At 47.4% G+C, this 555,278-nt stretch overlaps 27 protein-coding genes and 5 non-coding genes across 75 annotated transcripts in view; 14 read left to right on the top strand and 18 right to left on the bottom strand.

Annotated features, from left to right (window-relative positions):
• The window catches only part of SAP30BP (SAP30 binding protein), a 31,565-nt gene extending 5,596 nt beyond the window's left edge, over nt 1-25,969 (bottom strand). Inside the window, exons 1-5 of one of the 2 annotated variants that reach the window (XM_056328762.1) lie at nt 25,811-25,967; nt 25,566-25,675; nt 22,386-22,433; nt 8,368-8,410; nt 1,761-1,849 (exon numbers count right to left, since the gene is read on the bottom strand). In XM_056328762.1, the coding sequence (XP_056184737.1) occupies nt 1,761-1,849; nt 8,368-8,410; nt 22,386-22,433; nt 25,566-25,675; nt 25,811-25,925 (405 nt within the window). In that variant the 5' untranslated portion in view covers nt 25,926-25,967. Of the gene's footprint in view, nt 1-1,760; nt 1,850-8,367; nt 8,411-22,385; nt 22,434-25,565; nt 25,676-25,810 lie in introns of both variants that reach the window. The other variant, XM_056328772.1, reaches the window with a different exon arrangement.
• A 66-nt stretch (nt 25,970-26,035) lies between these two features.
• On the top strand, nt 26,036-65,779 carry RECQL5 (RecQ like helicase 5). 6 transcript variants are annotated; one of them, XM_056328728.1, is made up of 20 exons: nt 26,036-26,221; nt 26,594-26,724; nt 27,930-28,051; nt 29,889-30,407; nt 31,093-31,198; nt 31,672-31,783; nt 33,990-34,152; nt 34,507-34,589; nt 56,709-56,936; nt 58,410-58,509; nt 58,978-59,014; nt 59,803-59,861; nt 60,006-60,082; nt 60,567-60,660; nt 61,132-61,272; nt 61,737-62,413; nt 62,613-62,691; nt 63,571-63,822; nt 64,339-64,411; nt 64,536-65,779. In XM_056328728.1, exons 2-20 carry the CDS (start codon nt 26,604-26,606, stop codon nt 64,634-64,636), a joined length of 3,144 nt encoding a protein of 1,047 aa, XP_056184703.1. In that variant the 5' UTR covers nt 26,036-26,221; nt 26,594-26,603; the 3' UTR covers nt 64,637-65,779. The 6 variants fall into 6 exon arrangements, 5 of the variants coding, with proteins under 5 accessions (XP_056184703.1, XP_056184698.1, XP_056184712.1 ...); XM_056328723.1 differs by having other exon boundaries at nt 26,036-26,242; XM_056328737.1 differs by having other exon boundaries at nt 26,058-26,211; nt 64,541-65,779.
• Nucleotides 36,386-52,612, bottom strand: SMIM5 (small integral membrane protein 5). Of its 4 annotated transcripts, none has more exons than XM_056328795.1 (5): nt 52,312-52,612; nt 46,077-46,228; nt 43,798-43,951; nt 42,019-42,343; nt 36,386-37,095 (listed from the first exon to the last, which is right to left on the bottom strand). In XM_056328795.1, exons 3-4 carry the CDS (start codon nt 43,922-43,924, stop codon nt 42,222-42,224), a joined length of 249 nt encoding a protein of 82 aa, XP_056184770.1. In that variant the 5' UTR covers nt 43,925-43,951; nt 46,077-46,228; nt 52,312-52,612; the 3' UTR covers nt 36,386-37,095; nt 42,019-42,221. The 4 variants fall into 4 exon arrangements, with proteins under 4 accessions (XP_056184770.1, XP_056184757.1, XP_056184761.1 ...); XM_056328782.1 differs by having other exon boundaries at nt 46,077-46,225; XM_056328786.1 differs by having other exon boundaries at nt 36,386-37,092; nt 46,077-46,225.
• A 620-nt stretch (nt 65,780-66,399) lies between the features above and the next one.
• On the bottom strand, nt 66,400-95,097 carry LOC130141896 (unconventional myosin-XVB-like). The gene is made up of 44 exons (XM_056323192.1): nt 95,019-95,097; nt 93,266-93,343; nt 91,620-91,677; nt 89,966-90,096; nt 89,749-89,844; nt 87,729-87,964; nt 87,466-87,644; nt 86,681-86,753; nt 86,038-86,244; nt 85,851-85,930; nt 85,572-85,669; nt 85,299-85,386; nt 84,863-84,892; nt 83,775-83,885; nt 83,501-83,595; nt 82,694-82,918; nt 82,108-82,204; nt 81,620-81,766; nt 81,138-81,327; nt 80,926-81,016; nt 80,171-80,393; nt 78,536-78,648; nt 77,940-77,999; nt 77,620-77,695; nt 76,987-77,105; nt 76,626-76,744; nt 76,032-76,173; nt 75,784-75,895; nt 75,291-75,457; nt 74,920-75,032; nt 74,749-74,812; nt 74,431-74,503; nt 73,972-74,048; nt 73,524-73,600; nt 72,873-73,003; nt 72,156-72,250; nt 71,783-71,860; nt 71,324-71,432; nt 70,823-70,971; nt 70,278-70,405; nt 69,158-69,291; nt 68,551-68,684; nt 67,975-68,115; nt 66,400-67,722 (listed from the first exon to the last, which is right to left on the bottom strand). The coding sequence occupies exons 1-44, from the start codon at nt 95,064-95,066 to the stop codon at nt 67,663-67,665; spliced, it is 5,052 nt and encodes a 1,683-aa protein (XP_056179167.1). The 5' UTR covers nt 95,067-95,097; the 3' UTR covers nt 66,400-67,662.
• A 118-nt stretch (nt 95,098-95,215) lies between these two features.
• On the bottom strand, nt 95,216-104,312 carry LOC130141986 (unconventional myosin-XV-like). Its single transcript, XM_056323390.1, has 14 exons — nt 104,019-104,312; nt 102,301-102,462; nt 101,865-101,978; nt 101,368-101,426; nt 101,154-101,277; nt 99,257-99,352; nt 98,538-98,669; nt 98,229-98,354; nt 97,632-97,709; nt 97,142-97,290; nt 96,974-97,019; nt 96,478-96,602; nt 96,224-96,341; nt 95,216-95,714 (listed from the first exon to the last, which is right to left on the bottom strand). Exons 1-14 carry the CDS (start codon nt 104,151-104,153, stop codon nt 95,520-95,522), a joined length of 1,659 nt encoding a protein of 552 aa, XP_056179365.1. The 5' UTR covers nt 104,154-104,312; the 3' UTR covers nt 95,216-95,519.
• A 297-nt stretch (nt 104,313-104,609) lies between these two features.
• LOC130142006 (uncharacterized) lies at nt 104,610-111,620 on the bottom strand. Its single transcript, XM_056323400.1, has 3 exons — nt 109,127-111,620; nt 108,290-108,399; nt 104,610-107,688 (listed from the first exon to the last, which is right to left on the bottom strand). The coding sequence occupies exon 1, from the start codon at nt 111,594-111,596 to the stop codon at nt 110,229-110,231; it is 1,368 nt and encodes a 455-aa protein (XP_056179375.1). The 5' UTR covers nt 111,597-111,620; the 3' UTR covers nt 104,610-107,688; nt 108,290-108,399; nt 109,127-110,228.
• Nucleotides 111,621-111,630: 10 nt separating this feature from the next.
• LOC130154332 (uncharacterized) lies at nt 111,631-124,783 on the bottom strand. Its single transcript, XM_056350335.1, has 3 exons — nt 117,478-124,783; nt 111,749-113,689; nt 111,631-111,653 (listed from the first exon to the last, which is right to left on the bottom strand). Exons 2-3 carry the CDS (start codon nt 113,349-113,351, stop codon nt 111,631-111,633), a joined length of 1,626 nt encoding a protein of 541 aa, XP_056206310.1. The 5' UTR covers nt 113,352-113,689; nt 117,478-124,783.
• A 4,873-nt stretch (nt 124,784-129,656) lies between these two features.
• LLGL2 (LLGL scribble cell polarity complex component 2) lies at nt 129,657-167,238 on the bottom strand. 8 transcript variants are annotated; one of them, XM_056323286.1, is made up of 26 exons: nt 167,104-167,238; nt 155,801-155,909; nt 149,422-149,519; nt 148,338-148,419; nt 146,947-147,062; nt 146,173-146,331; nt 145,219-145,381; nt 144,910-145,042; nt 144,056-144,110; nt 143,709-143,863; nt 140,138-140,355; nt 139,582-139,649; nt 138,383-138,536; nt 138,173-138,277; nt 137,586-137,878; nt 137,172-137,325; nt 136,670-136,820; nt 135,877-135,993; nt 135,180-135,346; nt 134,190-134,454; nt 133,310-133,463; nt 132,672-132,709; nt 132,108-132,155; nt 131,524-131,566; nt 130,736-130,797; nt 129,657-130,338 (listed from the first exon to the last, which is right to left on the bottom strand). In XM_056323286.1, the coding sequence occupies exons 2-26, from the start codon at nt 155,873-155,875 to the stop codon at nt 130,331-130,333; spliced, it is 3,081 nt and encodes a 1,026-aa protein (XP_056179261.1). In that variant the 5' UTR covers nt 155,876-155,909; nt 167,104-167,238; the 3' UTR covers nt 129,657-130,330. The 8 variants fall into 8 exon arrangements, with proteins under 8 accessions (XP_056179261.1, XP_056179234.1, XP_056179244.1 ...); XM_056323259.1 differs by lacking the exon at nt 167,104-167,238 and adding an exon at nt 164,300-164,417; XM_056323269.1 differs by lacking the exon at nt 167,104-167,238 and adding an exon at nt 163,561-163,707.
• Nucleotides 165,958-176,269, bottom strand: TSEN54 (tRNA splicing endonuclease subunit 54). Of its 2 annotated transcripts, XM_056323396.1 has the most exons (11): nt 176,142-176,269; nt 175,869-176,021; nt 174,577-174,640; nt 174,349-174,432; nt 172,491-172,589; nt 172,130-172,182; nt 171,669-171,767; nt 169,827-170,464; nt 169,202-169,262; nt 168,347-168,463; nt 165,958-167,277 (listed from the first exon to the last, which is right to left on the bottom strand). In XM_056323396.1, exons 1-11 carry the CDS (start codon nt 176,168-176,170, stop codon nt 167,127-167,129), a joined length of 1,548 nt encoding a protein of 515 aa, XP_056179371.1. In that variant the 5' UTR covers nt 176,171-176,269; the 3' UTR covers nt 165,958-167,126. The 2 variants fall into 2 exon arrangements, with proteins under 2 accessions (XP_056179371.1, XP_056179373.1); XM_056323398.1 differs by lacking the exon at nt 172,491-172,589.
• Nucleotides 176,270-209,624: 33,355 nt separating this feature from the next.
• Nucleotides 209,625-214,180, bottom strand: LOC130142016 (melanin-concentrating hormone receptor 1-like). Its single transcript, XM_056323410.1, has 2 exons — nt 214,118-214,180; nt 209,625-210,674 (listed from the first exon to the last, which is right to left on the bottom strand). Exons 1-2 carry the CDS (start codon nt 214,173-214,175, stop codon nt 209,626-209,628), a joined length of 1,107 nt encoding a protein of 368 aa, XP_056179385.1. The 5' UTR covers nt 214,176-214,180; the 3' UTR covers nt 209,625.
• Nucleotides 214,181-228,328: 14,148 nt separating this feature from the next.
• On the top strand, nt 228,329-263,538 carry CASKIN2 (CASK interacting protein 2). Of its 5 annotated transcripts, none has more exons than XM_056323201.1 (21): nt 228,329-228,549; nt 230,800-231,512; nt 250,396-250,447; nt 252,350-252,447; nt 252,555-252,700; nt 252,844-252,939; nt 253,812-253,942; nt 254,163-254,271; nt 254,414-254,522; nt 254,833-254,927; nt 255,008-255,125; nt 255,361-255,537; nt 255,961-256,082; nt 256,579-256,660; nt 256,777-256,871; nt 257,086-257,196; nt 257,311-257,412; nt 257,644-257,782; nt 258,131-260,302; nt 260,426-260,747; nt 261,000-263,538. In XM_056323201.1, the coding sequence occupies exons 2-21, from the start codon at nt 231,419-231,421 to the stop codon at nt 261,094-261,096; spliced, it is 4,467 nt and encodes a 1,488-aa protein (XP_056179176.1). In that variant the 5' UTR covers nt 228,329-228,549; nt 230,800-231,418; the 3' UTR covers nt 261,097-263,538. The 5 variants fall into 5 exon arrangements, with proteins under 5 accessions (XP_056179176.1, XP_056179172.1, XP_056179171.1 ...); XM_056323197.1 differs by having other exon boundaries at nt 230,800-231,524; nt 254,842-254,927; XM_056323196.1 differs by having other exon boundaries at nt 230,800-231,524.
• Nucleotides 263,539-264,284: 746 nt separating this feature from the next.
• Nucleotides 264,285-316,666, bottom strand: TMEM94 (transmembrane protein 94). 8 transcript variants are annotated; one of them, XM_056323223.1, is made up of 33 exons: nt 316,503-316,666; nt 310,577-310,693; nt 308,226-308,356; nt 296,008-296,127; nt 295,188-295,315; nt 294,466-294,602; nt 293,618-293,814; nt 292,720-292,871; nt 292,207-292,309; nt 291,819-291,905; nt 291,173-291,289; nt 287,325-287,381; nt 285,370-285,474; nt 284,595-284,759; nt 284,136-284,345; nt 283,633-283,948; nt 282,709-282,882; nt 279,355-279,457; nt 277,927-278,144; nt 276,514-276,695; nt 276,175-276,313; nt 275,424-275,539; nt 274,440-274,539; nt 272,860-272,968; nt 272,127-272,316; nt 271,522-271,599; nt 271,030-271,115; nt 270,410-270,491; nt 269,933-270,087; nt 269,512-269,606; nt 268,243-268,336; nt 267,828-267,998; nt 264,285-266,982 (listed from the first exon to the last, which is right to left on the bottom strand). In XM_056323223.1, the coding sequence occupies exons 3-33, from the start codon at nt 308,247-308,249 to the stop codon at nt 266,910-266,912; spliced, it is 4,083 nt and encodes a 1,360-aa protein (XP_056179198.1). In that variant the 5' UTR covers nt 308,250-308,356; nt 310,577-310,693; nt 316,503-316,666; the 3' UTR covers nt 264,285-266,909. The 8 variants fall into 8 exon arrangements, 7 of the variants coding, with proteins under 7 accessions (XP_056179198.1, XP_056179195.1, XP_056179204.1 ...); XR_008819223.1 differs by lacking the exons at nt 308,226-308,356; nt 310,577-310,693; nt 316,503-316,666 and adding an exon at nt 303,077-303,190 and having other exon boundaries at nt 264,285-266,566; nt 266,724-266,982; XM_056323220.1 differs by lacking the exon at nt 310,577-310,693.
• Nucleotides 316,667-316,878: 212 nt separating this feature from the next.
• On the top strand, nt 316,879-378,749 carry GRB2 (growth factor receptor bound protein 2). Of its 3 annotated transcripts, XM_056323464.1 has the most exons (7): nt 316,879-317,018; nt 317,119-317,245; nt 331,107-331,345; nt 366,632-366,729; nt 372,243-372,365; nt 374,867-375,035; nt 376,393-378,749. In XM_056323464.1, exons 3-7 carry the CDS (start codon nt 331,268-331,270, stop codon nt 376,576-376,578), a joined length of 654 nt encoding a protein of 217 aa, XP_056179439.1. In that variant the 5' UTR covers nt 316,879-317,018; nt 317,119-317,245; nt 331,107-331,267; the 3' UTR covers nt 376,579-378,749. The 3 variants fall into 3 exon arrangements, with proteins under 3 accessions (XP_056179439.1, XP_056179450.1, XP_056179433.1); XM_056323475.1 differs by lacking the exon at nt 331,107-331,345; XM_056323458.1 differs by lacking the exons at nt 316,879-317,018; nt 317,119-317,245 and adding an exon at nt 326,032-326,191.
• Nucleotides 378,750-379,976: 1,227 nt separating this feature from the next.
• Nucleotides 379,977-386,065, top strand: SLC25A19 (solute carrier family 25 member 19). Its single transcript, XM_056323419.1, has 6 exons — nt 379,977-380,381; nt 380,838-380,993; nt 381,757-381,927; nt 382,912-383,095; nt 384,264-384,394; nt 384,955-386,065. Exons 1-6 carry the CDS (start codon nt 380,256-380,258, stop codon nt 385,153-385,155), a joined length of 969 nt encoding a protein of 322 aa, XP_056179394.1. The 5' UTR covers nt 379,977-380,255; the 3' UTR covers nt 385,156-386,065.
• A 164-nt stretch (nt 386,066-386,229) lies between these two features.
• On the top strand, nt 386,230-396,205 carry MIF4GD (MIF4G domain containing). Of its 2 annotated transcripts, none has more exons than XM_056323451.1 (6): nt 386,230-388,773; nt 391,808-391,944; nt 392,699-392,808; nt 393,107-393,262; nt 394,005-394,097; nt 395,241-396,205. In XM_056323451.1, the coding sequence occupies exons 2-6, from the start codon at nt 391,863-391,865 to the stop codon at nt 395,466-395,468; spliced, it is 669 nt and encodes a 222-aa protein (XP_056179426.1). In that variant the 5' UTR covers nt 386,230-388,773; nt 391,808-391,862; the 3' UTR covers nt 395,469-396,205. The 2 variants fall into 2 exon arrangements, with proteins under 2 accessions (XP_056179426.1, XP_056179415.1); XM_056323440.1 differs by lacking the exon at nt 386,230-388,773 and adding an exon at nt 389,709-389,832.
• Nucleotides 396,206-396,390: 185 nt separating this feature from the next.
• Nucleotides 396,391-400,486, bottom strand: MRPS7 (mitochondrial ribosomal protein S7). The gene is made up of 5 exons (XM_056323427.1): nt 400,368-400,486; nt 399,357-399,548; nt 398,965-399,028; nt 397,938-398,105; nt 396,391-397,139 (listed from the first exon to the last, which is right to left on the bottom strand). Exons 1-5 carry the CDS (start codon nt 400,421-400,423, stop codon nt 396,918-396,920), a joined length of 702 nt encoding a protein of 233 aa, XP_056179402.1. The 5' UTR covers nt 400,424-400,486; the 3' UTR covers nt 396,391-396,917.
• Nucleotides 400,487-400,495: 9 nt separating this feature from the next.
• Nucleotides 400,496-421,481, top strand: GGA3 (golgi associated, gamma adaptin ear containing, ARF binding protein 3). Of its 7 annotated transcripts, XM_056323340.1 has the most exons (19): nt 400,599-400,627; nt 401,569-401,617; nt 404,389-404,470; nt 406,017-406,101; nt 406,861-406,936; nt 407,433-407,531; nt 408,333-408,456; nt 409,408-409,511; nt 410,048-410,128; nt 411,364-411,501; nt 412,534-412,615; nt 413,116-413,232; nt 414,227-414,490; nt 415,116-415,183; nt 415,586-415,908; nt 416,438-416,703; nt 416,886-417,055; nt 417,779-417,889; nt 419,099-421,481. In XM_056323340.1, the coding sequence occupies exons 3-19, from the start codon at nt 404,431-404,433 to the stop codon at nt 419,207-419,209; spliced, it is 2,259 nt and encodes a 752-aa protein (XP_056179315.1). In that variant the 5' UTR covers nt 400,599-400,627; nt 401,569-401,617; nt 404,389-404,430; the 3' UTR covers nt 419,210-421,481. The 7 variants fall into 7 exon arrangements, with proteins under 7 accessions (XP_056179309.1, XP_056179322.1, XP_056179313.1 ...); XM_056323338.1 differs by lacking the exon at nt 401,569-401,617 and having other exon boundaries at nt 400,530-400,627; XM_056323334.1 differs by lacking the exons at nt 401,569-401,617; nt 404,389-404,470 and having other exon boundaries at nt 400,496-400,627.
• Nucleotides 421,482-421,859: 378 nt separating this feature from the next.
• Nucleotides 421,860-434,371, bottom strand: NUP85 (nucleoporin 85). 2 transcript variants are annotated; one of them, XM_056323321.1, is made up of 19 exons: nt 434,227-434,370; nt 434,062-434,155; nt 433,761-433,923; nt 433,284-433,354; nt 432,717-432,760; nt 431,843-431,912; nt 430,777-430,898; nt 430,287-430,421; nt 429,616-429,738; nt 429,110-429,241; nt 428,596-428,702; nt 428,224-428,307; nt 427,522-427,587; nt 426,906-427,057; nt 426,700-426,817; nt 425,244-425,344; nt 423,336-423,487; nt 422,638-422,724; nt 421,860-422,044 (listed from the first exon to the last, which is right to left on the bottom strand). In XM_056323321.1, the coding sequence occupies exons 1-19, from the start codon at nt 434,257-434,259 to the stop codon at nt 421,946-421,948; spliced, it is 1,953 nt and encodes a 650-aa protein (XP_056179296.1). In that variant the 5' UTR covers nt 434,260-434,370; the 3' UTR covers nt 421,860-421,945. The 2 variants fall into 2 exon arrangements, with proteins under 2 accessions (XP_056179296.1, XP_056179286.1); XM_056323311.1 differs by having other exon boundaries at nt 433,761-434,155; nt 434,227-434,371.
• Nucleotides 434,372-441,667: 7,296 nt separating this feature from the next.
• Nucleotides 441,668-449,504, top strand: SUMO2 (small ubiquitin like modifier 2). The gene is made up of 4 exons (XM_056347274.1): nt 441,668-441,864; nt 443,478-443,609; nt 446,725-446,796; nt 448,321-449,504. Exons 1-4 carry the CDS (start codon nt 441,844-441,846, stop codon nt 448,381-448,383), a joined length of 288 nt encoding a protein of 95 aa, XP_056203249.1. The 5' UTR covers nt 441,668-441,843; the 3' UTR covers nt 448,384-449,504.
• A 6,603-nt stretch (nt 449,505-456,107) lies between these two features.
• JPT1 (Jupiter microtubule associated homolog 1) lies at nt 456,108-467,197 on the top strand. The gene is made up of 5 exons (XM_056347414.1): nt 456,108-456,320; nt 459,131-459,273; nt 459,912-460,009; nt 461,934-461,961; nt 466,218-467,197. The coding sequence occupies exons 1-5, from the start codon at nt 456,265-456,267 to the stop codon at nt 466,364-466,366; spliced, it is 474 nt and encodes a 157-aa protein (XP_056203389.1). The 5' UTR covers nt 456,108-456,264; the 3' UTR covers nt 466,367-467,197.
• Nucleotides 467,198-468,046: 849 nt separating this feature from the next.
• On the top strand, nt 468,047-474,724 carry NT5C (5', 3'-nucleotidase, cytosolic). Of its 2 annotated transcripts, none has more exons than XM_056358971.1 (5): nt 468,047-468,519; nt 473,139-473,239; nt 473,324-473,384; nt 474,172-474,286; nt 474,372-474,724. In XM_056358971.1, exons 1-5 carry the CDS (start codon nt 468,337-468,339, stop codon nt 474,512-474,514), a joined length of 603 nt encoding a protein of 200 aa, XP_056214946.1. In that variant the 5' UTR covers nt 468,047-468,336; the 3' UTR covers nt 474,515-474,724. The 2 variants fall into 2 exon arrangements, with proteins under 2 accessions (XP_056214946.1, XP_056214954.1); XM_056358979.1 differs by lacking the exon at nt 468,047-468,519 and adding an exon at nt 470,449-472,354.
• A 345-nt stretch (nt 474,725-475,069) lies between these two features.
• ARMC7 (armadillo repeat containing 7) lies at nt 475,070-477,804 on the bottom strand. The gene is made up of 3 exons (XM_056358990.1): nt 477,551-477,804; nt 477,105-477,248; nt 475,070-476,087 (listed from the first exon to the last, which is right to left on the bottom strand). The coding sequence occupies exons 1-3, from the start codon at nt 477,615-477,617 to the stop codon at nt 475,750-475,752; spliced, it is 549 nt and encodes a 182-aa protein (XP_056214965.1). The 5' UTR covers nt 477,618-477,804; the 3' UTR covers nt 475,070-475,749.
• Nucleotides 477,805-481,938: 4,134 nt separating this feature from the next.
• SLC16A5 (solute carrier family 16 member 5) lies at nt 481,939-493,129 on the bottom strand. 4 transcript variants are annotated; one of them, XM_056323640.1, is made up of 5 exons: nt 492,969-493,129; nt 491,833-492,083; nt 487,618-487,761; nt 485,753-486,616; nt 481,939-484,100 (listed from the first exon to the last, which is right to left on the bottom strand). In XM_056323640.1, the coding sequence occupies exons 2-5, from the start codon at nt 492,050-492,052 to the stop codon at nt 483,859-483,861; spliced, it is 1,470 nt and encodes a 489-aa protein (XP_056179615.1). In that variant the 5' UTR covers nt 492,053-492,083; nt 492,969-493,129; the 3' UTR covers nt 481,939-483,858. The 4 variants fall into 4 exon arrangements, with proteins under 4 accessions (XP_056179615.1, XP_056179619.1, XP_056179623.1 ...); XM_056323644.1 differs by having other exon boundaries at nt 491,833-492,080; XM_056323648.1 differs by lacking the exon at nt 492,969-493,129 and adding an exon at nt 488,943-489,074 and having other exon boundaries at nt 491,833-491,916.
• An 8,012-nt stretch (nt 493,130-501,141) lies between these two features.
• KCTD2 (potassium channel tetramerization domain containing 2) lies at nt 501,142-511,451 on the bottom strand. The gene is made up of 6 exons (XM_056342500.1): nt 511,079-511,451; nt 509,598-509,706; nt 508,846-508,937; nt 508,054-508,149; nt 505,162-505,287; nt 501,142-504,575 (listed from the first exon to the last, which is right to left on the bottom strand). Exons 1-6 carry the CDS (start codon nt 511,367-511,369, stop codon nt 504,546-504,548), a joined length of 744 nt encoding a protein of 247 aa, XP_056198475.1. The 5' UTR covers nt 511,370-511,451; the 3' UTR covers nt 501,142-504,545.
• Nucleotides 511,452-511,486: 35 nt separating this feature from the next.
• Nucleotides 511,487-514,578, top strand: ATP5PD (ATP synthase peripheral stalk subunit d). 2 transcript variants are annotated; one of them, XM_056342513.1, is made up of 6 exons: nt 511,487-511,586; nt 512,012-512,142; nt 512,825-512,921; nt 513,781-513,852; nt 514,177-514,239; nt 514,375-514,578. In XM_056342513.1, exons 2-6 carry the CDS (start codon nt 512,021-512,023, stop codon nt 514,504-514,506), a joined length of 486 nt encoding a protein of 161 aa, XP_056198488.1. In that variant the 5' UTR covers nt 511,487-511,586; nt 512,012-512,020; the 3' UTR covers nt 514,507-514,578. The 2 variants fall into 2 exon arrangements, with proteins under 2 accessions (XP_056198488.1, XP_056198498.1); XM_056342523.1 differs by having other exon boundaries at nt 511,527-511,586; nt 512,006-512,142.
• Nucleotides 514,579-521,152: 6,574 nt separating this feature from the next.
• TRNAR-UCG (transfer RNA arginine (anticodon UCG)) lies at nt 521,153-521,225 on the top strand. The gene has a single exon. It is a non-coding gene; the product is annotated as a tRNA-Arg (tRNA).
• Nucleotides 521,226-521,411: 186 nt separating this feature from the next.
• On the top strand, nt 521,412-521,484 carry TRNAR-CCU (transfer RNA arginine (anticodon CCU)). Its single transcript has one exon. It is a non-coding gene; the product is annotated as a tRNA-Arg (tRNA).
• Nucleotides 521,485-525,220: 3,736 nt separating this feature from the next.
• On the top strand, nt 525,221-525,293 carry TRNAR-UCG (transfer RNA arginine (anticodon UCG)). Its single transcript has one exon. It is a non-coding gene; the product is annotated as a tRNA-Arg (tRNA).
• Nucleotides 525,294-526,154: 861 nt separating this feature from the next.
• TRNAR-CCU (transfer RNA arginine (anticodon CCU)) lies at nt 526,155-526,227 on the top strand. The gene has a single exon. It is a non-coding gene; the product is annotated as a tRNA-Arg (tRNA).
• Nucleotides 526,228-527,172: 945 nt separating this feature from the next.
• TRNAR-UCU (transfer RNA arginine (anticodon UCU)) lies at nt 527,173-527,245 on the bottom strand. The gene has a single exon. It is a non-coding gene; the product is annotated as a tRNA-Arg (tRNA).
• Nucleotides 527,246-527,831: 586 nt separating this feature from the next.
• On the bottom strand, nt 527,832-530,428 carry MRPL58 (mitochondrial ribosomal protein L58). The gene is made up of 6 exons (XM_056326696.1): nt 530,233-530,428; nt 529,707-529,740; nt 529,231-529,290; nt 528,491-528,573; nt 528,214-528,383; nt 527,832-528,028 (listed from the first exon to the last, which is right to left on the bottom strand). Exons 1-6 carry the CDS (start codon nt 530,389-530,391, stop codon nt 527,944-527,946), a joined length of 591 nt encoding a protein of 196 aa, XP_056182671.1. The 5' UTR covers nt 530,392-530,428; the 3' UTR covers nt 527,832-527,943.
• Nucleotides 530,429-531,323: 895 nt separating this feature from the next.
• CDR2L (cerebellar degeneration related protein 2 like) lies at nt 531,324-554,447 on the bottom strand. Its single transcript, XM_056322542.1, has 5 exons — nt 553,986-554,447; nt 541,381-541,493; nt 539,881-540,029; nt 538,788-538,952; nt 531,324-536,954 (listed from the first exon to the last, which is right to left on the bottom strand). The coding sequence occupies exons 1-5, from the start codon at nt 554,062-554,064 to the stop codon at nt 536,069-536,071; spliced, it is 1,392 nt and encodes a 463-aa protein (XP_056178517.1). The 5' UTR covers nt 554,065-554,447; the 3' UTR covers nt 531,324-536,068.
• Between the last annotated feature and the right edge of the window lie 831 nt (nt 554,448-555,278).

Below are 555,278 nucleotides of genomic sequence, written 5' to 3'. Positions count from 1 at the left end.
CCTCCAAAAAGACTGAAAGATTTTAAAATAAACATGATTTTTTTGCTTCCTCAGCAATGCAGCAAAAGATCTTAAAAGTATTTTTACTCTGGTGATACTGAAGGGACGACAAAAGCAGAAAATTTCAGATGGAATATAAACTTAAGTGGTACTACTAGGAGAACAGTCTCAGTAATTTTCTTCTTTTCTTTTTGACACAAATTTCTCACGCACAGGAGGTATATAAAATAAGACCAGAGGCTAGGCCTTCAGTCTTTCAGGATGGGAGAGTTGAGTCAGTCTTCTTTTGTTGCTTCTGGATAAGTCACGTCATGACTCCCTCTGTGTGGACTTTGAATACTGAACTGACTATTCTCTAGGCGTTTGCTGATGACTGAGTAAGACAGGATTGTTAAAAGCTGGTATGAAACTTCTATTTCATCAACCTTAAGAAAAACTTCATAAGATAAAATTTCATCAGGTCCTCACAAAATTAACAAGAAGAAATGACACAATCTCCATACCCAGCACAGCCATCGTGAGGTTTGAAGAAACAACGGCAAAAAAGTGAATTTGGGGGAGTAGAAATGATTGAGTAGATGTTCCCTTCTGTCCCCTCCCCGTGGAGGCAGCAATATGATTCACAAAGTCCACAGAAAGGGAACTACTCAGTCAACTTTCTAGTAAGAAATACTCCCTTTGGCGGAGTTCACGATGCAGTTTATTAGAGGAAGAATCTGACAGAAGGAAAGAGCAAATCAACAGTGAAAAGCCTAGAACATTTTGCATCTCTAAAGAACAATCCCACCTCCTTGCTCAAAGCGCTCTAAGATGTGGTTTGACCTGCTAACAGAGGACAAGCTCTCCTTTGATTTAACATAGTAAACTGCTGTCAAAGGGGAAGAAAATCTGCTTTATTCTGTCTACTCTCTCAAGCTCTGTGCATTCCTCAGATCTAACGCACTCTAACTCATTGATGTCAGAACAGTAAAATCCTCCTACAGCACAAGAGGAGTTACGGGTGTGCCCAGGTACACTGTGCAGAGAAAAAAGCGTGATCTGAATGGTGAGTCATTCCGAATCACCACTGCACATCGGTACCTTACTTTATAGAGGATTCCAGAAGTGATTCTTTACTTATATTTCTACCGGGCAGGTAACTGCAGTTAAAACTCAAATGGGCGGTAGGAAACAGCAGCCCCTGCTCTTTCATTTGCCCTCCATCGAGAGGAGGAAGACAGAGCAGAAGTTGGTTACTGCAATTATTTGGGTGTGCACCAGAGAAAACACGCATTTGTTTTCTTTTGCTGCCTCTAAGTTACTAGCCTTCCCTCTAAATGTTTATAATTTAGAGATATGTAGGTGGAAAAGGAATCCAGTCAATGCTGCCTCAACTATTCCAGTTAGGGGATTCTCAGACCCGTATAGAAAAACAATGACTTGTTCTTTCCTACAGAGCTGAATTTGCTGAGGTAAGAGGATAGCAGCCTTCACAGTAAACATTGCTTCTGTGTCACTAGTGGGATCAAGAGCCATTTTAAAGCTTAAGTGACCCACAGAGACTGGAAAACAGCTTTAAGCTACTTTGAAATTCCTAAACTAGAATCACTGTGAAGTCTAAAGCATTAACACAGTGCATTCATAAACTCAGTGTGGTAAAACCCCAGCTTCAATGCTGGATTTTTGACTTGTGGAAAAGACTGAGCAGAGCTCCCAAATATCCCCCCTCCCTACTGAATTGCAAGCTTTTTTTAAAAAAACTAAATAGGAATTATACCAACCTGCAAGTGGTTAGAACATCTGCCAGGAGGCTCAGGAGGGATTTTGATCTCATCTGGAGACATGTTCCGCACTCTCTCTGAAAAAGAAGCTATAGAGAGCAAACTGGGCATGAGTTCTAGCAATATTGAAGGGAATTTAAGCCATGCAAATCATTAAACTTGTTTTACGTCCTTGCTAGTGCTACTTTATCATGAGAACCGACGGGTAAAGGTAACAGGGGAATGCTGTCAACTGGTACTCGTGGCATTTTCAAAGTGCTGACCAAGAAGCAGCTAACCTGAAGAATAGGTCATTAGAAGAGGGATGTGGTGCTTGCTTTATTGTTATCTACCCTACACCACAGCTCTGTGCGACAGCCACGCTTAAAGCTTTATTTTCAGGGGTCTCTTCACCCCAGAATGGAAGTGTAAAAAGCTAAGCTACTTCCCACTCCAGCTGCAATTGTCGGTAAGATCCAAAGGCAAAGGATCTTCAGAGGAACAAAGGTTCGTTCAAGGAATGCCTCTCTAAAACCCTGCGCTGTGCACCACGTACCGAGCCCTCCACTACTCCGGGTTTTCTGTACGCACTTTGAAGTCCTGCTCTGAACAGCACAGATAACCTGGAGCCTCTGACAAAACTTGTGCCAGGATACTTAAACAGAAAAATCAGACTGTGTATGTGGAGGATCACGAGATCAATCCAAAGCAGCCTGACTCATTGCCATTTTGGGGGAGGGGGGTAATCACTTTGGGTCTTATTTATTTCAAGACCTACCTACATCAACCAAAATGGTTCAAGGAGGGAACAACCCTCCCCAAGGCTGTCAGGAGTCAGGAGTTAACCACAAGAAACTACATCTCATTCTTAAATTAATGTTTCCTTAACAGGCACTTTGATCTTTTCTTACAGAGTCAGACTATGGCCAGAAAGAACAGCTCGTTCTGCAGGACCAAGAACAGACCAGTTTTAGGGACTGCCAGATGTTTATAGCTGTTTGTGTTGGGATATGCTATTAGAGTACCTGATTGCCCTGTAAAGATTAGGTTACAGTTATCAGCAAAAGAAACTGCCATGTTTCCCCCTGTTGCTTGCTACTTTCTCACTATTATGAGAAAAACCCAGTCAGTTCTCTAGCCAACTCTTGGAGCAGAGATTTGTGCCACATTTAAGCAGCTGGGATTGTTTTCAACCATAATTTGTACAGGAACACATCTCAGAGCCATAGTCTGTAATGGATAAAAAACATAAAAGGAACCTGACACCAGCACACAAGTTGTATCAACCAAGCCATTCACATTTGCAGCTCCTTGATTATACTATACTATACCTTGATTACACATTCCTCGGTAAAAGCCGCCTGAACTGCAGTTCCAGCACGCCCAACTTGAGCTCCTTTGACTGAAGCCCAGAAGGGCCCAAAGGACAGACCCTGGCGTTTGAACATCGTGCTCTCCTGCCTTCCAGCACAGAGCGTTGGATAGCTGAGGTTACAGATAACCAACGCTACACACATTCAGTGCTACTACAGTTTCCATTTCTTTTGTCAAAATGTAAAGCGCTAAGGACAATATCCTTCGAAGACGCAAAGCTGGCAGGCGACCGCTCATTCTGTTTGATCAAGATGTTGCTGAGGGTTAAATTCTTCAGCAGTTGCTAGCAATGAACAAAAAGCGTGCTTTGGCAATTACTAAGAGGGTGCCTCTATGGAAGAAGGAAAGCTTGCCAGAGCCCCTACAGAAAGGCAGGCAAACTGGAGCTCCCTGACAACAAGGCAGACATTTGTTATAGGTTACAGCTTGCGGTGGGATGGGGAAGCCTCTAGTTTAATTAGAGTTTCAGGAACCCAGAAAGACGGTAGCAAATAGACAGAAGTGTGCATAATAGACAGCACACCAGGCTTTCCGGAAAAGGTGAAAGCTGATTAATGGCTTAAGAGGTTCACAGCATCAACACAAAAATTAAAAAGGTCACCAAATCCAGACTTCATAAGGCAAAGAAAGGACCTTGGGGGAAAAAAAAAAAAAAAAAGTCTATCTCCAGACTAGACATCACATAGGCTCCTTACCTTTGCAGATGACCGGAAGAGCCACAGAGAAACAAAACATTTATGAGAAGAGGACCTGTTAAGAACTCCTGTCTAGCCAGCAAAGAAGTCACAAAGTCCTAAGAATATGTTCAGCAATCAATTCCAAACTCCCTTGAAACAGAAATAATACTGGAGGCAGAACAAGAGCTCCCAATGAGACAGTATATTTTGATGCATCTGGTTTTGGTGCTCATTTGCTCTTTTGTTTGAGCTATGTGAAAACAACCATTTATAAATGTTATATTGATGGGGAAGGCACCTCTCAACGGCTTACAAAGAACTGGAACTAAGACATCTTTGTCTACTGCAATCCTGCCATAGCTGCGTGCAGCTGAAGACTGAGTCAGCAGCGAACCTACATGCACCTCGCAATCTGAGCACAAACATTCATCATTACTTAGTTCATCACACTGCAGCCAGACTGAGAAGCCACATCATTAAGAAGAAAAAAGGATGAGTTTAACCCCTTCAGGCTTATTTACAGTAAGGAAGTACAAATTATCCATGCCCTCGAGCAGTCCTCAAACTTCCTCCCCAAGCAGACAGCAGAATGGCCGATTCCACCAGCTTTTTCCCTAGAGGAAGAAGCAGCTGGGATTATCATTCAAAATAATGCTGGAACTCGCATACATGGCCACAGGCTCTTATATAAAAGATTTTGTGTTTTCAAAATCCCAGGAACAGCTTTCCACTGTCTATACAGCAGTGAATGCAGATGGACAGCTAACAACAAGGTGTGTCCTCACAGGATACATCCAACCGCTTTGTGCATCCTGTTATTTCTGCCAAGATCAAAGTTTTACTTTCATATGAGTCATAGGTAGTGACACTGGCTGCAGTCTCTAATTGTGCCTGTGATTTGCTGGCTCACAGTCTAGAGGATCTCCATGCAGGAACCTCAGGAAGTTGGCTACTGGCAGGGTTAATCACTACGGGCACACCCAGATTCTGGCTCAAAGTAAGTAAATATCTTCCCTTAATCAGATTCACAGCCCAGATAAAGAACTAAAGCCATAAAGCAGATCCCATGACTCAGATGGGGGTCCAAGAAAAAGTACAAGCCAGTCCACCGCCAGGTCTGCAACTCAACGCATCCTGCTGCTGGAGGACGCTGCCACTGGTGCTTAAGTCTGTGCATTCTCCTTCCACACGCTGACCTAAAAGTTAAAAATTTCATCAGCACAAGCAACAGGTGCTTGTAGGTTTTTATGCAGCCAGCATGCACGCAATGGCAAGGCAGGGATGTTCAGCTGTGCCTGGGCTCTGCACAGCAGGCCAAAGCACAGCCAACTATCAGGGTATACCTAGCAAAGATTCAGCATCTCAGTAGTCAAAGGAGAGTATTTGCTCACCAGATCTTGGCAAGGCAGACAGTTAAATGGAAATGCTGCATTTAATGGGCTCCAGTTTAAGACAGATGGGTTATTTTGACTAGTATACCCAACAGTACAAAGACAGGCTGCAGAGCAGCACGGAAAATGCCACAGCGCAAACCGTGCCCTCAGTTCCAGAAGGAAACAACTGCTCACAGTCCAAAGGCTACGCTGGAGACATGGATGGGGGCACACAGGAGCTTTGTTTCCTACAGATGGGTAGGCACTTTTTCTTAGTGCAGAGAAAACCAAAAGAATGGAGAGCTCAGGAATGGAGAGCTGGCTGTACACAAGCAGACCAGGGTGCTGATCATCTGAGGTCTGGTAAAGCATCTTGGGTCAGCGCCCTCGGTGAATAACCCTGCTCCCCAGGAAGGATTAAGAACTCCTGTCCCTTTCAAGGTTCACTTGTATGCAACATCTTAAGCGGCCACAAGGGATTACAGGCAGCATCAGGTGCCAGTTTGTCCATAAAGGTCACACAATGCAAAAACCCAAGCAAAGACCTGGAAGGGGTGATCAGAGGGGCATAGCTTTCCCCTGGAAACATGCAAACCAGTGGTGCCTGGTCTCTAAAACTGCATTCTTTGGCACTCTAATCAAGTCTGCTTGGCATAAACCAGGGTGTGTGGGTTTCTGATTTCCTGGCACCAGAACAACCAAATCAGAAGGAAGAACTGAAGGCAACAACATGCCAGTGACTCACCCAACCATGGAAGGACACTAGTTCCCTTTCTGCTCTGTGGGCTGAGAAATGCAGAAAGTGACCTGCAACTCAGCCATACTTTCTGCTCTTATGAACACTGACTTTGTGCTCAGATAGCCTAAGGGCTGCAGAAAACATTTCTTACAGTCCAAAAGGTAAACAACCATGCTGCAACAAACTTCAGGGCAAACCCCCACATCCTAGAGGTATTATTTTGCAAGGCCACAGGAAAAAGCAAATGCAATGTCCTGCCAGCACCACGTACTCTTCAGAGTGGTACAAAAACCCCCAAATGGACAACAGTGATGCAGAAATCTGTCAGAGTTAAGCTTCATATACACTTCTTCCTCAACCACAGGGAAGTCCCCTCCCATTCTTTTGGGCTTTGATTACGTGATCACTACTTCAGCCTAAGTCAGGACAACCATGCCTTTCCCAGCTGCTCATCCCTACTGCTTTCTTTGTGCCAACTCTAGTTCTCACCTACCATGCACTAAGCAGATCAAGGAATGGATCCAGCTGGAAGCCTCACAGGGTTGGGAAGGAAGAGAAAGGGAAGGAGCAGTGCAGGTGGATCTCAGCTGGCTCTAACTCCCAGACCAGCTCAAGGCACAGAAACCTTAGCATGCATCCGGGGGAGGTAAAACAGAAACATTACTTTTGGCAGGAGCCTACATTTGTGCTGTACTTGAGCAACTGCATAGCCACGGACTTTATTAAAGGTGACGCTGAATAACGTAAGGTTATCTTTTGAGAAGGGCAGGCCCACAAGCTTTTAATGCAAAAAGCAGTGGTGGAAAACTGTCTAAGGAAGATTTCAACTTCCACATACTGATATTACAAAACTCTAGATGTCCAGACTGGAGATGCTATTGCTTTGTGTCAGAAAAAATCCTGCACCTTTTTCCATTCAAGAATTATAACTAAAAGTCAAAGTTCCCAGGAAGGGAGTGGTTCTCACATCAAGTAACTTGCTCTTGCAACAGTTCCTTCTCAACTAGATAAGATATGGTCTAATGCAGATCTACAGAATTCAGCATGCTATGCCTGCCGACCTCTAATAACCTGGTTCTGCACAAAGCTAGCCTATACGCTGCTCTGTGTGTGCTGCTGGGAAAGGATTAAAGATATATTGCAAACCTTAATCCGGGTCTCGGACTCACCAACACTGTCCACTCACAAGCACGTGACACTGTAGTTAAGTGCTCTCTGTGCAGCTTTTAAGACTGCATGAAAGTCTGGGCTATCAGGAAACAAATGAGATTCAATCTTCTCATCTCCTGTGGATGGAACAGTCACTGGGGAAAAGGAGACTAACAAAATTGTAACTTGAGCCTTACACCTTAACTAAGTCTTCCCACGACGTTGTTTTATAAGTGTAGAGCTTCACCCGTATGTAGAGAGTAGAAGGGCAGTTGGCTTTCAGATTTCCTCTTTACTTTTTAGCTTAAATGCTGTTGTCTCATCTGTATTTCTAGTGTGCATTTTGAGGCAGAGCAGTAGTTTGGAGAAAGATTTCTGTTGCATTCTATGCTGGTTAAAGCAGTTTTACCCTCTAAAGGCTGAAAATTCAATACAACAGTTGGGTTGGTACAAAACCTGGGCAGGCCAATTGAAAAGGACTTAAGTCCAAAACGTAAGGAGGGATGGCTGTTTTAAGAGTCACAGCTTAGCATCCTAGTATTTATTGTATTATTTTACATTTATCACACATTATGGCTGAAATATCACACCTTGACAAGCTGACTTGAAAGATAACTAAGCAATTTCTAAACTCGTGGCTTTTAAAGTTATATTATTACATGCTACCACACAGCTGTACTGGTGACCTCAGAAACAAAGGGTTAGTTCAAGATACTCAAGAGCTTCAACATAAAATACACTTTCTGCACAGCTCCACAGAGACCGAGCAAAGGATACTATTTCAAGCTGGTGACCCTGGGCTTTCCAAATTTAAAAACAGTGCAATGAATAAGTGAGATGTCACAAAAATCAAGGAAGTTTTAGTAACCATTAGAAAACATATGATATGCTGTGTCAACACAGCGGCTATAAATCAATATGTGGATCACATTTAAATAGTCTATTTTAGGTAAGTTTTTGAAGGCACAGAACAAAGTATCTGTCATCATTCCCGGTTATACTGGCTCACATAGAGGTGTCTGGACAAAGCTACCGCTTTACTGGTATTAAGCTCATCTAGAAAAAAATACCAACACTGCCCTTTTCATATATTACATGTCTAAGATATATGTAAGTATTTTCATATTTTTAGTCATGGTACCTTTCTCCCAAAAGAAGACTTCACTGAAAATATTCCACTGACATAAAGCATTTCAGGTAATAATACAAACTACAGCATTGTCAGGACAGAGTAAAGATGCTTTTTACAAAAAGAGGGAGCCTAGGTGGTCTACTTTGAAAAAAACATGTGAATAAATACTTCTGAGCAAACTTACCAACTAACTCCTGAGGATCTCTTTTCTCCAGTTCTGAGAATTCCTGGGAGGAAGGGGGAAGAAACAGATATTAGTCAAGGTATGTTTCCAGCCTAAAAAGCTACCCTGTCCATTTGTTTAGAAATTTACACATTACTTCTGAGAAAAAAAGAATAAAAATTCAAAATGAAATACAAGTTATTAGATAGTTGGGCAATGTTTGTGCCATGGAAAGTCAAAGCCTAACAGCATGCTGTTTCTTTTCAAAGCCAGCGTCTAAATTTAATGAATGAATTAAGGCTTTGTTTCAATGAGTCCTGGACACTCTGCTCCTTTTGAATTCCACAAAAACTGCTGTACTTGAAGCCTTTCCTCAAAACAGCTCAAACCATAGATTCTTCATTTTTGGTGACTGACCCTTGGCACCAGCCAAGAGTCAATGTTTTAGAGCGTAGCTAACTAAATACAAACTGGATCAAGCCTACAGAAAACTACTTAAGCCCTGGGAATGCCTGCCACAGGCCTGTGCAGCTCACAGTCCCCTAAGCGTGGCCAGCAGGGTGCATTCCCCAGAGTAACATAAAAACCACTTAAATGGTCCCAGAGCCAGCAGCAGAGCACAAATTCAGAGCAGCATCTGATCAGCCTCTCTGCAGACACCCAGGGCTCCGCAGGGTCCCAGGCTGCAGAGGTTCACCAGTTGTGCTTGGTGCCAGAATTCACTTTTGTAATTGTGCCATTCAAGGCTTTGGCTGATAAATCCTCTACAAATCAAAATGCCAGGGAGCATGGTGGTGATGCAGATCCTGTATTCTGATTTTAGAAGAATGCTCCCACTGCCAATTCTCTCTTGGCTGCTACTTTCCAGGAGTGATACAGCCAATCTGCTCTACCAGACACTCTCAAGGGCAACTTCCACGGGCTTGTAATATGCTGTTTGGAGATCTTCTCAACACGGCTAATCCCTCCTTAGTTATATAAATTAAGGCTGCTTCAGATGCAAGAGCACAGCAGATGTTTCCACCACAGTCTGCTGAGCTCCAGGAGCTGTTATATAGGATAAGACACTCTTAAATATGCTTTCACCGTATTGAGACCATTGTTCAAATACTCTGGTGCTTCCGAGAGACCCCAGGAGAGTCACAAGTGAGAACAAGTTCAGCACAAAAAAGTTTCTGAAACAGTATCAGCTGTATCCCAACACTGCCCTCTCCCCCCTGCCTCCCTCCTAAAGACCTTTTGTGACTCACTGGACTGTGTGTCCAAAATTCCTCAGTGGCTCCACACACTGAAGCTATTCATTCAACCTGACGCAGACAGAATGCTGCCTCCTTGCTGCTTAGTAACCGCTCTCTAAACCCCCTCCTTCACCCATTTCCAACCAGGTGAGAGATGCATAAGGTGAGGAGAAAGCAACAAGGTCACCAAGTCAGACCTGGGAATAGCCTGTGCCAAATTCACTGTGAAACCCCACTCATTTCCAGAGAAAGCCCCCTGGAAGCAGAAAAACAAATTCTTTGTGTGGCACTAACTGCTACAGGGCACTTGTTATAGCTATTCATGGAGGGAAGGGGGGGGGGGGGGAAAGCACTGTTTCTCCGCAAGTACACTTGGATCACTAAAATATAAGACTAAAGCTATTCTAGAAAATAAAAGAAAAAACCCAGCAGTACACTGAGGAGCACACATCTTCTTGCTGGTCAGCTGGCAAGGCCCCAGGCCCTTTTCTGAGCTGGACTGTAGTGTAACAGCTCCAGCGCCTCTAAGCTAATGCACTTGGTGCAGCGTATTAACACCTCTTCTCCCAGAGTCTTCAGAAAGAACAGCACAGGCAGATAAAAATTTAAGCAGAAGCATGACATTTCAAAGCAGAAAACTTACGCCAAAAGAAGGAGCACTCTTTGGCTCCAGCCAGGAATCCAGGGAATCTAGGCTGTGTTCTCCACAAACCTACGCAGGCACGGCATTAACGTGGTGAGCTTCAACCACATCGACGCAGCGTTAACGCCGTGAGCCTTAGCTTGCCACCAGAGAAGTGGGGGCAATTCTGTGGTAACTAACAGGTTGTAAGGACAAATTCAGATTACCATGCAGGCTGGAGAAGTTTATAGAGCTACAGACAGAAGGCAAACATGTGTCCAGGCAGCACACAGTGACTCATTAGGCAGTAAAAAGATGCGGTCAGAAGGATGCTTTATGCCCTTCAGGGGGAAAACTTGCTAGATGCGTAATTATTTCAGTTTTTCTTGCTTTGGTTTGAGACAGCCATCAAATGTTTGTTGAGGTGAAAGGAGGGAACTGCTTTTGTTCCAACATTGGCTGAATTACATCCTGCACTCTTATCTCTTCAAAGTTTTAAGTGGACTGAGAGGGAAGAGGAAGAGATGGGCTACATCCCTGAGCACCTCTCGATCCTTCCTCTTACCCAGCTCTATATTTATTATTCCATTATCCTTCCCATCTTCATCTGCCCACTTGTCCTTTCACTATCCGAGAACACAAAGGCAAGAGAAAAAAAATCCCCCAAATGACCAATACTGCCAAGCAGACACTTAAAAACCCAGTGGCACAGTCACATGCAGGTGCTTCAGACATGTGCTAAACACCCTCAAGAAGGATGCCCTCATATTTGGCCAGTTATCGGGGTATTTGCTCTATTTCTGAAGTTGTCAGAAGCCCATTTTCAAGTCTCCTGTAGCTGCCTGGAACAAGCACCAAGCGTAAGCACACAGTTCTCAGGAAACATGAACTACTACTCTGAGATATATTTGAGGGTCAAAACCTCTCCTGTCTTACATCAGACAGATCTCTCTAAAATGTCAGGTGCGTTAAACAGTATGTTTTATGAATTTCCAAGATCATCAGTAAGTTTGCCTTCACCAGAATTAAGTTGGTCCATTAATTTGTACCCTTTCATCCTAGAGCTACAGCACAAGTCTGCCCCATTTGTAACAGGCTAAATAAAGCCAGTCCCAGCGGGCTGCCGCCGTGTATTTCCCTGGCCTCATCACCCACACCCATTTCACCACAGCTGCTCTAGCAAGCCTCATCTTCACATCCCCAGGCCACAGCCAAGACATCAAGAAACCCCAGAGCTACACCAAGCAAAAGAAAACAAGTTCACTAACATATTACAGCCACACCTCACTGCCCAGAGGATATAAATTTTGCTTACTGATGAATTACTGTGTACCTACACCCACTGCTCCATCATTAACAAGCTGAAGACATCAACACAGCTTTTCATTAAGTCAGACTACTTTCAAGTCTCTTAAATGCCTTCAGAAAACAAAGGGATGACCAACTCTTCCTACAGTGCTTGTTCGTATTTGCTCAGTTTACTGGCAAATGCTACGGTGAGGAAAGTATCAAAAACTTGACCAAAGACAGAGTTTGGCAGACGTGAGATTTAAGAAGTCTTATTCAAACCTCCAAGTATCTATTGAAGATCCAGAACTTAAGGACAGTCTAAAAACCTTCAGTGGAGTAATCACTCAACAAGAACTGTCCTACAGTCCCTTTTAGACTAATTTAAGTCTAGGACACATGGTGAATACGATGAACTGATCGGAAAAGACAGCATTTAAAACCAAAATTCTGCAGATCTAATCTAATATAAAGTTGAATGAAACAGAGTATCACCAGGTGGAGAAACAAGGTACAATAAACATTGCACAGCTGCTATCTTTTGGTTGGGAAAGGGAATAAATACTTACACACAGATGAGGGATTTCTAAAGGAACTTCGAGGCATTTAAACAATGGAAAGTAACTGGATTTTAAGTATGGAGGTTACCTAAATCCATTCAGGGAAAGGTGATCTTTTTGTAGATTACTACATCATCAATATCCAGTATGCTATGAATCACCTCACATGACTAGCACAACATCAAGCAGGGGAGTGGTTCCAAGTGGAGGGGATTTTATGTCAAATCTCTCTATCAGAGCAAACGTATGAAAGCTATTAAAGCCTTTAGAGTTTTCAAGTATCTCAGAGCCACAAGCATCATTTAATGGGTTCATTTCCATTTGGATCCCGATCACTTTCAAAAAAACTAACACAGTGAAGACTTCACTAGTGACACCTTCCAACACTGCACAATTCTCACAAGCCTCACCTCTGAAAGTCCATACAGGAACATCTCTGAATTTGCTTTTGCAGCCAGTCTCTCTCTACTTGCACAAAGTCAGCCTGGACACAGTAGTTATGCTGAAAATTCTCTCTACTATCACGGAAACACAAAACTCAGAGGAAAAAAAAATAGATGTTCCATGTTCATTCTTATCCTCTAGTTATTTTATCCCATCTAGTGTTACATGATGACGTCTAAGAATAGCTAGTTTGAGTTAAAAAAAAAGCGCAGCAGTACTGTACTTTATTTCTCTTATGCACTCAGCAAGCTGATTTTCTGGCTGTTACCTACTTTGCAGCCTAGATTTCACAAGATCAACTGTTTAAGGGCCTAAAGCCAGACAGCCTTGCTCTAGCAGACCTACTGAAAGGAGTCAAGGGATGCCGTGATGGTTCAGAGCCAAGCTGGAAGAAGACTGAAAGACAGCAAGACAAGCAGGAGTCAACCCCCTTTTCCCTGATCCTGAGACTAATGAAGGGCGCAAACTGCTACAGGCAAAGACAAAGTATTAAAAAAAACAACAAGAAAACACCCCTACTTTATAACATCTAACTGGGCTGCTAACGTAAAGTCACAATTTCTGTGCTTCCAAGAGCAATTCTGCACAGCAGCATACAGTAATTCCTGCGTGTGTTCAGGAAAAGGTTTTCCATTTTTTCTACTTCCAAGACAAATGCTTTCTCCAAGCCCTGGGCAAGGCAACGCTGCCTGCAAGAGCCCGACTGATATGAAGCCAGCTTGATGGTTCGGTTTTCACGTATCACAATCAGTTAAAAAAGAGCAGCAAGCTGAAGGGGCATGGGTGTGTGTGTACACGCGTTAAGAGAGCGCTGCATTTTGGCTTGAGATTTTGCCTTGCTGAGGTGAAATACCAACCATCTTTTCAGTTGTAGAGTGTTTCCACTCAGTTACATTAAAAAAAAAAACAACCAACAGTCTCTGCTCAGGTTCCATGGAAAATAAAAACAACCAAACAATGCTCACAGTGTGGAACAGAGATTAAAGGAAGGAAGCAAAATATGAATTTGAGACCAATGAATTCAAATTTGGAAAGGCTTGCCCAGAACAGCTTTATTTAATGGAAAGAATGGACTGACTGACAACAATGCTTGCTAAATCCTTCCTGAAACAAGATCCATAAAGCCAGTACAAAGCTCACATCGAAAATGTTAGCATTAACTGTCACTAAGAGGTACAAATTCAACCATCAATTTCTCATATAAGCAGTTGCATACGTTAGTACAGGTGCACTTCAAACTACAAGAAGAAATGATTGAACAGGGTGGCAGGAAAGATACAGACCCAGAAACTGATTGCTTTAAATAAAATGCAAATTGAAAGAGGTGGAGAAATTGATGCCAGACTTGCCACCACTCAGTAGTGTTCCTGGACTTGCAGACAGCTTAGCCCTGCAGCTTCATTTTTCTGGTGACTTCCAGTTATTGTTAAAAAGAAGTAGCTAGGAAGCTTCCACAGTACCCCTCAATAATTTTTTTTTTCTAGAAAGAATGTTCTTGCATGGCAGAATTTCTTCTCTTCCTCAACTATTCCACCTGATTGCTTGCACATAAATAAATTTAACACCAACTTAAACTGACAGCCACAAAACATATAGACCAGTCACACTGTTGTCATGCTAGTGGATTAGTTTGAAGATATTAATGCAGAGAATTTTTCAGTGCACTCCTTCCACTAGTAGCCAGTGGACAGACCTACTGCTGTAATAGTTGTTACAGTGGATTTCTCTCATCTGAGCACGCACCAGCAATGAGTTTTTGTAATTTCTCCTCCTCCCCACAGTTCAGACTATCTGCTGCAGTCCCAACATATTAACAGCCTCATTTGTTGAGTATGATGGAAAGACACTCTGTAACAGCATAAATTATTAGAAGAGTTATCTAAGCTGATAGTGGCTTTGCCAGAGCAAGCAGGTAAAAAGTTTATATGCAGCCAGCAAGAGAAAGACCTCTCCAAACCCTGGCTTACATCCTTTTTTTTTTTCCCCCTCTTTTTCTTCTTTTCCTTTTTAAAGGAACATGCTAGCAACTATGTTCTTCCTTTTCTACAAACATCAGATGTGCTTCCGGGAAGAGAACACTGGAAACTTCTCATTTAATATTAAAAGTGCATGACAAGAACCGTTTCATTTCTTGCTCGGCAGATCTACCTGCTGTCGGTGTGCTACCAGGTTGAGGGCAGCAAACAGAGTCCATGTCAAGTGTATTCACAGTCCGTGGAACAGAAAGCAAGGAAACAGAAGTACAGTGCTTTTATTCCTCCTGCCCCCCTTTTTCTTGTATTGTGAGAGAGGAGAATCCCAAGAGAAAGCTCAAAACAAGCACATTTCCTACAGCCATATCCTGTTTGCCAGCTCTGATACACGGTTCCAGGCAAAATGCCCAGTACAGGGTAAGAAATTTAACTAAGAAAAAAAAAAAACACTGTAGAAACTACGATCTACATACTAAGAGAAGCACAGCAGCTCAGAAATAAGCCACCTATAGGAAAAACAACCCCATATATCCAACCTTGAGTGACACATGTACAGTCTTTACAAACCCACCTATTTTGAGATACTATTGTCACAGACAAAAAGGGAAGGAAGACCAAACCAGGAAAGAGTCAACTCCTGAGACATTCCTTAAGCACCTCATCAAAACAAAGAATGTGTAGCTGAACATTGCCTTTTACTTTTCAAGCTACATTAAGTCTAAGGCTCCACCTTGATTTCATTTCAATTTCCTTGAAAAAACACCAAAAAACCCCAACCAAGACCTGGCAAAATATTTCAGTGAGAAAATGCTTTAGAAGGGAAGCATTCATAGCATAAAACACCTTCAAATAGCTTCTTTGAAACTCGATTCCATTCACCTGACATACGCTATCTCAATATTTGACAAAGATTATTTGTTAGAAGTAATTTCCAGTCAAGGAACTGCGTGCCAGAACTCTCACTTTCCAAATGGAGGTCCAGTTAATAACAGCTGCTTTTCGACAGCACCTTGGTCCCAAAGCTACTTGCATCTGTTGGGTGCTTCCTCTCTCTTCCTCTCTGATGCCAGGGGCCCTTCAAGTTTAACACTTGCAGATCACCCTGTGCACAAGCTTTACCAGACCACAGCATACAGCCTCTCCACAGCACGGACACCAGCCAGGCTGCAGTGGTGTAAGTGTGTACAACCGTCTGCACGGAAGATGGCACAGCCCCTGGGAGCACACCAGCAGTGAGCGCAGCCAGCAGCACAGCTCCCAGTGCTCGCCACCCAAAGCTACCATGGTCTGCAGAGACCTGCCTTGCTCTGCAGAGCCCCCAAATCCTGCTTTGAAGTCACTTTTGCTTCCTACACTCAAACAGGAATTCAGAGGTTAAATAGCAACACTGCATGACAGAGCTTGAGGTGTCAAGCTACACTGATTTTTAACGGACTGTTGCAGTGCAGAATCAAGTAGAAAGTGAATCTGGGCTGTGAGAAATCTTAAGCCTCACAGCAGCAAAAGAAAAGGCTCAGGAGAGCTGACAAAATTAACTTCTTGCATAAGCTTTCTTCCCTAATACTAAAAATTCTTCTTCCTGGTTTGGAGCAGAGGCAAGGTGTAAAAGCAAGTATCCTCACTGGGATATGCGCTCGTCCATGAATGGATCCCACAGTTTTTGCAGACTTTGGTCCTTCGGCACCCAGAATAGGGAAGCTGGAAGAAGCTATTTTCAGGTATTTTTTGGTATTTGAGGCAATCCTCCATCTGTGCTGACTGTTCAAACTCTCACTCTGACACGCACCAACATGAAATTCAGAACAGACTATTTCAGTACAGCAGACAGAAATAATTGCAACAACAGAACTGGACTTGAAGAACTTAGACCTTTATCAGGTGAAATATGCAAGGGGAAGCAGCTCCAGAAAGGACTTTTCTTCAAGTTTAAAGACAAACAGAAAAAGCCTGGCTCTTCCTTCGGAGAAAAGCAAGCCACACCTGTGTCAATAATCTGTGGTATTTAGTACTGGAGGGAGTGAAGAGTCTGCCGCAGCATGTATGCCTGGCGGGGAGGAAGGAACAAGCATGCCCATGGACATGTCTCATCTTCCAAACAGCTCAAGAGCTGGATTGAAGCCAGAAGCTCTAAAGTAGGTAAGCCAGCTTCAGAGACCAACAATACTGTGATTTATCTCCCTGGCAGACGGAGCTGGAGACACAGAAATATACTGGGTGATGCCACATGCGAAACTTTTTTTGTTTCCTGCATGCCAAATTGTTTCACCACTTTCTGTGACTTTCTGGCAATAACTAAGGTCAGCCACCTAGTTAAAAAAATGGGAAGCAGGTTATCAAGTATTTTAATGCTGAGCACTCACTGTAAGAGGGCAGCCTTAGAAGCAGAGTTAACCATTACTCCCTCTAAAGGCCCTCTGCATGTAACGCTGCTACACTGCCAGACTTTCCGGTTCCCTCAGTGCTGGCAAACAGTGTGCCAAACCTAAAACAAGGGGAAAATAACGTAGAGTTGGAAGTGCAAACAGCATTTTACACAATTATAAAGAAGCTGGAATACAGAAAAGATGAATCTAAGACTGCAGTGCTTATCACTGGCACCTTTAAGGCTATGCTCACGGGCAAAGGAAGGAGTGCGAAACAAGCTGGAGATCTATCTTAAACCTAGCTCTGGAAACACAGTTCACACTCTGAAAGTGTTTACAAAGAGGTGTGCAGCACAGCCACACATAACGCAAAGCCATTTTTAAAACACAGCTGCTCTTTTGCCAGTTATGCCCATCAGAGGCCAATATTCACCCAGACAGCATCAAAAAGCCAAGAGGGGCAGGTAAAAAATAAAGAACATACATTTTTTTTGTTTCTGATGAGACACTAGAAGTGCCTTTCTACAACACACATATAAATAAGTTATATCCTACCAGATCTGGCCACCGCAAGACTAGCAATATCCACAGAGCCACTCGAACCATCACAGAGTGCACGGCTTTCGCATGGCACAGCAGTTTTAAAACATGTTCTTCAGTTATATGACCTTTAACATATTCTAAGTAGAATTTTTAAAACTACCTCTCAATGCCTGATATTTCCTAAGCAACTTAGGAAATCAAGCTGGCATAATTTACCACCACTGAAGTATAAGATTTAAATTATTTTCTAAAGCTTACTAAGCCAGCTCCTTTTATACAGCTTGCCAAATGGAACAGCAGTGCTTTAACAATACAACTTTTCCCAAACACAATTTTTCCCTTTCTTTGGAGCAAAACAGTTATACTTGAGGTGAAAGTTGCTGCCTAGGTTCAGGCACCTTTTGAGAATCTGGCTTGATGAATGCATCTTGAATTCAGAAAAATTAATATGCCTTATCAAAATAAGCTAATTACAGGGATTACATTACTGCACACACCCCCATTTACTGGTTCTCAGCACTTACCATTTTTACTTTAAATCAAGATAATTTTGGTATTCAAACAAACAGGTTAATGGGCAGGCAAGATAAAAAAAGGCATTGCAATCAAAAGCCTCTATCTAAGTATTAGTACACACCTACGCATCATAATACAGTGAAATTACAGGTATGCCGGATCAGTAAAAGCTAAACGTAATAAAGAGTTGATGATTATCAAGAGGTGGAAACATAGTATTCCTCTGAAGATTTGAGACCCTTCTGCTAGATCCCAGTTTGGCTGCCTCACCATACAATGCCTCAATGATGCAGAGGGGACCCTTAAAACAAAACCAGAAAAGGAAAATGTCAAGGTAGCCACCTGTTTTGAAAAACTGTTACCATGTGTGAGGCATGCACTTGCCAAGGGAGTGGCAATATTTATTAGCTTTCCTGCACTAGCTAGTCCTGATACCACAATCAAGGCTCAAGAGTTAATGATTTCCCCCTGTGAAAACTCCAGTAAGCCAAGCTGCAGGGCTGGTCTCTGTCCTTGATCAACACTTGCAACCTGTTATGCATCCAGCCCTACAATATGACATGCAGAATCCCCCAGGTGAGACTTGGAGCACAAGGTCAGTATTTCATTTAAGTTTTGTTTTCCTTCTTGCTGCAGGGCTGGTCCCTTTAGCAAGCTCTGAAGGCTTGCATCGTATTACTTCCTCAAGGCTGTAACCATAACCAGCCGCTGGCAAGAGCCCAAGCAGCCTGCACTCACTGCACGGGCCACTAACCCTCAGCATCCCAAACCGCCACTGCCAGCATAACACCAACCTTCGGACCTATTTCCAGTGTCCTTTCTTTTGTAACCACAGCTCCATCACCTGAGGAAAGGACACAAAGAACCCATCCAAGCTGTGGGATTCCATCTTTTCAACGCCACGCCTTTGCCAAGAGCTTCTGTTGACCATTTATTTTCCCTTCTGAGCAGAAGGCTCTGTTTCTGAAGTGCTTTTAAGACAGATGCTTGTTTACGATTGGTGACCACTCACTTAAGAGCTGGGACCCCAAAGTGATTTTGGGCACCAATATGTCCTGTTCCAGAGACTGTGCACATCCATCCGTGAAATTTGGAAAAGCAATTAGTTTTATTTAGATTGAAACCTCCAGTTCCATGAGTGCCTGAAGCACTTCAAAATGCAGGTACAGGATGTGACATATCTAACCAGACTTGACTACTTAAAGACGAGGATTCTGCTTTTTGCTGTGAGCACACAGTGTTTGGGACTGACTCACAGGTGCTCAGTGACAGTGAATCCTACAGGCCAGAAATCTGCTCTGGAAAAACACTTTCAGACACTGATGAAGCTTAATTATTCTTCTACTCCCAAAGAGGTGTATAGAGAAGTCTCTGCCTATCTCTCTGAGAGTAGACCGAAGACAGCAGTTTGACACCACAGTGTTTGAACTTGAAAAGCTTATTGTGACTTGCTACTCAGCAAAATTAAAAAAAAAACACAACACAGGAAAGCTGCAGTCCCATCTAGCCCTTTGACTAGATGGGACTTCACCTCTTGTGAGGAACAAGGGCTGTACAGACAGACAGATGCACCTTCATCAAGATCAACAAGGGCATACTCTCTGGAATCAAGATGAAAACCTGAGATAAATACAAACACCGTAAGTGGGGTAGAAAAATATGTCCCCAGTGGGGCCATCTGAGGCAGGCTCCAAATTCCACTCTCCCATCATCACTTTACCAGACAGTTTTTACATCATCCCCCATTTTTGGTCTCCTCAGTCTATACCCACAACTCACACTAACCAAACCTTCTGGAGGTTTTACATCTGGTACTATCCAAGTGCAGAATGAGGCCAAATCACAGGATGTACTAGCAACAAGGGAACTCCTCCACACAATCTGGCTCAAGCGTCCTGGTCAATGATTCAAGACATAATTACAAAGTAGTTCATTCACCATATGTACAGAGAGGCAAAACAGGAGAGAAAATGCTGAATGTGTATTGAAGGCTTGAAATTACTATAATTAGCTGATAAATTGCAATGGTTTTATCTCATTCATGCATTTTAAAGGATTTACCATCTGTGTACAGTCAGATTCAGACCCTGGAAAAGCCCTTGCCATACGTAAAGGGTCTGTGGTATCTATTTAAACATGTTTCCAGGTTTGTGATGTCTTACAATGAAACTGATAGAGCAAAACCAACTACAGCAGTCAGCTGGGACAAAACCAAATAAAAGTTACCTGAAAGTGTTAGCAAGCTACAATCAAGTGTCTCACTGTAAACCCAAAGTGCGGTAAAAAGTAGCTACAACTCTTACTAGCTGTCGTACGAAGAACAAGGAGAACACTGCCACTTGGTGGAAAAGGAGGATAGGAAACATTTGTAACTGCTCCAGGTAAAACTACTTTTAAAACGATGTTCCATCTCCCCCCGTCCCGAGTGAATTTCTTAACAGCATGGCTAGTACAACTCCATCAGTGCCCCACAGAATGCCACATAGCAACCTGCCTGCTCCATTACCAGCCCAGCACTGGGCTGCCCAGCGGTACACTGCATAGCGAAGGTGTGCTTTTATCTCTACCCCAAATGCCAGCTGGCTATTTTAGCTAGAATGAAAAAAAACCCCAAGAGGCCAGAGGAGGCTATTCCCTTCTTTCACTAATGTATGAAGACATCTATTAAGGATGACATGAAAGTCTGAAACTGCTATAGTTCAGCTCTGCCTCCCTCCTGTTCTCAAATCCTCACCTTTCATGGCATGCTAGGATGGCAGGAATTGAATTTTACTTTTTTTTTTTAATTTATTTTTAACTCTAATTTACATTTTCAGTTCTTGCAGAGTATATGCAAGATACAAAATGCTTTTAATGCATTGCTTCCCCACTGAAGCTGAAACACTGCTCCGTGGCCATTTGCAGATCTTCTTCAAAAAGTCAAAATGCACCCAGACAGTGGCGCACAGAACTCGCTGAAATGAAGATGCATTTTAAACAAGCCAACACGAAACATCAGCAACATATTAAAGCAGTAGCCACAGAATTCAGTGGTAAGATTTCCGTAATGCATTACACAGACAAGAGCTACTATAGTCCGATTTCATTCTTTCTCTCTTTGCCAGATCTTTTCTCCATTGCCCTGCAGTCCCAGAGCCCTTTTAGAGGAGACAGAAATGCATACAACTGCAACAGGGCCCGACTACAGAGGCTGTGGTGATGTACGCCAAATTTCTCTTTCAAAGAAATCTCATCTATTCTTCTTTCACAGTACACATTTGAATCCAGCAGTTTTTACAGAAACATCTTGCTAGCATGCTTACCAGCCACAACAGCAAAAATGCAGAAGTAGAAAAATCATTAAAGTGAGAGATTACCTTTTTGTCTCTTCCAATTTATTTTTCTTGCAACAAGGAAAGGAGACAATACATTCCATTGCCAAAGTGCCTCCTACCTGTATGCCAAAGGCATTAATGTAAGACTTCACCAGCTGCAATACAGCTGCCAAGATTTTCGCCTGCGTATCACCACAAACCCATAAAAATATTGTGGAAACTGGAAGAAGGAGCTGCTATAAAACTAATTTAAGCAGAATAGCTAGACACATTAATTTCCCTTCATCCTGTCCTATCAAAGCCCTAAGCCAATTCAAATGCTCTACGTAATTTCAGTTTGCAGCACAGTCCTCTGATTTCCTTAGCTGAGCTTAGAGACTGTTGGCATCCTTGAGGAAGCTACTGGATAAAACAAAGGCTCTTGCAATTGCCATTCACTTGGTATCCCACAAGGCTGCTTATATTGCACGAGGAACTGAACCAGCATAAAAATTTGAGCCCAGTTCTCTACAAAGTTTCAAATGGATTTGGTCTTTTGTCTGTCTTCCAGCTTTTAGCCTGATGCATGTGTCTATGTGCTGTTAAACACCTGCTGTTCAACAGAAACAAGATGTAATCCCAATATAAACATCACTTCAACTATTTATAACAGCTGTCATCTGGGGGTGTTATTTCACTTTCTTAATTTTCAATCAACCTTTAAAGAACTGCTTCATTCAGAAGGACAGAAAGAGAGTTGGAGACAACTGAATTGATTTTGACACATTTCATAACACCCAGGAGCATATGAACATTTATTCATTAAGTTATTCTAAACAAAGAAAGTATTGCAACTAACACAGGTCCTAAGAGAATTCTGTACTGAATACTACATCTCCCAGATCACTGCAAAACAGGTGAGATGCTGTCAGAAAACCTCCCTCAGATCTAATGCACAAGATGACCGAGTTCATGAATGCAGATCTCGATCGTGACTCAGCCCATAGCCTAACTGGTTGACTACTTTTGGCAGAAGCCAGAACTAAAGTTAAAAAAAAAAACAAAACACGTTACAACTACAAAAAGGAAAGTATGAAACTAGCTACGGAAGATCACAAACGAACACCAAGCCATGCTGTTAAGACTTACTCCTCTTGTACTAAACTTCCCCCCCCACCACCATACCACACTTTCAAATACCTTTAGGTCACCAGCCTCAGGTTTTTCAGTCTCTGAATCGTCATCTTCCTACAAGACAAGAATTTACAGGATTAAGCTTAAAGAGCAGGCTTGGCAAGTAACTGCACTTACAGCAAAGGGCTCGCATTCAGCAGCCCAGCAGTAGTCCGAGACCCTTTCCACAGGAGGTAGTTTCACCCCACCCACTCATGACCAGAAACCAAGTCCTACATCAGGGAAAGGGGTTTGTTTGGTTTTGGTGTTTTTGGTGTTTTTTTTTCTTTAGGCAAAAGCATTACTCAGTAGCAGAAGTCCCCTGTAAAACTCATGCAGCTCCTGAATGCTCAGAACTAGACAACATGAAGCAACAGATCTGGGGTAAAAAAAGCATTTGTCGTTTGATAATTGTCTCTTCCAGCTGGCAACGGGCTTTTTGCACTTACTCCCATTTAGCAGTACTCACAGAAAAAGCAGCATTTGCAAGACCTATTACACTCCCAAGCATACATCAGCAGCACACACAGGACAGACAGCTGGCCTGCCATCCAACCAAACATGCAGGCTTGGTGAGGGTCTGGCCTAGCACCAAGTTCCAAGGATCCGGTGATGCCAGCAGACACCGCATCTTTCTTATTTGTGTAGCGCTCTCGTAGCCTCGTTGGTAGATGATGTGAACTTGCACAGAAGGGAACCACTGACAAACGTCACTGTTTTAAGTAATAGACTCCATTCATGTTTTACGCAGAAATGTGGTTTTGACCCAGAAAGAAACCAAAGCACTGGGCAAATTTTAAGCCCTGTGAGAGCTTAAAACACTCAACTCAGCCTTTGGCAAAATTTGTCATTACGTGAGAAGTAAGCCCCAGCTTTGGTCCCAACTGGTAGGTAAGCCTACTGTTCCACTGCCCTAAGAGCTACTTCACCGGGGGTCTCACAGTTACCTATGTTTCTAGACATAGACACATACTCTGGGTTCAAAACAAGTTTGAGGAGCAGAAAATGTTTTTCATGCTCACACAACTCAGCAGAATGTTTTTTTCCTCCAAACTTTGCCACAAATTTCAACTTTGGCCCCAAAACAAGAACTTGGTGTTTCAGCTTCAAAAGGGAAAACAAAAAAGTGAGATGATTACATGCAACTGAAAGGAAGAGTTTACAACAAAATGCCCACCTCAGAGTATTAGCACAGGAGCAAAATCTGGCAAGGCAAGCTAGAGATTGACCACACAATAATGTCAGTAAGTTTAAGTTGCCTGAATTAATATGCCTATCCTGCAGAAGTGAGACATCAGATTCCTTCACTTCAGCTACTCTCCAGCTTACCTTTCTGAAAGGTGTACATATGCCAATAATTCAGTCTTTACTGTCAAAGTTTAGTAACAGTAAGTTTTTAACTAGCAAAGAACCATAGTACCAAGTAACTTGGCATTTATCACAAATGAGGTTCCTCTCCCCTCCAAGTCCCACCTACATTATAAAGATAATTAATTTTCAACAAAGCAACAATGGGTCGAATCATCCATGTTATAGACAGGTAACTGAAACAGCTCCCCAGACCTTCTAAACTAGCAGGGGATATCATTGAAACATCATCAACAAACAAAGAAGCATTATTGAGAACCACCTTTGGAAAAAAACAAAACAAAACACCACAACCAGAGACTTTTCAGTCACTGTTAAGGTAGATAATATAAGCACAGAGTTGTTTAGATAAAAACCCAGCACAAGTCGAGTCCAACTCACACTGCATTCTAAAAACAACTCATAACCAGTATAAGCTACTAGCACAAGCAGTATCAAGGAAGCTCTCGATTCTGATCAAAGAATACTTAATGCAAAAAAACTCAAGCATTGCTCTCCTTCAACAAGACTGGAGAGAAGGTACCCTGTGTACATCCATTCTATAACCACAAATATATGCAGGATCTGCTGGCTGACATCAGAGTGACTCGATTGCCATTACTTGAACAGCAACCTGTACCTCCCAGATGACGAACAGCTGCAACCTGCACTGAAAATTGTGCACACAATAAAGATTACTCCATTTACTTGCCCATTTGCCAATGCTAACTAAACACAGCTGATCTTGACAAGCACCTGTATCACACCTACCACTTCCTTTGAACTAAAGAGATCTCACTGAAGGAGGGTCTAGAAGTTTTGGATATAAAAAGAAGAATCAGTAAAGCTGTAAAGAAGCTTCACTACTTTGCTAAGCAAGATGCCAGGGGCAGACCCTGAATGCTACTGCTTGCACCTTTTCCAGTATAGCAACGGGACAAAACCAAAAGCAAGAACAAGAGCGACCAATCTCTTGTCTGCTACTTGGGAAAACAGATGGCAGACACAGCGAGTGTCTCATAAGAGACTGATCTCACGCATACAAAGTAGATTTCAGTGAGGAAAGGTTATAGTAACACAGCCCTGTTTTTCTGGCTACGTGGTAGAGGAAAAGACTGGAACACGGACAAGGTAAGACATTCTTAATATGGTGGTAAGCAAAAAGTTGAGGAGGTAAAAAGGAGACACCCCACCCCACCCCAGATTATTGTTTGGCTCCTACAGACACATGACAGGATTATACGCCCTTTTGTGTGTTACAGCTGCACCCACAGGTAGTGAGCTACATGCCCTGTCTCACAAAGCATCAGTTATCTCAGTATCTAGGTGGTTATGCACAGGCCATGCACCTATGACAAGCAAAAGCCACTCACGTCTAGACAGGACACTGTTACATCAAGATAACCTGATGTTGCGGGTGGGTTGAGTTATACACAAAAGAATAATTTAAGACATCGCAGAACTTTATTCTTTTTAATCCTTCAGCTGACCATGCGACAGTGTGTTCCTCTTACAAGGTTCTCATATCTCATGTCAGCTATGCTTAAAGAATAATTTTCATTTGGTGTGGTGTTGACTTGCGATGGCCTTTTTCCCCGTAAAAAGTGTCAAATGGCATCAACACAGTTAGCAACAAGCAACACGAGCTGTGCCAGGCTGCTGACGGGTTTCAAGGCAAACGCTTTTGAATCAAAAACAAAGTGCACAGAAGCATTTAGAAAGTGCTGAAACCCACACCAGGAGTCAGATACTCTGGGTTCCACCATGGGTTGCCACTTGGGAGCATTCTTTGGAGGGAGAAAACCCTCTGCGACACGTGGAAGGGCTCAGGGCAAGCTCCTGGAGCAGAAAGGTACTTACTGACTGCCTGCTGTTCTCATCGTCCTCCTCTTCATAGCCCTCCTCGTCCCCATCCAGGCGGGTGAAGTCGTCATCTCCGTACCCAACCGAGACCAGGCCTCCTTTCTCTCCTAAGGAGGAAGGGAAAAGGAAAACCATGAGGAAAGGGGAGATGGCAATGAGCCGGGCCTACCCCTGGCGGAGGAGAGGGCGGCGGGCCGGGCCGGGGGCTCCCCTGCGCCGCCCGCTACCACCCCCGCCCTCACCCGCGGCCGCTCCCCCATCGCTTCCCGCCGTCCCAGCTTCGCTGTCCGACTCCGGGTCTGAATCCTCAGCGTAAACTGCCAGCGAGGAGAGAACGCTACGCTTCGCCGCCGCCATCTTCCGCCTCCGCCACAGCGGCTTCCGGCGCGCGGAGATGGCGCGCCCCGCGCAGTCGCCATGGCAACGGCGCCCCTCTTCCGCCTTGGGCGGCTCGCGCTGCGGCGGGAGGGCTCCGGCGGCCGCTCGCGGCGCGAAGGGAGAGACCGCTCAGCGAGGCGGAGCGGGATTCCTATGGAGGAGGGATAAAAGGCGCCCGGACCGCTGAGAGCGGCGGCTGCCCCTTTAAGATTGCTTTCGACGTCATCGCGCGGCGCCGCGACAGCACCTGCCGGGCCCTGACCAAGTGCGAGAGGGTGGGGGCCGCGGGCGGAGGGGTACGGCTGTGGCGCACGGCTGTGGCGCGACGGCGCTGAGGGGCGGAAGGATACAACTCCCCCAGCCGCGGCGGCTGGGCCGGTCGGGGCGCAGCGTGGCCCCAGCCCAGAGGCCGCGCCCGTGCCCCATGGGGACGCCTTAGGGCGGGGGGGTTGTCCCAGAATAAATAATATTGGCCCCCCTTCCCGTGAGGGGCCTGGGGGGCGCCCCTGGGGGAGGCCCCAAGGAAGGGGGCGCGTGGCAGGGCAGCCGTGGGCGAGGTTGCGAAGGCAGCGACCAGGCGGGGAGGCCGCGGCCGGAGGCGGGTGGCGGCGTTCGGGTTTAGCGGTGGTTCCTGTCACCTTCCGTAGCTTCTCTACGATGAGCGGCGAGGGTCCCCCGGGCCTGGAGGGCAGGGTCCGGAAAGCACTGCGAAAGGTCTTCGGGTTTGAGTCCTTCAAGACTTCCCTGCAGGAAAGCGCGACCATGACTGTGGCGAGAGGTGAGACTCAGCATCGGACAGATGGGAAGCGCATCTGGTTTTCCATCTTCCTGCAGGGGTGATGCTGCAGGAGTTGGTATCGCGCCTTTTTTGAGGAGTTGCATCACCTGGACTAGGCAGGACTGCGTGGCGCTGCTCTTGAGATCGGTTCAGTGGCACAGGAGCACGAGCACGTGCTGCACACAAGCTCTCTGAGCACGGCTTTGCCCTGCCTGTGCCTTGCACTGGTTCTGTAACGCTGCTATTGCATCGACCAGGAAATAAGAAATGCTAAAGTGCAGTGTTGCCGTTATCTCCTTTGGAGGTGTCTGCAGGCACGTTTATGGTCAGATGAGGGCAAAACTGGTTACATTTATATGTTTTCAGAGTAAACCTGTCCTTGTGTTAAAGATGATACTGGTAGAAGGCTTCATTTCCTAGGGTAGTTTGTGTCTGTTCTCCAAATCATGCGACCATTATCAGAAACAAGATTTTGCTGGTGTTATATCCACCACCATACCGCTGTTGGTCGCACAGGCAGCTCACACCTACAAGCTCCCAATTGTCACTGCCCTGGCAGGTCTCACAATGTGAATCAGAACAGTGTCAAACTCGGCACTTGCGATATAATTAATTTTCATATATCGCCAGCAGCTATTAACGATGGACCGGCCAAAAGCAGTGCTCTGTCAGCAGGGTGTCTCCACCTGTTAGCATTGCGTGCACTGGCATCTCCCTGACTTGAAGTGGATACCATCTAGTGCAGTGACAGTTACTAACTGCATGATAATATCTATGTGGTTTTGATTTCCAGCCCTTATTTCTTATGAGGTACCTTTCTGGGATAAGCTTTAAAAGGATGTGGTAAAGATCTGTCATGGGGCTGGTAATTTGGTAACTGGGTGTCTGTAAAATGAGTGGAAGCAGCTCATCTGGACAAAAATTAGTGTGAATAACTTTGCTTTATCTTGGTTTCTGTGTATCTTCTGGTACTTTTGTAAGGCTGTTTCTCAATGTTTACAAAGCAATCAGAGACACTTTGAAGGAATCCATTGCAGGTATGCTTTCAGAAGCTAAAAATGAAGTTTCTTTGGTATGCCACACAGTGCACACACATACACGCTGTTTCTCACAAATTACAAGCCTTTCTGCCCACCCCTCCAGTCAGAGCCCTGGGAACTCACCACCATTCAGTAGCTTTGAGCTTTCTTCTGTTGTCTTTGCAGGGGAGAAGGATGTCTTTGTATGCATGCCCACAGGGGCAGGGAAATCCCTGTGCTACCAGCTTCCTGCAGTTCTGGCAGTGGGCATCACCATTGTCATTTCACCTCTGATTGCACTGATTCAGGTAACTGTCTCCTGTTGGCTGTGGAAAAGCAGTCAGTGAAGGGGGTTGGGAGACTCTGGAGACACAGCTGCCTCTTGTTTTTCTGTCCACGAGTCTCTGCTGTTGGCCTGCCTCTGGATTCTCTTGATGTCTCCATGTGTTTTTCCTACCCTGGTGATAGGTGAAGAGACTGCAGTTAGCTGCAGAGCAGAGTAAGTCTGGTAGGATGCTATGCAGTTCTCTAAAAGGATGTTTTCCTTCTTTAACAATTAACCTTGCGGTTTTTATAACTGAGCCTTTCTCCAGGTACTGCAGTTGTCTCTTACCTCCAGCGTGCTATACAGAGGCAACAAAGCAGAGTACCTTAAACAGAACATACTGGATCTTTCCCCAGAATAAACCTGCCATTTTACCTATAGAGTAATAACTGCCGGAGTGATGAAGTTGCCTTCAAAGGCATAATTTGTGCTGCATCAGAATGTCTTTTTGTTGCAGTCAGTCTTTCTGTCATGGGAAGAAGCTGGTTTAGCAGACCTGCTCCCTGAGCTTTCATCTGTGAGACTTTTTTTTCTGTACTTTGCCTTTTCTAATGTTTCATCACCTGTTGGGAGAAACACTTCCCTGTAAGAGCAGCTGTAGCATTGCTTAGACTTCTGTAAAGCATTTGATTAGCACTGCATGGTATCTGGTGTTGTAGACTGCTGTTTCGGGTTTTGGGTTTTGTGGATTTTTAACTCCTTTACAGTCTCAATGTAATATGTGTTAACAGTTAAGAGCAGGCATGGTAATACATCTCAGGAAGGTGTTCTAAATAGTGATTATTTTCCAAGTGTGAGGATTTCTGATTAAGCTCCAGCACAGACAATGTTTTATCAGTGAAATGGAAGTTACAAAGAATTACCATCAGTAAGATTTGGAGGTGAAGCAGAATGTGTCAGAGTTACAAATAGGTTGAGAATGGGCTCAGTGAGTCCTAGGAAACAGAGCTGGAGTGAACCTTCAGAGGTCTTCTCATCAAGCCCTGAGACGGGGTGGCTATGCCTGGAATGATCGTGGTGTATTTCATTGTAGCTGAACTTGAAGAACTTGGTCTGTGTAGTTTATTGTAGGGAAGGTTGAGAGTTGACTTCGTGAATGAAAACAGTGGGTATTAAATCAATCATTGAAACCAGATATTGAGTGAAATAATTACATCTGTTTCTCAGAACTATTCATATCTTCCGAAAAGTTATATGCTAGTCAAGTGCAAGTGAACAGCTGTGTGTAGGCATAGGGAGGTGAATTGGTTCGTTCAGTGTTCATCTGGATATGATGCTGTGTTTTCTTCTTGGTTTTCATGGCATCATTCTCATCCAGACTTGGTTCTTTTGCGGTGGTGATTTGCATGACCCTTGTATTTCATCCTATCTCAGCTGTGTTTATAACATCCTTTAATTATTTTGGAATGAAATGCACTTTGCTGCTGTTGGGTGGTAGTATTCATTTTCCATCTGTGACAACTTGATAGCATAAATACTGAGATGCATTGGTGGGTTGTTTCAGCTCACTGTGGCTACAAAAAGTTATTTTGCACAGATCCCTGCTGGTGTTCCCTAGCAGCAAAAAGACTGTCCTAAAGTGAATGGATGCACAAAAATGCAGTTGGGTGCAAGAGCTGGACAGATATGCTCACAGTCGAAAATAACAACATCTAGAGTTGAAGATGTAAATACCCAGACTGTAGGTATATGTTGTGCTGAGACTCAGTCCTGGAGGTGCAAGTTGGGGCCTCACCTGGATCTCCCTAGTAGCCTTTCTTGGTGGTGGTGACTTTCTTTTATTTCCATTTCCTTTTCATTTAATTTTGTGTTTGCTCTAGGATCAAGTGGATCACTTGCTGGCTCTGAAAATCAAAGCCTGCTCTCTGAACTCCAAGCTTTCTGCCCAGGAAAAGAAGACCATCCTGGCTGACTTAGCAAGTGAGAAGCCCCAAGTAAAGCTCCTGTACATCACCCCAGAGATGGCAGCCGCCTCTTCCTTCCAACCTACGCTGAACTCTCTGCTGTCCCGAAACCTCTTGTCCTACCTGATAATCGATGAAGCGCACTGTGTTTCCCAGTGGGGACACGATTTCCGACCTGACTACCTACGGCTGGGCACCTTGCGCACTCGCATACCCAATACGCCCTGCGTTGCTTTGACTGCCACTGCCACCAAGGAGGTCCAGGAGGACATTGTGGCAGCGCTCAAGCTAAAGCAGCCGCTTTCTACATTTAAGACTCCTTGCTTCAGATCTAACTTGTTCTATGATGTGCAGTTCAAAGAGCTCTTGACTGATCCATACACCAACTTGAAGGATTTCTGTCTGAAGGCGCTTGAAGTGAAGGATACCACTGGGGTAGGTTTTACATTTAAGGAAGAAAGCTAAACGGAACAAAGGCTACCTTAATGGTCACTGACCTCCCAGTGGTTGGTATGGCCCTGACCAGTCTGTGGCAGGGAAGGAGGAAGTCTCTGGAAGGAAAGCTTGTATATTTTCTAGTTCCTCTAAAAGTGCTCACATATGTTTTTTAGTTCCTTTAAAACGGGTAGAATGTGAAGGCTGCATTCCTTTCAGAGGTGCCCTCAGGAAGGGGTTGGTCTAAAAGAAAATTGATTAGGAGGAACATGTGACTAGCACTTCTGTCTTGGTTTGTCATGTGCCAGGTTATCATTGGATGGATTGTGTTCTGTTCCTCTAGCATGGTGAGGATGAACAGAAGCATTTGGAAGTGTTGTGTTGACTTTCCTGCTCTAACACTAATTCCCAACATAACTCTCAGGAACTCAGTTACAGCCTGTGCACCTGAGTTTATTTGTATGGCAGAGGGAGACTGCGTCTTGCCTTGTGTTCACTGGGAGAGGACTGGGGGACTGTAGTTGGTGGATGTTGGGCCTTGTAGGACGTATCTTTCAATTGTCGGGGAACTGGCTTGTAGAAGACATGATCTTTAGGCATCCCTCCTGTCCCCACCATGCTAATGACTGCAGCTTTGTTGTCTGGCTTCAGACAGCATCATGGACTTTCTCTCCTGTCTGCCCAGGTGTACTCTGGCTGTGGCATTGTGTACTGCAGGATGAGGGATGTGTGTGACCAGCTGGCTATTGAATTGAGCTACCGAGGAGTGAAAGCCAAGGCATATCACGCAGGTACTGGAAGCTCCATCTGCATCTCTCAGTAGCTGGTAGAACTGAACTGTACCACCTTTAAGGCCTGGGTTGGGGCTACCTAGAAAACAGCTTTGTAGGCATGGTCTGCAGTGTCTCTGATGCTCACATGTCAGGTCTGTGAGGTAAGCGCAGAGCCTTCAATGGAATGGTATTCCCTTTGCTCCAGAACTGTTGGTTTTGTTGGATCTTGTACGGCCTAAATATAACTGCTTTTATCCCAGGAGGGAACTGAATTTTTCTCTTTGGAATAGAAACAGCAGCTGCTGACTTCTGCTTGATCGCAAGCCAGTTTAAACATGGGCAAAGAGGAGTGTGTACACCAGTCACTTTTAGTGAGGGGGTTGGCTCAAAGTGGGGGAATGGAGGAGGAAGAAAATCCTCTTGTTACTTTTTTTCTTTTCTTTTTCCTTTTTAATTTTTTTCTTGTTGTTTCCTTCTTTTTCCCTTCCCAGGACTCAAGGCAGCTGACAGGACTTCAGTCCAGAATGAATGGATGGAGGAGAAGATTCCTGTTATTGTTGCAACCATCAGTTTTGGAATGGGAGTAGACAAAGCAAATGTCAGGTGTGTGTGAGTGTTTTGCGCCACCGGAGACTGAAACCTGAGCAGTGGGAAGGGAAAGCCTCAGTCTCGCTGTCACCTGATACATCTGATTCAGATGCCTGATGAACACTTGGTAAAACCCACAGAAACAGAGCTGGAGGGTTTTTAGCTTAGAAGCAGCAAAAACAAACCTGGAAGGGTTTTGTAAAGAAATTAAAAATGAGGCACCAGAGCTCCTCTTTGCCAGTCATCTTCAAAACCAAGAAAATGGGAGGAATGCTTGGGTTTTGCCACACCCTCTAGGGTTTCAAAAAGAGCCATCTCAATGCAATCACAGCTGTCCCTTTCACTTCTCTTAGTGTAATAGTTGCTGTTAAAAAGCGGTGGGAAGAAAATCTGCACCTAAAATTATTCATATACCCTTGACTAAAATAGTCAGAGCCAGCTTTTTTTAGAGATCTCCTTTTGCAATGCAATGGGGGAAAAAAACAGCAGTTCACGAATGGCAATAACCGTATAAAAAAAATACAGCTATAGTCCAAGGACTGAAACTTTCCAGATGGTTTCAGTTGCTGTTCCTCTGGGACTTCTGTCACCGTAATTGCTCTGTGTTGTTAGAATTCTTGCATAGCAGTATAGCTGTGCTGAGTTAGTATTGTGAACTGTGATCACTTAGTAGAGGGGTAACTCGGGTACAGCTCACACAGCACCCCACACAGACCTGATCTTCACTCTAAAATCTGCATAAAGCAATTGCTGTGAACACTGTGGGAGGGGGGCAGGGCATCACTGAGACAACCATGAGTTCACAGCTGTGCCATGCTTCTGTCTGTGTCACTGTGCTGCCACATAACAGGACCTCATAGCAGAGACAGCCTATTTTACTGCTTGATGCATGCTACCCAACAGAGAACTGAGGAGTCTGCTAGGATAGTAGCATGCATTAATTAATTAAGCCACTCTGCCCTGTGCAGTACAGTGGTCATTCAAAAACGCAAAGATTAACTCAAATGCAATGGGCTGACTGAAAGTGAAATATAGCTGAAACATGCTTGTAATCTGGTTAGTTTCCAGTGGAGTTAAAATTCCTCTTTACAGTATGTTTTTAAATAGTTTAAAAGGACATTATATCCAAGCCAAGGCAACAAGGTACTGCTGCTTAGCCTTTGCTCTATGCAGCAGAATTCCAAGTATTTATGCATATGTTATCAAGTAAGATCAGGCATGACAACTTCTAGAGGTGACTTTTCTGGATAGGAGGAAAAACAGAGGCGTTGTCTCTCTTTCTGATGGAATCTGCTCCTCTCCACTGTTAATTCGGTTTTGCTTGAGAATATTTATCAATTCATTCAGTAGACTTCCTGGTGGTGATTAAATGTGTAGATGCTTCCTGCCTGGCCTGTTCTTGGAGTGTTTGTGTGTGAAGAAAAATGGTTGCCTGCTTTTGTTATTTAATCTTTTTCCACACCCATATGCATCATATGCCTCTCAGACATGCTGGTTTTGAGGCAGACTGGTATGTAAAATATTGGCAGTGTTACTGTACTGTAAAATCCTCTCAACACAGCTATCAGCTGAACTGCTGAATAGTCAGGTACAAGCAGGTTTAAAGTGGTCTGGCATTGGAGTGTTGAAAACCTTCCTTCAGAGATTACATAAAGCTTAATAATGATTCTATAGTCATATTTGCTGGCTCGGAAGGGTGTCCTCATCTACAAGCGAGCTTGGTGAGACAGAATTTCCCACGCAGACTTTGTTGGCAAAGAAGTGTCTTTTTAAAATAGTGTCTTTCATAATGTGTGCTGTAATGTTCAAATTGTGTTCCACAAAATAAATAGGACTTTTTTTATTAATGCTGTATTTTATAGTAAAATCTTCCAAACTCCTTGAATGAATGTCCTCATTCTCAGTCTTCATAGCTGCACAGCTGTATGCACATTTAGGATATTCATGTGCCCATTTTTTTCCATCCATTCAGAGTGATATACTCCTCACATGTTGTTCAGGTGCATTTATTTTCTTACCACTCTGCTGCTTTCCTTGCATCTCGTGTCTTAAAAGGACTTAAATCTCTGTGCAAAATTCTTTGCTCTGCTAAATCCTCTGTCTTTTATGCTTTTGCTGCCCTGTTTTTTACTGTTGTTGGTGTTCACAGACAACACAATTGTGTATGCAGCGATCTGAGAAACCTGGAGCTCTATGTTTCCTGTTGTCTTACCCCATGCAGATTTGTTGCCCATTGGAATATTGCTAAGTCAATGGCTGGGTATTACCAAGAGTCCGGCAGAGCTGGGAGAGATGGGAAGCCATCCCGCTGCCGCCTCTATTACTCCAGGAATGACCGGGATCAAGTCAGCTTCCTGATTAAGAAGGAGCTCTCTAACATCCAGGTAAGATCTGCAGAATTGTATCCACATACCTAGATGTGCTGCCTTTGCTCTGATCTGATTTACCTGCAGTAACCTCTGAATATGCGAAGATGACATGAGTTTTTCTGGGTCTAGAGCTGTCCATAGCCCTGTTTCAAGGCACAGCAGAAGAGGATGAAGCAGGAAGGGAAAGGGCTGCCAGCTCCAGCTCTGTTAGAGAGTCATGGGTGAGCTGAAGTCTGGAGCAGAGACAGGGTGCTGTCTGTGCCTGTTTGCCATATTGATCAGAAGGGTTGGATTTGGTCATTGCTAGAGTTACTCTATCTGCTTATATTTAAATTGAAGACTATAATTCTTGTCCCTGTCTACTTTCAGGAAAAAAAAGGCACCTTAAAAGAATCTGACAAATCTGTGATGACAGCTTTTGACGCCATTGTGAACTTCTGTGAGGAGCTGGGGTGAGTGCATTTCTTTCAAACACTGTTTAATGTTGGGGAAACCATGCCCTGTCCAAGACACTGTTATGGCTGAGATCTTGGATGTTCAGGAAAAAGAAAATACTGAATGAGTTGCATGATACTTTGATGTCTGGACTGAGGAAGGTGTCCCAAAGACATCTCTCACTCACTCCTACCTCTGAGTTAACTGAGATGTTGGTCTTGGAACCTGACCGGGTGACACAGTGATTTTAAACTACAACTCCTGTGGCTATGAGTTTTACTATGTTCTGTCTTTGATGATGGGTTGCTTTAGTTGCATTTGCTTTTGTTTTGCCTTCTGCCTCTTCACTACGTAATCCCTCTTCTAAGGAGACAGCCTAATCAGCATGGGATGGGAGCATTTAGTTTCAATGTTTCTCTAAATCTCAGGGGCTCCACTCTACAAAGTACTAGATATTGATGATTCTTGCTGACCTTAGAAGGACCTGATGGTGCTTAGAATGTTTCAGACACAGGCCCAAATTATGGATGTGTCCAATCTAAATGCAGACTAGCAACCACAATGTGCATTGTTCGGGTTTAGTTCATGACTTGTACAATTACAGCTTACTAATTGCTATTCTATGCTGGATAAGACATCAAAGCCATAATTTTGCGCCAGTAAGAGAGTAGTACATGTTCACTAACTGAAAATGGTCAACATGTGTCTTGCTTTCAAGTCTGCATCTTGTTTCATTTTTCACACCTGCGTCTAGGACAACCTTTTCAGTGCAAATGTAATGTGCTTCTTTTCTGAAGCCCTTGGTGAGCATGTTCTCTCTTGTAGTCATGTTTGGTAAACAAATCCTGGTTTTATGGGGTTGCTCTGGGAAAGTCTTGCTTGTACTGAAGTATGGCACAACACTGAGTGCTGGAGCACTTTTTTTGCCCAAAGTCAAGGTGATTCTGGGAAGTAGCTACTAGGAGGCTTCTTACTACAACAGTTTGATGCACTTGACTAAGGAGCTCTGCTTCTTCTGGTACATTACCAGCTTACAGCAAGAGTGGCCAGATGGCTGTTTGTGTCTGGGTTTTGTACAATCTGAGAGGCAGCTGTATCTATCTGGTTAGATGCTAACCTCAGAAAACCTTATCTTGGTATTTATTTCTTCTTGATTCTTAAGGTGATTATCAGTAGAGTTAGTCATGACAGTAATTTCTTGGAATTTTCACTAATGCCATACAAACTGGACTGGGATCACTGAACTAACCTTGCACAAGCCAGAAGCAGTCACAGGACATTCCAGGCTGGTGTCCCAGTGAGGGCATGAGTTAGGCTCCACGTTAGCCATCTTGCTGTAAAGAGCCTGACTGCTCTCTGAAGTGAGGACCTTCTCCAGACTTGCAGTGCAACACTGAGGCAATAACTAAGCAAAGACAGAGAGAAAAACATTCTCCTTTGCTCATATGAATACTAATAGAAATAAGATTTCACTGGATGTATAAAAGAGAGATTTCTGTAAAGGAATATCACTGACCTAATTAGTAATCACATATCCCATGCTTCTTTTTCCCTGCCCCAGCTTGGTTCATCCTTCCTACTGCATAACATGCCACATGCATCCCCAGAGTCACATATTGCAGCACTGCTGCCTGGCTTCCCTGCTCATAACTGCAGGGGACTAAGATGCTAGGTAAAGGAACACCATGTTCTGTTTTTTTTTTTTTTACATTTTGAATTAATACAGTTCTATTCACTATCCAAACAGTGAAAGCAAACCTGAAACTCTGACCTTGCAAGGTTCTAAATAAGAACAAATAAAGACAGACTTGTATACCGGCAGGCAAGTTTTTGCATAGTATATTTAGGCTATTGTCCAAGTATGACAGGAGAACAATGGTATAAACTGCTTTTAGAGAGTGGGCTTAGATAGAAGTTTAGCGGGTCAGAGTTTCCTGTTGCCCATTTGCAAGATGGAAAAAACCCATGTAACTGTAGCAGCAGAAGACATCTTTATCAGCTTTAGGTGGTGGTTGACCATTTGCCACCTCTAACTGGTGGTTTTGCTTGAAGGATGAAAATCAGGTGGAGGTGAGTTAACTGGTATTTGGCTAGTTACGCAGTTCCTGAATACAGATAGCCTTACGTATTGGGTTTGCTGTGGGCTTGCAGAACAACTTGCTGGCATTGGTGCTTTGCTCTTGATGCAGGGAAGTTGCATGGGGAGAAATAACCACTCGGGGAGAGAAGATGAGAAAGCTTTCTATGAACAACACAATCAGGTTGTAGCTGGGCTGATCCTTGCTTAGCTGTAAGGCTCCAATTACTGCATCTCATCTTTGCTGTTTATGCACTGCTCTGTGCCCTGGAGATGAGCAGCAACCAAAGATGGCAGCAAACAGGAGGAGAGCAACAAAAACGAGACAGAAAGTGGCAATCACCACTAGCCCTCCAAGAGCCCAGTCACTTATTACAATCAGTCTCTTTAGGTCTTCCATAACTGAGGATGCTTCTCGCACTGATGACATGCTGGCTTCCGCCCTGCTGGAGGCAGACAAGAACAATATTAGATGTTGGTGTATCCCCTCTGTGCTCTGAGCCACAATCCCAAAGCCAGCATAGGCACACAAGCTGTCTGTGCCTGCATGCATCCCCCTTCCAAAAGGGAGAGTCACCCTTCACAGAAATGGGAGCATAAATCAGAAGAAAAAAAGACAGCTGAGGCCAGTTTCACAATGAGATTTACAGAGATATAAAGAGGAAAGTTTCTGGCTTTACCAGATTTTGGCAGTTGAAATTTATTTTAATCATAGTTTATAAATATTTTTAATAATGTAATATAGCATCTCTCCCAGCATGTTCAGTATGAACCCTTCATCTGTCAACTGTACAGCCAGTACATGAAAGACAAGTGTTGATTGGGAGAATTTGCTTGATACCATTGGAAAGATCTCTAAAAGGGAGTTGGGGACTTCAACTCTGAGAACATGCTGGAGGTTAAATGAACACCTAAAACCAAACAACCCCACCAATAATAAGCAAAGATCTTCATGTACATCTTGTTGCTCCTGTAGGGCTTAGAATAGTCTAGTTATGTAAAAGAGGTTTGCCATTAATGGAGTTTGCTTTAGTAACGCTTTCTGTTACTCTGCAATAGAAGCATAAGTTTTTCTCCCATGAAGCATTTAAGTCCAGCAATAACTTAAACTGGGATTTCAGTGGGTTCTATGCACTTGCTTTTTTACTGATACTTTGCATAATGACTTGGCTATCAGCTTTCTAAAGAACATCCAGCATCTCTTGGCAAGCATCTTGTGGTTTTAGTAAAGCTTCCTTGCTTCTCAAGGGAAAGGATGGATTATTTCTCATACGCTCACAAATATGACTGTGTGGACATAATACAATAAAATATCTTTGTTATTTTTGAAAATTTGTTTGACTTGCTGCCCCTTATGTCCATGCCCTTAATACTGTAAGGAAGGGGATTAGTCATGTAAAATGCGTTTCATCCTCAGCAAGTCACATTTGCCTAGAAGCACAAGCTCACACTTAGTTTGCTGAAGTTTTTGGTTTTTTCTCAGCAGCCAAATATATTCACTTCATGCTTTGTTTTCTGGAATGATGGCAGACCACCATGCCCAGTTGCTAACCAGCAGGCGTACAATACATGAAAGCTGTTCTGGATAGCTGCCTTTGCCTTTAAAAAGGAGGCACCCTAGACAGTAATTCTGCAGACCCAAAGACTGTACACCCTAGAAAGTCCCTGTCTCTTCTGCTAAACACAGTTAATCTCCTGAATTAGGACCACTGTATGCAGTTTTATAAATACCTGAAGCTGTTGTGTTTGTAGTAGGTATTCCTTCTGGTGCCCCCTCTGCACCTTCTCCAAGAGATCTTGACCTGTGGTGAGGGACCCCCTTACTGCACCTGGAGACTTGTAAAGCTAGCATGGAGGTTGCCTATTTGTACTGCAGTAAATGATTAACAAATTACTTTACTGCAAAGGTGTGGCTAATCTAATCAAACACCTTGAGCTCAGTTAAAAAGACCTAGTTCAGCTGTCACTTGGACATTTTTTCTTTTCTATGGCTTTATGCACTCACACACCTGTTCCAGTGCTTGTAAAGGTCCAGTTTGTCCTCTGACTGGGGAAGGCTGCAGATTGTGATGGAGGGAAGAGGGCTTTGTTTCCTGGATTGTGACTGGATCTGTATTGTATGCTCCATTAGGTGACTGCCATATCTAAAATGAGACTGTGAACAAGACTGCCATCCAGTCCAAAATTTATCATGACAATTTAGTTGGATAAACTCATTACAGAGCCTTGCACTGCTGTTAGTTGCAATAAAACTGACTCCCTATTGCTTTTCTGACAGAAGACCGGAGGGATTGTGCTGGCGGGAGGGAAGGAAGAGAAGAGTGTGGTATATAAGACTGCATCTGTGTAAAAGGAAACTTGTTTTTCACAAGCCAAGCAAATCACTTTGAAACCAGAGGGATGATGTTACAGAATAGAAGCTATTCCATTAAGTCATCAGTAGAACTTCAACCACTTCTGCTGGAGAGGCTGGCCTCACTGTCTCTTTTAGGTTCCTCAGGGAAAGAAACTATTTTAACACTTGATCATCAGGACTGACGTAATTATTCCCTTGCAATTCTTTCTAGGCTCACTCAGGCTTTCACAACATGTACAGAAGTTGCTGTGTTTGAAGCAGTCTCGCCTTAGTCTGTGCTCTTCTGAATCTCCCTCTGCTTTTTGAAACAGGGAGGATCCATCCTCACTAGTGCTTAGGGCATTCCAGGTCCCTTTATGCAGGTAATGATTGAAGCCTAAAACACAAAAGGTTTTGTGTGAGTCGTGAGCAGGGACCCAGAGACTGGAATGTTTCTAGTCAACAGAAACTGAAGGGCTGCAGTAAGCTTGGGATTTGCTGGGCATCTTTCAGGTCAACCTGATCTCTTGCATGCAAGAAGGCAGCAGACCCCACCAGCCCAGGCAAGCAGTTGGCATATCTAAATACCACGTAGAGGAACAGTCCAGCTGAGTGCAATGGTACAAAACAGTACAAAGCAGAACATCAGGCCTGCGAGGCCCAGGCAAGTATGCAGAAATTGGTCCAGGGGCCTCTCCTCTACATGGTGGCTCCTCTGGAAAACCACCTGAATTCTCTAGAGAATTGCTTGGTTTTCTCTCCTTCTCTTTTTATTCTTTGTTTCTAATTCAGGAACTTAAAGTGACAGAGATAAGACGAGCCATTTCTCTTGTCCCCCTAGCTGGTATCTGTCAGTGGTTTAACTTCTAACACCACTGGGAAACGTGTATTTGTAGCGTTTTCTGTTGAGATAAGGGCTGGCAGCTTGTTCCTAGTGACATCAACCTGTCAGTCGTTGGTATGTTTCCAGCCTGCTGAGCTTCCTCCTGACCATTAGCGCAGACTGGTTCCATGCTGCTGAAGCATTTTTCAATGGGATTCTGTTAATTCCTGTAGCTGGCACTGTCTAGCACAAGCTAGGAAAAGAAAGTAAGCTCTGTTCTTCCACAGGTCTCGTGACTTAATTTAGATACAGAAACATTTGCTGAGTCTGTCTCCTGCAAAAGAGGTTCTGAGACTTCCTATGTGTCACCTTGATTGCCACTTGTTGATGTGTAACCGAAATGAGCAAAGACATATCTGACAGAAGGGTTAGCGTGCTGCATCTCTGAATGTTGGTTAGAGTAAATTGATGCCACGCTTGAACTTAACCTACACTAACATACCGGTCGGGAGTGAAAGCTTTGGGACCGTATCATGAAGGGCAGTGCTTTGTTAGTCTTAGCCTAACCGTGCATGCAGTAGCTTCTGTTGACAGTTCTCTCAAATATTTGAGGCAGGGGCTCAAATATTTGCTTTCTAAGGAGCATCCTCTTCTGCTGCTGGAAAGTTTTTCTTTTTATGATTTTATAAGTAACATTGGTAGTTTGAGGAACTTACTTTAAAATTATTTTTAGACTATTCTCTATGTCACTGGCTGCAGATACATTCCAAAGTACAGCAGTACAAAAATGCAAAAAACCTAGATCTAGTGTCTTTGAAAAATTGAAAGTGTATTAAATACTTGAGAAGCTACTGATGCAATGTGCTTTTTTAGGAATGTGGGTGCAGGCATCAGAGAAAAGAGGCTTCTTTAAAAAGTTTTCCTTTTTTTTTTTTGCCCCTTCTGAAGTGTGAAGAATATTTAAAAGCCCACTGTTAAGACTTGATGATTCTTTTCTCTCTAGCTAGATGTTGGCTCTGGTATATACGTGTGTAACCCCTTTGACTCTACACTTAGAAACTGGAATACAAAGGTAGAAGATGACTTAGCTATATGCATGTAATTCTTTATACATTCTCATAAAGGTGGCTGTTTTCACATTTGAGGCTTACAGAGTTAAGCGCAGTACGATGGTCTTCTATTTAGCTGTCCCAGTTATGAAAGTCATGGCCTGTGCCATAGCCTTTTACTTACATAAATCCCCTTCTGAAGTTCACTGAAGTGTAAACCAAACATACACAGCGACTGCAGCATGAAAAGGGGATTTATTTGCACTTGTTAACTTCAGCCATACAGCCCGTTCTTGGCTCTGCTTTGCCACAATGCCCGTTGTCAGCTGCTGCATGTATACCCTGAAGTGGCAGTTACCATACTCTGTGTCACTCCTCTGAAATGCCTTTGTGTATGCTATTAAACATACCTTAGGCATAATGTTTATGTCCACTAAAATAAACTGCACACAGTGCAGGGAGTCAGGCACACAGGTCCCTCAAGTAAGGACAGGGATTTGTCCATCTCCCATAACTTCCCATGCTCTGTAAGAACGATTCACCTACAACGAGCAGAACCATGCAGGAGGCGGGGAGGGAGCACGTTTAGCAGCACAATGATAAATCAAGCTGTAATATTAGTGAGTTTTTCCCTTTCGCCTTCATCTTTCTGTTTACAAAGGGTGGTATTGCACACGATGTGATTTTTCTCTTTGACAATTTCACGTCATTGTAACACTGCTGAAATAAAGCAGGGAGCATTTGTTGCAAGCTGTACTTGGAGCCTCAGCTGGCATGTCTGGATCAGAAGGTCCGTGACTTGTTGCTTTCAGCAGACATCTCAGCTAAACGTGTCTGTTGCAGGTGGCTTTTGAGAGAGCAGGTTTGGGCTTGAACCAAGGTGTACTGAGCATGTGGACCCCCTGGTGACGTCAGTGGCTTTTGCTAGCGCCCAGCACCATCCATCTGGATTAGCACTGGGAAGAGAGTGCCTAGCATGTGGCAGTGTATGCGTTCTCTGCTGTGGTGCATGGCTCCTGGCTCCGTGCTCACAAAGGGAGTCCTTGGCTGGCCCAGCTGCAGGGCTGTCATTGGGAAAGCGTGTCTGTTTTCTCAGCAGCACGTGTCTGTGCACCCCACCCCACCCCAGAAGAGGAAGACAGTGATGGTAAAGTAGCGTTACCTTTCTGGTCACACCATGGAGCCCAGTAGTGGCTGTCACAGAAATAAGGAATTCCATACTGTGATTTCTGGTCCTCTGAGTCATATTAATTAATATTGTTATTGCCATTTTCAGGGAGCTAGTGTAGAAAGTCATTCCCATAGGACTGAATCATGATGTCCATGCACATCCTTGATAGCAGGTTGTTCACCTCTTGTTGCATTTCATGAATGGGCAACTGGACGGACTTGGATCTTCCTTCGTCTGTGGTCAGGACGTCCGTCGCAGCTACAACAGCTGTAGCAGCAGCAGCTGCAAGCAATGATCATGAGCACCAGAACAGTAACTGGAAAGAGAAGCAAAGGGTATTGCTTCATGATATAGGAGCAATCACTGCAGAGTAACCCTTTGTCTCCTCCAAACTGTTTGGTGAGCAGCAGAATGAACAAAGCCTGGTTTCCTGCTAATTTTAATTCCCACCCACCCACCCACCCACCCATATCCCCACCTCCCTCCTCCTAAGTTCCTGCTCCCTTGTATTAGTTATCCATTTAATCTAGACAATCAGTACTGGATATTTAATGATCTTAAGAGCTATGTACCAAACCATGTGGGGGTATATCTTTACCTGTCTAATGAGCTGTTACTTGGAGATGACATGCAGTAACTAAGTAGAGCTATGTGCCTGGAAAAGATGAAGATCCAACTCTACCCATAGTTGTGTCAGAAGTAACTTGAGAGGATTTGCCAAGTCAAACTGGCAGTTATGTTTCTGAAGAGTGTGTGCAGTGTACTCTTTAATGAGGACAGATATTTGTGACTGGGTTGGCTTTACTCATTCTTCTGTATTTAGCTTGAAAAAATAGATACTTCAGATGGAGGGGTTTTGCACATAGATACCGCAAAGCAGTGGGCTGACTTACTGTTATTCTATGTTAGACATAATGGTTGGTGTTGGGAGGGATATTTTACTTTATCTGGAATAGAAACAGATGGCATGTTTAATCCTGCAAAACACCTAAGAGTGTGTGAACATGCATGTCTCTGTTCCTGTGTTCCTTAAAAGCCTGGAGCTGGGCTGCCCAATTACCCGACCTGTGGGGAAGCAGCTATGGGTATGAAAACTATAAAGCAGCAGGTGTGTCTTTCTGAATTCCAGCCCAGGGAGGAGTGTCCAGGCTGGATACACACCCTTCCGTTTTGCTGCCAGCAAAGTGTACCTCTTTGTGGGGGGGAGGGCTGGCCTGCCTTCCTGCTTGTTTTCCCATTTTCTAAACAAGCCTCATCCCCCTTGATCAAGCAGCTTTTTCTTATTCCTTCCATGTTATCCCCACACGGAGCAGCAGGAAGGATCTTGCTGTTAACAGAGGAGAGTAAATAGGCTCACCTGAAGCATACTGGCTTCCACTCAACTAAGCACAGGAATGACACTCAGTGTCTCAGACTCTTCGGTGTCTTCTGTGGCAGTGAGACACCCTAATACCATTTGTCATAAACCATCTCCTATGCATCAAAACATTGCAACACCTCTGGGTTGGTTAAAATACTGCTGTTTAAACTAAAGCTTACATATGAGAGCTCTGGGGAAAGCTATACTGTTGCCTATCATGCTCTGCATGCATTGGAGATCCACACCGTGTATTAAAAAATTATATAGGAATTAAAGCCTCAGACCACAGCCTTCCACAGTTTTCCACAACTGCCACCACCACCAACCCACCAACAAAGACTGTGGAACATGCTGCCCCGGTAGAAGAAAAGAGACATTCTGACACCCTTTGCCTCCACTGATAAACTCACCAATAAACAGAAGAACCACACAAAAGGACACAATCTCCACCGGGTCAGCCTTGGGCAGTCTCTGGAGCTTAAGGAGAAACTTCTCACCAATGGTTTGCATTTCCTTCAGAAAGCCTTCAGAAGACATTCTGGCTCAACCTCTCCAGGCTTTACGCTGTAGAACCAAACAGAGAATAAACGTTTTCACTGACTAATGCTAGGAAGCTGCCAGCCTTCTTATAGAGCTGGTGATCACAAGGAAAACAAGTTTATCTGGTCTCAGTCCTTGTTCCCAGTAGCTAAGGTGGAGGACTGTTAATTGTCTACGTGTTCTGTGTTTTAATTTCAAAATCTGGGTTTAAGGGTGCTTTTGTCAGCTGCGCTGTTGAGTAAAGGCAAAATGGTACTTCTAAAAGGACACTTACTACAGCAGGCACAGAGTTAGAACTGGACTGTGCCTGCCCTTGGCTTTCACCCAGTGAAAGCTGGTAGGTTTTTTTCCCAGTTGTGCTAACTTGTCCTTCCAGAAGGAAATGCAGTTCTGACTTGACTTGAATTCCAAATGCTAAACTCCAGTGGTACATAGTTTTCAGGTTTTTTTTACTAGGATAGAGTAGACACCCCTGAAGACTTCTTGCACTTTTAGCTACAGAAAGCCCCTTCAAAAACTGAAGGTGCTTACTTCAAAACCTCACTACAATACCATTAATAATGTTTTATCAACCAGTTTTATTGAATGGTGATATTAAGACCTAAAGTCTGTGTTCACTGGGGACAGCTGGATGCTTTTCAGGTTCTTGCAGATGAATGCAAAGTTTATAAGGTAAGCTAAATGTAGCTTTTTATTCTTTTAAGACACAGTCTGTTTGAATGGAGCAATACATGAATTGAACAGTGGATGTCCTCCTGTCACTGCTGGTGATGAGCAAAGCAAAAGCCCCTGGATCTGTCAGGGAGATAGATACATCGCTTGTGGAGCTGATCCCTCCTGCCCTGCTCGGTCATCTTACACCTCCTTTATTCTCTGAAAGTGATCACCAGGAACTGTTGTTACTGAAAATATTAGTCTAGTCAAAGTTAGGCGCTTCAGTTTTGCCACCAGTTTTTGCTGTTCTTTTGCCCCATGAGCAAGATTTTGGAAGGCACTACAATAATCAAGCTTGCATGAGAGCTCTGGAAGTTCAAATTTTGCTTCAGTAACTGGTATAGGATATTGTTGAGAAATACCCAGTTTCACCTAAAACAAGTGTTGGGACAGGTCAACACTTGGATGGATTATAACTCTTAGGTCTTTATTATATCAGAATGTATTAGCTTGTGTGTGTTGTCATAGTCAACACTTTTATGGGACTTGAGCACTGCAATTTAATATCCTAGTCTTGGTGATAACGCAAAGCCAAGTAACCAAGACACTACTTGCAGAATAAACCAGCTAGTTCATTACTGCACATCTGGTTTGGTTACTCAGACAAATGGATGCTTGGGGTTCCGTTTTTCTAAACACACAGGACAGAAAGACCTTGGCTGTTTCTTTGCATGCTGGGCTTAAATACTACAGTGCCAAGTTAAATTACATTTTCTATGTTTATGCAATTCAAAAAGGGTTTTCTTTGTTCTTTTAAATCCAAGCTAAGGAATAAAAATCGGAACCAGCTGGTTTCCTAGGGACGGGTGTAGATAGAAAATCTACATCTACAGAATGATCGCAGTGCAGTTTTGCAGGGAGGCATAGCTGTGGCCTTTTAGGCTGAAAAGGTCACTTTTGAGACTAAGGGTTAAATAGTTCTTTCCAGATGATTGCCCACACCCCAAGTGAGCTGCTCCAGAAATGCTTGCTTTATCCTTTGCACAGTGCTGTGGGATTCTGTGTCAGCAGGTTTCCAGTTTTGTTTCTATTCCAAAAGATGGCGGTGCAGGCAGAGGTGATTTGTGTTTTCTGTTCTTGGCTCTAGAAGAAAACCTTTTTTTAAAAAAAATAAATCTTTCTGGCTCTAACATTCTGAAAAAGTTTGTTCCCTTTGGAGGTGTTTCTGCCTGCCCAGCAGCTCTTCTAGTAAGGAATCTGCTGTAACCTGGGCTGCACCAGAAGCAGCAAGTATAAGAGCCAGGCTCCTGAAGTGTGGGGATACAGTGTAAATTACTGATCAGGATTGTAGAATTCCATGTAGATTAGCAAGTGCCTAATCTAAAATGATAAAAGCTTGTCTCGGTAACGGACATTCCTGTGCTCGTGGTACCTGATCTGCAGCTAAGTGAAGGAGTTTTTATTCTCAAGTTTGCAAGGAATGTTGCTTGTTTACCTTGGTTTGAACTTCTTCAGGGGCAAGGTTTGATGTTGGTGATGCAGTCTCCAACCTTCCCGTGAGGAAGCAAATGTTTTTGCGCTTGACTGCACTTCTGGCTGCACACTGGTTCCAAGGGCTCTCGCTGCTTTGGGATTCCTGCTTTCCTGCTTGTGGAGCACAGCAAAAGAGTGAAGAATAAATCACTTCTTGAAGAAAAAAAAAAAACAAAAACCAAGTAGAACTCTCCCAAGAAATCTAGTTATGTTCATGGACTTGTATCTTCCATTCTACTTGTGATGTAAAGTCTGGCCAGGACTAGTTTTGACTGTGGTCTTTTTCCAACTGATTTCAGCAGAACCAAGATCTTATCCTAGAGATAAGCATAAGGGTAAGGTTAGTGCTGTGTGACTTAAATAAGTTGTCCTATGCATCTGCCTTATCTTCCTTATGTTCAACACAACAGTGATGACATTACCTAGAAATTTCAGAGTGGAGCTCTAAGGATTAATTCCCTTTTTTTTTTTTAATTACACTGTGTTCAGGTAAGCTCCCAGTCACCAATAGTAGTAAAGGCCATGTGGTGCAGGATATCTGGTTGAGGCAGTAACTGTAATGATTATTATTAAAATGGGCAAGTCTTGAGAGATTTGAAACTTGAGGTTGTAGGTCTTAACTGGCAGCTTACCTTCTAAGAGCGGAGTGCTGTTCGAGAACCTAGAACAGCCACCCAGGTTAGTACCTCACAGATTCTGTGGGGTTTGGAGCAAATGTAATTGTCTACCAGTGTTTTTTTCAATTTGGCATTTCTCCTTGCTCGCTGTCCTTCCTCAAAACTGTATCCATTGAGAATGGGAACCCTTCAGAGCAAAGGAGACATGGCTGTTAGGGCAGCAAAGCTGATGGAACTTGTTACAGAAGAAATGCTGAATGACCACAGTGCAACATAGTCTTCATAACACATCAGACTGATGTCATGAACTTTTGTTCCATAGCTGTAGCTAGAGGTCATATGATGTGAAAATAGGGTGAAAAGAGGCAAGATGAGAAACCTGTGTAGAGAAGAAAATTAACACAATGCCAATGTCTTGTGACAGGCAGTTGGAAGTTCCTGCTGGGGTGGGGTGGCAGCCTGAGACTTGTGGTTTCAACTCTTTCCTCTTCTGGCTGTTCTTTAAAAAATAACTCATCTAGCCAGTGTTGCCAGTGGGGCTAGATCATCAAATCTTCCTGCCCTCCTCTACACTACAAGGCTTGACAGGGTAGGGAATAAAAAAAAAATATCTTAATTTGGCTTTATTTGTTTCTGAGAGAAGGAGACTGAATCTGCCATGTGCCATAAGTTGTTAGCCTTGGTTGAAAAGAGAGAGCACAGTAATAGTGCAGGGGAGCACTTAACATCTGCCGGGGTGCTGCTCTGCTGCAGGGATTAGATGATCCTTTAAAACCAAAGAAGCATGGCCTACATTTAGGGCTTCTGTAGATTTAGATTCCCAGAAAGTGCTAGTATTTGTTTTTAATGAAGATTCATCTTGCCGTGCCCACTGAAGTAAAACTGTGAGAATTGCTGTAATAGCACTGAAATTATCTCTCTGAACTGTTTTAATGGACTTATGTCATACTGAAGCACTCAAAGAAGTTGGCCGCTCAACTGTTTTGAGAACAAAGCCATTAAAAGGCCTCAATCTAGATATTCAAGAGAAAAGCCTTGGTCAGGGTTTCTTATGTGAACTGGCTGTGTGTCGTAGCTTCCAGGCTTCAAGCAAGAAAAAGCTTTGGGATGACGATGCAAGGTGGGGTCCCACATCCCTCTGTCTGCTGTAAGGTAGTCCAGTTGCTTTAATTTTGAAATCGATGTAAATTGATAGGGGTTTTTTGGCCTGTCTTTGGTTTGGAAAGCTGTATCCTATCTGTGTGTCTACGCAGGTGCATCGAAAGCTGAACTGTAGGGAGTGGGTGAGCTTGAACTTACTGCTGAGGAATGAGACACTTGTTTAGTCGTAGCCCTGGTGGCATTTGAGCAGCCTATTTTGGTGCAAAGAACATGAATTTGAGCTTGTGGTTTAGCCCCAGGACTGGAAGTTAGTAAATGCAGGCAGTCTTCCTGGCCTGCCCGTGATGCTTACTGGCTGTGTGACTTCGGATAAGTCATCCCATCCCTCTGTTGGGTGACTTCATCTCTGGAAAGCAGCAGAACATGTTACCATTGTCAGAGGTTTGCTTCCTAATTGTTGTGTGTCCAAGTCTCTAACATGCTCTGAAATCTTTAGATAGAAAGACAGTGAGTCCCTGGTTTTGTTGCAGTTACAAACTGAAATGGCCTTTGCTTGCTGTCTGCTTGTTCCACTTAGTCACTGAGCCCATTTAGGCTGAAAGTAGATGAAAGCATGAGTTCTGCTCTTGGTTGCTTCTTACCCAGCCATGCTCCACAGGGCTTTATTTCTCTTGACATCATCCCGATCCATTGGTTTTACAGTGCTTCCTCCATGAATTTTTGCTTGTGCAGGTTTGTTGCTATAGTAATCTAAAAATGGAGACGAAGCTTTGGAGGGAGGAATTTGTTGTTGGTGCCCTGAAGCTGCCAGTGCCTCTAGTCCTAATGCAGCAAGTCCCAGAAAAGAGAAGTTCAATATCCTCCACTGCGCCCATTACCCTTACAAAGTAGGACCTCCCTGACGTGCCCAAGCAAGACGAATGCCAGGGCAACGTTCTCATTGCAATGTTCATCTTTTTTCTCAAGACTGCGGCTGTGGAGAAGCAAATACTTTGTGTTGTTCTTAATCAGACAAGTCAAACAGGTTGATTGTAGCTGGAACTGTACAGGGATGGGAAGCCTGTAGGGATTATGGTAGCTTATTTGGTAGGAAATTTTAGCAGGCAATCCCAAGCCTTGTGGAAGGGGAGTGCTGAGCAGCTGAAGGGGAGAGGATGCTTTTCATTCTGGTCTAAAACTTTAAAATAGACTCTGACTGTATTTGGCCACTTTCTTAAGACACATGAAGGCTTGGCCAGTTTCTAAGCCTACCAGCTTTGTTCTTGGTTCCTGAAATGTGCTTCTGATTTTGTATGGATAAGGTCTAGCAACGTTTCCTGTCCTAAAACAGTGCTGGGCTGCTAGGTGTCATTACAGTTTCGATGCATTTTGGCAGAACATGTAATAATTCCTGTCCCATTGTTTATTGTTCAAAGGTTGCAATGTACTTCTGAGATGAAAAGGGCTATAGAAATATAGTTATATTATTAGTGCATGGGTTTCCCTCATCATTGTTAATGCAGTGTTTGCTGCCATGACTGTAGTTGATCAGCCACGTGAATTTTAACTGTAGTTCACAGACAAGCCCTTTTTTCCTAAAACAGGAGCAAACGGAGCCAGACAGACCTATAATTCATTCCCAAGCAGATGAAAATAGTTTCCAGTATCAAGAGAATTCAGCTTTTAACAGCACACACCCAAACTAGTAAATTGCAGCTCAATGTCATAGGAGAAAAGCTTTGACTTTGTCAGCTGGTCTGGAAAAGAAGGCCACACATTCTTTCAGATTATAAAGCTGCCCTGACTGGGTAGCCATTTGGCTGGAATACCCTGTCATCTCCACCACCCACTATTTGGAGACTGGTTTTGAGGCAGCAACGTAAACGTACCTTCCCTCCCCTACAACCTAATATTAGATTAATGTAAAAAGGCACTGAATTCCCTGCAATAGCAGGGGTACCTGTGGGGCACTGAGCTGAGAGTCTCCACACCTCTACAGAACACCCTGGTTCTCTCCAGTCCATCCCACAAATAAGTCCCCAAAACCCCATGAGGTAATTCCTCGCTACTCATCCCAATTTTAAGTGGGGAAACCAAAGCACAGGGCTATCCAGTGAAAAGAAAAGGTCAATTTTAAAAATAAACCTGTAGCTGTTCTACAAGAGGACTTTTTTTAGGGTTGCTGATGCTTGAAGCTAGCCTGAAAGTCTACTCTAATATTAGCAAAATAACTGTTTCCCAGGAGGCTGACAGGAGAGGTAGCTGTGTGCCTGTGAAATCCTTGTAAAGAGTTACTTCACAAACATGCTGGGATCTATCAGTACTTTGGTGTTTGAGGTAAGGCAGCCGGAGCGCCCTGAGAGTGCTGGAAACGCCTCCATCTTCTTTCAGCCAGCTCTGTGCCCTGTCCTTGACTCATCTCAGACCTACAGGTCTCAGAAACGGTATGCATTTTTGAGTTTTTTGAAATATGCTGGTCTAATCCTAGTAGAGATGCCACTTGGGTGTAGGAACTCAAAACTAAAGGCTACAACAGCTGCTTCCTCAGAAGAAGCTGTTTGGCACAGTATCAGCTGTGGTTGTGCAGGGCAGTGGTGAGAGCCTGCACGGAGGCGAGCGGTGGGTGCTGCTCTGCTCACCCAGCTCTGTACAGCCTCCTCCAGTCCCTGCCCCGCTGCAGGCTCCGCGGGTCAGGGCGTTGTGTTCCAGGAGGGATCTGCTCTATCAAACTTGGTTTATTTTGTACCTCCACTCCCATAACTGCTTTTGCATTGCAGCCAGGCTAAGAGGCTTGTCCACCGTGACAGCTGTAACGCAAGCCATGTTCTGTTTCTTTTATCCAGACATGTGTTTCATATTGCTTATTACCACCCCCCCACCCCCCGCATATGTACAACACTGCTGCGGCTGGACAAACCCCCAGCCAAACCCGTTAAGATTTTCTTTTGGCGAGGAAAACTTGGCATGTTTCTCTACTTCCCTCCCTCCCCTGCCCTTCTCCCCTCGCTCCTCCCTCCTTCCTTCCTTTCCCCCCGCCCCCTAAACTTTGTTTTTCCTATACTTTATTTGAGAAACCATCTTAAATGCAACAATCAACCTACAGAGACCCTCCATTAGCAGGGTGGAAACTTCCCTCCATCCCTTTTGAACCTAGAGCTAGTCTGGAGGCACCTGGGTCTTAACTACTACATCTCACACAGGCAGTTCCAATTTGGTGTTTGTGCAACAGGTAGGTCAGAAGGACCTGCCCTCCCTTCCGCATTAATGGGAATGGAGAGAAGTGGAAATACCTGATCCTTAACATTCCTCCCTACAGGCATGTGTAGGATCAGGAAGACATCTTTCTGTGAGAATTGGCTTTTTCCCTCTCTCCCTACCTGTTTGTAAACAGCTGAGTGCCCCCGCGCCTCCTGCAAGAGGCCCCAGCTCAGCAGTAGGAGCTGCAAGAGTTCCGGAGTAATTGGCTTTAGTTGGCAGAAAATGGGGGGTTATATGGTCAGTCTCCTTGCCAGCCCCCTTCCCCACACAGCAGCAAAACAGAGATGGGAGCACAGGCTGGGGGACACCTCTCCGTGTAAAACCAAGGCTTGGACTCAATGATCTTAAAGGTCTTTTCCAATCTAAATGATTCTCTGATTCTGTTAATTTCAAGTATTTGGGGGATCCTTTTCCTCTTCCTTCCCTTCTCACTGCATTCAGACCTGACAGCCTTGTTGCTGTAACCCATTGACCATGTATGTGTGTGTTCTCTCAGAGCTGTGGTTTCTCATGCTGTTTTCAATAGTAAACCAGCATCTGTGCCTGATACACTAGCTGATTTTTTTTTTTTTTTTCTGAATGCTCTTGTTAGAAGCTGTGTAAAATCTTTCCATTTATTTCTGTTGGACACAGATGGTTAACTTGCACGGTATGCTAGTTCCCCGACCAGAGTTTGTTTTCTAAACTCTGTTTGCTTCGGGATTTGGGGGCTAAAACTTAGCTCGGGCTGGGAGGAGCTCTGGAGAAACGCTGTGGCTGGCACCCTCTCGGTCTCACACGCGCTTGCCTGTGCTGGCAGCTACTCGCAAATGGCACACACAGAGGAGCAGCCCCGCTCTCTTGTCCGTGCCAAGTGTTAACGTATCGAGCCATGGCGGTGCAGAATGCCCTGTGCTAGACCTGCTTATCAGCTGCCGTCACATTCTGAAACGGCACCAGAAAACCGAGCAGCCAGCCTTTCTAATCGGCAAAGAAGTTGCTTACTCCTGCCCGAACTGTGAAGCAAGGCGAGATTTCAGGCTGGCTCCTTTTGTTAGCACGGCTGCGGCGCAGCTTCCCGCAGCCCTGTTAGAAGCTTTTCTTTTGCCACCTTCGCTCCTTAGTGTCCCTTGCAAACAAATTCAGGCTAGCAAAGCTCTGCTCAGTGGCTGACCCTGCCGTTCGCCCTACAGAGAGCTACAAAAGCCCCGGCTCCTTGCTGACTAGCGGAATGACCCAACAGCAGCAACAGCTCAGCCTTACCCCCGCCGCGCCACCAACTCCTCGGCTCCGCTGGGGCTTCTGAAACTTTCACGTCATCTCTCCCCTCATCCTGGCGTGCGGCTGGCTCCTCGCTCGGCTCCTCTCTGCTGGGCTGCTGACAGCCAGCTGTTGTCTCTGCCTTTTTATTTTTTTTTGTTATTGGTTGTCCTGGCGATGGGAAGTTTCGTGTTACACGTGTGCCAGAGCGGAGGCGGCGGCGAGAGGAGCCACCGCAGCCGCTGGGCGAACTCCCCGCAGCGCCCAACTTGTTACTCGCTTCCTCTGGGCATCTCCTCCTACCAAGGTCTTGGCTTTTTTTTTTTCCTTTTAATGACAGATTTTTTCTGGAGGGAGACTTGAATCAATTCCCTCTTTGCGATAGTTTAGGGGGTTGTTAAAACGATTCACTTTTCTTTATGCTGTCCAGTTTTCTTCCGACTCCCGGGGAAGGAGCTTTTCTCTTGTGTTCTTTGAAGGGGCAGAGCAAGAAATGGCAAGGACAGTGCAGCACGGTCTGCCACTGCCAGGGGAGCAGGGGGGATGCGGGGGCAGTGGATTTGCTCCATGCCCTTGGCCAAGGCATTTACTCTCTTGATGCCGTGCTTTTTGCTTCTCGTGTTCTGGGGACAACTGACACTCGGTGTCTTGTCTCAAAGTGTTGCTGAAGTTCAGATGATATTACAAAGGATACAGTCCTTCAGACAGGTGCAAAACGGTAATTTCTCATCAGCCTCATAATTTGCTGTTCTATTTGACAAAGCTCATTAAATGGCTTTTGTTCGGCAACTGGCATCTATGTGATTAATTTGTCCTCACATTATTTTTCCCTTTTTTTTTAATGCTTTCATTTCTTGGCTTTATTCCAAGACTTGCTTGGGGATTTTTTGTATCAGGGAGCTTTTCTGGTGAGGCTGTGTACCTGTTACGGATATTGGGAGTAAACTTTTTAACACCTATGTAGCATTAAGAAGCCGGCATTCTCTTTATTTACAGCGCTGGATGCACAGCAGATTGCTCTGCCCGGCGTGCACACCAAGTTACTCGAGGGTACATATTATACACAGCAGAGTGCTTGCACATTCGTAGTGCATTACATATTCATTCACGCGCAGGGTTGGTTCCAAGTTTCTTGCTTCTAATGCAAACTAGTACGCGTCCTCAGATAGCACTACTGAAGTGTTTTACTAACGCCGCATGCTCCCCAAGTGGGGCTTTGCCCTCTTTTGGGGGGGCTGTTTGAATCATAGGTCACAATCTCCCATTACCACAATTACTTTTGTCCTACTTCCAACTAATTTTCTGTGGATTGCCACACTTTATCAGCTTGTCTCCTGCGGCCAGGACTTCCTCACTTGGAGGCTTCTTTCTGCATAGCTTAGATAACGGTGTTCTTTTCACCATCCGTTCTGTTTCCCGTCCCTCACAAAGCAGACTCTCTTGATTAGGAGACCCTTCATTTGTCACTTCTAAAAAAATTTAGAGAGTCACTTGGCTTAAACTTTGTGCACAGATTTAACATCTAAGTAGACACTAAATCAGAGTTTGGTAATTTGGGAGTTCAGGCAGCATACCCTTCTTTGGCTCATATGAGGGAATGCTTTTTCCTGGTGTATTTTGGGAGAGAGAAAGTGTCTTTTAGGTTATGTGACTTTGCTTCTCTGACTGCATCTGTTTCTCCTAATTGCAGGAATAGGGCTCCTGTTTTAGCTGGTGTGCAAAAGCAAGGAGTACCAACAGGAGGCATGGTGCAGGCATGGTCAGTTTAGCACTTTTCTGAAATGCATTGCCACAGGCAAAAACAAGTTAATAAACTTGATTGTTATTTGCTCTTCGTCCTATCCCATGATGTCATATCAGGGCAGGATGTCTCAAATGAAATAATGATGTTGTTTAGACGTTTTAAAGACCAGTGGTCAGCTCATACCAACTCCTGTTGAAGGGTGGGGGAAGCAAATAATACAGGTGCATATTCAAAAGATGAAGTAATTTTAGGACATGTATAATAATACAGACTACCATTAATTTATGTAAATCCCCATCTGATGGGCTTTAGTCAGGTGCTCGTATGACTCGGGAAGTTTTCCCACCACATTTTAATGCATAACCAACTATGTTTCAGGATCTCTTGTGTTCATTATCATTAATCCAGTGGTTACCCCCAGCATCCCTACTGGTAACCTGGTTTTGACCTTCTGACTTTAATTACAGGACTGTAATCTTGGTTCTGCAACTGAATTTCCGTTATGACCCAACTCACGAGCGCCACTGGCTGAAGTGGGGCTGTGGCCCTGGTTTTGGGTAACTCTTCAGGGTATAGGCAGTTACAGGGGCTGGAAGGAGAGGGCTTGGCTTTGCAAGTCTGGTTGGTTAGAAACTAGAACGAAATTCCAGTGACTACAGAGGTGATCTCTGCTTCCATCAAAGCCCTCCCTTGGGGCATCTCTCTGGTTTGCATGAGGGGACAGAGGTGTGTGTGGATGTCCCTCCCCAGCACAAGCCTGGTGAGCAGGCTGTAGGAGTGAGGAGAGGGCTTGGCCATTACTGTACGCCTCGATGAACTCTAATACAAATCAGTGCGTGCGAGAGAAAGAGACGTGGACTAATGAGAATGCCTGCCTGTTTTCTTTTGGGGAAACAAAAAGCTGACTTGCAGCTTGCTGACATTTCTATAGTCACGTTGCATTGGCAGGACAGGCAGCACCAGTAGTTCTTTTGGAAAGGCAGGACAAGGGGATCGAATGTGTTGTCCCCATCCCGGTCCCCCCACCCTTCCCCACCATGTGAAAGGAGCTCTTTGAGTGCAAGATGAGAGCGAGTCAGTGTGGCTCTGCAGGGGGATATAAAGCCAGCTTTGTAGCAGCCCTCTCTAGGCTTTCAGTGCCCTAGACCGTGCAGCGCAACCTCCGGCTGCTGCAGCCCTCCTTACCTGAGCAGCGCCAGGTCCTTCGCGCTTCGGCACACACATTTCATTGCTGTAGCGACAGTAGTCTGTAACCTGCTGCTTTGCTGCTTCACTCGCTGTTCTGCTTTAGTAAATTACCCTCGCAGGCCGTGGGAATGAGTGAGCCCGCTGCTGCTGTAGACCCTTGCAGGGTTTGTTTGTGATGCTTTGGTAGACATACAGTTGTGTTCCCCCCAGACACACGCACACATGCGCAAGTTAAGAAGCAAACTGCATTTGTCAGATCTCTGGCAAGTTCAGACATGCCTTAAAGTGTGTATAATAAGAATAAATGAAGTGCTCACTCTCTTACTTTTCCCCTCTGTGACCCACTTTTTGCAGACAAAGTTGGTAAGCCAGCTAGGGCACTCCTTGGTAAAGGAGAAAAATCTCCACTTGTTCTTCCTTGCAGTAAAATATTCTCTTAAAATAACTCTTGCTGCTGCTCGGCTGCAGGATTTGATCTCTTAAATGCATGACGAAGTAAGTGTTTCTGTGTTATCTAGTATTTCAGTTAAAAAGACAACTTGCCACCTCTGCTGTGAAATCAGTTTTAAAAAGTGCCTCTAAATTCTGCCTGCTTTCTTAAAGAAAAAACAGTAACCACCTGGTTCTTCTTTATCTAGCAAAATCAGCATCTTCACTAGTTTGTCAGGGAGTATTCTAGAAGAGAAATTACTTCCTGCCTGTATTGCTAACAAGCATATCTCTGTCACCAAATTCTTTTACGTACCCAAAAGCACTGATGTCTGCCAGAAATCTTTTGAAGATTCCTGGAAGAATCTAATCATCTTCACATGGCTAGTTTGCTAGGACTGGTAGAACTGGTTGTACAGTGCTGTGGGAGCAAATGGACTGGTTCTCAGGGATGTAGGACTCTGCTGGAACTTTGGCTGCTGATCTGAAGCATGTGTTAGCAGATGGAGACCCAGGCTGTATTATCTGAAGAGTGCTCCCTTGTGACCTCGGTCTGTTTCTGTGACTTAATATACATTTCTGTTTCTTCAAATGTGGATTTCTTCACCTTCAAATACAATAAAATTAGAAGCTCTCCAGTATGAAATACACAGACATACTCTGAGGTGTAGCGATCAACAGGACCTCTTTATGTGTTTCTCCTAGAGCCATTCTGTTTGGACGTGGAATGTATTTGGCCAACAACGCATATTTCATCCGCTGTGCCTTTTGCAGAGCTCAAAGATCAGAAGGCATTTAGCAGAAGAGATTGACACCACTCTGTTTTACATGTGGGGAAGTGGAGGCAGAGAGACCTTGTGCAAGGTGCCAGGAACAGACCCCAGTTCTGCTCCAGGGCTTAATCCCTGTGAATCCTGCTGGAATAGGCATTCTCTGCAAAAAAAGACTCAAGTCTTTATCAAAGGACACCTTGTGTTTGGGGTGTGGAGTTCTTGTCTATAAACATATTTACCGGATCATTTCCCCTTTTGTTTCCTAGATGTCGCCATGCTGCCATAGCGAGGTACTTTGGTGATGGCACTCCACCTTGTAACAAATGCTGCGATTACTGCAAGAACCCGGGGGCAGTGAAGAGGCAACTGGAGTCACTGGAGCGCTGCAGCAACAGCTGGGGCAAAACCTGCATTGGGCCCACAGGTTCCTCCTGGGATAGCTATGACCCAGAGCTGTATGAAGGCGGGAGAAGAGGTTGCAGAGGTTTTAGCAGGTCTGTATTAGTAGCTTGAATTCAGCCCATAGAAGCTACCAGAGAGAAGAGAGTATCTCCCTGCTGCAGGCCCAGCCACTCTATCTTCAGCACGTGTGGTGGTATTTTCCTGTAACTTCTGGCAGCAGGAGCTGGAATTTCATTTTCCACACATTTTGGCAGCCTTGATCACATTCATGTCTCAAAGAGCCAAAAGCTGTTTCGACTGACCTAAGAATTGCCCTGCAGAATGTAGCTGGTTCAATAAACTAGCCTGAAGTTTTTTGGAAGCAGTAAGCGGGGCTCAGCCTGTTCACAGTCACAAGGGTCAAAAATGTTTAAATTGAGACCAAGTGACAGCACAGTATGACATTGTCCACAGATCATTCCTGCGTTAGCGTGGCTGTCTGTGGGCCAACAGGCTGGGGGGCCACTGACAGGACTTAGTCATCACAGAGGATGTAATGGAGTGCCAGTGTCAGCTGCTGCTGCAGATTGCTAAAGTTTAGTGTTTCCCTATCGGGCTGACAGCAAAAGGAAGATGTGCAGTGGGAAACATGATTAATTCTGTACGACGCCTAGCAGTGTGGAGATGGCAACTTCTCTTCTTCCTTGTCCTCTGGCTGAGCTGTAGCAACCGTGCAGCTCTGTCTGGGCGCAGGTTTCGCGCTCTGCCCTGCCCGTGAAGCTGTCAGGATGCACAGAGCTGTCGGCTGGCCTAGCCCTCTGCTTTACCTTAAACAGCTTGAGACTGGAAGCTTTGCTCTGCAGGCAAGTCCAGCCGAGTCAGGAAACTGGCGTCCTAGTGACCTCAGCCCGTGTTTGATCTCAGGACCTGAAAAGACGCGGCCAATGCTGATGTACAGCACACTGCCACTTGATTTATTGAACCTGACTGGATTGTAGCTTTGGCTTGGACATTGTCATGGTCAACAGCCTTAAAGCTCTGATTTGTAATACCTGTCAGTTTGGGCTGTGGCAGCTGTGGAAGGCACTAAGCTCTTGGGCTACATCTGGCAAGAATCAGCTGCTGCCTGTCAGCGTGTTAGTGATGAGGTTTTCATTTAATACAACAGTGTCTGAGGAACGGACGCTTTGTCCTTTCTGCCGTCTCTGCTCCAGTAGTACCCAGCAGCAGTGACTGACAGATGGGGTACCTGATGTAAGGCAGTGAGTCCTCAGTCTCATGGGAGAATCAGGCAGAGCTCCTGAAATGGAGCCCTCTGTTCTCTGAGCACTACTTATGTGCTACTAGTTCGTGCTGCTGTTTAGTAGTTCATGGGATTAACAAATCCCGTGAATTTTTGGACGACACCCACTACTGTTCCGGTTGAGGGATGGTAGTGAAACTAAAAGCTGAGAATTGTTCAGAAAGGATGTGAAATACATCATCTTTGTAAATACTGGGAGAACCTGGGCTCTCCAAAGCTTGTCCCCCAGTTAATGCTGCAGCTACAGAATTGTTTGTTCCTCTTGTTTTCCCGCCTTCTCCAGGTATGATGAAGAAAGCAGTGGGAATGGGGATGAAGCAGATGAAGAGAATCGGAAACGGGAATGGAACAACTTCTACAGAAAGCAGATGAGTCTGCGCAAGGTGAGTTGGTGTCCCTTTGCGAGACATTCACAGATTGCTGTGTGCTTGCCTTACAGACATAAAGGCTTCCTGGCATTAGTGGAAGTAAATTATTGCATCTTGCTGTTGCTCGTTCTGTTTCTTACTTCTTGCACCTCTGCTTTTGCTGTTTTCTCCATATTCTGGGCCAGTCCTATAATATGAAGAAACGCTAATCAAGAGGATCCTGTTGTCTTTAATACCTCTGATATTAATAAAACCAGATTTCCCCATTCAGCTTCTCTTGCATATCCCTATAGCAAAGTGAACTTTGGACTTTGATTCTCATTCTTTGTCTCGTTACCTGTATTTTGGTGCCTTTTCAGTACCTTTGTAACTTCAGCATTAATTTTCCTTGGAGCAGGGGTATAAAATGTGTCTTTTATGCTTCTAGACCAGCATGTGTGTTGCAGGAATGGAAATGTCTGACTGATCTTTGTTTTATTCCAGGGCAAAGAACCAGAAAAGGAAGATTTTGTTCCTCCAAGTAAATATCTCCTTTGATTTATAGTGGGTTTTCTTTGGGAGAAAAAAGTCTTGCATTTTGCAGCTGCATGTAATTTATGTAGCATCAACACTGGAGGTGTCAGTCCCTAGGCACAGAGGTTAGACTTTTGGCTGTGAAGGCTTCGCTGGAGGAGATGGATCAGAGCTTAGCTTTGGTTGGGGTGAAGATATGGAATGCACCTTTCTGAACAGCTTGTCCAAATAAGCAAAAGAGAAGGAAAACTCTGTCTAACCTGACTTTGTAAGCTGCTTCTGCGGTGCTTAGGCAGCAGTATTCAATTGGGCCGTAAGGAAACTGCTGAAAAACTTTGCCATTTGTAACTGTACTAACTGGGGCCCTGTCTAGCAACATAGTTCTTACGCTGTTGTAAAAGAACACCTGGTAGGTCACGTTACTCTGTTCAGCCTCTTCTCTTTTTTTGGTTGGTATTGTGGGGAGGGGAAAAGAGTTGAGTTTTCAAAGAGCCGGGATTCCTTGAAAAAGGGTTTCCTGAGGTGGGGAGGTTTTGGAAAGCTGTTAGCCATGAAGTGGCAAAGTAGATGTTCTCATCCAGAAAGAAAAATCTCACTGTGGCTTCTGCCTACTCTTTTGGAGTTTAATTTCTCCGGGTTAAAGGGTGACTGCAGTGGTGCTGGGGGTTGACTGTGCAGGGAGGAGCATGCCGAGCAGTACTGGACTGGCAACCCTGCCAGTGACAGTTGGGATGTTTCCAGGAGCCCCAGCCCTGCTATGACGCCTTTTCCAAATAAATGCCTCTTTTGTGGTAGGTGCAGACTGTCCCTTGAAGGATGCCTTCAGCAGGAGAATCTCTAAGCTCACCGTGAAGGTAGGAGAGGCTGGTTAACCATCAATCTTGTTGACTTGCAAAGAACAACAAAGATTCTGCCTGCCCTGTTCTTACTCCTTCAGGGATGGAAGTCCAAGGGGCACTGTGACCTCTGTAGAGCATTCTGTATCCCATGTTTCCTAGGGACGGGAACACTGCTTGAAGATGCTGGAAGAAGCTTTGAGCACCAATCAAAAGGTTCCAGCAGGAGGAGGAAAAGGGTATGAGATGAGAGAAAAGGGGTAACATACCGAGTCCCTTAACACAGGGCCTAAGCTTCCCTGAGCAGCGTTACCACTCTCATTACCTTTTTAAGTTATCTGGCCCGAGGATGTGGTTTTGCTTAACCGCATCCTTCTCGTAGTGATGTTCAGGATCAGATAATGAGGATTCCTGTCTCGATTCTGCTAAATCAGCTGGATGGTAGGAGTCGCAATTCTTCCCTGTCCCACGAGATGGGGATAGTGTACTTCTCAAGCTGGGCAAGCGGACACTGAGACTTCGTTTTAAAACTTTGTTTCCACCACCCTTTCCATTCTCCAGCAATTCCTTGCTGCATCCCTTGGGACTTCCTTGGAAGTTATCACTTCTTCTCGCACCGGAGGGAGGGAATTTTGTACTTTGTGAGAGATGCTTAAGCATTAGTGTTCCCTTTGCAGATCTAGAAGTGTGTCTTGCCAGAAATCACCCCAGCCTGTGTTACAGGTCAGACCCTCACGCCTGTGCTGTGGAACTGGAGTATGAAGCTTTCCGAACCAGTAAAATGGCCAACTCCTACAAGGCAACTGTGCTAAAGAAGGTAGGGCCATGCGTCTGCTGCTGTTCCCCTGAACGCGGTGTGGCCTCAGCTTAAGGGCAAACAGGGTAAAGTTTGTGTGGGAAAGATGAAGGAGAAGCTCTGCTTTGCCTTGGATGTCTTCCAAATCTTTCGTCTTGATTTTGTTTCCTGGAGGGCTCAGAATCACGTTGGTTTCACATCTTTGTTGGCTTTACAGGCTCCGGAAACCTACATAGCAGTGCAAGCTTATCCAGTTATCTTCTAGTCTAGCAATGAAGGGAATTGGGAGTTCCTCAGACTGTTGCTGACAATGGAGAAGCCTTGGTTTAGGTTAGCTGATTGCCATAAGTCTCTCTGAAGATGTTTCTGTTCTTGAGATAGGTGTCTCTCCAGGGGAGGCATTTATTTTGCCTCTATGGCTTTTAGTACGTACAAAGGCAGGAATGCATCAAGATCTCTGGCCACTAGAGACTCTTTCTGTTCTCTTTTCAGGTAGCAGAAATCAACAAAGCCTCAAAACAAGGAGAGTTGTTCTCATTCTTTGGGTCTGGAACTGGTGGCAATAGCAGCTTGGAAACAAAATCTGGGCCTCCAGCAGAAGAGGATTTCCTCCCTGCGTCCCAGGTTTACTCGGTGAGTAGGTACAGATGGGATAGACAAGGAGGGAATGGTGTGCTTTGTCTGTCTGCTTTTTTATAATTTTATTTTAGGTTCCTTCTGTGGCCATAGCTGTATATTTCTATTGTAGTCGCTTTTCCTGTCTGTTGTTTGTTTCTGGAGTGAGATCAACTAGTCATGCTGGTTCCTGTTAGTGATTATAATTTGTGTGCAGGCCATAAGTTAAGTAAGTTTTTCTCATTTTGCTCTAACCAGGGATGCTGTCTGTTTCCTTACTGCAGGCCTATGACTTTAACCTAATCCATTTCTCTGATGTCTCGGTTAATGATTATGATGATAAGTCACATTTAGAACCTTCCCCAGCTTATGTCTGTACACACTGGTGTATTGTGTACAGAAACTGAGCTCCTTTCAGGGTTCTGCACACAGGGTTTCCTTAATGCTTTTACATCCAAAGTTTCTTCTTCCTTTCTCCCTAGTTCAAACCAAAGCGTGTGGGAGCAGGATTTCCAAAGAAATCCAGCTTGTTCCAGACAGCTTCAGAACTGCTGAAGGTCCAGGAGGGGACTGATGCAAACCCTGTCAAAAAAGGAGATTGTGCAAGTCGGCAAGACAACAGCAACTGGAGTCTGGAACTGGACACCAGAAATGCTGTTCTCCAGAAGAAAGAAATAGCAACCAAAGCAATGTGTGAGAGTGCTGGGGCAGAAGTGCTCCTTCCTGAAAAGAAAGGACAGCAACCCAGTCCGGACACAGACACAAAAGCTGCCCTTGGGGAGGGCCCTGCAAAGAAGTCCAAACCTAGCAAGAAGCAGCAAATGCTCGCAGAAGCAGCTAAAAAAGAATCACAGGATATTTCCAAATTCTTCTCCCTCCCCAAAGGTGGGTCTAAAGCCAAAAGTTGCAGCTCAGCAAAGGAAGATGGTTGTTCTGCAAGCACACTACCTCAGGTTTCTTCTCAAAGCGTGTGTCAAGAGAAACCAACACCTCAGGAAAACAAAGATGTCTTTGGAGGAGATGTGATTGGACAGTCCCAGGGAGAGAATGAAGAACTGGGAGAGACAGAAGCAACACTGACTGAGAGAGAGGAGGATTTTGAGACCCAGCGGGCTGCTGAATCTGAACTCCTTCAAGAGGAAATTGATGTAAAATCCAGGTAAAATCTCTATCTCTCTGCTCCCTGTGTTACCCTGTTAATGAGCTGCAGAGTCGCACCAGCCTTGTCCGGGAATCCGTATTAGATTTCTAGGCTGGTGAGGCAGACTCGGGCTTTACCACATTGAGTCTCATGGCCACTGACAGTATCTTCGCTGTAGAACGATTAAGAGTGGCCTTCTCTCTGCTCTTCCCACTAGTTTTGCCGAAAATGTCACAGAAACTGAGCTAACTGTTGCTGGGGAAGGCGAGTGTGGGAAGCGACCAGGACCAGATGAGGTAAGACTTCAGTGGATGCTAATTTCCTCTATTCTGCTCGTCTTGTGCCGCGTTTCTCTCTGGTCTGAACTACACCCTGACGGTGTTATTTATCTGGGGAGGGCCCAGCTGCCGTTGCAGCAGAGAGGAGAACCGCAGCTGCATTGCACTGCTGGTGTCCGCCTGCCGCCCACTGGGCCAGCGCCAGCAGCTCCGGCTGCAGCGGAAAGCTTCCCCTCCGCGCTGCTTTGTTTCCTCTTCTCTGCAACACGTGTGACCGTACCCTTGCTGATGACCTGCCTGGAATGAGTCTCTCCACCCCCTGCAGATCTGTAACTACCTGTAATTAGCAAGTTGCTTTCTCAGGCCAAGGGAGCAACCCCAGCCCAGTGACACACAGGAGCGCTCAGAAAGAGCCGTGCTCACAGCCTTCCTTGCCATTCGGTCTCTGTTTCTGCATTTGGCATCTGAGACTGCTGGTAACTGCCTCTACTGAACAGTGTAGTCTCCTTGTTCTCTCAAATTGCACAGGAGTGTGGCACTCCTCAAGTGGTTGGCTCTTCCCAAGGGGCGTATTCTCAGCAGATATCCTGGGAAATCTTTTCCTGTCAGCTTTTCCTGTATAGGACGGGGTCTAGCAATTAGCTGCCCCAATAAGAGCACGGGGTAATTCTCAGTGGGGTAGTCTTAAAGGGTTTTCCTCAAAGTGCCTTTGTGTGAGAAATAGTGTATTATATCTGCACAGTAAAACGGGTTACGTGGATTCCTGCAAGGTATTCGCTCCAGGGAGAGCCTGCAGGATGCTGCGAAGATTCATGTTCTCAGAAGGGGGTGGCTGCTTGGAAGTGTCACGCTGCCACAGGAATTGGTGGGTTTGGTTTTCTTCTGTCCCATCTCCAGGATATGGAAAGTCCCGCAGCAAAGCGGCTACGGACAGTGGCAAAATCTTCCATTCTGTCTCAGCCAGACAGCAAAAGTGTTGGTCCAACAAAGAAGAAGGTGACTTTTGATCCGAACTTATCGGAGTGCAATAAGGAAGGAACCAGCAAGACTGTGCAGCCAGTGACCAAAGGCGTGTCCCTCAAAGAGACAGCAGACATCGTTGTCAAATATTTGACCCCATTCTACAAGGGTGGCAAATTTGCTTCCAAGGTAGGGCACAGCTCAAGACCCTCTTTAGCAGAAGGAGACTGCGTCTCCCTGGTGATCCGGGGATGGGAGAAGGGGAAGATCATCTGGATACATTTAATTTCCAAGTCACGGCTTGGTACGTGCTGTTTCAGTGACCCTCGGTGCAGGGACTCGCCTCTCCCCAGAAAGGGTTTGTGTGTGGTGGAGAGTGGTACCGTGTTGGTTCCTTGCTTGTTTGTGATTGTTCGTTTTTTCACCATAAACTCCAGCATGTTTTTAAGAACTCCCACCTGTGGAGTGGCAACAGATCAGGTTCAGTTCTGGTGTAGCCGATGTGTTCCGCAAGGCAGCGTGTGTGTGCGTGTGCTTCTCCAGCACTGCCGGGTCAGGTGTATTTGCAGGTTTGCAACACTCCTGTAGTCTAAATCTATGGTGTGTGGTACAGCCAGCCTGCGCTAGGGGCAAGACAAACGTGGAAACAGCCTGGTGAGGTAACCGATGTCTGCGTTCTGCTCTTTGTCTTCCCCAACCCTGCAGGATCTGTTTAAGGGCTTTGCTCGGCACCTGTCTCACTTACTGACCGAAGAGCAGAACCCTGCCCGCAAGACTGGTGAGTTGGCAGCTGGGGAGAGCGCCAGGGATCTTGGGTCCTGTCGCTGCTGAATGGATCGATGGCTTTAAAGGGGGCAGGTGTCTTAAGCGTCATCTCAAAGGTGGTGCTTCCTCTCTTGCAGTGAAGGAGGAAGCACAGAGACTCATCAAAGAGTTTTTCAAAACGAGGGTCAGGTGTGAGAGTGAGAGAGACTGGCAGGAGCGGCAGAGCTCAGAGAGCTGATCCCGGCGTCGTGTTGGCCGTCTTCCTTCCTCCAGCAGTGAGACCAAGGGATCCTGAAGAACTCAGCCAGGGAGAGGTTTGTGGAACTGCAGAAGCGAGCTCTCTTTTCCCACTGCAGTTTTGCTCACTTCTGTCATTAGTGGCGCATACTTCCAGGACACCAGTTTCTGTGAACTTACGGAGTTTCTCCCATAACTGGCGCACCGAAGCCCTCTGGTACCTCTTGCCAAGAGGTGTGACGGCTGCATCTGCTGCGTGGGTTAGGGGCTGCTGCTTCAGGCGATCTGCAGCACCTCCAGCCTCTGCTCCCGGCAGCAGTCGGGGAGGGGCTCAGACTTCCCCACTGGGACTCTGCTTTGGGACGGCACCTTGCTTCCTAGATGGCTCCTCCCCTTGCTCCCCCGTCTCTTAGTTTTTATTTCAGTGTTACCAATAGAAGCCTTATGCTACAAGTTCACATGCTTTGCTCAGGGCTGCCAATGACAAACTTGATGGTTGAGTTCCTGGATGGAATGTTTTCCCTTGAAGGGCAGGAGGGGAGCGTTTTGGTTTTACCATGCGGGCAGTGCCTACTTTCTGAAGGTGGAGAAACTCAGACGCTTTTTCTTTTAATGTGAACTTTTTTTTTTAACTTTGTCCAGTTCTGCCTGCCCTTTAACTTAGGCGGTGATGCTTTTTCAGTATTAATCTCTCCAATAGTGGCACCGAGGTTGCCAACACTTTTCCAGCATTTGCTTGTAACCCCTAAAGCCATATCTGCTTCCTGTGCCTCGCCCACAGTCTGCAATAGGAGGGCAACGCTGCTGTTACAGCTGGTTAAGGTACTGCTGTGGCCCTCAGATTGCCGCTGTGGTGCCTCTGCTGCTATATTTATGTAAGGACCTGAACCCTGGGGTATCAGCGGGCTTGAAATAACCCAGCTCCCTGGAAGGAGTCCTTTGTGGTGGGTTTCTGTTGGGTTCTGCCTTTGTTCCATGCCATGGAGGCTGGTGGCCTCAGGCACTGCCGCTGCTAGAGGAATCTGCAGCCTGAGAGGCCATCAAACAGGCTTTTGGATCACTGTACTCAACAGATGTATTTTTTTTTTTTTAAATGTACTGAAGAGTATGTGCGGAACTGACAATAAAACGATGTTGTAGCTGCTATGGCCTCTTCCTGGAAGCTTTTTCTTACCACTCAGTCATGCAAACTGGCCTTAGACACATTAAGACTCTGTCACTGGGAACACAGACATAAAAGCTCTTTTCTTATCTGAACAGACAGCTAAGAAATGGAACCCTGGGATGGGGTGGAGGGGAAGCATGGGCCAGCAGATGCCTCCGGCCCTTTAAGCTGCAGGCCTTCTCCAGGTGGAACCAGAAGGAGAACCTGGAAACACTTAACTGCAAAGTGACTTAGATCTTCAGCTTGCTCTGCTCACCGAAGGACAAAGGGCCCTACCAGAAGCCTTTTACGCAATAGAAGTCTTTTTCAGCTGTTGCTGGCTGGCTTCTGTTTTCCCTTCCCATTAAAACTCCTGTTCCATCAGCCTCTTCAGTGGGGTCACTGTCTGTCCAGAGCTCAGTGCTTCTGGAGTTCAGCTGCTGCCTGGGTGAACTCAGAAACACTTTGTTTACCTTGTAACTCAGGGGGCTCCCAAAAGGCTGGTGAGGGCACGGGGTTGTGTTTCCTCACACTGTGGGGCATGTCTAACCAGGTGAGTTCTGCATCTATGTAAGGCAGCAAAAGCTCAGCAAAAGAGAAGGGGAAGAAGGGTAAGTTAACCTCCAGCTATCATCATTATTCTTGTAAGAAAACTTCATGAAAGAAAGTCTGTCACGGTGCTGTGGTGCCTTACATAGCCTTGCAGTAGCACTGCTGAAGGGAGGAGGGGGTGGAACGTGTTTCTAGACTCCACAGGCTGCAGCAAACAGTACGTGAAGGGAAGTTCCTGACAGGGCAGATGCTGCAGTTACTGCTGGCATCAGCCGACCGGCAGGAAGCTGGCTGGGCATCACGGCTCGCACTGAGCACCCGCCGATCTGTCCCCTTCCCCGCCAGCAGTGACAACCTGTTCCGCAAGCTCTGCCAGCTGCCTGCGGGTCAGTCTTCTCGCGTTAGATGTAAACCAGTACCTGTCATGTCAGAGCTTCAAGCCATCTCTGCAGGATTATTTTATTGCAGTCTCCTAAAATGCAGATACTTTTCAGTTCGGTGGGTAGCTGTAGCACTAAAAATAAATTAGCATTTTTGTACAAGCCAGGATACTCTCCCCTGCTGTAATACAAGTTCCATTTAAATACGCTTCCTCCATGGGCATGGAGCCATCGTTTGTGTGACAGCTGCACGGACATGATTGACTTCTTTATAGTACAGGGAAACACATGCATATAATTATGTCAGTAAGAAATAAAAAATCAAGTTAACAGTGCACTTTCTTACCATTGCAGCTCAATCTGTACCCCAGCATGTGTTAACTATATTAACACTGATCTGCTTTGCAATTAAGATGCTTTCTACAAGCTCCTGCTTCATCGATCCTGCTATAGGGCCTCTTGCATAGCAATACAGAGAAGCAGCTCACCACGGAACACAGCAGCAGCCAGTGCAGTCATTTCGTAGCCTCAGCTGTGCACTGTCATACACGCATCCCCAGCAAGCATCAGTCTCCGCTTGTGTTAATCAAAAAAAGCAGAGAGGAGTCCCACACTGCATAGCCTAAAGCAGTCACTTGCACCTGTTCAGCTGCTCCGTGTTGGAACAGGCTGGGAAAAAGCCACGGTGTGGAAAGCGTGTCTGGTGGCGTTAGCCACAGCATGCGTTGGGTCATGGAATAGCACTGGGGGACTGAGGGGCAGGTCATGCAGGGGAGCGATCACGGGCCAGGCCAGCAGCACACACTGCGGTGGCAGTCTTACAGCAACTGCCTGACGTCAGGGGTGTCTTTCGGGAGAGTCCTCTCCAGAAGACGGGGCAGGGAGCACTGAACAAGCCCAAGGAAGGGAGGACAGCGCCATTTCGCTTGGTCTTTCTCCTCCTCCCAGGCTCTAGTGCTGCAACTCTCTTCTATCCAGGATGACAACAATCGTGTGGTACATTTCTTTAGCCTGTCAAAACACAAATCCACATCAGTCATTCTCTGCCCCAGAAATGGCTGCTTCTCATCATTAAATATTCCCATAAATCGCTTTCCATAATTATTGGGTGCATGCTGGGACGAATCTGCACTTTGGGGCCCAGGAAATGCAGTGCTCTGGGACGAGAGAGCAGTAGCACTGTCTGTTAGCAGAGGCTCAGCTGGGTGGTTGAGGGCAATTTCTGAACTGCTGGGGGAACCTGTGGGTCCACGCTGGTCTCACCTGTGACAGTTCAAGCCACATGGCCTTGGGGCTGGCAGCCGAGCCGTAGTTCAGTTCTATGCCGGGAAGCCCACCGTCAGAGACAGGCTGCAGCGTTCGCATCTTCTGCAGCTCCTTCAACGGAATGACGCAGGAGACTGCCTGTATAAGGAGAAAAGCCACAAAACGCTTTCTGGTGCGGTCCTTGCAGATAAAGCCATCTGATTCTCACCAAGGAGGATTCACCTCAAGAGCCTGTTGAAAGTCGAGACAAGGCCTGGGACGCACGGCCGTGTGTACAGAACACGGGGCAGGCTCCTGCTGACAGCATGTCCCTAGAACTCCAGCAAGACTGGGCAAACGGGAATGCGACCTGCACTTCGCTTTACTGCTCACCATGATCACTGGACTGAGAAAAGAGCACACAGCAGTACTAACTGTTGTACTGCTCGTGTCACTTGCTTTGGGCTAGGGCTGTTGTTTGAGTGGCTGTGACGCAGGTAAATGCAGTCTCTTCCTGCACAAGTTCTAAAAGTCAAAGTTAATATCTGACAGACATCAGGGCTCCAGACTCTAGGGAGGAATTGTCTGGCATACCTGGGTGGTGCCATCCACCACAATGATCTCTTCTTTATTCACGCCAAAGAAACAGGGCACAGGGATTGTGTCATCGCTGACTCTCTTTACAAAGTAGATGTTGTAGCCAAAGAAAGGCAATTTCATCACATGCTCTGTAAGGAAGCAAAAGGTGGCTTTTCAGGCAGCAGCTTCCAGCCAGCGATCCACTGCACCAACCTAAGGTGGTCAAAAGCTGCAAGAGTTCCCAAGCTTTTCTACACGAAACAGTAAGATTGACAAGTTCTCCCTCCCCCGCCCCCGGCTCAATTCTCAGCAGTCTGAGCAGCCTGAATAGACGCCCTGGTTTTTTTTCTGACCAGCAAACAGACATGCAGCCAGAATATCAACTAAAACACAACTCGCACAGAGCTCTGAAAATCTACTGCAGATTTCTACAAAAGAGGTGGAACTTCTCCCATGACCACCACGCTGGAGAACAAGCGCCAATCTAGGGAATGCTATGTCATGGCCTACTCCAGGCTCCAAGGATCCTTGCCAAAATCATGAAGTGTCCCAAAAGCACATTCAGAGCAGCTGCTGTCATGCTCAGGATAGATGAGGCAAGCAGATCTGGATGTCTCCTCACCTATGAACTGAATTTTTGCATCCAGTGGCTGGAGGGGCTGCTTGGTTCTCAGCAGCATGCCAACGTGGTCCTGCAGAGACTGGGGATTGATGGAGGACTGCAGGGTCTTTGGCGTGTACTCCTTCAGCTCCTCCCTGTGCCAACAAGCAGATACTAAGCCACCCCCTGCCCAGCTAAAATCAAAAAATCAGCCCAGGGGAATTAGGAGGAAGGAGAGGATGTGGCAACAGTTTTCAAGTACATGGCTGGGGGCAAGGGTGGAGGGAGAGAGGAAGGGCACAACAGGTCGTTTCTGAACTGGGTAATGTGGAAGGAAACACCAGACAGTGAGACCACCATTTTCCACAGAGAAGGTGGCTGTGCACCACTGACTAGTGCACTGGGAGAAATCCCACCTTTCTGGAGACAACTCTTCAAGCGAGGAGTGTAGCCTGGAAGTAAAGCCACAAGGCGTTTCTTTCGCAGGCAGCCTCAGCTGAACACCACCTTACTCTAACCCTGTCTTGCTCCTGTGTGACCGAAGCGCTACACAGAGCTCCCCATTCCCAGCAGGGTTGTGCCGTCACCCCCTGCTGCTGGTGCTGGAAGAGGAGCTGGTGGAGACATTACCTTGACTCTGAGTCAAAAGTCTGTAAGGCTACAGGAAGGAAGGAGCATGAAAATACAGCTCAGGGCTGCAGCACAGAACCTTTCCGGCACCAGGGACATTTTCATTCCCACTAGGCATCTCACTACAAATTTCAGGTGCTCAGGGTTGAAAACTCTGGGACTTGTGAGAAAGAACAAAGGAGCATTCGTCCCAGCTATAAACTCATGTGCTCCCTTGGGATTACAGACACATGGATGGCAGTCAAAAGAAATGCCCACGGCACCCTCATGACCCTCAGCTTAGGAGGAGTCAGAAAAGGAAATGTGGATCAGAGACAGTCAACATTAAGAATGTGAACAGGAGGTAAATTTTCTTGATTATGGGCAGAAGTCAGTCACTAAGTGATGTTAATTAGTAGCTTATGTTCTCTAGAACTGTCCATTCCTCAGTCATCCAGAGACGAATTCAGGCACCTACCCCTAACCCCTGTGGCACTGGCCATCAGAGATAGAGGCCCACCTGGAGACATACCTGGAGGGAACAGAGTTCTGCTGCTCTGTTTTGGCCCAGTGCTGGAGCACTGCCAAAACGCCCACCTCGATCTCCATTTCCTTACTGCGGCTCAGCAGTATCCTGCCGTTCAGGTAATCCCACTGCACCTGAGGGACAGCACAGCAAAGAGGCCTGTCTTACACCTGCCGGAGGGTGCAGGCAGGTCTGGGCAGTGCCAGGCTGCAGAGACCCACATCCCACCTTGCCGATAACACATCCGGCTCAGGCGGGTAACACAAAAGCAAAGGTTTTCTGGGCTTGGGAAGAGCATGCGGAACTGCAGAAACCACGTCTGGAACAGTACAGCTCATAGGCTAGGGCTCCAGGCACACTGCCTTCCTTGCATTCCATAAATTCAGTTATTAGTCATTCCCAGAAACGGCATACAAAGCTGATTAGCCAAAGCCCTCCTGCTTCTTCAGCTCCCTTGGGACATGCCCTTTGCCCTTACACTTAACTCCACCCCTGCTAGGGAGCCCTTGCTAGGGAGGTTCCTGGTGGCACACACTGGCCTTGTTGCTTACCTGTCCATAATGGACATCAGTATAAATTTTATTCTCAAAGTGCAGAGGTGTCCTCCAGATGAGCCTGCGTAAAGTCACAGTGACCAACTTGTCCTCCAGCAGGTAATCATGAAGATACTCCTCCGATCTTATCGGCCTCACAGTTTTATCTACATGTTTATGCAGAGAGAGGGTGGTCACTCGGTGCCAAGACAGTGGGCTGAGCTCCATGGCCTGGGACAGGAGCCTTCCTGCACACCTCTGTGCCACCCTGCCCTGCCAACTCCAGGCATAAGCCATTCTACAGGACACGGACCCACACAGACAGACACATCTCTTTCAGAAACAAGCAACACAGCCCCCGAGAAGGCACAGTCCTTAACCCTAGTACAGAGGGAAACTGCTGAAGAGGAACATTCCCAGAGCCAGCAAGGGTGCGGGAACTACTTGGAACAGTAGCTGTGGTACTCCCTGTTGGAAAAACCACTTTAAGAACAAAGCTAGATGCTAGTCTCTACTTGCCGAGATTATGGCTGTTGCTCCTGCTGGCAAAAAGAACAAATTCCCAGATCTCTTCCTGTTCACCTGCCCCCATCTGCTCACAGATCTCCTGCAAGAGCTCCTTGGCCACCTGAAGCAAGGAAAGAAGCAAATAAATACCATGGCCAGGCAAGCCCGAAAGCATCCCAGAGCAGTTAGACATGCTGGGCCTGCTGGAGGGCAGCAGTATGGCTCTGGCCATCGCACAAAGCAGCAACCAAAAAGGATTTTATGATTCCATGATTCTGAGCTGGTGAGGCATCCCAGCATTGTGCAAGCCCTGCAGAGACACGCTGCTACAGGGATTCCTGGGAAGCGAGTGGGAAACTGTCACAGCGCTGTGGGAAGCACTGGCCAAGCCCAAAGTTTTGGCAGATGAGAGAGTTCCCTGGTGAGGCTCAGAGTCCAGATCAACAACAAAATTCAAAGCAGAAAACTCACCGTGAATGTCTTGATTCTAGTGAGGTATTCCATGCCTCCAGGCATCAGTATCACTAGCCGGCGAGCACTGTGCCCTTTCTGCAAAACAGTCTTTAGGCAGCAAGACATGCGAGATCCCATCAGCCCCACAATTTTCACTCCCTCTTCATCCCCATTCTCTGCCTTCCACTGCTTGCCCATCGTACCTGCCTCCTCCCTGCCCGTATCCCTGCCTACTCCATGGCATGGCACCTCCCAATCCCCTTGCAGACACACGCTTCATTTCCTTTCTTGGAACACTAACCTCCCCTGTAAAACACTGCACGTAGCACCTCCCGGCAAGCCCCTGCCCTCCCTCTCTTCCCAGTATCCCCACTTCTCTGCCCCTCAATACCAGCAATGCCTCTATCTCCACCGGGAAAGGAAGGTGGCGACGGCCCCCATACATGAAATTTTTCCGCAGGTTGCTCTGACAGATCTTGGCTATATCTGCCGGAGAAAGAAAAAGCTTCGTGTGCCGAGCCAAACAGAGGAATAAGCATTGTGTCCTGTGGTGCTGGGTCATCCTGGCTGTGTTGAATTTAACCCAAGGCTGCTGCTAGGAGAGCAAAAAGACTTGACCTCATCTCCCACTCTGCCAGGACACATCCAGATCATGAGAGGCCAGCCCCAGACAGCAGGAGTACAGGGGCATGACAGGGTGGGAGAACTAGAACCCTCTTCGCTGACAGGATTCCAACCCAAATACCTCAGAGCTGATGACCCTGGAAGATCACAGACTGCCTTTCCCCCAGGGTCTAGCTGTCAAACTGGGCCCAAGCCACAGGGCTAAGCTAAGCTTCTGAGACACAATTCCACCTTGCCTGGGCAAAGATGCAATGGGAAATAACCTCTGCAAAGAGAAAGACTAGAGACACAAAGCTGACCGCTGACTCTTGCCTGCAGGCTCAGCTCCCTTGGTACCCCGCTCATTTCTCCTGCCTAACAGCATAAGAGAGATTTTCCCACTGGACCCATGTCCCCACCTGGATCCTGTCTTCTTTCCTTGACTACTGGGCCTTAGTAACAAGGGGGCAGACGTTTATTTTACAGGACACAGAAACAGTCATACCCTGGTGGGTGCTAGATGGATCGCTGCTGGCTAGCTGCAGAAATTTGGTGGCATAGGGCATCAGGATGTTAGAAGGGAGGAAGTACCCAGTTAGCAGGTTTAGGAGCAACCAACCACGCAGCACGCTGTCCCTGTAGAACAGAAAGAACTGTGGGCACTTGCAATAAGATAATTCCTACACCAGGCAGCTCAAAGCGAGCCTTTGTCCTTTTGAACATCTATGGCAGGTGGCAGAAAATGAGGTGGCAGCACTTGGTCATAGGTTTCTTATGCTGAGGAAGGGATTGATTCAGTTATTCTAACAGCAAACAAAGAAAGGGAACAGTCAAAGCTACTCTGATGCCACTGCTGCTGTATCGCAGGGCAGCGTGGGGTCAAGCCAGTCCCTAACTGTTGTGTCAGTTCCCTTGGGCTGTGATGAGGAAATTGGGGCTCTGACCAGCACCACTACCAGGAGCTACCAGGAATGTTTACCACGGCCCAGATGTATCAGCAGCCAGAAATACAAAGACAAACGTCCATTGAAGTGAAAATGCCAAACCCAGTGACTGGCTTGATTTCCTGAGTGCTCAGCAACTGGTGTCCATGCAGTGAGGCAGAGGGTTCCCCCCAGGCTGTGCACGCACAGGATCGGAAGGTGCTGGTACTCACTGGCTCGGGTTGTGGGTGACCTGTTTGATGACCTGGCAGTAGACCTCATCATGGAAGCTCTCCTTCTCCTTGCACAGCTGCATTTGGAGAGAAGACAGCATCAGAGATGGGAAGAGAGCATCAGAGAGGCCTGAGGTCATCTCTGTGCCCTCTCTCTCCCAGCTCCAGAGCTCTGTCAATTTGGCTTAAAGTTTGGGTGTTGCAGCCCCTGGTCTCCAGTGTTATCTAGCCCAAAGAAGGAGAGGCTGGTTGTGCTCTCATCCAGGCAGTGATCCATTTACATGCAACCCCTCCCTGCCATGTTTTTTAATCAGCCTTTCCATTTCTGCTCCCTTTCTCTCGTAGGAGGTTGCATTATGACTCTCCCTGCCCTCGCCCTTCCCAGCGAGGTCTTGGCCCTTCATTCCCATCAGTGCTTCAGCACCTTGCCCAGGGGAAGGTCACAAACCTGAAGGATTTCATAGATGCATTCAACCTCATTCTGGTTCTTGAGTTTCGGTTGATCTCCCATGAACCGCATCAGAGCTGCAAAGCAAAAGCTAGTGTTCGGGTCTAAGCAGAGGTGATCCTGCCACACGGCAGGCAGTAGACTAGAAAATGTCCTAAAAGCTTTTCTGCCTCTCACAGGCTATTACAAGACTTGCATTGGACACATGTGGTCAGTGGGACATCAGCCCAGGCAGGGTGTGTTCTTGGACACTTTTTACTCAAGGCAAAGTGCATTTTGTTGGACACTTTCAGTATGGACACAGGTGGTTATTAGCTGCAGAAATGCCTTAGAAGGAGCTCTCCTTTCACAGTCTTCATTCCCTGCCCTGGGGCCCGTGTGCCCATGTGTGGCCACCAAGGCCATCCCACTCACCCCCGCTCCAGCCTCTGTGGTATCGTGTCCTAGGGAGGTACTTACTCTTGAAGTTCTTTGTAGCAAGCTCGTTCAGCTCACTGTCAGAGTACCGGAGCAAAGATGCCTGGATTGGGACCTACAGGGCCAGAATACAAGGGTAAACTGGGGAGGCAGATTGCACAGAGCTGTGCTGCAGCCTTCACAAGAAGACACAAGCTCCCAGTATCTTGCAGGTAGCACTGAAGACTAAGGGGCACCTACACTTCTCCAGAGACTGCAGCCAAGGGTCTGCTCTCTGCATTGTCGCTATGTGGGGACAAAGCCAGAGACAATACTGGAGCTGGGATTCTGGCTGTAGCCATGGGGAGAGACTGGGCTCACCTTAGTGTGCTGGACCAGGTCAGCTACACTCTTCTTTTCAGCAGATGTCCCCTTCAATTCCTGCCTAGACAGAGGAGAGGGAACATACAATCCAAGAAATATCCCTAGATACGGCTTGGTGTGTGTCAGGCCATATGTATGCCTGTTCAGAAAGGACCACAGCCTACTCACGTGGACTGAGCATCTCGGAAGTAGGCTATAGCGAAGTCCATCATGGTATAATGATCACCAGCAGGGACTAGCATGATGCTGTTGGGTTCTGATGTCAGGCTGGGAACAGAGCTCTGCAGGGACAGCCCCCAAACCCACCCTAAAAAGTCAGCTGAGGAACTGCAGCGCATATTCTCACCTGCCAGACCTCATCTGTGTGTGGTGCCTCCCCTTCCCACTATGACAGTATTTGAGGTCTCCATCTGCAAGGCTTAAGCAGTCATCTTCCCTCTAGCCTAGGAGGTCAGATGCTACCCGGGCCATGGACCCACCCTGGCAGCTTCCAGAGAGCTCAGCCATATGCCCCTAGAACTTCCCCAAGGATAACTCACCGTCACCTCCCTGCTAGTGTTCCTGCTCTCTGGGGAAGCTTGCACGCTCTTCTGCCACCCTCCACATCTCCCCATGCTGGTGCTGAGGTAATCAGGGGCTGCGGCCAATTGCACCAAGCTGGTGGGGAAAATACCACAGCGGCCACCAGTGGAGCCGAACTGCCAGCCTACAGAAACAAGGGAGAAAAAGCCTGGAACCATGGCAGTTACCAAGAGAAACGAGCAGTCAAGCATTCTAGCAGCAAAGGAGAGCATCAGACTGACTAGGTTTTCCCGCCTCCTATGATAACATCCCCTATAACTGTGGCAGCTGGAACAAGGTGGGCTGCCGTCAGAGAGTGGCAGAGCTAAATGCTGGCTGTGCCAGCCCTTCACAGCCTGCTTTCCTCTGGTTTACTCAACAGCAGCATGTAGAGCATCTGGGCACCATGGGTCCAGCAGGCCCTTGGACGCAGTCCCCACCTTTCCTGCAAATCTCAACAAATTCCCTCACCTGGCTCCATGCCCTGCATGGGCAGTAACTCAATGAGGTCACCCTTCTTGAAGCTAAGAAGGCTCTTGTCATCCACGATGTAGCTGCGCAGAGCAACAACGTAGTTGGCATCCTGGGGAAAAAGCGACAGGGGGGGGGTCAAATCTCATCCCTAGGATGTGAAGGACTCAGACCATTTCATCCCATGGACACTCTCAGGTCCAGGTGGGAAACCACCATTCCCTACTGCACTGCAGCCACTCCCTCACCTGCCTCAGCTCCTGGAGGAAGAGTTCCACCATGGCCTTGATGCACAGAGCCTTTGGAGAACGCAGGAAGAGCTGCTCTGTCTTCAGGGAGAACTCCAGGGCATTGTTGCCCTTCAGTTCCACTGACAGCACATCTGCAAAGCTGAGAACACGGCCTTCATCCTCAGGCTCCTTCTGCCAGAGCTAAGGACGCAGCTCATGGGGGTGGGAGCTCATTCCAAGGACTGAAAACGGAGACAGGCCTCAGCATGCTCCAGAGGGTGGCCTTTCACCAGCACTGTGTTACAACAGTAACAGCACCATAGGCTGCTCATGGCTTTCACCACACCACTCTGAGGACCTGTCTTGTGATGACGTGTGTGGAGCTGACTCTCACCTAGCACTCACATAGCGTAAGCAAAGCACAAGATAGAAGGAAAGGGAATGGCCAAACTCATTAGAAGGAGGGTCCGTGAGTCACAACTAGCTTAGGACAATCCTAGATAGCACAGCACAACCAGGGAATATTCAGCTCACTCAGTTTGCCTCCTAACACTCTGAAAGCATCCTGCAAGTGACAAATTATCCTGCAGCAACTAGTGTCCTTTTGCTCACCTGTAGCTGTGAAGAATCTTCAGGTGTTCAGGATTATAGCCAGCTGCTTTCACCACCTTCAGCAGCCGCAAGCCCCGGTGAGAAACACCCAGGATCTGGACATCGCTTCCCCCTTCCCCCTGTAAGAGAAGTGCAGCAGAGAGCATCAAAGCATCTGGACAGGATGCAGCAGGGGAAGAAGATGCTACCACATGACCATGAAGGAGGACCTGGGCTGACAGAGGTGTCAAACCCAGAGAAGTACATAAGGCACAGAAGAATGACTGATGTGTGGCCAGGCAGGGAGACAGAAAGAGATCCCAGGTGAACTAAAGCCACACAGCTAAAGCAAGCCCAAGGTCTTGAGAAAATTAAGACTCACATGAACTGGGAAGAGGCGAGAGAAATAGTTAGCCCAGTTATCCCGAGCAGCCAGTACAATTCTCTTCTTTATCGCATCCTCCTGAATGGACTGGACATTGTTGCCAACCCGGAACTCCACTACCAGGGTTACAAAACAGATACTTTCTTAGTAAGACAGAGATGGCCAAGTCTCCCTCTGGCCAGGGACTCATTCACACCAGTCCCCCTCAGTGATTACAGTGCAGCAAACAACATGCAGAGGCGAAAGGATACCAAATTATTTTGCACACACCAGTCTACTACTATTTTCTCTCCCCCTCTCCATGGAGCTCTTGTCAAATACGACAGTTGGATTTTAAGGCAACTCAAAATTCCATCCTTGGGCTTCAGTTTCCTCTTCCCACAATAAACATACCAGAACTAAGTTTTTCTGGCCCAGAGAAATTTCAGGGCAATTTTCTGGCCATTTAGAGTAAACAAACATTCCTACACTGCACTATACAGCACACACAAATGTGCTTGCTTGCTGCAGTGACAAACATTCCTCCTCTGCCCTAAGTCCTGCCTGAAAGGGCTTGGAGGATGGTTTCTCATTTCAAATCAAAATCTGGGATGGGCACAGGGAGGAAGGGATGATGGGGCTGTTAATTACTTAGCAGGTCTTTCATCTTGCGCTTCTCTTCCCTGGAGATCCGAAAGCAGGAATCAGAGAAAGTGTCACGCATGATCTGCAAAGGAAGGAAACGGAGAGGCTTCCACTGAAAAGACCACATCTGATTATGCTGGAGTATCCAAAGCTATTAAACAGACTGAGTTTCAGAGAGGAGTGAACAGGGGCTTCACTGAACGGACCTGGAGGAGAGGCCATCACTGCTAGGGATATGCAGAAGCAAAGGCAATTTGTGCAATGTAATTACGGAGTGTTTTGTCCCCAGAGAGACGACAGGCCTTGAGTCATACACCAGTACATACCTGTTCACACAGCAAGTTCAGACAATAAGGGTGACTGAAATTTTCTTTGGGGTAAAACACCTGTGAGAGGAGGATAAAAACAACAATGATGTTACAGATGTTTCCAGATGTTTCAGAAATAGCTCCACTGCCAGAAAGAAGTTAATTCATCCCCAAGGACAGGCAAGGAAAAGACACCGTGAATGTGAACAGAAAGACCAGGAGTGAAGGACCAAAAGTAAAGTGGTGAGACCATGGGATGAACCCTGGTGAGTTCAGTGCACTCTCCAACACTTGATTTTAAACACATTTGTATTATTTTAATAGGAAAGCACCAGGTAACAACAAATTTACTTTATTTGTAGATTTCTCAGTGCTTTATAGAGAAAGGAAAGGACAAGCAAGGAAACTGAAACACAAGAGCCAGTAAGGCAGAGTAGGACCCGGATCCCCTTTGAGATGCTTCCCTGCCTCTGACTCCTGTCTCATGTGACCTCCTCCCACAACTATCTTTGTGCTTTTATATCAGACTGGCTGCCTATGACAAAAAATTATTTTAACCAAATGTGGGACCAGTTCCCTCCCACCATAGCCAGCCCTCAGCTAATGATCTGTACCTCTTTGCGCAGAAAGATTTTCCAGGCAGGGTTGACATAGGAAAAGCTGACACTGGTAGTGAGCTTGAACAGCTGGGTCTTGATACCATCATCTTCTACTGTTACAGCAGAGTCTGTGTGAGGAGAAAGAGCAGTTAAATTGGGTTTTGCTGAATCACCTTCCCACCTGCCAAAGACCTACCAAGAGGAAGGGGACAGTACCACATGCCTGACTGAAGATTACTGTCAGGAGCCCTCTTGAAGGTCAGTGATCAGCTAATGTGAATGCATGCACAGAACAGTCGGCGTCTAAGTACCAGCATTTCTGATAGCGTTTATACTTGCTGTAGTAGCCACAAAGTTCAACGCTCATAATAGAGACACTCCAGAGATAGGGACCACAGTGTCCCAGGCAAAATACTACCACTGTGCTTCAGGTTGAAGACACAAGTTTCACTTCATTATAAAAAGGCTGTTAAGGGTTTCATAAAGACATAAAAATTCTCCTGTGAGCTTGCAGGCTAAAAAGTTCTGGTACAAGGCAACCAGTACTTGCACTGGATTTTCTCTCTGCAGGAGCATGACAGGCTCAGTTTGAAGGCAGCCATTCAAAGGCATTGCTTTATGAGGTAGGAATGTCTTCATTTAAGCACTCCCAACTTTCAAATCTTCAGAATTCATAGACAAGAAACATGGTAGATCCCATGGTTCAGCTGTTTCTATATCCCTATTCAAAAGCACATAGGGATTTTTTAGGCTAATTCAGTTAGTTTGATTTACTTTCACAGGACTTTCACAGAGAGGGGGGGTGAAACAGGGAAATTCTTTTATACCAGGGAAGCTGCTGCATGATGGAGTCCTTCAGTAATGTGTTTGGCTGACTGTGCCTTGCACGTTAAAAAATGTGATGCTGATGAGAGTTTTAAACAGCTTGAAATACATTGGTAAATGTATCCAAAATAGCAGGGAAGTACAAAATGAATTATGGCTCCAAGCTCCCACTGAAATTCAGAGGCAAAACCTAAGACTGAGTAACACTTCTAAACTACTGCTGAGAAGCAATAGCTATGCCATTTTTTCAGGTGGGCAGCATCTTTATGTGACACTCTTTATGTGGCCAATGTACAAGGTGTCCCAGGCTCTCATTCTCCCTCTGGGACACATTCCCTCATTCCTCAGCCTGTCTCCAAGGTCCCTCCAGGCAATCTGGATAGTAAACTACCTGGCTTCCCATTCCTCCCTGGTCTAAAGTCCATCTGTTGAATCACACCTTTGACAAAGTAACTATGCTTCAGGTAGGCAATAAAATGTATTGTGAACTGGACCTTGATAAAGCTGTAGCCCAAAGGTCCTTTCTGCTTTTAGCTATGTTTTTCAGACAAACCCAGCCCCTCCATCATCTGTGCCTGACAGTCTGCACTGCACTGCACTGGGAGGAAAGGGAAGAGTTAGAGCTGGGAAATGCCATGCTGATTACTGGGCCAGACTAGAACTATGACAGTCTCTCTGATTTCACACAGCCCACGCAAGTCTTTGGCCAGGTGGCCGATGACAGAACATGTGCTGTGACTCTCCCAAGCCACTGGGCTGATCCCAACCACATCCCCTCCCTGCCCCCCACTCACCAAATCCCACTCGGGTAAAGTCAATACTCACCCTTCCCTGTGGATTCCTGCCAGCCTTGGTTCCCAGGCAGGAGAGTCAAAGGCAGTGGTGGGGGAGAAGGGGGAGAAGATGGTGCCTGGGAACCTGGTGGGGTGCTCTCCTGGCTGAAGACGGACAGGAGAGGCAACTGTTTCTCCTTGATAGATGTGGAAGCTGAGCCTGGCTTGGGCTTGAGTGGTGGAGGTGTTTTCTTCTCCTGTGGCAGGGAGGGTGGCTGCAAGATAACAAAATCATTTGACCCAGTCATCCTCTGCGTTACTGTGCTCTGTCCTGACACTGCTGTTATAAGCCATCCCTAGGGCAGCAGTCCAATCCTGGAAGCAAGCTCTAGGTGAACAGGGATACCAGGACCTTGAAATCAACACACTACAACCAAACTCAGGTGCAGAGAATCAAGTATTTGAGATTGAAGCCTCCAGTTGAGAAGGGGAAAAAGACATTAATGGGCCAAGACCTTGGTGCCAAAGGAGAGGAACATGAGCTGCTTGCTTCCAGATCAGCCCTAAACATACCACAAAAGGACTTGCTGCTCCAAAGCCTTTTCTTCAGGACCTCAAGTGACTTTGTAGATTGAAACCCAGTCTAGGATGGGCAGCACCATGGTGTGAGCTCATAGCTAGCTAGTAACCCAACAAGAAATCACCTGGCTGCTACTGCACTACCAGGTAGCTCCCAACCTGTTGGAGACTGGATATAGAGGCTCTTTCTGCTGAGCTCTTAAGGTGACCGGAGAGCACAGAACTCACAGATTTGGATGATGGGAGGTTCATCATTCCCAGCTTAGCCAGAGCTTCATTTTTAGGGTCATTCTTCTTTATAAATGGCTTGGACACTCTCCTGCAAGGAAATGGGGAACACAGTTACAGGGGGTGCAGAGGGGTTGTGGCCATGTGGCAGTGCTGGGATGCTGTCCCACTCATCTCATTCCTGCCCACCCAGGTGGATCCCGCTCTCTCACCTGACGGGCTCAATGGGCTGCGGCTCAGGAGCTGGCCTGCTCTGGTACATTTTGATGATGTTGCCGATCTCCCGGCTGGGTGCACGCCGTGACTCAGGGCCTGAAGGCTTCACTACCGGTGGCTCCTTCTTCACTTTTGGTGTCTGCTTTATTGTGTTTGGCTCAGAAGGTGGCAAAGGGGGAGCAGGAGCTATTGGGGATGACAGCTTTAACCAAGAGACCAGCAAAGACACAGGAAAAGTCCTTTATTTCATTTGAAGATCCCTCTCTTTCACACCTAGGCTGACTGGCCATAGCCTTCCACTGCCTTGCTTTGGGATCCCACTTCCCAAAGCTCAGGCCTTTCTCTGTCTCCTCTCCCATCAAGATGCAGATTCCCAGAAAAGCCAGATCCTTTCCTCCTCTGGCTGTATCCTGGCCTGATTGTCCTGGAAAGTTCCTGCTGATAAGCCTGCCTGGGTCACCACTGCACAGCATCTTACCTGCCTCTGTTTTAGGGCTAGGCTTCTCTTCTTTCCTCTTCTCCTGCTCCTCTTCCTTCTCCTCCTCCTGCTTTGGCTGGGGATTTGCTGGAGGGGTCCAGATTTTGGAAGGAGGCCTGACTTTCTTCACTCGGATATGTTGCTCTCCTGCATAGAAAGAGGGATCTGAGCTAGTTGAAACCACACCCAAAACCTAGCATTAACGGCATAGTTCCACCCTTTCATCAGTCAGCAGAAGCCAATGCTTTCTAGAGGCAAAAGAGTGTGTGACAGTCACAAGCCCAGAGATTTCTACAAAACTGGCAACATAACACTTCACAATCTGAACTGCAGTCAGGCACCAAAACCTCCTGCTGCACACAGCACTACCAGCTCCTGCAGGGATTAGTTGGGTTCCAGACAGGGAGACAAGAATGCCTTGTTATGCCAAGGAGGCTGCAGAACAAGGTATTATGATGAGTGAAATTCCCAAAGTGGTAAACACTCACCCATTTTCTGAAAATATGCTCTCTTCTGCTGGAAGGTTTCCCGAGGAGAATCATCATCTTCACTGCTGGAGAACTGGTCTACCGTGTAGTCGTAAACCTGTGAGAAATTCACAACACAGTTAGTTAGCACTAGCCAGCAGATACCTCCATAGTGCTCTTAAGTTCAGAGGTGATCTTCCCTCGCCAAGTTCTGATCTAGAACTTCTCCCCATCTGGCAGTGTCCTAAGAGATCAGTCTATCACCCAAGGAATCATCAACCAAGTGCAGAGAAGGAGCAGTATGTTAGAGGTCCAAGACAGCTTGCTGGAAAATAAAGAACTGAGAGATTAATTTTCCTGTGGAAAAATTTAGATCAGCTGGGAATTAATGGGCCAACACTGCAGCCAAACCTCCACAGAGCTAATGTCACTAAGGTTTGATCCTGTGTCTTAATTCAGCAAGCAGAGTTTGAAATGCCACAGTATCCTAGGTAAGCTTAGCTCTGTTCTCCACTCTGCCAAACCACTGCCACACTGGAAGGGAAGCAGAGCAAATACAAACCATGAAATTCAAACCAAATTCACCACCCCTTTTTGTTTCTCATACCGGTTCTTCTGCTGGCAATTCTGGAGCTTTTGGTGGTGGTGCAGCATTCTGGCTGCTCGGAGGCTTCTTGGGTTTTGGAGAAGTGGCTGGTGCTGGGGCTCGGGTTTGTGGTGGACTTGGGTCTCTTGGCCTTGAGTTCTCAAGAGGCTGTTTCCACCGCTGCTGTTGCTGCTGCTGCTGCTGTTGCTGGGAAATGCTTATAGCTTGGAGGGTCATCTGCTGGGCCTGAAGAAAGGAATTGCAATGTCCATGAGCTCTAGGCTACATAAAAACACCAGTCAGGCTGTCCCATTCTTTCACTGGTAATCACAGAACATCTACATAGTCCACTGCAGATTTTCCAGTGTTATGGACAAGGCATGCCCAGGGAGTCTGCTCCCACCTATCCAAGTAGGCAGAGCTCCTAACAACAGCCCAAATATTCAGCTACCAGTGAGATAGCCTAGGACCTCCATGCACTCAAAAGGCTTTGTACAGAAAGCAGAACACCACAAATCCGCACCTGTAGCAAATCCAATCTTAAAAACACATGGGAATTACAGCTGAGGCTTCTCAGGGCCTGCTCTCATCCCTGCTACTTGCTCACCTATTGTGCATCAGTGTCCCCAAGGGGGAAAAAGGGGGTTCACAGTTTTGCAGTCTTAAATAATCCCAACTTTATACAGCTAACCCCCAGCACAAGCACAGATTGTTACAGAGCAGGCCTAAGGCAGGAGGGGAGCATGGCTAACCTCTTCACAGCACATACACCAGTGTATTTTTCTTCCCCAGTTCCTGGTCCCCTCCCAGCCAATCCCTTTCACTCACCATGAGCATGGCTTGCTGGTTGATAAAGGTTTGCTGTTGTGCTGCTAATTGATTGGGATCTACAGCTGGAACCACAGGCTGTGGCATAATCATGGCTGTGAAAGACATACGCATCTGCAAAAGCCCACAGGCATTCCCCCCAGTGCCCGAGCATCAGCCCAGAGCTGAGTGTTCACTGTGCACCCCACCTGACATTCAAATGCACAGGCTCCATTGCAACACCCACCTTCCCATCCTATTCCCCTGTATGGTTACGGAAACGCTGTGTTAATACCTGGCATAGGTGTAATCCCACCAGCTGCTGGCATCATAGGCGTGGCTGCTGGCATCCCCATCATCGAAGGCATGGGCTGGTAGACTGGTGCTTGAGTCATTCCAGAAAAGCCTAGAGGTAAAAGACCATATGCACAGTGTTTCTGGGGGGACTGCAGATGAGAAAGTCCTGATCAACCCCACAGAACGCATTGCATAGGCTGGGTACCTCTGGTTGTCTCCACATGTACCAGCCACAGGGACATGTGAATGGTTTATCTGTTCACACACAGAAAGACACAGCAAACTCAAGTGGAAAAAGGAAACGAAAGAGAAATGCATGGCCTGCCAGACTTTACAATAGGAGTATCCAGACCCTGCTTCTGCAGCCTAGCTTAGGACACCGCCATCCTTCATGACTAAGCATATAAATAACTCCTGTCTGTGTATGATTACAGAGCAGGGTTTCTTCTGAGGGATGGGCAAAGATGTCTGGGAGTGTCACATCCCTATCTGTCTCTTTGCAGCAGGTATCAAGGGTGAGTGAACAATGAGACCTGGCCTGAGTGGCTTTGTGTATCATGTGAAGGAGCTATGGGGAGAAAGGAATTCCTCTGCTTTAAGCAGTCAAGTCACATTTGAGGCCACAAAACAGAAATCCCACTGAGGGCAAAGCCAGCAAAGCAAGGGGCATCGACATCAGTCTCAGCTAGGAGCGAGTCAGCACACAACACTGGTCTACTGAGTCATGATGTCAGTGAAAGTGGTCCAGGGGTGCCGTGGAGAGACGTTCACATTCCTCGCTGATCTAAGTTGCCACATAAGTGAGAAACTGGCCTCAGGCCAATGATCTGTAATAGGGCTTGCATGCCCCAGAGACTCTACAATAGCCAAAAATAGTCCCAGTCTCAGTAATGATCTGAACAGGACATTCCCCACATTTCTGAAGCCACTGGGTATGTTCCTACACATGCAGATTTCTCAGTGCCATTAATATATTGGTGTTTGACTCCACCCTACCGAAAATACCCGAGTCTTAGCTCCACAGAAATGAGGAAAAGTAAAGAAACCAAGCACACGAAAACCTCTTCAAGGTTCAGACTTACTAACCCAAGGAATAGCTAGAGATGATGGGAAAGTCTGTAAGGAAGCAATAAGAAATATTAAAACCCTCCCCTGAGAAAGACAGCAACTGTTTTATGAAAGCACAAGGTGAACAGAAGCTGAATACATGACTTAGGGGTAGTACTGGCCTAGGGAACAAGTGGCCTAGGTCAGAAGCAAGACACCTGTTGCCTTGACCCCAAGACTAACTCGAGAGAAATGAAAAGCAGTACAAAGGCAATACCCTTACCTAGCACCTTACCCAAAGCATCTGTCTCCCAGCACTTGGGAGTGAAAAGTGCAACTTCTGATGACCTACACTAAAGAGCAAAGTCAGCTGAACCCATGTAATAATTAGCTCTTAAGGGACTACCTGACTTGTACTCACTGAAGCTTATGTAGCCCCACAGGTGTTCTCAGCTGTCCCCATCCCCTTACAGACCTGTAGAAGGGAAGATTCCTCTCTGGGTGGGTCCAATCTTTCCACCTCCTTTCATGCGTCCAGTCAGAATCTCCTTGTTCTCCATATCCTGCATCAAGAAAAAAAAAAACAGTTATCTGAGCTCAGAGAGATGGACTTCACAGAGGGACAGCCACCCAGAGGCATTTTCTGAGCTGAGCAGGGGCAGACTGAACAGGCAGAGGCATGCTTGGGAGAGGCACAGGAACAGGATTGCTGCAGAGAGGAAGTAGGAGTGAACATCAGGGGACTTACTGGTACTCTGGAGCCTTGATGCAGCACAGTGCTGAAGAGATCATCCACATAGTGATCCAAGCCTACAGGGGTCCTCAGGTCATCTCTGAATCTTGGATCTAAGAGCAGAGAGAAGGCTGGTGACAAGGCAGACTAGGAACATTCCCCTGCCTCCAGTGCCTATTAGACAGTCATGTTTTGGAGTGGAGCCCTTCCTTGCTCTACATCACAAAGAATCACCCGTCTCCCCCTCTGCTCCGATTCCCTGGATAAGACCCATCTAGGTAAGGTCTACCTTACCTGGGTGGAGACTGTTGAATTCTGGGGGCAGGCTAGGTGGTGGGAAGGTAGGCGCCTGGATGCCCGGAGCAGGAGGGATCCTGTTGAAGAGGAAAATGAGGTGAGGACAGTGCAGAGTGCTGAGACAAAGACCAGCCACTGGGTGAAAGGGCCACAAGTGGTGGGGCAGGAGGATTAGGTGACTTACAAATCCAGGTCAGAGTGCTGGAGGAAGCTTCTCTCCCTTTCAGGAGTGATGGGGTACTCAGCCAAGGACTGAGAGGGGCTGCTGAGGTTGCTGGCATTCTCCATCTCTCCAATGAGGTCCAGCACAAAGTCACAGCCCAGCAGGTCCTGCCATGTGTTGCCAGTAAACATGGAGATAGACCACCCTCGAGACTTTTTATCACAGCCCCTGGTAATAGGAAAAGAAAGGAGAGAAAAGGTGTCCAGGTAGGCAGGGGGAAAGGAGAGAAAGGAAAACTGCATTTGGTTCCTTCTTGTCTTATCTATCCTGGCTTAAGTCCTTAAGGTTTAGGTTTAGGTTGTGAATTGACTAGTGCCCAGCGTCAGGAAAAAACTAGAATCACTCAAGATTTGTCTTTTTTTTTTTTTTTTTTCATCTTTTCTCTGAAGCTGCTCTGACAGATCACGCCAGTTCCTGAAGAGGCCTACAGTTTATGCATGCAGATGGAAGGGTGAAGGAGACAGCACAAGCCTAAGTGGGTAGGGTGTGGCTATTCCACATCTGACCATAAAAATTCTAGCCTGCTGTCCTGACCAGTCTTAACCTTAAAACTAGTGACAGATTATTTCACACACCCAGATCTTCCCCCATTCTCTGGCAGTACCTTGCACTCAGGATCCAGTCTGCATACTGCTCCCCAGTCATCCAGGACTCCACCTCAGCTGAGATGATCTCCTCTAGCACAGAAAAGAAATTCAGTACAGACAGCCACCCCAACAGGACCCAAAGCAACACCTAAGCTCCACAGGACACAGGCAGGGCCGGGCTGCAGAGTCTTACACACTCCAGGGCGGGGGCCACAGGAGGACTGAAAGCATGTAGAGGGCTCCACATGAACATATTCATAGCCAAAATAACTGTTTGATGGCACAGGTTGGCATTTCCAGCCTAACAGCTGGAAATCCTCACAGTGTCCTGGTTCGCTTGGGCCACCACTCCAGTCACCAAGAAGCCAAAGTAGGGATGTTCTGCATTCAATTCACCAAGCTTCTGATTGCTCAAGAGGCAGCATAAGCCAATATTTGAGCAGGATGAAAGGCAGGAAGTCCCTATAGCAAAGGCAGCAGCTGATGCCGCTTGGGCTATGCAGTAATGGACAACAGGACCCTAGACCCATATTGATACCCAACCAGAACAGCCCTATATTGAGATGGGCCCAAATCCAGAAGAATCTCATCCCTCAGCCTGAGTAGTAGATGTCATCAGGCCCAGATTTTGGGAGTTTTGGATCTAGATTCAGATGCTTGTATCCCCCATGGCTGTACCAGCCAGAAGCAATGGGTGTTCTGATCCCTCTTTACTAAGCTGAGTATTTTCTGAATGCTGATTTCTGCACTGGAAAAATCCTTAGGGACTAGAAGATAGCAGAAGGGCAGAAACACGAGTTACCATTGAAGGTATGAACATCCAGTACCATCTTCCCTCTTCTCTGGTTTGCAGTCCACTCCAGCTGAGTGGGAGGGTAGGCCCGAGACAATGCAGAGTCTATCTCTGTGTGCTGTGCTGCTGTCAAGATCTTGCGCTGGCAAACAGCGTTGTAGCCCTCCATGCCATGATCTGACACTAATCTAGAAAAAGGCAACTGCATTTAGCACATTGTTCATTTCTCTTAACCTTAATGAAAGTGTAGCTAGGTCTTTTCTCCTCCTTACTTCAGCAACGGCTTCTCCAGTGCTGGTGAAGGGGCAAAGCAGCTCAGCAAAGTCGCCATCAGGACCCAAGCTCGCTGGCTGTGCTCCATGTCTGGGTTTTTCCATGTCTGGACAACCACCTGACTGAAGATTTCATTGCGCAGAGCCACATTATTCAAACCTCTCCCAGCAATGTAGTTGCCCAGAAGTACCTCCTGCCAGCCATCGAGACTCTTGTCACCAATGAACCGCAAAATCTAGAAGCATCCGGGGGGGGGGAAGAAAAAAAGAGAACTCTCTAGCTGCAACCCTCTGTCCCAAACTGTTGTTGTAAGGTGACAACCTGGTTTGTAGACAACAGTGTATTTGTGAGCCTAAGAGTAGCCAATACTCCAAGTGGGATCTATTCTCAGGTTTTGTGCACCACCTAAATTCTGGAGAATTTGGGAGACAGTGTTTGGAGGGACTGGACCCTGCCTAAAAGTCAAGACTACTTCAGTCTCTTCTTAGTTATGCCTCTGACTCAGAATTTTTCATGGGCAAAATACTTCCCCTTCTTTGGGCAGAGGTCAGATACATGAGCCAGTTACTGTAGGCAATTTGTTACTGTGTCTGAGTCCACAGGTTGCCTAGGTATAAAAATATGTATAAGAAATTGATGCTTAGCTGATCTTTGTGAAAAGCTCAGAGTACCAGACATGAAGAAACACTGTCTAACAACTGAATGCTAAAAAGACTTTGGTGTAGTTAATATTATACCAAGTAGTATGAGATGTATCTCAACAAACTCATTAAGCAAGGATTCAGCTTCTTGGCTATGCATACCAACATCCTGATGCTTTTGTAATTTGTATTTCTCACCTTAGGTACAGAATAATTTCTTTCAGTCTCTACACTTTAATATGTCACTAGATCAAAATTTTTCTAAAATGCACCATGGACAGCTTTGGAAAGAACTTTTATCAGTGATGGCTCATTTTTTTCTCAGAGAACAACACTTTTTAAAATGGTTAATGGTAGTAAGTGTGTCGAAGACTCACTGAGAGAAAACAGGAGATGGTGGCTGGTTAGTTCTCATGGAATTCTCTGTTGTAAACGCTTACGTGTTACAGCCTTTGCCAAAGAAATAGCTGTATTTTTTTGATCAGCAATGGAGAAAAATCATCTTTGATCTTCAGGAAAATAATAGTAGCCTACTTAAATACAATCCTATTCACAAGATTTTTATTGAAGCTTATGGTCTTCTATAATTAGGATCATGAGGACAAAACAAGAGATTGGGTTTAGGTATTATCTTTCCTAATGGGCTTATTTTAATTACGCGTAATTCTCAAAAAGATTACCAGATTTACTTAGAAATTATCTGAAGTTTCATTCTCTTTTCAGGGAGTGAAAACTACCATTTTTAAAGAAGAAATGTATGCTTTGCATCCACAGAGATGAAATAATACCATCCCCCTCATGCAAATACTACAGAATTAGGGTGTGGTTCCAGGTGTAGTTTTCTTTATGATAAAGTCCCTGCCTTTTTCCAGCCTTTACACAACAGTTCACTGTCCCCTGTTGCGTACTGACGCAACTGTATGCCTGAGATACAATCCATACATTTACTATAAAACACATAATGGAAAAGGTCTGAGTTAAACTACATTTTTTTGACTGACAGATAAGAGTAAGTGCTTGAAAAGACAGATCTCCTTTATACTTGTCAGTGCTACTGAATCTGGAATATTGGAAAATGAAGGCTTAGCAGTCTGATTCCTGTACATCCTGTCAAATTCTGAGGCTACATCACCAGGAAATTCACTTCTATCCCATCGGTCTGTGGCTGCCGTATGCCTCACCAAGAACACAGCCACCCTGAGGGGTTGCATGTGATCTCTGCCAGACTGCTCCAGTGCCTAGAAGGAGCAATTTATTCTGCTTTCCTAACACACCATGTACTGTAAGAACAGTAGCCACCACCAGCATCTTGTTGTATAAAGGCATCAGAACATTTTTATGCCCACCTGTTCAACATGTCAAGAGAAACATCTCTTACCAATTTGTTGATCTCCAGTGCGCTCTCGTGGTATTCAGCATCCAGATGGGTTAAGGGGTGCTGCAGAGGGTGACCAGGGGCAGGAAAATCTGTCTTCTACAAAGAAACAAAAGGACAGAAACATGGAGCTTGTTCCTGGTGCTGCTAGAACTAGTGTGTCTCCCCAGTGGGGAAGCAATGAAGAGATTTTTTAATTTTTTTAAATCTGAGTTCCCACCTGGAAGTGTGACTTAACAAAGGAGGAGAAAGGATAGCTGTTGATCGTGTGTGGGAGGGAAAGGTCATCTTTGACCTTGACTTCTGGAGGCAATGCCTCTGTTATCTGGTTGGCCTGTGCTCGGTATTGGCCTGCAAGAGAAAGAGGTCTTGTGTTGTAGCAGTTGGAAAGGCAGTCAGAACACATCCCACTCGCAACGCAACACATGGGTAACACACATCTAACCTGGCCCGAACACCCGTACCAGCCTTCTGGCTCCAGAGACACCCAGTCCACCCCTGCTGCCTCAGACCCCCAAGCAGGCACATCCTCACTTCCTTGAGACCACGTCGGGAGACAGCTTCTACAGCTCTGATCTTTCAGCCTCTTATCCCTGGGTAACACCCAGAGGGCAGTCAGAACCTGGAATTTCAATTCTGTTATGGAGTTTTCAAGGCAGGGAAACACTGAGCCTATGCAGAGATACTGCTGGCGACTGTTCAGTCAATAACAGGTCATGATAAGGCACCGGATGAGGGATTTCTCATGAATAATAGAGCAGCAAACTTCTTCCTAAATGAAGAGATTTCTCAATGCAGCACAGCTTCTGTGCATTCCTCTATCTCCAAACTGTGTCCCCTAATGCTCTCCTCCTCCCCCTCACTGTTAACATCCCATCAGCTTTCATTTTCAGCAGTTCCAGTGTGGTCTGTCCCCTGAGCTCCTCCAGGTGACATTGCTCACTAGACCAGCTGGTAGTCCCTAAAGCGGTATGACTTGAAGTGTGAGTTATCTGGGAATCCAGCACAGTCTGCTGCAATTCACAAGATCCTTCTGCCTGATTGCATCTTTTACAGTACAATACAGAAGGCAAAAAATACAGCTCTCATTTTGTTACATGCTATACCAGCATGAAGAGGTAAATCCTGCCTCAACCTATTTGCAACTTAAATATATACATTGTCCAAAGAGCTACAGAGGAAACAAAACTACAAATAACACTCAAGATTAGGTCAGCAACTTGGGAAATTATTTCAGTTGGTGGTATTTTGGTGATTTCAAAACAAAACAAAACTTTCCCTCCCAAGCAAAACATTTCCTTTAATTGTTACATTGTTACATCCTTAAGTTGTTACATTGTTTCTAACTACTTCTATTTTAAAAGCAGTAACTACTTCGAAGAATTAATTTTTAACGAAAACCAAAAAATATTTCTTTGAACTGGCCAAAATTATAGTTTTGATTTCTTCACCTCGGATTTCCTTAAAGATTTTTAACAGAAAAAGATAGGTTTAAGTTTCTCACACCCCAGATATCCAGCTCTGCAAGAGACCTGCATTCATTAAACAGGTTAGTCACACAGCTTTGACCAAAAAGTTTTGCACCATTGCAGTCGTCAGTTCTATCAGCACAGTTCAGAAGAAGAGCTGAAAAGGTAACAAAGATACTGGATTTTAATCTGGTGTTCTGCCCACTGGCCCGAATTGCTTTTCCACCCTGTTGTGTTGAGAAATAACATACACAACACCATTGCCTTTATCATATTTACACTGCAATGATGATAAATCAAATCAACCCACGTGACGGCTGGTAGAGCAAGCATGAACTGAAACTGCTAGAAACCAAGGAAATAAACAGTAAAGAAAAGCAGCACGGGAAAGGGAGGATTTCTCACCTTCAGCTGACTGCAGGAGGGCAGCAAGCTCTGCAGGGATCTCCAGCAGTCCCACATCCTGTGACAAGAGCAAGAAAGTCAGTCATTGGGGTACCAGCAGTGACACAACATACAAACCCTGAGCTGTTCTGTTGAGCCTGGGTAAAGCTGCCTTTGAAAAGCTGACGAGAGCAAGGACTGAGCATCTGAGCAAACCCAGTAATAATGGAACACTCAGGAACATTACAAATAAGGAAGTATCACATTAACACAGGTATATGAGGCGTCAGCAAAGGAGGGACAGGTGAGTAATTTCTTAATTTCTGAAAAAGTCAACTGCCACAAGGGGAAGTGACAGGGAAGTTGACTTTCTTTGACTCATCTCTCATTACTAATAAATCTTGTGTATTGCACAGAAGAGATTGTAGTTGAAGGGTAAGGGCCATTTCCTCCTGCTTCTTTTTCTGCCATTTTTATTTTTCAATATCCAAGAGTGCTTGGATTTTATGTATATTTTATTTATGCTGATAAATAGAGACCTGATTCTGACCTTTGATGCACGCCACTTAATTATTTGCCTACATAATTAAGATGAGAATCTGGCCTATGAGCCTTGATTTTTCACTGTTTGGCACCTTCCATGATGCATGCATTTGTGCAAGACAGGAAGTAAATGGGCCAATGGAACACAGTATGTTGGCATCAGTGTCCGCATATAGTGTCAGTTCAGGGCATTTCAGACAGGACTACTCAGATTAAGACACTATGAGATGAAGCCAAAGACAAAAACCTGAGCTTTTGAGGTTTGTTTTTTTGGGGGTTGGATTTTTTAAGACTTGCCTAGTAAAGCCTCTACCCATCAGCATACTATTCTGACATCTCTCTCCACATAAACTCTCAGCAATGCTTAAAGATAAGATTTGCAGCTTTTTAAATCAGTTTGATTTTGCTTATAAGAAGATACTTTAAGTCTAGCTTTTCAGTGGTTGATTCAGGAAGTGGGCTGTGAGATTCTACAGTTTTGGATCCACACTTGAGAAAGCATGTGATACTGCAAGAGCACCCAGTGCTAAGTGTTCCCATTGTTGATACTGACAAATCTGTTCAAAACCGTGGATTTTGTCAATTCAGATTTCCTTAACTACACACATCATAGCAAATGTATGCCCAGTCTAAACATACAAATAATGACATTAGTTAGCACTGTTACTTACAGTAGTTGATGCAGGTTAAACTTGTTATGAAGCCTCCCTTCCTCTACAATATCTTCCATAACTATATTTGTGCAGAACTGTCTCATTGCCACCCTTCACAACAGAGCATAATTATCAAAAATAATCTTCCTCCCAGCTCGAAAGAACAGGTTGAGGTAGAGTGCTGTGAACAAATACAGTACTCTGCCTCTGGACCGCTTTATGATGCCCGACTACACTCAGAGACTGGGAAACATTGAATTAATGGAACAGTTATGTATTAGAAGGCTCTTTATACCAGGGTAAACTACCTTCTTGCTACTAGGTTTCCAGCACATATGTGGGCTCTGTGCATTCTCCAGACATTTTGCTGTTCCCCAGCAAATCTGGACTGAGGAGTCAGAAGGGAGAGAGAACTGCCTGAGAGCCTGGCATGTTTTATCTCAGACTTTCCCAGACTGTTTGGCAACTTACCATTCCTTGGTTGGGACTGTCCTCCGTGTCACCACTAGCCAGGGACCTCCTCCTTTGTTTCTTTTCCTCTAACTCCTGCTGTCAGGACATGAAAGGGGGATGAAGGGTGGGAAGAGATGCATGTAAGGTCATTTCCAGCTACTTCTGGGGACAGACTCTGCGGAGGGGCAAGAGCTGGTGTCCTGCTCCAGAAGGTAAAATGGCAGAACAGCTGCAGGGTCTTCCTGGGACTCAACACAGTGTATTGAAAAGGGGATGCCCAGGCAAAGCCCTTAGCCTTGCTGAACCACCACCTGCCCTGTGCCACACGATTCAACAGCAAGAGCCTTCACCACCTGCCCAGCATTCCTGCCACACTTTTCCTCCTTTGTCTAGCATTTGATGTATCTCAGGACAAAAGCACACAGGAGCTGTCAGAAACATTTACCTGCCTCCTCCGGCATCAAAAAATACAGTAACACAGCCTGAACATGGACAGATGAACTTGTCCATGGAGAGGGACCCCTTTAAAGGGGGTGGGAGGGATACCAGAAGCCAAACTCCCTTGCAGCTCTGCCCTTTCCCATCCATTCTATTGTTCCCCAGCCTTACCACTCACCTGATTCCTACTCCAAGATGGAAAAGGAGGGTGTCTGTCTCTCCCTTTCTTTCTCCTGCCTGCCTAAGTTGCAAAATGGTGTGACTAGATGGGAGGTTATGAGGGTTGGGCTGAGAAAGACAGCAGGCATGCTGAAGTCCAAAGGGCAGGGCTATGGTTGGGGGGAAAGGAGGAACTTTGCAACAGGTGAACTTTGAGACCTTTATTGTTGCTACTGCATGTACAGAGACCTCAGCAAGCAAACACTAGAGGAACAGAAACAGATTCAAAAGAGCTGTGCTGTTGTGGTTACCTGGGAGAAAGAAAAGCTGGATCCTGTCCAAGTAGGAAGGAGCAGGAAAAGGAACACACTGCTCTGGGCATGGCATGGCAGAAGGAACCTCTGCAGTCTTCCAGCAATAACACTGACCTTAATCCTCTTCCCCATCCTTTGTCATGCCAGCAGCTGTACTGGGTCCCTCCCTCGTGAAGCTGATAGCTATGGGGATATTATTTGCTGCTCTAAGGATGAGTAGTCTGATTTTCCTGTTTTCAATTTTCTTTTTAATAACTTGTGCAAAATATATTCAACCCATTTGACAGAACCATGGCTCTCTCCTGCAAATTATTTTCTATCTTTGCAAACCACTGCCATCTTGTTCTCACTCCAGCTATGGGCCCAGCTAATTTCTAAAAGGCCAAGGACTTCAGTAGACTGAGGTAGCTGTAAGGGGTCAGGGAAGGATCACTGTGGACTGAAAAAATCTTGCATTTCAGTCACCATCTGGGAAAACACCAGAAACTGAACTGGACAACTTAAAGCAGGATGAACAACCCATAGCTTGAGCAGAACAGCAGCCCTGGAGGCCACAAATGGAATAAGCTCATGTCTTGTGTGGGCAACCTAGAGAAGCTCACATACACAGACAAGAATCAGCTGCATTTGTACCACTTTTGCCAATTCTGAACTTCATCTAAGGAGAGGAGGCTCCAGTCTTTGTGGTTCCTTCATTTGACTACATTTATGTCAGCCAGAGTGAAGGACACCTCGCTGGATCATTTCCAAGAAACTTTCTAAAGCCATCTCTGCCTTGGCCTCACGCAGTCACCAGCTCGCTCTACTTAGAGCAGAAATAGCTCCTGCAGTACACCTGATCCTGAGAAGACTGTTGTTACCTGACAATGCTTCCTCCTTTGAGTCAAAGATCTGGAGATTAAAATCATGGTATTAAATTGTACCAAAGTCTTCTTCAGCTTCCTGTAACGCTTCCTAGAGGGATGTGAAAAGAGAACAACGCCAATGAGGGAAATATCAACAAAATTTAGGTAGACTGTGGACTCAATACAAGGGCATGGGCCAAACATAACGTTAATACAATCAGCCAGTCCACAGGCTTACTGTGTTAAGCCTGGTCCTCTCTTAGATGTTTTCCCTACATCCTTTACTCTAGCTATCACAGTATCAGCCTTAGCACAGGCAAGTTACTGTAACAGTTTTGACAGCAGCTGTATTTCCCCTGGAACCTCTGCTCAGTGTTGGGTACCAGGCTGGGAAGTCCCTCCTCCACCATTCCAGTAACAGGATATCCCCCCACAGAGCAGGCCAGGGAGCCAACATGAGGCCAGGCACATCCCCATCTTGCTGTCCTAGGCAAGGACAAAAGGCTGTACCTTGCCCTAGCCTTTGATTCCTGACCTTGCCTGATAACCTCGGAAGTGAGCCTGAATGATCGTGACTTTCTCCTGGAGGACACGGAGGCGTCTGCGGCGAAGGAGGCATCGGAATTTCCTTTGCAGAGTAACAATGGCCCAACTCTGCCTCTGGCTCCATCGTCTCTCCAGAAGCTGCCTGGCTTTCTCTTTCAGAAAGACCTGAGCAAAAGCAACAGCTGCTGACCCACAAGGAAAGCAGCCAGCTTCTCTAAGGAGTTGATCAATAATAAAAGCTGCTGGTTTATCTCTCTGTAGCCTTTAAGGCTTCCTGCTAATGAAACTGCACTACCTCAGCTGGGGAGGGCAGGAGGCACAGGTGCAGGTGACAGAGGTGGATGCATTTGGGGAGGACAGGGAATCAGGGAGCAATGAAGGTTCACAGGCAGGAAAGGCAGAAGCCCAGATTCCATCAAGGAAGGTTGGGTAGACAAAGGAGCTGGCCATGCTACAAGAACAGCCTGGAGCCGGTCTCCTGTTTCTTTATCTGAAATGCTAAAAATCCCTCCTTCATACTTGAGACAAGAGGCAAAGCAAAAGGGAGGTGAAGGCAGAGTGTTCTCCCTCTTTGGGCAGAGAGCTGAACTGCTCTCTGTCCATTTACAGCCAGTGAACAGATGGTTGGATGGTTGGGCCTGTGCGAGTAAAATGGGATTTTCTATAGGCATCACCTTTGTTAGTCCAATCTGATAGAGATCTGAAGGGTTCCCCACCACATGAGACAGCACTGCCACACAGCCTTCCCTCTCCTCCAGGCAGCTGTGCCTTTGTCCAGCCAGGAAGCCATACCTGGAAGATAAGATGTTGGTATGATGGAAGCCAGGGCTGTAACTGGAGACCTCAGAGAACAGCAGGTCACAGTGTGCCAGTCAGTACATTCAGGCTTTGAGTGTCTGGGGAATCCCAAGCCAGGACACCACTGTACCTGGCTAGGAAGTTCTGGAATGGAAGACGGACTGGGTATCCCTCCTTTCTAATGTGGATAGCCTCCAGTATCCCAGAATGTCGCAGCTGACAAGTGACATACTCCACATCAAAGATATTTGACAGCTGTGAATATAAGGCAGAAAAAAATTGTGAAACGAGAAATAAAGAAACAAAAAGGGAGACAGAAGGGAGAGTTTAGAAAAGGGTCTCCTTCTATCATCCTGTCCTTGGGTTAGATCTTGTGATGGTCTATGGGTGATGGAACACAAAACCCAACACATCCTTTGGTGTTCAGCTGGCACTGGCTTCTTATCCTCCAGCATGTGGTCAGCTCACATGGCCACAGGGAAGGGTGAGAGACAGAGAAAGGGGAAGAAAAGTTTCAAGCTGTCAAATAAGACAAAGAAGTCCAAACACCAACTGTGAAAGAAGAGCTGCTGGAGAAGACTTCAAGGAACTGGGGGACTCCATAAGGAGACAGGGTGCCGCCCTACCTTTTTGGGATTAGGGGTGATGCACCGAATGAAGAAGACATGGCTCCTGCAAAACAGAAGGAAGAACATTTGATCACGCTCCTCTCTGTGCTGACCTGGAAAGACTTCACGTACTTCTGGGTGCAGCAATCAGCCCAGTGCAGGGATGGCATCATAACAGTCTCTCACCTTTTCAGCTTGGCTGTGAGGTCCTGCAAAGACTGCTGGAATTTGGCCACCAGTGTGGAGGCCTGAGGCTTGGGCCCTTTGCTTCTGGCACCCAGCTCCCTTTGCTGACTATAGGAAGCTTTAGCCTTCTGGAAAATGTGAGACACCACCTAAAAAAAAAAAAAAAGAAAAAAAAAGTAGTGACCAAAGATCCCTGAACTAGGTGGAAAGAACAATCTCTTCTACCTGAAACTGGGGGACCATTCTCCCTTGCCCCTAGCAGTGCCAGGAACCCAGCTGCATCTTCAAGCAGTCTGTGCATTTTGTACATGAAATGCATCAATTGCTGGCAAAGATGACTTGCTCAACTCCCAGGTGTCCTTCAGTAGAACAAAACTTTCTCCGGATTCTTCTGACACCTGACCAGGATCTTTCTGCTTCTCACACAAAAGCAATGAGTGTCTCATCAGGTGTCTTTAATAGAGATCTTCATCCTGAACCACTACAGTACCTTGAGGTGGCTCTGAGAGAAGATATCCAGCACTTCTGGATGAAGCTGGTCACGGTTTTTATTAAGAAACTTGTGGACCTGCAGAAGCAAAGTCTGGTTTAATGCACCATTCAGACCACCAACCGGACAGACAAATACCCCTCTTAAGCACACCTTGACTTGGGGCAGACAGCTGGAGAGGTGGAACAAGGCGAAAGTCCTAGAGAGTGAAGTTTGTTGTTCCTGCTGCCACAAGGAGTGGAAGGAACAACGACTTCTGCTTTTAGGATTGCTCCTTTTCCCCTTCATTGCCCGGCCCACTTTGACCTCCACAGTTTTTACAGCAGCAACAGCTTTCCTGGTTCCAGGGCTCTGAGACAGGCAATGTAGGCTGTTGTGTAGCTGAGGCCATGATCTATTTTCCTTCTGCCCAGAAGCAGTTTAGTTGCCCCTCTTAATAAGAATCTCCTCATTTCTGATAAACTGATGCTAAAGGGATGTGCAGTTGCAGAGAGAGAGCTTTGTTCACATCACTCAGAGCTGGTCCCTCAGGACATCCACAGCATGCTTCCAAGCTGGCCTATTGCTTCAACTGCTTGGAGCGCCCTGCCAGCTCACCTGATAGGTGACAGGCCCTGCATAGTGCTTCACAGTGAAGACTGGCAAAGGCAACTTGGGCTTGGTGTACCAAGGGCTGTTTCCATGATGGTAATGACACTTCTGGAGGAAGGTGTGGTCAGTGGCCTGAAAAGATGACAAACATGTTTCCTACTGCTGCAACACATTCAGTTGGCTGAAAAGCCGCTGTTAAACTGAAGATAAAGACACCTAATACTTGTGCAAACACAGTCCCTGTTTAATCTGTGTAACTGCCTCACCATAACCACCCTGTGAAAGAGATCACATGAGAGGATAACAGCTTCTCACCTGAGTCAGTGAAGTCTGGTCGTCCAGGATACGGAAGATACCATGGGGTTTTGCAGCAATGAAATCTAGGCATGACTCACTATACATCTTGGAAATAGGAATCCAAGCTAACTGCTCTTGGCTATATTCCTCCTGCATGTTAAAGACCAACCAGTTAAATCCAGCCATGCAAACAAGAACAAATGAAGGGAGTTAACAGAAGGATTTGGTTTATTCATCAGGAAGTTAGTGTTTGACTGCTGTTAGGAACTTGGCTAGAATTATCATTTTTGTCTCATGAAGCTTCTTCTAAAGAGACTAATGATTTTCCTAATCTAAGAGAGGAAGGCTGCTAAGCAGAGTGTCAAAAGGCAACAAGTCTGATAAATTCATTTTCATCTCCAGAGCCTGAGTGATACGTAAAATACTACAATGAATCTACCAAACAGGCTTCAAAAGTACCAGCCGGGGTCTTGGGTCCTTGATTCTGCCCAACTCACTTATAAAATCTGTAAAAGGGAGCAAGGCACTACCAAACTCCCCCTTCCCTTAATTTACTACAGAATTAGTAAAAGACATTAAATAGCCAGCTCTTTGGACTAGGATTCTATAGCTACTGCTTAAGAGGGCCAGGCTTATTCAGCTTCCTGCTTCCCTGCTAAAGAATACTCTCCAGCTGACGCTGCCTCAGCTCATTCCATATATGCTGCCTTTCACCTGGTGGCATGGGTTCCATTTACCTCTTCTTGGGCAATGACAGTCTGGCTGAAAAAACGCTGGAGATGCTCATTGGCAAAGTTGATGCAGAGTTGCTCTAAGCTGTTCACACCTAGATCCTGCAAAGACAAAAAGACATCATCACTTCCAACGCGCAGCCCTCCCAGGAGATTGTGTCTTCCCACGAATAATGCACAGCACCAGATGGTGCTGATCTGAACTGCTGGTTCAGGCAGCTTGTTCTGATCAATAAGTGTGAATGAACCTGAGAAATTCAAATCATCTTATGTCTGGTTTGCAAGCTCTCAGCCTGGTTTATTGACTAGGCTGAACAGCAAGAGGCAAGACAAGCTGTGAAGGAGCACAGAGAAGAAATTTACTCTTGGATGCACACCCCCACCTTTATATGCTCCAGTTTTCAGCATTCGTCAGAATACAAAGAATTTAACGGGAATCCTAAGTACAAAACTCACAGGCCTTTATGAGCACATATCATACCAAGTCCCTGCTCTGCCTGGTTTTTATTTATTGCAAGTCTGGGAAGCCCCCAGAAGCTCACTGGGGCAGAGGCATGGGTGTACACCTGCCACAAGGGTAAAGATCCCCAACCCAGAAGTCTAGGTGCTACCCTAACCTCAGTTTCAAAAACCAACACCTTTCAGGGCCTTGGCTTACAAAATTTCTGCACTTCTCCTATCTCTGTCCTGATCCAAAGCCTAGTGGATCAGGGAGAATCTCTTCAGAAACTACAGTGGATTCTGGACTTATTCCTGTTCAGGCTGGGAATAACAGAAAAACAGGATATGCTGAAGCACATGAAAAGAAATAAATAATAAAAGATAGTGTTAACATATTTCCAGCTTTACCCAAGTCTTCAGGAACAAATGGGAACAGTTAGATTACAACTACATAATTTTTTTCTCTTACTTCTGTTAATAGCACCATGAATAATTAAAATGTGATTCATTAAGAATTAGCTCATTCACCTCACCTCAACAGCATGCAAATTTATACTAGATATTTTTCTGGGTTTGGTCCATCAAAACAGGCTGATGAGTGATCTGGCTCCCCAAGCCACTGCTGAGCAGCAGAGCACAGGGAAAGGACTCTGAGCTGCTTTTTACAGGAATTTGTGTAGAAGTGAAAGTTCTAAGAAACTTCTAGGGGTTTTGTCAAACCTGCTTTAGGTGAGAATCGAACTGTGGAGTTAAAATCCCCATGTTCCCTTTCAACATCACACATAACTTGGTTTCTAAACTCCAGTGGACTTGCTGAAAAGACAGTTTTGATCTGTGTTTAATACCGCCTATGAGCTAATTCAATGGACCAAGTTGGTGAAACTGCTGGGTTTGTTCTGATTTAAAAGCAAATAATTTTCATCTTCCTTAGAATGACAGAACCAAAGCTAGCTATGTGCACTATCTATGCAGCACCATACTGACCAGTTCACGCAAAGGTATCAAACATGCAAGGCTGACATGGTAGGAGCACCAGAAACCACTCCAGCTGAGACTAGGTTGTTAGGCGCTTACAATTGTTAGGACTCCACTTACACACCGATACTACTCCAATCCACCCAGTTCTATGTACCTTAAGATTCTACCTATGCCACGCAGTTATGGAAGACTATGGGCTCCTCCAGATAGCAATCATAACAAGAGTCCATAGTAAAAGTGCTAAATCATACCCTGAAGGAGCACTTCTCTACTGCCTCTGAAAAAAGGAAGTATCCCCTGAACACAGACATTTAGATTACATGGTGCAATTACTGTCTCCTTTCTGGAAAAAAGGAAAAACAAAAAACCAACACCAAACAGAAAACCCACCCATCAGATAGCCTCCCCATTTCTGGCAGTGACTGAGGAGAATCAGCACGTGCACTTCCAGCCCAGACAATATCAAAAGAACAGGAAAAGCAACCTCAAAACCATGTATGTCCACAATGCCCAGAGCACAGTCAGATTCCCAGGGAGCCAACCACTCATTGATTCTCAGCAGCAGCCACTCAAAAAGCAGGTAATACAGAGTCTTGGCAATGGAGTCCCTGAGTAGGAGAGGGGAGTAAAACCAGTTACTGCAAAGACAGCACCATTGGGTGCATCTGACCAACCCAGAGAGTAACAGCAGAAGTCACCTGGCATCAATGGCTCCTTCTACAGACAGAGGAGTGAAGATCCGATCATAAGATGTCACCTGGATACATAAAGAGCCAGAATTTACTGTTATTATCCCATAAATACATCAATTTTTTAAATCCACAAGGAAGTCAGCCCAGTTAATAAATGGATTTTTTTCTATTTGGCCTGGGAATTTACCCAGATATCAAAGGAAAAAGTAAAACCAGAATTTTGCTGCCACATTTCAGGCTGGGAGTCAGCTGGCCAACCTGTTAAGCCTGAAGCCACTCACGTCAGAAAAAAGCCCTCCTTGACGTGAGTTCTGCCAACTTTACAGAGCTGCCTTTAGGGGTTCAGCTCGCCCCCATTACTGATCCAGCACCACAACCATTTTACTCCTGCTGTTACCTCCCAGGTTTTAGACCTTCTAAGGTGGTGGCCCTTCTGCTGACAGCACTGGGCTAGGGCATTCCATGTGTCAGGATGAATGAGAAATCACCAAAAAGGTACTCACAGTGACACGGTGAGTGACAGCACTTTGCAAGAAATCTGCTGAGACACACAACAAATTGGCCACAATCTGAATCTCAGTGTCACCGGCAATGGCTGCATGTTCATAGGATTCTTTCTAAATAATGGAGAACAATAGTCAGCTATGGATGGGATACCAGGTTCCATTAGTATTAATATTCTCAACACCACCTCAGCTGCACAGAGCTGGTCACAGCCTGGGCAAAACACTAGCATCTAGGTTCATTTTGGCTCTAATAACCTTTGGTTGCCTTCCATCTTCTGTCCCTGCCTAGGTCAGTCTAGAGCCTAATATCAAAATAACATAATAGTCTTCAAAGAATATAATCTCCAGTCAAGAATAATGTCACTGGTCCCACCACATGGGATAACAGCACGATGTTCAGCACAAATAGCCAGGCTGCCAAGGGTTAGTGTACCTCGTAGGAGGTAAAGCAGATATTCCCCAGCTGCAGAATGGCAGCCAGGACAGCCCAGGTGGAGGTCAGCTGATCTTCCGAGAGGTTGATTCCCTTCAGAGCTTGCACCAAGACCAGAAAGTCCTGACCGTCCTCCTTCCCCAGGATGTCACATGCTCTGCCCTGAGAGAATAGGAACAGATAATCATGGTCAGCCCTTTTGCCCAGGTTGGAGCTGAGCTACCAGCAACGATCTTCAGAGAAGTACTTCAACGTTTTAAGGACTGGAGGAATCGGAAATAAAAAGGCCGAAGACACCACTAGTGGGAGCACAGCATTCATGACAGAACAGTCTTTTCTCTCTGGAGTTTTTGAAAGGAAGATCTCTCTTGCCCACACATGCTGTTTTTATTATGGTTCTAATATAGGCACCCCAGCTGCCCCTTGACCACTGCTGGAGTGCAGCTTGAGAGAAGGGATGCCAGAATCTACTCCCAAGTATGTCATGTCATACTATATATATATGTATGTATGTATGTATATATGTATGTATGTATGTCATGTTGCTACCCCAAATGGTACCAGAACCCAATGTATCAAAGCAAATGGGTTTCTTTGTACCTAGAGAGCCAGATTATAATCTCACTCATCTCTGCCACAGAGCTTCACTACAACATGGGCATACTGCTCTTACTCTTCTTGTGGTTTTCTTTACAAGGGGACACTCCTGACAGCTGCCTGTGACTCTAAAGGTCACAGAAATCCTGGGTCAAGGTGGGTGTCTGTAGAACCTGCTTGCCTACAAAGGCATTCTTTGACAAAAGCTTCCATCTGATTGTCAGATTCAAGCAAGATCCAAGAGAGATTTTATCAGTCTCTGTTAACTTCTTTACACATGATCTGATCTTTTTCTCTTCTCTGCAGCAGGCTGAGACACTCCTGTTAACTAGCACCTTGAGGAGTTTAGTTTACAATACAGATCCTTTGCCAACTAGGTACATCACTCTGTTAGGGAATGGGCCCTTAATTGCCCTCCATCCTTGAGTCATTAATGATACTCACCCATTCCTTGCCTGAAAGGAAGATGACAGTAATAGTTTGTCAAGTATTCCTCACATGACAACAGCAGCTGTAAATAGTTTGCCCACCTGGGAATGCTGACCCACACAGCTGAAAGAGGAGATATCTTGCTATTGCTGTGAACTCCTTGAGCATGGAAAATGTCATTAAACAAAAGAAACCATGCTCCAAGGTGATAGCTTGCCATAAATCTGGCAACCAATTTTCCAATTCAAATATATTGTAATCAGCAGTATAATTCAGTGGTTTCAAATTTCCACCCATTAAGTCAGTCAATGAAGCAAGTGTTTTGCTGAAGGTGGAAAGAAATCTCTCTTGCTCTTTTCATTTCCACAGCAAATTGCAAGTGCAAGGGAAGGCAAAGAGAAAAGGATTTCTTCACCACGGGGTGGAGCCATGGGCCTACATGATGACTCCTTTTTTAAAAGGTTTTTCTTTGGGAGCAGAAGGGACCTGAAAGGTAATAAAAAGATCACATAAGAGAAAAAGGTATTCCTTCTTAGGTCAGGTGTGAGATGGAGCAGAGCGGATTTTAGCATAGTCCTGTGAGGGACACATTAGAAGGGAAGCAAAGTTGTTAGGTGCCTAACCAAACAGAAGTGATGTCTTGGTCATTTCACTCTTTATCAGCTGCTGTAGAGCATGCTCACCTCACTCACCTGATTCAGGTAAAAGTAAGACTCTGCCTCTTGCAAGTACATCTCCTCTTTCTGCTGCATAGGCAGCCCAGCCAGCAGCTCATAAAACACATGGTAGTTCCTCTCACCATGGGCCTGATAGGGGACACAGTTCATAGAGTTGACATAGCCAGTTTCAAAACTCTACAGAATACACTCAAAGAGCAGGACACTGCAATGCTGAGGTCAGCAAGATGAGGCCAGAAGCCACCCAAGAATTATTTAATTTGAAAAGTTTCCAGGGTTTCTCAGTGACACTGTAAAAGCATTACATCTGAGAGCAGGCCTTTTCACACAGCTCCTTTCCACACTCCAGACATTAATAAAAAATAATTGAGGAAAGATTTAACTTCCAGTAATCCCTAATAAATGACTTGATTCAACCTGTTTGAGACAGAGAGGTCCCCTATTTTATTCAAACAAAATAAGCGCTCACCCTCTGCTACAGGAAGGGGACATATTTCTTGCCAACAGTTGAAATCCCTGTTGTTTAACAGTAAATTTAAAGTTAAATATGAGTAAGGGAGAGCAGGACCCCTCTAGGAGGGAGAGTCTCATTGGTCCTTACCTGAAATACCACACGAGACTTCTCCAGCAGGTACTGGGAGATGGATGTTCCCACCACAATGCCACTGAGCACAAGACAACAACAAATCCTGTCAGAAGCCAGTTACAGGTTTTTTGTAGAACCATTTCTCTGAGGGTTTAGGAGAGGGAGTTGTTGCCAAGAAACAAGGGTACGACCTGACCAACTTGCTTAGAATTTTGAAGCATTCCAGCACTGGTGTTTTGTATCAGATTATTACAAACTATTACAGAGAAACACAGATTCAAGTTTGAATTCTGAACAGCCTCCAGAGTACAAAGGAGCTTGGACTTGAATGATCCTTACAGGATGTGTCTTGAAAATAGTGGAGGGAACATGCCGCACCCTTCCCTTCAGCTGTATCTGATTGCTGTTGCATTTCCACTGACCCTACCCACCCATTTCATATGATAGCCTGTGGGGACAGAGACCACCTTTTTGTTTTATAATTTAATTGCATCTTGCACAAAGTGATCCTAGTCCAAAAGCAGAGTTTCCAGATACTACAGCAATAGTGGGCCACACAGGCAGCAGTCTGTAGTTAAGCTGCGTGCAAGGATCTATAGGCCTTTAAGCCTGTCATGTGTCCCATGCAGATCAGGCACATGTGTAACCAAGGGCTGAATTAGTGGGCACCTGAATATATACCATTGATTTCAGAAGAGTCACTATGGCTTCTGTAAAAGGAGATCCTACCTCACAGAGCTGCTGGAGTCATTTGAAGGGGGTGACAAATCTGTAGAGAAGAATGATCTAAGGGGTACACTCTACATGAATTTCCAAAAGGTTTTGACAAAGTTGTAGGGCTTCCAGGGAAACGAAGCAACCATGGCATAAGGGAAGGTCCCTGATGTGGGTAGGAGTCAATGGTGATCCTCTTAACAGTGGGAGGCAACCACTAGAGTTCCACAAAGTGTGTCTGTGCTCTGACCTGTAGATGTAACTCAAGGTTTGATAAGTGACCTAAAAAAGAAGCCAAACAGCAATGTGACAAAGCTTCCTGATTGTATGAAATTATTCAAGGCAGTGAGGATGAAGGCCAACTGTGAATAAATGCAGACAGACCTTACAGTACGGAGTGAGTGAGCAAGAAAATGGCACATGACATTCACTGCAGATGAATGTAAAGTGATACATACAGGCTAAAGTAGTCCCAGCTTCACGTGTAGACTGACAGGCTCCAACTTAACCATTGCTGCCTAGGCCTGAGACCTTGGGGCTGATAAGACAGTTCCATGAGAATATCAGCTCAGTGCCTGGCAACAATCAAACAAACCCCAAACCAAAACCCCCAAAAACAGAAGCTGGAAAGGAGGCAGGTTCAAAGCAAAAAAGGTGTTTTTCACAGAACTGGTTTGACCTGTAGAGCACTTGCCAAAGACTGTTGCAGAGGCATGACTTTATACGAGTCCAAGAGGAAACTGGAAAACCACAAGAGTCTCAGAAAAACTCCTGAGCTGCTGCAAATGGTTAAGAGCTAACAGAGTGTTAAAGAAAATCATTAGATGTATTTGGCCTGTTCTTACTGTTGCCTCAGTGAATGCTTGTGGCCAGGGTTGGAGACATAATTTTGTATTAGATGGCTCCTTGGTATAAACCAGTTCAGCCATTCTTACGTTCTTAATTTATCACCCATTTTGAGAGGTGAAGATCTGTTCTTTCGTGGAGGAAACCTAAAAGAATAGGCATATAAACTCACCCTCTTCCTATCCTGATGATAGCAAGAGTGTAGGGGAGGGAGAGCTATTTCACAAGCTCTAAGCACTGCTAGACCTTTTCTCACCCAAGCACCCCTTGACAGCTGGGAAGGACAGTATCCCAAGATGTTCCTTTAACTCACTGTCGCAGGTGGATATTCAGAAGCTTTCCAAACCGGCTTGAATTGTCATTGAGGATGGTTCTGGCATTCCCAAAACTCTCCAGGATGGGTAGGACATTGCAGGGCTTGAAGAAACGATGGAGAGAACATTTCAGTAGCAATCACAGGTTTTTAAACCCCAAAGAGACTTTAGTAACTGTTAGTTCAAAAATCCAAGAAAAATGGGATTTCACTGAAATAATTCTTGCCTGAATAAAGAGCCTCTTTTTAAATTTATCTTGGTATCATTATCTCTAGCCATTGGTGAGTTGCTCTGTGAGCTCTTCACCTTCACTGCTATGATCTTTCATTTTACTTTTGCTCTGTGTTTGTTCAGATTCACCTCCCAGACACAGCTACAAGGTCTCTAAGGCAAGGTATCATCTCTCTTTTCGAACAGATTTAGCACTTTATACAGCATCAGGGCTCCCAGATACTAAAATACAGAACAACAAATACATCAGCTGTCCTCATGCCTTTACGGGAGCTTCACCTTGAACCACAAACCATCCAAAATCCGCCTCAGTTAAACAGGAACAAAGAAATAACATAAGCAGTATGGCCTCTTTACCCTGTCTTGGGCTCCTACTCCTTGCCTAACCATCACAGCATAAAGCCAATCTCAGTCGCCCCTTACCTGTCTGATCCTGTGGCCATCTGTTCTCTGATACAGCATGGTCAGGTATTGCACAATTGCTTTGGCAGCTTCTGTTTTACCTGATCCACTGTGTCCACTGGAGGAACAAGAGGTAAGGAAGCTGGCATCAAAACAGAATTACCTAATTTAGACATGTCAGAGGACCTGTTACAGTGTATCAGTGGAGTCATACTGATTTACAACAAATTAAGATCCATCACATATTGTCTGAAACACTGAGACATATCTTGATATAATAGGCCCAAATAAGATTCCACTGCAGAATGCCAAACGTCTTCCACTCCTGCAAACTGATGTGAAGCTAAATTCAACCTGTATTTGTACAGAGTGGAATAAAAGTCCATCTTATTCCTGTTCTCTACTGACAGCCTTCACCAAGAGCCAGAATAACAAATTTATGGACAGTGAAATGCAAGGATGAAAGTCTTACATAAAGAAATTAACAAGCCTTTGAGAAAGTACCCTTATTTCTTACCTGATGATGACACACTGCTCTTGCTCTGATGACTGAGATAGCGTGTAGGCCATTTCTGCTATGGCAAAGATGTGTCTAGGTGTACACAAAGAAAAGCCCAGTTAACTGACCTCACATATCTACCTCACAAATACAGCACCAAAAGGTTACTTATCAGTGATCTATACTAGAGATGGGCCAGTATCTTGCTCGGAGAAGTGTGAGGAACCAGGGAAACCAAAGGTTTTTTCTTTGCTGACATCAGGTTAATACCACTGTTACAAGCTATTGCAAAGTTCAGGTTCCTCTAGGACCTCTTCACCCTAACTTGAGTAATGCTTTGTGCCATGGTGTTTAATATAAGGCACACCAGCAGTATTATCTGCACTAGAGGAACATGCATACGTTGCTAGCTCTGGCAGGGCTGTACCAGTATCAGCAGTGGGGAGTGCATACTGCCAGAATTCCTCCAGTACAGTCCCAGCAGGCATTGAATTCAGGACCTTTAACCAATGCTGAAGAAACTTGACCTAATGAGTTTAGCTCAGTAGCATTACAGGTCTGAGCAACTACAGCTTTGCCAAATGGATTGCTCACTTCCTGTGCATTCATCCTGCTCTATCAGACAACTGGAAGAAAATAAGCTACTTTCTGAAGCACAAATGTAACGGAGTTTATTTGAGAAAGAGAAACATACGGAGCATTTTTTGAGAGAGTCCCTTGGTGGTACTGGCTAGCCACATCTTCAGAGTAGATACCGAGGTCTTTGAAAGGATTCACAGAAACCAAGATTTGTCCAATGTAAGTCTAGGACAAAAATAAGAAAAGGGGAAAAAAAAGCTGGTGGCTTCTCAGAATTTTCTTACTGAGGAATGCAACTGAACACATCTATTAATACAATTATTCGAATGACCCTTAAAGGAATGCTGTCTATCCCAACTATACTGCCAGATTTTTCAGGGTATGACACAATTTTTCAGTGGTCATTTTCAAAGATCTGTCGTTAATATTTCAGGATAAGTGGCACTCATTGGTCCATGGTCATCTTCGCTGGTCACTGTCTATTCTCCAAGCTTCACACGAAATTACAATCACAGTAAATGAAAGAGAATGACTAGCCATCCACAACTAGCTCTGGACTGCAGCATTGTGTGTTTGCAGAAACTCTAAAGTTTCTTCTTGAGATCCACAACTCTTACTCAGAACTGCTTTGCTAAAACAGAAGAGTTCCACTAGGAGCAGCTGAGTTTAAAACACAACCCAAGTATAGTCATGGGTTGGCAATAAATACCAAAATTAAAGAGAAACTCTGGGACTTTCAGGTTTTACCACAAATATTTCATGCTACCCATTTACTGAGTAAAAGCAGTGTGAGTATCCTTCTTATCACTGTTCCCAGTGATGAGTGAGCTCTTGAGCTACTTGGTGCATTATTAAAGCTTGATGGAATGACAGAAATTATTTTCTCTTAAAGCTCATTGTTCAGAGTGAATAAGCACTGAAGAAAAACAAAACAAAACACCACTACCCATACATAAATAAGATTGCGATGGAACCTCCTCTTCAGACACAGCAGAACTGAGCTTTCACAGACTTCCCTAGAAACAGAGGAAAGGACTTGTCAGCCATAAGCTTCACTTGCATATGTCGGTATTGACCTTTCTGCCCTCCCACGGATGAGGCTGCGATCTGAAACTATTCACTGCCTTCATGGGATTCCAACATGTCCAGGATTAACACATCAGAGAACAGAGCAGCCAAAGCTCAGAACATCTAGCCTGTCCATCTCCATGTGACCACACCTCCTTGCACACAGCCTTTAGAGTTGTTTATCTCAGCTGGATGGCAAGGGTAGAGGGTGTGAGAATCAGTGTTAGGCCTTTCTCTTTCAACAACAGCAGTGAACACATGATTTAAAAGCCGTTGAAGATGTAAGGCCTGAGTTTGCCATAGCTGAAGGCAATGGGAGTCACTAAAGCCACAGATGCCCATGTCAGGAGGCAAACAGAAATATGCCTCTCATCCTGCAAGTCTCCTGACTTACCACCCACTTCATGCAACAAGAATGGTATGTCAAATTCCCAGTTTTGTCATTCTGCAATACTACAAAAGTCACATCAGCCTCTAAACCTCATTTCCCCTACCCATAAAGTCTATTTGGTATTTTAGAACCCATTTCAGGACTGGGAACCATTTAACAGGAGAAGTAGAGTTCCCTGGGTGCATCTGTAAGAAAAGTCTACTAGCTAGGATGAGCTGCTCTCTCTGGTGTGTGACTGCAGAGATTCAACGTGCCCTCTCTGTGCAACAGAGTTTAGGGCCACACTATACTCAACAGTCAGGAGTTCCCTCTGCAGCTGTGCTCCTTCCCATGTGGTTCAGCGCAGGTCCATAACTTCAGTAGGGCAGTTCTGTCTTTCACTTAGTTTTACTGTGGAGCATCAGTTACTCAGGTATGATATGTATCAAATTCTTTTTTCTCACATGGTAGCCAAGGATCTATAATGCGCTTTCTGTTGTTGAGCCAACAGTAGCTTTGAAGGATAACAAGCAAGCCCCTGTGACCTTGAATTAGCTGCAGAATACCACTGACAACACATACTGCAGTCTGGTTAGATCTTCAGTGTCCTCAGCTTCTACACAGTGGTCTTCACACATGTACACCTGAAACACACAGATACATTACTGAAAATCAGGAGAAGTTCAGTGCATTTTAATACCAGAGACAACACCTCTACCTGTTTGTGCATGAATTCCATCTCTAACATATTGTCAGCGATGTCTTCTGCCTCCCACTGATCCTTGCAGACCTTCATCACGTGGCTGTTGGCCAGATGTGGGTCCTTGTAGGTGGCCCATTTGCTTAGGTTCTCAATGGTTAGTCGTGGCAGCAGCAATTCAGAGCTCAGCCACGCTGCAGGATCACATCCCTGAGCCTGCTGCTGAGACCAGTGAACACCAGGTGTGACTATGTACCCTGCAGTCTGGAGGATACCTGAATCCTCTTTGACATCTATGTCACTGGAATAATCTGGTGTAGATACTAGATTCTCTTCCTGATGTGGAAGGAAGCCCTGTTCGCTGTTCCTCTGAGGGCTTTCATCCATCAAAGATCTAGGAGGGTCACATTTGAATCGGCAACCCCGTTGCACAGTCATCACAGTTTTACTGCCTGATAGAGATCTCAGTTTCTCTAGAGAACAACCACTCCCAGAGCCTCTGGATAAAGAGCTCTTTGTCTTTGTCTTAACCATGCTGTGGACTCTGGGGAATACTACAGCAAACTTGGCATCAGTAGCATTGTTGTTCTTCTCATCCAAGCTAAGTAAGTATGGAAAGGAACTGGTTCCATGAAGAAGGGAATCACCAGAAGGCAAATCAATATGTTCTACTTCCTTATCCATTTTAGGACCACTATTTCCCTCCGCTAATGGAGAAGATTCTTTGTCACTCAAGTCAGCCTTCCCCAGCTGTCTAGCTGCACCAGGGAAGGCTTTGCCAGACCGACCAACCCAGCCAGCGGTGCTTACAACCTGGATTGCCACTCTGGTTTTAAATCCAAAAGGTTTGTTACTCCTCTTCCTCTTCCCAGATTTCTTCAAGAGCCATTTTGAAATACCAATTGCATGTGCCACGCTCAGAAGACGAGCTTTCAGGCTTACTTTCTTGGCAGGTTTTTGTCCAAGCCAGCTGGTGACTTTTCTAAAAGCAGAACGGGTGTGCGAGTGCTTGGATCCTTTCCCATCATGCACATTTTCTTTTTCAGAAAGTGCCTCTGCAACCACTTCTGCTTTCTCTTTTTTTGCCTCTAAAGCCTGGCCTGAACTCAGTTTAACTTTTCCAATAACTTTTCCAACTTTCTTTTTCTTGCCAAGGAGCTGCTTATCAGATGATTTTTTGGTAATAGTGGAGCAGCTTGAAACATTTGAAAGGTTTAATCTTTTCTCTCTAAAACTCTGAGCTATGTTGGGTTCCTTCTGTGTAATGAGGGTTTCTAGAGTCATGGGTTTTGAACAGATGCTTTCAACATTTTTCAGGTCAGAGTTGGTTTCTAAAGCCATCTGGACAGGATTTGGTTTACAGCTTGTTAATAGTTTGGTCTCAGCATTTTTATGTTTGTTTTTCAGACTGAGGAGGATTTGGGATTGAGAAGAGCGTTTCTTTGTAAGTATCATCGCTGCTAACTTCTGCTTGCTGCAATGTGATGAACTGTCTCTCTGTGTATGTCCCACCACTTTACCTTGTTCTGCCATCTCACACCTCCCAGATTTCTCTTTCAATATCATCTGCTGCTTGGAGAGCAAAGGGCTACCTTCCAGTGCACTGCCTTCACTGTTCACCTTCTCTTCCTGTTCAGTTCCCTGAAGTACTTTGCTAAGGCGAACAAGGAGTTTTGCTTTCACAGCACTACGCAGTGGTTGGTTTGTTGCATTTTCTTTGCCTTTGTAAATGCTCTCTTCAGTGCTGTTCTCCCCATTGCTGTCAGAATTATCATGTGTATCTTTTGATGCATCTTGAACTTTGTAATTTTCTAATATATTTTCCTTGCCTACTTCATTATTGCCATCTTCTCTATTTTTAAGACTTTTGAGTTGGAATCCTGAAATGTTTATATCATCATCTTCCTCACTGCTCTCAGCTAGAATAGATTTCAGTTGTCTTGGCATGTCATCTTGCTTCTTCATTTTCTCCTCTGCCTCCAATCCTGCAAAGTTAGTGCCTTCATCCTCAGATTCATTCCTTCCATCTGTGGTCACCTGCTCCCTTTCAGTTTCCACAGATGCTTCATTGCTTCCATCAAGCAGTTCCTTGTAGCCTTTTCCTTCAGCCACAGAAGGATCTTCCAGCATGGCTTCTTCCTCACTGATGCCATCTTCCTCTGAAGAACTACTTGTTTCTTCACTACTTGCAGTGCTTTCAGCTACAGTCTCTTTTGTACTTTTTTTGTGGGTCCAATGGCCTTCACTGCTGGAGTTAGAGCAGGAGTCACCTGAGGTTTCCAGGATATTTTCTTCTGCACTTTCAGTGACAATAATCCTGGTATGTTTTCCAGCTTCCCTTTTCCCAGTTCTCACACCTTTCCCCTGTGCCACACTGCCTTGGGATTGAGAACCTGACTTCTGCTCAGAAGCTTCCTCAAAGCCATGATTCCCATTGTGCTTCTCCCTAGACCTGGCATTGTGTGCCTTCTGTGGTGAGTCATGTTTCTGAAAAGAGCCTTCAACACTTTGCACTGCGATTGACTTCACAGACCCTGACTCTGTGACTTTTTCACTAACAGCAAGACGCTTTCCACACTTCTTTTTAAAACTGTGTTTCTTGCTGTTTGTGGTGCCTTTTTCCTCCTTATCACTACTGTCCTCACTTCCTTGTCCTGGTGTCATTTCCTGCTGCTTGCAGGCCTTTCCTTTTTTCCCCTGCAGCTTGGACACTAACTGTTCTCCATGTTTTCTCCCCAAACCAGATTCTCTTTTATCATTTCTCTTGTAGGCTCTTTTTCCCTGAAATAAATTTTTGTGGCCATTTTCCTTGCTTCCCTGAAGCATCACCAGTCTCTGGCTTTTTAAGGGGTCTTTTTCAGGTGTGTCATCTTGTTCAGGCAATGACTCTTTACCCTTCTTCAGCTGGCCTCTCTTACCTTCCCGCCGTCTCCCACAGTAGATCTTTGAATCCCCTGGGGAGTTTTCCTTTTTGTCACAACACAGCACTTTCTCTTCTCCAGACTTTTTGTGCCGAGTCTTGGATCGGGAAGGAGGCATTTCTCCAGTGTTCAGGAGTATGTGAGGGTTTACCTCAAATCACCTATGAAAGGAAACATTGTGTATTTTGCTGTGAAATAAGCTACAAAGAGAGGCCAGATCCTCCTAAGTGGTAATATACCTCATTTCTATAAAGCCAAAGAAATGTTTGCAGAACCATACCTGCACAGCTGAGGGGTGCCAAACTGACTGTCCTGTTCCAGGTTAATCTCTGTTTTATTTTGCCATTATCCTTATTTTCTTCTTCTATTAGGACTCTTGCCAGAGGCCAGTCATGTACAGGCAACTGAATGAATGAATGTCTGTGATTTTCCGCAGTTGACAAAGGTTTGGCCACGCTGTAGTTTAAGAAAAAGTTAGTATTTCACTTTTTGCTTCTCCAATAGCCACCTTAGTGCTGAAGAGAGGAACATAACTAATGATCTATGTCAAATAAATAAACAGTAAATATTTAACTCCGTTTCCTAGGTATGCAGAATCACAGTTGGACCTATATGAACAACACTGGCTTGTAAGCTGAAAATACACAATACTGAGTAGATGCTGTATCACTGAGTAGAACGGAAAAGACCACAACTGATTGTTAAAAAAAAATTAACTCAGACTGTACAAGCTGAACTGATACTACAGCACTAGAATCTGTGCAAGCTGAGCTGATACGTAATTAGTAGAAAGGATGTAAAAATATAAGCCCTATTTTTTGTGTTTATTATTTTTCACTTGTCTCTTACCAAGTAAGTACTTGGTAAATTTAAATATAATTTTAATTACCACTAAGTAGTATCTAATTTTCCAGGGGATAATCTTCTAATTTTTCTGCAGTGCAAGAGAAGGACATTAATGAACAGATCATATTCAAGATTTGACCTGTCATTAAAACAATTTAGACCAAACAGCAAAACCTATGAGGAAGACAGCTCTCATAGCAGACAATGTCTGTCCCTGAACAGCTCTCCTGAAACCTTACCAGAGAGAAGGCTAAATAAATAGGAAATTAATGAGGAATGGGGAAAAGAGAGATGAAATAAAGTGGTAGAAAAAGAAATGCAATAGACAACAACACTAACAATCCAATCATGTAAACTGATAATCTCTGCAGGAAAATGCAGTTGAGACTAGGTTAACTTTATAGCATAAGTCTACATTTCAGAATTGCTTCTGAAGACATAAAATACTGACAGAATATTGGTTTGTTTGTTTGGGTTTTTTTTAAGACAGTGTATGTTGCCCACAGCAAAAGGATTTTCAAATCATTCTGATTCTACATCAGGATTTTTCTTGATATGTAACTGTACTGCAAAAACACACTGCATAAATCCTAGCAACTCCTTGTACCCCAAATACAGGCCTGGTGCCTGTCCGTGAAATTGCTTGACTCCATCTGTTCTTTTAGCATGTTGGGGCTAGTTTTGAATGGTCTGTTCCATGAACAAGTGTTCAATGCCTTCCAGGATCTGCCTAACTGAGCAAGAAGTAAAAAGCAAGTATTACTCCACTATGTAGCAACATCTTCACACAACTCCTCCCGAGTGCGCTGTTAGCTGACAGGCTAGAAAATGTTCAGTATTCTAAGTGGTAATCAGCATTGCTTATCTCTCTCTCTTTCCTCTAAAAATAGACAGGAAATAAAGGATGTAAAAGTGCCCAAAGGATTAGTCCTGACCTTTCAGCCTGTTGGAAAATATCACTTCTATCCTTTCCAGTTTTAAAGATCCTTTATTTTATGAGTCAACCTCTTGCTGCTTCAGACAGACTAAAATACCACTTGGGCTCCAGACTCCACTTCTAGCCATTTGTCTGAATGACGTGCTAATGGCTGAGCCTGGTTTTTATTCCCCAGTCACTAAACACTTCAAGGCAAAGGTCCAAACCAGAAAACAGTAAGGGCATAACTGAAAGGAAATGATGGACCAAAGAAAGGAAAACTTGGAGGTGAACGAAAGAGGAGAGTGGGACTAAGGAAAAATCTTATAGCAAGGAAACCCAACTGTCTGCAACATCTTTCCAAAGAAAAAAAGGGTTGAAAGCCTCCTGTTAGGGGCATTTGTAAACCTTAGAAATTACATTAGCCAATGATGGGCAAGGAACAAACCAGTACACAGTAATGGGGACTGCAAAGACACACATGGGCCAGTGAGGAATTCTTGAGAGGTGGGATTGGGGTGGGACAATTAGCTATACTATATGGTACAACTGTTTTCTTCCCCATAATGAAAAGTAAACCCTTGCTGGTTATTATAGACATGCTACAAGCCCAAAAGAGTTCTGGCCAAGGTTTCTTGAAATTTGCTTCCATCACAGGCCTCTCCTTGCCCTAGGGTAGAGGGTTGAGGGGAAGAGTACACAGTCAAGATTGCAGCTCAGCATAAAGCTTTAAACCCTTTGCAGCTAGTATAAAGTCAAGGAATGAGAATTTTTAGCATTTAGTACATCAAGAAGGCAGCCTACTCTGCTGTGTGGAAATCCATCCACTCTCCAGAATACCTTATGATTTGCTTGCAGACTAACACTTGTCGAAGTACTCTTACAAGTTATTTAAAAAAAAAAAAAAAAAAAAAAAAAAAAAGGGCATAGATAGCCATTGAAAAATTTTGTTCCAGTGTTCTTTACCAGTTTGTTCCCAGAACAACTCAGTGAATCAAAGTTTGCCTCACCTCAATCACTCCAAGGAGGGCAGCAAAGGCACATTTGAGATTTAAAGAGTCCAGGGAAGGCTGATGCTCTAAAAAAAGCACACTAGGAATATGTAAACCACATGGTTTTCTTTAAAAAAATGTATTTTTTTTTCATACTACCCATTTTGTACTCTTCTGCATAGCAGAACAATCTTCCAGAACTGCAAAAAACAGTTTCTCCCTTTTTCCCAGTTGCAACTCTGATGCTGAGCAAAAAGCTGCTGCACTGAAAGCACTGTTACGTACAGTTAAGGGCTCCTCAGCAATAAATGTCTTTTGTGTTCCCTCTAAACTTGCTTTTTTGCTCTGGTCTAGAGTTGACATTATTCAAAACACCTTAGACACATATGTTGCATAGTACAGAGTTCATCTCTTGACATCAAATCCTCTTCTTTTATCCCTCTCTTTAAACAGCACTCACTATAATATGTAGGTGTCTGGTCACCTTATTTCAGCCCCCCCTCCCTGCTTAATACACCAATACTAGTGGCCTAGATCTCTAAATCCTGCAACAAGACTTTTGTTACTGAGATTAATGGTAGCTGAATTAGACCCTAAATCCTCAGTACAGAATAGTTGTTAATATTCTATCCTCCTGGGGACTTAAAGTTGATACAGCCTCTCTGCAATGCCAAATGCAGTAGAAAATAGAAAAAAAAGTAAAAGTCTGCTTTTATGCACTACTGCTATATAGTCATGTGCCTAGAAAGCTAAAGCCATCTGTAAAGTAAAAATTCTGCAATACTTGGTTGATAAGGAAGATCAGGACAATGCACAAATTTGTAGGGAGCTTAGACACATAGGACTTCAGTTTGACTCATGGTAAACATAGGACCCCAGGGTCTGAATCTAGGTTAGAATGTGAAAACCAAGAGTTCACAGTTCTTCTGAGACAGGGTTTTAGAGCAGATTGTTTTGTAACACCACTGTTATTACCGGGAACAGTAAGATGAATCACTGGTTATATAAACAATTCCTTTGACATCAGACCTGCTTTGATTAACTGCTCTGGACCATCTGCCTGCTGGACACACTGAAGCAGGTGAAAGATCCTGCTCATCAGTTTTTTAACTCCTGTCACTAAACCAGCTTCATCTAAACCACTATAGGAAAAAGAACAATTCAATTTTGTTGTTCCTTTTCAGAAGAAATAAGAATACTTTACATCAGAGAAAGGAGAACCTCAATGTTATTAAGAAACACAGCATGAACCTAGAGACAAAAATAAGAGCAGATAGCTCATTCTGTTATTTTAAGACCAGTAGAGAAGTGAGGCTCAACTTCCCTGAACATAGTGGTTTCTCCCAGCTCATACAGAGGAAAAAGTACAATCATTAATCTTAAAGGGAAATGCTTGGAATTTATTCTTAACATTTTCTATTTTCAATCACCTGTACAAATTGCTCAAGCTTCTTCTTTATCACTCTGCACAGTAGCTTTTTTCAACATACCTACACTGGCCGTCCTGATTCCAGCGAGTTTCTCAGTACCGTGTATCATAGGTCATATTCATGTATACGGGAACATATTCACTCTCCTGTGCCTTGTCTCCATGCAGCCTAGAGTCTGTTCCAGCATCCTTACAAACCTGCCCAGCTGTGGGGTCTAACATCAATTCTGGCTGGGCTGTCCCCAAACAGCAGATGATGACAGGCATATGGAAGGAAAGTGGCATTAATAATTCAAGCTTTCTCATGGTACCTTTGAACTTTTCAACCAGCAATATCACCAGCTGGTTGGCAGAGTTTTGGATAAAAGAAGAGGTGGGATTTCACCTAGGCAAGAGTCAGGCTCAGACTTAGTATGACAAGGTACATATCCAAAGAAAGACTGAAAAGGAAAGGTCAATTCCAATACCAAAACATGTCTGCTATAATGCAAGAGGCTACCAGACAAGGCACAGTGAATATTATCTAAATAAGAGCTTAGGCTAGTGAAAAGAATTAAGTCATAGGCCTCTTTCTTCTGCATCCCTGGAGTTTTATTTCAGGGAGCTAAGCAGGGATAGCTTAGCCTCTATTTTCTCCTTGCCAATACGAAGCACTTTGCTGACAACAGGAAAGTAGTTTCCAGCTCAGCACTGAAAAGACTACAAAACTGGCACCATTTTTGTCCTGTTAACGCCTAAATCTCACCTCAAATCAAGCAGAATGACTAAACCTCCTTTCAACTTAAATTTCAAAATAAAGCCATACTCCCCTTCAAACAAAGCTTTTGCAGACAGGTTAAGGTGATTCTGCCCACGCAACATTGCTGTCTAATTCAATGATGGTTTTCCCCTTCCTAGGTTTTTCTCAAGAAAGCATGTAACAGGGCAAATACAAATGCACAGAGTCTAGTCTGTACACACAGCCTGCACATGCAGTCTCTCTCTGCACTCATGAGGTTGCAAAGTGGCGGTGTGGTTAGTGTACGATTTAACTACTCTGAGAATGATCCTGGTTCTTTTCTGGTGAAGTCCCCTTCTACCCACTCACCCCTCCCAGAAAGGCTTTCCCAGAGGAGCTGGAGACTAAGCAAATTAAACTCAGGTGTGGCCAACCAGAACAAGTGACCCTAACATAAAATGTGATGAGTGCTGTTAAGATATCAGATGCTTAGCAGCATTAGTTTGGGTGGGGTCTGTTTTCCTATCTCCTTCCAAGAACACCTTCACTGTTTTGTAGTGTACTTCGAGGGCTCCTCCACTAAGAAACAAAGATAAAAACTAGGTGCTGAGCTGAAGAACTTAAGAAATATGCTTTACCTAAGCTTTCTGTCATTGGATGGTCCTCTTCTCTTAGCTCATAAGAATGAGCCTGTAGAGCAACAGCTTAGTTAACTATTTTGTCACATTCTTTCATTCATTATTTATCAACAACTCTCTATCCCTCTCTGCAGAGAAGAAAGATCTCTTTTGTAAAGCCCAGAATGTCAGCTGAATCATTAACTCCTTATCCAAGCTGGAAAAAAAGCCCCGGAGCTCCTAGCTCTAAACTTCTAATATGTGCATGGCAGGGAAGAGAAACTGCTCTGGAAAGTCTAACTCTTCACAGCTCCTGAGGAGGAAGTAGCTCTAAGAAACTTTATACCATTATTAGCTGGAGCATCTTCAAGGCTTTGTATACCCCAGGCAGAACTGGAGCCCTCTGCTTCTTTGATTTCTCTAATTTGACATGAGTCTCAGACAGCATGATTGGGTCTTGCCTGAGGTTGATGGCCAAGATGAAGGTACTGAACTTGTTCACTTTCTTATGAGAGTACTGCCTGCTTTGAGCTACACTGAAGATGAGAAAGGTTAAATTGATTCTGTGAAAATATTCCCTCTCCACCTCAGACTCAATTCTGTCTGCCTCAGCACCTCTAACCTGAATTCTCTGCCCTGCCTAAACACTGCAGTTGTTTGTCTTTTAAAGTGCTTCTAGCAAGATGCTGGCGGTTTGTTCATATATTTTTAAGGGATGGGGAGGTAAGCACTAGGAAAGATGAAACATTTCCATGTTTCAGCTCCAGATCCCTAAGCAGACTGGACAGTGGAATTTGTGGCCCAGGACTGGGGTTCAATGCCTGCCTCAACCACTGATTTACCATGTAGTTTTGCCCAAGTCATCACTTCAGTAACAAGACAGATTCACTTCAGACAAGAGTATGAACACTGACACAACTTGCCCTCATGCACAGCACCCTCAATACTTGGTACACGTAATGACAATTAAGTCATCTTTGGAATTAAAATCTTGTTTACAGTTTCCCAGTTTTACTGCCCTTCTCTGCCCCTTTCTGTCTGGACACACAGGGTTGAGAAGGCAATACTGGGTGCCGTAAGGAGCTGGGAGTACACAGTCTTTGCCAGTTACGTGCTACCCAGGGATGCCAGTACCAAGGGGAATTTCCAGCTGGCCGGCTCCTCTGACTTAAAAGCCCTTTTACCTTCAAGTAACTGCTTTGACCAGGGAATCCAGCAGCAGATGGAAGGAACAGAAGGCTACATTCCTTGAGGAAGTATAAGGCTCCCCAGTTTCCTAAAAATTCCTTCATTTATGCAACATATCGGGTCCTTTCAGCCGCTATTATTTTAAAACGTTATTAAGAGTGATAATACATCAGATCCATCTTTTTACTGCAAATTCTTCTTAAGTCAACTACATAAAAAAAGGAATTGGTGCTATTGCAGAAAAGAGAGATAAGAAGTTAACTAAATTAAAAAAAAAAAAAGCCTAAATCACATGAATAAGAGAGTAGAAACTGGTCCTGATCTATCAGAGAAATGATACTGCATAAATTCACAACCACCTTGTTTGTTTGGTAGTAGTTCAGGTAAGGGAGCTGGTCAATGCTGTTCCTAACTACTTTTAAAATGAAACTTGATAAATTTATAAATAAGGTCTATTCTTGGTTTTATTCTACAGCAAGTAGAATTGACAATCCAGTCAAGACCCTGAAACTTATAAGGCTGTTATTAAAATATCTTTCTCTTTTTAGTGTTTTTTTCCCCCCACCTAGGTCTTATTGCATTAATATAAAATTCTGATCCTTCCATATCACATGCTGTGTCATATAGACAGAAAACATTCTCCCTTGAGCCCGTACCCCAGGCTATTGAGAGAGAATTCCTGGCCTTTCACTACTTCAGACTGGTAATGCCTCTGCTCTTTTCTTCCAGCTATTCTAAGATGAGATAAAAGGTTTCCAAGGTCCTCTTCCCTAAGCAATAACCTGAGGAAGCTAAATAAAGTATTCATGATTGCAAGAAGAAACCAAAACAATTAAGTTACATAGGTTTGAAAACAGCCTCCTTGAATATTTCAGGAGCACTTTGTTGCCCAGTTGTCTGCCTTTCAATGAGGCTGGAAGATCCTGTTACGCTGGAAGCCAGCATCCCATGGCCCCTAACCAGAGGTCAGCCAGAATGGCAGCCCAACACACTGTACAGATGGTATTACACCCTACTGGAGTGACAGACTTTATTTGCGTCTGAGCTGAAAGACTCAGCACTATGCTAAGATACAGATCAGGCTTCTTCCTTTTAATCCCCTGACCTACCTCTGTAGTTAGTGTCTAAAAAGAGCAAACAGAAAATGCAAGGCCAGGCAAGCCTGTACTAACTTTAATCTTGCTGGTTTGGTAATCATAGCAGGTAACAGTGAATAACTGGTAGAGTAATGACAACAGCAGGAACTGTGGCATGATTAGAAACCAGCAAACAGGCCTACATGTCATTCTACTTGCATTGTCACTGCTGCTGTGTCCTGTGGTAGCTAGAGTGTAACTAAAGAGGATGTGATCTTGTGCTTCCATCATACTTCCTTTTCACTGAGCACACTGAGGTGCCTCGGTGGCCTCAAATATGGAGCAGTCCTTGTTCCCATTCCCCTTTTCTGCATAGCTGGGAACCATGGGTTTGATACAGAACTCATTTGAGTCAGTGAAATCCCCTGGATCTGAACTGTTTTTCAAACCAATTATACGTGAATTCAAGAGACTTTCCAACTGTGTGGCCTACAGCCCTGGTGTGTGGCTGCCCATGGGGCCTGTTCTCCCATGAGAAATGACTTCTCTGCAGAAAGCATCATAGCCCCTGAAGTATAAATCAAGGGATCAAAGTTGAAAGTTAGATTGTCCATACTGAAATGATTACAACCAGGTATTTGAAAATTCCCAGCAGATGCTAATGAGCTTTTAGAGATAAAGGTAGAAGGAATCATGCAGCTAGGGTGAGGTTTCCTGTTACAGCTAAACTGACTTTATGACTGCCATGTGAAATGGGCCTTTTCTTCCTTCCAGTGTCTTCCATATTTCTCAGTCATTTCCTTTGCACCACTTCTGGTGGTCATCTCGGTGTCATTTGACCCTACAGGTCAGCTGACCTAATGGTAAGCTTCCTCTTAAATGAATGGGCCCACTTGTTTGCAGTTGCTCTTGCTGGTTATTCCTTTACTCCGGACCACAAGGTAAGATCATAAGGTATTGGTTCAGTTGACTGATTCAGCGAAATTTTAACATAGTTAAAAATAAAACTGAAAAGCACACATATTACTAGGAGAAAAAAGGGAGCAGGAACAAATGACACAGGAGGGCAGAACAGCTCTTAGCAGTGACATCACAGATGTGAAACTCTTTTAGGGCTCCTAAGATCCAAGAAGGAATCAAAACAAGAACACAAGGAGATTAGAGTACCTAGAAGAAGGTTTACATTTGAAACTTTGACAGATGCTCTGTCAAAAACAGATTACTCTATAGTGCAACAACAGAAACTGTAGTGTGATATTGGGCCACTCATCCTTTTTGTGCTCTGTTATATTGTCTTTACAGTTTTGCAAGCACAGGTACTCTTATTATGCTTTGCTACCAAAGATCTGGGACAAACTGGGAGCTGTTTGCCTAGCTAGGCATTAGAAGACACACTCAAAGACGCTTCTCAAGGGCATTGCCTCCAAAACTTTCCATTTATTTTATAGAATGATGAACATATTCTTCCATTTAATATTAACAAGCCTGTTGGTATCTTGTGCTCCGTTCCACTGCAGATATTTAATTTCCTTAATCTTCTGTAGCTAGATCCCTATTCATTTTACGAGAGGTTTCATGTCTCCCTATGCACAGGAGATATCCTCATAAGTAATAAATACCTCTCAACAGATATCACTTTAACAAGGAAATGGTTTATAGAATTTGAGTCACTTTCATGCAGTGTACATTCTAATGGAAAGTTCCCTTTCTGTGCATAAGCAGTCCTAAGACAAGCACATCAGTGAGCAAGTCAACCTGCTGAACCAAGTCTGTTCAGTCTTACAAAACAAAGATCACAGCTACTACCTGCTGCTTCCCATCAAAGAAAATCTATCAGTGTTAATGGTACCTGCCTCCCATCTTATTAACTAATCAGGCACATGGAGCTCTGATACATTCATTTATGGCTGGGATGAGAGCTTACTGAGAAATCAGCAATTTTTCTTGTGCACTGAAAAAAAAATTGCTAGATGAAGATCTTGCCCTCAAGGTTTTCTAATGGTTTAACAAACATCTAAGTAACAGTTGAATGGGCACAGAGAACAGCAGGGAGGAATCTCTCTGCCTATGTGATGACATTAAACAGACTAGGAGTGGCTTCCATCCAGCTCAAGGTTACAGTCTTTGAAATGGCAATGCACTTCAAAGAGGTGACATGATATCATTTCACTTTGAAGTTCTTGTGTCCCACTAATCATAGTCAAAACCAGACTTTTTAAGGATGGACCCTGAATGCTGCACAGCAAAAGTCACAGTGCCTGAACTCTCAGACTGCTTTTAGTAAAGCCTTCTTTCTGTGATTTTGGAGCCGTTAGGACTGAGGCATTGCTAACTGCTGTAGAATCTTCAGCAAGTTAACTAGGTATCAAATTAAACCAGTTTTTTTTAAGGGTTAATTCTATAGTAGAAAGTATGCCTCGTGGGCTTGACAGAACAGAATTTCCTTGACGTGGATTTTTTTTTAAACCTCATTACTGTTTATTGGCATTCAGAATTTCTTCCTATAATCAAAGTACAGGCAAATATCATCAGGTCAGAACTGTGAGCAAATTGTCACAGTGATGTCTAGCTATGCATTCAATTCCCATTATATTATTGTTGTCAACATGACACGGTTCATTTCTAGTGAAGTTAAGTAATCATATATCTGTAACTTTATATTAGTGACTGTGACCTTGAAGAAGAACTACCAGCTTGATAAGGGGAACATCCTACCCCAGAAGGTGCCAACAGCCAGTTAATTGCAAAAAAGACAAGAAGTCATCAGGATGAGACTGTAACTAAGGGAAAGGTAAATGCAGCAGGGGGAGATCACAACTCAATTCAGTACTAAAATACTCACTCCCCGCCTCCCTCACACATGCGTGGTAAATTAAAAATACACTGTAACTTGAAATTGACGCTGTATACAGATGTATAGACCAACAGAAACCCACTATGCAGAACTAAATACCTATAGTATCTTTTAGGGAGAGTTTGGAAAATACATAGGTATAACTAGACTGTATAAATATTATTCTTGTTCTTTGGAGTTTTGGATTTGCTTTGTGAAATACCACCTAACCCCCAGCTTTGTGTTGTAATTAAGAAACACCTCAATTCTGTGTCAATTGGCTCTTCCACACTGGGTGAACAAATCCAATTTTTTTTTTAGACAACCGCAGTGACAGCATCACAGGCCGTCAAACCAATTAAGAGCTACCATACCTCCTTTGGTCACAAGCCTACATTTCATCTCTGGTCTTATCTGTGTCAGAATAAAGATAGGAGGATGTATTTGTCTGTAGAATGATCACACCCTTTAAGAATACCTCTCCCAAATTCCAATCCTGTGGTTAGCATGACAGACATTCTTCCAAATCCAATAATCTTCAGACTTTGCCATTTGGAATAAAGATCCCTCAGCAACAGCTTAAACCACTTTCAAATCAATTATACTGCCTAAGCTAGTGGGTTCTCCTAAAATAACACCAAGTCTTTACTTGAACCTGCCATATTCTCTGCTTCCTTGGAATCTTACCTCCAGCAGGAATTGAGCTGTAACATCTGACTTTGGGGTTGTGTTCAGCAGCTCAGTGATGTCCTTGTGTAGCAGATTTCTTGTTTTGATTTTTTTTTGTTTGTTTGTTTGTTTTTAAGAGCTCAGCCTAGCAATCCGATAAAGCAAAGTTCCCTTTAAGGATGGAAAGCGTGAGCAGAATTCAAGCTTCATTTCTTGAAGTCCCTGCCCCAAGTAAAAGCAAAGAACAGAACATTGACTTTAAACAAATGAACAACATTCAGAGTCTCTTTAGGAATAAGCACATAATGTACAGACTCATTTGCCACAGGAGCATACAGGAAGACGAGATCCGTATCTTCTGAAGGGGAAGAGTCAGTGACAGGCTGGGCTCTGCCCATGGAGGTACAGGTCCTTCCTAGCCAGGGTGACTCCCTGACTGCTATCAGCAAGTGTTCAGGACCACACGTCTTAACGAGAGGCCCCTCACCAAAAGCCGTTTTAAAATATAACCTAGCTCTAGACAAAAAAGCCATGCCACAAAGAGGTAGAAAGCAGCAGTCTCTACATATTTAGCTGGGGAAGAGGTGTGCAGTGGTAACAGCCACGCATCCAAGTATCTTTTTAGCTACTTTCCCCTCTACTGAAACAGGCCACAAGCGCAAGGAGCCTTTTAGCTCACCTGTCCCTGCTGTGCTCCCAGCAACCCTCCTCCTGCCATCCCCGCAGTTCAGTCGACATTCATAAAAAGCGCATCTTCAGGAGATGTGAAAGGAAAACAAGGAGTTTGTTTACACAGTGACTGCCAACACCAGGGCAATCTCCTTTTCTGCTGGTGGTTTAAGACTTACTTGTCTTGCCCATCTCCCACCTTTATCGCTTTGGAGCTTTCACAGCCCTGTTCTAGGCAGCAAAAGCAGAAGCTACTGCAAAGGCAGTATAAGGAACAGCACTGCTGATCCTCTGCTGCCCAGCTTGAGGGTAAAGTATCAGGAAGGTGAAGTATTTTACACATCTATACCGTGCTCAGAAGGTATTCAAATGGTGGCAGCTGTGCTGGACTCACCCAGACGCTTCAGCATGTTTTTTGGGGAACAAAGGTGCCTCCTGGGACTGCCCTGGAGCCCTCGTTCCACCATTACCACAGGAGTTTTTAGTGGCGTACCCTCGAGAGAGGCGGCAGTGCCAGCCTGCACGCACGGGGAAGCTGCCCTGAGGGGACGGCCGGCCCGGCGCGCGCTCCCTGACAGGAGCGGCCACGGCGGGCGGCGCCCCCTGCCGCCTCCCCCCGGCGGGAAAAAGGGCGGGAAAAGCCGCCGCGCGCCGCACCCCGCTCTGAGGAGACGGCAGAGCCGCGGGGAGGGGGGGCAGCACTCGAGGCGTAGCGCGTTACCCGAGCGCCTCAGGGCTGTCAAGGCTCTGAGGCGAAGCAGCAGGAGAGGGCTGCGAACCTGCTGTGCGCAGGCAGGTTCAGCCCTCCCACTCTGGAAACACAGAGGCCATAGTTACAGGAAGGATAAAAAGCAGCAAAGACTCGCCTCTCGCAGGAGGCTGTGGAGCACCCAGAGAAGAAGGGAAGAAACTTGCACTTCTCTGCTGACACACAGCTGTGGCCTCAGCCCTCTTTCCCGACAGGTAAGCCTACGCAGTCTCACTGCTACAGACAGCCAGTCAGTGCAAAACGACCACTTGCACTGAGAAAAGCATTCACTTCACTTCCCATGTCATGGGGAAGACGAACTAAAGGGTAAACTAGTTAAGTGGAGAAAATAATCCCCTTTCCCAGCAATCATTTACTATTATCACTGTAGATCTTGCACCTGCCACCAGAGAAACCCAGGTCACCTCAGTCTACCCATCTCCACAGGCACAGTACGTATAAAAGGCCCTTCCTCAAACATAAACAATTACCCCAATGTGTTTGGTAAGGGGCTCTGCTCAAGAGGGACCATTTCTACCCAAGCAATAGATGGAACAAATTAATCAACAGTAGGATGAACTTGAGGGCTATCCCTGCTACTACAGCAGCCTTTTCACATAGGGTTTTGCTGGTCCTCTTAAGTTGTGCCTAATCTGGAAAAGTCATCAAACACCCCATCATCATAATGTTGGAGGAAGAGGTCGATGTGCTGCATGGAAATAGTCCAAGCACTTGGGGCTTGTGGCTGCTAGTAAAGGCAACAACTTTTCTGTGACCAAGGGCCTGTGGCAGGTATTGAAGGAATCTGTCCTCTCCCCCTGGCTTACCTCAGGGAATCAGCTAGGGTTGCAACACAGCCTTAGCCTTTGCTTGAGAGAGATCACCAAGTCAAATAATGTGACTTAGCAAGGACTGTTGGGTGTTAGAAGAAAACTTCTACTAAAGTCTGTCTCATTCTTCAGCTGTGCCAATTTAACACCAGATCCCAGTCCTGCTCTCATTAAAGACATCCCAGTTCATGAGGCTAGATAGGCAGCAACGTGCTTTGCAGGCTTAGGACTACAGTCCAGGCATGCATTTATTCTAGCTGCAATAGATACAAACCATATTCTAAGAACCAGACCAATTAAGCTGTAAAAAAATTTCATTCTCTCGCTTAACAGACATGCCTCAGGCCTTATGACTAAGATGAAAAATACTTTTCCTTCCAACTATGTTCTTCTAATAGAATTGTTAGACAAATTCAGCAAATAGTCAGTTGCTAAACATCTGAGGAAAGCTTGCATTACTCTTAAAAAGTTTTTTTTAAAAAAAAAAAAAGAGCCCCAGGCAGAGCTTTTCTAGGACTAGAGAATTTTGGCACCAAATATGCAACCCTATAAAAGAGCTCACATTACAAGAAAGCATTTGACCTAAAACTCGGGCCACTATAGAACAGTGTCCCCATATTAGGTGCCTAAAATGTGTATTTAGATGTGGAAAATTCAGGCTGTTCTTTAGTTGTGATCCAAGACTCTCCCCTCTGCAGAGAAACAGGTCTGCAAGGGTTAGGGCACATGCTGCCAGCATGGCTATAAGAAAGGATTTTTTCAAGCACTGGCAGCCAGCATTAACAGCAGCTCAGCTCCTGCAGCAAAGGGGCACTTTACAGTGCCAGATCCCAATGAGACTGCATAAAGAAGAAGAAGGGGAGAGCACTGCCAAAGCCTTACTAGCAAGAGTGTTAATAAGGGCCAATGAACCCTCACAGTGCTTGCAAGCATTAAGCATTAGCTCTTGGAGAGGAGACAGCAAGCTTCTATCGGATCCCAGACAAGTTCAAGTGAAAAGCAGAGGTAGGCACAAAACTCAAGGAGACTGGCAGCAGCTGAATCCTCTGATCAGAAACAGGCCATTATTATTACTGTCAGCTGATGGGCAGACTAAGGGTAATGGCAAGGCTCAGAATGCAATCCCTGAAAGGGAGAGATGCAGAGGGATTTTTTTCCTATTACACTCAAAAGCTGCTTACAGACATTCACTGAAGGCTCCATCCTTCATGAACATCTCATCACTGATTTTACTTGTTAGTGGTTTTCTGACAGCACAAAAAATACACCCTAGTTCTGAAAATCACAAGCCTTTCCACCCTCTCGTGCTCATCTCAATATAATTCCGGAGTTCCACAACACTCAAGTTCCAGTCTTGCCCTGCTTTTCCCCGTTGCTATATTTCCTGTATTTTAGGCACGGCAGCTCTAAAAGGATTCTTAATGCCTCTACTCACAACAATAAGCCAAGCAGCTTACTTCAGTGAATCCTTCATCTGTATATTTCAAAGCACTGCTAGGAAAAAAATTGCCACGTATCAGCAGCACACATCCTAAACTACTCAATCCCATTAACACTCTGGCTTGTGTTTCAGGAAAAATAACAAGAAGCCTGGATAAAGTTAGGGTTGTTTTTTTTAAATCTAAATTCACTTTAAGAATTATGATAGCATAACTCTCTCAGAGGACCGATTTGATTTTTCAAGTTGTGGGTAAAAATGGGGAGAAGTTACAAATTGCTTCTGCCCTTTCCGAGCATGACTGCCTTGTCACTTACCCCAAGCCTGCCAGCAAATGAAATGCTCAGGAAAGGCATTAGAATCAGTCCATCTGTGAGGAGCAGAAAGAAGCAGCTGGGTGCACCAGGATGATGCACATGCACATGATAACAACAGCTCAGAAGCTGCTGATTAAACCGTAACTTCCTGTAAATTTGCAGCATCAGTGTCTGGCACAAGTAGTGGAAAACAGCAGGCCACCTTTCTGTTAGCCTCAATCCTGCAGCAATGGAAACAAGGAAATAATGAAACTAGTAGAAATATGGAAATGGAAACTAATTTGTCAGACCACGCTGAGTAGGAGAAAAGGCTTCCTAAAACCACATTAGCAATAAATTGGGTCTCAAAGGAGATGCTAATTCTTCTAGAAGGAAGGGGCCCGAAACACCACCTGAGCAACAGCAACTCTGCAACCATATTCTCCTGCAGAATAGGAAGTGCCGCCCTAGTACCCCAGGAAAGAAAGGATCCCTCCACGTTGCTCAGGAAGATAAAGACAGAGCCTGAAACAAGAGATCTTTCAAGGGGAGGGTTCCAAAGCAGGCCAAGGATGACAGCTCAGCACCCAGTCTGGGAGGATTTAGCTCTTTTCTCACTGACTCTCATAGTGCAACAAGCAAGTTACAGGAAAGAAACTGGAGAATACCCTATTCTTTTTCTTCATTGGAAAAGAAGAAAGCAGTGTTATATCAGAGACAAATGAATCAACATTTTAAAGAGTAATGAACTGCTCCACACAGAGCTTCACCAGTTTCAATTCAACATCTGTTGGCTGACTAGTACAGCAGTATTGCCAGATCAACTGTTTCTCCCTTCAGTGTGTTATCACCCAAGTTATTTCAGGACAAGCCAGCAGATGACCTTCTGGGGACTATAATCTAAACCAGTGCCCTTTCCTGGCAACACAACATATGGATTGCAGGTGAGTGATATAATCAGTTTGCTTGCCACATGCATCTTTTCCAAACCACCACCTTGCTTGCTTAACAAGGCCACTAAATCTCCAGGAGTGCTCTTTGCCTCTACAGCTCAGAGAGGGACAGCTCCACCTTCATCAAGGGGTCAGTGGGCATGAGTCTGTTGCCAATGTGAAAGAAGCTGCTGATGGAAAGAATAGACAGAAGAGCAGACAAGGATCACAAAAGGGAAATCAGAGTTTTATTTGCAAAAAAGAACAATGCAGTGTTGAAACAAAAATCAAGTTCAATTAGTTTTCCTCTGATTTGAATGGCTACAAAAATAGATTCTACCCAAATCCATAGAGCCAGTTAACAGTACCATAAACAAACAAAACCCAAAATTATTCATTCAGATACCACATACAGCAGTCACAGGAATCTAGCATATATTATTTAATATTTTCTTTTAAAAAGTAAATTTCTAAAATGTTTCCGTTAAAACTGAAATACCCATAAGATTTTTAAAAAATTGTACAAAAAATAATTTTAAACCAGTTGGAGGTAACAGTGTGCGTTTATTAAAATCCTGCACCAAGGCAGCAACATTTATAATTTAAAACCCAGCCCAGTAGAAAAGAGAAATGTGCAAACATTTAAAAGTTAGATGTACTCAGAGGCTTGTGGTGCATCAGACCTGGCAATCCACTTCTGTCCTAATGCAAGGCGGGCTCCAAGAGGAGATGTCTCTAATGAGGCACTAAAAGGGGAGGCAGAGGCAGGCACACATATGCATGCAAGTTGCAGCTCACTAGCCTGCCGAAACAGCGGTGCCTTCTCCCCAGGGACGGTCTGCCCAATCAGTAGTGTTATGGCACTCAATCCAAAGCCAGAAACTCCTTGATGAATTCTGGTCAATCTGCTTTTGGATAAAAGAATGCAAAAGCCATTTTAGAAAACAGAAGTTGAAAGCTAATGAGAGTTAACGAGTCTATATACTCAACAGATTATTGCTATGAGCTCTGGCTACCTGTTCAGCCTGCTTTATGGTAAGATTGAGAGTTAGACAGAAGCCTGCAAAGGATTTTTAGCTCTTCCTTTAAAACTGATGCAGCATATTCACTCATGGGGCACATAAGGTGCTGCACAGTGCCAGTACACCACTCAGCCAACAGATTCCCATCCTGAATCCATTCAGATCAGAATTCTGCACTATCACAAGCCATTTAAATAAGCTGAATTTTATACAGAAACTTCACTCTACTTCCTGCTTCCTTTGGCTCCTTCACTAGGCCTGAAATATCTTTAGCCTTACCTACCTCCTCCATTACTTAGTCCGTGTCCTAATGGACTTCTTGCCAAATTTCTTTCTGCATAGCTCCTGCAATGACACAAGAAAAGATTCATTATTGCAATGCAGTATCTTCCCATCCACTCCCAGCTGCTGACAGAAGACCAGGATTAGGTAGTGTCCAGAAGAAGTGCGCAGAGCAGAGCATGTCAGACAGTCACTTATCCTTACACACCAGCAGTTACCAATCCCACCAAGCTTCCTGCATCCGTTGCAAACAGTAGTCCTTTGTCTACACTTCCGTAGCCCCTGTCACCTGAACATCAGTATTCTAGGGAGACAAGATAAAGCCCCGCACCCATGGTGGTAGCTTAGCTTTAATGTATAGCCAGAATGGGAGCAGAGATGCTGAACATGTCCAAGTGACGGTGTCAAGCCAGGATTACAACTCCAGAGTCCCATCCTCGACCAACTAAGCCCATGTGGCCTGCCCTTAGATCAGTATGGGTTGACACAAATAGAAACCTGTATGCGAATACTCAGAGTCTTGTTCCTTTGGGATGTGGGAATGTGATCTCTCCTGCTTTTCGGAGAGAAAAAGACAAAACATTATTCATAAAAAATGTCAAGGGACAACATGTGAAAGAGAACTTGCCTCTCTCTTACTATTGCCCTTTGGAAGTTTGTGGGGGACACACATGACCAGATTCCAGCACAAGGATCCCTGCCATCATGTTGGGCATCCCCCTGCTTTCAACTAGAAATGCCCTCCCTTGCCACCCCACCCATTAGGAACAGAAGTTGGTTGATACTCACCCTCTGCCTCCCTCCAGAGTACTCTGGATCTCCTTCAGGACTTCTGGAAAGCAGAGGGTTAAAGTAGTGAGCCAAACCAGTGGAGATCTGCTTGCAGGCAGCAGCCTAGCCACATTCCACCTCCCTGCTGAACAGCTTTTAAATTTGCCTCCCACAACACAGAGGTCAGACTTAAGAATATCATTGCCTCTTCAACAGTACCAGGCTTTTACTGAACAGGCTGGCATAAAGGACTGAAGCAGTCATTTGCCAGAGGAAATGTTGCCAGTCCCAGTGTACTAGAGCCCCAAAGGAACAGTCTGTTCCAGCTGTCATTTTACACAGGTCCCATTGGAAAGTAAAGATCCTTCTCTTATCACAGCAGTGAATGGAGCTATGTGGAACAACCCCTGCCTGAGGGCCTGACTATCTGTCCAACCCCTCACTTCTACCGATTCATGAAAGCCCAGTATTTCTACCAGTCTTGTGTAATTGCTGATCCCTTGGAACCGAGTACTGGAATCCACAAAATGCCCAGCAGCTTTCTTCTTTTCCCACCCAGAAAGGCACCTGCCCTGTCAGTAGGAAGACTTCATCTCACTCACTTTCGTCATTGAGTAAGGCATGTTCCATCAGCCTCCCAGACTTCCTTTCTAAAAAAAAAAAACAAAAAACAAAACAAAACAAAAAAACCACAGCAGGAAAAAAGCTTTTACCTAACAATATTTTCCCCTTTTCATGAAATATGCGCAGTTTTGGAAACTCACAGAAGGACTGGATTTATCCCCTCACCGCCACCCCCCATTAAGTACCTTTTGACTTTACCGAATGCTTCACAGCTAATCCTTAAAGCCTCTCATATACTGAACTGTATTTTCCAACAATATTAGTCTGGCTAACAGAAGATCTCATCTGTAATTTCAGACCTTCTCTTCCCACAGCCTCTTCCTTCCATCAGAAACTGTGTTGTATCCTTTCAAGGCAATCTTGCCACATGCAACTTACTTTAGAGCTAGCAACTACTGTGTCCAAGCAGGTCACAACATTTCCCTCACGTCCCTCCTTACTTTCCCCTTTCTTAGGCAGAAAATACCAACTGTAGCAATAGGAAAGATGGTTCAGGTTTCCACATCACCACGCTACATTTAGCACAATTACTTTTTGCTTACCATCTTCTCCATAGTCACCCAAACTCCTTTCTGGTCCCCTAAAAAAGGAAAGGGGGCAGAAAACAATCACTGACTCTGAGGTACAGGGGTGCAGAGAATTCACCTATACTCTTGACAGCTAAAAGAAGCTCCAGTGCACACTAGCTAAAAGCTTGAGCAAGAATGCAGGAAGGGCTTCATCACATGTTGGTGATGCAGAAGTCTACAGGCACCAGAGGACATTTCTAAACTTTTGGAATAAAATTCCTATAGGATGTCCATGAGAGTCAGATTTACTGTTATTTGGTGATGTTCTAAGAGGAGAGGAAGAACACTGGATTTCCCTTCACAGAGCAACAGTTCAGCCTCGTCAGTTAACACATGGCCCCTGAAGCATGCAAGAGTCAAGTGTCAGTCAGACACATCATTAAGGAACAAGTAAAGCAAGCTAGAGCTTACAGTTTATGACTCTAGCTTAGGGATACCAATTCCAATGCTTCACTATTTTGTCCCACCAGCTGTACTGCAAGTAGGAAAACCAGGGAGAAGGTTACATTTCCTGATGCCAGTCCATCTAGGAATGTCGGTAAGAGTTTGAAGTCTTTTCTTTTTTATCACTACTTAACACACAGTCAATGTGCAAGAGTTTTACACTTTACCTGGATTTTCTTGTTGCATTCTCCATGCCAGATTTCTTGTGCACATGGTTGTTGCTTGTAACTTCCGGCATGTCCACAATGCACCGGGGCTCCACTAACCATTTGGTAGAAAGCGAAAACCTCTCAAACTCCGATGGAGAGATCAGATAGAAACCTACAGATAATTGGGAATTTACAAGCAATTCCCTCAAGTCCAAGAATACAGTTCCAGAACTAGAGGTGATCCAAAAAAGAACAGATCTAAGCATCCTCTATGTTTAGCAGAAAGGGTTTGCATTTCCTCCTATCTAAATGAGGAGGAATCACTGAGGAAGATATTAGCCCAGTTTCCCAAGGATTGGTTAGCCTAGAGACTGGACAATTTAGGATTATGCTGAAAGATAATTGTATTGTCCTGCGCTGACACTTACGAAAAGCAACACAGAAAGACGTAAAAACTGAACTGCAAACCAGCCGTCCACCTTCAACAACCACAGGATGTTGAATCCCAGTTTTGCAGTTTGATTGTTGAGCACAGGCATGTATAGGAGGCACAATGCAGCCATTTTTCCTCAGTGCCTGCTGCTTAGAGAGCCATTCTGTTGACTCCAGACAAGAGGAGGGTGGCCAGATAGAAGCCACCTATGGGGCACATCCAACCTGTTAGCTGAAAACCACTGTATTCTATTAGTAACAATAGAATAAACTAGAATAAACTTACTTCTGCTAATTCACATGTCAGTACCTGTTGGCAACAGCTACTGGCCAGAAACCTATAATGGACATATTTACGTAATATTCACATGTATACACAGCCAGTTTTAACACTAAGCCCTATAATCCCTTTTCTATTGTCTTAAACACAGAGGTAGACGATTTGGGAGAAGCACACCTTACTTACCTTGGCCATATTTAGTGAAGACGCAGGATGCAATGCCGCTCACATCCTCTTTGCGGATGCAAGGGTAGCGGATCTGTAACTTGAGGAAGGGCAGTGAGATGATCTGAATGTCTCCTAGATTAGTTAGGACAGCCAGGTCATTTTCACTGTAATCGTCAGTCTTGCAGCTGCCAAAGTTTGCAACCGTCACCTTTCGTACCCTACAGCCTTCCAGGGCCGTCAGCTTGAGCTTCAGTTTGGAGCTAACTTTGGGTAATGTGAACACCTGTCAATAGAAACAAGACACTGACGTCTCTTTCCTGCACAATGGGAGCAGCTGCACCCCTGGACATCTGCTGCTCCCTCCTTTAACAATGTTTTCATTCACAGTGTGTACACACAGGTGTAATCTGAGTCAGCCTGGCTCCCTGCTCATGGACAAGTAATCAGCCACACAGTCAGTGTTAGAATCTGTTTCTGTTCTGACATCAAACAGTTTTACCCTTCAGGCTGCAAACTGCATTTCTCCCCTAGTTCTTTCAAAACCCCTCCACATTTGGCTACAAATTATTACAGAAAGAGAACAGGGTTTACACTAACTGTATGCTCTTCCACATTAAAAAGCCAGGGCCAACCTACAGCAAGCTACTTCAAGTCTTCTCTTTTATGCTGACTAGTTAGTGTGCAAAACATGAAGCTTCTTAGCTGCTTCATCGAAATGCCAACCAATTCCTGCTTCTGTACTAACCACAGCAAAAGCAGAAGCAATCTTGTCTAAAGAGTGTAATGTAATAGAGGAATAAAATTTCTATGTTCAGCATGTGCACTACTATGCTGAATACCCAATTTGTCAGCACACACCTCATTTATGGACTGTACCAGACAGAAATACCGTCCCATAGGTGTCATTCAGGTACAGGAGAATAAGCACTCCCAAGAGTTATCTTTCCACTGAGCACTTGCTTTAGCAGATTTTATGCAGTTCATATGCACCTCCTGGGTGATACTTACCTTAAATTGCTCTTCAGACACTACCAACAGTTGATGGCTGCCTTGCATATCAGGACTCTTAGAAAGGTCATGTGCTACTTCTAGAGGTTCTGGGAGGGGAATGCTGCGTCCGTCCAAGACAAGTATACCCACAACAGGAGCCCTGTGCATCAGCTGAATCTCTTTGGCTAGACAAGCAAGATAAGGAGGAAAATAAACAAAGAGAAAAACCAGACAGGAGTCTAGTCAGAGACACTGTGTTAGAACCTGACCCAAATCCTCCCAGAGCTGGAGACCTATACAATGCAGTTACAGAAACCCTGCCTAAAAAGATTTTTAATAGTTAAAGGGTATTTGGACTGAACTGGTTCCTGTTAAGCAGTAACTATTATTACATAAAGACAGCAGGTCCAGCTGTCAGAATAAAGTACATGTGCACTGAGGCTTGATGGTAAACTTCAATGACAGCTGATGCAAATTTATATTTCTGAAGTCAACAGGAAATGAGGCTAAAGCATGTCGAGCAGTCTGGAGCTCGCTCACTCTTCAGTTCAGTTGCTGCAGTAAGCATTGCTTAGCTCACACATGGCTGCATTTAGCTCCACTTTCACTGATAAACAGCAGCAGTTGAGCTACCTTGTTTTTATGTGTGTAACCCTTGGTTATATGAGTGATAGCTCAGATCCCTTAGGACCTTGCTTTCACAAGGCATACTTACCCTGCTCTGCCCTGACAGGTTCATCCATCCTCCTCTCTGCTGGAGGAACACGTAAACAGAAGGCGTAAACTGTACCTCCATTGGTGCCTGCCCACAAGGATGGGCAGTGGCGGGAGCCTGAAGCAACAAGAAGGCTCATGAGTGAGGCACCATCTGTGACATCCTTGGATAACTGCTTCCCACTAGCTGTACAAATCCTCCCTCTGTTTACACCCTAAATATATTAGGGCAGATTTGCCAGGGAAACTGCAGGTTCTTAGCACTTTTCCCAATGTGTCCATCAACAGCCCTAATAAAGGACAGAGCACGTAAAGGGAAGAGACGGCTGTTTCCATCAAACACCACAATTGCTGCATCCAGTTTTCACATACTTATATCGCATATGAGCAAAGCAAACTCCTTCATGATATCAGTATGGGCTCTGATGCACAGCCGCCACCATCCTCACCAAAATTAAAACGCCCTGCTGAGGGCAGGGGTAAATTTTAAAGTGATGAGATACAGAACAGCTTATACTAAAAAGTCAGATGTCATTCCAGCACATTGAAAAATGATACATAAAGGCTGCATCCAAAGATGAACTACTACTGGCCTTTGAATAGCCAGCAGCCAGAATGGCTAAATAACAATTCTGCATGGCAACATATGCTCTTGTTCTATATTAGTTTTTCAGCATAGCACAAAGTAGGACACAGGAGGTGCCGAATTTTCCTGGCAGTAAATCCTAATACATTCCTTGGCAGAAGGAGGAAGGACCCGTTCAGAAGAACAGAGAGATGCTTTTTCTACTCACTGTCTCTCAAGAAGGTATCAGCAAAATATAAGGTTCGCACAAAGCCAGTGAAGGAGTCTTCTGCAGACCGGGCTTCAATCTTCCGCTGGACTGGAGCCAGTTCCATTTCCTGCAATGTGTCTTGGTCAAATTTGGCGTTTGCTTCTTGCACCTTCAAAGATAAGAAGACATTTTGTCAGTCAGGCAAAAGCCTGGGGGAGAGAGAGAGACAGTAAGAATGGCAGCAATATAGACAGGGAAAGCACCATCATACCAGTGAACAGATACATTTTACGTTCAACTACAGACAGTAGATCTCTAAAAATGTGACTATTTTTATCTAACAGCAGCATCAGAAACTGCCATTTTTGCCCTTATTCCAGTAACTACTGATACCACAGCAGGACTGCAGACCACCTCCTGCTCTAGGCAGTCTAATCAGGACTCTGCTAATTACTAAGTAATGTTGGACTAATCCTCCAACCTGTAAACAGAAAGGACCCCAAAAAGGTGGATGACTCACGTCTGAGGCATTTCCACTCCCTCCTCGTCGCTTCCTACTAGATACCCGGCTTCTTCTAATCCGTCTGAACGATTGACGGAGGGACTTCTTCAAGGATTTCACCCGAGACAGTGGGCCTTCTAAGGCCAATTGATCACTAGGATGCAGCGTACACCTGGAAGAGGGAGACAGCAGGCACACGGTCACTTTCTAATGGGTAGCAATCACTCCCAAGAGTCCAACAGGACACACACCAATGTTGGAACATGCTTATATATACACTTGAAGATCTTCAAGGATCGAGTCCGATAAGGCAGAGCTTCTTGCCACACTGACTGCGTTTGAGAAATCATTTACTTCTACTTGCTTTGTTAGCAATCCTAGGCCACCTTTAACAGAGGATTACCACAGATCTCCTGGAAAGAAGATACCTACTTGACAAAGACCAGTCGTTTCTGCTGGTGGTCAAAAAGCCCAAAACCATGACTGGTACCAAAGGCCACAAGTTTCCATTCAGAGTGAAGGGCCAATGAGGTGACTACAGCTGGTGGTTGACATTGGACAAGGACAAATGGTTGAAAACCAGCTTCAAATCGAACAGGTCCATCTCGAGTTTTTAATTTCTCATGACCTTTCCATCGATAGCCCTCTTGGTCCTGCAGGAGATCTGCTTCAGCATGGTCCACAACATGTTCTGCATCTTCGTCATTCAGTTCCATCACTAGTATCTGAAAGGAAAAGGACAGACTTTGCTATAGCTTTTACCATGCAAGTGGTCCTTCAAGCTGCAGGCCTTCTCAGCAGCTACAAGAACTACGGCATCTCTCAGGGCATACAAATAGCATTAGATAAAGTCTAAAATACAGATTAGAGAAAGCTGAGAACCGTGAAATAACATTTCCAGTGACTAGACTGATTTACCACTAGAGAAATGAGTATTTCAAATTTTATTGCATCTTCAAGTTGCACTGTGACAACCTGCACTAAAGCAAGGTTTATGACAATTCTTTATATTTCAATACCTGTCCTGCTGTACCAGCTACAGCCAAGTATCCACTGTATTTACACAGGTAGATCTTCTGGATCCCAAGTCTAGGATCATCACTGTAAGGGTCGAAGGTACCAACCTAGGCAAGAGGATACACAGTGGCTAGTCTTTGCAGATACGTTAACTAGGACAAGAATCAGAACTCCTCAGGTTTTCAGAAAGCTACAAGCAATAGCCATCTTACTTTGCGAAGTGGAGGCCATTCATCCTCACCCAGGGTGTTCATATTGTCATTGGGATCGGCATCTGTGAGAAATACTCTCACTGTGCTTAGCTTATAGAGAAGATGTAAGCAGACACCAGATGCATCCCAAAACCGCACAGTACCATCTTCATGCCTGTATGGGGGAGAGTTACAGAAGCACACATCATACAGGAGAAAAGCACATGACCCAGATGAAGATGATAAAACAGAGGGGGAAAAAACACAACCAAAGATTAAACTACACTATTTACAAAGCCCTCAGCTGTGGCAACTTAGTGCTTCAAGAGAAGATGGGGGGTGGGGGGGTGCGGAGTGTTTGTGAGGGGTTTTTTGTGGCTTTTTTTGTTTTGGTTGGGGTTTTTAATCCATTTTTTAATCCATTTTTAATCGATCTGACAGCAACATACAGTTTAAGATTACTTCAAAAAGCACCGAAAAGGAAGAAAAGCTTAGCATATAGAAGGAACAACGCATCCTGACAAAAATACTATTACTGGGAGAAAAGGAAAGAAACCAAGTTTTAATCTTAGTGCTCCAGGTGAAAATTGGCAACATTTTCTTCCACGGAATATTGTTCCACGGAACAATACGGTCTTCCACCGTAAGGGTAAGGACTTCTAACAACCTGCTGCATCAAGAATGAAGACTGAAGAACAGCTCACTGAAATGCCTAAAAGTGCTTTGAAAAGAAAATGCTACATTGTCATGCAATGAGACAATCTCTTGCTAGCTACTTCCACCACTTAGCTAGATCTATTCATGCTGATCAAAGCAGGCAGGAGTCCAAGCTAACCTCTTCTTTGACACTGAGAACTTGGGGGTGTATGGATTTTCAAAACATCCAAGATTAAGCTCTGCTTTTACATTGCTCCCTTCAAACCAGTCTGGATTACTGCCTGCACTTCTACACTGATGTTTGTGGGGGAAAATGGATAACACATCATAACTCAAATAAGCCAAGTTTACAAGTCATCTGTGGACATCACGGCCTGTTCATTCAGAAGCAGTAGAATCAGTTAGCTTTACAAAGCTAGCAGCCCAGCTTTGAGAAGTTGTAACGTTGCAGCCTTCTCCCTACAAGATGAGCAGGCTTTAATCTCACAGGAAAGCCTCAGTTAGTTCAAAAAGAAGAACAGAACTGGAAAGGGCTCCTTAATTGTTATCAGTTAAGTACATACCCTGTTAGAAGCAAGTCCCTCTGTGGAGGATCTGGAGCTATGTTGGTGCCACCATCAATCGGCCATGGCTACAAATACATTAAAGGAAGACTGTGACTTCTTAGGCAGTAACAGTGTTAAGAGAATACGCAGTCAGCAAGACAGCATGAACTTCAGTGCAAGCAGCAGTGAAACAGTCCATGCAGTTAGCTTTTGTTTGGATTAGATGTTCCTGTTCTGACACCAGCTGTGCTTTTTAGAAGATACTCTACACATTTCCTCAAGAAGCTGTGCCGAAAGCTACATGCTTCTAATGAGAACTTTGTTACCACTGACAGCTGGGAACACTCAGACTTTCCTTCTGGCTTGTCAAAGCCTGAAAAATACCACATTTTAATCCCCCAGTGTGAGTAACTGTATTGGTGGTGCTCTGGGAAAAAGCCTTTCTTGACCCTATTAAGAAGCAGGACAACGTCTGTTGAGACTCATCCCTCCACATGCAGAGACCACCCACGTTCTGAGCAGTCATGCTGTTCTTAAATGCATGGGAACACATGTACATTTAAAGCTGCCATACCATATTTGAGTAGTGAATGTTCTGCTTGCTCCCAGCACTGATAATCCTCTCCCACAGTTTCAGAGGGATGTTGGAGACATGGTGTGAGCAGGTGATGGCTGAGCAATGGAGAGAAGCCAGGTATGGAGGATGGACTGCTGGCCAGCCTGCAGTTTTCAAATCTATAACTACCAGCTCTTCTTCTGCCAGCACCACCATAGCAGAAGGGTCATCAAACTCTGCAGAAACATGATTCATTGAGGCTGACAAAAATGACCATCCAAGGTAAACAGAAACAAGTTTCTTATAAGCCTTATTTGAAAACTGTTATCACGGATCTCTACACAAACATTTTTGTTGGCAAAACCTTTAAATGCTTCTGTGTTAACTGGGTCTATTGAGGCACTAATATTAATAGATTTCAAGATACTAACAGATTTACAGCAAATTCATCATTCTTTTTATAAAGTCACTCTGGTGGTCACAGGAGTGGTGTAGATTCCACTGCAGAATAAAAAATTTGTTAACAACATACATGGCTAAATAACACAAGTTCATATTTACCATTGTAACAGCTAGAACTCAAAGGACTTTACCTACAGCTAATTAACAGCATGGGGTGGACAGACATGCATACACCCCAGCAGTGACCCATTTAGTACCGTGTTAGGACCACAGTCCATCTAGGCTAAGCTGCTTAAACACAGCAATGCCTTGAGTTCTGCAGAATGCTTCTGTGCTTGGACTGACAAGTATTTGCAATTCAGCTCTCTTACTTTTCATTTTCCCTGCTTCTCATATGTTTTGACAGATCCTCTGGAGTTTCTTTTTTAAAGAGTGTGTACATCATCTAATATATATTCATACAAATATTAGACAAGATTACAAAAAATCTGTTAATGTAATTTTAGAGGTGATACCTGACACTCAAGAATTCCAGATTTTTCATTGTAACTAGAATTAAAGTGAAAAAATTTAATCTAATGAGGACATTATTGCAGTAAAGTTCGTAAGACAGACACAATAGCAACTGGTGGGAAAAACCAAAACCACAAATCAGTTCACACCAACAACTATTAACATAGCTACAGAAATCTAAGTGAACATACAGCTGTAGTACGTCACACTGGGGGCGGAGCAGGGGGTGATAAACAGTGAGCCACAAGCAAATTAGCAGCTTTTCACTGACCTTCCCTGTTAACCCATACTTTTACTTCCCTTTAGTTGTTTGATTACCTGGAATATACTTGCAGGAAAGCACATCTATAAGCAAGCACGTACCAATTCTGTTCACTCAGCAAAATTAACTTCAAGTAGTTAGTACCTGGCATCACTCTAGTTAGACATTCCAGGTTTCACCTCTGACTAGCCAGTCATAATATATCACTAATCAGTTCAGCTTCTTCATGGATAAAAGGTTTCATATCCAGTTTTGTTTTGCTTTCTTGCCCACTGTCACTTGCAGTGGTCTATAGGATTTCTGCATAGAACAATATCATACTTATATTACATTATGCATGATCAGCCCTGCACTCTGACTGCTGCCACCAACATCAACCAAATATACTCTGTGTTAACGGTATTTTTTTTCCTGCAAAGGCACACACATGAGCTCTTTGCTTATGGCAAGAATCTATTTTAAGTTGCTGAAGTAGCAAGCATACTAGAATTTGTCATGACTGCCATGCACTCATTCACCTGCTAAAAAAAAAAAAAAAAAAAAAAAAAGGAAAACAGGAAGGGCTAGCCTTTTAAAAATTGTTTCCACAGTGTATTCAGGGTAGTGGAAAGTCACCAGCTACTACCACGCTGTAGTGCATAAGCTTTGTGCTTATTAAATTAAGTGGCTTTGGTATACAATTAATACCTTCGTATTGCCATTGCAGGGAAGATTGCTTAAGGGCAAACAAGGCAAACTACGTGGATCCACTAAGCTTAGGTAATCAGCCACAATGAAGCTTGTCAACCACAGAAACCTCATTTTACGGTAAAAAAAACTTCCTCATCTAAGCGCAACAGTTTCAGCTTCCTGTAGCAGCTCCTGTCTGTACCCACCAGAGTTTATGTTAACTAGATAATTCAGTTCTTGGGAAGTATAAATATAAAGCTTGTTAAGTTCAGTTACTTCATCCTAAAGACTAATCATATCCAGGAACTGAACTTTAAGTAGTCAATCTTCTACCTAAAAAACTCAAGATTTCTTTCATCTTTAAGACTTGTTGCATCATCTAGAATCTCAGCTCTGACAACTTGATAGAAAGTAAAAGGGTCTAGTTTCTTTAATGATAAAAGCTAAACAGTACCTCAAGTTTAAAGGTATTGTTAAGCTTAAAGGTTTAGACCTACAGGCTCTGCACATTTGGAAGTTGCTTATTAAAAGGCAGTTGTGTAGGGAAAATTATAATAACAAACATATAAAGGCACTTCATCTCGGTTATGTTCCACCAGTTTCTTCACTGTTTTTTCAGTGACTTGAGAAGGGCCTGTTAAGGACTGGGGAGAGAGGTGGTGGGGAATCCAAAAGCTGTTTCTTCATGCCTACTTTCTCTGTGGTCCGCTTTGTACAACAGGCCAGGGGGAGCTAACCTGCATCTACATATTTGAAAGCCCACGCTTGCACAGTGTGTGGCCGGGAGCTGTCACCACCACCACTGGCAGTACACAAGACAAATACGTTTGGAAACTAGCCTACTAGGCAAACCAGAAACTAGAAAGCCTAAGAAGATTCAGTAATAGAAGATTTGCCCAGAAGATCCCAAAAAAGTATCTAGACTTCTGTGATTTGGTCTGACAACTTCCAGTACATTTCTGAAGCTTGAAATTTTATACTGTTACTCCAACTTAACCAGAAGCAAGAACTACACCAGCACTAAACAAACAGTTCTTGGGGAAAATCCTTTACAATTCCACCAAAAGAAAGAATATTAAGGTTACTGTGGAAGTAAGGGTAATAAAGCTCTTCAACAGAAGCAAGAATCTGACAAGCTCTAAGCAAGCTGTGGAATGAGTGCTATTCAGTTTTAGAACTGTTTACATTCATGTTCAACAGCAGTAAGTAAATTAAGTTCTCTATATACTGACCCTTGGTTCCATGTCACCTTTTGCTGATTTATTACCCAGGGCCCTAGACATAAACCCAGGTAGTAATTAAAAGAAACAATGTCTCGGTGGGAGTAAATTCTGGGTTTAATTACTGCCTCTTTTGAAGTACTATTTCAAAACAGCGATATTTAGATCCTCATTTCACAACCTGGTTATGTCCAGCGTCCAGCTTACACAGACATGAGCCTAGGAGATTTTCTCATTAATGGAGTAGCTTAATTTTCTGAGGAATGTAAGGCATTTGTAACCAGCCCACTCTTTATACCAGTATTTTACACTTCACTTTTAAACAGCAAATCACTTTTATGGTCAGAGTCAATCTTTAGGTTAGAAAAGACCCTTAATGATTCTATGATTCTTCGTTAAAGTCTCAGAAAAACCCCAGACAACTGACCTCCTTATCACATTTCGTATGCTATTTATACCAGGCAGATTTCCACAAGCGTACACAGCTATCCTAATTCCTCAATAATACCCTTTCATCACATACCTGCAGTAGGCTCTGAACTGAAGATTATAAAGAAGTCTATCACCCGTGATGTGAAATCAAAGGCTGTTTGCTGACTGCCATGGACAACAGAAATACTGTGCCGGTCACCATAGCTAGCTCGGGGCATCCCTCCTTGGAATATAATGTAAGGAATCCTTAAGAGAAAGACAGAGTTAGAGCAGTGTATGCTGAAGTGAGGAGCAAGTAAAATTTCAAAGATATGAGGCAAGTCAAACTGACAAAAAATTCGTAACATTGTTACTCTAAATGGCTCTTACCGTATCGCACACTGCACCCTTTAAATGCCTTTAAACAGGTGAGAGTGAAGGGACACACCACGAACTTACCCATTTTTTGTTGTCTGCCAGTAGATCTTGGAGATGGCCTTGCAAGGAAATGGACCTAAGAGAACAGAGTTATTTACCACAATTCAAGAACTGCATCTTTACATAGGAAGTTCCTTATTCTGCTTCACCGCTGTCACCTCAGCCTCCAAGCCAAAGAGAGCCACCTGAATTAGCAGGCACTACCACCACCTTGCCAGACCACGCCACATCAGACAAGTCTTATGGGACACACTAACCACAATACGCCTCAGCAAAACAACGCTTAGACTCAGGAGAAGTTTTGAACTATGTTCCTAATGGCTAACAGGGAGTGGAAGTGCTGTTATAGAAGCTGATTAACTAGAAAGGATTGTTAAAAACACAGGCATTCCTGAAACTAATGTAAAAGTGATAGAGCTTTAGAAGCTTCTATATGCTTGAGAGATGAGGTCATCCCAATTTGATGGGTTTCAGCAAATCAGAGGCTTCGTTTCATCACTGCTCAGGTCAACAAAAAGTATACTTAGCTCACTATTAATTACAGAAGATCCAAGCAACTCCTGCTCAACAGGACACGAACTAAAACAAAGAGCTGAATCACCAACAGCCTTCTTCATAAGGGGCACTAACTACTGCAACACATTTGCTCTTCATGTTCAGGACAGACCTCAACAATGTAAAGGAGTTTAAAATACAAGAAAAAAAAAAAAGCGGACTAAAATCCCTTAGTCTAGGCTCATGACCATTCAAAAGGCAGCTCTGCATTTTGTCATTAGGATTAAACACTAGGGAGAGTGTGACATGAATATCCTACTTAAGCTCAAAATGAGTTTGAGTTTAGACAAATATGCAACAATTAAACCTCACTTACTGACCATAAGGCACAATGTTTTCCAGAGGCTCATGCTGCCTGTTGTCACTGGATAGTGGCCACTGGGTGTAACTTCCATCATAGTGACAACTAATGAATTTACTGCCATCCCTTTGCCAGTAGAGGTTCTCCAGTTGCTGAATAGAAAGACATACAATGACTACTCTCCAGAAAGCTATTAATCCCCCCAAACCCAATGCATTCTTACTGAAAAAGCAGCTTTGTCAGGCTCTCCCTGCACCTACTCATCTCCAGAGTGCCCCCAGAGAAGAGAGCCCTTCTTCCCCTGCTGAACTGACTTTGGACTGAATACCTGGCTGCCCAGGAAATGGTGTGTCACTTTGTTACTCTGCAGGTCCCAGAGGACAATCAAGCCCCTGCTGTATCCAATCAGGATCTGGTCAGGGTTCTTGGGATGTTCCCGAAGGGCTTCCACCAATTCACATGATCGTCTGTTACAGTAATCTTCCGGTACTCTACAGAAGCAGAAGAAAAAACCCAAGAAAACCTTATTCCAGGTACAACCTAATATGACTAATAACAGCTAAGGTATAAGAATGAGAAATTAAGCAACAAAAAGTTCAAATAAATGAGAATAAGTATGATCTTTCCACAAATCCTTCAAGCAGCAAAAAAATTTTACATAAGACATCACATCAGGCCTGCCACACAAACATTCATCCAGACTCATTTTCTTCAGGGAAAACCCAAGGTTTACAATTCATTCCAGAACTGGATCCCAGGAGAGTAAAAATGATCTAAATCACCGGCCCTATTCTCTTGTGACCCTTATAGAATAAAAAGTAATATGGAAACGTCAGCAGGAAAAAACAGCGACATGAAGTAGGACAGTTTTCAGCAGCACTTGAATCTCCAGAGTGACAAAACTCATTTGGATAAAGCAGATTCAGAAGTTCTGCCAATGTTCAAAAAAAAAAAAAAAGGTAATTACAGCTAAGCATAACATTTTTTGCAAAAGTAAACATGAGGGACGGCACAAGAGTTGCAGATTTACTCCAAGTGTCTCCTGTACAGTTCTGCCTATATGCTGCACGTCCACAGTGACAGTACTGGGTTGACCAGGACAGAAACCGTTACTGAACACATACCAGGACCAAAAGTTACTTTCACAGGAGTCATGCAGATTTGGACAATGCTTAACATAACAGTGAGGCCCCAATACATAATCCAGCACGACATTTTAACAAAGGATATGTCTGCTAATGGGATTCCACCTCTACAGAGCAGTGCCTGTTTGCTCGCTCACCGCTGCAGCACAGCCTCAGAGGTTATGGTCCTGTCCTCTAGCACTCTGAAGGGTGGAAGCTCCACTACAAAGATGTTGCCACTCTCCGTGCCAAGATACAGGACTTCCCGTGAGGAATGGGGAAGGACAGCTGTTATCTGCGTGGCACTTGGTGGAGACCTGGGGATGCAAAGAGACTCTCATGAACTGCATACAAAAAGACTATTATTACTGAACTTGAGAGAACTAAGAACTCAACAGGGATATTTACAAGTGTCATTTGTTTTATAGGCAGAGATTTTAGCCAGGCATGATTCTTCTGAAGGATGAAAACACTAGCTTTAAGACAAATCATGTCAAAAGACTTGACAAGTGCATGGACGAAGTTCCAGACACCTTTTTACAGAAGCGTCTCTTATTAAGTGTCCCTAAAGGAGCTAAAAAACAGCTCACCCAAAACTAGTGAGATCAAGTGTAACTAAAACCATAGCAATATTTAAACTCTGACTTAAGGGATGCTTATATTTAAGTCTTAAGATTTATAGCTCCTGTACACACAGGAGTGGATGCATAATATTAAAAAAAGGTGTCACCCTTTACATTGGTATAACACAGTTAAAAAGCGGTCTCCCAGGCCCCAGCTAGCCCCTGTTTGGTTTCCATGGATGCCCCTTTAACGGATTCACAGCAGCGAGAGTCTGTAAGAACAGAACAAGTTCTAGCTAGAACAATATCAGAATTTTCTTACTTGCTTAGTTATCCCCAAACTAGCTCAAAAACACTCTTGCAGATTACCCAGGTGGCCCTTTCAACGTGAAGCGGTGCTCCTCCCGCAGCTCAGATACTCCACTGTGCTGCTTCAGGCTCCAAAGGTGCAAACTGTTATCATCTAGCAATGTCACCAGCTGGCACTAAAAAACCACACAATATGCTTTTTTCAGAATCACAACATTAAACATAACACAGTAACTCCAGCAAGAAAGTTGCTGCAGTTCAGAATTCTCTGCTAAAACAGGACTGGGGAGCCAGCCACTGCTCTTTCTAGCAGTGGATATATCCTGCAGCAATGCTGTTAGCTAATAGCAAGGGATTTGGGGGTTGGCAGGAGACAAAAAGTAGCCTAAAGGCTAAAAACCCTCTTATATAGGACAAAGGCACAGGTTATCACAGAGGGGAATGACAAGGACTTAGGCTCTTGAAAAAGATCAGCCTATGCTGTAAAGCTCAGCAAGGCAGCTGCAGGCTCTTAGCTCACCACCTTCTCCCTCAGCATGGTTTGCTGCAACACACCCCGGCTTTGGGTGGGGCTGATACAGTCTACTACACCACACTCCTTGCATTCTTCATGTCCAACCTCATTCTGGAGGGTTGTGTCAGAGTCCTTTTATGAGCCCAGCCCTGCTGGCTCTATGTTCAAACTGAAGCATTTTACCTGTTGAAGCCACACCTGGTGCAACACTCCCCATGGGAGTTTCAGCTTATACCATTTTAGTTAAGCAAACAGACACCCAAAACCACCTCAAGAATTAAATCCCTCTTGCAAAGAGGCCACTCGTGCTATACTGGGTGCATCAGGCAACAAAGTATGTGGCCAAGACACCAATCTGTCAGCCAAGGGAATGGAAAGTGGTTAGACAGCCACCAAACATTTGGAAAATTCTGCCTTCCTATTTTTAGTTTGTGGCAATAACTGTGCAGCAATCCCCAGGAGCAAGATTCAATATCCCAAAACACAAAGGCAACAAGCTTAGCAGCAGGCGAGGTTAGCAGTACCTTTTTGAACTCCTGAAAATAATTATATCAGTTCAGCAGCAGCTACTCTTCTATCTGTTGTTCTGCAGAAGAAAGACCACCCAGACCTACTGAAATAATAGGGTCTGGAAAAGGAAACTGAAGTTCTTGCTTCTGCAGCAGATTGCCTGAACTATTCTGGCCTTATTACCATTCCCAATACGTTGCTTGAGAGAAATGACTAACAGTTACGAACAACAAAGCTACTCTAAGTTTTACTGAGCATCTCCACAGCAACAAGTGCTGCCAAGAGCACAAAACACACTGGGATAAGCATTCCCAACCAAGCAGCATTTGAATATAATTGGTAATAGGAGTCCAGCTGCCTGGAACAAACCCAACACCTGCATAAGAAACATCTACGTAAGTTGCAGAGGTACTGAAAAGACACTTACCTGATCAGGTATAAAGTGAATCTGCATTACAGTATTGTTTTCTTCATGTAAACCCATGAACTCCACCCCAGGAGCACCATATCTGAAGAGTTTGTTGAGGATCTACAGTATTTAAGATGACCCACAGCTACAATTAATTGATAAGAAGCTTGCTAGCAAGCAAAATGAGATTAGCTTGAAACCATGTTTTACCGTTAGTGATCTGGACTGAAAAGAACCAATGCAAATCTACTTTGATTTTATATGCTTGTGGCAGGTTATGCACAGTACGGGAGAACATGGAAGTTTACTTGATCCTTTGAGCATATGCAGAAGAAGTGCCTGGACTCTGTTTCTTCTCAGAGATGTTTAGTGGTTTCCCAGACACTACAATCCTGCTTAACTAATTTGTAACCTAGAGACAGATGGCTACCTCCTGCATGTGGAGTCGAGCCTCTGAACACAAACAACACCAGGAATGAATGATTAAGCAGGCAGAGAGCGCACCAACTTCTCCTTTATGGGCTGAGCGACAGCCCTGTTTTACAGCTTGCCTAGCTGGTACTGTGCCATGGGAATCACCTCAGTGCCTCACATATACACAAAACTTGGACCAGACATCATTAAATGCAAAAATGTAAGAAAGTGTCACCACCTTCAGTGTTTGGGTCTTTAATGCCTGCATGGTCAAAAACTTGGGAAGCTGAAAGCATTTCTGACTTCAGTTTTAACCTCTGAAATAGAACTGCTTTAAAAAAAAAAAAAAAAGGAACCCTGTCCCACATATTTAAACAACCCTGGAATTTATAACATTAAGGATTGCTAAACTTCGGTGAGATCTAGTCTGATCATCTGCATAGCAAGAGCAAAGAGTCTTGTCTAATATCTGCATCAGCTCAGCTTCTGTTTGAGCTATCATTCAGCTCTTGGCAAAATAATCCCAAACTGATCAGACAGAGATCACTTCAAACCTAGGCAAACTGTTCCAATGTTCCAGTAACCCTTGCTTGCAAATTTATAGTTAGTCTAACTTTTTACAGTGTCTTCAAAGTTGCACATTCTGGTGTAGCCAGCGAAATCTTGCTGAAGTTGTTCAAAAGAATACAGTTTAATGGCTCCTGATCGCGTTCCAATGGCCATAAGGTGGAGAAATGGGCTATAGCCCAGTGCACTGGGTTGATGGGGAAATCCATGTTCAACAGTCTGGTAGAGAGAAAGAAAACTCATGATCAACAGCATATTTCATGGGCATTGCTGTATAAAGAACAGAAGTTTAATCTGGTACGGCAGTCTGAAATACAGTACTTAATGGCAGCTTCTGTTGAGAAGTGTTCAAACACAGGTTAGATTTGCTGAACAATAGCCTAAGGATGAATCTATTCCAAGAACCCCTGGCTCTACAGCCAGGATTTACAGAAGTGTAACAGAAAAGGAAGAGAAATATTCTGAAAACAGTAACCCAAGCAGATCTTTATGTTAAGATTATAAATAACTCTGCATAAGCACAGCTTACTCTCTCACTGCAATACGCTCCGTCGCTCCAAAACAACTTTACTTCCATAAACCAACTGCTCAGCACAATTTCAAAGTCTGACACAAATACTGTGTGTTGTAAGGTCAGCTTTATCTGCCAAATTCCACACAGGTCAGCCTTTCACGACCTCCTCTTGTTAACTGACATCAAGAAATGGTGCAAAGCTATTAAGAACTACTGAGTGAACATCAAGGCTCATCCAGAAAACTAAACAGATTTCCTACAGGGCAATGTAACTACTAATGTAACTGAATCCATTTTCCAGAAGGAGCACAAGGAGCACTGGAACTTAATGACAGCAGGAGCCTGCTAGGCCACCTCAGACTAATTCAAAGCCATTGGTAATAAAAAAATGTCAGTCACTATCGTGGGCAGCAGTATGTTTCTTGGCCTTAGTGGCTTCCCTGAAGTACAATTTACACTGCACCAAGAGGAAGATTTGGAGCATGTCATACACACCACACTTAGCATGCCTGATGCATTTATATACTACAGAGTAATATTCTGCCGTACTTACAGGATGCAACCAAGCTGCTTGTAAAATAGCTCAGTCAAGGTTTTAGAAGTGCTAATGTACAGATATTATCATCGATCAGACAAAACAAGTATGCATGAGTGTTTGACAACATATAGCTATGTAAAGAGGGATTTGTGTGCCTGAAGATTAATAGGGCTACTTCCTGGAAAACATTGTTGCCCTTACAGTTTCAGCATCTGGGAAATACGTTCTCCTAAGGCAAGCTGGTCAGCTACAGAATAGGAATTTGTTATAAAACAGCCGGAGGACCACTTGCACACACACACCAAAAAAAAAGTGCAGAACCCTCCATCTACAGAAGTAAGCACTTGCACCTCGTTCCCATCATGTCTTTGAGACAGAGCTACCACATCACTTGGCTTTATGGTTTAGGTTTATTCAACCTAAAAGTAACACCTGGTATTTCCTGTACAGTGATTTCCCAACTTAATCCCTTGCACCAGAATCAAATAAAGTCAGTTTCATTTCTGTGGTCATGCCATTAGCCTGAGGTGCTCCCAGCTGCTACAAAATAGTTTAATGCCCTTTTACTGTTTCTGCTCAAAGCCACAGGCATAGGAAGATAGTCTGCCAGATTGGTTCAGTTTTAGCCATTTGATCACAATTCATGAATTGTAAAAATAGACCTTTCTCTAAATATCAATTACCCCAACCTGAGGTCCTGTTAGGGGAAGATGAGACATTTTCAAAGATACAAAATTGAAAATATTGGAGCACTTCCTAATTTTCTGCTTGCCAACTCCTAAGACTGGGCAAAGAAGTCATTACTAATTTTTAACCTTTTATACATGGTAAATTAAGATTAGTACTACTGGCTCCAAGACCACCGAGTTTATTTCCCTTTATGATAACCTAATCTCCAGCCTTATTTATATTCCTAGAAGGTAATTTAATTTTGCATTATTAAAAACAAATTTTGAGAAGCCAGTCTTTTTAACATCACCCTTGATGTTGTTGTTAACCGACCTTTGCCTAGCCACACATATAAAACTTCCCAGAGAAGACTGTATGAAGTAGGAACTTATCTATGGACTCAGAATTGAAACAGGGCAGTTTTCTAATCCAGCACAGGCAAAGCAGAATTTCTCTGTACCATGATGCATGTCTCTGTACCGAGACAACACAGAGCAGCTTCCTAGTTGTCAAAATTGTAGGAGTGTGAAGCTATATTCTGAGAATAATTTTCAAGGTAATGTGTTATCTTAACAAATCATGAGACATTTAATTGAATCAGGTGTAGCATGAGCAACAGATGCCATTCCACTCTCCCCAAAAGAGAGCAAGGAACAGGAGACACCAGTGTAATTCCACTGTTAGTTTTAGTTTCAACTTGTCCACAGTCACTGCACTGTCATGTCATCTGCACAACCAGGTGCCCTTTTCAATGAAACATCAATTAGAAACTGTCTTTATACTGAGATTTCTTCCAGCCCAGAAGACAAGGCTTTAGCCATAATTCTCACAATAGAAAACCATGACTTACACAGTACTGTACTGCCTGTTAGGAAGCTGTCAATACTAGCCTTCATACTGGCTAATTATATCTTTGGTTTGACATGTTAATTTGTAAACACATTAGACAAGCCAATAAAAGCTTTAATTTTCAAGTACGAGACCTATGAACAGCATAACCGAGTGTGTACCATTCGGTAATAATAATAGGAGGGTAAATTTTTCTCCAGGTTGAAGTACCCCCCCATCCTATAGCCAAATTTGCAAAAGGTACATTAACAACTACATCCAGGAGTAATTACTGTTAGTAATAGAAGGCCACTGCAGAAAATAGTACCACATGCAGAAGCACGAGAAGAATCAGTAACAATCACTTATTGTTACACAACTGCTTATGCAGTAAACGTACTAATGGTTTCTGACAGCTTTGAAACTTCAGCCAAGATGCACATAAGACATAACGAAGATAACTCCCTCCCTATGTCATTCATTTGTTTCTGTAGCCAGGCAAGAAAGGCATCAGGGTGACTTTTTGGCTGTATTTGACACCACCAGGACCAGGCATTCACATTCACTGTACTGATTACCTAGATCTTTTTCTTGTACTTATTTACACTCAGTTGTTAAATCACATCATCAGCTTTTCCGCTGGCCTCCCTTTCCTCCCTTCTCTTCAGCAGCCAATCCTTTCACCTGCTCAGCAGGTAAACCCAGCAAGGGGGAGCGAGGGGGGCAGAAGGCAGGAAAGGTTACAATGGAGCCTTTCAGGACAGCTGAAATAAGAAACTGGAGTGCCCACAATGTGCCCTCCTTCTCTAAAGGGCCTTTGTCTCTTTGAGGAAAGGTGGAAGCTTTCGTTTTCATTTTCCTCAGACCACAGATCCGTCAGACTCAGTAAAAGCAAGCCTGATGTCAGCAGTATTAACCAACAGAACTGCTATATGTCAGTCATATTTACTGCAGGAAAAATGCGGCCAAACTTAACATTTGTTCCCAGCCCACACTAAAGCTGTGCAGCTGAAATTCAGTGCTGCCTTCCTTCTTTCATTTCGCTCCGCTTCTCCTCTCAGATTGTTTTATGACAAAGCACAGACAAACCCAACCACAGGCAATACAAACGCTGTACCTTTCCTAATATGTCTTTTGAAGGAACAATGAAGCCTGTATGTGTTAAATCTACTTTGCATAGACACTAATTCAGATTTAAGGCAAGCTATCCATCACACTCATCAGCAAAGGGTTAGGAAGACTGAAAAGAGGGGAAAAAACACAAAGCCATAAATTAAATGCAATGTTCCCAGTTTGGTAACATTCAGCTGTAAGACAGGCTGGTTCACCTGTGTGTTACCCATCATCTAGTCTGACAATGCCAGCCTGAACATGTCTGTTCTGCAGGGCTTGGACTGAGCCAAAGGCATCCAAATACTACTTCCAAAAGCAGGATAAACTTAAAGAAGTAGACTGCCAAGTCCACATACCTTATCCTTCATTCTATCCACTGAGCTAAAAACAGATTCTTGCAACAGGTACACACAAGTATGGGAAGTTCTTACTCATACAGAGAAACAGATATGCAAAGCTAAGTGACTAGCAGAATTTAGGAAGGTGTGTTCTGAATCAAACATGAGTTTGAGGACAGTTTGAAGAGTTAGTCCAGTGGTCAATCAGTCCTTTAAAATTATCTGTATCACCTCTTACCTGGAACAGAAATGCAAGAGGGAAACAGTAAAAAGATTACAATCTATTTATACTTGAGGGAGTAAACAAACAAACAAAATCTATCACCACCAAATAAAAAGACTTTTAATTGATGTCCACTACTAGGCCAGCATGGCCAAATACATTCCACTACATTAACACTAAACTTTGTGGCATCATGCATTCATATTCAACTTCAAGGTAAACAATAAAATGAGGGCAAGAATCCCTAGCACTTTCAAGGTACAGACTTTCCATTTAGTCACTACCAGCATCACACACTGAAGAGGTGCAAATACGCCATTCAATTTCTCTGATCAGCAACTTTACAGTCCCACAAATTATTTCCCAAACAGGTTCTTAACCAGAAGTGTTTCAAAGACCTCAAATAAGTGTTTAAAAACTTGCTTACCAGCACTAATATGCTTGCTTTACTTCACATATTAGACAAGGACAGTCTTGGCACAAAAAGTACTATGTTTCTTGGCTCCTTGAAGCCACAGCCTTCAACAGGTCAAAATTAAGGCCTGACTATTCCAGATCTCAGTCTACCTAGCTGCGAGTAGATGTTTATTCTATCTGTCAAAGGGCAGAAGCTTTCAAATGATCCACTCTGTCTGGAAATAAGACACACAAGTCTCAGGGGAAAAAAAACCCAAACTTTATGCAATAGAAAAGTATAATGTAAAGATTCTGGTATAATGTTCATCCCCTTTCTGATTCTTGTTAGAAAAGAACAAGTTACTGTAGCTTAAAAGTGCAAATGCATTTTGCAAGGCCTTTAATTACCAAGACGTTAATGAAAGTAAACCATTAGGAAGTGTCCAAAGTAGTCGCCTCCCTAGAAACAAGATGCAATTATTTACCTTCAGGACTGAATCAAATGGGAGTCACAAATCCTGATGCCAACTTCTAATACATTTGGAAGTTTCCCTCTGCTGCAAAAGCTAGTTCTTTCAACCCTGTTTTGCATCACCCAAATTAGTCTGTCTCTGGCAAGTAAAGTTCAGCCAAACATTCTTATGAGAGAAAGACATATTCAAGAAAGAGACACCCCTGAAATAGCAAAGGTTTTTCCAAGGTATATACAATTTTATACACTTACAAGTAATTCTGACCCATCCTTGGGATGTCTTTTCTGAGCTGACATTGCATTCAGCTAAATGCTAGCAACTCAATCCTGGTCTTCATTTACTGTACTTTTTACGGCATCTGCAGTAGCATTTTCTTATGGTAGCAAACAGAAAATAAGTCTGAAGCACTCGAGCTCCTTTTGTCTCCCCAGTGGGAGGGAGGTACGCATGGAAATGGTGTGGTTTAGTAGTAAATTACATTAAATCATTCATCTCAAATATCCAAAGTTCCACTTAAGTATACATCTACACCAGAATTTTCATGAATCAAGCAATTTATTTCTTAGGCTGACTTCATTTATCCATTATACATTTCAGCAAAATTCCATTTAAACCTTGGAAATACAAAACCTACAAATACATTTGTGATACCCAATGAAGGTGGAAGTAGCCATTAGCCTAGCAATGAATTACTACTAGGCATTTGCAAAGATGAAAGCACTACGATCCTGGCCACAGCTCAAAAGAAAAATGCCCAGAGTGTTGGATAGATAGCACAGCCATTGCCATTTCCTCCACAGAGGGAAGGAAAAAATAGATACAGACTAAGATAATAGCAAACTCATTATTAATGGCCATTGTGCTGCCTAGGTACTACCACATTTCTACCACAGACCTTTAAATCAACATTTAAAAACAGAGGTATACTTATAAACCCAAAGGATAATCACAAAGAACTCTGGCTTCAGCTGCATCACAAACTGTGGCTTACACGTATCTTTAGAAAAATGTTTACTTTTACAGTAGCACTGCAAAGACTACCTATAACATAAGTAGTCACAGCACATAGCAGGACAAGCTACAGAACACTCAGAGTATATAAAAGCTGCTGTGAAGATCTCTTCTTTCAGCAAGTGCCACTCAGCAGCATGACAATATCCTTTTTCTTAAAAATGAAAGCCAGAATTGAAAACATGCTCGTGAGCTTAAAGAAAACTAGTCAGGCACCATCAGGGAAAAAACGACAGAATTAAAAAAAAAAAAAGAAAAAAAGAACAAACCACATCTCCTAAATTTAACTTTTCCACCCACACTCATGTAGTTTTTCCATCCCTTTACACTGTGCAGTGGGTCAGGATAGATTTGCCTTGCACACATATGCCTTGGGAGTTTGAGGAAAGCACTGTACCTTGTTAAACTGGAAAAGGTCACGTTTAAGCCTCTCTCTCACTGGATCATGTCCGGGTCTTAAGAACCTTCTCATCTTCCTTGCCGTAGTTATCTTGGCAACAAAAATCCTAATAATAAAAAAGAAAAAGCCATATAAATGAAAGCAGCCTGAGAAGCAAGCATAGGTTATTTATTTTGGTTTAGCAGGTAACACAAAGCAGCCAGAGCAGAATGAGACAATGTCACTATCGAATAACCAAAACCTGATACCACCACAAAGCACCATCTCTGGTGCTGGACTTACACAATACCATTTTCACATTGCTAAAGCAAAGCAGTACAGATAAGCCAAGATGATTTTAGAAGAGTTTTTATACTTGGCCATTTTGTGATCACTGCAGTTGACCTTATCCAATGAAAAGGCAAGCAAAACAGCAGTGCTTGCACAAACATTTAGGCAAACCCAATCTAAAGGCTAACTCCCAGCCTCACAGACATTATTGACTAGTATCAGTTTTCACCCCAGGTAACCCTCCAGCTACTGAACTAAAAAAAGAGAAAAGAATCACATTTTCAGCTTGCTCCATGGGTACGACAGAAAGGGCGCTGTGCTGCCTGCAGGGTAGCTGCATTAATTATTAACTTGCCTTTGTAAAATATCAAGCTTAACTCCCCGCTCAAGGTGGGGGTAGGGGAAAGAAATCTTGCACCTGCAGTTCAACATGCAGCTAGAAGCGCAACACTTCCAGTATCTCTCACTGCCGTGTCTCTCACAGCACCAGGAAGATTCAAGCAGGACAAATTAGACCTGACTTGCAACCTAGAAATCACACTGGGGATACCAGGCTACAGCCTTGTATTCTGTACAGCTCAAGAGATTCTTTGTCACATCCCCCCTCTGCAGAGGTGCTAAGTGACTGCCAGCTCAAGACCATAGGTTTGAACTGCATCCTGACAACCTATCTTGGCATAAGTGCTCCTGCCTGCCCTGGCCATCTTTCACAAGTGGCAGTTTCCATGTACATACAGCTCAGCAGTTCATGAAGCAGCTACTGGACGCTGCAGTCAGTATTTAATTTTAATTCGTTGGACAGGAAATTATAGCAATTTACCAGCTCCTCTGTACACAACACACATGCACGGTGGGGGCCAGAACTTGAGGTGCAATGAGGAACCAGTATAGATATTTTATAGTAAGCCATCATCAGATGAGGTCCATACACACATACAACAAGGTGGGGAGCAGGGGGAGAGAAGGCTAGTGTTGCAAGGGGAACAGAGGGACCAGAAATGCCAAAGGGATTGTCAAGTGAATGGAGGGCTTTGGGCCTCTGTTCAAACTGTGGGGCTGGAGGGCAACAGAAGAGAGCTTTCACAACCTGTCTGTATAGATGGGAGTAGCAGAGCTGGCAAACAAGGTGGCTATCTGTGTGCTCCTGCCAATAACGATGGTCTTTGGTTAATGACTTAAATCAGCCAGCCGTTCCTGAAGAACTTGGATTGTTTTTCAAATGGTTTCCAGCAAGACCTTAGCAGCTGTGAAGGATCAAAAAAAAAGAAATGGTATCATAAACAGGATGCTCCGCAGTCATATTTTGAGAAGTCCCTTTAAAAACTCCCTAAGTTTGAACTTGTATGTCTTTGTTGCATTACTCCCCTTTTACCTTTTCTGCTCACATTCCGCAGCCACCTACGTATACAATACCGTCTGGAGCTCACTAAGAGGACTGCAATGCCGTCCTGGTTCAGGGGACCAGGAGATCACATCAGCACCAAGAGTCTGAGTCAATCTCCATCTAGAATCATCAGAACCTCCACTCACCATGGAGAAAACTGACTCTGAGCCGGCAGCTACCAGCACCTGTGTTCATCAACCATGCCATCAGCACATGCAGGCATGAAGAATAAGCACAGAAACACATACAGCAGGATACCCCCCCCCCAAAAAAAAAAAGAGAGGAAGAATGTTAAGTGTAGCTTACTTGGAAAATGTATCCTTCTACAATGATTTAGGTACCTCAGCTGAAATTTCAAAAATTTTATCATCATAAGTCTTTCACCAGACATTCCTGAGAGGAAGAGCAACATATTTACACACAACTATATTTACTCTATTAGAAAAAGTTACAGAACAGTGACAAGCTGCTGTGCTATGCAGGGAGAGCACATCACACCCATGTATAACACACATTTTGCCATTTTGCCCTTAGCCAGACAAGGAAAGGAAAGTGCCAAACAGACGCACCCTTTCCCACTGTCAATCAATATCCTAGACCTGTTAAACTAGGCAAACCCACAGAGAAACTCTACTCATTATCCTCCCCACTTTAGAAAAAGAGACATCCTCAGCTGTGACAGCAAACTCTCAAGCAAAGTAAGGAGAATAGTGGGCTTGATTTGAGAGAGACACAACTTTATATTTAACACCCTGTTTGAACATTTTATCCTGAAATATTAATTGCATCTAGAAACATGCTGTTTTAACCTGCTTATGCAAGAGATCTAGCATTCACACTCCAGCCCACAACAACTTGCTCAACTGGCTAAGGAGCATAGTAGTTCAGAATCAAGCAGTAACTCACTTGAAGAAACATCACCTTGGCAAGCTGATGTGTCCATTACAATCAGAGAAGACATTCTACATCATTGATGTGTACAAGGGTTTCATGCCTGACCAAAGAATTCCTGAGTGTCACAGTAGAATCATAGAATCTTTTAGGTTGGAAAAGACCTTTGAGATCATCAAGTCTCACCATTAACTCCGGCCTGCCAAGGCCGCCACTAAACCATGTCCCCATATCCATAAGCACCACATCTACACATTTTTTAAATACTTCCAGGGATGGTGATCCCACCACCTCCCTTGACAGCCTGTTCCAATGCTTGGCCACCCTTTCCATGAAGAAATTTTTGCTCATAACCAATCTCAACCTCCCCTGGCATAACTTGAGGTCATTTCCTCTTATCCTGTTATATGGGAGTAGACTGACCTCCACCTGCCTACAGCCTCTTTTCAGGTAGTTGTAAAGAGCAGTAAGATCCCCCTGAGTCTCCTCTTCTCCAGACCATACAATCTCAGTTCCCTCAGCCACTCCTCCTAAGACTTGCACTCCAGACCCTTCACCAGCTTTGCTGCTCGTCTCTGGACATGCCCCAGCCCCTCTCCATCCCTCTTGAAGTGAGCAGCCCAGAACTGAACACAGGATTTGAGGTGCAGCCTCACCATTGCCGAGTACAGGGGAACAATCACTTCCCTTGTCCTGCTGGCTGCACTGTCTCGGATACAAGCCAGGATGCTATTGGCCTTCTTGACCACCTGGGCACTGGCCACTGCTGGCTTATGTTCAGCTGGTTGTCAACCAGCACCTCCAAGTCCTTTTCCACCAGTCAGCTTTCCAGCCACTCTTCCCCAAGCCTACAACGTTGCACGGGGTTACTGTGAGCCAGATGCAGGACCCGGCACTTCTCCTTGTTGAACCTCATACAACTGGCCTTGGCCCATCAGTTCACCCTGTCCAGACCTCTCTGTAGAGCCTTCCTACCCTCAAGCAGATCAACACTCCCCTCCAACTTGGTGTCATCCGCAAACTTACTGAGGGTGCACTCAATCCCCTTGTCCAGATTGTCAATAAAGATACTAAACAGGGCTGGCCCCAATACCGAGCCCTGGAGAACACCACTTGTGACTGGCTGCCAGCTGGATTTAACTCCATTTACTACTACTCTTTAGGGTCGGCCATCCAGTCAGCAAAATTTTAACCCAGCATAGAAAACACTCATCCAAGCTGTGTGCAGCCATTTTCTCCAGAAGAATGCTGTGGGGAAAGGAAAATGCTGTATGGGAGGAGATGAGAGGAAACGCAGTTTTGAGCAAAGGCAAAGAAGAAACAGCAAAGAGAATGACATCCATTGTAGCACAGGTTGCCCAAGCGGTATTATTGTTACAAGTTTACCAAGCTCTTGTCAATAAGAAGAATTTTCTTTTTAGTACAATAAGCAAGTGCCTTTTCCAATTCTAGAAAAAACAAACATCCCACAATCTGTATAATCTTATCTTCCAGATGCACATTTACATACTAGCAGACCAGTTTCTCTCCCACACACCTTCAGTGTCTTACATAAAACTCCAGTCCTGTGTGCTCTGCAGTTATCTGCCAGTCAGCATTTACAACCATATGGTAACAGTTGTGGCTACCAGTAGCCAGTGAGGAATTCTTCAATAGCCTCTGAAGCCATGCCAGGTCTGCATGTATCTAATGTTCTTATTTTCCAGGGAAACAATTCTTCAGGGTTTCAAAGATGAGCCTTTTACCAGAAACTATGTGCAAATTTTCTTCTTCCAAGATGCACTGAGGTCAGCTGTTTATAGGCAACAGCAGCCCAAGGCAGTCAACCCCAATTTTGCTCATATTCAGTACACAGACACCTGACAGCAAAGCTCAGAGTGCTCTGTACATTGAGCTCCAGCCACTTCATTAGCTGAATGCTTAGCTAAATATGATGAGGTACCCTTTCCCACCTCATTTCATTAGATCCAGCCACAAAACAAAAGCTCTTCACTATTCATATAGGAAGGCAATGAAAGCATGAGTTGCAAGATGATCCTGTTTCCAGTCAGAGACTAAGGAGCAGTTAACATCGAAACCAGATTTCATTCCGGCTGCTCAGCTCCGTTCATTTTAGATGTTGAGATTTATGGCAAGTATACATGCCATGCTCATGACAGACCCATATTCAATAGAGGATCAAATGCGTCTTCCTAGGAGGAGCATTATTTGTTCTTCACTGCTGTGTGTTAGCAATCCCATCAGAGATCTGCGTTTTGCTTTGTCTTCATTGGTTTTGCATGCGGCACTGTGTCTTTGATGCCCATGCACAGCTTGCTGAGACACTGAATTTTCACTTATGCCCTCCCATGATAATGGAATTTCCAGCCAGAAGTATAAGAGAACCAATGTCGTGAGTCCCAATCACACAAGTTAATCCAGTCTTACAAGATGAGGAAGCCCAGGTCAGAATTTTTTTACTATGTAGACAGTATTAAGTGTGGATATGGTCCCAAGTTAACCCCACAACAAAAACATAGCCATAATGAGTTTATTTCACTCATATAGGAGAATTGCAAGTACGGTACCATCTGTGTGCTTCTTAGCCAAACTTTACTCAACTTGAACAGGTTTTCAATGGGGTAAGGTGCAACAGCTTTCTTTTCAAAATGCCATCAAGTATCTCAAGAATCTTAAATCTTACCTTGTTTTAGGTCTCCTTTTCATTCCTTCCTCATCACCTGTTCCTGCTTGCAGGTCCTTAAAGAGAGAACTTCTACCTATGCATCTGATAATACTTTATCAACTCTGCTAAAATAAAAGAGGCCTTATCAACAAGCTTTGTTTGAACTACAAGCTGTTAGTGCTCCTATAACAAACAGTTACCACCATGGCCTTCTCTGAACTAGGTTTCCTCCCGCACCCAGAAGTTTGCCTGGTTCCTGTTACCAACAAAGTCAGCAGCAACAGAACAGAGGCCAGACCAATTGCACAGGAAAAAGCCATTTCTTAGCACTAACAATCTCACAACAACAAACACATTCAAAGCATCACTTAAATACTAGCCTTACCAAGTTAATCGATTATAGGACCCATCAGACTCTGACACGACTCACTGTGAAATTACAAGTTTAAGAACCCCTTTATCTTGAAATCGATGAAACAACCCCTAGCTATTCTTCAACTGGGCTGTCACTGTAAAGTTCATCTCCACAATCATGCTTGGCTATAACACACTATCAAGACAGATACTCAAGAAAGTACAAGCCAAGCAGAAGAGCTAGAGTAAGGGAAGGAATAGTTGCAGTATGTGGAAAGCTTGGAAGTATAAGATACCATCTTTTCCTGGGATAAGGCTTCACTGGGAAGATGTTCTAACAACATTAATCTCATAGTTTAATGAGACCATGCAGACGCCTCCCTTAAACAACTGCTGTAACAGGAGAGTGTTCAGATGCACCTTGCATACAGTAGTCAGGTGCTAGCAGAGAGGTAAACCAAAAGATCCTCCTGTAAAAAAAATTCATTTTGGTGAACCTGGAGAGACAGACCGAAAAGACTGTGTCAATACTACGTGCAGGTGATCACCCTCCCAAAACACAGAAAATATTAAATAAAAGACCAGAGGTAGATTCCCCAAGAACTCATGGACACTAACTGAGAACCAATCATATAAATCAGACAAGTTCATGTACTTTCACAGCTTTGTACTTGGAGTTACCAGGAATCGCCCACTTGCAATGAATTTACTGCTTGTGCAAACCTTGTGTGTCATTATGACTCCTATTGTGTTCTCCTTGTCATGGGAGCATGACAACATGAAGTTTCAAAACGCTCCAGCAGAACAAAGTCTCTGCACTGAACAACATTATTGCACATGATGCAAAACTTTGTGTGCTTCTGCTAAGCAGTATGATTCAAGTGGAAGAGTGGCTCGTAACTTTGGAACAGCATTTTACACCAAACAGTGTGTGTCAATGGAGTAAACCATGAAAGCATTTGTTTCTTAAAGCAACAAAGCGGTCTAATTATAAGAAGTTTTTGGATGAGAATTGGAGTTTCCATCGAATTTCTGCACAGAAATCAAACTTTCAGCTACCACCGCTCCCCTCTGATAAACTATTTTAAAGAAAGATCAGGCTGCAAGCAGTTATTACATACTATTATTGCCATGGATTAACTGCATTACATTATATATGCTTAATACCTCTTAGTCTTTGACATCTCTCAACCCTGTATGGCAGCCAAGAAAAAAACCACACCTCTTATAAGCAATTCACAGTGATAATCACACCTTTGTACCAAAAAGCCACCAGAAGATACAGGACTCTCTACTAGTTTAACTCCTCTAATAATTTTCTTCAGTCAGTAGTTATAGCAGACGTAATTTGTTCAAAAGCAAAGTCAAGACATTCCTCAGCACCATCCTATGAAATGTTTGAGAATTCTTCTCCCTTTTCAATACCATAAACTAAATGGAGCCCCTCCAGTGGCTATAAGCAGCACTGAGCAGGCCTAGGGACAACCTGGTACTTGCACAGATCGTCCTTGTCCCCTCCGTGGGCCAGGTTGTCTTTACAAGAACGTGCCAGGATGCACGGAGCAGCCTTGGGATGTACCACCACTTTGCATTCCGCTTGCTAGAAGCACCAGCTTCCCTGAATCAAAGCTAAAATCACCTGGCAGCTGCTTTGGGCATACAGCTTCACCTGGGACTTGGCAAAGCAAGATATTCCAGTTGACTGAAGTGCTCTCAGCTGACTACAAAGAGCAGCGTTCCCCACCAAGTAACACATTACAACGGACAACTTTTATTACCTCAGCGAGGCTGTCCTCCTGTCTTGTCATTATCCACACATGACTGCAAAGCTTTGTGCCACCACACTGCTGAAATGCAGACCCAGAAGTCTACTTCAACCGCTCTACGCACAAAATTTTCCCCAACGCCAAGGTTAAGCATCACCTCCAGCAGAGAGGTCAGTAACTAGCTCGTTCCCCTGCCACTACTGCCGGCAACTCGAGACAAAGGCTAAACAACTTGTTTCACCTTCTCGTTTCACCTGCCCACTGTCTGTTAGAAATAACACATTCCCCCAACCACCAAGCTCTTACAACTCTCGTGAGGAAAAATCCGACAGTAACACGATATATTTGATATGGGCAGGGATTTGAAGGGGAAGAAGAAAAAAAAAATGCGAACAGAGCGTCCCAAAGGAGATATTGCAATACTTACTAATCGCATCTGCTTGGAGCCAGTCGCAGCAGATGGAGACCTGCAAGGCTCGGCGGCAGGCAGGCACATCTGCCCCGGCAGGACGAGCCAGCAGCAGGGCGAGGGGCCGCGACTGCGGACACGGGCCGCTCCTCGCAGCCCCCACGGGGCCCCGCGCCCCGGCCCCGCTCGCGCCCAGGGCTCAACCAGGAAGTTACGGAGCAAACGGCCACAGCCGCGACCTCTGCAAAATCCCAGGATGTAAAGCTGCCGTGCGCGACCCCTCAGCTACGCGCTCCGGCCACAGCAAACACAGCGCATCAAACTTGATAAGCAAAAAACCCCGAAGAAAAGCACCCACCCCAAAAATACCCCCGAACAAACGCCCCCCTCAACGCCACTGCCCAAAGTTTTGTGGACGAGCCACAGCCAGGGTGCGCGGGGGCACGGGGGCTCCAGGTGCCGGCAGCCGGGCTCGCCGGAGCAAGGCGGCGCGGAGGGCCCGGGCACCCGGCGAAGCGGACCCCCGGGGCAGGGGCAGCGCCGAGCACCTGCCAGCCCCGCCGGAGGGACCCCGGGAGCAAGCCCACGGGGCGCCGCGAAGCCCAGGAGGGGCGGGGGCCGCCCTAGCCCGCCGTGGCGAGCCCTACCGGGGCCGCGCTGGCCGGACCCCCTGCGAGGACCCCCCTCCGCGGAGCCCGTCCCGCCAGGCCGGCCCCGGTCCCGCACCCCGGGCCGATTCCCAGCGAGCCGCGCTCACCTGCGGGGCCTGGAGCCGGGCCGCCCCGGCCTCGCTCCGCTCCGCGCCCGCTCCCCTCTCGCCTGCGCGGCGGCGGCCTCCCTCCCTGGGCACCTCCGGGAGGGGTGCGGCGGGGCGGGGCCTCCGTACAACCCGCCCCCAGCGGGGCAGGGCCCAGCGGATGTAACCGCCCTCCTGAGGCGGGCCCTCGCGGGCAAGTGCAGGGGAACCGCGGCCGCCCCGCCCTTTCAGCCGCCGCCTCATAAATAATTCAGCAGCCCGCTCGCTCGCAGCCAATCAGAGAGCGGCCACCGCCATGCGGGCGGCCGTGCTCGGGGAGACCCGAGCACCGGCGGAGGGGGTCCGGGCAAGCAGGCTCCCAGCCCGTGCCAGGCCCCCGGCTCTGTTCCTCCGCCAGCCCCGGGGAACCAGCGCCAAGCCGAGGGAAGATGCCAACCTGTCGTCGCAACAAATAAAGAGACAGAAAGACTTCACAGAAAGTTGAAGCCTTAGTTAGAAAGTCACGCAACTGCTGCTCTCTCGCTACACAGCTTGGCTACAAGACAGCGGCAACAGCACCTGGGCAAGGAATCTGTAGTTACGTAGAGTGCAATGGCAGTCCAACATCTGCCAACCTCTCTGCATCCGTGCAAAAGCTTGAAATTAACTCTGACAAGGGGCCAGTAACAGCAAACATTTCAGCCAAGCTTCCAAAAGGTGATGTTTTTCAATTAAAACATTCATTTCTGTCATCTTCTTGCAACATCCAGCTGCTCCCCATTGTGCGCCAAGATGAAGCAGTGGTATCAGTCTGCATCACTATCCCATCCTGGTAAAGGCACCATCAAATGTTGTGGTGCTGAGCAAGGCAGCCACAGTTTCTCAATCCTCCCTGCAGTGGTTATTAAATTGTAATTGTTTTGTGCTGAATCAGGGAGTCTCTACCCCAGCGAAACTCACTGGGTGGCTCTTGTGGCTTACTGTTCATCGATACAATTCCACCTTGGCATAAGCAGATGAGACTGATTGAAATCAACAGGAGTTTGACCTAATTCCAGGACAAACATGAGCCCTGTGGGTCAGACTGGAGCTCTTCTGGCTGTGCCTGTTCTTAGAAACTCTTCCCGCTGCCTTTAATCTGTAGAAGTCTGGGAGAACATTGAGGTCACAGACTGGCACTGCCAACCCCAGCATTTGAAGAGGACTATCAGAGCAAAGGCACTACTTGAAGGAGGGAGGAAAGGGAGGCCACTGGGGAGGAACTGTCAGACCCTCACCTCAGGATAGCCCTGCTGGCTTCCAGCATTTGATAACAGGGGTGTGTGCAAGAAACAGGACCAGGCCCAGAGCTTGCAGCAGATCCCTGCTACCTTGGGCTATGGTACCTCTGATCACACAGGAGGAAGATGGCAAGGTGTCATGTGCCAACTGGAACTGCATGCAGACATAGGAACTTCCTCCAGGCTCCAAGTCACACTGCCCTCCCAGGGAATGTGGCAGTGTGGATCCCAACACAGACAGGCGTAGGAGCAGGGTTATGCAGCCACAGGTTGTATGGCCATGGGCAGACATTCCCCAGCTGGTGCTACTGGCGTCCTAGTAGGCTCCCCAGAGTGTCTCCCTCTGCATAACTTACTAACGTTTCTGGGGGAATTAAGAACCACGCTGAGGAGTTTGCATTGCCGGAAAAGACTTTTTTATTGCTTAGCCTTCTCCACACCTCCAAAAGGAATTAAAAAATTATCAAATAAACTGCACCTAAACAGTTGCTATTACAGTTCTGAAAACTTCAATAATGAACACTGCCATGCTCAGCACGCTTCTATCCACTGTGCAGACTTTCTGACACCTGGCACTTTTGCATAGAGGCTAAAGCAAATTTGGTACCTGGATATCCTGGTGGAAAGCTCCCACAGTAGGGCCTGGAAAGCAGTGATGTCCTCAGTTTGGAGCACAACAGCTACAAGACTGGAAGGCTCATGAGGAATTTGTAGGTTCTTTCTTTACTCAGGGATTTATCACTTGCAAAAGAAAATACAAGGATCCACTGCCAGGAAAAAGGATGTCAGGCTGAAACAGAAGGGGCTGCAGTACAGCCCAGGTGAGACTATCTGATACAGCCCGCTGATATTGGTGGCCAAACTTTAATATGTCATAATGCTGCGTGGCCAAAACACATCTCAGCAGAGCCGCTACAGCCTGAGGCTGGGGTGCCATCTGCAATGCTCTGGGGCTTTCTGTGACCTCTGGCTGATGAAATTATGTTCAAGGCACATTTCCTACTTTCAAGTTCCTGGAAACTTTATTCCTGGTGGCCAAGTTTTATCACTGTGACTTTTTCAGATCAGAATATGATCTGACAGTTGTTGGCACAGCTGAATGACAGAGACTCAGGACACCACTGCTGATCTGATCAGCTTATTCTGACTCTGGTTGACCTCAATGACTCTCCAACCCATTCGACTGCTGTAGCACTGTGGTTCTTACATGTGACAAGAGGATCACCAGCAAAGTGTTTTCTAATGGTCCACCGGTCAGCAAAAGATGACACAGAAAAGGTAAACTACTGGTCCGCGAGATGAGAAAGCTGAAGAACCAGTGGCTTCAAGAACAAAGCAGTGTATTCCGGTCCAGAAATGCCCCGCTAAGCCATACATACTTGTTTGCTGTAAATTTTGCTATTATGCCTGAGCCATCTGGGTAGGTGAAGTCTGTAACAGCAAATAAAGTGGTCACCTATCCAAGGTTCCAGTTATTGCAGGCTCTATTTCCTGTAATATTTCATTAATCAAGAAAACAAATCCTGAGTAAAGCTCTTCCCATACCATTTCTGCAAGGGACAGCAACTTCAGTGATTAACATCCACTGGCAGCTTGAACTCCTTTAGTGAATAAAAGGCAATTTCTCCATGATCCACCAGTGCAAAGACCACTGGGACGTCCCCACTCTGATACGTAACCTGCTTCAAAGCCCGAAGGGATGGAATCTGCTCATCGAAACTGCAGAGAAAAAAACATATTTCGTTTTCTTAAAGCAAGAGGAGTACAGAGACAAAGCTGTCCTGGCCAGCAAGCACAACAGTCCCTTTGGTCTTAGAAGTTGTTAGTGATCCTCCCCACTCTTTTCAGTCAAAGGAGGAGGCTGCCAGCCCTGAGAGAGTAAACCACATGCCGGGAACCGGGAGCTGTCAAATCCTTTGCCAAAAACAAGGGCAACTGCACAGTGCTCCACGCTGTGCCTTGTAGATGTGGCTCACAGAGCTACTGGCAAATTGCCAATCCAATGCAATCCTAATACCTTTGTGCTAGGAAGATCTTTAGGTTGCTGGGATCAACATCTGACCTGCTTTTCCCTCCTTTTAATTCTCCAGTCTGTTTGCTCATAAATGAAAATATCTACGCAGCAAGGATCATCCTACTCGCTCATGACAGACCTTTGTGAAACTGTATTACCACCTTCCTTGCTCTATTACGGCTGCAGAGTAGAGGAGAGAGTTTTAGTATATCAAAATGATTAAAGGCAGAGACTGGATTTTGCACCTGCCTTAAGTATCAGATTCTCAATCCAGCAAGAAAGGGGACACCTATCCTCTGTTCACGCTAATCTTAAAGTTACATTTGACAAAGATCAAAATACTAAACCCATGGCCCTGAGCCTGTAGCAAGCTCTAGGGAGGTACATCTGCAGAAATTCATACGGACCTGCACTGCCTGCAGATTCAGGTACCATACAGCTCCCTGAAAAACTTGAGCTCTACCCAAGTTTCACAAGCATTGCATAAATACAGCTGTGGCTTCTTATTCCTGACTCCAGTGATACTCAGACATGAGCAGCAACCAGATGACCAAATAGCGTGGGCTGAGTGCAAGGGCTGGGGGAATTGTCAGCCACAGCCTCCAACAAAGGAGGAATTGAAAGAAAATGAAATTCTGGGCAGGACCACCCTAAAGAGAGGCACTCTGATGATCTGTAAAGCTCACAAGATGCTGGGTCATTTACAGATCATTAGGACTTAATTTCCACAACAGCAACTGATGTTTCACAACACTGCATAAGACCCATGGATACCTCCGAACACACATCCTGACATATGGCTTTCCAGGGTTTGTCTTCTTAAACTTGGCCACAGCATCTGCTTGATACACGTTGAAGTCTATCTTCATGCCCTCTGGATCTTCCTGCAGCCTACAGAAGAGAGAACACATCTACATACATATGGTACTGAAACATCTTAGGGTATAGATCGAGCAGAAGAAGGAGGGAGCAAAAGCTCTTGAAGCCTGGCTAGTGTGGGCCCTTAGAAAGGCTTCACTCCTCAAAGGACTGACCCTGCAACTGTTCTAATTACTTTCCAGACCTTTCCTGTTGTCAGACCAGAAAAAGCTCCTGCTCCGTACCTGCCACACTCCATTCTCTGCGGAACCCCCTTGGCAAGGAACACCTCTAACAGTTACTGAAGCAGAGCAATGTTCTGCCCTACAGGGACTGCACACAAACACAACACAGACTCTTTGAGACAGGAGCAAACCAGAAGTCACAAAGCCAAGGTTTCATAATCACTGCAGCAGGAATGGCAGCACATTCCAGGGATGAAGCAAGGTGAAACCCAACCAAACTTCTGGGGGAGATCACCTGGCTGGGGTGCAGAGAGGGAACTGCAGGGAAAGAGAGCAACCCTGAAGTTTTAACTGGCCTGGAACGAGCTAGCTCTGTCGCTGCAGGACCTGGTACTTCATGGAAACGTCATCCCCTCACTACAGATGCAATGGGGCCATGGAACAGAGCGCTGGATTCTCTTGGCATTCTGGATGCCAGGCAGCTCCCAAACTGCTGCTGTGAGCATCTCACAGACCTCACAAGCAGGGACAGTCACAAGACAGCCCCACTCCCTAACAGTTACGAGCTGGCTGACTGGATACTAACCGGGAGGCTCCATCCAGGATGTGGGAGGGCTGCAGCACGCTGATCTGCTGGAGGAGCGCAGCTGGAGGGAGAAGGAACAGGAAAGGATCAGACCAGCTGTTTCTCTCTCAGGGCACTCCAAGCACTCCACCACCACCCAAAAGCCTTCCTCCTCCGACAATGGCTGGCAGCACCACAGTCACCACTGGCTACTTCAAAGACCTCAACTTCCTCATCTCCTAGCGCACAGCCCTCAACACCCTGCAATTGCACTGCATCTTGCTGGCCCTGGTTTCACATGCCTAACAGCCTAGCAGGAAGGACTGCAACACAGTAGGACATGGGGAATGGATCAGAAGACCTCCCAAGGCCCTGTTTATCCTGGCACATGAGTGGGCTATAGAAAGAGATAGAAAGGCAAAAGAAAAATTTTCTTCTCTCTCCCCATGCCCGTGGCTGGGCTCCTCTGTGCCTGCTTTGCCTAGACCTGCCTAGTCTTCTAATGAGACTCTCCTTCCCAAGGTATCATCCCCCAAAACTCATGTTCAGCTTCTCCATGTCATCTCTTTTGCTGTAGCATACCAGGCAATGTTTCACAGAGCTGGCGGGGAGAAGGGGATCCCTGTTAAGTTCCCAGAGCCACTACCTGATGAAGTAGTTTCATCAGGCCGCAGAAGCGGTGTGACAGCTTGGTCCCAGAGATGCGGCGGTCGTTTCCAAACCCTCTGCTGGCTCCTCTGCTCCCGAAGGGCTTTGTACTCTTGCCAGTTGGAGCAGCGCCTCACCTCCCGGTCAGCATTGACACTGCTCTTGTACCTGCTCTCCCCCTCTTGCTGCTCCCTTTCCTTCCGTGACAGCTTCTCCTGTTTCTGATTGATGCGTGCGCACCAGCAAGCTGCATCAACCTCCCTCCCCAACACGTTCTCCGGCAAGAGCCCGTTGTCAGGTGAGGGCAGATGTGTGCACGGCTGGTCTGGGGCCACGTTTGGCAAGATGATGGTGGTAAAATCCCAGCGGGGTGCATGGGTGCCAATGCTGCTTTCCTTGTGGTCTCCAACCCAGCTCCTGGAGGAGCTGCTCAGGGAGTCCTTTTGTCCTGTATCAAGAGGAACTGGGTTTGACTCCCCGTCTCCACAGCCAGCATCCGATTCCTTTGGCTGCTCTGACAAAGCCTTTTCATCCATGGGAAGGCAGCTAGAATCTCCACGGTCATCTCCATCTTTTTTGGAGGTCCCTTCAGCTTCTGGAAGGTCCTCGGATCCTTTATATTTCTTCTCATGTGACCTAAAGACAGAAGCAGCAGTATAAAAGACAGGGAGAGTGTGCGGCGGCACTTTATTCCCTTTAAATCCTGCCTCCTCCCTGCTAACAGGAAGGATGCAGTCTGCCAAACCTGGAAGAAGGACGGCAAAGGTGGCAGGAACCCCCAGACAGAGGGGGGTTGCAAACATCTTGGCTGGAAGGAGAGTGTTTGCTTGTGTGACAAAGCGAGAAGGGAAAAAAGCAGGCCAAAATCAAGCAGTGAATGCCAAAGGCAGAATAAACTCAGCAGCCCTGCATGAGGTTTACTTCAACGCCCAGGAGAATCCCAGCCTTGATTTGCACATACACATTCCCAATCAGCCTCCATACACCCCATATACTGACCCGACCACCTCCACACAAACGTAGAATCATAGAATCGTTTATGCTGGAAAAGATCGTTAAGATTGTTGAGTCCAAACGTTAACCTAGCACTGCCCTCCCTCACGATGGACTTCAGCCAAATTAGCAGAGGCCAGGCAGAAACCTTCTTACCAGCACCTTTAACTGGTATGAGATTCAGTCCCTGGTTCCAGAGAAGATAAGGCAATTCCTAAACCAGCAGTTTTATCTCCCAGTTCCTAAAATTCCGTAACTCCTTAAGCGCTGATGTACTTGTTAATAGGAAAGGACTTGCAGACCAGACTCATCCTCCCTGTTTCTTAAAGGATGACGCCACCTACTGGAAGCTGTCATAATTACTAGCAAAATTACCAATTGTGTCACCTGTTTGCACTTTGGCAACGCCTAGAGGCCGTGTGCAAGGACCAGGACCCAACTGCTCTCTGCTGTACGGTCCTAGCATAAGCTGCATTGAGGGGGTGGATAAGTGCAAGATGTGCACTGTGGTGTCTGCGCCCCCTCTGAAAAAAGAGGAGGAGGAGGAGATGTCTGCCACGTGCTTCTTCTGCACTGACTTTACCCTTCTATTTTTGGCACCTCACCACTGCAGCTGGGAGGCTCAAGGGCAGTTCACCCCTCTTGAACACACCCTGCACAAAGTACAGCTGTGACAAAAGGGAACACTGCACGAGTTCAGAAAAAGCTCTGCACTGCTTGAGGACAGCCAAGAATGGCTGTCAGACAGGTCACCCACAGCATAAGTGTCCTCAGACACTTAGTAGCTGTTCCTGAGCCAGTTGGGGCCTGGGAGAAGATGGAAGAAGGCTTTGGGCCACATCCTTACCGGGGACTGGAACTCCTCCTCCTTTTGCGATGGTGTTTTCCAAAGCTCTTGCAATGACTTTCCAAGTTCAGTTGCCTCTCATAGGGAGACAGGACAGTGCTGGAATGAGACACCAACACAGAGGCTGAGAGCAGGGTGATGCAGTATAACTACCCTTCTGCTCAGCCCCCAGAATACAGCTGCAGAAACCTTTTATTCCAGGCACAGAAAATCCACAAGCATGACCTGAATGGTCCTCAGTTCATGCCCCACTTCATATTCCCAACCACCTCCTCAAGAGGGAGGAGCAAGGAAGGGCAGAATGCCACTTTTAGCCTTTAATTCTCCCAAGAGATGGAATGCAGGTTCAAAGTCCTCTTCTCTGCCATCCCAATGGAGCCATACAATACTCAGAGGGGCATACAAAGCTGCTCAGAGTCTTCAGAAAAGAGAAAGCAGCGTGGAAAGGAAAAGTTGATTACCTGGCGTCGAATCTCAGTACAACATAACCGAGTTGCTTCAAGTGGCTGAACACCTTAGAGCAAAGGAAATCAAGAGGGTTAAATGACTACCCTACAACCAAACAATTTACTCCAGCTCCACTATGACTAAGTGAACACAGTGTGGCACTGGCAGAGGAGAAAACGCCAGGGCTAGGACCCAAAGCAAAGGCAGGGAAATGGGAACTGATCACCTGGAAGAAGGTGAAAGGGAGAAACTGAGAATTACTCCCCTTCCCTCCCTAACTGTGCTGTTCTGCTCTCAGCCACTGGAGAGGCTGTGTGGCAGAGGCTGGGCTGTCTGCCTTCATCCTCCCTGCAACAGCTGGAGGTCCCAACACACCTGGTAATGTGGCAAGCTCACTGCCTCCTGGGACAGCAGGATCTCATAGGCTTCCTGGATTGACAAGGGCAGATCCCTGTAAAAGAGCTGAACAGAGCCCTGCAGGGCAAAAGCTTGGTGTTGAAAGAATCACAGGGAAGACATCTATGCAAGCTCACACCAGTCTCTTCCCACGGGTCCTGACATGATCCCAGCACCCTCCTTGACATGATATCCATGTGCCACCTGGATTACTTACAGTCCCTCTCCCAAGCCCAGTTCCCCCATGCCCTGATCCTAGCAGCCAGGTAAGAAGTTCCCACTCACAGCTGTCAGCTCCTGATCCAGTGCTGCATCTGTTTAGAGGATGTAGCTGGGAGCACAACGCTTAACTGTTAAGATAATTGTTGCTTTGGGAGATGATTTTCTTTAACTTTGATGATCTCAGTGATTCAGGGCACAGCACAACTACAAAAACATTTAGGACCAATATAACAGAGAGCTGGAGCAGAGCAATCAACAGCATCCTCAGATGGCACTTACTCCAGCCTCAGTGATCCCATAGGTAGATTCCCCAGGACACAGCAACTAACCCCCAAGAAGCAGTTCTAGGCTATGCTTCTTTCTCCTCCTTTTTGGTTTTTTTTTGTTTTTTTTTTTTTTTTTACGGTGTGTTTACTCACAAACAAAGAAAACAAAACACAAGGAACCACACCTCTCCCATGGGATGGGCTGAAGGCATCTAACTGGTCTTTTCCGCTTTTGGGGAGATTTGGTACTCGGCAACTGACTAAATTTATTTTCATCAGTTTGTTCACAATCTATTTAATCAAAATGCCAGAGGTAAAAAAACCCTACCTTTAAGGGATGGCATCAGATGCCCATAATCAATTGATTAGGTTTTGCTTAGGGAAAAAAGCTCCCCTTTAGATCAGTGCACTTTTTCTACTGACAACAGGCTTTGGTGGAGAGACCAAAAAACCCCCTTTGTACAGCAAAGAAATCCAACTGAGCCCTAACCAGCATTTCTGCCAGCAGAGAAGCACTGAAAGCAACCTGGTCTCACACCTCTGTCTGCCACATTTAAATTTCTTTCTGCCATATATACTGGGAAGAGTTGCCAAGTACAACCCCACAGATCTCTGTGTAAGGGTAGAGCACATACAGCACTGGCTGCTCTATAAATGCTTCTCATGCCAACACTCTTCACACAGAAAGGTCTGATTTAGTGCCTAAATGTGGCCCTACCAAGCTGGATAGAGTTTCACTAACTCCCATCAGCCTCTTAGAGAAGCACAGAAAAACTGCTAATGCACTTATGAACCCTGCCATTGCAAAATATCCAAGATACACTGGGGATAAGGGGGGAAGTCAACTTATGACAGAAAGTTGATAGACACTGACCAGTCTCAGATGGCCTAATTAACTGTATACCAGTTCTGAGGAAAAGGATTTCTCAGTGTCAAACCTTTTGTTCCAACTAATTTCTGCAAGGAACAGGAGACAATGGCTTGATCTCATTTCCAGAAATTTCCAGAACAGTGAGTTTTCCTGGACTGTCGAAGTTCTCTTTATTATCATATTTGACATAAGAATGGGTTAAACACAATACCAGCTGAATAAGCTGGCCACTGACCCAACTAGCACACTGCTGATGACACAGTGGCTATGAACCCATGGCCTGGAGACAAACGATTCCATCAGCAACAGCCTAAAAGAGACAATTCCTCAAGAACCAGGTGTTCATCAGCTGCTCAAATTGCAGCAGTGACCAACAAGGACAAGTGATTTCTGACTTCAGTCTAAAGCTGCTGCAGCTCCTCCAACCATTCAGGCAGGACGCAATGCCCCCAGCCATGCACAGGTATCCCCTACTTACACACTCCAGCAGGTACAGAGCTTCCTCAGGTAGCAGGCACTGTTTGCCGCGCTCTGTGAACCCCATGGTGTGCCAGAACTTCCCCTGAAACAGAAGCACAAATCCCTGATGGGCTCTGGCTGTCCCCTGCTGACAACCAAGCTCTCTCCCATTTCAAGAAGCAAATTAAGGGATCTGCAAAGGCCAGCAGGAGATGATGACACTGAGTACACTCTGTAGCAGACTCACCGCAGGGGACTGCAGCTCCACGATGCCCTGTCCTGGCTTCCACTCAGCTTTCACCAGACTCCTCCTGAGAAGGTTAAAGATTAGTTTGTTATTACTAGCTGTGTGCCACGATCAACTCCTACTGTAGCAACACAATGAGCTTAGGAAGGTGTCAAAAGGCAGCAAAATTCCAGGTGGCATTTTTAGAGGATAAGGCCTTAGAAAGTCACCATTCTCTGGATCTAGCAGTACGAGCTGAAGTTTTTATCACCACTAGTTAAAAGTGTCTTCAGCCAGCACACCACAGTCATCTGTCTATAGGCTACTGGAGATGCATGGCCTAAGCCATATTGTACAACTGTTCAGATGCTGCCAAGAAACTCTCAAATCGCTGTACCCCACCCACAGGGACTCATAAGAAAAAAGTAATAGCTCAGAAGCAGAGGGTGACTTTGCAAAAATGCAAACATGCATTTTTAGCAGCTGGCTTAAGAAAATAGAAGGTAAGACCTGTAGAGTTCACCATGGACTTGCTCCACATCTGTAGTCAGTACCGCAGTTTCCCCATCTGGAAGGAAACCTAAACCTGCCCAGTCGCCCTCCCACCCTGAGAGACTCCATTGCTGCCCTAGACGTGCATTTACAGATGTACTTGAACAAAGCCCACCGTGACACCAGGAGAAGGCAACGGTCCACCCCACCTGACCTGCCCCTCTGCTGGAGGTCGCCATTCTCTCTCTAAAGTCCCCAGTGGTGTGATTTTATGCGAATAGTTTCTGCTGCTACTGATCAGTGCAGAGAAACAGCAGGCCAAACAGAGAAAGCATGTACTGAGAGGCAGTGTCTGAAGGTCCCCCGAGAAATTATAAGCTCCAGAGACTGACAGTGCTCTTGAAACCACCAAAACTGACAGAGAGGGACACCGAGCGCCAGCCAAATCCGCACAAGGCCACGGGAGTGTCAGCTCAGACAAGGCCCAAGGAGACAGTGGCTGCTGTCTGCAAAGGCTGCAGGATTACGGACGCACCTGAGAAAACGGGGGGCCCTTCGAGGGATCTGAACACCCACCCTGAAGCCACTGGTGTGCCAATACGACCCCCCTGCTCGAGGGGACAGCCGGGGTGCGCCCCCCGGCTGTTGCTCCAGCCAGGGAGGTGTAGAGGAACAAGGGGATGGGCGAGGGAATCCCCTGTGCCCGCACCGCCGGCTCGGTTCTGCCGGGCCAGCAGCCGCGCTCCGGCCGCCCCACGGGATCCCTCCCCGGGAACAAGCAGCTCGCAGCCCGGTGGCCCTACACGGCCCCGGGGACTTACCGCCGCCCCACGCGTTCCTCGGAGAGGAGCTGCCACTGCTCCTCCCGGCACCGGCGCAGCTTCTCCGCCTGCTCGGCCGAGCCGTCGGGGAGGAAATCCTTCGGGCCGGAAGCGCGCTGCGGGGCCCCGCGGCCCGCCAGCAGCTCCGCCGCGCTGCGGGGCGAGAGGTGGCACAGTGAGGGGAGAGAGCGCCCCCACACCCGCCCTGCAGCCGCCCGGCCCGGCCACCAACCCCGCCCCGGTGCCGCGGGCAGCCCCCCGCCCCGGCCCTACCTCGGGCGGCGGGAGCTGCCGGGCTCCATGGGCGCCGCGCACGAAGCCGCTTCCTTCCGCCGCTGGGCCCTAGCGCCGGCAGAGCGGCGAGCGCGCCCCCTAGGGGCTCGGAGGGCTGCGGGCACCGGGCAGGCCCTGCAGTGTGCTGCGGGGCTGGAGGCCGCGGCACCCGGCTGGCGCGCCCCGGGCTGTGCAGGGAGCCGCACGTTGGGCTGCGTGCCACGCCGTGCGCGGAAACCAGGCACCGATGCAGTGCGCTGAGCTGTGCACCCAGCTCTGCCCCACGGCAGCTAGCTCCTGTGAGCTAACCCGCAGCAACAGGAGACAGGCTTGAGGTGAAACTTGAACTTTTGGTGCATTTCCTTGTCAGGTTCCTTGACGCCTCCCCAAGCAGCAAATCCAGCCACATCAGCAGAGATGCAAAGCCACAGCGCAGGGTGGTTTCTCCTTTTCCAGCCTGGCCAGACCACTGCGTGCTCTGCACGGCCCAGCAGCACCACACTGGCCGCTGCTGAAGCCCCAGCCATCAGAAATAGTGGCAGCTGCTAAAGGGAGAAACCTCTGGGTTGTTGCCAGTTGCCCAGCCAGGTGCTGTCATCCCTTCATCAACAGGACTGGAAACTGAGATAGAGGGAGATCACTCACCAATTACCATCACGGTAAAGCAGACAGGTGTTGGGAAAAACTAATTTACTGCTAATTAATATTAGCGCCATGTATGGGTATCTGCTTTGGCAGAGACTCCTCTAGCATCTTGACCACTTCATCTTCTCCTCCTTCTTCCCCAACCACACTTCTCACAGGGCCATCTCTCACTTTTTTTCCCCCTCTCCCCTCACTGCCACAGTGCATTTTGCCCTTTCTTAAATACATTTCCCCAGAGGCATCACCAGCATGGGCTCAGCTACACCCTGTGATGGGGCCACTGAAGCTATATGGAACCAGCCAGAACCATCTGGAAGCAGCTGCATCCAGCATGGGGCAGCCCCATCCTGTCCTCACAGACTGCCCCCACAGCCGGTGCTGTAGCCCGTGATGCAGCGCCCAGAGCAGAAGCAGCAGTGCTGGGGAGGGAGGTTTCTCCCTTTAGCAGCTGCCACTATTTCTGATGGCTGGGGCTTCAGCAGCGGCCAGTGTGGTGCTGCTGGGCCGTGCAGAGCACGCAGTGGTCTGGCCAGGCTGGAAAAGGAGAAACCACCCTGCGCTGTGGCTTTGCATCTCTGCTGATGTGGCTGGATTTGCTGCTTGGGGAGGCGTCAAGGAACCTGACAAGGAAATGCACCAAAAGTTCAAGTTTCACCTCAAGCCCGTCTCCTGTTGCTGCAGGTTAGCTCACAGGAGTCACTGAGCCTCAAGCAGGAAAAACACAGCTTTCCCTCACCAGAGTCCCTGGTTCCCCCTGCGGTTTCCCAGTAATAGTCCTTTGACAAGAGGCCAGCATAGACAAATGAATGCAAAAACCATTCCCTTCCATTTTCCACTGAATGGTTTAATTTTTGCTTCCTGCCTGATTATTTCCTCCTCCTGAACTGAGCCTTCGTTCTGCAAGGGGGTCAAGTGATTTTGGTCCACGGTGAGTCTCCGCTGCATGCAGGGGGACGAGGACTTGTGGACAGCATGAGGGGCAGTCGGCTGTGCAGTGGCAGCACTTTTTCCCACCGATGTTCAAAGCAAATACAGTTTAGAGGCTACTCGGACTACCTGATTATAACATAGTCTCAGGACACTGTGCCCTGCAGCTTTCAACTTATAGACTGTCACCCTTCTGTTTAACTCAAGACTTACTTCAAAATAGACATGTTTAAGTCAGTCAGGGAAAGGCTCTGATGTAGAATTTGCTTTTGTCACCCACTGTCATTACAAGACCCAGAAACATGAAGTTTAATCTCAGTTCATGTTTCAGTACTGGGATTTTAACTGTCTTGGGGTGGGGGGACATCCTGTTCCTCACAGGAGCACCAGGAGACCTTGTCTATGATGGGACTCATGTTTTCTGCAGCTGAAACCTCTTATCAGCCCTAATTGACTGAGTGTCATCAGCTGGGTGTGTGTGGCCCTGAGGGGCTGCTCTTTCTTTTCCTCACTTACTACATAGAAGGTGAGGTGGGTTTGGTTTTGCTCTTTAGATATTTTTCTAGGTTTAAGTTAGGATTTTTAACATTGAATTTCAGTGCAGATGCCTTGAAACCACAACTGTGGTGCTCATGGTGGATTTTGGGTTGGTCTTTGGGTGTGGGTTTTTTTTTTTTTTAATTTAGGGTCTTTTCCCCTTTGTTCTTGATGGGACTCTGGTGCGTCTCCAGTGGAGCAGCTGTGTACGGCAGGAAACCTAAAAAGAAGCTGATGGGAGCCGGCTCTCTGCAGTGACTTTTCGTGAAAAGTGGACAACTGTTCTTGGAACAGTTCTTCTTGGAGCTAAAGTAATGGTCGTTGAGCTGAGAGGTGACAAAACTTGCCTTTGAGAGTGAATGAGCTGCTCAGGGGGTCCTGTGAACTGAAATGAGGGTGGAGGTGGGACTGTGAGCCTGGAGGCTGCCAGGGAGGAAAAGCATGATTGCATGGCACCACGCAGCAGAGCAGGATCCAGCCCTTGTCATCTGGATGGCATGTGCAGCTGTGGATGAAGTTGATGGTGGAGGCTAAGGCTGTTCCTCGCTTGCCTGTGGGATGCTGTCCTCACCCCAAAACAGAACAGGCTTGATTTGGCTGGAGAGACCCAACACTGAACGCACCAGCCCTGTGCACCAGGACCGTGGGCTCTCAGCAGGCAAGTGTGGTGTTTTGCCTACTTCGCTTTTTCCCTTTTTTTTCTCTTTTTTTTTTTTTTTTTTTTCTCTTGGGGGTGGAATAATGTTGATAAAGTGTAAAAAGACTCTCTGGATTGAAAATGTGGGCTGGCTGCCTCTTATGAATGGGGCAGCCTGCTCCTGGCTCTCCCTCCTGCTGCTAACCCTGGTGCTCTGGGGGGGGAGCAGAGCAGAGCTGCAATGCGAGGGATGGGTCTGAGCCCTTTCAGTCCTTTCTTGTTGTGTTCATGCAGTCCCTGTAATCGCAAGTTCCTTGTGGTTAACTCATGGATGAACTTGGTGTAAATAGACTCAGTATTTTTTGACAAAATAGGAGAAAGTGTGGCCTTGGGGTTGTTTTTCTAGTTTTGTGCAGCATATGAGGCACAGCCAGGTGGGAATCGTGTGCTCTTGTGCTAGAGCTAAGCAGCTTTGCCAGGTACAGCTACCTGCTTTAATCTATGTGTGAACAACTCCTGCAGTTCCTGGCATGGTGTTTGGAAATATTTTAGTAACTCTGCAGAAACCAGCTGTGCCTCAGCTGTTTGCGGCTCGGGCTTTATCTATTTGCCAGCAAATGGTAACACTTGGAAAACAGTGTCTGAGACAAATAACATGGGCCATCCACTTTGACTTCCTTCCAACCCATGGAGCATGTCCTGATGATACTAGGAGATTTTCTCCGTAGATCCCCTCCTTGACTTAGGACAGAAGAGGATGTTACAAACTCCCTAAAACTGGCAAATGTTTTGGTGCCTGTATGTGTTGCAATCCATGTGATGTTACCACAATTGCTTAGCTCTGAGCTACGCTCATATTGTTGCTGTTGAACAAACCTGTTATCACAAGTTAGCTGTAGTTCCGCATACATTTGTCTAGTATTATACTTAATTATGTTCTAGCAGAAAATATTTCAACTCTGAGCTTCTAGAGCATCACATAGACAACTTCTTGCAGTAGAACATAAGAAAGAAAGGTTTGGCAATTAATTTCAACAGGATTTGGCAGATCTTAAATATGTATGAAAGAACTTGGTTTTGGATGAAAAGCAGATAACAGTGTCAGGTGTTTCAGCTTGTCTGGGAGGTGTAGGATCAATCTGTTTTCTAGCCTCACCTAGGATTTTTTGGCAAATTCCTTGCTGCTTTAGGATGTTTGTGATGCCTGTGATCATTCCTACAGATGGGAGTTTGGGCAGGGCAATGAAGAGAGACTTTTGCCCAGAAAGATTACCGAGGAAGGTTTCTGGGCTAAACTTCTGTTGTTCCTGGTCAGGGCTGGATTTCAGAGGTGTAAGGAGAAGGGTTTTTTTAAGAAAAGAACCCCGTCTTTGAGTACGGGACTTTGGGGGTTAAGCGGTTAATACTTAACTACATAACTAGCTGTGTGCTGTGGTTCACTGGCATCTGCTGCTGGGTTCTGATGGCTGAGAAATGGAGGAGCTTAAATTTCACTTTCTCTTTTCTGATAAGTTTATGGTAGAAATTGCCTTCACGTAGCTGTCCATAGACTACAGCACAATTCTTGGGGCTCTGCTCTGCAGCAGGAAAACGGATCTAGTATTGTCATGCAGGCTTGTGGTATACAGTGAGCTAGCTAAGGCCCCAAGTAATTATCTGAATCTAGGTTTTCAAACACCACTATATGAATTTGTAGAGCTGCTGTCTGTTAGTTGTCTAACGATTTATTTGAAATCATTTACTGGAACCTGCACATTGTTAATTACGTGTGAAAAGCCACGTAACCACAGACCGAATCCAGCAAGACTGATTGAAATAGTCGTGAGTCTTTCTTACTTCAGTAGTGCTGACGTACGGAATTAGACTCTATAACTCGAAAGTTATAAAGTAGGTATGTTTATTATTACGCGCAGATGCATGGGGGATCGCTCCTCCACAAGCGTGCATGCCCGAAGTGATGAACCATCTCACATTTATACAATAAAACAAATGAATATTCAATTAACGCCTATACATATTCGTTACCTAAACCCCGCTTCGTATGTTAATTAGCTTATCAGTCCTTTGCCTGGAATGTGGTGGTCTTGCAGGTTTGTAGGTGATTCATGTTCTTGTGACCATCCGGATCTTCTCCAGAAAGGAGACTTAGCACTCCCTCCCTCTAGATAGCATTGGAATATCTCTCATCCTTTTCTCATTCTTTTTTAAATAGCCCCTTTGTTAGAGGAAGAAGGGCAGGCATCTCCTCAAAACTGTAGTTGTCTCCTCAAAGCTGTGTGCCTATGTGACCAGACACCGCACCCATGACCAGTCACCATACCCCCATTCCTTGAGCAGACATATACAATCACAATTGATGTCCATTGTCCCTATTTCACACTATTTCTCCATATCAGTGCACCAGACTAGGATAGATGCTAAGTTATTTCCATCTGGAGAGACCACCTGAAGCTTTTCTCATTTCCCCAATTTGCCTTGGCATCCTGCTCATGGTTCCCCCGAACAGATTGAAGATCTACACCAGAATGTCTGCCTTGGGGTGAAGAAGCCTCACTGTTTAGCACTCAAGGCTATAGATTATGCTCCTTGCTGAAGTTTCATAACTTCTCCTGCAATGTGTTTGCATTCACCAGGTACATTGAAATGTCTTCCTTGAGCTTTGGTCTGGGGAAGCACTCAAAACCATGCTTTTTGTTGCTGGGTTTTCTGTGGAAAGAGTTGCCTGGTAGGGACTTGCCTTTGGGTCAGAGGCAAGCAACTGAGTCAGGGCTCCCAGGGTGGGTGTCTTTGGCTTGTGCTGGGGTCTGAGAAGGAGGAAATACTGCTTAAGGCAAGGAACTGGGAGATCAAAGATCTACTCTGCAGTGTCTCATTTGGTTGTGAAACTCCAGAGTGTTCTTTAACTGTTCTGTGTGCCCCAGGCTTTAAACAAAATGGGATAAACAATTTGTGCTGTGCTGCTGGTAAGGCTGATCCCGTAACCATGGGCTGGAGGAGTGGGTGATTAACATGCTAAGGGTGAAGAGCTGCTCAGTGTCTCCATCAGCAGCTCCAGAGACCACTAAGCTTTCTTCTCTGTTGCTGCCTGTGTTTCAAAGGTCTTTGCATTGATTAGTTGGAGCACTGATGTGTGCTCCTCTGGGCTCTTAAGTTTAATTAAAATGTTACAGCAAGAGGTTAGAAGAATGAAGATATCTTAACAGCTCCAACAAACAAATCAGCCTTGTGAACACTAAGTCCCATCTACAGCACTGTGATGCTGACAGATCAAGACAACTTCAATTACTGCACCACAGTATGTTGATTTGTTCTCTGTATGCAAGGCTAAAAAGGATGTTCCTTGCTTTCTTCTTTGCTTGTGGGAAGCAAATTGCCGACATGGTTACTGGATGGGGTGGGAAAGGATGAGTCTCCAGCCAGCAGCTTGCACAAAGCAGACACTGAGGAGTGGGAAGTAAAGTTGGTTGTGATTATGTTTTGGGCTATTTGAAAATGGGCTGCTGCTTGAAAACTGCCCCATGGCAGCTAGCAAAAAGCTTGTCGGGTGGGTTGGAGAGGCTGGTGTGCTGTGCTCTGAGGAGGAAGGTGCTAGGAGGCTTCATGTTACCATCTTTAAGCAAATAGCATCTCCTTTGCATCACTGACTACTTTGTCTGGTGCTTCTCTTTCTGCCAGTCCCTGTGTTTCTGCATTGCTGTTTGCTGCTGGGTACCCAGCTCTCACTCCCAAGCATCTCTTGAATGCTGGGAGGAGGTCTGCAACAGTAGGACACTTGCAACCTCCTTTACTGTCCCGTTTGGGCTCCCTCCATCCTGGATGTGTGGCTTCAGGAACCAAGCTGAGAACCTGACAGGTTGGTGGGATGCCTGGAGAGTCTTTGATCCCAAATGTCCCACTATTTGTGGAATCCTGCAAGATGAGCCCTGTCCCTTGGGTACCTTAAATAGATGTTAACGGCTCTGACTGACTCCTTGCCACCATTGAACAGGACTGACCTTGACTTAAGGCCATTTCCCAACCAAGTGGTGGTTCTTGCATTCAAAGTTGTACACAACTTTTAGAGCCTACATCAAGATCGTTTTGTGGCTGTAACTTCCTTTTCTTTCAAAATTATAAGCTGAGAACTTTCTCTCAAATGTGTATGTGGTATTTTATATGATTGGATTCCATTTGGACTAAAAAGGCAGGTTTGTGCAAGTGGTATGTTTCTGCACTGAAAGGGCTGTGTAAGTGGGAAAACACTTGGTGCCTAAGGGCTGTTACTTTTCTGCCAGTCACAATGGGTCTGGGTCCAGCTTCTAAAGCCAGTGACCTGTGTTTTCCTCTTCAACAAGGCTTCATGATGAAGGATCGAGTAATATTCACCTTACCTAGCAAAGGTGAGTTTTAGTCGCCTAAAAACATGTTGGCAGCAGATGTTAGATGGATCACCCAAGGGGAGATGTGGAGTCCACCTATGCGTGTGCAGTAGCCTTGGGGCATCTAGATGAGTATTGGATGCCTCTGCTCCTGCCACACCACACGTGCAGGGATTGTCTCATAAATCTTTTCCAAATAACAAAGCTGCTTTCTTCCCATAATGTTGTTGCTAAAAATTGAAATAAATTGATAGACTGCTTCCTTGCTGGGCCCTGCTGGCTCTGCTTGCCTGGGAGCAGAGGGCAGCTGAGGAAGCTTCTGCCTGCTTTGCAGGAGTAGTTTATGTCCTGAGAGCTGCTGCTTTTAGTCATCATGGGGGCACTGAGCTTCACAATAGCAGCTGGCAGGTGCCTCTGATTTAGAGCTGCAAGAGCAGCACTTGTTTCCCCCGTGGTTATTTCAGCCCACCAAACCTCTTGTAAGAAAGAGGTGGCTCAGCTTCCCTCAAACACCAGAACTGACGCTTCAGCATGAAAGGTGTAACTGTAAGATGTCTTACAGGAGGAAAATTTACCTGTATATTTGTCTTTAATCAGAGCGAAGAGTTCAGCGTATATCTGCAATGGGGAATAGAGGACATGATGGAAATGAGCCCTCTGCAGTTTCGTTTGATCCTGGAGTGGCTTCTTGGCTCCTGTGCCAGTTGTTCCCCTTGCTTGTGTGCTACTGTGTGTCAAGAATCACAACCCAGTGCAAGGCCTGCACCCCTTGATGCAAGCCTCCAGACACCTGGGTTGCGATCTGCCTCAGATGTGGCTTCAGAGTAGTTAGTGTGCAGCTAAATTAATGCATTCCTTCATGGAATGCATTTAGAGTACTGAGGACTGGCATTATGAATCTTTCTCAGTCCATCTATGTAGTTTTAAAAGTTAAAAGGTTGGGCTGAACTTGGGTAACAAGCTGAGATGTAATCTTTGTACGTAACACTCTGAACAAGATACTTGGAAAAGTGAGGGTGGTGCCACCGAAGCGAACAGAAATGTTTCTTTCTCCCAAAAGCCTCATTTTCCTTCTTTCAGGAGTTTCAGCTGTTGCTGAGGGCTGTCGGTAGCTGTAGAGGTGGGTAGATTTGAGCAAGAAGCTCTTCCAGCGGAAATGGTTGTACAATGTCAACTTGAGCCAGGTGTAACTTTATCCTAATGCATCTAGAAAGACTACTTTTTTTTTTTCCTTGGGGTGCCTCTAAAATGAGGTTGAATTTATGCTTCTTCCTGGGCTGACTCTGAAATACCTGCTAGCAAGCTGCCCTGTGTACAGGGAACAGCATTAGGAAGGAGGGAGTTCAGTTTAAAACAATCTGCAATGTGGGTTAGTAATAATCCTGCCAGCCTAGCAGGATCTGGGGTGGGAACAGGTAAGGTTAAGCCTTTTGATTGTACTTACACATCCAAAGGTAACCCCGGATACAGAAACCCTTCTGTTATCAGTGTGCAATGCTGTAACAGGATACCTGCAGCAGGCTGATGTTACCAGTGTGCAGCACTGCTACTGAATGGGTGAAATATAGGAGCCTCTGAGGGGTTGGAGGATGGGGAAAGTTGTCTCCCTGCCTTTTGCTGCTGAGTGGGATGGAGGTATGGTCGCAGGATGGGGAGTGAGTCGAAGGAGGTGATCTCTTCCCACCTTGGTCAGTGGCAAGGCCAGAGATGCTAAAACAGTTCAACTTTGGTATCAGGTTTTTAAAAGCATATTGAAAGCCTGGAAGGCATGTAAAAGGAAATGCTGTACAGGGAGGGAATGCAAAATCTGCTTAGTCCTTATCAAATGAAGGACTGGGTGACTTAATTGCACTGTAAGTACTTTCCCGGATAACAAAGAGTACTTTAATCTAGCAAAAGAAGGCACAATGAAAGCTAGCTTCAATTGGTCTGATTTTATCCTTCAGACACAAGAAATACTGTGCTGTCTGCTAATGACTTCTACCCCGAGGGGGAAATGTAGTCTTCCGATGGGATGGCATGAATTGGCCAGACTTGCCTTGCCTCTTGACTAAACCAAACACCTCATTTGGCTGACAAGATGATAGAGCGGCCAGATGGGAAGTGGAGGTGTTTCCCACCCCAGGATGGAGGGGGTGGACTCCCTTGTCAGCACTATGAGGCTGCAGGGTCCAAGTTATGAAGCTCCCGGTCACCTGTGGACACTTGGTCAGCCTCTTCATACTAGCTGTGACAAGGCAGCCATGCAGTTAAGTGAGCTCATGGTCCTGCCTTGGCCTCAACGTCTACAAACCCTGGTGTCCAGGAGTGTGTTGATGAGCCAGCAGCAGATGTGGTCTTCCCTAGCGCTGAGCTCGCCAGAGGCAGCGCGTGGAAAGCAGGCTGTGCTCATACGTGAGCAGAAAAATTACTTCTTCTGGCTCCATTCTTGCACTTTTATCGCTGCTGTTGGCATTAAAAGGGCATTGTATCCAGATTATTCATGCTCTGCTAATAACTCTTGGAGTGCTGTATGCTAGATCTTGCTTTCAGTTGCACCCAGTGCTTCAGTTGTGCTGAAGCCAAGGGAACTGTACTGACAGATCTGAGGAAAGTCAGAATTTGATATTAAATAAGTTTGCATCCATTTCCAAAGTGTGGCTACAGAACAGGAACAGCATGATCCCTGCTACTGGCATAATTCCATTTAAATGACACATCTGCAGATGGAAAAGCCGTCAGTGGGTCTGTCTGGTGGTGTAAAGAGAAATGGAGCACTGGGCTTAGAACACCTGATAAAGTAAGCTTTTGTCTTATCTTTTATGACTTGGAGGTGAAAGGTGTGTGGGTCAAGCAGATCTCCTGTTGCAAGCTGCAAGGAGACAGTGGATCTTCAAAGGAGGCTACAGAAGCATGGACATGTCCACCTAAAATGCTCCTCCCTCTGTAGTTGCCCTAATGCTGCAGGGGGCACCAGGTTTGCGCTCTGTCCCTGTATACCTGGGTGCAAATGGGATGGTGCAGCGTTGGGCTATGGCAACACTCAGGGACAGAAACCTTCAGGGAAGCATTGCTCTTGATGAGCTCTATTTGCAAGAAAATGGAGTGGCTTTCTCTGGCATTGGAAATGTGACTTGCTAATACAGCCCTAGGGGCTGTAGGCAGCTCGGTCCTTCTCTCAGCTCTCCCATGGCTCCAGAAATCTGATGGTGCCTTTGAGGAAAAATACTTGTTTAATTAAGTTGTATATGTTGGGAGGTGACTTTGAGTGATTTCCTTTGTTAGGTGCTGTCTTGCTTGGGGAATGGCTTGCATTGTTCTTAATGAAACCTCTTTTCTGCTGTGGATGGAAAACTGTCTGGAGACTAATGAAGACCCAGACCCTTGCTTCTTAGGAACACTTGCATTTTCTTTTTGTGGGGAACTAGCTATCTAGCAGCAAGATAACCAGCTCCCAGGCAAGCATAATAAACTGGATGTGTCAGCCCAAAGGGTAAATGCTTCCTGGGGGTGAATGGAGACAGCCCCTAGAGGTCTTGGGGGCCTGGTGGGGGAGGGATTGCACGACTGGGACCTCATCATGTGTTCAGCATTGAACATTTCTGGGTACTAGTGTAGCAGAGCTGCACCTCTGCTGTTGCACAGAATGAGATGTGTGACCAATTGTTTCAATTCTACATGTCAAAACTTGGATACAACTGAGAACCAAAACATACTTATCCACTGCATGTCGTGTTAAACAACCAGGCAGCTCAGACAGTGTCACAGGTGGAAGAGGCAAAGGCTCCACTGTTGCAAGATGAGGCTGAAACTGCCCACAGCAGAATCGAGAGCTGGGCTTGAGCCCTGGCAGTCACTGTGATTCCCAGGGTGATGGGCCTGTAGCTCCAGCTGTACAACCAGATGTCAATAAGGACTAAGTGCTATGGACACTTGCATTGACATTGGGTGTAGAGCATGGAAAACTCCTTCTCTCTTTTATCGCTAATAATTCTCCAACCTAATTTCCTCCTTAATTCAAATCAACATGTTTCCCAGCAGCTGTCTACTAAATCCCAGGCAGGTTTTGTAATTGGCCCCATTTCCCTGGGAGCTCTGCAACAGCAAAGCAGCTTTTTGTCAACTTTTCATTCCACGTGAAAACTTCTTTCCTGGTGAAGAATGAATTTTTTTCCTGTGACCTTCAGTCCTTCCAGACATGGCTCATAGGCCTGTCCAGGGCCTGGAGGAACAATTTATCTTGGCTGCCCCCAAACAGCATTCCTAATTTCGGGATAATGCAGACAATCGGGAGTCATAAATATTAACTTGGGCTTTCTAGATTTCCCTTTTGGTTTGGGTTTTTGTGTATGTGTGTGTTGGGAAGCAGATAGGGCTGCAGCTGGGGCTCTTGCTGGTTTGCTGGGCAAGTGCCCTTTGGGTTAAGAAGCTGAGATCCCTGGATGCTATTGGATTCTGCCATGGGGCTTTGGAAAAATCCTGATGCTCTGGTGGAGGGGCCACACAGAGCAAAAACTGTTCCAGGAGCGTCTTGTGGATCAGGGTGCCCGCTGCTGGTAAAAAGCTGCATTTGGGAGTTAAAGGGAAGGAGCATGATGGAAATCCTGCAGTTGTGGGCTGTAACAGCTGCAGGACTTCAGTGATGACCTGTCTTAATCCTAGAGAAGGATCCTGCTGTGTTTCTGTGCCTCTGAACACGCTGCCGGAGGCAGGTGCAGGTCCATGCTTCCTCTGCTTGCCTGCAAGGTCTGCCTCGTGTCAGGAGCTTATTGGGAGACAGCAGAGGGCATCGGTGTCAGATGGATCTAACCCTATTGCAACCTTGTTTGGACAACTGGTGCTGGGATCCCATTTGCTGGAGTGAGATGTGTTAAGGCGGGGAGGGTGTGCGGGGCATGTAAGTAGCTGTGCCATGCAAATGTGCTGCTTTTTGCTTGGTGCATCCAACACAGGCAGGGTTATAGCCCTGCAAGCAATGTCCTCCCTACCCTGGGGTTGCTGGAGGCTCCTGGTTTTCCCTGGCAGTTCAACATGGCTGAGTGCAAATGCAATTTGCACACAGTGTCAGGTTAAAGCACCTCCTCTTGGGAGCCCAAGGGTTCACAATGTATAGATTGGCAGTATCAGCCCTTGTGTTGCTGAGCAACCCTGTGGGCAGCCTGTGGTGAAGGAGGCAGCTGTGAATTAGAGAAGGATCCACATCTTCTGCTGGCTTTAATCAAGGTCCTGGCCCTGGATGCATATTGCAGCCTGGTTCAGCTGCTTCTCTTAACCTGAGCCCTGGATGAGTGTTTATAATGTAACATTCACAGCTTCCATCCAGCAGTGTTTGCATTTGTTCCTAGTGCTTTGCTCATTGTTATAAATCCCAGCTTCTCTGGTAAATTGCTTCTCACCTAGGAGGCTATGAGTGGTGTCCGTGTTGATGGGCTGAGGTGCTCTGCTATCTCCTGGCTTCCTCCAGATCTGCAGGACAGTGCCATGTTTCCTCAGCAATGCCACTTGCCCATTTTGGGATCACCTCCTGCAAGGCGAGAAGTTTTTCCTCTGCCTTTTGGACTTTCTGGCCAGCAGCATTGGTGCAGCATGTTGTAGGGTGAGAGTGCTGGTGCTGTGGAGGGGGAAACATCACCCACATGTCCTGCAAGTTTGTCACCCTCAGGACCCACTGCTCTTTAAGGCTTAAGCTCTGCTACAGAGAAAAAATAAACTTGCCTTGTTTCCAGTTCATCCTGGCTTAGAAAAGATAACATGCTTAGGGCTGTTACTCTAAAGCTGTTTCTAGTCCTGGGTGCCCCATGGCCTTGGGCTAGCACTCTTTAAAAATGAAGCTGAAAATCTTGTTCCTCGAAAAGGGAGTTCCAAACGGAACCAGAGCCTGGCACCACTGAGCAGTGATGCTGCAGCCAGCCAAAAGCAGGCAAGGAAAAATTTCTGCATGGGTTTGTGTGAGTCACACTGTGGACAGTTACTGCTCTGGTTCTGCTATCAGAAAGGTGCCACCTGGGGAAGCCACCCTGGTGGAAATGGGATGGTTCAGACCTTCCCTGGTGAGGGTGGGAGGTGCATTGGGTGTTAGCATTCATGAGAAAAACCAGCTGTGCCCTGGCCAGGGGTGGGACTCAGCTGGGAAATCTCTTGTGTGTGCTCAGAGGTCCCAGGAGCATGTATTCTGCCCCAAGGCATAAGATGAACAGGTCAATGAGATCTCCTACATCCAAAGGATGTTGTAAGGGAATAGCTTCACAGGACTGGCCTATTAACGGTGAGATGTGATACTTCTGAAATCCAGGCTTGGGGCACCCAGAAAGCTGTCTTCTGTTGCAGCCTACTGACAGCTGAAGGTTAACCCCCTTGAGATCTGTCCATGTTGCTTCTTGCTAAGCTACTGAGGCTGGGGCTGTCCTGACCAGTGGCTCATCTCTCAAATGTGCTGTTCCAGTGCTGCCTGTGAGATATTCCAGCAGCTTCCATTGTAATTTGCTGGCCCCTGAAAATCCTGCATTGGTTTTTCATGTTGCTCCTGAAGGCTGATGTGAATGGTCCTAAACATTTTGATCTCTGATCCTGTTTGCCACCTACTCCCCTGACCTGCTTTGCACTGTGACTTTCTTCTGCTGGCTGTAGCCTGCAGTTCCTCAACATCAGTCTTCATTAGGTGACGCTTCTTTACCAACATTTACATGCTCAGTGTACTATCAGGTAATTGCTGTGCAATTTCACACCCAGGTGATTTATTGCAAGCTCATCCAGTCAGAGACTATAATAATTAATCTGCAAATTAAGCTTGCTTTTAAATTAAGCCATGCATTATAGTAGCATGATGGGTAACTGCTAACTCTTTAGATTTAGAAGACTCTGTCACTTGCTTCTCTCACCTAAACAAACCATGATGGCTTTAAATGCAGCTTTCGTGTGTCCTATCATTCCCAAGTACTGGGGAGCCAAAGCAAAGTTCAGTTTTGGGGCATCAAGAGCAAAGGGTGCATCACTGCAGTTTATTGGAAGCCATCAGTACCAGAAACTGACAGCCACGTGAATCAGACCAGCTCACTCACTAGGCTGAAAACCAATCCTAATACCCAATTTTGCCTCTAATCCCCTGATGTTGAACTTGACTTAAAATAGCTTGAGAATAAGGGAAAAAGATAATTTAATTTTTGCTTGTTTTGCAGCTTCCACAAAGCTACATCTCCTTGATCCAGCCAGGAGAGTCAATAGGTCTTAAATGAGCAATGCTTTGTATAAATACCTTGATAAATATGAAATACCTTTTTGGTTTTCTGCAGTTTTTAAGACTTTGGGAGGAAACCAGCATCACATGGATCTCTCAAGGAGGACAAAAGCTGCTGGGAGCTGGGTGGTGTCAGCAGTTAGAAGTTCAGCATTTCTGCAGAACCAGGCCTTTCTATACAATACGTGGTTGGCCTAAACTTTAAACCCTTCCTACCTTTCTCTTTGCTTGGTTTCCCCTTAAGTGAATCTTTTCAGATGATTGTTAATTCATGTCCATTTGAACCGGGGTCCCAGGGAGCCCTTGGTGTCTATGATGCTAAACACTAGCCATAGGTTCTCTCTCTCTGGCAGTCTCTCCCATTGTGGCTGGCTTCCCCCCCTTCCTCCTGCAGCTGGGAGCCCAGGTCCCACTCATTCATTCATTAATCCCTTTCATTCCATGCTCATTTGTTCATATCCTCTACAGCACGGGGAGAAAATTGCTATTCTGAGAATAAATAGGAATTCATCTTCTCTTTGGAAATAAAAGCCGGTCCATTTAAATCGTTTGCTCTCTTTGAGATTTGCCTGTGTGCAGACGAGACAGAGGTCTCCTGTAATGGAGTTGAAGCCTTGGTGTTGAGCAGGGACGACAGGAGGGAACTCATCCCCCTTCCTTTTGTATTGCACTCTCTCTCTGTGCCTTCCCGCTGAAGGGGATCAGATGAATTTTCCAGGGCAGATGGATCAGTTTTAATGGTATACCTCTATGTTCCTCTGGCCTCCAGTAAACATGATTAAAGCAAAGAGATTTGCTGATTTGTTTTGGGGCCTTTTTTTAAAGGCTGCAAGGTTACTGTGTGGCTCCTGCTGTGCAGCACAGCCAGTGCTGCACAGTTTCTTTCAGCCCATCCTCAGGGAGGGTGCTGGGCTGTGGGCCCAAATTTGCCTGCCAGGACATTGACCCTTTTCCTGGCTGTGTGTGCACAGAGAGCCCTGGAAGCTCAGCAGGGGACAGAACCCAAACCCAAGAGCCTGCTTTCCTCCCAGAGGCATGGGAAAGTGTGGGGCTGTAGGCATCTTGGAGCTCTGGGAGGAGATGGCAGTGGCACCTCTTCCAGTCTTCTGCCTTGTTCCACCTGATCCCTTCTCTTAAGCTTGTCTTATGTTTGGAGATCATAAGTTCTGCCTGTAATTTTGCTGGATGAGCAGTTTTAATTCCAGACAAAAAAAATGCAAAACCACTAAAGCTCACCCTGTCCAGCTTCCCACCACAGCTGGGTGGGCAGAAGGTGTGTCTGTGAGGAACAGGCTGTCCTCAGCCAGGCGAGCTGCTGTGACCAGTGCAGGGTGAATGCTCCTGGTCTGTGGCAGGGATACTGCTACCTGGGGGCAAGGGACCTCCTGCAGAGCCTGAGCCAGGATGCTGGCACGGGTCATGGAACAGGGTTTGGGGAACTTGCTTTGTTGTCTGTGGGTGAGCGGAGGCTGATCTTTTTTTCCCTGCAAAAGTGGAATGGAATAAGTCCTCCCAGGATAGATGTGAACAAACTATTTATCTACTGCAGCCTGCTAAGTGATCCTTAAAATGTGAGTTTCCCAATTTGCAGAGATGTTGAGCTGCTCAAGTGTTTGAGGTGCTCTGGAAGTGGCTGCTGCCTTCTGAAGTGTCCCTGTTTAAATCTGAGAAGATCCTTGCATGTCTTGTCCCTGTCTTACAAGGGACTTTTTTTTCAATCTTGAACAGTCACCAGCTACATTTATTGTCAGAAAAACTTGTAAGAGTAATGAACTCTGGCAACTGCTTATCTGTGTTTTGAAATAAAAATGTTTTTGTCCTCTAAACCAAATGGTATCTTGCACTTAGCATAAAGAACTAAAACATGCTCCATCTCAAATGTCGTCTGCTCACAAAACTGCTCTTGAACAACCTACAAAGCAGAATTGTTTTCTGTGTGACCGGCAGGGTTTAGTTAATATTACTTTCTGGAGGGCAATGTAGTGAATTAATTCTTGCAAAGTGAGTTTTTTTGCAAAGGAGTCTTTGCTTTGGTTTTGCTTTGGATGAGCCTTCTCCCCCCATCCCATCCAAGTGAAGTAGTGCTGTTTGCTTCTCCTGTTAGATGTAGGATTACCTAATAGGATAAAGGATGCTGTTACCCAGTGCTTGGCAGTCCTTCACTGCCTCTCTGCCATTGTCTTCATCCCCCAACATGCTTGGAAAATGGGTAATTTTGCCCACCGGTTTGAGAAAGATTTGTCTACCGTGGTGCTGGAGAGAGACCACCTCCAGAAACATGTCCTGCACCACTGTTGATGTGCTGATGCTGGAGACTCACCACTGCCACGGCAGAGCCACTGTGATCCCCGAAAAGAGGCATCTGCAGCATGTTCAGCTGTTGTCTGCCTGCACATCTGTTCAGAAAAGCACTGCTGATTTTTCCTTGTCTGAAACCTCTTGAGTTTGTTTTTTACCACTTTAATTCTCCATAGGCAAAAGTGAGACTCTCCAGCTTGATCCCAATGAGTGAACTGAGCTACAGTGAGCAGCTGTTGCTCACCTCACAGCCGAGCAGGGTCTTTTCTGGAGGAGACAGCACACCGGCATGGGCTGGTCTGAAGTTGTGCATCACTCCGACCACTTGAAGGCTAAAACTCCCCCAAGCCTCGATGCTCTGTGTGATTCATCTATTCGGGCTTTGTCTCTCAGTGCTCCTGCTCCTCGCTTCTGGTTAGAGGTGGCACTGCAACCACACAGCCCCATCCCTTGCAACCACTGCTGGTAAATCAGCCAGAAAAGCTCCATTTCCATTACTTGTTTAAAAATGCTGGCAGCACTAAAAATACTTCTGCCCCCGTAACCCAGACGGTGAACAGAGGAATAGTCGGGGGCACAGGGAGCCCAACAGGCTGCTTAGCATGACAATTCATCTCTCTAATTGTTCATATATGAGGGCTGGTGCCGGCTGGAGGAGATGAAGAGGCTGGCTGGTGATTCACAGCTGAGCTGAGTCATGGCTCCTTTGGCTGGAGGAAAGTGTTGCCCCCCAGCTGGAGCACAGCAGGAGGACTGAACTGAGCTCTGAACTTTAAACCGTGTGAGGTCAAGGGTGTCCTTCCACAAAGGTTTTAGCAGGTGCTTGCTGCTGAAAGATGTCCAGCTTCCTTCTCCTGTGGCTGCTCAGCAAACTAGGGACTGGCCTGGGTTGGGTTCAGTGTGTGCTAATTAATCCTTAGCTGTTAACTGCAGCATGAATGTGGCTCTGTTGCCCCATCTTTAGTGTAGGATGACCTGGCCCTGCTCAGATGTGAAGGATTTTCTGGTCTTGCAGTTCTTCAAGGATAAAGAACATGAAAGGTTGAACTTTAATTGTGGCTTTAAATGAATTTAAACCTCTTGAAAAAGCTGCAGGTTGAAGTAGAGATTTGAGAGGAGAAAAAGTGCCTTGCTGCAGGGGCAGCTGGTTTAGCAGGCTGGAGTCCAGGGTTTGGGGTGTCTGTGGAGAGGCTGGAGCTTGGCTGCCTTCTTGCAGGATTAAAATTGGGTGAGGAGCTGCAGCTGCTGCTGGGAAGGGTCTTTATTTCAGCTGGAAAACTGAAATGGCTGCTGAGGCCATCTTCCTCCTCTGCTGGTCTGCAACAGTGCTGCCTGGTTGCTTCTCCTCCACCACTTTAACTCATAAGAGAAATTAGTTTTTGGAGCTGTTGCTTGGTGTTTCTTTTGAGGAGAAGTAAGTGGGGAAAAGCTGCGGGAAAATACAACACTTTCCCCTCACTAGTCCTCTTAGTTTTGAGTTAAAATGCATTCACGGTCCTGGGATGAAGAGGAGTGCCTCCAATGTGGTAGTTTCAGTCTTGGTTTTTAATTTAATGTGATTTCATGGCCTGTCTTGAAAGGCATTATTAACAAGGTAGGGTGTGAATTCAATGTGAAGGCACTAGGAGCAACTCTGCCAACAGCAGCAATGTGCATTGTGATGATGTGGTCATAGTCCTGGCCTAGCTGTCTGGTTTGATTATTTTTTTTTTTAAACTGCTGCTGCTTTTTCCTTCAGAGGCAGCTTACCTCTTGAGGTGGAGGAAATTATATGTGGTCCCAGAGAGGGATTTGTCACACTCAGCATACGCTCCACTGACACTGCCTCTGTTATGGCAGAGTTGAAATGCCGGAAGGTGAAAGTCCTGTCACACCAAGCACCGATAGTCAAGAACAAGAACCTAAAATGACTCATGGTTATAGGGTGGTAAGTGAGTGGGAGAGACCTCACAAACACATCTCGAGCACCCTTCAGGTATTTGGAGAGCTGAGAACTTGCTGACGTCTACCCTTGTGGACCTTGAAAGGCTGGTTTCCTGTGCTGTGGGGGAGAGCTTTGGAGGAGAAAGGATGAGCTCCATGTTGTTGGGTTACAGATGGTCAAGTCTGTCTGATGTTCCTGAATTCTTGGGGACTGCAGCACTGCAAGCGTTAACTGGAGCAAGTCAGGTATTTATATTGCAATCATGCCCAAAAGGCCAGAACTGGCTATCCAGGATGGGAGTTGCTGTGTCAGACACATAGTAAGACATAATGACCCTCTGGGCTTCCAGCCTCTACTGCTTGGGGAAAGGGGGAGGAAAAAAGAAACCCCAGGTGTCCGTATTCAAACCAACAAATGTGCAGAAGCTGCTGTGTGCTGGTGGGCAAGGCAGGAGGCACTCGGCACCACGAGGTGAGCTTGTGCTGCTGAACCCTGCTGGCACAGCCCTCCTCTACCAGCTGAGCTACCTCCTGGAGCTGGTGAAGATGAGATGCATAGGGGGTGTCACTGGCAGGGGCTGCAAAGCCAGACTGGGGAGCACCTCAGCTGTGGGCTGGAGGCCCTGTGAGAAGCAGGGTGGCCAAACCTCAGCATCTCACAGCTGTATTTGTTAAACCTGATGGAAATGGCCTTTTTCTGCCCTGCCTTTGTGTGAAGCCCTAGTTTCTGGGGAGAGCTAAAACTTGGTTATGGCATCCAACAGGAGCTCTACTCTCTCCTCTAATGACTCACTGATATGGCTATCAGCTCATTACTGTGTGCTACTCTGCCTGAACAGAGAGTTAATTTGCTCATAGCAGGCACTACTAGTTTGCATCCCTTATCCACTTTGTTATCGATGTAACTGCACCCAGCTGCAAATTAATTGGCTGCTGCTTCATTGGCCCAGAGCAAATTGCTTGCAGATGCATCATAAATTCATAGATGGTAGACTAGATTGGTGGGGTGCTGGGTGTCCTCTACATCTCTCTGTATCAAACTGATTCACTTCTAGCACTCGGAGGGAGGGAGGTGTGCTCCAGAGCAAAGTCATCACAGCCCTGGGTGCCTACAGCCTTGGTCAGGGAGCTTGAGGAGAGGTGAAAATAGGAAGAGCATGGTTCTGGGTAGCCTTTGAAGTTAACAGCTCTTTGTGGAAGTAGGTTAGTGTCATTTGTCACCTCTTCCCTGCTGCAAGCAGTTGGGGTCTGTGACGCAGAGAGATGCTGTGGGTTGGAGTGAGCCCTGCAGGCAGGGCAGAGCTGGGAGCGAGCTGTGGTCAGTCAGTCTGTCGCAGCAAGGGTCTCGGTGTGGCTGGGCTTGAAGTACTTTAGCCTGCAGATGCAGGCTGGTTCTTCAACTGTTTTTTTTCACCCAGCACAAGCACAGCATAAGTATTCCTTCTTTTCAGGGCATTGATGAAAGTCTAACATCAATGATCTTAAATTTATGATACGTTGAAAGCTCAAGGCTAAGGGAGCAGGAATTAATATCCTTGAGACCTGTCTAGTTCTGCCTCTTCTGACACCTCCTAATTTTCCATGTAAATTGGCTTATGGATCTTTGGCTCAAAGGCTGTGTTGTGTGCTGCGGGAATCTGGCGTGTCTGCTAGGAAATTATCCAGCGTAATGGCAGGGTTGTAATTGTGCTGTAGCTATTCAGATCTGCCTCCCTTGTGTGGACGCCCTATCTGTGACTATGAATAATCACTGCATTTATAGCAGTTTAGCGTGCATTTCTGGTTTGTTAAATACCGTACACCAGTATGTGACAGGCCCGTGTGTGCACAGTTGTGCTCGTAATAAAACATTATGTTTAATTCTTGCATTATATTGATTCAACTGTGCATGAGCAGCAGGGATAGTTCTTATGCACACACCTAAAAGAATAAACTCAGGCTTCAGCTCATTCACGTAAATTCACCCAGAATTTTGCAGGAAGTAAATAAAGATGTGAGCACAGCTGCAAGGAAATCAGTTCAAAAGGTATTGATTAACTAGATTCGGGATCTGTTACTGTACAGCAGTACAGACTGAAGTCTGTTTCTGACTTCACAGAAAATCAAATGTGGGGGTTGCCTTTTAAAACTAATTGTATAATAGTGAAAAAAGCTGTGCAATTCATTCAATCAGCTGAAATTCATTCAGCTTTTAAATTAAAAAAGGTCTGTTGACTAACCGTGCTTTAAGTGCTGCCAATTTGAGGGCTGTGTAGCACAATGAGAACTTGTCTGTCCACACAAATACAATAAATAAAAACAAGGTACGAAAAGAGCCAGCATCCCTTTGCACTATGAGTTTGAAACTAGAAAATTCCCTCCATTTGCACACAGCAATGCTCCTTACCTTTAAGGCCTGAGCTGAAGGTAGGAACCATAGTAACATCAATAATAAAACCCCAGAAGAAAGAGAAGTTTTGCTGAAAAAGTGTTCCTGTTTTTACCTTCAAGGTGGTTATGGAAGCAAACTTATGTAAACCTGGAGGCAGAGCCAGGTCTGTGCCAGCCCTGGTGGCTGTGCCTCTGACAGATACTCGGGGGTCACTGCTGCCCCTTTCTCAGATGCCAGTCTGCTCAGCAGGCTGCTGGGGTGGGCTCAGGCTCAGCCCAACAAAGCCTAGCAGTTGCTTTCAGGTAGATGTGTATGAAGGCAGGGACCTTTCCTAAGTCCAGAACTGAAAATTAAGTCTTTACTCATTCCAATCACCCAATATCCCAGCAGAGATGCTCTGAGCTCCAGGTTCTTCCTGACCAGTTAAAATATTTTTGTCTGTCAGGGAGGAAGATGGAAACATGCAGACCAGAAGCTTTTGCAGGCTTAGGAAGGACCTTTCATTGTTGTGTTAGATAGTTATGCTGCCAGCGTCCCCTTGCTGATGCTGAATGCCGCTTTGCACTTTACTGTTTTATTTTGCTTCCTGTACAGGGTGTTTTGGCAACAGCGTGGCTGGGACATGGCCAGGGAGGGGAGCCTGAACAGGTGCTGAAGGGATATTTTTAACTCCCTATGCCAGCTAAACAGCAGTATGATAAGCAGTAGCCTTACAAGGACCCAAAATTAACTGTCCTGACAGAGTTACTAACAAGGCAAATAAGACTGCAATAGATTTTGGTAAAACTCACCTCTGGTTTTAATTAGCTCAACAATGTTATTTTCAAAGTCTGCTTGAAAGACTTGAAATTGACATTTTCCTCCATGGGAGAAAGTAGGAGGAACTAACTTTTGGATGTGGTCTATTTAAAAAGAGCAAACCCCAAAGAAATTCTTTCTTTCTTTCATAAAGATTGTTTCCCTTTGGCTACCCTTCCCTCAGTTCATGCTGGAATTGTCAGCCTGAGTGTCCAGTGCCCATTGCTCTTTCTGGAGCTTAAAACGAGTCCCTTGGGGTGCTGCTGGTTTCTTTTGAGTATTTCCTCTCCCAAAGTGGCACAGATGGTGCCAACTGGCCTCTTTGCCAATTCCTTAGAGCTTCTTGCATCTCTGTCCCTTCCCAGTACCTGTATCATCACCCTTGGTCATGGATCTTTTTGATTGAAGATATCTGGCTTCTAGTTATTTGTCCAGTTGACACACTCGTCGTTGTGGTGTCCTGACGTTGGAGGCTGGTGAAAACCTTTCCTGGGAGCCTAAAAGGAAACTTCTAAGTAGAAGCCCAGGGGGATAAAGTCAGGTCAGGAGTGAAAAGGAGGAAAGAAATTTATGCCAAACTACTGAGATGGTTTTATCTTTTGTTATCATCCAGGGCGAAGCCTCTGAAGTGCCATCAGATTAAAAAGCCAGAGTGTGTGTGTGCATCTGTAGTTTTCCTTTGTGGACAAACACTGCTAGACAGCCTGCTGGAGGGGTTGCTGCTTCATTTTGCAGTCTGTGGAGCAAATGTGTAAATACTCCAGGGTGAACAAATCACAGGGGAACAGTCAGGATCTGATGGGTCTTGCTGGAATATATCGCCACCATCATGAGCACCAGTTGCTTCAACTGTAGAAATGGGGATAAATTCATTTTTGTCCCCTCTGCAAGTTATGGGCATGGAGTTATTAATGTTCATAACATGGGCCAGTGTCACAGAAGCATCACTGAAGACAATTTTCCAAGATTCAATATAGTATAGCATCTCCTAATCAATACTCATTCCCACTCCCTCTTCTCCCAACCAGCTGCAACTCAAGTAAGGCTCTTTTTTTTTTTTTTTTTTTTTTTTCCCCCCCCCCCTCGAGGTGTCTGCTGTTCACACTAACGCATCCTGAAATACAGCCATTGACACAAAGTCAAATGTGATGTGAAGCAGCAGGATGGGGTAATGTAAGCTACTTGCAGAGCCACCACTGCCAGCTGTGTCCTTGTTATGTGTGACACTGTCCGAGTGCACACAGATGTCTTGCAGGTCACTGAGTGACTCCCACTTTCAGACAGCAGTTTTTCTTTTGGGAGTTAATAAAAGCATCAAGTTATAAAAGTTCCTATTTGGATTTTGTGAGGACCAAATCTGGTTTAGCCTTTCTTTTTTTCTGTTTCTTCATCCTTTCATTTGGTTAAAAGGAACATATATTTCAAAAATTTTTTTTAGTCTTCCTATTGTCCTTTTTGCTCCATATTTCTCAAAGCTTCATTTACCCTGAGATGTATCGGCTTTGCCCTTTCACGATTCAGGCTGGTTTGATTGAAAGGCTAACAGCAAGCTGAGTTTTATTTCCTGGTGCCCTGTTCTGCAGGAGCCAGGTCTTGGCCTCGCATCACCACCAGTGCCATCCCCAGATTCCTCCTCTGTGCAGTGCTTTCCAAGCCAAACCCAGTTTAGATAGTACTGCCCTTTTCCAGGTCATCATCAAGGTGAGGAAGCAGAGTAAAGGAACTGCAGAATTTGCTTAAAACTTGGTTGATGTCCTCCGCAGTTATCCCATTCTTGTTGATGGGGGGGTGAGATAGGGAAGTTTTCTCCAGCTGTGGTGTGTCTTTTCCAAAATGAGACACATCTTCGAAGCTTCCTTTGTAAATGAGTTGACAAGCACCACCCAAGAGCGTCTTGCAAGGGGAGAAATGGGATGTGGATTTTCTGTTTGTGACTCTGAACCCTGGTGGGGTATCCCAATACAATTGAACCCACTGCTCTTTCGAAGGGAGCTGCAAGAAGAGTGTCTATCGATAAATCCCATTTCTCCAGAGCCTGTAGTAGCTGGACTGTGCCCTGCTGCTTTCTGTCCTGAGATAGCTGTGTTCTGGGGAATGTGTGTGCAGATAAATTAGATTCTGTTGAGGTCTTTTTACAGAAAATATGTTCTAAACTGTGAACTGCTGCTTAAATAGGAACTTTGTGAACTGCCTGTGTTGTCTTTGAGGATTTCCACTGCACTTAGAATATCGTTGTGGTTTAACCCCAGCTGGCAACAAAGTACCACACAGCTGCTCCCTCCCTTGATGGGGTAGGGAGGAGAACTGGGGAAAAAGGTAAAACTTGTGGATTGAGATAAGAAACAATTTAATAATTGAAATAAAATGATGTATAATAATAATAACAACAATTACGATGAAAAGGAGAGAGAGAGAGGGAAAGAGAAATAAAATCCAAAAGGAAAAAAGAAAAACAAGTGATGTACAAGTTGCTAACTGCATGCTGATGGATGCCCAGCCAGTCCTCAAACAGCAACTAGCAGGTCCTGGCCAACTACCTCAGTTTATATATTCAGCATGACGTTCTGTGGTGTGGAATATCCCTTTGGTTGGTTCAGGTCAGCTGTCCTGGCTGTGTCCCCTCCCAATTCCTTGTGCCCCTCCAGCTTTCTTGTTGGCAAGGCCTAAGAAACTGAAGTCCTTTACTTCATACAAACACTACCTGGCAACAACTAAAACCATCTGTGTGTTATCAACATTATTCTCATACCAAATCCAAAGCACAGCATTGTACCAGCTAGTGAAAAGAAAACAGCTCTATCTCAGCCAAACACCTAACGCAGCAGCAAAAGGGGTGAAGAATTCCTACAAGGACCTGGTACTCCTGTGGCATTTTTTGAGTCCCTTCACTGCACAAACAGTCAGATACAGAATTTAAAATTTGGGCTTCTGCACTGAGCTGTCACAATCTCAATTTGTTAGTGTTGATGGTTCCTCTTTTAAAGAAGAGATTAAACACTCCTGACAGATCTAATGTATTGCAGCTTGTTACTGGTTGCAGAAGTTTGTTTTCTGCTAGTAATTCTGTAAGTCGGCTGCATGTCACTTAGCCAGTCTCGCACTTGCCTGAAGCAACAGTCTCACTGCTGGGCCATCTCTCCCAGCCCATGGGATGTATCTGATATCTTTGCAGCTATTGGAATAAGCACATTTTAAAGAATTAGTACAATGAGGTGATTTGGGGAGATTAAAGAAATAGAGGTTATGTCCTGTTTCTAATACATCAAGGCTCAGCTGATCTGCCTGGTCCCTGATGCTGGCAGGCTCATCAGGGCTGCGGCTTTTATTCGTCACTTGTAATGCTGCAGACAAATGTTTCTGGTAACTTTGTCTTTTGTTGAATCACCCACTCCTCTTTTCTGGTTCCCTTTCCTGTACTAAAGGACAGAGTCAAGATAAGCGGTTGCTTTTCCTAGCAGCCCTGTAGATCTTATCTGAGATGACAGCCAAAACTTTCCAAGAATAAAATGGTCATCATTATTCTCCTGTCTCTAGCCATCATCTGAGTTTTGGGTTGTTATACTTGTAAACTATTTGGAATAATTAGACTCAAGGAACTAGAGAACAGCAACATGTCAGCTTTCCTTCCTGGCAGCTCGTTTTGGTGGTGAAATTAGAGCCCTGACATGTCAAGCTCCACTCTTGGGCAGCCACAGAAGAAGCTTTTGGCATGACTCAGGCTTTGTTTTGCTTGGCTTTTCTCTAATCCCATGTCGCTAATTTCAGTGAGGCAGTGGTGTGAGCGAAAGCAGACTCTGGATTTCCTCCTGAGGCCAAGCAGTGAAGGGGGTCTGAGGCTGCATCTGCAACTGGCCTGCTTCCTTCTGTGATCATGGACTGTTCAGCACCTGCAGTTACCTGATGAGTATTAACCTCTTGGATGCATGTGTACAACATGTAGGGTGCTGTCCCATTTTGGAAGGGATTAAATACCTGTGTGAACGTGGGTGCTGAGGCTGGGTGGTACTCGCATCCTTTGGAGGGCCAGTTTCATCCCAGAGCATGTTTAGCTGTTCGAGGCAGTTTCCAGGTTAACAGTTGTTCTAGGAGTGAGTTAGACTATGGGTGTGCAGAGGGGAGAGATGACATGGACACACAGCAGAGCACTTAGTGTCTGGTCCGCAGCTGCCCCATGTCTGCTCCACAGTGATGTACATCACAGCTTCTGCATCTAGATCCTACTTTATTCTTTCAAGTCTTTGCTCTCCAAGCACAGATGGTAACTCATAAAGTTTCATGATTGTCTAAGTTGGGAATTATTGCTGCTAAAGAAACTTCTAGAGGCTTAAGGAAACTAAAGCAGCCAGAAGGAAAAGGGCAGACAGCCACGGAACAAGGGACTGAGTCTACCTGCCAGGCCTGTCTGGAAATTGTTGTAAAGAAATAAACAGATGGTGACGTAAACTGGGCCAAGTCTCAATGCAGCCAGCTCAGTGCAGCCTTGATTTGAGACTACAGTGGTGTTCTCCCGCATCTTGCATCTGCATACCAGCACTTCTGCTATGTGCTTTAGCCAAACCTGGAGATGACAAAATAGCAGGGTATCAACAGGGGAGCTCTGATCCATTCCTAGCAAGCCTGACCTTGGACATGATGCCACATGGACAGGAAAGATGATAAATTAGGCCACTGGTGTGGAGATATGGACTGTGAGTGGCTCGCATGTTAGCTAGTGGCTGGGATATGGATGCTCCCAGAGCACTTTTTTGGGTGATGGAATCCCCACTGGAGCTCTATAGACCTGACAGCAGAGGGGCTTGGTAGGGTCTGCTAGCCTGAATGTGAACGCACACCCTGAGGGAGTATGGCTGTACCCATGGGATCTAGTGTAGGAAGGCAAGGGAGGTGGAGAAATGCCCATCCAGCTTCCAGCAGCCTTGGGAAAGGCTCCCATTTGTGCTCCTCACCATGACAGCGTGTGATGCTTTCTGACCCCGAAGGACTGCCTGTTGTCCCTGCAAAGGGGGTCTTGGTTTTCTGTGTGCACATTTCTTTGCTTGAAATTTGGTTGGCACTGGGGTCACAGGGAAGAGGAGCTGCGCTTCGACTCCAAAGGAGTTTGAAGATAAATAAAGGTGCCTTCACGGGCACGTAGGTCCTTATGCTGCTTCTTCTAAGAACCAACTACCCAGACCAGTCTCTTCTCCCATCCTATAGCCTTCAGCATACCAGGAGATCTAGTAGGACCAGAGGTAGAGCCAAAACCTGACTGTACTCAGCATAGCCCTTTTCCTAACTGCATACAAAAGCTGGTCTGCTCCCCTTCCCTTGAAAACCAGGAGTAATTAGCTATGCTGCCACAATACGATGAACAGCAGGCTGGGTTTGCTGGGTAGAGCCTCCCTGAGCACACAGGAGACATCCTAATTACCCTGATTGGGCCATTATGATGCAGGGCTGGTGGGGAGATGCTGGAATGTCGTTTTGCTTTTTTTTTTTTTTTTTTTTACCCTGTGTCTGAGAGTGTCTGGAAAAGAGGGGGGAGATCTCATTAAAATCCCCCCAAGAAAGACACATAATTTATTTCACACTGAACAATTGATGTTTCCCATGCTGCAGAAGGACTGAATATTAATTCCAGTAAATGGGTCTCTTCTCATTGAGCTGCCAGTGTTTGTGTTCTTAAACCTAGAGATTGTGTCAGTACTGGCTGGGGGCTGCAGTTTGGCACAAGGTGTCTCAGCCCAGTAGCAAATGTTTATGTGCTTTCTTCAGTGGCAGCAGTTGGCTGGGGAAAAGTATCTGGACTTGAATAAAAGCAAAAGACAGGCAACTTATTCTTACTCTGAGAGGTGACATTTTCCTCTCTCTGGTTTTTTTTTTTTTTTCTTCTGAAGCAGTTTCCATGTTGATAACATGATGATTTTACCTTGCCAGAGCACTTGGAGGCCAAAGTTGGGGATTATGATCTAGAAGGTTGCAGTAGCTTGACCTTTAAAAAGAAAAAAGGAGGAGGGGGAATTAAATCCCCAAAATACTTTGGGCAAGTTGAAATCCAAAGTCTTCATTTAGAAGCAGACAGGAAGGAGGACAGAGGGAACCCTGATATGAACAGTCTGCTCCCTTCAAAACCTGTTTCCATTTCTCAGTGGGGGCTGCTGGAGAAGGTGCACCTCCAAGAACCATCCTCCTCATGAAATAAGTCAATAAAACCTTTAAGAAGTGATAAGTTCACCTGCCATTTCCATCACCACACTTGTCCCTATGGAGTGCTCTATGCCAAAATGTTAGTGTTTGGCTTGCTGTGGTCAAGCCCGTGGGAGAAAGAGGACCGTGTCCCCGAGCCTGCAGTGGGATGTGGGTGTGAGAAGCATTGCTCCTGGATGAGGCAGGAGTCATCTTGCTGTGGCTGCCTAAGGAGAACTCTGCTTTCTCCTGTGAAGTGTCTGGTGGAGCAGGGCATGGCAGCCTGGTATTGCCAAGCTGTTGTGCTTCCAGGAACATGTGTAGGAAGATAATCATAAGAGCTCCTTCAGACTTAGCAAAGGCTACTTAATAATAACCACACACTAGAATAATTAAAATTATTATAAAATGTCACTGACTTTCAGCCTCCCTACCCTGCAAGTGGAAACCTGCAGGGGACAGAAGAGCACGGGTTGGAGGGAAGGGCTGACTCATCTGCTGACTTAATTTTAAGTGGAAGAAATAAGGTTTAAGGCCTAAACTAAAACCTGTGTGTGTCATTGTTTGACTGACGCTCAGAAAAGTCACTGCCCCAGAGGTGTTTCTGTGGAGCCAGACCCTGCAGATCTCCTTTTCTCATGTGGTGCCAGACGATGACGCAGTCAGTACCTGGGGTAAAGCCTGCTCCCCGTTGTGCTAAAACCCCACTGACCGCTGTGGTAATAAACTCAAACTCACCCTGGTGTGATGGATGGAACTTGGCTCTCACTTGCAGGGGACTAACCCTGTGTGGACCTGCAGGATGGGGCCTTGAGCCTTCAGTGGTGCTTGAGCTGTTCAGCTGCTGTGCCTGGGGAGGGCAATGCTGGCATAGTCTGACCTGGCTTTGGAGGAGGAATCCTTCATACAGAGGCTTGACCCTAGGGAGCACAGAAATTACTCCAGCAGCATTTAGAGATGGTGAAAGGTACTGAGCTGACAACCCTGGAGGCTTTTCTAACATGCTTGCCCTCAGCACGCACAGAACTGCTTATGAAAGCACCGCTCTGTGCACCATCACGTCTCATACTGACGTATGCCACTTCTCAAGTGTGACTTTGCAGTTGTTGAAGCGCAGCTCTAGCCTTCAGAAGCCAGTGCCGCGGCTCTCCCATGAGTTAGACTGGGAGATCAGGAGGGATGATTTCCATAGCAAACACAACTGTACTGGTGGAAAGATGCTGTGAGGTGAACTACTGTTGGGTCCTGTGCAATCATAGCAGCTGTTTTCCAAATGGCGTGTGGGTAGGGCATGAAGGCTCTAAAAGCAGCTGTTCTCTCTCGTGCCCTCTCGCAATTGGGGTCTACATCTCTTAGCAAAGGTTTTCCCTCCAGTGGTGCAGTGAGTTCCCTGTTTGAATGCTGCTCTGTAAATACAGCTCCAAAATACATTTTCCGTTGCCTGGAGGCACTGAAGGGCCCTGGTCTGCCAGAGGAGCATTCCAGTGGGAGATGGGGCTGTAGATGAGGCATCCCTCCCCTTTTACTTCTCTACTGTTGATGAGACTTTCCTGTGTGCTGCCCCCTCCCCAGCCCCACAGCAGGGATGGAGCAAGTGGAAAGGCTTCAGGGGAGTATGAGAGTTTGGTGATGTTGCTTCACTAATGGGAGGTGAGCAAGAAAGGGCATTGCTGTGTGGTCCCTGCATCTGGCAGGAGTAATGCAAAGCGAGTGCGCTGGGAACATATCTGTACCTGCCACATGGCTCCTCTCCCACCAGTGAGTCTGTTGAATGAAATGTGTCCAATTAGCAGCCCAGGAGGACTGATGAAACACTATTAGTCAGGTTCTGGCTGTGTCCCAGGGGCCAGTGAGTCACCCTATTTCCCCCCACCCCACAGCCTGCTCTGCTCGCTCTCCATCACAGCTGCGGTTCGCTCCTGAGCAGGTTTACCTGTGCAGAGATTTCAGGTGGAGAAGGATGTCCCCAGCCCACTGCCTAGCAGGGCTTTGGGGACCTCAGCTCCAGCTTGTCATTAGGGCTGGCTTGGCAGAGCTGTGGCTGTGGGGAAGGCAGGGGTATATTTTACTGCCTAGTGTGGACACAGGGATGCGGATAGTGGAAAAGAGGTCACTGAGAAGGGTGAGCCAAGGACTGAATCCTGCAGCAACCAGTCAAGGAGGGCGCTCTCACTAGCTGGGAAAGTAGGAGTAAAAGTAACTGGACCATCTGCCCCTTGTGTGAGTTTATCAAGAGCAGAGCTGTGACATGTGGCTTCAGTCGCACCTCTAAGGACAAGAAGTGGAAGAGGAGGAGGGGGTGGAAAGTGAACCCATCTGTCTTCCTGCTGTCTGACAAGGCAGCTTGCGAATGCACAGAAAAAGTGTTGGCAAAAAGAGTCAAGGAAATTTGTCTCATCCAGGGTAGCAGGCTGTTGATTTGAACAACTAGATTTAATAAGTTTTTTCTATCACCCTTTGGTTTTGAGAGTATTTTTTTCCCCTGGTTATTTAGCTGGATTTCCCTTAGTTCCTCTCAAGCAAGAGAGACAATGGGCTGTGTATGGGGGGCAGGACTGCAGGGAAACACGCTGCATTATCTCCGTGCCCTTCTCACCACACCTTTCAGACAGACCTCGCAGCACTTCAGGCTGCCTGTCTCTGTGCAAGTAGCTGTGTCCTTTTCTACTTAGCAATGCCTTTTATTCAGGCTCTGCCATTAGTAATGGAGGCACTGAGATGCGGGGATCACATAATAAATGCAAAGAGCAGAAGAAACAAAGAGGTAGAGCTGAACACAGACCAGAATGTCAACAGACTCTCCGACTTAACAAAGTTGGCTCTGAAAAATAGGGAGAAGGGGTAGGGTGCTTGGAGTAGATCACATCAAGGTGCACAGAGACTGTTTAACTACTAGAAGGCCTTGCCTTACCCACTAGGTAAGGGGACACCTCTGAAGGCCTTTGAGCAAAAGGTTTGTCTTTAAAGGAGAGGCTTTTTTTCATCTTGCCTTGTGCTTTGGGCTGATTAGGAGAAGGTGGAAAAAAGCTGTGTGCTATCTGTGTTCTTTGCTAGTTTGCTTGCTGACTGTACCTCTCTTCTCAGCCTCCCAGCTTATCCACAAGTATCCACATCCTTGTCTTCCCAAGGTGTGTTTGCCACAACTTTTACGGATGTACATGGGAAGGGAGGGACCCTACAGCTGGTATTTCGACATCTGGACTAGGAAATCCTTTGAGGACAGGCAGGAGGAACATGAGAGAACCATGAGCCTTTGCAGGGTGGTGGGAAAGGACAGATGCTGCTGGGATACTGACTAAATGGGAAGCCTTGTCTTACATGACTTTCCACCTTACATAGATGCCATCTAAAAGGACTTTGGCTTGGGAAGGTGCCCATGTAAATACATGTGACTTCAGTGTGATGAGAACTGGAAAGGGTCTACCTATAAAGACCCTTTTGAGTGTTGCCTCAGCTGGTGTTGGCATCTCTTTTTGGTGAGACCATGGTTTTTAGCACATGGCTTGGCCACACTGGGTCAGGCAAACTCACTTCAGGTAGGAAGAGGCTAGTTCAGCCATAAACACCTTTACTGTGTAAGTAAGATAATCTCTTCAATGTGCTGCTCTCTGAGAGCCCTGACAATGTAATCTGTTTTAATTTCGCTTATGCTTTCCTCCTTGCTGGCATTAAAGGAGGGGGAAAAACCCCACCCAACCATTCCCACCGCTTTTCACCAAGAAGCATGCCAGTCCTCTCCTTAACTTCCTTATGGGAGAAAGGTAACACAATAGCTTCCCTTGTCCTGAGAGCAAATCTGCCTTGGCACAGCACACATCTTCCTCAACCTTTGCTCCTGAGCCCTTTGGGGAGAGTACTGACCAAAGAGCAAAGCAGCTCCATGAATAACAGCAGGTGAAAATTCCTGGCAGTTAAAATGGGGCTAAGATTTTAAAGTCATAAAGCTTGAAAGCTGCGTATGTGTCTGGCTTTATTGACCAGGGAAACAGGGACAAAAAACTGACAAGATATCCTACAGTCCCAGTGTGGATGTGCTACTGTGGTGGGTGTCGGTTGACAGAGCCTGGGATGAAATACAGAGAAACCCTGTTATGAAGTTTGTTCAATGACACGAAAAGCAACGAATGGCGTCTGATGGTGTCAGGACACCCGCCTGCTTTAGTTGCCAGAGGTGAGTGAATTGTGTGTTCTCTACAGGGTGTAGACTGAAGCATCGGTTGTACTTAAATACCTCTGAGTGTCGTGTTGTGTGCATTAGGTGCACCTGTAAGTGTGCATGTGGCTTAGAAAGTCCTGTGCAGGTGACACAGTTTTGCTGTGTAAGGGTGAATTTCTGTTCTGGGTATATTGTGGGTAGCTGGTGGCATGAAACCATAAGTACGGTAACAAATTCTTTTGTGCTGTTTGATGTTTTTAATTCTTTTTTATGTTAAATTCATCTACAGTAACCAGTTTCTCCATGTTTGACAAAGTGTTGAACAATGCCTGCGCGTTCCCCTGGGAGCCCTGCACAGGCTATCAGTATAATCCCCCGCGTTTAGCTGATCTGTGCTGTCTTTTCTCTAGTCTTCGTAATGAGCAAAGTTATTCCCTAGCCTCTGACTGTTAAAGCTGCATATACAAAACACAGACATTTAATTTTCCCTTTTAACTTTGAAAACATTTGTTATTTTTGAGGGAGCTGCATGAGCAACTCTGCTTCCTCTGAGCTGCCTTTTCACAGCTGCTCACTCCACAGACCTCTGCACATTGTGGTTTTTAGTCATGTTTTAAACCCTCCACCTGGGATTCCCCAATAGCCATGCAGAATGTGAGGCACAAGAGCAGCGTGAGGAACCAGCAGCATGAAAATCTGCTCATTGGCATGAAAAGCCACAAACCCGGTGTTAGCACTGGCAGTTCTGAGAATTGTTTGCAATCCCTTAAAGCAGTGCAATTGCTATCTGCCTGCTTTTGCTTGAAATATTTAGGATTAGCATCAAAATTAGCCAGTTCTTGAAAACTTCTTGGTTGCCAAACAATACAGCCCACTGAAGGAAGATGGGTCTGCACCAAAAGACCAAGCAACAGACCTAGGTGAGAATTCTGGCCCCAAGATCTCTGCTGTTTGCTTCTAGGATATAGGCCCAGCCGTCAAAGTTTGCAGGTCAGTTTTTTAATCAAAACTAAATATATGACATCGTGTTTCAAAAGTTCAAGTTTTGAATGAAGAAGGTCAATATTGATATGCTGCTTAAAAGCCGTGGTCAGACCAAGATGCCAGGAATCATTGGGCAGTGTTGCTGATAAAGGTTTTACTCTTTCAGGGTGAACATTCCCCCATGAAATCCTCTTTCTGTCCTTTCTCTCTTTTCCATTCATCTTCTTTGGGGGCCCAGTGTCTTATGTGATAGAGTCCTCCCATGCAGGAGTGGAAAGAAGCAGCAGCACGCAGCATGTCACAGGCCAAGGGTGGTGCAGGAGCAGAGCCCTACAATGAAAAAGGGAGGCACCTGGACTCTTGGAGGTGGAAACTTGTCGTTCATATGCTTCACCAAGAATTGCCTGAAGCTGCTGCTTTTCCATTGACTTACAGATCTGAAGGCTTTCTGCTATGGACACTTCAGAGTGCCCTAGTGAACAGCCACAGTTATGGGCAGTGAACGTGGGGAGAAGTCCTCCAGAAACTGAGTCTGATGGGTGGATTCTGGTGCCAGTTTCAGACACACGCTGGCTTCTGTCATGCTGTTGTTGTTGATGGAGCTGCTGTTGTGACATGGCTCTCTTGCAGGGCGGATGGCCACTAAGAACTGGCGCTTGAAGGTCTCGCTGAGGGCAATGTAGAGGAAGGGATTGAGGCAACTGTTGGCATAGCCCAAGCTAATGGCAAAATTGTAGGCATAAAAGAAGGCCATGGATGGTGTGTCGATGCCAAGGTGAACCAGCTGGAGGATGTAGAAGGGAGCCCAGCAAATGAAAAAGGCGGAGCAGATAGCAACGGCCATGCGGGTGACTTTCTTCGTACGTACCCGGAGGCTCCTTTGGGGCAACGGGACCACAGTGGTGGCCATGTGCTGGAGGATCTTAAAATAGACCACACAGATCACAATCAATGGCACAGCAAATGCCAGCATGAACTGATAGAGGGTGAACCAGTAGATATCAGTCTCTGGGTTGGGAAGCAAGAGAGCACAGCGGACAGTCCCATCCTCCAGAGGCATAAGACCTGCATACATCCACACAGGAATGATGGTCAGGAAGGAGAGGAGCCACACCAAGCAGATAACTAGAGCTGCAACACATGGGGTCCGGACATAGGTAGATTTTAGAGGGTAGACAGTTGCCAGGTAACGATCCAGTGTCATCACTGTAAGGATGTTGGTGCTGGTGATCTGGCTGTTTGTGTCCAGGGCGGTGATGATGGTGCATAGGGGAGCTCCAAAGTACCACGAGCCATTTCCTAGGAGCTGGTGGATAAGGAAGGGCATGCCCAAGAGGAAAAGGAGGTCCACAATGGAGAGGTTGAAGATGAAAATGTCAGGCACAGTCTGTTTGCATCTCAGCTTCTTCTTCTTGATGATAGTGTAGATGACAATGAGGTTCCCAACAATGCCCAGGAAACAGATGATGCTGAAGAGACTTGGCATGATCACGTTGGTGTATGGTGCTGGCTTCTCTGCTACTGCCAAAACAAACCAAAACAGTGAGCGCAACCTGGAGGCAACCTCTTTACACCTCTGTGTGTTTGTCCTGCCATGCAGCTGGATCCCCCTCAAAGATGTAGCTTGGAAGGATGTTTAAGATCCTCTGCAATACTTGCAGAAGCTTAGCTGGGGATTGACACTTCCTTCTCTGCCATTCAGTATCTGCAGCACACCACCCAAATCTGGCTGTGTTTAGGCATCTTTCCTCAGCTCTCCTGGTATACTTCTGTCCTGCTTTTAAACTCCCCAGCTCTTTTTTGGGGGACTAAAATCAGGCTGGTGTGCCTCTGCACTCACCTGTGCCTGACTGAGTTGATAGTAACTTTTCTTCCAGGGACTGCTGGGTGTCCAGCCATTTTTGAGGCAAGTCTGTGAGGTACCCAGTGCTTTGCACATCCAAGGAGTAAAGCCTCCACATGGGTGCCAAAATCTGGATGTAGTCAATGCCCAAGCTGTTGTCAAAAAGCTTCAGCCTGTTTGTTGGGTGGTTTATCTATTGTACCATATGAGACATAGAGTTCATTGACCATGCAGGCAGATAACTAATGCTTATCTATATTGTGAGATCTGGGACTGTACCCTGGCTGGGCCCCAGCTCTCTTGTCAGGGTTAAGCCAGAGCACGCACTCCTTTCCATCTTCCTTCTCTGCCCCACTCCCTTTCTCTAGGGTTTTGGGTTTTTTTTTCCTAGAAAGAAATCCAGGTGTATGGCCAGACAGGGATTTGGGAGTATGTTTCAGAGTGGCCCTTCAACAAGGAATGCCCTAGTTCTACAAGGAGAAAAACATGGCTTAAAGCTGCTGTGTCTGAGTTCTGGATGTAGGTGGATTTCCAAGGCAGAATTCTTGCCTGATAACGCTTAGTTTATCAGCACTGATGCTTGACTGCTGCTTTTCGGGGTGTGAGGCCCAAACATAACCAAATTCATGTTTGCCTTGTCCCTAACATGGGTTTAAAATCACATTTTGAAGCCACAAGCTCTCAGCACCAACCAACAGGGATTTCTGCTCTTGAACACAGAAGGTGGTGTCTAAGGCACTGATCGCAGTGCTCTCTGTTCTGCAAGACTGACACGTGCAGTGTGTGATGGAGTTTGAAATAGCCCTTCTCAGCTGAGGCAAATCTCATTTCATCTCATTACTTCTCTCCTATGGGACCTGGTGTTTTTGTTGGGTTTTGTTGGTTTTTGTTTTTTTTTTTCTAGGGGAAGGTTTTGTGCGAGTTATTTGTGTGGCTGTTACACATGAGCCAAGACTGCATGTGTCTTTCATTGAACTGCAGATGATTCAATGTGCTGTTAATTGGAAATGCTTTCAGTCACTGTACTGTTCCTTCTCCTTAGAAGCCTATACCTGTAGGAGAAGCCTCCTCCAACAGAACCTAGGGAAATCTTGAAAATGAAATGAAGTGAAATGACAGATACTTAAAGGTGTTGTTTCTGCCAAAGTGGTGCCTATATGCTGAGGTGGTATTTGCTGACTTTGACCCCTAAAATTCTTGAGTACAAACTTCTCAAAACCAAAGATTTACTCTGGTGTGAAAGAGAAGCTTGACTGAATTGGCAAGATAGCTGGGGCTACATTGCTGGCCTGGTCTGTGACTAGAAAAATGTGTGCCATATCAACTGTATGTAATATTTCAGTGCTCTTAGAAGTGGGACATGGTGAGCTGCCACTGCCTCAGTCCTTCTGGCACTAGGAAGCAGTCAGCTAGGGCATAAGCAAGGCCAAGGTCAGAATCTATGAAGTGGTTGCTGCGCCATTTTATTGGAAAGCCTCTGTGCAGATGACAGAAAGCAGCCCATGAGGCACAGGAGAACTGGCAGGAGCCTGAAGGCAAAAGCCAGGCTTGGTTGATAGGAAAAAAAAGCCTGATCCAGGCCATTCATGGGGGCTTAAATGGTCCCTATTCCTCCTGGCTGCTCACTAATCCAAGGAAATGCCCCATGTTACATAGCTTTGGTAAGTAAGATATTGTCATCAGCACCCTATTCTTCAGCATCCAACCTGTGCATCCTCTGAACATTGAAACAGATCTCACACCTCCTTAATGCTTGGAGATGGCAGACTTGAAATTGGAAGGGAACGACTGTGGTTCTGCTGTTCTGCATGTAGCTGTTATGATTTCTGCTCTCCTCTCTTTTAGCCCCAAATTTTGTTACGAATGTAGCGGGAATTGATTGTACAAGTGAAATGTAAATGCCACTTGGTTAGCTGGAAATTGGGACAAAATGTCCTTTTCCTGTACTATAATCAATGCAGTGTTCATGGTGATCCTGTAACATTTGGAATGAGCTGAGCTGGCCTTAAAGCAGAATGTGTGCAAGCCCAAAGGCTTTGTGTGAAATGTAATCTGTGTAGTGTTGTAGCATCTTTCCTGCTGTTGGTATTTGTACAAGTGGGACTTTCAAGCGTTATTAGCTGGAAGCTAGTGTGATGCTATAGTTTTTGTGTGTATTATAGGCTGGAGTCAGAAGTGCATGAGTGTCAAAGTTATCCAAAGTTCTCTTATCTCAAGCTGAAAGAGGCTTTAGAAATCATTGAATCTGAATTTTCAGTGCTGATTCTGTGCGCTTTCAAGTGGCTGTATTTTGTTTACTGAAACAGGTACTTCAGGCATTGATTTGTTCTTGCTTGTAGATCTGTGGCTGCCCTCTAACTCCTTTTGAAAGTCCCAAAGGGGACTGCACTATGTGAACTGAATGAGGTCTGGCCTAATTTATTCTTTTTTTTCCCCTCTAAGGTGAATGCTGTCCTCAGCCATGCCCAGATACAAAAGAAACTACATCTTTACTGCATTTCAGGAGGAAGCAGAGTTATAAAGGACATACTGGTGCAGAGGGGGACAAAGACCACATATAAAACACCTTCTGTTGAAGAGTTTCACCCACTTGTACCGTGGAGAGTTAGCCTGCCTGACCCCAAACTATTGCTTTGGGAACAGCGGCAGCATGGAGAAAACAGGAGGGTGACGAGGGTCACCGCTTCCCTCCCCAGCGATGTCTCCTGTTCCCTGCGCCTTGCTCCCCTCCCTGTCTAGCTGGGCTGGGTCATCTCTGCAGCTAAGACCAGCGGGCTGCTGGAGTTAGCGCTGTCTCACAGCCAGACGGCAGCGGGTCGCTCCGAGCTGCTGGTGGCGGCGGTGGCGCGGCGGTGGCGGGCGGGGCGCGGGGCCTGTCCCGCCGCCCGGGGCGCGGAGCTGTCCGCCCTCGGGTGCTGAATGCGGCCCGGTGCGGGAGGGGGTGCCGGGGGGGCGGCGTCCCCGCGCTCAGCCTCCACGGGGTACCCGCAACCCTGCTGTCAGCAGGAGGGCACAAGGGGCTTGTGCCGTCGGATCCCCCCCCGCAAAGCTCTCCGCGCCCCCCGCCCAGCCCCGCGGCCCCGCCGGGGAGGTGCGCCCCCGCCCCCGCAGCCCCCCTCACCTGAGCCGTTCCGAGCCTCCGGCGCGGAGAAGTTGCGGGAGGAATTGGCGACGGCCATGGCAGCGAGTCCCGGTGGCAGGGACGGAGAAAGTTGGGCAAGTTCCCTCGGTGGATCAGCGGCGGCGATCAAGCGGCCCCCCCTCTCCGCCTTTCCCCGGCGGGGCGGCCGGGCAGAGCGTGCGGGAGGCAGGAGCCCCTTTGCAGCGGCGAGCAGAGGCTGCGGCTAGGCTATGCTCCGCTCGCCCACCCCCGCCCCGCCGAGCCCCGAGCACCTGCTGACATCAAAGAGCAGCTGACTCCGCCAGCCTCGTCGGCTGAGAGCATCCCCCCACCGCCGTCGGGTGGGAGGGAATGCCGGTGCTGAGTGGGACCGGGGCGGCTGCCCTCCCTTAGCCGGGCAGGGAGGAGGGTGGGAGGGGGCCGGGGGCTGGGTAGGGCTGCGGCGAGCGCCCCTTCACATCACTTCCCCTTGCCGCCCCCGAAGGGATGGCTAGGATCTGCGCCCTCCTAATCACAGCTAGCCTGCTCTCGCTATCGTCACTAGGAGAGGAGTATCAGTAGCTCTGATTTGCCTTCAGTTTGCCTTTCAAGTAGCTCTGCTCTCCTGCCTTTAGTGTGTGGTCTCCTCCCTTGCAGAGTCACATGCACTTCTCATCTCCAGTCCCCCACTAGTAAGGCTGGGGAATGTCAAGGCACCAAATTACTCACTGAAAACTGTTGCTTTGACTCTCTGATCCCTCTAATTCCAACCTGAGACAGTTCACTTGTAATTAATTCTCTGCTGTTTTCTGCTGTTTCACATCTTGCCACAGCTCATTTGCTTCCTAGCTCCAGAAATTAACTCTATTGCTAACTTGAATTTATTTGTGGTTTTTCCCCCCCGCCCTTAAAATACTAGGCAAGAACCAACCCACCTAGGTTTTGAGAAGCTGCTTTGCTTTTTGTCTTGCCAAAGCAGTAGCCTGTTCTTTTCTGTGGCTTTGAGCTGCTGATGTTGTTCTTCCTGCTTATTGTTTACATGAGTTGGGTCCCTCCATTATGGTTTAATAAATCACATGTTACCAGGGCAAAAGGATCATTCTGTACCTCTGAGCATTTCCTGGGCTGAAAAAGCATGATATCGCGTCAGAAGTCTGTGAGAAAACCAGCAGCAACAGGCAGCTTTTTCTCTGTGGTACGGTGCAGCGTAGAGGATTGGGTTTGCTTTATAAAAATTATGTCTGGCTGTCTGCAAATCTCCCTTGCTTCTGTCTCTTTCTCTGTAGTAACAAAGGCTGGCATCCACTGTAGGTGCCATTTTTTGGAGCTTTATAGGTCTGTATCAATCAGGACTAGAAGTAATCTGTACCGTTAAAAATGAGGCCTAGCACATGTACCAGCAACAGTCCCAGCATGAGCTGTAAACCAGATTTGGCAGCAGCATTTTCGGTATGGGCCTTCTACTGTGTAAGCCAAAAGAGTTCATCATCATTAGGTTGTCCTCTAGTGGACCAGCAGCAGACAGAAATCTGGAGCGTGCTTTGCCCAGGTGTTGTAGCTCTTAGGAACAGGAGACAGGCTGGGACCAATTTGCCTGCTATACTATGAACTTTCCACTGAGTCTCTGGAGTTGCCTCAGTCAGTGATTTGCCCGAGAGGCTTTTCCCTGGCAGATACCCATCGTGTAAAGACAGTTTTGAACCTGAGCTGCTTGTGAAAAAGTGGTGTTTCTCAGTCACTTAATATTTTCTTAAAAGACCCTTTCCCCACCCAACCCCCTCCCATCTTGGGCAAATACTAGTGTTCTTCTCAAGGGTTACTACTGCAAAGCAAGTGTGCTGTTTGGGCAGGGATAGAGTTAGTTTTCTTCAGGATAGCTGGTATGGGGCTATGTTTTGGATTTCTGCTGAAAAGTGTTGGTAATACAGGGATGTTTTTGTTATTGTTAAGCAGCACTTACACAGTCAAGGCCCTTTCTGCTTCTCACACCACCCTGCTAATGCATAGGCTGGAGGTGCACAAGAAGCTGGGAGGGGACACAGCCAGGACAGCTGACCCCCAACGGACCAAAGGGATACCCCATACCATATGATGTCATGCTCAGCATGTAAAGCTGGGGGAAGAAGGCGGTGGTGAGGTAGCTTTCAGACTGATGGCATTTGTCTTCCCAAGTAACTGCTACACATGAGGGAGCCCTGCTTTCCTGGAGATGGCTGAACCCCTGCCTACCGATGGGAAGTGGTGAATGAATTCCTTGCTTTGCTTTGCTTGCCTGCACAGCTTTTGCTTTACCTATTAAACTGTCTTTACCTCAACCCACAAATTTTCCCACTTTTACTTTTCTGATTCTCTCCCCCATCCCACTGAGGGGAGAGTGAGTGACTGCGTGGGGCTGAGTTGCTGGCTGGGGTGAAACCATGACAACAATCTATGGTTTGTGTACTGGGATGGTGGAGCTAAGGCAGGAGAGCTATTGTGAACAGGGTGCTGTCCTCTGCAAAGAGTACCTTCAGGTAATTTTTTTTTTTTTAATGCAGCCTTAAGTACAGAGTATGAGTGATTGCATGGGAAACTGGTGGGCAGTTGGTATTCCAAACATTTTCCCTGCATAGACAGGCTCCTAATCTCTTTCCCTGCAGAGGAACAAGCTATCTTACAGCTTTCAAAGAAAGAAACTGGCATTTCAATTTAGCAGTTTCCAAAGCACGACATTATTTTTTTCATTTGCAATCTCAAATATTGCTCTTCACTGAAAAAAAGACCTAGCATTTGAGGAAGCTGTAATTCCTTCTTCTCAGCTGCAGGGGCATAATAAACCGCAGCCACTCTCTCGCTGCTGCACATGTGTCACAGCTGCGATACCAAAGCCGTGCTCAGTACTTGAGACTCTCTTCACCAGCATGGCTATGTGGCTGTTTTATTTTTGAACTTTTACATTCAGACTTTGACAAGGTCTGCTTCTCTCTTTATGCTACGTCAATAATCTATGGAAGTTCTTGCCCCAAAGAGGGGCTGGTCTCTGCAAAACCAGCCCCACCAGGCTGAAAGGATGGAGAAGAGGAGAGGAATATTAACTGCAGCAACTGGCGATGCACAGCCTGTCTGTGCATAGATCTTGCCATCGCCGGGAGGAGCAGGCACAGTAATCGGCTCATTATCTGGCTGAACACTTGAAGGCAGCAGCTCTCTGAAGGACTAGTTCTGTGAGTGCTCATCTACTGGAAGCTGCAGCAGGGATGAGCTCTCAACGAACCTTGGGATATAGCCAAGGAGTTGTACTAACCACTCCATTTAATTACAAGGAAGACTGAGGCACTAACCCCTTGAAAACACACCTTAAAAGAGATATATAGTAATTAACATTTAAGGAGGGAACTGTCATCTCAACAGCCTAATGATGTAGATAAAGGTGTGGAAATGGAATTCAGCCCTTGAACATAAAAGAAAAAAAAATTACTTTTTCCTACAAACTTGGCATAGTCACTACACTTAGACCATCCTGTCTGCAACACCGCTGTTGTGAAGAAAGATAGTAATCTTCTAAAGCTGCTGCTAGGCAAATTCTGTGACTAGGGAATGAATCTGGCTGGTCTAACAGTGGCTTAACCCTGAAAGTTCTTGCATTTCAGTAATTAGTTATATTCCCTGCATCTGTCCCAGCTGGGGATCCTGTCTTATACAATGCAAGTAGAACCACAGCATCCCATGAGGCAAAATGCAGCACTGGCTTCTGTTACCACACTACTGAAACCATTTCCCCAGCTCATTTCACCAAATATTTCCTCATTAAATGGGGACTTTCTCATTTGCTAAATATTTATTTAGCACCTAGCTACTACTCTGATTGGCACTCTGGAGAGAGGAACCTTCACTAAGAGCCAAGCTGCAAATCCTCCCTTCTAACTCACTGGTCTCCTTATTTACAATTCCAGACTTAACAGAATGGGCTTCTGGATTTTTATTGTTTAGCTCTTTGTTCATATTGATCAAGTGGCCTAACGGGTGAAGTTTTGCCCTTGCAGTATCCTTCGTGGTAGGGATGATTTCATTCAGGATGTGTTAGACATGGTACAGCAACCCTTCATACTGTCTGAGTACTTGAATGTTGTTGCCTCTGTCTGATAGCTGCACATCAGTCTCACCCATTTTCAGACAAGATTGGTGAGGTAGTTTCCAACTACTGATATGTTTTGCCTCCCTAGATTCTAGAAAGTGAGTCTTTGCTATCACTTCTCATCTACAGGGAAGGAAAATGTCATGTGGCGAAATGAAATAATTTTCCTAAAGCCACATACTGAGCTTGAGGTCAAAAACTGACAGTAATTCCCTTTACAACAGTGTTGGCTTAGGCAGCATCTTATCCACCCTCCTGCAATGATTATCCCAGCACAACTGTCTGTATCCCCACAGAGGGATGTGTGCTGAATGTAATATTTGGTTTTGAAAAAACAACAACCAAAAAACCACCACAGAGAACCCAAAGATTTGAAGGAGTAACTTCATCAAGGCAACTTGATGGTGACTCAGGCATTGCTGTCATCGATCCAGAGGTGCGCTGCATATATGGTCTGGCTGATTGGAAAGTTGCTGTCATGTCTTGATGCCTGACTCAGTTCAGATCAGTGTTACCGCATGACCTGGGACTGCTCTGAGCTGGTATTATCGAGTATGGAGCTGCAGCCTGAGACTGAGCCATGAGCAAACCCCTGATCTCCCACTCCCAGACTCTGCTTTCTCTTATATGTGTGTGTCTAATGAATGCAGCAGGGTGAATTCCCTTTCTCAGCCACTTGATAGTTACACAGGGCTTTACAGGAATACTTAGCTAAACAATCATCTAAACCTTCCTGTTATCCACGCTGGATTTCTAATTAATTAGCACAAAGCAGGCACCTATCTGAAAGCAGATGACCACCTCTTCTCTCCCTGCAGGCTTCCTGCCCTTGAAATGATGGGTCTGAGCTGCCTGGTCAGCGCTGGCTCACTCCAGTCCCACGCTGCTAATTTGAGGTTTTAGCCTTCAGCCTCTGTCCGTCCCAGTTACTTGCTGCGAGCCAAAGGCCAGGGCAGCAGCCTTCTGCGGTTTTGTTTTCATTGCTAAAGGTTAGAGGATCCCAGAGACAAAAGCACTGCCAAAAATAACAAGAAGGGGCCAAGCAGGGCTTGCCCTGTGACGGGGAAGCCGGGAGGCTGGCGGGCTCTGCGGCTGTCTGCAGCCGATGCGCTGAGGTCAGGGATGCGGATGCGTGCTTGGTGAAACGGGCAGATCCCACAGTCAGAGATAAGAAGCTGCCGGCAGCTCTTGGTGTTGGCCAGAAACAGCCAGGAGCCCCCAGGGAGCAGATCCTGCTGCATGGTATACGTGTTAGTCACTGTGCTTCCCTTCCACAAGAACAGGAGGCGTCAGCACATGGAGGAGGCAGCTGCAACCTGAAGTCTGAACGGGGAAAAACTTTTGGCTCAGATCTGTAGCTTGCAGGTAACTGCGCACGGGGGGTCAAGAGGAGGCAGGGCAGGAGGATTGATACAGCAGGGGTTGATGACCAAGAACGGATATCTGTCCAACCCAAGCTGAGTGCTGTGCCACCCTTTTCAATAAGAGTGATGATTTTGAACCGAAATGGAAATTGCAGATCTGAGATGAAGCAAAACTAAAAAATCCGGAGAGGTTCAAGTCAGGGAGACAAGATAAACTCTAGTCGGTGGCTGGAAAGAGCTGTCACATGAAATTGCAAATCCAAGTGTGAGGATTTATGACAGAGCTAATAAAAAAACAAAACCAAACCACGTTGTGTTTTATAACCAGAGACTGCAATCCTGCTGTGCCTGATTTTGAGCATGGGCAGGAGGGAGGGAAGCAGTAACAGCTAATTTTTGAGCTGCAGTGCACGGAGTCTACCTCAAGTCCAGTAAAGTATTTGACACAGTATTTCTCAGGAAATTCTTAGGTTGCAGAAGATGTGGAGAAGAACAAAAGCTGTAAAATGAATAAGGACTTAAATCACAAGGGAGACCAAAGTCTTGTATAGAGAAGGGGGGCTGTTAACGGTGGTAACATGGGATGGGGAACCCTCCTGACATGGACCTGCAGGCCCTAGGAAAAGCTCTGCTCACTTTGGCAGTCGGGTTGCTGGAGCAGCCAGATGTTTCTTTCCTTTCTGCTCCCCCCCGGCAAATCAGCCATATGTGCCCTGTGCTGCCGCTGGGCACAGAGACATCTGCTAGGGTTGGAGGCAGTCGCTGAGGGCACTGGAAGAGGTGGGAACCTGTTAAAATGGTAATGAAAAAGTAAAACGATGCTCACTTATGAAAACAATAATTGGTAAATGCTTAGCCCCTTGGGCTGTTAAATGCTAAGAGCAGACACAGACGTTTCAGCAACAGCAATCAGCATTCGTTATCGGCTGGGTGTTCATTAGTTGGAAAGATGGGAAAGCAGCAAGACGTGGGTTTGGTATGAGTTCCCTGTTTACCATGGCTCAAAAAAAGGCAAATGTGATTCTTGGAGGGACCAGGTGAGATTTTCCCTGGCAGGAGTTACTGTTGTTGTGTGAGGTGGGGGTGAGGCTTCCCCTGGAAATCTGCATGGATTTTTGGTCTTTCGTGTCCAGGTCTACATAGAAAGCTGAGCTGCAGAAAGATTAAGTGGGTCAGGGCAGAGTCGGGGTGCAGGGAGGTGACTGGGGTGGTGCTGCGGGCAGGCAGACCCAGTACCATGTCCAGTTTTGCAGGTCAGGCTCACAGAACAAGGTGTTTTCTGAGATGGTGCTTTCTTTCAGGCTTGATGCAGGTTTCAGGAGAAGGATTAAACAAACTAGAAGTTGGCCATTTTGCTTGTTGCCTTAAAATATTTGGAGGGAGTTCATCTGGGTGAAAATCGGCCCCAAATGTTATTTTTGATTGACTCAGTTCCTGGAGGGTTTTGTGGCAGTAGAGGATGCTGATACATTAGTGCGATGCTTTCTAAATTTTTGCCCAGTTTGCCACCAGGCCTTTTTCTCTCCTATCCCTCTGATTTTTTCCTGCTGTGTGAGAAGGGCTGTTGATTTAGAAGACAATGGAGATATTTCTACTGCCTCCTGCCCTGGGTTATTCCTCTATGCAAAAGCTCCTTCCCACATCTTGAGCTACCATAGCCCTGTGGTTCAGTGTGCTCAGATTCTCTTCCTGCTGGCGCCATCCACAGTAGCCTTGCTCGTGCCTGTTTTTTTAACTCTATGACTTATTTTCCAGGCTGGGGTCAGTCAGTGCCTTTGTAAAGCAAACTGAAATGTATTGTGGTAAGTTTTGTATAAAAGCGTGTGCGTGTGTATGAATCTGAGTTGCTGAGGTTGCAGCCAGGGTTGTCAGTGGACCCAAGAAACCAGTCCTATCTCTAGGTCCAGGTTTCTTTCCTGTCAGAAAAACATAGTTAATTAAAGCCTTCTCCTGAAAGGCATTTCTTAGCCACACCAGAGGGATAACAAAGCAAAAGCCATGTCCTTAATCCTGCCCTTTCATCTCCTGGAAATTCCTTCTTCTCCTGTCTCTTTCTCTGTGTCCTGATTGTTAAAAGAAATGAGAAATAATTTCCACTTGGAAAAAACCCAAGACAACAAAACTCCAGCCCAGCTGATCGCAGCAGAAGCCAAGGCGATGGGAGCTGAAAGGAGGGAGCTGTTAATGAAGCATCAGCAGCAAGCCAGGGGCAGGAGCTGGAGCCCGTCCAGATGGCACCACTAATTCCCTGCATCCACTTTACACGCATGTCCTCTCGGGGAAGAGCCGAGAAGAGCAGCTGCCCTCTACAGTGTTGGTCAGCTGCAGCCACACTGGCAGCCCCGTGAGGGGATTTTCCCAGGTTACTCTAAATTGGCTCATCCAAATCCCCTCTGTGAATGGGGAGTGACATCTTCCCCACTGACCACTGAGGGGAAACGGAGCCCAGACTTTGGTTTCTGGCATTGCATTCCTGCAGGGATGTATTGCTGCTCTCCCCCTGGCCATCTCCGCAAGTTTGGCAGGGAATGGCTGGGTGGAAGGAGCGGAGGATGCAGAAAGGCAGGGAGCAAGGGGAATGGAGGGAGCAATGGGAAGGGGGAGCAGAGCTGGCAGTGTGGCGAGCAGGGCTGTGTCGGCATGCCCCGATGGCAGCACATGCCAGGGCCAGCAGCGCCCGCCTGCAGCCCAAGAACCCGCAGGTCCCCTTCATCCCCAGTCGACCCGGATATTCGTGTTTCCTGGCCTGACAGATAAGGCGGCCTCACCATTAATCAGGAGGCCTGGAGAATGGGATCAACACAAGGCAGGCGTGCTGCGGAGTTAATCTCTTTTACTCCCTGATGATGGATGGAGCTCATGGCAGACATTAATCAAGTCTGTGTGCGTGTACCAGGCAAAATGGATTAGACACTGTGCTGTTGGCAGAGGCGCGTCCCAAGTCCCTGGGCAATCCTGGAGGATGCCTGACATGGTGGTGGTGCCTGTCGGGGCTGCGACACAGCGGTGTGCTGTGTGTGACAGAAGTATTATGGCTGCCAGATCCCAGGGAGAGCTTAGGTGTGTCCCCTCTTCTGCTCTGCAGGCACCGGCTGTGCCTTTCCCTAGGGACAGGTCCGGGAGGTGGGTCCTGGCCGTGGCTGGACTATTCTCGTCCTTGGAGCTGCTCTTCCAAATAACCTGCAGAATGTCCTGGGATGGTCCCAAGTGTATCTGAACTTCTCCAGTTCTGCAGCCCCCAGATCTGCCCGTTACCCAGAGTCTCAACTGCCTGTGCAGTGAAGCTCAGGTGGTAACAGAGCTGGAACAACAGACAGCAGAAAACACCAGGAACCACTCCAGGAAAGGGCTGTCCTGCATGAGCAGGAATAGGACCCACTGTCAGGTCCCAGCCCTGGTCATGGCTCTGCAGAACCCCTTAAAAGGCTCTTTTCTGGTGTGAGATCATGTCCCAGTTCCAAACCATGCTGCAGGCTGTTTTAGACATTGTCAACTCAAGGAGCAGTGTCTCTGAGGCAAAGCAAGACTTTTGCAGACAACATGAGAAAAATGCTTTTTGTCTGCTTTGGTCTGGGGTTGGAGGTACCAACCAGTGAAAACAACCCTGAGCCCTTGTTCTCCAAAGGGAGAAGCTGCGGCACAAGGAAGCAGAGGGAAATACCCGATTCATGGCCTGTGCTGTAGGACAAGCACCACACCGCAGAGGACAGGGTATGGATTTCCATTTTAGCCATCCTGCAGCACCTGCTTCTCCCTCAGAAATGAGCAGCTTGGGGTATTCCCGGCGGGGAGCCCTGAGCCCCAGTCTCTATTGAAGCGATGCTGGTGGCCTGCATGCTCCCTGCTGTGCAGCAGCTGGAGGTTGCAATATTCACTGACAGCCAACGAGTTGTGGTTTTCTGATGATTAATGATACCTCCCTCCTCATGGGAGCCATTCAGCCTCCACACTGCTGGATGATAATGGAGTCAGGGTTGAAAACTGGGCATTTCCAGAGAATAATGTCCAGCACAGGGACTGCAGTGCTGGGGTTGTGGGTCGGTCTATTCCCCCCAGGTTCATCCTGGAAAAGGACCCAGTTTCTGCCAGTAAATTGCCTGACCTTCATTTCCAGAATGGGTGCAAGTGGATGGGGCAGAACCCAGGAGGTTTGTTAACAGACATTTTCTTCCCCCTCCCCGCCTTAAGTGCAAAGCCCAACTGACATCAAAGCAACAGAAAGTCTAATCCCGTTTCGAATCAGTGCAAGCACACGCAGCGAATGTTAAACAGGGAATCCGGCAGCAAAAAAAGGGAGGATTATCTTTAATTTCCTGAGTGAGGAACTAAGCAAGGGAGACTGAGAGAAAAGAAAGGCACAGGACCAGAAAGAAGTGACTGTCAGCATGGGGAGGCTTGTGGAAGAGGAGGAAAGCAGGCGGACGGGAGGATAGCATGAGCAGCGGCACACGAGTGCCTGGAGAGGTGAGTCCGGTGGGAGCTGAGTGCTGGCACGTGGGAAGGCTGCTCCTGCCGGGAGCCCCGTGCCAGTGGCTGCCCAAGTTCCCACATGGATGCAGGGGAAGGGATTGTGTGTAGGGTTTGCTGTGCCAGAGCAGAGGCTGGTGCAGGCTTTAACTCCCAGTTCATACGTGTTTGACCTGAGGCTTTGGCATTGCTTTTCGAGGGAGCTTGAAGCTGGACTACAGTGGAATGATGGAACTGAAGGCTGGTTGCTTGAGGTCGCATGGGTGCAGGGGATTTATTTTTTGCTGTAAAAGGCTGTAGCTGAGAAGAGCTTCCTAAATCACCTCCAAAGACCTGTTACCTGCTGTGAAGTGCTGACTCTGGGTGCAGTTTATGTTGCTGTCTGCCACCAGCAGGTACCACCAGCTCTGCTAAGGGCAGTCACTGCTGCTTTTCATCCTACAGCTGATGTCCAGCTTCGCAGGCCACACATGCACAGAGCTGTGTCCAGGTTCTGGCCTGGGGCTGGGATGTGTCTTGGCACTGAAGCCCTCCTGGCAGCGAAGGCCAGCCAGAGGCTGCAGTGGCTCTGCTGTATGTGGTGTGGGAGCAGGAGGTTTCTGAGGCCAAAGTGGCCCAAACCCTTCCCTGCCAGAGCCTGGTCCCAGGGAATACAACAGCATCCTCTTCCTTGTGGGCAGTGCATCTCCCTCTTAATCAAACCCACCAGTTTTTCTCCTTGGACTGCCCCCAGCAGCAGTTATTACCAGGAGGATTTATAAAAGGTGATGGAGTAGAATACATACATAAGCACTTTGTGTGTCCAGATCTCCTGTCCATCCCTAGCTTTGCCCTTGACACTGTGGCCAGCAAGGTGGAGTGCTGAGCCAGGTGGGAAATGCCTGTCGGATGTAACATGGGAGGGAGCAGATGCCTGCACAGGAAAGGCTCCCTGGGGATGGGATGTGACTGCTGAGCACTGGGAATGACCGAGACTTGCCAGGCTGCTAACAGACAGGACGGAAGCCCAGCAGTGGGACACCCATTGCAAGCCAGGTGCTGTGGGAATGAATGTCAGGAGCTGCAGGAAGGGTTCCTGGGGGTGGCTTTCAATCTGAGCAATAACCTGCTTTCTGCTGTGGCCTGATTCCGTGCAGGAGAGTCTCTTTCTCACCCTGCTTTGTCTTCACCCTGCACCTTCCTTCCTGCAGGACAGATAGCATGGTACCAATGTTGGGGACCACAGCCTCTGCTGTGGTGTTGCCCTTTGGGGGTGTGCAGGTACCAGTTCCAGCCCCGCTCTGGGCAGCAGTCCAGGGAAAGCAACGTTGTCTGCTATGGGCATCCCTCTCTGCCGGCATGGGTGCCTTCACTCCTATTTTAGTCTGAGCCTCCCCCCGCCTGGGTGCGAGAGGTGGCCTTGGGGTTGCAGCAGCAAGTCTTTGCATTGAGCTGGGCATGTTCTCTGTGGTTTTAAACAGCAGCAAAAGGAGGAGCCTGAGCCATAGCTAAGAGAGGAGACATATATCTCCACCCAGCTGATTCATAACATACTTAAAAACGTTCTGGATGTCTGGTATGGGCCTTTGCAGACCTCCCACCCACTCGGTGGGGGTGAGATGGCCGTGACTTTCCAAGTTCGGCTTTCATGGGTGAGACCTGGGAGTGGGAGTCTTGCACGCTCAGCTGTGTCTGTTGGCCTCACCTGGAAGCGAGCTCTGGCAGCAGAGCTGCTGTGGATGCTGCTGTGTGCATTGCTCCTGCAGTGGGGCTGCTTCCCTCCCTGGCAGAAAATGCATCACTTTGCGTTTTTTACCCCACCCTCAGAATAATCTCAGAGTTTGCACAGCTGGGGCTGTGAGATGAGCCAGGGTGAGCTGGGGCTATCAATCAGCCATCCAAGACATGGGCTGGGGAGAGCTGGCAAAGCATTGCGTAGTGACATTTTGTGTCAAAACCACATCACCTGCAGGAGCAACTACTCTTCTCCTCCCCCTCAGCCCCTAACCCAAACCAGCTGCTTTGAAATATTGCACTGAATTAAAAAAAAACAAACCAAAACAAAACTCCTTCCCAACACTTTGCAAGGAGACGATCGTTGTAGCCGGGGCCTCTAGATGGCAACATCGACCTGAAGAGCTGGAAGCGGGAGCGAGGTGGGGGGCCGGACACGAGCAGCCCGGCCGGGTGGGAGCCCCCAGGCACCCAAAGAGGGGAACAGGAATGGGTGCTGCCTCAGGCACCTTTCTGCAGGGGCTGAGGACAGGGCCGGCCACCCAAGGGTGCCTGTACCCTGAACCCGCCCTAGTCTGCAAACATCTCACCGCGGTGCAGAAAGGCAGCAAAATGTGGAAGGGTTTTCTCTACAGTGGAAACTCAATCGATGCTCTCGGCACCTGCTCTGCGGACACAGGGGAATAATTGTCACAGTGGATCTGTTTGCTCCGCGAGGTGGCCACGGCTGGAGCCGCTGGCAGGTCTTTGTGCTGGGATCACCCAGCAGCCGTTCAGCCCCTGAGAGCTGATGGAAAGCGGTGAGATACGTGCTAGGAAATGGGGGCCGCTGCCTGCAAAGGCATCAGGCTTCAGTGTGGAGTCAGGAGCACCAATACATGGTTTAATGGTCAAAGGCTGTGCTAGAAATTGTGGATTTCTAGTAAATCAAGGTAAACTCTCCTTGGAGTCTGTGGCACCCTCTGTTCCAAAGGCTTGTAGGACACCAGCGATTAAAGCTTCAATTACTCAGCTTTAACCACACGAGTGTAACTGAAGTGGCATCACCTTTGAGTGGGAATATTGGTGTGGCATGCCCTCTCTGTGGGGTACAGTGTGCTGCCAGAGGTCACTGGGGTGGAAAAGTCCTACCCCTGCCTGAAATAGGACGCATATTTTGTACAAAGCAGGGCCTGGACTCCTCTTTTGCAAAGGAGGTTTGGTCTGTGCTCAGGGAGCTGCAAAGCTTAATTAAGATCCTTAAAAGGACAAAAGGTGCTACATAAATTCAGGGGATTATTATAAATGTCACTGCGATTTACAGGCTCTGGCAAAACTCACAGGAGGAATAACAAGACCTTTCACTTCACAGTGCTTCCTAGCAGGGCTACTTACAGCTTCATGCTTCAACGTAGCAGCCACAAAATGTTGACATTTCTAATTAGATGTGCATAATAATCTCTTTATTCCCGAACTGAAAAGGCAGGGTGTGTCTTGAAACGTCAGTTCCTCCTCCCTGATGAGGATCCTTCTTATTGGGATTGCTCACGAAACCATCATTTGGCGAAATGTCTCGGGACCTGGTTCGAAGAGGTACCAGATCTTTGCAACTCCCCCAGGCAGCTGTGGGCCGGGCACTTAGTGAATAAAATCAAAGCCTCCGTGTGTTTTTAATCTGATTAGTTGATGATAATCCAGTGGTATCATGCAGCAAAAGCTGTCCAGCTTTATTAGGCAGTCTCTTGTTTTAGGGGAACTGTGCTTGGGGGAGGGCTCAGCTCCTGCGTTTCTGTTGAGGACTGGCAGAAATAGGTGATTTTTGGTGGTTTTAGTGCTTTGTGAGAGTAGGATTAATCGGGGGCTTGGCAGCTGGGGATCGGTGGGGTTTTGTCCTGTGGGTGCTATTAGCAACTCTGTGCAGCCCCTCTGCCAGGGGGGGCTGGTGGTGGCAAAGGGCTGACTGGGTCACCCAGGGCTTGGAGGTGGCAGATCGCTGCACGGGGCTGGTCCCAGAGCACCGGGTCGATCCCGGGCCAAGGCTGGGGGATCGCCCACCGGGGCCGGTCCTGAAGCACCGGGTTGGTCCCGGGCCGAGGCTCGGGGATCGCCCACCGGGGCTGGTCCTGAAGCGCTGGGTCGGTCCCGGTCCCGGGGAGAGGCTGGAGGACCTCCCACCAGGACTGGTCCTGGAGCACTGGATCGGTTCCTGGGCCGAGGCCTGGGGGATCGCTCACCGGGTCGGTCCCGGAGCACCGGGGCCAGTGCCGGGCCGAGGCTTGGGGGACCTCCCACCGGTGCCGGTCCGAGGCTAGGGGGTCGCCCGTCGGGGCCGGTCCCGGAGCCCGTCGGTCCCGCCCCCTGGAGCCGGTACCGGACCGCGGTCCGAGCGAGCCGCTGGGCCGGGAGCCGCGGGGCACCCCCGGTGCGGGGCGGGGCGGAGCGGTGCCGGTACGGCGGGCTGCCGCGGCCCTGCCCCTGCCCAAATCTGCCGGCGCATCACGGTGAGTGACAGCAGCCCCGGCCCTGCCCAGCCCGCACAACCCGCCGGGCTTTTCCAATCAGGCCGGGCCGGGGAGGGATTTCCTGCCGGGACGGGGCCAGCCCGAGCGGGACTTTGCCGAGCGCCGCGCCGCCCTGCGAGCCGGGCAGCCGGGACCGCGCCGCTCGCTCGGGCCGGCACCGGGACCGGCACCGGGACCGCTCCGCACGGCTCGGCGGGTTGCGGCTTGGCTCGGCGCGGTACTTCGCGGCGCGGCTGGGTCCGGCGCGGTGCGGCTGGGCTCGCCCCGGTGCGGTGCGGCTGGGAGCGCCGCCAGGTGAGTGGGGCCGCCGGCTTGCGGAGCCCGCCCGCCCCGGCTGGAGCAGCCGAGCGAATCGTCTCCGTTGGGCTTCGCCCCCCCTCCCGCGAACCCTCCCCGAAGGAGGGAACGGCCCAGCCCGGTGCCGGGGGTCGCAGGGCAGGGGGGGGATGGAGGTGCGACCGGTGCCCCCACCGCCGGCTGCCCGGGGGCTCCCGGGGGGGGGGCGAGCGTCCCCCGCCCGCCCCTCGGGACCCAGCCGGGTGCCTGCTGCTCCCTCACATCTTTCCTTCTCAACTTACGTAATTGGTTTGTTTTTGTTTTTGTTTTGGTTTGGTTTGTTTTTTCCCTCCTCTCCCTCCTTTTTCCCGGCGCCGCTGTTGGCTGCGGGAATGTTTGGGATACTTTGGTTCTCCAGGTGGATTCCTGGGCTGGAGGCTCAGCTCTGCTCGGGTGGGAGGGATGTTTGCTGTTGCTTTTCCAGCTTTGTGCTTTCTTGAATTTTACCTTCGCTGCTGCTCCTCTCTCGAGGGGTAGAAGAGGTGGAGATCGGTATTTGGAGCTCTCCCTACTCCTGAGTTACTCGCTGAGCCTGGCGTGCTCCGGGAGAGGCAGCAGCACGGGGCTGTGTGCTGAGCGAGGCCGCGCAGATTTTTTTTTTACTACACGAGTAAATAGGCTCCGTGCCCACGCACTCGCTTTTTGCCAGCGCTTTTGAAGAGCAGCGCAAAGTTGGATGCAGTGCGCAGGGTTGAGCGAAATAGGTTGGAAGACGGTGCAACAGGAGGTTTCTGGAGGGGTTTTGTTTGTGGTGAGAGCTTAGGCTGAGTCAAGTGGCTGAAACTTGTTTGTAACGTAGATAAGCTGGTGCAGGTGCCCCAGGAGCAGGGAGGTGACAGCTGAGTTCGGTGGGTGTTGGTCTCAGTGCCTGGTACTGAGCCCCCCCCCCCCCCCCCCCCCCCGTCCCCAGTGGTGAGGAGCTCGTCTGCTGCAGGAATTGTGGGCTCCGGAGCAGTGATGGGGGGGAGGACTCCCCCGTCTGGGGTGGGAATCTCAGCATCCCCTTGTCCCAGAATCTGAGCCAGCGCTGCACCATTGCCTCTCCGGCTGCCCCGAATCCTGCAGTGCCCTGGCGAGGGCTGGAGCACAGGGAGCCCATGGGGGGTCCGTGCTGGTGGACAGCTGCAGTTTCCAGCTTTACTGTGGGTGGGCTGAGCGCTGCTGTGCCGTGGGCCGCCCCTTCTGGGTTTGTGTGTGTGTTTCCCCCCCGCCCCCAGCCGACAGGACCTCTTACTGCTGTTGCCTTCTCTCCCCTGTGGTTTTCATCCTCGAAACAGTGACCTCGATCACTCGGAGGAAGCGACACCCGCTATTATATAAACAGCTGAGGGAGAGCACTCTGGCAAGGGAGACAGCGTGGCTGGGGGAGATTCTGGTCTGGCCTGGATTGGCACAGGGGGAGAATTGTGGGGTGATGTGGTGACGGCCTTGCAGCTGGTATGGCGCGTGCTCCCTACCCTCCTGCACACGCTCCTCCCCAGGCGTTGGAGCAGCCTGCCAGATGCGTGGCCCTGAACCAGGAGGGATTTTCTCCACCACCCAGTTTGGGCCGCCCGGGTGCAGCAGGAGACCACAGGCTGGGATGTGTGAGCTGCTTGCCATGGGACCCTGTGCCCTCTCTGGGGTACCCTAGCTGGTCAGGTCATGGGCTTGATGCCGTTCTCCTGAGCATGGTTGTGCTGCTCAATTACACCCAGCTCCTCACTTAGGGCAGAGAGAGCTCATGTACTGGTTAAGGAGTGTCTTGGGCCCCACGGCACTGAGCTTCAACGGGTAATTCGGAGGGCAAGGGTTTATCTCTGTGTGGGAGGGTGCTGGGCAGGCTGACCCACTCCCACCAGCTGCAGAGGACTTTGGCTAAACCTCCCCAGCTCCATCCCTTCGGTTCCACTGGGAAAGGAGAGGGGGAGATGCCCTGGTGCCCCAAGCCCCATGTGCTGCCTATGCAAGGGGGTGGTGTGTGTATTAGCCCCAGGGGGATGGGAAAGGAGCTGTGCCCTCATGCCCCTCCTCATCCCCCCCCCCGACAGCACCCTCAGGAGGTCTCAACAGGTTCTTCCCTCTCAGTTTAACACAAGGATGAGCCAAGTCCCACCAGGACTAAATATAGGCAAAGTATTTGTTCTTCGGCACAGATACAAAAGCTGTCACGATGGAGCTGGGAGGTAAATGGCCTTTGAGGGCTGACTCTGCTCTTCTCCTCTGCAGGTCCTGGGCTGCCGTGCTGGGGCTTGGCCGTGCGGAGGGCTCCCCAGCGTGGCTGCTGCGCTGTCGCCAAGAGGACTGCTGAAACGAAGGGGCTAATGAGCACCAGAGAGGGAGGATCTATAACTTCCAGATGGCAACGAGCCTGTAATCCCTTTGGGAAGAATTAGGGACTCATCGGCGCAGCAGAGCCTGGCGAGGGGAGCGAAGCATAACACCTCCAGCTCCAGGAGAGCTGCAAGAGGCTGAGGGCATCCTCATGTTGACTGCAATGGCCACCCTGGCCTGAGCTGCCTGGATGTCTCTTGCGAAGCCCTGGGGCTGCTGGGAGCCTGTCCCTGAGCACTGAACTATTTCTCATTTTAACTGATCGCATGTTCTCCAACCAAACCCCATCCGGGTCCTGCTTCTTCCAACACAGAAAAAGACTTTTGCCCTTAACAGAAAGGCTTCTTCCTTCTGGTTTTTATGTCCCTGGGATTCTAAAGCATCGTTCTTGCTGGATTTCATCTCCCATCAAAGTGTGTTTTGAGGAATTACGGGCTTATTCCCATGGCTTTATAAACCGCTGGGATCTGAGGGTCTCTGCCTTCCACGCCACTGCTGCTCCTACCTGTCTGCGATGGGGCGAGAGCAGGAGCTGATCCAGGCCGTGAAGAACGGGGACGTACCTGGTGTGCAGAAACTGGTGGCCAAGATCAAGGCATCCAAGAGCAGTGAGTACCCAGGTGCAGAGCTGTGGGCTCCCTCTCCCCAGCAGGGCGCTACTGCTTGTCCCGGGGTGTGAGTCCTGGCAGCAGGCTCAGTGCTGTCCAAGCCGGGGTGCAAGTGCTGACTCTGAACCCTGGCGCGTGAGTTACGCCAGGGCTGGAGGTGGGAGCACAAGCACAGCCCGTGCAGATGAATGACCGGGCTGTAAGTGATCCTCCTGGCAGGGCTGGGGTTCCCCTTGGGCTCTGGGCCAGAGGCCCTGAAGTGTGGGCTACTGAGCGGGGATGGGCAGAGGGAAGCAAAGCCACTTAGTGGGGGATGCTGCTACAAAAGGTCTTTAGCAATTGCCGCTTACTCCCGGCCGTATTTATCTTGTGAAAAGTTATCATCCCAGCCAGTCGACTGGAACCAATCGTCAGACCCTGAATTTCAGTCTGGTAATGTTTAACCCTTCAGCAGGGCTGTTTTCTTGCATGTGCTCTTGGAAGGGTCAGCAGCAAGCATGGCTTAGAGCGAATGTCAGGCTTGTGGCAGTCCCCAAGGGCACCGGGGTCCCGCAGGTACTGCATGGCGTCTGGAGGAGATGGGGAGGGCATAAAGGTGGAGGAGAAGATCGTGACCAGTGCCACGTGCCCTTTTAGAGAGCTGAGCTCCTGGGTGCTTCTTGAGACCTGCGGAGGGAAGGAAACCGTGAAAAGTAAATAAAAGGGCTTTCAGTATGGTGCGTGACCAGGGGAAGGTGCCCCTGCCCAGGCTACAGGAGCTGCTCTGGGCTGGGGGTGTGGGACCGCCTGCCAGGGTGGCTCATCATGGGGGGGTCTCGTGGGTGTGTGCAGGAAAGCTGGAAGGGCAAAAAACTGTCCTGGAGAGAGGGAGGAGAAGCAGCTTTAAGGCTTCTTAGGAGTGGCTCAGGACAGAGAGGCTGGTGCTGAGAAACGTGAGTTAGGCTGAGGATTGCAAACGTGAGAAGGGGATCAGCTCCCCTGGGTCAGCTACTGGAAGGCTTTGATTAGGACCAAGACTTCACAAATCCCAACTGCTGGGCCTGTAGGAGTGCTGCCTCCTCCCCAGAACAGGGGGTCCCTGGTGCCCCCTCCTTGGGCGAAGGGACTGAGTGTCACTGCTTCTGGTTGCAGTTCAGGGACGGCGCCTGTATGGGGTCCCTGAGCTGGAGCGAGGGAGGTTTGCCTGCGCAGGTGGGTTGAAGGACACCTCCAAGGCAATAAGTAATGTCAGGATGTGAGCATCCTGCATCTCGCTGGTGACGCAGCCCTGTTCCCCCAAGCTGGTGCCCCATGGCTGTGCGGTGTGGGCAGGCTGGGGTGCCTGTGGCTCTATTCCTCCTGTGTACCCGGAGGGGGGGAAGTTACACTTGTTTCCTCCAGTAACTCTCTCCCAGTTAAACCCTGTCTGTGTTTTCTCTCTGGCGTCTTCCCCTCCCTCCAGCTGTGGGGCACCCACGTGAACGTGTGTGTTTAACTCCCCTGCTGCGGCGGAGTCAGCAGCTCCCTCTGCTTATTTTAATTTTATTTTTTCGTAAAGTCAGAGGGGAAAACGCCTGGACCCCTGCAAGCCACCACTGCAAGCCCTCGGTGGAGCTCCCGTGCTGGCCATGCTGTGGGGGCTTGCTTGGTCCCAGGGGCTCATTCCTGGCACGGAGGGCATTGCCGCTCCCTGTCCCTTATGATTCCCTCTCCCTCCTTTCACTGATGCCATATGAGCTAAGTATTTGCTGCATTTGCCGCTCATTAAAGCTCCTTTTCCATATGATAGGCTGAGATGCTGAATTTTTTCTTTTTTTTGTTTAAATCCCTCTAAGAGTCCTTCTGCTGTCTCAGTGGATTGGGAGCTCGGTTGTTGTGATCAGCCCTCTGGGGCTTCCTGTGCCTAAAAAAGTCACCACACGTAAGCAAAAATCAAGCGCCAGTCCCAGCAGCAGGAACTTCAGGGACATGTTGTTTAATATTCACCATGTGCAGCCCTCCTCCCTGCGCGAGCGCTGCCTTACAAGTGGGTCACAGCACCTATTATTATAAGGCGATGGGACGGGCAGAGAGAAAGTTTTGGGGCAGGAGCAGGAGGGGAAGGGCAGGTGAGGGCGGGTGTCCTGCCTGCAGGAAGGGGACATAGGGACAATGCTGTGGTCACTTCTGCAGCCAGGGAGGGGGTCTCCTCTGGGACAACCAGGCTGCTCCTGCTGAGGCGGCTGTGCTTTGCTGAGGTTCCCCGGCGCAGCAATAGAAACGTCCTGCTTTTTTAATTTCCTTCTCCCTCTCCCCTCCCCTCTGCGTCGGAGCGCTGCAGAGTTTAATTGAAATTGTTAAACGACCCGTCACGGCTTTGGCCTTTCTCCCTGGCGATCAATCACGTCTCCGGGCTGGCCGCGCTCACCAACAATGCGCCAGTTGGCCGGGCCAGGGCGGCTGCTGCAGCACCGAGGGGCTGGGGCTCCCAGGGGAGGTGAGAGGCAGAGCCCCCTCAGGGCTCTCTTCCCTGGGAAGTGGTGATGGCTCCTGGAACTGGCCAGTGCCTGGCAAGGTTTGGGTGTCCCCATCCCTGGACGTGCAGGGCTAAGGGGATGGGGGGATGCTGGGGTGTTGCTGGGGGTGTGTGGTGCCCTCGCGATAGTCAGGGACTGGAGGAGCAGTGGAAGGTGATGGGAGCTGGACTTACTGTTTGCCTTCCTCAAGGGAGTGGTGGAGGTTTTTGTTTAAACGTGCATGAAGTGCAAAGAAAGGGCAGCAGCTGAGCAAACTGGTGTTAAACTCTCAAGGACAGCAAGTAAAGCCCTACCAGGGTTCAGCCGCTGCCTCAGGGAGGTTCGGCCAGCTTCAGCCAGCCACTTGCCCCATTTCACCAGCGACTTACCTCATTTCACCAGCTATGCTGGGGCTTTCCAGACCTTGGATACATCAAGGACAGGAGCAGGCGCCTGAGACACGGCTGTGTCTGGGCTGTGACCTAGCAAGTTGTTAAACGCTAGTGAAGCTTGCAGGGGGTCTTGGCTTTACCCCCATGCCTGGGTTGGTGCCCTTCGTTGCTGTGTCCCAGCAGCACAAAGCACAGCAAGGTTTTCCCAAAAGTAGTGCCGGCCCTCAGATGCTGCTGTCACCCGTCCAGCTGGGCAGGAGAGGGACGATGCTGTTCCACGTGCTGCGAGACTGCAGCAGGCAGATGTGGGATAATTCGCTCCCTCCCTCTCGCTTAAATTTCCTCCTAATCCCTAGTAGCTATATCAGCTTAAGCCCCGAAGCGTGAGGTTTAATATCTCTCCTGCGATTTGATAGCCTTTGCCACTAGTGCTCTGTGTTGCTGTCCTCTGCAGAAACATTTGCCCTCCCTTCATGTCCTGCCATGCTTTTCTTTCTCTCAGCAGCAGTGGGTCTGTAGTTGTTTGAGGAAGAAGTTGCTCCTTTCTGCAGTTTGGTGGTTGTTTTGCAATGACGTTGTATGTGCCTTTGTGCCAGCTGGCAAGCTCAGCGTGCTGTCCCCTGTCACCGAGGAGGACCATCCTCCTCTTCACTGCTGCTCCTGAGGGAGATTTGTCCCAAGCCTTGTGTGCTCTGGCTGCTCTGTGCGGTCTGGCTGCAGGGAAAAGCAAGGACTACCCTCGAGCAGGTTCCCTATCATTTCAGGCTCTGTTACACCTGATGGCTTTCCCTGCTGGCAGTGGTGCAGAGATGTCTGGGCACCCTGCCCACTCCGGTCCTGCCCTGGGTGGTGCAGGCAGCTGGACCCGGCTCTGCCACCAAGCTCAAGTGTGGCCATGTCCCTTGAAGCCCAAGTTTCGAGGACAAGTTCCCAAGCATCCTCGGCCGTGTCCTTCCCTCCTCTCCCCGCGTGCTGTAGGTCTGACGGGCTGGACCGGCTCCGCAGGCGCATGCTGGCTTGGAAATGCTGTGGGCACGCCTGCGGAGAGACGCTGAGAAACTCTGCCGAAACGGGCAAAACTCCCTCTTCCGCCGAGGCTGAGCCAGGAGCAGGGCGAGGCGCTGTGCCCAGGGGAGCCCGGCTGGCGGCGGCTCTGTGCCGGGGACCCCACCACCCTGTAGCCTGCCAAAACCTGCTTTTGAACCAGGCCACGGTGGGTGGGTGGGTGGGTGGGAGGGGGGGGGGGGGGGGGGAGAAAAGAGGCTTCAAAGGCTCCAGCAAGTGTGGCGGCTGTGGGGATGGATGGTGGTGGGGCTGCAGCTGCACAGCATGAGTAGGGGGGTCTGTCCTTCCTTGCTTCCTTCCTTCTCCCGAGCCTCCCTAGGATGGGGGTCTCCTCCATTAGCCTTGTGTTTGCTTGGTGGGTTTTCCCAGCCACTTCCCGATTGTCCCAGCTGATGACGGGGTTTAGCCCCTCTTTTTCCACCTCTCTTCCTGGGAAGGAAAACCCCCACGTGGGCAGCGGTGGCGAAAGGAGTGAGTGGGCGGTTGCTTTTCAAAGCTGGCCTTGAACGGGTGTTGTGTTTGGAAAGGGGCCCGGCTGCTGCTGGTGCGCCTGGAGCTGGAGAGAGTGTCACCGCGCTGAGCGCAGGAGATAAGGCACAAGCAAACAGCATCATGCAGGGGGACAGAGGAGGCTGTGCTGTGTATTGCCTGGCACAGCAGGCACAGCCTCCTTGGGGCACCCAGCCCTGCAGCCCTCTGCACCCCAGCTCCTGTCCCCATCTCCCTTTGTCCCAGGTCTGTATTTCTGTCCCCAGCCTTTGAAAACCCATTGGCAGGGCAGCCTGTGGCAGCAGAAGCTGCCTTTTCCCTGCCTGGGTAAAAGAGAAGGGGGGGAAAAGGGCTAATTCTGGGAAAGGGGACAAGTGTGGGGTCTGTTGGGGTTTCTCTGGGCTGTGCTGACTTCCCCTGGGGACAGCCAGGCAGGGCTGGGGTCTCTCCGGGACTTTTTGCTCTCTCGGGGATGTACAGAAGTTCCTCATGGCTGGCAGCTGCCCCTGGTGTCGCAGGTGGGAGGCTGAGGTTTGGGGTAGGAGGCAGCTTTCCATCCTTCAGACACTTCCCGGGGACTCAGCTCCCCGTTCCCCAGGGCTGCAGAGGCCGTTTTGGCTGTCTGACCCAGAAACACAGGATGATTTGGATGACGACAGCTCTAAGGCAGACAGAGAGGGCAGCCCCGAGCCGTGGGACAGCGTGTGCCCGGCTGCCGGTGGCACACAGGTGCTGTAAGGGGGACGGTGCTCCCCAGGGCTGTGCCCAGGCACGGGAGGAGGGGATGCGGCAAGGACACCACTTGCACAGGCGTCCTCTCCTCGGGCTGGGGATGTGCTAGGGGCACGGGGCTGGTTGCAGGAGGGAGCTGGTGGATACCAGTGATGCCACCTTCTGGGTGGCAGCGACCTGTTGCAAAAGGGCAGTCGGCCCTGCAGGTTTGGGGATGCAGTGTGAATGCTGCTGGCACTCCCTGGCTTTGTCACGTGGGAGAGGAGCCGCTTTTAAGTGAAAACATAATTGTGCTCTTCCTCCTCCTCCTCCTCGTTCCCCCACAGGGCTGCTGGGTCTGAAGGTCTTGGCTGCAACCTAGAAAGAAATTGTAGCATTGTCCCTGTTTAGGACAAGCAGGTCCCCATGGACCACAACAGCGTCAGCAGCATCACTCCTGCCACCTCTCCATCACTATCCCAGTGGTGCAAGAAGGTTTCCCTGGAAAGGGGGGAGTGAATTATTGGATCCCAGTGGTGATCGACAGCATCCCCTGCAGAAGATGGTTTCCAGCAGTTGGGAGCACGCAGTAGCGCGCTCCCAGCTGGCTGGAAACCATCTTCTCCACAGCATCACCCCAGCAAGAGTTAAAAGAGGGGCTGGATGCTGTGCGTGTGTGTGTGCATGCACGCGCCTTGCTTTGTTTTTAAAAGCGCCTCGGCTGGCCTGGCCCCCCGCCAGACCCGGGGCCGCCGCTGGCAAAAACTCCGGCAAAGGAGTATGAAAGGGGCAGAAACTAAATAACAATAAACCACCTTTTTCTGGCTGCTCTAGCGAGTGAGGGAGTGGGGAGGAGCTGCAAGCACTCCAGCTCCCCCAAATCCCCCAGAGCACTCCAGCTTCCCCCAGAATTGTGCCTGGGATGGAGAGGGAGGGACCTGCTTGAATCTTGGAGCTGCAACATCACCTGGGCCTTGCCAAGGTGTCCTGCTGAGTCACAGACCTGTCTGGAGATGCCCGATCTGCTTGGAAATGGCTCTGCTGGGGTGATCTTCACACTCCTGGGGAAGGGCTGGACACCCTCGCCCATCCCTTGCTCCTGCGGGATGCCCAGGGCTGTGACATTCTGTGCCTGGGGTTAGGTGCGCAGGCACCTTGAGCAGTTTGCAGCCCCAGGGAGAAAGGCCAGAGCTGCAACTGAGCAGTTTTGATGGCGAGATAAGGGAGTAGGGAAAACCTTCGTGCACGGCAGGTATGCGGCTCCCGCAGCATCCTAGACCTGGTGCAACATGTCCAGCTGCTCTTCCGCCAAGCCCTGCCAGCGCTGGTGCCGCTCCCCCACCGGGACCCAGCCAAGGCTGCGCAGAGAGCACATGGCCCCAGCGCTGGTGCTATGCCTGACCCCCCACCCCCACCCTCCCCCAGGTGCCATCCTGGGAGCCAGCGCCCATATCATCTGAGCCCGGTGGGTGACTGTGCTGTGAGGGGTGAAAACTCCCGAGGTTTCATAACACCGCCCTTGGCCACGGGCACGGCCGGTTGTGTAAGGCACCCTGTCTGCCTGTGCAGGGAGTCGGCGAGCATGGCACAGGCGTTGGGTGCCCAGCACGGAGGTGCCCCCAGCAGCGGGGCTGGTTCAGATGCTCCCACTCGCTTTGCAGGTGCCTCTTGCCCCCTTGGAGCATTGGTCCCCAGGGTCTGGCTGGCTCTCAGCCCTCACTACCCCCCTCAAGCAGCCCATCTTGAGGCATCGTCTTGTTTCTTTGCCAGGATGGGTGTGGGTAAGCCTGAAGGGGGGGTTCCAGCTGGAGCCGACTTGGGTGCAAACAGCAATAGGGAGACTGTGGATTGGGAACCCTATGGACCTTCTCCTGTGGGTCACCCCTCTCCCTGGGCAGGACACCCAGCTCACAACCTCTGTGGCCCCTCAGGGACCTCCTCGAATGCGTCCGTGGCAAGGCTACGTGAGCACCACTTGTCTCAGTGGCCTCCAAAAGGGGCCAGAGTCCTCGCCGGTGGCTAATTGCTGCTGGCACAGGGGATGTGGGTACATGGTGAGCCTAGCCGGCGGTGTGGGGCCAGCACAGCCACGGCAGTGGGGATTGCTTTGGGCCGCAGCCTGGGTTGCTCTGGTTGGCCTGAAGCACTTCTGGTTAGGTTTTGCTGGGCTGACGCAGGTGGGAAGGGCTGCATGAGCCCTCCTGGCTTCCCTGAATAAGCACCCACTAATCCTGCTGGGTTAAAAAGAAGGGAGACACTCCTCCTTGCAGGGGAAGAGGCTGCTGCACAGGCGGAGGAGCTGGCTCTGACCGTGCTCTGTCTCCAAACCCCAAGGGCTGCTCGAGCCTTGGAGGAGTCCTCAGCTTCCTCAACAGTGCTGGGGCACAAGCAGCTCCCTGTCTCAGAGCATCTGTCCCACTGGTTATATTTAGCAGCACGTACTGGGCTGCACACGGATGTCCTGGAGCTGTTTCTCCATTCCCTCCACCCCAAAGCTGGTGAGGACATGGTGAGGGTCCTGCTCTGAGCCCCCAGACTCATGGCTCTGCTTTGCCCCACTGCAGCCTGCTCTGAATGCCTGTGGCTCCACGGGGCTGAATTCACACCAGGTACTGGTGTTACCCATGAGTGTGGTCCTGGATAAAGGTCTCCTCCCAGGAGCAGTGCAGGTGGGTTCCTCTGCTCAGCCCCAGGTGGGGACAACCGGGGCAGTAGGACAGGGATGTGGCCATCAGCTCCCTGAGCCCACACGTGTGGCTGGCCATGTGCTTGCAAAGCTGGTACCTCATCGGCCAGGAAGGGACATGCAACTTCCAGGGCTGGGTCCCTTTCCCAGCAGGGTTGGCACAGCTTGGAAAACCATTTGCTGGCAGGGCCTGGGGATGAGGCAACCCGCCGTGATTCCCTGGTCAGGGTGGGGGGCACAAGGTGCCACAGGAGCAGTGGCACAGTGCAAGAAGGGATGTCTTTTCTTACGAAAAGGAGCTGAGGGAGGTGGGGAGACTCTTTTTGCCCCTGTATATCACATCTTTCTCCCCACCACCCCCCTGAGATGCTGCGAGGCAGCAAGCAGGGGTTTCTGCGCTCAGCTCCCACGTCCTGCCTCCGCCGCCAACTCGGGCTTGCCGGGGCCGTTCCTGACACGCACCCGCCGTGCTGGAAAGGCATAAACAGATCGGGTTGCCGGCAGGGGTCCAGGGAGCGGGCAGGCCTTGGCTTGTGTCCCACCACCGCTCGCTCGGGCTGGGGTGTGGGGGAGCAGCAAGGCAGGGGGATGAGATGGAGGGGCTGACCTGGTGGCAGGGTCCCTGTGGGGACCTGGGCACGGCCTTGATTTAACAAGGGACTGGGGTCTTCACCTCAGTTTACCTCTGGTGCTAAGGTGGGCCTGTTATTTAGGGGTTCAGAGGTGTTGACGTGCTGCACCCCAACCTCTTTCCCCATCCCTGCGTGGGAAGTTGGTGGCTGGAGCTCAGCCTGTGGATCCTCAGATCGAGCCTCCCCTTATCCATCGCAGTTGTATTCTGATGCTTTTGACCTTGCTGTAAATCAGCCCTTGTCCCTCCGCAGTACGTGGGGGGACAGGGCTGTGCTGTGTCGCCCTTGTCCCCAGCTGGTCCCTGAGCAGCTGCTGGCTGGCTCTGGTATCTGGGCTGGGTGCTGGGAGGAACCCACTGCCCTCCTTGCCGGCCCCAGAGCAGCTGGGACAAGGGCAGGGGGGCAGGAACACAGTGCCTGGAATAACTCAGCAGCCACCGAGGCCCCACAGGGATGGCAAGATGGGTGTGGGGTCCTGGTGTGGTTCCTGCTTCCGCTACGGGGACAGGGAGATGCTTCTCCTGGGAGATACAGCGTCACTGGCTGCTAAGTGTATTTATTGGTGATCTCTGCTTCCACTTGGGGACGTGCAGGGTGATGCAGGGCATCGTGATGATAGAGCTGTTGCGTCCTTCTCCTGTCCCCTGCAGATGGGGTCCCACCACAGACCGGGGTCCTGGGGGAATTCTTTGCTGCTGCAGCTGGGTGAAAACATCCTGCTCCAGCCAAGGCCTAAGAAAAGTGCTGCTGGCCAGCTGCTCGGCAAGATTTTGGTGATGGCTTCTCCTGCTTTGCGCCATTGCCCAGCCAGGCGGAAACCTGGGCGAGCAGCTGGAGAGTCTGACCTGGCTGGCAAAGAGCCCTCGCACTGGGCACAGGCAAAGCCGTGCTGCCCTCCCCAGCCTTGGCAGGGAAAGGAGAGAACAGCGGCGGGTTCATTTCTCTCAGCCTGCTTGTCCCAGGCTGGAGGGAGCTTGGCCTGTGCCCGCTGGGGACAGACTCGTCCCTCTCTGCTTCCAGCGCGGAGCAGCCGGGCAGTTCCCACTTGCTTCGGGAAGTGACATTGCACAGGGGATGGGAACAGCGAGGAGAGACGGGTGCCTTCTGTGTCCTTGGGGAGGGGATTTGGAGAGGGATTCCTCCCATCGCTCATGGCTTGGGAGTGCCGAGCAGCCGCTACTGGGTGGATCCTCTTGCTCTTTCCCAATGCAGATGCCACAAATGGCTGCAGTGCCATGGCATCTGTGGGAGCAGTTGCCCATCCAGCAGCCCTTGGGACCAGCAGGAGCTGGAGGCCACGTTTTGGCTCTGTCCAGGAGGGAAGGAAACGATTTGCTCAAGCTGCTCGGATCTGGGCTGCAGTTCAGATGGAGCTGGATAGCCCGTGCATCGTTTGCTGGAAGGCAGCTGTAGGAAGCAGAGAGCCTCTCTTTTCAGTTTGGCAATAGGAGGTAAAGGCAGCAGGCCCCCAGGAGTGGAAATCTTTGATTCATAGTGAGAAAAATCCAGTCCCCAAGCAGCGTCTGCCCCATCCCTGCACAGGTTGGGCTGTGCATCCTGGGGGACCCCACCGGCACATCCCTGAGCAGGGCTGGCGGCAGCACCGGCTCGCAGGGTCAGAGTTGAGGAAAGGCATCCGCAAGGTATTTTTAACTGCATGTGACTCCAAACTCCGGCTGCACAGCCGCCAGCAGCAGTCTGAGGTTAGTCCTCGGCTGCTGACAGTTCATTGCCCATAGGCTGGGGGGGGCTTTGGGGAAAATTCAGTTCCCATCCACCAAGGCCTCGGGAAGGAGTGACGGCACTTGAACCATTGACCTTTTGGGTGACCTCGAGCAAACAGCTTCACCTCCCGGTGCCTCCCCTCCCATCCTGTGTGTGCCTTGCCTAAATTAGAGCAGCCAGGGTGGGGACAGCCACTCCGTCTGCCCCAGCATCGCCTTCTCTAGGTGCATGGCAGCTTCCCCAGGGCCAAAAGGGGAGGGAGGATGTTGCAGGATTTCCAGCTGCCGCACCACTGTGTGCTTTGAGTACTGGCTCTACCGGCTGGAGCGCCTCTCGGGTGCCGGGCGCTAGGCTGGCACTGATGGGGACCGAGTGCCGTGGCAGCCTGGTCCTCAAACCTCAGCCTTGCCCCACTGCCCCAGGAGCTGCATGATTTGCTGCAACCATCCAAGCGACAGCGGAGGGCTGGATCCTTGTTGCACTCGCTTGAGCTCACAGAGTTTTGCTGGCTGCTCTTGACTGCTCTAATTTTTATCTGTGGCTCATTGTTAGAACCATAAAATAAATAGCTACGTGCTCCTCTTGAGCGTCAAAACCCTCCAGGTGTAGGAGGGTTGCTGCGTCCCTGCTCGCCCTCTGTAATTAACTGTTGCTCAGCAAATCCACACTTACTGACCTGCCCTAATCTTACCATGCAAGGCAAGCCCTTTGGCTGCTGGCTCCTGCCACTTGCCTCTCGTGCTCCCCATGAGCCCATATCATGTTCACAGCCCTGGGCATGCAATGGGAGATGGTACCCTGGGAAGCAGCATCCCCCCACAGAGCTGCCGAGGTTGTTTTCCTCGCTGGCAGCTTCCTCTGTGCCCACGTTTCATGCTGCTCTCACCGTCCCCCCTCATCCTGCTTCCCCTCTTTCTTCCTCCCATTGACTGTCTGCCGGTTGGATTATTTTTCCCCAGATGCTGCAGTCTGCAATTTTCCCAGGTTGAATCTGCCTGGGTTTGTTCTTCTAATCTCTCTTAAGTCCCTTTTGTGTTATTTCTGCCCTCGTCGATCTGTTGCGCATCCTCCACAGATTACATTAATGCACTGTTTGCTTGGTATTGCATTAGTGAGAACACTGAGCATGCCTGTAGGTGCAGCCCCTTTGCCTGGGTGCCTGGGGTCACCAGAGCCCTGCAGTCCCTTCCCCAGCTCCCAGGGGAACCAGTTGGAACCAGTATGGAACTGGTTGAACGGGAGCTAAGGTGCGTTGTTAATGCTGGGCCAGATGCTCTGCTGGTCCTTGTGTCCTGCAGCCTTTGGGTGGCTCTTGGCCCTGTGGCGTGCCCAGGGATGCACCACGGGCACAGGCAGAGCTCGTGCTTGGCCGCCAGCCCCTGCTGCTATCGCCCCATCTCTTCCCGCTCGGGAGGCGTCCTGTCCTTTCGGAAGGATGGGGGAAATGGAAAAGGCTCCACCTCTTCCCTGGGCAAATACAGCTCCTCTGAGTTCATATCCTGGAGAATGGAATAGTCAGGTCCCAGCAGGGACGGTGACTTCACCTCCCGGTAACGCGTTTCCCTGGCCAGCTGGGAAAGGAGCCCTTGTATCTCTGAAGGAGCCGCCCGGCTTCCCCCACCCGAAGCCTTTCCCAGCTGTTTCCATCCTGGCTGGGGCTGGGGGATGCAATTTCAGCTCCATGAGGAAGGGTTGTTACTGCTCCCCCTTGCCAGGGGAGCCGGGCTGGGTCACGTCACTTTGGGGTAGGCAGCTGATGCGAACCCACAAATTATTGTGGGGAAGGGGAGCGAGTGCTGTTCATCCCCCCATACAGCTCAGATCTTTCTGGGGGCCTGAAACTCAAAGCAGGAGCATGTGTTTGGCTTTTGCAAGGGGTGAGTCCAGCCCCAAAGGACTCCTGTGATGCTGTTTCCCCGCCTTGGCATTTGCCCCTTCCATCCTTGCTGCAGCCATCAAACCTCAGGGGTGAGGGACAAGAGCAGCACCTTCTTCCCAGCTGCGTGGATGGGGATGGGATTTCCGACTCTGCTTTTCCTTTCATTGTTCTGGGAGCCTTCACTTTGAACAAGCTGCCTGTTTTTTCCTGCTTTGTTGCAGGGGGGAAGCAGTAGGGGGAAACTGGGGGTCTGGCCAGGGGTCCTGGGGCAGCTGGGCTGGGGCTGAGCGACTGATGTCTGTGCTGCGCAGGGATGCTGCCCCTGCACCCTCCCACTGCTAGCCTCTAAAAAACGTAATTGTTGGATTTCCCTGTGAAAAAGGTTCCCAGCCTTTCCAAAGAAGGAAAAAAGCTCCCAGTTGACTCCATGGTCCTGCTACTGTGTCCCCTAACCCTCCCCTTCACCTATTGTGGGTCCCCAGCCCAGCCCAGGGAGGAATGCTGCTTCCTTGGATCTCTCAAAGTCCTCTGCCTTCGCCATCACCTGCCTTTACCATCATCCACCATCATATCTAAGCACAGGACAGGACAAGAGAGCTTAGAGAAGGAGAAAGCAGAGATGAGGAGGGAGGCAGAACTGCCAGAGGACACTCAGACATGCCGCCAGCAGAGACAGCTTGGCGGCAGGAACAACTTGGGCTCTGTGTGGCTGTAAGATTTGGGGCTCAAGCCAGGGGTAAATGGTGGAGGCTGTCGAGATTGGAGACAAGCAGCCAAGTTGGTGTGGAGATGCTCCAAGTGCGGGGATGCTCCCAGCAGGTTGTTGCATCTGCTGGGGTTATTCCAGCTGGACCCAAGCTGCCCAAACCAGGATCAGGGCTTGGGTGCGACAGCCATTGCGCAGCCTGAGCAGCATCGAAGCGGGCAGGGCCCTGGCCAGGTCCAATGTGTCTCACGCCTGGCTTTGGTAGGTTTCTCAAGGGATGAAGACACCAGTTATTCTCAAGGAGTTGCCAGATGCTGTTGTAGGGAAAGATACGGGGCTCCCTGCCGTGTCATGCTCTCCCATCGCTGCTGTTTGCCTTGTGTTGATGGGAATCTGCCTCCCTGATTGCAGCCTACCCATCCCTGCCAGTTAACCCAGTGGCTGTGCCCCAGTTGGACCCACCCCACAGCGCCTGGCTTGGTGGAGGACCTGTTTGTCAGCCTTGGTGGGAAGCCCATTCACAGGGATGCTGCGAGGCCTCAAACCCTGGTGCGGGCCATTAGTGGGGAGGAAAGCACCCGTGGCGTCTGGGCCCCGGTGGCGTTTGGGCATAGGGACAAGTGCTCAGCCGGGTTTCCCAGATGGCAGCATCCTGGCAGCCAAATTCACCCACCATAACAACAAGGGAAAGAGGGAGGCCCTGCCTGCCCAGGGAGCTGGGCTCGGCATCTGGGGGGCGAGCTGGTGGCTATGGCAGGCAGCTGGGGTCAGGAGACCTTGGCTCTCGCCCAGCCTCTGTCCCAAGCTTGCTGGGCAACTTTGGTTGAGTTTCTTAACGTCTCGGTGGCCGAGCTCCTTCCCTATCAAAGTGGGAGAATCTCTTCTGAACCTATTGAGAACCTGAAGCAGCCGGTTTGCCGGGAGGAGCCGGGTGTGGGTGGCCGCAGCGGACGTGCCTGTGGATGGAGGGATGACAGGGAAGGAAGATTCCTGCAGAAGGCGGATGGACGTCACCTCTTTGGGTCTTGAGTTTGGGCGAGACATCAAGTCTCTCCTGAGCTCTGGCATAACCCCACTGTGTGCCAAGGCAGGGCCATCCCAGGCCGTCGGTGTGGGTCGAGGCCAGGCAGGGCAGGTCGGGTGAAGCTGCCACCTCCACCTGCAGCCCCAGGAGGCTGCCACTACCATTGGAGATGGCTGGTGCTTTGGGAGATCACAGCTGATTAGCTCCTCCAGCTGGTTTATTGGCTTAGTGATGACATTCCCCAGGTGGATTTTATTTTCCCAGGTGCATATGTACATATATTTGGTGTGTCCAGAGCACAAAGTCCTTCTCCCACCACCTGCAGCAGCAGGATGGTGTTCCTGCAGTGCCAGGCAGAGCATCCCTGCATGTGGGGTACTCGTGGCCGGCAGTGCAGGGACGCTTGTGGCTGGATGTTCAGGGATGTGTGTGGTGCAGGGATGCTCATGATAGAGCGATGCTGAGACGTGCAGTGCAGGGAGGCTCATGGCATGGGGATACTTGCAGCCAGCAGTGTGGGGATGTGATTTCCTAGGGCAAGGGGAAGGTATGAGGGTCTGTGACACCGGACCAGCAGAAAAATGTATTTTTTTAAGGTGTCTCTGGCAAGGATGTGGGTCTGCAGTTATAGATCTGTCTGTCCTGCACAGAGATGAAGGCTGGCGGTGGAGGAGCTTTAGTGTGGCTGTGCTGGGTGGACAAAACTGGGGGGTCACAGCAAAAGCACTGCTTTCTGGAGCCTGACTTCCCATGTGAGAGCCAGGGCAGGAGTCTCCAAGGGGCACTTTGGGGGGAACATGGGATATTTGGACATTTCCTTCCCCAGCAAACCCAGGCAAGCATGTGCCACTCCTTCCCAGCCAGCAGTGAGCGGTTCAGCACTTTGGAGGGATCGTGTCCATCTCCAAGACGTCAAGGCAAAGCCTCAGGGTGTCCCCTCAGGGACAAGGTCTCCGGTGAAGGGCACGCAGGGTGCCCGGGGTGCTGGCACAGGGGGTGCTGGCTGTGCCGGGCAAGGGCACGCCTGGCTCCACGTAGCCGGCACAGCCGGCGCCAGGCAAGCGCCCTGGGGGGGTAAATACAGATTTGTGCTGGGCTGGCTGCCAGTGGTGCGGGTGAGGCACCCGCCCTGGCCATCTGCTCCCCAGGTGCCCCCCACACCCCACGGGGAGCTCAGCCCAGCCTGGCATCCCTGCCATGGGGGTGCATCCCAGCCCTGCGGGGAAACTGAGGCACAGGGTGCAGCATGACAGAGGGGGCTGATGCATCGGGGGAGCTGGTTGGAAACACCACGCTGGGCTGTGCCATCCTGGCCCCCCGCCAGCAAGGATCCGAAAGGCTGAGGGCCCGTGCTTTCCCCTTGGCTGGGGCCGGAGCCAGAGCGTGCTGCGGACAAGGGTCTCAGCCCCATGTGACGAGCGAGCGGCCGAGCGGCCGAGCTGCCTTTGCCATGGCCGGTGTCCGGCGGAGCAAGCAGGCCCTACATTTGTAAGCAATTTGCCGGAGCGTTCCAGAGGTGCTTCCTGCCTGCCGCTTGGCAGCCAGGCGCTGCACAGAAGCTCTCTGGCTCCCTCGAGGCCTCACTCAGCCCCAGCCCCGCTGCCGAGCCTCATCCTGCCCGGGCAGGCGCAGGCAAATGCGCTGGAGAGGGGGGACAGGGCAAGGTTGGGTCCGGGTGGACCCCTTGGAGGGGTTGTGTTGGGGAGTGGGGCTGAGCAGGGGGAACCCGCAGCTGGAGTTAACCCTTGGAGTGCACCAAGCTGGGTTTTCCCCTGGAAATATCTCCTTCAGGGCTTATGTTTCGGTGCTGGGTCCATATTTTTCTGGGTTCATCTTCCCAGGATGTGAGTGTGCTCCTGGCAGGGAGCAGGGGGTGTGGATCAGGCCCACGGGTGGTCCCATGCAAACCCAAAGGAGGTGATGATGTGGCTGAGAAGGGTCTGGCCACCCCAGCCCAGTGTTGCGGCTGGATTAGCCCTGATCCCACAGCCCTCTCCCAGGCCAGCTCTGCAGTCTCCTGACCAGAGCCACATCTCCAAACCAGCCGGTCTGGGAGGGCTGTGGGATTGGAAATGGCTTGGCCTGGCCCCTGCAAAGCCCCAGAACATCTGGGTGGGAAAGACAGGGGAGCCTGAAGTTGCTAGGGCACTGACGGAGAGAAGGAGCTGAAGAAATGGGGAGGAAAGCAGGGGAATCAGTCAAAAGGAGCATATGGATGGAACGAGGAAGAGGGATGCAGGGAAGCATCCCATCATCTGCCTTCCTGTCACTGCATCCTCAGGACCATGACAGGGGTTGGTGGCACCCCCTTGGCAGCCCTTGTGCTGCTCCACTGTTTCACCCCATCCCAGTGCTGGCTCCCCACTGAGGCAGGGCTGCCTTTGGGGTTGCTTTTCTGGCCTCGAGTGCTGTACGGTGCAGGTGTGCAGCAGGATGGTGCTGGCAAAGGGGTCCCAGCTGCCTGGGTGTGCTCTGTTTTCCACTCCTCTTGGCTCATGCCTTTGTGCTCGCCACGCCAGGATGCCCGGCCCCTTTTCTAGCCACGCTTCACCTTCCAGCCTGGCTGCAAACTCTCCAGCTCTCTCGGCAGTGATTTACCCGGCTACAAACCAGGGATGAACTCTTTCCCTTCCTGCCTAAACTTTCGGGAAGATCCCCAAAGGGGATACTGCTCCTGGCTCCGCTTTTTGGGACCTGCTGTTTTCCCAGCCACCCACACCATGTCCGTGTGGTCCTGCCCCATCTCCTGACCTTGTTGGGCTGCCAGAGCAGGGAACTAATTTGAGGAATGTTGCTCAGGGAGAGGAGCAAAGGCATGGGCATTTTGCTGTGCAGATGCTGACAGCTGCCTCCTGGGGCCAGGGAGCGGGCAGGGACACCTGCTGTATCCCAGACCTGCTTACTGGATCCCACTGGCCAGCCCTGTCCCCTTGTAGGAGGGAGTCAGGGGTGGGATTCTGGGGTGAGCTCTCCCTGTCCAAATAGTGGGCATTGCTCAACTCCCAAGACCAGCCCCTGGGGACTGTGGGATGTATCTGCCTATTTTGGATGAGATGCTCAGTGGACATCTCCGTCCAGCCTGTCTCTTCCCAGCATCACCTTCCTGGCTGACACGGTTCAGGCTCTGGTCCTCCTACTGTGGTAAGGACCCTTCCTCCTCCTTCCTACCTTTTCTCAGCAGCAAACACCTGCGGCAATTTTCAGCTGCAGCCGATGGGAGCAAACCCACACTGGCCTTCGGTTCCCACCACAAAGAGCATCCTTTAAAAATACCTATTTATAAACCGTAATTAAAAGGCAGGGGGCTGGGGGATCAGGGAGCAAGAGGTGATGGCTTCATGGGCATTGCCTACGACTTAGTGGAACCCTTTGTTTACTTTTAATTTTATCTTGATTGTGTCTTTTGGAAATCCCCCAGCAGTGAACGCTTCCCAGCCCTTCCTGCTCCCTGCTTGCAGGACCCATCCCAAGACTTTTCGGGGGGCAGGATGAGGCCTTTGCCCACCATAGCTGACCCTGTTCCTGGCTCTGCCATACGCCCAAGTGCGATCCTGAGAGTGGCACCGCAGGGCTCAGTGGTTATGGTCACTCTGTGACTCGGATCAGAAGCGGCCAGTTTACAAGTGAAATGTTTGGGTTTTTTTTTCTGGCTGCTGTGGCAGAGTGAAGTGGTTTGTCCTTGATGGAGACTCTGGATCCTGGGTTCTCAGGCAATATGGGGCTGGGGGGGGGGGGAAAGTGGGAGCTCTGAGGGATGGCTTTGGGAGCCAGTTCCTTCAGGAAGGGCTTCTGGGTTGGCAGAGCTGCTTGGTACTGCTCTGAGGAGGAGCAGCTCCTGGAAGAGGTAATTAGGGCGATCCCCTCAGCTGCAGCAAGGAGTCACGAGTCCTTCACCAGCAGCCACTCCAAGCCCATTTTGTGTTAATTACGCTGTTTACAAAACACTGTAAATTGCAGTAGTGAACACACCATTCCTTGGTTTCCTTTAATTATCCATTTGCATGATGAATGAGCCGCCCCCCTCTTCAGCTCTCGGGCAGAGGGACCATGCAGCAGAGCATGGCTTTGGGTGGGATCTGCCGTGTGAGGTGGGCAGGGACCCTGAGAGAGGAGGAAGAGAGGGGTATGAAGGAGGAGAGGGAGCTGCGGCCCCGGAGATCTGCCTGGCTGTGAGGGTGGGGGCTTCTTCCCCAGGACCCCCCTGCCATGTTTCAGTGGGGTTTGAGCAGCTCTTTCACCCTGGACTGGAAGCCTGGCTCTTGGACTTTGATTTTTCCGTAGGAAACAGCACAGAAACCTTTCAAAGCATTTAATCCTCCCCGGCTCGATGATGGGACTGCCTGGAAAGGCAGAGGAGGAGTGGTGGCATTTCTTGCCCCCTACATACCTTCCCCTTTCTTTCTCTTTTGACTTGGCAGATGAATTCCAGAGATGTTAATCCGTTCTCAACCCCTCAGTGAAGAATAAAATGTCCTCTCTGTGTGGGAGGAAGGAATTCATTCGAATTAATTGCGGGAAGGAGTGGGGAGCTGGGGGCGTGCGTGAGGCTGTGCCGAGGGTGGGGTGAGCATCCTCCGCTGCTCAGTGGTCCCCGAAGGGGAGGGAGGGAGGGATGGGGATGTCTGAGGTGGCACAATCCTTGCATTCACAGCTCATTCAGCCTCTGCCCCAGCCGTACAAATGCCAACCATGTGGTCTGTGGGCCAGGCCTCAGCAGCAGCGATGGGCACAAGGAGCGAGTGGGGGGCAAAATGGCCCCACTCAGCAGTTTTGGGGTGTCACTGCCTATAAAGGGGAGGGAAGCGCTGCCCCACCAAGCCAGGGTGACAGGAGCTGCAGGATCCGACACATCCCAGGGGCATACAGAGATGGGGCAGGAGAGACGGAGGAAGGAAAGGGTCTGAGCTTGAGCTGGGTCAGCCTGTTGAGGGATTGTGGAGGTGAACGTGGAGTGAGGGAGAGGAGAGGACGCCGAGATGGGTCAGGCGCTGTTCTGTGCGCTGGGAGGTCTGTCTGGCTGCGGGACGGGGCTCCTGCAGGGTCCTGGGGGCCGTGCGGGGCTCTGCCTCCTGCTCTGACCGTCGCCTCTTCTCTCTGCAGAGCTCCTGGGATCTGCCAAGCGCCTGAATGTGAACTACCAAGATGCCGATGGGTGAGTGCTCCTCTGGCAGGGTGCTAGGTGCTGCTGCCGCCGGCATGGGTGGGCTTGCTCTCCCCGATAGCCAGTTGGTTCTGCAGTTTTGGGTATCGTAAAGCTTTTGAGGGTGGCTGCTGAGCCCCACAGAACACAACAGCATCCCGAAGCCAGGGCAAGCCCTGCAGAGGCAGACCCGGTGCCTGCCTGGATCTGAGCTGAGGGCTGTGCTCAGTCCGTCCTGCAAAACCCTTCGTAAAGCTCTTCTGCGTCCCGCTCTTCAGGGCTGGGCGTGAAAAGGGATCACGGTGTGTCCAGCCAATGTCCCGTGCCCTGAGTGCTGGTTGAAGCACGGAGAAGCACCCAGCCAGCCCTGGCGCCTGCACGTGCTTGTGCCTGTGTTTAATATCCCAAGAGCAAAATCCCATTGTTTGGGGGGGTTAGAGAAAGAAAAGATGAGGTTGCCAAGTGACCACAGCATATTTGTGTAGCTCATCTCTTCCAAAATTCAAGCATTTAATAAGCTGGGTACTGAGAGTTAAAGAAACCACAAAAGCCCATAAAATAAATAAGCATGTTATTCGTATTGAATTAGCTCTGACCTGTGAGTTATTAGCGTTGTTTTATGTACTGTTGTTGTACCTAATTTCTACATGTTTTCTTTTCGGGGACTCTGTAGGAGGAGGTGTCCATGATGAGTCTTAACAGGCCAGTGGGGGGTTGAAAATGAGCAGAATGGCTCTGTCTTAAAATAATACTGTGCAGATGGAGCTTAATAGAAAAAAAATGTAATAATAGAAGCAATGATCTGATTCTGATAAGGCACAGGGCTTGTGCTGGGGCAGCTCCAGGAGGGCTGCTGATGGGAACAAGGGTAAAGGGTCCGTTCCCCATCAGAGGGCTGCACACGGGGTATTGACAGCGCAGGCAGCGCGTTGGGTTTCACGGGGTGTGGGAAGGGGATGGCAGGAAGGTGAGACCCATGCATGGGGACGGCAGCTTGCGCCCTCCTGGGAGAGTGGTGCCGCTGGCAGTGACCTCGGCATCGCCTTGCTCGCAGCTTGGAGATGACGGGGTGGGTGTGGGTGGGTTTGTGCAGCTGCCTCCAGGCAGAGCCGGCCCTGCAGGAATCCCGGCAGAGTTGGCTTCGGGGGGATTTTGTACCTTCTGCAACACCCGGAGACTCTGCACAGGGATTTGGGGGTACTCTGGGACTGTGCGTCGGGAGGAGAGCCATGCTGGCTGAGCTGCGTCCCTGGCACAGAGCTGGGATGCTGCCAAGCCCATTGGAGCCCCGGCCTGCGCTGTCTGGAGCCCCCCACGCCCCCTGGAGCAGCACACGGGCTAATCCCCAGTGGCATGGGGACCCCTCGCTCGGCCATGGCCCTTCACGTGACAGCACCGGGCAGACAGGCCCCTTTCACAGCCCCGAGACACAGAGCTCTTTCATTACCGGCAGCCTCCCACGCTGTGCCGTGGGCTCCCGGCATCCCTGCTGGCATAGGGAGGGGGCAGCTGGTGGAGAGGCCAGGAGTAGCCACTGGGCCAGTGTGTTTGCTGGATGCTCTGAGCAGCGCAGCTTTGGGCTGCCTGGCTGCACCACAGAGAGGGGAGATGCATCCCTCCAACCCGCCTGCTTGCCCCCTGCACAGGGCAGGGGGATGAGGGACCTCACCTGGGGAGGGGGGGCACAGGGTCCCTGCATCCCTCACTGAGCTGTGGGGCACAGACAGCGGGGAGGGATTTATTTGTGCTTTGCTACGGGGAAACTGAGGCACTGGGAGCAGGGTATCAGGAGGGATGTAGCCACGAACAGCGGGGGATGATCCCAGCCCTTGGCTCGTGTCCCTGTGCAGGCGGGGGCTGTAGGGACAGCGTGGCAGGGACTGGGACTGCGCTGAGCCCTGCCTTGTGTCACAGGTTCTCAGCACTGCACCACGCAGCCCTGGGCGGCAGCCTGGACCTCATCTCGCTGCTGCTGGAGGCACAGGCCACCGTTGACATCAAGGACAGCAACGGTAAGGGGTGATCCCCCGGCACAGCCCCGTGCCTTCGGCAGTCAGCTCAGCCCTCTGAGAGAGGCTGGGGGCCGCATCCAGACCTGCTGAGCCCTGTTCCCCTGCAGGGATGCGGCCCCTGCACTATGCAGCCTGGCAGGGGCGTGTGGAGCCGGTGCGGGTGCTGCTGCGTGCTGCCGCCTCCGTCAACATGGCCTCGCTGGACGGGCAGATCCCGCTGCACCTCTCGGCACAGTATGGCCACTATGAGGTGGTAAGTGACAGCCCAGCCACACCCCCCCCCACCCTGGGTCTCTCTGGGGGTACACAGAGCGGGGCAACCCCATCGTGCTGGGCAGGAGGGAGGCAGGAGTACGAAATGATGCTGAGCCTCTGCACCACATTGTTCCTCCGCAGTCAGAGATGCTGCTCCAGCACCAGTCCAACCCCTGCCTCATCAACAAGGCAAAGAAAACCCCCCTGGACCTGGCCTGCGAGTTCGGGCGGCTGAAGGTGAGTGCTGCGGGGCTCTCCCCGGCACCGGGCACTTCACCGGGGGCGGCTCTGGAGCCAGCTGGCTCCTCCTGGAGCGCAGTGCTGGGTCTGGCCATGCCCAGTCTCCCTCTGCCATGAGCCTCGGAGCCCAGCAGGCAGCATCTGCCTCCTCCTGTGGCCGGGCAAGGCCAAATCCTGAACCTGGGAGCTGCAAGTTTTGCTCCTGACCTTGCGGCAGGGCAGTGTCGGGCTGGGAGAGAAGACGGGAGCCCTCACTCCCGGTTCCCTGCAGCCTCCCCCGGCCCACCCCAGCTTTGCTCCCGTTTAAGCGCAGATAGGCTGAGCTGGCTAATCCCTGCAAGCCCTGAGCACCCAGCCCGCTCAGCTGCTCGAGTCCCCGGCACGGCTTATGGGGACAGGGCTGCTCCACGCTCTGGGAGACCCCAGCCCAGCCAGCACCACGCCACCGAGCTGGGCTGGAGTGTGGCCAGCCAGACTGTCCCATGCCCCGCCGGGGAGGGGACCAGGGGGCTACTTCCATTTTTGGAGTATCTATAATGTCTGCAGCTATAAACAGGGCAGTAAAAATAACTCCTCTGTGCCTCTGGGCTGCCCTGAGACGCTGAGAGTCGCTTTGGGCTTGGAGAGACTGCAGCTTTTTAGGGCTTGGTCTGAAAAGCCTGATTATGGGAAGACTATTTCTGGCTGTTGTGACCTTTTATGGCCCCTTGTGACAGTGTGGCCCTGCCAAGCACCAGCCAGCTCCAGCTGAGCCCTGGGGCTGCGGATGGATGGGAGCAGCAGGATGGGGAGCAGAGGGCCAGCCCTATGCTGGGAGGGTGCAGACGAGGGTACCTGCACCCTGCTGCCCACCCCTGTGCCCCATGCAGGTGGCCCAGCTGCTGCTGAACAGCCATCTGTGCGTTGCCCTCCTGGAGGGACAGTCCAAGGATGCCACCGACCCCAATTACACCACCCCGCTGCACCTGGCAGCCAAGAACGGGCACAAGGAGATCATCAGGTAACCCCTGCCGGCCTGTGGCACTGCCCTATCCCAGAAAAACCCATCATGGCTTCAGTCCCCCTTCCCCCCAGAGCCACCTCCCTGCTGCAGGCTTCAGTCCCTCATCCCCAAAGCCTCAGCGGTGCAAGGGGTTGTCCCCTTCCCATTGCAAAGTAGCCGATCGCCCGGCCCGGACATCTGTGTCCTGCCATTCATGCCTCTCCTTCCTTCCTACCAGGCAGCTGCTGAAGGCCGGGATCGAGATCAACAAGCAGACAAAGACGGGCACGGCCCTGCACGAGGCTGCGCTCTATGGCAAAACGGAGGTGGTGCGGTTGCTGCTGGAGGTGGGTGCAGTGGGGACAGGGCTGCATGGGGGGACAAGCCCCCGGGGGTCAGCCACCGCCCCCTTCCCCTCGGTCCCTCTGTCTCCCATGGGTCCAGTGGCAGGTGTGGGGCCTGGCCCTGACCACGTCCCCTCCTGCGCAGGGCGGTGTCGACGTGAACATCAGGAACACCTACAACCAGACGGCACTGGATATCGTGAACCAGTTCACCACCTCACACGCCAGCAAGGATATCAAGCAGCTGCTGAGAGGTGAGGTGGGGTCGGCACATGGCCAGGCCCTGTGAGGGGCTTCTTCCCCCTGGGACCTGCCTGAGGCTCCCAATGCTCCTGCCGAGCAGCCTAAACCAGCCTGGCTGTGAGCATCAGCATCCCAGTCCTGTGTCATATGTGCCCCCATCCTCCATGTGGGCAATGCCCAGGGATTGCATCCTTCCTGCAGTATTAATGTCTTCTTTCCCCTCTCCTCACTCTTGTTTTCTCTCTCTACCTTCCCTGAACCACTCTTTTTTCCTCCCTGCACTCTGGTACCTTCTTTCTTCCCTCTGTCCCTTGTCTTCAGAGGCATCAGGAATCCTGAAGGTCCGAGCTTTGAAGGATTTTTGGAACCTCCACGACCCGACTGCTCTCAATGTCCGGGCAGGAGACGTCATCACGGTGAGGCTGCTCCCTGCTCCCTGTCCCCCTGCCCTGCCATGGCCCCAGGTACCAACCCTGTCCCTCTCGCCCCACGGCAGGTCCTGGAGCAGCATCCGGACGGGCGGTGGAAGGGGCACATCCATGATGCTCAGAAAGGCACCGATCGCGTTGGGTACTTTCCCCCCTCCATCGCCGAAGTCATCAGCAAGCGAACAGGTCAGTGGCTGCCCTGGGCAAGCTGGGGACTGTCCCCTGTGTGAAACCACCCTGACCTTCCCAGCACCTCCCGTAGGACAGGTCCCCGGAGCCCGGCTAGCTAGGGGGGAGAAGGACTCGGGTGGGCCCAGGGGTTGTGCCGTTGGTGGGGTGGTAACTTGGGGGTTGAGGCTCAGCTGTCCCCTCTGCCCTCCTACACAAGCTCTGACCACGCGTGTTTTGTCTTTGAATACAGGCACGGTTGTCCCCCGCCTGGCACCCACACACCAGCGCCAGGGTCCCCCCGGGGCCCTCCCGGCCCCCCCCGGCGGGCTGCAGCACCTCCCCGACGAGTGTCCTCACCAGGCAGCCCCAAGCGTCCCAGCGGCCTATGGCCACCTCACCCCAACCCGGACGGGCCCTGACAGCTCAGGTCAGGGGTGCAGCTGGGGAGGGAGAGGGGCTGGGGGCCTTCCCCTGTGCCCAGCCCTGCCCGCGCAGGGGGACGCAGGGGGAGACTCTCCCTCCACCTCCCACTGGGGAAACAGCCAGGCAAGAAGGAGCAGGCGCAGGAAAAGGGAGTTTAGGGGAGCCCGTAGAGCAGCCCCTTCCCTCCCTGTGTCCTCAGTCAGGCCGTGTCCCGTGTCCCCTTTGCGTGTCCCTTGCCAGCCCAGTGTGTGCGCCGGGAGGCGGGAGGGACCGGTGCGTCATCTGTGGCCAGAGGGATCTCGCGGGAGGCTGTTTGTCACTGGCATCACTGTGTTGGCACATGGGTCCCTGCCGGGGACCTTTGTGTCCTGTGTCAGCCCTGATCCTGGGGCGCTACTGACAGCCCTCCCCCACCTGCCCCAAGCAGCAGGAGACAGGAACAGCGTGGGCAGCGAGGGCAGCATCGGCAGCATCCGCAGTGCTGGCAGCGGCCAGAGCACCGAGGGCACCAACGGGCAGAGCACCAGCATCCTCATCGAGAACGCCAGGGTAGGCACCAGCCCCTGCTCCCCCCGGGATGCTCCCCCCGGGATGCTCCCCCTGGGATGCTGCCCCAGGCTGGCTCAGGCTGCAGATGGAGCGCCAGCATCTTCCCTGTCCCCCTCTGCACCTCCCAGCAAAGGAGGGGCTGCAGGAGCTGAGCATCCTCCACCAAGCACCTATTTGCTGCCAGGACTCAGCAGGAAAATGTTCCTGGGGGGTCCCCAGCTGCCCTGCAGCACAACTGGCCTTTTTGGGTAGAGCTGGAGCGGTGGTGGAGTTTGTGTGGTTTGGTACCGCACCAGCATCTCCACCACATCCTGTGTCATCTGAGAGGAGAAAAAGGGCCAAATCCTGCCCAGGTCTCTTGCCAGGGGCCAGCCCTTCACTGGGTGAAGCTGTGCCCGGCAGCCCAATGTGGGACCCCCCTGCTCTGCTCCTGGGGTGCAACAGGGCGTGTCTCCGGAGCGGGGTCCTTCCCCCACCCACTCCTCTTCTCCCCCAGCCGCTGGCCTCCACTGGTGACGACCTCCAGCAACACCTTCTGGGATCGGAGCCGCGCAATGGGCAGTTGACCTCCACAGCAGGTGAGGGATGTCCCAGCTCCATGGGGCCCTGGGGACAGCTGTCCCCCCAGCCACGGGGGCTGCTCACTGCTCAGTGACATCACCCCGTGACGGCTGTTGTCTCTCCTCTCTGCCAGGGCCACAGAGCCAGCAGACCCCAGGCAGCTGCCCCCCTGGAGACAGGGTCTTCTCCCACCAGTTCCTGCGGCCTGAGCAGCTCCTTGAGGGGAAGGTAACTGGGCCAACTGGGAACCGGGTGTGCCAGGTGAGAGGGCCACATCTGGGGCTCTCGGCCCAGCTCTCACTGCACTGGGGATACAGGGGACTGGGTCTTGAGGACACTGGGGACAGAGGGTTCTTGCCTAAGAAGATCCCGTCGCTTGCCTGGAGCAGCCAGGTCCTGCAGCCATCGTCACAGGCTGCTCTTTGCCCCGTCCTCTCCCCAGGACGCAGAAGCCATTTACAACTGGCTCAGTGAGTTCCAGCTGGAGTCGTACACGGCCAATTTCCTCAACGCTGGCTACGACGTCCCCACCATCAGCCGCATGACCCCAGAGGTAAGGCAGGTCCTCCCCCACCTCGGCCAGCACGCCCTGAGCTGCTGGCAGCCGGTTCCCCCTGCCCCACACTGCCCACCACTGCTGACCACAGCCCCGCTCTGCTCACGTTAGGATCTGACAGCCATCGGTGTGACCAAGCCGGGCCACAGGAAGAAGATCTCCACCGAGATCGGGCAGCTCAGCATCGCTGAGTGGCTGCCCAACTACATCCCGGTGAGTGTGGCTCTGGCCCGGCGCCCTCTTTTCCTCAGGTCTTTTCTCAGAGCTGTCTTAGCCCAGGAGAGGGCAGGAGTGGGGTCTGTAAATAAACACACACTGCAACAGCCTGCGTTAGTGCAGAGAGACCCTAAACATGGCAGTGTCCTGACGGGGGGCAGGGAGGGGATGGATGAAGGTGCTGCCCGTGCCTCGATGCTCATGACAGCATCTGCATGCTCTTTGCAGGCTGACCTGATGGACTGGCTCAGCGCCATCGGGTTGCCTCAGTACCACAAAAAACTGGTGAACAACGGCTATGACTCCATCACCATCGTGACAGACCTGACGTGGGAGGATCTGCAAGAGATCGGCATCAACAAGCTGGGTGAGTCCCTGCCGCCGTGCTGGGGTGGCCCAGGGCAGCCAAGTTTCCCACCCAGGTCCCCACGCTGGTTCTCCCTCAGGCGGGGAGGGGCAGGCATGTCCCGAGCACCTGGAAAGGGCAGTTCATGACTGTCCCTAAGGAATCCCCTTGGCAGGCTGGATCTAGGCCGAGCCAGGTGGACGCTGGCCGTAGTTTGTCTCCTCGCATAGGCAGGGTTTGGATAATCTGGAGGCCTTTGCCCCAGCGCCCCGGGTGGTGACGTAACTGTGACTCTTCTTGGCCAGGAAACAAAGGCCTTGGGGGCTGGAGCTGACCTAACGCCCCTTTCCTGTTGCAACCTTCCCGCAGGCCACCAGAAGAAGATCATGTTGGCTGTCAAGAAGCTCAGAGACCTCCGCAAAAGCCTCAACCAAGCAGAAGCAACTCTGGCAAGACGCAAAGTCCCAGGTGCCCTGGACATTGTCACCATCGAGTCACTGGAGAACGGGGAGTGCCAGTCCCCACACACCCCCAAAATGACGACCTTCCAGGACAGTGAGCTCAGCTATGAGCTGCAGACAGCCATGTCCAACAGCTGCCACGAGACGCTCGGCATCAAGAGCAGCCAGGGGATGTCACGGAGCCAGGAGAGCATCGGGGTGCGATCCCGGGGCTCAGGGCACTCGCAGGATAACGTGCTGTCCCGGCACCTCTCCAGCCCCTCGCAGGAGAGCCTGGGCAGCGGGGAGAGCAGCAGCAGCAGCGGGCAGTCCTGCGCACCGCCCCGCAGCAAGGAGAGCACGGCCGGCCTGCCGGGACGGCCCAGTCCCGAGCCCTACGGGAAGCTCGTCTCCCCCGAGGGGCTGAATGGCTATGCCAACGGCAGCGGGGGCAGCCCTCTCAAGGAGAGGAACCTGCCTGAAGGCACGGATCAGTACACCTGGCCGGTGGCTCAGAAAGGTGCTGGGACACCAGCAGTCACCCCCTGTACCCCTCCCCAGACCCCCAGCAAGGCGACGGCCCCATACGTCTTTATGTACCCACACGTCTCCTTGAAATCCCCGACGGTCCCTTCCCTCCTGGGAGCGGAGCAGCCCAAGACCCTGGCACACGCGTACCCCTCTGTCTCCTCCGGACAGAAGAGCAGCCTGCAGACATCGGCTCAAAAAGCCTTCTCCTACCTGCACAGCCAGTGCGGCCCCGCAGAGCCGCCTGCTGTGCCACCCGCGGCTGGGGCAGCCCCGGGCACCTGGCAGCCTGGGGAGCAGCATGGTGGGGGCGAAGGCTTCAAGTACAAGAAGCGTTCGCACAGCCTGAACCGCTACGCACTGTCAGATGGGGAGCACGAGGAGGAGGAGGGGGCGCCCACCAGCACCCTGGGCTCCTACGCCACCCTGACGCGGCGGCCGGGCCGGAGCCAGATGCCGCGAGCCGCTCTGCAGACGGACGCCAAGGTGACCCGCAGCCAGTCCTTCGCCATCCGGGCCAAGCGCAAGGGGCCTCCGCCGCCACCTCCCAAGCGCCTCAGCTCCGTCTCCAGCACCCTGGCTGCCGAGGCAGACAACGAGCAGCCCCCTGACCCCGAGCGGCAGCCTGCAGCCCCCCAGGATGTGACTGATGCGGCTGCCAGCCCGGGTGACGCTGGCCACAGCAGGACAGTGAAGGGCCTGGCAGCTGCGCTGGAGGGGACACCGGGGCCGAGTCCACCCAAGCCCCTTCTGGCCCCAAAACCGCTGCACGTGGCTCAGGACTGTCTCCCCAGGGCAGATGTGAACAATGAGTCCTACAATGGCAGTGACAGCAGCAGCGCCACACTTCCCGACACCGGCAGGGACCCCTTTGAGAGCAGCAAGCCACGGAGACGGACGTTGAGTGAGCCCAGCGCTCCCATGACAGAGGGGGCTGCGCAGGGTGGGCGGGAGGATGCCTGCTCGGACACAGAGGAGGAGGCTAAGCCAGGGGTCTCCTCCTCATCCTCCCAGAACAGCTCCAGCGAGTGCATCCCCTTTGCAGAAGAAGGCAACTTAACCATCAAACAGCGACCAAAGCCGACCGGGCACCCCAAGGCTGACGCAGCTGCGCCAGAAACAGAGCCCGGTTCCCAGGTGGTGGAATCCCCCTGTCCTGCCGGGAAGGAGCCGGTGCCGCCCGCTGCCACCAAGGAGCCGCCTGTGCTGGAGTTCAACCTCACCGAGTCGGACACGGTGAAGCGCCGGCCCCGCTTCAGGGAGCGGGAGCCGCTGCAGGCGGTGCTGAAGGCGTTCAGCATGGCGGGGCAGGCGGAGGCGGGGGCCAGCCCTGCGCCCCAGTATGCCCAGGCCCAAGCAGTGAGCATCGCGGGCCCCGCTGTGCCGGCACCGGCATCACAGGCTGGGCTGGCCGGCGATGCCTTCGACGACGACAGCGTAGAGTTCAGGATTGCCGAGATAGAGAAAAGCATCTTATCACTGGAGAAGGGGATCAAGAAGGCACCGAGCCCCACCAAGGCCCCCGGCCCCGTGGAGCTGCTCGGCACTGCCGTAGTGAGGACGCCCGCTCCAGGTAAGTGAGCTCGTGGGGGTGTCCCTGAGGCGGTGGTGGGGCCTGAGGCTCCCTCCCAGGTTAGCGTGGGAGGTGTGAGGACGATGTGTGCCACCGTGTGCCACAAGTCCCCCTCCTTTGCAGACGTCCCCACCAAGCACACTTCCGTGGCGTCCACCAAGCTAGTCTTCTCCGGGCCCAAGACCATCTACCAGCAGGTCCTGCAGCCCTCCCGCCACACTGTTGCTCCCTGGGCGGCCACCGAGGCAGTGCCAGATGTGGTGGGGTCCCTGGCCGCTCCTGGCTCGCTGGCGCTGGAGGCAGGCAGCAAGGTGTCCCCGAAGCCTTTGGCCGCTGCCCCGGGGGCCGCGCTGGCCCAGCAGCGGCTGGAGCAGACCAACTGCACCCTGGCTGCCGCGCTGCAGGCGGCCGAGAAGAAGATCATCACAGCGGAGGAGGCGGAGAGGTGAGGCAGCGCTGGGGGCGAGGGGAGCGCTGGGGCTGGGCCCCTCGGGTGGGATTGGGAAGCTCCCAGCGAGGGCGGGTGAAGGGCTGTGCACAGGCACACGCGGGTGCCGCACCAGGGCACACGTGCTCCAGCTCAGCTGCGTGCTGAGCTCCGGCTGCTGCCGGGAGGTCGGGTCCAGCCTGGCCAGCCCACCCCCCCCAGCGCCTGAAGCCCTCGGGTGGCGTTTTGACTCTTCCCTTTCCTCCCCAGCCACCCCGGGGCCGCGCACTCGGCCAAGAACATCCTGGAAGACATCAGCAACATGTTCGATGACCTGGCCGACCAGCTGGACGCGATGCTGGACTGAGGCTTGCTCCCTCCTTCCCCTCCCCGCCTCCGGCTGCTCCACCAGTGCCCCCCGTGACAGGGGGCGAGTGGGTCCAGCACCGCCCGGTGCCTCCGGGTCTCACCAGCCACCTCCATCCCCACACTTTGCACTGCGGCTGGGAACGCAGCCACCCCTCCTGGCTCGCCCCGGCTCCAGATCACACGTGCCAGCACGGCCACGGGCTGGTTTCCGAGGGGGTCAGGCGTTTCCCACCAGACTGGCAGCAGGAGAGCCCAGAGGGGCTGCACGGGCGGTCCTGGAGGCCAGGGAGAAGCCCTCGCTCCCTTGCACAGAGCTGAGGAGCCTCCACAAGGGACCTTTCTCTTTCCCCGCTGCATTGCTGAGTCCTGCCTCTATTATTTATCCCCTGCCAACAATGTGTCAAAGGAGAGACCTCCCCGGGCAGCCGCCACCGAGCTGGCTATTTACTGAGCCCCAGCAAGGCCTGACAGCAGCTAAAAGAAGACAGGGCTTGTCGCAATTTGGCAGCTTGCAGAGCGAGAAGGAACCTTTCTGCTTTATTGGTTGCTTTTCCAAATGCATCAGTGTCAGGCAGCGTGTAATCCGAGTGGATTGAAATCCCTGCGGTGGTACCCCCCGGACCCCTCGAGACGGGGCTGGCAGGATGCGAAGCAGCGGATGCTCTGCCATGGCACTGCCGGCCGTGGAGCTCTCCCTGCCCCTTCCAGAGCGAGGAGGAGGGTGATGGCAGCGCCAGGCTGGCTGCACCGTGCTGCTAAACACCGGCTGCCCTCTGCCGACACCGTGCCTCCGCAAACCGCCACCCTGGTGCCTCCAGGGTTGAAGGAGCAGCGTGGTTAGTGCATATTTTTTCTTTGATTTTCCTCCCCTCTCCCTCTTTGGGGGAGATGAGAGTCCCTTTTCCCCCTGCTGCTCCCTGCGGGGAGCTGCTGGCACAAACCCCGCTGCGAGCGTTGAACAGTGGCAGCCTGCGGGACTCTGCGAGATGCTTCTTGCAGCGCTGGGAGGCAGCGGGAGAGGTGACCCCGCGTGCACTGGGTGAATTCTGCGCCGCAGCAGCTCCCGTGCGTTGGGGCTGGATGCGGTCACAGCCCCGTGGCTGCAGTAGGGGAACAGCAGCGACAGCTCATCGCATCCAAGCGGTAGGAACGGCTGCATAGCTTGAAGACAGATTTCTCTAGCAGGATCTGTTTAGTAGTGCATGTCTAAATATGTCCAAGAGCCCCAAACTTGGCTTGCGCTCGGCATGCCAAGCAAATGAAAGCATCGGAGCACCAGAAGGGAACCGAAGATTGTACTTAAGTGCCATTTGCTACAAAAATTCCAGACAGAGGTAAAACAATCCACATATCTTCCCCCCCCCCCCCCCTTCAAAAAATTATCAATGCAAAACCAAACTGGCAAGGGAGAAGGTGGCTGAAGAGGCAGCTGCTTCCCAATCCTGGGGGCTTGCGACTGACTGGGACTGTTCGGAGCCCCTCGTCCCCTTGCACGCAGCGGGAGCAGCCCCTGTGAGCAGAGCCCGCCTGCGCGGTCCGGGGTCTCCGCTCACGAGCAGCAGTTGTGCCATGGGCCGGCCGGGCGGGAGGTGCCAGCCTGGCTCCTAGGCTGAAAAGCAAAGATAAAAAGCCCTAAAAAAAAAATAAAAAAAATTGTATCGTTGGCTGGGACTTGAGGCTAGTGTGAGGTGGTTGACACCTCTCTCCTGGCTTGTTGGTTGCTCTGATTTATCTATCACATCGCGTGTATTTAAATGACCATGTCTGACAGGCAAGTGCTACGTCATGGACCCGATTGTTTTTAAATAGCTACAACCAGTGGCACTTTATCAAAAGGTTTGCAGAAGCCTTTTAAAACCAATTTTTACTCTCACGAGTCAACCTGGGACAAGCCCAGTTGTGGGGTTTTTTCCTAATGTTGACAAACTGTAAATGTTTTTTTGGTTTTTGTTTTTTTTGTTTGTTTTTTTTTTTTTAAAGGCCAATGTATATATTTTAAATGTGATTTATTATATATATTTACTAACCAGAACTGCAAGTCTTGTACTCTAGGGTCAGGGATAAGAGGACACTGGGGTGGAGCTGTCGCTGTCTGAGCCACCTGAGGGCAGCACCATGCTGCTCTCGTTGTCAATAAGGGAATTAAACATTTGATTTTGCAGAAGAATGCCTATTTTTTAAGCTCTAGATCTCTATTTTGAAGCTACTGTATGGTGTGTAAGTTATGTACAATGCAACTGGGACTAACTGACCCCAGCTGCACCTGCTCCGTGCAGCAAGACAGTGAGGGGAAAAAATAGCCCATGTAATCACCAGACTGACAACAGATTTTAAACCATCTGCTCTGTTTGTGTTAATCATGTGTTTCGTTTTCCACTAACATCCATTAAGACTAAATTCTATTAAACAGTGGGGCATATTTTACCCTTTTGATAGTTTTGCCTGGTTGTGTCCTTCGTGTCAAACCGCACAAGCTTGTCTCCTACTCTGAAGTTCATCGAGGATCAGCTTTATCCTACCCCTCGAGTGCGTAACATCTGGGTTTCCTCAGATGATCTCCCCCGGTAAGAGTCCTGCTGCGGCCTCCAGCGAGGCTGCTGTTCAGTATGAGTCTCACCACCGTGGCAGTGATGTGGGGAGAGCCTTCCAGTGCCTTCCAGAGCCTTCCAGTGCCCCACTGCCCAGCTTTGGGCATGTCCGAAGCCTCAGCTACCCCTGCCCGCCAGGCAAAGCACCCCGTGGCCTCCCCGGTGACAGGTGCGGCCGCAGTGACGCCGGGTCCTGCTTTGCTCACAAGAAGCCAGGCCTCCTCGTCTCGCCACGCTGCTTTTTCCAGCACTTGCGGCGCCTGCTCCAGCTCGCCCCTGACCTTCCATCCAGAGGGCTTCAAACCAGCCACAGCCGCGGCCGAGGCGGCACCGGGAACACCCGTGCGTGCCGTGCCTGGCATCCGGGAGATTCCAAGGTAAGCGGACGGCTGCTCTGTGGGAAAAGGCATTCAGAGCTGGGCAGGTCTGCCCAAAGCTGAGCACAAAGTGGGAAAAAGTGCCAGGATCGGGTGCCAGGAGCAGCTGTGTCCCTACGAGAGGGGAGCCAGGGAGCTCTGACCCTGGGACCCGAGCAGCCACACACAGTTTTGCCTCCTTGCATTGCTGGGTGCAAACTCCCTCGCACTCTCACTGGGTGTGTCATCCAAGACAATCATTTATTGCCGTTCATACACTGGATGCATGTGGGTCTGGGTTGGTTTCTTTTTTTTTTTTTAATACAATTTACAACTTTTAATACAAATCAAATATTTTTTACATACATCCCAAAAAATTTAATATAAAATATACACCATTTAAAAACATCTCGATGTAGGAAATTTCTTTGTGAAGCTGTGCACCCTGACCCTCGGATACCTCGGTGGCTGAGGGGAGGGTGGCATTGGCAAGACCCTCCAAAAGGCTCCATTCATATGCCTTGGCTCCCTCCAAGTCTAGCAGGTGAAGGAGGGTGCAGGAAAATAAACACGGATGATCACCCAGAGGAGAAACCTTGGGAGGTGCCTCCTCTAGGGGAAGGTGTGGCCAGCAGGAAGCCCTGGTTATCTGCTGCCTTTTGTCACCTGCAACAGTTAGTGGCACAGGGCAAGAGCTAAGGGCTGGGGGGGAAGGTTGCTCTGCAGGAACAGCAGTGAGCAGCACGTGCAGCCTCCGACTCCAGCTCCGCTGGGCCGCGGAGCAGACCCTATCCCACCGGCTTGCTTACCCCTGGCACCAGGAAGAAAAGCCGATTCCTCAAGTGCCAGGGGTAAGAGAGCTGGAGCTGGCATTTTGCGAATTCAGTGAGACTGGGAAGGATGCAGCTCGTTCCCGCTGAGCCAGGCAGCCCTGCAGGCCCGAGAGGCGCGACGCAGAGGTCAGCCCAGCCGGCCAAGCGAGTGGACACGCTCTGCCAGCCGGAGTGGCCGGGTCCTGCCGCACCGCAGGAGCAGCCCTGCGCTCCCCCAGTGAGCTGCTGGCTCCCCGATCCCGTGCAACCCTAAACACCCGCTCTCCAGCTGTGGGAACAGGGTCCAGGCCTCTGAGCACCCCCAGCCGCCCCCTCCAGCAGCCTCCCTCTGTCCCCAGAGCTCGGACGCCGGCTGTACCCCCGCTTTGCTCTCCTACCAGCCCCGCAGCAGGGAGAAGTGTATTGCTTAGAGACACGCAGCACTGCGTGCGCTCTCCGGTTATGCTGAAATGTAAGGAAGACACGGTGGAGCAGCAGGGCAGAGCCTGGAGGTTCCCAGCCAGCTCCCTGCCTGCCAGGGAAGGACCAGCAGCCGTTCGTGAGTCTCGGGTACCAAAGTGGTACAGCCGTGTACTGAATTAGTGTTAATATTGGGAGCAAAACCAGTGCCAGAATTTACCAGCTTTAGCCAGTTTTCAGAACTAGGAAGGGAGTCAACATCTCCGTGAGCTGCAAATATTTCAGTAGCCAAGCCTCTGTGCTCCTGTGTGGCCCCTGACTGCCAGCCCACAACAGCACCAGTGTTCCCAGTACAGCTGGGGTCTGTTCAGAGCCCAAAAGCATGTGTGCCACATTGCAGCAAACCGTGGTTTGCAGCAGCCCTCGGGGGAAGGGCTCCCCCAGTCAAATGAAGAAGAGACCTCCAGAAAAAAAAAAAGGGAACAGACATGAGGGCAGCAGGACGGGGGAGAGACTTCCAAACACTGTCACAGAAAGACACGACGAAGGGAGATCTCCCTGTGCCTTGGAGAGCAAGTGCTTGTTGCAACACAGTCCTGGGACTGGGAAAGGAACCATCCACCAGCTCTCTGGCAGTCACAGCTGCAAGTGCAGATACCCTGCCTGGGACGACAGACAGGCTGGTCTCAGGTTTTATCGCTAGCTCTGGCCCTCTGAAGCAGGCATTTTACTGAAGCAGAACGGCAATTTTGAATCACAACGAGGAGGACAGTTGCAAACCTCTCTGGGGGTTGTTAAGAGCAGGTAGGAGCTGGTTCAACAGAGCTGGAGGAAGCTGAGCCATGCTGGCTCCCTGCAGACAGGCAGAGCTGCCCTCCTGACAACTTCTGCACCACAGCACTAGGGTCAAGTGCAGACAGCTTTTCTTAAAGCCCCGTCTCACCCCTCTTCTCTTGAAGCACTCAACAGCCGCCACAGGGCCACAGCAACAACGCTAGAGGGCAGGCCGGGCCGGCGCCCTGCCAGAGCCCTCCCGGTGTCCCCCCGGAGGGGGAGCTCCGCTCCTCACCTGGCACCCAGCACTCCAGGAGCTGCACGAGAGATGGCTCCTTTGCCCCAGGACACGGGGACAGGGAGGGAGGCGGGGGCATGCACAGGCACGCACACACATCATCCAGGAGAGCAGGCAGAGATGGAAAAACAAAACGGATTTCAACAGAGATCTCTTGCTTCAGCAGCCCTGCGTCTCCCTTGCTGGCCCCGGATACTCCTGCCAGGTCCAGGAAACCCATCTGCTCACACAGAGGGAAGGAGTCACTTAATTTCAGCATCACTATGATAATAACAAAAACCTCTAGTAATAAATAAATAAAAGAGCAGCCTGAACAGCCACGAGAGCTTGCAGGCCCCCTTGAGAGTACCCTGGCAGGCTGGGGAGGGGCTGCATACCTGCGGGGGCATCCTGCTAGCAGCGCCTTGCCTGGGGCCCCCTGGAAGGTGCTGATGTAGTTTTGCAAGGAGGCTGTTTGGTTTGCACGTGTGAGGGAAAACTCCCCGAGCCTTTGGTGCAGCCACTCTCCCAGTGCAGGATGTGACTGTGTGACCCTGGCTCCAGGGAACTTGAGCTGGGAGCGTTTAAAATGGCGAATTCATTCCCAGCTTCGTTTCAAACTGCAACTTCTGCCTCTTTTGGTAACGGACCCGGACCCTGCAGAAGGCAGAAGAAAGAAGAGAGTCAGCAGGGGGAGGGATGAAAGGCAAGCAAGGCTGCCCCACTGCAATTCCTGAGCTGCACAGCCCCAAGAAACAGGAAAGCCCCCGGCCTGGACCCTGTGGTACCCTGGGAGGGGAACTGAATCCAGAGAGCAGCCCACATCCCCAAGTCCTGCCCCATCCAGCCAACTCCCATCTCCAAGGCCACCAGACACAGCAGAGAAAGGTCCAGAAGTTCTTCCCAGGAACAGAGACAGCAGCTCTGTCCCCATCAGGGTTCCCTGTAATCCCTGCTGCTTTCCTCACCAACCCATTTCCTGAATCAATGCTCATTAGTGTTAACTCCCAGCTCCGGCTGCTCCCTGCGCTAGGAAGAACAGCCAGTCGCTTTGCGCTACTAATTCTTGGCTTCAGCCACTTCCCGTGAAAATGAGTCCCACAGTCCAGGCACTGTGTGAAGACATATTTCCTCTGCTGTGACTCAATGCCTCTCTGTCCTCATGGGATGAGATGGAGAGACCAGCCCTCTCCAATTCCATACTGGTATTTCATAGACTTTGGCTGTCTCCCTCTCATTGGTTTGAGATAAAGAAATATTGGTCTCCCTTCCTGCTCCCAATCACTGCCACTGCCCTTCCCTGACCCTCTTCCCTCCCCTGCACTTCCTCCCTGAGAGGTGGAACACGAGCTTGCACACAATAGCCAGGTGATTTACACAATGCAATCATCTTTTCCTTTTTATTCCCCACCCTGTTCCCTGTGCATCATTTTTCTGCCGCTCAAGCCAGGCTGGAGTGAGGCTCCCGCCCTTTCTCCCCACCTTCCCTATCACCCCCATACCTGATTTCATGCAGCTTGACAATCTCATTGATGATAACCACAAGGACCAAGGAGAGAAAACCCAGGAGCCACGAGACCGGGGAGATGGAAACGTCACTAAAGGTCAATGCAGAATTGAGGTTTTCCCAGAGCTTCAGGTCCAGCACAGTCTGTGCCACTTGCCCCAGCAATCTAAGATCATAAACAGACACAGCAAATCTCAGCGGAGCCAACAAGCTTCCCAGGCTCTGCAGAGCAGGGTTCGGGCCCAGATGTAACACTCCTGTGTTCACAACAGAGACCCTTCACCGATTCAGCAGCAGAGAACTTTTGCCACCCCCTATCGTTTTCCTCAGCACCAGAAAACTGGTGCTGGAGCAGGTCTAGAGCCTCTCCTCCAGCCTGGAGGGCCTCCTCGCAGCTCGGGGATACTCACACAACAGCCACAGTGAGCGTCCACCACCGGTTGGAGAGGGGGCTCTTCTTCCACAAGGGCTTGGTGCGATGGACATGGGTGATGGATATGAACACTACGGGGACAGATGGCAGAGGGGGTTATTTAGCGTCACACACATCCAGCACTTTACGATACACAACAACAGCTATCCGAAGGGATATGGGGTTTATGTCCCTGAAACCAGCCTCTCATTCAGGGTCCTTTCAGACCAGACTCCCCACAGCAATTATTCTGAGTCCCCAGATATGCAGGGTGGGTGAGAGCAGCAGTAGTACTGCACACGATTACTCACTGTGGGGATGCCAAAGGTTGTCTCACAGCTAAAACAGATCAGGCATTAGGACCAGAATCAGGAAGCGGGGTGGAGGGTGCCCCTGTCTCTGGGTCACTGCAGGCCTGCACCGGTGGAAAACTCCAGCCAGAGAAACATACGCAGCCAGAGACCCAGAGCTGCCTGCACAGGACAGAGCATTTGCCCGGCTTTTGCTTGGGCTCTTCAAAACAGCATTTCCCACCTGCCAGGCAAAAAGCATCCCTGCCTAGCTTCAGTGGTCTGAAGGACGTAAAACAGTACGGCACACTGCCTCTCTCTGAAGTAGGGCTGCCTCTCAGATCAGGAAGCATTTCTGTTGGCCTGGACACCCTGCACGTCTCAAAACACAATGCTCTGCCTGGCACCAGGAAATCAAACCAAAAAAGGCACAGCACCCCAAACACAGGGGAAAGGGAGCAGAGACCCTTTAAGGCTGTCAGAGAGCAGCTGGGCCTACTCTGCCAGGCAATCATGTGCAGGCGATGAAGGACGGCCAGGAGCGGGCTCCCCACCCCTCCAGAGGGTTTAAAATGACTTCCAGCTCCAGGGTAGTCACAGCTGCACCAGTGTTGTCTGGGGGAAGGAAATGGGGTGCTTTACAAAACGGTAGCAGGTATACAAGGACTTTGGAAGCAGGAAATATTTTTGGAGAGCTGCAAGATGCTGCTAGGTGATTTGCAAGAAGGCAAAGAGGGATGCTGCTCTTCAGGTAAGAATGGAAGGGAATCAGCCCTTCACCAGGCTGGTAGGAAACAGAATCAGCCCTGAAGGCAGCTGTCTGTAAGGGCAACGTTTACCAAGACAAGGGGCTCTGTGCCTGTGCTGAGAGGCTACTGCAGCATCTGCTTCTACCAGGGGGTTTGTGCCCTGGAACAGGGAGCAAAGAAAGGCAAAGAATGCAAGTTTTCCCCCCTGAGTGGGGAACAGGGGCTTACCTGTGTGTAAAACAATCAGGCCAGCTGTAAGCTTCTGAGCTACAAGAAGAGCGTTGGAAAATGTCCCAAACCAGTCAGGAGCACCATCAGCATTGCTAGTGAACGAGAGGACAGAGGAAAGAAGTCAGCAGTGGGGGCTGACTGCCTGACCTGTTCCCACCAGGGCCCTGTCCTCCCCTGATAGCTGACAGAGCTGAGTGTGAGCTTGGAGCTGGGCTGTCCTAGTGCCAGGAGGCAGCAGTGAGCAAAGATGCAATTGCTGAGGCTATAGGGAGAGCATCCAGCCCTCTGTCCAGCTGTTACAGCTGGATCGTGGCAAGACTCCGAAGCTTGTTAGAGGGGAATCACCCCTACCTGGGAAGGGCAAGAGCAACAGGCCCTGCAGGGTGAGGGGGAGCGTGTGCCAGGTTCGGTTCCTCACCTGTGCAGCATGATGGAGGAGCAGGCTGTGAGATTGAGCCTGGTGGCGTTCACCTCTTTGCAGGACTCGTGCAGTGTGAACCCGAAGCAGATGAGGCAGGAGCAGATGGTCAGGCTGAACTTCAGCAGGAAGCAGAACAGGAAGTAGTGCTGAGTCTGTGAGTAAGGGAGAGGCAGGAGGATGAAACGGGCATGTCACCGGCCCAACCTCCCCTGCATGAACCATCAGGGAACCAGTGGCTGCAAAAGACAAGCTTTTGTACAGATGAGATTCTGCACGGCAGATAAACCCTGTGGGCGTGCTGGCACTAAGGGATTCCCTTCCCGTCCGTGTCAGGATTTTGGATAGCATGGCTCATGCCATGGATCAGTTTACCAAGTGAGCTGGGAAGGCACAGGGCCTCAGCAATGCATCAATGCTGGGACAAAGTAGAAGAGAAAAATGTGTGAATCATTTTAATCTGATGGGGTCACCCACCTTCTTAGGAATGGAAGTCAAGTTTTTTCCTGTTGCCATGGTCATAATGGAGCTGTGGGGAGGCTTGCCCAGGAGTGAGATGCTGGAAAAGGTAAGTTTGTCTCTCAGTAACAAGTTCAGGTACTGTAACTATTGCTTTGTCATCTGTTTCTAACATATAAACCCAAATAACCTCCTCAGACTGCCTGGAGCATTGGCACTTAACATGGCCACTGCCTTAAGCATATGCTGTAAAAGGTGCAGACTGGGAGAGAGATGACCCCAAATGTGTGATGGGGGAAAAACCCACCCGTGGTGCCCTGGCCTCTGCCTCACACCCTAGGCTCTCCATCACACTCCAGCCAGTGCAACAGTATCAGAAGATGATTTTCAGCTGGAGGTTCAAGCCACAAGATAATAGCAGCTCTCAGACAGCAGGCAGGGCTACACAGCAGTACACAAATGCTCCTATCTGTGTTTCTAAGCTCCTCATCCAAGCAGGTGCTTGGAATAACTCTTGCAGCCTTTTTAGCATGCTGTGGGTGGTCAGCTTTCTTTTAATGTGGACACAGTGAGGCTGGGGGACCGGTCTGTGGATCCTGTGGGTGGGAGGCAGGAGATGCACCCTGTCACAGACTCACCTGAGCAGTGGGTAGCAGAAACAGGAGAGCCACACGATGTCTGTAGTACTGAGGATGGGGGGCAGCTGCACCAGGCAGGAGAGGAACTGGACAGGAACAATGCAAAGTGAAGAGCGTGAGCAGTGCTAGGACAGTCTTATTGCCAGCTCATCCCAGTGTTTTGGGGGAGGACAGTGGCATTTTGGGTAACCAGGCTGCCACTGCAGAGCCCCTCCACATGTTCCAGGTTTCTGGGGCAGGTGCTGCAGGGGATGCTTTTCTCCAGGGGAAAAAACGGTTTGAAAAGAAACCTCCATAGGAGGGTCTGGCTGAAGGGGCAATGCTGGCTGAGATCACGTAGTCTCTAGCTGTAACTTCCCCAAACATGCCGTGTAAACTTGGCTGAAGGTTATTTTCCCCTCTCGTGTGGCTGTCCCACTGCAGCCACCCATATCCCCACTAGTACTCCTGTTATCTGAGCTAAATGCTGTCCCCAGCCAGGCCAGGACTCACCTGAATGACAACCAAGGTCAACTGGCACTGCAGCAGGAAGAGGAAACACTTGCGGATCCCATACGTTGCATGCCTGGCCTGGAAGGAAGCGCAAGCCGTCAGAGCCTTTGCTGTGATGGGAGCAGTTGTCAGCCAAGAGCAATTATTGGCAGGCAGGGGCAGAAAATGTGGGCTGCAGGGGAAGTGGGAGGGGAGAGGATCTGGACACACTGTAAGCAAAAGGGGAAGGTCTCTTCTCTAGATGTAGAGGAAAGGCAGATTTTAGGCAAGGAGTAAGTTTGTTTAAAACTCCTAGCTTTTTTTGGGGGGGTAACACTGCATGGTTGTCTGGCTAGGGATCTCTGCAAGTTTATACTTTTAGTTGAACAATATTAATGTTCTGTTGCTGCAAGGCACAATTCCCAAACCGTACCCTACACCTTGGACCAGTAAGATCAGGCAGGAAGAGTATCTCTGTGCTTCCTGAATAAAGGACAGGAGACGCAAGCAAAACTGACGCTGACAGTTTACTGTGGGCAACACAACAAAAATGCTTACATGAGCTTTGCTCTCTGTGAGCTGCAGGCAGAGGGGTGAGTACTACAGAGGGGACGTGCCTGGCTTACCTGCTCTATAAGCCTTATGATGCTGGTACTCTCTTCTTGGCGGAAGGACATGGAGCAAGGCAGGCTGTTGAGTTGCCCTGAGAGCTGCAGTGGTGTGAGCTCATCAGAGATATGAGTCATGGTGGTGCTGGTGGCATAGCCAAAAGTCTCCCAGGAGCAGCGAGATGGGTAGAGAGGGTCCAGTGCTATACTACAAGGACAACACAGGAGCGTTAGTGAAAGTTCTCATCCCAGAGGAGAAACTATGTTTCACTGCAGAGCAGCTTGTAAAATTGGGCTGTGCTGTGCCATGCAACCTCGGTCTACCTCACTGGTAGAGAAGTCCTGAGCTGTGACATGAATTTAGGATCAGCCTCCCTAGGCTTTCAGTTATTATCAGAGAAATAATGAGCGTATTTGGGTTTGTAGCTTAAGGTCAACAAATTGGCTGATGCAGAGGGGCATTTCCACTCTTTCACCCAATGAGAAGCATCTGTAACACCAGTTGGTGCACAACACCTCAGCATGCAAGAGTAACATCTTCCTTTCAAAGACAGAGCTAAATATCTCTGTGTAGAGAGATCTAGGTCATCATCCCATCCAATACCTCCCTTACGGAGACAAATGCCGCTAATAATGGACAGAGCAATTGTGAGCGTCTCCCTGCACAAGCCACAGGTCTGGTCTGACTCATGGCTGGGCACTTGTTAAGCTCAAGGCAAAGGCAGCTGGAGGAGCCTGGATCCTGCCCCACCTGATGTCACTTTGCAGGAAGAGGCAGCTGTTCCGCAGGTTGGCAGAGCTTCCCAGACAGCAAGTCACCTCCCCGTACTCCTGCATGATCTTGATCATCTCGCACATGGCTGCAAAGGGACAGAAGGAGAGACATAGTGCGGTGTCTAATTATGCACACAACGATGCAGTGTTTCACACACCCTTTTCCAGTCTAGATAACAAGCAGCCAGATCTTTTAAAACTGCCCCAAATGATATTCAGCAGTCATGTACAGTGAGATCCAAAGTCAGAGTACACAATTAGATAGCTAATTAATTGCGGTCCAAGTGCCCTGTATACCTGCCCTTGGCAGGAACTCAGCTGTGATTCCCAGAACTGTGACCCAGAGATTTGCATCTCTAGCACATCTTTCAGACCAGAGCCGTAGGTATAGCCTGGGTATACAATATAGACTGCTTCAGCATCAAAACAGCAGAAGTTAAATAAACCTAAATAATTCAAACCTACGACAAGTACACAATTTTAAGTTCCATTCAGCAGCACATCACTACTGTTCCAAGTCTAAAGGAACAGAGCGAGTGTAACGAACCACTCTGAAAGCAGTGCCGTGTTTAGCCACACTCTGAGCCAGCCCCTGTTCCTGCGCTCCCACCAGCACCTCTAGCCTTCATCAATCTTTTTACCAACACCCTCCCAGGGCCTCTAAATCAAAGCTGCTGTTTGATCCAATTTTTCTTCTGTAGTTCTGTGCACAGTGCTCTGTGTAGATATGAATTTTCTAGAATGCTCCAGGCAAAAAAAAAAAAAAAACAAAACCCACCCCCCCCCTCTGCAGATTCCTGTGTAAACAACTTAGTCGCTAAATGACCGGTGCAGCCAAATCTGCAGCACAGGGGTTAGATGAAGTGGGGAACTGCCACTTTGTCAAAAAGAGAGAGGAAATCTATTGGACACTGACTGCTCAGGCAGACTGGGCTGCAACTGGTTCTCACTGGCATTCTGTAAACTGTGCCCAGAGGTACATCAAATGTCAAATTGTAATGATGCCTAGCATCTTACTGTGGACTGGACAGGTATTAGTCAGCTAAGCACTCAGCCCCTTTCTTAGAAAAAACAGTATCTCTCAGAGAGATAAAAAATTTTTGTCCTTTCTGATCTCTGCAATCAAAAACTCTGCAAAGCCGCAGAAGGTGTTAACAGCAACTGCCAGAGGAAAATTCTTCTGGGAAGCGATTTCCAAGTTATATAAGGCAGTGAGGGTTGTGAGCAGAGATCAAAGTCTACTAGCACACTGATAATGCTTATTTAATAAAAGGCAGTAGCATTTTGGATGTTTGCTTTTGTGTCTCTTATGCATGCAAATTGGAAGGAGTGGTTCTTAGTCCCATTCTGTAGCTAGGGAACAGCCGCATTGAAATGAAGTTAACACCTGGCTTCCCACAGATAGTGACAGAGGGTCATTAACATCAAGATCTCCTAGATTTCTGGACCGTAACCCCTTCCCTTCACCCATGCCCACACTCAGACGAGCCAGAGCAGATGGATGGGGAAGGTACTCATGGGCAGCAGTAGGACAGGCCCAGGCCCTGTGCCACTTACTCTCCGGGGTGCAGTCTGTGAAGAGGGGCACCAGCAAAGGCACGTTGTCTATGTTCTGCAGGTGAGGTCTCACCTGGTGGATCCCCCTTGGGAGTTTGGCCTGAAAAAGAGAAGAGACTAAGCAGGGGAGTATGGGTGCGAGGGACAGGCATTTCAGAGGGAACTGCTGAAATGAGAATGATGATTCCCAGAGTTCTGCAACTTCAAAATCGGATACAAACTGATGTTCCTGCAGACAGAAGCTGGTTTTCCCAAGCCACTGTGAAAAGTTTTCTGCTAAAGTTCTACACTGACATACTAAGTTATCTGTGCTTGCCCTCAGGGTTTGTAAGATCAGCATGATAAACCTGTGCTCAAGGATTTCCAAGGACTTTTTTACCTGTGTGGAGAATGCAGTCAGAGACTATGTGCTGTCTCCCAGCAGCTAGATCCATTTCAATTGCAGCCATACCAACACACAGCAAGGCTGTCTGCTTTCTAAAACCAGGCCTAATGGATTTTATTTTTTAAAAAATCTGCATCCCTGATACTTCTGTAGCTTCTGCTGAGCGTGTCTGAGTTCTTTATAAGGCAGGAGGAGCTTGTCCCACACTCTTGACTACTGGGCAGCACCAGACCCGGCTAACAGCTGGAGGACAGACAAAGTTTCTTCTGTCTGCACGGAATGTGGGGACGTTCCCACTCCCCACCCAGCACATGGGAAGGGGACCCAGGCGGACTGAGATGCAGCTCTCAAGGCCACCCCATGTGTGGTCATCTCCGTTCCTAAATTCCAAAGAAAAGACCTGTTCAGCAGAAGTGATTGAGAGAACACCAAACTTCCCGGGCTCTAGATACCAAGCTGGAAGAGGGCTGGGGAAATCAGGAGTACCAATGCAAACCAGTCAGTCAATCTGGTTTGAAGAGGCATTCCCTCTGGGAGTAATGAGGTGATGCTGCTAGCCATGACAACAGTACAAGATGTGTAGGGAAAGGGGGCCTCACCCTGTTACAGTCCTCCAGGAAGCTGGGGATATCGCTGTCTGTTGGCTGAAAGCTGATGAGATCCGAGTGCCCTTCCTCTTCCATCAGCAGAAGCCCCTCCACATCATCTCGAGAAACTGGAGCAGAGAGAAGCAGCATAAACAATAAGCACAAATGTGCCTCTGCCACCCCTGTGCCACCCACATGGTATATTCACATGGTGCTGCAGAAGCCAGGAAACGTGAGGCCTGATTTTCTAGGTTAGCAACACTTAGATCCTACTCAGTCATCTAAAATGCAGTACTTTTAGATGACTAATCTGTTCAGAGGTAGATATGCGAGCCTAGACTCTCCTCTTTTGAGACAAGATAGTTTATTCTGCTTGCTTTATTCTTCTAGGGGAAGAAGAAAGCAAAACCTCACCTGAAGTAAGAAAAAAAAAAAAGAGCAATGCACAGGCGAGAGACCCTCGGTGCCTTGACCAGGGCCCCAGCAGGAACCAAAACCAGTAATAAGCAGCTGTAAAATCACGGCAGCTGGTGCACAGAAGGATGTCTGTTTCCAACAACTGCGGTACTGACTGGGTAGAAAGACTATAAATACAAGGCGCTCTTGCTCACACGCACACACACACCTCAGGCCCATCCAGTTTTGTGCTCAAAGCTCTGAAGGATCAGGTACCTGGTGAGGACACAGGAACCTATGAATGGGTTTAAAAGAACCATCCAGGAAACACGTGGCATTCAAAGTGGCTTAGGCGCGGTTCTCTCACCCTGATGTAGGTCATCATGCAGAGAGCCAGCGTGGCTGGGGCTAGAGGGAGGGATCTCTGAGCCAGGCACATCACCGTTAGGCGTTAAAGATATGTGGCAATTCCAGCCAGTCTCAAGACCCATCTTCTCAGCAAACACCTGTAGGTGAGCAGACAAAAGATTTGAGCATTGCTATCCAGGCCAGAGTATTGCAGACCAATGCCATATTGGAGCGTAGGTGCCTTCTGGACCTATGACCTAGCTGAACCAGATTAACCTTAGATTGCACTGGAGCTAAACTCTCCAGTCAGACATCCAGGGGACATGCAAGTTCAGGGGGTTCAGCAAAGACAGCTTACCTTGCTTTTGAGCTCATCTTCCAGGGAGAAGTAGACAAAACGAATGCAGGCATTGACCAATCCATCAATGAGGCGGACAATGTCAAGACGGGCCTGATACTGAGATGAGACCATTCCCATGAAGATCTGTCCGCTCAGAGCCTGGATACAGTCTTCCTTCTCCATCACTTCCCCAATCCCTTCTTCAGGCATGCAAACAACACGCAATCACATTGAGACACAAGGGCATCACACAAAATACACGTGGTGGGAGAGGCCACCAAGGTAACACCCAAGGGGACAGTACCCAGACACACAGCAACATGCAGATACACACATACACACGTACAGGAGGAAAGAGGAAGAGAGATCCATTTGTCCCAGCATACCCAATCACAGATGTGGTTTCAGGACATCCCCACATACACGACCAAGAATACACAAGTGTGAAACAGCAAGCATGGAAAGGAAAAAGACAAACAGAACACGGGGATCAGTCACAGTCTTTCTAACTGGGGCAGAAAGGTAAAGGATGTGTGCTGCATAACGTTCACATGTGCATTTTTAAACACATCATACTGTGTTTAAATAACACGGCAAGTCTAGCTGGGGCAGAGTGGCATCAGAGTACGAGGGGCTGATGCAAAGGAACCGGACCGTGGTCCTTCCAGTGACATTGCAGACACTCCCAAAGAGCCTGCAAAGGTTCTTTGACAGGATTCCTTCACCATCACCAGATCAGCCTGGGGTGAATGGGAGCTGGATGCAGCATAAGGAACAAAATAATAAAATACTTCACGCTGTTGGAAAGTGTGCCACAGGTGGGACTGAAAAGTGTTTTGAAAACACTGTCACAACTGCCTCCCGGCTGTTGGAAACCCCATTATTCACATTTTACAGAGTAGGAGACCAAGGCAGAAAGAAAATTAAGACTGGTTTGCTGGAAGAGCCTCCAGGACTTATGTAATGGTTGGTATATGCTTATTTCTCACTTTTCATTGCTGTTCTGGAGAAGTACAATTAATCTAGTGGGAATCAGTTCTTTCAGCACGGCAACAAACTCTATCAAGGGAGAACAGCCATATACCACCCTACATTTAATTCCTTTGAAAAACCTAGTATATGTGATAAAATTAGAAAAAAGCAAACCAAGTATCGAAATACCCAGAAGCCTTGACTTTCAGTTGTCTGCTTTAAGCAACAGACTTCCCACAAGTAGAATTTCTCTGCAAGCTTCAATAACTTAACTAGAAACATACCTACCAGCTGCTACATCGTTACTTCCTCTGGAAGCGCATCTATTTCAGAAACCCTTAGTTCTCAATTTCCATCTGCTACTCAGAATAACAATGTTCTTACAGCTCTAGAACGATCAGAAAGCAAGCACCTGGCCCAGCAGCAGACCTTATTATAGACAGCACAGAAGACACATACCATCTGAGCTCCAGCTATTCCTCCGACTGCTCTGTTTGATGGGTGTCGTCCCCGGGAGATCGCAGCATGTGAAGATAGCACTCTGCCCAGGGACCTGCACCAGTTCTACGCACTTGCCATTGAGCTGAGAGGACAAGGCACAATGCATTGGCTTGTATGCAAAGGCAGAGCAGTATCCTGAGAGGCAGGCTCGCTGGTAGAAATCTAACACCTTCTTCCTACGTGGAAGAGAAAAAAAACGGACAAAGTTAGCAGAAATGTGCCACGTTTCTGACAACGTACACTGTAGTTCAATGTAGAAATCACTAGCTGGGTATTTGGAAAAATGTGTTCCATAAGGAGTGGTCAGAGACTCTGAAAAAGACTTTCCTTACTGTTTCTGCATTCTCTGAGCTTCGGGCACTACAGGGCAACAAAAATACATATTCCAACAGGGGCAGTGGTGAATGCTTCTGTTTGCTCGTCAGACAGACTGATAAGCATGAACACAGCACTCTTTGAATACACTTATTAATATAATATGCTCTATATGGCTGCCAGATGACACCGAGGAAGTTCACTGCATGACATGAGAAGCTTAATTCATCAGAGATAATTTTTCTTTAGGGAGATAAACACCAAGGAAGGATCTGCCAACCCTGACAACAGTATCTATGGCAGAGATGGTTACAGTAACAGACTTTTTCTTCTATCCCCTTTCCGAGTGTGGGTCCCAGGAGCTGTATGTGAAGTCTCCATTTAGTTACTATTCGGTCACCGGAACAGTGTAAAGTTCCTTCTCTTATGTTGAACCCACAAAGGTAACAAATTAGACCATACATGGGATTTTTAGTTTTCTTACACCTGAGGATGGGCAGACTTAGAAGAACAATCTGCTGCTAGTCAATGAAACTAAACGTTACCGGTCTGCCCTGCTAGCAGAAGCAGAAATTTAGCCTATAGATGAAAACGCAACAGACACTGTCAGATACTGCAGCAGGACTAAAAGGGTGTGATGTATTGTGGCAGACTGGTTTGAAGCTGTCAGCAGCAGGTAGAATTGATCGCCTTGCATTTCGTGTTAAGACAAAGCATTTGTCTTGAACAACAAAAAAGATTCTCTGCCACCAGCATATGACCTGATTATAATTCATGGTCCTACTACATGGTACAGTCAGAGCTCTCTTAGAGGCTAATATGTTACCAGATACAGTAAGAAGTGGCTTAGTCTTACAGTCCAACAGAGTGCTTGTTGCTATCTAATCTCTTACACTGCTGTAATTATAACTATTAATTATAAGCAGAGACAGCTCATGTTCATAACCTACTTGAAGCTTCTATTAAATAGCTTAACAGGCATCAGTAAAGGGAATTTTAATAAAGGGTGAGCAGGTTCCCTCTGCAATTTATTTGCAGCTCCTGAATGCACCAAATGACAAAGCCACCCACCTGTCAGAGCCAGAGAGGGGGTAGATATCGGTACCGTCCCAAAAGTCTGTGCAGGCCTCAAGGATGATGTCAGCTGTCCCATGAGAAAACATCTGCTCAGTGCCTGCAGTGTAGGAGAACAATGAGTCAGCATCACACATACAGGCTCCCAGGAAAGGGATATCATACCGACTGCTCCCTTATTTGTTAAAGGCCACTGTTCCCACAAACTACCTTGATGCACTCCAGATATCCCCTTTGTTGAAAGTTTTCAGTCTCCATTAAAAAATTATTCAAGACTGGATGATATGTATTCAGCTGCTATTTGTCTAACTGTGAGTTCAAACAAGGCTGTGATAAAATGTGAGCCACGTAGTCAGCTCCTATTCTCCCCTTACGCTGTGTAACAGTCCTGCTCCTACAAAAAGTGGGACAATATCTTGCTCCTGTATCCAACAGAGCAAAAGAAAAAATACTCCTGTGTGCCTCTTGTGTGAGTACAAGCACCAGTGATGAGCCTATGGGGATCAAAGTCTCTACACTGGAAAGTACATTCAATTTTAGGCCAGGTGTGGATCTAAAGGGTAAGAGCTATTCTTGAATACCTTCCATTCAAGCAGCAGAAGATAACAGCACGACCCATTAGATAGCAGCCTGCTTCACAATGGGTCCTGAAAATGTGTTAAATCAGGATGGGTCAAAAGTTCAACATAACAGACTCTAGAAAAGTAATTCATGTTGTGATCAGGGAAGAACTGAAGATCGATGGACGTCACAGCTTGTCCTGTTTTTTTCTTCTACTACTTTACTCTTCAATACAGACTTAAAATCTTTAGTTCCCTCTTGTAGACAGAGGTGTTAAAGTGTTTCTCAAAGGTGTGTGATACCACTTGTCTGAGGCAGGTCCCAGACACAGGACACAAGTTAAAGGATGCAGGGCTGCCTCCCCCTCCACGCTTCCTGCTCCCTTTCATTTGCACTGATACATTAACATTGCATGCACGTAGACTTCTCTGTCTAGGTTCCCTCCTCCAGCTGCTCTGTGACTTTGCCCCCAACAGCTTCAAAGCTGATCTAATGAAAAAAACATCACTGCCAAGAAAAATGAGCCCAAAGGCTTCTTGCAGGCATTAGTTGCTGACTGCAAATGCTCACACTAGCTGGTGAAATCAAGAGCCAAGAATATCCACTCGCACAAACCAGGCAGGGACCTTCAGGAACACTGGAGGATTTTCCAAAACATAGCAGCTCTCTGCTTTCTGCTATAAATAGTCATCACATGCCAAGTTTATCAGCATAACAAACCTCCAAGACGAATAGGAGCTGTGTGTGAAAGAAGGAGCCTGTCTCAGGGACATAAAGGAGTACTTGTGCAGAGCTCTGGTTAATTTTATTGTATAAACACCTAATCCTTCCCACCTTGCTCCTGCGGTCAGATAGTCCTTGCTTGGAAAGAGGGAACAAGAGATGTTTATTGATTCATGCAAAACCTATGCCCTGGACACAGAGCAAGGGCTTGCAGATGACCACACACACAGACATACCTACATTCGTGCCTGACAGCAACTGCAATCCATTTCCCATTGAGTACCACCAGCATCTCACACAACAATCCCTCTAACGGATAAATGACAGTGACAGTACGTGCTGTAAACTGGAAAGAGTTCATACAGCTGTCATTACCAGCAAAGTGAGCCCAGCCTCTTCCCTTCCTAAATCATGAACTTGAAGGCCAGTATTTCTCTGGCACAAGGGAGAAAACTAATGAATAGGACAGAGTATGACTAGCCATTCATGGCTGCTGGGACTCGTTAGGAAGCACCGAGCTGCTACAGTGAGCCAGTGAGACAGAGCAAAAGGAATCAAAGAGTGCAGCTATTGCAAAGGAAGACAGAGATGGTATCGAGCCATTTTAGTCCACTGAAGATGCCGGTGAGCCCCTTATTTCCATGTGGTTACTATGGATTTGAGATGAACACTGCCAGATAGCGAGACACATATTTCAATGGAATAGCAAGAGAATACAGAGATAAGCTACCTCCTATTCCTGCTACAGCTGCAGAATTTATTATGTATCTCCCTTTGACTTCAGCACATCATGGGAGTGGGTGGATTCAAAGATTTATTCACAAGTAGCGTATCAAGAGCGGTTAGTTACGATCACCTGGTCTGACTTTTCTGCATAAACAGAGCCATTTGATTTCATCCAGTATTATCTGCAAAATCCATTCTTTCCAGTTGTACACACTTTAGAAAGTTTCAAGGGACAAGACTATCACATGAGAGGTGTTCCAACGGTTAACTAACTCCCCTGGCAAAATTCCTCTTAGAATTTACTCTAGACAGCATAATCCAGGTCACACACGTATTCGTCTGAGCTCCAACTTCTAAACTAAACCGTTTAAAAATGAGGATAAGGAGTTGAAATGAGGCAACATTAAAGGTCTTTCCCTACAATAAGAATCTCTGCATCAGAAAAAATCTTTCTCACAAAGGGAAGACAGCAGCAATCAGGACAAATGAAAAAGCTCCTCCCCAGATTAAGATACAAATTAGAGAAGAACTGCACAAGAGAAGACAGTTTACCTGGTAAATCCTGGCCAGCATAATAATCATGTTTCAGATTCAATACTGAACATATGTCAACTCCAGAGAGCCAAGTCCAGGCAATTTAAGGTATTAAGAAGAGACTAAGAGCTCTGACAAGCAAGCTGTTAAATCTTGCTGAGGTGCTTTAAGACCTCACGGTGCCCAGCTGTACATCCTTTCCATCCTAGCCCATGCCTATTAGAATAGGAAGGAACAGAAGGAGTGGGGAATTCAGCATGAATTCAGCATGGCTCCAGGTGTTGTGTTCACGGTCACCATCAGTTTGCATGGGATTGCTGTGATTCCTTATTAGTATGTAATATAGAGTATGCAATATAACACACCACACAACTCACAAAGATAATGATTTATGATTTGGATTATCAGAAGAATGAGCATCGCTAGCCAAAACCCTGAGTAATATTCAGCCCTGTGCAGTAGCAGTTTCACTGCCATAACGAAGTCTATTCAAAACCCAATAAAAACCCCACCTTATACTGCAGTGCCATTTGGTCTTAGAAAATAGGTCTACTAGGTGCTATCTAAGATAATTTTTAAAAATTACCTATGATCCTGGAGTGAGCCAGAGCTGGGAAGAATTCTCCCCCTCTGTATGCCGTAGCACTGATCACTAACATTTGCTGAGTGTACCTGTACTGGCCATGGGCCGAGCAAAGCTATCAACCCACAGGGATTCCAGACTATTCCAGTCTGACGTTTTCTAGGCTGCCTGCAGAAAAGATCCTCCCGTACCAAGTGGGTGCCCAAAGAAAGGGGTGGCCTTACTGGTAGTGGTGTCCTTCACAAAAAGGTTAATCATGTGGCTCAGGGGTGGTCTCCTCTTGGTGATCGATGAAAGCTTCCCCAGGATTGTTTCCTTAACCATCTCATCACTTGGCAAGCGGTACAAGGCCAAATAGTTCTCCTGCTTGAAAAGATCTTTAGCACCTGGTGTGAAACCTCAAATGTGAACACAAGGAAGAGAAAAATTAGGCTCTAACCAAAGCAAAAGACAGGTCCTCTCTCCTGCTTCTATGCCACCCACTTTGCCTGAGTTCATTCTGACATCTCGCCAGCAATAGGTAGGTCAGCTGGGCTCACTGTGCATCTACACGAGGATGGCTCAAGGTCAGTGATGAATAACATTCAGAAGGACTAGATGTTATTAGTAATTACAGCTTTCATGCTCTGGTTCATTGAAGAGAGGAACTGTGACACTGAAGGACAGGCACAGAAGTGAGTTCAAGAGCTTCCAGATTTTAATCCTAGTGTTACCTCTAACCTCTTATTTCCCCTAGGCCTCGGTTTTCCCATCTATAAAACAAGCTGAAGTACCTCACATTGTTTATACCCAAACTCCTGGTAAAGCATTACTGTAAAGACAGGGCAGCTATCTGTCCATTAGCAGGTATTCTTTGTCTCCTGATGAGATTGGCAGACTCTAGCCAGAAGAATACCAAGCCTAGCCAGGGCTGGCTGGAAATATCCTTGATGACATTTGTTCCTTTGATAGTGTCTACAATGTCAGAACTTGCCAAAAGCAATCACTTTAATAGACTCTTTTTGGCAACGGAACAATAAGAGTCAGCTCAGTAATTCCACCTTCTCAGCAGCAAGGACCAGAGAAATATTCTTCTTGTGCTCTCTAAGGATTAAGTGTCTATTGACAGCTCTGATTTCTCTGTGTCTGCTCATCCAATTTCTCCTTACCTATTAGTCTGGCAAGCTCACAGAGGCCCCAGGGCACGTGGACAGGCAGCACGGCATTGTGTGTTTCCTGGAGGGCAATGTTGCAGAGGTGGTCAGAGAAGCGGCACAGACGCTCTGTCACACTGGCATTGCAGAGATTGAGTAGCACATTCAGGCCCAGAGGCTTGAGGGAATTCAAGTGCATATGCCAGTTGGAGTCATCAAACTGGATGCAGGAGGGGTTCTGCTGGTCTTGGGACAGGCTAAGCATCTCAAGGTGGTAGTCACACACAAAGTCTTCAGCCTCACAAGCCACCACCTCACTGTCACCCACAACCTGGTCCAGCAGACAGGAAAATTCTAGTTGGTTACAAGGAATACAGCTTCAGCCTAGAATCCCACAGGGAATTCCCAATTAAATTCCCCAGCAGGGAGACTCTATGGGTTTAAGTCTGTCCGCAAAGGACAGACAAAAAAAAAAGCTCCATAAAAGACTACTTGTGTGCCCCTTCAGTATGTCTTACCTGAGTATGTTCCTCCTCTCCACCCTCTGTGTCCTTGCTAAAACTCACGTTGGACCCAGAGGGATGCTTGCTTCTGCTGTTTGGCTTTCGGTGGGCATGGGCATCGGAAGCCTTTGGAGGGTCACTAGACCAGTTGTTCCTCTCTTGCTCACTGGTCATGTGGACTGTGTCTGCCAGGGGGCCAGAGAGCAAAGCATCTCTTTCATGGGGCTGCAAGATACCAACAAAATGAACAGTTGTGTTTCAGGGACTGAACATAAGGCACTACTGATCCACCTGCTGCTTTAGGACTTCTGCAGAAGAGGTTCTCATCCTCGCTGCTTCTTTATCTTTTAAGCACAAAATTGTGGCACAGACTTCTCTATAAGCAAAGGGCCCCCTCTATAAGACCACGTTGTGCATGTCAGTCAAACTATGATTATAGTCAACATACTACATTACGGAGTACATATCACTCACCTCATCTTCCATATCAGGATGGCAGAAAGACCGTGTAGAAAGCTCATCAGTCAGGTCTTCATGGCTATCATGAGGTGGTTCCACCCTTCCACTGAAGAACAGAACAGTCTCTGGGCTGGGGTTTGGCCAGGAAAGAATCCCCTGCTTGTCTACACAGCAGAGCACCTAGAACATCCCACAACACCCCCAAGAAAGTAAAATCTCAGTGAAAACATGTCTCAGTGTTCATGTGTAATTGTAAATGTTGCAACTTTAATAAGCACATGGGAAGATAGACAAGTCTCTCCTTTGCCAACCTTCTGTCTTAAAGAAACTGCACTTAACTCTCCAAGAAATCCATGAATTCTTTGCTCTATCGGGATTGATGGGTTGTTTAACACAAATTTTACCTCAGGATACTGCAAAACTAGGCATGAAGACCAAGTGAAGGAAGCAACTACTCAACCTGTTTCAGCTAGTACCTTATCAGGACCCAAACCAGCTGGTTCTTGAATAGGAGTCAAGAGGGTTACAGGACCAGAACCAGGGCTGGAAAATACAGACATTCTGTTAGATGCCACAGGGTATCTCTAACCATTGTTTTAGCCGTAAATGTGCTACCTGGACAAGACAAGGCAGTTACAAACTCTTCTACAAAGACAGGTGCCTGAAGGGTTTCTAATTCCAGCCCAATGAACTGATGGCTAACAGTCTACGCTCAGGGAAGGTTGATGTGAACAGTGCAAATGAAGCATCCACATAGGGCTCTTCCTTCTGACAACCCGGCAATACTCACAGTGACAGATCCCAGACTATGGAGCAAGCTGGAAGTGAAGCTCAGAGTTGGGGATTTGCCTTTTAAAACACAGAGGAAATGGCTCCAGATACAGCGTATCATTTCCTGCCAAGGGAAGCAGAGGACATCAGCCAATTAAAGAGTCATTCAGTGAAAGATAAGGGGAGAGAAGGAAAAAAGGGATTATGACATTACCTGCTTTCAGGTTCAACAGTGATACACTGTAAAATAAACATCAGTCTCCGTGGGAACCTGTTAACTGATACAGTGCTGATGTTCTCAAGGGAAAGGCATTTCTCCCCCCTTCCAGAGGACGCTAACACAGTCTGATTGTTGAACTGAGAATTCACTGAAACTACCTCTGTCCATCCAAAAACACAGGAAAGAATTCTGAAGTGATTACATTTGGGGTGAATCAGTTGTTACCTCTCAGTATTTTTTTCCCTAAAATAACTCTCATCCCATTGGATTACAGAATTTGAGGCCTTAAGCTTACAATCACCATGCTGCAAATTGGGTAAATGGAGTCACTGTGGTGAGGTGACTTACCCAAGGTTACTTACTGAAGCAGTGACAATGTTGGAAATAAAGCCAACGTGCCCTGACAACTCCATCATTAAAAATGAATTGTAATCAACATGGTAATAAACTGAAAGAAGGGGATATTTTGCAAAATTAAAATGTCAACTTGGCACCCTTCATCTTTCACACAGAAATGTTTCTGAGGGAGCCTGGATGACAGCAATCAATCCAAGCACCAGAGGGGTATGTTTTTCTCTGTGCACTCCTAAAGCCAGCAAAACCAGGTTTGCATTACAGTATTACTTTACTGCTTTTTAACTATTGTTCTAGAATGCTGTCACTGCAGAGCACTTCCCCCAAAGCTCCTTGGATCAAGTTCCTTAGATCCTAAGGGTTAGTACAGGCATGAGCTCAAATGCAAAACAATTATGAGCTATCACCAGGAAGAAAAAAAGGCTCTTACTTAAACCGATTTCTCATAAGCAAAAATGTTACAGAGGTACAAATGGAAAGGAGCAGATCTTTTCAAGGAGGAAGGTCAGCTCAAGTCATTCCCATTTAACACCTGAAAAACATCTCAGCTAAATGATGAACTGGCACAGAAGACAACAAAATATTCAGCAAAGGAAGCATGTGTGTGTGCATCCATGGGCATTCCTCTGTGTGGCTGGGAGCAAGGAGATATGAGTTGATTCTTATAATATCTAGGGATTTGTAATCAATCCTAGAGTCCATCTGCGTCCTGATGGAAAGGGGAATCTTAATGCCAGATTAGACGGAAAAGTGTCTTTCCTCTACCCACCTGTTTAATCTGGATGACGGAATTTATAGAGTGGCCAGATGCAGCTCCTCCCCCAGAAAACGGTCTTCTGAATGTTTATTTGCCCCAGCTTGGAAGCACTAGTAATGTGCTTAAGCTTATTAAGGAGCCTATGAAACAGGATCAGACTTTTAAAAAGTCTGAACACCCCATGATCCCCTCTTCACATTTGGTCTTGCTGCTGACCACCATCCCCTCTGTTCTTTAGTTTTGGCTTGAAGAAGGAGGCCTTTCTGGTACAAGCAAAGTATTTCCCTTCTTTCTGACACGCACCATTAAAAGTTTATTTTACTGCTGGAACAGGAGGACTTGAAAGAGGTACTTTCTCCAGGACAGAGAAAGTTGATTTCAAACCATATTCAGAAAAGCACAGCTGGACTCGGTATCGAAGTCATCTCAATCTCTGGTCAGCGGAGCAGCATTTACATGGGGAGGTGCAGGGAAAAGACATGCAACCTGCATGCATAGCAAATTAAAGCAGCAAATGGGTGACAATGGACAACTGGCACAAGTAAAAAGGGTCTAGGAACAAGCAGGAGATCAGAGAGGGAGGAAAAGGATATAATGAAGTTCTGCAGTGCAGATGGAAGAAAACAATTCATAATAATAGTACCTGAGAAGATACCATCTCTGTGTAGCTGCTGAGAGTGTCCTCTGAAAACTTAGCAAGCTGCAGCAAGAGAAGAGACCAGTTACTATAATTGTGCTCAGAAATGTGTCATGAGGAACATCCTTCCCTAAATACTGTGCCTTCAGGGAAAAGAAAGCAGGAGTCCTGCTCTGTGGGAATCGCTATACCAAGGCAGACCAATAATTCATCAAAGCAATTAAGTCTTTAATGGACTGTCTCCAGCTACAGTGAAGCACAGTCAAGGTGCTTGGTGCTATACATCACAAAAGAACACACAGTCATTATGTAAAAGTCTACAGAGAAAATAGCAGCAATTAGACCCAGAGAAGGCTCTTTCTGGATGGTTATTTTTAGACAGGAAGAGCCAGGGTTGACTGATCTGTTTTTAAGCTATACGGGTCAGTTCAAAGAAGGGAGCTAGAAGAGTGGTTGTAAAAGCAGGTGCCTGGAACACAATGGACACAAAGGAATGAGGTGATATGAAAGGGATGTTGACAGAAAATGAAAAGAAATTATACCAGGGCACCATCATGGGGCGCGTGGAATTACATCGAAAAATCTACTAACTCAAAATTTGTGCATCCAGCACAAAGGAATTCCACAGTAGATGTAATTTTGAAAAACAGTTTAAATTTAAGTATATTAATAAGCATAAGTGAATATGGCAATTACATTTGCAAGTAAATAAAATGACACCCCAAATAATCACACATATATCTGGCACTTCAAAAAGGATCAGTTTAACAAAGCTGAAAAAAGCCAAGACAAATTTGTCAGAAATAATTTAAACTGAGAACTATGAAGAATAATCAGGCAATGTTTAACAATATTTTATTAAGAATTTTAAAAACAACAATCCCATAGGAAGAATAAATAAGTCCAGTTTTGAGTGGAAGTGAAAATAGAAGTAAAAATCAACGAAAGAATAAGAAGAAGCATACCAGTAAGTAATTAAAACCAGTCCACTGCTTGTTGAAGACAGGGAAATTGCAAATGATATTGCAGGCAAGGCAGATGTGTTAAATAAATATTGCTATTCCTTATTCAGTGATATAATCATGCCATATGATAACTATGAAATATTTTCCATTCTAACACTAGCTACTGAAAGTAAATATGATTAAATTAGCAGGTCTGGACAACTTTCTAACTGTTACTGCTGATTTTGCACAAAGCTTGATGCATGGATTAAGTCCCAGTGCAACGGAAGAAAGCTTAATGTGGTGCCAATGCCTAAAAAGGGTAAGGAGAACAAGCCAAGTTACCACAGGACCCCAGACAGACTTTGATTTCAGACAAGAATAATAGAGCAGCTAATATGAGACTCAATTAAAAAAAGAGAAGTTGAATAATACAACCAGTGCCAAACACCACAAGTATATGAGTAATAAATCTCATCAAACTACTGTGATATATTTTTTGACAAAATTACAAATTTGACTGATAAAAGTAATGCTTTTGACACAGACCACTTGGTATTTTGACTTGATGCAAAAAGCTTTACTGGTTTTCTAACAAAAACTAGAGTAATACCAGAGAAATAGGGTCCATATTAAATATATTAGAAATAGACTATCTCCAAAAGGAGCAGAAACTGAGGAATTCTTTGCAATAGGACGTGTCACTAGCTCAATCAGGGACAAATCTGTTTATTTTGTTAATATCCTGAAAGAAGCTTAAAAGACCATTACAGAGACTGTAAACTATATGAAGTTTGGGGCAGGGTCCAATAATAAAAAGAACAGACCACTGTTACAATATAGGTTGCTCGGTAAATAAGCAAAAACATGCATAACAGAGCAATAATTTAAAAACAGGCACAAAAGTAAGGTGGCATACCTAGGAGGAAAAATGAAAGTTGGACTTAGAGGATGAGGACTCTATCTTAGAAAGAAGTAACTGTAGATTATCAGCTGAACAAAACCCAGCCATTTAAAGCAGTGGCTAAAAGACCTAATACAATCCTTTGTTGCACTAATAAGGGAACATAAGAGCAGAAAGTCCAAATTATTCTGAAATTTAGCACAAGCACAACTGTTGCTGGAATATTTATCAGGCTTCAAAGATTCATAATTGTACAGTGATCCTGAAGCACTGGAGAAAACGAAGAGGAAAGCCAAGAGAAAGATTAGAGGGTTGGAAAATATTCTTATAGTCATTCAAGGTGCTTAAACTGTTTACTTAACCAGAGACACAAAAAGGGAATGTGAGTAGCTACAAGAGACCAGAAATTTGATTGATGTGCTCTTAAATCTAGGAGGCAAAAGTTGTAAATGTTCCAAGGGCTGGAAATTGGATACTATAAAAATTACCACTAACATAGAATGCCCATTTTTAGCAGTGAAGGTAAATAATTACTGAAACAACCTATCAAAGGCAGAACAAATGTTTTCAAACCAACATCAAATTCCTTTCTAAGGTGATGCTGCTGTAGTCCAACTGTAGTAATGCAACTTGTGGCAGGGGCTTGTTTGTGTCCTGCAGGATGTCTAACCAGCCACATGGGTCACCTATGGCCTTGAAAAACTGGGAATCAAACAGCTTGAACATGATGGGAGGGGGCAGAAGGTGGACAAGAGTGTCACACAGGCCAAGTGATTGGAGAGGAACAGGGTCTTACCTGCTACATTTTGAACAGAGTAGAGAGAAGGAAGGAGTGAAATAGAGAGGCCATGAGAAGACTGCCCTACTCAAGGGGGAGAATGACCAAGGCACATCACAGGAGTTGTTCTGCAGCAGCAAGGATGGAGGGTCATGTTTGAGATGTCACAGAAAGAGCAGGCTGGACAGAGTGAGTTGCCTGGACAAGGAAAAGGAAAAGACAGGAAAGAACACAAGGAAGGTGCACATATGAGTGACACGGCAAATGGGTATGTTGAGAATGATGAAGCAGGGAAGCCAAGGGGCTCTGGCTTTTCACAACGAAACAACAAAGTGTGAAGGGAAAGAGGAAGTTCCAAAGACAGAAACCAAGTAATGCTGAGAATGGGCGGGAAAGGTAAAGTGGCGAAAACACTGAAAAGAGATGGTAAAGGTGCAAATGCCACTGAGGGAGGTAACCTGTCCTCCCTCCCAGAACACAGGCAGCTTTAGTCATGTACAACCTATAAGAAAAAGAACAGAAAATGCAGACCCAGGGACACAGAGGTTAAAGGGCAAAAAGGAGAGAGAGAAACTCTGTCCAAGTACAGGCACGACAGAAGTCAGCACAGAAGACAAACATAGCACAGCGCATCTCACCAACACTGCCACCAAGAGAGAACAAGAGACACCCATCAGCTCATCCACTTCAGGACCACACACCCATCAGACTACCAAACTCCACTCCCCAAATCAGCACAACCACCAGCAGTTCCTCTTACCCCCTGACCTACTGCAAAGGCCATGCCGGCACACAAAGCCCCAGAGCCTCAGGAAAGGGCTGTTCAGCCCACACATTAAAACGGGATTGCAGAGGATCTCATGTATCCCATTCCTTCTCAGTGGCTAAATGTTCCCTAGTTATAGCCACCACAGGGCATTTATCTCCATGTTGACCCCTCTGACATTGTATTTAGCTGACAGAAAGCACATGCCTGAAAGAGTTATGGAATCGCTGGAGCTTCCTATCACCTTGAGATAGCTGTAGACAGGTCCAAAAAACTGAAACATCTGTTCAAGAAGAAGTCACACTGTGTTCCAGGTAGAAGGCATAGCTGGGACAAGCAAAGATCCAGCAAACTTTTGCAATTATGTAGACACATCTGCTGTATTCACTGTGCTCAATTCACAGAGCCTTTCCCATCTCCTGCCCTTTTCTCTGTAATGGTTTGATGTGGAGAGATACCTACCAGTGAAGTGGATGAGGCCTTGCTCATCTGGGCCAAGACTCTGGCTTCTCCAAAGGCTGTAGCAAGAATCCACAGGACAGGAAAGAGCAATGGAAGGATGGGTAGGACACCATTCACCTGCAAAAAATTGTAATCATCAGCAAGCACAGAAACAAGAAGCCTGACCTCTCACATGACATCTTTTCACCACAGTGAGAGGATGGGTAAAAGGCAAGGCAGGCAGGGAGGAGACTGCTCCACTGGAAGCAGTGCAACATGGAGAGAAGCACAAGAGAGGAGACACACCCCCCCTTAGGGGTTTGTAACAAAGGAGGCCATGAATAAATTACACCAACTTGTAGCTGTTTTTTCTGCTGAATTTGGCATAAACTCTTACAAGTTTAAAGGCAAAAGATACCATATATATATATATATATACACACACACATACATGGCAAGTAAGAGAGAGCAAACAACATAAAGGGCAGTCTAGGAGGAAAGGCCAGGGTAGGGCTGTTGTCCTGCTCCACTGGGAGCTCCTGGATCCAGCATGCACAAGGGCATGCATAGGATGCTGTCACAGGATGAAGCAAGTTGCTGAAGGAGAGAGTCAGTCTCAGTGGTGGTCTGGGGAGGAGGTGTAGTGGAGTTCAAAGCTCTCCTTTACCTGTAGCTGAAGAAGAGTGTACTGCCAAGAAGCAATTCCAGGAGCTTTGAAAATGAAGCGCACAGCATTGGTGATCAGGAAGCCAGCCTGCAATTCAGAGATGACACTGTCAGCTAACTACTAGTACTTGCAGGGAAGGAGTTTTCACTGCCTGGTAACATTCTCAGTCCTGGGAAAGTCTGGAAGTTATACTTGGTCTGCTGCTGCACTTCCTTCTTCCACTCTCATGGCTCAGCATCTTTGCTTCGCTGAACTACCCAAGGTACACACAGAGCCAGCTGCATGAGTTAGAGCATAGCCACAGTTTCCTGTTGATGGCTGCAAATTCTCCACCTTTATTGACAAAACATGGCTATATTCAACAACAAAGCCTTGAAATGAGACCTACCAGTACTATAGGGACAGCGTATTTCAGCATCACAGACTGTACAGTGAATCTCTCATTATCCAGGGCTGTCACAGGACGTGACAAAGCCATTTCCAGACACCACCTAAAAAATGGAAAAGAGTTTGAGATTCAGCAACCAAGACCCAACCCTGCACTTTCCTCAGATATAAACCTCTCAGCAGACCTGACTGGAAACTCAGTATTGCTGGTTACATCAAATGCATGAAATCTGTGACCTCCCTGCATTGTTCAAATTTAGTTGGATAGTAATGAGCTGAACAGTAACACTTAGCATGTATGTAGTTTTATCCATTAGCCTAATCTACCAGTTAAGGAGGACAACTGAAGACAGACACTAACAGACTTACAGCATTCCCAGGTAATAAAGAAAACACAGTACAGCATATTTGAAAACTCCTGTCCTGGACTGGTAGGTCTCATTCTTTGCCTATACAAGGCAGCAACAAGGACATAGACAAGTCGTGCAGACATCGTGCACTGTATTTAACCCACCTGACATTATCTATTGTTGGTGTCTTCAAGACACGGAAGAGACGATACAGCTGAGGGTTCTGAGGTCCCTTTTTCACTTCTCCCCTTGGGGAGGGTGGAGGTGAGAAAGGTGGAAACAGATCTCCTGGCTCCAGAACTATGTGCTCATCATCCTAGAAAAAAGGTCAGAAAGCTCAAAGGCTGCAGTCAGGGCCTCGGTGGAATCCTGCTGCAAGGGACTGGAGGTTTAGTCCAGCAGGATCCCTCCCTGTGACATATTTGTCACAGTTCCCTCTCTCAGCTTTCAAAGCAAAATGAAATATTTGTGTTCAAGCACATCAGGCTATTTCATGAAAATTGGCATTTGGAATGAAAGTTACGATAAAAACCAACAAAGGTAAACTTCAAGCTTTAAACTTCTTCCAATCTTCTTCAAGCAACAAATTGTTTGCATAAATCTTGTAATTGATTTGTTAATTTAATTCTAACCCAGGTATTTTATATTATCTTCTTTTATAATGAATCAGTAGTAAGGAGAAGATCAAAGCAGGCAAACTATTTATCCACATAAAAAACCAGGATGAAGTAGGGGGGTTGTATGTCATATCCTCCTACTAGATAGATTCATTCCACTTATATTTAGTAGCACATTACAATTTCTCCTCGACCTGGAAGAGATTGAAATATGGTGCTTTGGTATCACATTAGTGTCTCATGTCCATTGGGTCTGAGAGTTCATAGAGAAGATGCAGTCTGTCTAACAAAGCACCGTCCTTGACTAAACTGGAATTTGAAGCTACTTTCAAGGTCAGAAGAAATCAAACACTCCAATACCCTGTACACTGGGAATTAGAGTATTAGCAAGAAAATCCTGGGAAATATATTGTTACAGGCCAGGGAAACAAGACAAACAAGTTACCTTAATCCCTCTCAGAGAAGCAAATGACTCCTGGCCTGGCCTCAAAGCAACGACATCTCCTTCTACTAACAGGCTCACAGGCAGGTTGACAAGATGACCATCCCTGTAGGCCCAATGAAGGGACCAGGATGGGGCGTAAGGCATGTGAAGGTCAGGGTACATGGAGTCTGGCCAGTTCACCTCTTTGCCAAGTGTATCTGAAAGCACAAAGTGTGAAAAAATTAAATGATAACAAATCATACATCAATTTACATCCTGTAACGGCTATAGGTCCTCCAGTCCATTTCCATGCTCTTTTACCATGCCTCTCGTTCTCCTTGATGCTTTTCCCCTCTCTCTCCACCCAGTATTAACAATAAAACATAGTAATTTTGTAACCTTAGATAGATACTTGTACAATGGAAAAGCTAAAGGCTGTCCTTAAAACTGCCACACTGAAATGAACTGCCTCCTCAGGTTCAAAAGCCCCCATTGAGACAATGTTCATGCACAGCATGATTTATTTCCTCCTGTTCCATGTTGTGGTACAACCCTATGTATTCCTCTCTCATCATCTGCTGCAAGGCAGATATTTTTGTAAGATACTGAGGATTCTAATTACTCCATAGCACAGACATAACAGACGCCTACCTGATAACACACAGCTTGGAAGCACATGGCCACAAGACAGCTCAAAATAACTGTTCTACAGGACAGGCATGAGTGGGACACAATTCTCACCACCTGTTTCTGTGCTACATAGGGGAAGGTAGCAAGCTCAATTAGTAGCATATGTGATCAGGTTTGGAGAAAAATCTAATGGGAGGAAAACACAAATGCAAGTGAGAGACAGATGAATGGGACCTCACCATTTATCTTATCAATGATTGTCTGAAGTCTCCTCTCCACCTCTCTGCACTTCAGCCTCTCCTGACGCCCAATCATGAAGAGATCCAAAAGGAGAAGGAGGAAGAGTGCCAGTGCATTAACTATCTCAGCACCTTGGCTTTGCATAGCAAAACAGAAGAAAAAGCAGATGAGGTTTGAGTAAATGAGTAGAATACACTGCCAGCCACCCACAGAGATAAATGCACACCTGCTCAGTTGTTTATTCCTACATCCCACAGACTTATGGCTAAATAAGAAAAGCATGCTTTAGAATAATGCCACCAGAGAGGTCTGAAGGACCCATCTCAACTGAAAAATACCCCTACAAACAGGGTCAAGACATGCTATGGCACATGTGACAGCACAGTAACTTCTCCTATGAGCCACTAACTTCTCCAGTTTCAACATCCTTCCTAATTATGATAATGCTTTAGTATTTGTCAAGATCTAGGAATGCTGTAGGAAAAAAATAATCTCAATCTGTCCATAGGATTGTCTCTATGGGTCTATCAGAAGTAGAATTATGTTGGCTGAAGTTTTGTGAAACAGGCTGATAGGGACAGAATTACCAGTGTGAGTACACTAGTGTCTAGATGTCTAGACAGAATGAGGGATAACACTGTTATGTCAGCCACTCACAGTGTCGCGATGATATAAAACTACCAACTCGCTTCAGTTAACCAGCATAGGATGTTTTGCTTACCTCCCCTGTGGCTGGCTCCCATAGCAGCACAGCAGCAACAGCACTGCCAGAAGCATCAGAGATGCACCAGGCCAGTGGAAACAGGAGCAACGGTTACCATGGTACAGAAAACTGCTCCTCCAAGCCTCCTACAAAAGGAGAGCAGCTGACAGTCAGCATTCATGAAATACAGAGCCAGATATTTGAAAAAGCAGAGTGAGAAAGGGAAGGCAGCAGGTGACACCCCAGGGTGAACACAACTTTGTAAAACCCCTGAACATGACACAGAGCCCCACAGGTCAGTTATGCGAATGCTGCAGCACTAGCAGTTGCTCAGCTGGTGAGTTTGGGTGAACACTCTCTGCTTTACTCTTGCTTGGAAGAATGAAAAGGCTTCTGTGCCAGGCTGCCCCATTGTCACTAACCAAGCGAGGAGCACTTTTAACATTTCAGTACTGTGCACAAACACTAGCGCTTTGTATTCAACACACATGCCAGACAAACATGGTGGACAAGGGGAGACTGTTGAGCTTCAGAGCTTTTTCTCTCCACTTGATATGGACCCCCTCGGCACACTGCCATCAGTGACTCTTGACATCCTTAGATCCTTCCCAGGTGAAGCTAAGCTCCTGTAGGGCTACAGTACCCAGGAAAGAAGTGCTGAGAGAAACATACCCTTAAATAGATTTCTTGCTTTGTTCCCAAGGACTTTAGCAGTTCTACACCGAGACACTCTGCAGCAGCAGTCTGGGAGGGAATGCAGCCAACTTTTGTTTAATCTTCAGCTTTACTTTGAGAAGGAGAGACTGAGTGCCCAACTTTGCGCTGTTTGGTGACTCACCTTCCACGAAGTCACTTTTTTCCGTTCCTTCTGATGCCCCTCCAACAGTGTGGACAACTGGTCTCTCAGGATCGTGAGGGCTTTCTTCGTGGTAAGGCCCAAACTTGAAGTCATGTCATCCTGCGATGCCAGAGAAACAAACTGTTTAGGGCTTGCCTATTTTCTTTTTAGGCTTTTTCATGGTGGCTGACTGAGCACCCTACTGAGAACGCCCTGCACTCATCATCACCAGTCTGATCCTGCCGCACTCATCATCACCAGTCTGATTCTCCATTTTTCTGAAATCATCTTCCCTTCTGTGAACTTTAGACTGCTGGCTGGAATTAGAGCACTTAGATAATATCAGGTAAACAAACCGGTCCTGACTGTGCTGGATAAATACTTTATCAAAGCACAATACAAAGTCAGTTCTGCAAAACAAGATTCTAATCAGCAGAGACTGAGGACAATACAATGGAAGGCTGCTCAGCTCCAAGGTTATGGAGGCTTGAACCGGTATCAGCTTGTAGAGACAAAACAACACAGCTGTTATGGTATATGGCAGAATTTTAATGATACAGGATAGATTTTGCTAACAGTAATAACATGCAAGTAGTAGAATATTTGCAATTCTAAATAAGAGTGGTTCAATTTCCACAACTACTGGTTACGAATGTTTGGTTAGGAATCCTGTCTCTGTGGCTACTTTGACGCAGAAGCCCCCAGATTTAAGTGCTAGGCCATGGATCAGTTCAGGAGGAGACACGACTCCAGCATCAACTCCTCCTTTTACAGGAGAAATCACTAGTTTTAAAGCGCTGAACTATACAAACATATGAGGGAGGCATTTAGACTTGAAGGAAGCCCACGCTGTCCAGAGCACTGATCCCTCACTAGTCAGCAAAGAGGTGGCAGCCTGAAAAGATGCAATCCAAGAGCATACCATGTGGAAAACACTGCTATAAGATGCTGATAACAAGGAAGGGGGGTAAGTGCTTGCATTTCTGGGGCAAGAACACAAGCACTTTCTTTCAAATCACAGAGGCTGCTGCGAGGTACTGTGGGTACCAGATCACCAAAAGCAAATCAACAAGGAAGAGCTGGCATGTGTCCGTGAGTGGGCTACTGCAGGTATCAGGGAGCTGGTCTATAAAAGTTCTCATTTGCACTTCATGTTTTAATACAAACACCTTGAGCGTGTACAGCATATAGGATATCCTGCACATCAGAAATGTTCAGGTGTATCATACTGTTTACAGAGTGCAGAACTACTGAACACAAAGCAGGCAGGAAGCTTCCCCCTCCCATCCCCACCAGCATGACACAGCCCAGCAAACACAGCTTAGGCAGGAGCTGCAGCTCTTCCTGCTATTGCGGTCACCAGCTCTTCCCAGCCTCGCCAAACCCACCGTGCTCTCACACTGCAGCAGCTCTGCTCTTCAGGAGCTGCGTGCATGCACCCAGCTCTGCAAGTGCAGCTCAGCTGGGATCTGCACTTTTCTTGTTCCTTAACTGAGTGGTTTCGTGATGAACATTTACTGGAAACCAATCTCAGACTTTAGACTCATTTGCATTGATGGTCCAATCCAAAAGTGTAACGTAAGCATCAAGGAACAGCAGATAGATGCTCTTTAAACTACCATCTACCACACACACATGCTCCCCACCTATCAGTGACAACCTGAAACAGCAAATTCTGGCCAGGCAGAGTCTAGCAATACTGCTTTAGCTGTACTTTTACGGAACTAAAAATAATCCTGCTGTAGTTTTCATTCTCTGTGTCAGTTTTAGGAATAGAGGAAGCAGTTCTGTGTTGTTCTTGGAAGCAGCCCAGGTAACATCAGCAGAGGACTAAACATAGGAGTCTCAAAGACTCCCAGAGGAGAAGATGGCAGGCAGCGTAGCTGGCAACAGACATGCTGCTGCACCACAGGAGTGCTGTAAACAGGAGTGCCTGAGAGCAGCACGGAACAAACGACAATAAGGTTCCTCTCCACTGACTACTGGCTGTTTGGGGCATAGCAAAGCACCCACAAAAACACTCATCCCTACCAACACAGGGAAAGCTGACAGATAAATAAAAGATGCAGAATGAAAGGCAGCAATAGTAATACTTTAACTGAAAAGCAAAGTCTGCTTAGACACCAAGCTGGTTCCAGCAGATACATCAAGAGCTACAGAAGAAATGAGAGGGAATTTGCACTTAATGCAGATACATAATACAACATCTAGTACAGTCACGCACTGCCTGAAAAAAGAAAGCGCCACATCACAGCAGGCAGCAAGCAGAAAAAGGCAGCAAATCCAGAGGTTAATCAAAAAGGTTCCTGAAATACCTGTACACCTGCTCCACTCTTTACACAGGAGTTACTGGTTTGCTGTAGTACCAACCAAGGTAAGGGCAGCCACAAAGAAAGGTGGCTGTAGCAGGTGAGACAGGACAAGTGCAGAGTGCGGCAGGGTTGGGGAAGAACAGCAGGAAGGGCAGGGATTGTTAGACACCCATTCTGACACTTAAAACACGGAGTAATCGGCAAAGCAGGCAGAGCCAGCCTGGTAAACAAACACTGTAATAATGTGAGAGGCTGCCTGTGGTGACTCAGATAACCTACTGCTGGTGAGCATCAAGGGAAAGCGCTTGGAACACAGGAACGAAAGGGACAGGCAAGAAGAGCCACTCTAAGCTCCTAGCAAGGGGCAGCTCTAGGTTTTCTCAACAAGAGCTGCCCTGCTAAGTCATCAACTGCTAATGAGGCATTTTTCAAATGCCTTAAAGTAAACCTTTGTATATGGCAAACCTAGGTGCTTTTAAGCTGTCCCAGAGGGATCTTTCCAGCCTTTCATCAGCTGCAAGTGCTCTTCCTGACAAAAAACAGGAGGTGAGCACCCCAGGGTGATGAAGCCATCCACAGGAGGTGTCAGTTCATTAATAAACCCCTCAACATTCACATCTCTGCTTCAAAAAGTTGCGTTCAAAGAGTAATCTGCTAATTTTCAGGTCAAAACTAAACCAGCACGCTGCCTTAGCATAGGGTTTCCTCTGAAGAAAAAAAATAAAAGAAAAAAGAAAAAACGGACAGTAAATTCCAGGTTACTGTAAAAGCAAACCCTCATGGTATCAGGAGGCATTTTAAAAGGCTATATTTTCCTTTTGCCCATGCCTAAAGGGAAGAAGTCCTGAGGAGAAAATGAACAGTTGCTTCCTCCTTCGCCCCGAGAGGCTGCAGAGCATGCGAACCTCTAAGTGCACTTACGGCTCCTCTGGAGTTGACCCCTGCCCTGGCTATCAGAGCCTTAGTCCGAGAGGCATGACTGAAGCCAGGTAAACATGGGATGATTGCAACCCTCTGCCTTGGATGATACCGCGGCTCTCCAGAGTTGTTACCTGCAGGATGGCTGTTAAGGAAAATCACCCAGCAAGGGAGACGTTTTTTGTGAATGTCATTTTATTTTCTAGAGGGAATGAATGTGCTGAGGTGTGGACTTGATGGGAAGATGAAAAGATGTGTGAATTTCTCCACTTTCAATAAATATTCTACATGTTAAATCACTGCTTAGTTTGCCTGCAAACATTAGGGAAAAGGAACATGAGCTAGTAATGTTAGTTCTGAGACTAATGCTAGTTCTGAGACCTAGTAAATGCCCAGATTTAGGAGTTGGTTTGGCTCTTCAGGAAGGAGACAAGGAGTAGCTCAAAGCCAGGAGACAAGGAGCCACAGAATTTGTAGACTTTTCTTTGCCTTATCCTCTCAGGTCACCTTCCATAATTTGGCAGGTGGAAATCAGTTTGCCAATACCCAATGATCCTGGAGTTTGTTTAAATCTGTAGCCTTCCCTAGCTCACAGCAAAAAGGTTTCCTTTGCCTTCCTCATGGGTTGCAAGAGTGTTTTCAGACTGAAAGGTAGGAAGAAGAGTGGTTATCGTCTGATTTTTCCTCTCACAATGTGGAGTTCTTCCCAAGCATCACCACGTATTCATGTTTGCTTCCTGCAGCCCACCTTCATCCTCACACAAAATTACCACTTGCTCCTGATCCCTCCTCCTAAAATGCCCATCCTGTTATTTTACACATAGAATCGTTCAAAAATATCTTAAGCAGTTTATCAACTATTCTCATACTCTCTGCTATCCAATCAAAAACAGATGTCTTGCTCCTTCCTTCAAGACGAACAAACAAGCGGATGTCAGAATGTATACAGGTGAGAAATGGACACAAAGTATTAGTATAATTAAGTCCTCTTATATTTTCATACAGCCATTACACACCCATAGTAGCATATTTATTTGTTGTACCAGTAAATGTTGATCTAATATGTGGTGTTGCATCACATGTGCCAAACAGTTTTTTAAATAATACTTAAGCACAAATACATTGTTTGCTTTACAGAGCAAAGTGAGTTGAATCATCCTCTGTCCTCTGTGGATTCATCCTCTTGCAGAATACAGGCTTCTCACCAAGACTGCCGTACGCTTGAATGTAACTGCCTTTACAAAGATTGTTTAAACAAATAAGGAGATAGAAAACAGGAAATTTGCTAGAAGCTTCAGTTTTCATAGACCGCAGATCCACCCCGCAGATTCAGAGTGGTATGGAAAACCCCTACAAGGCAGCTGTCAGATTGTTTCCCTCTTTCCAAGCCGTACATACTAGGCCCCTTTTTTAACACTTCTGCTCAATTGCTTTTCAGATTTAAACAGTCGGAGGTGGGAAACCGGGCAGCAGAATGCTCTTCCTTTTTCTGAGAGCTATTTTGCATTCCTTAGCAGAAAAAGAAGGCAGTTTTTAATTTAACAATGACATTTTGCAGGCTATTAATCTACTTCAGGGATTACACCTCCTGAAACATAAGCATTATTCAGTTTCAAAAACACATGAGAAGGAGTAACTCCACGAGATATATTTGCATTTAGTACAGTAAGTCAGATTCTTGCTTAGGATAAGGCATATGACACACGGTGAGGTTTTTTGAGTCTTATCAGAGAGGATGGCAGACATGCACACAACAGCACGCAGTTTCTTGGGGCAACATCTCCTACAGCAGGCTAGGGCTAGAGAGGGATTTATTCTTGTTCTAAAGCAAATCGTACGTCAGTACGGTACAGCTCTGTCCAACTGCACCTGCTGAGTGAGTGCCCAGACTACCTGAAATGGCACATCCGTGCTACAGAATGATACAGGTGTAGCCAGCAAAGACAATGCACAGGCCACTCTGGGCAAAATCATCCCTTTACTACCTACATCCTTGGGTGCAATCATACTTTTTGTCTTTCTAAGTGCTCAAGTGGTTACTTTTCAAAAGAGGTCTGGTCCCTGACTCCTAGCAAGAGTGCTTTTCTAGTTATCCAGGCTACATGAAGCCTCCACCCTGAGATTTCTGCTCCACAGGATGATCTTTTGATGAAGACTCTGGACTAACTGTCAGGACAGCTGGATTCTGCTCTTCCTTCTGCCACAGTTTTCTGCATGACAGTGTGAAAATTGGATGCTCCTCTGCACCTTAGTTTCTCATCTCTATAATGGGACCACCAGCTGTAGTTATTGTGAAGATTATAATGTTCACCAACCCACCTGAACACTAGTGGAAAGCACAGAAAACAGAAATACACATTGATACCAACACGATTCAGGCCACCCCATCAAGCAGCTCATGGCTCTGTGGGGACCACTGCCTTTAAAACTGGACATGCTGGGAAAGGTACCAGAAAACACGACAAACACAGCTATTAAACTTGGTTTAAATGCCACCTGACATGAGCTTGGCAGTCACAGCTTAGCTGCTGGTGGTCTCAAATCAAATGAAACAAGCAAAGTCTTCAGCACAGCAGTGCCCAAATTAATGGACAGAGCAATAGTCAACAACTGCCTCCTTCCTCCACCTGCAGCAACAGTATGAAAGGCAGGCCAGAACTCTCTGTGTCCCCAGTTTGGTAACTGGTTGCCTGTGAGGGCTCCAGTGTGAACGCTGGCTTTGAGGCTCCTCACAGCCCATTGCTAACAGGGCCTGCAGACTTACACTGCAAAGAGACACAGCTGCAGGAACAGAGATCTCTGAGATATCTGCCCAATGCAATGCTAATCAGCCATCTGAATCACCACTGCATTTTGGTGTAAACAGAGTCCATTTTAATCCAGACAATGACATTTACATTTTATGCCCTCCATAAAGCACACAGTAAGATGCCAACAGGCACGATCAACCTTTCTACATAGGTAATACAAAGCCCAGTGCTCTGCTTCTCCCTCAGCTAGTAGCAGCTCAACAGCAGAGAGGCAACCACTCCCCAGGTAACAGCCCAGTTTTGAATTGTACATTCCTCGGTCTGTCTCTTTGGTCCTGTTTAGAGCAGCAAATCCCCAACCATAGTTATCTGCCCCACTAGGCTGCTGGCAGGATGAGGTAGTGTTTATGCAGTGCTTTGAAGCTCACCTGCTCTACGCAGTTATCAAGCTTTAATCAGTGTAATTTATTCGGTTACATTATTCCTCCAAGTTCACAGAGCAGTTAGGGGTCCGTATTTATTCTGGCTTCAACACACAGCACCCTGCTTTATGCCAATGCAGAGCTTACTCCAGGGGTTGCTAATCCCCTCCCAGAGGCCAGCAATGCTCAGAAATCCCCAGAACTTTACCACACCTTTCATCCCCCCATTAGCTTCCTTCCTATCGTCTGAGCTGAACACTTTAGGGACTAAAACTATGATACAACCTAGCAGGTGGACTGCGAGACATATTCCAAAGGGGTAAGGAGGTTCAACAGCCACAGCTCAAAGCCCATAGAAGAAACAGACAAATTTAAGTCATGAGGCAGAGGGGCAGCAAAGCAGGAGTCATCAGCTAAAATCACGTTTGGCCCCTCCTGTTGGTTCCAGGGTTAAACCTGCAGTTTAAAATAGAGCTTCTTTCCCCATCACCTCCAACATTAAGCCATTCCCTAGCTAAAATCATCATTCACTGCTTCATGTCCTGCCATAACCTCTTTCCCCAAAACCTCAAAGCTCTTCACAAGCCACCACATCAGGCAGGATGCAGGCTGGGGACAGAGACAGGAAAGCCATTTTGAATTTAAATGTTAAGGGAGAGAAACTTACTTTGCGGCATTTGCCTTGGTGGGGGATCCAGAGATCAGACTGCTTGAAGAGCATCTGGGCTAAATTCCTGCACCACTTCCCCAGCAACTTGCACTGCTGCTGCCCTCCAAAAATGAGAGAGCAAAGAGGGAGAGAGAGCAAGACTGTGCAGAGCCCAGCGCTGCAGAGAATGAGACAGAAGCAGCAGAGTGAAGCACCAGTCTGCTGATTAATTCAGCCTGTTTCCAGTCACGCTGCAGATCCAGCAAGGAGGCGGTGGATGGGGGTGGGGGATGAGGTTGAGAAAGGGCGGAAAAAAGGCCAAGAGAGAAGAAAGTTTGCCCAGGATAGCACCAGATGTCTGTAAGAATGGTTCAATTCATCAGATGGAGCCGACAGAGCCAGAATCCCTAGGTTCCCTGACTGTAGAGATGCATATGCATGCACAGTAAGGGTTTATGCTGACAGAGAGAGGTCTTTGGGAAAGCAGATGGCAAATCAGACAGGACAAAGTATTATAAAACATACTACAGGGGAAGGAACACCTGAGCAGGCAATGAAAAAGACTAGACTGAGACAGCGAGACCCAGGAATACTGACTCCCCTACATAAATCTAGGAGAGTCTTCCAGAGAACTCCACAGCTTTGGATTCAAGCTCAATTTAAAAATACAAGCATTTGCTATTTAAACAAGTTGAGATGGTTATAGGTCCAGTCTGAAGTGTTCCCTCCCTCTTCTCTTGTTGACAGAGAAAGCAGCAAAAGCCCCTCTCAGCTTCCAATATTCATACTTACTGAGCCACACAACCTAAACCAAATGGTGCACATAAATTCTTCATAGCCATGCACCATGCCTGGGGCTCCCCATTTACCGATGATGCCTAGGCAGTGGCACAGAGCAAGCAAAGGATTAGTGTAGACAGGGAAGGGCTGGGTAGAACAAGTAATGGGATAAAAAGGCCTTTGGAGGTGAAGAAGGAATGAGCCTTCTCTCTCATTCTCATCCTTTACAAGAACACTTCCTTCTCATTGTTGGAGGGAAGCACCTTCCTAAGTGGGTTTTTATATAGCTTCTACTTCAGTGCTGTCCTAATTCTATCTGGGGCTTCCCAATTCTGCAGAGCAATCACTAAACCAATTACTTCCATTCCATGTAGAAAGGGGTAAAGAACTGGCCCAGCCAAGAACCATGTCAATAGCTTGCCAAGGATTACAGCTGCTGGTGCAGAATGGAACAGACAGGCACTGCAAAGGCTTCCAGTCTCAGCGTATTATGTAGCTTTGAAAACCATGTACAGGTGTGAGGACTTGCTTACCCTCCCTGCCCAAGCTTTTCACTTCTTCTCCTTCCCCGACATTCAAATGCCTGAATAGGCACAGCCCATATTCTGTGTTTAAAGCCAGAAGTGCAGAGATTAAGAGGTCTTGATATTTACAATAAACCTGACACAGGGTCTGGTTATTACCTCTGTGTTGGCGCTGAGTTATACATCGGTATGTAATCTCACTAAGTTCTCACAGCCAAAGCTGAATGGAAGCAGACATTGCATTTAATGTAACTTCAGGAAAAAGCAAGGGGAGAAAGAGGCAAGACATCCCTCATCCTTCTGTAGGGCATTTTGTTTCCTAGACAACAATTCTAAAGCACAGAGAGGAACAAAATGTCCTAACAGCACAATTTTTCCTTCCTTCCTCTTTTCCTGCTAAGAAACTACTCACCTACTCACTTCAACACAACGAAAAAAGTAAGGAGAAAAAAAGAAAGGATCAACAACAACAACATGGGCTAAGAATGGACAAACCCTCCTCACACAACATACATGTAACACCCGCAACTTATCATAGTGCTTGCTGATCCGTTTCCCACGGCTCTGAACCTTCTGGAGACTCAAATGAATGTGAATAAAACAACTTGCTTGTGACAGTGCAATACCAGAAATAACCCTTGTGCTTCATGCAGTTAAGAGGTCCCAACACAACTTTCTTCCAGCTCAAAACCTTCAGCTTTAGTCGTGAACACAAACAGAAATGGATCAAATTGCCTCTTGTTTACCCCACTGTTGAGAGACCTTGCTCTGAAGTGTTTTGTGTAGGGCAGTGATTTGTACTATGTACCTTCCTTCTGATATGAGCTGGTATCATAAACTGCATCTGGACGCACATTTGTGCATTAAGTAACAGGATGGAAGAGCAGAAGCTGTAAATTTGAGATCTGAAGATAAAACTGTGGCTTGAAATAAAAGGCTGAGTATGAAGGCAGGGACTAAGACCCATAAAAAAACTGCAGCATAGATGAGAGATGCCTGTGAAAAAAGGATCAGTTTGCAAAAGAGCCCTTGGAAGAAGAGTGAGGTTTTAGAAAACAGCAGGGAATAAAAACAGAGATACAGTTACTGGCAAGATGAGAAGAGGCAAAGGACTTGGGCTACTTTTCAGTCCAAAGGTAGGACTGTAGCTCTTGTCAGGCTTCCTGGAACAAAATAGCTCAGGATCAACAGTGCTATAGCCGGAGTACAAGCACAGGCTCCCTGAATACATTTCCGGGCTCTGGCCAGGAGGCATGGTGCTGTGTCCAGGCTGCAGCAATTACACTGGGATAATACAGCTCAGTTGTTATTGGTAACTGTGGAATGGATGATGTCAATAATTTTTAATAGTTGTGTTGCTGCAAATACAGCCTACATCTAAAGTAATTCCAACTCATGAGCCTCACTCACACTGTCCTGTGGCAATCAATGCTCCTGTCTTTCTTGGTATATGCTGAGTGGGTTTTAGAGTGGAGATTCTGGCACCTTTCACAAGTATTAAATTCACTTCAGAAATACACAGAAAATTAAAAAGTCAGGAGAACAGGGGAAAGAACAAGATACCAGCACACTTAATTTAAGAAGGTTTTGGCACTGCTCCTAAAATACTCTCTGCCTTTCTCTGCAATGTCTGGCTTCTGGCAAAAAATTGGAAGGTGGCCTACATTACACCTGACAAACTGTGATCCTCAGCCATCTCTGACAACGGAACTGTATTAGCTGACTGGAGCCAAAGGACAAGTCTCTCATCATCTGAGTGACAGATGTCTGTGCTGCAGCAGCTCTCTGAGCATGTCTTCTGTTCCAGGAGTGCTAACTCTTCATCACACATATATATTAGAGCAAAGAGATTGCTTTCAACTAGGTTTGGGACTGTTGTATTCACTTGGGTTCATTTTATTTTTAGCATTTTAAACTAAACCTAGCACATCAAATTTAGTACTGAAGTTATATAGCAGGTTAATTTGTTCCCTTATCAGCATATATGTGTCCAAGGTCTTCACTTTGGAAAGGAAGATGGATTCCACCTTAAAGGGGATGAAACAAGATTCTGCAGTATTAAAAAATAGGAGAAAACTCCTCAACACCAAATAATACACTGCTAACAAGAATAAAACCATGTTCTTTCCTCAGAATCCAGACAAAGTAAGTTGTAAAATGCAGCTGTATGTATCAATGTCTTTTTTTTAATTCCTATTGAAAAGTGTGATGAAATCTTGCTTTTACTTTTAATCCCCATTCAGAAAGGAGGGAGAAAAAACGTCAGTAAGCCAGGAGAGGAGACTAGGACTTCAGACATCATGATTCCCCACCATAATCTCCTTGTGCAGGACACTTTACTAATATGCCTTTTAAAGGTCTATTACATTACTGTCCCTGCTGCTGCCTGTCCAGCAATTTGATACGCTCTTCCTGCATTGTACAATGAAGAATGTCATATGAGAAAGAAAGGGATGAACCAAAGATCATGACCACAGTGAAAGTGTCCCCACTGTGCTCTGCCGTGGCTGCAGCAATGCCAGTGTTGTCGCTTTCAGATCCTACACAGCACACACCCCTGTAAAGAATAGCAATTGCATTGTCTCCTAAAATGATCAATACCAGATTAGCCCATGATGTCATTAACAAGACAATAAATAGATAATTATCCTCATTGGAATGTTACCTCCATAGTAATACAGCAACTCGATATAAAACAACATAGTTCAAACACATCCTCCAAGCATACCAGCACCAAAAGCTTCACTCACCAAGATGAGTACCATCTAAGTCACTTACACTGTTGTGGTAATCTTTTAGAGCAGATCTGGGCCTAGCTGATTATCTAACAGGTACTTTTGCACTAACGAACAAAACCACTTCTTGATGCTGGAAGCACTGCAAACAAAACAGCAAGAAAGGGATGCACGCAGAAAAAAAGAGCCAGCAAACATGATCTGGCAGATAAAGCTTACAGTGTGGTGCAGAGAGGGACACCAAAAAGGAAGGCCAAGAATGTTCTCTTACCAGTGCCAGCTGAGAGCTTGATGGGTATAATGTTCTCCACCAGTCTCGAACTATCTGCCCCATTTCTGACTGGGATCCAAAATAAGGACCAGTTCACTTTTTTGAGTGAGAAATACATTTAATACTGAGGTGGCTGCTGAAACATGGCTAAAACATAAGTGACCAGCAGACTACTCACTCAAGTGGTCAAAATAATTTTACTTTTGGGAAGTAGTAACATGTGCCAAGTTTACTCTCCTGTCAGCCACAGCAGATATGTCTTTTTAGCTTCTATAGCAGCTGTTCGTGAAGATCTCTCTTTTTTCTCCTTTGAAGCTCATAAGCATGGCAAGATAGCAAGAGACAGATTGCCCCTCCATACAATATCTAGACACATCTGGCACTTTGTAAACCAGATACAGAAATACTATCTTGCAGCACTCCCTAGGAAGACATGCAATTGCCCAAGAAATACATACATTTATCATCAGAAAAACTGGACTCAGATGATTTCATTACCTTAGTTTATTAAAAAAATCTTCTCAGAGAATTCAGCTTCTCAAATAAAGCCAAGCTAAGTGTCCAGGGGGCTGAAGCCGTACTTTAAACCTCAAGAAAGACACAGCACATGCAACAGCATATACTTCACCTATGCTGTTCCACCATGGTGCCTCAGTCCCAGCCTGCAAAGGACTTACCTACTGATACAAGCACACACATCCCTAGGAATGTGAAGGTGACAGAACTCTCAACTTTGATACTAACCATGGATTACACCACCACACAGTAACACCAAATGGTGAGTCTTGATGCAAAATAATGAAAGGCAATTAAAAGAACTCAACATTTAAGTTGGGCATGACCCTTAGGGAACCTACCTGACACTTCTCCTTGAGGTCCATGGCTATGCAGTTCCATAAGCATGTCCAGCAAAAGGGGACTGATTGCTCCTCAGGGGAGAGTGTCTCCTAGGTAGAGATGAGCTTGGCTACACTTATCACATCACCATCTGTGGAAAGAGGAAGCAGTCAGTCTCCCCATATTTCTCCCTTTAGGGCAAGGAAGTGATGAAATTCACAAAATTCGAATTACAGGACTGGTCTTTAAAAGAAGAACTGGGGAGATGAAAGTTCTTCTAATAGTACATCAGTCCTCCCCTTACTCAGAACTGGTCCCATTAGCTTAAGTCCCCCCCAAAACTGACAGCAGTATATGAATTAAGTTCCCTGCAGCTCAAAGTAAGAGTATTAGTGCAGCCCTGACACACTTTTGGACAAGCCTCCAAAAACATCTGACAAAGTGCTGGATTCTACCAGGTGTCGGAGCATGCTGTCACTCACAGCTATTTGTCTTGCTATGCTTATCTACCAGGAGCTTTGTCCAGCTAATCTCTAATGGAGCCTGCAGTAATGATTCTTCCATTTGCTGAACAACACATCCAACCTCTGACAAGGCTGTGCTACTGGGGGGTGCATGTATCTGACCATCATTAAGTAAGCCAGAAGTCATAAAAACAATTCCAGATTACTAGGGAACTAGGCCTTTTTTCTTTTCTTTTTTTTTCTTCTTTTTAGCAAACTGAGACTCGAACATAACTGAGATACGAAGCAGCTCTGGAACTCACAACCTTCTTCTAGCCCATGTCCCCCTTGATCTCCCACAGCACAAATTTGTTCTCTTTCCATGTATGCAAAGTGTCTTTTCTGGTCAAAACAAAGGATGTGTGTACTTTGCTCCAGAGGATTCTCTTATATATGAACACAATGAGATATTACAAGATTATGGTCAAGGGAAAGTCGTCTTGTTGGCTAGTAACTCTTGGTTCTACTTTTTAATATCACACACAAACTCAGGGCTTGGACACACACTTCTCATAAATCCAAACAAACAAAGCAGCAGCTCAATCTGCAAATCAATCCAAACCACCTACGTATTTCCTAGATACACTGGGATTTACTACCTTGGTCTATACCATACTGCCTTCTTCAAAGGATTCTGGAGTTCCCATCCTTGCCGCAGTCACCTACAGCACTACGCTCCATGACACTACATCATTTCAGGGAAAACAAATGTCATCCAAAGCTTACTCAGAAAGCCACTGCTGCCCCACACTGAAGAGTTAGTTGTCAGTGTTTCCTCTCATGCAGGCGAGTCCTGTACCTGCACTCCAGGAAGCAGCAAGCATTCAACATTCAGACTGCTGGTTTCCAAAGAACTGTTTGCAGTACAGCAACCAGCACCTGCAAGAGCGATTTTTTGGCTGCCGGCTGGCTGGCATGAGCCGCAAGTCTGGACTCTGCCCTACTTTTCTGTTCTGTGACCCTTGTCAATGTGCACACACCAAGGGAATGAAGCTATTTTCAGTCACTTTGTATCCCTGCCAGGCCAATTAGCAATTGCAAAGAGAGGATCAGACAAAGTTACTGGAGCGAAGCTGACAGAGGGCTGGGAGTGGGAAATAGGAAAACGTACTTTGTAGGCTTGCACACAGCAGCTTAGAGCCTCAGTATCTTGCCTTGAACTCCAGAGTGACTTCAATACAGACGAAGGCAAGAGATGATTTTAAGGAGAAAAATGCTCACTAACAATAAAAGGGCTAAGAAATAAATCCATGACTCTTCTTTTTACTCCCCTCTGACAGAAGATTTATTAGTAGATCTACTGAAGGATTTATGCACCATGCTCTCCCTCATTCAAACAAAGCTAAGTGCTTGAATTTCTCTCTGGATTTGGACTTCAAAAGCATAATTATCCATGACACAACTGGGTAACTGGGAAGCCAAAGTCACAAAAGCAGAACAAGAAAAAACATCCTGGGCTGTTTGTGCTAATCCCATGGAGCCCATATCATTAGCAGCGGTGGGTGGCTCTGGCTGGAGGGCAGGGGGCCATGCAGGGAGGCATGGTGACATTCTGTGTTAGTGACATTCTAGTTTAGGCAGCAAACTGAAATGTGATCCTGAACGCCAAACATGCCATCCCTTAAAGTTCAAGGCACATCATCTGCATGCTTAGGAATACCGCCCTTAAGTCCTTCAGTGGTAGGAAGCAGGATACACAGCAAAGGTGTTAAAGAGAAGGTTGGAAGTGAATATCCCCTACCCAGAGAAATTCAAAGCTGTTACAATGATCAATATAACAAGAGCTTGCAAAAGTAATCAGTGGTGCATGCAGCACTGCTTCATCATCACACATGCTCACGGCTCCTCCAAAATTTGAACAAACTGACCTGAAACCCAGAAGTAGTTCAGTTTCTCTCACATCTCCAATTTAAGGTGCCAAAAAAGGTTAGATTGTAGACATTTCACACAGAGAAAGCAAGAAGCCAAGTCTTCCCGGTGCCAATCTGGATACACAAAACAAGCAGAATGTTTCATTTTTCAAAGTTTAAAACAGGTTTTCATTTAGAAGCAAGAGTTCCAAACACAGCTAATCCTACATAGGTTGGGATATCTTAGTATTAGGGTAACTGAAGCCAAAAGCAAAGATAGGCTGCAATGATAAACAATCCTCCCTCGATTTCTGCACCAGGATTGGCACTGGAGCCATACAAAATGTGATTTGCATGCTTTCTTCCAAATGCATAATTTATCAAAATAAAGTCTACAAGAATATTGCAAGAATTGTGTTATACCAACCAAAAACCTCATATGCATTACAGAGGTCTTGCAAACACTCAGAAAACAGCTTCACACAATGAGGTGAAGCAGTTCATTAATTCTGTAGGCAAAGATCTGCAGATCTGTGCATCCATCAGCTCCATCCCACACAAGGTCCTTGAGTGCTGTCCTCCCAGACTCTTCTGTTTCAGGGACCCTTAATTCTCACCACCAGATGCATCTCACCACCACCCTGACCCAACAGCAGGGACTCGCCACACTCTGGACCCAGGAGTTTTGTGCACTGCTATTTCTTCCATACTAGGAGTATCTGCCCTCCTCTGTCCCCCCTGTTCTCTCTTCTGTTTGCCCAGGCAATTAGTCACTCATGCCTTCGTTTGACATGTTGAACTCTGCCAGACAGCAGGAGAGAATTGAAGCGGGACTGCTTTACTGGAACATGTTAGTGGGCGTCAAGTATTCAGCCGCAGACAATCAGAGATGCCTGAAGCTGTGGTTGCTCTAATCAGACACCACAGGCTTCAAGTGCAGCCAGTTGACTCCCTCCACTTTCCCAGCACACTCCATCCTCCTCAGGATTCGCCTGCCTAGAGCAGTCTGTGAAATCTGGAAATGGCTGGATGTGGTGTTCAAGTGTCATCATGCTGCATTCAGCCTGAGAAATACTTCCAAACCGTCAGGTAGAGTAAAACGCAACATAGCATCTACCAAATAACTTAACCCAATGCATGTATCACTAATAGCAAGCTAACTTTCTGGAAATCCTGTATGCTGAACTCGGCCAATAGTTAGCCCATAGCTATGTGGAGAGGCCTGCAATGCACGTTAGAATATCTTTATTTTATATTTACAAGAATGAGTTAGTTCAGTGCTTGTGTTGCCATGTGTGTCTGACACCCAGACCTTTTCAAATCTGAAGAATAGATCCCCATCACCCCAAACTCATTTCAGTCTGGAAGCACCCTGAGCAAAGGTAAGTCTTGTAGCTTGATCCGAGTATCAGGAAGTGTTTGAAACACCCATCTGAAGGGCAGAAGCAGAGCTTTACAAAGGTCCATTCAAACTTTTGTTTGCCCAATCATATTTTGAATAACACTATTTTATGCAGTTAGTGTATTTATATAGGTTATAAACACTGGCTTTCAGATCCTCCTTTGAAATTCAAGGATTTCAAAGCACAACAACTTAACCAAACCTCACATCAATATGAGCTATCAGTGTTGAAATTTAATAAGAAACTATACGGCATGATACAGTACATACAGAACTTATAAACCAACTAGCAAACAGAAAGATCAGATAACTCCACATACAACCTACAAACACTTGGAAAGAAAAATGTGTTTCAGAAGCTGCAAGTCTTTAGGCAGAAAAATAAATCAACCTAATGAAACTGTTTTCCCTAAAGTGCTCAATCAGTGCTATTTTCATGTTATTTACTGAAAACTCCCAACATAGATTAGCCTATGAAAAACGACGGGGATCTGAACATTCCTTGCTGCCAAAAGTGAATTCCTCAAGAACAGAAGCCTGATCTGTCACCCAGAATAGAAACATGGGGGAATAGATAATAACCAAAAAAGCAGCTGCCTTGGAGAAAATGGCATAGATTAGAGCTGATTGTTTTGATATCAGCAGAACCATACGGTCTTCCTACTCATGAGCAGTCGATGTCTGCCTGATAATTTGCAACATGGGTACATTTGCTGATATATGGGCTTCCAAAGGTGCATCAAGTGATACTGTCAGTTGCTTGGAGACCCACCGAGGGCACGGAATAATTACAGCTACAGAGCTGTCTGCCACACTTCTTGGTTTCAGTATCTGCTTGTGAAAAAACTTGTAAAATTTTAGGCCAGGTAAACATTCCCTGCCTCAGTAACCCTTGATTGTAGATAGAGATATGCATATCTGCTTCAGCAAGAGAGGCTGTGAAGTAAATTTAGTAGTATCTGTAAAGTAAGTGAGATCTTATGAATTAGGGTTGTATATGTGCTAAGTATTATCAACTCGGTAGTGGTCAAGTATCTCATTTGTGCATGGCTGTGCAGAATCAGGAGTTGATTTCACACAGGCTCTGCTTCCCTTGCTAAATGACAGGAATTAGAGAGAGATCTATTCTACCTTGAATCAGCAATAGGATAAACTTGAAATTAACTTAATTTCTCTTCCAACTGATAAGTGTGACTTTTGGAGGTGAAATTATTTTTGTTTCAACCTTACTTGCTGAGAGTTTTCCAATAAAAAATACCTCTGACATCTTTTCTTCAGCACAGGACTTGCACATTAGACTTGTTTGAAAGGACAGCAGTGGCTTAAAATGAAAGCTGAGCAACAAGGAGGGATAAAGGGAATAGGAAATAGCTTTGGCATACTTGTAAAAGTCAGACCATTGGTTTACTTGCAAGATTAAGATTGGTAAACCAAGATGCTACACAATCGAAAGAACATATTTATTTTTGTTTTAATTTTGTTCTGGTGAGTTGAGAAGCAATTGACCGATATGATCAAAAGAACAATCAAACTAATTTAGTCTACTTACTGTTCCACAGCGGCTGATACTGCTTCACATGTAAATCTGAAAGATATTTGCCGTGTTCATTTTTCCTTACTTGGTTAAAAAAAAAGTAGACTGTTTGGGAATTAAAGGATTGCTTTATCTTTTCTGCTTCAGGTACTCAAAGCCTACCTGCCGCAGAAAGACACAGCATGTATACAGTCCAGATCAAAGCGGAAAATGTAACAAAAGGCACAATTCTGAAAGTTGTAAGGGCTGCTGCAGCTTCTGCAGAGCGATGAGACATCACCTGCTTTGTGGCATGATGCCTTGAATGACAACTAAAACATTTTACAGCAAATGTATGGAAGAATTCACTGCAAAAGCAGCAACTGTCATTCATCATCATGATATTGGTTATTATGGTAACCAGGATCGTATAACTACCTCCATTTAAAAAAAATAATAACCCTGAAATGTTAGAAAACCACAAAAAGGCAGCAGCCCAAAATAAAATAAAAAAGCTAGTGCTGTATTTATAGGACCTTCTAGCAAATCAACTTTTGCTGACGTACATTGTGACTCACAGCTAAAAGTGCAGCTTTTTCTCCTAAATCCAGTTTATAAATAAGGGTGTTATATGCACAGTTTATAGTAATTCTAGGCAAAAAACATTCTTACACCAATGTTTGCCATTTGGAGATACTTAACAAATATCACGCTGATGAGAAGGTATTTTCTGGGGAGTTCCCCAAAGCAGGCCCAGCACCTGAAGGCCATTAACAAGATCAAGGTCATACATTTATTCAAAACAAAGCTGAACCCTTATGTAGAAAAGACACTGCTCAGTTCAGTAGGCTGTGTATTTTGCTAGTCTCACAACAAGCTCCATGAAAGCTTTATGCTGAACATTCATATGATGAATTGTGTCTAGAAATAGGGCCGTGAGCTGACTCCACTGTAAAAGGAAGACAGAGGAGGTCTCTGCAGCTCAGTAAGAACTTCTCTCCACTATTCACTCAAGAGTATCCCAGACAGAGATCTAAAGTGCCCTATTTAGCGTACAAATGCTCCCATATGTTATCATATCACAGAGGTTAATCCAACCAACCCAAAGCAAATCCTGCTCCCTGCAGGCCTGGGTACAGGGCAGTGCTGCCCAAGCCCTAGCAGGACTCTCTTCTTGGCCAACCCTACAGAAGGACTTGTCTTCTGGCCAATTCCTTGCTCCTGGCCAGTCCCACACAGCCACAGGGGTATATAAGCCCTCACAACCCATCCCTTCTTCAGGGCTGTCTTTCTGCCTGGAGCAGCTCGGTCTCTGGAGTGCCTGCTGTGGCTTCTAGCACCTAGTTTAGGTAGGACTCCAACAGAAGCAAGGGTGGCCTTAAAGATACAAAGACTTAAACAGAGCTGTGATATGAAGATTAGAGGAAGGAGGTTTGTTTTCTTGGTTCCACTTGCAGTAGCAATATTGATTTGTTTTGTGACCTAGACTAAAAGCACTAATATCTTAATCCTCTCACCAGACAAAAAATGTTGGCAATGTTTTTATTTAAAAGCTCATGGTTAAGAAGAATATTATGTGAAGTGTTTTGATGTGCTTGAGTAAAAGACAACAAAGAAATATAAAGCACTACTCTAAATAACAAAAGACATTTTGTGTAAAACCAGCATATTGTAGCTATTTATATGCGTGCCTGTATCAAGCTGGCTTCTTAGAAAGTAAGTCAAGTTTGCTTGGTATGTTATTCAAACGTTGCTATATTTGATCAAGCTCTGTAGTTTAACGTAGTACAGCAGCTGTTAAGTTTGTTTATATAGAAACTTGCATATCTAAGGAACCTACAGTGTCTCACAGAGATCATGCACTACTATACCATTGTATCTCACCACGTATGAGCTGCCTGTTCCACAAGGAACTTTATAATTGCTGGGGGAAATAATGGGATTTTAGACAAGCATGCCATAGCAGCTTCCTTTTTCTCAGAAAATGTAAAAATATGTACTACTTGGTTAGCCGCCTTGGGAAGATGGATGGGTACTTATGTTCACCTGCTGCTATCTTGGTAACTTTTAAGACTGATCAGACTAACTTAAAGAAACTTCTGTGGCACAGGCTGTCCTGTGACAGCTCGGTGAATCTTAAATGCGTAACTAGAACACTATCTGCTCCTGTCTCTAGGTCTTCCCTTCTTCTCTAGCTATCTCTTGAGTAGATAATATCGTCTCAGACAAACTTCTTTGTGCTTTATGTAATGAGGTTTTTAACTGGGATTTTTAGGCCTCCTCTTATCACTAATGGCCTGTGTTATCCCGGTAGGAGAAAGCTCCTGGACAGCAGACAAGCAGCAGCAATGTAATCGAAGAACTACGTGGATCGCAGCTTTTGGAAATCAAGCAGGCGGACGCCTGAGGTGAAGCGTGCCGTGAGCTCCTCCTGAGGAAAGGACGGCGGTGAAGCGCCATGAAGCACCTGGCCGAGCGGGGGCCGCTCTCCGAGCTCGTAAGGGGCCGAGGCAACCTCCTGCAGGCGTTTCAGTCAGAATTGGGACCCCCAGAAGCCCCTTGGCAGAGCAGAGCGGCCGCAGCGGGCCCGGGCCCCCGCCCCCCGGGGCTGAGGAGCCGCTGCCCGGCGGGGCGCGCTGCGCGGCGCGGCGAGGCGGAGTCTGTCCCTCAGCCGCGGGAGAAGTCCCGCCGACCCGCCAGCACGTGTGGCAGCGCCTTTTCTGGGTGCTTGTGGTTTAGTTTTTGGGGTTTGTTTGTGGGTTGTTTTTTTTTTTAATTTCCTCTCCCTCCTAAGCCGCTAGGTAACGCGCCGGCGAGATGCCAGGGCAGGCTGCGTAAGGGGAATGGCACTGCGCGGAAGAAGGCAGCTCGGCCGCCCCGCCGCCGGCTCTGCCGCGGGCCTCCCCGCCATGGCGGGCAGCCTCCAGCCGAGCGGGGACCCCCGCTGAGCGAACGGCGGGCCTTCTCGGTCCTGCTCCCCGACGGGATGGAGCCCGGCCGCGCCCCGCCTCCGCTCGGCCTATACTCACCAGCCGCACCGGGCAGTCTCGGCGGGGAAGCCGCTCGCCCGCCGGGCCTCCCCGCGCGCCGCCGGGGCCGCCATCAGGGTCACTGGCAAGCGGGACGCCACGGCGCTGGGGACCCGCGGTGGCGCTTCGGGGCGGCCTCAACAAGCCGGTGTCTGGTTGGTGAGATCCCGCGCGGCCACCCGTACGCCGCGCGTTGATTGGCTTGGCCAGGGTGGCGCGCGAAGCCGGGCATCCGCCCTGGCGGCAGGTCGGGGCTAGCCCTGAGGGGAGCCCGAGTGCCCTGAGGAGCGGCTGCTCGGCCCCGGCGGCAGCGCTGGGGGGCCGGGCAGCAGAGCGGCCACCCCCCTGGCCCCGCGGCTGCCGAGGTGCCGTCGGAGGGACGGTGCTGAGGGGCAGTGAAGTGACTCGGGGTGAAGGGAATGCCCGAGGGGACAGAGAGAGCCCGGGAGAGGCCCTGTGGCCTAAGGCTCCAGCCCTCTGGCAAAGGCTGGCCGCGGGGGGTGCCCCAGTCAAGGGGTGAGTGAGGGAGAAGGGTTGTCCCTCTGCCAGGGCTGTGCCTCTGCAAGGGGAGGGTGACACCTGCAGATCTCCCTCTGAAAAGCCGCTTTTGCCGTAGAGTAACCAACGGACTGGAAGTCTCGAAGGAGCCGTGAGGTGAACGCACGCGCTGGGTGCCAGATGCCCGGGAGGCCGTGGTGGGAACCAGAACACAAACATATCGAGCTGGTAATCTAATGAGAAATGTAAGCTGCTGCCGAGTCTGGAAGGGAAATCAGAGGTGTGAGGCAGAGATGGTCTGCTTCTGTGTACAGAGATTTGGGGTTTGTTTTCTGAATTCATAGTGGACTGGCTAAATCGAAAAGATGCATGCCCCTTAGTTTTAATTTTTTTCTTGTTCCTGTAGTTCAGTGTAGAGCTTGTATCATCCCAGGTTGTGATGCGACAGTTCCCCTGTGAGACTTTTTTTTACAAAACTGATGTTCATTAGTGTGCTGAACTACAGATGCTAAAGCCTGGCACAGTTGTTTGCAATTTTACGGCAATAAATTGTACAATGAAGTTGTGCTCTGCACTGTTTTCGCTGCAGATGCAGTTTTGGACAAGAACGTAATGTTTTGGGAGTATACTCAATACTCCTTTGAGACAGTCTACTTTCACAGTGTGTGGATCCAGAGTGCAGGAGTTCTCCAAGTGCGATTTCAGCTCTTTTAAATGCCATGTCAATTTTAGTGAGAATAATGAGGGCCACAGAACTCCTTGTTTTCCTGAGCTTCTTGTTACTCGGAACAATTCTTTGGAATCAGTTAACCAAAAAAAACCCCCACAACTCTAATACGCTTGAGTGACACTGTAAGTGGTTTTGGTGTCTTAGAAAGAAATATTAAAATGGCAGGTGTGGGGGAATTTTATGGTGTAATTTAGAGACAGTATAAGGAAGGGGAAGAGGATAAATGTGTTACTGGAATTCTAATAACATAAGATCATGAATTGTGCTTAGTGCTGCACGAGCATCTTGTTAGTTCCTCTTTAGATTGTTCCACTCCCAATAAAATCTACTTAATTAGTAGAAGGTTTTAAGTAAAAGGTCAGAGTAAAGATACATCTTGAGCAGAGATCCGGAGTCTGGATTGTTTTGCCTCTGACACTGATTCCCTGTGGGTCTTGAACAAGCTACTAATAAAATCTGTTTTCACTCACAAGTATGCTGTGTATAGAACTTCTGGCAATGAGACGTGTGGTTATGGGGGCTGACAGACTGGACCTTTAACGTATTTGTACCTTTATTTCCTCCTTGGTAAATCTGATCTAACTGTTTACTTCAGAGTGATTTAGGGACCTAGTTGAGATTATGTGAAAAACATTATCAAAATGCATTATTACCAGGATGGTTGGAAGAGCAAAAATACCCTTGAATTGGACAATATTGCTATAGATTCAGAAATAGGGCAGGTATCCAGAGAGCACTTTCCTGTGTATTCTAGTAGTAGATGACAAAGGGAAACTCAAAAGGCAAATGCTGTGAAGTACTCATGAGGCACTAAACTGGTATGATTTTTGGGTCTGAGAACTTTGGTGTAAAGATCTGTTCTACAATAAAGTGCTCTGTCTTATGTTAAGTCCTCATCCTCTCTATTTTTTTAGTATTACAGAATTGTGAACAAATGATGTAATGGCAAACAAGATAATATTACTTCTGAATCTTTATAGTAATGTAATATTATGGCATGGAAAGCTCAGATCAGTCAATTTTGGCTGCAGATTAGGATTACTTCCCATACTTGCTTCAATATAGCTATAAAAAGCACCTTGGGTGCTTTTTCTTCACACCCTTCTACTCCTTGCAATTGTTTCACTGTCTAATGCCTCCTATATCATTTTGGTGGGAAGTGAGTTTACAGAAATGAAACAGCTACTGCAAACCTATGCATATAGTCTGAAAATGCTTAATTTCATGCTCACCATGTCTTCAGCGCAAGGATATACAGTCTCCTCTTGGGACCACAACATATGGGCAGAGACATGGCTCAGTTTGCAGTAAGCTTCCGCCTCTGAATGGCTTGCAGTGCCCGACAGATCCAAGGGAACTATTTGACCTCCCTGCATGTGCCTTTCAGTCAGTCCTCATCAGTGTGCTGCTGCGGGTAGAGCAGACATGAAAATTTGAGTAGGACTACTGTAAAGCAGGTATTGTATACAAAAAAAAAATTTATTTGCCTTTTTTGTGTGTGTGTGTAATTAAGCTCTCTGGTGAGATGTTGAAGTTGCATTTTAATCAATATTTGATGAGTAGCATTTTTGAACAATAGTGCAAAATCATTTAAAAAATTAAATTGGTGAGAAAATTCTGTATTGTTTAGAAAAAGCAATTGCTGCATGTCTGATTCCCCCATCCCTCTGCACATTTCATGACATGCTAGGAATCTACCATATTTCTAATGTGTGTAGTAGTAAGAGGAATTAAAAGGGGAAGATTGATACAAAAGCTGTTTGAGTCTTAAAAATTAAAAGCAGTAGTTGAGTTGACCAACACCTCTACCAAAGCTGAAGGGAAGATAGCATTTCATTTTAGCTGAATAGTAGTACTTCCCAGGTCCTGTGTATTGTTTAATAAATTAGATGCACCTAATTCAATGTTTAATTATAAAAAATGAGATGTTATATTCCTCAAAAGAGAGATTCTGCCTTTTAGTAATAAACAGCATCTGCTTTGTTTTTCTCCAGACGGAAAGGTAATTGAACTGACAATTCCAAGCTGTCCTGAAAATGACAGATGACTGTATTGGGAGTAGGAAGAAAGCTGAATCCCTTTTGTACTCAAGAAAGGGGAGATGGCACACTATAGTTGGATCTGATTCCCTTTTACAGATTTCTTTTGGAGCTTAAGCTGCTCTGGGTGACCCCAGCCAACTCATTTTATTGTTTCATTTCTTAATGTCAGGAATGGCTATTACAGTTCCCAGGTAGAGCAGCATTTCCTACATAGTAATTCTTATAACAATCTTGTCCTTTCTTCTCTTTGTGACCATGCAAACACAATGTGGCATGGAAGAGAATTTGCTTTTATTACATTCTTCCTAGCTCACTCAGTTTTACTGTAAGACTCATGGGTGGTTTTGTTTTGCACTTTTTTTTGCTAGTTTTGAGGCTAAGCTAACTTTTCTTGTCTCCTGGTCTATAAAAGTCAGAACGGTCCCCGTTTATCTCACATGGTGATTAAGCTGCCTCACAAGTGCTCTTGAGATCTTTAATGAGTAAAATTGTGAAGCTGTTTTGGCAGATCAGCTGTTCTGTCTGGGTCACAAGCACCAACACTTATTTACTGCACTTGGACGGATTCTCAGAAACACAGTTGTGATAACATTTCAATGTGTATGTGAGAAGGCCAGGGCAGAGCATTGGGAGGGTTTCTGAACAGGGAGAACTGGCTGATGGTTACAGCAAGGCTCAGAAGTCAACAACTATGAATTCTGTTCCCAATGCTGTTGGACATTGTGGCATTAGTTTATCGTATGAGTTTGGACAAGTCCTCCATGCCTTTGTTTCCCCATTTGCAGAATATGGATATTTATATTGTGTATATGTGGATACATCTATTATATCCCTTTGATATTGTTGCCTTTATGTTGCGACGGAGGGAAGACACAGTCACTCAATATGAGTGATCAGCAGACTTCGTTTATTGTACCTTACAGTCACCTTTTATGCCTTGTTATAATTAGCTCATACATATTACAAAAGTTAAGCTCATTATTGGTTAGTTGCCTAAATACCAAGTCCGCCCCTAGTTTCTCTTCTGTAGTTATCTGTTCCCACCTGTAACGTTCTTTTCCCACCGCGATCTTCCTGTTATTGTGTAACAAGAACAGCCAAGGATAGTGTATTTTTGCTTTACTTCAGATAAGCTGAGAGCGATGTGCATTTTTGTCCAGCCAGCTGGACTACGTCTATGTGACCCTTTTCAGCTAGCCAGTTATCCACACCTTTATCACTAACACAAAGCTGCAAAATAAAATGGAACCAAGCAGTCAATATACAGCAAAGTAGTTGCCCAATCCATTCATTATCCCATTCTATAAAGAATAGACACAGGGAACACATTTGGGCAGGGTTTTTTTTCCTTGGCCTTGGTGTCTGATTCTCTAATTAGTACTGTCAGACAATGTTTCAGATACAGGAATGTGGGGAAATCCTATGTCTAGACCAGAAACCTAGATCTTGAATTAAGGTTTTATAGAAACTCGAGTAAGACCAGTTAAGTCTTGTAGACTCCAATGGGCCAAGCTTGTTTGGTGACCATTTTAATACTTCATGATCAATGAAGGCAATTTTTTGCCTTTTCTATCTGTAAAGTAGTGTCTGTAGGTCTGTGGCCTGACTTTTAAGGTTAGCACCTAGATTCTAGGTTTTCTCAGGGTGTTTAGCATCTTCCTAGAGCAGGTCATGTTCATTGCTCTTTTGTTGCATCAGGCTTGTTTGGTGAAGCAACTTCTGCTCCAAGATAGGCTAAAATATTTAGCAAATGGAATAGTTTGGGATTTTATGGTTAACGTATGTGGCTTGATGATTACACTGAGGCCAGCGTGGGTTGATGTGAGAAGAAAAAGGCAAGGGTGATGTTCATGCAACAAAAATCAACAGCCCCATTCCCGGCATTTGCTCCTTGCTGTGCCTACATTCCTGGCATTCCCCTATTTGCCGCACCCACTTTATTCCTGTGCATTTCAGACAGAGGTATATAGCAAGTCAGTTCCCCTACAGCTGTCAGAACAGTCTTATGGCATTACATTTTCAGCTTGCAAGAAAATTGATCAGGGCTATCTTGAGTTACCTTCGTCTATTCCACATTCCCCATAGCAGATTGTCTGAGTTGTTTTTTGTGGGAGGAAGCATTCTGTCTTGGTTCATACATCAGGCTGCTTAAATACAACTCAGATAACACACATAGTGTTATGCTGTGTGAACTGCAGCAATATATTGCAGAATCACAATGTGAAATTTTGAGCATCTTCAGATGTGTTGAGCCAGTCAGGGTTTTGCTTTAAAAAAAAAAAAAATATTGCTACAATTCTTTGAAATCAGGAAACACGTCAGAGGAAGAAAGGTGCATATTAGCAGCGTATTTTGTTACAATTATTGTGCCAGATGTCCTTTAAAAAAATAAAAATCATTGCAATGGACACAAAGTTCCTTAAATTGGCAGTTATGTATTGTAGTTTATGATCACGGATTCTCATGTCTGAGGAGAATGGGCTTAGGAACAAATGTGAAGGCTACAGAAAAGATGAAGTGAGACATCTTGGAGAGCTCTAGCAGGAAAGCTTCCTCTGCCTGCGGTTCAGCAGACTCTGAAGCTGAAGTACATGGAATGTAGGGTTAAACCACATCTTTGTAAAGAAATGGCTTACATTTCAGGTCAAGAAGGTGATCTCCCTGTGAAAAACCAGTGCTGATGAAGCAAGGACTTACTCAAGGCCAGAGGTTTCTTCTGTTAGAGCTGGGATATGATGTCAGATTCCAGCAACCACTAAGAATATTCCCACTTGTGCTCAAGGGAATTACACCCCACACCGCCCACCCCCCGTTTTATCGTTGATACTGACAGTATGTAAAGTACTCAGATGTTAGATTTTTCCTCTTGATTGATTAGAACCCTTAAGGATTTTGGCCTCATGCAACTTTGCATCAAGTTAACATCTACAAATTAAGGATCACATTTGTTCTCCACTTAACCTTGGGTTTTTCTTGTTGCAGCCTCTGTTCCACCTGAGAGAGATGATCGCTTTCTGGGCTCTTTCTGTGTCTTGCACTATCACCAGAAAGATTCTGCTATAGTTAAATTTGTTCACAATGCATGCAGAACATAGAGACCACACTAGCTCATACTGTCGTTACTGTGTCAGTTCATAAGCTTTTAACTTGTGTTTGCCGAGAGAGAACAGATATGAATCAAAGCTAGAGCAAATATTTTCTGATTATGAATCCTCTCTAAGTTCAATAGCTCTCTCAATAGTTCCTAGTTGCTCTTTTGTTTGAGGCAGAGGCCCCTGGGCTCCAATTTAGGCTCTGAGCCTGGTTTTCAAAACCACCTTTGAAGCTGCGTGTGTTGATGCTCTCAGCAAGTGGGAGTGAGAGGTCACTTCTTTATTCCTTTGAATGAAAAGAAACAGTCTAGAATATCTTCCTGGTTAGCATTTAGTTTCTTGCATCAGCCCTACAAGGAAGTACGTTTACTGCATACAGTAGCACTAAGATGGTGGCAAAAATTAGGAACATGTACACAGTATCGCTTAATACATGCCAGCTGCTCATCTGGAGAAGCAGTATGTTATGACAACACATGCTAAGGTCATGCATTTGCTGTGACAACACTAGAAAAAGTTCATCTTTAGATGACATACAGTGGGAGTTCTGAGTGCTAATAATGTAAAAGTTTCCACAATAATTAAATTCCATTGCAAGGGAACAGATATTAATGGATCATAGTTTAAAGACTGTGTCAAGATAAGGCACATACATTCACTAACTTCCATTATTAATGTTACACTTCATGTCAGTGACAGGGTATTAATACAAACATTCCAAGCAGCAATTTTTAAACTTGAGTGGCTGCTTACACAAAAATACGGTTCTTAACAAATATTTCTCTGATCTATTGATAGCAAACCCCATACATTTATTTCCCCAGACTGCTCTAAAAAGTTTAAAAAGACATCCAAAAGAAATGTCAGACACCAAGATTTTTCTTACCCTTAGTAGTACTTAAAATACTCAGAGCTAATCTTAGATTGTATTTTATCACCCCAAACTGTCATAGAAAATTCAAGCTATTCCTAGACTACAAAAAACATTTGAAATTGATCCTCTAGCAAAACAATGTCTCTGTTGCCTTTTTGACCCTTGCTTACAGCTATGCCAGGTTTTCAACTTTTGCTGTAGTGAAGCTGCCCTGTATTTGCACATTTAGTTGTGTGTTTTTCTAAAGCATTAACTTGTTTGCAAGCTGGAGGAACATGCTACATTAATTGGTTTGCAAGCAAGTATATGTCAGCAACTCCTTTATCAGGCATATCTTTCTATAAGGCTTTGATCTCTGCTATTTCTAAAATTTGATGCTTGTTTAATTTTCTAGGACTGCCCTTTTAAAGTCGGGCAGCTGCAGCCTCTTAAAGTAGCTATCATTCAACTGGCAGCTGTTATCCATATCTGGCTTTTCAAGTCCAGCTAAAAGTAGCTGCTACAACTTGTCTGAGATGATGTTATTTAACTTATAGGAGGCTTACAAAGAACTTCTAAATCCTCGTTTTGAGGTCGTACATGAAACCAGAGATTCTGTAAGCCTGTTCTAGGAACAGTACTTACTGGGGACTTGAGCCATCTTGGAATCTAGCTCAGATTTCATCAATCTTTGTGTCATCCTAGATGAATCACTTTTGCATCCTCAGAAAGAACATCTGAAACATTTGTAACATCCTCAAGTCCTATAGCTCCTTTCCTCCACCCTTTCCAATTTTTGAATTAAGTACTGGGAGAATTCACACCTTCCCCCAACACCCAGATCTGGGAAATAAGTTAAAACTCCTTAAACACAATGCTATTAGGATAAGAAAATGATCTTGCTAAGGTTTTAAACCACATATTTCATCCAAAAATAACCTCTCAGGAATCTTTATCAAGCTGCTTAAGCATTTAGAATGAGAATGTTAGTAGGCAATGTTTGCAGAACATGGTTTGTAAGCCAAATTGTATGAGGTAGCAGTATTTATTCTGATGGTATTCTGATCTTGGTATGGGTGAAACCGTGAGAGCCGCCTGCAGAGTACAGCCAGGGACATCAACTGGTGTGGTGGTTCATTTAAAAAAGAAAGTGGGTTTAATTGGAGGCTGCAAATGTGCATCTTTGTCATAAAACAAAATATCCATTATCTTTGCTTAAATTAGATACAGTCTTGGTGCAGAATAATCCTGCATTTATGTGAGCCCAGATGGGAACTCTGCAGTTTATGTCTTGATACTGTGGCACATGCTGTGCTTAGATTCCCCCTTTACAGTCTCAGCATCTTTTTGTGCATGGGGGAGTGGGGAATAACCTGTCTGGGGGCAAAAACAAAGGAACCCTGTAGCTGGCTCATCCTTTCATGGGAACCGGAGTACAGCTGTGGAAAGCCTCTGGTTCAGAAACTAGCTTTCCTCTATAGAGCTAGAAGCACTTTTTGTTCAGTGGCTTTGAGGAACTGAGGCCTGATGCTTACCTGAACAACTGTTTTACTGTATGTTGTAATTAAAGAGTATTTTCAAGCTAAAAGAATGCCAGAAGGGTCACACAGTTAAACACCTGTGCCGTCTGAATGTGGTCCTCCATGCATATTTTAATTGCTATGTGTGGTCACACTGCTGGTTTGTTTTTTTTTTTTCCTACAGCATGAGTGCCTTAAGCTCGGAAGGGACAATAGTTGCCAAGTAATGACTCTACCAGGTGTATTCTTTGCTCTCAAGAGTCTGGCGAGCAGTTCTGCACCCCTCGGTGCCTGCTCACATGCTGTGTGGGCAAGCCTGGTGTGACCTGGCGTGGAGTTTTCCATGCTAGCCACAGGTTGCTTCTGATCTGACCTGTCCCTGCCAGCTCCGTGGGGCTGCCCTGTCTTACGTCCGAGCAGAGCACGGATAAATGAGGCAAACGCTTTGCACGAACCCCGAGTGTGCTCATGGCCGCCTCCCCCGGGGGTTAGTAGTCTGAATGCGGCACAGCCCCTACGATGCTCGGGAGGGCTCGGTACCTCGGCCGCTGCCTCTCCCCCCTCGCCTCTGCACAAATCCCGCGGCGAGGCGGTGCCCGGTGTCAGCCCCGGGAAACCGGCAACCCGGCCAGTCCCGGCCCGGCCCCCGCTGCTCCCTGCCGTGCGCATGCGCGGGGCGGGCCCGCCCTCCGCCCGGGGAAGGGAGCGCGCAGGAGCTTCTCCCGGGTGGGCGGGGCGCGGCCGCGAAGGGCGGCTGACAGGGCGGCTCTCGCGAGAGTTGCTGCGGGAACGGCGGCGGCGGAGCAGGCGGCGGAGCAGGCGGCGGGCGGGGGGGGGCCCGCGGGACGGGGCCGTAGCGGCAGCCGAGGCGGCGCTGGAGGGGCGGCCGGGCCGCGTGGGGCCGGGCAGGCGGCGAGGACCCTCGGGCGGGGCGGCGCCCCCCAGCGCTGCGCGGTGAGTCCGGGGGTTGTGTATGGAGGGCGGGCGGCGCGCCGCCGATTCCCCCCCCCCAGCCCCCGCCCCGGTGCGGCGCGGGGAAGGCCCTGCCCGCCGCGGGCCTTGCCGGGGTGGGGGGCGCACGCTGAGCCCCGGCGGCTGGCGTCCCCCGGCGGCGCGGCCTGGGCCCCTGGGGTGTTCCGCTTCTCCCCGCCGTGCTCCGCAGGGCTCGCCTCAGCGCGTCCGGGGCTACGGGCCTGGGCCCGGCCCCTTCTCGGGGGTGCGGGCGCGGCGGGGCCGGGCCGGGCCGCCCGCGGGCGGGGGGTCGGAGCGCGGGCCCGGGCCGCACGGGCGTTATCGGCGAGGTGGGGCGGCCCAGCTCGCTGCACTCGGGTCCCCCAGGCGGGTGTTAGCTCGGGTGGCTTCCCTCTGCCCTGCGTCTGTGGTGTGGGCTGGCGCTGGTTCGCGGGGCTCGTTTTTGATATTCCCCGGAAGAGTTCCTTAACTCCAGGCCGCTTCCAGAGGTTAAAAGGTTGTGAATGCCCAGCAGGCAGGTTAACATCCATTTCTCCAGAGGCCTTTTGGGGTCCTGCTTCAAATGTGAGTTTCTCTGAGGGGGAAGGACCTCTTTCTCCTAGTGTCTTCTTTCTCCTCTGAACTTCCTCTTGAGAGATTCAGCGTTGGTTTTGTGGGTTAAGGTTTAGCTTGGCAATATAGTTTCAAATAATCTATAGGAGACGAGGATGCAGTCTTGTTAACTCCCACAACATCTGCCTGGTACATCTCTTTTATAACCTAAAGAGAAAAATACTCTGTAGCACAGTTAATAGCTGGGAGAGCAATTAATTGATAAATATAGTGTTTAGGGAAGGTAATTCCTTGTTTTAAATATTACTAAATGCCTGTTGTTAACAGCTGAAATTTGAAGGGTCACAGGTTGTTAATCTTCTTCAAACACAATGTTGTTTGTAGTCCATTTCTGTGCAAACTTTGAATATTGAGAACTTGTGCCAAAAAAACCCTTTCAATTATCATCTCTTAGGACGATTAAGTCATGTAGTGTTTTAAGTATTTCATAATACCAGGCAAGCTTGTAACATTTAAAGCTACTTTACACAGTTTAATAAGAAAAAAAAAGTGGCAATAATGACATTTTGGCAGAGGTGAAGTTTTCTGTTAACTGATAAAATCTGATAAGTGTTATCTGTGCTTTGTGCTGTAGCTTAGTTTTGTAAGTGATATCTTGAGTTGTCCTTTGGCAAGACATGCTTAAGGAAGTTGAAATCTATTAAGCTAGTAGATCATGAGTATTATTTATGATCCCGAATGTTCTGGTTTGTATATGTTGATGATTTAATTTATATATTACCGCATTTGTTTATTATGTTATACTTCCTTATTTGGCTAATTTGAATTAGTGCTCTGCCCTTACAATTTTTTTTCCTATTCTTTTGTCTAGAGCCCTGACACTTAACATTTCTGCATGTCTTCCAGATGATGTATCCACTCATTTTTCTTTCCACCACCCTCAGTAATGTTTTGTCCTGTAACAGCTGATGAAGCTTAGGATCCGATTTTTTGCAAAATCTTCCACTGAACATACCTTCTTTCTTCCCTTGCTTTGGCTTTTCTAAACTCTCTGTTCTTCTATTCCTGCCCATAACACTTCCCAGAAGAACAGTGAAACAGTGGAAAGAGAGCAATGAGGAAGGTCTCGCTTGCTAGAAAAAGTGCTGTTTTTAAAAGCAGTATAAAAAGCCTACCTTTGCCTCTGTGTTTTTTTAAATATCTGTTGAAAAGAATGAGGGTTGTTTCCTGTTGGCTACAACAGGGAGGTTTGTATTTATAATTATTTATATTGCATTCTGAGCTGCAGCACTGTAGTGCTTAATAAGAATTTACTGTTATCTGCATCTGCTGCCTTTTCTTCCTCTTCCCCCCCCCCCTTTTTTTTAAGAGCAAGAGAAGTATCTTGTCACAGTAAGGCAAGAGGTGAAAAACATATTTTGAGAAATCTTAGTCATTTCTCTAGTAAGATCCCGTGAAAATTCTTGTAATGTGTCTTCATTGTATTTGTATTTTGGCTGTTATTCATTTATACCTATCTTATTCCATTTGACATCTGTGGAGCTGGGGTATTTGTATTATTTCTTGTATTATGGAGCTACAGTACTTGCAACGTCCTGTTTCACTGCCTGGCTAAAGCAGATGCCTACAGCTGTGCTCTCAGTAGGCAGAGACCTAGCACAAGCTCCTTCCCCCGTAAGCCTTTTTTCCCCCCCTTGTTCTGCAGTTGGTTTGTTTGTATTTTAATAATTGTGTGACTGACTGTCTATGCGAACTTATTAAATAGATTAGTGAACAGCAAATGCTTTTTAAGTGATGGTAAGGGAATTGGTGTTCTAAGTTTACCTTTTCTGATATTTGCTGTGTAAGTATCTTGGTTTAATATTTTCAAAGCCTTTCCCTAAATTACATGTAACTTCGGTGCCTGAACTTTAGCTACACTTTTGCCTAAAGTCATGATGGTTCTATGCTGCAGTTGTTGTTAGTATTGTTACCTAGAAACATCACTCCTTTATACGCTGACAATATATACGATGGTGGTAGTAATATGAATGTATGTTTAAAGAAAATTGTGTGATGAGTCTCTTTCATCTTGAATTGTGCTGGAAAATTTCCCAGTGTTGCACTATTGCTAAGCTTGGGGAATGCCGGTATGGTTCTTGGAAATGCTGCATCAGTTTCTCAAAGAAAGTAGTGTATTAACTCCTTCAGGTAGGAAAAAATATATAATTCTCAGATACTAATGCGGTACTGGGTAGCAATACTTGTGTGCTGCAAAGACAGGAACATTTACCAATTGGCAGTAATTTCTTTCTTTAAATGTGTCTTAAGCCTATAACATATTAAGTTGTGCAACTTTTACATTCTTAGGTTTGGAACTTAGGGTTTTCAAGCAGTGTTCCCTTAGCTGATGGTGTTTACATGCCCATATAATTATATGCATTTTCTAATGTAGCATTGTGCTGTTTGAAACACCAAAATGTTACTGCCAGTAATATTTATTTTTAAGAAGGAATGGAAACAGGTGATGTTTACCATTAAAGGTATAGGACATGTAGACAGTATGCTTGAACAAATTTTCCATTGCTTCATATGGAATCATTCACGTGGCTCTTGAATATTGCTATAATAGCAGAAAAATTTATAAATACCATCAGTTAAAAAAAACAGAGGCCGGGTTAGAAAGATGAGGAGATGGTGAACTGAACACAATAGAGGCGGCACAGGGAAAACGTTCAACGTTCCTGGCAAAGGAAGGTTATTGTTGTTGTTTGCATGTGTGGAAGACTGACATCAGAAAGCCAGATGCTTTTTCATCAGCATTGACACTAAAATTAAGTGTTCTAAAATCACCAATGTGTAGCTAAGATGACATGCTTTTTGGTTTTAGTGATATGTGTTGGTCAGAGCTTGTATCCAGTGTATTTATTGCCAGTGGTTGTGGTAGCACAGATTGTTCAGTTGTGATCTTCGTAGCTGTTGACAGCTTTGTCAGTCTTACTGACGTTTCAGTCAGTAATGCTGTGTAGGAGTACCAAAGAAAACCCCGAGCCCTGTCCACGTGGGGACTTCACTAAGCTGGTCTTCTTTTGATCAAGGTAAATCCTGTAAATAGCTCTTCTCATTCGGCCAGTTTCCTGTGATGGAATCTCCATTCTGGTGTTTGCCTCGAGCGTCATTATTCTTTACGGGGAGCCGAAGGCTGGGCAAACACGGAGCTCATGGAATATAAGCATGTTAATTGCTGAACTGCATTTATGTAAGGCAAGTTTTTCTCCAAAATGAGAAAATACTATTTGCCATCTGTTGCCTTTGCATGTGGCAGGGCTCTTTCTGGGCCATAACCGCAGAGACTGAATTAGCAGGTGCGTGGGTTCGCTGCTGTGTGTCAGATCTCTTCTCTCTTGAATTGTTATTGACAAGTACCAGCTTTCCGCTGGTTCCGCAGGGGGGTGTTGGTTTTTAACTGATAGACTGTCTTGACTTTTTTCTGATCCCTTACCTTCTCCGCTATCAAGTTGGATTAAATCCTTCCTATTCTAACCCAAGATCCAGATTTAAGCCTTTTCAGCGGTTTTGGTGTGTCTATATATGCCTTGCCAGGTCTGATGTCGTTTCTTCTCTGGGCCCATAAAGATACGCAAACTTGCTGATTTTCATGCTGTGCTTAGGAAGATGTATTTTTTTGTGTGTTCTGCTGCTGGAGATGCTGGAATTTCAGGATGGTTGCTTTTATGTTAGTGTGAGCTCAAACTTTCGTCTCAGTGTAATGCTATTTTCGGACGCTTTGTGCTCAGCATTCCAAGAAAGTTCTGTTACAGAGGACCCGCAGAAGCGTCCTCTGCCTCGTCTGGCTTAACCGTGGATGGGAGCTGCGGGAGCGGAGAGCCCCGAGCGCCGGGGCGGGCTGCGCCCCCTTCCCCGCGCCGCCTGTGGCCGGGAGGGCCGGTGCTGCCGGCGCTTCGCCCCGCGGCCCGGCCCCGCTGCCGTCCGCCCGTACCCGCCCGGTGCGGTGCCCGGGGTCCGCCCGGCTGGATCGGCTTCCCGCAGGGGCGGGAGCGGGAGGCCGTGCCCTCCCGGGCTGCGGCGCCGCGGGGCCTCCGCCCGGCTCCGCCGCGGGCAGCGGGGCGCGGGGCCGGCGGGCTGCGGCGGGGCGGGCGGCTCCTCCCGCCCCCGGGGCCGGCGGGGCGCCCATTGGCCGCGGGCCGTGTCACTCGGGCGGGACGGGCCTGGGCGAGCGGCGGCGGGAGGAAGCGGCGGCCGCGCCGCGCCGGGCGGAGGGAGCGGCCCTGGGCGCGGCCCCGGCCATCGATCCGTGCCACTTCCCCTAATGGCCCGTCTCTTCCTCCTCCTCCCCCTCCCCTAGGGCGGATCGTCCCCCGGCCTCCCTGTATGTGAGAGACGGGGCCGGCGCCTCGGACGGAGCCGGGCCGCGGCAGGGCTGAGCCGGGCCGCCGCGGGACGAGCCTCCGGAGGCTTCGGGAGCGCTTCCTTCCCAGCGCCCGACCGCCGAGCGGCAGCCCCAGCATGGAAGCCATCGCCAAGTACGACTTCAAAGCCACCGCGGATGACGAGCTGAGCTTCAAACGGGGGGATATCCTTAAGGTAAGCGGGCTCGGCAGTTCCCTCTCTCGCCCCGGGCTCTTCAGCTTCTCTCTGAGCCTCTTCCTGGCCGTCGGACCCGACCCTCTTTGAGTCCCCAGAGAACGCCATCTCCTTTTAACAGGGTACCTCATGACCTCCTCGATTCCAGCCTGACCTTTTTAAGAGCAGGAGAGGCTGTTTTGCTTCTGTGTTAAGCATGCGTCCCAAAGTCCATCGTTCGTCTCTTGTGAGATTGGAATATTTGAAAACTTTGCTGTAAACATGCTAACAAATAAGCAGAAGTATAAGATAATCTCTACACTGAATTCCCTTCTATGAGAGGAAACCCCGAAAGTAATCAAGATCAATTTGGTATTCCTTTCCTTTGCCTCCTGCCAAGGATTCCAATATCAAAGAACAATGATTAGATTATTTTCTCAGTAGATAATCTTTTAGCATCAGGCTGTCAAATATTGGTGCTGAGTTTTATCTTCAGTTGTGATGAACTCGAGTGATAAACTTGTGGCTGAATATTTAATGGATCTGTGCAGATCTAAGTGTATGTTGGAGTGCATTACAGGAATTTAGTTTGAGGGTTCTTTCAATATATCAAAGGCTTTTTAGGCTTCATCTTGGCTGTAGTAAAGGAATCTGAAAAATATTTGCATTTCTAAAACTTCACTTAAAAAAACTGGATGCACAGAACAAGACAAAAATTTTATTTCAAGAGGGCAGTAAAATATAAAAATCCATAGTGATTTGGCCATAGTGAAGCTCTGAGCTTTGTTGTTTCCAAGTAATAAGAGCTGTATTGTAGAATGTCTTATTGGAGTTTCACTCAGTGTTTCTCCATAAATGTGTAAGATGTGCTTTACCTTCCTAGTGTGATGTATTTAATACTAAAGTATTTTAAGCTGCTGCTTTCTAAAATGCTTCGAGTAGAAACTGTTTTGAGAGGTGCCTGTCCTGCAGATGTAAGGCTGTAACTTTGTGTATGCTGACAAATAAAATCCTGCAGACCTCAATGGGATTACTCATCTGCTCAAAATTTTTGCTAGGCAAGGGCTTGATTTTAACTACTATTTTAAGATAAGTTGGAAAAAACAACCTCTATGTGTAAACTTAGTATGTGGGTTTCTATAGCTGATACTTCAGTAACATAACTGTGACTTTGTTAAAAGTGCAGTAATGCTGTGTGGCCATCAACAGGTAAAGGTTGCAACAATGTATCCTGCTCTGAGATTGTTAACTTTATAATCGCATCTGTATATACCCTACACATCCCTGGCCCGTAACTGGCCTAAAAATGCGTTAGACACGCACACCTCAATTCCAGTGTTTATGTAAATTACCAGAATATTTCCTTTTGCTGTCTTTAAACATTAGAGACTGTCAGAATCTTAGAAGTCTTCTGTGGTAACCTGGCATTTATTTTTCTTGACCTGAGCTGTATTCTTCAATTTTGGGCTACCTGCTAGCCACCCTCAGCTTTTATAGTATATTTGAAGTAGAGCACAGCTGAAGTCAGCTTGTAGAAAATGCTGAACAGGAAGGAAAAATTAAGTATAATTAAATATAGTTTATTTTAAAGTGTATTCTTAATTATTTTCATCTAATTTGGTATAGAAGTTTGCTGAAGTACATGAAAAAATGTCTTGTAAAATTTGCATTTGTTTAAAAGTATTTTCTTCTCTAAGAATTAAAGGAAAAATAACTGGGTTTAGACTCTTGAAAGTTTAGTCTGTGTTAAAACTCTTACAACTGCACACAGTGGCTGGTAGTAAGATGTTCTTGAGTCCTAGCCGCTTAATGTCATCCTATATATACACATTTTGTATGAATACAAGAATAGAAACTTGGTGGTATGTATGCCATTACACTACGTTAATAACTGTATTTTTCCGGGAATACAGGGAGGAATTTTCATACTGTACACAAAACCTAGGCTGACACTTCCTCAAAGCGTTGATTAACAGTTCTTCAAACCGTCTTTCATTTCAGCTCATATTCTGAAAATGCGTACAAATTTTACATACTTGCCTCATAGATGAGTAAACTGAGTCATGGAAATGGTAGATTGCTCAAGTTTATCACTAAGGCTAGGGAAACTCCAAGAGTTTCAGGAATCCTTCTGCATGTAATTGAGATGAGTTCAGTGCAGCATAAGGTTCACTATCTAAAAGTGGCAACTTTCAGACAAATAAGCCAAAACCAATTAGAATTGTTACACTTCACTTTACTCAAACTGACAAACTTCTGTGGTGCTTTGTCATTTTGAAAGCCTGGTTCACTTCAAATGTGTTTCAGGTTGTGGAAATTTATTTCCACCAGAAGTGCCAGATCTGTTTTGTTAGTACTTTGCTCATGACTGAGAAATCTCGGGGTATCCCATTCATGGGCCTCACGTGATCAGTCTTATTAATCAGGTCAATCCCGCTGCCCTTGAATGAATCTGGAAGAAAAAATAAACTTGTAACATGTTGAATGCATCTGCATGCTTCACTCCTTCAGTATCCCACGCTGAGGTGTACATGTAACTTGACATGTAGTGAAGACTTTAAACAGAGCTACCAGACACCTGTCTTGATGGACCTCCAAGTTAAGTCAAGTTAGTTTGATGGCATGTATGATGCCAGTAAAGGATTGTTTTGTAGCAAAACATTATGCCTTGGCCACACTAAGGAGAGAACAAAATCTCTAATGCTTTAATTCCCACTCCTTGGAAATTTGTGTTTCTCTTTGTGGCGAGAGAAGGCAAAGATGCACACTATCTGACTGCCTCTGATTTCAGCAGATAACTTGCCTATGATGTCATGGTGCCATTACTGCTGCATACCCACGTATTCGGGAGTCGACTGAATAGGATTTGAACTGTAGCCATTAAGCTGGTTGTTAGTAATCTTATGGCTGGTTTCCAAAAATGAGTGAAGATAGCTGACCTTTGGCTTGCAATTGTAAAACAGCTGAGTGAAGAGGAAAAGTGCTTGGCCTTCTCTTTTTGTGGGCACTATATGGTAAAAGCTGCTTCTATGATTTTCATAATGCTGGCAGTACGCTGGATCCCCTTTCATGTCGTGATTCTATAGCAGTTTGTGGTATTGCCCATTCATGAGCTGCAAAGTGACAACTTGCTTTAAACTTTTAAAATACACTTAATACTTCTTGCCAAGCCTTTTCCAGAGAAAGGAAAGGTTGCTGTGTCCTTCTGTGTCTTCCGGTTACAGTACAGTGCTGCAGCTCTCAACTGGTGCTTGCTTCACAAAAATTTGTTGTGACTGGGCATACTGTTAGGGGTATGAGGATAGCCTGTCCTGTTACTTGAAAAAGTAAAAAAAAAAAAAAAAAAAAGAAAAACACCAAAAAACCCAACAAAAAAACCAAGCGATTCCTCCTTGAAATTTTGATTTACTGTTTTTCACTTTGAGTAGTTGATGGTTGCCATGATGATTTTTCAGTCTTTTTTTCCCCTTTCACTTGCTGTATTTATTGAAGTTGGGAGTAGTTGACTCCAGTCTCTGTATTTGTTAGTCAGGTTTTATGTCCCCAAAAACTATTGTATTTCTAGCAGCTTCTGGTTTTGTTGGCCTTTTGCTATCTGGCAAGTATCCAGACCTAAAGTGTGCTAATACTTGCTGGTGGTTTGGCAGGAGCTGGGGGTGAAGGAGAGAGGAGAGACAAAAAAATCGTTCTTTCTCTCATCTCGTCATTATTTCTTTTCTCTATTCCTCCTACACCTAATCTGAAGTGTACAGTTAATACTGTGGTGCTCTAATAACCCTTTCTGCATGGTTAATACAGAAGCACTAAACATATTCATGAATATCTTGAATGTTAGAATTGTGGGTTTTTTGAAAACTACAGACCACTGCTCCATTTCCTCTTTTTCCTTCTTCTGTTGCAGGGTTGGGGCATATCTGGAAAGTGATCTTCTGAAGAGCTGAATAAGTTCCTAATTCCAGTAGTTGACAGCATAATTAATTCAGGGGCACCTACAGATAGTTTTTGAGTAAAATTATTCAGATGGTGTTTTAAATAGAGGGCTGTTGTTTTTAATTTGAAGGTTTTCGCTTGTGTGTTTCACAGAAACCAGCTTCCTTGTATGCTAGAGGAAGGATTTCCTTGATAGGATTTTGATCACCTGACATTTTCGTTCAGCAAAATCAAGATTTTTCTTCCTACTATGATCGTACACTTGACAGTCACGGCAGGTTCTGTTCATGTGATTGTTTGCTACCAGACTTATTTTCTTTCTGTCAGCCTTTAAGAGGATTGAGTGTTTGCAAACAGTTGATGCTGAGATGGCATTTTCAGTTCCTGCATGAAAACCATTTTTCTGTGTCTGGATACAGTGAAACAGTTTTGCATAGAGGGAGGAGTATGATAAAAATTGGGAGCATGGTCTCCCTTCTCTTCTTCCTCCTCCCTTGTCTTTGAATTCATCTGCATTGGCTTCTGCGTCGTGGTGTCTGTACTAGAGAACAGAAATTCACAGCTCGCAAAGACTTTTCCTCTGTGAAATCATCTTCACTCATCCTTTTTCTCCCTTCCTTACACACCACCTTCATCTTCCCTCATATTTTTTTAAGGAGGTGGACTCAGTGAGGTCTTGATGATCTTAGTGTGTGAGAAACATTTTTCTGAATTAATGATTCGGACACATGGCAAGCGCTGCATGCTTTATAGTGAAATAGGCCAAGTATTAAAACGGGTTCCCCAGGGAAGCTGTGGAATCCCCATCCTTGGAGATACGCAGACAAGTCCCCAAGCATTCTGATCTAATTAGACTTGTTTGCAGCAGGAGGATGGGTTGAGTGACTTCCAGAGGCCCTTTCAACCTATGTTATTCCATGACTTAGCTGTGAGTGGCAACTCTGTTCTATGGGAGGGTTGATTTGTAAAGGTGCACTTACGTCATTTTCCAGCCTTGAATGAAGATATTTGTCATCAATATGTGATCGATATTGCAGTCTAAGAAAACATCAGAAAATTACAGAGACTCATAAACTCTTATGGCAAGTACAGTTATTTTAAAGGTAGTTGATTTGGCATCCTGGCAGTGGAGATCAGTGTTACAAGGAGTTGCTGCTGTAAGAGGTTGCATTCTTCTAATCTACCCAACTATTCAGTGCCTGTGTTTTTGGTATGAACTTCACAAATACTGTTCCTCTTAAGTATGATACTAATCTGAAGATGGGATGTGTTTTATTAGCTGACTTCTCTAGGCATGGCGGGGGGAAGTGTTGTGGGAAGGAACTACCTAACCTCTGCAAGGTGTGTGTGCCCCAAAAAGAGAACACTCGTGTTCTGTTTTTGTTAAAGAGCTTGGACCTCCTTGGAGCAAGATTGCATTGCTGAAGGTGTCTCTGTGCAGAAGACCTAAATATGGAATATTCCAGACTGAAGGTGTAAAGTAGTCTTCACAAGCAAGAGTAAACACATTCCTCCTTGAAAATGCCGTCTTTGTTTTTATTTAGTAGCTGTTTGTGATGATTATTTAAACTTGTCACTGAGAGCAAAGAAAAATTAGCTCATGAGCTGTGTGCTACCTGAAGCCTGCTGGAGTTATGAATATCAAACAAGACACTGATTAAAGCTAGTGGTGTGGTCAGCTCAGCTAATTTTATTATATTGACTTAACATGTGTTCCATTCTGTTATAACGAGGGGAGATTATGCTAATTTGAAGCTCCAGCTGCCTTTTGCCAATTTAGTGGAAATGCTATTGTTACAGCTTCTCTGCAAGGTCCAGCTTTTGATAGGACTGGTGTGACAGACTTGTGAAAAGCATTAGCAAAGACACATCAGCAAATCAAATTTTGGCTTGTTAAATTACTTATCTGCTTTGTTCAACATGCGTGTCAAACTGCAACCAATATGATGTGCTTTTGTTTTTATTTACTGCCAACACAAAAATTTCATGTTTCCTCTTTGGTTCAGTGACATTTCTGTCATGATAACTACATGATGAGGGAATGTCTGAGAATTTCAGTTCAGTAAAATCTGTTATTTTGAGGAACATCTCAGGTGTTAAACAGACTAACTTTGATTTAGTTGGGTTTTTTAAAGTGAAAATGGTAAAAGTTTGATCACGGTTGGGGGAAGAAAGAGAGATTATGATTTATAGTAGCATGTATGAAAGATTGAGTGTCATAAATATAGTATTCATAGTTTTCCAGTCTCTGTGCAGAGCCCTGCTAACTGGGGGAGGAGAAAGAATCCTGTTTGTAGTGAAATTCAGACTTTTCTGATTTCTCACTATAATCAATAAAGATCCAACTAAGCGAGGGGAGATAAGGAATCCAATTTGTCTGTGTACAGCTCAGCCTAACCTAAGCGGTGAACTGTATGACCCCTTGGTAAAATCCCTTGTGATTTAAAGTTGCCAGTGGCTATATACCAGAAATCAATAACTAAAGCCTAAACCTCAGGAAAAAATGCGCTGGGCAGAACTAATTCTATTTCTTTGAAAACGAAAGAAAATTAAACATCAGTCCCCTAACAACACTGGAACCAAAAATGTCATAAACTCACATTGAGCAAAAAGGAAATGTAATTTACAAAACCTGATGAATTTTACAATATTAGTCTAAACCGGAAGAACTACGAAAGATAACATTAGGACATGTTCACAATTGCTCTGAGACTCAACTGTTGTGTTAATTTAAGGCTCTTATACCGATGATGCCAGGTTTCTATACTTAACTTGCTTGGTTACCTCTAAATCAAAACTTTTGCTGAATTTTTAATAATGTTATTTATTTATATCTTGAAAGGTTTGAAAAATCAAAGCTAGTTCTAGAACCATAACAACAAACAACTTTAAAACATCCAAACACACACCCCTATCCACCCCCCCCACCCCCCCCCAAAAAGGAAAAAAAAAAAAAAGGCACATTTAAAGCCAGTCATGTAATGGGAATCAGCGAAGGATATCTATAAAAAAACATACATGAACTAGTTGAGATTAGTTTTGTTTGTGTTTTTCCTGTGTGACTGTGTATGTAGTATCACATTTCTTCTGGGCTGTGGTGTTGAGTTGCAAAATGTCCTTTCCAGGTGTGACAGCAGAGTGTCGTTAAAGCAGTAAGCAGAACTGCTGCACCTCTCTGCGCAGAGGTTTATGGGTATGTCTGCACTATGTAGTCAAGAGATGGGACTGTATCTTCTGTAGCTATATGCAAGCTAACTTTCAGGTAGTTGAAGTAACGATAACCACATTATGGGATTCAACATGATTCACAAAACTTAGACAGGACTCTGAATGAATACCTACCCCGTGCTTAGTTCAGGGTGCCCAAGCTAGGTACTCTGGAGGTCTTAATTAGCAAGATGCTGGCAACAGATAAGCCTATTTCCCTTCTTCCCTGCTGCCCTCACTCCCTTCTTTCAGTGCTGGTGGGATAGGTGCCAGCTGGAGAGATGAAGCTGTGACTTGTGAATGTAACGTTCAAGTAGAAAAATGACCAGGGAAATGCATTTACTCTTCCTCTGATTGACTTAGAAACAGAGCTTTTGTGTAGTAATCCATTTCACTGGGTCACTAGTGAAAAAGAGGTGGTAGGTCTCAATGTTTTGTTACTTTACTTGCTTTATTTAGCATTTTGTTAGGAAAGCTGCCTTTGATTTCTGTAATTTCCAGTTTTCTCTGAAAATTCTGTTACATTCAAAATGCAAATGAGTAGGTGACTTGTATGCCCTCTGCATTTCTACGCTGATCGGCAAACTGATACTGCAGTAGTTTAATACACGAGTTCTTATCTGCAGCTTGATCCCACTGCTGTTCTTGCTCTGTCATTTCCTTTGCTCAGCCCTGCAGTGGCAGTTCTTGTTATCTCCCAAGCTGGGCAAACATCAGTGACTAGAACGTACACAAGGAAGTAAAAATGTGGGGTTTAGATGCTTTGGGTCTTGGGAGAGAAAACAGGGTAGGAGAATACTGTCTGTGATTTGGGGGGGTGAGGGAGGCGCCACGTTAGCTGCAGCGTGGGGAAGGCTGTATTTCCTTCAAAGATCTGTATCTTTCTCAGATGGAACGGCAGCATTGTCCATGTCAATCTGTCAAGCTTCAGGCTGCACTTTGTTTGTCACATTCTAGGCTCATGCCCTGTTGCAAAGTATTTAAAGCGCTGTTCATGAGTGGCACATGCCTTCAACTTTGAAGTCAATATTGTAACACCTCATAAGAGTAGGTGTTCAAATGGAGTGGAAGAACGGTTGTGAAGCAGACTGTCTGCGGTGAACTGAACTTGTTCCCATGTCTGATATGCATGATTGGTGCCACCATCTGACAACTCAAGTGAGAATTGGTTTAACAAACTTAAGAGTGTGTTTTTTCATGGTGACATGTGCTGAACACATGGGGTTGTACAGCTGAGCTCTAATAGAGCAAAAAGTGAACTGGCAGTCTCCAAAACTGCTCATGATAATTATTTTTAGGCTATTTATTATATTCCTGAAACCCAGATGCTACTCTACAATACTTCCTGATTAGTTACTAGATGCATCTGAAATTTGCATTTTAAATGGTTGTGTTCATAATTTTCTTCAGCCTGTATTTCTCTCTTTAGTAAAAGAATAGCGTTTTTCTATGGATACTAAATAAAAGCCCATGTAAAAAAATGTCTTAAATGTCTTGAAGAGCCTAAAAGGCTTTTTTCCCCCTCAAGGAATGTTTGCTCACTTGAGTTTCTGTACCTGATCTTGAATCCTATTGTCTCCAATTGTTCGAGGTTGTGAAAACAAGTAGACGGTCCTGTTATTGAAGATTCATCAAATCAGGGTTTTTTTTGATCCCATGGGGACAGGTCAGCATGGTGACTGGAATAAGGTGAAAGTTAGGACAGCTATTTTTGTCTAGGAAGTAGATTGTCAGCCTCTGTAGAGTAATTTATAATTGTGATGTTCAAACATTACTGACCTTTATAAATAAAATATAGAAAGAGAAAACAGAGTAAATTTATTCTGTTTGTACCTGCTGAATTTAGCTTCTTTGCATGCATTCATGTCAGCATGCACGCTTTGTCGTGAGCTGTGTGTTGGCTCTACTGCAGCTGGACCTCATGCAGAGAGCAGAAAGCCTTTTTTTCAGTTCAGCTGAACTGTAATTATACTGTGTAGTCTCTAAAACCTCTTATTTAAATAATTTGTCTCTGGAATTCATGCTTTCTGCATTGAGCCAGTGTACTTCTTGCTCTAACTTGTACTAAAACTCTACAGGTTTACATGTGGAGGAAAAAATAAAAGTGCTGCTGTTATGCAAAATTGTTTCCCTTGGGAGGAAGGGGGGGAATTCTTCATGAGTTATGTATGAGCCAGCAGGTTCCACTAATCATAGCAGCTCTGCTAGTGCAGAAGACTTGTGGTCTAAGCTAGTCAGCCTTCTGGTTTGTGAGAAATTGGCACAAAATTTTAAACTCTTGCAACTCTTGCTGAGCTTGAGTAAGTTTTTCCATTATAAATCCTTATGTGCAGTCAAATTTTGAGTATTCTTTTGTTACCTACACTTCTTTAGCATAAATATGAAAATGATATTTTAAACATTTGATCTGGCTTTTACTTTCTGCTGTTAACAGTAGGTTATGGTCTGCTTGGAAAGAGCTATGCTTAGATTCCCGTTTTAAGTATTTCTTTCAGAATACTAGGAAGGATTTTAAGCTGCAGAAGTCTGCATCTTTGCTAGTTCCTCTAGAAAATCTAACACTTAAGAGGTGATTTCCCTGAGCTACTGTGTAATTTGGGTCTTGTTCTCTAGTCTTTACTGCTACTGGGGACGTAACTCATCAGGGAAAACTCCCAAATTCTTTGTAGGGGTTGAGGGGAAGCAAACAAGTGCTCAAAGTGTGTCCTGCAGTTGCAGAGGAAGGAAAGAAACAAATACAAGAAGGAAAATGAGGAGGAAGTGGCAGCCATAATGAAGACAAGTGTAATGAAAACTTCTAAAGGTGAAATTTAGCATTTGAAATGTTTTTCCCTACCTTCCCTTCAAACAGTGCTTTGAATTTTGGTGAAATAAACATCAGCTTGACAAACGTGCTTTGCTCAGGCAATATCAGGAAAACCTGTTGTGCATATATTCCACAGGTAAATTTTATGTTTCTGTAATGTTTGGAGTCTCCTTGAAGAATACTGTGTTAAGATGTATCCTTAGTGCTGGAAGTGATAAAGCATGGGCTGGCAATTCAGGCTTTCTTCTGACCTCTGGAAAGGAGGAAGCAGAATTGCTTCTGCTTCCTCCTTGCCTTCGCTTCTGTCCTTATTTCTTAGAATATATTTTGCACCAACGCATCTGCCCTACCTCTAATGAAACTACAGTTTGTCAAAAATGGATGTGTGGATTTGTCTGACCGTTTGTACCAGGGTGCTTAAACTTTCTTCCAGCATCAAGCTGTCTTGATGTTTCCTTAGTCCTTAGCAGGAAGTGATACTTTCCTCAGTTTTTTTCCTGAAAATTGCCTTTTGGGTTAAAAGTGTAACTTGCTCTCTGCCAGGATGGATAGGTGAAGACTGTTGTGGCTCTACCCAGACCGAAGCTAACAACTCTCTTTACAGGGTCGCGTAAAACAGAGATAACCAAAGTGATTACAAGTTGACCCGGCTTTCCTGGCTTCCACCCCTTCCTTTACAGCTTGTTATGTCTGGAAATCTTGCAAGCTGTTACCTTCACTAAGTTTATTTAGGTAGTGTAAAAAGGAAGAGCATAGGTAAAAAGAGGCTTCTGATGTTTCTGTAAGCTATCTTGAGCTTTCTTTTCCTTGAAAAGCTTGTGTTTAATTCCACCTGTCTCTCAATTACAAACATGTGCATGGTGCTACAGTAAGATTAGAGACACTGTTGATGCTCTTTGCATTGTAAGTTTCCCATAAAACTTTTTTGCCGAGAAGAATCATTATTTCTAACTTTCAAAAAAGCTGGTTATAAACATAAGGCAATGGGCTGACAAAAGAGCGACTCTACAGTCTGGTCAGCTACTGAAATCTACCCATGGGTGACTTATGTGACTTGCAGATCAGCATTCTGTGGCAGTGTCTGAACTACCCCACGAGGGTGTAGTTGTAGAACTTTTCAGGGTCCCTCGTTTAAAGTCCTCACAAAGCAAGTAAGATTATACCATTTTCTTATTTTGCTTTGAGTCTAACAGGATTTAGCTGTGTTTGCTCAGAATTGCAGTCCAAAATGAGAAGTCTAGCAATACCTAATCAAACTCATAAAACCACCTGTTTTCCCTCAGTTGTGGTCCCCAAAACTGATTTGGGAGGGGGGCATCATCCAGATGAGTGGAGCTAGCTCTCATGTCCTAATGCAGGGAACAAGTAACGTCACTGGCATGTGCTTAAGGCTTTCCTAGCGCTATCACAGACAGATTGGAGCTGACCTTTTACGTGGCCCCTGTACAGTGTGGCCAACTCCCGGTATTAGTCAGCTTTCTCCTACTCACTGTTCATCACCACAGATAACGTTATTATACCTTTATAATGGATTATGCTTCAGGCTTTTTCCTACGGAAGGAACTTCTACCTTCCATAATGTTAAAATACTGTCCCGTATCATTCTGGGAGCAGTTCCCACCTGAAGTTAATTACATACAATCTTAATGAGTAAAAGTAATAGAAAACTTTACACATATAATGTTCCTCTGTTCTTCTCTGAATATCTTTACTATTTCCCGTTAAAGACTGGGCTATAGTTGGACCTCTTGAGTGCTGGCTATATTGGGTGAGACATTTAGCACTGGCCATCACCTTCCTCCTTGTAGAAGGTTTTGGCTTCCTTTAGTCGCTTACGTTTTAGTGACTTTCTCAGCTGCAGGCTGTGCCTGGACTATTGTATTGGTGATGGCCACACCTATGCATCTTTCTAAACCCATTTTGAGTCAATCTGTACATTATAGCATTAAATTCTCATAATGTAAACATGCACTGTGTGGAAAAAAGTTACTCCTTTATTGGTTTGAGACTTGCTCCCTGGGAATTTTATTGACCTTCCCCGTGCGCGCCACCCCCCCCGAATAATTTGCAAATGTCCCTTTGTCTTTGCCACTGTTCTACCTGTTTTACTCAGAAGGAAGGTGGAAGTCTGATCTATAGTGTAAAAAACATTCCATACTTTGATTTATCCTTGTTCCATTCTCAAATTCTAGTTCATTTTAACATTTCTTGAGATGGGTTGAATGTAGGTATTCAAAGTATTCAGGGACTGACACAGAACAGATTTACAGGTCAAAATACTTGTTTTGGTTCTTTCTTAATAGATTATAGGTAATGTTTTTCTAATTTGTTTTCAGATTACCACCTCCATGATTCCAGAATGTTTGCTGAGGAGGAATAATATGTTTAGAACCTACAGCTTCATATGGTTATAGTTCTTTGGGGTTTTCAGTTGTGTTTTTCCTCATGTGTGTTATTTTGTGTATTGTATTTAATCTGACATTTATCACTTGGTCTTTTAGTATTAAAAGTTACTTGTGCAACTCATGAATTTTAAAGTTTGAATACACTTAGTGTCTTGGCAAACTTTGCCGCTTCACCCCTCTGTCGCCTTCTCGGATCGGTCATAACAGCGCAGCCCCTGCTGGGGTCCCACAGCCTCCCTCTATGGACACTGACCCCTGGGTTTCCGTGTTAACCTTCTGTTAAGCCGCTGGGAAGGGGGGTGTCCTCTGTTGTTGAGTACGTTTGTGGAGATAAGTAGCCAAAAGCAGGAGTTGTTTTTTTTAAATGAAGCAACCCACGTAAAACCTAGAAAAGCCTGAGTCTTGGCCTTGCAGATATTCTAGTTTATCTCAATTAGTGATTCATCTGTCTTCTATATGGAGTTACATTTTTTTTGTTCTCTCTTGCCACTGATTAAATGAAGGTCTGAGGTGAAGACTGCTTTTTGCTTTTATAGCTTTGCCAGAAGAGCCCAGCTTCCAAACAGCTGCTTGAAAGTCAACTTAATTGGATAGCTGTATTTCAAGGGAGGTTTTATGTCTGCGTACTAGCAATATTGCTGCAAACCAGCTGGGACCAACTGGCATCTGTCATGGTACAAGTTATGTATGTAATATCTTTAGATAAGGCCTGATCCTGGTTTGTGAGTACATTTGTGAGAAGGCTTCCACATACTGAGATCTTTCCAGAACTCCACTTTTGCGAAAGCTTTTGAATGCGTTCATGCTAACGCATGGTCTAAAAATCCTTTTTTTTTTTTTTTTTTTTTTTTTTTTTTTTTTTGTAGGAATGATTGACCCTTTGTCAGGGCCCTGGGGGGAGTTTTTTGTGGCCAAGGCATTGATCTCCTGATTGGAATCTCTGGGTAAGGGAGAGTTTTAGTGCCTTAGCTTTTACTGAGACTTACAATGGAGATATTGTGCTACTATAATGTACTTGGGAGCTTAAAATTAGTCTGTGGTCAAATAATATACCCTAGGGTGTCGGTGACCTGCATTATGATATCCCTTCCAGGTTATTACAATGGAGCCATAACGAGTTCTATTCTTGTTTTAATTTGTTCTTGACCTGGAACATTTCTTCTAATTTGAGACACTAATTAGGAGATGGTTTTAGTTATCTCTGATCTTTTCTGTAAAGAATTTGGTGCCTCAGCTGTCTTGACTTTAGGATTCTGGAGCAAGTTGCTGCTTTTGGCATTCACTATCTGCATTTCTGCATTATTCATGTAAGGAGATTCTTTGATTTTTTTCGGTTTTGCCTGTAAGCCAAGAAAGCAGCAATAGACTTTCTTGTAGAGATTGCTGGTGTTTCTAATAATATGTTGCGTTGGGAAAAAAAAAAGGGGGGGAAAAAAAGGAAAGGAAAAAAGCATGTATCAGTATTTATCAGTTTTATATTTCTCTGTTCCTCTGAGATATTGTAGGTAGCACATCTTTTTAAATTTAAAAAATTATTCCTGTATTAGTATACTGTTTTTCTTCCTAATCCTGAGTAACTTTGAACAGGTGTTTCTTTTCCCAATCCATGTGATAGTGGGCTACAATGACTGTTGTAGGCTCAGTCTCTTGAATATGCAAAGTTCTCCCACTCGAACTTGGTGTGAGCAAGTTCTATTTAAATGTTTTCATTTCCTTTTATGGAGGGAATTGACCATGAACTAATGCGATTGTGTTAGCTCTGAAGTAAAAGAGGAACTTCATAATGTAAGGGGAATTTCTTTAAAGCATCACTTTGACATACAGACACTGCCTCCCCCCCCCCTTTTTTTTTTTTTACATGCTACTCGCTTTCCCCTCTCCCCTCCCCTACAGTGTGTAATTCAGAAGTTTACTTTCAGTAATCCCCCACAACAGTGGTTTTGGGCGTTTTCTGATGTAGAATGCAAATCAAACTTGGTTTGGAGTTCTCGGGCCTTGCACTTTTCCAGTTTGTCAGACTAGGAACATTGTTTTTACACTGGAATGAGTATATGTTAACAGACCATCAGGCAGCTCTCTGGCATGCATGTAGTCCTTACTGTATGGTGGTCATCTTTCCTTCTTCTTTTTCAAAAGAGGAGGTTATTGTTATCTTTCTGCTTTTTGCCATTCATAATGGCATTCCCTATGGGGTTCTTTTTGGGGTTAATGTTGGCCATTTAGTTCTAATAGCTTTCCTTGTTTTAAAGGAATGATCCTTATTCTTCAACATCTAATTCCTTGTTTATAGTTCAGACATCCTTCTCTCCAACTCTTCACTCTGTCATTAGTTATCAAAGCATGTTCTTTTTTCAGTCTACCTAGGAGTGCATATTTTTACAGGCTCTGGCAGGGTGTGTGTTTTTGTTTTCTTTTTGAAAGGCTAATCTTTCCTATTTTGCCATAAATTGTTGGCTTGTTATGGTTAAATTGAGGCCATTGTAATTCTGAATTTTGTTGTTCCAACCTTGTGAGTACAGAATTCTGTGTGTTTCATTCTGGTTCTTCAGAAATTGAGCCATAATGTGATGATGAGTCTGGATGAAGAAAGAAAAAAGGATTAGTGTTGGAATGAATCAACACTTTTAACTAAGGCCTGTTGTGACCCAAAAATAGGCTAAACTTAAATGTCATTAGAAGATTTCTGGGATATAATAGTTCATTATTCCATAGTAGACTGAAAACAATTGTACATTTCTTCTTAAAATTATCATGAATTCAAGATCAACATGAAACATTAGTACACCAACCCTGCTTTCTGTTTTTATAGTTTGGTGCGTTTTCCCTATTGAGGTTTACATATGTTAAAGGCATGAGTTGCTGTGAAGGCACTGAAAAAGCTTTGTGCAGAAAAGGCTGGTGTATTTGGCAGTTGTGTAAGAGCTGGGACTGATTGTGGAGAAGTGTATTGCCCAAGTCTTCCTAATAAAATGACTGAAGATACACTGTTAAGAATATTGACATACAAGTTGTATCCCCTCATCGTCAAAGAGCCAAGGAAACATGGAAAAGAAATGAAGGGTTTGTATCTGAAACAAGTTGTTTTGGGCACTTTGTGGATTTAGAAAGATAACTGAGCATAACCAGTTGGTGCAATTTGTTTTTACTGGCTTTTAAAATTGTTAGAAACATTTCTCAAAACAACCTGTGAAGCAGAGTTGTGATTGAATGTGTTTTCACAGAGGTTATTTAGCTGCAAAATCCACTGAAATCCATTTTTTTTCTGGGTACTTTTTTAAAATCTAACATCTTTGCCTTGTTGACTGTATTTTTTGGAACTTAACTTTGCTTCCTGCAAGCCTACAAGTTTGAATTTGGAGTGCACCTGATGTCTTTGGCTCACAAGGGGCTTTCAGTACATCTGTTACTTGAAATCTTTTTCTCTTTGCAGAATCTGACCAGGTGGAAATGACCAAAGTTGCTGGGTGAAAGCTCTGTTGTATCTCGTAACAACCTCCAGTGGTGGCTTGAACTGTCTGTAAGAAGGGACTGTTTGAACAGTCTTTGAACTTCAGGTTGTTAGTGCAACACCAGCATAATTCTGGTTACTTGGTGGTGGTGGTGTTATTTTGTTTTGTGTTGGTGTTTTTTTTAAACCACCCAGGCTGGGTGTTTTTTGTTTGATGTTTTTTGAAGTGTGGCTGATGACCTGCTGGGAACTGTGCCTGTCTGTTGAAACGTGGGTGCCAGAAAATGACAATGTGCCATCACATGCTTCTAAAAGCAAGTCCTCTAAAAATCTTTTTCCATTAAAGGGCCTCTTTATTATCCTTTCTTTCTCCCTCATTCAGTCTTATGTGGGCAGGAAAATCACTGGTGCTAATTTAATGTTGTATAGTAAAGCTGCATCTCATATCTTCTTGTTTGGTTCTGGTTCATGCAATTGGAGACATTCTGTGACATGTTTTTAAGTGGGTATAATGTTCTAGAGCTGATTGTGCAAACTGCCTTCAGTTTGCATAGTTTGATACATACATTTGTGCTCTCATAAAGGTTTGCAGGGTCTCTCAGTGTGCTTTGCATTATGCAAATGTGACAGGAATGAGTCAGACCATATTCAGCGTTCTGATCAGACACCATTTGCAAGTGTCTTCCTCTTGTGTGTGCACGTCCCGCTAGAGAGGAAGTCTGAGGAGCATTGCAGCTACTGGGAAACAAGAGTTCCTGTCTCTCTTAAATATTCTCACTCTCTGAAGATCAGCCAGACCAAGTACCTGTATGTTTCCTCTCCGGTTCAAGATGTTGCTAGACATAAGTCAGTAAAACCAGATTATATAAACTATATCAATCAAAACCACGCTACCAAAACCTGTCACTTCGCGGCTGACAAATCTCTGATGAAAACAGCTGCAGATCCTTAGTGGTAAATCGGTATTTTAGGTGCCTTAAATGGTGTTTTTTATAATGTGGAAAACTGAGCTCTTAGGTCATGTGAAGCCAAAATGTTAGTTGGTGTGCACTGAAATTGCCTTGATTTGTACAGGGAAAGATAAGCTTCACTAATTTATCTTTATTTTAGTCAATGCCGATGTACAACTGAATTTATGTTCATCTAGTTATGAAGGTGTCTTGTTTTAAGCAAGGGTTTGTTCACATGCAGTTGGATTAAGATTCTGATAACGAAAAATCATACCTGCCAGGAGGCTAAAGTTATTCTAGCATTGGTTTTGCCGTTTCTTTCATGGGGACAAGATTGTCTGACCAGCCCTGCAGAACCGATGTGATCAGATCTCCTCTTCCAGTTTTCCTCAGGAACCATCCCAAAATGAAATGGGTGATAAGTACTTTTTGCAGATCTGTGTGTCTTCCCCACAAAGGAGAGTTAAACTTAATATTTTGAATGCACAGGTAAGAGGTGAGGCAGCAAGTTATGCATATGTACAAGCAGGGTTAAGGCAATAGAAAGAGCTTTGTCTGTATACCAACCAAATTCTTAATTGTGGCTACATCTATATACTGTGTTACAAAATCGTTAGGGCTGTGAGAGTGTGAACAGGATTTTTGTGGGCTAAATTAAGACGTGTTGTAAAATTATTGGCTAAGAGGAGATGTGTGCAAACTGCTAATGTGCTCTAGGAGTTACAGGAGTAATTAGTTGGAACTGACAGGTGAACCTCCTTGGTATAAGATTGGATCTTGTGGTGTGCGGGGTGTTTTTTGCTTGTTTGGTTTTGGTTTGGTTTTTTTTTTTTTGCCTTTTTCAGGTTTTTGCAAAGCTAGCTTACAATACTGCTAAATGTCACATCAAACCTCAAAGGTCTCATGTTGCAGACTTTGATTTAGAGAGCCTGAGGCTTTTGCTGACCTACAGGGTAGGGCTTTTTTCTTGAAAAAGTTAGGAGCTGTTAGCGGCTTGAAAAATAATTTTCCATTTATCTTGCAGTCTGCTTTTAATGCCTTAGATGATTTCTTGTTTGCCTGTTCCCCTTAACAGTGTTATTTAATCTCAAGGAATCTTCCTGATCCCATTTAGTGCTAAATGACAGCATGCTTTTCTTTCTTTTCTTTAAGTTTCCCTATTGCTGTTTCTTGGCCCGGTTCCACTGAGGTAGGATACTGGCCACCATAATCACTCTCAGCTATCTTATATATCTGAGGCTATTTCATGCTTCCCCTCTCCCCCTGCCAATATTCATATCCTGCAGAATAGAAGAGTTACGGGGTCATTCCATGCTGCATCTCTTTTATATGCTGTTTTAAACCAAGATTAAAACTGTCCCTTCCTGCAGCTGCTTTGTGTCAAACTGGCTGCAGATGCAAATTGCTATCTTAACAGTGTTTATCCACCTTATAGTAAAAATCAATAAGCAGTCTCTAGTCATGAGCGGTTTTGAGATCTTTGTTTTTCACATAATTGGTTGTTACTCACTGTCTTTCCAGTTTAAAGCATCTGGGAATGGTATTGGCTCCATAAATTAGTCTCTTAGTCTTTTAATATTCTGCAACATATTAAAATTACATTGATGTATTACTTTTTCTTACTGTTTATGGTATGGATTTGGAGATGCCTGGTTCTTCCTTCCCATCTGTTATGTTCAAATTGGTTAAATAGGTACAAATCTAGAAAAATATTGACTTACAGCTATGGTGAACCTTGAAAAACTGCCTATTCTAGGAAATTGGCCTCCCGTTATCTCTGATTTCATGCTTTTGCCATCTGTCTCAAAATGAAGAGATTAGGGCTGATCCTAGCTATGTGTGTGAGGCAGATTATGGTAATCTTATTATTCTGATCTCATTACACTTAGTGTCTAGATTTGAAAATGTCCTGGTTTTAACCCTTTCTTCAACAGCTACAAAAAATCTAGTGAAAAGGTAGTTGAGGCGTGTTCAGCAAACTTCAGATTAAATGTTTATATCATCCTGAAATAACCAAGCTCTTAAAGACTTTTCTACTTGAAGTAATACACTTTGTTGGGGTTTTTGAGTGGTGGTTGGGTGGGGTCTTTTCATCTAAGCAGACTTTCTAAAATGATGAGTAAAACTCATTTGAGTTACAAAGCATGAAATTCCCCCTATATATATGACAGCAAATAAGTAATGGTTATTAAGAATTCCATTTTCAGTTTAATGTTTTGTGGTATCTAAAATAAGAGCCCCTTCTGGAGATCTTTAGTTCATGATAGGTCAGAATATTTTTTTTCTAGTTTTTCTGAAAAGAAATGGGATTTTCCAGAGTTTTGTCCCAGTGTTTGACACGCAAAAATATAAAAGTTAATGGAGTGTCTCCTGATCTCATTACAAGTACACAGCAGTGAATGCAAGACGCTGGAAAATACGTAGCTGTGTATTTTAAATGAAGAAGGGACAGCTGAACTGGAGCACAGAATTCTCTAGTATTTCAGTATCTACAGCACAACTTTCCTATTGTTACTGGGAGGTCAACTTTAATTGATTTAAGGGGTTACCTTTCTAGTCTGTGATGGAGAAAGGAACTCTTTTTCTGTACTGAGCTAATACATTTTACTAAGAACATTAACACAGACATTGTCTTGTGGACTTTGAGGATTACAAGAGGTCTTTGTCTTAAACTTGTGGAGGAAGCACGATCCTTTCTGCAGTTTCAGGTACCAATTACGAAACAAGTGTTACTGCTTCTTCAGGCCTGTAAATGAAAAGAAAGCAAAATGACAGCTGCTGATTGTGGGAGTTAAAAAGCAACTACGATTCTCTCTTAAGAGATTTATATTATATTGTAATTCCTGCTCAAACGGATTCATAGGGTATTTGAGATTTTATTGCACTACACTGATGGATGGTCATCTTTGAACATCAAACATGTTTTCCAGTTTCTATCCTAAAGTTGAATTTGGAGGACAAGGAAGAAGATTGGAAAGGAAGGAAAAAAATTTCTTAGTACATCAGAGCTGGGATAGAAGGAAGCAAGTTCATTCTGCTTATGTATGTGTTCTGTTGTTTTTATAGGTCATCTAAATTGGACCTTTGTAGAATGGTGTATATTATTACACCTGGTTTTGTGTAGAGAAAGCCATGAGATGCAGGAATGTCACTTAAGTTGCTGCCCCAACTGCAGCATTGTAGTACATTGAGCACGTAACTCTTAATTAAGGCTTCATTGTCTTGTAGTACAGGGACCACTTGAGCTTTTCCTCTAGTTGCTAATTCCAGTGCTCTGTTGATATAAAAGTCACTTAAAATGGAGCCCCTGCAAATCATGGGGTTTTTTTCTTCAGCCTGTTGAGTCTTGACTAACTTCTCAAACACTTGGGCTGGGAATGGGGAGTGCAGAGGTGGGCATGAATGGCTGGAGGGGACAAAGTACTGCAAGAAGCTTAACTTAGATCTGTCACAAACTTCACTTGTGGAATCACTGCCTTGGGGACATGTCTTAGTTTTACAAACAGGATATGCTGTTTTGTGTGTCACTCTTACTTGTGGTAGTGCAGACATTAATAAGAGTTGCACTGTGAACTGGTCCTGGAGCAGAGAGGGGTTTGTTGTTGTTTTTTGGTTTGTTTGTTTGTTTGGGGTGGGTTTTTTTTAGTTAAGTTTGGTTTTGATTTGGTTTAAAGTAGTTGTGCTGGCTGCACTGGGGGGAGCCCAACTTTGGCCTGGGAGCTGGATCGGCATACCCTAAGGTGACTGGCATTACTGCTGAAAGCTTTCACTGCAGTCAGACTGCAGTCTTCGTTCCTGCCCTCAGGCTATACATTTGGCTGAGTCTCATGATAGCAAAGCAGCATTCTCTTGGTGATTATAGAGCAGCCCTTTATTTTTGTAACTTGAATTATTTTTCTTACTGTTCTCAAGAACTCCTTAAAAATTTGCCGTACCAGAAATGCTGCTTCTATTGTGCATTCACGCTGGGTGGTGATGGTTGTTTTGCTTTGAGCACTGAGTTGCTGGCAAAGTTTTAATATATTTTTAGATAACAGTGATGTATTTGTTTTTCAAATGAGAGGTAGGAAATTGCAAAGAATAAAGAATTACATGAGCTGGCTTAGTGATAGCATACCAGTTCCATTTGGGGTAGTGGAGGAGGAAGGGGGAATAGATGGTGATGTAAGGGCTGTTGCTGTGACACTCCCCCAGTAATAACTTCTGTGAGGAGCTGTAAAGGGTTGAAGGAAAAATAAAGATGTTGAGGGTTCGTTGACTTTGACATTTGATATGAGTCATATCTCTTCTATTGTAAGAGGAGGATAATTCAAATGAGCACAAAGAACCCTTACTGTAGCAAATGCAAAACTTTTTCTTTTTCCTACCCTGAACTTCATTCCTGACAAAGCAGAGGATAGATTGCCGTCAGTCTGAGTAGAAGGTTGTCTCTTTTTGTCTCATGTCTTCTCATGACAAGAACATGAGTCTCCTGCATAAAATTCTAGCAGAGTTGTGGAAGCTTTGCATTGATGAGGCAAGCCTTTAATTTGTGGTATCTGTTGGTTTAAGGCAACGGCAGTAAGCCTTGCATCTGAAAGATTCACATAGCCTTGAGATTGGAGGCTGATTTTTCATAACATAGTAGAAAAGTGGAGGGGCTTTCTGCAGTGTTTTAAGTTCTGTTTTCTGGTCTAATTACCACTGGTTAGTCTTGTCCATTTTGCTAGTCTGTGAAGTCTGCTTAATCTATGTCTTCTGTCCCACAAGCATTTATATAATTTTGTTCTCCATCAGTATGCCTGGTACGTTTTATGGCTAGAGCTTTCCTAAAAATGCAGATGCAATTGCTGTTGCCCATCCTAACAATGATAGGAAATACGGCTTCTTTGCGTGGACTGACAGTTGTTCATGGAGGGAATCTCAGATCCTGTCCACAGCACTGGTTGCTCATAAAATCCTATGTGGACCTTATAAAAGTAATTTTCATTTTTAATCTCAAAATGAGATTTCAACACAGTTTACTTCACTTTTTCAGTAGGATAGGGATTGAAATGCCTGGTTGGGAAGTTAATGATGCAGTTTGAAGTTGGGGAAAATGCAGTTCAAACAGATGGTGATAATACTATTCTTAGATCACTGAGGCTATGAAACCTTGCTGGTGCTGACGGGAAATAGCAGGCTGCAGCTTCATTAGCCAAAGTGATCAGCCTTTGCAGCTGGGGTCTGAACCGAACAGTGATGACATTTGGGGCAGCTGTCTCAAAGCAGTGGAACATGGGCTTTTCCTTCTTCTGTACTTTCAAATGCAAATTGCAGAGTATGCTCTAGGGACTGACAGAAAAGTACACGTTTGTCTTAGGTATGCAAGAAATGAGTAAATATTGATCATAATAAATACTGATTCTTTGGTTGCTGCAGAAAGGATATTGCAGTTAACACTTGCTTGACATCCTGTGTCTAAAAGGTTTTGAGTTTTGTGCCTTGGTATTAACACGTAATTTTTAAACATCTGGTCAAAAGCCTTGCTCTTTCTTGTGTGCAGTTTCACAAAGTGTAGTTGGATGGAAAGGATGACTTCTGCTCTGCATGTCACTGATGTAACCCGTAAAGAATTAAACTTGTCAGAAGGACCAACAGCTGTCATTGTTGAAAGTATGGAGCAGAATAAGAGTATTGATCAGGCCACCAGTATTTCTTGTAAGCATCCCTGAACTTGATAGCTGTTTCATGCATAAAGTCTGTGGGTTTTCTGCCTGTGCTGCAGAAATCTTTAGATGTCTCTTGCCAAGATCAGTATGAGGCTGAGCTTAATCAAGCTGGTTGAGCTGAAGTTAACTTTTCTTTCCGTCTTGTCCATTAAAGCTCCCGGCTTCGGTTTGTCTACAGCTTGGGGGGGGGGGGGGGGGGGAAGCTGTCTTAACACTTGCCCAAATAAGCCTGTCATCAGAAGACACAAATACCTCTGTAAGCCTCAGCGGAGTCCCTCGTTCCTGCTTCCCCATTTCCCTTCCTCCCCCTCGCAGTCAAGTCTTGGTTTTTTGCTGCCCCATTGCGGGACTACTCACGTGCTCTTTCTTGAACCCTTGTCCCCCTCTTCCCATGGTCTGCTTTGTTTAACCCTGCCTAGATAAAACTGTAAATAAGTGGAACTATTAATTCTTGCGTATGTAAGTTTTGGGGTTGGTTGTCTGCAAGAATTGTAGAGCAGGCATTTTTTGTGTCTTTTGAAATGGGAACGAAGGGTGTTTCCTTCATGGCAGTGCCTCTTGGAGCAGTCCTGCCCTGGTCCTTTCCTTCCTGGCTCCTCAGTCGCTTGCTTCGGTTCAAGTTGTACCCTGCACTTGCTGGTATAATCTGTGTAAGCCAACCAGCGAACTGAGACAGGTGAAGAATACACCACCTCTCTAAACTGTTTTGCAGATTAGTTCCCCAATTTGTTGGGCCCCACAAGAGCTTGTTACCACTGCGGGGAGTGTGTGTGGGAGGGTGCAGCCACACAGCAGTGACTGCGTAAACCAACTCAAATGTACTGCTGGGCACTACAAACTGATAACAAACTGAGCTTGTACCTGGGTAGAAATTCATGCTCAGAAGTACGAATTAATGAGTAAGATTGTTAATTCTGAGGCCAAGGTGTGTACAATATCCGTATTAACAATTTCATTGATGGCTGTTTGGAGAGATACCTGCAGACATCCTTGTTCTGGGATGCAGGCTTAAGTCATCTGGATTTTGGCTTACAGCTCTGTGTTTAGCTGAGGAAGTGTTCCACCTCTCAAGGTACAACTTAACAACTGTGTTTTTTGAGGACCATTGCTAAGAGACTTTAAAAGTACAAAAAATTCAGTAATACCAGGATAACTAAAGTGTTGCGTAGCTTTTCAAATATATGCCTTTTTTTAATATGGTGTATCAGGTGTAATTAACGTGGGGAACTTAGTTCTATAGATACTTAGTTGCCAGTGTTATTCCTGATATTTTCTCTAAGAGCTGAGTAAGACTGTTTCACATTCTGTAAAATTTACAATGATATTAAATATTAAGCAAATTATTTTAAATGCAAGAATCTATGCTAGCAGAATCCTGAAGTCTTTAAATTTTAAAACCATATTAAGCAAAGTTAAGGTTTTTCATTGCTTTATTAACTGGTCCGCGCTGTAAAATGAATGCATACTAAATACTGTAATATAACAGTTTAAACAAAGCCACATGCTTAAAGCAAAAAATAATTTTAAGATTATGTATTTTGTAAATAGATGCCAATTGTACTGAAAGCCTCTCCCCCCACCCCCCTCCATGTAATGTTGCTAATACTCAGCTGGAATCTGCCACTTGTCTTGATCTTTAGAAGCGTGTTGGACCTTTTGCTGGTGTAGTTGCAATAGCTTTTTCGCTGGAAAAATGAGATAGAGCAGCTGCAGACCAAGTTAATTTACTTCCTTTAAAAGCAAAAAATGAAAGTCTGTCTTTTGAACACTTTTGAAAGTTTTCTTTAAGGCCTTTACAGATTGTATCTTTTCCTAGTGTGCTTTAAATTGTAGCAGATAGTGTTTCTAATTGTATCTACCACTGAAATGTAGTGGAGTTTTGGTAGTGGTTTTGGGCAACCTTTTTTTCCTTCTGGCTTGCTTTCTAACAGGCAGTTAACATTAGTATCTGTCTTGCTTCTCGCCAGGTAGTCTGGTTGTCAGTGCAAGGCATGTGCATTTTTTCTGTAAGCTTTTTCCAGGTTTTCAAAGTGCATGAAGACCGCAGTTTTCATAATGTCTTTAGACATGTTGTTAAGTCACTTAAACTTGCCAGTGCATCCTGGGGTGTCAAGCCTAGTAGTCCACTAACATGGGCAGCCTGTTTTATAAGCAACCAGGAAGAACTCATCTATGTGAAACCTACTGTAGGAGGGATTGTGAAGATAGTTGGAAAGCCATAATCGAAGCTTAGGTAGCAGTGGTTTGCTGTTGCATTTGAAGGCTCTTGGGTGTCTTCCACAATATAATCTCAGGTGTGATAATATTGTATTAATGAACTGAGTGATGAAACTGAGCATGCTTATAATATTTGTGGTGATTATTAGTTGAGTTTTGAATTGTCTTCAGCATATATAAACCCATCTTGATGTTTTGAAGAAACATATTCTAAAACAAGGATTAATGTACTGTCATATGCTGAGGCAGAAATAATCAACTACAGCAAGCATGGGGAATAAGTAGCTAGGTATCAGTTCCTCTGAAAATACCCCAAACGTTACAGTGGAAAACCAGCTGGTACCGATGTGGTGTCACAGTCTTGAAGGCAAGCAAAACTCGTAATGAGATGTATAGATAGGGCTGTAATACCTGTACAACATGCAAAGAAACTCTTCCACGCAGTGCACGCAGGGCCTTGGCTGTGGAGCTCTGTAGTTTGAAGTCTACAAGACTATTATAAAGCTGCCCTTTGGTCACACACTCTAAATTTCTGATCAAAGTTTAAGTCCAGGATGTTCCACTAGTAATTATGTTTCTTCCTGCCCAGCTTTTCTAGCAGGGGGGTAGAGTTTACCTTATGTGGTGCAGTATTTTTGCAGAATGCCAAGTGAACTGAACAATGTTCAGCTTCAGTGGCTACAGTCATCTTCTTTGAAGGTTTGCATTGCACAGCTGTTCATAAGCAGTTTGTCATCTATAACACGTTCTTTTAGACTTTAACCTGCTGTTACTTATGTACAACATAGCAATTCGGTTGTGTACAAGCATTAAAATGGCTGTAATAGCTCTTGCTCCATGTGATGGTTCTTACATGGAGCAGTTACTCAATGTCACTCCACAAATAACTGTTCTTATCTGGTTAAAAGTGATAGGTAAATTACTCGAGTTTGTGTGCTAGGAAAACCAGTAATTAAGAATGAAAATACAGGAGTGGAGTGTTGGACATGGTGGTTTCTTGGGCAATGAAGTACAGCAGAGAGAATGGCACACATCCTCCATTTGGAGGAATAGAAAGCACAACTGTCTTAAATTTGGAATTTCTTATATTTCATTCTTGATTGAGGAGTTCTGGAGATCTTATATGTGTAGAGGTTTGGGGTAGCAAGCATGAGATGGTTAGAGCTGGTTGTAACAGTTGTAATATCCTGTTCTTCAATGAAGTGCAAGCCTTTCTTTGTCCTCTAGTGAATGTTTTAGTAGTTGGCTGCTGTAGTGTCTTTAAAGGCAACGTGTGGGATGACTAGCAAAGGTCTTGGTCTTTTGGAGCCAGTAGCTGTGTTGTATAGTCACAGAGGACTTGTCCCTGTCTCTGTGAGGCAGGTGTGTCTGCTTCCTCAGAGATGGTGAGAAATACAATCTCTGGCAGCACATTTTAGTAAGAGACGTGAGGACAAAATAGGACATATGCAAATAGAAATAGGAACTATAGGGTATTCAAGCACAATGGTTCCACAAAGCAGATTAAGAATGGATTTCACAAGCTATCAATCTAGCCTGATTTATGGACTGTCATGCATGTGTATTTCCCCTGGGTATTTTTCACTTTCACTGTATGTGACCAGCTTCATTTGTATTATAAAGCTCTGAAAGGGCAACCACAGCTGGAATGACAAGCACATGTTATGATTGCTTGTTCTTCATTACCTTTTTCAGTTTTTCTGTTTGGTATGCACCATCAAGTCATGGTTTACACCAGAGGCAGCATGATGAGAGAAGTTGAGTGAGAAATGTGTGATTTTGATACGCTTGCAAACTGCCACAAGACCACTGCTGGTGTTTCTGCAGGGTTTCTCTGTTAAGCTTGAAAGCAACTCTGAAACACTCTCATTGGAATGCTTGATTTTTATTTTTTTTATTATTATTATTTTCTGGTGGAGTGACTTTCAACCTTCATCCCTCAGAGCTTGTGCCAAGAACTCTTACAAAAGCCTAACAATTTTATTAAGGGCCTGAAAAGCTGTAGTTGGTTGTACTTGGATAAACAGTCTAGAGCATATGATAACAGATGTGTTTTATGCTTGCTATCCATGTTGCTAATCTTGAAGGGGTAGCCACAAAGAGCCCCTCTTTTAAGATGGCCTGGAATATATAGCATTTGTGTTAGCAGCAGATGCAGGAATAGAAACCAGGAGACCTTAATCTGACCACTAGGTAAAAGTAGTTCTTTCAAAATTTTTCTTCTCAAAATCGAGGGTTTATTTAGATGCTTAAGGCAATGTATACCTTGTTCTTTACGTACAGATGTGCATATATGCATTTGGGTTATTCTGGGATGTGGTTTTGGATTGTGAACCTTTCCCAAATAGAGCAGGTTTATACTCTGAATTCAAGGCTGTTTTCTTTCCTCAATAAAAAAAGAGGGGAGGATAGCATAGAGCTCTCTAGGCTTCAGAACTTCCTTGACCTGTTCTGTTTGTGTGTTTCACTTATGGTTCTTTTGGGATCCTGCTTAAACCTAAAAAAACCAGTGCTACTCTGTTTACTTTTAAAATAAAAACTCAGTGAGGAAAGATACTCATTTGCAAGCAGGTGACCGTCCCACTAGTACCTGAGTAAACTAATCCACACTGCACAACAGAAAACTGACAAAACGCTGTGCTCTTCAATGCTTCCAAATTCGATGTGGATTGGGTTTGAGATTAGGGAAGGATGTTTTGTCTTCTGTTTCCGTGATAACATCCTGAGCACTACAGCTAGTTACAAAACGCGGCTGGTCCTGGTCTTTAGTCACTGTAAACTAACCCTTGGCCTGTTAGGGAAAAACAACACTCCCCTTCCTCTTTTTAAGAAACACTTCTTGTGAATCCCATAGCATTCTCTCTCTACATGTGGAGCTTATGCTGTGATAACAATCTTTTTACTTTTTTTGCATTCCGTTTTGATCAAGCCCTGAAATGAGGCAGTGCATTCATTGCAGCATCCAAATGTTGAACAGTCATCCTTATGTTATGAAGTTCATCAGAATTAGCCTACAGTTAAGCACCATAAAAGTTGCTGAACATAAAATGAATCTCACTTCTGAGAGTCACTGCTGTTACTGAAACACTTGGGAGTCTCTTAGATGAGGGGAAGCCTAATTAGAACACTAGCTGTAGCTACTTCTAGCTCTGTAAAGCTATTTTTGTTTGGGTTGTAAAATCACCAATGCTGATTTTTACTGCAGGCTACTTTCTATAATGGAGATTTTGCAGCATTCTTCTTGAAAATACACTTTGTGGTCATCTATAGCTTAACCTTTCTACAGGTGGTAATAGTGGGCAGGCTGATTTCAAGAGAATTCTGTAGTTGCTGAGGCTGTCGTCTCGCTATCCTTCACAAGCAATGTAGGCAGAACTGGTGAATTTGTTATCATTTTACCTCTGTGGTTTGTGCCTGTGTAAACTTCCTACAGAGAAGGATGCTTCGTTGAAGACAAGACCTGTGGCAAAGTTCCTTGCGCTTTATTGACTGCTTCCAGGGTCTCCATCAGACATTTTCGAGATTGTTGCAATATACTTTAGAATACTGGTTTTTTTTCCTCCCATCTCTTTGTGCCACATAAACCAAAAAAGTTGAGGCATAGGGAAAGAGAATTGTTGTCTAGATTGTTCTGTCTTTACTTCTTTCTCTTTCTCCTATTATCTTAAATAAGTCTTCATAATTGAAGGCTTTTGCCAGAGGGGAAGTAGTAGTACAAAACTTGCAAGGCCTGAGAGGCAGGGTAAGTTAGTCTGTGCTGAGTTCTGGCCTTGTGGCTAGGCTTGACTGTACCTCAGCTAACTTCAAGTTGCCTCAAGTATCCTTGTGTTACATACATTTAAAAAAAAAAATAAATGGTTTTGAAGTGAAAGCTTGAATGCTAATTCCTAGCTACGTTCCTTTCTTTGGACTTGAGTTTATGTCATACTTTACTTGCCAGCCAGTGCTACTGTGGATTTCTTGACCCACTGTATCCCTTTCTATCTGGAGTTTTGCATGGTGAAATATTGCATGGAATTGTAATAGCAACTTGCCTTTATCTCATGTAGTTAAAAGTAACATTGTTCCCTGTAATCTTACCCAACTAATTCTCCGCATCAACCCTTTCTGAAGGTTGGGGAATACTAGATTTACCTATAAACATTTATATGGAATGAATCTCCAGTAATGAGTAGATTTGTGCAATAGATTTGGAGCACAATATTATTTACAGTTTGGAAGAGCTTAGATCCTAAAGCAGCTGTGGTCTGTGACTTTCATTGTCATTTTTGGTTTGTTGCCTCTCAGCTTTGTCTTATATTCGAACTAGTGTCCAAGTTCCGTCAAGATGAATGGAAATAACTTAGTTTCTTTAAGAGGAACATATGTCTAAAGGCGGTACTATGTGATCCAGGTACTAGCTTTTTGATTTGGAAAGCTTCAAAATGTATTCTCCTTGATTCCTACTTTCAGCTGCTTGGCCTGGTGGGGTAAACACTGTCAATGTGAAAAGTCAGTGTGTGCACAGTGTTGAAGTAGCAGTCATCACTTCAGATAAGGCTTCTGACAAAAGCATCACTTGAGGAGTGGGGAAGAAGGGTCCTTGCACTTCATATTTGTGCTCTTTTTGTGCCTTTAAAAGGATAAGGGTGGAAGAAGTGTTTCTACAGTGATAATGAGGATTGGGGTGAGGGTGAGAATGAAAACCTGTATCCACAACACATTATTGCATTCTATTAAAATCTACATGCATTATTTAAATATTATATTGTAATACTAGGGAGTTGAGTGCAGTTTAAGAAATAATCTTTCTGTGGCTATTTCCACTAACGCTTGCTCGGTGGTTGTTAAGCCTTTTCACAGTTTTTGTATCCACCTAGAGAGCAAGTATTCACAATCTTAAAGCATGTCCAGACACGGTGCTTTAGGTTTTGATCTGAAAAATAAAGTATTTTAGCAGTTGTGTTCTTGACCTAGTAATCTTAATCATCTAATGTATCTTTTTGTATTGAATGTATAGTTAAAATGAACTGTACTGTGTGTCATGACAAGTAAACCACTAACAGAAAAAGTCTCATTTGACTTGACCTGAATTACAGTGCCATTTGATGTGCAGATGACCCTAGGTTTCCACAAGATGCCATTTCCACTGCAGAGCCACCTTGTTGATGGTGTTAGGCAGCCAGCTTGAGGAAGATTCATTTGTTTAAGGGATTTTGTGCAACATGAGGATGAGGCAGGGAGCTGCAGGTTACCAGGCCATGTCTTGGGTTGTCTTCTGCAAAACCCTGAAGAGGTGACTTTGAATAGCCTGTGGTGCCATTTGCAGCAAGTTTGTGGTGAGGAAAAATGCCATATAATGGACTGTGGTGAGCTTGCTTTGTTGAATCCAGGTGTAGCTTCCCTTGAAGCAGTGGGTGCTTGCTGGTTTTGTAGCAAGTTTGTACCTCTCTTCTTGAAGCAGAAAAGGAGCCATTTTTCTCTGAAATAAAAAGCTGTGTTAAAGCACCTCTAGGGAAAGTGAGAATTGGCCTCCCAACCACCATTCCACCCTGGGACAAGTAATTTCCAGGCTTAAAAATCCAGTTGCGGAATTGCTGCTTTTCAGTCATTTGTTCACTTTTAAAAATTTTAAATCCTGCCCAAGTTGGAGTGTTGTGAGCACTTTCCTTGTATTCCTGAGATTTTGGGAATGTTTCCTTGTTTTCTTTGTGGCAGTGTTACTGCAACTTTGTCAAGGAGAAAAACTGTATCAGCAGCTAACAGGTTGTACTTGAGCAGCTGTGTTACCCAGCTCAGCAAAAATCCCGAAAACTTACAGTTCAGGGAAAGGAAGAGGTTCAGCCAAAACTCAGCCCTCCCTGAACAAGTTTTTTGGGTTTTGTCTTTCCAAAACTCAAGTATTCTGATGAATTTGGCTAACTTTGCAAGCACGTAAGTATGTTCGAGGCCTTATGTTTAGTTCCATGTTTGCATAAGGGAGTCAGCTTGAGAGTTGAGATGCCAGTCCTGCTTGTTGTGTTCCAGTTTAATGCCTGCGTGTTCCTGAAAGTTGTTTTGAGAGGATCAAGACTGGTGCAGCAATTCACAGGGGTGGAAAAGCTGTGCTTAGAAATACTCACTAGGTATGGAATTGAAAATTGGTGGGGACGCCTGTGTGAACTGTTCTAGCTAAAACTTGGGAACTGCTTTGTGCAGTTCTTCAGCAGTGCCCCTTCTCCATTTCCATGGGAACAGATGGGCTTTTGTTGATAAGAGGTCTATTATCAAACTAAGAAACTGAGGGGCAGCAGTTGAGCCACTACTACTGTGAAACAGGGCTGACTGCAGACCGAGGGCATCACATGGCAGTATGTGTTCAAATGTAGTGGCTAAAAATATCCTTCCTTCTTCCTCCTCTCAGGCACAGATGCCCCAGTGTGAAAGGAAGGGTCCCTCTGGCATAGACTTGATTAGATCTATAGCAGCCAAGGGGATTGGCTGCGGAGGAACGCTTTACGTTTTAACTTATACAAAAAAAATGGGTTTTAACAGTTGTAGAGATAAAATAAGTGTGTGTTCCTTTTACGGTTTTTTTTGCAGACTCCAAAGCTGTTTCAGTTTGGAGCAGTGAATCTTTAAGTTTTGTTTTGTTGCTGAATTTATCTGTATCTATTTCTACTTGGGGAAAATTTCAAAGTAAAATCCAGTGATACGTGCAGTACTTGGACTAAATTTTATAGTTTTGGTAAGTCTGGGAAAATATCACTGTAGTTCAGTCAAGAGTCTTTATTTTTCTCAGAGGCATAACTTTTTGAAGTATCCAGATGATAAATTTTAATCTTAATTATTTTCTGGAAATCACTTGAAGGCCAGTTGGAGGTATGGGACAGATGGATTTACTGGATGCTTTTCTTAAAATATTTTGCAGAAAAATGGTTTAATTACTTGAAGTCAGTTCTTTCATTTCAGTGGCTTTACAATTTAAGAGAGAGCAGTGTCAGCTGTAAATGTCTAAGCTGGATACACCAGTGCAGAGTTCTTAGGCGTGCTCCCAACTTACTTTTTAGTTGTATTTCACTAATGGATGTTAGTGGCATAAGTTGTTTTGGAAAGCTGAAATTTGACATGACTCTTCCATAGTTGTCATAATAGCTACAGAACTTCATAGCAGCCAGCAGAATTCCAGCCTTGTGCACATGACTGCAAAGTTGTCCTGAATTTAAGGTACTTCAGTACAAGTCACTTTTGCTTTACTAAGCATTGGGAGCTGCTCCAGCAGTATCTTGAAGAGGCTGTCAGAAAAAATGATTTTGCAGATAGCTGTGTTATGGAGGTGACTTCTCTTGAAATACGTGGTCGTGGAACTTTGTAAACAAAACAGTACATGCCATGTCTCTGGACGAGTGCACACTGAAAGACCCAGAAAGGGGAAAACAAGGGTGTTTACAGGGTGACTGTGTGTGTATAAGCTCCCTGGTATATAATATAGGCCATGGATAGTTTGGCCGTTTGCCAGGGTGTGAATGGAGCTGTGACAGCTAGTTTGAACGGTCCTAGAAAGGACAACTGGCTATGGAGATATGTCAGTCAGTTGGGGTGTGAAGCAGGAAAAAGTCCTTGGAGCAAACAAAGCCACTGAAGGGGGGAGCTGTGGAGGATTCATTATTACAACAGAAGTCCCCTGAACAGGTTGCACATGCATATGTGTAGGCAGTTCACCTAACTCGGCCTTTTATCGAGCTGTTGGTTTTTTGGGGTGGTTTTTTTGGTTTGGTTTGGGTTTTTTTTTCCCAGGCAGAAAGCTTAATGCATGCCTCAGCAATGCTCCCTCGATGGCATTTGGCTTCAGGCCAAGCATTAATGAGTACCCCAAGCCCTATGTGATTTGGCTCCTCCAAATCCATTAGCATATCTTCAGAGCAAGATAAAACTCATTAAAATAATTTACATTTGGGCATTAGAATTTCTGATAATTTTTAATACTTACTGCCAAAAGCACAAATATGTGGTAGTGTTCTTCATATGAAGCTACAATTTACCAGGTGGGTTTTTTGATTGGAAAAAGAACAAACTGCTATATCGCTTAACTGCTACTGGTAATGAAATGAGTTTGTGGTACACAATCTTGTCAAAGGTTTGATCTGTGCTATCTTTGATAAAGGAATGCATGTTATTACATAAGATTTGGCTTATTAGAAATCACATCAAAATGTGTCATATTTGTTTCTCTTGCATTGTAAACGAGTCTAGTGATGGTGGCCGAGGTATACAACAGCCAAACTTCCTGGTCATTGAAGCCAATGTGCCAAAATCTTTGTGTGACTGAGTTGCAGATCTGAGCTTCAACCTGTGCCCTCTGTCTCCCTAGTCTATGCAATTTGCTTTTTTACACACCTGTTTTTAATCTCCATATTCCTTGCTCAGTATCCCAGAGCTGCCTGCTGGTGTTACCTACCTGTATTTTGTATTCTGGAGTCGAATCAGTTTCTGCACAGAAGTCTGTCTCTCAGCACAGTGGTTGTGAAAGATGTGCACCATTTTCTTGCTTAGAGGCAGTTCAGCAGACGTCAGCTGATGTGCATCAACTCTCCATGTGCAAGCTTTTACCTCAGAGCCTGTAAGAGCCACACTTGAACTGCTCATGACCTGTGGTCAAATCATTCTTGCTAAATGGCTGAATTGTAATGCATGCTAAAACAATGCTTGTAAATAAATAAATTGGAGCCCAGAGTAGTAACTGCAGAAAAGATAGCTTCAATATTTTTATCCATATAAAAGTACTTAGGATCTTTTAAGTATATAAAGTCTCTTCCACTGAAAATATCCTGAATTGGGCTGTAAAGGTACATATCTTTGCTCACCCCAAGTTTTGTAGATGTGTCCCTGCTACTATGAGAGTTCCCCAGTGGAAGTGCTGCTGCCCGGGGGATGTCCATCCTACCATCAGCCTCTTCACTTGGGAGTTAAGGAGCAGCCGGGTAACATTACGCACTGTAATTCACTGAGGAAATTCAGATTCTGTTCTCTTTTTAGCTTTACTGGATTTCATTTTGGTAGGTGTTGAGGTTCTTCTCTTTTAGACGTAGTGGGCAACAGTGGGGCAGATCAAAGTGTTGATATGTCATGTATTTTTGAAAGGCAGCAAACTTATGATGTTTAGAGTTTGAAGCACTTCCATCAGCTGTAAGAATTTTAAGGCCTGCACCTGTAAATTCTTGTCTGCTTTTCCTTTTGAGGTTTTTTGTTTGTTTGTTTCCTCTCATCACCTTTCCAAAAAAGAAACTTAGTGAGATTGGGGGGGGAGGGGGAATCAGAAACTGCTATAATTGCTTACGAAGATTTTGGGGTTTTGGTGGATACCTTCACCATAACTGTGTGTATGTAGTATGTGATCTCTGGATCTGCCTTCATGTTTTCTTTCTCTTTGCATTTCCTCATCTTCCCACATTCAGCCAATGCTAATGATGTGCTACTTTTGTGACTTGAGACTTTAAGTATATATATATTTTTAAAAAAAACAAAACCAGATTCAGCTTTTGTTGGCCATTATCGCCAATTTGAAGAACCTCAGGAAGCTGAGAAGGAATGAAAGTGTCCAGGGAAAAGCAGTGGTGTGGTGCTTAATTCTAAAGGGGAGGCAGGTTCTGTACTATGTCTCCAAATAATATCTTTTTGAGGAGGTAGTTTCAAACTATAGCATGGCTTTATTTACAGAACATAATACCACTTTATTCGGGAGACTACTTTCAGTTAGCGGACCAGGCTTGCCTGTTGCACTGTACCAGTTGGCAGAATTTCAATGAAAAATAAAACAACAAAGTTTATAGAGCGAGTATGCTTTGGAATAGCAATTTGTGCTTTTAAAGCTACTTGTTCTTGTGGTTTCTCTGTTGTGACTGCTGATCTTTCATTCGTTTTAGAATAAAGTTATAGTAAGAAAAGTATCCCTTTAAAGGGAGGGGGACGGACATCTTTGTTTATCTACTTTTGTTGTTTGTATGTATTTAACTTTATTAACATAAAAAATGCTCAACAGGCAGGTCACTGTTTATGCTGTCTGATTTAACCTGGTTTTAACTTGTATCAGCAAAACCAGCTGAAGCTGTCAGTTGGATCTGCAGCTGAGCCTGTACTAACATCATGAGGGAGTTTTCTTGTAAAATGGTTTATAATGTAGATGTTGCCTAGAATCTTTAACATATTCAGTGTGCAACCAGTGCAAATGCAGAAAAGCTGGATAAAATCACATTTCTGCTGAGAGCATCAGGTTTGTCAGCTGAATTCAGGAAAAAGCGATTGTTAGAAGTGATAAAGATATGGAATTTCTTGGCTTGCAGATTTTGGGCAGAGTTTTTGGTGATGACAGACAACTTAATCTTTGGCACGGATCTCAGTCTAGTTACCCTGTTAAAAGTACCTGTGGACTTACAGTGACTTTCTCACTAAAGCATGGGGTTTTGGCACTAAAATCCTTTGGCTATTTTAAATTACTCATTCAGCTTTTTGTTCACAACAGTTCCAAACATTCATGAGATGCAGTGGAGTAGCATGACTAGCACAGGTTTTTTTTTTAATAGGCTCATTTACAAGAGCAGTCTCTGAAACAAGAATGGGAAAAATAAGCTAGTACCTTCATCGGTTTTTTGCTGTGTCTTGAAATGTGTAAAGCTTATTTTTTGTTTGCTTCCTTCAGGTTTTGAATGAAGAATGCGATCAGAATTGGTACAAGGCAGAACTCAATGGAAAAGATGGCTTCATTCCCAAGAACTACATAGAAATGAAACCACACCCGTAAGTAGAGCTTTGGTGATAGGCTCCCTTGATTTTACTTTTGCACATCCTCTCCACAGAAGGAAGGTTTTCTGCTGAATACTTTGCAAAGCATACCTTGCCATTTCTACCAAAATGTATGGCTATAGAGTGTTATCTCTGGTGGTATTGTTTACTGTAACTCATTTCACAGCTAGCTATACAGCAGGGTATTTTTGGAAACTTTTCTGGTGTTTTGCTGTAGGGTCAGATGGACTATCTTGGCAATGGCAGGCATAAACCAGCAGAACACTGGGGTAGAGAGTTGTCACCACCACTGCCCCTGGAAAAAGAGCGACTGTGTTCTTGTGTTGATTCTCTATTTTACTTAGCATAGCAGATAAGAGTAAAAATTGTGGATTCACAGCTCACCAGAAAAATGTTTAAGGATATTTGGAGCTGAATTCTTAGTATGTCTACATCAAATCCTGAGTATAGAATCTCAGAACTGTTTAGGTCAGACAGGACCTCTAACAGTCATCTGGTCCAAAACCTTCCTCACAAAACAGACTGACCTCAGAGAGTGTGTACTGTTATACAAGTACACTGGCATTGTTTTGCAACTCTAGAGAACTGTATTTGAGTAACTAATTTGAACATTTCCTCTTAGTGTAAAGAATCTAGCATATGAAAATAGTAGCACTTCATGAATGGGTATGTGCCTTTCGTTAGTTCATATATTTCTGCTGTCTTCTATTAAATTCTGGTTCTGCCAAGCTTTGAGATCCTTGCACATCTGAACAAGAAAACGGCAAGCTCTGGGTAACAGATTCAAAAGCGAGAAAAGGTTTAGGAAGGAACAGCAAAACCTGTAATTAGGGTTTTTACGAGAAGCTGTAGTGTTTGTTGCCTACAAAAAACTGATGATTGATTTGTTAATTGTTGACTGTGATTATATCATGAAGATACTGCAGTTAAATCCAAAAAAGAATTATTTTTCTAAGGGGCCTTTTGAAATGGGAGAAGGGAGCTTCTGTGGGACGGTGCCCCAAGAAGAGGAGGTATACTGCTTTAGTGCAGCCAAGTGGGAAGTGAAGCAAGAACACACAAAATTCTGAAATTGTTTAAAGCCTTGTCTGCTGCAGTAACGTGTCTAGTTTACCCTGATCATGCTAGTCTGCTGGGGATCTCTCTCTCATTGCCATTTCTCCCTCTTTGGTTTGAATCATCATATGTCATCTTATAGCAGTTTTGCAGGTATTTTGTTTGAGAGAGATACAGCTGTCAGTTTTTTCAGTTTTGATATCAAAAGGGAATGAACAATATCTGAGCCTGCAAGTGGGTGAATTTGCTAGTGGTTTTTAAGCATAGTTAATTTGACCTTTTCTGAAGATGTTTAAACTGCTGACGGCAGCTGGATGAGTTAGCTCTGTGTGTCAGCAGTGCTGGGAGTCTTAACTAGTACATTAACAACCCTGGGAAATTATGCAAAAGTTTTTATAGTATAATGTTTGCTTAGCTGTAATGCAGAGCTCTCCAGTCAGACAGGTCATACAAAAAGCAAATTGCAGGCAGCTGACTAGGAGTGAGAAAGAGAATGTTCCTTTTCTCAGTTGTGGGAAGGTGGCGTGAGGGCTTTTCAAGGAAGTTTGGAAAGAAAGCAACTGAAAATGGCTTTGAATCCTGTCCTAGGATATGAGACTAAATCCTCCAGCCCCACAGCTAGTCTTAAATGCAGTGTTTCTTGCTTCTATTTTGCAAATCTTAGCTTCCTTTGTAACTAATCACAAATGAAGCTGAAAGGAACATGTGGCACGCCTTGGTCACCAGCTGAGTTACCTGGGTTCTGAAGCGTTAACCTGAATTGCCACGTCAGTTAACGAAGCCAAGATGTAAGTAGACAGAGGCATGACACTCAGAGAAGAGCTGCAGGAAACTCTGGGCAGGGAGGCTTCCTGTGAAGGCACAACGGGGCGGTTTGGTTGCAGGACTACTTTTCTCTCTTGGAGGGGGCAGGGGAGGAATTTGCCGTTTAGGAAGCAGCCTGGATCAGACTCACGGTGTGAGTGCTCAGGGTGTTTGTAATCTGTTTTTCTTGAAGATAACTGCTGCAGTCTCACTTTGCAATATCGTAACTTAATGTGGAGGAAATCAGCCAAGCTACGTGATTGTGCTAAGGAAAGGCAGAAGAATTGCCAAACTGCCTATTGAAGCGAGTCTGAAAGCAATGTGTTGTACCAATCAATGCATCTCCCTCTAGCTGTGCAGCATCAGCAGTAATGCCTGGATTTGGTTTTGCGGTGCTGACTGGATGAGTTTCACTTACATTACAAAGCTAGCTGGAGACAAGTGTTATCAAGCTCAGCCCTTCAGCAGGGAAGCTGTGGGAGTGTTGTGGACAGTTTCTTTGGCCTAATTCTCCATGTGTGATTTTTATTATTTTTTTCAGTCATTCTGCAGCAAAGATTCATATGTACACAATACTTGATGCTGTAGAAGTGCGTTCTTAAGTAGAGAGTAGTCCTGCAAAATAACTTTCCTTTGTTTCTTTCATCTGTGGGGTTTTCATCTTTTTTTTTATTTAGAATTCAAGCTCCTTTTATTTTGGCTAAGTGGTAACAAAGTCATAAAACTTCAAGAGAGTTCAAGAATTGTGAACAATTTTTAGTCTTTCTGTTTACAGTGCCTTAGAAACAGCTGGCAGAATAAGAACTTGATATTGCTGCTTTGGAAATGTTACTTCCTTCAGTCGAATTATACACTTCTAGTTTGTAGTGATTCAGTAAAATTTAGGGGGAAAATAGGGTATACTTCAGGAAGTATGATAGACATTCTGTTGAGCTCTTTCAGGCTTGCTTTCTGTTTTACAGAAATGGGTGAGGTGTTTTGGGTTTTGGTTTTTTTAAGATGAGGCTTTCATTTCCAAGTCATATGTAAATAATGGAGATTATTTGAGAACTAAACAGAATGAAAACACTTTGTAAACAAGGACTATGGCAAGATATCTAAAAACATAACACAAAGCTTGCTGCATGTAACATTTGGTAGAGGCAAAAATCAAGACTTCCTTATCTTTATGACAATTGTGCCCAAAGCCCAGGAAACAAAATACTACCTTGGAATTCTGAAGGTGTGTCACATAAACATTTCTCTTGGTTGAGTTTGAAGGCAGCAGAGTGCAGTGAGAGACAGGTAGGCACTCCCTCCCTGCCACCTTGGGTGCTGAGAAGTGGCGCAGATGCTAAACCACCAAGAAAGTACTGAATGCCCTGTTGTTCTTCACTGGAAATAGGATCGTTGTGAAAGAAAACTTTTCTTTTCCATTCCAGGGGATAAAAAGTACACAGCAAGCATTGCAAGTAGAACACATATAGGTGATCACGGAAACCAAGTTTGAACACAAGATGTATCATTTTCAGTGCCAAAATGCTTTTCATAATGGAGCTGCATAGCTAAATAGAGTGAATACCCCTTTTACAAGGGGGATGTTCTAGAGCTGTTTTATTGAGTATGTTGCATATAGTAGAAATACATCATCAACCTTGATATAATACAGGAATGTGCTTTTGTGTAGCCTCCTGTGGTGAGCAGATATTGAAGGCAGTTAGTGAGAGCTACCAGGAGCTGGCAAGTCTGGTAATCGAATAATTGGGCCTCCTTCATCTCTAGAGATAGCTTACTCTTAGAGAGGAAGATGTGACTTTGTGACATCTTTTAAGAACAACTGTTTCAGGGAGGGTTCTGCAACTTCTGTCTTACTGCTGCACCAAAACCTTCGCTGTAGAAAGTAAACTTTATGAGTGGAGCTTGTTAGTAAATGCTCTCCTCTAAGGTCAATCATCTGCATGCTTACAGGCTGTGGTAAGTGCTTCTATCCTGTGTGATCTGTTACTCAGAACTGAAAGCTGTACTTTTTGGTTGTGAAGATGGTTCTGCTTTTCCCACACCATGTGACCTACCACTCACTCAGCCCTTGTTTGTCTTTAATCTTGGATTAGTTTGGAAATGCAGATGTAAATGTGGGTAAGAATCCCGTGACTGGGGGGTGGGTGGGGGGGGCTGTTTGGTCAGTGCTGACTATCTGGTTGCCTGAAGTGTGTGTGGAGGTGGTCAGCCTGTGGCTTTGATTTCTGTGCTGCTCTCACGAACTTCAGATGTGGCTTCTATGGTGCAGCTATTTCATGTGACTGCTAGATGGTCCTAACTGTAGGAGAAAGCAAGAAAATAGGCTACTGAAAAAATATTACCAGCATCTTTCCTAGAACCAAATGGCATGCCCAGCTCTGCACTCCTCTGCAGTGAAGCAGAGAGAGACTTTGAGGGAACTTTGCTCACTTGGTCTGCGTGTAACTCCGCTCCTGCGTGCCTTAGCTTTCTGACACGATACCGTCTTTGACTGCAGTGCTGTGGTAGGGGTCAGAAGGATTGGACTCTGGGCTGCAGGAACAGCCAGTTGCTGAATAAAGCTACTCCTTCTCTCTGCTGAAGCAGTCATGTTTTAAAAACCACCTGATCTAAAATAGACCAACAGTTGCTTTTGTTAAAATGCACATTCCACTTGTGCGGGATGGGTCAATCTATAGACAGGATCTTCCTTCTACGTTTCCCTTGCATTTTGCAAATACTACTGTTTTTTTAAAACATTTCTACCTGCTAAAATATTGATGGTTTTGTGCTTAATTCTTAATAACTTAAGTTTTCTATATTTTCTGCTCTGTAAATCATGGCTTCGGCATGGGTGACTTATCCTTAGAAGGCCTAAGTAATAAAGGAGACTGTGTAATTACCCCTCACTGATTATCTTTGGGTACTAATAGTGAAATAAATGGTGCTTTTATCATAGGGAAGTTCAATAGTGACCAGCCAGTAGTGCAGGGCTACTTCATTGTCTCAGAGTTGATGGCATCATACAGTTTGAACAATTAAAACTTCACATGTAGAGACGTGAGACTTCATTTCTTAGTGACAGAGGAAGGGACTCAAGTTTCTTGCTTGAGCTAGGCATTTAATCTTTAGGTTGAGGTTATGAGGTCTAATTACTAAGATAACAGTGCGGACCACAGTAGACCTTTTAATTTTGTCCAAGGTTGTAGCAAGTTCCCAGGGTAGTCATCTTAGTCTCACAAAGCAGGACTTTGCTGTGAAGCAATTGTGTACATTAGGTTCTCATTGTGTTGTTTTATATGCTAAACTGTAGATATACTGGAGTGCGAAACAATGTGAATAATGCATTAAATTCTGAGTGAGGTTTTTTTTCCACCTCTGAAAATAAATCCTGTAATTTGAGGATTTCACTCTTACCACATTGCAAAATTGGATGAAATAGGGCTATTGCAAGCACCTACTTAACGAGTCATGGTTGCTTCCTTGCTGGGATGAAACATTGTGAAAAGCTGCATGGGTTCAGTAGCCTGTGTTGCAGTGGCAGCGAGGTGCAGTGTAGTTATTTCTGTTAGCAGTAGTTTCATCTTTGTGTGAATATCTATGTCTGGTTCCTCCATGAAAGGATTGACATTCTTAACTTTCCCTATTGTTTTCTTTTCCTCGCTACGCAGGTGGTTTTTTGGAAAGATTCCCCGAGCAAAGGCTGAAGAGATGTTAGGCAAACAAAGACACGACGGTGCCTTCCTTATCAGGGAGAGTGAGAGCGCTCCTGGGGACTTCTCCCTCTCAGTCAAGTAAGTAATGCCCAGAAGCAATCGTGTGGGGTAATCAGGCCATCTACTGCTCGTTTGGACTAGTCAGTAAAGGGCGGGTGATTGGCAATGCTGAAAAGCAGGAATAATCTTCCAGATGCTCTGTCATGTTTCTGTCCTTCCAGTGATACTCCTCCTCTAACAGAACAAATATATACGTTCTGGTTTGTGATGAGCCCACAGGGCTGACGTGGTGGCACGTTGCTCTCCGGCTCATGTAGTCCCAAGCACTCTCTCTTGGTTTATTTGTGCATCCTATTTCTCCTCCTTACAGCTACAGAGTGCCCAGTGTGGATGTATTTTCTCCCATCCTCCTTCATTCCTCTTCTGCAGTACAAGTTATTACTCTTCTCTCTGTATGGTACACTTCCAAATATGTTTATCATGTCTGCTTGGCATGTGCTTTGGGGATATTAATGTTGTCTAGCACTGGGACATGTAGCTGTGAAAACAGAGGCCTCTTCGATCTCTCACAAGTGGGGTCCACGTTGGTAGAGAAACTCAGTCTAATAACAGTGAAGTGAGAAGGAGCAGTTCTCATCCTTGAGTAACCATACTAGAAGTACTGGCTGTTAACCAGCAGGAGCCTGCTAGTTAGCCATGACCCACATAATACCTCTCTTGCCCGTCTGAAGTCACTGTAAGATAGAGGTATTAGAAACATGAAGGAGGATGTGATGTAATTTAATGTGGCTTGGGGGTAGGTGGGATTCTATCCTCAGCAGTTGATTTTGCTGGGCTTTTTTACTTTCTGTAATCTTCCTCTTTCCTATCAGAAATGAACAAGATTTTCTTTAGAACCTAACAATAATTTTTGATCATCCATGCATAATTCGTAGTTTGCTCTATTTTCTGTGGCTATCGGTGATCTGTCTCAACATGTTTAGGGTGTTGATTTTTTTTTTTCCTGGTCATCTTTGGTCTGTAACCAAATTTTTGCCGTCCTGTACAGTAGCACTGAGTCATACCAACAGACTGGATTAAAGCTGTTGATGTTAGAGATGTTTATATTTCTGGCTTGGATATAATCAGCTGAGCTGGAATACCAGATATGAATGGAAGCTTCATTCCAGAAAGTGCATTCCTTTAAGAAACATGAAGTTATGATAGCATAGCTCTGCTTGCCTGTCAGCTTAGTGTTGCCATCTGGTGGTAATTTCTCAGTTGATTTTTTTTTTTTTCCCCCTGTTTGTTTAATTTAGAAGTCTTTTTCCTAAACAGCGATCTGCAGGATTTGAAATGGTGCGAAGCTCTCAGGCTGAGGAAGGAAAAGCAGAGGGCAGTATTCATGAGTCCTTTAGTGTTAGCTTTGTAGCCAAGATAGTGCCTACTTTTTCAGCCAATGTATAGAAGCTATGCATGCCAAGTTGTCTTCTGTTTCCAGTGTTTTAGACTGAAGTAAAAATACCGAAGTGCCATTCATCTGGAAAATCCCAATGGACCTCTTTGGATTTCCTCTTTATTCAGAATAAAGTTGTTGGAAAAGTAGCTTCAGCTGAATGCCATTATTTGTCAGAAAGAGTTGTTAACACAGAGTTGCAGTTGCTGCATTACATGTGCAGCATAACCTTCTGAGCATTTGGGGGGGTTTGGGGGTTTTTTGTTTTCTTTTTGTTTTTTAAAGACTAGAGAGAGACTTTTGTTTTGCAAGACAGTCTTTTGCATAAGACCAGACTTCCTGCCAAAAGAGACAATCCTACCCCCTCCCTGTGGCAGTGTTTTCCCAGTAACTTACCTATAATGGGACTGGTGCTTATGTATTGAATTACCACTCACAGAGTGGTGCTGTGAGAAGTACAGGCCAAGAGCAGCACAAACCTAAACTGCTGTGAAATTGCTGTGGGTGAAGAGCTAAAGCAAAGTGCTTGTACTGTTTGACTTCAAAATTTTCTATTTGGGAGCGTGAAGCAGAAGGCACCATGGTGCAGCTACTCTAAATGTGACCTGGTATTTGTACTGCAAAGCCCACGGCATGTGTCCTTGGTGTTCTGTGTGCTGTCTTCAGTGACTCGGGTGACTGCATGCACACATGAAGTAGTACATGTACCGGATGCCAGCTATGTGGCAACGTAGTGTAAAATAGCTGAAATATTGCATGTCATCCAAGATAAAGTGTTGTGACACCAGAAATCCTTTACAAACAGACCTCAAACTTCTGCAGATTCAGAGTGGTTTGAAAAGCTGGTTTTAAACTGAAGTCCTATTGTAAGAAAAGTACACGTGAATCTTGCGGGGTTTTTTTTCAAAATAAATTCAGTATTTGGATTCCATTTTTCTCATCACTGATTTCTGTAAAATGCAATTGACAAGTGGACATCTTTTTTACAGCAGCCAATCGGTATCTATATTATCAGTGTCATTGACAGTTTGCACTGGTCCCTGAAGGACATTTTTGTTCCAAACTCTGTGCCAACAATCCCAAAAGAGGAGTACTCGGTGACTAATAATATGTTTTTTTTGCGTTCTTCATTCTTTCCGCACAGGTTTGGAAATGATGTGCAGCACTTCAAGGTGCTTAGAGATGGGGCTGGCAAATATTTCCTCTGGGTGGTGAAGTTCAATTCTTTGAACGAGCTGGTAGATTATCACAGATCCACATCTGTCTCCAGGAACCAGCAAATATTTCTCCGGGACATTGAACAGGTGCCACAGGTAAGAGAAGTGTCTTCATAGAATGCACTTCATGAACTATTGCAACCACAGTCTGAAGTGGGATTGCATCTTAAATAAATAGGGGTGGAAGGAAGCTGACTGACGTTTTTCTTGTGTGTGAAAGTGTGTCTTTAGATCCTGCAGCCAGTATTATACTGGTGGATAAGCTGGATGTTTGTGCAGAGCCCACCTGCTAACTCCTCAGTCTCCCCCCCAGTCCTGGCAAAGTGTTACTGTTGTGTGAACTAGTGGCTTGTCTTAATGTTTATGGATACTGTTGCAGGAAGGTCATCTGATTCCTGTGCATTAAAAAGAGGTTTACTCCTTGTTTAGGACATAGTAAGAAAGGATAGTTCTATTTATACTGGTTTATAGCCAGAACTGTACACCTCAGTAGCCGGTGAAGCTTTGGCACTGGTTTTTCCTGAAGAAGTGGTTGCAGGTAGTAACATATGGATCTGGTTTGGATCTAGCCAGTGTTAAGAGAAACAAAAACCTACTGCTACGTGCCAGCGGAGCAGCTTGTGTATGCATCTCTAGCTCTTTGTTTTGTCCCATTTCCCAGAGCAATCAGAATGTTACGTTGCATGTAACTGGATCTTTTGTCATTTTTGGATAAATCCTTTTGCTTCCTTGTGCAGCATTCTAGTTCTAGCTTGAAGACAGGGGGTGTGGAATTCGTACTGCTCTCCAGGTGCTGTGGGCACCGGTTTGTCCGAACTAACATCTGGCTCTGCACTGTTGGGTCAGTGAAACAGAGGGTGAGAGAAGAGCTGACTGAAAATGACAAGCATGAAGATACCTTCCTGATTTTAGGAATGCAAGTCTATTTTAAGTAGACTGTTAGCTTTTCCGTAAGGATGGAAGTATTTGCTGACCAGGCAAAATGCTCTGTGACAGAATTTCTCTATACTTGAGAGTTTTAAGGAAGATGTGTAAAATGCCAACATCCAGGTTTTGTGTATCAACAGCTTTGTGTTAGGTAGATCAGTTATATTCATAATGTCTGTTGGTGAAAACACAATGAATTAGCAAAGAGACTACTGTATTGCAATAGCCTACAGATTTACAGTAGGTCATGAAGACTGGAAAATACTAGGAAAACATTTGAGTCGTGTGCTATCTTTATTTCGGCTCTTTCACAGAAACCTGACTTTTCTGTAAGGTCTTCTCTAGACTGTACTTTCCTATTTTAACGTCTTGTTACAGATATTGGAAGCTGGCTTGTAGGGAAATGAAACAACCCAAATGTTTGTTGTTAAACTCCAGTGTAAGTTAAGGTCCTGCCTGAGGGAGCAGATGTCTAGAGCGCTGTGGATGATTCTCACTTCGTGTATCTTTTTCTTTCCCCTTTCAGCAACCAACATACGTTCAGGCCCTGTTTGACTTTGATCCCCAGGAGGAAGGAGAGCTGGGCTTCCGTCGCGGAGACTTTATCCAAGTCCTTGACAATTCTGACCCCAACTGGTGGAAGGGAGCCTGCCACGGACAGACGGGCATGTTTCCACGCAACTACGTGACCCCGGTGAACCGGAACATCTAGAGATAAATATTAGAGATTATTTAAAGAAACCAGAGAAACAGTAAATACACATACAGAGCCTAACTGCAGCCAGTGACCTAAAATCACACGGCGATAAAACCTGAGTCATCTTTCACCGTGAGGTGATCCTCCTTCACTCAGTACGGAACTTGTGGGGGGGGGGTGGGGGGGCAGGGGCAGGTGGCAGGGTTGGGGGGGGAGGCAGGGAAGAGTTCAACTTACACACCAAAACTTATCTTTAAAAAAAAAAAAAAAAAAAAAAAAAGAAAAAGAGAAAGAGAAAAAATGAAAATAACAAATTTCCTCAGCTGCTCCTGGGTTACCCCCTTTTGTTCACTCTTCTTGTTTCCCCTTCCTCCTCTGTCCATCAGTGCATGAAGTTTTAATGCCATATAAAGTCCTACCCATGCAGTTAAAGGAAAAGGGAGAAACTCTGCTGGTATTTTCTCTCTCTGCAAATGGTCTTCATTTGACATGAAGGGACATGAGAGAAGAACCAAATCCACAGTCCTGCCTTTAAAAAAAAACAAAAATCATCAGTCTCTGCTTTTGCCTTCAACATTCAGCTCTTCTTGCCTGGGAAAGATGAGTTATTAATCGAATTTTTATTGTCTCTTCTCCTCTGGCACTTTCTTCTCAAGCTCAGCAGCTTGCAAGCAGAGGAAGGGAGAAGAGTTCTGTGGCTTTTTGTTCTGTGTTGGGTTTTTTTTTTTTTTTGAGTCACAGACCTGCTTTTGAGAAGCTCCAATGTACAACTGAAGTCTGTTAATGCTGCGCTGACAGCTTTTTTGTTTTTTCTTAAAGGTGTACGGTTGAGCACATTCTGTAATTTTTTCCATAGTGCCTTTCCCTTATTTTCTTTTTTATTATTTCTTACGTTAAAAGGACAGTCCAGAGCTTTTCAGAGGGGTTTTTTTTTCTGCCTATGTGTAAATAAATACTTTTGGGGGAAGGGTGTAAAAGAGGGTTGATTTTATCAATGGACATTTGAGAAAAATCTACAAACAGAGATGGAGCTTTAATCTTAAGATTTGTCTTACTGTTCAATTTCCCTTGTTCCAAGGGAAATAAAATCACGGCATTCAAGTGGCAGCTTAGGCTGCTGTGAGAGGTGGGGAGCTGCAACCAGGAGCCTCAAAAGAAGTAAGAGAAAGGGGGAAGTTATGACCAGGGATAATGAGGAAGAATATTTTGGGGAGGGAGGGTTAAGGGGGAAATTTGAGAAATAATAGCCCTGAGATGTCCTATTAAATGTACATTCCTTTGATGGAAAACTTTATAATGCAGAGAAACCTCAAGAAAAATAGTGCTTGAAAAAACTTTATGCTATTAGTGAATGTTTCTACATGATGCATGTAATCAGCCTGTCTCTTTGGCCTGGATAAGGAATATTTGCAGTCGTGTCGCTCTTGAAAAGTGGGGTTGCCATCACTGTTCTCCAGTTTCTCCTCCCTCCTCAGGTCAGTGTTACTGTTGAAGTAGATTCCCCCCACCCCGCTCCCCATTCACAGCAGGCTGTGTGATGACTGTAATCCCCACCCCGCACCATAATGGCATTTATTGTGGCCATTTGCTCCTCCACCAGAGCAGTGTGACATTAAATTGGACGGAAAGGAAAGCAATCAGCTCGCACCGCTCTCTGTGCCAATCTTCAGTTGCGTTATTTTTCCTTTCAATGGCCATTTGGCTGGATCACCCCACCAACGAATCCAAAAACTACAGCGGAGATCTCCTCCCGCCCTGGCTAAGCACGGGCAATCTTTTGTTGGAGGGTGCCTTTTTTTGTACTAAGTGTTACAAATGTTTTATTCCTGAGATGGACTCTGCCTTACACTTTAATTTTCCAGCAGATGAAAGAGAGAGCTATCCTGTAGAGTATTACTTTCTCCCCCTCTCCTTGCTAGCTGTTACTCACTTTCTTCCTTCTTTGTAAAGTGATTGGAAAAGGAATCTATGGCATTCTACACCTGGACCATTTGATTGTTTCCTTATTTTGGAATTGGTGTATATCATGCAGCCTTGCAGACATATGTCTTGTGTGTGTATATATATTAAAAAAAAAAAATCAGTGTTTAAATAAAAAAGGCCTATGTACTTAATCCTTTAACTCTGCAGCAGCATTTGGTAGATAGTAATTAACTGTGAATAATAAATATACATTGAATTCTTCACTTGAGCATCTGTCTGTTATTTCAGTTAACTGACCAAAATATGACAGAGCGAGCTAATTTATAGGATATTAAATTGCTATGGGAGAGAAAAGCTGTAAAAGGTGCGCTTTGGTCCGAAGTGCTCAGGCTGGCATCATAGTTCAACCTCGGCATGCTTGGCAGAACTCATTCTTCTTCCAAGCCAACAGAGCGCCGTGTCACTTGGCATGTGTGCCATGGTGAACAGCAAGGAGGTGGAGAAGGCATGATGGTGGCGCCTCCAGGATTGAAGGGCGTGGATCTACCAGGTGAAGAGGAGGGTGGCACTTCACTATTTCTTCTCTTGCTTTTTTCTAAGCTTTTTATTGAGCTGCCCAAGTGCCTCTGTGGAACAGACTGTTAGGTTGTAAGGAGCCAGTGATGGAGAGCAATATATTTTTGGAGCAGTGTGCTGAAGGAGAGAGGAGATGGGTGTGTGGGTGGTGCCAGCACAGCAGCCGTGGCTCAGGTGGTCGCAGGATCTTGTGCTCTGCTTGGTCAGTGCCTCGCAGGTCGCTGTCACTTGTGTCACCTGAAGAAGGAGAGGTGCTGAGCCGTGCCAGGGAGGGGTGCGGGCACACCTGCAGGGTGCCTGGCTGGAGCCCTTGGCTCTGCAGCTCCCCAGCTCTGCTTCTGTCAGGGAAATGCCTGTGGATGTTGTCGCCTGGTTTAATACCCGAGAGGCAAAGGCCCACGGGAGGGTTTGGGTTGTTGATTAACAGTTGCTCTTAGTCATTATCCTCAAACACAGATGTAGGCAAGGGCTTTGTGGTTGCTCAGAAGCGCCTGGATATTCCTGTGGTTGGTGATTTTTCATTTGTGCCAGCGAGGGCGCCGGGCTTGTTTGTGAGGCGGTGAGGGAGCCGCTCGCCCAGGGTGGCTGGGTGCCCGCGCAGGGCTGGGGGCTCCTCCCTGGCGCTCCGCAGAGGGATGGCAACCGCTGGGTGCTGCGGCCAAGGCCCGGGGGCCGAGCAACCTGTAGCCTTACGGGCGCTGCTTGGCTCAGCACAGCCGCTGGCGGGCTGCAGGAAGAGCCAGCCCCCCGCCCCAAAGCCGAACCCCCGCCCGCGTTAGTGCCGCCCGGCCGGCCCGGCCCGGCCCAGCGGCGAGCCGTGCCCGTGCCCGCCATGCCGGAAGGCGCAGGGCGGGGCGGCGGGACTACAACTCCCGGCGTGCCCCGCGGCGCGCAGGCGCAGTGCGGGAGCCGGCGGGAGGCTGAGGCGGCCCTGAGGCGGGGAGCTCCCCGCGCCGCTCCGCACCGCTCCGCTGCCCTGGGCCGCGGGCAGCCGGCCGCTCCGCCCGGCCTTGGGCTCCGTATTCTCCCTCGGTGCCCGCCGTGGGGCCCGCGGGGAGAGGGGAGGCTGCTGCGGGGGGCGGCGTGTGAGGGGGCTCGGGATGGCGGGGCAGGCTGTGAGGTGAGGGGGTGGGAAGGCCCCTCCTGGCCGAGCGGGCCTCGCTGTCCCCAGGCGGCGGGGACACCGGGCAGGCATGGTCGGCTATGACCCTGAGGCCAGGTGCGTCTCCACGGTGGAAGCAGCTGTGGCAGGATCAGCATCGGGCTTGGTCACTCGGGTCCTCATCAGTCCTTTGGATGTCATCAAGATCCGCTTCCAGGTATCGGCCTTCCTGATGGCGCGTTGGGGATGGGGTGATGGCGTGTTAGGGCTGAGCTTGCCCTGGGTGCGTCGGTCACCTGTGCAGCCAGAGCACTCAATCCGCTCTCACCTGCACCACATGCAGGGCAGCGCGTGCCTGGTGCCTCGATTTGTGTAACCTCACACGTGCTAGAACGGCATCTGGTGGTTTTCAGTTTGTTTTTCTGAACATTCTCCACTCTCTGAGCAGAAATAACTGAATTTCACCATCATCCCTACTGACTTCCTTTGTGTTGCACGTCTGGTTTTATTTTAAAGCCCTGCATAAATAACATCCCAGTCGGTTCTATATGCGATCCTATGGGAAGGCAGCCCAGCCCAGCGGTGGGCTGGCAGGGTTGTGAAGTCCTCAGCTGGATACTTGAACCTTATTGAAATGTGATGAATTGAAAATATTTTCTCTGTTTTCCTCCAGCTTCAGATCGAGCAGTTGTCCCCAAGAAACCCCCAGGCAAAGTATCATGGCATCTTGCAAGCTATACAGCGCATCTTCCAGGAGGAGGGGTTGGTAGCCTTCTGGAAGGGCCATATTCCTGCTCAGCTCCTTTCAGTTGGCTACGGAGCTGTTCAGGTAAGGTGACCAGACACCATCTGGGCAAAGCGTACATATGTAGGACTCTGCTTTGTTCCTCTTCGACCTGGCTGCATGGGCAGGTGCGGGAAGGACCAGGTTTACGCTGTACTGATGCAAATTGGCTCCAGTTTCAAAGATGTGTAGTTGTATAATTCCTAAGTTGATATTCCTGAGCTTGCTGAACATCCTGCCTGGCCAGCCTGGAGCACAGCTAGAGTAAACTGAGTTGTGTCTGCATCTGGTGTTATAGACAGGCCCTGTTTGCTCCTGACACTTGGCTTAGCTGTTCATGTGCCAAGCGTGTGTAGTTTATTTGCTTTTGTTCATGCTGTCGCCCTGACAGTTTGTTAGGAAAAAAATCAATGAAGCCGATGACGGTGTTTTACACAGCATTGTTATGCTTAAATTGTAAACATTAACAGTGTATTTTGTGAGCACCAGGTTGACAGAGTAATGGACAGTATATCTGATATAGCAAATACTCTTCAGGGTACGTAGAGCATTAAAATGAGTTTTTCATTATTCTAAACACAAGATTTAGCAGAAGTGTCAGAGATCGGAATATCCCACACGTTCCTCGGACAGCTTAGTGATTTTTTACAGGGTATTTGAGCACATGTTCTAACAGGTTGCAAGTTGGGGAGGACTTTTGAAGGACAGAGGGAGGAGGGGGGTGGTTACAAGCAGTGGGTGGAGCTTCTTTGGTGAAACGAGAGAGGAGCGGGAGATTCCTTGACTTGTGTATGTTTGTTTCTGCAAGTTCATGGCGTTTGAAAGCTTGACAAAACTGGTGCACAACGTCACCTCATACAACGCCCGCGATTCCTTTGTGCACTTCGTCTGCGGTGGACTGGCTGCTTGCACAGCCACTGTTGCAGTTCAGCCTGTTGACACATTACGCACTCGCTTTGCTGCTCAGGGTGAGCCGAAGGTATGGCTTAGAGGTCAATCTTTAGAATTATCATCCATAGCAGTAGCAATATTTCATGTGTATGAATACAGGGGGTTTGAAAAGTATGTAGCACTCTACGGGTTAGTGTAAAGGAGCGGGGGCTGTAACTGGGCACTGTTTGTACTATTGCCAAGTTACCCTCTATGCTGTTGACACAGCTTTCTTAATTATGTTTTGCTGCTCCTGATTGCTCCTGACTCCTGACAAGTGATCCAGAAAGCAGAAACTGCCCTTAACAGGATAACTCAATTTTTATTTTAGCTGTTGTGATGCCAAATATATTAGGATAATGTTGGTGTATAGAATACGCTCCCCAGTCTGTTGAACATTGTGTTTTTGAAACTTTCCACTTGCACAGAGTTGTGTTTAGGTAATGATGGGGATATGCTTGAAACCAGTCACCTTTCAGCCATGTTTCATGTTCTTATTTATGCAAGAATTGGTCTCCATACTAATTAGGTCTGTAATAACTGGACTTACATGGGTTTGTATCAGAGCTGTTTCTGGTTTTTGACTTAGCATGCAGTAGAATCCCTATATATTGTATAAATTCTGTTGCAAGAGCAAGCAGAGCTGCTAAAAGAAAAATAAATAATTGTGTCTGTGATGCAAGTGGTCTCAGCTCTGTGCCTCATTTCTTCCCCTCAGAAGCACAGCTTGGATGTGGGATACTATGGCAGCCCAGGCTTTTCAGTACAGAGTAAATGATCATTCTTCAATTAATCTCTTGTGGCTCAGAGATAGGTTTACGTTGTCAGTTTACTTATAAGAGTCACAAGGGCTTAGCTGAGAATACTGTGTGAAGATGTGCAAAATCACATTGTTCATGGCTTTGTGCTGAAAATCAGTCAGTTGTATTTTGGGCAGCAGGAAATTCCTGTCCTCATTACTGGGAAATAACCTGACCTTTGGTTTGCTGTTTTTAAGCCTGTTTCACTACTCAGCCTCTTCTGTATTGTCTAGATCTATCGTAACGTTCGCCATGCCGTGGTGACGATGTACCAGACAGAAGGGCCTCGGACTTTCTATAGAGGTTTGACCCCCACAATCATTGCCATCTTCCCATATGCCGGTCTCCAGTTCTCTTTCTACAACATCCTGCAACAGTTTTCTGAATGGGTGATTCCAGCTGAAGGAAAGAAAGGAGGTAAGCACATGAGACAGTGATATCTGCGATCTGGAGAGAAAGAGAGGATGAATGCTACTTTGGGAGATTGACCGAAGCTCAGTTTTCTGTCCTATCACCCTTCTTGATGCAACACCCGAAAAGTGTCTCAGTTTCCCATCTCTCATTCTTACCCCTGCACAGATGTTGCAAAAGTACAGTGAAGCTTGCAAACAACTCCTGTTATGGAATAACCATAATGGAACTGTGGATGGATGGGAAAGTGTCATAGGCCAGGGTGCTCTTTCTTGAGCTGTGTGATGTTACCGATACCATGGGAAGACAATGCTGGCGTAGTCTGTTTCATTAGTGTTGTGGGGACAGGACTCTTGGATTTCCTCAGGAAATCTGCCTGCAGATTCCAGCACAGCTGTTACAGAAGAGGATTCATTTAGCCTAATTTAAAACTGCCAAGCTCCTGATTTGATATTTTTATGTTGATTTCTAGCTCCATTATAAGAGAACCTCATCCTGATGTGGCCTGTCACCTTGACAGTTCTAGATACTAGTGCCTCTCTGAGAGACAGTGTGTGCAGCATCAGTGTGGTTTTGTTCCTCAATAGAATTTCTTCAGCAGAGGAACTAGAATTTTCAATATCATGTCTGCGTATTTATTCTTAGATGTCAGGGACTGATGGTGGTTTTTTGCTGGGAACTCACATTTGTCAGGAGAAAGTCTAATATCACAAAGCTCATTTCCTACGAGCCTCTGAAATCATCAGGCAGCGTTAACTTGTGACTTAGTCCAATCCAGAATAAATCAGTTTGAGTAATCAGGAGCGCAAGATTTCCAGTGACTGAGCTTTTAGTGAAGGGCATGAAAATTTTCCATCCACTAGCAGCAGGTTCTCTGGTGACTGGGTTTTTTTGTGCAATGCCACTTGGCAGAGCAAAAACATAAATCAGGGTAATGAACCAGATGAGCTGTTATGCTCTGTCGCCAACAGACATGGTAAGCCCGATGCAGAAAATACAGATTGAAGTTCTGTGGCCCAAACTATGCAGAAGAGGTGATGTAACTTTAAAGGACCTTTTCGGTTTCTTGTAAAAAGTAATTTTTAACTTACCTCTGATTGAGATCTTTAATCAGAACTCCTTGCTAATCCTCTTTTTACCCTCCCCGCTATCCTCTCCCCTTTCTGCTTCTCAGGCAACATTAAAAACCTTGTTTGTGGCAGCTGCGCTGGACTCATCAGCAAAACCCTCACTTACCCTTTTGACCTGTTCAAAAAGCGACTGCAAGTGGGTGGCTTTGAGCAGGCCCGGGCAGCCTTTGGGCAGGTGAGAGGTGTTGCAGTTGACTGATTTTCATGAGGATGAATTTTCATGGAGACAATCCAGAGCCAGTCCATTGCACCCGAATGCAGTGGTGATTCACTGGTGGTGCCTGTTCTGTTCGTATTTGGATTGGGAGCTCCCGGGGAACTTCTGGGAGCTGAGCATTGGTCTCGCTTAATAATGGGAATAGCTGCATGAATATACTGCATTGATTTTATGGCCTTGTCCAACATACCTGTGCTCTGCCTTCTCAGCTGTCTCCATCAGGTTGGCTGCCTTGGAGCAGGGGATGAGTTAGGCAGGCAAAGGGGTTTCGATTTACTTTACTTTTCTAGTTGCAGGTTGGTATTTCTGATTCAGGACCAAATGACTAGCAGAGGGTGACACTAGCTTTATGCTGAAATCACCTGGCTGTCAGGATCCTTTTCTGCAATTAATATTTTGACACGAGGAACGGGCACTAAGTGTTCAGCATGTGTCTTACGTACCAGAACATCCTGTCTGGGGATCTCTGTGTTCTTTTCCAGTTTTCTTGTTTAACCTTTTTGCCTTTTCTCCCCCAGGTGCGGATGTATAGGGGTCTCATGGACTGCATAAGGCAGATCATGCGAGAGGAGGGCCCAGGTGGATTCTTTAAGGGCCTTTCGCCCAGCTTGCTGAAGGCTGCTGTCTCTACTGGCCTTGTCTTCTTTTGGTATGAGCTGTTCTGCAGCCTCCTGTGTGCCCTGAAGAGCACTGATAGCGCTGTGAGGAAGGAAGGCTGAAAGGGGCCGGTGTGTGGCTACCTGGTGTTCTCCTGGAGGAGGGGGAACTGCCAGCTTTGCTTTGTCATGCTGGATATGTCAGAGCTCCTAGAGTCCACCAGCCTGTAGGAAATCACTTCCTGGGACCAAGCAGAAGGAGAAGGCGACTGCAGTTCTGCTGAAGACACTTGAACTGCTGCGCTGAAAGCTGTTCAGCTGAGCACTTTTTTCCTCTGTCTCCTCTTATATCAGCACATATTTGATGGGGAGAGGGGGGAACCCAGCAGACCACTACCTAGCAGAGACTGCTGTGAAAAGGCACCCGATAAAGTTGATGAATTCCTGTGCTTGCCCTGGATCACAGAGCAGGATCCTGGCCTAGCTAGTGCTGCTTAACCAACGTACCACCTCCTATTGCTGCATCCACACGGCTTTATTTCCTTGCTTTATGGCCTGCTGTTTGCACGATATTCTTTTCTTGGTGTTGCACAGGTAGCTCTGTCCTGCTGTTGTGAAGTCAGTTCAAACGTCTTTAGCACGCACAGAACCTCAGTTTTCCTTTTCTTTGTTGCCAGCAGCCGCTTCACAATTACCACTTGCTGGCTGTGCATTCTCAGCCACCATAAACACAGAATCTTCTGATGGATCGTGCTGACCCAAACTCACTTTTCCTTTAACTCTGGTGAGCTTGATTGTATCCCAAGTGCCCATTTCTCTTCCTGCATGTCTTGCCATGCATCTCTTAGGGTTTTGCATTGCCTCAGCAGAGCTGCAGATTAAGAACCCCACTCTTAAGGGGATTCAACGCACAAGCCCAGTTTTTACTTCACGTTCTTTGCTTCAATGCAGTGAGTAAAATACTGTACAGAGTTTTAGAAATATTTAATCTAAGTTGTAATAACGAAAGAAAAGTCCTGTGGAAACTAGTAAATGTTTTGTTTTGTTTTGTTTTTTTTAATGCCACCTTTGAATGTTTCTAGCAAGTATTTATGTAGTGGCCTCAAAACATTTCTGAACCTCAGTCCTACAGTGGTGCTAACCGATGAAAATGTTTTGACAAGATTAGCTGAAGTGAGAGCACTGAACATCACATCGGAATTGGTTGGTTTAGCATGGTGTTTGACAAGTAAAGGATGATTGCATTAGAGCTGGAGAAGTGTTTTTCTCCAGTTTCAAAGGTTTTACGAAGGGTTAAAAGAAACCCAACCCAACCAACCAACAGCTCTGATTTATGTAACAGGGAAAAGAGGAAAATTACTTTCTTCCTCCTCTTTTATTCTCTGTTTTTTCAAGCTGAGCAGGGTGTGGTTGGACCAGTGTGTGGAAGGCAGATTTCCGAGGAGGAGAGTGACTGTGATACAGAGGCACGTTAGTCATCTGGCGAGTGGTGGGTAGGGCAGAGCACTACAACTGTTTAGAGGATGGTTTGATGATTCTTAACGCAGAGCTTTTCATCACTTTCTTGGCAGTATTCAGGGTGTTAATCCCAATGGTCTGGCCAGATTCCAGCGTGACCAATTCCATTCTGTTGACGCAACTTTTCCTGGCGTTTTTGAGCGTATCAGCATTGCTCACTTATCCTGAACTATTGTGAGAGGCTGTTTTTTTAAAGAGCAGCTGTTTCACTGGTGGCTGAGCTATCCAGAGTGATTCCTTGCGAGCCCGGGCCAAATAACTTTGTGTCTGCTGTGGTTTGAGATCTTTGAGTGCAAGTGGCTGTTTCACTGCAGGTGACTTTGAGAGCTACGTAAAAATTAAATTCCCTGAGCAGCATTCAGGCAGGAGGCTGATACATGAGCCTCGAAGAGGGAGTGTTAGCTGCGTGTACTCTCAACATGTGCAGTTTTGCTGAGAGGAGAAAATGCAAAAAAGTTTCTCAGAGTCCCTCAATCCTGTTGGCATTTTCCAGGCTCTTCTGAGATTCCCCCCCTCAGATCTTCTTAACAATATTTTTGCCTTTGTTTGTTGTTCATCTATTGTTAATCAGAAAGACTTCATAACCAGTAATGAACTTAGCCTTGTGACATCCTCCTGAGGGAGAGAAATACCTCATTTTGAAACAGACACAAACAGGTCAGGATTGTTACTGTCTTTGTAGAGAGGAATGCTGCCCTGGTTAGCAGGGACAGGACTAGCCACAGCAGAAAATTTATTGTGCTGGCCTGGGCTTCCATAGACAATCAGGACTCATCCATCCTGTGTAAACATCACAAGACTCTTACTCTCCACTGTATGTCAAAGTGCTGCCATTAAATTGCACAAAATAGGGAGAAACTGGTGAGGAACTCAGCAGCGGGTACTGCTACCACTGGAAGAGAGGGTGTGTTGCCTTGGTTGTCACAGGGGTAAAAAATAAAGAACAGAAAACACTGTGCTCTGCAAAGATGGTGTCCCTGGAGTGTGCTGTGGAGCTCGAGGTGACGCAGGCAGGTGGCTTGGCTGCTCTGCAGAGAGGGCAGCAATGGAGAGGATAGAGCAGCTTCTCTCTGGGATAGATTTTGCCTCCACTCTGCATTAAATGAGCTCGCCTCTACCCAACAGTGGCAAAGTCAGGGTTTTAAGTTGTGCCAGTCTGGCCCAGGCTTTGGAAGAGAGACTGGCTGGAGGGCTTTGGCCCAGAGCCTGGTTGATTGTGCTGTCAGGTGGAAATGTTACAGGCTCGTAAAGGCATCTGGGCTTCTAGGGAGGGAAGGAGAAAGGAGTGACAAGCTCAGCTATACAGTACTAGGAGTTGCACCTAACGGGCACGTCATCGTTCACCCCGGTCGGTGCCATCCGTCTCGTGGATTTCCCACGTGCACCTTGGGAACTGGGAGTTGCAGCTGGGAAAGGACTGTCACGGGAATATTGTTTTCTCTTTGGGAATGAGACTGGTTTAGTGCAAAGCACTAGGAGAACAGGTCTTATCTGTGATGCTGCTCTGGAAGAACGCACACCGTTTGAAGCTGATTTCCTAGAACTGAAGGAACGGGAGATGGGAGAGATCTGTAGGTGCCTTGTTCTCCCATATGTCGGGACAGATTTGCTCTCGGAAACCGTGCGTGTCACTTCAGTTTCAAGTGACTGAACATGGTGAGCAACTCACTGAGGCTGCACCGGATTTTGCCCGTTGGGATGGCTGAGATTTCACTCTGATGTAATCCTATCAGCGGGGATTTGTGTTGCTCAAAATTCACCTCACAAGCTGCTCAGCAGCTGTGTTTTCTTCTAGTGCCTTTTAAAATCAGAAGGTCCAGAAGCACCGTAGCAAGGCAAAGCGCTCGAGGCGAGGTGCGCCGGGGTTGTCAGGGGATCCACCATCGCTCGTAGCTGGCCTCGGACCAGAAAGCATTCACACACAAGTCCTGCGGTGAGCACGCTGTTGCCTCCAGCGCCGGCTGGCTCCCCGGGTTCCCAGGACAATCCTGTTCTCAGGGTGCTCATCCAGAGCTGCGCAGCCGCCTTTTTGACAAGAAATGAATGTTTTACAGTCAGACTTGGAATGCATTGTATTGAATTTGGGTTTAAGTTTCTCCTGTGATGTAGAAATGTAATTCTCTGGGGCGTTTTGCTGTGCTGCCTGAGTGGATATTTGCGGCTGCTGTCGTCTGAAAGCATCTGAGCACAACGCGCACAACGCGGGCCTACCTTTGAGAAAAGGTACATTAAATATTTTATTATGTTCATGCCTCGCTGCAGGTTGTTTATTCCTTTCTTCCTGGTCCATACACTCCACGGGACCCCCCAGACTGCCATGTCCTTCCCCAGGGAGGGTGATCAGGGCCCAGAGTGTGGGGTGGCAGGAGCCAGTGGGTTTATCCCTTCCAGTCGCTGGCTTCTGGGTGCTCCTCGTAAATTTTACGCAGCTCTCGAAGTCACCTGCAGCGAAACAGCCACCTGCACTCCAAGATCTCAAACCGCAGCAGCAGGCAGAAGTGCCCCAGCCCTTCTGCCATGCAGAGCGATGCTCTGGGCATCGCTGCTGAGAACCGCACAGAGGGGGATCGGCGGGGGGGGTTGTGTCTGCTGCTTTTTGGGATCTTGGAGCTGAGATCTTCAGCTATTTCGCTGCAGGTGACTGGGCGGTCCCGGCGCTGTGCCCGGAGGGGCTGGTGGAGCCAGCTGGTGCTGAGCCACACAGCCGTGCTGGAGGCGTTCGGGCAAGTGTCTCTGCAGGCCACAGCGCTGCAGAAAATGTCCCCAACCTGCGCGTTCCGCCTTCCTGCTGCTCTGCCCCGGCAGCCGGGCGGCCCTGTGCTGCGCAGGCTTCGCCCCCCGGGGGTCTTCCCTGTGGGATGGCCGCGAGCTTGGAGGAAGATCGGGAAGCGGCTGCGCCCCGCCGGGCCCCTGCTGCAGCGAGCTGTGCGCTGCGAGACCCCCCTTCCTCACCCGCTTTTTCTGCTGCGTTTTGTGGTGCCTGCCCGGCCGGGCGGGGGCCGACAGCGACCTGCATCGGGGGGAGCCCCGCGCGGGACCGGCCCCGAGGGGTCAGTGCTGGGGCCGGGGGCGCCGCCGGGGGCCGGCGCTCGCAGGCGGGGGCGCTGCCGCTGCTCGCCCGGCCCGGCCCGGCTCGGCTCGGCCCTCCCCCGGCCCGGCCCTCCCCTCCCCCGGCTCGGCCGAGGAAATGACCTAAGAGGAAACCGGGGCCGCGCCGGGAGCGAGCGGGGCCGGGGCGGCGATGTCCCGGCGGGTAGAGCAGCCAGCGGGGGCGGCCGGCAGGTCGGTGGGGCTGGCGGCGGCGCCCCCTGCCCGGCCCTGCCCGGCGGCGCTGGGGGGGGGCGGGGGCGGGTTCCCCGGGATCCGCCGCTCCCTCCGTCCTGGGGGGCCCTTCGGCTTGTGCCGCCCGCGGGGCTGGGGCGGTGGGGGGGTCCCGGGGGGCTCGGAGCTGGGGGTGCCGGGCGGCCCGGGGTGCCCCCGGCCGGGGGGGCAGAGGAGACCGGGCTGCTCCCGTCCCCCTCCCCGTGCTGGCCGGCCCGTCGCGCCCGGTGTGAGCCCCGCAGCGTGGCCCCGGCCGGGCCCCGGCAGACCGGGAACATTCCAGCCCAGCCGCACCAGCGCCCAGCACGGCTGGTCTGGTGGGGAGCGCTGGCAGAGGGGCAGCCAGTACCCATAGGCGTTGCAGTGCCCAGTGACACCTATGGCCACCAGCCCTTCGGGCGAGGTGGCCCGGGCAGCGGCGGGATCCCTGGTGCAGATGAGGCCAGGCTGGGCCCACACTGGCCCACCGTGGCTTGCTCTGGGCAGGGTGGCTTGCCACAGCAGTCCGAAGTGGGGGGAAGGATGCTGCGGCGAGGTGCTGGGCGGTGGTGGCAGGAACGCTGCCAGACGGGCTCGGGCACTTTCTGCCTCGCTGGGTGTGGTGCTGAGCTCCCACCTGGTTCCCTGGGCGCTGTGATGCTGCTGGCACACCGGGCTGCTCCGCCGGCAGCGCAGGATGGCGTGAGCGCGGATGCAGAGAGGCGATGCAGGAGGCGAGGTGGGGTAGGAATCGTTGGCCAACAGGCATGGCACGGAGGGCGCCTGCTGAACCCACCTGGGAAACCTCTGTGTGGGTCTGGGGCAGGTAACCCTGCGCGGGTGGGAGCTTCAGCTGCGAGGGCAGCGGGTTGTGCCCCCCGACAGAGGGGGGGCCCTGAGCCTAGCAGAGGTGGGCGAGGAGGCAGAACCTGGACCCACCAGTGAGATCCACACTCTGCTCTGGGCCCCTACGTGGGCAAGTGGTGTGTCCAAGTGGTGTGTCCGAGGGGTCGGGCCGCCTGTGGGACATGTCCTACTCTAAAGGGCCACGGGCTCTTCGGCTTTAATCTGGGCAGGGACCTCTTTGCAGAGAGGGTGAGTAATGGCCGAGGAATTTCGATGAGCTGGCAAAACTCATTTGGCCGGCTGCCTTCCCCTGTTGGTGCTGTGGGTCTGGCCAGCCCAGCATTTTGCATCCAGCAGATCATCTCGTGCGCGTGTCAAAAACCCTTCCTTCCTCTGTGCCGTGCGTGCGTACCCTCTTGCTGTCTTCACTGTATCACGAAGCAGAAGAAAACGAAACGAATCTAGAGATTATTTAGGAGCACCGTTGGTACTGCAGAGGGCTGTGCTTGGTTGCGGGGGGATGAGTTGGGAGCTGTCGGGGATTTGGCTGTAGAGCTCGCTGTGTCCCGCTGGGAGCGGAGGGAGCCTGGCTCCAGCGCAGGAGAGGTGCTCTGCTCACCCTGCCAAATGTGCATTGGATGCTTAGGTGCCGGCTTTGATTCTTCCCAGGTTTTTGGGTGAAGCCAGCTGAACTGGTGTTTCAAAGGCACAAGGGAGCAGCTGCATGGGGTGCTCCCGCATCTGCTTCCCTGTGATACAGCCACGGGGAAGCCTTCTGAGGTGAGACAGGTGTATTTTGGGGCTGCCTTGGTGAGCTGTCCACTTTGAACCTGCAGATCGATAGGCTGCAACGCGTTTTTCATGTCAGAAAAACCTCAAGGCTCTGAAGATGAAGTCCTGTCATAGCCTAGTAGGAACTTGAAAAAATGTGGGAGTGAGGCTTTGCTCAGATCTAGGGCCAGAGCTGGGTGCGGGGCTAACAGAGGCGTTTCCTTGGGGTGCGGGGCTGTCAGGATAACAGCCTGTGCTCCAGCACCAGGTGGGATTTGCCAGACGGCTGGGTAAAGCTCTGCCTCTCTGTCCAACTAAGCTCTGTGTGCTCTTTCCCCAGGGACTGTCACTAGCCCATCCGTCGCCCAGATCCTTGCCCTTGGAGGAAGCCAGTCATGGGGGAAACAGGCAAAGAAGAGTATAAAATACAGTCGTTCGACACAGAGACTCAGAAGCTGCTGAAAACAGCCCTCAAAGGTCAGCAGGCTTTTTCCTAGCTCCTCTGCCGTGCACAGCTGAGTGCCTGCACCACTGTAAGGAACACCAACTGCTAAGTGGAAAAAGCTCTTTCATAAACGCTGTTCATCCCTGACTGGGTCCTGCTGGTGAATCTTCTCTGGGAAGATCTTCGCTCCCTGCGCCTTCTTGCCCCCCTCTCACCTCCTCCCCAAAGTTTAATGGTGCAGCTGTTCAAACCTGGCTCCTGGTGCTCATCGCTGGGGTTTTCTCTGATTTTGGGGTACCCTCCTCTCCTGCTCTGACCCAGCATCTCTGCCCAGGCCTGGCCTCTCGCTGCTCCCCAGTGCCTGGCTCCTGTGCCCTGCCCCTTCCCACCGCCAGGTCCTCTCAGCCCCCAGCTCCTGCTCAGTCCCACTTCTATCCAAAGGCAGTTTGCACAGCTGGCTCCCGCTAACCCAGCTTGGAAGCAGCGCTGAGATTTCAGATTCAGATCAGCTTCTTGCTTCCCATATCATCTGCTTTCCTCCATCAGTTTCCCATCATGGTGCCTGTCTCCAGCCTGGGAGGACCATGCACTGCTGGAGATGCTATCTCCAAAGCAGCCGGTGTGCAAGAGGGGCTGTGACTCTTGATGTGGGAGTGAGCATGAGGTTTTGCACCACATAACATGGTTGTACCAGGCCCCACGCTGATCTTGGTTGCTTTCCAGGTACCCCAAAGCAAGCAGGGCACAAAGGGCGCTGGGTCCTGACAGCGTTTCTCCTCTCTGCAGACCCCAGCAACGTGGACCTGGAGAAAGTGGCCAATATTATAGTGGACCAGTCCCTGAAAGATTGTGTGTTCAGCAAGGAGGCAGGGCGCATCTGCTACACCATCATTCAGGTGAGAGCTCCTTGTGCCCAAACAGCAAAACACTTGAGCTGTGTGGGTTGTCCCGAGGCTGGGCCAGGAGGGGCTTCCCCCCCACCCTGCACTCTGACCCCTCAGCCAGCTGCCCTCTTCTGCGGTGGCAGCATCCAGGCACGCAGCCAGCGAGTGCAGGTGGTCACCTGCAGCTTTCCTGCCTCTCTGGGCAATCACAGGAGGGTATCTGCATGGTCCTGCATCACGGAAGCAGCAGCATCCCCCTGCTCCTCTCACACCATCTCATCCCTCCATCCTGCTTTTGTTGGGCTCGTAGGCAGAGAGCAAACAAGTCGGCCAGAGCATCTTCCGGAGGAGCCTGCTGAACCGGCTGCAGCAGGAGTTCAAGGACAGGGAGGAGCTGCGCACCCGCTCACTCCAGGCGTGGATCTGCTACGTCACGTTCATCTGCAACATCTTCGACTACCTGAGGGTAAGGAGCTGGAGCAGGAGCACCTGGCTGCTGCTGCCTAGGGGTGCCAGCAGGGCCTGGGCACCCAAAGATGCCAGGGCAGGGGTGTTGGAGGGGTATGGTGTGGAGCCCCGGGGCTGTGGCTTGGCAGTGGGCGCCAGAGCTGGTCCTCAGCATGAGGATGCTGTGGGGCTGGCGCTACCTGAAGGCAAGCGAACCAGCTTGGAGAGGCAGAGCCATCTCTGGGAACAATCACAAAATCTGAGCTGCCTTATTTTGTACCTCGTGTTTGAAATCCCCTGATTTGCCTCCTCCCAAATGCCCCAGACTGAACCAGTTTAGTTGCTGTGAGGTCCTCAGGGGGCACCCGTGGATGCTGACATCATTTCTAGCCCAGGTACTGACAGTTTTTCTGCAGGCCGTCACTACAGCGCGTATACTTGGGTGCCTGCTTCAAGTAGATGTAAAAGTGATGCAAGTAGAGCTGCAGGCAGGAGAAATGCTGTTGCAACAAGTGTATTTCCCATGACTACCTGCTTACATTTAAAAATAGATGGGTTTTAGATCATTTGTTCAGTTGCTCTGGCTCCTGGAGGCTTGAACGTCTGGTCTCCTACGTAAATCCCACCAATACGGCATTTGGCAGCACAGCTAATTTCTGCATCCTCGTCCTTTGAAAAGCAGCAAGGGAACAACTATTTGAAATAGCTGCAGGCTCCTCCCTCCCTGGCCCCAGGCTGCTGATGGCTCTGCCTCCTCGCAGGTGAACAACATGCCCATGATGGCTCTGGTGAACCCCGTCTACGACTGCCTGTTCCGGCTGGCACAGCCCGACAGCCTGCGGAAGGAGGAGGAGGTGAGTGCAGGGAAAAGGGCACGGCTGTGCCCACTGTCCTGCCAAGGACTGGCCAAAAGGACAGCCTGGGGAGGGTGCAGAGTGGGGACAGCTGCCTCCCCAGGACCCCCGGGCAGGAGGGTTTGCAGCCTCGAGGGAGGCAGGATGGAGGTGCTGGGGGTGACTCCCTGGGCCAGGCTGCACGTCCTCCCTCGGGGTAGCTTTCCTCCCAGTGATCGGGAGAATCAGCCCAGCTGTCCCTGGAAGCAGGGACCGTCTGGCAGATGACTGCTCTCCCCCCACCCAGCTGCTTTTCCAGCAGCCCTGGTTGCCAGACATCTGGAAAAGCAGCTGTCACACGGATCTGCCGAGCCACCGCAGCTGTGATGCAGTGACCATAGGTGTGCAGAGCAGCTGTGTGTCCCCGCGGTGGCTCCCGGGACCTGCTGTGCCATGCTTTGTGTAGCTGCTGCTCACCTGCCTGGGCCTGGGGCACTGGTGCTGTGCCAGATCCCAGGAGGCTGGAGAAGGCTCTGCCAGAGCCCAGGAGGCTGGAGAAGGCTCTGCTGGAGCTGGAGCTACACACGCCTGCATGGGCATGGCTGAGTAGCCCCTCGGGCAAGGGGGTCCTGTACCTGTAGGGGCCCTTGGATGGGCCCTTCAAGGATTTTTCCCATCTTAGCACAACCCTTCCACCCCTGCAGCCCATCAGCTTTCCCCTCTTCTCCACAGACCTAGTTAGTGCCCGTTTCCTGCGAAGCCCCAGACTTGCTAAGAGCTTTAGTGCATGTTCCAACCACTTCCCTCTGTTGTCAGAGGCACCTCCTTGCTCTGGCCTCGGCTTCAGCCTTCCCATCATCTCTTGGACATCTCACAGGAAATTAACGTTGTTCTGCATGTTGTGGGTGAATTTTTCTGGCAATTTTATCTGAGAGACAGGGAGTTCTGGATGTGCTTTTCCAGTGGTTTTGGCAGACGAGACATTCAGCTTCTTCTGCCTCCTGGATCACAGCGACTTGGGGGAAGCAGGACTGTTGCCTTTTGGAACTCCAGAACAGAGGGAACTAGATGAGTTGGTCCATAAGTCACTGATGGGGACCTCCACAGAGATGTGCCAGAGCTCTCCGTTCCTTTATACTCAGCCATCTTCTCTTCCTTCTGAAGGTGGACTGCTTGGTCCTCCAGCTCCATCGCATCGGTGAGCAGCTGGAGAAGATGAACTCCCAGCGGATGGATGAGCTCTTCTCCCTCCTCCGAGATGGCTTCCTTCTGCAGGAGGGGCTCAGCTCCCTGTCCCAGCTCCTGCTGCTGGAGATCATCGAGTTTCGGGCCGCCGACTGGAAGATGACAGACGCTGCCCAGAAATACTATTACAGCGAAGTGACGGATTAACCTCTCTGCAGCAGAGGGGGAGAGACGGCCCCAGCACTTTCACCAGCAAGCTTCATACCAAGTTTGAATTTCTTTTCACGTTCATGTTTTTCAAGCACTTCCTGTAAATAGGATTTATATTGTCTAGAGCCTCTGGGCACTTAACAGTCAGGCTGCAGCCCTGCTAGCCTGACTTGGGAGGTTTGGAGAGGTGGGAAGGGCAGGTGCATTTAACCCACAAGTTCTCCCACTGATTTTGTTTAATATTGCGCTGCTGCCAGCAAAGGGCAAGGTATGCTTCTCACTCGAACCAGCATTTTTTATGCATGTTAAAAAAAGCATAGTTTAGGCTGAGAACATTTTGGTTTGCCTGAGAGCCAGCAGGGGAATCTTTCACAGCTCAGGTGGTACCTGCTTCTCTGGGACAAGTCCCAGAAAACACGGTGGCCTCACAAACAGCTCGACCAAGGGCTGTTTTTCCCAGAGTCCTTCCAGCACACCGGCTGCACCTGCACACACACAGCCTCCCCCACGGGACACTAGCCACAAATACCTGTCACAGGGCAGCCTGCAGCAGGACAGTTCCCTGAGCAGATGTAGCTAGGAACAGCTTTTGTAAGTTTTATACAATAACTGTCATGTTTTTTCAGAATTTAGCAGGTTTCAACTACAGTATGTTTCTTATAAGAACGGGAGAGGAAGAAAGGAAACAAAATAGTCTATCGAAGAACTTTTTTCTAATAAAAGCTTTCCACGGACACATGCCCTGCTTTTTGTCTGTGCAGCTGCTATGAACAATATTTAACAGGTCACTCCTGACTGAAACCTTAAGGCTGCAATAGTAATTTTCTCCTCCGGTGTAGGGTGTCAGTGTGGCTTTACACAAGCGGGGTAGCTGGAGAGAGCAGTGTGAGGCTCGAGCAATGACTTGGAATTGAGAAACTTTCCCCATAAAACTGGTTTTATTTTTTTCCGTTAACATTCCCATCAAATCTGTGCCAATAGTGTTGCCGATGACCAGAACCAAAAATCAAAAAGGGCCTTTTATTGCCTTTTGTACCAATACTGCTAAGGCAGGTTATGGTGTGAAAAAAATTCCATCTCTGCTCTTAGCTGTGCAGCCAAAATCATTGCTGATTACAGGAGCAGAGACTTGCAAGTCCCCAGGAAATAGGTAAGTGGAGGATTATTTTGTACAGTGTTGCTGTAAGAAAAACATCTAAGGCTTGTCTTCACAGGGAAATGGTTATGAAATAACTAGAGCATCTGTACAGGGGTTGGTAACTCTTTCATATCCTCCCCTTCCCCCATCCACACAAGCACAAAGGAAATGAACCCTGTGGGCATCGGATGAGCTTTCCCTGGCTTAGTCCAGAAGCTGTCCACCTTTCCCGCTTCTCCCAGGCAGGCAGCCCTGGGGCTCCGCTCTCCAGGCCATGGGGCTGGTGGCACTGTGTCCCATGCCAGTCCCTACCACCAGCGGAAGTGGGCGTAAGCCCGGTTGGCCTCTGCCATCTTGTGCAGCACATGCTTCTTCTTGATGATGGGCCCTTCGTTGTTGAAGGCCTGGAGCAGTTCCTGGGAGAGCTTCTCAGGCATCAGCGTCCTCCGGTTCTTGTTCTCCCTGCACTCAGTGATTAACCACTTCATGGCCAGGAAGCGCTTCCGATTGTCCTTCAGAGGGACTGGGACCTGGGAAAGGTTTAAGCTGTAAGTTACCACACTGTGAGAGGGCAGCAACCTGCTCTCCTCCAGCAGTCACACAGGTCCAGCTGGACACGTACAGTTTTACATTGTGCTGCAACTCCAGTAAGACCAGCTCCTGACAGCTGTTTTGTGCCAATTCACCTCCTCTGTCCACAGAAACTGGCCATTGCTACCAAACAGAAATGCTCATCAGCCTTGGGTACTGCCAGCAGACACCGGCCTTTGTACAGACTTCTGGCCTGTTTGGGAACTGGATCCAGGCTGGTTTGTGCTAGCAGAGAAGGGAGATGCTCACCACTCCCTGCACTGAATGACAGAGAAATGCCTCCACATACCACTTCTCCATCAGGTCTGGAATGTTGCAGAGCCCATACTTCAGAACAGGTTCTGCTCATGTTTTAAATATCACGCTGTGTCTAGTTGACCTTTTCTGCTACACTGAACTGCCCCAGGGCTTTGGGACCTCTACGCAAGTAACATGACACGGCAGAGAGCACAGGACTGGTAGTCCAAGGGAAGCAAATTCTTTTGCTGCCTGTCACTGATCTCTGTCTCCTTGGACAACATTTGCTGCGTACTCCTTACCTAATTAAAGAAGCAGAGACTTCTGCTGCTGGGGAATGCTCACAGGCTGGGGTCCTGATCTTGGAGTTCCTAGGTGATGTTTTAATGCAAAGTGGCTCACTTTCTTGAGCTGAAGGGGTGGAAACCAGTTCATCTGCTTCCCTAGCTAATTCTCTCCCGACCAGATGTGCTCCCAGCACACCCACCCACCCCTTTCACCTGGTAGGTTTTGCCTCCTTTTGTGATGCTGCTGAGCCCAATGATGGGCTGGCAGTTTTTCAGAGCCTGGTGGAAGATGACATAAGGGTTGCATTCAATTGTTTCCTTCTCATCTTCTGGAGCTTTGTGGTACTTCTCCAGCTGCTTCCTCTTAATGGCCTCCAGGGTCTTGGGACAAAGACAAGGAGACACGTAGAGCAGATGGATTATCCCACTCCATGAAGTTACATCACTTTTACAAGCACCGCATTTTCACTTGAGCAGCTGGTTTTGTAGCCCTACAGGCCAGCTGGGAATTCTCTAACTCAAGTTTTACTTCGCCTTCTTCCAGCACTTCAGTCTTTTTATCAGACATTGCATTTGGGGTGAGGAGGCAGAGCATAACAAACCTGGGCCAGAAGCCAGGGAAGGGCAGGGACAACGTGGAGACAGGAACACAGGTCTGTGTACATTAAGCATCCTCCCCTGCAAAACCTGGACTGAAGAGCCCAGAGCCTGTGTGTTCTGTCACAAGGAATCGGCAGTTACTTGGGGAACATTTGGGCAACGTGTGTCCCCATTTCAAGGGTGGAACACACCAATGGGACCACCGGCTATTACCAGTTACTGTAGGTCAGAGCAGGGGTCAAAGCTGTGTCATGCAGGTGACACATCTGATAACATTGGCAAGTTATACAGGCATGAAAGAGAGCTGGAAGGAAGATCTTTTGAGAAAATTATGCTTTTAAGGGTATTCTCTCAGTTTATGCAGTATATAAGGTCCAAGAAATACCGAAGAGCAGAAAGAGAGTGTTCCCCATTAAGCTACCAGCCCCTGGTCTGTGAGCTGAATGAGCCTAGGGCTTGTACAAAACGTACATCTTATCAGATAAATAATGGTGAGAACAATACGTGTGCAGAGGGAAACACACTGGGACCACAGAGGCGACCTGAGTTCTGGTAATTCCTAATTCCAGTGGGCCTGACGTCCCAGCCTTCCATTTTGTATTGTTTTAACATAATAGTGAGAAGAAACATGAGTTCTCACCTGAGCCATGAGGCTTCTGGCCAGCACTTTATTTCCATCCTTCATCATCATATTGGTGAATTTACTGTAAACACAAAGCCAAATGCGATCTGATTTAAATTCTGATTTTATCACCCACTGAAATAAGTCCTCCCCCCCCCCGCCCCCCGGCTTTGTATTGTTCCCATGGTTAACTCTGGGTGCTGCTAGATCTGCTGTAATTATCTCTAATCACTGTCAGTCAACGGACTGGCTTTGTGGGAAAAGATTAACTTGGCATAAAGGGATTGTGCTGTAACAGAAGGCAATGTGCAGCACAGCAAGCAAAGGCTGAGGAGGACAGTGTAGTTCCCAAGCATTTTGGTTCTACGGGACCGAGCTCTAACAGCAGAGGAGACGCTGCTTTCTCTGACCTGATCATCGGGTCACTGAACACAGAGCTGGAGACATTGGGAGGAGCAGCTTTTATGGGTTTAACAGCTTTCTCCTCCAGTTTTTCCTTTTCCTCTTCAGACAGCTCCTCCTGAGGTTTCCGATAAAATTCCTTGTTCACTTCTGGCTCTAAGTAACTGGGGTTGTAGCGACTCCATCTCACCTGTGTCAACCTGCAAAGAGGAAGAGAAGGGGGGCTGCACGCTGATGTATGTGGTACGTTGTAGCAGGGATGTGGACAGATGCAGACGCATCTCAGAAGGTCACATCAGACTTGAGAGGCATCTCCACCTTCCTCTCCATCATTGCCTCTCCACTGCGGCAGAGCCAGGGGCACAAATTAACACCAAGGCCTGCAGTTTTGCCACAAAGCTCTCGTGCAGTCCCCAGGCCCACGAGCTGGATGGAATGGGAGTCGCAGCCCACAGCTCCAGGCCAGCAGTGCTGAGCGCACCATCCTGCCAGCCCCTGCCTGCACCCAGGGCCGCAGGGCTGTCACCCGCGGGTCCTGGCAGGGGGGTGGCTTGGACAAGCGCTGTTCTGTGTGGGGCCAGTACCTTCAACCAGAACGCTACTCGTTTCTTTGCAGCAAAAGGTGGTGGCTTGAAGAGAAGCAAGGGGATAGCGAGATCCCTGCGCCCCTCCGACGCGGCGGGTCAGCAGATACCCCCGTGAGGGGCGCCACGGGCCGGGACCCCCGAGCCCCGCGGACGGGACGGGCCCACCCGAACCCCGCGAACGGGTCGGGCCCCGAAGGGCCCCCGGCCGCCCCAAGCCCCGAGGACAACCCCCTTGAGCGCCCCCCGGGCCTCGCGGACGGCCCCCGGCCCCGGCTACACAAACTCCCACGCGAGACCCCGGCAGTGTCACGCTCAGGCCTAGGAAGCACGTCAACCGTGTACGGCCCCGCCCGGCCCGGGGAGCGCCGCTTCGCTTGTCCGTGTGTCCGCGGGGGAAGCACACACCGCTCACGCCCCCCGCGGCCCGCTCACCGGGGCAGCCAGGCCCGCAACCGCCGGCCCAGCCCTGCCGCGCTGGGCGCCGCCATCTTCCCTCGGCGCGTGGGGCGGGCAGGGCCCGGAAGGGGCGGGGCCAATAGGGGGCGGGAGCCATAGGGGCGGGGCGGCCCGGAGGGGGCGGTCCCTGCCCCGGCACCGCCCTCCCGCTGGGCGCTCGCGCCGCCTGGGCGGGGCCTCGGGCCGGGCCGGCAACATGGCGGAGGCGGAAGGGGAGAGCCTGGAGTCGTGGCTGAGTGAGTAGCCCCGCGGCCTGCCCCGGCCCTCGGCGCGCTCCCCCGGGCCCCGCGGCCCCACAGCCCCCGCGGCCCCTCAGCCCCCGCGGCCGGGCTCCCTGGGCTGCCAGCGCCGCCCCCTTCGGCCCGGCCCCCCCCCCCCCCCCGGCCCCTCCAGCCGGGCCCTTCCCGCCGCCCCCCTCAGGCGGGTGCGCCTGGGCCCTCAGGGGCGGGGCGGGGCAGCGCCCCAGGGCCGGGCCCCCGCAGCAGGGACCCCCACGGGGATGCGCCCCCGGGGGGAAGGGGCTGGGGCCTGGCCCTGACCGGCGGCCCGGCCCCCCGGGCGGGGAGGCGCGGAGCGGCGGCGGCGGGGGGCTCAGCGGCAGGGCCCGTTGGTCGATGCGTTTGCGGGGGGGTGGGGAACGGGGGGGCTGTAGCCCGCCCTGCTGGGCCCCTGCGAGGCTCCTGGGGCTTCTGCCCTCACGGCGAGCGGCTGGCCCTGCTGGCTCCTCGCTTGGGTTTTGTTAGCCGGCGTGCAGCCGTAGTGCTGTCGGTGAGGCTCAGAACTGTAGGGATTTCCCAAAGAAATTGTATTAACGCGTTACACAACCGTGCTGGCCAAGCAGCCAGGTTCTGCATTGTGCCCAGCCGCAGCTTCAGCTGCAGGAGTTACGGGTGGCCATTCCCTACAGGCTGAAACGTCGAAAAATTCTTCATCGAGTTATTTTTTAGCACAGAATATGAAATGTCGGAGATGGGGGCAACCCCACGTGGCTTGTTCATCCCCAACCCTTGCTGGGTGCCCCCTCGTTGGGTGTCTGTTCTGCCCCCAAGTCACCGGCGATGGGGCTGTGGGCTGTGCAGGCAGGGATCCCGACCTGCTGCTGGTGAGGATCAGGGGGTGATTCTTGAATGAATCAGTCGTAACAGTAATTGGTTTTCATATATTCCATGCACAGGAGCTGCTGCTGCTGCTGTCCTTGGGAGGCTATCCTGCGCATCGCCAGCTTGGTGCCTAGATTTTCCTCTTTTTTTTAATAGTTAATTGATTACAGCAGGGAGCGAAGTTCCTAAATAGTCAGGTGTTAGGCAAAGAGCAGGTGATGGTCATTACCCTAAATACCTCAGGGTATAAAACCTTTTACCCTTTTGGAGTTATCCTTCCATATCTTTCTTGGTATTTTTATATAAAATTCAGACACATACGTGGTACCATCATTTGTTATAGGAGTTACTGGCTAAATGATGTTTTCAGCTTGCTCTTCTCATTTTAGATCAGTCCCTTCTGTTCCTTTTACCGTTCTTGCTCCTCCTCTGAACTCCCACAGTTTGTCAATATCTTTTATTGTAGCCAGTGAGACACATGAACAAACACCCACATCCCTTCCTTTTAATCTTTCTCTGAGGAGAACTGACTCACCAAGTTAGGTTTGTGTGTGAAAGTATCTCTAGTAGGAAGGATATTTTAAGTTGTATAGCCTGGAAAGCTTCCTGACTTTGTTGGGGGGGGGCTATTTTTCAATTGTGGAAGTTAAGAGAGAAGTTATGTCTCCTTGGCCAAGCAGTAGGATATTCTGCGCTGGAGAACGTACACTAAAAGGTAGCGTTGCAGAGGCCTTACTCGCTGTAAGAAATATTGCAGTGAGCCTGATTGCAGTGGTGTACGCATTTTTCATGGCTTGAGTGTTGCGCTCTCGTTTAAGAGGATGCATTTATGCCAGGTCACTGCTACAGTGATTTGTGCTGGTGTGATTATATCGCTCCTCCCATGGTAGGGGAGCGGGGAGCATTAAGTGTACGTAAATTACCGGAGGAGTCATGCAGACCAGGGCGGCAGGGTGCAGAGGCTGGTGCATCTGAGTGCTTTCACCAGGCCTCCCGAGTGGTTTTTTTTCTTGTAACCATCACAAAGCTGTGCTGTGTCTAATGCTAACCTTGAGGGTGTGCACCTGCTGTGCCCTTACTAAAAGGGAAGGGCCAGAACTGCTCAGCAGCACAGCCAACTTCCCAGTCACAGGAAGACGAAACATTCCTGATTGCCAATGATTCTTTTTCTGTAGCAGTGGTACGCAGCCTTCCAGGCTGCCCTGGCTCTGTCATCAGGTGGAGTCATAGACCCATGAAGTAACATCATCCTCGTGTCCTAATACTGCAGCAAGGTCTGCACTTCAGCCAGTGATGATCTAGCATCTTCATGTCTTCTGCCTCGTTTCAGGCAGCTGGGGGGAGAGAAGGCGATCCTTTCTGTTCTCTCCTTGCCGGCAGGCTCTGCTGCACTTAGCTGAAACAGAAGAGGAGGTCAGAAAATAGCGTCAGTTGTACAAACACAGCTGGATCCTTTGACTTTAGCACTGCCTTTTCTACCGCATCCAAAAGGAAGCTTATTGTATCCCACTCGTGTCAGGCTTAGGCAATGTCCAGCTATGTAAGAGATGCAGACGGGTAAAAGATGATTGTCTTCATCTCTTTTTCCCTTGTATTGTCATGGGTCAGCATTCTCCTTTTCCTCCGGGGATACAAACAGAATCTGACTGTTAGACTCATGCTTGGGCTGGGGATTCCCGATTCATATGCTAAGCCTGACGTAGTGAAACTCTTTGTTGGGATGGCTTTTGTCTCATTTCAGTAGAGAAAATATGAGCATTCATTACCAGTCAATTAATGCTCTGTGGTTCTCTGCATTCCAGTGTCGTTTCTCTATAGAGAAAATCGGCACCTTTGTTTCATATCTAATGATGCATCTGAATGTTGGCTCATTAGCATGTCAGGTCTAGCAGCAACTGAGGGCTGGATGTCTCTGATGCTTAGGTCAGGTCTGAAGCAACTTTATACATCCTAAGCGTAGTGGTGTCCGAAAGCGAAGGCAGATGTGGTGGCGGAACTGGGGTAGTGCTGAGACTTCCCAGGTTGCTAATTCAGATTCACTTGGTTGCCAATGTGAAATGGGATTTTCAGGATGGGACCTGGTGGGAAGTGTCTCTGAAAGTAAACTTTACAACCGGTACCCAACGGGCCTTTGTTGGCAGTTTCAACAGAGAGACAAGGATTTGATATTCCAGAGCACCAACTCTCTATACGGAGGGAAACCTTTCATATAAAGGTTTAAATGTATTTAGAAGGCAGTGCAGAGGAGCCCCCTGCCCACATTTTACACATTCTACATAGAAACAGAGGATTTTGAGTTATGCCTTGTCAGATGTGAGGGATGTCCTGAAAAGGTTAAGCAAGGGAATGTAGCTCAGCTGGGATGCTGTGTTCGTATGGCTGTACCGAGGCTGGCAGTAAGTATCCATATGCACCATTGTGTTGTGTCATGCGAACACATCGATCTCCAGAGCCAGGGCAGGACTTCTGGTCAAGCTTATTAACTTTTGTGAACTCGGGTTTCACGTGGAGATTTTATGAATGTCAGAAATAGGGAGTTTCTTCATGTGGAACCTAACTTCCCTTCAGTAATCTCTCTCTCCTTCTAAGAATTTACGATTTTTATGCGAGAGCTTTTGGTGCAAAGACTTAGATGGGTCTGAACTCAATCTGAGAGTCTGAAATAATCCAATGTCATTCCAAGAAATCTGTGGAGGTGTTTGGAACAGCTTTAAAATTAACACTTGGAGTATGGAAACAGTTAAATTTTCCTGTTTGTACCACATCTTTCTCCTAATTTCAGGATGTGCAACCAACAGAGTTCATTTGGTTGAGTATCCTTACTTGTTTGTACTCTTCCTGTACTTATTAAATAAATCTCATTTACTCCAGCCAAGAACTGTATTTTTTTCATCTAGGCCTGCAGAGCAGCAGAGGTGCTTTGGAGCACCGAACCACGCATGATGCCATTTGACTTGCATGAAAAGACTTTCAGTTGTTGTAAGTCCATGGTTTCACGGTGCTTCCAGGGTATTCAGCAGTTGTGAGTGTGGTAATAAGGTTTAAGTGCCACATATGTTTTGAACAGTTGCTTGGTTCTGCAGCAGCTGCGATTTAAACTAAGCCTCCCTTGAATCTCTGGAGTTCAAAAAATAGCTTGGTAGCTTAGCTAGTACAACAAGATGTGATCCTACAGTTAGTCCTCCCTGGCTGCTGCCTTTTGCTTATCTAGGCTCCCATGAAAGTCAGCAGCGGGCGCAGAGATCCGCCTCTGCGGAATATTTCACAGATGCAATCCATGGAACAATTTACAAAATTGCTTTACTACCCTTCCATGAGGAGGAAAATATGAGCAAACCTTGCAGGACTGCCACAGCAGGAGGACTAAGGTGCACTGTGAAAGTGAGGTTTCAGAGTAGATGTTTGACAGCTGTTTTTATCTGCCTGTGGAAAGTTAAGAGAGTATGTTTTAATGATGATAAAAAATGACGCTGTGTAATGTAGCATGTGTTGATTTCATTGTGCTTCCCTCTGTGATAAGAGTGCAGGGATGTGTGCTGGTTTTTTTCCTGTCCTTCATCCCCTGCTTTATACTGTCTGGCTAAGCAATATTTTCTTTTCTGTATCTCTTTCCATTGTATTAAAATTTTGAGGAAGGCTTCTTAAATGCCAGCCCTGAAATATATAGCTACAGTGCATTGTTTCTTCCCTTACAAGAAAGAAAAATCGTGATGTTTGTCATCTTGGCTGGAAAATTAGGTTAAAGCAGGAGTGTTGTCTACCGTAAATTCAGTGCTCCATCAGAGTTAAATAGAATACATGGAGAAGATGCATTTGTAACGAAAAAAGATGCTGATAGCCTCACTGTTCTGCAATCAGTACAATAAGCAAGGTCCTGGTACACAAGGGAAGATCCTTCAGGAGCCTGAAATAGCCCAGTCAGTAAAGCATTGATCTCTCAGTTTGAACGTACAGGATTTGAATGCCTGATCAGGTACAGGCTGTGGTGTTCATTACTTGAAAGAGCAACTCAATGTATACTAATAAATTTCAGTTCCTAATTCCTAGGAGAAATGCTAAGGCATCTAACAAATCACCTGGCACTCTAAAAACAAGCGTTAATGCTAAGTGACTTGTATTAAATATCTGATGTTCCAGCTCTTCTACAAAACTTCCAGGGAATACAAAAATAAATTGCCTGTGTAGCAAGTGTGAGGGTTTAGCCTTTAAGGAGTTTAATGTTACAGCTAAATAGAAAGAGGGAGAGGGAAACTGTGAGCTCAAATATTTTATCTTGTACTCTCATGTAGAGTATGGAAATAGCATGTTTCTAAGCACTTGAGATTTGGCGCCTGTTTCTTTGGAAAGCAGTGATTCTTGCTGGATATTTTGGATGTCTCGACTTGGACACACCCTTTCCCCGAACCAGACGTACCTTTTTTTATAGTTGGCAATGGATGTCAAATGCTTTTCTCTAAGAAATTCATGACCTTTTATATTGTCTCTTCTGCTTGATTGGTAATATGTTCTCTTTCCCTTGCCAAAGATAAAGCCACTAACCCATCTAACAGGCAAGAAGACTGGGAATACATCATTGGATTCTGTGACCAGATCAACAAAGAACTCGAAGGGTGGGTGTCCCAAACTGCTCTACACTTAATAAATTAACATTCACAGTTTAAAATATATCATTTGATCATCAAGCTTTCATGCTTTCTTTTATATGTATATACTGATATCGCAAGGAAGATCTGGCTACAAAAGAAGCAAAAAGCTGTGAAGTGTGGTTTCTCTTCTGCGAAAGGCAGCATGACTTATACACAGGCTGAGCACTAGGAAAATGGGAATTCTGAGTCTGTCTCTAATGTGACCTTCTGCGGCTGCAGGGTTCTCATCTAGCCAAAGTCATTCTGTTTGCCGCTCTGTAAAATGGGGTTATAACTCTTAGTGTCTAGATGTGGCTTCACATTTTTCAAATCTTTCCAAGGCCTAACTGAGGAAACCTCCTGGGTCACAGCATTCCTGTGAGCTAAGGAAGAAGTGTTTTCTTCTGGAAAAAGGAAACTAGTGCAAGAGAAATGAAGTGATTTCCTAGTCTGGGGACTGTACTGGGAGTTGTTCAGCTCCTCCTAAGGAGGAATCTGGAATTGCTGGCTCGGACTACCAGCCCTCGCTTTCTTTCATATGTGCAAACATCCAGGCTTACACAGATGATCTGAACATTTCTTGTTAGCCTTTGCACGCTGATGGAAAGCTAAAGAGTACTAAGTGGCATTTCCTTTTAATTATGCAAAAGGTATATCTCACTTAAACAGCAGAATGTGTGAAAGTCTGAAATCCTTCAGCGCGTTCACCTGCTTTGTTTGTAATGGGGATCCGCTTTGTTTCAGGCCACAGATAGCTGTGAGACTCCTGGCTCATAAAATCCAGTCGCCACAGGAATGGGAAGCAGTCCAAGCCTTGACAGTAGGTAGTCCTTACCCTTCCTCTTAAATCCAGTTATCTATCATTTTATGTCATCTGTGTGGAGTCTGAGGGGGGCACGGTGCATGTCAGTGGGGTTAGCTGGGGCTGGTTCTGGGCTGAATGCTTCAATTCCCCTGTGCTGGGAGGGAACACAGTTACCTAACCGAAGTGTCCAGGTTGCTCATTAGCCACGGAGCAGTCAGAAATAACTGGTTTAGTTTTAGCTGCTTTTGTTTCTGTTCAGGCAGGATTGGTGGTCATTGTTACGAGACCTAATGGGGAGATGACTTAAGAGCCATATAGACATGGCTGGGGGTGGGAGACCAGCCTGCCTTCATGTGTCACCCCTAAAGTTCAGAGATTCGTGCCTGATTTGCAGAGCACATCTCGCTGATGTGTGTCCGTCAGTTCCCCTATGAGCAGAACGCAGTGATGCTGTTATTGTAGGGTTTTGGTGTTCATTTCAGCCTCCCCTGTTTTTGTTACTTGAATGCAGGTGCTAGAAGCTTGTATGAAGAATTGTGGGAGAAGATTTCATAATGAAGTAGGGAAGTTTCGCTTTTTAAACGAGTTAATAAAAGTTGTGTCTCCAAAGGTTAGTCCCTGAGCCTTATGGCTCTGTTTACTTTTTGTTTGGCCTCTTGTAAGCTACAGGCAACATCCAAAATGTTTGCAGTGCTCTATCTGGCTTATTGCATTGATTGGTCTATATCGAAGAGCCTTCGTTAGCTAAGTTTTGGGGGTTTTTTTAGTGCTCTGCTTACTGTTTTTCTCAGTAAGTTGTGCTTATTTCCCATCAGTATATAGTCTGCACAGTTCTAATCCTTCCTGTAACTCAATGGCTTCTAAAACTTGGGCTGTGTTGGTTTTTTTTTAAAAACAAAACTCCAGTGTCAGTGCAGCGAGGTGTGATGCAGAGGTTAAAACAAGAGACTTGGCAACATACCACAGAGTTCTAGTCCTCACTCTGCTGCCAGTTGCTGTGTGAAGAGTGCCTGGCGAAGTCCCTCAGCATTCATGATCAGTTTAATGTGGTGAAAAATAGACAGAGGCACCCCATGGCATGATTGATGCAGCAAAGTACTCCCAGATTCTTTCCCATAAAACAGGGGAGGGTGTGGTTATCTGTATTGCTGTAATTTTTAAATAGCAAAATCCTGAAACCAACAGAGTAGCTGCTTTTTCTTTTGCTGAAGATGATCACAAAACTCTTCGCTGTTACTTCAAATATATTAGAGGAGCGTTTTTTCCTCTGTATAAGATGTATCGTAGATCATCATGGAGCTTGGCTTATACACTTTTTGCATCACTTCCATTCTCTGGGTTAGGACATTATTTTTAAAAGGAAATGAAGAATTTGGAGAATTTACATCTTTTTTTTTTTTTCTACTCTTAGTACCTGGGAGACCGAGTTTCAGAGAAGGTGAAGACCAAAGTCATTGAATTGCTGTATAGCTGGACGGTGGCATTGCCAGAGGAATCCAAAATCAAGGATGCCTACTACATGCTGAAGCGACAAGGTAGGAAGTCAGCTGCCCATTCATGCATTCTCTCCAGCCTGTGCTTTAAGCAGGAGTGTCATAAAAAGTACAGCTACTAATTGCGTGGGGTCAAGGCAAGCTCTGAGGGGGGTAGAACAAGGGAGAAATTCCATGAAAAGCTTCTCATTATTTTTAAATGCCTTGGGCTGGGTTGAGTTGGCTTTTTTAACTAGATCAGTTAAACACCTTGCAAACTTTTGTTCTAGTTTGCAGGGCCTTTTTTGCGTTTTTCTGGAACTAGTTATTAAATTATTTGAACAGGTCTAATTTAAAGTGAAGTAAGAGCCTCTGTGTAGCCTTTTGTGTTCTTTTCACTAGAGCACTTTACAATTGTACCTTTAGTTCAACTGATACACGTTTTTTTGTGTAGGCACAGTGAAAAAAGCTCAGCTGAGAAGCATGCGGCTTCAACATATGAAAAATTGGAAAGCTCTTGAGGTAGAGCACAGATCTAAGGATTTCACAAATGGAACAAGCAGGGAGCTTAGCTCTTCCCCCACTCATGGTTAGGAATCTGCTCATCACCATTTTGCATTGCTGTCTGCTTTCCTGCTCAGCTCATTTACACAAACAGTCGTCGTGCCCTTGAGTTTGCACAAAGCTGGGTTATCTGGGACTTCACTTGGTGGTTCAACAGCTAAAGTGAAAGGGGGAAAGACAAATAGTGGAGAGCTATTGATTATACTGAACAATCAGAGGAGCAATATGGACGTGGCAACACATTGCTGGTGTTTGGGCCTTTACCAAAGAAAACTTCCTTTGTTTTTGCAGCTAGCATGCCCAGTGGTTTTGCTCCTGTATTGTTCATGGGAACAGTGTCAATGGACAGGCTGACCGCGTGTTCGCTTTGATCGCAGCTTGTGAATAGTGGGGTGCACTGCTTGGTATGACTGCATGTGCAAGCCCACATGGGTTCCCTTTCTGTTTCAGGAATCGTTATGTTTGATCCTGTGATACCTGCAGACAGAACCCTGATTCCTTCGCCACCGCCTCGTCCCAAAAACCCTGTGTTTGATGATGAGGAGAAATCCAAGGTACAGTGAAGACTCGTATCGTAATCATGAACGAAAAGTGATTATTCAGTGCACATTTAGAATAAGGATGTAAAATGTACTCATTTGGCTTTTATTTTTGTGGTGGTGGTGTGTACTTCCACAGAACTCATTGCTTTGTCCACCTAACCTAACCTGAAGTTCCAGTTAAGGTCTTGTCTGTATTACCATTATGAGATTATTCCTGCTTAAAGTGCCATCCTGCTGCAGTAGGAGAAGGCACAGAACGTTTCACACACAGGACCAAAACCAATGTATAGGAGGAATAAATATCTAGTGTCAGAAGTCGCTGAGATTTCACAGTATATGTCCTGTGTGGAAGCAAGACTGTAGCAACTCACACAAAATAATAAACCATAAATGACTCCTGCTGAAATCCCTGTAACTATGCAAGCAGCGTCAGCTTTGTAATAATGGGCTGTGTCTCTTTTCCCCTGAACTGTGCACTTAGATTCCTTTTGCTGCTTCCCTTTGCCAAAGGGTCTTTGTTTCCTGAATGTCCTCTTCTCGTCTTACAGCTTCTAGCCAAACTGCTGAAAAGCAAAAACCCAGATGATTTGCAAGAGGCCAACAAGCTTATAAAATCCATGGTAAAAGAGGTAAGAAATTCCTGTAGGATTGGTTCCAGTCAGCGGTTTGTTTTCCAGGTTTTAAGCAGTTTGACTTCAAAACAGGTGACGAGCTTTGGGATCGTGTGAATGTCAGAACCTGGGTTTTTCAGGCTCTGGGAGCATTGTGTTAGTACATTCCTTAGTTAAGTTGAGGGGACTGAATGAGGCTGACTGTCAGGGACATCCAGCTTTTTATTATTTTTAAAACCTCTAACAGTGCTAACTTGCAGCTAGTCCCCGTGGTTACCAGCATCAAGGGGGCACTACCTGATGACTTAATAGGGCTCTGTGTGATGTGAATGTGTTGTGATTTTGACTCTGGCGCACAGCTGGGAGGTGTTTGTATCACAAAAACATCTGCAGTTGGTGTCTCTGGTGGAGGACAGGGCAAGAAAGGGCAAGGATTGAATGTCCCTTGTAATTAAATACATTCTCATCACTCAAGATGGTATTTCATGTCAGGGTTTGGTGGAAGCATCGCAGTACCACCCCTAGATACTGAGGACTGAGTCATTGGACTGGGCCTTCTTACAAGCATGCTTCATGGAAACACCTTCCTGTTTGTAGAGCGGTGGCGCATCCACCCATGGCAGTCATTAGAAATTCTGGAGTCCAGGAAATGACTCACTGTGATTCTGGCAAAATAAAGGATAGCTCTAGACTGAAGAGGATGTATAGGTTACTGAAATGTTTCCATCCAGGCTTCTCTTGTCCCCAAGGCAGGCTCTCCTACATCTTTAGTTGGAATCTCAAATCAGAGCTGGGTGGAGATTTTCTACCAGAGGGTGCTGCTTGTTCCTAGTAAATGGTTTGCTTCAAACACATCTTTTTCGTAAAATGGCATCAAATGACCAAACAAAACCACCACCCCCACCACCACCCCCGCAAAAACAACCCACCAAATATTCTGAAAAGATCAAAAAGGAACTTGTGGGAACTTTTCTAGTTTTAGTGGTATCGTTATACATTGAAGTCTATTTAATGAGACTTTTTGGAAATACAGGGGTTTTGTCATTTCAGAGTGGTGGTGAAAAGATACTGAAATAAGCAAAGCTTCACATGAATGGAGAGGCTTTTTGTTATTGTGTTGGGTTTTTTTTTTCCTAGCTTAACCTTAAATAGATGATGCTTGACAAGATTTACAGATAGTACCTGCTGTTGTGGTACCCTGTGGACCTTTACAAGGAAACTCACTTTTTGTGTCTGTGTTTTACACCCTGAAGGATGAGGCTCGGATTCAAAAAGTGACAAAACGCATGCACACGCTGGAGGAAGTAAATAACAATGTGAAGCTGCTGAATGAGATGTTGGTTCATTACAGCAAAGAGGACTCATCAGAGGCCGATAGGGAGCTCATGAAGGTGGGTCTGAGCTGCTCCTTCCCAGAAATCCTGGAGTCAGTCCGTTCTTCTTACAGGTTTGAGTTTTGCAGAGAATTACAAACAGTGCAGTCAAAGGGAGAGCAATGGTGAGAAACAAGAGCAGTTGTTGGAAACAGCAGGAAAGAAAATAACCATGTTTTTAATGCCTTTCCCTAAAGGACTCAGTGGGTAATAGCTCAGTTTTGCACATGCTTGAAGTGAGGTCCAGCTGTTCTCCAAAGATGCAGTGTGGCAGAATCAAGAAGCTGCAGTTTGTTAATTCTTGCTCCTATTAAGACACGCAGATTGCAGATCATAACTGTCCCTTACGGCGCTGTGGATGGATAAACTAAAGGCTGAGTGGGGCAGAAAATACGTTCTCCCCCTTCAAAGAAAGAGCTTTAGCTAGTGTTATAAGGTTGGGAGAACACCAAGAAGATAAAAATCAAAACAGCCAGCAGGGGTGGTTGGATGGGCCCAGGGCCTTGGAAGAGTTGCACCTTATTTAATTTTAAAAGATAAAATGACTCATTTTTATCACAGCAAGTGCCTGAAACAGTGGTAAGAAGCTTAAAAACTGGTTTGCTTCTATGAAACCTTTCTTTCTTGCCACCTTTTTTCTGGGTGGTTGCAGACTCTCCGAGCAGTAGTTACAGCACAATTGAAGTGTAATTGTTGGAGCGCAATTACACTCTTCCTCAGGCTTTTAGGGACTACTGCGACACACAGAACGAACATCTCTTGAACTAGAGCTGGCCCTAAGTGCTGATGCGAGGGAGGACTGAGAGAGGTGTGTTGAAAATGCAGGTTGTGTTTCGACCCCCAGGCTAATGTAATGCTTCACAGCTCTCTTGATGGAGCAGGGACAGGGGATTTTGGTTGTCCAGCCGCGCTGGCACGTCCAGCACAGGGGGACTGGGTTCTCTATTCTGGGCCTTCCAGCGCGTGCCTGGGGAGTCATTCTGTGCTGACTGGTATCGCTAACAGTGGCGTCTGGCTGACGAAACCCTTTGTCTTAATCTCCCTTCCTAGGAGCTCTATGAAAGGTGTGAAACCAAAAGACGGACGTTATTCAAGCTGGCCAGTGAGACGGAGGATAATGACAGCAGTTTGGGTAAACTAAGCGACGCTTCTCCTTTTTTAATTTTAATTTTTTAATTGCTTTTGTGACCTGTGACTGTGCAAGGGTTCAGCAAGGGAACGGCTGCTGTAAAGACACCTCCTCACCGTGGATGCACTTTGCTTTGAGCAAGCAGATAAAAGAACATCCTTGCCTCTCCCCTATGCTTATCATTGAAATTCTTGGACTTGACAGTATAGTTGGTGGTTAGGGAGGCTGGGGGCAATAATGGGGGACAGCTGCTGCTTTGGAAAGGGAAGGGAGTTGCTGTGGGGAGCAAAGCCTTGGACTTATTTTTTTCATTGTTACTGGAACACGCATGGACCTAGAAGGTCAGGGTATTGCTTAGGGAAGCACGACAAAGAGAGAGTAATGGAGCTCATAGGCAAATAATTATGTTTTTTCTTGCTGATTATTTAGTTGGTAACTGAGTACTCTCAGCAGTAGCGGGAACAAAGTGACTAAGAAGTCATTTTTGTCTCTCTTGCATGTAGGGGATATTCTGCAGGCCAGTGACAATTTATCCCGTGTGATAAATTCCTATAAAAAAATAATAGAGGGGCAAGTGATCAATGGCGAAGTGGATCTCCCTGTGATGTCTGTAGTGGAAGGTGAGTTCCTGGGAAGCCAACTGTTTAATTTTTGAATCCTGTAATTCCAAGTCTTTTGGATAGAGTTTCCTGTTAATGGTGGTAAAGTTAGACTGTTGGTGGTGCTTGGGGCCAACAGTTTGTGAATCAGAGGGGCACAAGACAGCTCCTAAGCAGTGGATAAAGAATTCTGGACATGTGCAACAGTGCTGCAGCTTTGCATTTTCCATAGCTTGTTGCATATTATTGAAACCTTTGATAACATCAGTAGCAAACCTGCATCTGAATGCTTGTATGGGAAGTTCCCATACATTTTCCTCTCCACATTTGTCCTGTTCCTTAATGTGACATGTAAGAAGAATATGATTTTATCCAAAGGACAAGAGCAGGAGAGTGGGAGCCAGGCCCGGGGTCCTGTTGCTGACTGCCAGCAGTTCCATTTGAGAATTTAGGCCAGTTGCCCACTTCACACTTCAGCTTCACCACTGAAAACTCTGGACGTGTGTGTGGCAGAATTACCATTTGGGAGTCACTTAAACATTTCTATATGGAGAGCAGTAGAGGAATGCGTAATGCTGCCTGACAGCATCTTACTGGGGCAAGGCTGTCCTAAATGTGAAGACGGAGACAGTATGAATTTTCCTCAGCTCTCTAACTCTCTGGTAGCCCATTTATTGTAATTCTGTAGGATCTCCCAAAGCCTCATCTGAGCTCAAAATATTTTGAGAATATTAAGAATTGTGCTATTTGAAGCACTGGAGAAGGAGCAGTGGTTGGAGCAGGCATTGCTTTCCATATAGAAACGTCCCAATATCTGGGTTAATTTAAGTAGCTTGTGGACAGCAAACGGTTAGTTGGAAAGCATGTGGGCTTCCTCTGTGCAGAGAGCCGTAGGCTGTGATTCAGTGAGGATCTGTGTTATCTGAACCATCTCTGATAATTTCTTTTGTACGCCAGGTTTGCCGTGAGCTTTTTGCCTTCTTTCCTAGTAGTGCTCTTATCCTGTCTGCTGCAGGGAGTAACTCCACAAGTAATCTCAACAGCCTCATTGACCTTGCTGGACTGGACGTCACCAGCACCCCGCCACCTCCAATGGCACCCACCACCCTGACGCCAGCCCCCCCAGCAGCCCCAGCAGAAATCCCCATCCTCCCGCCTCCTCCCCAGACACTGGCACAGTTGCGGAGCGGTTCCTCCAGCCAAGTGGAAGCCGCACCGGCTCAGCAGAGCAGCGCAGCCAACTCCCTCTCCTTGCTGGATGAGGAGCTTCTGTGCTTAGGTGAGACACTGAGGGGCCTGGAAAAGGGCTACTCAATCCACGCCTGACAAAGGCTGCTTTCTTCCTGCAGCATGGGTGTGAGGGCTGGCTGTGCGTGTGGCATGCCTGAAAGGAGCAGGAGATGCTTTTGGTTTCTAGAGAGGTTCAGGGCACACTCCTTTGCATCATCCTGGATGGATGACGGGTCAGTGAGTCAGTACTGGAAAAACTCTGATCTTCCCAGAGCGGGCTGCGAGGGAAATAGCTGTTGAGTGTAATTGCAGTCTGAGCTCTGCGGGTGCTCGGACGTGCAAGCTGCAGTTCGGTACAAATTTCACTCCTGACTTTGTGGCTGTGCTGAAGAACGAGGTGCCTTAGGGGGGTTGCGTACAGGAGCCTGCAGAACGCCTGCCTTTCAGAAGACACTGCAAATCAGGAAGGGCTGGAAGAGCTGTGTGCCGGGGATGACTGTCAGCTACTGGTGCTGTCGCTTTTTTCGTCATCTCAGACTTGCAGCACATTTCATCAGGTTCTTGGGCTCTGGCAGAGCTGAATCAAGTAGTTTGATGGCTGTGAAAATACTACCAAGGGATGACACCTAACTCATGTTCTCCTCCAGTCACTTACTTACTGTTTTGCTTTTCAGGCCTGAATGACCCAGCACCTGCAGCGGTGAAGGAGACCTCAGAAAACAACCAGTGGAGCATGTTTGAGGTACAGAGGAGGGTCTCGGGGGAAGGGGAGGGAGGGGTTGTCACTGTGGGAGGTCTCCGGACACACTCTGTCACCTTGGAGAAACGTGATCACACATACAGGCAGAGGGGCAGCTGTTCCTGAGGGGAAGGCTGGCTTAGCCCTAAAATCTGGGATAGCTGTGTCTAAACAGAGTAGATATCCCTGAACCTGGCTTTCTCAGTTTCCCGTCTGTCCGCCATGATGTTAGCACTTCCTTTGCTTAAATTACAGATCAGATGTAGTCCTGACATAGGCCACAGACTTTGCTGCTTGCCACCCAGCACCTGTTTTTGCGGTAAATCTCTCTCCCTCTGTAACAGTGCCATCTCTACAACAGGGGGTAGCAGCTGAGGTAGAGCATCTACTTGTCCTGTCTTTCAGAATGACCAGCTGGACCTGGATTTCTTTAATCCGAAGATGGTGACTGTTGCTTGCAACTCTGCGGGGAACCCTCTTCTCCATCACACATCACAGACCACGTGTGGAACATCAGTGACGCTGCCCTCTGCTTTCACAGCCTCTCAAGCTGCTCCCAGCATCCCAGCACCAAACTCAGCACCATTTGTATTCTCTGCTGGACCGGCTGCCCCTGCGGGGCCTCCTAAGGCTATTCCAGCTGCTCCTGGGTACTTCGGCTCCTCTGTGGGGAGCAATATGTCACATAAGATGGACGCATTGGGACAACTCCTTGAAGAAGCCAAAGGGTAACCAAAAGCCGTGGATTTTGGTTTGTCTCTGCAGTTAGGAAGCCAGGCTCGCTGCAGCGTCAGGTTCAGAGGCAGACTTCCCACTCTCTGGTTTGGTAGAAATGTGCGATTGACGTTTTTCCTTCTCGGAGGGTTTCAGTTTACAAACTAATGCAAGGGTCCCACCTCCGTGAGGGAAAGGCAGGCACTGCTAGGTAGAGCACAACAGCTGTGCTGTTGCCCGATACAAATGTGTGATGTAAATTTGAAGAGGCTGCTAAGGTACAGAGGCTGTTGCCCATCTTGGCCTTGCCCACCCTTGCCAAGGTGGGGCTCTGCTTTCTTCGCGACTTACCGAAGGGATGCCTAACCCCGCCACCGCGTCCCTTGCAGCTCCCCTCCTACCGTGAGACTGTGCTGAGTCGCAGGCTCCAGCTGGCTCTGGGCCGCTGCTTTGTCCTGGCGATGTGCTGTTATCTCCGGGTTTGTGGTGGAATGCCTGCTTTGCTTCCAGCTCAGTTTCCCATGTTTTTTCTGTGTCTTGCAGGACTGCCACCCAAGGCATGGCGACACCTTCAGTGTTCCCTGGGGTTACTCTGCCAACCGCTGGCACCCCTGCCCCGTTAATAGCACCTGCAGGGCTGCCTGCCGCTGCCTCCGGAGCCCCTCCAATGCCTTTCCCAAGCAGCTGCCCTGCTGGCTCAGGAAGTCCTCTCTTCCAGCCGACATCATTCCAGCAGCAAGGCAGTCCCCTGAAAGCACCTGAAATTTCTTTGGCCAATGTCCATGTTCCCTTGGAGTCCATTAAACCCAGTAAGTATCTCAGGTTGTTCACCTCTCTGAACATTTTTTAAAAGCAAAGCATCTTCACAAAGCTTATGAAGTAGAGAGAAAAGATGGGATGTCCCAGCGAAACAGTCCGATTGCCTAATGCTGCTACAGATTTGTCTTCTGCAGCATAAACCTGCAGTCCTCTTCCCTCCTCTCTGTGGCAGGCAGTGCCCTCCCGGTGACAGCCTATGACAAGAACGGCTTCCGGATCCTCTTGCACTTTGCCAGGGAGTGCCCGCCGGGAAGGTCGGATGTGCTGGTTGTGGTAGTCTCCATGCTGAACACAGCACCGCTCCCTGTGAAGAACATCGTGCTGCAGGCTGCTGTGCCGAAGGTAGGGATGCATGGCTCAGACCCACGGCGACACGCAGCTGTGTGTGGGAGGGCCTGGGTGTGAGCTCAGGGGCTGGGGACAGCCTGGTTCCACCCTGCTATAGGCTGTGCTCTGCCTCTTTCCAAAACATAAAGGTGGTTGCCAGAGGCAGAAAACACTGGATGGGTAAGTCAGGACCCGCAGGTAGTTAGTGTTCTGTTTTTCTTGCTATCTAAGATCAATCCCGCTGTCTCTGTTCATGAAGGTGGCTCAGACAGCACGACGACAGGACTGTTACATGGGTAGAGCCACCCTCGAGGTCTTTAGAATCAGAATTTCTAACAGCTGTCCTAAATCTGACAATACGTTCCATTCTAGCCTTCTACACTTGGGTAATTCTGGATGGCCAGCTCTGCGTTCTGAAAACTGGCCCAGGCTCAGCTCCGATCTGCCTACTGTCATGAAATGTGTTTGCATTAAAACCTCTGACACAAGAGTGCTCTGATAGAAGGTGCTGTTGGCGTGCACCCGACCAGTATTTTCTCTCTGAGCTGACTTGTCAGTCTGCCTGTTCCTATCATGTTGCACAAGCTGGGCTGGCTCTTGTTTCCTCATCCTCTCATTGTGGATTGATTCTCTTCAGTTTCTGTGTGTGCTGTTATCTCCCCAGCCTATGCATGCATCTGTCATTGTCCCCGAGGGAGGAGATAATCCCTGAGGTTCCACTTTCTTTTTCGTTTGCAGTCCATGAAAGTGAAGTTACAGCCACCCTCTGGCACAGAGCTGTCTCCATTCAATCCCATCCAGCCGCCTGCTGCCATCACCCAAGTCATGCTTCTGGCAAATCCTGCGAAGGTGAGGGGGGCAGCGGGATTTGTCCTGTCCTTGTCAGGAAAGTTTGATGTAAGATGAATTCTGCAGGGGGGTTGGACCAAACACCAAACATCTGAGCAGGTATAGCTGTTTGTTCCTAACTTGCCCTCCAGAGGTGGTCACTGCCCGGTGTTTCAGTTCGGGGCTAGAGGGAGTTTTCCCAGACTGTCAGGGGAGGCTTTTCCCAGACTGTCAGCAAGGAGAAAGGTCTGAGAAGGACCCGTACATTTCTCCCAGCAAAAGGATAAACGTCATATAAGGCTTAGCCTTAAAGGGCAGCAGTCAGAGCTGTAGCAGAAGTTTGACTCCCTTGTTGCACTGGAAGTGGCTGGCTTTGGTGATAATTAGGTTGATCTCAAATTAGCTGGTGCTGTAGAAATACTTTTGCTGCGTTGAGGCTGTAGCCTGACAGGCCTGAACCAGCAGACAAGTTTCAGACCATGCCTGTTCCATTATCCGTGGAGGATGTACTTGTGACCACTGAAACAACATGGTTAACACTTTCATTTCTACTGATGCTGCTGGGAGCATCTGAGTAGATGTTTTCCCTTGCTGTAGTTACTCATTTAAGTAGCCTGCTCCATAAAGCTGTGTGTTGAAGTAGTTTCTAATTATTTGACAAATCTAGATGTTAGTACTTAAGAATCAGAGCAAAAGGGTCCTTAAAGCATCAGTGGAAAGCTTTGAGGTCCAAAAGGAAAAACCTCCGAGGGGTTTGGTGGATTGTTGGAAAATGTGTGAGGTATGTGGAGATTCCCTTACAGAAGGACTGGTTCCATCTCCTGCTTTCTGTTTTACTAGGAATTTTGCAGAGCAGGAACTGTTTTATCTTCCTCCGAGTGATGAGGAAATGTAATTTTGAAAATGTTGAGCTATTCCAGCAGCATTCTTCAGGCTCACTGGAGAGCAGCTGAGCAGTGGGTGCTGCCCACTTGGGTGCAAACCGCTATCGCAGGTTATTCCTGCCTTTCTCCTGCTGTTCCGTGCTAAGCAATAAAGCTTTGGTGGTGTAAAAACTGAGGTAAAGAACTCAGGTTTGCTAAATAGCTGAACGACTCCATGAAATTCACCTTGGCCCTTTTCCCCCTCCTATGTGCAGCAGAATCTTTTGGGGTTTTTCTTGTGAAACGTTTTGTTGGGGAGCAGCTGGGGCTGTTCTCATGTTGCTCTCGGGTTTTGTCTTTCCTGCAGGAGAAAGTGAGGCTGAGGTACCGACTGACCTTCACACTGGGAGACCAGCCCAGCACAGAGGTGGGCGAAGTGGATCAGTTTCCCCCGGTAGAGCAGTGGGGGAATCTATGACCTTAGGACACTGCCAGAGACTCTGTGACAGGACCAGGGAAGGATCCCGCAGGACTGGAATGGATGTGACGTGGGGAGGGACACACATGCTATCCACTGGTGATGTTCAGCTTTGTTTACATGTCCTGACCACTCTGCTTGTAGCTTTAGTCCAGAATGTTTTTGCCCCGCATTGAAGGGGTCCTGGAACATTGATGCCAAGCATGAACTGAACGGCAGCCAGTACCAGGCAGCGCTGGCTGCTTTTATCTCGACCTCTGGGTGAATCTGGTTCTATCTTCCACTCTATTAAACTTGAAGTTATTGTAATTTGAGGGGAGACCTGTCAGCAGAAGGGGATTTAGTTGGCTTGTTCCTGTACCTGCTGTCCAGAGATACCTACAGGCTGGTGGGGTAATGATGCCACCGTGAGCTTCCTCAGTGCAGAGCCCTTACACATGCCCTCCCTCGGACTTGTACCTCCTCAGTGCCAGACTGGATCTGCTAAGCATGTTGAGCAATAACGCTGGCTCCGTGAGGGAATGCAGATTTTTTTTTTTACACTGAAATGGCACTTGGCTCCCTCCCTCCCCCTCCGCTGCTCCATTCCCAGCAGCCGATGTAAGCAGACCCTGTGTTGTGCGCCGCCGCTGTAGCCTCAGTTGTTATATTTATTTTATACTGCGAGCTGCCTCCCTGTTGGATCCCTTTTGGGCAGCTGGGGCTGCGTTTTGTATGCAGATGGTTACACCGGTTATTTTTCTGTCTTCGTGGCATTCCATAGTGTGGGGAAAAGAGGAGGTAAATGGGACTGGAAGGAGCGGTCAGTATTGGTGGAGGACAGCACTTGGAGTGCAGAAATGTCTTTACAATCACTAATCAGGTGCAGTGACTGAATCCAGGGACGAGAGATGCCTTTCGTGTCCCCTCATGCAGGCAGTATTATTATTGTAGTTGAATACTGTGTTTTATTGAGATTAGTACAATGACATACAAGATGTAAATAATAGAGCTATAGGATATCTAAATAGAAACAGTGAAGGGAAGGAAGGCTCCACTGGGCTGTGACAATGCGTGTGCTGGGTTTAATGCCCCGTTTCATTTGTTCCCTCTATTAAAGTGGCAAAGTGCAATTGTCCCCGCAAGGAGGAAGGCGGTTTTGCTGGACATCAGTGTTCTGCGCTAACGGCGGGCAGCAGACAGACCCCTCTAGCTACAGTCTCACAGCAACTAGGTGTAAATCACCAAAACTTGATTCCAGCAGTCCCTTCCACCTCCCTCTGGATTTCCAATCTCGAGCAGTGCCTCAGCTAGCTTTGAGACAGGCTGTTTTAAATGAATGGTTTTTCTAACGCCCCTTGACAAAAGCACAGATCAGGCGGGTCCTTGGGCACTAAGCTCAGCACCTCTCGCAGCGCTGCCGAGCAGCAGCTCTCACCTCGAACTCTGAGTGGGAGCAGTCGGCTAAAGCACTGGGATAATCAGCACACAGGAGGAGATCCCTGCCTGTTGTGGGAAAACTCCCGAGCAGAATGTGCTGCTGGAAGTAACGGCTGCTGTAAACCCCATTATTGCAAATGCAGCTTGGAGTTATTTGTAGTTGAATTTTCTTTATGTTGCAAAGTAAAAATCACTAGAGGTGGAAAACTCAGCAGATCCGAAGGCCTGAGGTCCTGATCAGAGGAGGCACCAGGCAGCTGTAGAAGCCCCTGAAGGTGGAATCAAAGCTCAGCCAAGGAACTTGCTGTAAATGCCTGGTCTGAAGCTCATGAAGACCCCAGCCTTGTCAGCTCCCCGATGCAGGAGGCAGGTGAGAGGGATGGGTGCGTTGTTCGGACCCTTACAGGAGTTTCAAATTGATGGACTAGGCTAGGGGACGAGGAGAGATTTCTTTCTGCCTCAGACATGTTCTTGCCAGCACTTTAGACACAGTAGGCATGGGGGTCGTGCCTAGGTCAGGGTCGTGTGTCCTGAGGAAGCAGGTTTCACTGCTTTAGATGCCTACGCGTGAATCTCACTGTGACTTTGAGGAAGTCAGAAGAGCACAAGTGCTTTCTGCAGAATGGCTTTGTTGTCAGCGTTAACGGCAGCGCGCTGCCCGCGCTGTACAGCCAAATGGAAAGATGCCGTAGTCTTGCTGCGTGGAAATGGCGTTGTTAAAAGCTTTGGAAATTAAACTATGAATGTTCCTTGTCTGTAGGGTGAGGTTCCTGCTTCATACCGAACAGCCGTAACTGTATATACATCTCAAATGCGTTTGTTCTGCTGCATGTTAAATAAATTGTTTTCCCTACTTTGCTCTGTGGATAGCTAATGACTACTGACTGCTTGTGGAGCACAGTGCTGCTTCTGGAAATCCTAAAACTCGCTCCGTCCCATCGAAGACCATCCAAACGAAGTGAAAATGGAGAAGCTGCTGTTTCTAAAACCGCAGCGGTTTAAAAGGTGGGCTTAATTTCAGTTCCAGGTATTGGCGGCAAAGCGACTGAGAAAGCCATCGCAGGCAGCATCGCCTGCCACTGGTCCTGAGGGCCACTCGGCCAGGGGAGGGCTGCCAGGCCAAGCTGGAGCCAGCAACCTTAACGTTTTGTTGCCCCTCCTTCTTAAAAGTTACATTTACTTTTTTAAAAAGTTATGTTTATGGAAGACGAGAACAAATCACCACGCAATATGCAAAACAAGACATTTATTCTTAGAAAAGCAGTCAGGTTTATGTACAGTGAGCCACAGAAGAGTTAAAATCGTGTACTGCTGCCTTCAGGATCCTTCCAACGTGCCTTCTTTGACTATGACTCGTGCGAGATTTCGTGCAAGAGCAAGTCGCAGCATTTCCACTTTCATAGTCTCAACGTCATCCTAAAAGCAAGCAGAGTTCGGGTTAGACGCAGTAACGAGCTGGCAACAGGCTCTCTTCCTGGGCTTTGGAAAGTAGGGATGGGTCGTTAAGAGGGAGAGCACGTGTATATGTACCTGTTACAGGGACCTGAGAAGAGCAAAAACTACGTTTCGCACTTTTTAGATCAACACAGACAGCACTGCCAAGCCTTCTCTTTTTCTGGCAGCTGCAGGGGTTTGCATGTGTAGCAAACGGCTCCCTGTTCTGCGCCTGCACCCTTCAGAGCCCGAGCTGCGAGACGGCAGCATCTCAGCTCTTCATTGCCCGTGTAATTTGCAGTTATTTGTCTTGGAAAAGCATCACAGTCCCATCCAAATCAGCAGAACGGTGCGGAGCGGAAGTACTCCTGTAGTGGGTTTGCATATACCTAAATATCTCCTGATGATGCCTGGTTCGGTTGGCCTTTAAAAATAACGATGTGCACCGGCCTCAGTAACGCCGGCTCTCCCCCTTTTCCTGCCCCCACGTAGGAGTATCTGTAGAGTTTGCTTTCCCCGACCCTCCCCACAGCCCCACCCCTGCGTTATCCTGTTGTCCTCAAAACAGGAGCTACCTGGAATTTCTGCTTATCCGACTTCCCAGCCGTCAGGTCTTCCAGGCATCGCATCAACTCGTAGGTCTGCTCTGCTGAAAATACCACCTGTGGAAATGAAAGTGCTTACTGAAAATGACGAAGTTTAAGGACATCGCGCAGTCCGAGATGGGAACTCAGCTGAGAAGAGGATGCTTTCACACCCCACAGATCCATTCTGACCCTTTAAACCACAGGATCAGAGGATAATTCAGGCTGGAAGCGACTTTGGGAGGCCCCTAGTGCCACCTCCTGCACAAAGCAGGGTCAGCCACCAGGTTGGAGCGGGTGCCTCTGGGCTTTATCCAGCCATGGGTCTGTAATGGCTAAACTGTCACTTTTTGGATGGATCTTAAAGCAAAAAATGGGGTTAAAAGAAGGGAGCACACTAGAAAAATCTTCAAGCCAAGCACTAGAAGGAACTGGATGCAACATGTACTTGAATTATTAACGTATGTGTCTTCCACTGCTGTTTTCTAAATGCGGGGAACCAAGTTAGGAGCTGATTATCCCAAGCCAGTGTGCTCCCACCGCTGGGACACTTGGATAGCTGTGCAATTCTGAACAGTTCTTGCGCGCTGGAAGTGCGGGTCCTAGCCCGGGGGGCAGAAAGGGGGTCACCAACTTTGAGAAGAAAAGAAAGGACAGGGGCGGTTGTCAGGTGTGACCGGCGTGCTCACCTCTTTCTGCTCCAGCAGGGGAAGGGCGTCTGTCAGCAGGGTCATCCAGAAGGAGCAAGGAGCGATGTGAGCCGTCATCAACATCAAAAGCAACTTGGCAGCTTCAGAGAACCGCTTCTCCCCATACAGCCGGTGGAATTCTCGGTACTTGCCTGCACACGGGTGGTGGTGAAGGGTAAAAGGCATCAGTCAGGGCCGGGCTACGGGACGGCGGGAGGTCGTTTGCTCCCATGAAGCCTGCGGCAGAGCTACCCCCAACCCAAACGAGTCTCCAAAGCGGCTGAGAGTCTGGGGGAACGGGAATCTTGTGCGTGAGGAAAGGTTAAAAGAGAGGCTGGCTGAAAAGGCAGCCAAAAATCCATTACTGTTCTTGGTAAGGTTTAGTGTTTGAACCAGCCTGTTCACTAACTGGTACTGTCTGGTGCCGAGTGTCTGCAGGGTGAGCACCAGCACCACTGGCTTAGAGAAGCTGGCGGTGTCTGCAGAAACCAGGAATGGGGGCAGAGGGGTGGGGGGTGAATGTTCTTTTTGATATCGCAGAGTATCAGGAGGTCTGAAAGGCTTCATTGTCTTCCTGATTGTTTAAAGGGAAACTGAGACCTTTGTTAACGTGGCAAGTTCTGCTTTTGCTAAGAATTAGTTACATCGATATCCAGCATGGGAGAACTGGCTGAGGATGAAAGCGAGCTTTATTCTGCAGCTTTGTTTGTATCCACTAAACTGTCAAAATACTGGAAGTAATGATTCCCATTCAGATTCACCTCTGACTGATGCCTGAGCTCAAGGTAGAAACATGTGAAAGTTGTCCAGCAAAAATACACCTGATGTTTCTAAAAACTCCAAAGGAAAACCAAGCAGAAATATTTTCAGGCCTTTCAGAATTTTTTATAACGAGCAGAAAGGGAGGTAATTTCTCTACACACACAGCGACACAATTAAACTACAAATCTTTGGGGCTGATGTGAGGATCCCTGTGTGCCATTGGGACACGGAGATATGAGGGACCAACCTGGTAAATCACCGTTAGCTTCTAGGCTTCGTTTAGGATAAGGTTTAAATGGAGGGAATACAGTTCCCGTTTTGCAAGCTTGGACCAAATGGGAACAGATGAAATGCAGGATCACCCTCACTGTAACGCTGGCGTCAGCCAGAAGGGAGTCAGTCCAATTGCCAACAGCTCTTCCCAATTCCTGTTAGATTTGGCCCCAGTAACTGGCCTTGCTAACTGCCGCAGCTCCCCAGAAAGGTGCATTTTCACTCAGTTTCCTGTCTTGCTCCATTAATCAAAGGCCACAGAGCAGCGGCAGCCAGATGGGCAGGTTATCACAGCCCACGCTTGTGCCAGCCAGGAGAAGGAAGCTGTGGTATGTAAAGGAAACTCGCTGGAGGCACTGCGCCGTTACTTGGCACGGCTGCGAAAGGGTAGGAGGGATCTTTTGTTTTGAGTGAGCTTGAAATTGGCATATGGAGCCAACAAACGTATTTGAGATTCTGCAGAACTTTGTGAAGTTAGTAGAACTATCACATTGTCAAAATAACTTAAACCACTGGTTTACTCTTCCAAGGAAGCACCCCAAGGTCTTCCAGATTGTGTTTGTTGGTATTTCCAAGTCTCTCTAGGTAGTGATACAGTCTGGAAAAAGACTAAGCAAGGGGAAGCCTACAAGTGTCAGAATTCCAGACTATCCCGCTCAAAGCAGCACAGAACAGATGCCTACTGCGAGTGCAGTTTAAACGCAGCCTCCTGGCAGCAAGCAGGCTGCATCCCAAATCACCTGCAGTCACTTGTTTTCCCCTCATCACTAAAACAGCCTGTAGCCAGGTGGAGGAAGACACAAATCCAAATAATTTGTGGAGTTAATAATGTTCTAAATTAACAGACCAGAATGAAAACTGTATACTTCTTACCAAGAAATGTTAGCCGGTCACTAAGCAGCATGGATGGTCCCAAATTATCAATGAGGTCTAAGTCAGAGAAGCACCCCCTTTCACAATAGTCCTTAAGGAACCTAGGGAGAAAGTAAAACACAATAAAAGCTTAGAGGAGAGAACATCATCCACATCCATTTTCTGTCTCCTAATCCCTTCCCAGAAAACTTCACTGGACAACCAAGTTTCATCTTAATCAACTTGCCTCGAGGGTTTCAGAAAACAACAAAACATTTCCTGGAAATGGCCAGTGCACGGGTGTAATGTGCATTTAACAGACATTCTATTTATTCTTCTAGATTTTGTGGTAGTTGAGATCTGTTCTTTAAAAGGAGTAAGTAAAGGAAGGAGCACAGGAAGCTGAAGCTGATGGATGCATAAATAACACTCCCAGATCATAACAAAAGCTCTATTTTTCTGCTGTGTAAAAAAAGTTGTTAAGCAGCAGGAACAAAAACAATTCTAAAAGCTTTTCATCTGTTTTGTCATAGCCTTCATTATGCTGCTTTTTTCAGAGCTCCTTCCTGTGATGGTTTTCTTTCACCTTCTGTTGAAAGAAATACAATGATTCCCACTCCTGCAAAGAACAAATGAGAAAAAAAAAAAAAAGCCAAACCCAAAGCAGCAATCTCTTACTACTCCCTTTTTTCACTGTTGAAGATAAGAGTACTGCCTGGCCACCTAGCCAGAGTGCCATTTCAAATTATACTCTATGCAATGAGATTGGTACCTGCCTATTTCCAATTAGCAAAATAATACATGACACGGATAGCTAGAGATTAAGCAGCATAAAGAGAGCTGACACAGCTTTTTTTCTAGGCCTAAGCTAAGCGTTGGCATCCTCTTCAATTTTGTAACAACCTTCCCACCCCTGCAAGGTCAGACATCGTGACAAGCTTAGGCAAAACCAGGGACGTGACAAAACCTGACTCTTTGTTATGCACGTTAGAATTGTGGGTTGAGATTTTCTGTAGAAATGGCTTAAGTGACTCCCACCGACTTGTTTGGAGATTGCATGGTAGACTAGACTGCTTAAAAATGGTCTGCTGAATAACGCACAGGCGGGGATTATCCTCCACCCAAATCAGTTCCCTGGTTCACCCTACAGGCCACCAACAGCCATATCGGAGCAAGTGAAAGGGCAGTGCATGAGACAGAGAAATTGCCAACAGAAATGTTTATCAAAGTGAAGTCTAAGAGCTTTGGACTGTCAGATAAAGCCAATCTGTTTCATCTCTGCATTTCATGAAGTGAAACGGTAGAAAAGAAACAGCCAGAGCGTTGCAGATGAGAGTACCCAAGGATGTCATTTTCTAGTCCAGAAGCAGGGACTTGGTCAGAGGGGAAGACAACCCCTACCTGCCTGCAGCAGACCCCTCTGGTCCCCTTCCTACCACCCCCTACAGCAGTAGCTGCCTGAGAGCTTCCGACTCACCGGTCTGATATCAGTGTAGCAAAAGCTGCATCCTTAGCTCTGATGCTCCACGACAGCGCAGAGCCCAAGCGATTATTCCGCAGAGCTTTCATGGCCATGATTTTGCAGATGCTACGAACTTAGGAAAAAACAGAGAAGAGGGAAAGAATTACTTTCAGTAGTTTCTCTTGTATCACTACAAGCAATGAGATTTAAAAATCAATCACCTTGTTCGTGCATCTGTCTCTGCTCACAGATCCTCAGCACTTTGAGGGCTTTCTGTTCCGTGTTAAGGGGTATCCGTTCAATATGAAGCTCCAAATATACCCTCCCGTATTCTGGGCAGTGGTCAAAGTAATCCACCCCCAGCTGCCAGAGGCTGAGAGAGGAAAAAAAAAAAAAAAATCATCAAGCATGCCAATCATATAAATCTTAAGTAAGACCAACGCTGGAGCCACAAGGAAAATCTGAGTCTGCGTTAACAACAGTTAGCTCTGATTAACTTAATACACAGATCTAAAATAGTTTTCACTTTCTACCAAATACCAGCTGCCCCTTATACATCCCTGGAATATCTGCACCTCACAAGTGCTTCGGTGCAAACTGCTATATACCAAAAAAGCCAGGGGGTGCAGGAGCAATTCTACCCTAGTCAACGGGCCTGAGGGATTCTAACAGCTAGCTTTTGTCTTTCGTTCAGAAAGGAAAACACCTTTGCTGAAATTCTAACAGTAGCTGCCGTTACGTTTTGCCTTTTTACTTCATTAACATGTAGTTATTTGTTTTGGCTGCCTCGCTGTTAAGTCTATATCCTCCGAGTAAAAAAACCGAAACAGTTGCTACCTGTGATGGGAGAAGAGTCCTGAGGCATACTCTAGCAGGAGGAATTCACGCATGTTTGAACCGAAACTGGGGGGAAAGAGAGAAAATAAGCAGGCGTTATTATTTGCACCTCATTGGAAAAAACTGCTGACTTTATTTCACAAGTACGTTTCATTTGTGCAGCATGTTTTCTCATGGGCTATCTTAATAAGCTTCATACCTCAGGCCTAAGCATGCAGGTCAGCTTTCTCCTTGGGAAGACCTGCCAAATATTTACAGCACTTAGCAGATATAACTGAGAGAAAGTGCTTTAAGAAACTGAAACTTCAAGGGAACTCGGATAGCAAAATTCAATTGCTCAAACTTATAAATGTATTCAGAATGTAAGTACAGAAACTCTTCTTAGATCAGTTTCTCACCATTCCCTAAAATCACAAACATTTGGGCCCTTGATTATATTTCAGATAAAATTATATTTAAAAAAATAAAATCCTAACACTGCACTGAGGCATTGTTGAACAGCATGTCAAATGCATCTGGTCAGCAACGGCTGTTGCTTCTCAGAGCATCTGGGCTGCCTGTAACTTCGGAGGCACATGTGGTACCTTTATTCTCCATCCTCTGTATATGCCCAAGATGCTCCCTTTCAACCAAAATCCACGTGCTGTTTCAGTCATCCTGGCTGCTGGGTTGTCAGAATAATCAATGCAAATAAATACTTACTAGAGATTGTGAGATTGCAGGAGTTTACAGTGATCCAGTAGGTCAGTCAGATGAGCCACAAACCACCAGTTGCTCAGGGCGATGCTGTATTTGAAGCAAGCAAAAGAAAGAAAAACCTAAGCCTACCACTGCCAAGGAATGCGTCAGGTTTTCCACAGGCGTGTCTTACCAGTACAGAAGCTCTATTACAGTATAATGTCTGGTTGCGATGTCCCAGACCTTAATGGAATACTTTTAATTGCTGCCTGCTTCATGTATTTTTGCTAAATTCTTTGAAAGGATGATCAAGCAGGCTGTACCCATATCCTCTCCCCCAAATACTACTGGAAGCAATACCACAGAACTAGAGAATCAAAAACCTTAAAACTCAACCTGCATTCCTTGATCACTTGGTGCATCTCAAATTCAAAGGCTGCCATTAAAATCGTGTCTAGAGGCTCAGGGCTGCTTTCTCCACCCAGGAACAGGTCCATACTAGACTGTGGAATGAGATTACAAGAGATGATACATGCAGAAGTCGTGAGATGGTAGAAGATAGACGTTTGTTTGGATGTAGCAGCCTCGTTTAGGTTATTTTATGGGAAATAATAGCTCGCAGAGACTGAACACATTAACAAAAAAGATTTTTCCTTATTTTAGCGTAATGAAACTGGGAAAACAGTTTGCAGGAACAAGACTGGTAACATTAGACATGGAAGAGACTGGGTCTTCAGCAATTATCTGTCCGCTCTATCAGTCTGCCAGTCCACTTACAAATTCTAGGAAACATCTTACAGGTATATTATTGCTGTAAGATGTCAACCCTCGCAAAGTTTTCCTTTAAGTAGAGTAACCACCCTTGTGTGCATAAAACGGTGGTGAATATAAAAATAATTCTATTTCATGCCTGTGCATAAAACCGCAGTTCCATTGGCTTCACAGTTGGATGGGAATACAGGAGTCGGGTGACCAGAAAGTGGTACCAAGTAGTCATCAGTTCCTTTTTCTCCAGTATGGCATCCTCGTCTCCCAGCAGGATCTAACAGGAGAAAAACATAGGAGTAATTCTGCAAATTCAGCAATGTGCACAGCTGCATTGTAACTCTTCAGAGGCACTACTCCCATTTTGCAAAGTTGAGGATTTAATCAAAACTAAGTAACAAAGGACAAAGATCCTTCTCAGATAATTAGCCTTATGACCTTGGAAACGAAGAGAAAATGATCTGCCCAGGCTTGCAAGGACTGTTGCAAAACAAAGAACACAATACAGAAGACTGGCCTGAAATGTCCTGATTTAATGAACAGATCATCCCAGCATATTAAAGTTACTTATGGCTGCAAAGGGCTCCTGAAATGCACAAGGATGGATCCAATACCTGTCCACAGTTCCCTCCCTTCTCAGCAAAAACATACCTTGCAGATGGATTCCATGTGGGAATTGGAAGCAAAAGTTCCATCTTGTAGATAACGCTGACATTCTTCATGCCAGTGCTGCCACTTCAGCTCCATCTCTGTCAGTGTCTGGGTGTTGCCAAGCTGAACAGAGGATAAAATATGTAAAATAAAGAAAACACCAAGTCAAATCACAGCAGGTTCTTGGGCTGAACTCACAGTCACTTAGGATAAAAAGCTAAACACGGGGCTGCCATCAAATTTCTCCTTGTCCTACAGTTGCATTTGAAGTGTCTTCCTTTACCCACCTAAATAAGGCAAAGGAGAGCCTGTGAAAGGTAACTACGATGCAGCTGCTTTTTCCTTCACAAAGAAATCACTGCAACAGAGAGAAACTGCTGGTAAAGTCTTCAGAGACCATTCTGTACAAGAGAACAGTTCTCAACAGGAACTGTTTCAGACAACTGGATCATGTATCCTGCTAAAAAAAAAAAATATTACTTTTCTAATTATGTTGGCTTGTCACCTAACAGTCTTCTATCTGAATGGTTGGTCCTTCTGGGCCAATATTACTACTGGATTCAGATTGAGACGTTTTAATAGTGAACGAATTGTGATGTTACAGGAGACACACCAGAGGTGGCTCTCTTTTCCCAATGGAACTGCATGAAAAAAATCCACTTTGTACATACACTGGGCACAGGCATCTTCTTCATCAAGTCATCCAAGATTTTGTACATGTTCACTGACGTGGGATTGGCACTGGCTTCCTTGGAGAGCAAGTGCCGTGCTTCATCCATTCGGCCTTGCAGCACAAAGACATCCACCTGCAAAAACCACACATCTGTGAGCACCACACTGTGCAAGGCTACGAAATACCCAGGAAAAGTACCAGAGGGGAACTGTAACTTGTGATTTAGGCAAGTGGAGTTAAAATGGTTAAACTGTAGGCCCCGCTAATTCAAATACACAGTGTAAGTCTTACGGATTGTGAAAGGATCAGGGAACGAGGGGTAGGACAATCTTCAGAATGGCTTCATCTTAAAACCTATATAAGCATACAGCAGCAGTGCCCTAGGTATCAGTTTCTGAGATGCAGTCTCTCACATCAAGTAGGGAAGAGGAAGGCAAAACACATAGGCACAAATTCTCTTTAAGAATCTTATAGGTTACTGTACTAACCACGTTCCAGAAGAGTTTGTGTTTCGATGGATTTTCACTGCTCAGAACTTCACGGACCATGTTGTCAACATCACAGACATGAAGTCGAACCCAGTCAAGGAGGCGAAGAAGAAGGGGGCCAGCTTTACGCAGAGATTTAATTCTGTTAGTTCCCAAGTGTTTGTTCCGAGACTGCAATCTTACACGCTTCTAACCTTTATGGTTTGACAATCGTGAGGTTTACTGATTGGATTTCTACCTGCCACACTCCAGTTGCAAAGGAACAGAGTTCCTGAAGTAGCCAGGCTGTGGGAGCACCAGGCTGCTAACAGATTTCCACGTGGCAAATTTTAGACAGAAAGCAACACAGTCCAGCAGAAACCCCTTACCAGTTACTTGAAGAAATAAAAGGCGAGTGATTCAGATCATAAATCTTGCAATGCCAAGAGACACATAGAATGTTGTTGTTTAATTGAGCATCAATCCATTATTATCAACTGCATAGGAGGAAGAAATCTGGCACTAGGTAATGAACTTTTCTTCAGCTTAAGTAATCCACAATTTGTGAATCTCTCTTCTGAATTCTGGGACTGTGCAAGTAGCGTATTTGTTTGTATAATCCAATTTCCTTAAAAAAATTGTTTACTGCTTTAAAATGCTGGTGTAAATAAACTGACTTAAAAAATGACACCCTAAAGTTAAAGGAGTTGCATCAGAGAATGCATAAATGTTAGCTGGCATCAACATATTTGACACTTAAAGATGTGTTTCTGCTTAGAAGTCAAATAAATTGGCAACAACTTTTGATATCCCTCTTCTTCACTACCTTTCTGTCAAAAAGACAATTTAAATCGTACTGTCGTATGCATGAGGGGAAAAAGTAGAAAGCAAATCTAATAGCTTGACATAATTCAATATGAAGGCAGCAATTTACTGAGGCAGAAGAGGTATTAAAAGGTTTATTGACACTTTTCATCTCTCTAAAACATAATAAAATATGACATAATGGATGCTATATAAATTTTAAACAAATAAATATTAAAAAAAGCGTCCTTCAGTCCTAACATCAAGGTATTTCACTGCTCACCTGCAGCTGCTTCAACAAAGAGAATCTCACAGAGGTTCCAGATCAGCTCCATTGCAGAGAGAATAGAAACCTGAAAAAAGCAGCAGGGCCACGTTTCAGACTTAATTATTCCAGTTGTTGGGGTTTTTTTAACCACACAAAGGCATGTGCTGTCCATAGCAATCAGTTAAGCTCAGTTCTTACAGACAAGAGAAACGTCACATTGCAGTTTCACAGATACAAATTAAGAGATGGAAAGAAGCCACAACTTCTCAACACACATCCAGCTTAGAAAATGTTGATGCTATTTGTGAACTGAAATGCAATGACAATCTGTCATCAGCAGGCAATACTGAAGAGTACAGAAAATTATTTTCAGCTTTTTTGCACTCCTGAAGATTTAACAATACAAACAGCAAAGGCAGAAAGAAAGGCCAGTGAAGCAACGTCCCTGCGGCTAACAGGACAGAACTCCTGTCAGCACGCTGCTCTCCCCGTAAAACTCTTCTGGTGTCTGACAGTTCACGGTGAACACCTACCGCCTGCTACAGGGCTCAGATGCAGCTGAGTGGAACCTGAGCGTTTGAGGGGCAAAGGTTCAGATGGGCAAGTACTGGCCCGCAGCTGACTTTAGGGTAACAAGAAAACATCACACCTATAACACTGAATATATGTTTAAGCAATGGCAGTGAACCGAGACGCTGGGCAACTTCTTGTTGTTTTAGAAATACAGGAGCTAACTATTTCTTCCCGTTTACTCTTGGTCATGAACTGCATCCAATATACTAAGCCAGAGTTAAATCAAAAATGCCTTATTGCCACAGTGCTGGCCTCGATGAATTTACTAACTCGCGATTCACGACCAGTTGTGCCTAGTGACACGATTGCAGATTACCTGTGTGCTATACTGGCTCTGCAGGGCTGGGTCCCGGGCTGAAACTGAGGGAAGAATAAGAAAGGTCAAAGAGCAACGTATTTACCTTTCGCAGCCCTTTCTGGGCTCCTAAATAAAGACAATATGTGAGCACTCAGCAAGAACAGACCTAAATGAGTACACACAGGGCAAAGCTAACTTGTACGTAGAACTTTCTAACTTTTTTTTTTATAAATCCTGTGCAAATCTGGGTATGGCTACAGGGCACGGATGGAAGAGTAAAATCTCCCACTTTCTGGGGGAAGCAAGCTGTTAGTTTGGACTCACATTTCCCATAAAACTGCAACCAGAGATATGAAAAGACTGCAAGCCCCCAGAAAATCAAACACAGTGGAAAGAAGTATCTCTGACCACACTGGATTTGCAAACCAACTTGGAACTGATGCAAACCAACGATGGAAATGGAGTCGATAATTCCTGAAATCTACGTGTGCTATTTTACAGTAGTTGCAATAACTTACAATTGAAACGCTACTTTTATAATTGCAAACAGCGTTTCCTTTTATTGCAGGAAGAGAACAAACTTACAAGCTGCCTGGTGCATGTCCTCCATACAGGCTCTGATCACCGAGCGGTAGTTTTTACTCACTTGAACCAACCTGCCAAAACACAAACAGGCTTTGGTTAGAGAGACCTGTTGGAGCTTTAGTCTCGTGCCTGTCAGCCACTAAAGCCTCGCACGTTTCCCTGCAGCAGCAGCCGCTCCCTGTGCTGGGGTGAATCCAGGGGGGATCAGCAAGGCTGCACACGCCGGCAATACGCTGGCAGAGGGGTGGTCGGCATGGTTCCTGAAATGATCAGGGCCTGGGTTTGTAGAATTACCCCAGAATGAGCCCAGAACAGCCGGGTTTTCGGCACTGCTGCTGCTTACAGCAGCTCTGAGCAGCCTGGCCCACGGCACGTGCCCGGCTGGAGGCATCTATAAGCAAATAGCATCTGCCTGGCTGCAGCAGGAGCGGCGGGGGGGTCCCACCGGGGGCTCGTCCCCCCCGCGCCCCCACTCACTGCGCTTTCCTCGACTTCCCCACCAGCTCCTCCTCGCTCCGCTGGAGCCCGACGAAGATCCCGTGCGACTCGTTGAAGAGTTTCCGCAGGGTCTGGATGTAGATGTCCTGATCCTTGCGGACCACGAAAACGCGGGAGGCGCTGGGCCCTCCCTCCCCGGTGCCTGCAACACAGCCCGTCAGCGCCCGGGGACGGGACGGGGACCGGGTGGGGGACGGGGATCGGGGACCGGGGATCGGGACGGGGGACGGGGACCGGGGGACGGGGATCGGGGACCCGGGGACGGGGACCGGGGACCCACCTCTGCGGCCGAAGAGGGTCTCGCACACCAGCACCTCGGCGGGGCCCCAGGCGAAGCACAGCTGCCTGGCGGCGGGGTCCGCGCCCGGCACCACCTGTGAGGGGACAGCGGCGGGTCAGAGGCGCCCGCACCGCCCCGGCCCCCCCGGCCCGCCCCGCCCCGCACCATCAGCGGCGGCTCCGCATCCAGCTCCTCCATGGCGCCGGCCGCGCTCCGCTCCGCTCCGCTCCCGCCCACCGGCCCGGGGAGGCCCCGCCGCGGCTGCCCGTGCCGCTGCCTGCGCCGCCCGCGCCCCCGCCCGCCGCGGCCCCCGGCCCCGCCGCGCACCGGCGCTTCCCCGCGGCGCCGCCGGCCCGAGCGGGGGGCCCGGGCGGGGGAAGGGGCCCGCGGGGCCCCGCCGGTTCGGGGCAGGCGCGGCCGCTCGCCCCGGAAGCGTCGCCGCTGCCGAGGCCCCGCCGGGGCGGGAGCGGGGCTGGGGCCGGGGCTGGGGCCGGGGCTGCTCCGCTCCGGCCGGGGCTGCCTCGGGCGCTGCACACGGGCCGCCCACCGGCCACCCCCAGCCCCGCCAGGCGGCGTCTGCCGCGGCCCGGCCCCCCGGAGCCCGGTCAGGCGGCGGCGGCCCCGGCCGGGCCCCGAGCGCCGGCAGTGGGGCAGGGCCACCCCGACGCTGCCCCCCCGAGCCCCGTACGCGGACCGCGGGGGGCGGCAGGATGGGTCCCCCCCGCCTCCATCGTTCTCTTGCCCCGTGGCTGCGGTGCTGGCCGCAGGAGCGGGGCGAGCCGGTGGGTCGGTCAGCGCCGTGTCCGTGTTGGCTCTCCTGACCCGGCTGCCCGCTAATAACCAGGCTGTCATTAACTGGCGGGCGGGCCTGCAGGCGGCGGAGGTGGCGTTCCCTGGAGCGGAGCTGCCGGAGCTCTGGGGCAAGCTCACTGATAAAGCTGAGCCATCTAATTATGTGCTTTATGACTTGAGCGACTTGCCCGCAGGCTGGAGACAGCCAGGGTCCTAACGTAGGATCTAATGAAACATCAGATCGATCAGATCCGGTCGGGGAGATGTGCTGGCAGGTGTCAGCTCGACGGTGCCGCATTCACTTGCTCTGGGCCGTGAGAGTTTTGTCCCTTCTCTTCCCGGTGGGGCTCAGCGTGGGGGTGAATACCCACTAGGGACCGGGCAGGGTTTGCCTGCTGGAACTGCCTCATCAACTGGGGACAGGCATTTTAGCTGGGCCCATAACGATAGGACAAGGGGGGATGGCTTTAAACTAAAAGAGAGTAGATTTGGATTAGATATTGGAAGAAATCCTTCCCTGTGAGGGTGCTGAGGCGCTGGCACGGGCTGCCCGGAGCAGCTGTGGGTGCCCCATCCCTGGCAGGGCTCAAGGCCAGGCTGGACGGGGCTGGGGGCACCCTGGGCTGGTGGCAGAGATCCATGTCCATGACAAGGTGGTGAGAACTAGTTGATCTTTAAGGTCCCTTCCAACCCAAACTATTCTGTGATAGGAACTTTCTAACTCGGAGCTCACGTACTGGTGGAATTGAACTTGAGTATCTGTTGATAACTTGGTGTGATAAAACAGTAACCACACACTGCTGCTTTCCTTCCTATCTCTGCGTACTCCTTGCTTTTTGCCTATTCTTCTCAAGAACAAACTTGTTCAGTGATATGCTTTTAAAGAAAAATACTAGCAATGCTATCTCACTGAACTTGCAGCTAGAAGAAGCCAGCCTCTCTCAGACTGGTGCTTTTCAAAGAAGCTCACGAAGAATTAATTTTTCAAGATAGCTTAAATCATTTGCTGTCCTCATATGACAAATGCTGCAACACTCCACTGCTAAATTGCCCTTTTTTACTTTATTGGCTACTGCATCCATCATTTCCAGTGAAAATAAAGCCAGCAGTTATCTTTGGTAAGAGCACACTGTGACACCAATTGTGCTGAGAAAAGGAAGCGGTGTCTATTCAGGTCAGTCAGGAGGAACAGCTTGTTGCAGTGTAGAAGAATTTAAAATAAATCTTCAGAAACCTGCTTGAGAAACTAAGACTCACCAGTTTTAAGAAAGCTTATCATTTATTGTGGGTAAGAGTCCTGTGTTTTGGGGGAATTTGGGGATGTGCATGTATTCAAATCTGTTGTATGAAGTCAAATTCATCTGTGGTCCTATAAAATGGTGCTGCTCTATGCTGCAGGCTTCTGAGCACATTAGTGCTGATAGCTAGATCCCAAATATCCTTCCACATGTTACTAAAACGGCGCCAGGTACAAATCAAAACTGGATGTCTGAAAACCCAGCGATAAGAGGTCTTCTGCTACCATCCTTCAAGGGTAAGGTGCTGCTTCTATAACTGCATCAGTTTCTTGTGACTGGTAGAAGGAGACTTCTAATGGCTTATGCTGGAGAAAAATACAGAGCCCACTGCTTGTATGGGTGTCATAATTAAAAGCCACTAATGAACTAAACCACATAATTAATATAGAGCTGGCTAATTCTCTTAATGGAAATCTGAGACTTGCCTACCAGGTGAGATCCTTGTTACAAGGATGGGAGTCACTTATTTGTTTTCCATGCAGTGATGCTAAGGAGTTCTTTCCACGGGAGCTCATTTGAGTATCAACTGTGATAGCAGAACTTGCCACCTGAGGCTTTCCTAGGGATGCTCAAGTGCCTGGAGTGCCCCTGTGTTCTTTTACTGTGCCACATGTGTTTCTCTTGCTTTCCTTTTATCCTTTTCCACACATAACACTTGTCTCTGTGGGCCACTCTGTGGGGAGCCACAGCCCTACCCGCAGGGAGAGTCAGCCAAAAGGCAGGTGATCAGCCTTTACCAACGATATTGCAAGGCCTGACAACCCTGGAGAGTGCCCGTCGGTCCCACTGGGCTTATTTCTCTTCATCAGCATGGAGAGAGGAGTGTTGATTACTGAGGTGGTGAGTCTAGGAGTGGGACAGCATCTTCTTCTGCTCCAGGATCTATCCTGTGTAAAGAGACACTAAAATCTGGTCCAGGAACTCTGATCCTTTCCTGCCGGCTCTTGGCACGTACAGTCTGCTTTGCTGACTCACTAGAAGTGTAAGTGGCTTTTCATATTTGCAGTGTCTGATGCTCTTGAACAGATAAGGAAGGTTGCTGGTTTCTTGGAAAATCATCTTGGGAAAGGTGAGGTTTAGTATGAAATCTTGACATTTCTTTGTCCTCCTTTGAACATTAGCTGGAGGTCTGCACATATCTAAAAGGGAGACCTTCCTGCACACCTTGCAAAAGGGCTCCTGTGCCTTTCCCGTCCATGTAATTAAGCAGAATTGGGAACCGCTGCGTCAGTGACTCAAAAAGGCTTTGGAGTACAGGCTCTGGGTCCAGCAAGGAAGGGGAAGGCAAAGACGAAGAGCAACTGTTACTGTTTTCCAGTCAGGGGAAAAAGAAAAAAAAGGCGAAAAAAACCCCAAAGCTTGATGAGGAGGGACGTTACTAAGTTGTGAAATAGGAGGTTTGAAAGCTATTTCATAACTTGGGGAACAGAGGGAATGATTGGCATCATGAACAGGGAAGGCACAGAACAGGCAGTGCCCCAGGCAAAAGGTATTTTCTGTTCCCAGGGGCTGAACTATTAATGAATAGCAAAGCCTGAAGAAACCACTCGGACCTTCAGAGTCCAGGCTGAGAAGGCAGCTTTAGCCCTACTCGCTTGCTTACACCTTGAAATAACTGCTTTCTATTCTTGTACTGAACTAATTGCAAAGTAATACACAGTTTTGAAAGGGCTGGAGTTGCTTTTGTAGGCTTATGCTTGCTAATGTGCATAGCACACTCCTTCTGCTTGTAGCTGTCTTAATGTCTTTAAAATCCTCATATTTTAAAATCTCAGCGTGAAAGGGAACGTATATTGAACACCCATAGTCCCTACCCTCTTCAGACGAGCGTGGAGAAAAGCCAAAGGAGCTCTGCAAGATTGAGATGCATCATATTTCTTCCTTATAAAACTGCTGTATGACAATGAAACAAGGCATGGAAATATTTTAGGAAACAACACGTGGAATTTTTTTCCCCAGAGATGGAATTTCTCTGGAATTCTCACTGTGACGCTTCTCCATTCACTTCCCTTCAACTCTGTGCATTGAAGAGGAGGAGCTCAGAGAGACAAAAAGCTTTGCCTTTGCCCCCCTCTGCTGCAGCCTGGACCCTGCAGAACTGGATCCTTTGTAGTTCCCAGTGTGGGTTCTTCCCTGCCGCTCGCTCCGAGTGCTGCTGTCTAGCCAGTTATCTTTGCAGGTTTTAGCACTCTGTTCATTATTAGCTCCACTAAATCTCCCGTATAACACAAGCTTCCTCTGTTGCTATATAAGAAGAAAAGCCAGACAAATACGAGGTTTGTAGAAACCGGCTCTGTGATTGGGGATCTGTGTAATTGGTGGCCACACCAATAGTGGTACAGACGAAACAGTCTTCAGGTTTTTTGAGTGCATCTTCTGCAGTGGCAGTGAAATCTTACATATTCTCATAAAATCTAGCATGGCCAGCAGGTCAAGGAAGGTGATCCTCCCCCTCTGCCCTGGTGAGGCCACATCTGGAGTGCTGTGTCCAGTTCTGGGCTCCCCAGTTCAAGAGAGACTGAGAAATACTGGAGAGGGTCCAGCAGACGCTACAAACATGATGGGGGGGACTGGCACATCTCCCCGATGAGAAACGGCTGAGAGAGCTGGGCCTGTTTAGCCTGGAGAAGACTGAGAGGATCTTACCAATGCATACAAATATCTTAAGGGTGAGTGTCAAGAGGATGATGGGTCCAGGCTCTTTTTCAGCGGTGCCCAGTGACAGGACAAGGGGCAACGGGCACAAACTGCAACACAGGCAGTTCCATCTGAATCTGAGGAAAAACTTTACTTTGAGGGTGACAGAGCACTGGCACAGGCTGCCCAGAGAGGCTGTGGAATCTCCTTCTCTGGAGACACTCACAACCCATCTGGACACGATTCTGTGCAACCTGCTGTAGGAGAACTTGGTTTAGTAGGGGGTTGGACAGGTGACTTCCAGAGGTCTCTTCCAACCCTGACGATTCTGTGGTTTTCCTGTCTCCTTTTAAGCACATCTATGCTATTTGTGATGCTGGCCTTAATGTATGTCTCACTTGATGCCACTCCTGCATTCACTTCTTTCACGCCACTCTCAGGCCTTGACCAGTTTCACCCCACCTCCCAAAGAAATCCTCCTCCTGGACCTGCAGCACAGAGTTCTTCAATGAGGGAGTGGGGGGAGAAGTGACGAGAGCAAAATAAAACGAGCAACATCAGTCTTGACGCCCTTCCTCACAGCGGTCGCTCCTCTATGATGTTGCATCATTTCTAAAAATAGAACTTACAGTCCTTTGGGAAATGGCACTCATCTTTTGTTCTGTAAAGTGGTTTTCAGTCTCACTTAAAAAAGCCGTGTACGAGGTAGAATACAGGGGTTTAAGATGCTTTATTTCCTAGTTCTCACATATAATCCTGCTTCTTAATGGTGATAATGGACTTCAGAAGGTCCAACTGACATTGCTCATTGCTCTTCAGAGCTAAAATTAAAGGCGAGGGGAGATTGTAGGAGACTGATACACTGTCAGACTGTGTGAGGGGGATTTGCACAGAAGTGTGTTGTTTTCTCTAGCCACAGGTGCTTCTTGCCTCTCGGTACCTTAAATAGAAAAATAATAGCATGAGTAATTAAATGCAGGGAAAGCAGGCAGGATAGACTGAATGGAACAGCCTTTTGATGATAAATCAAGGAAAATGACACAGTTAGGAGTGGAAAGTACGGCTCAAAGGACTATCTGTTTGAGTTGCCGTCAAAATTTAAAACAGCATCTCAGTTGTCTTCCTGGGTCAGACTGAGCTCTTCTAGTGCCTGTGACTTTTCCAGAACTGACTCACAAAGACTCTTCAGAAGGAGTAAAATACTAAAACTAAAAGGTTCTATGAATTTTTTTAATGAATTTTGATCTTTTAGAGTACTGAAGCCGAGGGTAAATGTTACAATATATGGGAGCCTAGTCTATGAGGACATGGTAAAAGACTTCACTGCGTGTGTTTAGCAGAAACTCAGCAGGCTGTGTGGGCCATCTTCACAGCCTCAGGTAGGGTTGTGGCTGTGTTATTTTCTCAACTGTGGACTCACTTGAAAGTTTGGCTTCAGCTTCCTATCCTCAGTGGGTGTTAATCTTCTTCAGTTTCCAGACAATTGCAATATAACAAAAAGATCCCTGTGTGTCCGCACTCAGAAGGGAGGTACCGGAATGTGAAGTAACATGACAAAAGGCAGAGGAGGGGGCTCAGATTCGAGAGTGAAAAGCGAGTCTGCAGTCTGTGCTTTGCTCAAGTTTCTCTTCAGTTGATGTTTCACTACTTGAGTAGTTCGTTCTGGACAAATCCCATTTCATAATGTCTCCGGAACGGTGCAGGAGGTGCTTTATACACAGGCCCAGGTTTTGTCATGTCAGGAGCAGAAGGGTGGCATGACCATATGGCCACCTCTGTGCCGTGATCCAGAGCGTATTCGCCACATGGAGCGGAGCTGGTGTGGACTAATGGCCACCTGGTAAATCCATCCCTGAAGCATCTACAAGGGTTATTTTTGTGGTGTTTCTTTTCCACCGACGTGCTGCAGAGAAACTGTTGACGAACGATGGTGGCGGGTCTAACACTGATGGGAAAAGGCCCAGAAACTTTTGTGGGAACCCTGGAGTTCCTGAGGATTTCCTCCTTCGCTCCATTGGGATGAGCTTGAAGAAATCACATCACTAGTAGTATGTCCTTTTATTTAGGTATTACAGTTTTTGAGGTGCTGCATCACGCGCCCTTAGCTCGTTGAAAAAGCATGAGTAAACCTTGACTGCAATTGTTTTGATTGCATTCAAGATATGTTTTTCAGACGCAGCAGCGGCAGGGCAGGCCCCAGATCCCTCTGCCGACACTACATGTATTTCGGGGCAACCTCCCGCCTCACCTTCCTCAGGGGGAAGGTGGGGGGATTCAAAGTGCGGCGGATGGCTGTCAAACCTCGCCGACGTTATCAGCATCATCCGTAAAACAGCGAGGGCCGCGACCAAGGGGGGAAAAAACGTGTCAGGTCTGAGGAGGCCCAAGCGGTGGGCGAGGCGGAGGGGTCACCCACGGGGGAGCGCCAGGACAGGGCGCCGGCGGGGCGAGCGCAGCAGGCCCGAGAGCCAGGGCGGCCAGCAGGGCCCCTGGGTGAGAGGTGCCGAGGGGGCGGCGGCGCAGAGGCGGTCGGGCCGAGGCGGCGGAGGCCCCCTCCCGGGGCGGCGGGGAGGGGCGCTGCGGCCCGGCGGCCATTTTGAGGAGGACAATACCCGCCGCACGGCAGGGCCCGCTGCGCCCGGCGGGGCGGGGCGGGGCGCGCGCACGTAGCGCGGGCAGCGGCCGGGGCGCGCGCACGCTCCGCCTCCCGCCGCCGCGTTATGTAACGGCCGGGGCGCGCGCGCGCCCCTTCCCCCCCCGCCCCCCCCCCCTTCCCCCCGCCGCCCCGCCCCGTCCCCGCCCCGTCCCCAGCCGGCGGGGCCCAATGGGCGGCGGGGCCGCGCCGCGGGGGGGGGCGGGGGAGAGCCCGGCGGACGGGGCGGGCGCGCGCACGCACGGGGGCAAGGCGCGGCCCCGCGGCTGTGCGTGCGCGCTCCCTTCCCCCCCCCCCCGCCTTCCCCTCTCTCTCTCTCTCCTCTCTCCGCCGCCGCGCTCGGTCGTTTCCTCCCCCCCCTTTGTGAGGCGCTCGGAGTGGCCCGGACATCGCTGACTCGCCATGGCCGACGAGAAGCCCAAGGTGAGGCAGGCGCCCTCCCGCCCCCCCCCCGCCTCCCTCCCTCGCCCTCCCCCCGCCTCGCTTCGCCCCGCAGTCGGCGGGCGGCGAGGCCCCGGTCGCGGGCTCGGCCACCCAACGGCCTCGGCTGGGCCGCGCCGGCTTTGCGCGCCATTTTCCTGCGCACCCAGGCCGCGGCCGCCTTCCCGCCCCGCCGGGGGAGGGGGGGCCGGGGCCGCAGCCTCCCGGGGCGGGCGGAGGATCCCCGGGGAAGGGGGGGGGGGGGGGGGTGAGGGGGGGCGAATCCGGGCTCCCTTCCCGCCCTCCTCAGGGAGAGAGGCAGGTCCGGAGGCGGTTGCTGCCGTTGCCTTCCTCCTCCCGCTCCTCCTCGAGGGCCGGATCCGGCCTGCCCTGCGCGGCCAGCGGGGACTGGGGCGCAGCATCCCCGCTGGGGACGCGCCGGGGGCCGGGGCACCCGCCGGCCCCCTCCGTGCGGTGCTGGCAGCGCCGCGCTGGGCCCGGCCGCGGGCGGGGCGGGCATCGCTCCCTGCCCCTTTTGTGCTGCCCTGGCCGCGGGAGGGGCCGCCGGGGGGGGGCTCTGCGGGCGGGGGGGCTGCGCTCTCCAACAGCAGGAATTAAAAAAACAACCGCAGCGAAAAAAACCCCAACCACCACACAGCCAGCGAACGCCGCGCTGCTGCCGTGCCTTTCCCCCCCTTCTTCTCGCCCCCCCCCTCCCCCCCCCCCCCCCGCCCTTTTTAAACTCTGAAGGCGCCAGAACGGGCGGGCCGGTGTGCTGGAGCGCGGCGTGCAGGGATCTGTCACATGGCGGGGACCCGCAGCCCGGCCCGGGCCGCCTCTGCTGAGGGACACAAAGCTGAAACCGCAGCTGAGCACCTCGGGGGCAGGCGCTGCCCAGGGGCTGGGTGGCGCTGGATCATCTCTGCCCCTGCCGTGACACTCTGGATCGGAACAGCTGTGCAGTTGAAACTTGGGTCTCTGCAATCGCTGCATGTGGCTCTTAATGGAAGAGAGAGGATTGGACTGCTTATTGAAGAGCGTTTTTTTCTTAAAACGTTTTCTGAAAGAGAAAGCTTGGTTCTTTTCAGGTTTCGTCACCTTTTCAAATGCAGTCCTTTAAAATAGCTTGAAGTTTTCTTCATAAGTACCTCCACTAATATGAAAAAGTTTGAGGTACAGTAAGATAGAGACTTGCTAGTGGCTGAGGTTAGAGTTGTAAAGTAAATAACTTTATTCCTTTGATTTGGAACAGTAGTGTTCATTATTATCCTGCCCTTGATAGAAATAACTTTTCTTTAAATTTATTGTAAAACAGTTGGCCTAGTAACTCTTTGTTGCTACTTCGCATGTTAACCAATCTCAGGATTGACAACTAATATTAGTAGGGTTTGGGTTGTATTGGTTGTGGTTTTTTTGGTTTTTTTTAATGTGTGTGGAGTTTATTTTCAAATAAAAAGTATCGACCTCTGTTTCTTAATTCAAAGTTTCAAACTGGTAAACTGCTGTACTCCATCTCCTCCTTTTTGATGACCTGTTGCACTTCAGTAAAGTGTTAACTTACTGTTTCATACCTTTTTGAAAAGTGTTGCTTTTTTTTCTTTTTATTTCCTCAACAGGAAGGAGTGAAGACTGAAAACAATGATCACATTAATCTGAAGGTGGCAGGGCAAGATGGGTCTGTGGTGCAGTTTAAGATTAAGAGGCATACACCACTTAGTAAACTAATGAAAGCCTATTGTGAACGACAGGTATGGTTCTTGTATGATCATCAGGAGAACCGGTGTCTGGGGGAGAGGTGATCTCCGTAGAGATAGATTAAGACAGTAAAGTTTTAAAACTATGTAAATATGCAAGATGATAGAGACTTAACAAAAACTGATTGTGTTGTGGAGAGTGCATTGTTCTGTTCCAGAGTGGACTGACAGGGTTGTGACAGGAAACGAGTAAAAAAAAAAAATATGTGTTGTTATCTTTGTGAAGTCTGTGTCATAGGTATAGGCTGTTAACTCTACTGCTCGAAAATACCAGTATGGAAAGGGTGGGTTAGGAACCTACGGTATGAACTTAGGATAGAGAGCTGAGTGATAATCAGAGGTATTTTTATAACTCTTGAGTAAACTTCTTGGTCTGGTCATACTTCTTATTTACTAGCTTAGTATTACTGCATTGAGGTGAGAGAATATCAATGAGTATTTCAGGCTTTAAACGTGTCTAATGTCTAGCTTGAGAAGGTGCTTGTACTTTGAATGATGAGTCTTGTTTTTTCTCTTGTGGCCTGGTTGTCAAATTAATCCTCTGAGGGACAAAAAGAAAAATTAAATGTATTTTGCTGGTGTAGTGGCAACTGCAGCAAACCTACTAGGTTGCAGGCAGCTATTGCAAGCTTCAAAAACACCTCTGTAAGTGTAGAGCTATCTTACACTTTCTTTTGAGGCTTTTGATCAGGAAAATGTTGTCTCTGCTGTCTGTGATTGGTTTGTTGGTTTGTTTTTTTTCATAACTGCTTTTAAAAAGTTCCATCTCTACAAAAATGTTTGGTGAGGAAGATTGGTTTTATTTTTTCTTTAACAAATATTCAGCGATACCATTGACTACAATAAATTAAGTATAAAATATTGAGGTAACTATTTTGGAACCAAGGAAAATTAACTCTAAATCAGATATAGAGTGGTAAAACCTTTTTGGTTTACCCTTTGCCACAATAGGTAGTGATACGAATAAAGACAGAGAAAATAAGGTCTTAATGAATGTGTGAATACGTTCTTGCATGGGTGTTCTGGGGATAAATTAGGGAATGTTTCAAGCTGTGAGATCATTTTTCCTACAAACTCTTGTGACATTATACAAATCACTGTGTATTGCTTTTTCCAAACATAAAGTGAGTTACATCTTTTGGGGAGTTTGAAGGTTGGTTAATTATCTGTAAAGTCCTGGGAAAGATGATTTTAGAAGTACCATTTATAGTTCAGTTGCTTGGAAACAAAAGTATGATTCCAAAAATTTTCACCTAAATTTCTACTATTAAAAAAAAAAAGCAACAAAAGCCAGCAAAAAGCCCAAGTGTTAATTGGAGGGAAAAGAAGAATAAATCTTTAGAATGGGAGGCATTTTTTCTGATCCTGGTTTTAAGCTACTAGGTATCCAAAGGATATTTTTGTGGAGATGGACTCGTCTTTACATTTAATTTCTTAGGTGCTTACTTCTCCAACTTCGTTTAAAAGCATTTGTTCTGTGTGTCTCTAAAGTTAGATTTTGTTGGTGTTCCTAACTAGGCATACCCAATCTTAAACTGTGGACCTCAGATTTAATTTTGGAGAGGTGGAAGCTGGGGTATAGTAGAGAGTCTAGCAGCTTTAAAGAATGAAAAATGATGTATTGCGTGTAGTGGACCTAAAATGAAAGTAACTAAACCTTGAATGATACATTTAGAAGATCAAGACTATTTGCAATTATTGGGGGCGGGGCGGGGAATCATCCATGGAACATACTTGGGTTTTAGCGGATACTAATCTCACCAAGGTACAGTTCTTCACCATGTTTTCAGCAAGCGTTTATTCAGCTCATAAAGTTGTCAGGAACCTGCAAAAAATGACCACTTTTGGAATAGGAAACAGATATTTTAAGAAACACAATGTCAAAGAAAACTGCTCAAACCAAATGTTGCTGTGCAAAAATGTGTTGCTGCCATGACACTTAGCCACGTGATTTTCTTAAACGAGATGTTCTGAGGGAACACTGCAGAATCTTCATAGTTCACAGCAAAATGTCTTCTCTAGCATGACTGAAGTCTTACCAAAAAAAGTTTACTCGTGGTCTTTATTAAGCATTTTTCCTGACAAATTAACCTCTTGATAATAATTGCTACATTGTTTTCTTCTGTGTGTTACACCTGATCTTGCATGGCTAAATGGAGGCTGCTTTTCTAATGCAGAGGTGCCAAGGCAGCACCAAGCAATCCATTGGAAGTACTTCAAAATTAACTAGACTTGTATTTTTTTAGATACTCTGTAGAGAGAGTTGATGGAACTAGGAAAGAAGTAGATACCGGGGTTCTTGGTTCTGATGGTATCCTCAAACTTCATCTTCCTTTGCAGAATGTAGTGTACTGTAGAGTACCTTTTGAAAACTAACTTGTGAGTTTGAAGTTTATTAGTAGAAAGGATTGTTGCTCTAAAGTTTTTGAATCTGTTGGCTCAAGCAAGAATGAGTAGTCTTCTGAGGATGGAGGAGGTCAGCAGAATTACTATTCTGTGGTAGAAATGCTAGTTTGAAATACTATTCAGAAGTTTCTGGAAGTAAAAGGTTTTTTTAAAGTTCTAGCTGTGCATGGAAAAACTTTGATGCGTTGGTTTCTTGTTAATGGGAATTGAAGCACAAAAGTTACCGTTGCCTACGCTTTGCTGCTGCACTCTAATGGATGGTGGTTTAATCTCTGGAAAAAATGTTTTAGAATACCTTTGCTTTTTGGGAAGATCAAAAAGGAGTATTGAATATTACTGTTTGACATTTGTTACCCAAAGTATTGCATCTAGTTTTTAAATTAATTATTAAGAAGCACGATAAAAGTCTTGGCCATTGGGGTGAGGCTTGTGTACTAGAAATTGCTTTATTTTAACTTACAGTCAGTGGGGGCACTGTTGCTTCTCTTTAGTTATTGGACACAATGCAATTTTTAATATAAAACAGATTTGTAGTGAAACGCCTTAAAATGAGTGCATGAGGGGAGAATGAAAACTATATCTTGTATTATGAATGGTGGCTTTTAATGATCATGCTGCAATTCCAGTGACAAGTTTGAGAGAAAACTAGTGAGTACTTTTACACCAGACTTAACTCTCCGTTGTGTTACTTCTCTTTGTGCAGGGGTTGTCAATGAGGCAAATCAGATTCCGGTTCGATGGGCAACCAATTAATGAAACAGACACACCTGCACAGGTAAACAACAGAAGCAAGACTAAAGAACTGTATTTAAAATTTGCTGTGGGAGTTGGTGCTTCTGTTTCGTATAAAATACTTGTGTAATTGTATATATTATTGATAGAACTTGATCTTTTTTTACCGTTAGTTTGGTATAACTAGTTTAGAATTATTAGAAATGGAATCTAAGGCTTCTTGAGTGTTGTGAATAAGTCTGTATCACTGTAGTAATAAAAGAAGAAAATTAATTACAGTTTACAGAATGGTGTCTTATAAAGCTGTCAGTTCATTGAGTCAGAGTTCTGAGATAAGAATCTGTAAGTTAAGAATTGAGTTTTTCCTGAAATAATAGCTTTTTTAGATACATATATAAAAGCTTGCAGGATTTTATCAGTGATCCTGTTTGCAAACTTGTATTTGTAATATGAAAGTTATTTTCTATCGTTTGTAATTTGAAGCCCTGTTCAGCAACACAAAAATAAATAAATACTGTGAAGTTCAGGTTGTCTTAATTGGTTAAAACGAGGGTCATGCCAAGAACAGAATTGTTCACTGTGACTCTTGGAGTATTCTTCTGTACTGCTCCAAGTAGCTGCATGTAATCATCCTTTCCAAGTGATACAGGTTTATATGTTTTTCGGAACCACTTGTTATATAGAGTAAGGGCCTCCTGTTTTCAGAAGGTTTATGGTAGATCTGTTTTCTAAGCAGTTGCTCCAAAGAACCTGCCTCTTAGGGCCACAATCTATGCAACTTTTTAACTTGGAGTACTGATAATTGAGGCAACAGGGTGCTTTTCTCTCCATCCGTGTTATACTGTAGCTAAGGATCAGTCTATTTATAGCTGTGGCAAATGCCATAGACCAGTTTGATTTCCTGGAGCAGAAACTGAGACTGTTTAGAAATAATAACTTATATTAGTTACATTTCAGGAATATCAACTGTAAAAATTATGCTGAAAAAAGAGAATTGTATTAAGGAAGTATTGCTGTTTGTCAGTGGTGGTTTGTTACATAGTTGAACATGTAAAGTATTTTTAATGTTTTTGTGCTTGCTGATGCTTGGTTTTATTGCCTGGTTGGGCAAGGGGCCTTAATTACAGTCTGCTTTCTTTAGTGCTGTAGCTGAAGCCTTTTGCACGTTTGAACAACAGCAGCAAAGTGGAATTGTGGCAGTATTCTAAAGTAAACTGAGGAAGTAAATAGGAGAAAGAAGATGCAGTTGCAAAGTAGGCAACAGAATAAAAATATTATGAATGCTGATGTTTTCCATAGGAGTCATACAATGCCCCCTGAAGTTACACACTAGAATTCATTCTAGGACAACAGTTACCAACTGGCATTTGTTTTTCCATGCAATTTCTTTGCTTTTGAGTTACGGTGAAGTAGGTTAAATGTACAAAGTGATGATGATGATGGAGGGAGCAGGTCTGGTTAAGTTGCATAAAAAGTAAACATGAAGATAGGAAACTTAAGAACAACCCAGCCTGTAGTAGATACCTGAGAAGAGTTGAAAGCCTTTTTTCTTTCTTTTCTACTATAGTTGGAAATGGAGGATGAAGATACAATTGATGTGTTCCAGCAGCAAACAGGAGGAGTTTACTAAAAAAAAAAAACACACACAAAAAAGAACCTGCTACTTTCCGCTCCAGAACTGTGCTCCCACAGGCGACACATTCACAATTAGAAAAATGAGACTTGGTTCAGCCACATCCTGACTACTGCAGTATAGTTTTCTCTCTCCTCTCTCTGATTTTTTTTTTCCTATTCCTTCTATTGTACATAAAGTAACTGGTGTATGTGCACAGACATAATGCATATTTTTTTTAACTAAATGGCCAATGGTATGTTTTGATCAACATTTAATGGAGATGGGGTGGGAAAACAAACTGGTTCTGTGAAAATGCCCCTTTCTCCGTTAGTGGCATGCTCCTTCTACTTTTATCTTTATATTCCAGTAAGTTATTTTGCTCTCACTGTTTAAAAACAAAAACCTTGCATACCTTGTTTGATTGGATAATTTCAATGTTTTTTCTTTTATCATTGTAAAACCAAGGACAATTTTATAACTTTTTTGTACGTAGCTGTTACATGTAGAGCAATCTCTGTCTAAGTAGGGGTAAATTACTCTTAAAAAAAAAAAAAAAAAGATCCTAGATAGTTTTCCCTTCAAGTAAAGCGTCTTGTTGTTTAAATAAACTTCTTGTTTAAAATAACCAGTTTTCTTTATTTTTCTGTGGAGTAATAGTACTCAGTACTTGTATTTCTTTCTCTGCAGCGCTTTATGCTTCTCAGTTCTCAGCTTTCTCTGCGGTAAGTAAGCATAATCTCTCTTTTACAGTCAGAAGACTGTTGGAAAATGAAAGGCTTCCTTGAGACCTCTCAGTCAGTAGTTGAACTGGAAATAGGAGTCAGTATTCTCTTCTGATTTTTTTTTTTTTTTTTTTGGTGTGTGTATGTTCTTTTAAGCCAAAAATGTTTGATTAGGCAAACTGCAAAATACTGGACTAGTTACTAATGCCTTTGGGTTGAGCACTTTTTGTCAGTCTCCAATAGAAGCATCAGTATCGTTGTTACAGTAGCTTATTTAGAATTGTATTTTAATGCTTTTTGATGTAAACGCCATGTTAAGAAGAGCAAAGAATTTCATTAACCCTTCAGTTTACCGTGGTATCATATGGGAGATGCTTGGAAATGTAAAGCAAAAATAAAAACTTGAGTTCTGGTTTTGGGTGTATTTAGCTATGGTGGTGTAATTCCAAGCTCTGCTTTACCTTTGTGTTCCTGCTTGAAAGGGGAAGAGGCTTGAAGTGCTGAAGGGAGCTAGTGACAATGATGGTTTTTTTCCACAAGGCTGCTGTCACTGAGTTTTGTCATGGGGAAGTTCAGAGGTTGCGGTGACATTGGTGATTGACGTTCATGAAAAATTGTATACCTGTTTGCTCAACAGCCCCAAAGCATCCTCGGATGTCCTAGGAACGTTCTAATTAGTTCTGTGGTGTTTGCAGTAAGTTAATGGTCTTTTAGCAGAGCTCACTTTTTGGTGGTAGGTTTTGTAATAGTTAATTGAAGATGTGATTACTACATGCTAGGCCTGTGCCTCCTGGATCTGGAAATTCTTTAACTTTGTGGCAAAATGATGGGTCTGTGCATTTAGCTGATGGAAAATGATCTGTTTCGTTTCTGTCACGATTTTAACACATCTGGTTTTTCATTAATTACATCTAGCAGAGACAGAAGAAAAATAGCGTCTGTTTTTGCAGTTACTTTTGACTGTGTAGCTGAAGAATGTACCTCTACTGTATGTTACTGTTTTAATTCTAGGAAGTTCTACTGCTAAGAAGATTATTCCTTATTCTGGTACGTATTTTGTAGACTTCTGTGGTATATTGCAAGGTTGGAATTCCCTCTTGTGAACAAATGGTTTCATATCCAAACTCTCAGAGGCCTGGAAAAAACTTTGGGGCCGGGGGGGGTTATATTTCAACATTTCTCAAAAGTTAGACATGGAATACATTGCTCTGGCTTTAGATTATCTGGCTTTTAACCTGGCTAGACTTCCAATAACAGTGTATAAAATTCTTTCAGCTTGATGTCATGCCAAGACTTTTCCCAGGAGAAAGCTGTCTTTATCTTGTTAGGCCAAAAAAGATGTTTGGACCTGCTTTACTTTCTGAAGAAAATAGAAAGGGTTTTTTTTCAGCCCAGGTTAAGACTGTGGGGCTCAAAACTCCCTGTTGTATCTTGTCTACTTTTTTTTTTTTTTTCTTTCCTGAGGCCATGTAAGTCAAGTGACAGGTACTGAACAACATGCTTTCAAAAACAAGGTTTTAATTTCCTGAATTGGTAGAGTGGTACTTCATCTGTCATGAACTTACATGCAGAATTCCAAGTTTGGTCCTCGTATTTCCAAAATAATTCCTCTAACAGTGCTGAATGGTGTTTATATAAGGTGGTGAGTGCAGTCAAAAACTGCTAAAATAGTCTTTTCTGAGAGGTGTTTTGTTGATTAGATAAAAATCAAGAAACTGTCTTAAAGAACTTAAGTGACTTAGTTCCTCAAGAGCCTCAAAACTTTTACTTTCATTAGCCCAGCGAACTGAAGCGGGCTGGCACATTCTGATACGTATTTGTGTACGCAGCAATGCAGAAATACTAACCTGTTTTTTAAAAACAATTGTTTTGGAACTAGTCTTGCAAATTCTCCTTATGACAGAAGTGGTTGCTTGTCAGTCCTGCTCCTCTGTTGCTAAAGAATTTACGTGTTGATTCCTGTTTGCTGGGACCTGTGTGGTTTTACTGTGACAACCTCTGCACTAAGAAAGGTGCTGCTAGGGTTGATGGTTCGGAAGTGGTATGAAGTACAGGGATATAGACAATTTGGATCAAATTATTTGTAGTTTGCTCTAGCTGTTTGGCCTGGCTTTATATGTAACAGTTCTCATGTTCAGGCTGCTGGCTTAATGGGCTACTAAATCTCCGTGTGTCAGAGAATACAGGAAAGCTGGGCAAAGAGGTCACGCTAGGCAGGAGGCGAGTTTTTTGTGTTTATTAAACAGCTGGGATCTTTCAAAAGCCTGGGCAAATTATATTATTATCCACAATTTTCAAATAATCTAAAGTGATATTAGCTAAATATACCTCTGATGTTTATTTAAATGAAAAAGGGGAGTAAGTCATAGTTGGATACGATACTCTGGCAAGTTCTTGTGGATGAGAAGACCTTGCCTTTCGCATATGCTGGGTCTTTAGTCCTTCAGAGAGGTTCAGTTCTGTTGTGAATTGGACACTACCAGTTATTTCAAAAGATGCAACCGAAATTAATTGTTTCAGGCACCTAAAGTAAGGCATTTTTACTGGGGGGCGGGGAGGGGGGGGGGTGAGAATAATGACAGATTGAAAGCCCAGCTCATTGTGGTGGGACCCTTGGTTAACAGGTGGAAATAGGTGCCTTAGTTCAGCTGCGCGGAGGGGATAATGCCTGTTTAATAGGGCTCTGGTGAGGATCGATACTAAGTGGCCTGAGCTGCTGGTTCAAAAGGGGTGCTGGGAGTGCAAGGCTGCTCTGAAACAGAATATGCTATGCTGCCTGGAGTGTAAGGGAATACTCCCAGGTGGTAATATGAGATTCTTAATGCTGGCATATGGAGGTGTTCTTAACAAAAGAAAAATCCCTGAAGTAGCGCCAAGATAATTGCTGCTTCGAGATAACTGCAATATTAAAACGGATACAGCATCTCTGCAAAGGTTATGGTCAAAGCGAGATTATTTTTTCTTGCAAGAATATTCCTTTTTAGTACCTGCGCTTCATTACTTCCGAGTCAGTGTAATGCAAGTGCTGCTGTTTATCTGTTGGATGCTGGTTCTATTGTGACTGTTACTGCAACATTAATGAAAAGGCATAATGTGGCTGGCTCAAAGAATACTTTTTATGCTTCGGCAAGTTGGAAAGAACTGAATTTCTAAGGAATAGCAATTTGTTTTCAAAGCTAAAAATGAGGAAGTGGATGCTTCCTTAATCATCATCTATGAAATTGAAAGTGAACAATAAATGGAAGGATTTTTGTTAGGGTTTTAAGGTTGCGGCCTCTTCTCGGTACACTTGTATCAGCTGGTGTGACAGACTGTTGTGGAATACTAAAAGACAACCTAAAAGCATTTAAATAACTTGAATTATTCTTAATTATGTTACCACTGTAACTAATACATTTCATTCTCTGGATTATTAAGGTTTGTTCGTTCTGGCTGTTAAGCAGTTGCTAAACTGAATGTGTTCTGATAGTAAATAATTTAATCCTTGAACTTAGCTTGCTTTTTTGTACTTAGTGTCAGAATGAACTGGTAGTACTGCACTTCTTCCTGGTGGTTAGGATGAGAATGAATAGGAGATGGAGGACTGGATTTTGGTCCCTGTTCTCAGTTTTTGGTTGGCCTTCAAGGTGCTTAATTACAGAGGTTTCCTGGTTTCTGCACTAGTAGCATGGGACTAATGGTCTTACTCTTGATGTGGAGATGCTGGGAGTCCCAGGTGGTGTTTATGAAGTGGTTTGGGTCTGTGACAGGAAGAGTTTTTTCCCTGTTGCTAAAGAATTTCAGGTTATGCAGCGGGGGTGAGACAGGGCTGGTGGCGCTCGGAAAGAAGCAGCTCGCTGTCAGCGGAGATCCTAGAGGTGATGAGGGTCAGTGGGGCGCTGCAGAAAGCGCTGAAGTGCATGAGTTTGAGGAGCAGCAGTGGGAGTGGGGCCTATGGGAAGAGCTGTACAGTTTAACAATTAATGCTGATATGAGGATGACACTGGAGTGCTGGGAAAAGACTAATACTGCAGAAGCCCAAATAAACAGTAAAATAAGTTGTTACCCCTTAGGAAAGGAATATTCTCCAGAGGGGGACATGAACGCATTTATGATGAATTTTGTGCTGGTTTTGGTGGCTTAGATCCCCCACCCCACCCCGCCACCTTTCAGCATCCAGTCCATAGATCTCATTAAAGCACATCTGATGCCCTGCAAGGGGTCTTGAAGGATCACTTGACTAAGAAAACTTACAGTTTAAGCGAACTTGGATGAGGCAAAAGTGGAATGAAAGGAGCTCTTTGAGGACTTGACTTCCCCTTCCAGTGATGTTTGTCTTTTTTTCCGTTAAGGAACAATGCTTTGGAATAAACTGCCAGACTTTGTAATGCTGGATGTCCAGGCAAGAACAGCAGCACGAATTGGCTTTTTATGTTGTTCAGAACTACATCTCGGCAGCTTTGAGAGGAGTCTGGATGCTGTGATTCAAGCTTCTTTCCCAAACAGCAACTTACTGTTACGAACTTCACCTGAAGATATAGAGAGGCACCAGAGCAACTTTCGCAACTCTTACTGACTACAGCATCTGCTCGGTAGGACAAACCATTGAACCTGTAGGACATCAGCCTTCCACTGAACTTCTGCCATGCAAGGTCTTTGACAGCTGCAAATCCAGCTGTAACAGGGATTATTTATTAGCTCATGCTTACTTTTTACCTTCAATTATTACATGGTGCTTACTTTTTACCTTTAGCTGTCAAGAGTTGGGGGCAGAAGTCTGAGTCAAAACACCTTTTTTTTTTTTTTTTTTTTTTTTTGTATGATGTGCTTGCAATAAAGAATGCTTTTTGTGACTGTGTAAGTAGCAGAGACTGGCATGCAGAAGAAACCCTTGGTCATGGGAGGATGACCAAGCTGAGGCTTTTCTCAAACCAATGGTATCTCCTCTTGCCTAAGCCTTGCATTTCCTGGAGTCTTGTTCAGACTTCCAGATGCTTTTTGCATTCATTGCCGGTTGAATTTCAACAACAGGTGGAATTGTTTGGTGTCTGAGTTTTTCAAACAGCTGCTGAGAATTGTTCTGGTCGGATGTCATTATCCAAGAAGGATCGTAAGCTCAGTTTCTGTAGCTATCTTCATAAATCCCTTCATCTTGTTATGGGTAAATAATTGGCAAAGCAGCTTTTATTTAAAGACTATCCTGCAGTCAGGACTGTCCAAGAGATCAGTGGAGTCCCTTGGAAATACTGGACGTTTAGAACTTTAAAGCTGTGCGTTAAAACTAGCTTTGTCAGAGGGAACAGGTTTTTCTTCATCCTGACTTTAAAAAATGGCTCCATATGTCTCAGGGGTACAAATTTAAGAGTCAAATCCTGTGGGTTTGAATAAAAAGCATTCGGATGACAAAGTGCTTTGCAAGTTCCTGAGTGAGCAGATGCTTACCTGTATGCAAGTAGGTATCATTTGACTTCTTAATGCCCAAGCCTAAGGGATAATAGAATTAAAACAACTGTGTCATGTTACTTAAAGTTTCCCTTTAATTTACCTCTAGAATGATGTGATGGCAACACAGTTCCCTGGGGACCTGAATAGTGGTTGGGGCTTTATTTTTTTTAAATAAGATTTTTTTATAAAAGATCCTAGATCAGAAAAACTAAAATACTATTGTCCTGTTTGTGTATTTTTAGCAGTCCACCTCTTTCCTGAGCTGTGTTGATACTGAGGCTGGTGCTAATTTGGACACTTGACACCTCATGTACACATGAAGTAAAGTAGCACAAACAAAGCTTGTATTTTCCAGACCAAAACCCTTTATTTTCTATGGAAAAGTGTTTTGGGGGTCCTAAGTGCTGTTATTAGTGCAGACTGGGAGGGATGGATAAAACAGACATGGGGTTTTCATTCCCCTTTCTACTTGTTTTATGCAAATACTAATTCAAATACCATTTGCAGTAGGAGGGCCTGATATATTAATTTTGGAGTAAAAGTTGGCGGTGATCAGGGAGGCATCTGTGTGTCTGGAAGTTGCAGGGAGTTGACGGAGGTCCCAGTCACCACATCAAAGATGAATGTGACAGGTCAACAGCCAGCATCTGGTAATGTGAGTTTTGTGCTGGCGGTCGGTGGAAGATGAACGGCAGAAGCGTGCAGGCTCATGCTTTGAAGCCAGGTGAGCAGTGTTGCTGGGCTTTGTACTCCACCTGCCATAGAGGTTCTGGGACTCGCACAGTTGTCATGGAAAAATCCACTGCTTCAACATCCTCCGATACTGTTAATTATGTTATTCTGCCATGTTTTTTGAGGTGACAGCACTTCACGCCAGCCCCGTGCGTCTCTGCAGGCCGCTGGCTGTCTCTACCCTTGTTGGAGCCAACCTCTAACACCACAGCAGCCTTGTGCGAACACCTTCAGCACCTGGACGGCCTCTGTGTTGTTCATCCACGTGTTTTGGAGTTGCACCACGATGGGGAGTTGCACCAGGAGGTGCTCTGAGGCGGCCCCCAGGCTGGGCCAGGCCACACTACCCCCAGCATAGCCTGAGGGAGCAGAGCTCGGCTGAGCCGTGTGCCTGGGGTGGGCGTCGGTGGCCTGATGGTACTCGAGGTGATGTCCTTAGGGGTGGCTTTGGGGACAGGCGGGGCGGAAGGGGGGCGCTGGGGGAGGGGGCGGCGGGGCTCGGTCCCCCGCCCGAGCTCCCCAGCAGCGCGGCCGCCCCTCCCGGGCGCCTCGGCCACAAGGGAGACGCCGGGGACTTTTGTCTCGCCTCATGTACGGCTGAGCCAATGGCAGCGCACCTGGTGTGAGCGACAGGCCGCCCGCTAATCAGCCACAAAGGGTGCCACCGCCCAGGCGCAGCCAATCGGCGTAGAGCAGACGTATTGCTTCGCCAATGAGCTTTTACGGATCGGGCCAGGCGCCTCAGAATAGACAATGAGGCGGGCCCAAATGTAGAGTGGCAGGGCGCCGTCGAATAGAAGCTCGGGATTGGTTTTGAACCGTCCTATGAGAAGGCCGCCGAGGGGCGGACCCCGACGTGGGTATAAAAGGCGCGGCCGGTGCGGGCGGTGGCTGCAGTTGTCACCGGCAGCAGCAGGGGTAGGCAGGGGGCGGGTGCTCCGTTCCCGGGACTGTCGCTCCCCGCTGGCCTCTCCACGGAGCCCTTTCCCCTGCGCCCATCTCCTCCATCCCTGCCGCCATGACCACCACGACCACCTTTTCGGGCATGGACCCCAGTGGCAGGAACAGCTCCAGGTCCGCCGGGGGGCCCTTGGGACCGTCAGGACGGTGGGGCTGAGGGTGCCCGCGGCGGGGCCGCCCCTTCTGCCTCCGCCTCGGGGCCTGGGGGCGCGGCCGGGGCTGCCCGCAGCGGCTCTGGGGGATGGCGGGCGCCGGCCGGGTCGGAGCTCGGTGGGTGCCGTTTGCCGGCGGGCGGCGGCCGCACCCACCCGGGGACAGCGGGGAGGCGAACCCGCCGCGCTCCCACCGGGGGTGGGGGGTGGCTGTGGCCGTACCCTGCCGCAGCTGCCCGGGGGAATGGGGGTGGGAGCTGGCGAGACCCCCCCCCGGGGTGCGCGTGTGCGTCCCTGCCTCGCTAACAAAGAGGGGAGGCGACTCCCCGCCTCGCTGCGCGGCCGCGCAGCCACAATGCGGGGGCGGGGGGGCCCGCACCCCTGCACCCCCCTCCCCCGGCCGCCCCCCCCCCCGCCCCGGCCCCGCGGTGGCGGAGCCGGCCTTGCCCCGCGGCCTGGCGGAGCGGCCCCGGGCTGCCGCCTTCTGGGTGGGGCCGGGCGGCTCCATTGTTTGCGCTCCGCGGCCGGGGTCGCGGCCCCCCGGCTCCCTCCCGTGCTGCCCCCGGTTCGGCCCGGGCCCTGCCCAGCGGCGGCCGCGCCGCGGAGCTGCTTCCAGGGGGCTGGGGGGGGGGGGGAGGGGGGGGGGAGCTGCCGCCGCCGCCGCCGCCGGTCTGGGAACAAAGAGAACTCCGGTTCGGCGGGGGACGCGCGGCGCTGGGGCACCCGCGGCTGTGCGGGAGCAGGGCTGGCTGCGGGGTCGGGGGGTTTCTCGGGCAGGCTGTGCCCTGGCGGAGCGGGGGCTCCCTGCCCGCACCCCGCCTTGTGGGGCGCGTTGGCAAAGCCAGGAAGAGCCGCCCCCCCCCCCCCCATCCCCCCCATTCCCAGGGGCGCTGCCCGGCGGGGTGCGCTCACATCGCCGGGTGTCGCGAAGTTAAACGCCGTAACGTGCATCAGAGCCCATCGCCTGGCGGAGAGAGGCTTCACGAAAAACCTGTCAGCTTTTAACCCGGTCTGGCAAGTGGGATTATTCCTTTTAACAGTTCGGGTGACGGCTTGCCTGCCTTCCAGTTGTCTCTCCTGTTAATTTCATTAAGACTGGCAGTGGAAACTGTTGTGCCGTTAGGAGAGCGCTGGTTTCACTGCTCTGCTAAAATAAAGGTGATGTGAGATGTGGGAACAAGCCCTCCTTTGGGCAGGGGGGCCTTCAAATTAATAACTGCAACAGATGTAACTAAGAAAATAAATCTTTTATACGGGGGCGTTTTCTCTGGAGAAAAAAGGATGGGGGAGTGATTCAATGATATCTCTTAATTCAGAAAGGAGACAAAGCATGTCGGAAGTGTTCTTGGATTCTTAAAACATACTACAATCTCCTGGGATCCTCCCATCAGCAGCTGAGCATTAGTGATTAGAACTTTGGAGAAGAATTTTGTAAGGAAAAGTAGTTTGCTGTTGAAGTAACACCAAATATCCATGCCGTGTCCCTTTGTGAGTTTTTCTTGCCGTTGTCGTGTTTGAGCTCGGTAGGCTGGAGAAGCATTTTTGTGTTGCGTCTGAAATGTCATAGGCACAAAATCTCAAAAGATCTTAATGCTCTGACCAATGGTGATGACATTGTAGAATCAGACACGTTCTTTGTGTTGAATTCCTAGGCTTGGTGCGTTAACAAGCTGCGTACTGTTTTCGGTTGCAAAGTTTTAAGTTGATTAAATGATTTGTAAAGAAGAGGAAGCGTGCACCATCCCTATCTTGTTCTGGTCTCCATTTCAGAGCCCTGGATATCTTAAAAGCCCAGTTCTGTTGGTGGACTTGCATCTCTCTGGGGGTTGTGACAGTTGTCATACGGCCTGACACATTTTTGTTCTCCTGGCTTTTGTCTGGCTTCTCCAGCTAATACGTTGCCTTTGAAAAGATGTCATGCTTAAGAAAATAAGATAAAGGAATTTACATGTAAAGATTCATTTTGCTGCTGCTGTTAATTCTGGTTGATTTCTGCAAGTTGGAAAGCAGACCACAATCTAGCTTGTGAAGTATTGACCAGGCTTCTTTTTGTGTCTGTCTAATGCAAGGTTGTTAGATTTAGGTTATAGATCCGGAGCTTTGTACACGTGTCTCTCCTAATAATAGCCTAACTTAAAACTGTTTAAATGCCCCTTTTAAGTCTAGTCCAGTAGCATGCTGCGGACTTGGGGGGGGGGGTTAAAATGAAACAAATCTAGGTAAAGGCTGCAGCCCCCAGTCATCGGTGGTGCAACCAATACTTTGGCTCATATGCCAAACTTCAGTCTTTGCTGTGCTGACAGTTTGAAGGTTAATGTTAGCCTTCACGGGGTTCTCTTTTAAAAAGCTTGATTTTTGACATGCCGGCATACTTTTTTTTTTTTTAATTTAATTGGCTCAGACCAAAGACTGGTAGCAGCAGGTCTTGTTGACACCGAATGAATGAAGCAAGGGCACAAGTAGAGTGCCGGAGTATTTTATTTTTGTAAGTGTCACTGAAGAGAAGAGTAGTGGAGATCCAGCGCCTGGATTGAATGCTGGCAGCCAGCTTACCTTTACAGTTCAGCTTACGCACTGAAGACGTGATGGTCTGTGTCATTTGTTAAAAGCCAATGGATAATGGAGTCTGTTTGGGTGGAATTTAGCCTGTGTGACTGCCCATGACAAGAGCCAGCGATGATCTCTTGGCTTATTAGTCTTATATAGTTTTATATGTTGGAGTGCGGCATGGTAATGGTACGTGCAAGGTTGTAAAGCTGACTTTCTCTGCAGAGTGCTGCGTCCTCCTGGCGGTGGGTCCAACTTTTCCTTGGGTTTTGATGAACCAAAAGAACAACCTGTGCGAAGGAACAAAATGGCATCCAGCATCTTTGGAACTCCTGAAGAAAACCCACCTTCCTGGGCTAAGTCATCGGGTAAGAACGGAGTGCTTTGTTTCCAGATCTGCTGACATGCATTAATTTTTTTTTTTTTTTTTTTTTTTTGCATCGGCTCAGTGTGCAAACCAGAGTTTCCCTCCTACTTGGTAGTTTAGGGCTGTACATGATGTGTGCTTGCATATGGGATTATTTTACTTCTCATTTTTAATTGCTTCCAGAGGGGTTTTTTTTATGCAAGTCTTGGGCATAGATGTTGCAAGTAGAGAACTGTATTTTGGATGCTGTTTCTCAAAGTTAATCAAGTCACCGTAAGGTGCACTTGTGTCTCAGTATTTGGAGTAGCACTGATTGGTCTTGATTATTCAGAGGAAATTTAGATTTGTGTTGTACTTGCAGCTGGGATTAAGCTTCCATTTCTGCAGAGCACTGCCAGTATGGATGGCCTTAGGACCTTAGCTTCCATCTGTTTAAATGACACCCTCAACTGCATGAGATGCTGTTGAAAGACAGTAATTTGTGAGTTATTATCTAAAGGACTAGGACTTCTTAGAATAGTAAAGCTTTAATCTAAAAAAAACCCCCAAAAACCCAAATCACACACACAACCCCCTGACTGATCTGCTTTCCCAGTAAGTTTATCTTGCAACCTGATTACGATCAATCTCTGCTTGTAGGGACTAAGCCAGGTGACATCAGAGACGACTGTGAATCATCTGGCCCACAAAGAAGAAACTCGACTGATGCAAACTGTGGAGACTTTGTAGATCCCAAGGTCAGTAACTGTGAAGAGCCTGATAATGGGACAATTCACTCTGTGTTCACTGATGTTCACGTAGTTGGAAGCATTGCAGGATTTGAAGCCTTGTTCTCGAATCTGTTCTTTTCCTGAAGTTTCTCTTTTCCACATGATAGTCTTAGAGTACGTTGCTGAAGGGCTGGATTTTTCAGAAAGTACGTTGCTGAAGGGCTGGATTTTTCAGAAAGGACCGCTTTCTAGAGCTCTTACCTCTTCTTACTGATACAGTAATAAAGTTGTATGAAATGTAGCTTCAGTCATGTCTGTAATTGTGTGTTTGAACAAATTTTACGAAGAATAGTTACCTACAGCAAACCGTGGATCTGGCAAAGGACGTGGTTTCACATCCCAACGAGCGCTTGCCGCAATAGCATGAGTACTTGTTTTATTTCTGTTACTGTCTTCGGTAATACCATCATTATTTTCTATATAAACTTTCTACTTGGTAGCAACATGGAGCATGTTTGTAGTGTTAAGGTGGGATTTGCTAGATGTGCGATTACATTTCATGGCAAAAACCAGAATGAAGAGTAGTAATAGCTCTGAACTGAGAAAACCAGGAACCTAAGGTAGGCTGCGCTTGCAGAAGCAAGTTCCAGAGGGAAAATAAGAAACCTTGCTCCTGAAAGGTCTCCAGCTTTAGGTTTTCTGAAAAGAGCTGGGCAGGTAAGTTGCTGATCACCAATGCTGTGGCAGAGATACTTTTGCCTCATGGGTTACAAACAGTGAGTTTTAATTTGATAATTGGCATCAATCATCGCAACCCATTTTTGTTATTAATAGGCACTTTGAGCCACAAAACTATTCTTTGTTGCAGAAAATGCCTTGTTCCAATTTAGCAAGTATAAGATTAAATTTATAGCTGCTGCCACAGAAAACAAAAATAAACTGTTTAGTCTAATTCTGTTTTCTACTTAATTGTATTAATTAACTGTGGTTCTCAGCTTTGCAAACAGATTCTTCCAATGTGGAATATTTTAATTTTATGCAGTAGTTGCAGCTACAAACAGCAGAAGCTGGAGCTAGCGTACTGTAGCCCAGTCTGAGATTTAAGATGATATATTGTGTGAGTTTCTGTGCATTTATATCCTGATGACTGTGGTTTCAGTATGTAATTAACAATGTTAAATCTGTGAAAGCTGATAAAACCTCATGCCATTGAGGAGCCTTGGCTGCTGCTGGAAGATTTTTCTGTATCTGTGTCAAGTTGCAGCCTGTGAACAGATTCAGTCTGAAAAGAATGTTTAGCTGTTCATGTAGTGAAGGAAAGTTTTATCGGCAACATTGCAGAAAACTGGGTAGAACAAATGCTCTGGGCCTTGCTGACAGATAAATGTTTGGTGTTGGGAAAAGTTGCTTAGTGGAAAGGAGAGGACACTGAACTATTGCCAGTTGCTTTTTCAGCATAACTTCCTTGTCTCTACTGCTCAGCAGTTACAATGTTCTGGTTACTGTCACTGCTGCCTCACGTAGGATGCTGTCTATGACAGAGCGCTCCTGCCCACCCACGTCCTTCACAGTGTGGGAATAACAAGTATGTCACACATTAGAGGTCATCAGGATTACTTCAGTATTATCTGTCTCAACTTTTAGAAGTATGTTAGGTAAACAAACAGCTGATGAAATTATATTAGTCACTCTGTAAGGATTGGTGCTTACAAACCCACAACATTAATCTGCAGAAATATGCACGCAGAACCCGCCGTGCCGCTGATGTCTGTCCCTAAGAGCCTGTTGCTGGTCTAAAAGTGCTTCCTTGGGTCTGTCACGTGGAAAGTGCTGCTGGATAGAGCAGTGTGCCCAGCACCCTGGTCATAACACGGATTATTGAGTATCCTCTCGATGGAAGAAGAAAATACATTGTGAAATGTGAGACATAACTTGTTTCTCTCTCTTCTAGGGAGGAGATGGTGGTGTTGAGACTTTTGGTGAGTAACTCCTTCGGACTCTTCTAGTGAAAACCTTTTGCAGTTAGGTAATTTTGAAATGGAAGAGGAGAGAGAGACGGCTTGGGGTTGTCCCTTGAACCCATCGAATCAATGGAGTGACCCGACTGCCTCAGTGGAAGTGTGGAAATGGAATGAGATGGTGGAGTGCCTGTTGGTCATCAGGTTAAAAATCAGAACAGGCCTGTTCGTTGATTTTGTCCACAGCAGTTGGTGTCAAGATTTGAGTACTAGAAGGCAAGGTGGATACCCTTTCACAGAGTTCAGTGATGGAGAGACTATCCTGCTGTTGTAGTAGCTTGTATTTAAATAGTACGGCCAACTTAAATAGTTTTAGTTTAGCAATTTGCTTCTTTCCTATTGCCTTCTCATACAGCAAACACTACATTCAGAGAAATAATGAAAACCAGCTACTGCATCTGCCAGTGTCTGCATTAACTAGCTTTTAAGTTTCTGTTGCCTTTTAAATGCTGATTATTGCCAAGGAAGTTCATATGCATACTGCAAATTTCACCTTAAACAGAGGCATTTCCTCTAGCAGCATGCATGTTAACCTTGAAGCCTTTTTTCTAGCTCTGAGGCTGGAAGTCTCTCCTTTGTAAGATTCACCTGAAGAATAGCTTACTTCCTGATGAGAGGAATGTGTTTTGTTGACTGGCTGCTTTCTAAGTGCTACTTTCAACACCCAAGAGTTGTGGGGGATCACTAAAGCCATTAGCAGTTCCATGGCTTGAAAAGACTTCTGCCGGGAGGGTGAGAGTTTTTTTCCAGAATGTTTTAACTACCTTTAAGTGGTATCTGTCCCCAAAGTAAGTCTTGCTTCTTGAGCAGGCTGCTTCTAATCAAACGGGAGAGGCTTTTTTAGTATTTCTTTCCTGTGTCTGTCTGATCTTCATTAGCACTGTAGGCATCTAGAGTTTGTCTCAAGTGGGAGGATGTGGTTTGGTAGTGGAAGCAAAACTGATCTAAGGGCTCTGCTGCTGCTTCTGGTGTTTAAGCCGGCTCACCAGGGGTTCGGATGAGAAGCCCGCAAGCAGTGGTGGGAGATGGGATGGGATGGGAGGAGGTTGAAATAGGGCTGCCTGGGCTAGCAACAGCTGGCTGAAATGAAACTGAGTACAAAGTGATACTCCTGACACTTAGAAAAAGTTCACATTTCACAGCTGTCGTATTTGTTGACTTTTGGTTTGTTTCTGGTAGGTGGCAGCGAAGGAGGTTCTTACCAAATACCAAGTAAATGTATGCTGGGAAGTGTTTGGGTTTTTTTATAAAGTGTTACTGGAAAGAAACTGGCATTGTTTCCTGTTGTGGCCATGTCTATTAGATTTTTGAAGATGGTCAAGATGAAATAAAAATGACAGGCAATGGTTTGAATGTTAAACTTCTGCTGATGGTTCTTGGGAAGGTTCATGCTTCCTGGAAATGATGTCTGTGGCAGGTACCTGAGAATCTTGATGGACTGTTAAATTAATTTCTACCGTTGATAGCTTTGGGTATCCTTGCTTAATGGAGCACAGAGTCTTGTTGAGCTAGCTGTGTCACTCCACCACTTGATGTTCCTGCTGTGTGAGCTGGTGAACATCCCACTTGCCGTACGTGTGATTTTGTACTCTTTATGTTGTAGAGCTGTCTCTGGGATTTGAAAGGGGCCAAATGAATATACCCCCAAGTAAAAACTGTTTACAAGTTCGTTCACAGCATAACTAGATTCTTCATGGGTTCCTATAATTAAATTATAGGAATTCTTCTGAATTTGGGAACTGTTTTCTGTATGTAACTGATTATAAAACTCCAGGTAGGTGTCAGGTGGGGTGTGCATACTTACTAATCGTGCCTTTCTAGGGGAAGAAAATGTGTTCCTTTTGCAGCAGTGTTCCTGCTGCCTGTTTGGAAGCTGTAGTTCCCTTCTGTGCGTCAGTTTCTGATGGCTTGCAGTATACTCGGTAGGAGACTTTCAGATGATACACTTTAACATTTGATCTGGTCCTGTTGGATTTACCGCTTCAGTTACTAGGTTGGCAAACTGACCTATAGCTTGATGATGTGGGAAGTACTAATTGTGTGTTACCAGCTGGCTACATCAGCCTCTAAACGCTATAGAAACTTCCCCCAAAGTCTCCTGTGATAATAATTCTTGTTTCTTTTGTGATTCAGTGGGCACCGTGTGCTTAATGAACGTGGCTAGTTAAGGAGAACTAGACAGCACACTTATTGACAGACTTTACATGGTACACAGGAAGGTGGAGCCTGGCATTTGGTGGACAGACCGTCACTGTGAGCACTGCGCAGTGCTCAGGCTGCGCTGCGGGCACGGACAGCGGAGCGTTCAGCGCCGTACGAGCAGCGGGCACGGCCACGGTTGTTCTCGGCTTGCTGAGTAAGCAGGCAGCAGCACACACGAGCTACAGAATCTTCAAGTTTAAAACTTCCTATTAACTGCTTGGTTCAGATGTGCCTGTGGGTTAATGAATACAGCGGGGAATCTATATGGTAGGTTATTTCTGGATGCATGGAGGCTATACTGAGCTGCTGGAGTTCTTCGAGCTTATTATAAGCATGGATACAGGGAGTTCAGTGGACATGAGTGGGCTTTCAGCATTTCTGACAATTCTACTTCATAGATTATTTTTTCAAAAAATTGAGTTGCCACAGGACCAGAGGAAAGCTCCTCCTGTGGTATATGAAGGGTAGGGCTTAGTGATTGCTTTCCAGGTTGGAAGAATGAGCCATGTGAAGTGATGCTGGGGCTAGTTTCATTCAGTGTCTTCATCAGTGACCTGGAAAAGGCAATGAACAGTGAAGTCTCCAATTTTGTTGGCGATATTAACTCTTTCCAATAGTCAAATTGTGCTGACAGTGAGAAAAATCTCGGCCAGCAGGACTCAATAAGGTAGGCAGCTAAAAATGTGGCAGGATAATCTTTGTGTAAGTATGAAGTAATGCATCTAGGGGAAGAAGAAACCCAACTGAACACCTAAACCATGCCAGCTGAGCTCTGTGCAGCAGTTCGCTCCCAGGATCTGCCTTGAGTCTCCCTACTGAAAGTTCTCTGAAATGTTTGGAGGCGCCAGCAAAATATTGAACATAATCGGGGAGCGAGTGGGAAACAAGACGTGGTTTTGCCTCTGTAAACAATGATATACCCACATCTTCAGTTGTGTATACAGTCCGTTAAATGTAAAGACCAGAAGGTTGTAGTGGAGGTGAGCAAGGGGCAGGGGAAGGCAGAGGGGTGCAGTAGCTGCCTTACGGGGAGAGGCTAAAATGAAGAGGAGGTTGGGGGAGAGGGAAATACGATCAAGATTTACTAAATCGTGAAGGTGGTGGTGAAGGTAGATGTGCAGCTGTTCCCCGAGTCCTCCAAACCCAGAACTAGTGATCATTAGTGATACCAAGGGGGCTGTTAAACATGTGAAGTACATCTTCACAGAGCTGGTGGGGTGAAGGTCTGCTTCCCTCACCCCCCCGCCAGCTACCAGGGGGCTGCTTGGTGCTGCTTTGGGCTTTCGGCTCAGAACCGATTGCATTCATCTATAAAAATGCGAGATGCTAATGTACTTGCTGTGCTCGTTAATTAGTTGTCAGTAAAGCAGATACATTAGTTATTTGGGACAGTATCTAAAGTGCTTCCTGTGAAGAATTCCTTCTGTGTCCTGTCTTCGTTTGTGGTTGTTCAGAAGTATTTAAAGTAGATGAAACCTACCACGTGCTTTCCAGGGAGCGTGCGGCCGGAGCCTTCCCGTGCATGGCTGTTCCCTCCTCTGTTCTGTGTGGAGCCTCCGAAGTGTGTGTCAGATGCTCTTCCCTCCAGTTACGAAATTGGGGATGTAGTTTGAGCTCTTAATTACAAGCACTGGTGCTTCTGTGACTTGGTTTCCAGCACCTGCTCAGACTTGAGTTGCAATTGTCATAATCCTATGCTGATTAATAACACGCACAAGGCTTAAGACTTAAGCTGCTTGTCAATTGGAAAAAAAAATTAGTATGTTGCTGGAGTCCCTGAATAGCAGCTGAGTGAATGTGGCTCTCGAATGCCTGGAACAGAACTGTTAAGGCATCGGAGTTCTGGAAAAACACTTCAGAGGGCTCAGGTCTGTCCTGCGAGCAGGTTACAGCAGCGCTGAGCGTGTCTGTAAGCCTGGGGAAAACATACAGGAGTTGATCTTCTGTCTAAGCCAGCGAAACATCTGGCTTTCATCATCCACATCAAACACTTTTAAAAGCTTCTTTTCTTCTAGAAAACACTGAGGCTGATGTAGAAGCTGCCCCAGGTCAGAATGAAGAAAAATCCCTGCCTGCTGCACCTGTTCCTAGCCCAGTAGCACCAGCACCTGCACCGTCCAGGAGAAATCCACCCGGTGGCAAGTCCAGCCTAGTCCTCGGTTAAACCTTTCCCTCCCCGACTGTTTTGAACTCGTGTCTGTTTCTTTCCCCCATGCTTGTGAACTGCACAACTTGAGCCTGACTGTACATCTCGAATTTCTTTCATTAAAAAAGAAGCACTTTATGTACTCCATCTTTTTTTGAGATCAAGGGGTTTTTTTCCCCACTTCTGTCCTGTGTTTCCCCCAGATCTGCTGGAAGTGACATGAGTGTTTTCTAGTGATAGACTTGAGGGAAAGCTTTATGAAGTATCGTAATGTAATTCAAAGGAGCGTAGCTTGGTTCTAAGTGTGCTTAGAGGGTTTTTGTACTGAGATTTTTTTAGAACCCCTTAGCTTTACAAGGATCTAGAATCCTGGTTAAACAGGCCAGCAAACAATCAGCAAGAGCAGCCCCTTACCTCACATGTGGGATTTGGGGATCTGAAAGGCTTCATTGACTGCATGTGGTAAATGCCTCGAGCCCTGCTGTGCCATATAAATCATGAAGTGGTTAGTGTACACCATGCTGCCTTGAAAAAAAAAAAAATAATAAAAAAAAATCTTGATACTGGACTACTATGAAGCAGGGTATGTGCCAAATAGAGGGCTGATGACCAGAGCTGCCTGGCCTGATGCTAGGAGGTGATTTATTCAGACTTTATTCAGTAAAGGTGGAGTGGATCATATAAATAAATAAAAATTACAGGGCATTTTTTTTACAACTGACTCAATGCTGTGCATGATCATGCTGGTGCTTGACCATGAGGTGAAAAAAATCTCATCCTTTAAAGTGTGTGTTGTAATTTCACAAAGCTGGACTGTTGCTTATAAGTAAATAATATAGAAATTTTGAAGCAGTGTTTCCTGTGTGGGTTTTATTTCGCGGGTTTGGTTTTGCTTTGTTCTCGGTTGTCCTTGTCTCAGCCAACCTGTCCTACTCTTAGGAGAGGTGGAATGGAGCAGAGGAGAGTTTTTTTACACCAGGCTTGGGGTCACCGCCACGTGTCGTCTTCCCCTGAAGAAAGTGTCTGGCTTATATTTTCATTTTTATTTTCTAGATTAGGGAAGTGTGGAGATATATATATAATCCGTTTTCTGCAAAATACTTGCCTCTTTTCTTGAGAGAAAAAAGGTTATTCTCCTGACCAAAAAGAAGAAGGGGGGGGGGGGGGGGGAAGGAAAAATATATTCTCCAGACCAAAAAAAGAAAAAAAGGGGGGGGGGGGGGGGGGAAGAAGAAATATATTCTGCAGACCAAAAAAAAAAAAGGGAGGGGAAAAAAAAAAAAAGTAAATTAGATGCTAACAAGGGGTGGGAGGGGGTGGAAGGGAGACCAAACCATGAAGCTCTCTGCTCTCCTGGAGGGGATCCTGCTGCACAATAAGCCAAAGCAGTGGATTAGTACCGAGCTGCTGTGTCTGCCGCAGTGTGCCTTTTCTGCCTGCCTCCTGGAAGAACCAGTGCCCAAAATCACCCTGCGTTTCCAGATCAGGTTTGGAGAAGCCCTAGCCTTAGGTGCTTGACCTATAAAACTGGATTTGCTCCTACATGCTCCTCCTCCCCTGCGCTGGGGGTGGTGTTCCTATAGCTGATAGGAAATGTGGCGCGGCTGCTGGCTGCACGCAAATCACGCCTGTGTGTTGTGTAACGCAGGAGGAGGAAAATACTCAAATTTTATTTCCTTTGCAAGCCCCACGACCAGTGGAACTTGTTAACGCTGCTTTGTGGTGGCCAAGACTTCGGCCGAGCAAGGCTGCCCTGCCATCGCCCCTCTCCGTGGCAGCACCCGTGGCCACGAAGGTGCCGAGAAGCATGGAGAGGCTCTTGGAATTGCCCACCCTTCAGCCAGCAAGCCCGGCTGGAGCCCACCAGTGTTCTGGGATGCCCAGCGCCATCCCCACCGCGCCGCCCACGCTCATGCATATGCATGCCGTGAAGGTCCTCACGCTGCTCCCAGCACTTCTGCCCTGTGTCCCAGGGCACGGCCGGTGGGATGGGGAGCGTGGCCGGCCCGCTGCGGCTGCTGGTGGACATGGACGGTGTCCTGGCCGACTTCGAGGGCGCCGTGCTGCGGGGCTTCTGCGCCCGCTTCCCCGGGGAGCCACGTGTAGAGCTGGCGGCGCGGAGGGGCTTCTCCGTGCGGGAGCAGTACCGCTGCCTGCGGGAGGACCTGGGGGTGAGTGTGGGCAGGGGCCGGTGGGTCGCAGCCAAGTGGAAAGCCCTGGAAAACACCTTGTTTAAAAAGCTCTTGGCTTGCACCCTGCTGTGAGCAAAGGAAATCTGCCCACCCTGGGTATGCAAAGCAGAGGGGGGGGTTGTTTAGTTTGGTGTTTTGTTTTGTTTTTTTTTAGAGGGGGCTACAAAGGGTTGTTCCACGCTAGCAGCCTTAATTTATATAGTAATAATTAGTGACTTCCAGCAGGGCTGCCAGCCCCTTACAAAGAGGCGTGTGTGAGGGGATTGGCAAGGAGTGGTGCTGTCGTAAAAATAACTGGGAGAAATGATTTGCTGAACCATTTCGGCTGGTTCTTTACCTGCTCGTGAGCTGCTCTTGCCATGCTGCGTAGTAGTGACTTACCTAGAGCTCTCTGAGCACTCTGCAAGCAATAACGTAGCTCTGGAGCAGGACAAGAAATATAAATATTATATATGGGTTTTGCATGGCTAATAAACCCCCTATCTATACCCTTCCTTCTGCGTGCGCTGACAAGCAAAGCGCACAGTAGGTGAGCGGTGTGGAACCGCATGTGAAGAGCTGGTGGTACACCCTACGCCTGTGCAAATTGTTGCTATTTTTAATGTTTGCTAATGACTGAATGAATATCAGAGATTATTTGCAAGGCAAAATTGAAAATACTGCGAATCCAGGCTTCACGCTTCCTTCTGGTCACCACAGGACAGTCGAGGACTGTAAGAAAAACCGAATGGGTGCAGGTCCAGGCTGTGCCCGTACACTTTTCCCCGAGTTCGTTGCTAATTTTAAGATCCTGAGCTGAGCCTGCAGAGCTTTTTTACTGGTAAGAACTGGTGGCTCACATTCATTTCCCTCCCGCTCCGTAGCAAGGTACAGGCTCCTGCATCCATGTGATGGGCAGGGGCACTGGGTCCAGGCAGCGCTTACGCAGGCTCTGAAACCACCGAGCTCCCATTGATGGCTATTAATGTTCAAATTATTAATTTAAATTATTAATTGAATTATTAATGTTCCAAACTGCCTGGAACCAGGAACCAGGAAATATAAGGAGCAGGCATGATTTGTTTATCATTTTATAGAAGCAAGCATGATTTGTTTATCATTTTATAGAAACAGACATGATTCATTGCTTAAGTGAGCATTCTTTAAGCGGATCCCATGGAGGTACACTGGGACAAAAATCCTGCAGGTAATTTAAGGGGCTGTGGCTTTTTATTTGTTCTTCTTTGGAAGGTCTGCAGTCGGATCTGTCCTGAAAATTGCGTTCTGTTCTATTTCTGGCATCCCCATTCCCTAATTTGTTTCATGCTCATCCTGTTCCTTCCCAGACCTTAGGCGTGTCCGTGAAATAACCAGCTAACTGGTTTGAATCCCATGCAGATCAGCAGGGGCAGAGAGCTCTTATCTTAGTTATTAGCCTGGCTTCCTAAGGAAATGAGGTTTCTGTAGTTGTGCTGTTGTCCGTGTCCTTCAGTAACCCCTGGATCTCTGGGCTGGTTTAGGTGTGTTTAGCAAACCAGTAAAGTTTTAAAGTTACCAAGATTTGAAGCTCCTGCAGGTTTTATATGAACACTGTGGCTGTTGAAAAACGCGAGGCGGTTAGCTGTGCCAGCGTGGTACGGTGCCGCGGGGTGCAGGAGCATCCCTGCCGAAGGTCTCCCCTCGCCCCCAGCTGTGGGAAAAGATTGGGCAGGAGCCAGGAGCCCAGACCCCAAGTGGGGTTTGTCCGTCCCATGCCTGAGGGTCTGCAGAGCCCCTGTCCCTGCAGAGAAAGCGACCCTGCAGCTGCGGAGAGGAGGGGGAGCAGCCTGCTGGCTGGCAAGCTCCCTGGGGCAGGGGTCCCTCCAGCCACCAGCAGCCAGCGTGGTAAGGGGCTCTCACAACAGGGGTGGGGCTGGGAAGTACCGTGATAGTAATTTACGTGTTGCCCCCTTCCTAAGTGGTGTTTGTGGTAGTGCTGAGCAGCTGCCTCTTGACACTTGAACCATGACTTTGGTTTTTCTTTCTTTTTCGGTTGTAAGTTGATCGTTAATTTCACATTGTAAATAATTTTATTTAGAAAGTATTTTGCTCAAGACTTAATTCTTGCCTCTCTGGCCTCCTGTGCGTGTAGCAGGGGTTTTGTTGATGGGGATTTCTTTATCATTTTATAGAAGCAGGCATGATTTATTTATAATATTGTAGAAACAGACTCCCGAGCATTTAGGATGCATCACTTCATCGCAGACAGTTTCAAAAAAGGTTTTGGCATCTCCAGCGGTGGCAGAAATTTTCTATAGTTATTTTTAACTATTGCAAATGGGAAAGTTTAGGTAGAGATGTGATTCCTCCAGGTTTGTACCTGAGTTGTAATCTTGCTAATGGAAGTTAAAAGGAAATGTTCAGCCACAACGGCACGAGAATGAAGAAGAAAATTGGTTTACTTTCTGTTTCTAGTCACTTTTGGTGGGGGGGGAGAAATGGCTTTTGGTTCTGAGAGTCATCAAATCAAATTTCTCTCTCCAGCAAAGCCAGACTTTTTGTGATGTGGTGGAAACTTGCCAGTTTCTGGTGTGTCTTGCCTTAGGATAAAAGAGCTTTCAGACGCGAGCCCTGACTGTAATTGAATCTCCTTGGGAAGAGCTCCAGGGAATTGTTGCTGGGATCAGTGAGGCTTTGAGTGGAAACAGAGGTCTGGGCAGATCCGATTGCCACATCTTCACCTAGACTCCTTCACCTCTTCTGATTTGCATGTGAAATCGGCCAGGGCTTCCAAATTTCTGGCTGTTGATTCATGAGTATTTGTAAATTACGATAGCTGAGTGAGCATCGTATTCAGGGAGACTTGTTTAATGCTGACTCCTTCTCATTACTGCTTAATTAAAATGGTTTTTATGTTGATGTTCCACTGGTGATACGGAGCAAGGAGACCTCAGCTGGACTATAAAGCAATCTTGTACCATTTCTAAGCAAAGGCTGCCAGCCTGCCTTTGAAGAATACTTACCGAGAACTAAGTTTTCCAAATTGTTTGGTGGCATGGGAATGTATGACTTTAATGCTTGTGGAAAAACGCTGTCTTAACACCTCTGAAGTTCACTGTATGACCCTGGGGAAGGTAAGATCTATGTGTCTTAGAGCAGAAGAGATACTGGAAGATGAACCTCTCTGAGAATGAAACTTGGTCCTGGAGGTGGGCTCAGCCCTGAATGCTGCTGTGGATGCTGTCGGGAGGGGCTGTGTGGCTGGGGGAGCTGGCTGGGGTCTGCACTGGGATGCTCTGGTTTAGCACCGGCCGCTGGGCAGGCACCAGGTAGCAATTTTTTAAAATTAACTCACCAGAGCTGGATTCAAACCAGTGAGCTTCCTAATAATAAAAGTGCAAGAATGACTGATCGGTAAATTAAAATTGAAAAAAAAAAGGACTGGAAGGACAGTCCTACCTAGAGGTACAGGAATTGCCCTGGAAATACTGCTTTTCCTTTGAGCGATTAAAGATGCTGCTGTACTGTGTCATATTAATTTCCTTTTACCTTTTTGCACCATTTTTGGCTACCTTAACCTGGGGAAACATTGCTCCTCCAGTAATCTTGTTTCTTTCCTACTTACACTCACTTAAAAATTATTCTAACTTTAGAGAGAACCTCCTTTCCCACTTGTCTGTCATTAATGACTTCTCTGATTCACATAGCGTCCCGAAAACACGTGTAGAAGGTGGGTTTACCCGTGTCACCACCAATCCCAGCCCAGCCGGGGTGCGTAGGTCGGTTCATGAAGCCAAAGGTTCCCGGGACAGCCCAGGGATCCACCTCTGAACTTCCCGCTGCCATCTCACACGCTGTGAGTAGACTTTGCACCAACACGTTACCAAAGAGGAGCAGCTGTCCATGCTGGAGGCAAGATCTGCTCCTTTCACAGCTGTTATTTTAGTGTGTGATTGAAAATCATGGAAAGCAGCAAAGAAATGTAGCTGTGCTAGCTCTCCCATCCTCATCCTTCCCTCTTGCTGAGCTGTTCTGGTCTAAAGGACTAAACCAAACACGTGGGTGTGTGGACCTGGCCCGTCCAAGGAGGACGGTAATTAGCGTGGCCACCATATTGCCCTGTTTTACAGAGAAGAGGGCTGTTGGGTGGTACGGGGGTCTGCCCACGCACCCCCGCTGAGTTCCTGAGCCGTAAGCAAATTTTAGTCAAACGTGTCGGAGGAGCAGAAGCCTTGAACTTGTTCCTTTGGTGTTCGTGAGAGTTAGTAGAGAGCGAGCTGCTGGGGGGTGAGGTGTGAGCCCTCCCTCCGTCAGGCACCCGCCGGCAGAGCTGTGGGTCAGTGCTGCAGCGCACGGAGTGGCTGGCAGAGACCAAGCCAGCTCGGGATCGGCTCTGCCTCCTCGCTCCGAACGAGCCGCCAGAGTGTGGCTTCTTGGCTTCTTGTTCTTGTGCGCCTGAGCCGGGCTTTTCCTGGAAGCCCAAAGGTAAATGTTGTAACCCACTCTGGGTGTGAAGCATCGCCTCACTCACTGCTGCGCTGGCCCTTGGGTGGCTGTCACACACGGTGACGGGGCAGCTGCTGTGCACAGAGCTCGGATAAAAGTGCAGGCATTGCTGACTGTCCTCCTGTCTCTTGCAGGCGAAGGTAGCCAGTGTCTACGAATCCCCTGGCTTCTTTCTAGGGCTGGATCCGATTCCAGGAGCCCTTGAAGCTATGCAGGAGATGATCCACATGCAGGAGTAAGGACACTGCACTCTGCAGCCCTTTTCCACCATCTTACACATTTTTTTCCCTGACCGCTAATGAAGGCTGTTTCTTTTCAGCACCGAAGTCTTTATTTGCACAAGTCCTCTCCGGAAATATGAGCACTGCATTGTGGAAAAGGTGGGAGAGAATTTATTTGACTGGGTTTGATGCTGCTTTTGGAAGGCCTTGCTATTTTATACCACCCGAGTTGGAATTATTCAGTTATAAAGACAGCAGCAGGCTCAGGCTGCCAGGCTTCCCTGCGATCCCTCTGTGTGAGGGGCAGCTGCCCAGACAGAGCAGCAGCGCAGGACGGGGAACCTCGGAGTGCTGTGTGATGCCAGCCTTGTTGCAGAGCATGTGAGCCCTGTGCTCCTGGAGCTGGCACGTGACACCGCTGCTCCAGCTGTGTCAGCAGGTGATAGCAAAGAAACTGTTTTAGCATGGCCCACAGGGATGGGATATTCCCAGGGGATTCCACACTGGGGTATCCTCAACCAGCAAAACCTTATTCTGGCTAAATCCTGAGCCTGACATACCCAGCGATCCTGAGAGAGGCCAGTGCTGAGTTAAGAGGAGGCTATAGCGCTGGAGTTGTCCTGTTTGCCACTGGCACAAGAATGGAGCGGGGGAACCTTAATCACTGGAATGACTTAGATGGGCACAAGCCCTGTGCTCTGGGCGAGCAGCCAGTGCCGCTCGCAAACTTGACAGCGATTAGGCAGAGCAAATGCAGCGCTGACTGAAGGCCATTACAAGTACAGGTTCAGTGTCCTGGGCCACAGCCAGGGTCTGTGCTGGGGATTTGTAGGCACAGATGTAGGTTTACAGGGGAAACAATTGCTGTGCTAGGGTTGATCTGGCTTGAGCAATGTGCAAACTGAAAGTACAGTAGAATTTTCTCTTTTATTTCTTGTCTCTGCAGTATAAGTGGGTGGAGAAACATTTGGGACCTGAATTTGTGGAGCGGATTATTCTAACCCGAGATAAGACCGTCGTATCTGCTGACTTGCTGTTTGATGACAAGGATACCATTACAGGTTTGAAAAGCGTTTGCTTCGTTTGCTGTTAGCTGGGGACAACCCCCCCCAGCTGACTCCAGCTCTCCTCCCTTGCCCTCCCCAGGCGCAGAGCTGAACCCGAGCTGGGAGCATGTCCTGTTCACCTGCTGCCACAACAGGCACCTCCAGCTGCAGGCACCGCGCAGGCGGCTGCTGTCCTGGGCAGATGACTGGAAGGCCATCTTGCAAAGCAAGCGCCGGCAGTAGTGCAAAAAAAGGGGATGCTGCGCTCTTCCCATTCCCAGTGAGCACTGTCACCTGGGCGGGGGCACTGGGGGGGTCAGCGAGCTGCCCTTGTGAGCTGACTCCTCTCCAGGTTCCTGGATGATTGCTCTGCGTTCAGCTAATCTCTGCAGAGCTTTGGATGTTTGCTGTTAGTGAAGAGAAACTATAAAATACAGGCAGTTGTGGGTTGGTTTTTTGTGTTCGTGTGTGTGCTTTTAACCTCGCTCCTGTTTGTTTTGGGCTGACTGGGGGCAGAGGGGAGAAAAAAAAAAAGAGGAAGTAAAGCTCTGAAACTTGAGCGCACACAGAGTGGGTGTCTGTCAGGGAGCACGGTGCTCAGCAGCTAAACCCTTTCAAATTTTATGTATTTAGCCAGTCTGGCTTTTGGGTTGCCTTTTGCATCATTGGCTGATAATGAAAGGAGACCAAGCTGGCTTCCATTTCTGGCCCACGTGTGCGAGTAAGAGTGGGTGAAGGCTGGGCTACCAGTGCTGTTGTAAAATATTTATGAGTTTATACAAAACTGTTTACACAGCATTTAAGTTAATGTTTTATTAAGAGAAGGTTTTAAAAGACAGCTGTTCTCATGAGCCAGACCGCCATTCTCACCAGTGGTAATGACAGAAAACCAGCTTTCCACTTCCTGATTCATCGCATAGCTACAAGCTGCTCTGTGTAGCGACTTACTAGCCAGGTCCCTATGCCGTGATGACAGGATGGCATATTTAGTACCAAAGGGATAAGTAAGACTGCAAACTGCCAGGGCAGGGAAATGCCGCCTTTCTTCTGCAGGAGCAATAAAGTTTGTGACACTTCAAAGTCATTTGAGTTGATGCTGAAGAGTAGAGAGCTGCAGCAAAACCAGCCAGGAGCTGGAGGGGATATAAGCTGCCCAATACCCCAGGAAGAAAGCCCCCCTGATTGCTGGGAAGCGTTATTTGTGCAAGCTGGGTGCTGGGCTACACTTGGCAGCCTCCTCTCCAGCAGCCATGGCCTGTTTTATTTTAAATATTTGCTTGCAGTTTTAGCTGCGTGCTTGGCCTGACTGACAGAGTAGTGCTATACCATCCTCTTTATTAACTAAAATCCAGCAGTGGTATGACCAATTTCCCTCTCTAATGTTGTTCTTGACACACTCTTGACCTGCTGAGCAGAAAGCAGAGACCTGGGAAAAAAAGAGGGAGGTCTCCCTCTCAACCCGCGCTGTTCTGACAGCTTCAGTCCTTGGGGAGAGGAATCCCCACCGCTGTGTGTTTGCTTAGGTTCCTGGCCTCTTCCACTTGCAGAGGCGTGCAGTAATCCTCCAGGAAGACAGTTGCCAGATTGCTTAGTCTTCTGCTGGCTGAGAGGGAGAAGCGAAGCATGCACTCCACCACCGGGAGAGCTGTGGTCTGCTGGCGTGACTGCGGCGTTGTCAGGTACATCAGTGTTGTGACAGCTGACATGACTGTCTCCTCGTTGGAACTGGAGAGGCAGTTGATTATGGGCTCCACTCCGTTTGCCTCCAAGATGTAGTCTTTGTTAGTTTTATCGAGGCACAGGTTACAAAGACCGCCTGAAACAGCACAAGAAAATGTATGACACACAAGACAAACTTTTCTCTCCACACCCCCATTTTTTTCACACCAAGACTCAAATTCACTACTGATCCCTTTTTTTCTAATACAGAAATAAGCATGCAGATATTCTGTAAGATTGGGAGGGAAAATTCTCAACGGCTTCTTGGGCAATGTCGTCTTGATTTTTTTCCAGAGATTTTCCACCAGAACATTTCTCCTCCAGTGTGTCATTAGAGGGCACTAGGGCACTGTTACTGCTGGACTTAACCTCTTCCACAGAAGGAAGAATTCCAGCATCACTTAACCCTAACAGAGGCTACAAACCAGCAGTTTATTGTAGGTGTTTTAGAAAAACAGAGAATGGAGCTAACAGTACTAGCCCAGAGGCGCAGAATGTTTGAACTTAAAAACTTTTATGATGCTGCCATATCCTGGCATAGCTCAGCCACAAACTTTAGAAATCAAATATATTTATTATCATGTCATGGAGTCACTCACAATTAGGATCTGGCCCCTTACCTTATATTCAGACATGACAAATCACCATAAGGCAGTTCCTCAGAGGACTTATTACAAATTTTCAAGTATTCTAGAAGAGCGGTTGTCAATAGCAGAATGATAACATTGGGCCTCTATATTGTACATGGCAGAATTTTCATTCATTATATATTAATGAATGAAATATCATTATATAGGAATGAATGCTTCTCTATAGGACAGATGTCATTGAAAAGTCATTCAGCTAGCGTTTACTTACAGTCTGGGGTAAAAAAATAAAATAAAAAAACCAATTTCCTTTCCAAAAAGCATCTTCTTTAAGCACAACCGCTCTGTAAGGGTGAAAGGGAGATGCCTGCCTCCCACCTTTCTCCCTGTTCCACTCATTCTCCACTAAAGGCTTTATCGGCACAGCGTGGTCTGTTCTTGCAGGGGGAGATTGTCCATGGATCTGTGTCGGGCTGGGGTCCCTGGGCTGTCAGCCCCTCCTGAGGGTGCTCGGGTGCAATCCTTACCGATGGCAAACTCCACCAGGCTCTCATTGTCCTCAGTGAGCATATCGAGGAACAGATCCAGGACCTGGAGCTGCCGGAGGTACTCATAGTTTTTGGGATCGTAGGCGAAGTTGGCCAGGTTTGCCAGTACCTGCTCCTTGGCCTCTGCAAGGGAGAAGCGGTGCGTGCGAGGGATCGCAGAACCATTGCGTGGTTTGGGGGGGATGGGACCATAAAGGCCACCCAGTTCCCCCCCTGCCCTGGGCTGGGCCCCCTCCCACCAGCCCAGGGTGCCCCCAGCCCCGTCCAGCCTGGCCTTGAGCCCTGCCAGGGATGGGGCACCCACAGCTGCTCCGGGCAGCCCGTGCCAGCGCCTCAGCACCCTCACAGGGAAGGATTTCTTCCAATATCTAATCTAAGCAGCTCGACGCGAAGCGTATCAGCAGGCGGCCGCGCCCCGGTGTTACCTGGGCTGTCAGTCACCTGGAACTCGGTGACGAGGGCCTGCAAGTACTCCAACCGACCCAGCTCCATCCGCCCTGCGGCGCCGCAAGCTCAGCGCCCGGTGCCAGGGAAGCTGCCCGAGGCCGGCCCCCCCGGCAGCCCCGGCGGTGGGTGCTCACGGCCCGGCTGCCTCACGCCCGCGGGGAGCCAGCGGCCCGGCGGACCCCGGGCGGCGGGAAGCGCAGGGCGCCGCCATCTTGTGGGCGTGGCGCGGGGGGACGCGGCTCTCCGCGGGCGGGGCGGTGGCTCCTCCTGCCCGGGTCCGGGCGGCTGTTGCGTCCCGGTGGCCGTGGGGTCCCGGCGGCCGTGGGGTCCCGGCGGCCGTGGGGTGGGTGTTCCCGGGCGGCCCTGGGGTAGGGGGTCCCAGCGGCCCTGTAGGCCCGGCGGCCCTGAGGTGGGGGGGGGTCCGGCGGCCGTGGGGTCCCGGCGGCCGTAGGCAGGGGGTCCTGACGGCCTTGAGGTGGGTGATGCCGGCGGCCGTGGGGTCCCGGTGGCCCTGAGGCGGGGGTCCCGAGGGCCCTGTAGGCCCGGCGGCTATGGGGCAGGAGGCCCGGGCAGCCCTGAGGCAGGGGTCCTGGCAGCCGTGGGGCTGGGGTCCCAGTGGGGCTGTTTCCTTCCCCGTGGACCGTGTAACCTGGTACCCACCGCCACAAATAAATGTGCGTTGAGGTGTTCGAGTCTGCACCTGGGTGAACGGCCAAACTCTGATACTTCAGCACTTTGCTCCAGAAAAGAGTGAGCCTTTCCTCACTCGCTACTTACCCAAAACGTTTTCGCGTGTGTATATTCTTTCCGGCTCAGTTCAAATCCCCAGGTTCCCCGGGGCTGGCTGCAGCTGGGCTGCCCAGGCCAAGGCCGGGCCAAGGCCGGGCTGATGGAGGCCAAGGGCCTTGCCCCGCTGCTCGCTACCCCTCAGCATCTCCCCAGGGAGTGGGTGCTCCTGGTCCATGTGCAGACGGCAGAGCGCAGGGGTGGCTCAGTTGGTAGGGAGAGACCTGGAGGGAATAAGGGTTTAGTTAATTTCAGTTTTAATACGGGGTTGCAACTCATGGGCTAAAGAAGGGCAATGGAATGAGATTTTTTATGACTTCTGTAAAAAGGCAAAAGGATTTGAAGCTGAGGGAAAAGATAAAAAACCTGTGCACAATACATGCATGGTAAGATAAATCACCTGGGGGAAAAAAAACACCAAGATGAAGCCATGAAGGAGTGAATTGAAACAGCAGCAGGTTATTCCACCCTGGTTGTACAATGCCCTGGCCTAAGCACAAAGCAGAGCAATTACACAATTCTGAGCTAGCACAGTTCCAATGAAACCACTGTGATCATCAGCACTGCAAGCGGATTCAGTTGTGGTTCATGTGTAAATACATAAGGTAAAGGTACATAAACTGGGGGGTGGACTCTGCAGAAATTTGTGTTGCTTTTATTGAAGCAATTAAATGCGTGAAGGTGCTCCAGTAAATAGGTAGGAAACAGGCTGTGAGCAGATGTTGTCTTTTGTATTCTCTCAAATGCATCTGATTTTCATATAAAGCAAATTGAATGTGGACTGCTCTGCCAAATACGTGGCATCAGTGACGAGCGTCTTGGGCTGATAATCCCTCCTACCACACGGCAGGGTGTAGGAAAATGCCTGCCCATGACCACTTTAAATAGAAGGATGAGCAAAGAAGCTACACCGAATGCAGTAATGCTACATCTTTTAATTACAGTGGTGTGGGAAGACAGAGGTATGTGAAAGTGAAGGTATTTATTTCTACATGGTATAATAAGACTTTAAGCCAGGCTTGTGCTAGCAGCTTCAACTCTTATCATAGTTATCAACTGAAGTTGGTGTATATGTATGTATATGTGTGTATATATTAAAATGATCAGCAAAGATGCTACAGACAACATCTATATTGGAACATTTTGCTACTGTATTAACAAATCTCCTTTAATTATCCCTTTGTAAGTGGTAAGTGTTGACATACTTTAAAGCCACATCTGTCATTCCATACAAAGCAAATGACTAATGGAGAAAGCAAACACAGAGGAGCTAGTCAATAAAAGAGAAGTGATTAAGGACACTGGGATTGACTACTAAGGGGTGAAAAACAGTATTTGAAGAGGAGAAATGAAATTAGTGACTGTAAGTACTACATTTGGGGACAGTCAGTATAATGTTGCATGCACAGAAGCAGCAGGAACTTTGTCCCCTGGAGTGGTTTCACAGTGGTGTTCAGAAAGGGCTGGTGTCTGTGCTGGCTGAGCTTCGGGTGATGCGTCCCCAGGTCACACTATTCAGTGCATGGCAAGAAGTAACCAGGAGGAGAGGATAAGCTGTACTTCTCTTCCTGGGAACTGCCCGCTGTGCTCCTGCTAGCCTTTGTCTTGCATTGAGTTTAATCGGAGCTGGTTAAGAGACGTGAGAAACATTTTAGATTTAATTTGCTGTGTTGGGGCTGTCCCCTGGAGTAGGGTTTGATAACATCCCCTGGGTTTTGTAGTCCTCAGAGATTCTCTGCAGGAGTTGCAGACAGCGCTAGTACTGATTGCACGACCTGCTTTGTTACCAGCTGTGGGCTTGTTGTCTTTACTGCGGGGAGTTTGTCCTGACCATCCGGTGAGATCAGTTGGCAGTAGGCACAGCTGGCTGTTTACTCACCCAATATTGGCTATATTGTTTAATTGAATGCTCCGAGCACCTGCTGTTTGCCAGAAGAGTTAGCACAGAATGGGCTAGTGTAGCTGGGGTGTTCACAGCTCCAGGGACTAGTCTAACGACACTGGTAGCGCACCAAAGTTAGAATTCAGTGACTTTTCATTTCTAGTAGTTACGTTTCTTTTCATGCAGTTACTACCCAGGTTTGCAAACAGCGTGCCAAGCTCTTAATTTAAGTGATTTTGCATTTCTGAGATGCTTTAGAGTGTGTAAGTTTACTGTGACCTTTCTTTGGGTATTTATTAAACTTTTCCAAGAATTACATTGGCAGAGTATCTAAGGCTTTTAAGGATCACGATCTTGTAATATTTCAGCGTGAACTTCCTGGTGAATGTTTCATTGCAGGAAGGGAAGGTGCCTGTTGCAAAAGTGCTTACCTTGGGAGGTTAATGATACTTTAAATGATAAAGGGAGCAGGAGGGGGTAAGAGGGGACTCGGGGAACAAGGGGCATACTTTTCTCGTCAATCTTTGTTGCTCTGCTGGCTCTCAGAGGTTTATAACCTGGCTGAGGTATTGGTGTTTGCCCATAATTAAAGCCGCGATTATTTCACTGTCTGTAGGTGTTAAAATAAACTGTTTTGGCAGGGCTGTGGTTGCCTTGCATAATGGGATGTACCTTTAATGAAAGGAACTTTTATTGCTTTATTATTCTTCTGGACCGCAAGGTTCTTAAGGACTGAGTATCACTGCTCCTGTACGATAGCTCTGAGGGGGAATATTTATTATCCTGCAGCATGCTCAGTCTGCATGGTCCCTTCAGCACGCTTTACAAAGCTCCTGCTCGAGACAGCTTGGAGTTCAGGTTGAAAAGAGCGGTAGGAGGGGAAAGCTGTGGAACAGGAGAGGAGTGGGGTAGTTTTCCCTATTATGGGAGCTCAGATATCTTATTTACCTGTGGAAGCAGCCTAACATGTTACCTCTTCTCTCTCCGAGATTTGTTTCCAACCTGTGGGTTACTTCTGAAGGGTCTGTGGAAAGTAACCAGGGGAGACAACCCTGTTTTCAGGCAGCTTAGGCTGTTAGAAAGTTTTTAGTCAACAAGTTGAGAAACATTAAAATAATGGCTTTGTGAAATCATTGTTTTTCTTCCCAGAAACATCTCTCTTCCTCTGCAAATAACTCCCAGTGACCTGGCGCTGAGTCTGGATGTATCAAAAAGCAGTTGTATGAAGCACTCTCCTAACTTCTCATCCTAAATTATCTTGCACTGTTGAGCACAGCTAAGAAATAGTCAAAACGTTTCTTTGCCATGGTGTAGCGGGAGCCCATCTATTTCTGTGCATCAGCTTCAGTCAGTAGGTACCTTTTTTTCCCCCTCCCACTCCCTTCTATCTTGCAAGCATGCATTAGCCCATACATTTCCCAGCTTGTGAGCCATCTAGGGCTAAACCATTGCAGACAGAGCAGTTGGCTCCACATAGGAGATGCATTCTATTGCTCGCTCAACTAACCTTTGCATTCCTGTGATAAATTTTGATGGGTTGTAGCTTACACCATATCTTGCCTGTTTTGCCCAGGACATTTGTAGCAGTGGGAGGATTTGGGAGAATATGACCCCATATTTCTAGAAGAAAACAGAAAGGGAATGTAGAAAGGTGAACAGAATTTAAAATTTAAGAATTGCACACAGCAAAAATGGCAATCTGTTTAGCTGCTTAGCTGTTTTATTTGCAATAGCTAGAACAGCTTTGGCACTTGATCCCCTTTCATTGTTGGTTGTTTTGTTGGTTTTTCTTTAGAGAGGGAGAAAGCCCCATCTTTTTCCTGGGAACATACAAGTCATTGTTTCGGTAAGCTGAGAAGCACCAGTCCCTGTTCAGTTTGTAGTTATGGACCGTGTAATCATTACACAAGTTAATAAGCATGTGTGACAAGACATTAGATATGTGTGTCTCTCACTAGTCATCTTAAGTATATGTTTGATCAGGAAATGCAAAGCCTGCTGGTTGAGTAATCCTAGAGCAGTACTGAAGCAGATACTGAGCTGTGGGAGCAGGAACCCTTCTGAAGGGCTGATACCTCTTCCACCGTAAAAGCCAGCTGTAAAGCCATTATAGTCTCTGAAGACCTTGGAGTCAGTTTTCCAGTGGTTTCATCCAGTGTGGGTTGTTTTGGTTGGTTTGTTTTGTTTGGGGATCCCACAGCTCTAATGAAAACTGCTTTTGTTGCTAGGAATTTGATATAAAAGTTCTCAAGATAAGCCCTGCAGTTGGGTTGAAAGCTGCTATTCCATTTTGCTCCCATTTTGTGCTTCTGGTTTTTTTCTGTCAGATCAGGAACAATACGGAATATAAACACTTTGCAACTCGAGCTGATACTGAGGGAGGTCAGAGGCTGATGCAGCTATCGTCTTGGTAGTTACAAGTGTAACTGCCAGGAGTGGAGCAAGAAAAGCCACTTTACAGTCGAGGCTGTATGGATATGAAAGTCAGTAACGCTGACTTTTCTCAGTATACTTTTCCCCTTAGATTTCTTTGTAAGTTATACTTGTGCTTGTAAGAAATGTAAATTATGCTTGTGCAAACTTCTCTAATGAGAACGCTGGTGTAGTTAAGTCTGGGAGTCTAAGACTAAAGAGCTAAATTCATTTACACAAGGGGGAACTACAGTGGCTTTGAATTTGGCCCTGTATAAGGATGCATATACATATATATAAGGGTGCATATACACTTATTCTTAGGCTAGTAATACCTTCACTGCCCTTCCTCACACCCCGCCTGCAAAAATGGGTCCCTGTAAATACGTGTATTTACACAAGCCATGAATCGTTTTTCATGATATATCAAGAAGCACTTAAGATACCACTGGATACATAAAACGGGCACTCTAAGGTTTGAGTTTTTTTCTTTTTTATGCTCTGAAGTTGAACCTTTGAAGCTCTGAAAATGTTCTTGGCATGAAGAACTCATGTATGTACCTCACAGGAGAAAATACTAGATCTTACTAGAAACTTGGCTGAGTTCTGCAACCCATGCAGCAGCTTCCATAGACTATTTAAAGATGTGGAAAATAATAACATGCTTCCTGTGGAAGGTGTTTGTCTTGCCACCCCCAGCATGGGAAGCAACTTCAAGGAAACTTCATATAAGTTCATATCAACCAAAATGGCATGTTCAGACGAGGAATAATACTTCTTTGTGAAAGAACCACCGTTGTGCATAGCCATTAATACGTATTGGGCCTCCAGCTGAAACGGCATGTGAAATTCCAGTGACTTCTTAAAGGCACTGACTTTAACCAATTGAACTGACACAGCTTTTGTCTCTCAGTGCTGGTTACCATGGCTGTTATCCTGTGGTTTGCTTTAGGAAAGCAAAGTTCTCTTTGTCCTTCAGCTCTTTGGCTGGCGCTGGGTTCTGGGCTCAGCCCAGGTCTGGAGTGCTCACTTGGAGTCTGACACAACCCCGCAGAGTGGCAGTGCAGGGCAGAAGGATGATGACAGTTGTGGAAAGCAGACGCTTGTTCTGATCTGCCACCAGTGCTGGGCCTTGTGTAGCTTTGTACAGGCCACATAATTGTTTGTGTTCCTCTTGGGTTTGGCTTTTTTTCCTCTTCTTTCTTTTCATATGCTTGTGATGTACACAACTGCTGGAGGAGACTGACTTTCAGACTGTGGTTCAGTTGGGATTTCATTGTATTGATATCTGGAGGGATTGTCCAAACGTGCTTTTGAAGCCTCTTTCAATTTGGTTTTTTTCTCCAAAGCACAGAAGCTGAGCACCATGAATAATGCAGCTGATATGAGGAAGAAACTGGAGGTGTAGAAGACGTAGTGGAAATCACTAGTTATGTCTACCAGGAGACCTGAAATAGAAGCCATAGCTTAGTCAAAGAGAAGATGCCTACTAAAGGCAACTGGGTGACATTTATATAAATGTTAAACCTGAATCATTCAGCAAACTGCCATAGATGACAGATAAGCGTTCACAGATAAGTTCTCTTCTTTTCTCTGGATTCTAGGAGTTGTTTGGGTTTTTGCAATCACCACTCTGGTGATGTTTCTGCTTCTCTATAAAGTATTTCAATACCCAGAGAAATCAGGAAAGAGAGGAACTTTTCTAACTTTTCCCCAACCTGCTGATTCATATTGTTTACTCAGCAGAGGACCCCTGTGCCACTGCCGCTCACTGGATTTTGGAATGAGTGACCCTGTCATGTCCTGGGTCAGAAAACAGGACAAAGAAGTAGAGAAATCTCTCACAAATTGACATGTTAGTGTCTCTGAACTGAAAGCTTGTCTTTAATAGTGTGCGATCAGGGAGAAGAAAATTCACAGCGCAGCAAGCATTATGACTAACATTAAGTGTCCCCAGTATAAAACATTTAGAAGTGTGATATATCAAATTATTAATTTAACAGTAATGTTTGAGATGGAAAGGCAATACACAGGTCAAATTATATGATGCCTTCTATAGGCTGCTTATTTATATGGAAATACTGAAATAATGTTTGTTTGCTTGTATTCTTCAGTAAAGATTGATGATGTTTCTTTTCATAGTGCAGATTTTAGAATATAACTAGAAATGGCGTTGCTTTTACTGTACTTTGTTTTGCCCATTTGCCACTCCTGTCAGAGATGTCCAAGAAAAGACATTTTTTGCACTTTGAGAAAAGTGACTGGCACACTAGTGCTAGGGAATATCATGAAATGTGGTGCATGTTACCATCCCATTCTTAGGACAGACATTATTTTCCTGCTGAATAACACACAGTTCATTGTCTGGAGGAGAGAACTAAAGCCTGAATTGAGGATTCGTGCTCAGGTTCACATCTCTTCTTTGTTAGTTTTCAATTTGCTGCTGTAGTGCAGGAGCAGGTGCATCTTAGACAGGTCACTTAGTAGCATTTGGAGCAAACTGTGAACGTTGTGAATAATTTATTGGGTTGGGGGTCACAACTAGCTCCTTTCTTGTCTCCAGAGAAACATTAATACACCCTAGAACTTGGAAGGAAGAGTGAACAGAAGATTTTACTATAAGGCTCTTGAATAATGTAGGGCTGGTAATAATTCTGATCACAGTTAATTTGTTTAATGGGTTGTTCACAATTCCTTGCGGCTTCGTAGATAAAACAGTATAAACTAGCAAAGCAGTGGAAGAGTTCATAGACCCCAAGATCCTGCCACAGTAGTTCCTCTCTGTGTCTTGCTTCTCACTGGAAAAAAGCTCTCATCACTCCCATACTTAGCAAAGCTGCTCACCAAGCGGGTAAAGCTTTCACTCTCTGCTGTTGCTGCAGTGACACTTGGGCAGTTGCAGAAATGACCCTCCCTCAGCTGTGAGAAGGGGCCGATCATTCATTTCCGACTCTCCCTTTTATACTGCTCCCTTCGCACAACTCACCTGCCTGCATGGGTTTGGAAGCTCCCTTATTTCTCTTCTTTATGCTCCCAAACACTTGTCAACAGTGTCTGAGCAACCAGTTTTCCCCCAGCCTGCTTTAATAGCTTCTCTCACCTGTGAGAGGGGGTCCGATGAGGAGAGTGATACTCTCCAGGATGGTGAAGAGCCCTAGAGCGCTTGAGAACCTGTCCATCTCCACCACATCCATCAACACCTGGAAGATGAGTGCCCCGATGCCACTCATGGCTATACTGAGGATGACGCAGTAGATGATGAGCATGCTGAACTCGGCTGAAATGACACAAATGAAATTGCTGAGCCCGCAGAGGAGCACAGCCAGGCTGAACAGGTAGATGCGTCTCCCTGTGAAGACTCTGTGTCCTGAGAGCAGCCCTGTGAAAGGGCGTATGAAGATGTTGATGAACCCAATAATGGAGATGAGGAGGGCTGCCCTGCGTTCCTCCACTCCGTTCTGGATGGCGTAAGGCACAAGGTAGATATGGGGTAATGCAAACCCCATCATCATCCAGGTCACTCCAATCGTGTAAATCTGGTAACCTTTGTTTTGACAAAAGATGTCGAAAGCCAGGTGCTTCTGCAGCATCTGGAAGCATGCAGTCCTGGTTTGCTGCTGGAGCTTCGGCTGGGAAGAAGATGCTCCATTGCATAGCTGTGCCTCTTCTGCTTTTCTCTCTGGCTCCTCTCCAGGCTTGGGTGACTGTAGTAGTGACCCTGATGCAAGCTGAACTGGTCTCATGATGGCTCCACAAACGCAACAGTTCAATAGTATTCCTCCAAAGATAAGAAAAGTATTTCTCCAGCCCATCTCATCCAGCAAGTGTTGAGAAAGCAGAGGCCACAGCGTGAAGCCAAGGGAGACACCGGTGGATGCAATGGCATTGGCCAGCGCTCGCCACCGGACAAAGTAGTAGCCCAGCACAGTCACTCCTGCCTGGAAGCTGAAACATGAGCCCAGACCTAAAGGGAAGAAGAAAAGAGAAAATGACAGCACGTGATCCCTCTGTGCTGTCTTAGAGAGTGAAAAGAGCCCAAATCCAGGGTGTACTACAGCCAAACGGCTTCATTTGCCATTGAAACATCTCCTCACCTGCCACGCTGCACAACCTCCAGTCATTAATGCTCAGAAATCCCACACAAAGCATGAAGAAAGATGTTGTACATAAATCAAACTACTCATGTTCAGTAAATATACTGACCTAAGCTGACATTTGTCTGGGCACGCTGCCGTTCCTAAAATTGTTATGGAATTGTTCATTAAAAACTTTGGGTTTATACCACATGCAACAAGCAGTGCTGCTTTCCTGACACTTTTGTCAGGACTCGGGGAGTTACTTGTTTTTCTCTCTATGCAGTGGACACAGCTTAGCTTGCAAGATCCAACAGGGTTGGTGCCAAAGGAACCTGGGTGAAGAAATTATTTCTCTGTGTTAGAAAAAGCCAAGAGTTGAACATCAGTTACATAGGAGAAATATTTGGAAAGGAAAAGTTCCCATCTGTTACTTCTGTTCAAAACCAACATCTTCTTTTGTTAGAGAAAGGTATCTCCACATTTCCCCAGATTGGGAGTGGTGAAATAAAACCCCAGGGAACTTGGGAAGGGTGTTGTCCCAACACATTATGTTCCAAGATTGAAAAAAACCCTCCCTTCTTCAAAGACAGGAGCCTGAGTAACTACTAAAAAGATCAGACATCTTTGCTCTCCGTTTTGCCCTCTGGACAGCCGCAGCTTTTTCCGGAGAAGCACTTTCCAGTGAGCTTGGCTGGATGAGGTGTGTGTTAAAGGGGTGTGAAGGGCAAGTCTAGCTGCTCTACGATTCCTGCTGCGCTGTGGGGCTTTTCATTTATCCTATTTCACAGCCGAATGGAAAAACGTGAGCCCTTAGTGAGGACTCTCACTGTTTCCCATCTCTCAAGTCAAACGCAGCAGCTGGGTTTTCCTGCTGTTCTTTGGTACTTACCCGTGATGAGGCCAGCTGTTAAGTAAAGCTGGCTGATGGACTTGCAGAAGGAGCTGGACACCATGCCCACGCCGCTGAGCAGCCCTCCCAGCATCACGACAAACCTGCAGCCAAACCGCTTCACCAAGATGCTGCAGAGGGGCCCTGGGAGCAACGGAGCAAAAGGGAAGCAGTTAAGCAGGAAGGAATTATTTTGTTCCCGCTGGACTGCTACAGTTCTCAAAGGATTTAGTCTAGAGGCCCTGAGGATTGTCCCAGCAGCACGTAATGCAGTAGGGGAGCCAGGAAGAGAAACTAATATTCCTTGATTGTCCCAAGTGCATGGTCAGCTTGTTAGTGGAGGGGAAGGCTTCTGTGATCTGCTTGGATTTGGGCCATCAAGTAGGATTTCTACGCTTCCCTGTGATGGATTTTAGTTAAAACTCTAGGAAATGGAATGAAAGAAGGACCTTCAACTAATTCTCTTCTCACATGAGATAAATTCTGGGAATGATTTGAAAAAGGAGAGGGCTTGGATTTCCGTGCCTCCGTGTAAGACATGCTAAGCAGGGAGATATTTCTGTTTGCATATTTCCATTCGCATTTAACTGTTTTTCAAATACCCTGCCACAAAATCTCCTAAATTGCCCTTGATGTCCCGCTGCCTGGGTGAAACTCCTTGCAAGAGAGGGCAGACTGACTCTGAACTAGATCAAGAATGGGAGGAAAATAGGCATTGTTGGGGAGGATTATTTGAAAATGGCTGGAGAGGTATGTTCATGTCTGCATGGGATTCAATCTTAAGCTTCAGGTAGCAGCATCCAAGCTGCAGCTTGCGGAGTCTTGCAGCTGTCATGCAAGTCATCTTCCCCAGGAAAATAATGAGATGTTATTGTCAGCACATGCCTGTCCTGGCATACCTGGTAGGGGTGGGTAGATTTAACTGTGTCCACTTCCAAGAGGACACAAGCCTAGGAGCAGACGGTGCACATCCCAGTTCCCACTCCCGCCCCTCCAGCACAAGCACCGCAGAGGTGGGAGTGAGACCTGGATGGTTCTGATGGGCCAGAGCCCAGCTCTGCCCTTCTTGGGCAGAAACCTGTGTTTTATCATGCTCCTACATTGCTGGCAGGCTTTTCTAGGGAAGAGTTATGTTATTTCATCACCAAAAGCAATGAACAAATAGGCATGGAGGTGTATGTTTAAGATCAGCCAATTCTTTAACTTTCCTAGACTTTTGGTGAATTCTATTCTATTCTATTACGATATGAAATTATGGTAAATTATCAGTTTATTAATGTCATTTAGCATGCTTCATTTTGGGGTAGGAAAAGATTAGTTCTGACCTGCAGACCACCAGTGGGAAACATGCTTCCCTCTGCATGCTCTGGCAGAAGAGGATCTGAAGGTAGAGTTTCTTTTCCTGTTCCTTTGAGGATCCTCCAGGTTTTATTCTTTTTTTCCCCCTCTTCTGAACTCTTAAGGTTATATAAATGAATGCAAAATGACCGTAAGCTTCAGAATTAGGAGTTAATCAGGGTAGGGAAAATAACCTGTGGCATATATGTGACCTAAATCAATGTCTGGTTTGAAATAAAATCCGCAGAGTCAAGTCAACAGTGGAATGTTATTAAAATTAGGAGTGCAGCTGTCTGTATTTTGATCTGCTTAGGAGATTTTCACCTCAGACTTCAACTGGCCTTTGAAAAAGTGTTGAGCAAACTGGTGACTGGATTGTTTTTCCTGCTGCTGAAGACGTTAAGGGTGGTACTGCTGCTTAACCAACCCGAGTAGCCAGAAGTCATAAATTGAATACTCAAAAATCATGAGATTGGCTCTAAAATTCCTAAGGGTTTTTCATTATTTGTTCCTGTTAATTTGCTTTCTAGGTTTCAGACATTATTTCTGACTTGCCTGAGGCTTTGGTGCTTTCCTTTGCAAAAATAAAATCTACACAAATGCTGCATTTGTATGAGTGTGAGTCAGGAGAGTTACGTGTGCATGAATATCTCGGAGCAAGAACCTGTAAGGTCCTGAACTGCCCTTTTGGAGATGGCCACAGGATCCTGAGGCCTCTCAAATTATTCGTATAACAAAATAATCATTAATCACTTTTACCTAGGAACATAGCATGGGTAATGAGATACGTTTGACTTACTAAGTTACGAGCTATTTTTTGCACTGCGCCCTTCCTCGTTTCCTTCTCTAGCTCTGCTGGGCTGAGGTTAGCTCTCCCGCATGGGACCTCCTTGCTGCCCCGGCCGCTCTGAGAACAGGCTGTTCTTTCCATTTCCCTCCCTGTTTACCAATTTTTGCAACAAATATTCCTGTCGCCCTTCAGTTCCTCTGCATTAAAAAAGAATAAGAGAGGAGGAAAAAGAGACAAGCACCTTCAAGAGCCACTGGTGACGTAGCAGATTGCAATTTTGAGAAAGGTTTCAGTGCCAAGACAATGGATGTAACCAGAGAATCGGAATCAAACAGAGCCTGGCCCACAGCAAAAGAGGTCAGAAGTTGCAGCAAAAGCCATACATGCTTGGATTGAGAGGGAATCTTTTCTCTCTGGGTTTTTTTTTGTTGTTTTTTCTTCCTCGCTTATGGTTGTGTTAGTCCTGCCTTGTGCAATCGGGGGACAAGAGGAAGCACTGCTCTGCGGTAACAGCCGGGACACATAACTGGCAAAGGAACAGCTCTCCTGTAATGCACTGGCTATGCCCTGACAAATTCTGTTAGTGAATATAATTAACATGAGGCTGTTCTTTCCTTGACTAATTTATAACTATAGGATCTATTTATTGGCTGTCTTTATATTACCTTTTACTGTGGTTCCAGCCTCCTACAAAACAATTACTTCATTAAAGAAGATAGGATAATTGATATTTGCTTGCGGATGCTGCCAGACTTGTCCTTCCTGGATGTGCTGGGACCAAACCGCTTCCGAGATCATTTCCCAGAGCCGGCAGATCCCCACTAACCACAGCAGGGCCACGGGCCACCGGTGATGGAAGGCAGCACAGGGAATGCCCAGCAGCTTCCAGATTCAAAGTCCCAGGGTTACTGCTCTGTACCACCCTTCTGCTGACCTCCTGTGATAATTCCTCCCCTCATTGCTTCCCCTGAGGTCTCTTTCCACCTGCACCTTGCAATTCTGGACCCAGCTGCTTCTGCTAAGGTGCAAACTCTCTCTCCCATGTCAGGTGGCTGCCAGCCGAGTCCTGCGCAGGAGGGACTGAGCCTGCCACAGCCTTCACATTCGCACGGCTCAGGACGCTGCTTTGGTTTTTCTCTCCATATTCTTGTGTCACCTTTCACCAGCGTCAGAAGAGGGCAGGTGCGAACTCGGGGAGCAGCTCAGGTACGTGGGTGTCGCTGGATACCTTGCTTCTTTTGCACGGTGGGGTTTGGGTAGTCTGTTTATCAGATAATCGCAGGAATTGCATGTGGAGGGGTCAGCAGCAACACGGACCGCTGGCCGGGAAGTCCTTGAGCTGCTGGGGATTTGGTTTTCTCTTCTATGCAGCAATATCTGATGGGGGCGAGGGGGATCTGGGGACCCTGTCCTTTCAAGCTCCCACATTTGGGGGAAAACCAGTGAATCACTCCGCTAGCCACAAAGCACAACACTGCTTCCATCCCCCTTCCCCTGGAGGGTGCCGCCTGACCCACATTCTGCATTCATGCAGCTTGGCTCACGGCGGCCCCCGATGCCTGCTTGGGTGTGTGCTCTGTGCCACTGCCCAAGGAGCTGCTTTTAAGGCTCTGCCCCAGCGAGCAGCCTGGAGGAGCTTGGCTTTTGGCATCTTTTCAGCCACGAAGAACACAGTTGATGTGGCCCATGGAAGATGTGCTCTCATGGACAGAAGATGAATCATGGAAGCACCCAAGCTCCAGCGCTACCTGCCTGCTTATTCAAAGAGCTGCTACAGGAAATAATTAAGTTCTTGCTGGTCTGGAGAAGCTGGGCTGAGAAAGGGGTTCACCTTCTTTGACCAAGGGTCCTGATTGTCTCTTAGAATGGCAAAAGGGAGACTGTTATCTGCAGACACTTAGCTTTGGACTGTGCGGTCAAAGTGGCTGGGAGATGCTGTGCACCACCAACCAACCAGCCTGCTCAGACCTCCCAGCCCCTTCCACCATCTGCCTTAATGAAATGCTAGCAGTGACCTCGTCACATCCACTCGTCAGCAGCACAGCGGTGGGAGGTGACGGAGGGCATTCCCTGCGGCTGTTACTTACCCCCTCCGTGCAGCACAGCCACCATGATGGATGGGAACCATGACGTCTCGCTGTTGGTGGCCTGGAACTCATGCTGGAGGTCCGTGAAGAAGACACCGATGCAGGAGGGGAAGCCCAGCGTCAGCCCCTGCAGCAGCACTGCAGCGAGAAGGACCATCCATGCCCATCCCCGGTCTTGGGGCTTGGCAGCTTCACGTTCTGCCGCTCCTCCTTGGGACATGGTAGCCGCCTTCTCCTCCTAAGCCAGCCTGCTGGGGAAGGGAGTGCAGCTACCAAGCAACCCTCAGCGCAGCCAACAGGCCTACAGAGAAGAGCTGATGGTATTCCCGAGGCTCAGCGGCACCTCTTGCAGCTGACACTCTAGACTTGCTCTGCATTTCTTCCAGCGCCTCCCTTCCTTCTCCCTACAGGATCTTGGCAACAGACTGCTTGAGAAACAACTGCCCTCCCCTTTTATATTTCACAAGGCTGTGACCACAGCCAGGTACGGAACAGGACCACACCTCCCCTGAGGTATGAATTGGCCTTACCTAGTTCCCGCCCTTATTTTCCCTTTCACCTGCTTTCATCATATGGAGTCCCCTTGCTGGCAATTGCTAAGGTCACTCAGACCTGCTGAGAAGGAAAAACTCTGCAAATGCCAAGAAAAATAGAAACATATAAAGCTCGCATGTCGCAGCAGAGCTCAGTGCCAGCCTTTCAGGAAAACTGCACCTACACTACAGTGCTAGTGGTGAAAAAACATTTTTAAAGCCATTAATTAATTAGGATTCAGTGATCGCAGATAGGCTTTTGCTTTACCTCTGTTTAGATCTAGAACTTCTGAGAGATCCCAATTTTGATTTCTTTGAGAATGGCAGCACAAAATGTACAGCAATAGCATTCCCCAGCCTGTCCACATGAATAAACATGCATAAGAAAAAAAAATAATCTTTGGCAGCTGGATGAACTCGAAAGAAGTGCCCGTAAGGTCACTGCGCAGTGCAGTATTTATTTAGCGCTCAGATAGTGGGTTTCCCCCTAAAACAATAGCTATAATAGCTACGTTTGAGTTTTGTGTGCAGCTTTAAAAAGGAACAATAGTTTGATTTTGCTCGTTATTTATCTAGCATGGTGGCAGAAAGTTAGTTTCATACCTCAGGCTGAGCCCAGACGTGGCCAAGCGAAGGGCAGCGAGCGCCTGGCTGTGTGCGTGGCTCGTCCCCGGTGCGTGCTGCCCGGGCAGCTCATGGCCCGCGGTTAGATACTGCTGCTTCAGTAGCCACTACAAGCTTTGAGGAAGCCTTTTGCAATATTAACCTAGGCATCACTTCTGTAAACAGGGCTCTTATGCTGGCTGGCTCAAGGCCAAAATTAAAAAAAAAAAAAAGGCCAGGAGCGGAGGGGGCCCATGGGAAGGGGCTCTGAGATGCAAATCACGGTGGTGGTGCTCAGCACACTTTAATCCTTTGTCCACTTTAGCTGGGTGCAGATAATGCAACTAATTCAAGAGCTTGTCTCTCTGGTGTGAATTAGCTGGATGACAGCCTAAAAATTCTCCCTGGCAACAGCAAACGTGCAAAAAAAGGCAGAAGCACAGCTCCTCTCTGTTCCCAGCTGCCCTGTCCAACTCTTGAGCTTGTCCAGCAGATTTCTGGCTCCCCTCACATCTCCCTGTGCGCCTGCTCACCCGGGAGGACTCTCCAGAGGGGCTGCAGACCCCATGGCTTTCGTCCACCTTCTGCCCCCAGCCGCAGGACACATTTTCCCCGGGCAGCCCGACCTGCAGGGTGGCTGCCAGGACCCTGGCAATGTGATGCTGAGCACCACACGGCCAGCCCGCAGCCTCCTGCCTTCGTAAAGGTAAAGGAATAAGTTTGTTCCTGTGCTGGCTGTGCCACACTGAGCAACAGCAGCACCGAAAAACCTTGGCTTAACCCTTCCCAGGGTAAGCCAGATAGAATGGACGGTGCAAATGTGGAGGGCAAGCGTGTGTTTTCGTGCTCCTACAGGCTTGATGTTCTTGGGCAACCTGCTCCTGGTGTTGAGCAGTGAGCACGAAAGGTGAGGGACACCTGTGAAACACAGGCAGATTTTCACACGTACATGATGATCTTGTGCTAATCGTGTTGGGAGTAAGATTGAAGCTCACAGCAACAGCCACACCTGGGTGCCTACTGCAAACCGTGTGCTTTTGTTGGGAGCAGATGAACCAGTGCAAAGGTGCTTCCCTCCACCAGCCCGTGCAATGCCCAGGGACACGTGGATGCCCTCGATGGGACACAGGGGAGCACACTGCCAGTTTCAGTCTTTCCTTCTCGCCACTCTCTGCCAGTCATGGTCTGCCCTGCTGAGCTAATTCTCCCTCATTCAGGTCTGAACGTTGTTTCTTCTTCCAGTGACCCCCAAGACACCAGCATCCAAGCTTTCTTGGATTTCCCTAGCTGTGACGGAGCAGCCCTAGTAGTTGTCATTAATGGCAGCAGACCAGGAGCACTCACACAGTGATTCTCTCTGCTTCTTCTGTGCCTCAGTTTCCCTCAGCTGTGCTGGGGGACCAGCAGCTGCTGGGGTGAGGGTTGCTGGCTGCTCCCTGCAAGGGCAGGCAGCCCCTGATGCTGAAAAAAAATGGGCCCAGGGCATTTATGTAGCTTACCTCCTAGGAAGAGGTTTATATTTAGCCTGCAAGTGATGATGGTATCTGTAGATTGTCCTCAGTAAGAGCTTGTAGCTTGCAGGTAGCTCCGTGGGGAGAAGAGCAGCCCACGTCTCCCCTACAGCTGCTCAGGGGGGAGACCCCGCAGCAGCATCCAGCGGGGAAGTCGGGAGCGTGGCTGGGGGGTAAGCAGAGCCACTCCCCCCAGCGATGGGGCTCGAGGGGTGTTCAGAGACCGGGCGATGCCTGTGGCTTGGGAGCAGGGGTAGAAGTGGAGAAGAAAGGTTCTTCATGGTACGTTAGGTCCTACACCCTGCTGCCGCCCCAGCTCAGCCCCGGTGTGGGCTGGATGTGTATTTTATGAATGTGTAAAATAAGCTGGATGCACAGAAGCGAGATGTTTACTGTAAACTGAGCGGCGTGGTAAAATGTTTTTTGGAGTCACTCGGTGTCTGTTGGGGGTAGGAAAGCTAAGCACTTCTCTTGGTAAATACCTTTATAAGTGACTTTTTAAGTGCCTTTTCATCCCGAGATCTTGGCTTGCTTTGCCATCCTCTCCCAGGTAGGCTGTATTATATCCCAGCTGACCTTTCCAAAGTCACCCCGTCAGCTGGGAGCAGAGAATCCAGATCTAGCGCTGATTAAAACATCAGCCCGATGCTGCAGCCTTGTGTCTGCAGCATGTCACTTGTCCTCGGTGGCTGGCAGTCCCTGAGGGACAGGCTGTGCCTGGGGCACAGTGGAGGTGGCTGCAAGTCCCCTGCTCTCTGCCCGTCCTTACCCACATATTACAGCTCTGTAAGCTGGTCCCCAGCTCAGGAGCCTCAACAGCTGTTTTGGGAGAGACGATGTGCCTGGCACCGAAGTGCAAATGCCTCAGAGCCTGCAAATCCCTTTTGAAAAAAGCCTAGTTGACTTTGTTCCAGAGATCCAGATTAGCAAATTGTCCGATGGATTGAATCTTGTAGAGGAAGTGCAGGGGTTTTGTTTGGTTTGGGGTTTTGTTTGGTTGTGTTTTTTTTCAAAAGCCAAGGAAACTAACTGACGTTCCAGCTGAGGGATTGCAGAGCGGCTTGGGTCAGGGTGCTATCCCTGCTCTAGGTTTAGTCCCAAATTAAACTCCTGCTCTGATTCCTCCCTTGAACCCAGACAGACCCAGGAGAAACCATGCTCTCGGAGCACCTGAGAACAGATTCCTGGTGTGAAACTGAAGCTGAGGCAGGGACAGGATCTGAATAACCCTGGCAAAACCCCTATGGACCAGCTCTGCTGGTGCTGAGTAAATAGCACTGTGCTAAGGATGGGGGAAGTGCTGGTTGATCCTGAGTTTCCACGCAGCTCCCACAGCATCACTCCCACATCCTCCCCCTGCAAAGGGCATCAAGGTCCTGCCTGCACTAACAAGTCTTAATTAGCCTGACCAGCTTAATCTGGGGCCTCCTCCCACGTCCCCTCCACCCCGTTAGTTCTCCAGCTGGATTTAAGGCCGGCTCCTTGCCTAGATCAAGGCTTTGATCTGTCTCACCATTGTCTTCTGCTCTTCTGGGCAGACTTTGGATCTCCTGGTGGCTTTGTGCTTGTTACTTATCAATAACGCGGCTGTAACACCAGGTGAGAAGTCCTACTTTTGGGACCAGGTTAATGACTACGAGCTGGGGATAACGCCGCCTAGCATGGAGATGGAAAGGGGGGTTGAGGAGGCAGCTGGCACCGCAGCGTGCGCCGACAGCTCCTGCCAGCCTGCGGGAATCCAGCAAGATGTAGCTTGTCCCTGCTCTTTACCCCAGTGGCACATCTCCGGCTGGTGGGCGATTGCAGATGGTTTGCGCGCAAGTTGGCCCTTGCCCTCCTGGCTGCTGCTGCCCCCAGCCCAGCCGCTGCCCGGGCTCTGTGCTGGGTGGGGGGCTGGTGCCTGGGGGGGGCACCTTTCCCTTGGGCAACAGGGATGGCTCCGGAGGCGAGTCTGGAAAGAGGTGTGCTCGAGGGAATTCACCCAGGGCAGCAGGTCTTTGCTAGGAACCTGGCTAGGGTTACTGAGGATATCTGGAAGCTGCTGGTGCTTTTCCTGCAGCGTTGTCCTGCCTTTGTGAAGGTGAGGAGGGTGGCACGTGCCCTGAAGAGTGGGGCTTTGGAAGAAATGGCGTTACCTTATCGTTAGCTGTGTGAAAATCTAGCTGGTGGGTGAGGGTGTGGCGCGGGGAGGGGGCAATGGGCTGTGGGGGAGAGTCTAACCCTGCTGAGCCCACCCCCATGGATTGACATCTGGGGACCCTGAACAGGGGCGGGGGGGGTTTCCCTCTAGCAGATCTTAATTGTCACTTACCTTGGCTTTTATTAGTGAGGAATAAAGGGACTTGGTGGGGTAAGGGTCAAGAGAAGTGTGTCCCTGTGACTGGCTGGTGGATCCTTGGGGCAGGTGGAGGAGGCTGTGGGGCACTGGAGGTGTGTGGAGTGTGGGTTTGAGGAAGCCAGGAGGTTTTGGGACTCCACCTAGCCAAGAGAATTAGCTTTGGCTGCGCTGGTCCCAGCAGATGCTCTTCTCTGGTCCTTTGTCGGAGGACAGTTGCTCCAAGGAAGGTGCAGGTGATGCCTAGAAGTCATGACAGGGCAGGAGATATGACAACTTAGGGCCCACACCTAGGCTTTTCCTGCCCATGCCCACAAGGTTCAGTTTCAGCCTTGTGACTTCTGGAAAAGGGAAGACAGGAGCTCTTCATCCCGCTGGGAAGCGCAGGTCACCGTGTGCCTTGGGGTTGTGTTGTCAGGGTGGTGTGTGGAGACAACAAAACGTGGCCTTGAGCTTTTGCTTCATTGGGCAAAACCCCTTTGATCTGGCAAATATGACCATCCCCTTCTTACTTTTTTCACATGTTTCCCTGCTTTCAAATTTTAGATGAAAATGCACTGAAATATGAGGATGAGGGTGACCGTTAGGTATTTCCTAGCCCTTTAGTGACTAATGTGCCTGTTTTCTGAGGCATCTTGAACTCAGCGCCTGGGTGAAGGTCCTGACTCCTTGCTTGGTTGCCCAAATGGTTTTCCTCATTTTTAGCCACTGTCATTTGAATTCAACAGGATCACTGGTGCGTGTTCTCCCTGTGTGACAGACCTGCTGCCCAGACTGCCCTGAGCTAGACCATGGGTGGAAGGTGCTCGCCTTTCCCAAGGGTTTTGGTGGTGACGCAGGGAGCAGCTGAGCCCTTGGCTCGCTGGGGATCTGTTTGGGACCCTTGAAGCATGAGAACTCCTTGTGCTTGATGGTGGACTTTTATCAGACCCCCCCCCCCCATCTGCTGAAGCCTGAGGAACCCCTAGGAGGGATGGAGGCATCTAGTAGCGAATACTGCCAGCGGGTCAGATATTGATACCTTTGCTCATCCGTTACACCACAATCTGAAGACAATTGCTAAGGGGATTGCAGCTCCTTCTTTGCTATGGTTTGAAGAAACCAACGTGTTTCCCCAGCCCTGGAAGGGAGATGGTACATGGGGGTTATTTGCCCATATGGAAGTTGGGTTAAACCTTCAGTGACTGCCTCAAAACCAGATCTGGGTGGAAGGACGGTAGCTAAGGTCCTTGTTTCCCAAACAAGTTAGTAAACTGGCTTGAAAATATCTGCAGGCTTTCTGTCTGCAAATAGATCTGGCAAATAGATCACTTTGTTCCGGGTGAAGGTGGGTGGGTGAGTGACGAACTGACCTTCATCTTTACGTGAGAGCCTGGGGCAGAGCAGAAGAGCGTATGTGTGGGGCAAGATGCACCTACGGCCGCAGCCAGAGCATCGCGCCGGGTCTCACCCTCCCAGGCATGTGTGGAGAGGGGAAAGGCAGCAGCAGTTTCTACTGCTTTGTGCTGGAGCCCCAGGCCAAGCAGTTGGATGCTGGCAGGTACCTGGACGCTGCTGAAACCCTTTCTGATCTCTAATGTCAGTTCAGGTTTCCTCTTGGTCTGCAGACAGGAGCTGGCAGGCCAGAAAAACAAATTAATTATGCCCCAGGCAAAACTGGCAGGGGCAAGCGGAGCTGCCGGATGGGATGACTAATGGGAGTTTTGCAGAGTTGCCATGAGGTGAGCTCCAGCCCCAGCGAGCCAGGTGGCCCCTGGGCACAGTGTGGTGGCCAGGGTGGGCTCAGCCCCGGCCGGAGCCTGAGCCTTTCCTTCCAGAGGAGAAATGCAGGGTTGCTCTTTTCACACCCTTTCCAGTGCAGCGAAGGCTGGTAAAAGGGGTTTAAAGTCCTGCTGCAGCTCGGATGTCTGCGCTGCTTATTGACTTTACGCTGTGGCTATTGGAAAATCTAGGCGGTTTTGTCACTCTCCTTCCTCCCCAGCACCTGGCAAAGACACCTGGGGAATTTCTCTCCCCAGGTTGCCCCTGGGGGAAGGAGGGACCAAATCCTGCCGTAGACAGGTACTAGGTTCCTTGGGTGTTTTTTGTGCTGCCTTAGTGGTGGCACAGCCCCAGGGATGGAGCTCCTGGCCCACAGATGCTGCTTGTCCCTGGGAAGGTGCCTCCGCTGGGTATCCCACAGCTTCCTGGGGCAGTGGGGTCTGGAGGCAGCCGGGGGTGCTCTGACAAACCCAGCCAAGACCAAGGGCCTTAACCCGCTGCTGAGGCCAGTTCTGCTGCAAACCGCCCCCCTCTCCCCCTTCTCCTGCTGCTGCAACAGGTCTAGAGCCTCCTGGGTTTTGGCAACAGGGAGAACTGAGCTTTGGCCCGCCCCTGGCAACAGCAGGATCTGCTTAGGAAGAAGTGGTTTATAGGGTTCATTTTTGTTCTGGGTAAGTTAACACCTGCAGTGCTGCTGCCTATCCTGCACAGCCTCTTGCTGCTTGGTAATGCTGGGGCATCACTTGTGTTTCACGCAGCGAGTAAAGCAATCCTTTTTAAAAGGTGTTAAGTGGGTTGTGTAGCCTGGAATGGGAAAGTGAGGGCTGGTGCAAAGGCTTGAAAGCTCCAGCTTGTGATTTCTGCAAACCACTGAATGACACTTGTGTCTTCTGCATGGTGATGTAGTGTTTTGTTAGAGGAACCTCCTGCCTGGCAGACCTGGAGCTGCTTAAAGGCTTTTCCAGCCTATGTGGCCTTATAGGACAGCCCCAAAATGGGAGAGCAGGGAGGTGATGGCTGCAGGCCTGAAATGCTGGCTGTAATTTGAATTTCTGCTGACAAGTCCTATCTTGTGAACGTGAACAAATACGCGTGTGGCGTCAGCAGCGCCAGCCCTGCAGTTTCCATCTCTGCCCAAGATGCTGCTGGCACTGGAGCATGGCTTGGCTTTGGGCAAGTTGACTGCAGGTCTGGGCTGCCAGTGAGGTTTGGCATGGAAATATGGGGAGGGGTCAAGGAGGTTTGCAAAGTACCATCTTAAATCGACCTGTGGTACGTGGTGACTTGGCTGAGCCGTGGTTTCTGCCCTCCATGCTGGTGAGCTGCCTCTAAGGGGACAGTCTCATCTCTTTCCACCATGTTGGCATCAAACCCTGGTCTGGGGATGCATCGACCCCCTCCCTGCTCCGTGGCTTGAGGCTGCTGTCGTGGGGGGATGGAGGCAGGTAGCGTGCCTGCAGGGCAGCCTTCAGAGTAGCTACAGTGGGCAACAGCCACTTGTAGTCAAAAGTAAGACTAAATTCAAGTTTTTCCATTCTTCACTTACGGCTTTGCTGCTCCTCCTTTTCCGTGTGTTGGCCTGAACTGTTGATGTTATCCCACTTCTGGCATCACCAAAGCTTGGCTATCTGGTGTGCCTCTTCGCTGCTCCGCTGCTCATCCATCCATCGGTACCTGTATTTCAAGCATTTCTGAGTTGCAATGCTTTGTAAACAGGAAAGAATCTAAATCTCGGCTAATCCACCCGTCTTGCTAAAGACACGGAGGCAGGGAAGGCTGGCAGCCTTGGCGGGAGTAGCGCAACTATTTAAAACAGCCCACAGGGTTTCTGGGCTGATGCCCGTGCCCAGGGCACTCCCACCCCACATCAGCTGCAGGCTCAGAACACCAGGGGAAGCCAGCTTTAAGAAACTGTAGTTACTTTTCCCATGTTCATTCCCTTTTGTCGTGGTTCTGGCAAGAACCTTGTGTCTCTATCTTGCAGGGGAGGTGAAGAGCTGTTTGCAAGCTCCTGCAGAGGTTCAGCGTGGGTCTGTTGTGGCAGAGGAAGGGGCAAAGCTGTCTGAAAGAGTCTGACCTTTCTGCCACAATGTGCTGTTCCACAGTCGAGCAGGGGTTTAGCAAAGGCAAGTTGACAAAAAAAATCCTCTTTCCTTCTTAGCTACTCACACTTAACGCTTGTATTGCTGTTCTGCTTGCTTGTGGTTGTCAGTGGAAATGGTAAAGATAAGCGTGGAAGTTTAAATTCTTTTTGTAGAACAGAAAATCAGAAACAGGCTTCGGTTTGCCTCTTTCTCTGAAAGTAACATTAGAAGGACTCCAAAATCTAATTAAGAGTCTCCTCTTGGCAAATCATTTCTCTAACTGAACTTCGGGCCCATTTCTCTAACGGGCCCGAAGCAGGTACCCATTTTGCAGGTTCCTTTCCCCACAGTGCAGTGTTTGCGTGGGAAGGCTGGACATGGATGCCGAGAAAGCAGCAGGCTGTAGACCGTTTGTTCAAACTTGTCAAACCCATTTCAGAATCTTTATTGAAAAAAAAAATAATTAATCACAGAATCTCAACTGTTATTCAAACACATTTAATAAACAAAGAGAAACGGTAGCAAAGGGCACTGACATGTGACAAACTGTACAAAACCTCCAGGTTTGCAGGCAAACGCGAGGGGAGGAGCCCACAGCCCAGCTGCAGGACTGGGGAGCTGCTCCGTCCCATTGCCCTGCAGCAAAACATGCCCCCTTTGCCTCAGCCCACTCAGTCACCCCTGAGAAAAATCGATTTTTTTAAAAAAATGTGCAGAAACAAAGACACTTTTAAGAGGTTATTTCCAGTCATGCCACAATGGAACAATTTAGGCCACTGGGAAAGTTTAAAAAAAAAACCCAAAGTGTCATACTCTCCATTCCCAGGATTAATGCTTTAAAGTGAACCTTCCCAAGAGGCACAAACGCTCTTGGATATTCCAGTAGTTCTACCCCTGCTCACCTACCCTACTCACCACACCATGCTACCTTTTTGAGAGTGAATGGGATAAATTTCATCTTAATTCAGCACTAGTTTTGATATAGTTGTGACTGAGTGAAAGGCAATGGAAGGACAAGCCCTGTCTTGAGCACAGAAGGGATGCAACTGGTGCATGATGCCGAGACCTGCCTTGGTCTCAGGGTAAAGGTGACCTAGCAGTCAGGAAAGGAGAAATCCTCCACTGGGAATGTACCTGCTCGGGATGGACTTCATGCCTGGTCCTAAATATCACCCAAGAACTTGAGTGTCCAGTACCAATGATGGGTTTTCTACCATAAATTTGTTCTGTTGAACTTAGAAGACCCTGCAATTGAACCCAAATTGTCTTCGATCCCTTGGCGCGTCCTCGCTGCAGAAAGCAGCATGGAGGGGAAAACCAAGATGCAACTTTGATAGCCTTTTTAATGCATTTGAGTTAAACAGCTGTTCCGTTCAGACAGTAATTACTAGGCTCTCTGTGGCTCAGAGGGGAAAGTGATAGCATCACTCTCGCATCTGGCAGTCCTCCGGTGGGCTTCACCACGTACGGCATTTGTGGTGATACAAAAGAGCAAGGAGGTATCGCTTTTACCTACTTGAGCTGTACTGGACAGAAAGTCTCCCTTTGCAACTAGTGATGCTTTGAGCTTGATGGTTTGAACAGCAGGGTGCTCAGCTGGCATGGATGTGACAAAAACTGCTCGACCGGTTCCTGTTGCCTTTAGTTTGATATTTCTTGACCAGTTCCCAGAAACTCCCTTGTCTGAGGAAGGGAAAGAAGACAGATGAGAGTGTTAAAGGGCTTTTTAGCCTGCTAACTTGCATACACATGCTGCTTGATTTCTTAGCAGTGAGCACAGATGGACAATGACTGAGGCTACAAGATACCGACAGAGGAGATCTGTACACATCACAGTGTTATTTAGGCCCAGCCAAGGCGTACGGTCTAATCACACCAGTACCACCTCACCACGTTATCAGCAGGGAAGATGGAGGGAAGAAGAGCTGGGTTCTTCAGCGTGATGGCAAGCCGGCTGCATTTCAGCAGCCTGTAACTGACACAACGTGAATTCAAAGACATTTGGCACAGTCTGTTGTTACCGGGATTAAACTAGCACAGGTAATTAACCAGCTTTTCTTGAGAATGAGGCAAAGCTTCCACCGGAGGAGGTACGTTGGCAAAGCAAGATGGGAGAGGGCAGGCAAGAGTATGTACAGAACTGAAGAGAGGCAGACAGTGCAGCGGTGACAGCGTCTTTGCTGCGCGTCTTGCTGAACTGCTTGTTGGACTGTTGGTAATGGGGCTGCAAGGCCCTGCCAGCAACAAGCAAGAAGATGGGAAACCTGCCTAATTCTATCTCAAAACTATGAGATCACAGGTAGCTGAAGTCCTCCAGAAAGGAGCCCAACTCCTCAGCCCAGGTGAGGAATTTTCTGATACCTTCTTGAGAAGCATCTGCTCTGAGCTTAATGTCTGTGAATTCCGGCATCTCTGAAGCTTTGCGTTTAATGTCAGTTTGGGACTTGACTCAAAAAGACCCAAATGCCTGGACGCTTGGGCTACAAAGAACAAAGCCTGGATGAAAGGGGAAAAACATGCAGCAAATTCCTAAGAAATTCCATTTACCAGACTAGGAGGGACATGCCCTTGGTTAGGGATGGCACAGAGGGAACCAGTGACTGCAGTTTGGCTTAGATCAGAATTCAAGAGAGGCACAAACGAACATTTTGCACATCCATCCAAGGCATTCCAGAAAAATAAAACCCAAAGGAAAGAAAAGTCACAGAAGTCGACACTGAACCACTTTGGACAAGAAACGTTACAACAGTTTGGCAACTTTCCACCACCCCCCTGCCCCCTCCCCCCAATTCTGTGATGCCCCTCTGCAATTTGAGGTGATCTCTTAAAGGTGGGGATGTGAGGGGGCTGCAGATAAATCACTGCATGTAAATAGGGGATCTCCTCCGCAAAGGATCTCGTGGGTTAAAACTAAACCTACCTGCTTGCTACAGTACAAAAGAAATCCTGCCTGAAGTCCTCCCTGGGCGAGAAGAGAGGAGACGGGCAGCCCGTGCTGCTGGAGACAAACAAGGCAAAGCTGAACTTGGCAGCAACGAGTCCCTAACCTTGTGACTTTGCACCAGGCTGAGATATGGCCGTGGCAGGGTATGGGAGAGGAAGATGTCACCACTCTTCTGCCGTAGAGAAGGGCTAAGGACAGAACTGTCACTATCCTGGGTGAACACAGGTCTCTTTGTTTATGCATGCGAAGTAATGGGCTTTGGAAAATGCCAGGAGCCCATACGTAATAGTGTTAACAGTGAGACCTGTGTCAGATGTACACACAGCTTCCCCTCCCCTTAGTATCTAAACTCAGCTCTTAGGAATTGAACAAGGAACAAATACAAAGCTAGAATGGAAAAGTCTGTGTGGGTTTTTTACGAGTGGTTGTTTCGTTTCTCCTTTTAAAGCCCCATTCTTCTGATTTGGGGGGGCTGGCTGATTAGGAGGGGAGCATTGCAAGGTCCCTGCACTTTTCTGGTGGCAGACCTGGGTGCAAGAAATGGCACAGCTCAAACACAGATCCGCCCACCTACACCAGCCTGTGGAAGGTGGGACCGGTTACAAGGGCATGTGGACCTGAGCAACCTTCACAAAGGCTCTGACTGGGAATCCGGCCCAGCCATTGTGGGAAAAATTCAATACAGCGCTGGCCAAGAAAATAAAACTAATACTTGTGGAAAGGATTATCCAACTGGAAGAGTCCTTTCCTTCCTTGGTTTCCAGGGTAAGAGGGGAGCCTTTGGTTATGACCAGAATTATTCGCCATTGGCAGGACAGGCTCGGCTTTGCTTTGCATTAGCTCGGTTACTGTACAAGGGCAAGGTTGCACTGCGGAGAGATGCTCTGCTCAGCTAGGCTGCCCTTTTGACATCTGGGAGTTTTAACGGGGTGGACTCTTGAATTACATCCGGGATCCTCGCTCTTGAAGAATCTGAAAAAGAAAAGAGTTTCTGTAAATACCTTGCACAAGTTTAGATGCAAAAGTTCATGTGCAGAGTCCTTGTTTTTGCAGAGAAAGGAAAGATGGACTAATGTGGGTAGTAGCTTGCTGGTTTTTAGGCTACGATAACAAATGACAGGCTGGTTAAAGCTGACTGAGCCCCTTTTCTAGAAATCCTGCTTAGCTGCCTGCCAGGAGTTAAGAATGTCGCCTTTTGTTGCTATCCTGGCTGGGGGAAGAGTGGACTGAAAGGGAAAAAACAACCTTATCTATCCCTGCACCATCCATCAACCACAAAATGTTACCGATCTCAAAGGTCCTTGCTATGGTGCCTTCGTCTTTCAATTCTATCTCTTTCCTCTAATTTTTTTGTCTTGATTTAAAATGTACAAAGAGCCTTAGCTCTTGTCCTACAGTAAAACATGAAATCTTCCAAGAGGGGAAGATCACACATACAGGAGGAAATGGGAAAGCTGGTACTGCAGAACTACTGCTACGAATTGTGGACCTGCTAGTGTAAGGAGCTTTTTCTTTGTACAGAGGAATGCAGGTCCATGCATGCGAGCAGATGCCTTACCTTTGCCTTCTCGCTCGGCTCCTTGACAATGCCATTGGTAGAATTGTTGAGCTCCCTGGACACAACACAGAGGAATTCTGCCTGGTCTTCATTTCCATAGTTATAGGAAGATCCAATGCTGATCAGCTGTGCAAAAGGAGAGAGCCAAGGTAACTATCAACAAGTCTTGACTTTTGTTTTATTCATACAACTGCTTTGTGAGATATGACTGGCCAGTGAGACCCATTTGGGACCCCAAGTGTCTCCCTGCAGCCTCCTGTGTCAGACACAGCTGAGCTCCAGAGCCCTCTTGTGGCACCTGGAGCCCCGGGAAGAAATTCCAGCCTGAAACTGCCGTGCTGAACATAACAGGACATTTGCCAATTACTGAGGGCGGAAAAAGGAAAAACACGTTAGATTTTGCAATATATAATATCCAGCTAATTCAGGTGTGGGGCAGGCAACACAGACTTTCTAGCCCAGACCATGCTGAACTTGGCTTCAACTTGCCCTGTGACTTTGATGTGTAAAAACTGGAAAGGAAACTCTACCACAGACAGATGTTAGATTAACTGGGAAACATGTGGCAAACCGGCACCATTCCTTATGTAGATGCTGTCAAGATGGAGTTCGGTAGCTGCATAAATGGGATTATATTCTATTACTGTTGTGATGAGGGGTCTGGACTCGATCCAAGAAATCCCATCTGTCTCATTTATCTTTATTATATTAAAAGAACATCCTGGAGTGCAGAGCTGATTTGTCATTTACAACTCTGTTCTGCTTTCCAGACAATAAATCTAAGTAATCTGAAGAAAGCAATGTGAATCTTATCAACTGAGTATATCTAGGAAACCTTATTATGCAGCATGCACCCTAACTTCCATGTCCTAATGGATTTTAGAAGAGACACCTCTGTATTTATATATTAGACAGATGCAGTCCACAGCCCTCCTGGACTGATGACCACCTATGTGGTCACAGTGCAGCTGCAGGAAGACCTGGGGGGCTGTCACACTGACTGACCTCCAGTACTGTTTTAAATAGATTCTGATGTTTGTGCTGAGGGCAAAAGCTACACAGGATTAAAAAAAAAAAAAATTTCTTTTCCTTCCCTGCTCCCCATCTTGACTGTTTAAGCTTCTTAAAATAGCACATTTCTATTCCATCCTTGATTTAAGCAGGACTGAATGCTACAAAGCAGAGAACGTGAAAGGCTGTATGGTCCTCCAAGAACCCAAACCTGACAGACAATAAGGCTGCAACAGCTTTTACGCTTCTGGCTCCCCTGCAGGTTTCTGAGCCAGCCTTTTTGATGTTATGAAGTGACTGGATCAATTGATCCAGTGAAAGGATTGCCTGCTCTCTTCAGTCACTGGCATCCAGGCTAAGGTTTAGTAATAGGCTCTCTTTGTCCCCAGTATGGAGATCTGTCACCCTCTTTCCTAACATGCCTCAGCATGCCAAGCGGCACGATTTGGTGGAGGGTAGAAGCTGTGCCGGGCTGCACATCTGGGGAAAGACCTTGGCAATAGGCTGCAGCTACAATGTGCCTCCCAGCAGGGCCTGTCTCAGCATGGGACACATCCTGTGCTGCACCACTGCCACATTCCGGCCCTGTGACCCCGTCCGGACCATCTCACAGATGGAGAGAGGCTGTACTGCTGTGTGAGGTCTAGCCCTGACCAAAGCATTGTGTCAGTCTGCTCTGTTTAGGCTTGCTGCCCCCGGGGGTGTTTGAGCCTGAATGCAAGTCCTGGGGAGGGCAAGAACAGCTCCTGATGGTGGGAGTGTGCTGGAGTGGGGCGTGCAGGACATTCTGCTGCTGCCTGCAGTGCACAGGAAGGAAGCTGGTAGTGGTCTCAGTGGTTTGTGCAAAGGTGGTGGGTGGCAGAAGGACCATTTGCTTGGAACTAGTATCTTGATCCTGTCATTGTAGATTTGAAAAGCAAGACTGGGAAAGATGTAAGGGGTAGATTCCCATGCAGGGCATTGCAGATAGCCTTTTGATTTTGGGGGTGTATACATGCATGTGTGAAAGGCAAATTCTGTTAAGTAGATTTCTGAACAGCAAAACCTGTATGTTGCAGAACTGCCTTTCCATAAAGCTGCTGTGGCTCTTGGTTGCAAGATTTCACTACTGGCTCACAGGGGTGAGTTTTTGGCTGCCTCTCCACTATGCAACAGGAGTTTCCAGGCTTTACAGAACAGATACATATGAACAAGCGAAGTGCTGTTGCTTATCTTATGCCTCGCTTTGTATCAGCACATTTCCCACAACATCCACTTGTACTGAAGCTGGCCAAACTGGGAAGACAGCAGAGCTGTAATGCAGAGCCTATTCTGCACTTTCTTAATACAGCATTAGCACGTATGCTAGCTGGTTTCCAGTTCTCTGTCCTCCTAAGTAAGAGGACTGTATTTGATTCCAGAAACCAAATCTGGAACTAATGCCACGTGCAATTTCGGTGACATCTGGCCCTGAAACCAGCTGTGTTACAAAGGCATCTGCAGGCAGTGTACTTATGTCACTCAGTGAATCTTTAACAAATGCCAGAGTCACGGCTTTGAGCTTCCAGTAAAGCTGTGCCATGTTTTTTCTTGGTTCTATTAATCTTCCTGGATAAAGCTGTTGTACTGGGGCCTGGTATATGCAATGAAATGTGGGAAAAGGGCAGAATTGCTCTGGGATTTGACAAGGATACAAGAAGTCCTGACAGAAAATGAAATCTCTCTTGGCAGTTTGAGTGAATTCTGCCTTTTCCTGTCAGTTATTTCATGTCATTGGACTGCTGCTCAGCTCAGACTGCTTATTCAGAAGAAGACAGCAGTGTGAAGTGCAATTCAATAGCAAACTCTGCTTATTCCATATGCAGCTTTCAGAGGGATTCTGCCGTTCTTTGGTAATGGTACCTGTTCAAATTTCCACCCGTCAGACATGGTGGACACCATCTGTGTGAGCTCTTCCTCTTGGCACTGCAGGACTCTGTACACATGCTTGACAGGTCCCTAAAGCGTGGAGAATAAAAATAAGTGTGAGTTTAGTAATTGTTATACTAGTATAAAGCTAGAAAATTAATAAGCCTCTCCTGCTCTGCTCTTGTTATTTGAGGAAGCCTGAGCCCCACAGGCTTTATTTTCTTCATCCTTCTGACCATCCAACTGATTCTCAAACAGGTACATACAGCTGGCATACCTCTCAAAAGCCTTCTAGGCATCTAAAGGCCAGTGCAAGCAAAACTTCTTTGCCTTTCAAAGCCATTTACTGCTCATTTCTCTTCTGAAATTGTATCTACTGGGTATGTCAATATCAACTGAGCAGCAATGGGGAAAACTGCTAGAGAGAGATGGATATAAAGGGCAGAAAGTGGTTTAGCGAAGGAAGAGTTTGACCTATTCTTTACCTACCAAAGCAGTGCATTTTGCTTTATAAGAACCCATCTTTGCTCCTGGCCCCTCTTGTCTAACTGTTCACTGCCCTTCTCTACAACGTTAACCAGATGACTTGGTGGTCTGTGCTTGCAAAACCATAAAGGATACTCTCTCCTAGCTGTGCCCTGGCTCTACCTAAAAGCACTTATTCCCCCTGTTAAAGATGACTGCTAAACCCAAGAGTGCTACTAGAAGTGTCTGCAGCCACACTCGTCCTCCTGCTGCACTACAGAAAATGACTGACTTCATACAACAAACGTTCCTGTGCATTACTTGAGAGGTTCTGTTCTCGTTATCCCGTATCCGCTCCTTCACCAGCCGCACAAGGGATGCAATATTGTAAAACTCCGCTTCTTCCAGTACCCCTAAGAAAGGAACCAAAAGCAGAGACACGTTCAGTTACTTTGAACAAGGTAGAATGAAGATGATTCTGCTACAAGGGTGCCACACCTGCTCCTGACTCCAAATCTAACCTAGATATAAGAAAATCCCCAGATGCTGAACAGACTGCCACCGATCGCGTGCTCTCAAGCTGGAAGAAGATGACCAGCTATCTGTCACCTCCTTTTGTGACTTAGAAGATCTTTAAGCAAGACTGTTCCCCTTTACCTGGGATTATCAGAAGCCTTGTGGTACAATCTCAATTTTGTTTGCACAGCCCCATCAGGGAGAAGTCACCAAAGCTGCCTGCTTGTAAAGACCTGCTGTCTGTGGAGGGAGAGGAGATGTGCTAATAGACCTTCTGCTCTGCTAACAGAAGCCTTTGAGCTAAGCAGAACTGTGACGGGTTGCAGGCCTCTGCTTTCAGGAAGATAGAGAATTATTTAATCCTGTTAATGAGCATCCTTCTGAGAAACTAATGGTACCAACTAACAGCACTACTGGGAAATGTGGCTTGCTCACACCCTTACGCATTGCCACGTCAGGAACCCCATGCACTCAGGCCCATTTCTGATGTGGGCTTTCGGATCCTGCTATCAAAAATCAAAAGCATTTGCAGTTCTTCCCCCGTATTCTTCTCTTACCTTCTTCTGCCAGCTCCTTGTTTATGATGAGCTTCCCATGTCGGAGGTAGTTCAGTATTGGACCAAAATATGTGGGGTCTCTATCGATGAGATACGCCCCTGTCTCATCCTGTGGAGTGTGTATAGGAATGAAGCAGGGATGGTTCAGTGGCACCAGGTAAAAAATAATTTCAGTTGAAAACAATAAATTGAACAGTTTCTCCTTGAGAACCTGGATTCATTTGCCTGTGAAAGGTGTTAGAATGACCCCATGTTTAAACCAACATATTTTTTTTTTCAGTATCTGAACTCAGCTACGAATGTTGCAGCTCAATAATGCTAGCAGATGCTTCAAATCAAGGACTTCTACAAACAGAGTTTATATACCTGGAGAGAAAAGCAGGGCTTAGCAGTTCTATTTCACTGCAATAGTAAGAGCCAAAAGCTGGCAGTTGTGTTCTGTCTACATTTGTTTTCCAGGCTAGTTTAACTAGGAGACTCTGGAGGAAAGCGGGATCTCCAGTTCTGGCTAACAGCCTAGGATATTTTCTCCCTTCTACTACTGAAAATGCACATGGCAATGCCCCAGCCACGTCTCTCGCAATACAGTAACTGTTGTCATTAAATAACAAACAATTCACAACCAAAAGCATCTCTTGAGCCAGCTTTGAAGCGCTGACAACTCCTGTGCAGAACTCTTTTCATATCACTCCCTTAAACTGCTTTAAAGCAACGTTTCTCCTGCCAATCAATCTGCTCTAAAGCAATAAAAACCTGCAAAAACATTCTGAAATGTCATCTCTGCTCACTGATATTTTGATTGCAACCAGGATTTATCTTTTGATCAAACTGGAGTTTAATCAAAACAGTGAGTGGCAAGAGACCTGACATTCTCAGTCTGACCTACCCACAAAACATTTACAAAACCCTGCGCAGCAGATCCTGCAGGAAACCCGCAGCTACAAGAACAACAGTTTGCAAAATCCTTACGGTAAACTGCAGTGCCTGCAAAAGTACACCCACGTAAAGAACATGCATGTAATGTTTTGGGGGAGTAAAGTGAAATGTATTAAAAAAAAAAACCAACGCAACCATGTCGGGGTGAGAAATTATTAAAATAACTGGTTCCAGGGGAAGTTTCCTTCCAGCTGCCTCCCTGCGGCTGGGGGAGCCGTGCCACCGCGGGCGGCGGGGCGCTGCAGGCCCGGGGTGGGCTCCAGGCCCCGCTCACGGAGGTGCGGCCACCCCTGGGACCGTGTCCTTAAGGAGACCCGAGGGATGCGGGGCCGGCGCCTGTCAGAGCGACACGGGGCCCGGGCACCGAGGGGCTGCCCTGCGGCTCGGCCCTGCCCGGCTGGGGGTGCCGGCCCTGGGGGCAGCGGCAGCTGTGGCTGTCACCCTGCCCCTGCAGCGAGTCGGGGCGCTGCCCCACGGTGCCACCGGCCGCCCGGGCCCCCGCCATCCCGGGGTTGTGGTGGGGGCCGGCCCCACCGCGGCCTCACCTTGTCGGAGCCGAGCTCGGGCCCGTCCTGGCAGCAGAGGCGGCACAGGAACGACTTGGGCTCCCGGCACAGCGTCTGCCGGGTGCTCACGAAGTACGTGCCGCCCACGTTCAGGCGCACCCACTTGGAGGCGGCGGGCGGCCGGGCCGCGCCGGGCGGAGACAGCGGCCCACCGGAGCCCGCCGCCGCTCCGGCCGCGCGGGGGCTGGGCGGTCCCGGCGCTCCCCCGGGGCCCGGACTGGGCGTGCGGCCCCGCGGCGGCCCCTCCGCTGCCGCCGCCAGCTCGGCCATGGCGGTGCCGCTCAGCGCCCCCGCGTCGCCATCACCGCCCGCTGCGCCGCCCGCCGCCGCTGCCCCGGAAGCGCTTTGCGCGCCGGAAGCGGCGGCCGTCACCGGGACGGATGGGGGCGGCGATCTCCGGTGAGGCTGCGCTCTGATTGGGCGGCGGGGGGGGACTTCCGGCGCTGCTGGCGTCTGCGCCTGGGCACGGCGGTGGCGGTCAGTGAAGGTGAGCGCGGGGCGGCGGGGCCGCGGGGCTGGGGCGGCCGGAGCTGGGGGATTGGGGGGCTGGGCCGTCCGGGGGGCTGGGGCGTCCAGGGATCCAGGGGGCTGGGGACTCCGGGGGGCTGGGGGCTCTGGGGTTCCTGAGGTTCCTGAGGCTGGGGGCTCCAGGGTTCCCGGGGCTGAGGCAGGGAGCAGGCCGGGGCGGGCCTGGGTTACGGGGGGGGGGGTCGATGGAGCAGGTGGGAAGCCGCGGCGGGGTGGGGCTGGGCTGAGGAGGGGTCCCCCTGTCCAGGTCCCTCTTCGGCCCTACCCTGTGCCCCTCGGTGCTGGTGTTCCTGGGCCGGAGCCATCCTCCCAGCCCCACTGTTGCTGGGCCCTGCCGCTCCCCACTCTGTGTGACCCACGCGGTCTCGTCTCTCCCAGGCACAGCCCGGAACCATGGCGGGCCGCAGAGCTGCCATCAAGGCCATTGACTGGGCGGCCTTCGCTGAGAGGGTGCCTCCCAACCAGAAGGCCATGTTCAACGCCCTGAAGACCCGCAGCGATGCACTGTCAGCCCGGTGAGTGTCTGCCCAGCTCCTGCACGTGGGGCAGCTCAGCACCACAGCTGAACTGTTCAGCCTCTGGTTGAACTGGCTGAGCCTGATGTCAGTAACTGGTCTCGCAGAAGTGCACATACAGGCATTAAAACAGGTCACCTTCAGCACAGCTGCTGGCTCTTTTTTTTGGCAAATCTTCTTTACTTAACCCTTCCCAGAGTAAAACAACAGCTGCAATGTAAAAAAGCAGTTTTGTGAAAACAGTTCGCTTTGGCACATTCAAAACATTTTGCAAACTTTGTTATTCTGTTCAATGCTGTACACATTCATCAGCCTTCTCAAATCCTCCAGCAGCTGCTGCTTGATACAAACATTGGCTATTGCAGGTAATAGCCTCTAGCTCAACAGTGTGAAGACTGCTTAATCCCTTCTTACAGGGCTGCACCCAGAGATGCTGTGTAGTAGTTTGAAGTGGAGCAGGACTGCAGGCTGAACTCTTCTTTTCTGTACAGAGAAGTCTGTTCCAAGGGCAGAAGGATTTGCAGAAAATGGTTCATCACTGCTTGTTTAATGATGGACCTGAAAATATTTAAACTCAACTTAGCAGACTGTTGACAGTCTGGAAAGTGACTGTGCATGGAGCAAATGATAGTGTGAGGTTAGTTCTGGTGCTGGTTGTGACTGCTCTGCTCCGTCTCTTTAGGTTGGCCACCCTGCCGGAGAAACCCCCGACCATCGACTGGGCTTACTACAAGGCTACTGTTGCTAAAGCTGGCATGGTGGACGAGTTTCAGAAGAAGGTCAGACTCTTTGTCAGCTGGGCATTGCTCTTTGGAGGTTTAAATGGGGGGTGTTTCTGGTGTTGAGAGGAAAATGCCAGAATTGGCAGAGGAGGTTGGTTTTAGTGAGCAGGTGCCCCAGCTTTACATCCTGCAGATCTGTGTCACTAACCTCGAGGAGGTCAGTTCAATGCCATCTTTCAGGAGGAAAGTGAGAAAGCTGGTGAAAGAAAACTTGCTAAATATTTTGGCTGCAGGAGTGTTTTCTGGTAGTGCCTCTCCTGAAGCAAATGTTCAAATATTTCTCTAACTTAAGAATAGAAGCAGGTGGCGAGCACGGCTCTGCATGCTGTGGAACATGTAAAACTAGTGGGTGCCTGCAGGATTGCCATCCTCTCTAAGTGGGAACTGAAAAGCCTGAGGGAGGCTTTTGCTGAAGGACACGTGGTGTCAGTGGCACTGTGAAATCTGGCTTCCAAGGACAGGGAGGACCCACTGACCTCAGGTGGATCTGGGAACTTTGTCTTACGGGGAATTAAGTCTGTGATATGACATGTCTTTGGTATTAGATGTTCTTGCTTGCTTACAGTGCAATGCTTTGCTCTTTACAGTGCTGTGATGAACGTGTGTGGTATTATTTGTCCTGGTAGTGCTATGCAGTACAGAGTAGATCGCTTTAAGCTCACAGGTGAGCAGTGCTGCTGGTGAAGGGCACAGTCAAGCAGCAATGATCGATTTTAGAAAGCTCATTAACTTAGATGGTTGTGAGCATATCCTAGGAAGAAAGGAGGGAATGCTCCCCTGCTGCTGGGGAGAATGACCTTGGTGTGAGGGATTATTTCAGTCAAACTATAAAGCAGTTTTCTGTTTTGATTTGCAGTTCAGTGCACTACAGGTTCCTGAGCCAAAGGATACACAAACTGCCAAAATTGATGCCCAAGAGCAGGAAGCTGTAAGTGTTTAAACTGTTCCCTAATGCCAGGGGTTTCTCTGACTTCTTTGGGGATGGGAGAGAGTGAGAGGGAAAGAATGTTCTGTGTGTGCTGCACGGGCAGGGCAGCCTGAGCTAGAGCATGGCTCTGGTCTTCATACGTGGCTTTTGGCTAAGGAAGAGGATCTCTGCACGTGGAAGGGTTTGGCTGATGGGTTTTGATCAAGATTCTATCCACTTGTCTGATGTGATGGTGCCAACTTAAAGCCAGCATGGGGTTGCAGGTTCACTCATCGTCACTGCCTTTTCCTGACCATATTTATCATGTTCTCTGCTTTCCTGCAGGCGAAGAGCACTGCTGAATACGTCCAGGCTTCCAAAGCTCGTGTTGTCCAGTATGAGCAGCAAGTAAGTCTGGACTTTGCTTGGTGAATATTCTTTTTAAGCCAGCCTGGCACACACCTTGTCTTTACTTGTATGTGTTTTGCTTTTTTCTTGCTGACGAGTGACTTGTAACGTGTTTGTCTCTGCTCCCACTTCAAGCTTCAGAAGCTCAGGAACATGATTCCCTTTGAACAGATGACGCTTGAAGACTTGCACGAAGCCTTCCCTGAAACGAAACTGGACAAGGAGAAATACCCGTACTGGCCCCACAAACCCATTGCTGATCTGTAAACTTGTCAGGAAGCAGTTTGTCTAACGACTGTCAGATGCTGTGATCTTCTAAATAAAGTAGTTTCCCTCCTGTCTGTGGCTTAGACCTTAGACGTGACGTTGCAAGGCTTTGAGAACATGGAACAATACACAGACCTGCAAACAGCCCACTTTTTCTGGATTTTCTTTTCTACCTGTGAGCTCGGTTTTGTAGAAAGGACCGAGATCCCAGCTAGACCTGCTGATCAAACTGAGCCCTATTGCATCTTCTGTAATGCGAATAAACCGCCTGTCCATCTGGGGTGTAGGGGATGTAGTTCTGCTGTGTCAGGCCAATAGAGAAGTTGAAGGTATGAAACCTGTTGAGATGCTGGAATGTATATTTAGTGGTGATGTGCGCTGTGGTGGGAGACACGTCTCGCCAGTTCTACAGGCAGAGGTCTAGGGCTGTTTTCTAGGTTGGCTGTGATGGTTTAGGTGCAGCCAACTGAAAAAAGTTGAAGGAGTGTAGATGTGCTGAGATGCATTTAAAAGAATTATTTTTTTTAAAGCATTCCAATGCTTTAAAATATATCACCCCTTTAATCCTGGTGATCCTGTTCTCTGTCCTGGGTTTCTGAATGATGTGGATCTCGCTGAAACTCAGAGAAACAAATGCTTCAGCCTTGCATTGTTTTATTTAATTATCTGAGATGGAATTCTTAAACACCTTTTCTCAAAACGGAAACAGCTACATAAGAGAAGAGCATCAGTTCCCTTTTCTGTTCGTCATGTTTGCGGTAAGAATTATAGACAGACAGAATGGAGGTATTATCCCCCGATTTCACAATTACTCTATTCGGATACCTTGCTAGCCCACAGAGTAAGAACATGCACAGTTCTACTGAACTAGAGGAGAAAGCACTAAGCATGCAGATCTCGGGGCCCTGCGGGTTTGCTTATTTTTATTTGGGCAACGGAAACAACTTTTATGAATCAAGCAGGAAAAAAATTACAGTGGAGAGGTTAGAAGCCATACAGTGGAGAGCAGCTGAACCAGTGCTGTGCAGAACTGGTCTCTAGCTGCTCCATTTCATAGAAATAATAGCAAAAAAAACCAAGGACAGGAAGAAGTGACTGTAGAGAAGCAGCTTCTCCAGAACTGGCAGAAATGGGTCCTGCTCCTGGAGTTGCCAGTGGGGCTGGGCTACCTGCCCTTTTCCCTGGGCCACCTTGGGAAGGCTCAGCAGCAGGGTGGCTCCCTCGCCGAGGTGTTTCGTGGTTGGCTTGTTTGTGGCTCTCATTGCTGGCTCGGTGTGCGCGTCTGCAAAGAGCAAATAGCATGTGTCAGTGTGAGGGGTCAGTGGGTGACTACCACACTGGTACTGCCAGAGGCGTTGGTTACCCTGAGGAAACCCAACCTCGCCCAAACAAACCTGCAGTAAAATGCAGCAAACCCAGCTTGTTTAAGAGGTTATGGGTGGTTTTACCTTGCTGGAAGCTTCCGAGAGCCTTGCCTGAGCATAGGGATTGGTGCTGCTGGTGTAAGAGGAAGAGGGTGTCTAACAGAGCCATGATCATGAGCAGGAAGGTGCCCAAGAAGAATACCACTGCAGAACAGAAAACCAAGCGAGCTTGTGATACTGGCATCATTTTCTTGAATGTAATCCTGCCTGCCTTCTCCTGCCTGGTGGGGAAGGGGGGAAATTTCCAACCCCAGCAAGCTGGTGCAGCTAAGCTGTTCGTGACTTCATTGTTCACAAGCGTGTCCTTAAATACCCAAAGACCTTCCCAAGGGCTGGTACCTGTGTGAAAATCGGTTAGTTTTTATTCGATAAAGATGGGTACCTATCACAGGTGGTCTGTTAGAGGAAGTTGGGAGGATGTTGTTGAGAATCACAGCTAACATGGAGCTGCCGAGGATGATGGCAATCTGGAAGCTGATTTTCTCCTCAAGAGAGCTGGGTCCAAACAACACTGCCATGTCCAGCAGATACAGCGCACACGTTGGGAGGATCAGGTTCAGGATATACAGAGTGGGTTGTCTCTCCATGGAAATCTGTTGAAGAAGATGGACAAAATTTAGGTGAGTGGGAGATAATGTGTTGGGTGAATGCTTGTTCCCTAGTGTAGAAAATTATCTTATTTCATACTTTTTTTTTTTTTTGGTGGCAAATCAGTACAATATAATAGGAAAGTAGTGCTGTACCACATAGGTGAGCACAGAATATTCTTCATTATCCACCTCTTCCACGTATTCAATGATGCTGAGGTTGGTGAACTTCCATTCTCCATCAGTTAGGAGGTAACTCTGGCTTTCTTTCATCATCTCAGCTGGTGTCTGTCTTGTCTTCATGACAACGTCTGTTACTGTTTGGGCAGGAGGCAGAGCAGGAGGCAAATTGCAGAATTTAGGTATTTATTAGAGGTCAGTTATTTCCTCTCCCCTTCCCTCCCAACCAAGGGTGTGTGCAGATGGGGAAAGGCAACATTTCTTGCACTGCTGTGTTTTCTTAGCTCATCAGGGAGAAATTAAAAAGGACTCTGGTGAAGAGACTTGGCTGGACCTCTGGGAATGTGGATCAGAGGGAAAATCTCTGGTGAATCCCATTCTTTGCGGATGGGAGCTGGAGGGTTGCATGTCACCTCTGCTTATTCTTCAAGCCTTCCTATTGGGATGAACTCTGGCTGCAGTTTGGCTCCCTGAAACTGTCCTGAATTTCCTCCTATTTTGATGACTTTCAGGTATGTTTAAAGATCAGTCCTGCAAAATTGAATGTGAACAAGTAGCCTTGTTGCAGGAAGCCTCCTAATCTCCTGGTTTGTCCCAAGGGCACTTACCACAGAACATCCAAATGCTTCCAGAGATGTTGCTGGGAAATGTGCCAAAACAGAATGGCAGTGGTTTAGCTCATTTTCCCTGGTGTTACACAGCCACAATCCCACTAACCCAGTGTGAGCACATGGTGCTGCTAAGGGAACCCAGGAGTTCGCCAGGGTCCTTCTCATCTGTTCCTCCTGAAAATTTAGCCCAGCTGTAGCAAAACTCCGCTTGCTGCTCTACCTGGGTAAAGGAATAAAGTGATGCTCAAGTTGCACATCTGGGTGTCAAAGGGAAACTTGAGGATCATCAGGCTGCACGTTAAGGTAACCTGGAAGGGCTGGGTGGAGGTGAAGCTGCCGTTGTGCTCGATGACCGTATAATCCAGGTTCAAGTTTTGTCCGTTCACTCTGGAGTAAACAAAAGTGGAGAGTGACCGAGCTCCACGGCGCTGTGGTGCCCCGCGGTCCCCCAGAGCCTGGGCTGTCAGCATCCCCTCCCGGGCAGCTCCGGCTGTGCCCAGCCTGGGGGAGACCTGGGGCTGGAAGGGCTGGTGAGTGCCTCTCACCAAGGGCTGTAGCAGCTCTGCACCTCCTAAGGAAGCTCTACTTCTCCCCCCTCCACGTTCCGCTCTCCCTGGGGACTCACTTCTGGCTCTGCTGCCTCCCCCTCACCGAAGAGCGGTGCCCACCCCTCTGTCAGACCCCCGGTGCTCCATCCCCTAACAGCAAACTGCGAAGGGTCATGCCATTCCAGGGCATTGCTGGTCTCTGCTGCTTCCCCAGCTCAAGCTACAGCCCAGGCATCTCTGGAGATGTCACAGTATTACAGAGCCACAAAGTGCTTTGTATAAACCGTGGTCACCGTTAATCTAAATGATGAGGTTCTTGGTTACAGAGAGTTCATGGGAATAACTTAACCAGAGGAGTTTACCCCATTTCCTACACCACCACCACCAGTTTACATTCGTTGTGTTTCGCTTAAGCCAGTGGATGAGTGGAAGGGGAACCTACTGCTCTAAAATGAAGATGCGGGGAGACCAGTACGTATCCGTGGGCAGAATGACTCTGGAAATGTTACAGAAATCCTGCGGGTCCCAGGTTACAAAAGTGTTTTCCCACTCCTGGGGGAAGAAATGGCAGGGGAGAAATGAGCATGGGGCTCGGCAGCAGCCGTCGCGCCAGGCATCACAGGAGAGGAACGCTCCCGAGGGACCTACCAGGTTCAACATGAAGTAAAATGTGACCGTCTGGAGCTTTTCTACCTGGAGGAACAAAAGGGAAGATACTGAGCTGATTTTCTTAGGTACATCCAATGCAGAACCCAGAAGCTCTCCTCGTTGCTTTTGTAGCATACAGGTTGTAGAAACTCAGGAAAAGAGCTCAAGGATCCTGATCCTGTGGCCGAAGAGAGGGAGCACATGGTCTAATGGTTTGCAGAAAAAAAAAAATAAAGTTATTGCTAATATTTACACACCAGTGCCCTGCAAATGTGTTGCTCAGTTCGGGCACCCCACAGGTTGGTTGCAGAGCTTGCTGTAAAGCAGGCTGCTTGTCTGACCCTGCCTCTGAACTTTTTCCTGGAAGTAGGATGCTCTAGAAGATGACGGAGAAGATGCTCCAGATCTTCCAAAAATGCTTTCCAACAGCAGAAAGCCGAAGAAGTGGAAGGGACTGATGCTCATCCCCGTGGCTTTGCTGGCCCAGCCCTGCCTGGCAGAAGACTCAGACCCCAGCCCAGCCATCGCCTAGTTTTCTGCTCTAAAGCCCCAAACGGGAGTTTTGGGTCCTTACCACAGAGAGAATCGCCACCAGCATAAGATCCACCTTCACTTCCAAAGGCTCCTCCAAGCTTGTCTTGGGCAGGATGTGTGTGTGCAGCTTGCTGTGAGAGGAAACGTTCAGGTATTCAACCACATCGTAGTAGGTGCAGACGTACCTCGGAACAGCCCCTGCTAGAAAAAAAAAATATCCACTGGAATCAGAAAAGGATCAGGCAGGATCTCAGCCTGCGAGGGGTGTGCCAGAAGAGAAAGGGTACGGAGTTGGGGATGTGAAAAACATCGGTAACACGGGCAAATCCCTTCTCACATAGATGGGAACAGAATTCCTCAAAGCTTTTCCATGCCTCTTGTACTTACCTGTCCCAAGAGAAAAGGTGAGGATAGCTATAAAAGCTCGCTGCATCGTCTCCTGCTTCCAAATAAAGAGGAAAATAGCCCTGTGTGCCTTATGAACAGTTCCAGGACACGTCATTTGTTATGTAGAAGTTGATTTGATATTTATTAATGAGGGGTGGCTGTTTTGTAAACAGAAGCTAGACTTTTGATGTATCTATTTGCACTGGAAGGAAGACTTTGCTAATGGTGTGATGCACTCAAAGCTGCTCCCAAGAGCCAGTTTAGTTGTGGTAAAGGAAGAATAAGGTCATTAAAAAAAAAAAATCCAACAATTTGAGGGCAAGGAACACAACGAAAAGGCAAGGAGCCAGAGCTACTCAGAACCAAATCTTGTCTCATTTACAGGGCTGAGAGTTTACTGCAATGCCATTGAAATGGAATAGAAATTAAAATTAGTGCTTGTGTGATGTGAGGGGTGCCGGGGAGGCTGCTCTCCCTCGAGCCCAGCCCTGCTCCGTAGCAGCCCAGCCTGTGGGTGTTCGAGGATGTCCTCATTTCCCAAAGCACTGAGCCTCTCATGTGCCCACTGATTTTGTTTCTGCCTCCTTGCTGCTCTCCCGCGCTCTCGAGGTTCTTCTCCAAGCCCTCACAGCTAAGGTGAAAGGCTCAGAGACTTTTTTTTTTTTTTCTCTACATCTCTGCCTGCCTTTCCCTCAGCCGCCCTCCTCTCCATCACTGCCTATTTTTTCCGTGGTGATTCCAGCGATGGTTCCCCTGCAGGGGAGCAGCTCCAATTCTTGTGTGCTTGGGAAGTCCCATCCTGCTGGGGCATTGCAGGTGGCACCTTATTTATTTGCCCTTTGGTTGTGTGGGAGGTAGGAAGTGTATGGGCCATAGGGCAGGGTTTGAACTGGAGGTAACTGGTGTGAAGAGAAGTAGAGGTGACCGCTGTGCTGGCCGTAGGAGTTTACGCTGGTGGGACGGTGTCGCTAGAGGTGGGACAATGTTGAGCCCCCAGAATGGAGCTAGAGGTGACCTGACCTCCAGCAATCCCTCACATCTGCCAGCAGCTGGTGTGATGTGAGCTGCTCCTCTGCCTCTGCAAACTTTTGGTACCCGCTGCGTCCTGTTGCAGTGAGGTCCTTGGCCCCACCGCACGCCCCGCGCAGCATCCCTCCCTCGGCAGCTCGTGGGGGGGCAGAGGAGGGAGGAAAGCCGGACCCGTGTGGCACTTCCAAGGCTGGGCGAGGCGATGGGATGACTTGGCTGCGCAGCGGGGGCCCATCCTGCGCAGCACCCTGCTTCTGCCTCTCCCAGCCACGTACCCAAGCCCTGGCTGCAGGGGTGTCCCCTGGCTCCAGCGCAGCGAGCGCAGCCGCCCTGTGCCATGCTCGACTTCCCCACAGCCTGGCCATGGTGACACAGTCCTACTCCCACCGTGTCTTCTGGTGGCCCACCATGACTTCTGGTGGCCCGCCATGTCTTCTGGTGGTCTGCCACATCTGCTGGCAGCCTGCTGTGTCTGCTGGTGGTCCGCCACATCTTCTGGTGGCCTGCCACGTCTGCTGGTGGCCCGCCGTGCACCCAGGGGCTCCAGGAATCTTGGGAGGGCCTGGGGGGCTTGGGGAGCTCAGGGGGCTCCAGGGGCTCAGGGAGGACTTGGGGGGTCTTGAGGGGTGGGGGTGGGCGTGATGCTGGGGGTTGGCAGGATCGCTGGGACGGGGGGGGGGAGGGGCTGCACTATCAGTGACCGCGTGGCCTAATGGATAAGGCGTCTGACTTCGGATCAGAAGATTGAGGGTTCGAGTCCCTTCGTGGTCGGCCCCTTTTCCCCGCACTTTTAAACCCGCTCCAGTTTTTCCCGCTCCCCCCTTCGCGCCCCCTCCCCTCGGGGCTAGGGCCCGCCCGCGCGCCCCCCGCCCCGCCCCCCCGCCCCGCCCCCACACCGCCTGCTGGGCCCGCAGGGGTCGGGGCCGTTCTCCCGGGCCGGGGCGCGCGCCCTGCGCAGCCCCAGTGGCCTAATGGATAAGGCACTGGCCTCCTAAGCCAGGGATTGTGGGTTCGAGTCCCATCTGGGGTGAGCCGCCTTTTGCCGGTGCCAACCCCGGTTCCGTGCTCCTTCCCCCCGGGTCGGTGCCGTCAGCCCCGCGCAGCGCTGCCGGGCCGCCTCCCCCGCCTCCCGCTGCTGCCCGCAGGGTGCTGGCTGTGGCGGCTCGGTGGGAAGATGTTCCCCATCCCCAGTGGCAGATGTCAGTTGAGGAGGGTGATGCACAGGGAGGGTCCAGATGTGCGAAGGAAGCAGCGCTGCTGGGTTCATGTGTCTGGGTGGCTTCTGCAGGCAGAGCTTGCGGAGGGGATGGCTGAAGAGGGAGGTCGAAGTGGTCCATGACATGTTTTGGGGCAGCCAGACCCCCATGGCAGCCCCAGGCTCACTCACCGGGACGATGCGGTGATCAGTTCCACGGCAGCCGCCCCAGCCTGCCTATCACAAGGGAACCCAGGAGGAGCAGCTACAAACTGCCCCGGATTTCCGTGCAGAGATGGATGCTCCATGGTCCCACACGCCCAGGTGAGGCTGTCACCGAGGGAAGAACCAGCAGCTTTTCCCTGGGCCCTGCTGATGAAAGGATGGGATTTGGAGAGCTGTGTCGTGGTTTAACCCCGGCCGGCAACCTAGCACCTCGCAGCCACCAGCTCACTGCCCCTCACCCAGAGGGATGGGGAGGAGGATCAGAAAGGAATGTAAAACTCAAGGGTTGAGATAAGAACAATTTAACAGGCAAAGCAAAAGCTGCACACGCAAGCAAAGCAAAGCAAGGAATTCATTCACCACTGCCCATGGGCAGGCAGGTGTCCGGCCATCCCCAGGGAAGCAGGGCTCCATCACCAAAAGGGTTACTTGGGATGACAAACGCCATAATGTCGGATGTTTACCCCCTTTCCTTCTTCTTCCCCCAGTTTATATACTCAGCGGGATGTTATATGGTATGGAATACCCCTTTGGCTAGTTTGGGTCACCTGTCCTGGCCGTGTCCCCTCCCAGCTTCCAGTGCCCCTCCAGCCCTCTCGCTGGCAGGGCCCAGGAAACTGAGAAGTCCTTGATTTAGTATAAACATCACCCAGCAACAACTAAAAACGTCAGTGTGCTATCAATGTTGTTCTCACATCATGGCCAAAACACAGCACTGCCCCAGCTACTCAGAATAAAATTAACTCTATCCCAGCTGAACCGAGAACAGGTGTTAATGAAAGGGTGTTTTTTGGAGAGCTGTTAATGCAAGAGCGGTTCTCTGGGGCATGGGCACCTCCCCAGGTGTCCCCAGCAGTGCAGAAGCAGGGTATTAAAGCTGTTTAATGAGCCTTGTCTGGGCAGAGCTGGGTCAGGGCTGAGTCAGGAATTTCTGCTGTATTTTGACCCCTTCCAGGTGCTCCCTGTATCATCAGCTACATCTGACTCCCAACAAAAAGGCTGGGGGATGACCACCTTGCAGTTGTCATGTAAAGCTCTTCCCGGAGCATGGCAAGCTTTAGTGGGAAGGAAGCTTTACTCTGCTGGATAACGCATCTCTGCAAGGGCTGTTTGCTGGGACCACGCAGTCTGGCTGTGCTGCCCTGGGACCCTAGCCCTCCACGTACGTGCCTTTGGGATAACGCCCTCTCAGGTTCGTTGCATTAAAAAGCTGCTTGGAGGGTCTTTTCCTGTGGAGTTAATGGATTTTTAAAAGGCAGCTGTGGTCAGGGTGATATCACACTAGTAAAACCTAAAGTCAAGTTTCTTTCTGAGTAGTTTTTCTCTCTTAGGGGTGGGGGGAAATGACTCCACCGCCTGAAAGGCAGCAAACCTGGCAAAGCCCTGGGTGTTGGGCCACCGGCAGCCCCAGGCAGCCGAGCTGCAGGTCCCTGGGCTGCTCAGCAAACCCTGCCTGCTCTGGGGGATGGGGATGGGGCGAAAGGGGTGTCTCCAGGCTGGTGTTACCTGGGACCACTTGGCTTCCACCTCTTTGGTTGACCAGCTTCAAGGCTGTGATCGAAAGTGCAGCCAGAGAACGATTTTTGCATCCTTCTTACAAGACTGGATAGCATCAGGTGGCTCTTGGGGGTGTTTGATCGCTTGGGTTCCTCTGGGCAGCGTTTTCTCTGCATCCGCTGGAGATGCTGTACCCACAGTCCCACTGCGATGTCCTGGTGGCAGCACCACCAGGGGCCTGGGCTGGGTCACCGTGTGCTCAGAGGGACTTCCATCAGTCATGGCCTCGCTTGGGCAGTACCAAGTTTTGTTCCTGCTGGTTTTTGCTGCTCCTGGCTCCAGAGCGCTAAGGCTCAGGCAGCAGGAGGCTGGACCTGTGCTGCTCCTCATGAGCTGGAGTGACTGTGCCGGCTGATGGGTGAGGACCAGGGTGCAGAGCGGGGAGAAAACAGCCCTGGGGGAAATGCTGCAGGGACACGTGGCATTCAAAGGGCTTCGAATTCCCTGGTGCTGGGCAAAAGCGGGCAACTGCTGCCAGCACCAAGGAGCTTCCTGCACCCTGGGGCCAAGGGACACTCGGCCATGGGGGGCTCAGACCCTTGGCCCCCCAGTCTGCAGTCAGGCACCAGATCCACTTGACCGGGCTGTCACCACCACACATCTGGCTTAGTGCTGCCCCACCCCCTTGCATCTGACACGATCGGGATTTGCACCCTACACCCCTCTGTGCCCCCCACACCTTGGTGAGCTCTTGGGGGCACCAGGGGTGGATGGAGCTGGGGCAGCTGCTACGTGCTCTGGTCTGGCTGCTGCCACCCGCCATACTGGGGGGGTCTGCACAGCCGCAGGGCACGAGAGCTCATCTCGCCCAGTCCTTCCTCTCCAGCACGTCTCTACTCAGCTTTCGTCCGATGGATGCATTGGAAAAGACACACAGCTGGAAGCTGAGCTGGACATACCCCGGGAACCAACATGTCCCCCAAACCACCCATGGCAGTGGAAGAGGCTAAAATACCTTCCTGCCCTGTGGTGGGCTTTGGGAAGTTTTTCTAGGATTAGATGAGAAGCACAGGTTTTTGGGGAGAAGCCAAGCCGTGCTGTGGAGGGTGCAGGAGGTGCGGTGGGTAAGGAGCAGGAGCCTGAGCCCCGCGGTGCTTCCTGCAGCGCACCGTCACGCTGTAGCGGTGCTGTGTTACTGCAGGTGCCATCACTGGTGGCTCGTAGACACTGTGGCCACCACACTGAATGCATGACTTGGCTCCAAGGTCCCAGCTGTCCCTGTCCTCCCTCCTTCCCCAGTGATGCCCGACCCTGGGAGTCAAATGGAAGGAATGTACAGCCTCGGCTGGGTGTGATGGTCTTGGCTTTGCCTTTCCATGGGGATGTGGCAGGGAAGGCCTGGACTCATGTACCCCTGGCAGCTGTAGGGTGAGGGTGGCAGTGACCCCAGCTGCTCTGTGTTGGGGGTGTCCCTGGCTGGTGTCTGCTCTTATTTGTGGGTTGTATTTGTGTTCGGAGTTGTTGGCATCCTCAGCAGCACGGCTGGAGCAGCGGGCAGCAGAGCCGGTGGCAGGAGGGGAACGTCGCTGCTCCAGCCCACAGGATTCCTGCACGGCACAGCCTCCATCAGCACGTATGGGGGAGGCTGTGGGGGTTCATGGTGACCTACGGGGTCCCATGGGAGGAGGGGCCCCCTGCCCGCTCACCCCACCACGGGGAGGAACAGCCACAATCCCAGGAGGGATGGGAGCGTGGGTGATGCACAAGGGGTGGCAGGAGACCCCCCCCCCCACCCCCCCCGGACCCCCCCCCCGGTGTGTGTTGCTGTCCCCAAAGCAGAGTTATGGGGGACCACGTGGCCTAATGGATAAGGCGTCTGACTTCGGATCAGAAGATTGAGGGTTCGAGTCCCTTCGTGGTTGTTTTAAAGCCACGAGTCGTTTAATTTCCCCACACCCCTGGAAGGTGGGGGGGGCGGCGGTCGGTGGTCGGTGGTCGGTCCCTGCCCCGTGGGGTGAGAGCAGCCGGGGGTGTCGGTGCTGGGGGGTGCCTTAGGGCCGGCTCTGCCCCGCAAGGCCCCGGGGCTCTGCCCCACGGCGGGGCCGCAGCCCGGGGGTGGGGGCGAAGCGGAGCCCGGCCCCTGCGGCCGGTTTTTGGGAGGTGGGAATAAAAGGGTGGGGGCAGCCGGGGCTGGGGCTTGGCGCCGCTGCGGGGAGCGCCCGGTGAGGCACGGGGGCCGGGGTGGGGGGTGTGTGTCTGGGGGGGGTGTCTGTGTGTTCTGGGGGGGTGTCCCCCCGACCTCGCTCCTCCCTGCGGGGTAGGGCTGGCGGGGTAAAAAAAAAATAAAATAGTGGCTGCCACCCCAGGTGGGAACTCGAACCCTCAGGCCCTGGCTTAAGCGGCCGGTGCCTCATCCATTAGGCCGCTGGGGCCGCGCAGGGGCCGCCACTTCCGGGGGGGTCCGGGGCAAACTGGGGGGGCTCGGGGGGGAGCCCGGGTGAGCGGGCTGGGGCGGGGCGGAGCGGGCTGGGCTCCTCGCAGGGATCTCCAGCCCCCCGCGCCGGCAGCGCCGTGCACAGAGCCGGACCGAGCTGGGCGGTTTTACCGGGGGGGGAGGGGGCTGCGTGGCTTGGCGGGCACGGGGCTGCCCTGCGCTGGGGGACGTTCAGTCCCGGGGGGGCCTCCCGGGGCTGTGCGGGACCCCCCTGCCCACTCGCCGTGGCCACGTTCCCCTCCGGCCACCAGAGAGTTAAGTGAAGGCGCCAAAATAGACTCCGTAGGCGGCCCCAGTGGCCTAATGGATAAGGCACTGGCCTCCTAAGCCAGGGATTGTGGGTTCGAGTCCCACCTGGGGTGACTCTTTTCCCCCTGCGGGGTGACCAGGCTTGGTGGGGGGCGATGCTCCCCCAGCAGCCCCGGGGGTGGGCTCACGGCCCACACAGCAGCCACACGCGTGGGGCGTGTTTTTAATGACGTGTCCAGCCGCCACGGGCCGGCTCCAAGGCTTAAGACAAAATTTTTTCAATCTTCCTGTAAAATCTGGGGCAGGAGAGCTGGGCGGCAGGTGATGGTGGCGGTGGGGTCATGGGAGGTCCCGACTGATGGTCCTGTGACAACTTTCAGTGTCACAAACACCCCTGAAGCAGTGACACCTGCCTTGGGTACCGACACCTGAAGCAATGACACCTGCTTTGGGTACCGCACGGGGCTGCAGGCTCCTTTGCCAGTGAGGGGGGGCCGGCAGCCTCCCCCCCACCCCACCCCTGCATAAAAGCTTCAGGCAGGAGAAAAATTTAAATCTTTGCTGCACTTGCTGGCGAACAGAGGGGTGAGGGCGGCCGGGCCATGGCAGGGTTTCCTGGGAGGGATGGTGGGATGCACCCGTGTTTGGGGGAGGCTGGGGGGGTTAAATGCTGATGCAGGTGGTGCAAGGGCAAAGCTGAAGAGCCCCTCTTCCAAAGGGGACTGGGCACTGGCTGGCGTGGAGCCATGAGTGTCCAGAGGGGACCCCACACATCCCTCGCCATGGCCCCCCAGTTAGGGACCCCACAACTCTTTGCCATGCCCCAGTTAGGGACCCCACACCCCTCACCACGCCCCCCCAGTTAGGGATCCCGCACCCCTCACCATGCCCCAGTCCATGCCCCAGTTAGGGACCCTGCACCCCTCGCCATGCCCCAGTTAGGGACCCCGCACACCCAGTTAGGGACCCCCGCACCTCGCGGTGCCCCAGTTAAGCTCCCACAACCAGCACTTTCCCCTCTTCTTTGGGTTGTTGCCTAAAACAGAACCCCCTCTGCTCACCCCAGGTGGGACTCGAACCCACAATCCCTGACTTAGAAGGCCAGTGCCTTGTCCATTAGGCCACTGGGGCCTGTGGAAACATGAAAAAAAGGGTCATTTCAGGATCTTGGAGCCCCCCACTGTACCCCAGGCTGGCGGGGCTGAAATCCATCCTGCACCACAGAACCTGGTGCTGTTCAAACAGGGCTGGGTGCTGAGTGACTCCTGAGGGAGCTCAGCCCGAGGTCTTGGCGTTCCACAGGGTGGTTCCTACCTTGTAGCATCGATGGAGAGCAATCACCTCCTGCCAAATCCCTGCCGTGGCTTTCAGTTCTTTCAATGCAGTGACAGGCGTGGTTTTTGGTTAGGAAAAAAAAACCAACAACTAAAGTGGAAGGAAAGCGCTTGAAGCAGTGAATAGTCCTATTTGCTACTTGGATACGCGGTTAAGACTGCTCTTACTCCCCTTTCTTCTCCCCCAAATCTACCTTTGCTTTTATGTTCAGCAGCAGAGGGTGTTCCCACAGAGCAGAGGGCTGGACAAAGGGCATAAAGGATTCAAAAAACCCCAAAAAGTACCTGTCAAAAATACGGCATTTTAGTTTCTCTCAAACATGGACAATATTTTCTCTGCAAAATGATTGACAGGCTATCACAGCGTTTCACTAGGTTCAAAATGAGGTGTTCAATATTTTTATTTACACTTTTAGACCATTTTTATTTCATACAGCTCACGCGTTTAGCATCACCTACACCTGCCAACGGCATTTATTTAAGAAGACTGAGGATCTAGTCAAAGTCTGCCCTCCTGCTCTGTTTTATGTTTGAGTGTATCTTTTTCTGACGTAGTCGTTCACGGTTCATTTTTTCCACCCTAAAACAAAATGGGAAGATCCTTTAGCGTACAAAGCAAGCATTGAAACATCCACCTTTGAGCACAGTTATAATGTAGAGCTGAAAATGTTATAACGAGCTGAAAAACATCCACAGGGAGAAAAAACCACTCTCTGTTCTTGGGATGCTACCCAGGAAAGTCATTAAAACCTTCAATTAAGGTACCTCTCTATGAGTTTCTGTGTGGTCTCCTTAGACACCACCTTGGGCACCTCGGTAGCCTCCGTGACCATGGTCCTGATCTTTTCTAAACAGATCGCCAGATTCCTCATTTGGTAGCGACTCTCGTCAGAGTTCACGATCAGCTCACCGGCTCGGTTTATCTTATTCCTGTGCTAGAGAGGGGAAAAGGGGATGTGACCATGGAAACCTCCTCAGAGTGGTCCCGTTCGGGCTGGAAGTATGATGCTTCAGCCCTGGCTGGCGGAGGGGGAATAGTTACCATCGATGCCATTTTTTGTCTCACAGCTTCTGGAATCCAGTCTGCTGATGCCAGGTGGAACCGAACTTCTGCCTTGCTATTCACTGCGAGGAAAAAAACAATTATTTTTTTCCATGGAACAGCTCGCCTGCCTAAGCTTTGTGAGATAATTCAGTCTGTTCACTGCTGGCTTTGAACACACAGCGATTCCAGTATTAATTTCCTGAAAAATCACAACTTCTTTCTTGCTGTATTTTTGCATATCACTCTACAAGGCAAACTCTGATTTTTTATGGAGGGTCTGTCACACTATCTGCCTTTACACACACTACAAGTTTTATCATTATCACCAGTCACTATCTTATTTTCAATGGCAATGGCAGAACAGGAAGGGTTACAAGTTTATTTGAATTAGCTGAGAATTTATTGTGCTGTGATGTTTCCAACATGTTTGATCAATGATGAATTGATCATCTGATCAATGAGACCAGATGAGGTGGAGGCGGAGGTGGTGTTTGCCCCGGCGCGTGTAGCAGCAATGACCCCAGTAAGAGCGTTTGTGGGAGAATCGCATGTAACGACTGGTCTCGAGCACTACGAAGACTCAGAAGTTGCGTTAATAGGGTGACGATAATGAGAAATTAGCATCGGCTGGCACAAAGATGCTGTTTAACTTCAAGTTGTCAATATTTTACCGCAACGGACAGAGAACCACCTGCAGGCTGTGGTTGTTCCCTCGGAGCGGGAGAAACTCTCCTCACCTTTGTTGACGTGCTGCCCACCGGGGCCGCAGCTGCGGCAGTAGGACACGGTCAGGCGAGCTGGAAGGGAAGAGCAGCAGGCGGTGACCCGCAGCCATGGTCCCGCTCTGACCACGGGCAGCAGGGCATGGGGACGGTCCCAGTGGGAGGACGGCTGGGACTTGGTGGTGCTGGCACCCCCAGTTCAGCTCCAGGCCTGGAGCTCAGCCCCCAGCCCATTGCTGGGCATGCAGCCCGGGAACAGCCCGGCTCCATCCGCGGGGACAGTCGCCCAGGGGAAGGGGGACGCTCGCCCTGGTGGACGGGGATGCTTCCTCAGGGGAACACTCGCCCCAGGGGGAGGGAGATGCTCACCTGGGGGGAGGGGAACGCTTGCCCGGAGGGTAGGGGATGCTTGCCCCGGGGGGGGGTGTGGGTGGGTGGGATGCGGACGCTCGCCCAAGGGGACACACACACAGGGGGAGGGGGACACTCACCCATGGGGATGTCGAGAGCAGGCGGCTGTGTCTCCTGGAACACACGGCAGGGTGCCCGCATCAGCCCCCCACACCCCGCGGTGGCACCGCCCCTTCCATAAGCCCCGCCCACCCACCGATAACCTTATAAGCCCCGCCCACCCTCATTGGCACCACCCCTTCGGCTAAGTCCCGCCCCTGAGACGGCTCCGCCCCTCCTGCTAAGCCCCCGTTAATCTTCCGACAATTTACTGTGCTAAACCCCATCCACTAGCGGAGGCACCGCCCCTTCGTTAAGCCCCGCCCACCCATCCTCAATCCCTCGGGCTAAGCCCCACTCATCCATAGTCAACGTTGTGCTAAGCCCCGCCCACCCGCAGTGGCACCGCCCCTTGCGGTCAGCCCCGCCCACCCACAGTCAACACTTGCTAAGCCCCGCCCACCCTCGGTGGCACCGGCCCCACATAAACCCCGCCCACCCGCCTTCGTCACTCAGACGCTAAGCCCCGCCCCTTGCCGCCCCCCCCCCCCGCCCCTGGGCACTCACCGGGGCGCTGGCGGCGGCGCCGTCCTGCCGCGGCGGGTACAGCTTGTCCAGGCTGTACGCGCTCCGGTACTCGGCCCCGGCGGCAGCCCGCTGCGAGAACCGAGCGGCGAGAAGCCTCAGCCGCGGCCGGCCCAGGCCCCGCAGCGTGTGCGCCGCCATCTTGGCTCTCGCGGTGCGGCTGCGCCACGACGTCCCCACGGAAACGGCGGCCGCACGCCGCGTTCCGGGGTGGGACCTGCGCGGGGAGGGGGGGTCTCTGGGATGGGTGAGGTGGGGGCGTGTGAGTGGGGGTGTACGTGGGGTGTGTGGGGATGCATGGGATCCCTGAGGAGTGTCCTGTCCGTCAGGCCTGGGGTGGTGTGTGTCGGAGGAGGTCTGGGGGACACCTTGGGGGCCATGTGGGGGGTCTGGGAGGGTATATGAGGCCTGTAGGCCACTGGGGTGGGGGGAATGTAGGAGGTCCGTAGTGGTGGTGGTGTTTTGGGGTCTGTGGGGCAACATGAGGGGTGTAGGAGGTCTGTGGGGTGTTACAGGGTCTGTAGAAGGGGGTGTAGGTCTGTGAGGAGTTATGGGGTCTGTGGGAGGGGGTGTAGGAGGTCTGTGGGGTGTTATGGGGTCTGTGGGGCACCGTGGGGGGTCTGAGAGGGGTGTTATGGGGTCTGTGGGGCACTATGGTGAGGTGTAGGAGGTCTGGGTGGGTTATGGAGTCTGGGGGGGGGATGTGGGGGGTTGTGGGGTCTGGGGAGGGGTCTGAGAGGGGGGTTATGGGGTCTCTGGGGCCCCATGGGAAGGTGTAGGAGGTCTGTGGGAGGTTATGGGGTCTATGGGGCACTGTAGAGGAGTATGTAGGAGGTCTTTGGGGTGTTATGGGGTCTGTGGGGGGGATATAGGAGGTCTGGGGGAGGTTGTGGGATCTGTGACAGGGGATGTCGGAGGTCTGGGGGGGGTTATGGGGTCTGGGGGGGCACTGAGGCAGGCCCTGCTGCAGCAGGTGGTGGGGTAGCTGGGGACATGGATGCTGGGGTGAGGTGGGTGTGCAGTGCCCCGGTGTGACCAGGGTGGGGGGCACAGCATGGGGTGTGGGCGGCCCTGGGGTGGGTACTGGGGGTGGGTTTGGGCAGGTGGTTTCCAGCTCTGTGGGGCAGAGGTAGTGGTGGGGCGCAGTGTGCTCTCGCCTGCACCCCACACCTTGGCAAGCATTGACAGCCAGCAGTGAAAGTGAAAATACATCCAGCATTTTTTATATACTGCCTAGTTTTTGCACCTGGGATGCTTCAGCTTTCAGATTTTTATCTGCTCAAGTGTGCTAAAAAGTTGTAGGTACGTGTATATATATATATAAAAAATTATTTTTTTTTTGAAAGCCGATACAGCAGCACGTACGTGTTTCCAGGTCTGTCTGTAAGAGAGACGCAGAGGTGGATGGGGGATGCAGGGGCCTGAAGCACTTGTGGAAATCCTTCAGCTCTTGGTCCTGTTGGAGCTCTCAGGTTGGCTTGACAAGAAGGGTGTGCATGTGAGAGGGGCAAGGATTGCTATTTCTGGCAGCAGGAAAACGCACAGGCAGGGACAGGGCTGTCATTTGCTCTGGTGTTTTGACAGGAGCTGACAATCTTTTGTTTAAAACTGTGGGTGAAGTCAAAATGGGTGTTTTGAAGCTGGTAGAAAGGCAGCATGTGATTTGAGTATCTGAGCTGGGTCCCATCAGCACAAAATCAGGAAACTCTGTCCTCGGGAACGGAGCAAGTCCTGAACATCGATGGTCAGTCTGCCCTGCCTGCGGCTGAGCAGAGCTGGGGGGCCAAGGGGGGCTCCACGCTTTGTTTTAATCAGATCTCTGTGTCCTGGGGTTCTTCTGCTCTGCTTCCGCCATCCAAACTTGGCTGAAAGCAGAATGCTTTAAGGAAAAAACCCAGAACTGTCAAAGACAAACCGTGCCATCTGGTGACCTTAATTTCTTACAGGGAACAGGTAAATGTTTGTGGTTTGTAGCCAGAGGGATGGGTAAAATATCCAAAGCAGGATGACTCATTTTACCAACTGTTGTCAAATATGTCGGCATTGTTACTGCGCTGGTCACCCACACCAAGGACGGTGTTGTCATGTGGTGCACAGAGGGGCTGGGATTGAACCTTGAAGGTCACGCGGTTGAAGCCAGGCCCATCTAAAAGGACATTTCTCTGGTTTTGCTTCGTTCCCACACTGCACTGCTGGGTGCAGGTGTCCAGACAGTCTTGGTAAAAAGCAGAATGGTCTCTGCTGGGGTGGTTGGAAGCAGCTCTCCCTGGCAGCAGGGCTTGGCGTGACAAGGACTTGCTTTGGTGTGTCCCAAGAGAGCCAAGCTTTTGACATTTAAGCTGGAGAAATGAAAAGCCTCGGGAGCGATGCTGGCAAGCTCACCCCCTTGGGTGATGGTGGTCACTGGTGAGCAAGAGCTGTAAAGAGCCATCCCTGAACCATGATGCACAAGCTGATGTGTCCAAGGAGCTGGTCACTCCTCGTGGGAATGAGGGCACAAGCCATGAACGTAGGAGCAAGCTGGGACTTTGAGGGGACCTTGCAGAAGGTCTCAGCTCCTGTAAGAGAGAGAAGACTGCTGAATCGGGAAGTCTTCCCCATGAGAATTCTGTAAACCCCTTGAATCTGTGCTTCAAGTGGTCCATCCCTATTTGTAATGGGCACTTTCCTGAAGGGTTATTCAAACTGGTGGTAAAGTAAGAAACCAGACTGGATCTGGTGGAATTGCACTTGTCTAAATGTCATCTTTCAAATCCAGCATAAAACTGAACTCTGGACAAGCTGTGCCCTTACTGATCTTGATGCTGTGAGCTGAACAGGGTCACTGGTTTTGCCAAATTCTGAAATGAATCACTGTTTCCTATTACATTGTACTTTTTCTCGTCCATTTTAATTGCATGCAGTATTTTTCTTCCTGTCTTGAATCACGGGGGTGTGCTATTAAATAACTGCTGCCACCTATTTGACCAGTTTCTGTGGTGTGGTTGCTTAATACTCTCTTCTTACCTCATAGTGGAGTTGTGTAGTTTTCCTTCGTGTTTTCAAAGCAAATTTGAAAAGTTTAGATCGAGGGTGGGATAAAAGGCCAGAAGATACTTATTTTTTCCTCCTTTGATTGCTGGAAGCCTCACTTAAGAAAAAATCAAGTGACTCTGACTCGCACAGTCATCAGGACATATATATATGGCCACTAATATTTTTGGATGCAGAAAAAAATGCTGTCAGCACTTTGGTGAACAAACTGCTGATATACGGCAGCTGTTCCTTTGTTAAGCCAAATACTAACATTGTGTTACTTACATCAGTCATTTTTGGATATGTGGTTTTCAAGAAAGACCGAAATGAAAATAGCATTTGAATTGCAAGCTTGGAAATTGTACGGTTTTACAGAGACTTTGGAGTGGACAGAAGAAGGGGGTTTATCATGTGGCAAATGTTAGTAGTCCAAGTGCATAAAATGTACGTTATATAAATAATGCAGCAGTATAGTTCAGCATATTCTCTCTGCTTTCTTCAGAGAAGCCTGAAGCATTTTCTTGACCCAAATTGAACATGAAAATCAAAGAAATTACTTTTAAGAATAGCAGAAAAGTTAAAAGAGCTGTAAAGAAAGTCTCGGCTTTGAGAATAGTGGTGTTTCTTTTTATTTGAGAAAAGAATAAAGTATTTGAAAATATATTTAATCTGCTGTACACTTAACTGTGATGCTGATTCACATGGGATTGTTTAAAATGGAAAGTGAAGGCGATCCTCTTCCCACACCTCTGCAGCAGCCAGATGACTCCAGGGTAAACACTGGCTGACTTAAACCAACATCGCTTCAGCTATCCCCTGCTACACATGTTGAATTAACAGGGTGGCGAATGCTCTGAGAAAATCAACAAGGCTGCTTTTTTTGCTGCTGTTGTTCATTTTTATTTAATTTTATTAGACAACTGCTTTCCATTATAAATAAATAAGGCATGAAGGTTCTCCATACTGTTACAGAGCTGGTAGCCACAGTCGTGCGTATGGCTCCTAATATTTCTTGAGTTTGGGGCCATAGGGCACCTGAAGATGCAGCGCGTGGAAGAGCGGAGTGGTTGGTGGTGGGTGGCTTGAGGAGGAGACCTCTGGAGCAGGTGGGGTTTGGGCATCGCACTCCTGCCAACTTACCGCCGTGGTACTCAGCTTAACAAAAGAAGGTATTTTGGGGGGTATTTTTTGGATTAATCCCATGTAGAGTGAAAGAAAGGTGGCTCCTCGTAACATCGAGGACCAAGACTCAGAGCATAATTACCTTTTAAACAGTCTTCCCCCTCCAACGCCACCTTCTCATTTATTTTCTCGATGTTGCAAAAATCCCAACCGTTTACCCAAGATTTTGGGATGTAAGCTGGTGAAAATAGAATCCAAATCTGGCCTAAAGTTTCTCCAGGCAGGTACAGGATAGGTAGCTTACACTGAACTGCTTGATTTTTGTGGCTCAATGCTCAGGGTGTTGCCTAAGCTGTAATGAAATGCTGCTTCTCTGCCTAAAACAAGTGTCTGACCATTCAAGGTCAACATCTAGTCTGCAAAAAATGGAAACTGGTGATTCCTGAGACTGCAGTGGCCTTTTGGCTGTGTGTTCGCATGTCTGTGGAAGCAAAAGTGAGGAGATTGCAGTGCTGGCAAGTGAACTGGAACGTGAGAGGTGACAACCTTTGGAGACAGTGTCTCAGCCAAGAAAGCTTATTTTCAGCAGAAATCTGAAATCTGTCCTCTCGACTGGGGAGATGTTCAGAGCAAAAGTGTGGGGCAATGTGTGATCAGTGCTACTGCCGGCACCAGAGCTCCTGGCGCCGTAAGATGCTTTATCCCGCTTGCATGCGAGTCACTGGGAGTCAGTTTTGCAAGCCCATGCAAGCTGCATTTGAGGAGTTTGCTACAATGGGGCAATGACAACCTCTGGAAGAGCACAGCCCGGCGGGCTGGTACCCAGACTGTGAGATGAAAGCATGTCTCTGACACTGTAAAAGCACTTCTTCCCTAGCTTATGGGAAAGCCTTGGTCATTAAATTCCTACCAGGCACAATGCTTCACCTGGGCTGAAATACTGGGGCAGCTTTGAAGTGAGGAAATCCCAGATGCCTACGAAGTCTGGAGAGCATGGACTGGAATACTAAGCGATGCTGATGAAGACAGAACAATCAGTTTTATGTTTCTCTTCAAGTTTTTCCAGTTGCAATGAGCTTGCATTGTAAATAGCTGAAAAACCTGACTCATAAGAGAATGGCTTAAATAGCAAGAACGTACTGCCCTTTGGGGAAGGGGAAGGCGTAGACAGAAGTCTTTTGGGTACAAGCGTAGGTTCTTAGCCATAAAACCGAGGTGGAGGGCTGGACTGGTGTGCTGGAGCAGCCCCTGAAGTTCCGATGGCTTTTTGTTCTACTCTGAAACACTGCGCTCCAGCTGTGGCAGGATGCTGGAGGACATCCAGGCTTTTGCTTGCAGATAATCGGGCTGTAACACAAGCTGAAAAGGGTGGAGGAGGTGATCGCTTTTCTTTTTTTTTTTCTTTGTGCTGTGGTTTACGTTGCTGTTGTGATGTCTGGCAGCGGCAGTAACTCATGCAGAGATCCGTCATACAGTTTCTGAAATCCTCTAACTACAATGTACAATTGTCCCAACGAGTTGTCCAGAGCCCAAGCTTAAAAAAGTGAATTGAGTCTCTGTGACGTTTTCTTGCTCGTAGACCTCTCAAACCTTCAAAGCAGAGGGGCCACGTGGCGTTTTTGGGGCTGAAGAGAAGACTGGGCTTTCGGAATTGCACGCGGGAGTTGCGGAGAGGCAGGGCTCATTTGCTGCTCTTGTTTTTCACCTTTGTGGCATTGATGTCTGCTTTTGTTTTCTGGATGCGGGAGAAGATCTCTTTAAAAAGAGCCTTGTACTCGGGCTGGCTCTGCTCCAGCCGCTTGTCCACGGCCTCCACGTGTTTGCTGATGGTCTTCTCCATGGTTTTCCGCTCTTCCAACTCGTGTCCCTCACCTCGGAAGTCTCTGAAGGAGCTGTCGCGAGAGATGGGCCGGGACGTTTGGACCCCTGTGTGGCGCACACTGTCCTTGTGCTGCCGGCATTTGCTCAGGAGTTCTTCGTACTTCTCCAGCAAGGCATGATACTGCTCGTCCACCTCCCTCAGGATGGACATGCCCCGTTTGCGCACGTTGTTAGCGTGCAGCGTGTAATTGCCCTCGTGCCGGCTCACAGCATCCTTGGTCACGATGGCATTGAGGGCTGTGTCACTGCAACTTTTCCGGACAGGGTGGTTTGGGGAAGGTGTCATGGATGGCCCGTGACTTTTTCCTCCCTCCTCCTCGGAGAGGTCAATGTAGTCTGCTTCTGGGGCGTTATTCAGTGGCTCAAGGAGGGCCTCAGACAGGTTGTCTTCCCTGCTGAGCAAATACTTCTTGACCTGTTTCATCTGTTGTAGCTCTAGGAGCTCTGCTTCCAGTTCCTTGATGCGCAGTTTGCAGTTCTCCATCTCACACACCCGCTGCTCGAGGTCTGAGTACTCCTGAATAACAGAGGTATACTCCCGCTCAACCCTCTCCTTCCGCTGCTTCTCCTGGTTGACTTGGGACCTCAGGGAGTTCACCATGGCTTGGAGGCGCTCATTTTCCCTCTCCAGTGGCTTCTGGTTGAACTCTGTGGAAGAGCTGTGGACCTGGAATGCATCCTCATACCTGAAAGAGAAGAAAGACCCTTGAGAGAGTCTGACCAAGTGACAGTCCGTGAGGGACCTGTGTCGTCTTGGCATGTAAGTAATTCCACTGATGCCCAGAAAGGAGGAAACATGAGCTCATGGAGTGAGATACATCTGCTCCTGTGTGCCAGGAGACCACAAGGTGTGGCTGGGGCTCTTCTGGACCCTGTTCCAGAGAACCTGCACCCTCATTTGGTAACAGTGGTGAAAGACAGGAGGGAAATGAAACCCTAACAGGTAAAAGACTCATCTGGTTAATGACAAGCCATCAACATCGCTGTGAAGCAAGGATGAACGGTCAAGTGCTAGCAGTCTGAGCTGAAAGTAGAAGGCTTCGAGTTTTTCTTGCTAGAGGTCATAAGCTACTCACTGCATCACAGACTTCACCAGCTACTCACTGCATCTGCCAGCAACCCCAAACCCCACCCAGCCAAAAACCAGAAGCACAGGCTCTGCTGTCCTGTGTCTGGGAGATGCTCCAGAGAGGGTGGGGGAAGATTTATACAGCAAAGGAGGCACACAGAGACTTTTGACAGCGTTGTCTCTTCTTCGCTGCCTGGGAAGTGATAATAAGCACTTCCCCCTTCCCTGACGTTGCTGTCAGGGAAATCAGATTTTCCTCCTCCTCAATGAAGTGCCCATGGCATCCTATCTGGGTAGAACAGATTGGAAGAGAGCAAGCACCGTGGCCTCCCCTGGAAGGCATGGCTGCTGGTGGTGGGTATTGAACAGATTTCCAAGTTACTGAAGGGCAGCCTGACCTTCAGAGCCAACTGCAGAGCTGCAAGCTGAACGGAGGTCCCGAGGCACCAGGGGGAGAGTGGGGCTGGGGGGAAAAGAACCACAGAGACATTAAGTGGATTTTGCTGGGGGTTAGATTATGGCCTCATAAACATCCCCGTTGCTGCTGCAGTAAAAGTGTCTTTTGTTCGTATCCTCTGGTAGAGGATGCTTTCAGTGACAAAGTTTATCGACCGCTTATCTATTTAAAGAAGCCTCTATTATGGACAAAGCTGAGCAAGAAATGCCCTCGCGAGGTCAGTGAATTAACACAGTGGCTGGGTTTTAAGGAGGATCAAGTGTGCAATAGTGCTGAAGGTGTTTGTACAGCATTCGGCAGCACGTGGCATACCTCAGTGTGTGACTGGTGCTCTGGGGGGGGGGAGGGGTGGTGGTACTGGAGTCATACAGGACAAAATGCACCATCTCAACTGGTTTCAGGAAGCCGGAGATGCTGGGAGGGAGCTGCAAAGGGAAAATGGGCTGTGCTGGATCAGGAAGGGAAGCTGCGTGGGCAGCTTGAGGTAAGGGTCCTCTTCACATGATGTGTTACTGGGTGGGCTGTACTGGGAGAGGCTGGTTTGAACTATCTAGAGCTCAAGCAATGCGTCCTGTCTGGCATGTGTTCCTGCACAGCTCCCTGCCAACGTGCCAGGAGAGTCCCAGCCCCTCCAGACAGCATCTCTCCCCTGCAGCCTGGTGCAGTGCAGCTGCGTGAGGCGCCCACATTCTCCTGGGGGGCTATTCTTGCCCTCTGAAAAAAGAGCTTATGCCTCCCCATTCGAGGGGGGAGGCTCTGCCCCGTGAAGGCTCTGCTTTGCCAACGCCACCTGATTAGGCAGGCGGGCAGGAGGTCCTCCCTCCACCTCCAGCACCGAGTTTCAGGCTCTGATGCAGAGCCTAGATCCCTATGGGGGTGGGGGTGGGGCTTTTGCGCACACCCAGAGGGCATCACCCCCCCCGCATCCCCTGTTCACGGGCAGAGGAGGCGGCGGCGAAGGTTGGAGGGGTTGCTGAAGGCAAGGCTGTGTACCTGGGGCTGGAGCAGAGCTCCTTAAGGCAGGGGAAGGTGTGGATGGTTCGGCGCCGTTCCCTCTTCTCCCGCCGAATGCGGAGCTGCTCCAAGCTCCGCATTTCCTCCACCTGCTTCTGCAGCTCTTCCACTTGGTTCTGCAGCCCCTCGATCGTTTCCGTCAAGCTGCAGAGAGAGGAGGGAGCACGGATGGGGAGTCAGGCACTACAAGGCCTTTAAAGGTGCTTTTTCCCTACAGAGAAAGCCAGTCTACGGGATGTGCTTCCACTTCCTAGCACGTGCCCTGGGAGTATGACAGTGCTTTTCAGGGCAGCGGTGGCTCTTTCTCTGCGTGGTTGCTCTTGAATGGGGGCGTTTGTAGAAAAGGGTGGGGGATTGAAACAGTGGCGAGGGATCGTACTAATTTGAGACCCTCTGTCCTCAAATTGGTTGGCTGAAACAGTCACCTCTGGGACATAAGCACTACCCTGGAATATTTCTGCACTAAAGGCAAGCAGGTGAGCTATTTACTCTCTTGTTTCTCCCGTAGAGATAAACACAGAGAGACCAGGCAGAGATTTTGTTTTGTTCTAGCTGTGAATGCAGTTTGTAAAACTTTCTGCTCTGAAACTCCACTGCACGGTCATTTGCAGAAGGTGCTGCATTGCAAGGTCTGTTGTTTCCAGACATGACCTTAATCATAGGCTTGTTTTAGGAAAGAAATACTATGGATAAACTGGTGTTTCAGTGTGGACTAGCCAGGGTTTCATTAGATGCTGGATCTGTGCCTAGTGTTGCTGCTGGGCTGCGTGCTGGGGGCCTCCCTGATATGATTATGTGTCTCTTCTTCAAGGAAACACATCCGAGGAGAGGCTGCCATGCCTCTCTCCTGGCAGCTTCAGACATTCTTTTATCCAGCCCTCGTCCCAGGGGTGTCTGTGCTGTGGCTGACCTCTGCTAACCAGCATCGGTGCAAAACGCTCGTGTTGTAAGTAGCTGCAAAACCCGACTGATAAGAGAATGGCTTAAATAGCAAGGACATGCTGCGCTTTGGGGCAGGGGAAAGGTGAGATGAAGATCTCTTTATCTGCAGTGGGAGGAGGGGAGGCCGTACCATTGGATCTTCTGTTGAGATGTTTTGCTTTCAAGCACAAGCTTCTGGTTAGCTAGCTCCAGGTCCCGTGCTGTCAGGTCCAGCTGCTCGTAGACTTTTGCGTGCTGCTCGTTCATCTGCCGCAACATCTCTAGTTGCTTGGTCAGGTACTGCAACAACAAGTGAAACAGAAACACTCCACATCCAACATCCAGGTTGTTTCACAGGTTGTTTCTACAGCTTTTGCTTCCTCTGAGAACATGTTTTGTGGCTGATTTATCCTCTGCCCGGTTGAAGCTTCTTCCACAGTTGAAATATTCATACCCCTGCCCACTCTATATAGGTTTGTGTCTAAAATATGATTGAGCTTCCCCTGCCCTCTGTGAAGGGCAGTAACCTCAGTCTCTCTCTATTCAGCTGGTTTTTTATCCCCAGTACCCAAAGAAAGTTGATATCCCTGGGACTGCAACCCTTCACCAAAGCTGACTGAAATTGGCCAGTTGGTTACTGGATCGGCTGACAGATCGATTGCAGAAGCTGCGTTTCCTTGGGAATTCAGGCTAAAACTCTGAGTCTGTGAAATGTGAGGAGACCTGCCATTTCTGTGTGTTCACAGACCCCTTTCTGTGAGCCTGTCATCACAAGATTTTATCCTGCAAAGACTGGGAGAGGGGCATCTACCCAGATGATCACTCTTAGCTGGGACCAGACCCAAATCCTATAGCAGCCTTGCTTCTGAAGGGCTGCTGTAGGGGGTGGCTAAATCCATCCACCAGATTCCTTGGACATCTGCTGTCAGATCCCTGCAGCCATCACATCTCGCTCTTGTGAACTTGCAGCCCTCCTCTGCCCTGCATCCTTTTAAATCAGGGGGGGTCCAATCTTTTTTAATTCACAGATCTCTAGAAGTTTTCCAGTGGATGAAAACCCTCCTGGCACAGCAGGTTTAAGCTTTTAAGATCAGTTCTGTGGGCTCTTAGAAATAACTGCCCTGATCCCAAAGGGTGCCTGAAACAGTGGTTTAGATTGCAGCCCTTGGAGAAAGAGCTATTTGATGCCTCTAACAAAGGGGGCTGTGTTATGGGGGTGCCGAGGGGCCAGCTGGGAACAAACGCGATTATAAATAACTGGAATCAAGGGAAAGCAGAGCAGAGCAATGAGCGTGAAGGCTGGCGGATGGGCAGGGAAAGTCCAAATGTGACCCAGATGCAACCTGGTGCCAAAATCTGGTGTGCACAGCTGAGTGGAGTGCAGGGATGTGAGAAGAGGGGAAAATACCAGTTAGTGGGGGAAAGGGACCCTCTCCGGGGCTGGTATGATCTTGACCAGACCTTACCCCATCCCGCTTCAGGCACATCCAGAAGATACTGTAACTCCTGTGCCCCATGGCACATCCCTTCCTCTCTGCTGGCATCTGAGCTGTTGGCACTGGTGGAAGCGCCCCTTCCCCATCATTGCCCTTAGGTGACAGTGGTGGCCGAGCAGCTCCCATCCCCACCCCTGGCCCCGCCGTGTCCCTACCTCGATTTCCTGCACTTGCTCCTCGTTGGTGGCGTACATCTGCTGCAGGGAGTCCTCCAGCTCTTTGTTGCGCTCCAGCAGCGTCTTCCCCAGCTCTGCGGCCAAATGCAAGTCTGAAAAGCAGACGGGAAAAAGCTGCTGCAGTTCCCGCAGCCCCACGGGTGGGTGCGGTGGGGTCCCCAAATGCCACCGTGCCACACAGCAGCACATTTTGCATGGCACTGGTTGTATTGACAAGCTTTGACATGGATGTACGCTTATGGGATATACAGGATCTGGCCTCTTTTCTTTTGCCAGGCTGCAGGAGCCAGGGGAGGCCAGGCTTGGGTTATCTGCAGCTCCTCCACGCAATGAGGATTTGGTGCCTACCTGACTGCATAACCCTTCTGCACCGCACTGCACACTGCATAGCCAGAATCAGGCCCATGAGGTTCGGCTGTGGCAGGTGCTCAGCATCTCCATCCCCTATCACCAAGACCTGTTGGGCTGAAAGGGGCTCAGCATCCATCGGAACAAGAGCAAGGCAAAGCCCCGTGGGACCCTGGGGATGCTGTGTAAATTATATTATTATCTCTAACGAAGGTTGTGCCTTGCCTCCCCTGTCAGCCTCCATCCATCACCCGCTAATAGACTGACACGAGTAATAAAACCATGCGTGGCCCGAGGGGGCTGGAAGCACCTTGCACATCTGCCATCCGGGCAGCACCGCGTCGCCGGGTCTGTGGCTTTTTCCTTGGGGCTGCTCCAAGGTGAGGAGAAACCGCTTTGTGTTGACTCTCTGCCACCTCTAAACGCCCTTAGGAAGCTACTGAAGTAGTTGGACTTTAGGAGAACTGCGGGGAAAATCGACATTGACAGTGTAGTTGGTTTAAAATACTGGGGCTGCCTCCTGGGTAAGGAAAAAGCCCCAGGACCCTGTGAGTCCTGCACTGGCCAAAGCCTGAGCACATCAGGTGTTGCTGCTTGTGGGCCTGGGGTGGTACAGCCGGCTCTGATAACAGCCCTTGGCTTTCCCAGGAATGGGCTGTCATCTTAAAGCCTGACCTCCTATGAACATGAGGGTTTCTGGTTTTCCTGGTGCTTTTAGAGATGAGTTTCTAGCCCTTACAGGGGCAGACTGAAAATCTGGCCTTAAACCTTCAAAAAGATAAGAACATGCATCAGGACCTGTTTCATTTCTCTTTCTCTCTCTGGTATGGTTCTCATGCAGGTTTAGATAATTAAGGAGTGCCGATCCTGTAGTGTGCGAGGCGACCTGGGTCTCCTGCCCTGGCATTTTCTCAGCTCGTTGTAATGCTCCTTTCCAGTCTGCCACTAAGGATGTGTTTTGCAAAGGCTCTGCCGGGGCTGAGAGCAGCTATAATTTCTTCCAGTGACTGATTTGGCCATACAGTTGATTGGGAAAGAGGGATATCTGGTCACTAAGACCAGAAGAAGGGGCGCCAGGTTGCTTACGGTGTATTCTGGCCCTGGGAAAATCACTGATCTCTCACACTTTAACTGGCACATCACAACACTAGGCTCCCATTGACCTCTCGGACACCAGTGCTCGCTGGGAGGAGCGCTATTCCTGCTGTCAGTGCTTGGGATGGGGCTTTCCTGATGGATAACGCTGCACTGTGGGAAGTGCCGCTGTGTTACTAGTTTGTGGGTGATGGCCGTGTTTCTTTCTGTGTGGCTCCAGGGATGCTGGAAGGCTGGCTCCCCAGATGTCCAGCCAGCAGCTGCTCAGTGTGTCCTCAAATCTCCCCTTTACCATGGAAATGTTCTCTCCAGCTGTGGCCTGCATTGCAGGGTGTTATTCTAGGCTGTGACCTTTTTAATTACAATCCTTATCATTGCACAGTGACCTGGTCTGAGGGCTACGATTGCAGCTATCAGTGTAATCAAGATATTGGCACGTTTCCCTATGGACAGACTTCCTCCACCTATTTATTTATTTTTTCTTTTTTTTCCAAGCACCCAATTTCCCCAGTTTCCAAAGTGCCCTTGGGAGACCGAGCGTTTGCTACGCCAGTTGGGGACAGGGGAACAGCCAGATGCCAGCAGAGAGGGAGGACAATTTGTGCCTTTAAGCAGCTTGGGGCTGTATTTAATGGCATCGTCACCTTGCCAGAGCCTTGCTGGAGACCGGCACCCTGTAAATCGCATCCCTTGCAGTAAGCAGGACCCCGGCACAGAGGCGTGTAGCGAGAGGGCTCCATGCCGTGCTCCAGGTAATGAGGCAAGTGTGTCCCCGTCCCTGCGGATTACACCAGTGCTCTCCCACCATATGGCATCCAATTTAATCAGCTGGGGTTGAGTTAAGTGGATTAGCCAGTGCAAGATCCTGCATTGTAATTTAAGGGGCTCTGTCAGCAATAATTTAATGGGGGAAATGAGCAGCGTTTGGGGACAAGTGGGAAAGAGGAAAGAATGGGGCTGAGCTCTGAGGAGGAAATTGATTCTTCGTTTCCATTTTGAGCATAAGGGCCTGAGAGACTCCAGGCTTGAAGGACATGGGGGAATTGATTCTTTCAGTGTCTTTTAACTGCCTCAGCCATCGTCATGCACACACTCACTCACTTTCTGCCCGCCAGCCAGCCAAAGCATCCTCGGTAATCCTGTCTCATCCACCTGCCTTGTGCCCGAGTCCTCTTCCCCACCTGTTGGTCTCTCCCAGGCTGTGGGACTGCGGGGCGGGAGGGGATGCTGTATGGAAGTGCATTAATGTTGTCTTTAAACCAGATCTCTCTCAATCGTTGCACTAATTGTGGCTCTGCATGGGCTGGGGGAGCACACGGCTCCCCTCCTTGGAGACCTCAGAAACCTGAGGCTGAATGTGAAATTTCAGTAAGTTGTTTGGGGAGAAAAGGAACTACTTGGGAATTTGGGGATTCCCCCTGCATAGCACTCTGGTTTCCCTACAATTTTTTGTATTCCTCTTTGCTTCTCCACTATCAGATCAGCCAGCCAGTGCTGTATGACTTGCCCTAATTTAGCAGATATGCTGATCCCTCCCTTCCCCCTCCCCTCTCGATGCAGAAAGAGAAATAAAGTGGAGGGGAGCGGCTGTGCTTCGTGTCCTCTCAATGTGCCCGATCCCTCTGCAGCATGCCTGCGCCAAGAGCACCACCGAGAAAAGGCCAACATTCAGCTTTAAAAAATGGATGTCTTGGTGTTGCCCAAATCCGATTTGGGAGGGGATTGCAGATGCAAACTCTCCTGGGCAGCACCAGCTCGGTGCCCTCTGGCTCCCAGCACTGCAAGCGCTGACGTGACCCTTCTAATTAACGCCGGCCAAGGAGACACCCTGTGTCCCCAAACAAAGAGCTGTGCATGGAGCAAAGCAGAGGGAGGGATGGAGGCTGCATCTCCCTGCAAGCTTCTGTGGGAAAGGCGCCTGAGCAAAGAGGGAGGAGAGGAGAAGAGAGACCATATGGTGGGAAGGGAGCGAGAGTTGAACACGAGCAGTGCTTGGTACAGGGGAGCATCGCTGGGCAGCTCATCAAGGAGGCAGCTGTCTGGAGCTGCGGAGATCATCTCCATTAGCCCAGCGCTAATTCTGCTAGCTCTGTGTCACTGAGGAAACTTGAAAAAAAAAATAATCCTCATGCAAAAGCTATAGCAGGTTGTCTTTGACTGAAAGAGGCTGATGAACAACCTGCAGGGTATTGCCCTGCTGCAGCATCTTGTGGAAATGCTGGCACAGGCAGATGTGCTCTGCTTGGAGCTGCTGTGGAGCTGGGCGCTTCCCCAGCCAGCTCAGCCTTCGCAGCAGCTTGCAATGAGGTCCAAAGAGGGTTCGGAGCTGTTTCTGCCTTCTCAGTGCTGGCCTGCATCTGTCTGGGCAGAGCACTTTTTGTCATAGCTGCTCTCTGAAGGGTTTTTTTCCCCCCAGCATCGCCTGGTTGTGCCTTTGGGGGAGTGTAAGCCTAATGTCAAGCAGAGGAGTTTTCGGCTGCTCTCGGCACGATGGTGATCCAGTAGCTGTTCGGTTGGTCCTCATAAATACGGCTTTCTGGAAGAAGCCACCATCTGGAGCAGCTGCTATGGGCTTTCCCCTGTCGTCCCTCTTGGATAGCGGGATTCATGCGTTTAGGCTGTGAGAGAACGTGCCCGCTGCTCCAAGTGCAGGTGAGGGATGCTGTCCTTTGCTCCTCACCTTTAAATACACCAGCCCTGTCCCCATCCTGCAAGACAGGCAGGCTTGCAGGGGGTGACAGAAGTCCTTTGGCTTGTTGTGCCAAAAGGCAGGGGTTTATGGCACATGTATCCGCAGGTCCTTTTCAGCTAAGCAGCCACGAAGGAATTACTTGTGGTCCCTTCCTAAAGGTGGGGCTGTGGAAAGGGCTGCTCCTCTCCTGCTGCTGCAGATGGTGAATTCACCTGCTAAAGGGCGGAGAGGAGCAGCTATCAGAGCTCTGGTGTGGAGGTCTCTGGAGGAACTCCAGTGTGCTTGTTAGCTGATGGATGGGGTAGGTTGAGAGTTAAGAACTGATGTTTAATGCTGTTGACGTTTAATTTAATTGCATTTGCTGTCTGCTCCATTACACATGGGTATTTAGAGTCAAGGGTAGGTGCAATTATTCCTTTCAAAATCTAAATAAATGATGTTATGCTGGTTTACTGGAGGGTAGGGTGTACTTGCTCCTCATTTATTTTTCTTCTTATTGCAGGAGATTGTGTTATCTGGGTATATTATAATGAATATTGGCTTTAGTATATCACTTACTGCTGCTCTGTGGTGGGTGGTGGAGGCAATCTATGTACTTAGCCCTTGTAAGCCTTTGCAATGGAAAGTGCTGGGATGCAGAGAAGCAACTGCCATCTGACAGCATCTCACAAGCAACCTGGAAAAGCCTTTTCAACATGCCCATTCCACAGATGATAGTGTTTCCCATGGCTAGGCAGAGTTTTCGGAGAGCCACCAGTGTTACTGCTGAGGCGTGGATTCTCCATCCCTTTTACACTGGCATAACTCGAACATTGCTACCCAGTTCAGCTTTGCACTTGACGTTCTGTCTATTTTTCGTGGAGACCTGCCATTTTGGTGGAATCGGGTATACCACAAAGGCAGGGCTCGCTCTGTGGAGCAGCCTAATGTGGCAAGGGGGGGAAGATGCCTCTGGCAGGGCTGGGTGAGAGCAGGCAAAGGGGGTGTGTGAAGCCCCTGGCAGCACAGCCACCTCCTCCCTCTTCCTCTCCTCATTTCAAACTGGTTCTAGCTGGGCTGACGTTGGTCACACAGGCATTTCTGTTAGCCTAATGAGATTTGCTGGATTTCTTGCTTGCTTTTTTCTTCCTTTTCTTTCTCTTGTGTAATCTGTTATGTATCCCTGGGCTGCCTTTGGCTTTGCAAGTGTCCCTGGTAGGGTGGGAGCTCAGGTGGTGGCAGAGAGAGGTGGTTTGCGGGGGGTCGAGGCAAGCACAGTGCAACGAGAGCAGCTCCCTCTGTGCTGTCTCTGGTCCCCTGAGCAAAATTGGCACCACCAAGGAGTGGAAAACTCCGACAAGGGGCTGAGGGCTGCAATGTCTGTAATGTGCTGTGCTGCAGGGAAACCCTCCAGCCTCCTCAGCCCCTGCTGCTCCCTTCCTTGCCTTCTGTATTTTTCAGTCCTATGCAGCATTTCCTTTCTATCAGCTCTTCTTTCATTCTTCTCTGATGCTCGTCAGGCTTTTTTGACTTAATTGATACTCGCCTTTTCTTTCTGCTCTCTTACCGTTCCGTGCCCCAAAGCCTCCCCTGTATGTTGACGTTTGAGACCTAGGATGGTTACCTCTGCTTAGAAGCTGTATGTGCCTATTCAAACACATACAAGCAGTCCCGTCCCTGTGCCCACAGCAATCAATGTGCATTTTGCCAAGTTGTTAGAGCATGATAACACAAAGTATGTTATTAGACCATGGTTGGGGCCCCATCTGCGTCTTTCCCTGATGTTCTCTTATCTAAACAGCCTCAGTGCCTGTGTTTGCCTTGTAGGCTAAAACAGTTTCAAAGAGCTCGGTGACTGGTGGCTTGGAGGCTTTCCTAGTGCACCTGGATCAGAAAGCGTCCTAAATAAACACATACAAGTGGAGTTCTTGAGGAGAAGCAGTGAGGAAAAAGGAGGGAGAAAGGAAGCCAGTGCTTTCCTGTGTGCACTCCTCCTCCGGGCAGCAAAGCTCTGACTAATTAATTATGTTGGGATGCAGAGAACCGTGAATAGAGGCTTTTACTCTTTTAAAGGTAAAGACACAGAAACGTGGATTGCTGCCATGTGGCAATCTCATCTCCCCTGTGTGTTTTTGGGCAGGAGGTTGTTAACTGACCCGGGATGAACAAGGAGGATGAGCATCAGGGAGACTTTACATGTCTGCTGCTGCTGCACCACAGTACTGTGCATGTGCAGAGCCCCAAGCAAAGGCAACCTGTGAAGGAGAGGTCATGTGTCAGGGAACAGTGCCCACAGCAATGGGCTGCCCCAACCATGTCAGCTCTCCAGCCCTGCTCATGCTCATACAATGTATTCTCCTACCCTGAGCCGTTGCCAGCCAGCCCTGCTGTCCTTGCTGCCTTCTTGCTGGGGGGGGTGTGTGTGCAGACAGGACCCCTGATCCTGAGTGGTGTGGTCTCTCAGGGAGCAACCAAGTTCCAGCACAACTGTCACCTGCAGCTGCAGCATCCCCCAACATCACTGCCAGCACTGCGGCTGCTGGTTACTCCTGTCTGCTACCTCTCATGGGCCAGAGGCATGTAGGTACAGAGAATATCCATCTTCCACAGTCATGTGTTAAAGCTAAATGCAAAAAACAGCCTGACCCCCTGCAGCAACACTAAAAACCCACACACCTCTTTTCTGGCACCCCCTCTGCTTGGCTTTAAAGTGTATCATCTTGCACGCTGCTGCCCTGTTACTGCTCCCTTCCCATCCACTGCTGGGAAGTGCTCTGAAGCCCTGTGCCTCGAGGAGCACCTCACACACAGCCCAGCTGCCTTGTGCCTGACTCTTGGTACTGGCTGGAGATGCTGCCCATGTAGCAAGAGATCCTGACCTCAGGTGAGTGATCAGTGCCACTTGTGGAGCTATGCAGGAAGAACACAGTGCTGTAGCCTTCCAGTCTGAGTTTGCAAGGAGAGGGAGTGATGAAATACTTGATGTACTCTCAACATGGTGTTATTTATGTCCATCACTAGTCCTGGGCAGGGTGCAGGGCAATGCCTCTTTCAGGAGCCCAACACCAAAACCAGTGCTCCTGAAGCAGCTCTGCTGCAGAGACTGATGCTCAGGGGGATGCACTGCACTGCTCCTTGCTCTGCCTCTTCCTGCAGAGACCAGTGCTCAGCCACCGCCTCCCAGTCTAGCACGTCTTCCCAAAACTCAACACTTGCTTGCAGGCCAAGAAAACTTGGAGGACAGCATAATAATGTCCTAGCTCCCACTGCCATCGCTGCAGCTGCGTAATTGGAAGAGGTCATCAGGAATCTGGATACCACACGCTTGAAGGACTGAGTTCTTCAGGGAGGAGACCAGTTAACTGAGTGGTGCCAGGGCAGCTGTGCTGCACATGGGATAAACTAGAGTGGCTTCCCAGAAGGCTGCAGAGGAACAGGCTGTTTAAACCATGAAAAGAACTGTCACCTTTTGGAGAGAAGGTCTACAACTGTTTGTTAAATGCGCATGGAAGAAAAGACAAAAGTACAAACTCTAACATACAATCATTTTAAAATTCCCAGCTGTGCAAAGACTGGCAGTTGTGTAACATCTGGTCTCACTCCTTCAGGGTATTTTGTATTGGGGATACTTTCCTAAATTCTTGGCCCACATAAGTATGTTTGAGCACCTTAAGCAGAAACTTTGGAAGCCCTAGTGATGCGTTTGGTGTGAGCACACAGATCTATTGGAGTTAGGTGAGGTGGGAATATACCACCATGCTGCTCTGGGAAAAGCCTTTTAGTAAAGGTGGAGTGTGTGCGGGAGTGAGCAAGCCATGCGTGAGCAGGAGCAGGAGCAGACTCTGGTGCTGTCACAGCTCTGAGCGGTTCCTGACTGTCACACTGAGTCAACGCATCTGCTCGGTCACCATCCAGCGCTGGCTGGCACAGGAGAAAAGGAAGAGGATTGGGAAAGGGTGGGGGTGGGGGGCCAGGCTCCCTGTGCAGGGTGTTAGCGGCTGGTGCCTTGGCTCCCGGTCCCTGGGCGCAGGGCTGCGGTGGGGGAAAGTCCTTCAGGGCTCAGACTGTAAATCCTTTGCACATGGCCTTGCCAAGGAGAAATGCCACTGTTAGCTGATTGTTTCAGGATGGGAGATATGGAAAACTCTGATTTATTTTGCCAGTTTTCCTTTTGCCTCTCCTTTTCTTCGCCCAGCAGCTCCTCTGATTCCGCTCCCTCCCACAGCTGGAAGTATGTGCCTGGGGGTTGGCAGATACAGAAAGGAGCTTCTGGAACAGACTAGGAGGGAGATCCTGGAAGTTGCTGTGTGGGGCTCTCTTATGCCCCTTTTTCTTGCTGTCTTCACATAACAGGGGAAATATTATTCTAGGAAAATACATATATTATTTTTTTCCTTCCCCCCGCCCCAGTTTGGTGGCTCTCATCCCTTCCTCAGACTAACCTAAATGTCATCTTATTTCCTTGTCTCCTGTGACTTTTCTAGTCCCTCTTACCATTCCCAAGCAGCTCAGCAATTAGTCGCTGAAAACTTTCCACTGCCATAGGTGACCTGCTGTACTGCACTGCTAAATAAGTAAGTGGCTCAGCTACTGCAGGCAAAACTCTGTCCTCCTGGCTTGCCGCTGGGGAGGAAGGACAGCGAGTTAACCACTGCACTCTGAAGGACAGGCAGGCTGCGTGGCTTCTCCCCGGAGCTGGATGCTGGGATAACTGCATCATGAGGGACAGAATTCACGGTACCACCTGCTCCCCAGTGCAGTGAATCCTTCGGGCAAAGCCCATCGTGAGTTGCAGTTCCATGGGCCACCCCACACAGGCTGGGTGATGCAGAAATCCCAGCACTGATCCCCTGGGTTTACCTCAAAGTCAGGAGCCGGTCACTGGAGCACTGGTGACCCTGTGTCTTAACGGATGAGTTTGGAGTGGTGCAAGCTCAGCACCTTGTGTCGTTTTCCTTCTTAGCATGCAAGAGATCAGATGCTTGGCAGGAAAAGGAGGAATTAAAATAAGATCCTTAAATCTGGAGACCTTTAGAGGTTACAGCCGTAAAGTCCTAAGCCTGCATTGCAGATGGGTTGGCCCAAAAGTTTCTATGGCTGCCCAGGAGGAAAGGACTACCAGTCCTGCAGTGGCAATGAGATGATGTGCTGGTTCTTGTACTACTTTTGCTGCTGCCTAACTCAGAGCAGTGCAAGGCCGTTTTATTTACACCGCAAGAATCACCCCAGCACTTAGGCTGTATTTAGGCTCCAGATTGCAAGGGTGGCTTTGAGAGCTCTCCTCTTCAACTGCACCCTGCTCTTTGGCTTAGACCTGAATGCTGGCAGGGAGGCTGGGAGGCTGGGAAGATCAGGGAATGCAGCGGAGTGATTGCAAGGAGGACTTGCCTTGGGAGATCGCTGTGGGGGAGGTGAAGGCTGGAAGTGGCTGGCAGAGATAGCTGCTGGGTTTGCTCCCTGCTCTGTTTGGATCCAGATGTGATTAAGCTGGCATGCAGCCGTTCTGAACACAAATGCTTCTGATGAACAGAAAAGGTGTCCCCACTTATCCCCAGCTCAGAGTCTCTAATTTTAGTTCATTCATTCTCTCAGGGTCTGGCTGGATGTACACCCTGCGCACAGGGGATGATGCAACTCTGGCCACATCATCAGTTCTCAATGGCTGGAAAAAGGTTCACTATCACTGTACTCTGGTTTTAACACTTAGGGGCACAGATTCCCCAGCCCATGGAAGGTGAGGCTGTGGCTTGAACCAAAGCAGCGCTGACATGTACTCGTGCTTAGGAAGCCTGGCCATAAGCAAAGCCATGCTACCAAGCAATCAGAGCTCCATTTTTAACACCTTCAAATCAGAAAGCCTTCTCAGAGGGAATATCATAAGAATGAAACACCTCAGAGGACACCACTACTGTTTCCATGTCACTGCTAAGTATGCCGGCTGGGATTTGAGTCTCTGCTTCTGTATACTAAGGCATCTTGGTTCAATGTCTGGAGGTACAATGTCTTGGTACAAAGCCACGGAGGCTTACAGCATGCTAGGAAACAGGTAAAGGAGTCTGAAAGGCATCAGCTTCATTTGAATGAGGCTGGAAGGGGCGCTTCAGGGGAAAAAAGAGCAATTGGGGTTTTATCTTCTTGAAAAAATTAGTTAACTTCAGCAAGTTCACCCCCTGTGGGGGGGTGAGGAGGAAAGTAACAGGTGCTCAGAGTGGAGCTGGAGGCATGGTTTCCTCTGTGGTGCTAAAATGGTTAATTAACATAATCATCACAGAGCTCCCAGTTAAGCCATCTGTTGCTTAGCAAACAGTTTTGGATGTAAATGTAATAAATATTTGATGATGCTGTGAAATGACGACAAAGGCCCAGCAACCAGAAGAACCTTCTCTGCTCTCCTAGCTTGGGTTGTTTCTTGCTTCTCCCACCCCTCACTCCTAAGGAACAGTCTTTAAGCCTATGGTTTTGTCCTCCGCCTTCCTGGTGCTGCTGCCAGGCGTGGGTTTCTGTGCGACCCTGGCCTGTTGGCATGCCGATCCTCTTAGTAATGCTGGCCCACAACCGCCTCACAATCGTGCTACACTGGATGTCTTGCACTGTGCCTCCACCCCTCATTTCTAAACCAACAGCTTCACAGCTATTGCTGTCACCAAAGACCTCCAGATACTGCCACACTGTAATGCAAAGGCGCAGTGTATGTGGACAAAGTCTAGCACTGTCCTTCACGATGCTTTGTGCATCATGCAAATTAATTACGGTTGTAATTACCCCGTAGGACCTTTCCAGTTGGCTGATTTTAGTTAAAGCCTTCCCCATCTCTCCTTCTGAGTTCGTGCGAGCTGGTGCAGCCCCCATTCATACAGGAGGCTGCAAACCCCGCAGCTGGGCTTTGTTTTGGGTCTGTGTCCTGCATGTGCTCAGAGGTGGAGTCCATCCCCAACATCAATCCATTATCTGAAGGCAGTTATTCTGCATTTACGCTGCCGGGACAGAGCTAGGAGCCTGGCCTGCAGTGGGAAGGTGGTTTTATTGCTGCGAGCCAGTTGTACGGTGCCAGTGCTGACTCATGAACCTGACACCAGGGACAGCGTTAGGCTAAAAATCAATTGGTCCCACGTTGTTCAACACTCCTTATATTCATCTGTAGTTCTGCTGTTCCTCAGCCTGTGTCCTGCCCCTGGACCAGTGCCCAGGCCCCTTGTGAGCCATGGGAAGACGTCACCCAGAAATGTGAATTTCTGAGCATTCAAAGGCTGCACTGTTTATTCGGCTGATAGCTCCATCTCCATGCTCTGCCCCGGGTTAATTTGAGCGTTGTGTTTCAAAGAACCGGGGCCAGTACCCTGCGGTCGATACTTCCTGTTAACTGAGAAATTGGGGTTAAAACCCAGCTGCAACAATCCCTTGGGGGGCTGGTTATCATTCCTTGCTGGGCCTCTGCCCTGCAGCTGAAGTTGTGTAAACTTTAAATCATGACATAATGTGCTGGAACTACGGTGGGTAGAGGCGCTGCAGCTGGACCATACGTCCCTGCTGACAGTCAGCTGGCTATATAACTGTTCCGTACCTATAGTGCGAGGCGGCCGAGGGGTACTGTATTTAGGTAGGAATGATTTTTCCGCTACGCGTTGACAAAGTTCAGTTCATTCCTGGGCCACTGGCTGAAACAGAACTTCTTCCAATTATTTACTTACTGCGTGTTAACTCAAAATATTAAGATAAGCAAAATAAAATAAAAAAGAAGCCACAAATACCCACAGCTGCCAACTGTCCAGCCTTAGGATAAACATTACATAGAACTAGTGCAAATACAGGTACAGATACTTCAAAACAAACTACACAAATGTGTGTTTATATTCCAACAAGGTTATTTTTGCTCTTTGAAACTTGGCCTTGATTTTTTTTTTTCCCTCCTTCTCAATTTCTCCTGCTCTCATGGCTGATTGGTAAAATCTCCAGAAATAATTAGGTGACTTAGAAACTGAAGGTCCCTTTGGATTTGGGCTTGGACAGCAAAAGCTTTTGAGAGACACTTTCAGCATCCTCAGCGACACATTATTTCCAATGTATTGATTTCTAACTAGTGTGCCTGCTAACTCTACCTGCAACTGCTCTGAGAAGAAAGCAATGTCATAACTACCCCTGTGTGATTCTGCCTGCAGTAAGTTTTCTGGGGAACCAGCTTCCTTGTGGATCACCGAATTTTTGACCCCGCTGATGCTCAGGATAAATCTGGGCTTCCCTGCCTCTAGCCATCGGGTTTAAACTTCCCACCGCCAGGACAGCGGCTTGGAGCAGCAGAGCTGAGATTTCCACGGAGGTGCTGCTGCAGGATGAGGCGGTGGCTTTGCCAAGGAAATATGAGTCTTGAGAGAAGGTATCCCACCCTCCCGTACCTGGGATTTACCCCTTTTCCTGCCCCCTCATCCCCCTGGCCCACCATCCCTGGCAGCTTGCTGGGTGCTCCCATCCTTACCCTGCTCCAGGTCCTGCTGGTCGTACCAGGGCTCCTCTTCCTCGCTCTGAAACTCCTCCATCCTGTCGGCGCTCAGCATTTAGCACCAGCGGCCCGGGGAGACGCGCAGCATCCGCCACAGGGGACCCCGCCGCCGCCGAAAATGCGGAGCGGGGATGGATGCGGGGATGCGGGCGGGGATGTGGGCGGGGATGCGGCCTCGATGCCCCGGCCGGGCCGGGAAGGGGGGTGGCACGACGTGGCACCCAGCGCCTCGCCGCTGCCCGGGCTCTGCCTGCCCGGGGGGGAGGCTTCCTCCTGCCGCCAGGGCCGGGGGAGGCTCGGGAGGGGGGATGCAGCGGGGACGTGGCGGCCGGGGCGGGGGGGCACGGCTTGCACGGTGCGGGGGGATGCACAAAGGAAGGAAGAGGGCCCGGCGCAGCCAGACAGATCCTCAATCCGCAGCTCGGTGGAGACCTCTAGCATGGAAATGCTGCAAGGAAACCCGGCGAGAGGGAAGGGGGAGGCGAGAAGAGGCCGGCCGCCTCCGCCTCCTCCTCCTCCTCCTCCTCCTCCTCCGCTTCGCCCAGCCCTGCCGCGGGCAGCGGGGCGGGCAGGGGGCTACAGGCAGCGGGGTTTGGGGTGGGCAAGGTGGGGATGACCTGCAGCCCCCCTGCCGTGATGCCTCCAGCTGGGTCCAAGCACCCCTGGGGAGGTCAGCCAGGAGCAGGGCTCGCTCCAGCGCTGGCTGGGATGCAGAGGGTGTCCTGGCCTTGCCATGGGCTTCTGGGTGACCTTGGGCAAGTCTCAGGACCCTTCAGTGGGGATGTCGGTGCCTTCTCTGCCCTGGTGGGTTTGGATGGGTTGCTCTTCAAGATGAGGGTGTTTCCAAGCTCTCTAGCTGGGGCTGTGGAGGGGGAAACCCCACACCAACAGCCCCATAGCATCACCTCAGTGCTGTGTCTTCCTTAGCTCTGCCTCCAATTCTGTTCTCTCTGATTTGCCCCTTGATGAGAAACTGGTGCTTCTGATGCTCTCTTACTTTTGAGGACAAACTCTCATGTCTTTCTGAAGAGTGGAAGGAGCTTAAAATTGAGGGAAATGAGGATTTGTAGAGTCCTGAGGAGATGTCTGTGACATACAAGTTCAGAAAAGACTTGGGATTCTGGTACTCGCTTTGCAGCTGGGTTAGAGAAGGTCATCTTTCTCCTACTTGCTAGAGTGGAGATTGGTCCAAGGGGGTTTATTTATCCTTGTCAGCCCTGGAATCCATCAGAGAATCAAAGGTCCAAATTAAGTCATGTGACAGTGGGT

The sequence above is a fragment of the Falco biarmicus genome, chromosome 1 (genome assembly GCF_023638135.1).
Source record: "Falco biarmicus isolate bFalBia1 chromosome 1, bFalBia1.pri, whole genome shotgun sequence".
NCBI lineage: Eukaryota > Metazoa > Chordata > Aves > Falconiformes > Falconidae > Falco > Falco biarmicus.
This window is presented reverse-complemented; position numbering and strand designations above follow the sequence as displayed.

Bases quoted from the DNA above. Each gene is read 5' to 3' on its own strand.
- RECQL5 (XM_056328728.1), top strand. From the start codon at position 26,604: ATGAGCGGCGAGGGTCCCCCGGGCCTGGAGGGCAGGGTCCGGAAAGCA. The intron at 60,083-60,566 runs GTATGAGATGAG...CCTGTGTTACAG, and splicing joins CCAGCAGGAGGAGGAAAAGG to GTCAGACCCTCACGCCTGTG. The intron at 62,414-62,612 runs GTAAAATCTCTA...TCTTCCCACTAG, and splicing joins GAAATTGATGTAAAATCCAG to TTTTGCCGAAAATGTCACAG.
- SMIM5 (XM_056328795.1), bottom strand. From the start codon at position 43,924: ATGTCTTCTGAAGGCTTTCTGAAGGAAATGCAAACCATTGGTGAGAAG. The intron at 42,344-43,797 runs GTGAGTTTATCA...TTCTCTTTCCAG, and splicing joins TGTGGTTCTTCTGTTTATTG to TTACTGTTCTGGTGCTCATG.
- LOC130141896 (XM_056323192.1), bottom strand. From the start codon at position 95,066: ATGATTTTAATCTCCAGATCTTTGACTCAAAGGAGGAAGCATTGTCAG. The intron at 85,931-86,037 runs GTAAGTCACCTA...CCTCTTCAACAG, and splicing joins CAGCACTCTGACCTGGATTT to GATCCCTCCTGCTCCGGGCA. The intron at 77,106-77,619 runs GTAATTAACAGC...TAACCCTGGTAG, and splicing joins CAAGATGAAAGACCTGCTAA to TGGAGTTCCGGGTTGGCAAC.
- LOC130141986 (XM_056323390.1), bottom strand. From the start codon at position 104,153: ATGAACTGTGTCCCCTATCAGGCCCATGGTGAGAGGAACTACCATGTG. The intron at 101,278-101,367 runs GTGACTTCTGCT...TCTCCTACTCAG, and splicing joins GAAGGAGCCATTGATGCCAG to GGACTCCATTGCCAAGACTC. The intron at 96,342-96,477 runs GTACAGTGGTGT...CTTATCTTCCAG, and splicing joins TTCCAGAACTTCCTAGCCAG to GTATGGCTTCCTGGCTGGAC.
- LOC130142006 (XM_056323400.1), bottom strand. From the start codon at position 111,596: ATGACTCTAGAAACCCTCATTACACAGAAGGAACCCAACATAGCTCAG.
- LOC130154332 (XM_056350335.1), bottom strand. From the start codon at position 113,351: ATGCCTCCTTCCCGATCCAAGACTCGGCACAAAAAGTCTGGAGAAGAG. The intron at 111,654-111,748 runs GCTCTTCTCAAT...AATCCTGTCCAG, and splicing joins GATGATACTTACAAAGAAAC to ATGGCTTTAGAAACCAACTC.
- LLGL2 (XM_056323239.1), bottom strand. The intron at 137,326-137,585 runs GTAGGTATCTTC...TCCCTCTTCCAG, and splicing joins AAACGACTGGTCTTTGTCAA to GTGTACGCTGCATCCTAGTG. The intron at 136,821-137,171 runs GTGAGTCATCCA...TTATCTTTGAAG, and splicing joins GGAGTGGAAATGCCTCAGAC to GTGCAAGAAGCAAACGCCAA.
- TSEN54 (XM_056323396.1), bottom strand. From the start codon at position 176,170: ATGGAGCCCGGCAGCTCCCGCCGCCCGAG. The intron at 170,465-171,668 runs GTAAGGATGTGG...TTCTGTCTTTAG, and splicing joins AGGAGGAGTTCCAGTCCCCG to GTCACATGAGAAGAAATATA. The intron at 167,278-168,346 runs GTATCCATGGGT...TTTTCTCTGCAG, and splicing joins GTCAGGATGTGTGTTCGGAG to TTTCGATGAGCAGATTCCAT.
- LOC130142016 (XM_056323410.1), bottom strand. From the start codon at position 214,175: ATGGCCGTCGCCAATTCCTCCCGCAACTTCTCCGCGCCGGAGGCTCGG. The intron at 210,675-214,117 runs GTGAGGGGGGCT...TTGTTTTGGCAG, and splicing joins GGAGGCTCGGAACGGCTCAG to TAGCAGAGAAGCCAGCACCA.
- CASKIN2 (XM_056323196.1), top strand. From the start codon at position 231,419: ATGGGGCGAGAGCAGGAGCTGATCCAGGCCGTGAAGAACGGGGACGTA. The intron at 254,523-254,832 runs GTGAGGTGGGGT...CCTTGTCTTCAG, and splicing joins TATCAAGCAGCTGCTGAGAG to AGGCATCAGGAATCCTGAAG. The intron at 255,538-255,960 runs GTCAGGGGTGCA...TGCCCCAAGCAG, and splicing joins GACGGGCCCTGACAGCTCAG to CAGGAGACAGGAACAGCGTG.
- TMEM94 (XM_056323215.1), bottom strand. From the start codon at position 303,130: ATGCTCTTCAAGCAGTCTGATCTCTGGATCCCCCACCAAGGCAAATGC. The intron at 296,128-303,076 runs GTAAGTTTCTCT...CTGGCATCGCAG, and splicing joins ACCAAGGCAAATGCCGCAAA to GATGACATGACTTCAAGTTT. The intron at 267,999-268,242 runs GTGAGTATCCCC...TTATGATCTTAG, and splicing joins ACGCTCACTGTGGCTGTTGT to ATTGCTGGGGCAAGTGGCAC.
- GRB2 (XM_056323464.1), top strand. From the start codon at position 331,268: ATGGAAGCCATCGCCAAGTACGACTTCAAAGCCACCGCGGATGACGAG. The intron at 331,346-366,631 runs GTAAGCGGGCTC...TGCTTCCTTCAG, and splicing joins AACGGGGGGATATCCTTAAG to GTTTTGAATGAAGAATGCGA. The intron at 366,730-372,242 runs GTAAGTAGAGCT...CTCGCTACGCAG, and splicing joins ATAGAAATGAAACCACACCC to GTGGTTTTTTGGAAAGATTC.
- SLC25A19 (XM_056323419.1), top strand. From the start codon at position 380,256: ATGGTCGGCTATGACCCTGAGGCCAGGTGCGTCTCCACGGTGGAAGCA. The intron at 381,928-382,911 runs GTATGGCTTAGA...TGTATTGTCTAG, and splicing joins CTGCTCAGGGTGAGCCGAAG to ATCTATCGTAACGTTCGCCA. The intron at 384,395-384,954 runs GTGAGAGGTGTT...TTTCTCCCCCAG, and splicing joins CCCGGGCAGCCTTTGGGCAG to GTGCGGATGTATAGGGGTCT.
- MIF4GD (XM_056323451.1), top strand. From the start codon at position 391,863: ATGGGGGAAACAGGCAAAGAAGAGTATAAAATACAGTCGTTCGACACA. The intron at 392,809-393,106 runs GTGAGAGCTCCT...TTGGGCTCGTAG, and splicing joins TCTGCTACACCATCATTCAG to GCAGAGAGCAAACAAGTCGG. The intron at 394,098-395,240 runs GTGAGTGCAGGG...TTCCTTCTGAAG, and splicing joins GCCTGCGGAAGGAGGAGGAG to GTGGACTGCTTGGTCCTCCA.
- MRPS7 (XM_056323427.1), bottom strand. From the start codon at position 400,423: ATGGCGGCGCCCAGCGCGGCAGGGCTGGGCCGGCGGTTGCGGGCCTGG. The intron at 399,549-400,367 runs GTGAGCGGGCCG...TCCTCTTTGCAG, and splicing joins TTGCGGGCCTGGCTGCCCCG to GTTGACACAGGTGAGATGGA. The intron at 399,029-399,356 runs GTCAGAGAAAGC...TTGTGTTTACAG, and splicing joins TTCAGTGACCCGATGATCAG to TAAATTCACCAATATGATGA.
- GGA3 (XM_056323334.1), top strand. From the start codon at position 400,588: ATGGCGGAGGCGGAAGGGGAGAGCCTGGAGTCGTGGCTGA. The intron at 406,937-407,432 runs GTAGGTAGTCCT...ACTTGAATGCAG, and splicing joins AAGCAGTCCAAGCCTTGACA to GTGCTAGAAGCTTGTATGAA. The intron at 412,616-413,115 runs GTAAACTAAGCG...TCTTGCATGTAG, and splicing joins GGATAATGACAGCAGTTTGG to GGGATATTCTGCAGGCCAGT.
- NUP85 (XM_056323311.1), bottom strand. From the start codon at position 434,259: ATGGAGGAGCTGGATGCGGAGCCGCCGCTGATG. The intron at 430,422-430,776 runs GTTAGTACAGTA...TGGTTTTTGCAG, and splicing joins ACAAACTCTTCTGGAACGTG to GTGGATGTCTTTGTGCTGCA. The intron at 423,488-425,243 runs GTAAGAAGTATA...ACCCGTGTGCAG, and splicing joins TGACCGGCTAACATTTCTTG to GCAAGTACCGAGAATTCCAC.
- SUMO2 (XM_056347274.1), top strand. From the start codon at position 441,844: ATGGCCGACGAGAAGCCCAAG. The intron at 443,610-446,724 runs GTATGGTTCTTG...CTCTTTGTGCAG, and splicing joins AAGCCTATTGTGAACGACAG to GGGTTGTCAATGAGGCAAAT. The intron at 446,797-448,320 runs GTAAACAACAGA...TTTCTACTATAG, and splicing joins AAACAGACACACCTGCACAG to TTGGAAATGGAGGATGAAGA.
- JPT1 (XM_056347414.1), top strand. From the start codon at position 456,265: ATGACCACCACGACCACCTTTTCGGGCATGGACCCCAGTGGCAGGAAC. The intron at 456,321-459,130 runs GTCCGCCGGGGG...CTTTCTCTGCAG, and splicing joins AGTGGCAGGAACAGCTCCAG to AGTGCTGCGTCCTCCTGGCG. The intron at 459,274-459,911 runs GTAAGAACGGAG...CTCTGCTTGTAG, and splicing joins TTCCTGGGCTAAGTCATCGG to GGACTAAGCCAGGTGACATC.
- NT5C (XM_056358971.1), top strand. From the start codon at position 468,337: ATGGGGAGCGTGGCCGGCCCGCTGCGGCTGCTGGTGGACATGGACGGT. The intron at 468,520-473,138 runs GTGAGTGTGGGC...TGTCTCTTGCAG, and splicing joins GCCTGCGGGAGGACCTGGGG to GCGAAGGTAGCCAGTGTCTA. The intron at 474,287-474,371 runs GTTTGAAAAGCG...TGCCCTCCCCAG, and splicing joins TGACAAGGATACCATTACAG to GCGCAGAGCTGAACCCGAGC.
- ARMC7 (XM_056358990.1), bottom strand. From the start codon at position 477,617: ATGGAGCTGGGTCGGTTGGAGTACTTGCAGGCCCTCGTCACCGAGTTC. The intron at 477,249-477,550 runs GTAACACCGGGG...TCTCCCTTGCAG, and splicing joins CCAGGTGACTGACAGCCCAG to AGGCCAAGGAGCAGGTACTG. The intron at 476,088-477,104 runs GTAAGGATTGCA...GTGCTGTTTCAG, and splicing joins CCTGGTGGAGTTTGCCATCG to GCGGTCTTTGTAACCTGTGC.
- SLC16A5 (XM_056323640.1), bottom strand. From the start codon at position 492,052: ATGTCCCAAGGAGGAGCGGCAGAACGTGAAGCTGCCAAGCCCCAAGAC. The intron at 487,762-491,832 runs GTAAGTAACAGC...CGTTGCTCCCAG, and splicing joins GGCTGTGCTGCACGGAGGGG to GGCCCCTCTGCAGCATCTTG. The intron at 486,617-487,617 runs GTAAGTACCAAA...TCTTCCCTTTAG, and splicing joins AACAGCTGGCCTCATCACGG to GTCTGGGCTCATGTTTCAGC.
- KCTD2 (XM_056342500.1), bottom strand. From the start codon at position 511,369: ATGGCCGAGCTGGCGGCGGCAGCGGAGGGGCCGCCGCGGGGCCGCACG. The intron at 509,707-511,078 runs GTGAGGCCGCGG...CACACTCCACAG, and splicing joins CCGAGCTCGGCTCCGACAAG to GATGAGACAGGGGCGTATCT. The intron at 505,288-508,053 runs GTACCATTACCA...CCTTTTGCACAG, and splicing joins ACGGGTGGAAATTTGAACAG to CTGATCAGCATTGGATCTTC.
- ATP5PD (XM_056342513.1), top strand. From the start codon at position 512,021: ATGGCGGGCCGCAGAGCTGCCATCAAGGCCATTGACTGGGCGGCCTTC. The intron at 512,922-513,780 runs GTCAGACTCTTT...TTTGATTTGCAG, and splicing joins TGGACGAGTTTCAGAAGAAG to TTCAGTGCACTACAGGTTCC. The intron at 514,240-514,374 runs GTAAGTCTGGAC...TCCCACTTCAAG, and splicing joins TTGTCCAGTATGAGCAGCAA to CTTCAGAAGCTCAGGAACAT.
- MRPL58 (XM_056326696.1), bottom strand. From the start codon at position 530,391: ATGGCGGCGCACACGCTGCGGGGCCTGGGCCGGCCGCGGCTGAGGCTT. The intron at 529,741-530,232 runs GTGAGTGCCCAG...CGTGTGTTCCAG, and splicing joins GCGCCGCCGCCAGCGCCCCG to GAGACACAGCCGCCTGCTCT. The intron at 529,291-529,706 runs GTGAGTGTCCCC...CTTCCCTTCCAG, and splicing joins TGCTCTCGACATCCCCATGG to CTCGCCTGACCGTGTCCTAC.
- CDR2L (XM_056322542.1), bottom strand. From the start codon at position 554,064: ATGCTGAGCGCCGACAGGATGGAGGAGTTTCAGAGCGAGGAAGAGGAG. The intron at 541,494-553,985 runs GTAAGGATGGGA...TCTGCTTTTCAG, and splicing joins CCAGCAGGACCTGGAGCAGG to ACTTGCATTTGGCCGCAGAG. The intron at 540,030-541,380 runs GTAGGGACACGG...TTGTTGTTGCAG, and splicing joins AGCAAGTGCAGGAAATCGAG to TACCTGACCAAGCAACTAGA.